This window comes from Triturus cristatus, chromosome 7 (genome assembly GCF_964204655.1).
Source record: "Triturus cristatus chromosome 7, aTriCri1.1, whole genome shotgun sequence".
Taxonomy (NCBI): domain Eukaryota; kingdom Metazoa; phylum Chordata; class Amphibia; order Caudata; family Salamandridae; genus Triturus; species Triturus cristatus.
Window position 1 is genome coordinate 1,227,420,353 of NC_140590.1, and position 576,716 is coordinate 1,227,997,068.

General features: G+C 44.4%; 1 protein-coding gene across 1 annotated transcript; it reads right to left on the reverse strand.

Annotated features, from left to right (window-relative positions):
* Positions 1–28,720: 28,720 nt before the first annotated feature.
* Positions 28,721–428,335, reverse strand: LOC146811667 (serine protease 27-like). The gene is made up of 6 exons (XM_085618639.1): positions 427,979–428,335; positions 425,297–425,323; positions 395,335–395,500; positions 280,203–280,474; positions 179,880–180,049; positions 28,721–38,164 (listed from the first exon to the last, which is right to left on the reverse strand). The coding sequence occupies exons 1-6, from the start codon at positions 428,022–428,024 to the stop codon at positions 37,916–37,918; spliced, it is 930 nt and encodes a 309-aa protein (XP_085474765.1). The 5' UTR covers positions 428,025–428,335; the 3' UTR covers positions 28,721–37,915.
* Positions 428,336–576,716: the final 148,381 nt, after the last annotated feature.

Sequence of the window (576,716 nt, forward strand, 5' to 3'; positions counted from 1 at the left end):
ACCTGTGGCGGAGCTGGGACCCTTTGCCAACTCGTTGGGACCCTACTTATGGTCAGGATTTGCCCCGTCACTGTATGGGCTACCTCTGAGGACTCCTAGCCCCAGCATGCATCTGCCTGGTTGGGTGCAGCACAGGACACACTAACATCGTGGTGAGAGGAGGGGTGAGAGATCACCTGATGGGGAGTGACCAACGGTATTTAGACCTGCTCGTTTGGCCCCCCGGTAAGAAGAAGCAGCCATCGAAACCGGCACTGAAGAAGCTATTATGCGAAACGCGTCTGCCCCAGCGTTTCATGGCTCTTGCTTTCCTGTGCAAAAATAATAAACAGCTGATTTTGCCTTCCAATCCCCGGAGCAGAGTTGTCGCTTTTTTCCTACCTGGGAGAGAAGTTCTGGTGTTTGTATTTAACGTCAGCAACAGGCGCTGACTGTGACAACTGCCCTCTCGGTCTGGTGCTTTGCGTTAAAGCCTGTGAACTTTGGTATTGCATTAAACTGCATTCGCAACGCCCCCCAACCTTGGGAGGGAGGAGGCAACACGGGTTGCCTGAAAAGGGGACACAGGAAGGCTTCACCATTCTAGGTACTTGTGGCGGAGCTGGGACCCTTTGCCAACTCGTTGGGACCCTACTTATGGTCAGGATTTGCCCCGTCACTGTATGGGCTACCTCTGAGGACTCCTAGCCCCAGCATGCATCTGCCTGGTTGGGTGCAGCACAGGACACACTAACATCGTGGTGAGAGGAGGGGCGAGAGATCACCTGATGGGGAGTGACCAACGGTATTTAGACCTGCTCGTTTGGCCCCCCGGTAAGAAGAAGCAGCCATCGAAACCGGCACTGAAGAAGCTATTATGCGAAACGCGTCTGTCCCAGCGTTTCATGGCTCTTGCTTTCCTGTGCAAAAATAATAAACAGCTGATTTTGCCTTCCAATCCCCGGAGCAGAGTTGTCACTTTTTTCCTACTTGGGAGAGAAGTTCTGGTGTTTGTATTTAACGTCAGCAACAGGCGCTGACTGTGACAACTGCCCTCTCGGTCTGGTGCTTTGCGTTAAAGCCTGTGATCTTTGGTATTGCATTAAACTGCATTCGCAACGCCCCCCAACCTTGGGAGAGAGGAGGCAACACGGGTTGCCTGAGAAGGGGACACAGGAAGGCTTCACCATTCTAGGTACCTGTGGCGGAGCTGGGACCCTTTGCCAACTCGTTGGGACCCTACTTATGGTCAGGATTTGCCCCGTCACTGTATGGGCTACCTCTGAGGACTCCTAGCCCCAGCATGCATCTGCCTGGTTGGGTGCAGCACAGGACACACTAACATCGTGGTGAGAGGAGGGGCGAGAGATCACCTGATGGGGAGTGACCAACGGTATTTAGACCTGCTCGTTTGGCCCCCCGGTAAGAAGAAGCAGCCATCGAACCGGCACTGAAGAAGCTATTATGAGAAACGCGTCTGCCCCAGCGTTTCATGGCTCTTGCTTTCCTGTGCAAAAAAATTAAACAGCTGATTTTGCCTTCCAATCCCCGGAGCAGAGTTGTCGCTTTTTTCCTACCTGGGAGAGAAGTTCTGGTGTTTATATATATATATATATCACTGAAAAAACCATAGGTTTCACACATGTTATAGTTAGCGGAAATTTTACTGATAAAAAACCAATGAAATTCCCCCGTTATAGTTAGTGCAGGCAACTATAACTCACGCGACCGCAATCCTCTGCTGATGCTAATACTGTACTTAGACACTTATTTGCCCATGTCTTCTTCCATACATTTTTAGCTATACATATATTACAAATATTTTTTTTTCATAAAGACACATATGTCATCAGCAGAAGATTGCGGTTGCGTGAGTTATAGTTGCCTGCACTAACTATAACGGGGGAATTTCATTGGTTTTTTATCAGTAAAATTTCCGCTAACTATAACATGTGTGAAACCTATGGTTTTTTCAGTGAATTTGCAAGGTTTTTTAAATGCTAATTCCTAACTATAACATGTGTGAAACCTATGGTTTTTTCAGTAAATTTGTACGGTTTTTTAAATGCTAAGTTACTTTACGCCATTCGTGGCGTGCGCGCCCACTTAACGCAGTTCGTTCCGTGCGCGCACGGTGCGCGAAGCGCACCGTGCGCGCCCACTTTACGCAGTTAGTGCCGTGCACGCACGGTGGGCACGCGGTGCGCTATGCGCACCGCGTGCCCACGTTACGCTAGATGGGCCATGTACGCACGATGCGCTTCGCGCACCGTGCGCACATGGAGGACATATGATGCACTTCGTTTTGAAAGGTAATATTTAAATTTTTCGTATATTTTATAAGCCATGCACAAATGGTGCCCTTCGGGCACCATTTGCACACGGGGTGGAGAGAGTGTGGATAATTTTTTTTTTTATTATTATTTTTTAAAATATTTTAGTTTATCTCATCTCTAATAAGCCATGCACAATGGGTGCCCTGCAGCCACCAATTGCACACGGGGTGGAGAGAGTGTGGATAATTTTTTTTTTTTTTAAATTTTTTACCGTACGCGTACGGTAAGCGTAATCGGCGAAATTACCGAAAAAATAAAAATTCCGTTTTTGGCCTTGGGGGATCTTTGGGGACTCCCTCAACATGGCTATGTGTGTGGGAGCTGTCTAAACAGCCCCTTTACATGTTTTTGGGCTTTATATTTTAGAAATCACTCTCAGTGCGAGAGAGAAAATGGCGGCCGCCGCTTCCTGGTTTCGGCCGATTCGAATGTTTACTAAGATCTAAGAGCCAATCAGAATCCCGCTCGCGCACGCCACCGTACGCGTACGGTAAGCGTACCGTAAGCGCACCGTAAGCTGGCTCAGATATATATATTGATTTAAAGGCTATTTTCTCAGAATCTACTGAACAGATTTACACCAAACCTACAAAAGGCACTTCCTTGACCTGAGGACTACCTCTCTGCCAAATTTCTAGTAATTCTGTTCAGCCGTTCGGGATGTAGCCCTGTCTAAAGGTCCTATGGAAAAATTCATGGGAAAAACGCGTTTTGGGACCCCCCTTTTATCTCAGCCCCCGCTTGACGAATCCCCCCGAGACTTTCAGGGTAGGAGCGGAGCGTAGCGCCCCACCTATTTTGAAAAATTCGCGAGGATTCGTCGACCGGCGCCAAAGTTATTCAAAATAGAATGTTGCGGATTTCCTATGGAAACGTGGTCCTAACTATAACTACCTACTGGCGACCGCCAGTAGGTAATATATATATATATATATATATATATATATATATATATATATATATATATATATATATATATATATATATCCATGGTTTCTTGAAATAATCAAAAGAGACAATTCTGCTGATTTCGACGGGTCCCTTTGTGCCGAAGCTTTTGCCTAGCAGCTGCCTGACATCTTGGTGAGGGGTGTCCAGTTTTTGACCAAGACAGGGTCTTACACTCTTACCCATCAGGTAATGGGGTTAGATCATCCATTAGGGCGTTTCTTGGCAAAACACACACCTGCACCCTAGACACATAGGTTAGGGTTCCTAGTCGTAGGATGGGGCTATATAGCTATACTATTGTATATCTATGCATATATGAGTTGTGTCAGCAAAATAGTGGATCGATTCATCCTGTTCACTGTTTTGACGTTCAGTATGACTTTTGTCTGCTTCTGTCTATCAATTATTGCAGCATATTTTCTTAATGCAAGAATCACTATGGTTCTATAAACATCGAAAATGCCCCTACGTGCATTCTTTACGTACCTCAGAGCAAAAGAGCGCACAAGTGACTTAGCGAAAAGTTTGGAGTCTGGTACCACAGTTCCTGAGGATACATGGAGTTTACATATTGAGTGGTTGCCGGAACTGTTTGCTCCCTATTTAAGTTAGGAGGGCTAACAGTGGCACTGCTAGCTAGCTGATCCATTGGGCAACATATTGTACTGTATTGATTTGTATTGTAATTGGATTTATATAGCACCTAGTACCCCTGACAAGGCGTCAAAGAGCTTTTTCGGAAAGTACCACGGTCCTCCGGAAACCAAAAAGGATTAGTGGTAAATTAGTATAGTGAAATATGAAATTAATTTGAGTGGTGGATACGTTAGTCTATTATTTGGATTGAGAAGGATTGTGGAGGGATAGAAGAGAAACATTTTTGCATTTATCTAGCGCTTGCTACCCCATATCCTTGGGGCTGCATGGAATTAGTCAGGCACTATTCTAAGGTTATGCTACCCACAAACGCTCAGTTCCTACTGATTGGTGGAAACTACACAACATGGTGCCAGCAACATTGGTTGGTTTCTTATTCTGTATAGATCAACTGAGTAGCTCTATTGTGCTTCCTCAGAGAACCCTATGCACCTCTTAACCGGATACGTCCATGGTGGAAGGGAACATCCTCCTCGGCTGAGTAGGTATATCCTGCGTATTGGCCTTTGGTAAATTCAAGCTTGAAAGGATATTGTTCCCACTGTGTTAGCAGAGTTCTGTAAATCTTCATTCTCATAACATGGCACAAAATATATCTGAGAACTGCAGACATGTGGTTATTCAAAAACTAATACAACTCAATCTCACCCTAGATGGTAGGCAGGTTACCTTTGTGGTAGAGTCACATGAAGCATTTAGGACAGATGTATTTTATTCCTGGGTTAAATTACCTGCTGCAGATAATGCTAAATGGGTATTTCACAAATATGATGTAAATGAGACATCAAATGAATACACTCCTATAGATCGAAATACCATTAACTTACCAAGAACACATTCATTGGTTTAAAGGCTCCCATCCCCAGAGTATACAAAATATAAGACAGGGCCCACTCAGCAATGAGGGAGCTACATGGCCAGTCCTAGCTGGTTACACACTGTACCCAAATATTGATCACCTAACCCCAGGTCAGATAAAGGGAATATACAATAACTTTTTAACAATATACAGAATTCTTACACAATTTGTGATGCGAACATTAACACCTGCTCCTTCACAGACTGTTCAAGCGGTAGCTCATCAGTTAGGTGCACCAAGCATTAGCCCACAAACTTTGAATGCAGTTGGGAGTAAAATTCCTACCAAAATTGGAAGAAATTTTGCACAGAAAACTAACCGGCTTGAAGCTGTGTTCCTCCATACGGGCCCACAAGAGAAACAAAGAATACTAACAATTTACTATCCAATGAGGATGACTCCCCTCAAAGAAACCTATGCTATGCTAGGAAGAAATAATTTGGGAGACCGACCATGAAAACCACAGTTTAAGAGTAATTATGAAAAGGATAACTCTAAGCAAGCACTTGATTCTTCAACAAAGAACAAGTGGGACAAAAGGAAAAATAAAGAAAAAACAAAATAACAGGGTGAGTCCCCTGCGCAGGAATCTACTGAAAAACATTACAATCTACACAACCGTGAACATATTAAACCACCCAATAGGTATCAGGATACTTATTTACGTTTTGCTCAATCCTTACAGGATATGTCCGATAGACTTTCCGAGAGAGGAGGATGGTCAGAGCGCAGAACAGAGGAGCATGTGATACTAAGGAAGGACTCACAATGCTCATATTTTTTTTTTATTTTTTTTTATTGAGAGTTCAAATATAACAATACAATATAGAAAACAGGATACAGTTGAAATCCAATTAATACAGTACGAGAAAGAGAGTACTAAAAACATTCATGCAAATTGTCATTTTAACATTTAAATTGTAAAGTGCAGGGTTGTATAAAAGCAAACGATCAATCGACTGTCATTGATATTCAAAAGATTTTGTTAGAATAAAAACAGTACGTAGCATTTAAATACAATGAGCGTCAGTTAATATTCCAGAGCTGAGTTATAAAGTGCAGCGTGCGGAGTCGAGACAATCGTAATAGACTAGTAGACAAATAGATGTTCTCGCAAAAGTATAAATCTGGTTAAGTAATAGCAGGACAAATTTAAAGATCAAACACACTCCAATATTTATCATATTTTTTGAGAGCCCCTGATCTAAGAGCATATTTTCTTTCCCTACCCTGGATTCGAAGTAGTTTTGTCTTCCATGCCTGGAAGGATGGAACAAGATCTGTTTTCCAGGACTGTAATATGAGGGATTTAGCTATTAAAGAAGCTATAAAAAGGGACTCATCATGTTGGGTGTGGATAGGAGAGCAACCTAGGAGGGGAATTAGATCATCAAATACAATATTTGTTTTGAGAATGATTGAAAGATATTTTTCTATTTCCTTCCATAAAACCTGGATTTTTGGACACTCCCAGACAATGTGTTTCCAAGTGCCTTTTTCATCACAACGGAAGCATTTGTCGGCTACTTGAGGGAAGATATTATGTAAAAAGGACGGGGTTCTATATATTAACCATTTGTTGTAAAATTGCATATGTTTAAAATTTGCTCCTCGAAAGATGGTTTTATTGAATTTATTTATTTTGTCCCATATCTGTTGATTAATTGTAATATCTTCCCTCTTTTCCCATCTTTCAGTAATCTTGCTGTAGAGGTCCTGGTCCTTACTTTCTTTTAATATTTTAATCCAGATACTCATTTTCTTTTGTATTTTATTATTAAGGATAGCGGAAATATTTTCTTTATTGGATACATTTCCTATATTGAGTTCTCTGAGTTTTGGATTTATCCTAATAAAGGACCAGTTCAGCGTTAAGTGCGAGTGGAATAACTGGCTATGAATTTCATCCCAAGATTTCCACCTATTTCCCAGCAGGAAGTCTTCAATTTTCTCAAAACCATTCTCCTTCCAAAGAGTTAATATATTTTTGTCCATACAGCAAGCATCTCCCAAGCTAAAATTTATTAAATTTGTTTTATTACTTAAAATGGGTAAGTCATAAAATTTTAAAAACTGAGTTTTCACCTTGAAAATCCACTGAAGGGATTTATATCGTACTTTTTTTGGATCTTTCGTGGTTCTGACCGGATCATGGATTTTCAATTCCAACAACATCCTTTTCATAAAAAAATGATCTGTCTCATGAGAATCTAAGAAAAAAAACCTGTGGCTATAATGTGCAAAAGAAAATTCGCGAAATAATATTCTTTGACATTTGGGAGGGACAGCCCTCCTTGTGTAGATGATAAATATAAAGTGCTCAGTGCTAGTCTGGGAGATTTTTTTGCCCATAAGAAAGAGGAGATCAAAGCTTCTATTTTTTTAAAGTAAGAGGCCTGGATTGTGCAGGGGATTGCGCTAAAAAGGAAATTGAAAGGGGGTAACACCGACATTCGAATTAGCGATGCCCGCCCCATAAGAGACAGGGTAGTAAATTCCAACGATCTAAAAGTGAGCCCACCTTTTTTAATAAAGGTAAAAAATTAAGTGAAAAGAGATCATCTGGGCTATCCGATATAAGTATTCCAAGATATCTCTTTGGATCCGTGTTGTATATCCGCCTGAATTCTGGAGCTAAAGTGTCTATAGTGCAGTTAAGTAGAATAATTTCCGTTTTGTTTACATTAATTTTATAACCCCCAAGCTTTTTTAAAGATTTTTAAAATCTTCAGTTGACTTGAGGGCTTAGAGTCTATGAAAAGGGCAATATCCTCAGCATATAATTTTATGTTTGTCTTTCCTAATATTGGGGCAGTGTCAGCTTTGATATTCCTGATGGCGATCGCTAGAGGTTCAATAAATAATGCAAATAAAATTGGCGACAAGGGGCATCCTTGTCGCGTGCCTCTAGTAACCTCACAGGACCCAATATTAGTAATATTGACAATAATTTGTGCCCTAGAATTCATATACAATTGTCGTAAAAGAGAATTAAAAACATTCGGGAAATTAAAACTACGTAAAATTGCAAACAGGCAATCCCAAGACACTAGATCGAAGGCTTTCTCCGCATCTAAAAACCAAATTTGAACCTTCGCCTTATAAGTTTTAAAAATAATCTAGTGCCTCCAGTAAAAATGTAATGCTCATATGACTACATAATTAAAAAGGAAAACAATAATAAACCATCAAAACCTCAATTCAAAAATAAAAAGGTAGCACGACTAAAAATAAGGCATGCCTCAGATATTGAGGGCTGCTTCTGAACGGGGAGTGGGCATTGAGAATGCTGGACAGTCTAGCAAAAGTTATGATAGTTCACCAGAACCTGATGGACTGTCTGGTGGGAATAACGCTGAGTGAGTATATCACGGTGGAAACAGCTGATACCAGGGTAAGTGCCCCACCAAGGTTAGAAGAGGATATTCCCAGGTTTATTAATGTCCTCTTCTGGGAGGCACTCACTCAGGGTTATAACATGCTCCTCGCCAAAAAAGATTGGCCACCCAACTTCGGAATGAATTGCCCAAAAGTGGAAAGTGTAATTTTGCTAGCGTTCTCCGACCATGTTCCTGAATCAAATAAACAATCATACACCAGGGAATGGGCATTAGCGCTAGCTTCAGAGGTATACAACACCACATGGGGTGGGGTGATTTTTCATCTTATCATGCTGAACCTTTAAGTACAAACCCACAAACTGAAAGATAATACTTGATTAAAACTGAAGGTAAGCAGCGAGTTAGGAAAAAATGAGAACAACTAGAATACCAAGATGCAATTGAAACATGCACCTCCTCCGTGAATAATCCTCTGTTTCTCGTAATGAAACTAGATCAATCATACACATTTGCAGTAAAAAATGCACACGGTGCCGTACTATTGAATAACATTGTGCCTAACAAATTAAAAACAACACTAGATATCCCGAATGGATTACTCTGCCAAAATATAGCATCTGGAAGCAGATATTTAACCACCTTCATGGAACTAGGGTCACAGAAACAATTCTGCTATTTACCTCAAGGGTAAGAAAAAAAGCCCTGGGCTGTTTTCAGCTAGGGTCATAGTATTAATAGAAAACTACGATGATCAGGCATTACCATATATCGATGACATATACTTAATGGACGGTGACCTGATGGAGCACTTCACCTGAGTACACCGCATAGTTTTAGTGTTTCATCACATGGGCTACACATTCAATTTCAAAAAATCAAAAGTTGCTCATCTAAGTGTCTGAGGTTTGGGGTAGAATTGTCAAGTGAAGGCTAAAGCCTGGCGACTCAGTTTTTAGGAAAATCTGAGGTGCCCCAACGACTCTGAAAAGATTGCAATTCATTTTAGGATTTCTAAATTTTGGCAGAACATACATTCATGATTACGCGCAAAATGTCTAAAGCCGTTTTACAATCTTATACGTCCAGATTTTTCAGGAACATACTGGACATAGGACCACACAGGAATCTTATGCTCCGTCCAAGCTGACATGATAGCTTCCAAACATTTACACACCCGTGTGAACACAATAAATCTAGTGATCCATTTGAGTGCGGGGACATCAGGATACACATACATCACGTTCAATGAAGGTGACAGAACTGATTGCATATAAATTGCATCGCTATACAAATGCTGAAATGCGGTTTGCAGTGATTGAAGAAATACTGAGTGCAGTGCAGATAGCTGTAGTGAGAGAATGTTTCCTAGCACAAGGGAAATTAATTATCATCATGACCCCGTTACCGACCTTAGAGGCGATTACAAGAGCTAGTGTACCAAATGTGAAAGCTCTACATCCAAGGTGGATACAATGGGCACATTTCCTCATTGCAACAAGTGTAGTTTACAGAGTTGATTCTGCATTACAAACACAAGCATTTCTCCAGTATGAGCAAGAATATCCTCAACCAAATGAAATTATGCCTATAGATTGCTATGATTACATCATTTACACTGATTACTCTGCACAACCTGCTGTAGGGACAAAACTGCAATATGCTGCTACATGTGCAGTTATAAATGTCTGCAAGCATGATGGGACTTTCAATCCTGAAAAAACCTACATGCAGTCAATTTACGACTACATGGCACAGTTGGTGGAACTTAAGGCTCTGGTACTGGCACTACAGAATGCACATGCTGGATTCCCCACACTCATTGTGTGTGAATCGGATTACTGTGTGCAGTCATATAATGAGTATCTTAGTTATTGCAGTCAGAATGGATTCAGGGTTCAAAAGCCTGCACAGTGAAGCACAAGATGCTTTGGGAACAGGTGGCTCCGCTTTAAGAATGCTTGTCATGGGCTCACAACCACACACACTTAGGCATCAACGTGTTGACATGCACGTTGCAGGGAATTCATAGGCTCATGAAGCTACAAAAGTGATATTTCGCACCTGTCCGGTGCTGCGAAAACTCATTCTGGTACAAGACTAGACAAAGACATTACGGTGGCCATCAACAGTGCTCGCAATGATACACTTGCCAAAGGAGCTTTCCGCATAGGTACTCCTACAAGCTAGATGCACAAAATATACAGTATGCTCAAGATTCCAGGAGTGGGGGACAGAGTAATACCAAACAATGATCACAGCTGGGAATGATACTAGCTGCATGTGAGTGTCTGGCTTCCGGCGGCAACAATTTCACTATTGCAGTGATGTTATTGGTGTCCAGGTTTTTAAAAACAGACCAAGGACTTTGTCCTTAAATGTGACATCTGTCAGCAGATGAAAAGATCCACCATGGCAAGTCCACCCAAGAGAACTTTTTTGATTTCAAACAAGCCTTTGGCTTGTGTATATTTGGACCACTATGGCCCCTTGTCATCTGATGGGGCTTACAAGTATACTTTGGTGGCAGTGAATTCCTGCTCTCAATTCTTGTTGGTATGGCCACAGCGGTGAGCTGATGCCTGAGCTGGTAAAATATCTGCGAGTCTTTATCAGGACATATGCAATTGTCACATTACATTCAGACTGGGGCCTGGTGTTTAGCTCTCAGGCTTATAGAGAGGCCATGGAAAGTTTGGGTGTGACCTTGCAGTTCTCATCTCCATTTCACACTGAGGGAAATGCGGTCGTAGAAAGGAAGAACTCAGACTTAAAGCAGTCTTTAACAGTAAGGGTACTAGGATCTGGTCGCTGTTGGGTCCATCTCCTATATGGGGTCCAGAGGGCCTTAAATACCATAGCAAGGAAATCCGTGGGTGGTCGTATTCCCTATGAAATCCTGTTTGGAGTTAAGATGTGGGTCTCAGACCTTGAGAGTCCAAGCACAGTGGTGGCAGAAGTACAATTTCACGTTAATGAGCATTTGGCTGTATGAATTACTGGACGAACAAAGCCGCCTCCGGAGAAGTGAAGTTTGTTCCAGCAAGCATCAGCTGGATTCCAAAGATTGGTGATGTGGTCAAAGAAAATACTGTTGACAAAAAAAGTTTGGTCCATCTTACAGAGCACCATTATCTGTCCTGGCTGTTGAAGGTACACAAACCTGTACTTCTTTCGCTCCTTGACAGACCCCTCAACAAAAGATTTGTCTATATTGATCTGATCAAACCACATTATGTTGCCGATTCTCAACAGTAGGCCTTGTGAACTAATGGGTAGCTACCAATCTCCCCTTGCTGCCCTACAGGAGGTTCAGATGGAAGCTTTAATTGCAAATGAATCCTGCACTCTGCAACATCAGACTGCAGTAAACAACAATGAAGTATGCCTTCTGCCAATTTCCAAAACAACTACAAATATCCAGTCTACAAGTACGGAGGCACAGATTTCTATTTAAAATGCAAAAATAAATAAGGTCTATGTCAGTACACAGCAGACTGAGTCTGTATCAAGTTCAACACAACCTGCTGAGCTACCAAGGGTAGATCGGACAGCGTCTGGATACCACATCGATTCTGATGACTTCTCTATGAATGCATCAGAAGCTCCAGCAAGGTCCCCACCCCCACCATCCTGGTCGTTCAAACTGAAGGTGCATGTTTTCTATCATTGGCTGAAAAGAACATATTTTGTTCCTCTATTGATACACTTTTGTATTGCAGTTGCACCACTTTTCATGATCATTTTGATTGGTTTTGTGACTGTGTTCTTCTTCCTCTTAAATGGAAATTTTGTCCCGGAATGCTCTGCAGTACGCAGAATGAACTTCTTCCTGAAACAAATGTATCATCACACCATGAGCAAAGAGACTTGTCCCTGGTGAACAAGTCAGCTGTTCCAATTCCAGATGGATTGTATGGGATACGGTATCATTTGATGTGTATGGTCCCACAGAACCTTTACAAATTCACCATTTGTTTTAAATTTCAGTGAATGGCATTACCAACCCCAGTACTGTTTCTGATGATTGGGATATTGATACAGTATAAAATGTTAGAAGATGTAGAACATTCAACTGTATTTTCTTCTGATGAGTTTCATGATGGGACAGCCAACTTTGATGAGATGTTCTGTTATCAACATTATGGGCATAATTTTTTACACAAGGCTAGTTCACCACGTGAAGTGTTCACCTTTACACAATGGAAACATTGCCATACACCACCAAAGGATAGTTCAAAAGTATTTGCACAAAAATTTGACTATTTTTCTAGTTATGACACATCTGGCCCAGCTGCATTTTCGTATAGGCTTGCACCTATACCTGCAAAAAAAATATGTTAACAGATACTAAGCTGATATACTCTGCTACTTTCCTTTCCCAGCTCTATACACAGGGTTTTTACTTTTGGAGTGACACAATAGATACAAAGTCTATTTTGGGGGCAAAAGATTGGCAGGTCAGGGAACCGAGGCTTTATTTAGGGCTCAACTAGTACCACAACAGATAGGTTTCCTTTATAAAACTGTGCAGCAGACAACATGTCTTGGCTTAGCAAAGAGTAGAGATTTGAACACACCACAGGTTCTAACTCTTACACAAATTGACAACTGGCAGCAGTTAACACAATATAATGAGACAACTATTGACTTGGACCTGCAAGACTTCTTGTTAGGTCCTCGGAAACCACATGAAAAGCACTTTCTGTGTGCTATCTGTAACGAGATATGAAAAATATCTCAAAATGAAGCTGCTGATAGACTTGTGAAATTGAAAGGGCCAATTTAGAACAGGCTTGCAGTAGTGGACAACAGAATGACTACTTTATCATCTAGAATTTATTCTCTGGGCAACATTGTCACATCGAAAATAGATGTACTTCAGCAAGATTTGTCCGCATTACAGTACGGACAGTCCAAGCTTAGGTCAGTTCTATTGCTAAGCTGGCCACTGCAAACATTGTGTTCAGGTCACATTCTGTGGTGATACATCAACACCACAACTGTGTTTTCATCTTACGATCTTTATAATCAACAGATAGATATGGCACGTAAGGATCCAAAATACAAAATGTTACACATTGAGAAACTTGAGAAATTACCTTTTACCGTTACTGCGATAGCAACCTCAGATTGGATAATCCAAGGGTACAATATACTGCCAATCTCAACTTTCCACTTCAGTGCTGCCTGCAACACTATAAGTGAAAGGAAGGAGAAGGGTCACCCAACCCATTAGGAACCAGGGTACTAGGTATGTAACAAGGAACAGTGGTTCCCGTGGACTAAGTAGAATTATTATTATACTAGACAGGCTCAATGGCATTTACCTTGTGGGAACAGAATGTCAGAGCGAGAAGCAAGACCACACATGGGTAAAGTTTCTGAGATTTTTACTTTGACATATTAGAAAATAGTTACAAAAGCAGTGTGCTCATTGTCCCAAGTGCCTGAAACCTAAACAAGGAAGGGAGTGGCAAAGTGACTGTGTGTAAAATACAATAGGTATTCAGTTTATAACGACCACAATTACACATATAAAAAGTATCAACAGCCTTTTAAAACATTAATAAAGGTTGGGAAGTGGTATGTTTAGTTTGCGTGTCGACGGTGTTTCGACCCCAAGGGCAAGAGAGTGGTCTCATCAGGACCTAACGCTGTGGGACACCTGAAACAGGGGTGAAGAACTGTCAGGGGGGGTGCACACCGGCACTTTTGTGGCTCAAGACAACGTGTCAAAAATAAGAGAAAAAGGTGTTCTCTACTCACATGAAGCTAAGCCAGGCACTCATTGCGAGGGAGAGGAAACTGGCAGACCTTTGGATGTGGTGGTAGGCATCCAATTGTTGGGTCAAAAAGGGTCTGGGTGTGTCATCCAAAGGAGAGCTTGTCTCCCTTTACTGTGAGTTGCCGTTGGCTCCCGTATGTGAGCCAAATTTCAATTGGCGGTCTTAGGGTAGAATTTGTGTTTGTAAATGCTGGATTCATGTAGATGCGCTGTCATCTAAAATGATTAAGCCATAATAGGTTGGGACTTCCGTTATTCCCGCCATGCCACCCGACGGCCTGAGGAGAGAAGGGTGCATCTTCTTCCTCTCCCGTGCATCTCCGACCTATTATGGCGGAATCATTTTAGATGACAGCGCATCTACAGGAATCCGGCATTTACAAAAACTAATTCCAATCTAAGATTGTCAATTGAAATCTGGCTCACATCCGGGAGCCAACTGCATCATAATCAGGTCCATTGTTTGTAAGTAATTTAATACAATACTTGATATTTCCCATGTTTTTTTCAGTCACAATTTGGCTCAAAAGAGCCGTGATTGGTCTACATTTCTGTGCTTGTATCCCAAAGGAAGTATGACCATTTACCTCTAGGCTATAAAAACAGTCCAGGTGTTTTTTCAGCACTGATTGTGGTAATTCTACATGATATTGACCCTGATTCTCTGTCCTTTGTTGATGATATTTACTTAATGGACGATGAATTGAATCCTCTTTTGGCTAGAGTTGATTGCAATTATTATGCAGTGTGCTGAAATTGGTTACAAGTTCAATTTCTCAAAATCCCACATTGCTTTCGTCAGTGTACCTTTTCTTGGTTATGGGTTAACCAATGAGGGTGAAAACTTTGCCCCCCACTTTTTAGATAAATGTGTGCAGTTGTAAACACCTACTTTTCTTAAACAGTTGCAGTCTTTCCTTAGCTTTCTAAACTTTGGGAGGACATATATTCCTAACTATGCTCAATGTATTAAGCCGCTCTACGCTTTGATACGTCCAGATTTTTCTGCATCCATCTGGATGCCTGAACACACTGAGATCTGTCGATCTCTACAATCTGATTTGCTTGCATTGTGATATTTACATACAAGCCTAAATACAGCAAATTTGTTTTTCTGGATTTTGCCAGTTCAATTGGATTTACCTATGTCACATTTAATGAAGGCAAAACAATACTGATTGCATATAAATCACATTTGTGTTTGATGGCAGGAATGCATTTTGGTTCCAGTGAAAAAATCTTAACCGCAGTCCAGATGACCGCCCTCAAGGAATGGCCTCTGGCTCAAGGTAAACTCATCATTCTCGTTTCTCCTGTACCCGCCCTAGAAGCTGTAATAAAAGTTAGTGGTCCTAATTCGAAAGCCCTTCAAATACATGGATTCAATGGGCTGCATACTTGACAGCAGTTGATATAGACTTTGTCTTTGACCCTTCTTTGTAGACTCAAGAATTTTTGCAATACAAGCATGTTTATCTTGTGCCCTCTTCAATCCTTCCAGTTGAGGATTACAAGTGTATTATTTACACCTACGGTTCTGCACAGCCAGCTATAGGTTCTAAACAAAAATATTCCACAGCATGCACTATCGTTTTAGGTACTATTACTGATGGCATTTTCAACCTACTTTTACTCACACTCAGTACCTAAGAGACGGTACTGCGCAATTTGATGAACTACAGGCTTTGCTTCTCGCACTTGAAAATATGAATCACAAATTCCCAACACTTATAGGGGGATATTCACAAGGAGCTATCGCCGAGTTAACGGTACTTTATCGCAGCCAAAGTTGTGATAAATCTATCACCCCATTCACAAGCTGGTGTAAACAGCCCACATCACCAGTTTACCCACGATAGCAGCTGCAAAAAACATCGCCACCGATGACCCCCCGCAGCTATCGCTAATGAGATGCAGAGTAGGCGTTACCGTGCCAAAAGCCGCGACAACACCACTCCACAACATTCACAACGACCAGCCGGAACTGTGATAAGAACCCAAATAAGCGATAAGGCGCGTTAGCAGTAGGAAAATAACACCTGCTCTGACCTGGTGCAAAGTCGGACCACAGCCTGCACCACAAAAGGGAGCATAGCCCACAGCCACATAGGAAGGGCAACAGATGCCATGGAGCCACTGGTCATGCGGCCCGAACACCCATGAGGGCCACAACACCCACCACCACAGCCCCATGACCCCGACCCTGACCCCCACCCGGAACACCCCCCCCCGGACCACCACAGAGGCAGTGCAGACAAAGACAGCAGACCCCCAGGAAACGCACCAGCAACACAGACCCAACACCTGAAAATGACATTGCCCACTACAGGCTCAAAAGGACAACCATCGTATGCATCCTGACCAACAATGCCCAACAGGCTGACGGCACTAACACAGCGGACAACCAACATCCCACCCCATGCAAAGCTGCTGGCTGTGCTGCACCTGTTGGCCCTTGGTATGCCACATAAAACACCCGCCACAGTCGGAGGAGTCACACAGCCAGCCACATCCAAGTCCCTCACACCTGACTTGGACATCACCATCAGCTTGGTACCCCAGTCCCTATATGTCCAACACAATGCGCAGGATCCGCTGGACACCAAGCAAGGCCCATACGCCATAGCGGGATGCACGCAAGTGTTTGGGGCAATACACAGCACACATGTCATACCTGTGCCCCCTGCCGACATAGCACACAATCACCACAACAGAAAGCACACGTCTCACATCAATGTGCAGGCAACAACCGAACACCGTGGAACCTCCAAATACCCAGCCAGTGTGCACGATTCCTCCATCCTCAGACAGTCCATCAGCAACCAACGTCCCCAGGATGGCACCAAGGGAAATTCACAGTCCCTTGGCAACTTCCAAATGACCACCCCAATCCCCTTGACTCCACAACCATGCAAACACAACTCTGGCAATGCACACATCACAAAACAGCTCACAATGGTAACCAGGGCAAGCCGTGAACATGAGCCATCAATGGCATGGCACCTCAGCCACACATTAGCCCAATGTGGGGAGAGGTGGCATTCAGGCATGTGTGAAGGAGAACCATGACTGGGAAAGCACGCAATGCCAAGAGTGGCAGAGATGTGCTGGACAGACTGCAGCATGCAGAACACACCCATATCCATGGCTACATACACCTCTGGTGTATGGAGTGGAGTGTAGTGGACAGTAGACGCAACCATGTCACCCCAGCCAGCGGGGGAGTTCGCGGAAATGTTGCCTGTTACGCCCCCCGCAGAAATGTGAGCGGAGTGGGATGGTCCAGCGTACGCCAGGCCAGCATAGGGGTGTAAATAAAAAGCACGTAGCCCTGGGCGTGGTCCTCTTCCGGAAAGCCAAACGTCTCTGTCAGGGCGGTGCCTCTCACTATGCCACGAGGCCAACGCCGTCCTCCTGAGCGGAGTTGCCTGCGATCCTGTGCACCTGCCGTACCCCGGCCCGCTGGACCACAAACCTGTCAGGCCCGCCCCTGCACAGCCAGGCCACACTGATCACCTGCCGACACCGGCGTATGTCAAGGAGGGCCCACCACGTGCCAGCTCCAAGCCTGAGGCCCGCGACCTTGGCAGCCTCTCAGACCATCACGGCCTCCACAACACAGGCCTATTTTAGACCTTTCTCATTGACGTACTCTACTGCCTCCTTCAGCCAACACTATGGTCAAGTAGGTAACACATTTGGAAATGAGTCTTGATTACACCATGGCAGTGAAAATTATTTAAGGCAGAGTTTATGTCACTATACTCCCTTTGATGTGGTGCCACCAAGACCAATGTCTACCATTACAACCACACGGGTCTGTGTGCCTAAGCGGACAACTGCCCTCGGCCAATGCTGCTTAAGAGTAGGTCACAGAATTGGAACTAAACATCGATTATTCAAAGGCAGAAAACATATCATCGCACGCAAGGCGAGGCGTAAGTGGACAACGCTTTGCAGTCTAGAGGGAATTGGACCATCGTCACAGAGGTGATCGAACACTACCGACAACTGCCCTGGTGTCACTAACTCTGTGCATCGCGAGCCAATGACAGGTCAGTGTGGGCCACTGCTTATCGCTGCCTCGGGCCTACACTTCGGTCCAGTAGGTCACAGAGTCTTGATTTAGCGATGGCGGAGTTCATATCAGTGTACCGGCATCATCGCAGACTGCATCCCCTCTCAGCACCAGTGCCACTAAGTCTGTTCCCCGACTTTCATGGACACTCTCTGGTCATACATTTGTGGCGTCTGAGTCTATGGACTAGGGGCGAGTTTTCATCCTCATGTAGCTGATACCGAATTGGTGGTGAAAATGAGGCTGTCGCTTTCCACTCCACCATTTGCTGCTTCCGAATAACATCAGACCTTCCGCATCATGCCCTGGAGGACACATTCCTCTGTCCCCCGCATGCCTTCGCTACATTCACCTGCGACATCGATGAGGACCCGCTCACTGCGCGTGGACCTACCTCAGTGCACCGGAAGTCACCGTCCCGTGGCAGGGTGCCTGTGCCAGCCGCTGTGCATCTGGGGCCACTAACTCTGTGCTGGTCAGGTCCGGGACCCCTCCTTCTGAGATATTGGATGGCCTCTGAGGCGATGGCCTTAGGTTCATCGATGTCTTGTGTCTGTGGCCCTGCGCTGTCCGCTGCCTCCGGCCTCAACTGTGGTCCACCAGGGCTCACACACCAAATAGAGTCCTGACCGGCCTGTACGTTGCATCACCGCAGGAGGCACATGCCACCACCACCAGGACCACCTCCAACCGCCATCTGCCAGAGTCGAAACGGTGGTCCTGACAGACTTACGGAGTTGATCACACCTGTCGTGGATGCCATCATCAGACTGATACCCTGCTAGGCACTCCAGGTGCCACTGACTCAGTGCACCGCAAGCCATCGTCCATTACTGATTGAGTTTTGTGCTGTGGAGAGGTTACGCAGCGATGTCATCACAAGCAGTGTGGGAGACCGGGGACGTTGATGAGGAAGATGATACAGGTGTAACACACCCCACTGCATCTGCATCTGCATCAGGAATATCTCGAAGGGACACAATCCGAGACTTTTTCTTCACATGGGCACGCTCAGCTGTAGTGCCCAGACCTCAGTGTGCTGCAACTCACGGACACTTCTGTTTGCTCATTGTGTGCCCTCTGGACTTGCTCAGGCTACCTCCATGATGCTCCGCAGTTGTCCCTGTGATGCTGGTGTTGTCTGTTTACGTATTCATTGTGTTAACTGTTGTATTTGTTGCCAGCACCAAAAACTCCCTGAGGGCTGGCTTGCACCCTCCCCACACACATCCAGCATAGGCATCACTGTACATGGGGCCCTGCCAATAAAGGGGCCAGGTGCACGTGCCCGTAGCCAGTTCAACATCATGTCTGCGTGTGTCCCTGTGGTCTTGTTGTATGCATGGGGGCCCAGGGCCCTGCCACATTACCTTGTGCTGTGTACTGCGGATGCAGGCATGTCACCGCAGGCATTGGGTTTGAGCTTGGACATGTAGCTTTGTCGTCACCCACTCAATTCGTACGGAGGTTGGCCTGGGCCATCATACGCAGGTCCAACGTGGGTGTGTGACTAATATGTGCGTGCCCTGGGCATGGTTATGTACTGTGAATGTGCATCTGCATGTGTCCCTATGGCATTGTGGGTCTCCTTTGTGGGGTGTAGGTGGTCCCTGAAGGGTAATAGACACCGACGTATGTGATCTAGTTCGCCTTCCATGGGTTGGGACCCCACCCACACCTGTTGGGCCACCTCCTTTTGGTGTGCTGACACATGGCATTGGGGTGCCATGTGTGAGTGGGTGAAGTTTCGTGAGCCGGCTGTGCTTGCGAGTGCTTCCTGCTGTGTGGTCTGTTGCAGACTCTGTGTTCTCCACTAAGTAGCTTGGCTGCCCGGGTCCTGGTGGTGGGTTGCGTGGGATGTCCATGGGCTGTTGTAGGGCGTCAGTGTCGAAGGTGTGGTGGTCCTCTCCGGCATCATTGATGTGTTGTCTTCTGTGCTCTGCTGGAGGTGTTGTTTGCCCCTCTGCAATGTGAAAGGGAGATGCATGTTGACATTGTGTTGACATGTATGTTGGCGCATTGTTCTGGGCTACATGCAAATTGTATGACAATGTACAATGTGGCTGTTTGGGAGGTGCTGAGTACTGCTGCGGGACAGTGTACATTTGGACTACATGACGGATGTGAGGTTGTACGCGTACATTTCCATTTCACGGTTTCCTGCTCTGTTAGATGTACTAGGCATGTTTCTGTGCATGTTTGGAGCCAGTTGTGTCCTCTGTTCTTCAGTGTCGGCTTTGCGCATTGTACCATGTTGTCATCAGTGTGGTTGTGCTGTTCTTCCTATGTGTGTGTGCTGCAGTGTGCCAAGGGGATGAGGGACATGATCCAGGGTAATTGTGGGTGTGCAGTGTGCTACACCTCATTGCGCACGTGTGCCATTGTGCCCATCTCCCCCGTCCCCCCAGTCCCTGGTCATTACTCACACTATTGATGTTGTGTCAGGTCCTCTCAAGCTGTGTCCATACTCCCTACTCCTTGCACCGTCTCCACACTGATGACTGTGGTCTCGGTTTCCTCCAGCTCCTCCTGTGGCGCAGGACTGCCACCTTCTGTCGCCGTTGCAGTCTTCCTGTTGTCAGCGGGTTTGTGCCTGGTTTAGGTTGTCACATCATGCCAGCACATCTTGGCCTCCTCGATTGGCCTCCTCTGCATTCCGACTGCATTGCAGGTGGTCTACTTGTGGGTCAGCTGCTGGTAGTGTTCTGTTACCTCCGTGACTCTGATCTGGTTTTGGTGCGGACTGCACACCGTCTTCCTCTCCCTCTTCTCCTCGGCCGTCCCCATCCCCGTTGTTCCTTGCTGGTGGTCTGTGGGGGCTGTGGGGTTCGCGTTGGCCTCTGCGCTGGGTCAGGGTGCATCCATGTTGCTATGTGCTTTGGCTTGTTTCTGGTGTGTTGTTTCTGTGGTTTATATGGTGCATTTTCCCGCCAAACGCGTGGGATTTGCAAGCCTGCGGCTGGTTTCAGCTACTTTTTGTGCCGCGATTGGCCTCATTGCATGATTTATTGCGTTTCGCATTTTTGCAGCGTGGCGTTGATTTTTACGCAGCCATTTGAAGCGTTATCTGGTGACTATCACATGCTATCGTTGCGTTGTGAATACTTGGTTGGCACGTCGTAATTTTCCCGCTATAGGCTGTGATGTTGAGAGTTGCATTAAGCTACTCTTGCAGTAGTTATCACACGTTCTTGTGAATATACCCCTCAGTGTGTACATTCATTTAATGATCATTTGCATTTTTGGCAACAAAATGATCTCAAGGTTTCCAAGGGCAGCACAAGCAAGCATAAGATGCTTTGGATTAAAGTGGCAGATTTTAAAGATAAATTGCCACTAGCTCATGTCATCAAACATTAGGTCATCAATGTGTGGGAGCACACAGAGTAGGAAATTCTCTGGTTGATGAGGCAGCCAAATCTGCAGTAGCCACATGTAAAGTAGCAGCAATTATGCATTCTAAAACTTGTGTTGATAACAATATCTTGGCTAGCGTTCATGCTTCACAAGCCGACACTGCCCTATCAAAACGTTTTCCTTCTAAATATTCCTATTTTCTCAATGAACAGCAAGTTCCCTTTGTTGCAAATTAAGGTGTTGGTGATGGAACGATACCCAAACTTGACCGTAAGCATTATTAAATACTTGCCATGCATGAAGGTGTCGCTTCAGCACATGCGGGGTGGCTACCACTATTTCACTTTTACAACAACGGTATTGGTGGCAGGGTTTATGCCAGCAAACAAGAAAATATGTATAGAGTTGCCACCAAATTAAATGTTCTACTGTGTCTCATCCACCACAAACACATCTGTTCATTTCTAATCAGCCTTCTGGCTATGATTATATAGATTATTGTGGTCTTTAAATTTCCGATACTACTTTCAAGTTTATTTTCGTTGCAGTAGATTCTTGCTCCAGGTTCCTCTAAGTTTGACCACAGCACTCGGCTGATGCTCAAACTGTTATTAAAGATCTGCAAATCTTTCTCTTGACTCATGCCTGTTATGCATTTCACTCGGACCAAGGTCCAGTTTTCGCCTCTAAGGTGTACCGTGATTCGATGAAGTCCTTGGGTGTGCGAGTGCTTTTTCTTTTCTGTATAGGCATGAGTGCAATCATGTTCTGGCGAGAATGAACTGTTACTTAAAGAAGTCCTTAACAGCTAGGGTATTAGGTACAGGGCGTGGTTTGTGTTTTTATCTCCATCGAGGCGGTTTTATCGCAGACATTGTCCGCGGTTTTGGCAGACTATCGCATGCTACCGCCTTGTTGTGAATCCCACGTTGTCACAGGGTTATTTTCCCGTGATGGGCTGCAATATTGAAAGTTGCATTACGCTACTCTTGCGGTAGTTATCACACGTTCTTGTGAATATACCCCTTTATATTTTTGCCTCAAACACAATTACCTCACTGAGCCTTCCTGAAGCCTATCACAACATCCTTGGGTTAACCCTTTTCCAACATTTGTCCCTTATTGGCTTCCTATTATTTGCTTAATTTGCGTGGAGAGGATAACATCGGAATCTAGAAACAACTTTTTGAAATTGCTGCATATTTTATATTCCCTCAGCAAGGAATCCTGCGAAAAGAAGCAGTGAGGGGTACTAAAGGGCAAGCAAGGTGTAACATTCTGCTTCCCTAATAGATGTAGATCATGGATAAATTTACTCCCCAAGTTTGGTCATCAAGGTAATGCACAGTTTATTGCATATATCAATTACCATTTTTAAAATACTGTGTACCCTTGAAATGTGTACATCGTATATCTCCACCTACTAAGACATACAACTGGAACCCACTCTACAACATCAGAGCACTTCCCACAATTAGGCCTCACTTGTGAAAACCCTCTCATACACACGCAAGCACTAGAATGCTTATTTGTGAGAAATGTACCTTGGGAAACTTTCAAGGTTTTTTTTGCACATGGTAATTGCTATATGCTAATGGGACAGATGTAGTACCTTTTGACACTTTTTTGCCAAATTCGAAAGCACCATCTCCATGCCACTGAAATTATTATATAGCACCTAAAAGCTGTTTTTGTCATACTTTTGGGTTTACGTTCCATACACTTCACCCCCACAGTTTTATATTCTTAACTGAACTTTTAGTTTCACAAATGTAACCCTTAAAACACACATTTAACAAAACCAAAATAATTTACAGAATCCCAAAGCTTATAGACCAAATGCTGCAAAGTTTATATAAAAAAATCACACACTGCAGGTTTAAAAATAATAATAATAATAGGCATACTGGTAGTAAATTCACTCAAAAATATTTTTTCCCAATATAACTTTTCCACCATAATACCAACTTTATATATTTGAACTTTTAAGGATTATACTACCAGTACTATTTTGGGTATTCAAATGAACAATTTGGGAAAAATTTTAAATGCTATATGTGTGCTTAAAAAGAATAACGTTTCTACAAAAAAAGAAAATCTTTCTATTCCCTTATACTTAGTTATTTGGGGAAATACATCATTAAATGCTAATCAACATATACCACTACACCATATCATTCCTCCATCACATTACCTATTTTATTTCTATACTTCCTACTAACATACTACCTTCCTGAATCTTCGGGAAACAGCCATTACAACGAAACTTGGACCACCCATCCCATTACAACGCATGCTATCACAATGAAACAACCATCACAGTGCAAAACCATTACAATGTATGGCATAACAACACATATGCCTTTACCACGCATGCCTTTGCAACACATTTCATCACAAAGGTATGAATGGTAAAGGCATATGTGTTTTACATGTAAGTATAAGGTAAGTATAGAGTTCATGGTGGGTTTGGATTTTGGGGTGTAGGGGTAATTTTAGGGTTCAGGGGGGGTATGGGTTTTGGGTTGCCAATGGTAATTTTAGGGTTCAGGGAGGGTATGGGTTTTGGGGTACCAAGTGTAATTTTAGGGTTAAGGGTGGGTATGGGTTTTGGGGTGCCAAGGGTGATTTTAAGGTTCAGGGTAGGTATGGGCTTTGATGTGCCAAGGGTAATTTTAGGGTTCAGGGTGGATTTAGGTTTTGGTGTGCCAAGGGTAATTTTAGAGTTCAGGGTGGGTATGGGTTTTGGGCTGCCAAGTGTCATTTTAGGGTTCAGGGTGGGTATGGATTTTGGGGTGACAAGTGTAATTTTGGGGTTCAGGGTAGGTATGGGTTTTGAGGTGCCAAGGGTAATTTTAGGGTTCAGGGTGGGGTATGAGTTTCAGGGTCCCAAGGGTAATTTTAGGGCTCAGGGTGGGTATGGGTTTTGGGGTGTCAATGGTAATTTTAAGGTCAGGGTGGAATTCGTTTTTGGGGTGCAGAGAGTTAAATTGAGCCTCTGAACATGGAGGCCATAAGTGCTCTAGGCTCCTCAATTAGCTCTGGACACTACTCAGCAAGTCGGGGCAAGGGCCACTGCCTGACACCGGCACTCGGAGGCTGGCTTAATAAACGTAGCCTTCAATTGTTCTGGAATGCACTGACAGCTCACTTTACTTACAAACTGGCTCATTGCGCAAGTCATTTTAAAGATTAAACAATTTTATCTGATTTTATCTGACTGCAATGCTTTTTTATTAACTAAACAATACAACTTCCTACTACTACTAACAATGATCTGACCACCAGTACCAGCTAAAGACCTGTCATGGCTGGAAAATCCAATGGGCCTCTGCCAGGACTAATGCAGCAGCATCACTACTTTATGGACTATTATCAAGAACTCCATTTGCTGTGTCCCAGGCTTCCGAGAGGGTGACTAAGATCATTGTGAAGCATGCTTATGGGAGCAACAACTGATGACCTTGGAACAGGAAAGAAAGTTCACCTCAAGGACATCAAGGAACCGACAGTCGAACAAAATATCATCTTGAAAGCAGAAGCACCAGCTTAATAGGGGCAATATAAAATCAGTAGGTTGGAGAGTGAGATGCTGGGATGTGATATCAGATGACTGATGGAAGCAGTGGTGGACATGACAGCATTATTCTGTGTGGTGGCATCTCATCTGGCAGGCTAACACTACCGCCTCCTAGGGGATGATGCTGGCACAACTCTACAAAGAGTTCCAGCCCCATCGGACCAAATTGTGGCCTCATCAGCTATTACTCCCCACCATCCTTAAAGAGATGCAATTATGCTTAATAAAAGGACATACTCAGTGTTCACCGCAAGGAAACCCCAAAAAGAGGAAGATTAATTTCCACTGTAGTCCTATCCACAGGGGAATGTGAAAATATTAATTACCATGTCCACAAATTGGGCCAGAAAAGCTTCTGTTGATTGAGGCTGGTAACCTATGCCTCAGATCAAAGGTAAAGACATTCGGTATCTTTTATTACAGTCTCATTAAAGTGCTTACTTCTGATATCCATGCACATTTGTAAATAAATAAACTCGCTGCTGTTGCAGATCCACTTCGTAATTGGTCATTGTTGTAATTCAGATTGAGAGAACACTGCATACCACTGATAATGCCTTGAAGAAATGCACACCTGGGCATTTAATTCAATGTTATGACATATAGATTGATACCAACCCTGTGCCCGAGTACAAAGAGGATGTATACTAGAGAAAAACTACATGCATGGATTCACATGTTAAAGAAACTGAAAACGTATATTTTTATCTGGCACCATGTTGCACGACTCACCATATATGGAATCTAACAATTTGCTTGGCATTCATGATACAGGTCACAGTCAACATTCATACACATGTATGTGTATAGGCATGGGTCAATTAAAAAACACAACATGCAAATGAATCAGAAATATCAACCATATCTATTTTCTTGCATTATGGATGAACACAATCTGTTTTCGTGATATGACTTCATAAACAGTTGTCACTGTTTATTCTCCATCATGTACACACAGTAATGTCAGGAAATGTACTTAGCAAACATGTCCTCCTAACAAATCCCATCTTCTGTGACTTTGTTATACACAAAGAACAATTCTCCAGATCATGTGTGCTTGTTGATCCATTAGATTCACATGTGATTTTATCACACCGGTGTAATCTTCCATAATATTGGAAATGTGATTTAGGCATAAGATGCGAAATTCATAATTTTCTAACATTAATCTAACTGGGCTGTGTGATGGAACCATGCATGCATTTACCACGCATTTCGGTTCCATGCGGTTTTAACCACCCAAGTCATAACCACGCATAAGTCTTTATCAGGCATGCCATTCCAACTAAATATATGTTGTTAAGGCATATCTTGAAAAAACATATCATTGGTGAAGATTTATAAGATAAGTGTTACCCCCCGAAGCTTGTTCCCCGCTCTGAGACCTACCTCATCCCTCCTGAAAACTAACCCCCTCCTCCAGCCCTAAAATCTTCCCTGCCCCTCAAGTCCTAAAAACTACCCAGTCCTCCCCTAAGGCCTAAAAACAACCTAAGCTCTAAAAACTATCCTGCCCCCAAGCCTTAAAAAGTATCCCAATACCTGTCCCCGCCATGAGCCCTAAAACAGCCCCCAAGCCCCTGCCCTGACACCTAAAACTACCCCCTCCCTCCTTAAAACCATCCTTCTTCCCTCGAGCCCTAAACCATTTCCTGAACCCCTAAGCCACAAAAACTACCCTGCCTTCCCCAAAGCCCTAAAAACTACCCCAACCACTGAGCCGTAAAAACTTCCCCACCCCCAGACCTGAAAACAACCAACTCCTCCAGACCTGAAAACTACCCCAACCCCACAGCCCAGAAAACAAACTGATCCCTCCAACCCAAAAAACTACCCCGACCCCCCGCCCTGAAAACGACCTGACCCCCCAGCCCTAAAAACGACCTCCCAATCTGTAAAAACTACTTCCCATCCACCGAAAACCCGGCCCCAGGCCTAGCCCCGCATACCTCACTGCATTCTCTACTGATCCTTCATGCATCCTGCTTCTGCGCAGCAGCAGTTAGACTGTGCAATGCCTTAACCACGCATATGTGTGGTTATGGCATAGATGCTGGAACACGCGTGTCTTTGTCCGCGTTGTTTCAACTGTTTTCTAAGGGTGGGCGACAATTTCCGTTCCTCTTGCGGAAATTGCGAAAATTCGACATTTTAGCGTTCCGCGCGGAACGCGAAAATGTTGAAACTTCCACGATCCGAGAGGGAACGGAAATTGTCGCCTAGGGAGGTGTGCTTTCTCCCCATATCTACTACCGTCAACAATTTGCTGTCATCCTTGATGGAGCTCTGTGCATCTATGAGTTTCTCGAGCGCGATTCCCGTGTAGTTCCTGACACCAGGAGGTTCTGTCTCCTCATCTGCTGCTCTGATCCGTCTCTGGCCCTTTATAAACAAGAGGCATGTGAACTGCATGGAAGCCCCTCCCATTTTGCCCCACACCCCCCACCCCAGCGGTGTGCATCGTCTTCCCTCCCTTTCCCCCACTATGATGGACAGCTCACTCGAGGGACCCCGGCACCCGTCGGCGCTGTGGCAAAGTTACAGACACACATGGTTGCTGTAGACAACTCTTCTCGCCCTTTACGCAGCTGTAGAGTAGGGAAACAAAGCACTATACATTTACCCAACGAGGTAGCACTTACTGATTAGCCAGTAGAAAGTACTCCAGTAGAGTAAATGTATTGCACAAAACGGTGGCATCTTCTTGGGTAAATATGCAGGGCAGGATTTATTCCGGCACGATGCTCCTGTCACAAAAATAAAACCTCAACAGGAAGCACTTGCAGATATAAATAAAGCAGGTGCCCCAGTTGAAGCTCAAATTCAGTAAAGCACTGTACTAATCAGCACAAAACATTCATGAGCACAGTCGAGGCTAGGCAGGTGTGCTGTCTCCCCATATCTACCGTCAACGATTTGCTGTCATCCTTGATGGAGCTCTGTGCATCCATGAGTTTCTCGAGCGCAATCCCTGTGTAGTTCCTGACACCAGGAGGTTCTGTCTCCTCATCTGCTGCTCTGATCCGTCTCTGGCCCTTTATAAACAAGAGGCATGTGAACTGCATGGAAGCTCTCCCATTTGGCCCCACACCCCCCACCCCAGCGGTGTGCATCGTCTTCTCGCCCGTTCCCCCACTATGATGGACAGCTCACTCGAGGGACCCCGGCGCCCTTCGGCGCTGTGGCAACATTACAGACACACATGGTCGCTGTAGACAACTGTTCTGGCCCTTTACGCAGCCGTAGTGTAGGAAAAGCACTATACATTTACCCAACGAGGTAGCACTTACTGATTAGCCAGTAGAAAGTACTCCAGTTGAGTATAGGTAGTGCACAAAACGTTGACATCTTCTTGGGTAAATATGCAGGGCAGGATTCATTCTGGCACGATGCTCCTGTCACAAAAATGAAACCCCAACCGGAAGCACTTGTATTTGACTTTCATCTCGGGCACCTGCTTTTTTTATATCTGTAAGTCTTACAGATATGAATAAAGCAGGTGCCTGAGTTGAAGGTCAAATTCAATAACGCATTAATCAGCTGCACACAAAAATCTCCACGATCACGTGAAATTTCGCGTGATCGTGGAGATTTTTTGGCATTTCGCGATATTTTGCAAAAGGCACTTTCGCAAATTCCGCTCACCCTTACTGTTTTCCCTCTAAACGCACACACATACAGCAAGAGCTCTTTAAAATACAATAGTACAAGAAGAAGAAGAAAGACTTTATTGTTTCAGTTAATAAAAACCATAACAATTTCGAAAATACCAATATAATGCACATCTTAAAATTGTTAGAGGAAGATATCATAAGAAAATTATTAAAAGAAGATTTCATAAGAAAATGTACAGTGTTACTGACTTTCTAAATATAAAATACAATACATTGAATCCGTTTAAAAACCAATCTGAAAACCCTAACTAACATCTTAAAACCAAACTGCATAGTCCAATTCCTATATGCCACATAAAAAAAAAATTAGCTTCCATTACTACCTATTCCAATCCCGATATAGAATTCATTAATGCAACTCCTGCTGCAACTTCTTATGTGTTCATAACGGAGGGACTTGCAATCAATGACAAGGTGATTTGGTTGTCCATTTTCATTGTTAACTGTTCGAACTGTTTCAAAAAGTTCATCACCTTACAGATTGAATAGGGCTCCTTTGAGTCCAAACCTTTGATTATTGCAGCTCTACAAGACAGAATCCCTCTATCATTAAATGCCTTTTTCAGAAGCCACGTCCGAGTTGATTTTAAACAAGGACATATGCAAATACAATGAATGAAGTCTTGTTTAGCTGCGCCACATAGAATGCATATTGTGGGACCATAGTTTCTCCATTTGGCTGATCCGCTAAACTTGGTAAGAGCCCAAACCTGGTGGCCATGAGTTTCTGTTTTAGGTAGTATGGATGTGTTGTATTGAGATATTCAGCCGGTCATAATTTTGTATAGGACTGCAGGACCATCCTGGCTTGAGACCTCTTTGCAAATTTGTTTTGTCCTCTAATAGTGAATGAAGTTTTGCCATTTTATTTGCCACCCTACGGAAAACATGAAAGGAGGGGAGCTGTGCCCAGAGATCTTCGGACTTTGTTTATTCCAAGGCCATTTTCAAAAACTTTCCATAACTAGAATACTGATCTTCTTCCTGGGCCCACCACAAGGCTTCATGTAAGTTATTCTCTCGACTTAACCAGATTTTGTACCAGCTTTTGACGTTCACGTAGGTTCTCCCAATCCCTTGTTGAGTAAGACAAATTCCAGTTTCACCTGAGCTGGTGACGCATTCTGTGGTAAGTTAAAAACCTTTTTTTTTTTTTCAAATACAAATTTATGTAAGGAGCTGTGTCAAAGCATATGCATGCCACATGGGGTGCTCAAACAATGTTGACGTGCAAGCTTACAGAAATTGAATTAATTGCAGTGACAATTCAATAAAGATTGAGGCTAGTGGACATACAGAAGGAACTTCCTTTTCCTATACTCCAAACACTTCTGTTTTTCTGAGGCGAATCAGGTTATCTTGTATTTGGCTACTGGTGGGAAAAATAACTCACCCTCACTTTTTGTCTGCACACTGGTGCATCATCCCTTGTATTTTTTAGAATTAAGTCTGATCAGTTCTTTGCAACATATTTCTAACTGATGGACTGGGGAACCACTACCTGATTGCAGCCACCTTGCAGGAGAGCCCGTGGAGCCGCCTGTGTTTCCTCCTTTACCCCGGTCACTGTTGCTGCCACTGTTGCCGTGCTAGTGGCCCATGGCCCCCAGGAGACTACAGCTCCCAGCACGCTCTGCCTTAGGGACGCCGCTGACATTGTCAGTGCGCGCCAGGAGGCGCTTCAAAAAACAGCCAGGGCTCCTGCAGCGCGGGATGCGCATGGGCATGCCTGGGCCGCGCCCAGCAAAGCCCGGGCAACGGGCGGGCCAGTCTCCGCCCATAAGCGGCTGGATGAGGCTGGGCTGGGCCCACCCCATTGGTTCGGACTGCTGCTGATCAAAGCAGACCAACATAGACTGCAACCAGATGCCTGTGGGGCAATACGAGGTCCAGGAGTGGAGTGGAGTAAGCTTGTCCTGAACCTATTTTTTTTTCATATTTTGAACTTTGAGCTGGGAAAAACATACATAGTAAGATGGTCAGAAGAAAAGTAGGGGGTACAAAGCCAACAGCAGAGCCACCCAGTAAGCCCAAGTACACGACTATCGATAGCTATTTGGCCAGTGCTGTTGGAGTGCTATCTAAGGAAATCGACATAGCGGAGCTGCGTCTGTCCATTTCTGCACTAGGTCATAATGGGGGGATTGGAGCCAGTGGAAGTGCCCAAAGTCCAAGATCAGCAAATTAATTGCTGGGCTTAAATAAGGGCCAAGTCGATCAGCCCGCAGGAGGCACCAGCGCAACTATATGCCAGACTCCTACTGTGATCGAACTAGAGCAGGAACTACTACATACCTTCCCAGATCTAACGACACCGAGAGTTTCCAAAGCCCTGAATAGGACTCACCAACCAGCTGCAAAACGGAAGAGAAAGTCCCTTGTACTTAGAACTCCAGATGAATTCTTTCGACCAGCAGGGGGGGGATCAGGAACATAACTCTATGGACTCTGATATTTGGACATTATTTTATGACAAATCTGTAATTAGTAATCTAGTAAACCCACTCAAAGAAAGGCAATGCAGGGTGGAGGAGGAACTAAAAAATGTCAATATGGGGAGTCAAATGCTACAGACCGAGAGCCTCAGACCAATAGGTACTGGTTCAAAAAAGGACATAGGTGGTCAGCCTCCAAACTCAGAGGGCCTACTTTGCACAAGAATAGATGGGATGTCGAGTAGAAATCTATCAGAGCCTAATAGTAAACCACCCAGGGCTGACATTAGGGTGCAGTATAATAAAAGTCCAAATCAACATCCCCCTAATATTGAAATTGGTCTGCCCCGACAAGACTTAGTTATAATCAATTTGCCACCAGCATGCTGCCCATATGTGTCTGTTCTGGTTAACGTCCCCCCTCTGAAACCAGGGGTTAGGGAAACCACAGAATATCTGATGAATAAAGTAATCCATTGGCTCAGTAACAGACAGTTATTTTCTACCAGTAAAGCACATGAAATTTTGCACAGAAGGAGAGCAGGGTGGATTGGACTCCCGGAAAAAAACCTTGGGGTTGACTGCGTTATAATTAATTTTAAGAGCCCTAGAACTGTTGGTGGTACCCTCAAAAAGACAGGTGGATTACCGTTGGAAACATCTGACGTGAGCATACTCCCATTGGGGTTTTTCTACCGCCACTTGCGGAGTCTAGATAAACCCCGCAGTGGTGTATCGAATTTTCCAATTGAGAGGGCTACCCAAAGTTTGTACCCACCCCGTGGCATGGAATTAGCAATGTCCAACAGATATGAAGTGTTGAGTAGATTAGGCGATAATAAATGACTTAGCACCGAAACAAGCTGGGGGGGGGATTCCAGGGAGCACCAGTGTGGTTCTGATAAAGGTAACTTTGTAGCCCACCAGACAAGGCAATAATCCCCAAAAATGTGTTCACTCCCCATGCAGGTACCCTCCACCTATGGGTTGGCAGTAGCCAATGATGCTAAGTCTAATGGTGATGAGAACGTTAGTACCCCAGAAAGTGTACCAACCATCTACCTGGAAGAACGTCCCTATAAAGAAGGGTTTGAGTTTGCAACTTGGAACAGGAATGGACTAACAAATAAGGCTACTAATGCTGATTGGGTTAATTCCATTTCTAGCCACGACATTATATGTCTACAAAAAACTTGGTGTGTTAGTCCGATACATGTGGAGGTATATTCCTCACATTTCTTAGCAGCCATAAGATCACAAGCTGGACGAGCAAAAGGGGGATTACAAATATTTATTTCCAAGAAAATTTCCATCAATGTTAAAAAGGATGTATCCTTGGGCCCCCATGCACAAATAATGTGGTTAACTAAAAAGGGGGGGGGGGGGGGGAGATCTAATAATTGTACATTTTTATAACAATATATTCGATTCCTCACGAGGTAATGTGGTAAAAGCTCTTGATCATGGCCTAGAAACCTTTCTATCTCCAGTAAAAATGGAGTACATTCTATTGTGGGCGGGAGATTTTACTTTACAGGCATGCAGAGTATCTAACAACAAGGCATGTGGTCCCATAGATGAGGATGGAGAACGGATTGATCACTTTTGCCATAACAACTATGGAGAAGCACTAAATCAGATGATTACCAAATATGATTTCCAACTCCTTAGGGGAGGCTGTGGTCAGAATGGGGAATTAACGCCAACTTTTGTAGGGAGGAATTCACACTCCACCATAGACCATGTATTAGTATCTGCTGCCGCCATTTGCATGTGTGGCAATCTTAGTGTCGTTCCCTTATTATTTGTTAAAATTAACCTTTTATTTTTGGGTTAAAAGGAATGATGCATTTGAGCTAACAATTTACATCAATCCAGTTGGGACAAATGGTGTTAGAATAAAATGGACGGATGTTGACCCATGCTTAACTATGAGAAAAATAGTTGTTTCTAATTACAGGGAAATATCATACTGTCTTCAGGTGTAAACCATCCCAATATTGGTGACCGAGAATTTGTGTACTATCACAAATTCTATTAAATCCATTCTAACAAAGAACACCGGGCCTTTATGCAACAAAAAAAAAGTGGTGGTTCGATGGTGCTTGCACTAAAGCCCTAAGGCCCTAAAGAACGCCCTGTCTAAAACACCAAGAGACATATTAACCATCCAAACCCTACGGCGTGAGTATAAAACAGCTACATCTGCCCGGAAAGAGATACTCAAGACTGAGGCTTGGGAAAACCTGCTTATTTCAGCTAAAACCAAAGATAACAAACTTTTTGGGGAAACTGTAAATGCCCCCTTTCTGAAGAGTGATAACATCCCAGAATTCTGTTCTTTTGTCTCTTCAGATAACTGGGTGAAACACTTCTCAGAAATTTTTAATATTAATGGGGAGATGATGAGAGTATCTTTAGGGATGACAGAAGAGGGAAGACATCAAGCTTTGAATATGACTAATGAGGAAGTCCACCAGGCAATCCAGGCGAGTGCCTGGGGGCGGGCCCCAGGACCGGACGGTGTCCCAGCAGATGTGTTTAAATCAGCCCCTTTATTATGGGGACCCATCCTAACCTGAGTATTTATTTCAGCCGTCACAGACATAATCCCGATGACATGGGGAGAATCAATAATCATACCCATATGTACAAAAGGGGAAAAAGAGACCCCAGAAATTATCGCCCAATCTCACTTTTAGACACAGCCTTGAAAGTGATGAGTAGTGTTTTGTTGCTAAGACTTGAGGAATGGGGATTAGAGTACTCGGTTTTGAGTCCGGCACAGTTTGGGTTCAGAAAGCGATTGGGGACTATTGAGCAGTGCACTAATTTAGAGTTACTGATCAGCAAGTATACCAAAGCTAAGACAGGCACCATATATTTATGCTTTGCCGATCTAAGTAGCGCATTTGTCCTGATTGATCATAACTTACTCTGGCCAACCCTGACCGCCATGGGAGCACCTAGGGCGATCATTGGCTTTCTTTCTCGCTTGTACGAGAACTTAACTAGCCAAGTTCGTTTTGGTCCCCTGGGGGAATGTTCATCCAAATTCAAAGTGGGGCGGGGATACGGTAAGGATGTGTGCCAGCGCCAATATTATTCTCACTTTTGATTAATGGGATAGATAATTATTTGTAGACAATAAAGTCTGATGCCCCCAGGGCGGCAGGTTGCACGGTACACATTTTATTATACGCGGACGACGCTGTACTTTTAGCAAGAACATCAGTAGGACTCCAGAGACTGATGGTCGCATTCTCAGCATTTATGATGCAAAGGAAAATGGTAATCGACATATCTAAGACATATACCATGATCTTTGGGCTCAAACCTAAATCTCCCAAAACTTTTTTCATTGAGAATAGGCCAATCAATACTCTTAATTCCTTTTGCTATCTTGGCATTTTATTTTCGGATATTGGCTCCTGGTCCCAACATATCTTAAATACCAGAGCTAAAATGAGCAGGGCAACTCAGGGTATTTTTAAATTCTCGTCCAAATTAGGGAAAAGTCCAACTAATGAGATGGTAGCTATATATAAAGCCAAAGGAGCAAGCATAGCACTTTATGGGGCAGAACTTTGGGGACATGCAAAAAGCAAGGCCCTGCAAACGCAAGAAAATTCTTTCTTGAAACGTTTGTTATACTTACCACCATCATTCAAACACTATTGCACATTATGAGGTGGGTCTCCAGTTTTTAGAGGATCATTTATTGGCTAGACCACTGTTATTGTGGGACTCAATTTGGAAAGGGCAAAAAAGGTTTTTACTAAATCGATTATTTCAGCTTGTATTAATTTTCACAATGCTCTAAAAATTCTGTGGCTGCTATATATTATTTCCTCTTTAGAAAATGTGTACAAAATATCAGTATGGTCAGAGACATCAAAAATATTGCCCCATACAAAGAAGGAGATCAGAGACTCCTATTTACAATGCAGGTCGGATCTGCGATTAAAGGTTGAGAGAAATAAACCTGCTGTAGCTTTGTATATATCATATAGCTTAGAAGATGGTGATAATAACTATTTGTCAAATGTGTCGTATGCCCAGCACCGTTTTGTGCTACTAAGATTGAGATACAGCATTGTTCATCATCTTGTATCATTCCCAAAGATGAGGATTCACCCATCTGATGAGGTACCATGTCCGTGTGATAACAAAAGTAAACAGAGCACATTGCACTTTATGTTGTTTTGTAACTTTTATCAGAATTTTAGATGTTTTTATCTTAAACCATTGTTTGTTCCCCATAACATTAGGTCACATAAAGTAGCAATGAAATTTCTGATGACACTATGTGACCCCCTGATATGCTATAGTACTGCCATTTTCATCTTGAAATCAATTAATGAGAGGGAAAATGTGCGAATATAGTAGAAACTAATTGAATTGATTTTATTATCGCTGCTGATGCTTCTCCATAAATAATAAAATTGCCTTGCCTATTCTGATGCTTATTAATGTGAGAATGTATCCTGATAAATTATAGGAAATGGATCTATTTTAATAATTGCGAATGTATCTGTCTTTTTAAAACTGTTTTTAAAAAAAAATCTAATATGACTGTACTTTTATGGCTACCTTTTAGATAGTTGAATAAAGATTTGAAATGAATGACTGAGGCTGAGAGAGATCACCACCAATGATCCATTTTTGCTGTTTTTGGATTTTTCTTATTTATGTCTGAATTTTTTGTATATTTGGAGGGGGTTGGATGCAGGCCCAGGTCAGGACCATGTTGGGAGAAATGGAGTGGGGACAAAAGTGAATGGTGTAGCCTAAGGTTAATGGGTATTTCGCTGAGTGAAGGGCTGAGGATATAGCTCATCATTTCCCTTGTTTTGTGTCCAATATTACTGTTTATCTTGTGGTGTTTTACTGTTTGGGGCCTGGTGAACTAGTCCTCTGAAGGTCAAATATGTTTTCTCAATTCTAATTAATTTTATTCATTTTTTTAGATGCTCGCTGCTGCAGTGTTGGGGACATTAATAGCTTGTGGATGGGGATATCATGGCAAATCTGAGGTGATTTTGTGCAATCATTTTTATTTTATGAATGTGTTTGTTGGTGTGGGGGTGGGAATGTGTGGTGAAGCTGGCAGCCACTTGCTCTCTTTCTTCCTACCTGCTTTCTTGCTAAGTCATGTGTTCATCTTCCATTTTCTAAAATCAGTTTGTGTGTTTTTTGTGTTGGTAAATTAATGCCAAATGTTTTCCAGGGCCGGTTCAGCACTGGTGGCGCCCTGTGCGACAATGATTTTTGGCGCCCCCCCAATGACCACAACCGCAATGGATTCCCGCACTACCACCCTTTAACTGTCTCCATAACCACTCTCTCTCAGAGCACACTATACATTGCACACACATTACAGAGACAATCAATCATATATGTATAAATTAATGTATAGGAAACATTTACATAAGATGGAGGACTACAAGGGGTAGGATTTATATGTCATCCATACAGGTAGGGAGTATAGTTTAGGGGGGCTTGGTCTGGAGAAGCAGAAACTCAGAATTTTGAAATGTCATACCATGGTTGGGGGTTCTCTTTAATAATCAGAAATTATTTCTACCCAAATGAACCTTTTGTGAAACATTAGGATAATGAAAGTCTGGGGAAAAAATCAAAACGCTCCAATCTGTACTTGAAGTCTGCATTTTAGTTCTTTGATGACAGTCACATACTCGCTCTTGCTGCACAGACGGTATACGAACGTCAAGAGAGGCATTGCTAAATTTTGGTGAAGCTTGTGCAATTCTGGAGCTACAATGCTGCATGTGCTTTTTGATAGTGTGGCAGAGGTGAGCTCCAGAGCTGGGTGCCATTTTGTCTTCTCAGACGATGGGCTCAGCCTCCATTCGGTGGAACGTGTGTGTGTGAGTTTGTGTGTTTGTGTGTACATGTGCATGCGTAAGACTTCAAATTTCATTTTTAATGAAACACAATTCTGTAAAAATGAAAAAAATCGTTTTTATTCAGAACAACTGTCTGATCCTTGCTTCACTGTACTCTGATGTGTATGTGTTATTGGCACATAGTTTTCCCACCCCCTCTTCATTTCCCACCTCGTTTAATAATAAATGCAAGGGTGAGCCTAATACATTTGTTTATCAGTAAGTGCTTCGCCTAGTAAACTTTGCTCCTTTCATTTGGGATCCAAAATCCAGAAGGAGTTTGTGGGTTGCAGTAATCTCAGTAACCTCTTCAGCTGTAATCCCAGAGCACAGTATAAGCACACTGCGACTCATTTACAGTTATTTCACCCGTGATCTTCCCACAGTAGCGGGTGTGGTGATGCAGGCCAATGATGTCACCAGGGACTTACTAGGACAGAAGAGAACATTTTGGAGACTGTGGTGTTTCCAACATCCGGGGGACTCACTGCAGTTGTGGTGTATGGTCGCCGATTGGATACTTTTCGCATGTACCCTGGGGGATGCACTGGAGCACTGTCAGTCGACCTTGGAGATGAAAGGGCATTAACACTCTGAGAGCGGGTCTGTTCCCACTTTTGAACCTGTGTTTGGCCAAGGAGGAAAACACCTGAGCTGCCCAGAAATGGCCAATCCTTGAGTGGAGTGTGGATACTAATCGTGAAATTCAGGCACATGACCAAGCAGTTATTTTCTACAGTGGCTAATGCTGGGTTTACTAAGGGCTTCCATCAGAGTTTGGAGACAGGATACTCTGCACAAACGTGAAGGATTTCCCGTCCTCCATATTACAAGTATAATGCGCCATGATGCACCTGTAAGATGGCGGACTGTGCGTTTGCTATGTTTTTTGACGTAATAACCTGGCCTCCAGACTCTAACTAAGGCCCTATAAACCTTTGTACAGTGTTCAAGGGTACAATGCCGATGTAATTTCAGAATGCTTTCAACAGAAGAAGGAGAAAGGAGAGATAGAAACAGAAGATGCTAGAGGATGTCCCCCTAAAGGTGCTAGTGCTAGCGGTGTTGAAAGTCACATATCTCCGAATCCATTCAGTGTGAGCGGGGACAAAGGTGTAGACTCCGGGGCGATTGGCCTTCGCACATCCGTCTCCCCAGCTCACGATGCCGGCCAGGAACCAAGTGCCGCCCTCCTCACACACCAGAGGGCCTCCAGAGTCTCCCTAGGTGAAAAGACAAACTAAGTATTTTAGAAGTTGTAGAAAGATGTAACTTAGGCATTGAAATGGTTATAGCAAAAGTATGAGACATAGGGGACTTATTTGTTGTCGATATACTCAGTCAAAACACAGATATCCCTTACGCTATATTACGTGTTCTATGTGGAATAATGCTCTTGCAATATGGCAAAAGATGCATCCGATACGTTTGTGACAGAGTATCCCGTTCTTCAAACTGTAAGTAAAGCCATAAGACTTGGGCCATTCTGGTCAGCTACTTGTATTTTCAGAAGGGTAGGAGACACTATCCAAAGCACTACAGTCGCAATAGGGGGAGGGGGTGATATGCCATATGTACTGCTGTTGTTCCAGCCCCTCCCAGCGCAGATCAGAGTTGGTAAATACAATTGGGAACAAGCATTTGCAATTCAATCGGTCTCGCCTTTGGGACCTTATATGTATTTAGCTATGCAGCACATTAGCCTGGGTGCTGAAACATCTACTGTTCTTTAACATGGAGGGAAAGTTTAAACCACCTGCGTGACATGCCATGTATGGTAACACATGGAGAGAAATATTGCCTCTCCGCGGGAAATGGTATAGTCCAAAGCTCTGCTTTTAATATAAAACCAGGGCCTTCGGTGGTTATATCACTGAAAATACAAGATCTGTATATAATCTTCCTGAGAAAAGGGAGAGCAAGATGACTTCTTTAGAGAAAATAAATGCTCACGTTACATCATGCAGGGGACCATAAGTAAGGCATAAACAAGTATTTCTCCATAAATAGGAGATTCAGTTTCTTAACTCAACGACCTGGAATTCTTTTCTCCTGAATATAACCAGAACATCTTGAGAAAATAGCTCACAAACATTAACAAATATGAGCAAACTTTAACATAATAGCTGTGTCTGCAAAGTGTAGAGTGATTCTCCAGGTCATCCTGGTCCTAAGAAAAGAGTTGCCACTTGCCACAAAACATAAATGTATTATGAAAGAGCTGAAAGAACCCTCAAGACCACTTATGGTTTCAAAAAAATGTATTAATCTTTTACATATCCTGATGAGTACTGGAATAATTTATAACAAAAGAGACCACCAAGCAGACATAATGCTATGGAGATAGAAATGACTTAAACCCTGAACTTTTAGGATCAGAATCTTATATTTAACATAAGTCACCCAAAAATAGATGGCTTAACTTACACACTTGCCAATGCTATTCTCCGGTGTTTCCTTTTAAACTCCACGTGCTGTGTGCCCAAAAGGATCCCCTCAACTTAACAGACTTTCCCCTTTGGGGTGGCATAGAAGCTTGAATAATTAGTTTTCCCGCTCTTCTTTCTCCAGAGTAACCTAGGCCTTGAGAACACAACAGTGTGCTGGACAAGACTAAAAACATATGTGACCCCTGAACTATCACTGTTCTCTTAAAATATCTTTAATTGCCCATATAGGTGAGAGAAGTCCATTCCCACTAGATTGCACAGGAACCAATGGCAGATTTACAACACCACTGATCGTGGTGCTTGTGGGAGATGAGAAAATTGGGCCTAGTGCCACTCACAGCCCCAGAATTCACCTGCAGTGGAAGAAGCCAGACTCAGCACTCGCAGTATCTGGAAGGGGTAAGGAAGGCAACCTTACCAGGCAGAGAAAGGGCAACCTCTCTCACACGTATTTCATTTGTTTTGTAGCACTAATTAAAGCAGCGTAGAGTATTAGAGCACTTTACTTTCCACCCACATTATACAGAAAGAATGAATCACACGTGTACAAATGAGTGTGCATGAAATGTAAAATTTGAGAAAGAGGACTACATAGTGTAGGAGTCACAAGACAACCATACTGGTAGGCAGTATATATTAAGAGTGCTTGCTTTTTCCAAACACAGACTCAGGATTTAAAATTTAACACTGTGGTTGGAGTGGCATTTCTAGTAAGAATTTATTTCTAACAAAATGAACCCATTTTAGGAAGTTTAGGCTAATGAAAGAGTGGGGAAAACACAATGTTCTAACTTATACCTTGTAGTTTGCATGCATCTCTTTGATGACAATAAATAGCAATGCTCTACATTACTAATGTAGCTAATGAAGTGCAAATACCAAACGGATGTGTGTGACTAGGGCAGTTACTCACTGAGCTAGCTACGTGTGATTTGCATGGTACACTTTCTTTGCAGCAGGCATAATAAGCCTTTGCGCTACTTTATGATGAGTCAAAACTATCACTAAACAAAACACTCTCACTCTCCAGCAAAAACATTAATCACCAGAATTATTTTCCCACTTTGACTGCTGTCTGGAAATTACCTGACACACAAGACACAAGGAACTCAAGCAGTCTAATTTAAAACCATAAACTATTTCAAAACACACTACCCAGGAGCTCATCGCCCAGTGCACCGGTGACACAGCCCTAAAGCCGGTCTTGGCTGGTGTGCAATCCAAAGGAAAAGCGATAACTAAGGTGCTGGGAACATTGCATTCCAGATGCTCAGTATATAATAATCATTTCTTCCCACACAGGAAGACATTTTTGCTATGTTGGTAAACTCCTGCATCATTTTAGCAAGTGATAAAAAGTTCAGAGAGATCAATGCACTCACTCAAAATATAAAACAATGAAACACAAAACCCGGCCAGACTCAAATCTGTCTGGTCATACCCAATTCCCACCAGTTCAGCTGAACATCTGCCCCCACTACTCAAACTTAACACATCCCCAGACCAGGTGGATTCTAATGCCTCGGCCAAACCATCAGGAGCATGCATGTAGCCTCATAGTCCACTCTGACAGCTCTGCAGTTCTCAGCATTACCCCTCGGCAGTCGGTACAGCCAGACATGAATCTATCCCTGGCTTCGCTGTGCCGAAGGGCCTCAGTGACCCCCTCACCACGTCTATCTGCAGAGACAATGCAGAGTCCTGCCAGTGGCTAAGCCCCTCAGCCCAGTGTGTGATGCTGCTCTACACCTCAACATTGCTCCAGGTTGAAGCTATCCAGCCCCAGTCTAACAAGCGCAAGTTCTTAGCATCTGGATACACTCACGGTGGGGGGTGGGGTGGGTGACGTGCTTTAAATGTCCTGTTAGAGGAGGACACTAGTAGAGTGTCTGACCCAGTAAACCAACGCCCACCTCACACCCCATGGGAGCCCAGTTACTGATCAATGGCCCCATGCCTCTCACTACCGTCACCCTTCACTCAATGACCCCAATCCACCGCTTGCGACAGGTAACCCCTTGACACCACTCTGTGACAGAGACCGCATGCACTGGTGACAGGTGGCCCCTTGACACGCCATGTGCGCCTACAATCACCAGGTGACCCCACATCTAGTTAATAGCGTGATGCCCCAGTACCCCATACACCCCTCTGTGCCTGTGACAGAGACCCCATACACTGGTGACAGGTGACCCCCGACACCCTCACACAGTGCCCCCAGGCCTTGTTGGTGAAATGTACCCCTCACAGCCCCACTGTGTCCCATCACCCTGATAGACAGGTGACCTGGCACCCTGCGTACCCATCACTGTGAGCCCTTGTCCCACTCTGTGCCTGTCACCGTAACCCTTCACTCACTCGGTGAATCCTGCCTGCTTCCATCACCCCTCCCACTCTCACTGCCCTCTCCCCACCCGGGACTCCCCTCGCACCCACCTCTGGCCTTCGCCGCCAACTTCAGCTTGTCCAGACTCCATGCAGTAGGAGCAGGAGCCATGCCCACGATCGCGTGACCCTAAGGTGCGGACGGGGAAGAAGGACTGCTGCCTGCCAGCCCTTTGTCTGTCCCCACAGGGGCCACCATCATGGAGTCAGGCAGCAAGGGCATAGACATGTCTGTTGTAATATTAGTAAGGGAGGCTCGATGAAATAGGGTACATACTGTTGTACATGCTGCCCTGCGGTGGCTCCCAAACCTGCTGCCTGTCCTAGCTATCAAGGCGCACTCTCCCGCTTCCTCAGTTTTATGTAGCGTGAACTTGACTCCAAGCAGGTACTGCAGGGCTTCACGAACGGGAGCGCGCGGGAGGGGGCGGCGCTTTACACTGCGGTGGCTCCCGAACCTGCTGCCTGTCCTAGCTGTCAAGGCGCACTCTCCCGCTCCCTCAGTTTTATGTAGCACGAACTCGACCCCAAGCGGGCACTGCACGCTTCACGAATGGGAGAGCGCGGGAGGGGAGTGGCGCTTTACATGAGCAGTAGAAGGCACAAACGGGAGAGCGCGGGAGTGGAGCGGCGCTTTACATGAGCAGTAGAAGGCACGCACGGGAGAGCGCGGGAGGGGGCGGGGCTTTACATGAGCAGTAGAAGGCACGAACAGGAGAGCGCGGGAGGGGGTGGCGCTTTACATGAGCAGCGGAAGGCACGAACGGGAGAGCGCCGGAGGGGGGGGGCCAAACAGGAATACTAAGTTTCTGTGCCTGGGAGGCACTCCATCATCACGTGCTTCAAATAAAAAAAAGTACAACAACCAAAACAACGCTCCTAATACAAGTAAAGGGGCCAATAGCCATAGGCGTGGCTAAGAGCCCAAAAGGAGGGACTTAAAACACTATTAACCAATACCAACTGCAGAAGGTTTGAAAGGCACACTGGAGAAAAAATGAAGACAACTATTTAAAAAGAGGTGGTCTTCCACTCACTAAAGTATATACTGCATGTCTCAACGAGACAGCGCAAGCGCTGCCTAGGCGAGACCTAAAAATGGCCGGAGAAAATGCTTTTTCATGCTGTACTGGCAGCTGTTCCCCTGCAAAGACAACCTGCTGCCAATCTGGAGGGACAGGATTAAGGAAGGGTCTACTTGCCCGCAGATGTCAGCATTAAAAATACCTTTTTTGACATTTTGGGCACATGGGCAGCTCTTCTTGACCATATGTCTGTAACTAAAAAAAAAATGTAAAAATGCTGTTCACTTTAAGAGCTAGCAGCTCTGCTGCATATAGTATAAGCAGGACACCCAGGAAGGTACCACAGTCATTGCAAACATTGTACTGGTATCCTTTTTGTGGAGCAGTCTGGCACCCTAGCAATGCACACTCATATTTTGTCACCAAAGAAGCGCCTCAGCCGTTGCTAGGGATGCTACAATCTTTGCCAGTAAATGTGGTATACCAAGGGGCAGACATTTTGTGCAAACGGAGACCTAACACAACCACGTAATTTACAAGCGCAGAACAATCGCATCTTAAAGTGGGAGTTAGTGTTTTATGAGATTTAAAGAAATAATCCATATTGTAGATATTACAGAGAAACATAAAGCCCCATGCCCTTAAAGATTTCACAGCCTTTCTTTGTCTAAAAGTGAGGTGCCAGGTGTGGTTACTTTCATCTGGAATTTGAGGTCTGCTTTTAATTAATCCATCTCGGGAGACTCTGTCCACTCAGACATCAAGGTGGAAGACAGAGAGAAAAGTGAATCAAGGTTCCAGAGAGGAGAAATTTGAAAAAGGCAGAGTGAAGTTGGTCAGTGAAGCATTGCGGCATATAGATGAGACAGCGGAGATCAGGGGCTGTATTACATGCAGTGCCCCGGGGGTGCAGATGCTTGTGCGGCCCCTTCTGTACTATCGATATCACTGGTGAACGTTAAGCACCAGCGCTATCATCAAGGGGGCGTTCCCTCATTTTCATGGGGGTGTGCCCCATGCAAATGAGTGAATCCCTTTGCCTCTGCGCCTGCGCCGTAATACCAACACGGGAGCAGAGGCAAAGAAGCTGTCGGGGTGAACTGTCAGTGCACCTCCTGAGAGTAGCCTTCTGCAGGGGCCAAATGAGTTCCTATGGACCCCCCAGACATCCCCTTGCAGGTGGGTGCAGTGACTGCAAAAAGCAAAAAGAGCTCAAAAACATGAATTAGGGCCCAGGTACTCAGAGGGAACATATTTGCAGACACAGAGCTTTACAGAGAGCATGTGAGTTTTATCAAGAGGGACAGCTGTAGAGAAACTCAATCAGGAGAAAAGACAACCAGGTACTGTGTGGAAGATTTCAGGTGAGATATTCTGTCTCCTCACCCTCTTGAGGAAAATGCCGTAGATATGACTATAGTAACAATTGGTAAAGTAAAGAATGAAAGACACATGGTTTGGGAAATTTCGAAACTTTGAAAAGTATGAATACTATTGTGAAACATCAGAGAATACTTGCCCAACCCCTATTCAGCTGGGCTGCTGAACCTAGAATTGTGTTTAGTGAGTTTGGCACAATTTCTCTCAACGCTCTTCCAGAATATAAAGGATTTTCTATCAGCAAATACTTACATCAATGACATAATATTGACAACCAATATATTGACATATTGTCAAGGTAATCAGAAGTGGATTTATGAACTGTAAATTTAAAAACTCTCTATATATGCACGCATTGATAATATGATCATAGTTTTTTTCGTTGAAACTTTTTAAATATTTTTTTAGCTAAAACAGCTGGTCAAGCAGTACATATTGTTTATTGCTATTAGTGCCATTACTATTTCTAAAATCGAACAGTTCAACACATTTGAGATCATTTTAATTATGTTAGATTTTATTTCCACATCTCTTTGTCCCCTCTGGGTGCAACTCAAGTGTCTCATTTGTGCTCCCCCTCCTGTTGCCCGTGCACCTGCGTGTGCAATAGATGTATTTAGGTAGTGGGTTCATTGGCTGTGCGTTGTTCTTCTAGTTATACTTTAGCCTATTCCCGTTCTGTTTGGTTCCTCATCCTCAGCCTCTGTCGTGCCAAATATGCCTGGAGTGGTCCCCAGATATCTTTAGGTCTACAACGGACTGGAATGAGGGTATTGTAGTTGTCTGTCTGTGTGGAATAGTATGCCAGATCCTTGCGCCACTTAGGCTAGCCAGCGTTGGCAGTGGACCATGCATCCAGGGCACTGCTATCAGGGGCGGCTCTAGGCTCATGGTGGCCCTGTGCAGGGAGCGTAGGTAGGGGGCCCCGGAAGAGAGGGCCGCCAAATCCCTGCCAGGGGCCGTCACGAATATGTATTGTATCCGATTCCTCGTGGCGGCCCCTGGGGTTTGGCGGCCCTGTGCAGGTGCACAGCTTGCACATGCCTAAGGCCGCCCCTGCTGCTATTCTTCGTTTTGCTAGTAGCAGTTCGATTGCCGCCAGTTTGTGGCCTGACTTATGTTGTCCCTTATCATACCCAAGCAATGCTACCAGTGGGGTCTCTGGTATTTGGATCTCTAGCATCTCTAGCAGAACTGTGAACACCTCTTTCCAGAGAGCTCAGACACAGGGGCACCCCCACGCTAAATGAGTGAACTGTGCGTCACTGGCCCTGCATCTCATGCAACTGTCGTCTTCTCTCAAACCGTGTTTGTGCAATCAGGCTGGGGTTTAGTACACTCTATGTAGGTACTTGTAATGTATCAGCCTATGTCTTCCATTCTATGAGAAAGATTTTATATTCGTGAAGTAGTGTGCCCATTGCGCCCTAGTAATTTCTGTGTCTAACTCTTCTTACCACCCCTGCTGGGTCTTGGTCAGAGCCTGAGTGTTATGTCCTCTTGAGAATGCGTATAGCGTTGTGATTCCGTGCAGCTGGGAATTAGCCTGTAGGAGGTATGTCATTGGCTTTATCTCTAGTGGTTCTGTCAAATCATCACCCAGTAGGGCCTGCAGTGATTGCCTTACCCTGTGGTATTGATATGCATTGAGCATAGATACCTGAGATTCATTAGTTAGTATTTGTTCCCACGTCTTTACTGTATCATCGAGAAAGACATCACCCATGTGTTCTATTTTTAGTGTGTTTAGTGTTTGTGTAACTGCCCTGTCCCTGCTCAAAGGAAACCAATCACACCATTCAATTGGCAGCTTGGGAGAGTATAAAAGTTCAATTTGCTGAGTATCTGCCATTCTCCTCAACTGAGTCTTGGTGCTCCCAACCAGGTCAATTGTTGGAAGTTTGCACTGCGACCTGCTCAGCTGTGTTTTAGGTAGTGGGACAGGGGTAACCTCCTCCCTTTTGACATAAAGTTGTGGGAGGTTATGGGGACTGTGCATCCAGTAATAGGCAGGCAACAACTGTGTAGCCCTATAGTATATTTCAAGGTTCGGGGCGCTCAGGCCCCCTGCTGAGTATGTCTTTGCCAAATGATCCCAACTGACCCGGGGCTGTTTCACGGCCCAGGCAGGTTGTATCTGAATAGTTAGGAGATTCTGAAAAAATGCTTTCAGTAATGCAATTGAGATGTTCGCAAAAAGAAGGAGGAACCATGGGAGTACGATCTTCTTCATCAGTGCAATGCGGCCTATTAGGGATAGAGGGAGCCTAATCCACTTGTCAACAGATTTGGTGAATCTCTGTATTGCGTGCCATTAATTTTCCAGTATTACCACCTCTGGGTCAGTGTGTATTTGTAGCCCTAACTAACATATGGGGTCAGTGGTCCATTCTATGGGGTAATCAGTTGTGATGGGATCAGTGTTAGGTGTAAGTGAGATTATTGTTGATTTGTGCCAGTTAATGTGTAGGCCTGAATGTCAACCAAAGTGCTCTACTTCTGCAGCATTGGTTTTAGATTATGTTCAGGGTTGCGAATATACAGTAAGGTATTATCTGCATACGCTGAGATTACTAAATTGTGTTTTGGAAACCTTATACTCCAATGTGCATGATATTCGCTCATGGCGCGAGCCAAGGTCTCCGCCGCCAGTACATACAACAGCAGAGAGAGAGGGCAGCCCTGTCTAGTGCCCCTCTGGATTTTTATCGGTGGGGAGAGTGACCCATTGATGCATACACATGCTGAGGGTTACGTATACAGGACCTCAACTAATTTTAGGAATACTTCGCCCACTCCCTCCCTCCTAAGGACTGCATACAAGAACCTCCATTCAACCGAATTGAAAACATTCTCAATGTCCAGGAAGAGGGCCGCAGCTCTACCAATCAGATCGATACGGGCAATAGTACCGAAGAGGGTTCTCAAATTGTATGTGAGGGAGCGTCCCGAACAAATCAGGCTTGCTCCTGTCCCACTAATCTAGGCAGTAGAGGTGCTATTCTATTCACCAATATTTTAGCAAAGAGCTTTGCAACTGTATTGAGCAGATATAATGGTCTGTAGGAAGAGCAGTGGTCTGCCTGTTTACCTAGTTTTAATAGCATAATCAAGGTGGCCTCACGCATAGAGGGTGGCATTATTCCCTCATTTGCTATTTCTTCAAACAGGTTAATCAAATGCGGTATCAGCCTTTCTTGATACGTTTTACAAAAAGCCACTGTCATGCTGTCCGACTCTGGTGCCTTAGCATTTGGCATATCTTTTAATGCTGTCATGATTTCTGTAGAGTGGAGTGGGGCTATGAGACACTCCCTGTCCGTGCTGTCTAACAATTGCATCGCTATGTGGGCGAGGTAATCTTTGTCAGTCTTGTCTGCACTGGCTTCACACGTGGTATACAGCTTTTTATAACAGGTACTGAATGCCTCTATTATCCTAGGTGTACTACCAAATAATTCTCCATATTCATTGTATATTGATGGGTTGTCTTTGTCTATTCTATTGGGTCGTGTCAGTGTTGCCAGCATATCGTTGGGCCAATCCCCCTCCGCATATATCCTTGCTGTGGTGTGTTTTATGCTTTATCTCAGCATTCGCTAGCTCATTAAATTTGCAGATTTTTTCCCTAATCTGTAGGAGTAGTCCAGGCTCCACCGCCTCCCCATCTCGACTCTCCAGCCCCTTCAGCTCCGTCTCCACTTTGTCTAGTTGTGTTCTGATCAAGCGAAGCCCCCCGGCGTGCTTTGAAATTGTTATCCCCCCGAATGTATACCTTGAATGTTTCCCATATGGTGCTCATATTTGGGACACTTCCTAGGTTAGTACTGAAGAACTCATCAATAGCCTTCTCTAGCTCGGTGTGAAATACTGGGTCTAGTAAGGAGTATTGTGGGAAATGCCAGTTGGTCTCTCTGGGGTGCATGTTACTAAGTGACATCAACAACATAACAGGTGAGTGGTCCGAGTATGTGCATGGCATGTGTTCAAATTCGCAAATTAAGGGCAGCAGTGCAAGCGATGCCAACCAATAATTTATTCTAGTATGTGTATCATATACAGAGGAACAATGTGTGTATTCTTTGCCTAGGGATGGCTGGTGGCGCCAAACGTGTATTAGTCCCTCAGCTTCTGTCATTCCAGTTATGGCTCTTGCAGCCATAGAGGGCCAACTGGGGGGACCCTTTGATCTGTCTAGTTCTTGGTTTTGTATACAGTTAACATCCCCCCTCCAGAGTTGAGGAATTTGTGAGTGTCTCATAATTTTGCCATGCAATGAATGGTAAAATTGCGGGTCATCGTGATTAGGCGCGTAGATTCTGACCAAGAGTATAATGAAGATGTCTTTATTGCATCTGGCTAACACGTACTATCCACCCGAGTCTATGTCCACCTTGCGCACCTGCAACCCTGAGTTCCTGCGCACCCAGATCAGCACATCTCTAGCATGTGAGGTGAACCCTGATGCAATACGAACACCTTTCATTATTTTCTGCATTAACAGGCCAGTTTGGGAGCCAGATGAGTCTCTTGCAGTATTGCCACATCTACTTGGTGTCTTTGCAGACATGCCACTATCTTACGGATTTTATGATGGTCATTTAGGCCCCTCATGTTCCAAGTTATTAATTTGAACTTAGTGATAGTGGTGGCAATTTGTGTCCCGTTAATCATTCTCATATTTGTTACAATACATCGTCCGTTCAACATTTAACCAAGTATCTTGACCTGCACCTCTATGCACTGATTGACTACTATTGATTATGAACATTTCACCTAGAAGCCCCTCAACCCCCTCCCACACCACATCCCCAAACCTACGACATGGCTGAACTAGAACATTTTTGTTACCCCCCCCAATAAACCTTGTAGTAGAACCCCCAATGTGCATTACACTTGAGGACGGTGGTTGTCCGACCTCCGATACTTCTCTGATGGCCTTTTCCACCCTACTTAGTGAGTCCTATATGCGAGCAATTCAATGTTGCAGTCGACAATTTAGCTAGCCGTTCACAGCCATTTTGGATCTCTTACAGTTCAGTTGGTGCTACAAGCAAAATTGAGGATTAATGTGCTGTTAGTCTTTTATGTCACATAATTATACAGATGTCTTTTAGTGTGCCCCAGTGGAGCGACTGTTCACTAAGGATGCTGTATCCGTCCAATGTTCTTCATTCTTGTGCAGTGATTATTGCGCATGTTCCCTCGACTTCAGTTCTGTTGCTCTAGACTGCTGTGAATGATGTCTCCATCGTCTTCAGGCACTTGTGCATGCTTGCTGGCTTTATCTTTGTTCTTCCTTTTGAGGTCTTGTTGCAATTGTCTGGGGTCATTATGCATTTTGGCCTTTTCCTCGATGATCACTTTCAATCTTGCAGGGTATAACATTGCTGTTGGAAATGGCCCTTTTTGCAGGGTTATCCCTAAACGTTTTGCTTTTTCCTCCTATTTTTTCCTGACCTGTGTGTGTTGGTTTTAGGACTCTGGGCACTTTCCCACTGCCAATCAGTGCTAAAGTGCATATGCTCTCCATTTAAACTGTGTTATGGATTGGTGTTTCCATGATTGGCCTAGTTGATTTATGTGTCAGTCCCTAGTAAAGTGCACTGCGAGTGCCAGAGCCTATAAATCAAATGCTGTTGGTGGGCTGCAGCACTGGATTGTGCCACCCACGCAAACAGCCCGTAAAGTGTAACTCTTGCCCGCCATTGCAGAGCCTGTGTGCAGCCTGGGGCTGCCATGACGACTTGGCAAGTGCACACAATTGCCAGTCCCTATACCTTCCCTTTTCTACATGTTAGTCACCCCTAAGGTAGGCCCAAGGTACCCCTGTGGGCAGGGTGTATTGTATGTGAAAGGTAAAACATGCCCTGATATGTGTGGCATGTCCTGATAGTGAATTACAGCCTACCTCGTTTTTCACTATTGCAGGGCTACCTGTTCCCCATAGGCCAGAGTGTGCAGTTTGAATATTACATCCTATAATCCTAACTGACCCAGGGAACATGGTAGAAAGTCGAGTTTAGTATGCCTTAACTCAGAATGATAAAATGCATCTTTTAGTGAAGTTGGTTTTAACATTCTGTGTTTGAAAATACCACTTTTAGAAAGTAGGTATTTTCTTGTCTAACCATCCAAGCCTGCCTCTGCTAGGTTGTGTATTCCTTGTCTGGAGTTTGAGTGACAGGGGCTGGGGGGTTCCAGGAGACAGGGTGAGTCAGCACAGGGCTGAATAGCAATATCTACATGTAGATGGGTGGGAGGAGTTGCACCTGGGACCTGAATAGGGCTGTGCCTGCCCTCCACAATGCTGGCTCCACCTCCTGTGGTGCGTCTGATATCCCTGGCCTACACTGTGAAAGGAAAGAAGGAGTCTTGTCAAGACAGTGCTCCAGGACTGACCAGAACTGGTTTGGACTAGGCAAAGGCCTCTCTGCCTTTAGAGAAAAAAGAGAAATTGGGGATAGAAAAAACTTCCAAAAACTCGCTGGAATCAAGAAGACTGCAAAAAAAAAAAGCTGGAGAAGCTGTGAGGAGGAACTACCACTTTGCTGGGAGCTTTGCTGGGTTGACCTGCTGTGGCTGCCTCTGTCTTGGGCAGTGAAAGGGCTGGACTGAACTTTCTCTACTTGTGCTGAGTATCTCCATGGGCTTGAGGTAGAGCTTGCCCCCGTTCAAGAAGTCTCAGGAACAGCAAAGACTTCAAGCCAGATGCCGTCTACAACGCCGCTGCCGACTTCGTGTCCTGAAGGCACCGCAGAGGGCACCGCCGCAACACCGCACCGCAACCTTGGTCTCACTGACAACGCCTGTTGATGCCGCCACTGAGCTGCTGCTTGCACCGCAATCTGTGGGCACCGCACTCTGCACCGCTTTGCTTCATGCCGAAGCTTTGGCACCGCAGAGAGCACTGCCGCAATGCCGCACCGCCGTACCGTGACCCTGGTCTCACCGATGATGCCTGCTGATGCCGCCACCGAGCCGCTGCTCGCACCGCGACCTGTGGTCACCGCACTCCGCACTGCCTTGCTTCACAACAACACCTTGGTATCCCCGACGATGACGCTCCACGCTGGACTCCACGCTGCTGCCTGCACCGTGGTTCCCGCACCGCAGCCATGGCCTACCGATGCCAGTGCCATTGACTCCTGTTTGTCAGCCGACGACAGCGCTCAGCAACGACGACGCCGCTGCTGCACCGTGACCTTCCAGCACATTGATGGGCACCGCCTTCATCTCACACCGCGACCCTGGTCTCACCGATGATGCAATCTGACGCTGCCACCGAGCCGCTGCTCGCACCGTATCCTGAGGGCACCGCACGCCGCACTGCTGCACTTCGCACCGCAGCATCCAAGGCCTGCCGGCACCAGCGCTCGTGATTCCATCAGAGAGGAAATCACCCTGCAACGCGTGGGACAACAAGAGGTCATCGACGACCTGCATATCTGAAAGGTACTGTTTGCATGTCTTCCCGACCCCGTAGCTGATCCGCGACGCCGCGGTCAGCCAGAAGTGTTTGGATTTGTTTGTTCACAATGCCGTGATAACCCCGGACGGAGCTATTGACATCAAGGAACTGTTTTTCAAGGATACTTTGATAATTGATGATTTTTAATGTACTGTACTGTGGATTTTTATCGTTTTGGTCTTGTCTTAAGTATATAAAAATATTGGATATTTTTCTAAACTGGTGTAGTGTCCTTTTGTAGTGCTTACACTGTATTACTGTTGGTTATGTGCAAATGCTTTACACACTGCCTCTAAGATAAGCCTGACTGCTCGTGCCAAGCTACCAAGGGGGTGAGCAGGGGTTATTTTAGGAGTGTAACTCCCTTATCCTGACTAGGAAGAAGGGTCCCTGCTTAGACAAAGGTGCAAGACCTTGCCAACTAGAGACCCCCATTTCTAACATTGGTTGTCAACAGTGAGGATAGGATTGTGTTTGCACTTCACTTACAGTGATTGGTGTGCACTACTACCATAACGCAGACCATTACGTACCACCTACAGGTTCTTTTCCTTTTTGGCCTATTTTTGATCTTGCCAGTTTGAACTTGCTACTTCAACATGCCTGAGTCAATTGCATCGTCTATTGCATCAACGGAAATTGCCTTTGAGGAGGATCGATTGGAAGCCTACAATGCAAAGGAGTAAAAATCAATTTCAAAGAACCTAAAAGTCCAGGTCAGAGGCCTCACCAGGAAGGATGAGTTACAAAACGTGCTGAGGGCCTGGGCAGCAGCCAGAAATGTCAGTGGGCAGTCTGGTGTTCTCAGTGGAGAGGTGGAGGAGACTGTTCCTAGGGTGGATGTGCTTTGGGGAGGGGGGAACCCTCCAGGCAGGGCAGCAGTGACTTGACCCCAGAGGAGCTGGAGGACAGGCGGGAAGCAAGGAAGTTTGAGTTGGAAAAACTCCAGATGGAGAGGGCAATGGAAGACAAAAAAATAGCCATGGAGGAAAGGAGGATAATCTTAGATCATGAGCTTAAAATGAGAGAGCTGGAGCTGGATTGGGAAGCCAGTAGGTCTTTGTCCAGCCCAGATGGTGGCAGCAAAAATGTAGTGTCCAGTACTGAGGATGAGGTACACACACGCACAGACTTGGTGCCCTGCTTCAAGGAGGAGGTTGACATATACCAGGGGGTTCATGATTGTGAGGTTCCTCCAGTGTCCCTGAGGTGGATTGGGGAACTGGCACAGGGGATCATATTCCTGGTAGTGGGAGGGACACTCTACTGACTCTAGAGGAGAGGTGCAGGGAGAGGGGTCCCCCCATGTTAGAAGCCTTGGTAAGTGAGTATGGAGACCAGCCAGAAGAGTATGGGTTGAGAGACAGCAACAGTCAGGCACTGTCTCACCAGTTATGTGAGACTGATGTGGTATACTTTTCTGAGGCACTGGATAGTTGGGTGAAGGGTAGTTTGGTTACCACCTGTGTGGAGCTGTGTGAGTCAATTGCTGGAGAGCATATTTTAAGTCCCTGTTTTCCAGAGCTATGCCTACACCCGTTGGAGTGTGAGTTCTCTGACCCTAGGGAGCTTGCACTGGAGGCAGACCTTTTGGTGGATCCCAGAGGGTCTGGAGAAGCATCTGGGAGTGACCCGGAAGGAAGTGGCTTAGGTATTTCCCAACCATGGGTGGTGGATAAGGTTCATGGTAGTCCAGATAGGTCCCGGAGTCGTCGGAAGGATGTAGGGACTCAAGTCCTGTCTACGCGGAGAAAGAGTGGGAATGGGTTGCGGCCCAAGGTGCCCAAAACCCGGTCCCAGAGCCTGGGTGGTTCCATGACGGAACACCAGGTGGGGAGCCTAGGCTGTATGGAAAGGCCACCCATTGAGGGGGATCCCCTAGTGTCTGGGGACCTGGGGAGACTATAGATGTTAAAAGAAACCAAGAAGACCCATCCCCAGCAAGAAACAGCCTCATAACATCTTGTGAATTTATATCAAGCCATGTAATATGGAGGGCTAGCACATTTTTAAACCACATGATCAAGCCTCCAGTAGGCCGACCCCTACCACCTAAAGATGCTGGGCAAAAATAGGGGAAATCCTGATCTATATGGCTCCACACACTATGTTTCTTGAAAGATATAGCTATCAAATGTATCAACAAAAGCCCCCCAGTGGGTTCTTCCAGCTTAGACTTAAGTCCTGCTGTTTTCCATGAGAGGATACTCCAGATTCTTTATTGTAACTGTGAATTTGGAGATGGTGGAGAACGGTTGTGGTGGAGTGGTAAGATTGTGGTGACCAATGTTGTCCTCCGAGGGGAAGATCCATATGATAAGGCTGCAACCGCAACAACTAGATTTCACTTATGAATGTCCACACGTGAAGGAGTTCCAGAGAAAACAGGCTTCTGGGCAATAGTGGGGCAAGGTACTGAGCAGTGACAAAGGGTGACCTTAGAACGGGCTGAGCTAGACACAGAGCTAGGGGTTGTGAATACAGGGTCCTGATTGAGTTTTTAGCCACTGGGGGATTAGATTCACCAAATGCTTGATCCTGTATCCGTCAGTCTTGGGCATCAAGGGATGAGACAGTTACAAGAGGGTTTTTCTCATAAGAATTGGCAGTTGTAGTGCTGGAGTGACAATACCTAGTGTCTGATCTTCACTCATCTATAGTGGAGAACAGAGGAGGGAGGGGCCTATAGAAGTACCCCAAGGTAAGTGCTTTTACACGGCTTGACGAGAGTGCTTACCCATCTAAGTAAAGATTCCACAATTGGAGGGGACTTAATATTCACTAGCATACAATCCCCCTTCAGCCTTTAGGGTGGATGCCCATCTATGGTGAACGTCTGACCGACAGGATCTCTTGGGTCAAATCACAGGGCCACCTTGCATTAGTCTGTAGCCAATGTGCTTACTTATTCCTCAATGACACAGAACTTTCACTAGTATTAGGAGGTAGTTCAGGGACATCAAAGAGGACAATTAAATATGGTGTGCTCTCAGGAGGGAGTCGTAGATAAACTAAATTAGAGCCACTATTGTGGATAGATGGAGTAGATTTGCCACTTTAACCTGGATGCTGGGCCATGTTGGTGACTCTACCCTGTCCCCAGAGATTCCCCTTTATTCTCTGGCTACCAGTAATCTCCAATGCGGGAGGTACATGAATAGGAGCAAATGGATTTGAATCACCCATCACTGTATGGTAGTGTGCCTAGTAATGATGGGGCCCTAAGATAGTTGATGGGCCCCTTCTCTTGTTGGAGACAGAGGGGGTTTTATAGTTTCCAATTTCCCTTCCAACCTATTGAGGTGGGCCAGCAAAGAGCCAATCTCAGCTTCAAAAATAGCCCTACACTTCCCCAACAAGACCTCAAAGAATTTATTCCGGAGATCTTGGGGGAGTAAGCCAGGAGCATCACATGTCGTTCCAGGCAGTACAAATATTATAGGGTCACTGGCCTGGGATGATTTATTTGGCAGATGCTCAGTTGGGAATTGTATGGAATTTGCTTACCTGGTGACTCACTCGGAGGTACAACATGAACACTGTGGGGGGGGGGGGGGTGTCCCCAAATGGATCTAGAGTTGGGGACTGGGGCGACAGAAGATCTAATCTGGGGCTACCAATAGATACCTGGCCTAGTTTGTCTGATCTAGTAAACATCCCAGTAATTCTCCCCTGGGCACGCAGGGAAGTGTTGGGAGTAGAATATTCTAAGTGAATGCCTGTGCAAGATTCAGTCAGGGAGGGAACTAAAATCAGCTCACATTCTGTCAGTAGGTTATCTATTCTGTCTACAACACAGTTACCCCCAGCAGATTTCTGAGTTTTATTTTATTTCCTCCCTTTTAGTACACTTTACCCTCCCTCCATGGCCTTTCTTTTCCCCACAATCGGCACAGACAACCTAACAGGCAACTCAAACACAACAGGGCAAAGCAGGGCTCAAGGCTGCACAAGAGACAGCCAGTCTGGTGCAGAATTTTTTAGTTCACTGGAGAGGCAGGAATGTCAAGGAAAGCTGGAGAGCTAGAGCGGTCTCTGAAGGCATGCAAAAAAACCATTGGGAAACTAAAAAGGCTGGTAGAGAGTCAGAATACCACATAACCTTAAATTAGAGGGGACATTAGAGAGGTGGTCCAGCCTTCTTTGGGCTCCAATGGGTGTGGAATGGAAAGCAAGGAGCACTTTCAGCCCATGGCTGCCCCTCCCCCTTTTGAGCTTTACACTGCAGGCTCGTTCCTGGCTTGTTCGATGGAGGGGTATGGTGCCCCACAAAACAGGTAAGGCCTCTAGAGCATCACCCTCTCTGGTCTGTTGAGAAGGTAACAATACCAATGTCCACACACCCCCTCCCCCTGTTCTTGCTGACAATCGCCGCCTCCACCCTTACACCATGCTGTGCTACAGTAATGAAAATGTAGGTTCAATTCTCTACCACTTGCTGGTACAACCTCTTGATTGCCACTAGCTTTCCTTGCTTACTTAGTTGTAGCTTGGTCGAAGGTTATAACGGAAGGCCTACAAACTAGGGTTGCCACAGTTCAGTCCAGTCTGATCTTCAATGGCTCCTGACAATACCCAGTAGCCAGGGCCTGAACTAATCGAAGTTTTGCAGGGGGCTCATTAATTAAATTGCTTTTCAAAGCTCTCAGACCTTGCTACAGCAGCACAGGGGGCCTCAATCTGCAATCTCTGCACTGCACAAAGCACATCACTTGCCTGTTGCCATGCCATACACCTGAATCTACACTCCTCCGCGGACACGTCAGGTGCAGTGACAGCTGCTGGAAGACAGCAAAAGCGAAAAGCAGTGTTAGCACGATGACAGAAATGGCACCGGGCAAAACTACCCTGCAGGGAGACCGCTGCTTTTAACTCGCAGGAGAGAAGCAAGAAGCAAGGAGACACCAGAGTATGGATAGGCACACTGACCCTCCTGGCTGCATAGGGATTGGAAACAAAAAATTCAGAAGCTCCTGTAGCTGAAAGTGATCCACAAAACGCCAAAAAGCGTAGCTGCAGATTTCCTCATGGCTGTCATGGCTGCCTCTCCCTGGAGTGACGTACGGGCAGTATGTGGCATGTGGGCGGGCACAAGCATGGCATCAGGGGGAGGAAAGTAATTTAAGCTTCTACAATCAGTACAAGGTGTAAGGCCTTCATCTTGTGTGGGAACAGACAACGGAGGTGCCCCAGCATTTCAATTAAACCATTTTGTGAATGTTCCTGTTAAATAAGCCTTTAGGCTCTCCTTCTCTGTCTCAGTTAAGGAATGCATGCATGCAAAAGGCACAACTGTGCCAGTTTTAGTTTGTGTAGCACAATCATATTTCATGTGAGGGGGGAGTGAGCAACCACTCAGCTTATAAAAACTGGAGAAAAAAAGTATGGTACTGCAGTGCCACAGAAGAAAGTTTAGCCAACCTTAAATTGGATTTAGAATCCTATATCTGGTGCCTAAACACCTTCTGAGATATAACAGTGATCATGACAAAATTGTGATGACAAATATGGTTTATGAATGACAGCCCTTTAGGACAGTGATCTGTCTTAAGAGTCATCCTCATGGCTACTGTCTTCTTCCCCCCAAAAAATGAGATACAAAGTACAGTCCATGGGTTAGCAATAATCAAAGAGAACAAATATCACTACATGACAATGTAGAGGATATTAGTATAGGGGAGGTGTAGCCTACATGTAACAGAGAATTTAGTAAGTGAAAATTCTTGCAACTGGCACAAACTTGACCAACATACCCATTTGGAGTATCAATGCTACTCATATGCTATAGTCGACAGTTACTAAGTTCTTGTTGGTGGAATGCAGAACTGTCACTTTAGAAATTTCAATAAGGGGAACACCATCTTGACTCCTGAACATGAAATGCGTCTTTAGCTATTGGTGTCAGCGTTCTCTGTAGCATAATGGATATGTGGGCTTGTGTCAAGGTACAGTTTTATCACACTTCACATATATTACAGTTTGCTGTTAGTGGGTGATACAATGGAAATGGCTGATGTAATTCCTGCTGGGTACTTCTTAAGCCTGCAAAGAAAAATGTTGAACATATGAGCAGTCAAGTTTCACAGACTTCTTTATGGCCACCTTGGTGGTTCTTCAATTTTTTTTATTCAGGCAGCATAGAATGAAACTGTGTATGGTGTGTAGAACTGCATGTGGCCAGTATCGAGTTGCTTGTGGAGTCGCCAGTGAGCCTCTAATAAATTATTTTATTGGTTCTTTCTTGGGCTGGCTAACCCTATTTATCATGAGCGAGTTGTTTGTGCAGAATGCCAGTTGTATGAGATTCTCAGAGTTGTTGGTTACTTCAGAATATTGTACAAAAAACATTTGAACTTAAACGATGTTACAGCGATTAGCATGTGGTCATAAAATGTGGCAGTTGTTTGAAGACAGAAGTTGCTGTCTGATGATCTATGAATCTCACTTCTAAGTGGCAGATTTGTGTTGTTAGCAGTTCAGTCATGCTTTTAACATGGATCTTTGGATTTGTTTCTAGCTGATGTTGGTAAGACCATTTTCCTACGAGGCTCCCAAGGTCATGAAGCCATAGATGAGACTTAAGGGTTGAAAATGTTTGTAAATTTCCACAGTTGTAACTTTCAATGTCTTGGCTTTTGATGATGAGTTACATTTTCTGCAATGTATGCACTGCACTAGCTTTCTTGTGCTAGTCCAAATGACCTCTCCATTCCAGTCCTTTCTTTATCTCTAAATGGAGGTGTGCTTGTAGGCTTGATATGTGATCCTGTGCATCTGAAACTGTACATCATGACTGGGGGTGAGGGCTTGCAATGTTCAACACTCCGTCCATCATCCCCTTTGGTTTTGCACTGTACATCATATGCCAGGTAGTATTTGGTGAGGGTGTATTGCCGTCAATGCAAAGAATGTCAGTGCAGACATGAGTGGGGCCTTCTGACACTGGCTCGGCCTCACAAATTGACCTATCCTTGTGGCAGGAACTGCATGAATAGGTGAAAACATCTTTAGTGGGACTCTGTACTTCTTAGCCTACCGTTGGAAGTATAGAGCATGCTGCAGCATTCTTGGCACAGAGTTGAGGCTGGGACATGCCAACTTACCCTCCTGCATAAAATCCTCTTTGTTTTGCAGAAAGGCCTCTCCACTGGTAGTATGGAGGTAATATTTAGTCTATCTCCTTTTGGGAAATACTGAGAAGCAGTGTGGTACAGTTTCTTCCTCCCAGTGTGACAAAAATGCTGGCAGGGTATGTGTTCCCCTTGCAGGCCTACACTGGTGAAGAGAACAGGACGGCCTCACCGGCATCTGTCAAGTCCCTCAGTTGGTCAGTTTCCAAACACTACATTACTCCTCTTCTCTCCAGGGTTTATTGCTCACATGGCGGATCCTGGAACACCCAGATCATTGTGGTTAATTTGCCCAGTCTTTCCCATTGCCACATTAGTTGTATTCCCTTGCATGACCAAAGACCCGGCACACCACCAAAATCCTCGCCACTTAGGGGAAATGTTGGGAGTCACAGACATAAGCAACCAGTGGACACACCTGGTTGGAAAACAACATGTATGGACATCATTTAGGGCTAGACCTCTGGTTTGCCCCTTGCCACCCCTGGCACTTTCTTTGCAACCCGTGACTTCAGAGGCTGCAAAGGAAGCAACAAGAATAGAGGAACAGGCATTTTCTGTTCCTCTCTCTTTATACTAACAGCTTCTGTAGGCAGCTGGTCACAGAGCACAATTGGAACATTTAAATGTTTCAACTTGTTGGAACAGCTAAGTTGTTGCTTGGAAACACCTTCTGAGGCTTCCAGGCTCCAGTCTCAACCAAACATGAGCCTGCTTAGCCTGCAGGCTAAGGAATTTGGTGTGTTTCTAAACTGGCCTGTCCTGCTTCCCAGTGTTTCTGAAGCCTGGCTTTCTTGTGGCATGTGACCTGCGCTTTTAAAGAATGAAGTATTTTTGCAACCTGCCAGGAATCACAGCATTGCAGCCCCAGTAAGTGGTTTCATTTGACATTTAGTTTTGCTTAATATTTGAAAAGCAATGTGTAATTATGTTCCTCCTAGAGCATTACATAGCTCTCAAGTGATATGTGAACTTGTTTGTGTATATGTGTGACATTTCAATGCTTTATTTATGACACTTTAGCCACAACTGTCAGTTGCTTAGTACTGTTAGGGCACAAACTCTGCCCCCATAAATTCTGGTATCACAGGGTTAAATCACTTGGAATGAAGAATAATTGTGTGCACCAGGAATTATGGGGCAGTTTTCTGCACATTATTTCCTATTCAGAGAGGTGTAGCACACACATTTAACACCTGCATTGAGCAGCTGGTAAATATGTGCAGGGGTTTCAGTGTGGGGTGATAAAGTGATGGCAAAGGTTGAAGGGGGGAAACGAAAATGTTGGCTTATGGGAGGCCATTACTTCCTCCATTCCTTGTTTAAGAGCAAAGCAGGCCGGGAAATATGTCCAGACCAGAATGCCCTTCTTTCCTAATGCGATTTTACTAGCAGGATTTTCCATCTGTTGTACCAGCAGGTGGTAAGTCTGGGTGCAGGAACAATAACCTACTCACGATTGAGTAGAGCGAATTCCACACAGAAAATGGGCTCAATTCAACCTATTAACCAATATAACCAATTTAATTAGTGCCTTATAGTGTCATAATCACTCAGGCATGTGAATTTGTGAGGAAGCGCTAAAAACATTGTTTTTAAAACTGTGACAGCTTCATGCAGTGAAAAGCTAGTAAGGATTTATTTTTAATAAATGAAAGGGTAAGAGAGGCAGAACCTCCACAGGAACGAGGGACTTTCTTGTGGCCTCCGGGGCAGTCTTCAGTCACCAGCTGCCACCCACTTCTTCATGAGTTAGTAAAAGATTAATATATAGCGCAAAATATATGCCCTAAGGATTCATGATAGTAAAACAATGCTCATGTTTTCCCACAACTGGAAATCTCACCCTTGAGGGGCAGGCCTTTTAGTGACTGGGAATACCAATTGAGCTACTTTTGAGCAGGATTTCATTTACCTATGTAAGAGTTGATTCCATTTTCAGCACTTATTTGCAAGTACAAAAAAGAGACACCAAAGCAATATGGGAGACCACTGTGATGTCAGGAAGACTTTCCATAGATGTCACTAAAGTTTCCCTTGAGAACTCTGGCACTCCCTTTATGCAAAGGTTGTGCCAGGAACAGAAAGAAAGCAGGGCACTAATGAGTCCTGTTAACTTTCCACTTCACCATCCGAACTGGAACATTTCAATTGAGTAGACTGTCCAAAAAACTTCAAAAATGATTACTTTGTAAAATAGACATTCTGACCCGCAATACAAAACGCATGAATGAAAATTATGCTGTCATGCAGAGGTGTAACAAACATCTTCACAGCTGCCCCCAAGGTGCTGGTTACCACTATTAATTGTTGCCCTTTTGCTGCAAAAGCAAAGGGCGCTTTCGAAAGACAGGGAGGAATGGATAGACCCCTATGCTGCGCATGTCCTTACAAGGAAGGTATAGAGCCTTTCTTAGGTGTGGCCAATAACCCACTTGCGTGGACAGTGAACGTTCACTTTCTCTGCTGCCTGGAGATGAACAAAATTCCAGCAAGATAATTCTCTGAGAGCTTCATTGCGCGTATCATGGTAAAACACATGGGGCCTGTAGCAGCGGTTACTGTCCTAGTTGGGGTTACAAGATCTGTGGTAACTCCACAGAGCTGGTATATTTGGCTACGAAATTTCAGGCACTGATAACAGCTGAAATCACTGGGTGAAAGAGTGTATAGAAACAGGGAATTAGAAGGGGAATGGGGTGTGATATTCCTGATTTTCTGCATAATTCCTCATTTCTGAATATATCGCAGTCTGCATCTCGTAATGCCCAGTAATTGCTCCCACCCCATCTCATGGATCTATGTATGCACCAGGTTTCTGTTATTCTGAGTGCAGGGAGCATAATGCCCTGAAACTATCTATGGCTTGCCTTTGATGCGTGTGGGGGTGCATGAAGTGCACGAATCCAGATCATTCATCAGGGTGTCCATGAGATGGTAAGGCACCCTGGCTGGCATCTTTCCCCGGACCACAGCTCTTTTTTTGAGTAGTGTGAAATGAAACAGGAGCAAGAGTGACTTGAGATGAAAGCTAGGAAAGGTGAAGTTAAGAGTGAAGTTACTGAACAACTGTCCTGACAGAGGAAGATTAAATTTGGAAGGCTGATGTCAGAGATGGGAACAGTTTTTACAAAGCGGGCATTACAATGTAATAGCTTTACCAAGCAATAACTTTGCCATGCATTTCCTTTACAATGCAAGCCTTTACGATGAATATGCCTTTACAATGCATGCAGTATATGTAAGGTATTCAAAAATCAAAAGAGAATGGATCACTTGACCTGAGTAATCAGGGTTTACAACGTTTGTGTAAAATATCAATTAAAAAACCCTCATTCAGGAGGAGCCTAGCGCGCAACCAAGATGGCCGCGTAGGCTTGTGGCTCCCGAGGGCCTCCGCAACCTCCCACGTCTATCCTGTCATAATCCTGATTTTTTCGACGGGCTTTGGTTTATGATCTTGCGCTAAGGTGCCACTCGTTTTCCGAATCGAAATTGGACTCCGGAAACGGGTTTTTTGGCGATCTGAAGTTTGCGGCCTTCTCCGGCCTTGGTCCCGGACTCGGGTTGGTGAGGTACCCGGCTGCGAAGTGAACAACAGCGGCATGCCAGGCTGGGCCTGCCCCGGACTTCGCACTTTCACTTTCGGTTTCGAGTTGGTCTACTGACACTGATGAGGAGACATTGGGAGAGCTGCGCCGAGTACGGAGTGCAAAGCCTAGTCTTGACCTGTAAACGGGCCTACTTCAGCTAGCGGCCAGGATCTCCTAGCCTTCCTCCGGGTGCTGGAGGGTGCTGTCCCTGCTGATCGCTGACGATGACGACAAGAGTGGATGGCAACAAACTGAAACCCAAATCTACCCGGAGGGGAGCCTATTCCCAGGCCAACAATATGGACCGCTATGCACAGCCAAAGGGATCCCCTAGTGGATCACGTAAATCGCCTGAGCCGCCCAAGGAGGCCTCGGGCGCATCACCCGAATTGACTCTGCTGGATGTCATAGGGGCCATTGAGGAGATGAAGGTGACTGTGAACCAACAACTGGATACTCTGGCCAACAAATTGGACTCGTGCTGATTGATGTCACCTTGGTCAGAGCAGATCTGTCGAAAACCAATGACCGGGTCGACTCGTTGGCTCAAGTGTCGTCGAGCCTAACGGTAGATGTGGCCGCTTTGCAGACGACGGTGCGGAGGTTGCAGCTCACTAGTGACCTGACTGAGCGTCGCCTCGAGGACTCTGAAGGCAGGGCCAGGCGGAACAACGTCCGCATTATCGGCGTGCCCGAACGATCGGAGGAGTCTGCTGTGGATTTCTTTGTGGAGGATCTAGTGGTGACTCATCTGGCACCCAAAGGGCTGAGCAAGTTCTTCGCTGTTGAACGGGCCCACAGGGTTCCAGGGGGTGCGCCTAAGGTGGGGGCCCCCCGCGGCCGATCATTGCCCGACTTTTTAATTTTCGGGATAGAGACGCTATCCTGCAGGCATCGAGGGTGGCTGGGCCATTACGATTTGAGAGCTCTAATGTTAGCTTTTACCCAGACTTTACGAAAGCGGTTCAAAAGCAACGGATGGGTTTCTCGGCCATCAAACGGCGCTTGAGAGACATGGACTTCAAGTATGCGATGCTATTCCCAGCTAGGCTGCGGGTCGAGCTAGATGGTCGCACACACTTCTTCGACCGGCCGGAGGCGGTGGGAGAGTGGCTGGATGCCCTGCCCAGGAGTCGGGAGCCGGAGGGTCGGATGACGGAGAGCGGAGAAGGTCTGACGGAGTAGGAATGGAACAGTGATTTTGGCGCTGGACTGCACTGGTAACGTTTTGCACCTGTGGCTGCACTGGACTCCAGTTTGTGACACTTTGCCCCGTGGTGTTTGGAGGTTGCGGGGGGCTTGCTGGGGCCCTTTCCTCCTTCTGGGGGTTCTTTTATTGGTCCTTTTTGTAGTGAATTTTATATTGGGGCGACAGGCACACTGCAGGTTGGGGGGGCTGTTCGGGCTCACGCAGGGGTGCAGGGAGGGGGGAGTTTTGTTGGGGTTGATGGGGTGGGGTTGGGGGTTGTTTGTTTGTTTCACAAGGCGGGGTAATATTTCATGTTGTGCTACTATGATTGTGCTCCCCGGGAGAGGGATGTTTTGTGTTGGGAGGGATGGGGGGTAGGGGGCTGAAACTTCTTTCCTGGAATGTGAATGGGCTGGGGGACAGGATAAAGCGGGGGGTAGTCCTGCAGTTCTTGAAACGTATTTCGCCTGACATTGTGTTCCTGCAGGAAACGCACCTCATAGGGAACTCTTTCCATGCCATGAACAGACGAGGGTATCGCCTTCTGGCCCATTCTGGTTTCACCTCTGGCTCGAGGGGAGTGGGCATTTTAGTCAGGACCTCTCTCCCGTTGGTGGTGGATGAGGTGCTCCACGACGACAGAGGGCGCTACACTGCGCTGGTGGGGAGGTGGGAGGGTAGGTTGATTACGCTGGTCACGGTCTATGTGCCGCCAGGCCTGCAGACGGCCAGCTATGCCGATTTGGGACGCCTGCTGCTTGGGCTTCCGGGGGGGGGTGTTGGTCCTGGGGGGGGACTTTAACGCTGTGGTTTCCGGAGTTGAGGATCGATACCCCCCTAGGGACCTCCCTCGGGCCCAGAGTTGGCTGGGGGGCTTTCTGGATACCCTGGGACTGATAGATTGCTGGCAGTTGAAACACCCTGGACAGGCGCAGTATACCGTCCATTCCGGGGCCCATGGTAGTCTTTCGAGGCTTGACTATATGCTAGTGCCTGCGGCCCAAGCTGGGATGATCGGGGAGGTGCGACATTTGGCACGCGGTATATCAGATCACTCCCCCCTCTTGTTACACCTAGATATCGCCCGGGGGGCGGAGGGGAGGGTGGCACCGATCAACCCCTGGTACCTACGAAACCCCATGATTCGTGCAGACCTGGTTAAGTCTCTGGAACACTATTTTAATGACAACGCGGGGTCGGTGTCTTCCCCCATCTCCCTTTGGGAGGCCTTTAAGACGGTGCTCCGGGGCCAGGCCCTATCTCTCATTTCCTACACCAAAAAATGCGCTGCGCAGGAGGTTGCTCGGCTAGAAGATGAGATCACTGAGTTGGAGAGTGATTTGGAGCAAGGTGTTACGGATGATAGATTGCATGTGTTGGAGCTTAAGCAAGCCGACTATAAGGCGCTGGTTACTGAATCCGCTAGGAGTATGAGCAGGGAGCAACAGGGACGTTTGTATGATATGGGTGATAAGGCCGGGAAGTTGATTGCTTGGTTGGATAAGAAGGAGAGAGCGAGTCGAGTGGTACCGGAGGTTGAGAGGGTGGACGGTGTGTGTGTGACGGACCCCGGTGATATAGTTGATTGCTTCGCGGAGTATTTTCACGGGGTCTACTCTCCGGTCTCAGAGCGCTCGGAGGAAGACTCTCGACTGCTGCTTCGAGACATTACTCTGCCTTCCCTATCTGAAGAGGATAAAGTATTGATGGATGCGGCCCTGTCGCCAGATGAGATTGCTCTGGCCATTCGCTCTATTGCCTCGGGTAAGGCCATGGGTCCTAACGGACTTCCCATCGAATTATACAAGTTGCGCCCAGATGTGATTGTGCCTTATCTCCGAGACATGTTCCTTGAGGCTAGGGCGGCGGGCTCCCTCCCCCCTGACCAACGTCTTGCTACTATTGTGGTTATCCATAAGGAGGGGAAGCCGCGGGATCGGTGTGCTTCTTACAGGCCCATCTCCTTGTTAAACGCGGAGCCCAAAATCCTCGCCAAGGTACTGGCCAATCGTCTGATCCGGGTTGTGAGCGACCTGATTCATCAGGATCAATCCGGCTTTATACCCCATCGCAATACCGCTTTGAACCTGCGGCGATTGCATGGCGTCCTTGCTCGCGCTCCATTCATTCGTGAGCCGGCCATTTTGGCGTCCTTGGACGCTACCATGGCGTTTGATACCTTGGAATGGCCGTACATCTGGGCAGCATTAGCGAAGTTTGGTTTTGGCCCGGGTTTTATCGGTTGGGTGAAATTGCTTTATGACAATCCACTGGCACAGGTGGTGGTCAACGGACGTGTGTCGGCTCCCTTTGTCTTGGGTAGGGGCACCCGACAGGGATGTCCATTATCGCCTCTTCTTTTTGCGCTTTGTCTGGAGCCCCTTGCGGAGTGGTTGCAGTGGGAACCCTCGATGCGTGGCCTTAGATGGACGCCGGAATACGAGGATCGGGTCTCCCTATACGCGGATGATATCCTTTTGTATCTTGCATCACCGCGCAAATCGCTCATTGTGTTGGTGGATGTTTTGAGCTCCTTTGGTCGCAATTCCGGGTTGGTCATCAACTGGGCTAAGTCCTGTGTAGACGTTCTTTCCGGTGAGGCCCCCCCCCTTCCGCAGGGGTGCCCTATCCAGATTGCGCCGTCGGGATTTACGTATTTGGGAATTTTTATAACACTGGACCCGGTGGCCCGCTACGAACGGAATCTTCTCCCCCCCCTTCAGCGCCTAAGGGCGGATGTGGCGGGTTGGCGGCGGTTGCCGCTCTCGCCACTTGGCCGGGCAGCACTGTTCAAGATGATGTCGCTGCCACGCTTTTTGTATGCCCTGCAGAACACCATGGACGTAGTGCCGGCTCGCTATTTTCGGGAGGTGGAGTGTCTCCAGCGTCGATTGTTTTGGGATGGGCGGCCGCGGATTGCTCTTGCCAAACAAACTCTACCGTGGTATGACGGGGGGATCGCTCTCCCTGACATTAAGCGATACTACTGGGCCTCCCAGTTGGCTGCCGTCAATCACGGGATGTATGGCCCTGCTTTGAACCCGGCGTTTGAGATGGACAAATTGCTATTGCCGGGCGGAGACTATAATCGAGCGCTATACTCGGGTCCCTTGATGCGCGGTTGACGGGCCCGACGCGGGTCGCGGTACAGGTGTGGCATGCGGCAAATGCGGCGATGGGGTGGAGGGATCGTTTGACTAGGGTTACGCCATTGTATGCGTCCCAGCGTTTGGGTTATCTGTATACTACGAAAGGCTTTGATAAGTGGGATACGATTGGTATCAGCACGGTAGGGGATCTCTGGACGAAAGGGAAATTTAAGACGTTCGACATGCTGAAAACTGAATACCAGTTGAATGATAGGGAATACTATCGGTACGCTCAGGTCCATCATGCCTTGTGTTCCGTGTTTTCGGACGTGGCGGCTATTCCGGAGCATTCCCCGTTGGAGGACAGGATATTGGATGGCTATGTGCCGGATAGCACCATTTCGCTGATTTATAAGAAGCTTATTAATGATCGGATGGGTTTGCTGGCTTCATTGCGGGAGACATGGATTGCCGACGGTTTAGAACTGGACGACGAGGATTGGGTGTCGGCGGTGGCCTCCCCGAAAGAGGTGGCTATCCCGGCCCGGTTGCGGTTCGTCCAGCTTAAAATACTCCATAGAGTGTACGTCACGGGGCCTGCTCTGATGCGTATGGGGTATTCGGTGGATGGTTTGTGTAAGCGAGGCTGTGGACTCCTGGGGAGTTTCCTCCATATCCTGTGGGAGTGTCCGGAGGTGACTCGGTTTTGGTGCAGAGTGCATGCGGTGTTAGAAGAAGTCACGCATGTTGCCTTGTTGCCGGAGGCACGAAGATGTTTGCTGAATGTCTGGGAGCCGACTGATTACAATGTGACGCAGACGCAATGGGTGACTCTGGGCTATATGGTAGCGAAGCGTGACATTGCACGATTGTGGGGCTCCCAGAGGCCACCCACGGTCTCCGAGTGGAAAGAACACATGGACTGGTGTATGTTCAGAGAGAAAACGGTGTATGTGGCGAGAGGCAAGCCTGGGAAGTGGATTAAGGTGTGGGGTCCCTGGAACTCCTATCGTGGAGGTATATGCACCCCGCCTCAGATGCGTGAGATAGATGCCGCTCTATCTCCCTAGCCCGCGCATTCCTATATGCTCCTGCGACATGCGAATTTGGTTTCTTCGGCCTTGCCCCCCCCCCTCTGTCTACTCGGGTTGGATTACTCCCTCGATACGAGGGGCACATGCTACTGCTATTAATTTCCTCTGCCTTGTGTGTTTGCTGTTTTTCGTTTCCTTAAAATATGAAACCTTTCTTGTTTGTTTATGGACTGCGGCTGCGACCGACTGCGATGATTAACCCTCCAGTGACCCCTTTTTTGTTGCTTCATCGATGTGAATGTTCAGCTGTGCCTTGGGTTATACTGCATTTTAGCGGCCGGCCTGTTGGTTGTAGGCCCATACTTGTATTTCTCTGAAATTGTAATAAAGGTTTTCAAAAAAAAAAACCCTCATTCATGTACGCAAGTCGAAGAGGCGGTATATCTTGATTCTACACCCTGTTTTAAAAAACGTGACAGAATCATCATTGGGTTTCTTTTTTATTCGTATGCTTCCTCCATCCGAAGGTGAACCACTGGTTATTGCAGTAGTGATCAATGAAAAAAGAGGTGGGGGTGTTCTAGTGAAGTGAATTGTTTAAGTGAATTTTTTTAAAAGCTCGTATACCTAGATTTGTATTTTAATAAGTCTAGGTTCAAGGTTATCTAAAAACGGTGGTGTGCGTAGGAGGACCTGTTATTAGTTTACCGCACTGAAAGTGTCCATAAAAAGGTCGACGTGTTTCAGCCCTATGGATTGCCCAGATGGGTCGGGGGGCTTTCTTCAGGACCTAAGAAGCGAGAGGAGGCCGTGTATTGTCACAGTATCCTTGAATCCGGGTGTTATTAACCCGGTTCTGAAGCGGTCAATTAGTACCTCTAGTCCTAGATAGCGGACTTCATCAGATTGCAGATGAAGAAGATGAAGAAGAGCCAGCACAAGTCGTGCTGCACCTCGCAGCAGCAGGTCAAAGAGCTCATCTGCAATCTGATGAAGCCCGCTATCTAGGACTAGAGGTACTAATTGACCGCTTCAGAACCGGGTTAATGTTAATTCTGTGGATGATGTTATCAGTAATGTGATGTCATTTGAGATGTCTTCAGTGATGTCACTGACTATTTCATGAGTGATGTAATATGTGAGGTCATAAGCAGTGCATTGTGGTGGCGTGAGTTATAGTTAGCTCACCTAAATGTAACTGCTGAATTTCACTGGTTTTGTACGAGTAAAACTTGAGCCTAATTATAACGTCCCATGACTATAACTTCCCTGTAACCTATTTTTTCAGTGAATTTGTAAGGTTTTTTTAAATGCTAATTCTTAACTATAACATCCCTGAAACCTTTGTTTTTCAGTGAATTTGTATGTTTTTTAAGTAGCAATGGTGTTTACAGATTGGTGGAGAAAGGGGGTGGAGCCTCTGACCTACTCTCAGGAACCCTGCTGTGTAAAAATTACAGAAAGTAGCAGGAGGGCTTCTTAGCCCCAAGGTCCCTCAGCATCCAAGAGTACTTCATTCCCCAGCCAGTAGTGCACCAATAGACACGTTTGAAGAATAGTGGAGAAAGGGGTTGTGGCCTCAGAAGACCTCTTAGCAATCCCGCTATGTGGGAATTACTGGAGGTAACAGGAGTGGTTGTTCGCCCCCAATAACCCTCAAAAGCCAAGGGGACTTAATTCCCCAACTAGTAGTGCACAAGGAGGCTTGTTTGTAGAGTGATAGAAAAAAGGGACGGGCCACGAAGACTTCTGAGCAATCCTGCAGTGTGGGACTTACTGAAGGTAACAGGAGGAGTAGTCGGTCCACAAGGACGTCCTTGAAGCCCAACAATTCCTCCTGTTACCTCCAGTAAGTCCTACACAGTGTGACTGCTTAGAGGTCTTTGGAGGCCACACACCCTTTCTCCACCACAATGTAAACATGCCTCCTAGCACGCTGAGGGTTGGGGGATAAAGTCCCCTTGTCTCTAGAGGATCCTTGGGGCCAACAAGCCCTCGTGTTGCCTCCAGTAAGGCTTACGAACAACCAAACTAAAACCCCATTGCCTGAAAACAATTTCTAAATAAAGCGTTACGTCTAGATTGGAAAAAGGGAGGGGAATCGCCGCCTCACTCCACAAAGCCAATGTGTAGAGAAGATTTTTTTTTATGTTGTTTGTTCTGCCATTTGTGTATGTGACAGCCATATACAAATGTAACTATTATAAATAATATATACTTTATTTATTTTTTTAAACAATATTTTGTTTGTGGTGTGTTTTGACTCTCATTCCTGTCTAAAATAATTACTAGACCATTCTTTGCCATTTAGTGTCATTTAGGATAGATACCCTTCATTATTAATTAGGTTTTCTAAGTAATTGTTTCACCAAACAGAACTCACTGTAGATTATATTGCTCATACCCAGATTCTGAGGGACACAGGGTTTAACCAATTATCTTTAATGGAATCTTGATGGATCCCCGAAACATTTAACACGGCAGCTGGACTAAAAAGTGGAAGTTTTGTGAACATTTTGTGGAAATGTGTCTAGTGGTGCCAAAGATATTGACAAAACAAAAAAATATTTTCCTATGGAAACTTTAGACCTAACTATAACTACCTACTCACAACCACCAGTAGCAGGGACGTTATAGTTAGGGTCAGATTTCACTCGTACAAAATTAGTGAAATTTGGCATTTATAGTTAACTTATGCCCCTCAATGCACTGCTTATGACATCACATAATACATCACTCATGACATGGTCAGTGACATCAATGATGATATCTCAAATGACATCACTGATGGCATCGTCCACAGAACCATTCACACGCCGACTCACTCACCCAATCAGCTGCTCGACATGGCCAGTCACTCACTCATAGAAGCAGTGCTTTAAATGGGCTGGTACTCACCGGTACGGTGTACTGCCACTTTTCAATTTTCTCCCTTTGAGTACCGGAACTTTTCCTTGGCTAAGGAGAGTACCGGTACTCTTAGGGGAAAGCAGGCAGGGCAGACTTGATGGCACTGGAGACTGTGCAGCTGCACAGAAAGTGCTCTGCTCAACTGCTGCCGAAAAAGAGAAGGCAGAATGGAGGGAGGGGCAGTGTATACCTCTGAATGGAGCCACTGCTGAGCTATCCCGCAGCGGCTCATTTGCATCACTTAAGGGCTGTTTAGGGTTTTTGATGTCCTACGTCCCTCTGTGAATGAAAGTGAAGGGTCCAATCAGACCCTGCCTAGTCAATCACACTGTAGTTGTGTGTGTGACACTGGGTCCATATCCTACCCCACACATCTAATTTACTTACAGCGTGACACCCGAGATGAATGCACATCTCAGCAACAGTCTGCAGGGGGCGCTGGGGGAGTGAATTACATGCTACCCAGCATCGGTTTGGGAAATCAGGAATTGGAACGGCGCCTAAAGTCTTGTGTGGGCCGGTGTTTGTCAACTGGCCCACAGAGCCTTACTGTCTTGCTTGCCAGGCCACTGTAATGTGGCACCAGCATCATGTAAGTTTTCAGCAGCGTCTCTAGGCCAGAATTCTGGTCACTGAATTCTTTATCTTGCCCCCTCCCTCCGCCCAGAAGCAGTGTTCCACACCCCTGCCATGCTGTTAAACTGAGGTGAGGTATTGAGAGTGCAACTGGGTGCAGGTGATGCAGCAGCAGCTCTCTGCTTTTCTTCACTGCTACCCATCCAGGCTAGCGCCCTGAGGCTATAGTTGGCTGGGAAAGGGGGAGAGTAAGTGAATTGGCCTCGCTGAGGGCCTGCTGTTAGCACCTTGGCCCTAGTGCCTTTCAGGCCTTGGTGGGGGGGTTTATGTATGCATAGGCTGTGAGGTACCTTTCCCAGATTGGAAAATTGAAAGGATGTAATGTTAGGGTCAGAGCTGCCAAATAAGGAACTATGGAAACAGGTTTGAGTACCAGCTTCAGCTCAACATCCTGTGATTCTGGGCAAATGACAAAATTGTCTAAGGCCTAATATAAAAATGAATTTGATTTTCTGTAATGTAACTGGTGCTCATGTAATCTCTGCCCTTGGGCCTTGTTCGCCCTACATAAATAAAAGTACAATAAAAATAGATTCTTCTATTTGCTCATGTTTTCAGAGTCTGCAAAGGCTGCAACATAATAATGAGAGCGGATTATTTATACAATGATACAAAAGTTCGCAATTCTTCAACATGGCTTTTCTTCCTTTTTTTAGTTTTAACCATCAGTCATGGGTCATTAAAGCAGCTATACACCACATGTTAAACTGCTTTCACCTCATGTTTACTGTTTAAACTTTAAAGTTCATATCAATCAGAGGAGAAAGTACCAGCTTTAGGTGATTTTCTTTATTTTTATACCGGCAAGGACATTTGAATACTGGTAATGCCGGTAAAAAAAATGTCCAGGTGTCAAACATAGCCAGATCAGGAGTTGTGGCCTGCGGGCCACTTTATTTCATCTTGCCCGCCTGGCCAAAATGTAGTGATTCTAGTTTTCACCGATATTTTGGCTCTATGGGCTTTAAAATACATATTTATCAAACATGCGTCTAAAAATGATCCCAATGAGATTTGCTGTTTCAGGAACTGGTGTGGTCCGGGAATGTGGGCCACTTTTTTGTTGGTGTCCGGGCCGAATTGTGATCTCAATCTAATCCAGAGTCTCTGTTGTTTGAGGAAGTCAGATGGCGCATAAGGTCCAGACTGTGCATAAAGTCCAGACCGCGCATAAAGTCTTTTGTTGGTGATTTGTTATTTTTGAAAGAAGGGAAGCAGGGGTGGAGCCTTCTTTTTTTTGCACCTTCCATATGAAGCTCTTTTCTGAAACCAATATGTTTTTTTCCCAATGTCTATGCATGTACTATCTTGAGGAATGTTGTAGGGAACACCCAAATGCAAGGAAATTGTATTAACATCTCTTTTGCATCTCTAAAATGCCCAGGAGGCCTGGTCCATGCTACAAAAACTACTTTAAAATCCCATGGTCTCCTGAACTTTAGGTGCCCATTGTACCTACAGTGTGCTGGATTTATCCAGCCTGTACATGTCTTGCACATCTTCTGTTTGCTTTATGCAAGCAGCGCTTGCCTCTCCCTCAGACCCTGATTACTTGCTTTTCTCAACCGGTCATCATCTAGACCACCATGTGCTCACCTATGCCTGACTTACCCACCCTGTCATTCCCTTGCCAACCCTTTCTTACAGCATGCAAGATGTGCTTACCTCTTCAACTCTGTACTGACCCACCATGTTTGATTTACTCAACCTGCCTTAACTGTCCCATCTTGGCTCTCCTCACAATTCTCACCTGACCAAGCCAGTTCAAGGCACATTTGCCCTGTGCTTGACTTGCCTACCATGGTGCCTCTCGTTGTTCATTTCTTTCATTTTACGTTGCCATAGGCTAGGTCAACTCATCCCATTGCGTTCATCTCAGCCATTTATACAAGCCCTTCATCACATGTCATCACTCTAGTTCCCTGTAATCAATTATCTTGCCCACTGCTCACTTTAGGTACCTCATGCTCCCATTGAAGGAGCTGTGGATGGTTTTGATTGACCATAGTGGGTGCCTGCTGAATAATAGATGATGGCTGAGACAGTATTGTAAACTGCATTGTGTTGAAGACCTGATTGAAAATGTTCCCTTACCTTTGGCGTGGTTCTGTGACTTCAGTTTTGATGTATACTGTGTGAAAAGTGGAGGAGGCAACAGAGAAGAAAAGGATGTAAAGATGCAAGGTGCAAGGTGTACCCTAAAGAATGGAGGCCAAAAAGAATAGGCCTATCGTTATCCAGATCTCTTAGTCAAATTGCCTACAATAGCTGTTGTTGTGTACAATGAGAAAATTAATAACGTTCATGTTTTCTATGTGCATAGGCTCAGAGACAATCTGCATTGATATGACATTCCCAAAATAATAAACGTAACATTTTGCACATGAAAGGAAAAGCCACATTCTCTACAGATAGCAGAAATATTTCTGTATTATCAAGCACAATTGGTACCAAGAAACTGTGGCTTCCATTAAATGTCGGCGAAAAGAACGAGACCAGAAGAGACGGGTTATCATACCCCTATAGATACTCATTTGTCTGATTTTCCATGAATTGACTTAAAATCGTCATTGAAATCCCTTTGCCAGCGTGAAAAACTTGAGTTGCTGGCTCTATTTTCAAATAATTTGCAGTCTGCATCAGTTAAATGTAAAGAAAAGCCCTGAAGAAGTCTCCTTGTAAGAGACGAAACGCGTCGGCTAAGATCCTTCATGTCCAATGTGATTATGATTCTTCATTTCCATGTGATTGCACAATAAAGAAAAAGAATCTTCTCAAGAAACTGACTGACGTCTTGAACATTTCTTTGACTATTCCTGAACGGTGCTGAACCTCTTTGAATGAAATATTGTAACAGGGCTTTTGTCCTGATAAGGAACATAGAGGGCAGTGTTCCTTGGTTCTCTGCACTGTAAGAACTATATTTAAAGAAAACACTTTTCACTTGTCAAGTGCGGTATCTATAGCCTCTACCCTCATTCTGTGTGCATCACCTTGCACTATGCTGTAAGGGTGTCTGTGTTGGTGCTAGGCAGCTGTAATTAGCACCAGCACAGGGTGAAATTAACGGCTATACCATATTGTTGTAAATACAGTGCAGCCCTGTGTTTTTAAAGTGACAGAGCATGGTGTTAGCCTTCTTGGCTTAATGCTAGGGGTGGGCGGAATTTGCGTAATCGCGTTACGCAAATCTCCGCGAAACGGTAAAAAATCAACGCGAACACGCCGAAATTCCGCGAACACGCGGAATTGCTTGTTCGCGATACTTTTTTCCTGTGCGCGATCGCTGTTTGCGTGCTCGGGTTGAAATATCTCGCGAACACGCATATTGAGAACGCGAACAAGCCAAAAATTTCGCGAAGTCGCAGAATGCAGATTTTTGGGCAATTTCGCGTTCTCCGCGGAACGCGAAATTACCCAAATTCCGCAAATTCCGCGAGCGGAACGGATTTTACCGCCCAGGCCTACTTAATGCCACACTTCCCCACTTTAGTAGTAAATATGTCCCACAGTCACTTACTCATAAAGCCATTGAGATACCCACTCACTCACCCATACAGTCAAAACACTCCCACTTACCCACTGATAGAGCCACTTACATCACCACTCATCCGCCCATGCATCCACTAATGTACCCACTCACTCACCAATACGTCTATTCACACAGCATCTAACTCACCTACACAGATACTTTCACAACCACTTATACACCCATACAGCCACTCACACACCCATACACATATGGATACATACAGTCACACAGCAACTCAATATATCAAGATATATATTAAAAGTAGTATCTCTCTACACCTAGTATTCCACTTTAAGTTTTGTAGACCCTTAGTATGTATGATTTACAATCACAAAATACTTACACTCACTGGATGGTGTGATCAGTGATGTTATTAGTGATGCCATTTGAGATGTCATCAGTGATGTCACTGACCATGTCATGAGTGATGTAATATGTGAGGTCATAAGCAGTTCATGGTGGGGGTATAAATTATAGTTAGCTCAGGTAAATATAACTGTCAAGTTTCACTGGTTTTGTACGTGCACAATCTAATTCTAACTATAACATCCCTGTAAACTTAGTTTTTTCAGTGAATTTCTAAAGTTTTTTCAAAGCCAATTCCTAACTATAATGTCCCTGTAACCTTTGTTTTTCAGTGAATGTCTATAGTTTTTTTTAACTTATAATCACATTTTTAGAGTAGTGGAGAAAGGGGGCTTGACCTCCGACCAGCTCTCAGGAATCCCGTTGTGTAGGCCTTAGAGGAGGTATCAAGAAGGATTCCCCCACGAGTAAAGTGGACTTCATCCACCAACCAGAAGTGAGCCGCGTTTGCAGAGTGGTGGAGAAAGGGGACGTGGCCTCCGAAGGACTCTTAGCAATCCCACTGTGTGGGAATTACTGGAGAATACATAAGGGACAGTTAATCAAATTTTAGTAGGATCCGTGAACCACTGCAAGTACTTGAGTCCCCAGATATCTATATTTAAAGATAGATATCTTGAAAAACTACTGAACAGATTTACAGTAAATCACAAACAGCACGCTTACTGGAGCAACACCTGGTTGCTGACAAATTTGGTGTCATTCCATTCAGCAGTTTGGGCTGTAGTTGTGCTCACAAACTGAAAAATCCCCATATATTTAACTTGAGGAAAACGTGTTTTGGATCTCCCTTTTTTCTTGGCCCCCGCTTGTCGGATTACCATTTTCAACACAGCAGCTGGACCAAAAAGGGGAAGTTTTGTCAGAATTTCATGGAGATTCATCAAGGGGCACCAAAGTTATTTACAAAACAAAAAACGCTTTTCACATGGAAACTTTGGTCCTAATGATATAAATATATATGTATATATGTGTGTGTGTGTGAATATGTATACATCAAGGCCATCTTGTTGTGGCCGAAACGCATCATGGATATATGTGAGCAGTAGAAACAATACATACTTGCACTTTATCGTCTGGAGTCTCTGCCTGTTTCTTTTGAAGCTCTACATTTGGGATTGCTTTCGAAAAAAAAATAAAAAATAAAATATATATATATATATATATATATATATATATATATATTGCCACAATGTGATCCAAGGAGATCTTTGCGCGCTCAAACGCGGGTGCTCTGCGTAGGGGTCGGACCCAGACCCAGTGATTAATTATTTCTCCAAATGACGCGGCACACAGGAACATAAATTAAGGCTTTTTATTTTGAAACACTCAGAACCAACGCGTTTCAGCCCTCCTGGCTTTGTTCACGGTCAATGAGCCCTCTTCTGTTTCTACAATTTATACCATTTTTGCCATTATGTGGCATTATGGGATTTGCAGTCTATTCAACCAACTGTTATGTTATTAAAGGAAGAAAGTCTTGAATAGGCAAACGTTATTATGTATCATAACTGTTTAGTACATTCTAAGTAATATTCTTGACATTAGCAGTTTTGTCGTACTTATAGTTTTTTGAATAACTTGTAGTTTGGCAGTTAACAGTTTATCGGTATACATTGTATAGTACCTTATTCCATTTATGTAAACATTATTCACTATCGATTGCTCTTTCTTAAACTCAGTTAAATGCAATTCTCTACACTTTTGGGTATAGTACCCTAGTTTACAAGCTGGGTGGATCTCACAAGTGAACACTTTCTTACTTCCTTAATGCATGATTAATTCAACATTGTATATTCAGTTCAGATGAACATAAAGTTCTTCATCATTGTTCATCCCTTTCGGGGTCTTGGTCCTCAGCCGAATTATACATTTTGATTCTATTTGACGAAGTTTTTTGATTCGATTTCCTCCACGTTCATTTGATGGTACCATGTGTATTCCAAAGAAGCTCATCGCTTTCCAGTCACTTTTCTGACACATTGCCATATGTTTTGCTGTTGCGTAGGCCATATCCTTGTTCTTCACTGCTCTTATGTGTTCCAGGATACGCTTTTTTAACATGCAAATGGTGCTGCCGATGTATTTCATCCCGCATCTGCATTCCACTATGTAAACAACATACGTAGAAGTGCATGTGATTTTCTGATCTATAGCAAACATTTTGCCATCGGGTTCCCTAAACGAACTTACATTTTTGCCAATTTTGCATGCCTTGCACGTGTTGCATTTTCTGAAGCCTTTCTGTTGTTTATCTAGCCAGTTTTCCTGTTCTTTTTCTTTGAAGTGACTTGGTACCAGTGCGTCTCTCAAAGATCTCGTTTTCCTGTATGATAGCAATGGTCTGTCTCCCAGTAGTTTCCCTATGTCTGGATCCCCAGAGATAAGGTGCCAATATTTGTTGATTTTTCGCATTATTTGATTTTCTGCATCTGTGGGTTCGGAACAGTTGCGTTTTAACCGGGTAAATTCCCCATAAGGGATACTTGTAATCAGGCTCGTTGGGTGGAAGCTTGTCCCATGCAGTATGCTGTTCGTCGCCGTTTTTTTGCGAAACAGTGTGGAGTGAATTCTATTATCTTCAATGTAAATCTTGGTGTCTAGAAAATCGATTTCCTTCTTGCTTGAAGTGCATGTAAAGGATAAGCCAATGTCGTTGTTACTTAAGATGCAGAAAATCAAATTCTGGATTCAATGAGCAGACTAAGAGCAAGAGGCTACCATGAGAGAAACTTACAAAAAAGTAAGAACAGAATTGACAAAAAAACAAGAGCAGAAATTCTCGTACCCAAAAGTAATTGTCGAGAAAAAGATCAAGTGCCACGATTTGTCACAACGTACAGCAAGGAAAGCAGCCAAATAATGCGAAAAATCAACAAATATTGGCACCTTATCTCTGGGGATCCAGACATAGGGAAACTACTGGGAGACAGACCATTGCTATCATACAGGAAAACGAGATCTTTGAGAGACGCACTGGTACCAAGTCACTTCAAAGAAAAAGAACAGGAAAACTGGCTAGATAAACAACAGAAAGGCTTCAGAAAATGCAACACGTGCAAGGCATGCAAAATTGGCAAAAATGTAAGTTCGTTTAGGGAACCCGATGGCAAAATGTTTGCTATAGATCAGAAAATCACATGCACTTCTACGTATGTTGTTTACATAGTGGAATGCAGATGCGGGATGAAATACATCGGCAGCACCATTTGCATGTTAAAAAAGCGTATCCTGGAACACATAAGAGCAGTGAAGAACAAGGATATGGCCTACGCAACAGCAAAACATATGGCAATGTGTCAGAAAAGTGACTGGAAAGCGATGAGCTTCTTTGGAATACACATGGTACCATCAAATGAACGTGGAGGAAATCGAATCAAAAAACTTCGTCAAATAGAATCAAAATGTATAATTCGGCTGAGGACCAAGACCCCGAAAGGGATGAACAATGATGAAGAACTTTATGTTCATCTGAACTGAATATACAATGTTGAATTAATCATGCATTAAGGAAGTAAGAAAGTGTTCACTTGTGAGATCCACCCAGCTTGTAAACTAGGGTACTATACCCAAAAGTGTAGAGAATTGCATTTAACTGAGTTTAAGAAAGAGCAATTGATAGTGAATAATGTTTACATAAATGGAATAAGGTACTATACAATGTATACCGATAAACTGTTAACTGCCAAACTACAAGTTATTCAAAAAACTATAAGTACGACAAAACTGCTAATGTCAAGAATATTACTTAGAATGTACTAAACAGTTATGATACATAATAACGTTTGCCTATTCAAGACTTTCTTCCTTTAATAACATAACAGTTGGTTGAATAGACTGCAAATCCCATAATGCCACATAATGGCAAAAATGGTATAAATTGTAGAAACAGAAGAGGGCTCATTGACCGTGAACAAAGCCAGGAGGGCTGAAACGCGTTGGTTCTGAGTGTTTCAAAATAAAAAGCCTTAATTTATGTTCCTGTGTGCCGCGTCATTTGGAGAAATAATATATATATATATATATATATATATATATTCACTGAAAAAACCATAGGTTTCACAAACGTCATAGTTAGGAATTAGCTGCTATATATATTCTCCCCTGCTCTATTTTAAATTAATTGATTTTTAATGTTTTTTATCAGCTGTACAAATGTAATTTTTTTTGCGACTTTTATGATCTTTTGATCGAAATAAAGTTTACAAATGGAATGGAATTAGCATCTAAAAAACCTTGCAAATTCACACGTTATAGTTAGCTGGACATTTCACTCGTACAAAACCATTGAAATTCCACCGTTATAGTTAGTTCAGCTAACTATAACTCGCGCCCCCGCAATGCACTGCTGATGACGTCACATATTACATCACTCATGACATGGTCAGTGACATCACTGATGACATTACTGATGACATCTCCAATGACATCACTGATGACATCACTGATGACGACATCCTTGTGATAAATTTCTGCATCTTCTCTCACCCTAATTTAACCGTTGATACACCAACTCAAAATTTCAGACGTCCATTCTGAAAACCATAGATACTCCAATACCAATAACTACATACCCACTCATTAACTCTTAGGTCTACATACACCTCCACTCACTCACATGTACAGTCACTCATGCTTACAGTCACTCCGTACAAGACTATCATATGCATTTATACACCTACATAGACACTCACACACCACCAATCATCCATAGAGGTACTCTCACACCTAGTTAGTCATGCAAATAATTAATCACACTCCTATTTACTCACCTATGCATTTATACACACTCAAGTTCACTTACTCATAAAAATAGTACCAGATTCTTACGCTCTTATACAATCATTGATACAAGCACACACTCATCTATACATCCACTCTCACAATCACACACTCTCACATATACCCACTTATATACTGTTAGACGTATGTATACTGTCTTTGACATATGTAGTTACTGACACATGTACAACTGAGATATACATTCAATCCCTAACAAACCCATACATACAGTCACTCAACTATACAGTTAATCAAAGATGCACTCGTAAAACCATGCACCCATAGGATCACCCAGTTACACATCTATGCACAGTCACACACACCCTACCCACACAAACACTCAGGCACCCATACAGATACTCTGACAACCAATCAATAACTCATAGAGACACTCATATAGCTATTCACAAAACCATGCAGCCACTTATACACCTACACACAGCACAGACACATACAGACATTCACTCAGTTTAGTCACTACTCTGCAGTAAGATACATTTAATGACTCACTTATAGAGTCAGTTACGCACCTAGAAAATCATCCATTCACACACTTGTACACCCAATCATTCTTCCACAGGCCTTTCACTATCAATATATTAAAAAAATGTAAACTTTTCCGAAAAACACACAGTCACTGGATGACATCCTCAGTGATGTCATTTGAGATGTCATCAGTGATGTCATCAGTGATGTCACTGACCATGTCATGAGTGATGTAATATGTGACGTCATCAGCAGTGCATTGCGGGGCGCGAGTTATAGTTAGCTGAACTAACTATAACGGTGGAATTTCAATGGTTTTGTACGAGTGAAATGTCCAGCTAACTATAACGTGTGTGAAACCTATGGTTTTTTCAGTGAATTGCAAGGTTTTTTAGATGCTAATTCCTAACTATAATGTTTGTGAAACCTATGGTTTTTTCAGTGAATTTCAAAGGTTTTTTAAATGCTAATTTTTGAATGTTTTATTATACTTTTATATATTTTTTTAACAAAAAGTTACCTATGTAGATATTTATGGATTATCTTTATATTTTAATTTGGATTGCCTCAGCTTTTTTTTTTTAATTTGGATAAAGTTGAACAGCATAGTTAATATCTTCTATTATCTTATATACACTTTAATTCTTTCATTTTTTTTTAATGGGTTTTTACTGTGCGCGCACCGTACTTGCACGGCAGCGTGCGCGTTCGGTGCGCGCACGGTGTACGCATGCATACGTTCTCCGTGTGCGCATGCGTACGTTCCCCATGTACGCATGCGTACGCGTGCGTGCTCCACGCGCTACGTTCGCGCATGCGCGCGTGCTTAGTACGCGCATTACGTACGCGTGTGCTCTTTACGCGCATGTGCGCGTGCTACGCGTGCTGAGTTCGCACATGCGTGCGTGCTACGTTCGCGCATGCGCGCTTGCTTAGTACGCGCGTTACGTACGCGCGTGCTCATTACGCGCATGCGCAGTGCGCGCACGGAAAACGCACGGCTAAGTTCGTACGTTCGCGCATGCGGGCGTGCTTAGTACGCATGTTACGTACGCGCGTGCTCTGTACGCGCATGCGCGTGCCCCGTTCGCGCATGTGCCGTGCGCGCACCGAGCGCGCACGGCAAGTCATGTCATTAAGAAAGAACACTTTTCATTGGTTCATATTAGTTTCAGTTTCAGATTCTTCCAACACCACACCCACTCCCCTCATGGCAAGTCATGTGATTAAGAAACATCACTTTTCATTGGTTCATATATTAGTTTCAGTTTCAGATTCTTCCAACACCACACCCACTCCCCTCATGGTAAGTCATGTGATTAATAAAGATCACTTTTCATTGGTTCATATTACTTTCTGTTCCAGATTCTTCCAACACCACACCCACTCCCCTCATTATTACTTCTGATTCCCTAGGAGAAGGAGCTGATCTGTTTTTGTGATACAATGGCAGAGCAGCAGCCATCTTCTAGCAGTGACCAGGAGACTCTTGTGCCACAGAGGCAGAGGAAGCAGAAAGACTCCTTCATATGGCAGTTTTTCACTTTTCCTGAGGGGCAGAAGAAGGTAAATGCTCCCAAAGTCACCTGTACTATTTGTCAGCGAACCTTATCACGTGGAAATGCTAACAAGAAGTACTCTTTTAGTATTCACACGATGGTAAGGCACGTTGAATTTGTACATCCTGTGGCTTTTGCTCGAGCTACTAGTGCAAACCCACCAGCAGCTCAGCCGAGCACATCCGCAGCAGCTCAGCCGAGCATATCATTGGCAGCTCAGCCGAGCACTTCTTCTGCGGTGGCGCCTTCACCTACTTCTGTACCTCTTGATATACGCCCTGCATTTGGTAGGGTGTATACACGGTGCACTGAATGTCATGCTCTTATTTCTCTTGGTGAAACCAGTATTGATCTCATTCAGAGGAAGATAGAGCAGCACTCATGCCCCAGGCAATAGTTTTTTTCATTTTTTCGTTTTTCTGTTCCTCTGTCCCTACATTAACACAAGGGCTCTTTTTAGAGCCACCCAAAATCTAAACACCAAAACTTGTTTTTAAAATCTATTTTTCGAATTTTTTTTTACCGTCCGCACACGGTACACGCACGGTATGATTTTTTTTTTTTAATTAATCGTTTTTTTTACCCTTTGTGATCCTTCAGGGACTCCCTGACAAAGACTAGGGGGTCAGGAAGTCTCTACCCTGCATCCTTTCCATGTTCTCCACCTTTATTTTAAATGGAAACACATTTCTAATGCTTGCAAATTACAACCCTTTCAAAATGATTCCTACTTCTAACCTGACTTCTACCTGCTAGCATAGCAACAGATTATGCAATACTGGTGTGACCAAAGAGGTTAGAACTTCAGCACACAATGGGACAGATTTACAAGCCCCTTGCGCCACTTTTGTGTCATTTTTTACATGGAAAAAGAGACGCAAAAGTGGCTCAAGGGGCTTGTAAATCTGCCCCAATGTTTCTAATCCAAAGAGCAAGAGTGCTTAACTTTTCAAACGTACGTAACAGCAAATCAAAAGTAATGTTCAGTGGGAACACATTTTTCAGAATCAATACTAAACTTTTAGTGCCAACCACCATCCAAACAGTTAAATTTGATTTTCCATTTTTTTTTTTTTTTTAACGGGCATGAGGAATAGAAAATGGGGTAAGGGAAAGTGAGAAATGGAGAGTGAGGGGATGGAGGGATTTAGGAAACCTGAGTGAGAGAAAGGGAGTCAGGATGTCAATGAGAAAAGCAGTGATAGAAATTGAAGGAAAGAATGCAAAAAGGTGAAGGGGTGTGAGATAAATACAGGAGGAAGAGAAGTAGGAGAATAGGAGTGACTATGAGTAAAGGATAGTGACAGTTAGGGAAGGTGAGGGAAGGAGAATGACGGAGAAGGTTAAAAAATTAACATGGATGGAAAATGAGTGATGGAGAGAGGAGGAGTGGTAGAAACAGAGGGGCAGATTTATAACAAACTAACGCAGCACGGTGCAGCAAGTAATTTTGCTGCGCCTTGCTGCGTTAGTTTCGAAGCACAGAGATGCGACATATTTACAAGAATATGTCGCATCTCTATGCTTCTGCTGCGCTGGTGCACAAACTGCAGCCATGCGCCGGCGCAAGTTCCCTTGCACCATGGTGCAAGGATGCCTGCGTGGTGGCGAGATTGTTCTCGTGTAGGAAGGGACACCTTCCTCAAAAAAACAATCACAAAAGGCTTTTTCCTCTTTCAATGCATGCTGTAGCATGCAGCACGCACTGAAAGAGGAAAAAATGAAGAGAAATGAAAACATTTCTCCTTGTTGTGCCTCGCAACGCCACCTCTAGGGTGGCGTAGCATTCACACTCAACTTCAGACTTATGATTTCTTGTAAATCAGGAGATATGTGTAGTTGTATGAGTGTTGCGTGGGAACACAATTAACGACACCCATAGAATACCCCTTCAACACACAGTGCTGCGTGTGAAGTGGCTGTATTTACGAGGAGAGGAAAAGTCACTCAGGGTGGCTTTTCCTCTCATTGTAAATATGAAGGAGCACCCTGCGCCACCAGTATGTCACGAAAAGTGACGTAGTGGTGGCGCAGGGGACTTGTAAATGTGCCCCAGAGATGTTAAGGAAATTAAGGGTAAAACAGACAAAGGGAGTGAGACAGAAACAGAGACAGAGAGCAAGGAACTGAGAAGGAGTAAGGCAGTTAGAATGACTGAGACATATGGAGACAGGGAGAGAAACATGGTTCAAAAAATAGTGATGGAGGCAGTAAACCTAGGGGAGTAGTAGAGAAGGAGTGAGGGAGTTACAAAAGGGTAGTAAAGCAAGAAGAGAGAGAGAGAAGAGGAATGAGAAAAGCAGAGTGAGCAGAGGTGAAGAAAAGGAAGCATGAAAGGGAATGAGTGAGAAATACAGATATTTTAAACTTACCTGACCATCAAAATAACTTAATTAGAAATAAATAGTTTTTTAAAATTGCAAGTAAAATGAAATACATTTCCTAAATTTTCTTTCAAGATCTGAAAAAAAGAAAAAAAGTATTAATATTCCACAATACATTTTATTTAACAGTACATGTTTTTTCATATTTAACAAAGCAATTTTTTGCCCTTTTTTTTGCTGTTTTCAGAATGTATTGAATTTCACTGAAAATAGTGATATCAATTGTATTAATCATTTAACAGCGGGCAAAAAAAAAAACAATCTGAAAGATTGTTTAAAAAAGCCCCGAATGGATCCTCAGTAAAACATACCTTGATAGAAATATCACATATATATTAAAAATACCTTCTAAGAACAATAACAATTTGCAATAAATAACGTCTGTAAACCTTGTTGCATAAGCACATACACCAAAATAATGTCTGTCAAAGAAGTCCACAATTGGTACCTTTACCTTTCCATGAGGCCAAATGGTAATTTTAAAATCCTTTTTAAGTGAAATATCCAATCTTAATCGTTTAAAATCGGAATAATGGTTTCTTCAGATGCTGGAATTTGTATCTAAAATTTTGGTTTTAGAAAAATTAAGTAACAATTTGGTAAATCATAAGGCAAGCGTTGCTTGAAAATCAATTGAGAATCATTACACAGTGTCCATCCTTTTTCACATTTAAGATAAACTGTGTAATGACCAGAAGTTATAGAAGGACCATCATGAAAAATTATTGAAACTGCAACAAAAGTTTTTCCAGAAATTGATAATTGATTACCAACAAACTTCTTTAGTAAAATTTCCAATTTTGTTCCATCTGCTCTACAACGTTGTATCATTAAAATTACATACTGTCCATATTTCTTAAAAAATAACGTTGATAACATGTCTGATTTACATTGAGAACATTGCATGTTGTGATTAGCATCTTTAACTAACTTACTAAAAGTCACTGATTTACTCTCTAGTAATGTTAAATATATGAACCTTTCCGAATCAACATTACTGCTGCATGTGTTCATACAGTTTTCACAACAATGTTCCCATTTATAAGAGACACCAAATATATTTTCTACTTCTACCCCTTCATCTTCCAGTACCATAAGCATATACATTAAAAATTCCTGTGCATCTTGCTGGACATTTTCTTTAAACTGTGTACATCCAGAACATACATCTAAATGATTTCTAACATCAGTAGCACTTTCTATTTTAGTTTTATTATTACTCAGCTTCTCATGAAGGAGCCTCAGCAGAGAACAGAATCTTTTTCCATGATTTAGTATTATCTGCTCTTGCAAAATTTCAAGATAAAATACAACATTCAGCACTACATTTGCGTAGCAGTTGACACCAGAGCTATTTTCAAAATGACAACCAACAACCTCTTCAACACTGTGCTTTTTCTTTTTGCTTGCAATCACATTACTCTCTTTTTGTTTTCTCTTCTGTACATCCTCATTACAGATATTCTCAATCCTCCTTTTCCGACAAACAACACGTTTTTCAAACACAGGATACTGACCTAAATGAGGAGCATAGCTTCTTCTTAATCTATTATACTCCTTTACACAGTTTGCATCAGCAATAACTTTTGAGTCATCAAAGTCTGTCATGAATAAACCAGATAATTTTTTCACGCATGACAAAGCAACATATGCCATACCTTCTTTAAACACACTAGATCCAATGTTAACAAAAGCACTATCTACAGTTAATCCTTGAGACTTGTGAATAGTTACAGCATATGCTAGAGAAAATGGAAACCGCTTCCTACGTACATATAAGTCTTTCACTAGCAAAAAACGAACTGAACAACGACTAATGTCTTTTACCTCTTCAATCTGATCAAATTTTATTTTTAAAAATTCAATTCCATCTTTTTTCTGGTACTTTACAAAACCCACAACTTTACCCATAGCTCCATTCACTAAACCTTTTTCTACATCCAAATTACGTCTTAAAATTACTCTACAGTTCACACATACATAAAGATTATTTTCCAAACCAGCTGTTTTCTAAATGTTTTCTAAATGTTTTTCTCTAGAGAATCCAATTTAGTTGCTAATTTGCCTGTCAATATAATAGTTATTCCTTCATGTTGTATTTTATCCACAGCTTCCAGTTTTATAATGTCTTCATTTTCCAATTTCAAAAGATCTTGATTGAATATAGAGCATTCATGTAGTGTTGGCATTAAACAGATTACAGTATTTTTTTCAGCAATTTTCTTGTATATTTTCTCTGGAACTATTTCTTCTGTTGGAAACAAATTACACAGCAATCGACTCTGTAAAGCTTTTCTGCCATGTTCTGTGAGTAGTCCAATTCTGATATCTTTGAGAATACTTGCATAATCCTCATCATTGGCTTGCCTCATATTGGTAATGAGTTCTTTATACTCAAAGTATGTCCAATATTCACATTACCAATACTTCCTAACGACTTTTTCGTGTCTTCATGTGTAAGTGTATGGAATACTGGTTGTCCTTTAACCGGAGTAAGCTGCAGAAGATCCCCAAAAACTATGACGTGTTTTCCTCCAAATAACACGTCATAGTCTGTCTTTAGAATTTGCTGCATTCTTAAATGCACAAAGGCAAGCATTAAATTTGATACCATGCTTACCTCATCAATAATGAGTACTTTCATTTTCTTCAATACTCTTGAAACTTCAAAACATGCTTCTCCTGATAGCTTGTGGTATTGTATTTTGTTCTCATGCTCTACTGGTAACATTAGCAAACGATGTAATGTAACTCCTTTTATGTTATACGCTGCTAACCCAGTTGGAGCAGTAACAACACAAGACAAAGTTGAATCCGTTTTGTTCTGTAGGTAGCTTCTAATTACATTAATTAAGAAACTTTTTCCAGTTCCTGCTTGTCCACTCACATACATTCTGATTGGTTCAAAAGATGTGCATGAACACTCTTTATTTTCATGTAGTAATCCGTGATCAATTTTCTTTCTGACTTCCTCATAAATTTGTTGTTGTTCATCATTCAGTTGTTGTTCCAAATTTGGTAAGTCTATTAAATCTTCCTGAGCTTGATTCATAGCTGTTTCCACTTCAGTCATGGCTATTGCAGCTTCATTTTCTACGATTGGTTGTCCTAGAGGATCTTGACTGAATGTCCCAGAACTTTGACTGTCTTGAGAACTGTCTCTAGCTACTTCAGCTGCAATTGTTGCTTCTTGTTCAATTTCTTCATTTAACATTTGAACATAAGTTGTGAAAGTACTGCATTCTATGCTATCTTTGCAAGCATTAAAGGAATCTTCATAGCTCTGAAATTCTCCCAGTAGTTCGTCCTCTGAACGCCATGGTTTAAACAGCTGTAAAAGTGCCAAGTAGTAAAATTCCTTTTTGTCAGTAGTGTCGCAACTCAGCTTCCGATGATTAATCAAACTTGCTTTTGTTTGCTTCACCAAACATCCTTCCTCACCAGTGACTTTATATTTTCCATTGTTGATGTCTTCTGTGGCATTCCGTTTAAAAATGTAGTTCTGCAGCACTTCATAGAGACACATGTTCTCAAGATGATGACTTCTTTGTGGGTAATATGTGTCCAACATGTTTGTTCTTAAAATGTCTGTACTTTCTGGTTCGTAAATATTCAATTTCTTGAATAGATTTCAATACCCGATTTCGCATTCCTGCAAGGCCTAAATTTACCCAAATTATTCTTCTGGATTTGGAGTACAGACTTGCAGATGATAACCTATCTGAACATTCGTATGATCCAATTTCTCGATGCGATAACGTCTTTAAACTGAAACTGTATAGCTTTTTACTGACAGTCTTCTCGTGAGAAATCTCTTCCCACATTTCTTTCAATTCCGTTTTCTCAGATTTTGTGATGTAAGATGTGACATACCGGGCAACAGCAATAGAATTGTCAGCTACATATTGAATATCCATGTTAGCATTCCACATGGATAAAATGACTGTGTTGTAGTCGTTTATGTATTTCGACTCTTCTTTTCATCTTAGGTTGTAGGTATTTTTCGGCGATTTTCTTGTAATAGTATGTCGCACAGCTGACATAAAACTGTTTACTCTTACTTTTGAAAGAACAGGTCGTGGAAATCCAAATCGACATTTTGTGTAGAATTTATCTTTACTCTTGTACTTTCGTCGACAGTACTTTCCACACCGATGACTTTGGAAACGTAAAACTTGCTTTTTTAAGATTTTTTTCTTCTGTGCTTTTAGGTATAGCACATGTTGCATACTCTTCAATGAAAGATAAAACTGCTTCATCAGCATCTGTTCCAAATTTTGGAGCATCCTTGATCCACAACAGCATATGAATATGAGGAGCACCTCTTGCTTGGTACTCTTTTCTCCAAAAGAAATCCACAACTTCTCCAAGAGGTGGAATTTTTTATTGCAGATGAAGGACATCATAGCCTCAAATCTATGATTGAAATATCTGCAATCATTAACCGGATCCAATGAGCACAATTCTCCTGCTGTCTTGTATTGGATGTTTTCAATGTTTGATATTGCCTCTCGAAGAAAATCCAGTAAATCATCCCAAGCGTACTCAGCACAGCTTAGGGTAAGGAACCATGTAGGAGTTCCTAAATTCCGTAACATACATTTCAATTCTCCATGGCGTCTGTACCAATATTCATTAGTCCCACGCTGACAAGCCATCAAATTAATCAATTGAGATTCCAAATGATCATCTCGCTGTTGCACTTTGTTGATAAAATCCTTTGCTGACACATTATGTAGATGTACTCCAGTTTTTAAAATGTGATTTACTGCATAAGATAGTGCAGACAAGTCACTTTCAAATAAAAGATGGAACAAATAAGGAATACTTTGATGAAATCTTGGATCTTCTGCATATAATCTTGTAGTCCGATACACAGAAGCAGGAATCTGTACTGGACGTTCATCATATCGTCCACATTTTCCTGTAGGAAACATCTGGGGAAAACAACGAGCTTCCAGGCTCTCCTCCCAGACACTCACGGGAGCTCCTTTTGCTTTTTTCATCTGAAACAGATCAATAGTGTTTCCCATAACTTCTTTGGAATGAAGTGGATGTATGCTGAAATATTCATAAATTTCTTCTTCTTTTGACTTATCCACCTTTGCCCAGTTGGTATTCCTGTGTCTTCTAGTAAAACTTCTTCATCTTCATCCATATAAATTGATTCATACCATTTATTATTTCTTTTCAAATATAAATTTGCTCTTTGTACTTTTCGTACATCTACCAGCTCCAGCCAAATTTTCTTATTCTTTGTAGGTACACCATTAACCAAAATAACTAATGGTTCAGTTTCCAAACTATCTGCATCAATTGTTTCAATATTTTTTTTCATATCTAATGGCAAATAGACAACTCTTCCTTTTAAACCTCTTTGTAAATCTGAAGGAGGTAATTTACCTGTTTTGGGCTCCATACGCACTATGGTCTGAAATGGATGGACACATTGAATGAGTATAGACTCATACGTACTTAAATCAGAAAGTTCTGCAGGAATATCAACCAATTCTAAATTATTATGTACAGCTCTAGCTGGCATTCTATTTTCTTCTAACTTGTTATAACAGTATTTACAAATACGCTGATCTTCACCCAAACAAAACAATTTTCCAGAAATATACATGTTGCAAAATCCTTCCACTTATAATTATCTTCATTTTCACTTTTTTTATACAGATCAACATTCCTTGTTTGAATTTTATAATGGCTTCTCCGGCAACAAATACAAGTAAGATTTGGTCTTTCATTAGAGATGATAGTACATTTTGTCATTTCATCTTCAAAATTTTTAGTAACAGTGAGTTCTACATTCTCTTCCACATTTTCCTCAATAACTGTATCATTTCGTGCACTTTCTTGTTCTGGACCAAAGTAACAAAACTGAATATCATCAGTAACCTTCACTACATCTGATACAGATCCACGGAACAGAGCATTATTCAACTCATTTAACTTTAGTGCTGGACTTTTAGCAAAATACAATGTTCTCACAAACTTTCTCATTTCAGTATGATGTACTGCCAGCATCCTAAAATGGTGAAAAACACTTTGACAAACTTTCCTAGATAGACAAGCCAGAGAATGTCCTTGCAAACCAGTATTCTCTCTCACTCTGCATGGATCTAGTCGTTGAAGCACCTTAATCTTCTGTTTAACACTCTTTTTACTATATTCTCTTAGAAAGTCACGTAATTTATCAATAGATTCCTGACGTACAATACAAATACTACTACAATTCCAAGTGTACACTGGGGCTTTAGGACGTCTCCCCATAACCTCATCAGCTATCACTTCTTCCTCATTTCTTGGAACCATTTTCTCCTTTTCCATTACACAACCATCTTTCACTTCATATGCACGACCAGTGGTGTCAACTGCATGCAACAAACTATTACTTTGAAGATAACTCTCTTCATTAAAAAATGGTTCAGTACTTGAACTATGCTTCCATTCTCCTAAGAACACTTTACAAAAGTTATTTTGTTTAACTACTCTTTTCCTTTTGCTTTGTGACTTCATTGCTTTGACTAATTTATCTAATCTACGCATCCTATTCAAAATTAAAATGAATAGTTTTCTTTTTTATTTCCAAAGCCTTTGTAACAATTGTTTCTATATATTTCTTTTTCTTATAAAATTTGGTTTTCTTCTTATATTTTTTCACAACCTTTAGCAAATTTAACATCACTCTCCCCTGAACATTTTTCGACGAATGTTTTTAAAATCTACTTTTCGTGTTAAGTCACTCTTTCTTACTTCTGATTCTACATTAGCGTTTATTATTTTCTGTCGACTCTGTTGTTGTTTTGTACTTGAAACACTATTTGCAGTGGATATATTTTTTACATTTTTCCTTTTTTTGAAGATATTTTTAAAAAAAACCTTAGTCTGCTTACCAGAAGACTTTTTCTTTTTTCCAACATGAGGTTCTTCAACTAATTTTTTTTGTCCAGTTGTCTTCAAATATAGATGTTGTTGCTGTTCTTTTCTCTTTCTTGACTTTATAGGCATCTTTAACTTATTTCACTGTTGTTCGGCAATACCTGAAATAAACTAAAAAAAAAAATACCTTTATGTAATTTTAATACATTACAATTTTTTTTTTGAGCTTTTCAAATCCTATCATAACAGCTGCCCCTTTCCTGCGAGTGCAAATCTTACAGAACAACAGCAACATGAATTAAATCTCTGAAAACAATTCCTGAGTGCACACAGACTCATGGTGTGATTCTAGGCAGAAAACGATATTTGATTGGCAATTACAAAGCACATTTACTACTGTGGTGGAGTAAGTGATAATTACTGTAACAGCCTGACACATTTTCCTTATAGTTTAGACAGGCAGAAAAGAGAACATGTCCTAACAGCTACTTGAGACCACCAGCATGTGTTACCTGGGTGAGTGATTAGACTAGAGCAAAGGAAATGAGCCTTGGTGACGTTCAATGTATTAGCGTTACACACTTCTATCTCAAATGCCACACAGAGCTGAGTAGTAACCATGGGAGTGTAGGAGAAGCTGCTGCCTGTGTGCTAAGAGTGTGTTTCTGGAGACTGTGTATTGTCAGGTGCAAGAGAGATCTGCATGGACACTTGCACAACTGCATGAAGACTGCAGAGATGTATGTAAGAGTACATGTGTGGTATGGGTTAAATCGAGTTTTGAACATGTAAAAACTACCTCACCTATTGCAGGAGTGGAAGGAAAATCTACCATGTTGATTTCAAATGTGTTAGCATTTGCCTCTCATTTGTGAGAGAGTGATTTCTGGTGAGTGCTAACAATCACAGTTGAAGAAAAGAAGCTGCCCCTTTCCTGCGAGTGCAAATCTTACAGAACAACAGCAACATGAATTAAATCTCTGAAAACAATTCCTGTGTGCACACAGACTCATGGTGTGATTCTAGGCAGAAAACGATATTTGATTGGCAATTACAAAGCACATTTACTACTGTGGTGGAGTAAGTGATAATTACTGTAACAGCCTGACACATTTTCCTTATATTTTAGACAGGCAGAAAAGAGAACATGTCCTAACAGCTACTTGAGACCACCAGCATGTGTTACCTGGGTGAGTGATTAGACTGGAGCAAAGGAAATGAGCCTTGGTGACGTTGAATGTGTTAGCGTTACACACTGCTATCTGAAATACCACACAGTGCGGATTAGTAACCATGGGAGTGTAGGAGAAGCTCCTGCCTGTGTGCTAACAGTGAGTTTCTTATGACTGTGTATTGTCAGGTGCAAGAGAGATCTGCATGGATGCTTGCCCAGCTGCATGAAGACTGCAGACATGTATGTAAGAGTACATGTGTGGTAAGGGTTATTTGGAGTTTTGAACATGTAAACATGACCTCACCCATTGCAGGTTTGGAAGGAAAATCTACCATGTTGATTTCAAATGCGATAGCATTTCCCTCTCATTTGTGAGATAGAGATGTCTGCTGAATGCTAACCATCACAGTTGAAGAAAACAATCTGTCCCTTTTCTGCGAGTGCAAGTCTAACAGAACAACACCAAAACAAATTAAATCTCTTACAACAATTCCTGTGTGCACACAGACTCATGGTGTGATTCTAGACAGAAAACAATATTTGTTTGGCAATTTCAAAGCACATTTACTACTGTGGTAGAGTAAGTGATAATTACTGTCACAGCCTGACACATTTTCATTATATTTTAGAGAAGCAGAAAAGAGCACATGTCCTAACAGCTACTTGAGACCATCAGCATGTGTCACCTGGGTGAATGATTAGACTAGAGCAAAGGAAATAAGCCTTGGTGACGTTGAATGTGTTAGCGTTACACACTGCTATCTTCAATACCACACAGTGCTGATTAGTAACCATGGGAGTGTAGGAGAAGCTCCTGCCTGTGTGCTAACAGTGAGTTTCCTATGACTGTGTATTGTCAGGTGCAAGAGAGATCTGCATGGACGCTTGCACAGCTGCATGAAGACTGCAGACATGTATGTAAGACTACATGTGTGGTAAGGGTTAATTGAAGTTTTGAACATGTAGGAATTACCTCACCCATTACAGGAGAGGAAGGAAAATCGACCATGTTGATTTCAAATCCGTTAGCATTTCCCTCTCATTTGTAAAATAGTGATTTCTGCTGAATGCTAACCATCACAGTTGAAGAAAACAATCTGCCCCTTTCCTGCGAGTGAAAATCTTTCAGAACAACATCAACACAAATTAAATCTCTGAGAACAATTCCTGTGTGCACACAGACTCATGGTGTGATTCTAGGCAGAAATCGATATTTGATTGGCAATTACAAAGCACATGTACTGCTGTGGTAGAGTAAGTGATAATTACTGTGACAGCCTGACACATTTTCCTTATATTTTAGAGAAGCAGAAAAGAGCACATGTCCTAACAGCTACTTGAGACCACCAGCATGTGTTACCTGGGTGAGTGATTAAACTGGAGCAAAGGAAATGAGCCTTGGTGACGTTGAATGTGTTAGCGTTACACACTGCTATCTGAAATACCACACAGTGCGGATTAGTAACCATGGGAGTGTAGGAGAAGCTCCTGCCTGTGTGCTAACAGTGAGTTTCTTATGACTGTGTATTGTCAGGTGCAAGAGAGATCTGCATGGATGCTTGCACAGCTGCATGAAGACTGCAGACATGTATGTAAGAGTACATGTGTGGTAAGGGTTTTTTGGAGTTTTGAACATGTAAACATTACCTCACCCATTGCAGGTTTGGAAGGAAAATCTACCATGTTGATTTCAAATGCGATAGCATTTCCCTCTCATTTGTGAGATAGAGATGTCTGCTGAATGCTAACCATCACAGTTGAAGAAAACAATCTGTCCCTTTTCTGCGAGTGCAAGTCTAACAGAACAACACCAAAACGAATTAAATCTCTTACAACAATTCCTGTGTGCACACAGACTCATGGTGTGATTCTAGACAGAAAACGATATTTGTTTGGCAATTTCAAAGCACATTTACTACTGTGGTAGAGTAAGTGATAATTACTGTCACAGCCTGACACATTTTCATTATATTTTAGAGAAGCAGAAAAGAGCGCATGTCCTAACAGCTACTTGAGACCATCAGCATGTGTTACCTGGGTGAATGATTAGACTAGAGCAAAGGAAATAAGCCTTGGTGGCGTTGAATGTGTTAGCGTTACACACTGCTATCTTCAATACCACACAGTGCTGATTAGTAACCATGGGAGTGTAGGAGAAGCTCCTGCCTGTGTGCTAACAGTGAGTTTCTTATGACTGTGTATTGTCAGGTGCAAGAGAGATCTGCATGGATGCCCGCACAGCTGCATGAAGACTGCAGACATGTATGTGAGAGTACATGTGTGGTAAGGGTTATTTGGAGTTTTGAACATGTTGGAATTACCTCACCCATTACAGGAGTGGAAGGAAAATCTACCATGTTTTTTTTTCAAATGCGTTAGCATTTCCCTCTCATTTGTGAAATAGTGATTTCTGCTGAATGCTAACCATCACAGTTCAAGAAAACAATCTGCCCCTTTCCTGCGAGTGCAAATCTTTCAGAACAACACCAACACAAATTAAATCTCTGAGAACAATTCCTGTGTGCACACAGACTCATGGTGTGATTCTAGGCAGAAATCGATATTTGATTGGCAATTACAAAGCACATTTACTATGGTGGTAGAGTAAGTGATAATTACTGTGACAGCCTGACACATTTTCATTATATTTTAGAGAAGCAGAAAAGAGCGCATGTCCTAACAGCTACTTGAGACCATCAGCATGTGTTACCTGGGTGAATAATTAGACTAGAGCAAAGGAAATAAGCCTTGGTGGCGTTGAATGTGTTAGCGTTACACACTGCTATCTTCAATACCACACAGTGCTGATTAGTAACCATGGGAGTGTAGTAGAAGCTCCTGCCTGTGTGCTAACAGTGAGTTTCTTATGACTGTGTATTGTCAGGTGCAAGAGAGATCTGCATGGATGCTTGCACAGCTGCATGAAGATTGCAGACATGTATGTAAGAGTACATGTGTGGTAAGGGTTATTTGGAGTTTTGAACATGTTGGAATTACCTCACCCATTACAGGAGTGGAAGGAAAATCTACCATGTTTTTTTTTCAAAAGCGTTAGCATTTCCCTCTCATTTGTGAAATAGTGATTTCTGCTGAATGCTAACCATCACAGTTGAAGAAAACTAGCTACCCCTTTCATGCGAGTGCAAGTCTAACAGAACAACAGCAACACAAATTAAATCTCTGACAACAATTCCTGTGTGCACACAAACTCATGGTGTGATTCTAGGCAGAAAACGATATTTGATTGGCAACTTCTAAGCACATTTACTACTGTGGTACAGTAAGTGATAATTACTGTGACAGCCTGACACATTTTCATTATAATTTACAGAGGCAGAAAAGAGCACACCTCCTAACAGCTACTTGACACCATGAGCATGTGTTACCTGGGTGAGAGATTAGACTAGAGCAAAGGAAATGAGCCTTATGACATTGAATGTGTTAGCATTACACACTGCTATCTGAAATACCACAGACTGCTAATTAATAACCATGGGAGTGTAGAAGAAGCAACTGGCTGTGTGCTAAAAGCGTGTTTCTGGATACTGTGTATTGTCAGGTGCAAGAGAAATCAGCATGGACGCTTGCACAACTGCATGAAGACTGGAGACATGTAAGTAAGAGTACACGTGTAGTAAGGGTTAATTGGAGTTTTGAACATGTAGGGATTACCTCACCCATTACAGGAGTGAAATAGTGATTTCTGCTGAATGCTAACCATCACAGTTCAACAACAAGCTGCCCCTTTCCTGCGAGTGCAAGTCTAACAGAACAACAGCAAAACAAATTAAATCTCTGGCAACAATTCCTGTGTGCACTCAGACTCATGGTGTGATTCTAGGCACAAAACACTTTTCCTTGATAATACCAGTACACCTTAACTTATGGTGAAGACATACTCCATAATGTCTTAAAAGTTCAAGACAGTTAAATATGTTACTTATTTCTGCTGAATGCTAACCATCACAGTTCAAGAAAACAAGCTGCCCCTTTCATACATGTGCAAGTTTTTCAGAAGAAGTGCAACACAAATTAAATCTCTGACAACAATTCTTGTGTGCACACAGACTCATTGTGTGATTCTAGGCAGAAAACAATATTCCTGGTTGATACCAGTACACCTTATCTTATGGTGAAGACATAATCCATAATATCTGACAAGTTCAAGGCAGTTAAATATCTTCCAAAACATAAAATGTAAAACACAACTTTAAAACAAGAATCTCATTTACATTTTTTTTATCAAAATGCACCACATAATCCCCTCTCAAATTCATAACTCACCTTTAAAAGTAGTTAGTTGAGAAAGAAATGTGGCACTCACACAGCAGATTATCAGAGCCAGAATCTCTGAACTGTACACCTCTCAGCAGAACCAGTAAATGGCACTGTTTCCCTCTCTTTTTTCACACATATACATGTTAACTTCAAATCACAGTGCTTCCCACATTTTTTCAAATGGAAACACACATTTCTATTAGTTGCAAATTTCAACCCTTTCCAAGTGATCCCTACCCACAACATGACTTCTGCCTGCTACCATAGCAACAGGTCATGGAACACTGGTGTGAGCAGAGAGGTCAGAAGTTCAGCACACAATGTTTCTATTCCAAAGAGCAAGAGTGCTTGACTTTTCAAACCTAACAGCAAATCCAAACGAATGTTCTCTTTGAACACATTTTTCTGAACCAATACAAAACATGCTTTTAAAAATGTATACATACAACCTATTTTTTAGTGTAGAATGGTTTGAAACCGCCAATGAGTTCTTTTTATTTAAAAAAAAGTATGTTAGCCTCCATTTTACAACTATCTTTCTTTTCATATTGCCATTCTACTGAAAGACACCTTCTGAGTGCATCCAGATCTCCTTGAAAGATGTTCACAGTGTGGATTGTAGGTCACAGCTATGTCTTCTGGAGTGAAAAATTTGCAGAAAAAAGAGGTATTGTGAAAGACCTTGCTTTGCCAAATGTAGACATTAAATGGATTGGTTAGAGAGGGTTAAAGTGGCACCAATTAATGCCTTTGGTGAAATCTTTTCTACATCTCCCACAGCCTAACCTTTTAATTGTGCACTGTGGTGGAAATGACCTAGGCACTTTAACTGGGGTAGGTCTGGAAATGCTTGTTAAGGACACCTTTGTGCAATTGATGTCACTTTTTCCACAAACTACCTTTGTATATTCTAATATATGCCAAAGGCAAAAGTGGAACTGATCCAACCAACATTGTCCGCAGATTGACAAAGCAAGAAAGCACGTCAATAAGTCTGTTTCTGCTTTCCTCAGAGACTATGGTATGGGTTCTATCTACCACAACAACTTGCGTTACAACATGCAAGACATTTATAGAGGAGACGGTGTACATTTCACTGATGAAGGGAACAGAGTCTTCCTCTTGAACTTTAGACTCTGCATTTGTACTTACTTGTAGGTACCAAAAAACACTCAATAAACACACTTAAACTTCATTTTTATTTGTATTTTTTTAAAGATTTTTTTCCGCCGTGCGCGCACTGTGCGCGCACCCCGCGATTTTTAAAAAAAGAATTAAAATCTTTTTTTTTAGGCCCTTCTGGGTCCTACTATGACCCCCATACTATGGCTAGGGGGTCAGGAACTCACTACTCTGCCCCCTGTTCACGTTCTCCACCTTTGTTTTTCATTGCGACAGACAAAATGGCGGCCGACACTTCCTGTTTTCAACCCATTCGAATGTTTACTGACATCAATCCACCAATCAGAATTATGCTCGCGCACGGCACCGTGCGTGCACAGTGCAAGTACCGTGCGCGCACGGTGCGCGCGGATAGATATTTATATGCTTTTAAATGTTATTTTCTCAGTTAATACTGAACACATTGACACCAGACCTGCAAAAGGCAATTCCCTGACCTGAGGACTACCTCTCTGCCAAATTTCAAGTAATTCTGTTCAGCCGTTTGGGCTGTACCTTCGACTAAAGGTCCTATGGGAAAATGTATGGGGAAAACGTGTTTTGGGACCCCCCTTTTTTCTCAGCCCCCGCTTGACGAATCACCCCGAGACTTTCAGGGTAGAAGCTGACCGGAGCGCCCCAATTAGTTTTGAAAATTTCGCGAGGATTCGGCAACCGGCGCAAAAGTTATTCAAAATAGAATTTTCAGATTTCCTATGGAAACACGGTCCTAACTATAACTATCTACTGGCGACCGCCAGTAGATAATAATATATATATATATATATATATATATATATATATATATATATATATATATATATAACCTAGTGGCGGTTGCCAGTAGGTAGTTATAGTTAGGACCTAGTTACTTTAGGAAAAGGCAACATTTTATAGCCAATAACGTTGGCGCCGATTGACGAATCTTTGCGATATTTTCAAAACTAATTCTTTGTTGAGATCAGGTCCTATGTTGAAAGTTTGGGGGTGATTCGTGAAGGGGGACTGAGAAAAAAGGGGGTCCCAAAACGTGTTTTTTCAATGTTAATTTCCATAGGAAACTTAAGACAAGGCTACAGGTCGAACGGGTGAACGGAATTACCCCAAATTTGGAAGGGAAAAGGGTCTTGGTCTAGAAAGCACGCTTTTGTTTATTTGGTGTAAATCCGTTCAGTAGATTTGAGAAATATCAAAATTTACAGATATCGATATTTGGGAATTCTGCCATCTGATTGGCTGAGGCGTTACGAGCACAAGCTTGCTGGTGATTGGCTGCGAGCGGTGCGAGTGGTTGCAACTAGGAAGTGTTGGCCGCCATTTTGTGATTCTGTTGAAGCAAGTAAGGGGAAAAAAGGGAGGAAAAAGTGGGAAAGAGGAGGGTAGAAGTGCTGTGAGGTTTGTAGGGTGGGTAGGGTGTGCTATAGAGGGAGTGTGAAGCAAATTATTTATCCCTACTGGTGTGAAAGTGCTGTTTTGCCCACTGTGAGATGGTGCTGAGGTGAGGTGCTGGTACACTCTGGGATGAAACCGTGCATCTAAACTGTGAGCTGAGTGCTGTAAAGTGATGTGCTCTGGGCGCTGTAGCATATTGGGCACTGTAGCATATCTGTGCAGGTGGTGTTAGTATGCGTTTAGAGTATAGAGGGAGTGGGAAGCAAAGTACTTAGTGGTATCGGTATGAAGACTCGGGGATGAAAGTGTGAGTGTCAGTCGTGAGTTTATTGCTGTGAAGTGATGTGCTGTGGGTGCTGTAGGATACTGGCCGCTGTAGCATACCTGTGTAAGTACTGTTAGTGAGCGTTTATTCTATACAGGGAGTGTGAAACAAACTACTCATCCCTACTGGTCTCAAGAGTCGAATGTAGTAATTTAGGAAGCAGGAATAAACGAATAATCGTGAAGAATATAATGCAGAATGTTGCAATGCCAGAGAAGGAAAATGGTAAAATGAGTTGTGTCTAAGAAAGTGGTTGTGTGTAATAAAGGGATGGAGTTTGAAAATTATATAGAAAGTGTCTTTATTTAAGTGCCATAATTGGACCCACTGGTGCAAGAGCTAGGGTATCCAGCTGATGCAAAGTTGAACCACTTCTGCTGTATTCAAACGTAAGCTCCGGCATTGGTGAATTGTATATTACATGTTACAGTTGCATGTGAAATAAACAATAGCTATTACACTTGAATGACTGTAAATTCTATAAAGAAAATAAAGGTAGGATACGATTACCACATGTATCGTTTAAGAAAAGAAAGAAATAAAAAAGAAATTGCAAAATGTAGTCATCAAACTTTTTATGTACCTTGGCATTGCTTTTTTGTAACAGAAAATTAACAACAGTAGAATAGTTAGCAATCTGTTGTACAGTAGATTCAATGTGGTGCGTGTCAGAATTGGTACTAGTTCTACCCACATTGGAACTTTGAGGATGAATACAAACATTTTGCTTCTGAGAAGCACATTTGGTACCTTTGTAGTCAAACTGTACATTATTGTCTTCAGCTGTTTCAAAAAAACATTCTTGTGTAGAGAGCTAAGGCATCGAGCTTAGACAAACTCCAATTGCTTCTGATGTAGTCAAATCAAAACTCCTGCATCAGTGAATTGCACATGATATGTCCTACAGAATAGCTATTAGACATGAATAAAAATAAAGGTAGTATAACCCCTTGCGTGCGTATGACGGAACCACGCCGTCATGAGCCACGGGGGCGTGTGCTCATGACGGCGTGGTTCCGTCATGCTGCGGCCGCTCCTCCCACATGGCTCTGATTCCCCGCCTGTGCGGGCGAAATAGAGAGTGGGCGGAGTCGTGACGGAACCACGCCGTCATGAGCACAGCTCGCCCGTGACTCATAATGGCGTGGTTCCGTCACGAGCATGGCGGCGCCACGCTCACCCCGCACACCCCCAGCGCCACGGCGGAATTCGCGCCGCAGCGAAGGGGTTAAGATTACCACACTGTGCCAACCAGTTCCTAAACAAAGTCGTCTTTTTACATTTTTATCGTGAGGTTCTGAGCAGAGGCTGACTTTGAGTAAAATTGTGTGAAAGGGCTTTGTGAATAACAGGCAGGCAGAGAGGTGTGTGCACAAAGAATAGACGTGGTTTCTAAATGGGTTTAGGTTAATTTTGGAAGTAAATAGCGTATTTGCATAGGCCATACATCACCGATTCCTGGTTAGACTGGAGACGTAAGGGGGAATAATGAGGATAGAGTTCAAATGTTTGAGTATACTTAGAAAGTTATTATATCATAGTAGTAGGATTGAAGTGTATTATAAAAAATTTAAAGGAAAAAGTAAAAAAAGATGGAAAAAAATCCATTCAAGAATAATGTGGGTTTCTTACTAGTCTTGGAGATTCCAGTCCAGAAGTTCTTCAGCTGCTTGAGATGCGTAATGTTCCAAGAGGCTATTGTGGCCATCGTGTGAGAAAAGCGAAGCGATTTAATTCATATCCTCGAAGGGACAGTAATGTTCCTTGAATGTTGGAGCGGTAATTTGAATGGGCAGGCAATCTGCGATGTTGCACGTTGCTGGGGATCTTTCGCGACTGCGCAGAAATCCCATTGCGCTGCATTCCTTTTTGCAGTGCATTCGCCATTGCTCCGCTGCCAGAACAATAAAGTTCATGGTTTTCAAGATACTCCATTACCTGCTGGATATCGGGAGCGATTGCTGAGCTGCTGGCAAGGCATACATCCATTCGCCAGTCGAATGGGCAAGTTTTGCAATCAAACGATGATTGTACGCATATTGCATAAGTGTAGATAAATGTTATGTTGTAGCTAGCTCCGATAATAGATAGAGGCAGGCAGCCGAAAAGTTTTTTCATTTTTTCACAGTATTGATGTAGCTTGGCATAGAGGTGTATTCTGTCGGACATAGTTGTTACCATAGAGAGCGTAGCCATTTCTGGAAGTAGAATTAGTAGTAGGATGGCCGCAAAGAGGGTGAGAATTATGGGCACTGTTCCTGTTATTCCAAAGATGATCGAAAGAATGTCTGAATGTAGTCTGGTATTAAAAGAAAAACAGTTTGAAAGTGTGTTAGAAGGCTGTAGGAGACCGTTTTAAAAAAGTGTGCCACACCTTGAGTGTGACATGTGTTGAAAATTGTGTAACAATTCCCAAAGTGTAATTGGCGGTTCGTATTTAAAAGGGAGTGTATTTTATTTGAAGTTCGTGGTATCTGCAGTCGATACATTTCTTTTGCAGAAGTGAGGAGACTTCTGTTCTGAAGAAAGGTCCTTTTACTTTGATTTGTTTCTTGAAATGTGTTTTCAAACTAGGAATTGAAGGCAAAGTTGAAGTTTGGGAGTTAGTTTGTGTGGGTGGGAATAGATATTGCCACAGGAATTTACTGTGTTTGAAAAAGTAAGGACATGCGGTATGTCAGCTCATATTCCGTAGGAGTGTATGTTATTGAGAAGCAGATAACTGTCATTAGAAAGCTGTGTGAATGTTGGTGTGATTGTGGGAGTTGGCGTCCTTTTAAGAAAGGACGCAAGATTGGTGGCTGTAAGCTTAGAAGCGTCGTGCAGTTGGACATTCTTAGATAGTAATGAATGACTGCCATTGTGGTCGCACTATTCACCTGTGAGAAAAACTTTTGTATGCTCATTAAGACAGCGATATTCAAATGGAATAAGCCACTGCTCGTGAATAAACGTGATACCTTATATAATGACATTCAACATGACACACAACATGTGCACGTAGCAGACTCAATGACACTACGTACTGTGGGAACCGTGGCTAGCCATGTACACAAACCAAACATGGCATGGCACCTCGGCCTCACTATGAAGAATGCGGGGAGAGATGAGAGCAAAGTATGTGTGAAGGTGGCAAGTAATTCTCGATTATAAAAGTATACAATGCAAGGTCTTGAGGGGATGTGCCGGACAGACTTGAGTATGCAGAGCACAGATATGTACATGTCAACATACACTGATGGTCTATTGAGTGAAGTGGACAGTGGACGCAACCATGATAGTACAGTCTGTAGGGAAGATTACAGAATGGTAGCGAGTACGTGCCCCCCCCCCCCAAATGTTTAGGGAAGTGGGCTGGCTCGCCGTACGCAAGGCTAGCGTAGGGGTATGAATAAAAGGCACGCTTCTTTGGGTGTGGTTCTCTTCCGGATTGGCGAACATGTCTGCCAGGTCTGCATAGCTTACACCGCCATGAGGCTGATGCTGTGAGTGAAGGTGGGTGCATGAATTATGCTCTAAGCCTGCTAGTACTCAGAAACCGTCATGGCCGCTGTGACGCATATATGCCCCACAGTTCACCTTTCGACACCGTTGTATGTGAAAGAGGACTGACCACGTGCTGGCAGAAGGTCCTGGGCTGAGTTCTGCGAGCTCGGAAGGCTCCTGAGATTAATGCTGGCTACCGCACATGGCACACAGAGCCCAGCCTGAGGCCCAGGAGCGTGGAGTGCTCTGTATAATAGTAACACAATTGTCCGACAGGTAGCGACAGTGGAACAGTGTTTTGATACCATAGTGGACGATGTTAGAACTGTATCTGAGAGTGGAGATGAAGGTACTCCCTTTGACCAGCTGCAATCAACTATGGGTCCCAACAGTAGACGATGTCTGATATTACCTGCTGCTGAGTTTTCAGAGAACTCCCTCCGTTGAAGTGCATCACATTCTGTGCTTCCATAGTTAACTGCTGTACAGCATTATTGGGCTTTGTTGACTGTAGTTGCGGGACTATAGAGCGGTACAGCAGGTCCGAACAATGAAATTGGGTCTTGATTCTATGATTGAGGATGTCAGAAGTTAAAGTCTGTGATGATTTCTGTGTACCCCCTCCGACCAGGTGCAATCAGCTCTGGGTCACAACAGTGGAACGGTGGCTTGATCCCAGAATGGACGATGTTTGATATTACCTGCTACTGAGTTTTAAGGGAACTCCCTCTGTTGAGGTGCATCAGACTCTGTGCTTCCGTAGCTAACTGCTGCACATGATTATTGGGGTTGGCTGACTGCAGTCGGTGGAATACACCGCGGTACAGCAGGTCCGAACAGTGGAACGGTGTCTTGATATCACAATGGACGATGTTAGAACTGCATCTGAGAGTGGAGATGAAGGTACCCCCTCCAATCAGGTGCAACCAACTCTAGGTCCGAACAGTGGAACGGTGTCTTGATCCCACAATGGATGATGTTAGAAATGCATCTGTGAGTGGCGATGGAGGTACTCCCTTTGACCAGCTGCAACCAACTCTGGGTCCCAACAGTGGAACGGTGTCTTGATGCTATAATGGATGATGTTAGAACTGCATCTGAGAGTGGAGATGAAGGTACTCCCTTCGATCAGGTGTAACCAACTCTAGGTTCCAACAGTGGAACGTTGTCTTGATTCCACAATGGAAGATGTCCGATATTACATTCTGCTTAATTTTTACAGAACTGGATTAGACTCTGTGCTTCTGTAGTTAACTGCTGCACATGATTATTAGGCATGGTTTATTGCAGTTGCTGGAGTACACAGCGGTACAGCATGTTCGAACAGTGAAACAAGGTCTTAATTCTATGATTGAGGATGTCAGAAGTTAAAGAGTGTGATGATTTTTGGGTATAGCTTCTGATGAGGCGCAACCAACTCTAGGTACCAACAGTGGAATGGTGTCTTGATCACACAATGGACGATGTCTGATATTACCTGTTGCTGGGTTTTCACAGAACTCCATCTGTTAAGGTGCATCAGATTCTGTGCTTCTGTAGTTAAGTGCTGCACGTGGTTATTGGGCTTAGTTGACTGGTATTGCTGGAATACACCGCGGTAGAGCAGGTCCAAACAGTGAAATGGGGAGTTAATTGTATGATTGAGGATGTTAGAAGTTACAGTTTGTGATGATTTCGGTGTACCCCCTCCAATCAGGTGCAAGCAACTCTAGGCCCCAACAGTGGAATGGTGTGTTGATCCCACAATGGATGATGTTAGAACTGTATCTGAGAGTGGAGATGGAGGTATTCCCTTCTACCAGCTGCAACCAACTCTAGGTTCCAAAAGTAGAACGGTGTGTTGACTCCACAATGCACGATATTAGAACTGCATTTGAGAGTGGAGATAAAGGTACTCTCTTTGATCAGGTTCATCCAACTTTAGGTCCCAACTGTGGAACGGTGTCTTGATCCCACAATGGATGATGTCCGATATTACCTGCTGCTTGCTTTTTTTAGAAGTTTGTGTATTGAGGTGCATCACAGTCTGTGATTCAGAGCTAACTGCTGCAAATGATTATTGGGCTTGGTTGACAGTAGTCGGTGGAGTATACTGTGGTACAGCAGGTGCAAACAGTGAAATGGGTTCTTGATTCTATGATTGAGGATGTCATAAGTTAAAGTCTGTGATGATTTTTGTGTACCCCTTCTGATCAGGTGCAACCAACTCCGTGCTTCCGAATCCAACGGTATGTGGCTGTGAGTTGTGAATGACCACTGGATTTTGTGTAGACTGCAGTTCGCAGGGTTCACAATTTAGATTGCGTGGTGATTGTTTAATTACAGAATCCAGTAGTTAAGTAATTAGAACGTCTATTGAAACATACACAATATTGTTTTAGTATACTTGCTTCAAGAAGTTTTTTTTATATCAGTTATAGGTTTAGGGAAATTACCAAATTTATCTTGGAATTCCAAAGGAACAGTGAATAATGTAGACTGTGGAGAGATGAAATCCCAATTCGAATTGTTTTGATTTATTCATTGTAGAGTTCTCTGTAATTTATGTTGTTTTATTTTGTAAAGAGGGAGTGAGAAAAAGTATTGATGGTTGTGTGTGTGAGTACTTCTTTTAATTATTAATGCAGACAGTTGTGTTCACAATTCAAATCGAGTTGCTATTGTAGATGATGCAGTCCTGTAAGAGAAGAGATTGCTGTAGTGTGCTCTGTCTGTACCACTCATACGCATCATTGCATGCTCCACACACGTTTTCTTTGCTTCCTGTATTGCAAACTGTAGAGCTCAAGTCAATGCTACTCGACTGTGGGCACTTGCTGAACGCTCTCTCTGGCCTATACTGCAGACTTCAGTGTTCACATTTTACATTGAGTTGGTATTGTAGATGATGCAGTCCTGTAGAAAAAGACATTGCTCTAGTGCGCTCTGTCTGCACCACTGATATGCATCATTGCAGGATCTGCACACGTTTTCTTTCTTTGTGTATTGCAAACTGTAGTGCTCAAGTGAATGCCAGGTGGCTGTGGGCTCTTGCTGAACGATCTCTCTGGCCTATACTGCAGACTTCTGCGTCCACATTTGACATTGAGTCGGTATTGTAGATGATGCAGTCCTGTAGGAAAAGACATTGGTCCAGTGTGTATTGTCTGCACCATGCATATGTATCATTGCAGGCTTTGCACACTCTTTTTTGTTGCTTCGCTGACAACAAACTGGGGAAGGTGAAGTCACTTTACGTATCTGTGGGTCCTTTGTGACCGCTCTCTATGGCCTACACTGCAGACAGCAGTGTTCATAATTCAGATTGAGTCGGTATTGCAGATGATGCAGTGTTGATGGCAACAGATATTGCTCCCAGTTTGGCCTGTCTACAGCACGCATTATCGGTGGCTTTGCACATGCTGAATGCTTTTGATGTGGTTATGTGAGTGCACTAGTACTGATGGAGCATTTAAGATATAATCTTTTTGTGTATTATTTCAGATCTATTGATTGTGTGTCAGTATACCACAAGTTGTTGTTCTTTTACGATGGAATTATTTCTGTATTATTTCACATCTACTGTCCCTACATTACTGCAGCATAAATTATTAATTCTTTTAATATTGAATCTTTGTGTGTGATCCAATGATTACTGTTGTAGTTGATGCTAGCAGCAACCATTGTCTGAAGGCTGGTTTAGACTTACCGCACACACATCCAGCACAGACGTCACTGGATATGTCACCATGGTAATAAAAAGGAGTCGAGCGTATGTGCCTGTATCCACTTCCACTATCTATCTGTGTCCGTGTGTTCATTATCTATGCATGATACTGTCTCTGAGCCGTACTATATTACGTTGTGTTGTGGACAGCATATGCAACCATGTTACCTGTGGTATTGGAGAAAATTTCGGTAATGTAACTTTTAGGTGTATGGGTATCATAGGTGGAAGGCTACTTTTCAGAGCATGAATATTGATGAAAATGATGGTTGCATGTTGTGTGTAGTGTAAGATATGTGTATATTGCAAAAAGTTTTGAATAAAGCTCTCTAAGCAGAAGAGGTGTGTCTCATGAAATGCAGTACAGATATTGACTAAAATGAGTGGCGTTGATTGACTAAAATGGGTGGCGTTTTTAAACTGTTACAATGGAAAATGGTATGAACTAAGAAAATGCTTTTTTTTATGGTTACATGGCAATCACGCAGCCAGTGCGCAATGAGACCGCACCCGATGTGATTTTGAGAAAATATATTTATTATAATATAAGTTTATTAGAGTTAGAAATCTATAACTGTTTAAAATATTTTTAATTATCTCTTGCTCTCATATACACTTTAAAGTTTTTTAGATATAGTTTTGAGACAAAAAAAATGAGGGAATGGCGTATGCGGTGTGACATCGTATGTCTATGACGTAACACAGGGCGTGTAAGTGTGCACTCGTCGCATACGCAACACGCAGCGGGCACGACCCTATACGTACATGACGTAACGCGCGGCTTGGTAGTGCGTACCCGTTGCATACCACAGTAGCAGCTGGCGCGACCTCCTATGTACATGTTGTTACGCGGGTCGCGGTGCCACAAACCCGTCGGATACGAAATGCGCATCATTTAAATGTGGTGGATAGGATTCGCATGTTGATCGAGCTTGGTAGACTACCGGTACGGGACTGTAGTTTTCTCCAATAAAAAAAAAAAAAGATACACATATTTTATGGGGAAGATATAAAAGATTACATAATTTGTAAAGTTTAAAAAAAAAATGATATAGTTGCTAAATATTTTTAAAAAATTGAAAAAATATAGGTTTTATAAATATTAAAATATGAAATTAACATTTAAAAAACCTTCGAAATTCATTGAAAAAACCTTAGGTTTTACAGACGTTATAGTTAGGAATTAGCATTTAAAAAACCTTAGAAATTCACTGAAGAAACCATAGGTTTCAGGGACGTTATAGTTAGTTGGACATTTGACTCATATAAAACCGGAGAAATTCGCCTGTTATAGTTAGTTGAGCTAACTATAACTTGCGCTCTTTCACGTAGTAAATTATACACCCCAACACTCACATATAGTGTGTAAAAACATATGTAGTTACTCACATATATACAACTGAGACATCAATTCACTAATCAACACACCTGTTCACACAGTCAGCTATCTATACAGCCCTTCTGAGATGCACTTTTGAATCTATAGAACCAGTGAATCGGCCATTCAGACATGTATGCACAGAGTCAGACAACACCCACACACTCACATTGACAGTCAGACCCCCATACAGATACTCATACAATCAATGAAAAACACATATACACACTGATGTAGCTACTCACCAAGCCATGCACCTGCTTACGCACCAAGTGAGAGACTAACAGAGACATTCACACAGTCTAGTCACTAATCCATGCATTCAGTAACATACATTCAATCAGTGATTTATAGTCAGTTATGCATCTACTAAATAATGTATTCAGGCATTTTTACATCGACTTATTTTTTAATAGACCTTGGCATAGATATATATGAAAAATATTTAAACTTTAAAGAAACACACATTCACTGGATGATGTCATCAGCGATGTAATCAGTGATGTCATTTGAGATTTCATCAGTGATGTCATGAGTGATGTCACTGACCATGTCATGAGTGATGTAATATGTGATGTCATCAGCAGTGCATTGCAGGCGCGCGAGTTATAGTTAGCTCAACTAACTATAACAGCCGAATTTCTCTGGTTTTATATGAGTCAAATGTCCAACTAACTATAACGTCCCTGAAACCTATGTTTTTTTTGTGTGAATTTCTAAGGTTTTTTAAATGCTAATTCCTAACTATAACGTCTGTAAAACCAATGTTTTTTTCAGTGAATATATATACACACACACACACACATATATACATAGAGATGGATAGATAGATAGATAGATAGATAGATAGATAGATAGATAGATAGATAGATAGATAGATAGATAGATAGATAGATAGATAGATAGATAGATAGATAGATAGATAGATAGATAGATAGATAGATAGATAGATAGATAGATAGATAGATAGATAGATAGATAGATAGATAGATAGATAGATAGATAGATAGATAGATAGATAGATAGATAGATAGATAGATAGATATATTGGGATTTCACTTACCTTATTCTTACTTGCCTTGAGCTGTAAAGGCATGCGTGGTAAAGGCATATGTATGGACAACGTTTGCATTGTAAAGGTATTGCGTGGTAAAGGCATTGGTTGGTAATGGATACATGATAAATGCATGTGTTTTAAATGCATGCATTGTTAAGTCTACAACCGTCAAAGAATGTTTGAAATAGGTGAGATGGTGGGGAAGTTCTAGCAGACGGTTAGAGAGAGGGCAAATCAAGGGATAGCTATAGTTACTTGTCGAAGATAAGGGGAAGATTGTATGGAAGAGAACTGAGAGAACTCAGAACAGCTGGTCTAACATAGTAGGAGATGGTGGTGATATTGGGAGAGGTAGATTTGGAAGGTAACATGTGAATGATGTAGGTGAACGTGAGATATGGAGGGAGAAATGTGAGCAAATTAGAGTGATGAATTTGGAAGTAAGAGGGACATTTTGAACCTAAAGTAAAGTGAGGGGTGGGCAGAGGAAGGAGACAGAAGAGATAGAACCTGTCTGATACAGCAGTGAGAGAATAAGAGGGAAATATGACGGGAAATATGTGAGCCATAGTTATGAGAAGTGGTAGTGGGAGGGAACAGGTAATGGAACTGTGAGAATAACAGAGAGAGTTGGTTTTAAAGGTGTGGTTAAGAGCTGAACTCGGAGAGGAGAACACATCACAGAATGATGGAGAAAAACTGTTAAAGTGATGAGTGTGACATGAAAAGTTGAAGGTTAGAGGAAGATGGGGAAGGAAGGTGATAAGATAGTAGGTATGGAGTTGAGAGGGATCATGGGCCAGAGCTGTGTGAGGTTTAGATGGGGAATGGAAGAGACATGGGATGATATGATAAAGGTATGAATTGTATAGCTAAGGTATTAATATTGCACTAATTATAAAATGTGTACCTTTACTGAAGCACTTCCAGTGACATCACCAGGTTCAAAGGTCATATGGCATCACTACCGGGAAAAAAGACAAAGGCTAGATGATGTCACTTTCTGTGGTACCACTGGGGTCATAGGGCATGTGATGTTATTAACACTACCCCAGGCATTTTGGTGTATCGATTTCCATGACAACATGGGGCCTTAACGGCAGTACCACAGTCCCATGCAGGCTTAACCATGCCAAGTGTGGAAGGAAGAGTCTAGCCTTCTGATTGGCAATGAAGGCCCAGATATACTAAAGTCCTGCACCAGCACAACATAATACAAATCAATACAAAGGAACACAAAGTCTCACAAGAGTATATAATATCCAAAGCAAATGTGTTGCGAAGGAAAAGTGCCTTTTTCTCAGCGCAAAAAAGTGTACTGCTTTGTGTCACTTTGCATCAAGAGGCATTACTGGGGAGGATCAGTCCATCATCCATTTTGAAGCAAAGCTTAATCTACTACGATAGCCTGACTGGGCTTTGCATTCGTAAATAACATCTCCTTGAAACATGCACTAACAAGAGGAAATATGTTTAGTTCTCAAAAAAACACTCACATTTCATTTATGCTGCAGTGCACAGCACACATCAAATGTGTGGGGTTCTTTTGAGTTTTTTGTAGGTATAGGAATTTGTACTAGAAGAGTATGCTTCCAGTTCAAATCCAATGCTAGGCAGCATGTACACACCTCTGCACCATGGCAGCCTGTTTATGTGCCAGTGAAGGAGGTGACAGCAGCAAGCAATCTTAGTAGATATGAATTTGTGCCATTTTCCCCTTTGCACAATACAGTGTAGCAAATTTAACTGCTGCTCTGAGCTGCATTGCATTACAAATTAGTAAATCCGGTCGGGAGTGTTCAGCGTGGCACAGGCCATGTTGCTATTTGGAACACACACTGAGTTGGTTGGTTAACTAGGCTGTAGCATAAGCCTCAAAACTCTTCTTTACAGCTGACTGGTGAAGTGTGTGTGGGGATAGGAGAAGGTGCTTGAGTGACTGCTCTCTAGGACAGTGGCTGCCCAGGGGCAGTTCCTCATGGATACTTGGGAGGAAAAGGCTAGGAATGCACTGTATTTAACATTATACGGAGCATTCCTTTCCTTGCGCTTGTGCACAATGTGCTGCCTAGTGCCAATGCAGGCATTCTTGCACCATGGTGCAAGGGTGCCTGCGTTGTAAGCCGGATTGTTTTTGTGCAGAAAGGGGTACCTTGCAGAATGCAGCACACATAGAAAGAGGAAAAACAAGGAGTAATAAAGATATTTCTCCTTGTTATGCCTCACCTCATCATGAAGCATTCCCAGGTCTACTAGTAATGGTAAATCTGGGAATGCGCCAAAATCCATCGGTGGATAAGTGGAGACGCCCACGCTCCACTCATGAAACATCTCTCAGGGGCTGAGTAACACAATTAAGTGATTTGCATTGCATTGCATTACTCTAGATTTATCAAGAAACACAGGGACACACAAGGTGCTTTATAAATCTTACTGAGTAGTTGCATCGCTCTTGCGTCCCATTGTATGGGCAACTGTGCAACTGCCCATTACTTCCTGTATCTCATCATAGTTAGTGCAGAACCATCATCATAGCATGTCAGTGGCACTGAATAATAGTTTGTTCACAGCAAATTTTTCATATTACCAAATGTTTGTTGTATTTGCTTCACTTCATCTCTTTTGCTTTATTATGACCCCTCATTGCTGCAAAATTTTGATCCACCTAATTTGGCCCTGCAGTATGTGTCAGAAGTTGTGTTTTGTTTCCTTGGCGGACACAGGCTGCTAGCATGAGAGAAATGTGGAAGTTTGAGAAGATTCTTAAATGTTTGTTCCTTAACAACTTTTATTCTTTCCTTAACATGTATGCATGACTTCTTTAAACTTGTCACTAGTATAATGATAAAGCAGGTTACCAAGTGGCACAAGAATCATGCAAAGCTAGTGTGATGGGTCATGCTGTATTTCAGGTGCCAAGAGACAGGTAAAAACCTTACCAAGAACTAGCACACATCTAGCTCAGACTCCAGGGGCACATTTACTAACATTTCAAGCAATGCAGCACAGCAAGCGAAGTTGCTGAGCTGCCTTACGTATAAGGGGTGGAGCAGCACTTCACAACATTTTTAAACATATGGTGCAATTCTACTCTCCTAGCACTGGCGCAGTTGTGACTGCCAGTCACCCAAGCAGAGACTTTTGTGTCATATCACAAGGATGCTAGCTTTGTGGTCAGAACAGTTTTTGATGCAGGAATGGATATCTTCCAGCATGAAAACTATCCTGTGAGGCTATTTCCTCTTTCTATGTGTGCTGCAGAAATCACAAAGATGAATAAAACGAAGAGAAATAAAGGTATTTATCCTTGTTACACCAGCCTCAGGTAGGTGCAACATTTTGTAAATATGGAATTGTGTCGAAATACATGAATGGATGCACAGGTAAGCCCATTGACCACCCATGTAACACCTACCTGATGCAAGGTGAATACAAGGCAGTGCTGTGTCTTTTTTTTAAAATAAGCATGCAAATCCACGCTAATCAGGATTTGCTTGGTTTTGTGAATCACAAATATTGTTTGCCTCACGGCTGTTCCAAAAAAGTGACGCAACCCCACTGCAAAATCTTGGTAACTCTGGACCCAGGGCTTTGCAGCCTGGGTCAACTCACGATGGCCGAGCCAAAGGAAAGAACACATTCCACATAGTAACATTACGCATACCATGCCCTGCTCACTTATGCATAGAATGGAGCATTTAGGATACCACAGTGCTGTGGTAGGTGAAGTCACTGTGGCTGCTAGCTACTTCACGCTGTCATTTTATCTAGATTCTGTGGCAAATGTGGAGTTGTGTCATTGATCGCTGGTCTGCAATGCCTCTAAATCCATGAGATGTAACTTGTATTGTTGTTTGTTGCTTGTTGCAGAACGTTGTAGGTTTGAACTATTGAAGTCCAGACCGATTCCAGGACCATTTGTAGGTTAAACGTTTGGTTAGCTTGTGCCATTTTCTTCCACCCAGTAACGCTCAAAATGTATACAGTCCGGTAAGGTCCATTACAGAAATAGGTAGGAGCAGGAAGATTCTAGTTGCTCTAAGAGAATTTGAGGATGCTGCCTACCTTAGGCAGCTGGCACGACCTTATTTCAAGGGCCAATCACCCTTGCCTAATGCTAAGGCAAATTCCAATGTAGGTTCTGTTTGGCTCCAGACAAAGAAAGGAGAAACAATGGAAGAATTCCCCTCACTAAAGAGCCACAATATCAAGGCCACTGGAGAGAAGTTTTCCTGCCTTTTAACTGACGGATCTGCCATAGCTCATAATCTTGTATTAGCCTGGACTGCCGTCGTTCTCGAGTCTTATAATAAGTCTAGGAAAGGGAGTGTTCCAAATATTTCCAGCACTCTTTGTACAGTGAAAGTGAAATTGAAATGCCATTTTAGGAAAGATCACCATAGAGCTCTGTGGCCCAAGCCACTACCCTAAGGAAAAAAACATTTCACAGAGACTGGCCCTGCTCTGAAGCCTCTTTCTATGCCACATATGCTGCCCTACTGGCATACTAGAGACAAAGAAGATAATATTTAGTAGATGGCAGGAGTTGGAAAAAGAAAAGATTCCCAAATATATGGCAACTATTATATCTGCGGGCAGGAAAGGGTAGCTGTATCTGTTACAACCAGATCATGGCCAGTAAGGGGAAGTAAGTAATCCTCTAGTTTACTAACAGTGGCACCTTCAAGAACAATGCTGGGCGCTACAACTAATATGTTTTTATTCTGGCAAAAGCACCCTGCTGTACTGTTCATTGTGATCATAAATGAATGCCTGTTTGGCAAAAATCCTCTTGAGTAAACTTGGACTCAATTTTCCTAGGATCCTACATAATTATCTTTGTCAGCAGGTATTTTCCTATTGACAATTCAGTCAGGGTTGTTAGTTGTGGACTTGAAACAATATTCAGGGTTGCCTCCCTACCCACAGTTTACCTGCATAGATAGGCAACAATGCACTTTTGCTGCTGGTGTTACAATATTTCCAAGTCTCTTATTTACACTACATTCTGTGAATCTTTCTTCATTCAATTAAAGTAATGTATTAATGTTTTCTCACACAGACCAGTCTTTATCAATATCAATGATTTCATGACTTCCACTTTATTGAAAACAAATTCAATCGAGCAATTTGCTAATGTAAGTAGCAATAGTTTCAGTATACACTAAGCTCTAGGTCTGAGATCTGTTATGCTTTGCATATTTAAATAATATGTTATTGTATTTGTACACTGTCAAAAATTCTGATTCAGGTTTCACATCAAAAGTATTAATATAAATATACACTAAACTATACTTTAGTTCTAAAAGAAAAGTCACCTTAACATTTGTGGGTGTGGGATATCAAGGTATCAAGAGTAAAAATATGTAATAAAGGGAGAGAAAAAATATGCACAGCATGTAGAGGAAAGATAAAAAGTGGCTGTTGTTTTGCACAAAGCAAATATGGTGTAGTCATGCCCAAATAACCAAAGTATCACAAACGTTGTGGAGAAATGACTCTTTGTTGAACAGTTTTTCCAGTGTATGTGGAGGCAGGGAGCCGGCGGGACGGTGGGGGCATTGGGGCTCCCCCCACAATCCCCAACGGTGAGGCCAGGCTCTGGGGGATGAGGTCCCTGGAGCCAGAAGTGGCCTGGGAGGGGTCCACGCAGCCCCCTCCCTAATAATTATAAAAAATCATTAAAAAATACGGAAAGGCCGGCCCGGGGGATGGGGACCCCAGGCCATTAATGGCCTGAGAAGGGGGTCACGTGGCCCCCCTCCCAAAAAAATAAATAAAATAAAAAGGCTGGCCAGGCCCCGGGCCATGATTGGCCTCTGGAAGGGAGCCACTCGGTCCCCCTCCCCAAATAAAAAAAAAAACAAGGCTGCGAGGCCGGGGGATGGTGTCCCCGGGACCAAAAGTGGCCCAGCGAAGGGGGACCGCACAGTCCCCCTCCCACAACAGACAAAAAAAAGGAACTGGCAACTCGCCAGAGGCCCTGCCCCCTCCCTGCATCACTTTGCAGACGCGCCCCCTGGTGCGTTGTAAGTTGGGGAATTAATTCCCCTATAATCCTGAGGGTACCTGGTGGCTAACTAGTCCACCAGGTACTTCCAGTAGGTGCCACAGAGCTGCATTGCAGAGAGTTGGTCTGAGGCCACACCCCTTTTTACAAAACTCTGCAAACGCGGCTTCTGGTACACTGGTGGTGGGGCGATGAGGTCCTCTTGTGTCCTGAGGACCTCAGGACACAAGTGGACTTCATCGTCCGAGTAGCAGTGCATCAGAAGCCGTGTTTGCAGCGTGGTGTAAAAAGGGGCGTTGCCTCGGAAAACACCTCTCTGCAATGCGTTTGCACAGTGGTGCAGGGAGGGAGCTGGCCTGATATAACAAGTTAGCAATCCTGCTGTGAGGGACTTACTGGAGGTAATAAAAGGTTGATGTTTGGGGGCTAACTACCTCTCCTGTTACCTCCAGTGAATCCCACTCAGTAGGATTGCTAAAAGTTGTTTGGAGGCCACGCTCACCTTTCTCCACCACTCTGCAAACACGACTGCTATGTTACAGTTACAAATTAGCATTTAAAAAACCTTTGAAAATCTCTGAAGAAAGCAAAGGTTTCAGGGATGTTATAGTTAGAAATTAGCATTTAAAAACACTTTGAAATTCACTGAAAAAAACATAGGTTTCAGGGATGTTATAGTTAGAAAATAGCCTTTTAAAAAACCATAGAAATTCACTGAAAAAACCATAGGTTTCAGGGACGTTATAGTTAGTTGGACATTTCACTCGTACGAAACCTGTGAAATTCGGCTGGTATAGTTAGTTGAGCTAACTATAACTCGTGCCCCCGAAATGCACTGCTGATGACGTCACATTACATCATTCATGACATGGTCAGTGACATCACTGATGACATCACTGATGAAATCATCCATGTGATAATCTGATGCACCTCCTCACACTCTAATATAACCTTTGATATACCTACTCTAAAATACAGGCTACCATTTTCGAAACCATAAACACACCAATACCATTTACTACATACCCAGTCACTGATTCTTAGGTCTCCACATACGTCCACTCGCTCACATATCCAGGCACTCACACATGCAGTCACTCATCAATACAGCACTATCATTTGCACTCATACACCTATACAGACACTCTCATACTACCACTCATCCATAGAGTTACTCACACACCTAGTCAGTCATGCAAACAATCAATCACACTTCCATTTACTCACCTATGCAGTTATACAGACACCACCTCACTTATTCATACATATAATAACACATACTTATTCTCCTATACAATCAATGATACAAGCATGCACTCATCCATACAGCCACTCTCACAATCACTCACTCTCACCTATAGTCATTTATATACTCCAACACTCACAATCGTCTGCCTTTCACATATTCAGTTACTCACACATGTACCACTAAGACATCCATTCACTCACCAACACACCCATACACACACTCACCCTCCCATACAGCCCTTCACAGATGTACTCTTGAACCCATACACCCAGTGAATCACCCACTCACACATCTATTCACAGAGTCACACTCCCCCACCCACCCACTCATGCACTCAGGTACCCATACAGATACTCTGGCAACCAATCAATAACCCATTTAGACACTCCTGTAGCTACTCAGCAATACATACAGCTGCTTACACACCAACTGAAAGACTGATACAGACATTTACACAGTTTAGTCACTAATCCATGCATTCAGTTAAACAGGTTTAATCACTCACTTATACAGTCAGTCACGCACCTTCTAACTCATCGATTCAGACACTCAAACACCCACTCCTACTTCAATACACATTCGCGCATATATTTCTAAAACATATTTAAACTTTACGGAAACACACAGTCACTGAATATGTGAGCAAGCCTGCTGTGACAGGTGAAACGCGTTACTGGAATTAAGAAGACCTGGAGGTGAGATTACCCTCCTGTGTGATCGTCTACTTTGCCATTTTGGGAGAATTTTGAAGACGGCGCGCTCCGCCGACATCCGACAATCAGCCTGCCATGGGCGGGGGAGACAGAAGGAGCAACCTGTTTGGAATATATATATACATATATATATATATATATATATATATATATATATATATATATATATATATATATATATATATATATATATATATATATATATATGTATATGTATATGTATATATATATATATTATCTGCTAGCGGTCGCCAGTAGATAGTTATAGTTACAACCTAGTTTCCATAGGAAATCTCAAAATTCTATTTTGAATAACTTTGGCGCCCGGTGACGAATCCTCGTCAAATTTTCAAAACAAATGGGGCGCTCCATTCAGCTCCTACCCAGAAAGTCTCGAGGTGATTCGTCAAGCGGGGGCCGAGAAAAAGGGGGGGTCCCAAAAGGCGTTTTCCCCATGCATTTTTCCATAGGACCTTTAGTCGAAGGCACAGCCCGAACGGCTGAACAGAATTATGTGAAATTTGGCAAAGAGGTAGTCCTCAGGTCAGGCATGTGCCTTTTGCATATATGGTGTAAATCCGTTCAGTAGTTCCTGTGAAAATCAAAAGTAAAATCATATACATATCTGGGCGGAGCCTAACCACACATCTCATTGTGAGATCTGGTTGGCTGTCAGCACTTCTTCCAAGAAGTGTTGGCAGCCATCTTGGGACCAATATACATGATAACACCTCATTAAAAAGCATTGCAGTTAATAGAAGGTTTTAAGACTTTAGTTACATTATAAATCATTTGTTGATGGTACCATACTCATTTTAGGAATTGTGGTATGTTCTAAGGTGATTTTACCATGTGAAAAAGCCTTCTGCTGGGATATCATGAATCATGTTTGAGAGAAAACTATTTTCACATGCTTTTCCCACAGAGGTTTGGAAGGTGATCTATAAGCTAAACTGAGAGCATATTTTCTGTAAATTCACATTATGTTTCTCAGTCATGTGAGAATGAAGTCTGACATTCTCAGTAAAACATGTACATCCAACAAGTGCAGAGACTGTCAGTTGATTCCTTTGTGTTCTACTGCAGCTTCCCAGAGTGTTCCAAAGAACAACTAGAGCGCTAACAGTCTTACTTATGACAAAGGTATGGCACACCTGAAGCCATCTTGATTGGAATAAAGTGGTAACATTTAAAACATTTAATTTAAAAAGGAACAAAATGAGAGGGCTCATTTTGCCATAGAATGTATGATTAGTGCTGCAGAAAGAAAAATTAGGGCACATTTTGACTTCTCAAATCCTCTTCTATTTCATTAAAAAGTTCTGACATGCAGACTGAAACATGCACTTTGAATACCAGCAGCAGACTTCCATGGTGAGCAGTAGCTTTGCTACAGTGATCTAATGAGGAACTAGAGTGCTACCATTCAGAATTTATGGCAAATGTGTCACATCTGAATGACTTCTTGATGGAACCAAAGTAAACAAGCATTGAAAATGCAATAGGTCTCGCCCTCGTTTAAGTTAAAGCAATTCTGTTTATAATTAGGTGGCTTTTTAGCTTTGCTTTTATTAGTGTTTTTCACTATGTTTGCATGAATTTATATTTATATAGATATGCAGATTATATGTTTATATATGTATATATATATATATACACATACATATATAAATGCATATGCATATATATGCATATATATATATGTGCATATGTGTGCATGTACAGAGAGGTAGAGAGGTAGAGGTGTATAGGTAGAGGTGTTGAGGTAGAGAGGTAGAGGTAGAGAGGTAGAGAGTAGTAGAGAGAGAGGTAGAGAGTAGAGAGCGAGTAATAGAGAGTAGAGAGTGAGTAGTAGAGAGTAGTAGAGAGTAGTAGAGAAAGTATCAGAGAGTGAGTAGTAGAGAGTAGTAGAGTGAGAAGTAGAGAGTGAGTAGTAGAGAGTGAGTATTAGAGAGTGAGTAGTAGAGAGTAGTAGAGAGTGAGTAGTAGAGTGAGTAGTAGAAAGTAGTAGAGAGTAGTAGAGAGTGAGTAGTAGAGAGTAGTAGAGAGTGAGTAGTAGAGAGTGAGTAGTAGAGAGTAGTAGAGAGTGAGTAGTAGAGAGTGGTAGAGAGAGTAGTAGAGAGTGAGTAGTAGAGAGTAGTAGAGAGTGAGTAGTAGAAAGTAGTAGAGAGTGAGTAGTAGAGAGTAGTAGAGAGTGAGTAGTAGAGAGTGAGTAGTAGAGAGAGAGTAGTAGAGAGTAGAAGAGTAGTAGAGCGTGAGTAGTAGAGAGTGAGTAGTAGAGAGTAGTGGAGTAGTAAGAGAGTGAGTAGTAGAGAGTAGTAGAGAGTGAGTATTAGAGTGAGTACTAGAGAGTAGTAGAGAGCGAGTAGCAGAGAGCAAGTAGTAGAGAGTGTGTAGTAGAGAGTGAGTAGTAGAGAGTGAGTAGTAGAGAGAGTAGTAGAGAGTGAGAAGTAGAGAGAGTAGTAGAGTAGTAGAGAGTGAGTAGTAGAGTGAGTAGTAGAGAGTAGTTGAGAGTGAGTAGTAGAGAATCAGTAGTGGAGAGTGAGCAGTAGAGAGTAGTAGAGAGTGAGTAGTAGAGAGTGAGTAGTACAGAGTGAGTAGCATAGAGTAGTAGAGAGTGAGTAGTAGAGAGTGAGTAGTAGAGAGAGAGTATTAGAGAGTTAGTAGTAGAGTAGTAGAGAGTGAGTGGTAGAGAGTAGGAGAGAGTAGTAGAGTGAGTAGTAGAGAATAGTAGAGAGTGAGTAGTAGAGCGAGTAGTAGAGAGTGAGTAGCAGAGAGAGTAGTAGAGAGTAGTAGAGAGTGAGTAGTAGAGAGTGAGTAGTAGAGAGTAGTAGAGAGTGAGTAGTAGAGAGTGAGTAGTGGAGAGTGAGTAGTAGAGAGTGAGTAGTAGAGAGTGAGTAGTAGAGACTGAATATTAGTGAGTGAGTAGTAGAGAGAGAGTAGTAGAGAGTGAGTAGTAGAGAGTAGTAGAGTGAGTAGTAGAGAGTGAGTAGTAGAGAGTAGTAGAGAGAGAGTAGTAGAGAGTGAGTAGTAGAGAGAGAGTAGTAGAGTAGTAGAGAGTGATTGCTAGAGAGCAGCAGAGAGTAGTAGAGTGAGTAGTAGAGAGTAGTAGAGAGTGAGTAGTAGAGAGTGAATAGTAGAGAGTAGTAGTAGAGAGTAGTAGAGTGAGAGAGTAGTAGAGAGTGTAGTAGAGAGTGAGTAGTAGAGAGTAGTAGCGAGTGAGTAGTAGAGAGTGGTAGAGAGTGAGTGTAGAGTAGTAGAGAGTGAGTGGTAGAGAGTTGTAGAAAGTAGTAGAGTGAGTAGCAGAGAGTGAATAGTAGAGAGTGAATAGTAGAGAGTAGTAGAGAGTGAGTAGTAGAGAGTAGTAGAGCGTGAGTAGTAGAGAGTGAGTAGTAGAGAGTGAGTAGTAGAGAGTAGTAGCGAGTGAGTAGTAGAGAGTGAGTAGTAGAGAGTAGTAGAGAGTGAGTAGTAGAGAGTGGTAGAGAGAGTAGTAGAGAGTGAGTAGTAGAGAGTAGTAGAGAGTGAGTAGTAGAAAGTAGTAGAGAGTGAGTAGTAGAGAGTAGTAGAGAGTGAGTAGTAGAGAGTGAGTAGTAGAGAGAGAGTAGTAGAGAGTAGAAGAGTAGTAGAGCGTGAGTAGTAGAGACTGAGTAGTAGAGAGTAGTGGAGTAGTAAGAGAGTGAGTAGTAGAGAGTAGTAGAGAGTGAGTATTAGAGTGAGTACTAGAGAGTAGTAGAGAGCGATTAGCAGAGAGCAAGTAGTAGAGAGTGTGTAGTAGAGAGTGAGTAGTAGAGAGTGAGTAGTAGAGAGAGTAGTAGAGAGTGAGAAGTAGAGAGAGTAGTAGAGTAGTAGAGAGTGAGTAGTAGAGTGAGTAGTAGAGAGTAGTTGAGAGTGAGTAGTAGAGAATCAGTAGTGGAGAGTGAGCAGTAGAGAGTAGTAGAGAGTGAGTAGTAGAGAGTGAGTAGTACAGAGTGAGTAGTAGAGAGTAGTACAGAGTGAGTAGTATAGAGTAGTAGAGAGTGAGTAGTAGAGAGTGAGTAGTAGAGAGAGAGTATTAGAGAGTGAGTAGTAGAGTGGTAGAGAGTGAGTGGTAGAGAGTAGGAGAGAGTAGTAGAGTGAGTAGTAGAGAATAGTAGAGAGTGAGTAGTAGAGCGAGTAGTAGAGAGTGAGTAGCAGAGAGAGTAGTAGAGAGTAGTAGAGAGTGAGTAGTAGAGAGTAGTAGAGAGCGAGTAGTAGAGAGTGAGTAGTGGAGAGTGAGTAGTAGAGAGTGAGTAGTAGAGAGTGAGTAGTAGAGACTGAATATTAGTGAGTGAGTAGTAGAGAGAGAGTAGTAGAGAGTGAGTAGTAGAGAGTAGTAGAGTGAGTAGTAGAGAGTGAGTAGTAGAGAGTAGTAGAGAGAGAGTAGTAGAGAGTGAGTAGTAGAGAGAGAGTAGTAGAGTAGTAGAGAGTGAGTGCTAGAGAGCAGCAGAGAGTAGTAGAGTGAGTAGTAGAGAGTAGTAGAGAGTGAGTAGTAGAGAGTGAATAGTAGAGAGTAGTAGTAGAGAGTAGTAGAGTGAGAGAGTAGTAGAGAGTGTAGTAGAGAGTGAGTAGTAGAGAGTAGTAGCGAGTGAGTAGTAGAGAGTGGTAGAGAGTGAGTGTAGAGTAGTAGAGAGTGAGTGGTAGAGAGTTGTAGAAAGTAGTAGAGTGAGTAGCAGAGAGTGAATAGTAGAGAGTGAATAGTAGAGAGTAGTAGAGAGTGAGTAGTAGAGAGTAGTAGAGCGTGAGTATTAGAGAGTGAGTAGTAGAGAGTGAGTAGTAGAGAGTAGTAGCGAGTGAGTCGTAGAGTAGTAGAGAGTGAGTAGTTGAGAGTGAGTAGTAGAGAGTGAGTAGTAGAGAGTAGTAGAGAGTGAGTAGTAGAGAGTGAGTAGTAGAGAGAGAGTAGTAGAGAGTAGTAGAGAGTGAGTAGTAGAGTAGTAGAGAGTAGTCAGTCAGTGTCAGTGTCAGTCAATGTCAGTCAATATCAGTCAGTCAGTGTCAGTCAGTCTGTCAGTGTCAGTCAATCAGTGTCAGTCAGTGTCAGTCAATAAGTGTCAGTCAGTCAGTGTCAGTCAATCAGTGTCAGACAGTCAGTGTCAGTCAATCAGTGTCAGTCAGTCAGTGTCAGTCAATCAGTGTCAGTCAGTGTCAATCAGTGTCAGTCAGTGTCAGTCAGTCAGTGTCAGTCAGTCAGTGTCAGTCAGTCAGTGTCAGTTAGAGCAGCTCTGCTGACCTGGTTCTCTGGCTCTAAAGCTACTCTGCTGACCTGGTTCTCTCTCTCTAAAGCAGCTCTGCTGACCTGGTTTCTCTGGCTCTACAGCAGGTCTGCTGACCTCGTTCTCTGGCTCTAGAGCAGCTCTGCTGACCTAGTTATGCTACAGAGCAGCTCTGCTGATCTAGTTCTCTGGTTCTACAACAGCTCTGCAGACCTGGTTCTCTGGCTCTAAAGCAGCTCTGTTGACCCAGTTCTATGGCTCTGAAGCAGTTCTGCTGACATGGTTCTCTGGCTCTATAGAAGCTCTGCTGACCTGGTTCTCTCCCTCTAAAGCAGCTCTACTGACCTGGTTTCTCTGGCTCTGCAGCAGCTCTGCTGACCTGGCTCTCTGACTCTAGAGCAGCTCTGTTGACCTGGTTCTTAGGCTCTAGAGCAGCTCTACTGACCTGGTTCTCTGGCTCTAAAGCAGCTCTGCTGACCTGGTTCTATGGCTCTAAAGCTGCTCTGCTGATTTGGTTCTCTGGCTCTAGAGTAGCTCTGCTGACCTGGTTCTCTGGCTCTAAAGCAGCTCTGCTAACCTGGTTCTCTGGCTCTAAAGCAGCTCTGCTGGCCTGGTTCTCTGGCTCTAAAGCAGCTCTGCTGGCCTGGTTTCTCTGGCTCTACAGCAGCACTGCTGACCTGGTTCTCTGACTCTAGAGCAGCTCTGCTGACCTAGTTCTTAGGCTCTAGAGCAGCTCTGCTGACCTGGTCCTCTGGCTGTACAGCAGCTCTGCTGACCTGGTTTTCTGCACTCACGACGCACGCACCCGACTTCGTGAAAATATATTTAAAAATAATATAAGTTTCTTATAAGTACAAATATATTATTTTGATGAATATCTTACATAATCTCTTGCCTTAATATGTATGTTAAAGACACATACATATCATTTTGGAACATACATTTTTTTTGCGGGAGTCGCGCACCCAGCGCGCCCCAGCACGTATATGATGTCACGCGGGACCCGCAAGCACGCAAACATCTTGTACCGTAATGCGCATGTGTCGCGAATGCGCGGGAGCAGGAGTCGCAGATTGGTCGCATACTGTAATGGAGTTAGCAGTCCAGTAGTTGGGGAGGGCGGAGCCAGGGGTCGAGGGAAGAGGAGAAGTCATGATAGGATAGGGGGCAGTTAGAGTAGGGACAAGGCAGAGATAAGAAGTAAGATAATAAAGCTCCTGTTACACCACACGAAGTGTCTGTGGTTATTTGTAGCGCGATGCTACAACTGGCGACGAGGGTGGGATGAGCAAGCCCCACTGACCACGGAGCCTCAGAGATCGCCGAGGAGGCGGTAGCAGCCACAGGAACAAGTGTGGACCAGTCTGAAGTGACGAAGCCGATCGCTCCGAAGTGCGACTCACGCTAGATGCGTGTGTCTTGGATGACGCTAGTGTTTGCAGAAGTCGGGAGCCCACCCGACCCTGCCTTGTGCCCCAGAGCGGAGAGAGAACTGCCACACCATCGGAGACGCTGTCCCTGAAAGCCTGCCAGCGAGCGCCGGTGAGCGCGTCGGAATAGGAGCTGAAAGCCCGTCGATGCCGGCAGACCTCACGCCCGATGCGTGAGCTTTGGCACGCTGTCGCGAGCGAAAAGCGGGAAGCTGCAGAACAAGGCGGGAGCCCACCCCGACCTCACCTGATAGCTGTCGCTGCTGAGGAAAAGCAGGGCCTGAGGAGTGCCACCCTTGAAGCTGCCCGCCGGTGAGTCCAGCATGGAAAGGACTGAATGAGCCCGGAGAGAAAGCCTCGTGCGTGTGTAGTGACGGCGGCCATCTTGGAGTCAGGCGGCTTTCAAGACAGACCCCTTGAGTATTGCAGAGCGGCCATCTTTAAGTCAGGCACCAGCAAATAAGCAAGCCTTGTCAAGTGCAAATAAACAAGCATTGGCAAGAAGAAGTAAACAAGCATTGTTAAGTGCAAACAAACAAGCATTGTCAAGCGCAAATAAACAAGCATTGGCCAGAAGAAGTAAACAAGCATTGTCGAGTGCAAATAAACAAGCATTGTCAAGCGCAAATAAACAAGCATTGCCAAGAAGAAGTAAACAAGCATTGTCAAGTACAAATAAGAAAACATTGACGTGAACAGATAAAGACACGGGCACCTACATAAGTGGAGAATAAACAAACGACATTATGGCGAATCCTACTGTCGTGGGATGATCACATCTGCGAGCCCCGGAACCCCTGACAGTGACCACAGGAGGGAGCATGGGCCCCAAGTGGCAAGAATGGCTGTAAGATTTCGAAGATTATATTGAGGGATCCAAGGTGACGGAAGACAAAGAGAAGTTATTTGCCCTCCGCAACCTCACAGGCCGGGAAATAAGCAAAATCATCAAGGATCTTTCGCCTGCTGAAACGGGGACGTATGACAAAGTGCGTGAGGCACTGAACAAAAAGTTCCTTCATAAAAGAATTGTAGATTATGAGCGCCATGCATTCCACCAAGCACGCCATGGGAAGGAGGAAGCAATGAGTGCATTCATCACCCGGTTACGACGGCTGTCGAGATACTGCAAGTTTGAAACATTCTCGCCTGATGCTGCCATCAAATCGCAAATCATAACCGGTTGCCATTCAGAAACACTCAGGAGACGGCTACTGAGGAAACCCCACGAATTAGAAGAGATTGAAGAAATGACCCGCATATATGACCAAGCAGAGGAACACGCTGCCACCATTGAAACAGGTCACAACGTCAGTCATGAGCAAGCACACAGCGTTCAAGAACACTCTAGTGGAAGGAAATATTTGCCGGAGAACAAATGGAGACACAGCACGTCGTCTCGCCAACGGCATCCGGAGTACGGGAGAAGGGAGCTCAGGCGAAGAGATCGAAAGACAGAAAGGACTAAGCGATGTTATCAGTGTGGACGTGACTACCCTCATGTGGACACCTGTCCGGCCATGGGTCAACGTTGCAGGAAATGTGGGCGGTCCAACCACTTCGAAGCAATGTGTGGGGACTATCACAGAAACAGGCGAGGTGAAACAATGAGATCGTCCCGCTCAAACACCCGGCAACATCACATACAAGCCGTTCAAGGAGAGCTTGTGCGGTCCCCAGGTTCATCACATTCTAGCCGGGAATCACGCAGGTCATGTTAGGAACACCGATCCCCATCTCGAGACTCGAGCTCATCATCCTCTAGAGATTCGACATACACTGTGGAATACTTGAACATGATTGCGGACCCCGATCAACTGAAAAAATATCCGCGACTAGACATTAAAGTGGGGAATCACAACACTAAATTTGTCATGGATAGCAGTGCTTTGCTGAACTATATTCCAGTTACGGAGCATGACAAAATGGTCCCAAAACCCCCACTGACTTTTGCACCGGTCCGCGTTTTCACGTGGATGGCCAACAAACCGCTCCCCTGTCTGGGTAAATTCCACACAATGCTCACTCATGGCAACATCACCATACAGGCGGTCATACATGTCATCAAAGGGCCTGAAGCCGACTGCCTTCTTATCCTCCCCACGGCAGAGCGGCTTCGTCTGGTGGAAATTTTATTCAAAGTCAACAACACACAGGATTACGTCAGTAAGTTTCCCAAACTCTTTCAAGGTCTAGGCAAGCTGAGAGGTTGTCAAATTCGGCTGCACATCAATGAACAGGTCAAACCCGTTGCGCAGCACCCACGACGTGTTCCCTATCATCTTCAAAGTGCCGTCGAGGAGGATCTTCAGGAACTGCTTTCCGCGGACATCATCGAGCGCACGGATGGCCCGACACCGTGGGTGTCGCCGGTAGTCATCGTACCGAAAAAGGGGACTCCCAACAAGGTGAGACTGTGCGTTGACATGCGCTTACCCAATACCGCAATCGAAAGAGAGCGACACCCTGGACCACATCTGAGCGATATGATCGCTGCCCTGAATGGCGCAAGGGTCTTCTCAAAGCTGGACCTGAACAAAGGTTATCACCAGTTAGAACTGGACACCAAGTCTCGTTACATCACCACGTTTGCTACACACCTGGGACTGTTCAGGTACAAGCGGCTGAGCTTTGGTGTCTCGTCTGCCGCAGAAATCTTCCAGGAAGCTATCCGCCAGATCATTCAACACATTCCTAACACGTTGAATTACAGCGACGACATCCTGGTCTATGGGTCTGATGTTAGTGAGCACGACATCGCTCTTGATCGCGTTTGCCATGCCCTGCTGGATGCAAATTTGACGGTGAACAAAGAGAAATGTGAATTCCACAGGGCCACTCTGAGATTCTTCAGACATATCTTCTCTGACGAGGGCATGAAGCCTGACCCGGATAAGATTGCAACTTTGAACAACACCAACAGCCCGCAGGATGTCAATGACTTGAGGTCTTTCTTAGGGATGGCCAGCTACTGTGCCCATTACATCCGGGACTACGCGACTATCAGTCACCCCCTTCGGATCCTGACCAAGCTTGGTCAACCGTTTGACTGGACCCCTGAGTGTGAGAGGGCGTTCACGGAAATCAAGCGTGCGGTGGAGTCGGCCGACAGTCTCTCTTACTTCAATCCTCGACGATAGACGGAGATCACTGTTGGCGCCAGCCCTGTTGGATTGGGGGCCATCCTGGCTCAATATGATAATGTCTCTGACCAGAGGCGGATCGTCGCATATGCCAGCCGCAGCCTGTCGGATCCCGAGAAGAAGTACTCACAGCCGGAGAAGGAAAGTCTTGCTGTAGTGTGGGCATGCGAACATTTTCATGTGTTTATATATGGCAAGCACTTTACCTTGATCACGGATCATCAGGCGCTGATCACCATCTACGGCAATCCTAAATCCAAGATGCCTCCGAGAATTGAGAGATGGGGTCTCCGACTTCAGGAGTACACTTTCACGATTGTTCATAAACCGGGGAAGGCGGAGAACCCGTTTGACTACATGTCCCGCCACCCTCAGCCATCCTCAGAATCGAAACCATCGATTGCCGAGGAATATATCCACTTTGTGGCTGCCCGAGTACTGCCACCTGCCATTCCCATGGATGTCATTCGGGAGGTCACCGCCCAAGACACCATCTTGCAAATGGTACTACACCGGATCCGAACTAATAGATGGAGACATAACCCGCAAGAAGAAGACACAGATTCGACAATCCGGAAAGAGATTCAGGCATTCCGGCACGTCTGTGATGAACTATCGGTCACCACTGATGGAGTCATTCTAAGAGGTCAACGACTCGTCATCCCCAGTCAACTACGGGAGGGAGTTATCGACCTGGCCCATGAAGGCCACAGAGGAGTAGTATCCACAAAGCGAGTTCTACGGGAACGCGTCTGGTTCCCCTTCCTGGATCAGATGGTGGAGTCCACGCTAAAGGACTGCCACCTCTGTCAGCTGACCAGCCAAAGCAATCCACCGGCACCACTACAGATGACCACCTTACCCAGTGGAGTATGGCAAGAAATTGCCATGGACTTTTATGGGCCACTGCAGTCTGGCAAATACGTGGTTGCCATAATCGATGAATATTCACGATTTCCCATCGCACAAATCATATCATCTACCAGCGCCTCTTGCACTCTCAAAGTGCTAGACGAAGTATTTGCAACATGGGGTGTCCCCAGAAAAGTCAAAACGGACAATGGCCCCCCCATTCAATGGACACGAATTCAGTGCCTTTGCGAAACACATGGACTTCAAACACATAAAGGTCACGCCACTCTGGCCCCAAGCAAATGGCACCATTGAGAGATTTATGGCCACGATTAAAAAGACATTTCAGCAAGCGTCCGCTGAGAAGAAAGAATTACAGGCAGCCCTGACTGAAGTTCTCAGAGCTTACCGGACAACACCCCACTCAACCACCGGACAATGCCCTGCAACACTCATGCTAGGGCGACCAATGAGAAATCGCATCCCTACATGGGAGGGCGCCTTGCAAGCGGTATCACCAAATCTCATCCATCAGGAAATGGTAGTGACTGATAAGCACAACAAGGACAAAATGAAATCGTATGCTGATGCTAAGAGAAGAGTGAGGTCTCCGTCCTTGCATGAAGGGGATCATGTCCTCGTCAAACAAGAGCAGCAGAAAAAGACTGATTCCTGCTTCCGTGATGAGCCACTGGTAGTTACCCAACAGAAGGGCACTATGCTGACAGCGGAATCTGAACAGCGCAGAATCACCAGAAATGTCTCCCATTTCAAGAGGTGTCCGCGAGACCCGAACGGACCAGGGATAAACACGACTATCATGCCTGCCTGTGAGGAACCTGACCTTAGTGACACTGGAGACAGAGGTCAGCAGAGGGAGCCAGTGACGAGTGTGCTCACCGGGAACATGTCACTGCGGCCACGTCGTGAAATCCGGCCACCCAAGAGACTCATTGTAGAAATGGACTGAAGCACTGTTGATTGTTTGTTTTATTAAGAAAAGGGGAGATGTAATGGAGTTAGCAGTCCAGTAGTTGGGGAGGGCGGAGCCAGGGGGTCGAGGGAAGAGGAGGAGTCATGACAGGATAGGGGGCAGTTAGAGTAGGGACAAGGCAGAGATAAGAAGTAAGATAATAAAGCTCCTGTTACACCACACAAAGTGTCTGTGGTTATTTGTAGCGCGATGCAACACATACCAATCGCGCATATCACGTGTTATTAAATGTATATGATGTAACTGAAAAACACGCAGCCGTCGCACACCATACGCGGATCCTTCATGACTTTTCTAAAATGGCGGCTAGAATGCGCGCACCCACCGTGATGTGTACACTTTGAGTGCGCGACTGCGAAAAAAAATTGAATATTTTTTTTAAAGAAAATGATATAAATATATTAAAATAAAAAATGAAAACAAGAAAATTAATCAATATTTCAGTTTTAATTAAAAAATGTTTTTTTTGCAATTTTCAGAAAAATATATGTTATTTAATGAATAAAATATTTATAAATAAACAGTTAAAAAACTGTAGAAAATCAGTACAAAAAAATAGATATAACTACTATCACACTTAAAAGTTAGCATTTAAAAATCCTTTGAAATTCACTGAAAAAAAAACATAGGTTTCAGAGACGTTATAGTTAGAAATTAGCATTTAAAAAACCTTAGAAATTCACAGAAAAAACCAGAGGTTTCAGGGGTGTTATAGTTAGCTGCCCATTTCACTCGTACAAAACCATAGAAATTCCTCCATTATAGTTAGTTCTGATAACTATAACTCACGCGCCCACAATGCACTGCTGATGATGTCACATATTGCATCATTCATGACATGGTCAGTGACATCACTGATGACATCACTGATGACATCTCAAATGACATCACTGATGACATCATCCACTTGACAATCCGATACACCACATCATACACTATTATAACCTTTCATCACTCACTGTAAAATACAGAGTACCATATTTGAAACCATTGACACACCACTACCAGTTACTACATACCCACTCACTGATTCCTAAGTCTACACACACAACTACCCATTCAACAACAGAATCATCTATACATGCAGTCATTAATTAATAGAACACTATCAAATGCACTTATACACATATATAGACATTGACACATCAGCAGTCATCTTTGTCGGTTATGCAGTCATCCTACTCACTCATGAAAAAAATGTATCGCACTTAAATTTACTCACATACACAATTATCCAACGACACCTCATTTATTCAAACACATGGCAACACATTGTTAATATGTTAAAAAAGCACCATTACAATTATACACTCATTCATATATTTACTCTCACAATCACTGACTCTTACACAAACTTATTTATATACACCAACTCTCACATACAATGCCTTTTATTTTTTTACTTTGTTGAAGATGTACAACTAAACATATATTCGCTCACCAGCACACAAATAAATACACTCAGTCACCCAAACAACTGTTTCCACATGCACTCTTAAACCCATATACATAGTCAATCAACCATTCACACATCTATGCATAGAGTTACGCACACCCTATCCAACCACACACAAACTCAGTGTCCCATACAAATACTCACCCAACTAATCAATAACTAATATACACACTCATGTAGTTAGTGACCAACTGAGGCAGCATGTTATACAACAACAGAGACAGTGCTGACACATTCACATAGTTTTGTTACTAATCCATGTATTAAGTGAGACGCTTTTAATTACTCACTTAAAAAGACAGTCAGACAGCTACTAAATCCTCCATCCAGACAGTTATATATCCACTCAATATTCAATACAGATTGGTATATATATAATACATATTTAAATTTCAAACTAAACCACATTCAGTGGATGATGTCATCAGTGATGTAATCAGTGATGTCATTTGAGATGTCATCAGTGATGTCATCAGTGATGTCACTGACCATGTCATGAATGATGCAATATGTGACATCATCAGCAGTGCATTGCGGGCGCGTGAGTTATAGTTAGCAGAACTAACTATAACAGAGGAATTTCTATGGTTTTGTACGAGTGAAATGGGCAGCTAACTATAACACCCCTGAAACCTATGGTTTTTTCTGTGAATTTCTAAGTTTTTTTAAATGACCTATGTTTTTTTTCAGTGAATATATATATATATGTATATATATATATATATATATTCACTGAAAAAACCATAGGTTTCACACATGTTATAGTTAGCGGAAATTTTACTGATAAAAAACCAATGAAATTCCCCCGTTATAGTTAGTGCAGGCAACTATAACTCACGCGACCGCAATCCTCTGCTGATGCTAATACTGTATTTAGACACTTATTTGCCCATGTCTTCTTCCATACATTTTTAGCTATACATATATTACAAATATTTTTTTTTCATAAAGACACATATGTCATCAGCAGAAGATTGCGGTCGCGTGAGTTATAGTTGCCTGCACTAACTATAACGGGGGAATTTCATTGGTTTTTTATCAGTAAAATTTCCGCTAACTATAACATGTGTGAAACCTATGGTTTTTTCAGTGAATTTGCAAGGTTTTTTAAATGCTAATTCCTAACTATAACGTGTGTGAAACCTATGGTTTTTTCAGTGAATTTGTACGGTTTTTTAAATGCTAAGTTACTTTACGCCATTCGTGGCGTGCGCGCCCACTTAACGCAGTTCGTTCCGTGCGCGCACGGTGCGCTTCGCGCACCGTGCGCGCACAGTGAGCACGCGGTGCGCTTCGCGCACCGCGTGCCCACTTTACGCAGTTAGTGCCGTGCACGCACGGTGGGCACGAGGTGCGATGACAAAGCAAGAAAGCACGTCAACAAATCTGTACTTACTTGTAGGTACCACTAAAAAATCATTTCATAAACACAATGGCTCTTTTTAGAGCCCCCTAATATCTAAACACTAAATCTGATTTTCATTTTTTTTTTTTTTTTTTTTTCTACCGTACGCTTACCGTAAGCTTACCGTACGCGTACCCCGTGATTTTTTTTAAAATCAATAAATGTTTTCTTTGTACTTTACAGTCCTTCTTTGACCCCCTCACAAATGTAAGGGGGTCTGTAACTCTCCTCATTGCCCCCTTTCCTTGTTTTCACTCTTTTTTTTCAGAGTGAAATACACAAAATGGCGGCCGCCGCTTCCTGGTTTCGGCCGATTCGAATGTTTACTAAGATCTAACAGCCAATCAGAATCGCGCTCGCGCATGCCGCCGTACGCTTACCGTAAGCGTACGGTAAGCGTACCGTAAGCGGGCTCAGATATATATATTGATTTAAAGGCTATTTTCTCAGAATCTACTGAACAGATTTACACCAAACCTACAAAAGGCACTTCCTTGACCTAGGGACTACCTCTCTGCCAAATTTTGAGTAATTCTGTTCAGCCGTTCGGGCTGTAGCTCGTTCTAAAGGTCCTATGGAAAAATGCATGGGAAAAACGCGTTTTGGGACCCCCCTTTTATCTCAGCCCCCGCTTGACGGATCCCCCCGAGACTTTCAGGGTAGGAGCGGAGCATAGCGCCCCACCTATTTTGAGAAATTCGCGAGGATTCGTCGACCGGCGCCAAAGTTATTCAAAATAGAATGTTGAGGTTTTCCTATGGAAACGTGGTCCTAACTATAACTACCTACTGGCGACCGCCAGTAGGTAATATATATTGTTATTGTTATTGTTATTTTGGATTTATATCGCGCCCAATCACCTGCAGGTCTCTAGGCGCTCGAAATCTCTAGTTACAACAATAAGCTTGGCAGACATTGCAAGAAAACACTCCCTGGTCTAGCTGACACTCAGAATCCTTCTAAACATCAGTGTTTTTAGCATCTTCCTAAACCGCAGGAGGTTCCCTTCCCTGCGCAGCATCTCAGGCAGCGTGTTCCATAGCTGAGGGACTAACACAGAGAAGGCTCTGCCTCCCTTGGTTACTAATTTGTAACGGGGGCAGACCAGTAGCTGAGAATCTGAAGATCTAAGTGTTCTCACTGGGCTGTACACAACCAAACGATCTGCAATGTAGGCGGGAGCCTGGCCATAAATTGCCTTATGGGCCGTACATAGGCTCTTAAATTCCACACGCTCTTTAATGGGGAGCCAGTGCAGGCTATGAAGCAGAGGGGAGGCCTTAGTTCTCCGTGGGAGTCTAAAAATCAGTCGTGCGGCGTCATTCAACACGACCTTGATATATTGATATGATGATATATATATATATATATATATATATATATATATATATATATATATATATATATATATATATATATATATATATATATATATATCTTCCCAAAAGATGCCCTGCAACAGAGACGCACTCCTCCAGCTGATGGGTTTCACAACTATTTATTTGCCGGGAACAGATTAACATCTCTGCCTTTTTAAATCCATTTTGCCTTACGCGTTTCAGAGCGTTCGCGCTCTTTCCTCAGAGGCAGATTCAAACACACAGCAGTTCTTCGATTTCCCACAGTTCCCTTTATGTCTTAATTGAGGCTTCCGGTGTGCCCCTCTTAATAGAGTTAATTACAGTGCATGACGGAACTTGTAGTTGATGTTTCAATAATTTTTTACCTCCAGTGGTCGTGCGTGTTTAAAGTTTATTTCCTGGACCAATTCTTACCCTCCAGTGGGTCACAGAAATGGGAGCCTGTTCCATAATCTTGACATCAGCTGCGCCGTCCAGGAAATAAACTTTAAACACGCACAACCACTGGAGGTAAATAATTATTGAAACATCAACTACAAGTGCCGTCATGCACTGTAATTAACTCTATTAAGAGGGGCACACTGGAAGCCTCAATTAAGACATGAAGGGAACTGTGGGAAATCGAAGAACTGCTGTGTGTTTGAATCTGTCTCTGAGGAAAGAGTGCGAACGCTCTGAAACGCGTAAGGCAAAATGGATTTAAGAAGGCAGAGATGTTAATCTGTTCCATGCAAATAAATAGTTGTGAAACCCATCAGCTGGAGGAGTGCGTCTCTGTTGCAGGGCATCTTTTGGGAAGAATATATATATATATATATAAAGATATATATAATATACATACTGGCGGTCACCAGTAGGTAGTTATAGTTAGGACGTATTTTCCATAGGAAATCTGCAACATTTTATTCCCAATAACTTTGGTGCCGATTGACGAATCTTTGCGAAATGTACAAAACTTTTGGCCAGCTCCGGTCTGCTCCTATCCTGAAAGTCTCGGGATGATTCGTGTAGCGGGGGCCGAGAAAAAAGGGGGTCCAAAACATATTTTCCCCATGCAATGTCCCATAGGAGCTTTAGCCGCAGGTATAGCCCGAACTGCTGAATGGAATTACACAAAATTTGGCACAGAGGTAGTTCTCAGTTCAAACTCGTGCCTTTTGCTTAAATGGTGTCAATCTGTTCAGTAGTTCCTGAGAAAATCTAAATCAAATTCACATATATATCTGGGCGGAGCCTAACCACACATCTCATCGTGAGATCTGATTGGCTGGCAGCACTTCATCCAAGAAGTGTTGGCAGCCATCTTGGAACCAATATACATGATAGCACCTCATTAAAAAGCATTGCAGTTAATAGAAGGTTTTAAGACTTTAGTTACATTATAAATCATTTGTTGATGGTATCATACTCATTTTAGCAATTCTGGTGTGTTCTAAGGTGATTTTACCATGTGAAAAAGCCTTCTGCTGGGATATCATGAATCATGTTTGAGAGAAAAATATTTTCTCATGCTTTTCCCACAGAGGTTTGGAAGGAGATCTATCAGCTAACCTGGGAGGATATTTTCTGTAAATTCACATTATCTTTCTCAGTCATGTGAGAATGAAGTCTGACATTCTCAGTAAAACATGTACATCCAACAAGGGCAGAGACTGTCAGTTGATTCCTTTGTGTTCTACTGCAGATTCCCAGAGTGTTCTAAAGAACAACTAGAGCGCTAACAGTCCTACTTATGACAAACGTATGGCACACCTGAAGCCATCTTGATTGGAATAAAGTGGTAACCCTTAAAACATTTAATTTAAAAAGGAACACAATGAGGGGGTTCATTTTGCCATAGAAAGTTAATTAGTGCTGCAGAAAGACAAATTAGGGCACATTTTGAGTGACTTCTCAAATCCTCTTCTATTTCATTAAAACAATCTGACATGCAGACTGAAACATGCCCTTTGAATACCAGCATCAGACTTCCCTGGTGAGCAGTAGCTTTACTATAGTGATCTAATGAGCAACTAGAATGCAAACATTCTGAATTTATGGCAAATGTGTGACACATCTGAATGCCTTCTTGATGGAATCAAAGTAAAAAACTGTAAGTATTCCTACTGCGGAGACTTTAGTAAATGAGGAAATTAGGAAACCTCATAACAAATAGTCTCCCAAGATGGCCACCAGAGACAAAAGAGCCCAAATGAAGCACAAAAATCACCCAGATGTAGCCCAAGTATAGCCCAATGACTGAATGTCCCAGAGTGTTCTAAAGAACAACTAGAGCGCTAACAGACTTACTTATCACAAAAGTATGGCATACCTGAAGCCATCTTGATTGGAATAAAGTGGTAACACTTAAAACATTTAATTTGCAAAGGAACAAAATGAGGGGGTTCATTTTGCCATACAAATTATGATAAGTGCTGCAGAAAGAAAAATTAGGGAACATTTTGACTTCTCAAATCCTCTTCTATTTCATTAAAAAATTCTGACATGCAGACTGAAACATGCACTTTGAATACCAGCAGCAGACTTCCCTGGAGAGCAGTAGCTTTACTACAGTGATCTAATGCGCAACTAGAGTGCTAACATTCAGAATTTATGGCAAATGTGTGACACATCTGAATGCAGTTTTGATGGAACCAAAGCAAACAAGCATTGAAAATTCAATAGGTCTCGCCCTCGTTTAAGTTAAAGCAATTCTGTTTATAATTAGGTGGCTTTTAAACTTTGCTTTTATTAGTGTTTTTCAAACTTTCATGTACATAACATGCATATGTATGCAGATATGTATATGTATATGTATGCATGCATTTATATTTGTATTTATATAGATATGCAGATTATATATACGTTTATATGTATGTATATATATCTGCACATACATATATATATGAATATGCATATATATATATATATATATATATATACACACATATATATATATATATATATGTATGTGTGTGTAGAGAGAGGTAGAGGTGTAGAGGTAGAGAGGTAGAGGTACAGAGGTAGAGAATAGTAGAGAGAGAGGTGGAGAGGTAGAAAGTAGAGCATGAGTAATAGAGAGTAGAGTAGAGAGTGAGTAGTAGAGAGTAGTAGAGAGTAGCAGAGAGAGTAGCAGAGAGTGAGTAGTAGAGAGTAGTAGAGTGAGTAGTAGAGAGTAGTAGAGTGAGTAGTAGAGAGAAGTAGAGAGTGGGTAATAGAGAGTGAGTAGTAGAGAGGAGTAGAGAGTAGTAGAGAGTGAGTAGTAGAGAGAGAGCAGTAGAGAGAGAGTAGTAGAGAGTGAGTAGTAGAGAGAGCATAGTAGAGTGAGTAGTAGAGAGTAGTAGAGAGAGATTAGTAGAGAGTGAGTAGTAGAGAGTGAGTAGTAGAGTGAGTAGTAGAGTGAGTACTAGAGAGTAGTAGAGAGTGAGTAGTAGACAATCAGTAGTAGAGTGAGTAGTAGAGGGTAGTAGAGAGTAGTAGAGAGAGAGTAGTAGAGAGTGAGTAGTAGAGAGTGAGTAGTAGAGAGAGAGTAGTAGTGTGGGTAGTAGAGAGTAGTAGAGAGTAGAGGGGAAAGAGTAGCAGAGAGAGTAGCAGAGAGAGAGTAGTAGAGAGTGAGTAGTAGAGTGAGTAGTAGAGAGTAGTAGAGAGGGAGTAGTAGAGAGTGAGTAGTAGAGTGAGTAGTAGAGAGGGAGTAGTAGAGACTAGTAGAGAGTAGTAGAGAGTGAGTAGTAGAGAGTAGTAGAGAGTGAGTAGAAGAGAGTGAGTAGTAGAGAGAGTAGTAGAGAGTGAGTAGTAGAGAGTAGTAGAGAGTGTGTAGTAGAGAGTGAGTAGTAGAGAGTGAGTAGTAGAGAGTAGTAAAGAGTGAGTAATAGAGAGTTAGTAGCAGAAAGAGAGTAGTAGAGAGTGAGTAGTAGAGTGAGTAGTAGAGAGTAGTAGAGAATGAGTAGTAGACAATCAGTAGTAGAGTGAGTAGTATAGGGTAGTAGAGAGTAGTAGAGAGAGAGTAGTAGAGAGTGAGTAGTGGAGAGTGAGTAGTAGAGAGAGAGTAGTAGAGTGGGTTGTAGAGAGTAGTAGAGAATAGTAGAGAGAGAGTAGTAGAGAGTAGAGGGAAAGAGTAGCAGAGAGAGTAGCAGAGAGAGAGTAGTAGAGAGTGAGTAGTAGAGTGAGTAGTAGAGAGTAGTAGAGAGCGAGAGTAGTAGAGAGTAGTAGAGAGGGAGTAGTAGAGAGTGAGTAGTAGAGAGTAGTGGAGTTGTAGAGAGTGAGTACTAGAGAGTAGTAGAGAGTGAGTAGTAGAGTGAGTAGTAGAGGGTAGTAGAGAGTGAGTAGTAGAGAGCCAGTAGTAGAGAGTGTGTAGTAGATAGTGAGAAGAAGAAAGTAGTAGAGAGTAGTAGAGTAGTAGAGAGTGATTAATAGAGTGAGTAGTAGAGAGTACTTGAGAGCGAGTAGTAGAGAGTGAGTAGTGGAGTGTGAGAAGTAGAGAGTAGTAGAGAGTGAGTAGTAGAGTGCAAGTAGTAGAGCGTGAGTAGTAGAGAGTGAGTAGTAGAGAGTGAGTAGTAGAGTGTAGTAGAGAGTGAGTAGTAGAGAGGGAGTAGTAGAGAGTAGTGGAGTTGTAGAGAGTGAGTAATAGAGAGTAGTAGAGAGTAAGCAGTAGAGTGAGTATTAGAGAGTAGTAGACTGAGTAGTAGAGAGTAGTAGAGAGCCAGTAGTAGAGAGCCAGTAGTAGAGAGTGTGTAGTAGATAGTGAGAAGTAGAAAGTAGTAGAGAGTGAGAAGTAGAGAGTAGTAGAGAGTGAGGAGTAGAGAGAGTGGTATTGAGTGAGAAGTAGAGAGATTAGTAGAGAGTGAGTAGTAGAGAGAGTAGTAGAGAGTGAGAAGTAGAGAGATTAGTAGAGAGTAGTAGAGTAGTAGAGAGTGAGTAATAGAGTGAGTAGTAGAGAGTACTTGTGAGCGAGTAGTAGAGAGTGAGTAGTGGAGAGTGAGAAGTAGAGAGTAGTAGAGAGTGAGTAGTAGAGTGTGAGTAGTAGAGAGTGAGTAGTAGAGAGTGAGTAGTAGAGAGTAGTAGAGAGTGAGTAGTAGAGAGGGAGTAGTAGAGAGTAGTAGAGTGAGTAGTAGAGAGTGAGTAGTAGAGAGTGAATAGTACAGAGTAGTTGAGAGTGAGTAGTAGAGTGAGTAGTAGGGAGTAGTAGAGAGCGAGTAGTAGAGAGCGAGTAGTAGAGAGCGAGTAGTAGAGAGTAGTAGAGAGTGAGTAGTAGAGAGGGAGTAGTAGAGAGTGAGTAGTAGAGAGTGAGTACTAGAGAGAGAGTAGTAGAGAGTGAGTAGTAGAGTAGTAGAGAGTGAGCGGTAAAGAGTAATAGAGAGTAGTAGAGTGAGTAGTAGAAAGAAGTAGAGGGTGAGTAGTAGAGAGTGAGTAGTAGAGAGTAATAGTAGAGAGAAGTAGAGTAGTAGAGAGTGAGTAGTAGAGAGTGAGTAGTAGAAAGTAGTAGAGAGTGAGTAGTAGAGAGTAGTAGAGAATGAGTAGTAGAGAGCGAGTAGTAGAGAGTGAGTAGTAGACAGTGAATAGTGGAGAGTGAGTAGTAGAGAGTGAGTAGTAGAGAGTGGTAGAGTGAGTAGTAGAGAATGAGTAGTAGAAAGAGAGTAGTAGAGAGTAGTAGAGAGCGAGTAGTAGAGAGTGAGAAGTAGAGAGTAGTAGAGTGAGTAGTAGAACGTGATTAGTAGCGAGAGAGTAGTAGAGAGTAGTAGAGAGTGAGTAGTAGAGTAGTAGAGAGTGAGTGGAAGAGAGTAGTAGAGAGTAGTAGCGTGAGTAGTAGAGAGTATTAGAGAGTGAGTAGTAGAGAGTGAGTAGTAGAGAGTAATAGTAGAGAGTAATAGTAGAGAGTAGTAGTGAGTAGTAGAGAGTGAGTAGTAGAGAGTGAGTAGTAGAGAGTAGTAGCGAGTGAGTAGTAGCGAGTGAGTGGTAGAGAGTGAGTAGGAGAGAGTGGTAGAGAGTGAGTAGTAGAGTGAATAGTAGAGAGTAGTAGAGAGAGATTAGTAGAGAGTGAGTAATAGAGTAGTAGATTTTGGTCAGTCAGTGTCAGTAAGTGTCAGTCAGTCAGTGTAAGAGTCAGTGTCAGTCAGTCAGTCAGTGTCAGTCAGTCAGTGTCAGTGTCAGTCAGTGTCAGTCAGTCAGTCAGTGTCAGTCAATCAGTGTCTGTCAGTGTCAGTCAGTCAGTGTCAGTCAGTCAGTGTCAGTCAATCAGTGTCAGTCATTGTCAGTCAGTCAGTGTTAGTCAATCAGTGTCAGTGTCAGTCAGTGTCAATCTGTCAGTGTCAGTCAGTCAGTGTCAGTCAGTCAGTGTCAGCTAGAGCAGCTCTGCTGACCTGGTTCCCTGGCTCTAAAGCAGCTCTGCTTACCTTTTTCTCTCCCTCTAAAGCAGCTCTGCTGACCTGGTTTCTCTGGCTCCACAGCAGTTCTGCTGACCTGGTTCTCTGGCTCTAGAGCAGCTCTGCTGACCTAGTTCTATGGCACTAAAGCAGTTCTGCTGACATGGTTCTCTGGCTCTAGAGCAGCTCTGCTGAGCTGGTTCTCTCCCTCCAAAGCAGCTCTACAGACCTGGTTTCTCTGGCTCTACAGCGGCTCTGCTGACCTGGTTCACTGACTCTAGAGCAGCTCTGCTGACCTGGTTCTTAGGCTCTAGAGCAGCTCTGCTGACCTGGTTCTCTGGCTCTAAAGCAGCTCTGCTGACCTGGTTATATGGCTTTAAAGCAGCTCTGCTGACTTGGTTCTCTGGCTCTAGAGCAGCTCTGCTGACCCGGTTCTCTGGCTCTAAAGCAGCTCTTCTGGCCTAATTCTCTGGCTTTAAAGCAGCTCTGCTGACCTAGTTCTCTCCCTCCAAAGCAGCTCTGTTGACCTGGTTTCTCTGGCTCTACAGCAGCTCTGCTGACCTGGTTCTCTGGCTCTAGAGCAGCTCTGCTGACCTAGTTCTTAGGCTCTAGAGCAGCACTGCTGACCTAGTTCTCTGGCTCCACAACAGCTCTGCTGACCTGGTTATATGGCTCTAAAGCAGCTCTGCTGACTTGGTTCTCTGGCTCTAGAGCAGCAGCTCTGCTGACCTGGTTCTCTGGCTCTAAAGCAGCTCTGCTAACCTGGTTCTCTGGCTCTAAAGCAGCTCTGCTGGCCTAGTTCTCTGGCTCCAAAGCAGCTCTTCTGACCTGGTTCTCTCCCTCTAAAGCAGCTCTGTTGACCTGGTTTCTCTGGCTCTACAGCAGCTCTGCAGACCTAGTTCTTAGGCTCTAGAGCAGCTCTGCTGACCTGGTTCTCTGGCTCTAAAGCAGCTCTGCTGACCCGGTTCTATGGCTCTAAAGGAGCTCTGCTGACCTGGTTCTATGGCTAGTAGAGGGTGAGTAGTAGAGAGTAGTAGAGAGTGAGTAGTAGAGAGTTAGTAGCAGATAGAGAGTAGTAGAGAGTGAGTAGTAGAGAGTAGTAGAGAAAGAGTAGTAGAGAGTGAGTAGTAGAGAGTGAATAGTAGAAAGTGAGTAGTAGAGAGTGAGTAGTAGAGTGAGTAGTAGAACGTGAGTAGTAGCGAGAGAGTAGTAGAGAGTAGTAGAGAGTGAGTAGTAGAGTAGTAGAGAGTGAGTGGAAGAGAGTAGTAGAGAGTAGTAGCGTGAGTAGTAGAGAGTATTAGAGAGTGATTAGTTGAGAGTGAGTAGTAGAGAGTAATAGTAGAGAGTAGTAGTGAGTAGGAGAGAGTAATAGAGAGTGAGTAGTAGAGAGTGAGTAGTAGAGAGTGAGTAGTAGAGAGTAGTAGCGAGTGAGTAGTAGTGAGTGAGTGGCAGAGTGTGAGTAGTAGAAAGTAGTAGAGAGTGAGTAGTAGAGTGAATAGTAGAGAGTAGTAGAGAGAGATTAGTAGAGAGTGAGTAGTAGAGTAGTAGATTTTGGTCAGTCAGTGTCAGTAAGTGTCAGTCAGTCAGTGTAAGAGTCAGTGTCAGTCAGTTAGTCAGTGTCAGTCAGTCAGTGTCAGTGTCAGTCAGTGTCAGTCAGTCAGTCAGTGTCAGTCAATAAGTGTCTGTCAGTGTCAGTCAATCAGTGTCTGTCAGTGTCAGTCAGTCAGTGTCAGTCAGTCAATCAGTGTCAGTCAGTCAGTGTCAGTCAAGCAGTGTCAGTCATTGTCAGTCAGTCAGTGTCAGTGTCAGTCAGTGTCAATCTGTCAGTGTCAGTCAGTCATTGTCAGTCAGGCAGTGTCAGTCAGTCAGTGTCAGTCAGTCAGTGTCAGCTAGAGCAGCTCTGCTGACCTGGTTCCCTGGCTCTAAAGCAGCTCTGCTTACCTTGTTCTCTCCCTCTAAAGCAGCTCTGCTGACCTGGTTTCTCTGGCTCCACAGCAGGTCTGCTGACCTGGTTCTCTGGCTCTAGAGCAGCTCTGCTGACCTAGTTCTTAGGCTAGAGCAGCTCTGCTGATCTGGTTCTCTGGCTCTAAAGCAGCTCTGCTGACCCAGTTCTATGGCACTAAAGCAGCTCTGCTGAGCTGGTTCTCTCCCTCCAAAGCAGCTCTGCTGACCTGGTTTCTCTGGCTCTACAGCGGCTCTGCTGACCTGGTTCACTGACTCTAGAGCAGCTCTGCTGACCTGGTTCTTAGGCTCTAGAGCAGCTCTGCTGACGTGGTTCTCTGGCTCTAAAGCAGCTCTGCTGGCCTAGTTCTCTGGCTTTAAAGCAGCTCTGCTCACCTGGTTCTCTCCCTCCAAAGCAGCTCTGTTGACATGGTTTCTCTGGCTCTACAGCAGCTCTGCTGACCTGGTTCTCTGGCTCTAGAGCAGCTCTGCTGACCTAGTTCTTAGGCTCTAGAGCAGCACTGCTGACCTGGTTCTCTGGCTCTACAACAGCTCTGCTGACCTGGTTATATGGCTCTAAAGCAGCTCTGCTGACTTGGTTCTCTGGCTCTAGAGCAGCAGCTCTTCTGACCTTGTTCTCTGGCTCTAAAGCAGCTCTGCTGACCTGGTTCTCTGGCTCTAAAGCAGCTCTGCTGGCCTAGTTCTCTGGCTCCAAAGCAGCTCTGCTGACCTGGTTCTCTCCCTCTAAAGCAGCTCTGTTGACCTGGTTTCTCTGGCTCTACAGCAGCTCTGCAGACCTAGTTCTTAGGCTCTAGAGCAGCTCTGCTGACCTGGTTTTCTGGCTCTACAACAGCTCTGCTGACCTGGTTCTCTGGCTCTAAAGCAGCTCTGCTGACCCGGTTCTATGGCTCTAAAGGAGCTCTGCTGACCTGGTTCTATGGCTAGTAGAGGGTGAGTAGTAGAGAGTAGTACAGAGTGAGTAGTAGAGAGTTAGTAGCAGAGAGAGAGTAGTAGAGAGTGAGTAGTAGAGAGTAGTAGAGAGAGAGTAGTAGAGAGTAGTAGAGAGAGAGTAGTAGAGAGTGAGTAGTAGAGAGAGAGTAGTAAGGAGAGAGTAGTAGAGAGTGAGTAGTAAAGAGTGAGTAGTAGTGGAGTAGTGGAAAGTGAGTAGTAGAGAGTGAGTAGTAAAGTGAGTAGTAGGGAGTAGTAGAGAGTCAGTAGTAGAGAGTGAGTAGTAGAGAGTGAGTAGCATAGAGTGAATAGTAGAGGGTAGTGGAGTAGTGGAAACTGAGTAGTAGAGAGTAGTAGAGAGTAAGAAGTAGAGTGCATAGTAGGGAGTAGTAGAGAGTGAGTAGTAGAGTGAGTAGTAGAGAGTAGTAGAGAGCGAGTAGTAGAAAGCAAGTAGTAGAGAGTAGTAGAGAGTGAATAGTAGTGAGTGAGTAGTAGAGAGTTAGTAGTAGAGAGTGAATTGTAGAGAGAGAGTAGTACGGAGTTGTAGAGTAGTTGAGAGTGTGTAGTAGAGAATGAGTAGTAGAGGGTTGTGGAGTAGTGGAGATGAGTAGTAGAGAGCAGTAGAGAGTGAGTAGTAGAGTGAGTAGTAGAGAGTAGTAGATAGTGAGTAGGAGAGAGAGTAGAGAGTAGTACAGACTGAGTAGCGGAGAGTGAGTAGTAGAGAATAGTAGGGAGCAAGTAGTAGGTAGTGAGTAGTAGAGAGTGAGTAGTAGAGAGAGAGTAGTAGAGAGCGAGTAGTAGGGAGTAGTAGAGTGAGTAGTACAGTGAGTAGTAGAGAGTGAGTAGTAGAGAGTAGTAGAGATTGAGTAGTAGAGTAGTATAGAGTGAGTGGTAGAGAGTAGTAGAGAGTAGTAGAGTAACAGAGGGTGAGTAGTAGAGAGTGAGTACTGGAGCGTGAGTAGTAGAGAGAGCAGTAGAGAGTAGTAGAAGAGTAGAGAGTGAGTAGTAGAGAGTGAGTAGTAGAGAGTAGTAGAGAGTGAGTAGTGGAGAGTGAGTAGTAGAGAGTACTAGAGAGTGAGTAGTGGAGAGTGAGTAGTAGACAGTAGTAGAGAGTGAGTAGTAGAGAGAGAGTAGTAGAGAGTGAGTAGTAGAGAGTATTAGAGTGAGTAGTAGAGAGGGAGTAGTAGAGAGAGAATAGTAGAGAGTAGTAGAGAGTGAGTAGTAGAGTAGTAGAGAGTGAGTGGTAGAGAGTAGAGTGAGTAGTCGAGACTACTAGAGAGTGAGTAGTAGAGAGTGAGTAGTAGAGAGTAGAAGAGAGTAGTAGAGAGTGAGTAGTAGAGAGTGAGTAGTAGAGAGTAGTAGCGAGTGAGTAGTAGAGAGTCAGTAGTTTAATTTAAAAGGAACACAATGAGGGGGTTACTTTTGCCATAGAAATTATGATTAGTGCTGAAAAAAGATAAATTAGGGCACATTTTGATTCTGACATGCAGACTGAAACATGCACTTTGAATACCAGCAGCAGACTTCCCTGGTGAGCAGTAGCTTTACTACAGTGATCTAATGAGCAACTAGAGGGCTACCATTCATAATTTATGGCAAATGTGTGATACATCTGTATGCCTTCTTGATGGAACCAAGTAAAAAAGCATGGAAAATGCAATATGTCTCGCCCTCGTTTAAGTTAAAGCAATTCTGTTTGTAATTTGGTGGCTTTTTAGCTTTGCTTGTCTTAGTGTTTTCCAAACTTTCATGTACATAACATGCATATGTATGCATATATGAATATCTATATGTATGCATCCATTTATATTTGTATTTACATAGATATGCAGATTATATATATGTTTATATATGTATGGGTATATATATATATACACATACATATATATAAATGCAAATGCATATATCTGCATATATATATATATGTGCATGCGTGTGCATGTAGAGAGAGGTAGAGGTAGAGGTGTAGAGGTAGAGGTGTAGATGTAGAGGTGTAGAAGTAGAGGTGTAGAAGTAGAGAGGGAGAGGGAGAGAGTTAGAGATAGAGAGGTAGAGGTAGAGAGGTAGAGTGGAGTGTGAGTAAATGAGAGTAGAGAGAGAGTAGTAGAGAGTAGTAGATAGAGTAGCAGAGAGTGAGTAGAAGAGAGTAGTAGAGTGAGTAGTAGAGAGTGAGTAGTAGAGAGTGAATAGTACAGAGTAGTTTAGAGTGAGTAGTAGAGTGAGTAGTAGGGAGTAGTAGAGAGTGAGTACTAGAGAGTGAGTAGTAGAGAGTGAATAGTAGAGAGAGAGTAGTACGGAGTAGTAGAGAGTGAGGAGTAGAGAGTGAGTAGTAGAGGATAGTGGAGTAGTGGAAAATGAGAAGTAGAGAGTGAGTAGTAGAAAGCAAGAAGTAGAGAGTAGTAGAGAGTGAGTAGTAGTGAGTGAGTAGTAGAGAGTGAGTAGTAGAGAGTGAATAGTAGAGAGAGAGTAGTACGGAGTAGTAGAGTAGTAGAGAGTGTGTAGTAGAGTGTGAGTAGGAGAGGGGTGTGGAGTAGTGGAGACTGAGTAGTAGAGAGTAGTAGAGAGTGAGTAGTAGAGTGAGTAGTAGAGAGTAGTAGAGACTGAGTAGTGGAGAGTGAGTGGTAGAGAGTAGTAGGGAGCGAGTAGTAGAGAGTGAGTAGTAGAGAGTAGTAGAGAGTGAGTAGAAGAGAGAGAGTAGTAGAGAGTGAGTAGTAGGGAGTAGTAGAGTGAGTAGTAGAGTGAGTAGTAGAGAGTGAGTAGTGGAGAGTAGTAGAGATTGATTAGTAGAGTAGTAGAGAGTGAGTTTTAGAGAGTAGTAGAGAGTAGTAGAGTGAGTAGTGGAGAGTAGTAGAGAGTGAGTAGTAGAGAGAGGTAGTAAAGAGTAGTAGAGTAGCAGAGGGTGAATAGCAGAGGGTGAGTAGTAGAGAGTGAGTACTAGAGTGTGAGTAGAAGAGAGAGTAGTAGAGAGTGAGTAGTAGAGAGTGAGTAGTAGATAGTAGTAGAGAGTGAGTAGTGGAGAGTGAGTAGTAGAGAGTGAGTAGTAGAGAGTGAGTATTAGAGAGTCAATAGTAGAGAGTGAGTAGTAGAGAGAGTAGTAGAGAGTGAGTAGTGGAGAGTAATAGAATGAGTAGTAGAGAGGGAGTAGTAGGGAGAGAGTAGTAGAGAGTAGTAGAGAGTAAGTAGTAGAGTAGTAGAGAGTGAGTGGTAGAGAGTAGTAGAGAGTAGTAGAGTGAGTAGTAGAGACTACTAGAGAGTGAGTAGTAGAGAGTGAGTAGTAGAGAGTAGTAGTAGAGAGTAGTAGAGAGTGAGTAGTAGAGAGTGAGTAGTAGAGAGAAGTAGCGAGTGAGTAGTACAGAGTCAGTATTTTAATTTAAAAGGATCTAATGAGCAACTAGAGTGCTACCATTCAGAATTTATGGCAAATGTGTGATACATCTGAATGCCTTCTTGATGGAACCAAGTAAACAAGCATTGAAAATGCAATAGGTCTCGCCCTCTTAAGTTAACGCAATTCTGTTTGTAATTAGGTGGCTGTTTAGCTTTGCTTGTGTTAGAAATGGGATTTCTGGTTGGCTAGGGCTTACGCCAAAGCCAAGCAGAAACCACCACTCTAGTCAGGGCTGGGGAGTTACACGCCAAAGATAACCCCTGCTCACCCCCTTGGTAGCTTGGCACGAGCAGTCAGGCTTATCCCGGAGGCAATGTGTAAAGCGTTTGCGCGCGCACCCAGCGACAACATCCAAGGCCCACCACAAGAGAAACTCCACACAAGGTATTATATAAAAATAGCCTTTGTATTATACCAAAACACATTAGATAATATTCACACAATTTACACTGTGCCAAACCTGCGGGGAGCTTGCGCTGCATATTGAAGGGACGCTGTGGGGGCTTTGAACTCCGGGACTGCGAGGACCAGGGTGCTTCCTGCCAATCTCACTCAGCACACCTGGTTGCTCTTCCTGGCCCCGCCTCCCTCTACCACGCTGCGCCTCGCGGCCCCCACTTTGCGGGCGCCGCTCGTGGGTGTCAACTCTATGAATTGGAGCCGGATTGCTACCTTGATCGTGTGGACCAAACCTGTGGGGAGCTTGCGCTGCATATTGAAGGGACGCTGTGGGGGCTTTGAACTCCGGGACTGCGAGGACCAGGGTGCTTCCTGCCAATCTCACTCAGCACACCTGGTTGCTCTTCCTGGCCCCGCCTCCTTTCGGATCTTCCACTAACATAAAGACCCCTGGCTGCACGCGCTAGTGGGACGCGCACGGGACGCAGCACGGGGCGAAGACCGGGCTAAGAGCGGGCCGTTTGAGGCCGTTCGAGACTGGAGACGCTGGGCTGGGCCACCCCCTCTGCCTTTTGTTAGGTATACTTGATAGAGGCAACTATATAGAAAACGGTGGGAGGAATGTCTAGGGTTAAAAGTACCGTAGCTGGTACCACTTTGGCAGGAACTTTGGACAATTTCATTGTAAGAGCTGCTAACCTACTAGAACGAGAAATAGATCTTACTGAGCGTCGCTTATCGTTGGATCCCCTTACAACCAAACGTTCATCCCTAGGGAACATCGCTCTATCCGTTACACCTGGGGTAAACATTACAAAACCTACTTTAACTGATTGCACGAATAGTGAGTCCGAAAGTGTTGATACTTGTAAGGATTTAACCTTGGCAAGAAAGAGGGGTAAAGATGTTAGAAGCACAACTAGGCCTGTAACTACCTTGGTTGATGCTGTTATTAACCAATCAGAAGGCGTATCTACCCGTGCACAAATACACGCAACCTCTGAGGTTATTTCCCTCTCTCCCTCCTCTGCCTTAATTTTAGGAGCTAAACCAAAACATAAGGCTGCCCCGCGAGTGAAAAAGGGGAGTCAATCCAGATTGACAAAATTGAAAAACACAAAACCTGCACCTAATAATTCTCTGGGTGCTGCTGACCATTCTTTGACCAAAGTTATTTTGGATCTAACTAGGCAATTAGATGACGGTTTTTACTTCAAAATTAGGGAAGTTTTCGAACACTCAACCCGCCCGATCTTGGATAGACTTACTAAGATAGAGGAGCGTCTCAAGAAACTAGAACAGACCGCCTCTACTAACCTTGAATTCAACCAATCCTTGAAGACAGACTTACTTAGTGAGCTTTGTCAACATCCTCTCCCTGCTAATCCTGTAAGCAACCCAAAAGAGAAAACTCTTTCCTCTTTGTCTCTGCCTTCTATGGATCGGCACCTGGGATTACCCCGGGACAAATGCGAAGACATAGTCTGTATTGAAAATACAACAAGTATTAGTGGCCTTAAATACCCACATATAGGAGTTAAGCCCCTGCAGAAATCTTTTGATGCCAATATAAAAGCCAATAATGTCATTATACAGGATAAAAATGTGATAGAAAATAGATCTGATTCCACCCAAGGCGATGTCCCTAAGCTACCCACTTTAGACCTTCCACCAGAATCCTCACCTTTTGTTATTATACTGACGGGGGTACCTGGTCTGGAAAGAAAATCCACTGAGTCATACCTTGAGTTGAAAAATAAAACAATGCATTGGCTCAATACCAATCGACCACTCCCTCCTCATACCCATACAAAAATTTTGTTTGTTCGGAGAGTCAGCTGGGTGGGCAGAAGGAGCAAAGATATACCGGGGGATTGTATAGTTGTTAACTTTAGGGACACACAGGCTGCAAAATACATCCAGCACGTACAACCTTTTTTGCCCAACACAAACATCACTCCACTACCTCTTGCTTATTTTTATCCCTATCAAGCAAACAACAGCATGTGGGAACAGGTAGGGAAGGGCAAAATGAACATCAACCTCGAAAGAGGCAGACCGGCCCCAGTCGACCAAGGCTGGCTGGAGACCTTCCCACGATCAAACAGGTACAGCTGCCTAGACATGGTCGACTGACTACCCCTAAATCCCTATGCACCTGAACTTGTAGGGGAAGTCGCAGTCGGTGACGTGTCAATTTCACTGTCCGACCGACGGACGGCACAATCGCCAACTTCTTTAGTGGAGAATTCTGAAACCATCTCTATTAACATCGTGGGTGAAGAGATAACAGACCACCTTACAGTGTTTAATAGTGGAATTTCTGAAAGTGTGGTTCCCTGTGTAACTGCTACTGTGACTTTATCGCCAGAGGGCGACATAGGTCCTGCTATTACACTTTTGTCCTGGAACGTCGCAGGGCTGTCTTCTAGGCTAGGCGATATAAACTGCATTTCCTTCATAAAACAGTTCTCGATTATTTGCCTTCAGGAATGCTGGTCAGTTGATCCCATTCATATGAATGGATACCGTACCTACCATACGCCAGCAATACATACCTTAAGAGGGAGAAATAAAGGGGGTCTATGCACTTATGTCTCAAACTGTTTAAAAGAAACTAAGATTTCTTTCTTTTCTGATTCTGTTTTTTATCACATCTTACACATAACGTTGGGGGGTAAACAGCATATAAATTTGATAAACTTCTATAATAACATCCCGAAAGAATTATGGGCCTCGACTTTTAAAGAACTATATGAGACCCTTAAAAATATAGATGAAAAAGAACCCTCTGATATCTGTGTGATCTGGACTGGTGATTTTAACTACTTCCTTTGCCCATTTAGTGACCAAGACACATGTGGTCTGGGAGAGATGGATGGTGTTCCCTTGACACATTTCTCCCATACACCTCTGGGAAACCATCTAAACAATATACTTTTCTCACTGGACCTGGGCTTTGTAAACGAACTATGTTCTCCATCAGTCCCGTTTATCCCTACATTCATCGGACGGGGATGTAAATCAATCATTGACTTTATGCTAATATCCAAACGTTATCTCCACTATATCCTTGCTTTTGAAACATGCGAGGTAGCAATGAGTGATCACTTACCACTTAGTATGTCCCTTGCCATTTCGAGGGGGAAAAACAACACTGCTTCCACGGTCCAGAATCTATACGACTTTAGACTGGAACTCGCAAGGAAGAATGGTTATACCCTAAAATGGGACAAAGTGGAACCAGTGGCCTTCCTTGGAAATTTAATTCGTTCCAAAGAAGTGGAATTTAATACCTGTCTCACAGAGAACGTTGAACCTTTTAAAGTCAATGATGCATTCCTTAGAATTTCAGAGGAAATTAGAAAGCAACTCACGAGACCTTTGCACTCTGGGGCCAATAGAACTAAGAGATGGTTTGATAGAGAGTGTAGTAAGACCCATGCTTATTTAATGGCCCAACTAAAAAGAGACCCTAGGGTAATGGTTGAAGTCAGATCCGCTAGACTTGCTTACCAACAGGCAGTTAAAAAAAGGAAAAAACAAATTAAACAGGAGGCCTGGTATACTCTTCGGGAAGCTTGCCATTCTAAAAATAATATTGCTTTCTGGAAAGCAGTGAATGCTCCTTTTTTTACCAATGATGTAACAGATTCTATTGTAATAGCTATTTCGGAAGAGACATGGGTGACTTATTTCCGGGAACTTTACACAGATGACCTTCAGGTAGAGACAGAAAGGGGGTTAAATCTAGGAATCCAGGATGTAGCACCCTATCCAATTAATGTTGTTTTTACTATGGAGGAAGTCTTGATAGCTATTGACAAGAGCCCAGCGGGAAAGGCCCCGGGCCCGGATGGAATACCCGTGGACATTTTCAAGGCCAATAATAAGCTATGGGCTCCACTTTTAACTAACGTCCTTAACAGCTTTACTAAAGTGGGTTTTCCACTGACTTGGCAGGAAGCCATTGTGGTACCCATTTTCAAGAAAGGAGATCGCAATATACCGAAATGTTTTAGACCGATCTCCTTACTTGATTCACTCATGAAGATCGCGGTGAGAGTTATACTTAATAAATTGCAAACATGGGTTGACGATACAGGTACTCTCTCCCAGTTTCAATATGGTTTTAGGGAAGGCTTGGGAACATTAGAGCAAGGATTGAACCTAGCACTCCTAGTAGCCAAATACGTCGAGGCCAAAAATGAGAACTTATTTCTCACATTTGTGGATTTAAGCTTGGCCTTCGACTGTATTAATCACAATAAACTTTGGCTAACTATGCAGGATATGGGAGTGGACCCTAACCTCCTAATATTCATTAGAGAATTATATCGGGAGGCAGGTGCTAGGGTACGTTTTGGGGACAAGGGGGATTGCACCTCTAAATTCTCTATAGGAAAGGGCGTGAGACAAGGCTGTATTTTAGCTCCTTTTTTGTTTAATTTATATATTAACTCGGTTGCGTCTCACCTCCTGGAAGATAAGCAGGATTATCCTAAAATCAGCAACTCCTATATCCCCATTCTTTTATATGCAGGTGATGCTGTAATCATGGCCCGGACCCAAATCGGTCTTTAGAGATCGATTAGTAATTTCTCAGAGTATATGGGTAGCAGAGGCCTAAAGATTAACATAAGCAAAACTTTTAATATGTGCTGCACAAAAAAGAAGAATCTTAACTGTAATTCATTTTTATCTAACACAAAAATCGAGACTGTAAATACTTTTTCGTATTTAGGTATTAATTTTGACAAAAAGGGAACTTGGACAGTAGCTGGTGAATCACGAAAACTAGCATTCTCGCGAGCAATAGGGGCTGTCAAACATTTCTCTAATAGGGTAGGAGGCCGGCCAGTATCAGTCTTGCTTGACATTTATAGGTCTAAATGTGTATCCATAGCACTATACGGCGTGGGAATTTGGGGGATAGTGAATACCCCAAGCATTCAGACCTGTCAGAATGTTGTTCTGCGTTATTTACTGGCAGTGCCTGGGTCCACTTCTTCTTATGTCTGTCATCAAGAGCTGTACCATACATTGCGGACCTTATTAAATTGGAGCCCATTTTGTTGTGGCATAAAGTTTGGTCTGGAACTGAGACAGGTTTGAACAGGGATATAATTAAGGATTGCCTAGGTCTTGATGGAGCCTCGAAAATCTCATGGTTTAAATACCTAAGAAATTTCTTTGCGGAGATGGGTCACCCGGAATTCTTTGACTCTCCAGATAGTATGGTGAGCTTATCTAGAAAGAAGCTCAGGCAAACCTGCTTGCACTTCCTAACAGAGCAACGTTGGCTGTCAGAGAAATGCAAGAGTTCTGTTATGGCCCACCATTTACTTATTAAAAATGAAGGTATTCAACCATATCTGAAATTAGTCCCCAGTTGTTATTCCCGTATGTTATTGTCTCGCTTCAGGGCTGACATCTTTTTGAGATTAGTCACCTTCCCGGAGAAGAATTGCTGGCTCAAGGAACTTATTCCTTGCCCTTGTGACCAGGTCTCTGCTCAATCTTCCCTTCATTGTATTCTTTTTTGCAAATACTATTCAGAACCAAGGAAAAGTATTCTTCGACCCGTCTTAAAAAAGTTAGGGCTCAGACAATGTAGAGTGGCGTTGGTCAGATTGCAAATGTTAGATGATGAATTTCTTATTTCTTCCGTGTCAATGTTCCTTAAAACCATTATTAGATTTAGGATCTCCATGAATTAGATTACTTTTAATTGGTGATATTCTGATTTTTAAAGTATGTTGTCTATTGTTATGAATGAAATGTAATATATGTGTGCTTTTATGGTTTTGCTTTTAAAATCGAATAAAGCTGTTTTTGATTCTGACACTGTGCCAAAATTTTACAAGGGACTATTTACACGGGACAGGGCCACATGGACCACTGTCAGAATCAGCACAAATCACCAATTGTACATGGTTGTCTTTGTGTTTTATAAACTTTCATGTACATAACATGCATATGTATGCATATATGAATATGTATATGTATGCATGCATTTATATTTGTATTTATATAGATATGCAGATTATATATATGTTTATATATGTACGTATATATATATATATATATATACACATACATATATATAAATGCATATGCATATATCTGCATATATATATGTGTGCATGTGTGTACGTGTAGAGAGAGGTAGAGGTGTAGATGTAGAGGTGTAGAGGGAGAGGTGTAGAGGTAGAGGTGTAGAGGGAGAGGTAGAGAGGGAGAGGAAGAGAGGGAGAGAGGTAGAGAGTAGTGGAGACAGAGGTAGAATGAGGTAGAGAGGTAGAGAGTGGAGTGTGAGTAATAGAGAGTAGAGAGAGTAGTAGAGAGTAGTAGAGAGAGTAGCAGAGAGTGAGTAGTAGAGAGTAGTAGAGAGTGAGTAGTAGAGAGTGAGTAGCAGAGAGAGTAGTAGAGAATGAGTAGTAGAGTGAGTAGTAGAGAGTAGTAGAGAGGGAGTATGTCGAGAGTGAGTAGTAGAGTGAGTAGTAGAGAGGGAGTAGTAGAGATTAGTAGAGAGTAGTATTAGAGAGTGAGTAGTAGAGATTGGTAGAGAGTGAGTAGAAGAGAGTGAGTAGTAGAGAGAGAGTACTAGAGAGTGAGTAGTAGAGAGTGGTAGAGAGTAAGTAGTAGAGAGTGAGTAGTAGAGAGAGTAGTAGAGAGTAGTAGAGTAGTAGAGAATGAGTAGTAGCGAGTGAGTAGTAGAGTGAGTATTAGAGAGTAGTAGAGTGAGTAGTAGAGAGTAGTAGAGAGCGAGTAGTAGAGAGCCAGTAGTAGAGAGTGTGTAGTAGATAGTGAGAAGTAGAGAGAGAGTAGAGAGTGAGAAGTAGAGTAATAGAGAGTGAGTAGTAGAGAGAGTAGTAGAGAGTGAGAAGTAGAGAGAGTAGTAGAGTAGTAGAGTAGTAGAGAGTGAGTAGTGGAGAGTGAGAAGTAGAGAGTGAGTAGTAGGGAGTAGTAGAGTGAGTAGTAGAGAGTAGTAGAGATTGAGTAGCAGAGAGAGAGTAGTAGAGAGTGAGTAGTAGGGAGTAGTAGAGTGAGTAGTAGAGTGAGTAGTAGAGAGTGAGTAGTAGAGAGTAGTAGAGATTGAATAGAAGAGTAGTAGAGAGTGAGTGGTAGAGAGTAGTGGAGAGTAGTAGAGTGAGTAGTAGACAGGAGTAGAGAGTAAGTAGTAGAGAGAGGTAGTAAAGAGTAGTAGAGTAGCAGAGGGTGAGTAGCAGAGGGTGAGTAGTAGAGAGTGAGTACTAGAGTGTGAGTAGAAGAGAGAGTAGTAGAGAGTGAGTAGTAGAGAGTGAGTAGTAGATAGTAGTAGAGAGTGAGTAGTGGAGAGTGAGTAGTAGAGAGTGAGTAGTAGAGAGTGAGTATTAGAGAGTGAGTAGTAGAGAGACAATAGTAGAGAGTGAGTAGTAGAGAGAGGGAGTAGTAGAGAGGGAGTAGTAGAGAGTAGTATAGTGAGTAGTAGAGTAGTAGAGAGTGAGTGGTAAAGAGTAATAGAGAGTAGTATAGTGAGTAGTAGAGAGTAGTAGAGAGTGAGTAGTAGAGAGTGAGTAGTATAGAGTAATAGTAGAGAGAAGTAGAGTAATAGAGAGTGAGTAGTAGAGAGTGAGTAGTAGAGAGTAGTAGAGAGTGAGTAGTAGAGAGCGAGTAGTAGAGAGTGAGTAGTAAACAGTGAATAGTAGAGAGTAAGTAGTAGAGAGTGAGTAGTAGAGAGTGGTAGAGTGAGTAGTAGAGAGTGAGTAGTAGAGAGAGAGTAGTAGAGAGTATGTAGTAGATAGTGAGAAGTAGAGAGTAGTAGAGAGTGAGAAGTAGAGTGTAATAGAGAGCGAGTAGTAGAGAGTGAGTAGTGGAGAGTGAGAAGTAGAGAGTAGTAGAGAGCGAGTAGTAGAGTGCGAGTAGTAGAGAGTGAGTAGTAGAGAGTGAGTAGTAGAGAGTAGTAGAGAGTGAGTAGTAGAGAGGGAGTAGTAGAGAGTAATAGAGTGAGTAGTAGAGTAGTAAAGAGTAATAGAGAGTTGTATAGTGAGTAGTAGGGAGTAGTAGAGCGTGAGTAGTAGAGAGTGAGTAGTATAGAGTAATAGTAGAGAGAAGTAGAGTAGTAGAGAGTGAGTAGTAGAGAGTGAGTAGTAGAGAGTGAGTAGTAAACAGTGAATAGTAGAGAGTGAGTAGTAGAGAGTGAGTAGTAAAGAGAGAGTAGTAGAGAGTAGTAGAGAGTGAGCAGTTTAGAGTGAGTAGTAGAGAGTGAATAGTAGAGAGTGAGTAGTAGAGAGTGAGTAGTAGAAAGTAGTAGAGTGAGTAGTAGAAAGTGAGTAGTAGCGAGAGAGTAGTAGAGTGTAGTAGAGAGTGAGAAGTAGAGTAGTAGAGAGTGAGTGGTTGGGAGCAGTAGAGAGTTGTAGCGTGAGTAGTAGAGAGTATTAGAGAGTGAGTAGTAGAGACTGAGTAGTAGAGAGGAATAGTAGAGAGTAGTAGTGATCAGTAGAGAGTAGTAGAGAGTGAGTAGTAGAGAGTAGTAGCGAGTGAGTGGTAGTGAGTGAGTAGTAGAGAGTGAATAGTAGAGAGTAGTAGAGAGTGAGAAGTAGAGTGTGAATAGTAGAGAGTAGTAGAGAGAGAGTAGTAGAGAGAGAGTAGTAGATTGTAGTCAGTCAGTGTCAGTCAGTCAGAGTCAGTGTCAGTCAGTCAGTGTCAGTCAATCAGTGTCAGTGTCAGTCAATCAGTGTCAGTCAGTGTCAGTCAGTCAGTGTCAGTCAGTCAGTCAGTGTCAGTCAGTCAGTGTCAGTGTCAGTCAATCAGTGTCAGTCATTCAGTGTCAGTCAGCGTCAATCTGTCAGTGTCAGTCAGTCAGTGTCAGTCAGTCAGTGTCAGCTAGAGCAGCTCTGCTGACCTGGGTCTCCGGCTCTAAAGCAGCTCTGCTGCCCTGGTACTCTCCCTCTAAATCAGCTCTGCTGACCTGGTTCATTGGCTCTAGAGCAGCTCTGCTGACCTGGTTCTCTGCCTCTAGAGCAGCTCTGCTGATCTGGTTCTCTGGCTCTAGAGCAGCTCTGCAGACCTCGTTCTCTGCCTCTAGAGCAGCTCTGCTGACCTGGTTCTATGGCTCTAAACAGCTCTGCATCCTGGTTCTCTGGCTCTAGAGCAACTCTGCTGACCTGGTTCTCTTGCTCTAAAGCAGGTCTGCTGACCTGGTTCTCTTTCTCTAAAGAGCTCTGCTGACCTGGTACTCTGGCTCTAAAGCAGTTCTGCTGACCTGGTTCTCTGCCTCTAGAGCAGCTCTATTGACATGGTTCTATGGCTCTAAAGCAGCTCTGCTGACCTGGTTCTCTGGCTCTAGAGCAGCTCTGCTGACCTGGTTCTCTGTCTCTAAAGCAGATCTGCTGACCTAGTTCTCTCCCTCTAAAGCAGCTCTGCTGACCTGGTGTCTCTGGCTCTACAGCAGCTCTGCTGACCTGGTTCTATGGCTCTAGAGCAGCTTTGCTGACCTGGGTCTCTGGTTCTTGAGCAGTTCTGCTGACCTGTTTCTTAGGCTCTAGAGCAGCTCTGCTGACCTGGTGGTTCTCTCGCTCTACAACGGCTCTGCTGACCTGGTTTCTCTGGCTCTACAGCACCTCTGCTGACCTGGTTCTCTGCACTCACAATGCACGCACCCGACTTCACGAAAATATATTTAAAAATAATATAAGTTTATTATAAGTACAAATATGTTATTTTTATGACTATCTTAGATAATCTCTTGCCCTAATTTGTATATTAAAGACACATACATATAATTTTGGAACATAACATTTTTTTCTGGGAGTTGCGCACCCAGCGTGCCCCAGCACATATATGACATCACGGGAAACACGCCACTGCGCAAGCATCTCGTACCGTAATGCGCATGTGTCGCGAATGCACGGGAGCAGGAGTCGCGGACTGGTCGCATACCAATCGCGCATATCACGTAATATTAAATGTATATGATGTAACTGAAAAACACGCAGCCAACGCACACCGTACGCGGATCCTTCAGGACTTTTATAAAATAGTGTCTAGAATCCGAGCACCCACCATGATGTGTACGCTTTGAGTGCGCGACTCCGAAATTTTTTGGGAAAAAACATTTATTTTAAAGAAAATAATATAAATATATTAAAATAATTTTTTAATGTTTTTTTTGCAATTTTCAGAAAAATATATAATGTTATTGAATTAAAAATATTCATAAATGAACAGTTAAAAAACTGTCGAAAATCAGTACAAAAAATAGGTATAACTACTATCACACTTAAAAATTAGCATTTAAAAAACCTTTGAAATTCACTGAAAAAAACATAGGTTTCAGAGACGTTATAGATAGAAATTAGCATTTAAAAAAGCTTTGAAATTCACTGAAAATACTAAGGGTGGGCGTAGTTCACGAAGTAGCACTTCGCGAAGCTACGCAAAGTGAAGTTCGCACTACGCGAGCTACGCGTAGCACTACGCGAACTGCGTAGTAACGTGTTCGCACTGTGCAAGATGTTTTTTTCAATGATTGCACAGTGCAGACAAGCAACCGGCACTGTGCAATCATTGAAAATGGCATCTTGCACAGTGCGAGCTGTCGTTTTCTGCTGCTCGAGTAGATTTTTACTCGAGCGGCAGCTTTCTCAACGCGAACTGGTAGTTTCTCATCGCAAGCGGTCGCGAGCATACGCGACCCCTCGCAATGAGAAACCTGACCTCCTCGCGTTGGGAATCTCGCCGGGAGGTTTATTTTCCATGCTCGCGATCGCCAACTTGATGTTGCTGATCGCGAACAAGGAAAAAGTCTCGCCGGGATGTCATTTTGCTTGCTCGCGGTCGCCAACTTGACGTTGAGGACCGCGAGCAAGCAAAAAATTACCACAGCACTACGCAACACTACGCTACGCGTGTTCGCACTGTGCTACGTGCAGTTCGCGTAGTGCGAAGTAGAGCGAACTTCGCAAACTACGCGAGCGTAGCGTAGTGCTTCGCCCAGGCTTAGAAAATACCACAGGTTTCAGAGACGTTATAGTTAGAAATTAGCATTTAAAAAACCTTAGAAATTCACAGAAAAAAACATAGGTTTCAGGGGTGTTATAGTTAGCTGGCCATTTCACTTGTACAAAACCATAGAAATTCCTCCCGTTATAGTTAGTTCTGCTAACTATAACTCGCACGCCCGCAATGCACTGCTGATGATGTCACATATTGCATCATTCATGACATGGTCAGTGACATCACTGAAGACATCACGGATTACAACTCAAAAGACATTACTGATGACATCATCGACGTGACAATCTGATACACCTCATCATACACTAGTATAACCTTCCATCACTCACTGTAAAATACAGAGTACCATATTTGAAAGCAATTGACACACCAATACCAGTTACTACATACCCACTCCCTGATTCCTAAGTCTACACACACAACTACCTATTCAACAACACAATCATTTATACATGCAGTCACTAATTAATAGAACACTATCAAATGCACTTATACACATATATAGACATTAACACATCAGCAGTCATCTTAGTCGGTTATGCAGTCATCCTACTCACTCCTGAAAAAAATTAATCACACCTACATTTACTCACTTACACAATTATCCAACAACACCTCATTTATTCAAACACATAGTAACTCATAGTTAATATGTTAAAAAATCACCATTACAATTAAACACTCATTCATATAGTTACTGTCACAATCACTGACTCTTACACATACTTATTTATATACAATGCCTTTTAGTTTTTTTACTTTGTTGAAGATGTACAACTAAAATATATATTCGCTCACCAACACACAAATAAATACACTCAGTCACTCAATCAACTGTTTCCACATGCACTCTTAAACCTATACACCTAGTCAATCAACCATTCACACATCTATACATAGAGTTACAGACACCCCATCCAACCACATACAAACTCAGTGTCCCATACAAATACTCACAAAACTAATCAATAACTAATATACACACTCATGTAGTTAGTGACCAACTGATGCAGCATGTTATACAACAACAGAGACAGTGATGCACACATTCACATAGTTTAGTTACTTATCCATGTATTAAGTGAGACACTTTTAATTACTCACTTAAACAGACAGTCAGACAGCTACTAAATCCTCCATCCAGACAGGCTTATATCCACTCAATCTTCAATACAGATTGGTATATATATATATAATACATATTTAAATTTCAAACTAAACTACATTCACTGGATAATGTCATCAGTGATGTCATCAGTGATGTCATTTGAGATGTCATCAGTGATGTCATCAGTGATGTCACTGACCATGTCATGAATGATGCTATATGTGACATCATCAGCAGTGCATTGCGGGCGCGCGAGTTATAGTTAGCAGAACTAACTATAATGGACGAATTTCTATGGTTCTGTACGAGTGAAATGGCCAGCTAACTATAACATCCCTGAAACTTACGTTTATTTCTGTGAATATATATATATACATATACATACATACATACATACATATATGTATGTATATATATATTATCTACTGGCGGTCGCCAGTAGATAGTTATAGTTAGGACCGAGTTCCCATAGGAAATCTGAAAATTCTATTTTGAATAACTTTGGCGCCATTTGAGGAATCCTCGCGAAATTTTCAAAACTAATGGGGCGCTGCGCTCAGCTCCTACCCTGAAAGTCTCGGGGTGATTCGTCAAGTGGGGGCTGAGAAAAAATGGGGGGCCCAAAACGCGTTCTCCTAATGCAATTTCTCATAGGACCTTTAGTCGAAGGTACAGCCCGAACGGCTGAACAGAATTACTTGAAATTTGGCAAAGAGATAGTCCTCAGGTCAGGCATGTGCCTTTTGCATATATGGTGTAAATCCGTTCAGTAGTTCCTGAGAAAATCAAAATCAAAATCACATATATATCTGGGCGGAGCCTAACCACACATCTCATCGTGAGATCTGATTGGCTGTCAGTACTTCATCCAAGAAGTATTGGCAGCCATCTTGGGACCAATATACATGATAGCACCTCATTAAAAAGCATTGCAGTTAATAGAAGGTTTTAAGACTTTAGTTACATTATAAATCATTTGTTGATGGTACCATACTCATTTTAAGAATTGTGGTGTGTTCTAAGGTGATTTTACCATGTGAAAAAGCCTTCTGCTGTGATATCATGAATCATGTTTGACAGAAAACTATTTTCTCATGCTTTTCCCACAGAGGTTTGGAAGGTGATCTATAAGCTAAACTGAGAGCATATTTTCTGTAAATTCACATTATCTTTCTCAGTCATGGGAGAATGAAGTCTGACATTCTCAGTAAAACATGTACATCCAACAAGGGCAGAGACTGTCAGTTTATTCCTTTGTGCTCTACTGCAGCTTCCCAGAGTGTTCTAAAGAACAACTAGAGCGCTAACAGTCCTACTTATGACAAAAGTATGGCACACCTGAAGCCATCTTGGTTGGAATAAAGTGGTAACTCTTAAAACATTTAATTAAAAAAGGAACAAAATGAGGGGGTTCATTTTGCCATAGAAAGTATGATTAGTGCTGCAGAAAGAAAAATTAGGGCACATTTTGAGTGACTTCTCAAATCCTCTTATATTTCATTAAAAAATGCTGACATACAGACTGAAACATGCACTTTCAATACCAGCAGCAGACTTCCCTGGTGAGCAGTAGCTTTACTACAGTGATCTAATGAGCAACTAGAGTGCTAACATTCTGAATTTATGGCAAATGTGTGACACATCTGAATGCCTTCTTGATTTAATCAAAGTAAAAAATAGGCCTGGGCCAAAATTCTGTTCCGCTCGCGGAAATTGCGATAATTTGGCACGGAGCACGCACGACGTACGCATGCGCACACGGAGCACGTACGCATGCCCACACCGTGCGCGCCTTCAAAAACCCTAAAAAAAAAAAAAATTAACTGTTTATAAGTTTATAGAAGATATTAACTATGCTGTTCAACTTTATCCAAATAAAAAAAAAAGAGCTGAGCCATTCTATATTACAGGATACAGTCAATCTATAACTATATACATAGGTAGCTTATTGTAAAATAAATATTTAAAAAATATAATAATACATTCATAAATTAGCATTTAAAAAACCTTGCAAATTCACTGAAAAAACCATGGGTTTCACACACGTTATAGTTAGGAATTAGCATTTAAAAAACCTTGCAAATTCACTGAAAAAAACATAGGTTTCACACACGTTACAGTTAGGAATTAGCATTTAAAAAACCTTGCAAATTCACTGAAAAAACCATAGGTTTCACACATGTTATAGTTAGCTGGACATTTCACTCATACAAAACCATTGAAATTCCCCCGTTATAGTTAGTTCAGCTAACTATAACTCGCGCGCCCGCAATCCACTGCTGATGATGTCACATATTACATCACTCATGACATGGTCAGTGACATCACTCATGGCATCACTGATGACATCTTAAATGACATCACTGATGACATCACTGATGACATCATCCAGTGAATATGTGTCTTTCTGAAAAATAAATATTTTTATATATGTATATCTAAAGGTTAATGGAAGAAAAAATGGGTAAATAAGTGTCTAAATGGATGGGTTTTTTTTGTAAAATTAATTGTATAACTGACTTATTAACAGTATCTTAGTGAATACAAGTATTAGTGAGTAATGTTTAAATATTTAAATATCTGTATCAGTGTCTCACTGTGTGGATAAGTGGCTGCATGGGTTGGTGAGTAGCTACATGAGTGTGTATATGGGTTATTAGTTCGTTTTTAGAGTATCAGTGTAAGTGTCTGTATGGTTCAGTGGGGGATGTTACTAAGCGTATGGACGCATGAATGTGTGACTCACTGTTTGTATGTATTTTGAAGACAGTATGTGAGCAGGACAGTATGGGTGGATGAGTGTGTGTATGGGTGAGTAAGAGAGTGAATGACTGTCTCAATAGTGTCTTTATGAGTAAGTCTATATGTTTTGAACTAGTATATGTGAGTATTGATGTATATAAGTGAGGATATATGAGAGTGAAAGATTGGAAGAGTTCCTGTATAAATAAGAATGTGTTTCTATAAGTGATTGTTTTAGAGAGTAAGTATGTGTACGTTTCTGTAGAAGTAAGTGTACTGGTGTGTGTATAGCTGTACATGCAAGTAAATGGATGTTTATTTGCATGTGTAAGTATTTGTGTGAGTAACTCTATGTATGAGTGTAGGTGTGTAACAGAATGTATAGGTGTATGAGTATATATGATGACTGAGTACATGTATGAGTGACTATATAGAAGTGTTGATAAATGAGTGGATGCGTATGTAGATTTTGGAATTACTGAATAGGTTGTTCTAACTGGTATTGGTATCTCTATAGTTTTCAAAACTTTAGTTTGTATTTTTCAATGTGAGTATCAAAGTTTATATTAGGATAAGAGGAGGTCTGCCACTCTTACACAAGGATGATGTCATCAGTGATGTCATTTGAGATGTCATCAGTGATGTCATGAGTGATGTCACTGACCATGTCATGAGTGATGTAATATGTGACATCATCAGCAGTGGATTGCGGGCGCACGAGTTATAGTTAGCTGAACTAACTATAACGGGGGAATTTCAATGGTTTTGTACGAGTGAAATGTCCAGCTAACTATAACATGTGTGAAACCTATGGTTTTTTCAGTGAATATATATATATATATATATATATATATATATATATATATATTCTCAGAAAAAACCATAGGTTTCAGGGGTGTTATAGTTAGCTGCCCATTTCACTCGTACAAAACCATAGAAATTCCTCTGTTATAGTTAGTTCTGCTAACTATAACTCACGCGCCCGCAATGCATTGCTGATGATGTCACATATTGGATCATTCATGACATGGTCAGTGACATCACTGATGACATCACTGATGACATCTCAAATGACATCACTGATGACATCACTGACGACATCATCCACTGAATGTGGTTTAGTTTGAAATTTAAATATGTATTATATATATACCAATCTGTATTGAAGATTGAGTGGATATATAACTGTCTGGATGGAGGATTTAGTAGCTGTCTGAGTGTCTTTTTAAGTGAGTAATTAAAAGTGTCTCACTTAATACATGGATTAGTAACAAAACTATGTGAATGTGTGCAGCACTGTCTCTGTTGTTGTATAACATGCTGCCTCCGTTGGTCACTAACTACATGAGTGTGTATATTAGTTATTGATTAGTTGGGTGAGTATTTGTATGGGACACTGAGTTTGTGTGTGGTTGGATGGGGTGTGTGTAACTCTATGCATAGATGTGTGAGTGGTTGATTGACTAGGTGTATGGGTTTAAGAGTGCATGTGGAAACAGTTGTTTGGGTGACTGAGTGTATTTATTTGTGTGTTGGTGAGCGAATATATGTTTAGTTGTACATCTTCAACAAAGTAAAAAAATAAAAGGCATTGTATGTGAGAGTTGGTGTATATAAATAAGTTTGTGTAAGAGTCAGTGATTGTGAGAGTAAATATATGAATGAGTGTATAATTGTAATGGTGCTTTTTTAACATATTAACGATGAGTTACTATGTGTTTGAATAAATGAGGTGTCGTTGGATAATTGTGTAAGTGAGTAAATTTAAGTGTGATACATTTTTTTCATGAGTGAGTAGGATGACTGCATAACTGACTAAGATGACTGCTGATGTGTCAATGTCTATATATGTGTATAAGTGCATTTGATAGTGTTCTATTAATTAATGACTGCATGTATAGATGATTCTGTTGTTGAATGGGTAGTTGTGTGTGTAGACTTAGGAATCAGTGAGTGGGTATGTAGTAACTGGTATTGGTGTGTCAATGGTTTCAAATATGGTACTCTGTATTTTACAGTGAGTGATGAAAGGTTATAATAGTGTATGATGTGGTGTATCGGATTGTCAAGTGGATGATGTCATCAGTGATGTCATTTGAGATGTCATCAGTGATGTCACTGACCATGTCATGAATGATGCAATATGTGACATCATCAGCAGTGCATTGCGGGCACGTGAGTTATAGTTAGCAGAACTAACTATAACGGAGGAATTTCTATGAGTTTGTATGAGTGAAATGTGCAGCTAACTATAACACCCCTGAAACCTATGTTTTTTTCTGTGAATTTCTAAGGTTTTTTAAATGCTAATTTCTAACTATAACGTCTCTGAAACCTATGTTTTTTTTCAGTGAATTTCAAAGGTTTTTTAAATGCTAACTATTAAGTGTGATAGTAGTTATATCTATTTTTTTGTACTGATTTTCTACAGTTTTTTAACTGTTTATTTATAAATAGTTTATTCATTAAATAACATATTTTTCTGAAAATTGCAAAAAAACATTTTTTAATGAAAACTGAAATATTGATTAATTTTCTTGTTTTCATTTTTTATTTTAATATATTTATATCATTTTCTTTTTTTAAAAAAATTATAATTTTCGCAGTCGCGGACTCAAAGTGTACACATCACGGTGGGTGCGCGCATTCTAGCCGCCATTTTAGAAAAGTCATGAAGGATCCGCGTATGGTGTGCGACGGCTGCGTGTTTTTCAGTTACATCATATACATTTAATATCACGTGATATGCGCGATTGGTATGCGACCAGTCTGCGACTCCTGCTCCCGCGCATTCGCGACACATGCGCATTACGGTACAAGATGTTTGCGCACTTGCGGGTCCCGCGTGACATCACATACGTGCTGGGGCACGCTGGGTGCGCGACTCCCGCAAAAAAATGTATGTTCCAAAATGATATGTATGTGTCTTTAATATACATATTAAGGCGAGAGATTATGTAAGATATTCATCAAAATAATATATTTGTACTTATAAGAAACTTATATTATTTTTAAATATATTTTCGCGAAGTCGGGTGCGTGCATCGTGAGTGCAGAAAACCAGGTCAGCAGAGCTGCTGTAGAGCCAGAGGACCAGGTCAGCAGAGCTGCTCTAGAGCCTAAGAACTAGGTCAGCAGAGCTGCTCTAGAGTCAAAGAACCAGGTCAGCAGTGCTGCTGTAGAGCCAGAGAAACCAGGTCAGCAGAGCTGCTTTAGAGGGAGAGAACCAGGTCAGCAGAACTGCTTTAGAGCCAGAGAAACCAGGCCAGCAGAGCTGCTTTAGAGCCAGAGAACCAGGTTAGCAGAGCTGCTTTAGAGCCAGAGAACCAGGTCAGCAGAGCTACTCTAGAGCCAGAGAACCAAATCAGCAGAGCTGCTTTAGAGCCATAGAACCAGGTCAGCAGAGCTGCTTTAGAGCCAGAGAACCAGGTCAGTAGAGCTGCTCTAGAGCCTAAGAACCAGGTCAACAGAGCTGCTCTAGAGCCAGAGAACCAGGTCAGCAGAGCTGCTGCAGAGCCAGAGAAACCAGGTCAGTAGAGCTGCTTTAGAGGGAGAGAACCAGGTCAGCAGAGCTTCTATAGAGCCAGAGAACCATGTCAGCAGAATTGCTTCAGAGCCATAGAACTGGGTCAACGGAGCTGCTTTAGAGCCAGAGAACCAGGTCAGCAGACCTGCTGTAGAGCCAGAGAAATCAGGTCAGCAGAGCTGCTTTAGAGAGAGAGAACCAGGTCAGCAGAGCTGCTTTAGAGCCAGAGCACCAGGTCAGCAGAGCTGCTCTAGCTGACACTGACTGACTGACACTGACTGACTGACACTGACTGACTGACACTGGCTGACACTGATTGACACTGACTGACACTGACTGACTGACACTGACTGACTGACACTGATTGACTGACACTGACTGACTGACACTTATTGACTGACACTGACTGACACTGATTGACTGACACTGACACTGACTGACACTGACTGACTGACATTGACTGACATTGACTGACACTGACTGACTACTCTCTACTACTTTACTACTGACTCTCTACTACTCCCTACTACTCTCTCTCTACTACTCACTCTCTACTACTCACTCTCTACTACTCTACTACTCTCTACTACTCACTCTCTATTACTCACTCTCAACTACTCACTCTCTACTACTCTACTACTCACTCTCTACTACTCATTCGCTACTACTCTCTACTACTCACTCTCTACTACTCTCTACTAGTCACTCGCTACTACTCACTCTCTACTATTCACTCTACTACTTTCTACAACTCTCTACCACTCACTCTCTACTACTCTACTACTCACTCTCTACCACTCTCTACTACTCACTCGCTACTACTCTCTACTACTCACTCTCTACTACACTCTCTACTACTCTCTCTCTCTACTACTCTCTACTACTACTCTCTACTATTCACTCTCTACTACTCACTCTCTACTACTCACTCTACTACTCTCTGCTGCTCTCTAGCACTCACTCTCTACTACTCTACTACTCTCTCTCTACCACTCACTCTCTACTACTCTCTCTCTACTACTCTCTACTACTCACTCTCTACTACTCACTCTACTACTCTCTACTACTCACTCTCTACTACTCTCTCTCTACTACTCACTCTCTACTATTCACTCTCTACTATTCACTCTCTACTATTCACTCTCTACTACTCGCTCTCTACTACTCGCTCTCTACTACTCGCTCTCTACTACTCTCTACTACTCACTCTCTACTACTCACTCTCTACTACTCTCTACTACTCTCTCTGCTACTCACTCTCTACTACTCACTCTCTACTACTCTCTACTACTCGCTCTACTACTCACTCTCTACTATTCTCTACTACTCACTCTACTACTCTCTCCTACTCTCTACCACTCACTCTCTACTACTCTACTACTCACTCTCTACTACTCTCTCTCTACTACTCACTCTGTACTACTCACTCTCTACTACTCTCTACTGCTCACTCTCCACTACTGATTCTCTACTACTCACTCTCAACTACTCTCTACTACTCACTCTCTACTACTCTACTACTCTCTCTACTTCTCACTCTCTACTACTCTCTCTACTACTCACTCTCTACTACTCACTCTCTACTACACACTCTCTACTACTTGCTCTCTGCTACTCGCTCTCTACTACTCTCTAGTACTCACTCTAATACTCACTCTCTACTACTCTCTACTACTCACTCTCTACTACTCCACTACTCTCTACTACTCACTCTCTACTACTCACGCTCTACTACTCTACTACTCTCTACTACTCTCTCTCTACTACTCACTCTCTACTACTCACTCTCTACTACTCTCTACTACTGACTCTCTACTACTCTCTACTACTCACTCTCTACTACTCTCTTTACCACTCTTTACTACTTACTCTCTACTACTCTACTACTCACTCTCTACTACTCTCTCTCTACTACTCTCTACTACTCACTCTGCTACTCACTCTCTACTACTCTCTACTACTCACTCTCTAGTACTCACTCTCTACTACTCTCTACTACTCACTCTCTACTACTCTCTACTACTTTCTACTACTCACTCTACTACTCACTCTACTACTCTCTACTACTCACTCTCTGATACTCACTCTCTAGTACTCACTCTCTACTACTCACTCTACTACTCTCTACTACTCACTCTCTGATACTTTCTCTACTACTCTCTACTACTCTCTACTACTCACTCTCTGCTCTCTATTACTCGCTCTCTACTCTCTACCTCTCTACCTCTCTCTCTACTATTCTCTACCTCTCTACCTCTACCTCTCTACCTCTACACCTCTACTTATACACCTCTACCTCTCTACCTCTCTGTACATGCACACATATGCACATATATATATGCATATATATGCATATGCATTTATATATGTATGTGTATATATATACATATATAAACATATAATCTCTATATAATATAATATAATTCATGCAAACATATACATATACATATATGCATACATATGCATGGTATGTATATGAAATTTTGAAAAACACGAATAAAAGCAAAGCTAAAAAGCCACCTAATTATAAACAGAATTGCTTCAACTTGAACGAGGGCGAGACCTATTGCATTTCCAATGCTTGTTTACTTTGGTTCCATCAAGAACGCATTCAGATGTGACACATTTGCCATAAATTCTGAATGGTAGCACTCTAGTTCCTCATTAGATCACTGTAGCAAAGCTACTGCTCACCATGGAAGTCTGCTGCTGGTATTCAAAGTGCATGTTTCAGTCTGCATGTCAGAACTTTTTAATGAAATAGAAGAGGATTTGAGAAGTCAAAATGTGCCCTAAGTTTTCTTTCTGCAGCTCTAATCATAATTTCTATGGCAAAATGAACCCCCTCATTTTGTTCCTTTGCAAATTAAATGTTTTAAATGTTACCACTTTATTCCAATCAAGATGGCTTCAGGTGTGCCATACCTTTGTCATAAGTAAGACTGTTAGCGCTCTAGTTGTTCTTTAAAACACTCTGGGATTTCTGTCATTGGGCTATACTTGGGCTACATCTCGGTGATATTTGTGCTACATTTGGGCTCTTTTGTCTCTGGTGGCCATCTTGGGAACCTTGTTATGAAGATTCCTAATTTCCTCATTTACTGCAGTCTCCTCAGTAGGCATACTGTCAGTGTTTTACTTTGATTCAATGAAGAAGGCATTCAGGTGTGTCACACATTTGCCATAAATTCAGAATGTTAGCACTCTAGTCACTCATTAGATCACTGTAGTAAAGCTACTGCTCACCAGGGAAGTCTGCTGCTGGTATTGAAAGTGCATGTTTCAGTCTGCATGTCAGAATTCTTTAATGAAATAGAAGAGGATTTGAGAAGTCACTCAAAATGTGCCCTAATTTTTCTTTCTGCAGCACTAATCATACATTCTATGGCAAAATGAACCCTCTCAATTTGTTCCTTTTAAAATTAAATGTTTTAAATGTTACCACTTTATTCCAATCAAGATGGCTTAAAGGTGTGCCATACCTTTGTCATAAGTAAGACTGTTAGCGCTCTAGTTGTTCTTTGGAACACTCTGGGAAGCTGCAGTAGAACACAAAGGAATCAACTGACAGTCTCTGCCCTTGTTGGATGTACATGTTTTACTGAGAATGTCAGACTTCATTCTCACATGACTGAGAAAGATAATGTGAATTTACAGAAAATATGCTCTCAGTTTAGCTTATAGATCACCTTCCAAACCTCTGTGGGAAAAGCATGTGAAAATAGTTTTCTCTCAAACATGATTCATGATATCCCATCAGAAGGCTTTTTCACATGGTAAAATCACCTTAGAACATACCACAATTCCTAAAATGAGTATGGTACCATCAACAAATGATTTATAATGTAACTAAAGTCTTAAAACCTTCTATTAACTGCAATGCTTTTTAATGAGGTGTTATCATGTATATTGGTCCCAAGATGGCTGCCAACACTTCTTGAATGAAGTGCTGACAGCCAATCAGATCTCACAATGAGATGTGTGGTTAGGCTCCGCCCAGATATGTATATGATTTTACTTTTGATTTTCACAGGAACTACTGAACGGATTTACACCATATATGCAAAAGGCACATGCCTGACCTGAGGACTACCTCTTTGCCAAATTTCACGTAATTCTGTTCAGCCGTTCGGGCTGTACCTTCGACTAAAGGTCCTATGGAAAAATTCATAGGGAAAACGCGTTTTGGGACCCCCCTTTTTCTCGGCCCCCGCTTGACGAATCACCCCGAGACTTTCAGGGTAGGAGCTGAACGGAGCACCCCATTTGTTTTGAAAATTTCGCGAGGATTCGTCAACCGGCGCCAAAGTTATTCAAAATAGAATTTTGAGATTTCCTGTGGAAACTAGGTTGTAACTATAACTATCTACTGGCGACCGCCAGTAGATAATATATATATATATATATATATATATATATATATATCCACATGAAAAAACCCAAGAAGTGAGGCGCCGCACACGGTTGTGCCAGGGACCCAGCGTTACTTCTGGAAGCAACCCACTAGAGGACATTGAAGTTAGTGGAGGGGCTTTGCTGTTGTACAAACTACATGGACCACAATTCTGTGTCTGTAAACGCCCATTGGCGTAACTATAAATTAACGCTGCAAGTGCGGCAGAAGACTCGACAGCTGTGCCTCTCTGTGCCAGTGAGCAATGGCTAGGAAGCCCGAAACATGTTTGGTCACAATTGCTGAGGAAGCGATGCTGTATTTTCCTGCAACCTGCGAAATAAAAAGGACATTACACGACTGTGTGTGGTACCTCACTTCTTGGGTTATTTCATGAGGATATATATATATATATATATATTCACTGAAAAAACCATAGGTTTCAGGGGCGTTATAGTTAGCTGGACTTTTCACTCGTACAAAACCATTGAAATGTCCCCGTTATAGTTAGTTCAGCTAACTATAACTTGCGCGCCCGCAATGCACTGCTGATGACGTCACATATTACATCACTCATGACATGGTCAGTGACATCACTCATGACATCACTGATGACATCTCAAATGACATCACTGATGGCATCACTGATGACATCATCCAGTGAGTGTGTGTTTTTCTGAAAATTACATATGTTTTATATATATATATCTCAAGGTCAATGGAAGAATAAATGGGTATATAAGTGTCTAAATGGATGATTTGTTTTTGAAAAACTGATTGTATAACTGACTGATTAAGTGTATCTTAGTGAATACATGGCTTAGTGAGCAATGTTTAAATATGTAAATATCTGTATCAGTCTCTCACTTTGTGTATAAGTGGCTGCATGGGTTGGTGAGTAGCTACATGAGTGTCTATATAGATTATTAGTTGGTTTTTTGAGTATCAGTATGAGTGTCTGAGTGTCTGTATGGTTCGGTGGGGGTATTACGTAGTGCATAGGTGCATGAATGAGTGACTCACTGTTTGTATGTGTTGAAGACAGCATGTGTGCAGGACTGTATGTGTGGATGAGTGTGTGCATGGGTGTGTTAGTGAGTGAATGACTGTCTCAATAGTGTCTTTATGAGTAACAACATATGTTTTAAACTAGTATATGTGATTATTGGTGTATATAAGTGAGTATATGTGAGAGTGAGAGATTGCAAGAGTTCCTGTATGAATAAGTATGTGTTTCTATAAGTGATTGTTTAAAAGACTAAGTATGTGTAAGTTTCTGTAGAAGTAAGTGTGGTGGTGTGTGTATAACTGTATATGCAAGTAAATGGATGTTTGATTCTTTATTAGCATGAGTGACTATGTGTGTGAGTAACTCTATGGATGAGTGGCGTTGTTTAACAGGATGTATAGGTGTATGAGTACATATGATGAGTGAGTACATGTATGAGTGACTGTATAGGACTGTTGGTGAATGAGTGGATGTGTATGTGGATCTTAGAATTACTGAATAGGTTGTTGTAACTGGTATAGGTATGTCCATTGTTTTGAAAATTTTAGTTTCTATTTTTGAATGTGTGTATCAAAGGTTATATTAGGGTGAGAGGAGGTCTGCCACTCTATCACAAGGATGATGTCATCAGTGATGTCATCAGTGATGTCATTTGAGATGTCATCAGTGATGTCATGAGTGATGTCACTGACCATGTCATGAGTGATGTAATATGTGACGTCATCAGCAGTGCATTGCGGGCGCGTGAGTTATAGTTAGCTGAACTAACTATAACGTGGGAATTTCAATGGTTTTGTACGAGTGAAAAGTCCAGCTAACTATAACGCCCCTAAAACCTATGGTTTTTTTCAGTGAATTTCTAAGGTTTTTTAAATGCTAATTCCTAACTATAACGTGCCTGAAACCTATGGTTTTTTCAGTGAATTTCAAAGGTTTTTTAAATGCTAATTTCTAACTATGCCTACAGAGATAGGACATGTGAAGAAAGAAGAAAGAACACACAGAAAGAAAAAAAAGAAATGCAGAAAGAAGCAACAGAAGTCCTCAAAGACGAAGAAAAGTGCAGGAAGAAGGATAACGTGCAGAAAGAACAAACAGAAGAGCAGAAAGAAGCCTTGTTGCAAAATCATCCTGGACCCTCAACTTTTTCAGACGGATACTGGTGGTAACTGAGTCTGACTAACCAGTCCTGGAGCCAGTGCTATGTTAAAAGACACTCAGAATACAGTAAAAACACCTATATACGCTAGGGAACACTATGCGTGGGGTCCCCCTGTGATTAGCGTGACCTCCTCTGTAAGCCTCTAGTATATAATAGAGCAGGGGAATAAAACTACCTCTTAAAACGCGCCACAGGGTGTGTTTGCACACGTCACCTCAGGCCCCGTCCCCTCCCTTCGCCACTGTGTAAACACGCCCTGTGGCCGTTTTAGGTTGGGAGATTAAGTCCCCTTGTATCCTGAGGGTCCCTTGGTTCCAACTAGACCACTAGGTACGTCCAGTAAGCGCCACAGAGCTGCATTGCAGAGAGATGTAAAAATGGGCACGGCCTAGACCACCTCTCTGCAACGCAGTGCAGTGGCGCTTACTGGAAGCACCTGGTGGGCTAGTTGGCCCCCAGGGTCCCTCAGGATTGAAGGGGAATTATTTCCCCAACTTAAAACATGCCACAGGGCTTGTTTGCACACGTTAACTCAGGCCCCGTCCCCTCCCTTCACCACTGTGTAAACACGCCCTGTGGCCGTTTTTAGTTGGGAGATTAAGTTCATTTGAATCCTGAGGGTCCCTAGGGTCCAACTAGCCCACTAGGTACCTCCAGTAAGTGCCACAGAGCTGCGTTGCAAAGAGGTGTAAAAAGTGGCACGGCCTGGACCACCTCTCTGCAACGCAGCTCAGTGGCGCTTACTGGAAGCACCTGGTGGGCTAGTAAGCCCCCAGGGGCCCTCAGGATTGAAGGGGAATTATTTTCCCAACTTAAAATGCGCCATAGGGTGTGTTTGCACACGTCACCTCAGGCCCCATCCACTCCCTTCCCCACTGTGTAACCACGCCCTGTGGCCGTTTTTTAAGTTGGGAGATTAAGTCCCCTTGAATCCTGAGGGTCCCTTGGGGCAAAATAGCCTACTAGGTACGTCCAGTAAGCGCCATTGAAGAGAGGTGTAAAAAGGGGCACGGCCTGCACCACCTCTCTGCAACGCAGAGCAGTGGCGCTTACTGGAAGCAGCTGCTGGGCTAATTAGCCCCCAGGCTCCCTTAGGATTGAAAGGGAATTATTTCCGCAACTTAAAACGTGCCACAGGGCATGTTTGCACACGTCACCTCAGGCCCCGTCCCCTCCCTTCACCACTGTGTAAACGCGCCCTGCGGCCGTTCTAACTTGAGAGATTAAGTCCCCTTGAATCCTAAGGGTCCCTAGGGTCAAACTAGCCCACTAGGTACCTCCAGTAAGCGCCACAGAGCTGTGTTGCATAGAGGTGTAAAAAGGGGCGTGGCCTCAGAACACCTGTCTGCAACGCAGCTCCCTGGCGCATACTGGAGATACCTGTTGGGCGAGTTGGCCCTCAGGGACCCTCAGTATTGAAGGGGAATTAATTCCCCAACTTACAACTGGCCAGGGGGCGCATTTGCAGAGTGCTGCAAGGAGGGGGCGTGGCCTCCAGGGCAATGCCGGTCTTTTATTTATTTTATTTTTTTAAGAAGGAGGGCTGTGTAGCCCCCCTTCTTTTTCTAATTTATTGGCCCTGGGGAGCCCATCCCCCAGGGCCTGCACCCTAATTATTTTTGTTGAAAAAAATAATTTGGCCCTCCCAAGGTCACATATGGCCCCGGGGACCCCATGCCCCGGGACCGGCCTTTGTTTTTTATTATTTTAAAAATATATATATTTATAGAAACACCTAGGACATGCTGGACAACCCGTATGTACCTATCACCATGACGATTTGCGTGATATTCATTAAAAGGCGACTATGCATACAATGAATCCACGTGGAATGTATTTACACCGCTAGTGAAGCTCTGTCGTGTCTGACGCCCTACCGTGCCTAATCCCGGTTGCCCCCGCTGGTGGGTACTCTCCAAGTAGACACCCTTGTTGTTTATTCATACAAACATGGGTAGCTATTGACGGGCACAATTGATACACACACACACCAAGCCATTCAAAGGGGATTCGACAAAACTTCGACAAAACTATGCAAGAAACCCCCCTCACACTTAATAAAACACACATCCACCGCCGGATGTGTAATACTTTTTATTTTACTCTCTGGAAAGGAGACAAACCTCACTTGAGAGTCACAGCGTGCTCCTGGCTGAGCCCAATGCTGTGTTAGACCCACCAGTGCCCGCCGAGTGCCACACACCTCTGTGTTGTATTCCACCAGCTAGTGCGTATGCTATGACACTCTCTGCCTTCGCACAAGTTATATTGCCCCATTTAACGTGCCTTCCTCGATGCCTATGTTATAACGCACAGCGCTATGCCATACATAGTACAATCTGGGTTCCATATCTTTGTCACAGTGCATATGCAACGTTACACTCCCCAGCACATATTTTATATTACAACTTTAGAGACTAGTTAGGTTACACAACACTGACCTGTGCATATTACACTCCAAGGCGCATATCGCATAGCGCCTGCTAGTGCCTATGCTAGCTCGCGCTCTCCAATGAATCTGTCATTGCACACAATGTATTGCATATTATATTTCACGCCCCGGTTCATCTTATATCACACTTTTTGGTGCATAGTTTATACCATATACTATCTCTAGTTTTCATTTTCAATCGTACTCTCAGGACTATGTTCTATATAACACTGCGTCCACCTACCCTTTTCACGGGCATTACATTTTGCGATGGGGGGTGGAGGGTCAGGGGGTGTTTCTGCCAAGTGAGCCCGGAGTCACAGTCACAAACGTCCTCTTCTTCCTGAATAAAAGTGAGATTATGCTGCATACTTGTTCATATTTTAAGTAGTTCGCACAGACACACATTTTAAAAACAATAAAGTTCCTAATACCCACCTTCTCTGAACAGTTAGCTTGCTGCCCCATCCACCTCCTCCCTATCCTCTGTTGTCTGAATCCATGGACTAGCCTCCTCCCTCCTGCCCTCCATTTAGCATGATGTACCAGTCCACTCCTCCTGCCCTCCATTGCACAATTCTATGGCCCATCATTGACCTCCTGCTTAGCCTCTGTGCTTAGCTTGTTGCCCCTATTCTCCTTCCCCCTGCCCTCCGATGTCTTTGTGCATGCCCCTGCTCCATCCTTTTTGCCCACCATGTTCCATGGACCTGCCACTCCTATCTACTCTGAGTGTTCTGTTGAGCTGCCACTCCCCTCCCACCTGCCTAGCATTGTCAGATGACTGTAACCTGTCCCTGCCACCTCCACCCTGCCTGTCCACATGCCATGCCCCTATCCTCTTCCTCCTGTCCTACATGGTCCATTTTACTGCCTCACCCTTCTGCCCTCCCTGGTATGTTGTGCTGCAACTGCTCCTCTTGCCTGCCCCGCGCGGTCTGTTGTGAGGCCCCTTCCCCTGAACTCTCTTGTCTGTGCCCATGTCCTGACCCTCCCTTCTATCCTATATGGTCCTTTGTGCATGCCCCTGCACCCTCCTTCTTGCCCATCGTAGCCATTGTGCTGCCACTAACCCTCACGCTTGCCATGCATGGTCTTCTGTACTGCCATGGCCCCTCCCACCTTCCCTGTGTGGTCAGCTAGCTGCCCCTGACCCCCTCCCACCTTCCCTCCATGGTCTGTGTGTATGCCATCATAGTCTCATTGTTGCTCTCCATGGTGTGTCTTGTTTCTAGTGCCCATCCTGCCTGACCTCCATGGTCATCTTGCTGCTCCTGCCCTGCCCCCTTGCCCCCAGCCCTCTGTTTCCATGTGCAGACCCCTATTCCCTCCCTCCTGGCTTGTCTGTTCCATTGTAATGCCCCTGATCCGTCCTTCCTGCCCTTTATAGTCTGTTATGCTGCAGCTTTCTCTCCTGTCTGTCCATTATGGTCAGCTAGCTACCATTGCCTCTTTCCCCTCTGTTCTCTGTTGTCCATGTGCATGGTCCTGTCCCCTCCCTATTGCTTTCTATGGATTGCTGTGCGGCACTCCCATCCCGCATGCCCAGTGTGGTGTATTGTACTGCTGCAAACCCTGATGCCTGCCCTGTAGGGTCAGTTTGGTGCACCTCTCCATGTCCCTCCTGTCCTCTGTTATCCGAGTCCATGTCCTTACCCCAATTCCTCCTGCCTACCATGATCCAATGTACCATACTTGTGAACATTTTGAATTTGGTAAGAGGGAGATTTTGAAAATAAACTGGGGTATTGATGTTCCCCTTTGAGTTACATTGAAAAAGAGGAGATTGTAGACAGGAGACAGATCAAATAAAGCCCATTTGAGCTTAAAAACATTGGACGTTTCCTGGCTGAAACTGGTCTGTTGGCATGTATGGTTGTACTACCATTGCCTCTTCCTTCTGCCCACAATGCTCTATTATATTGCCACAGCCTCTCTTGCCAGTCCTGTATTGTTGGTTTGTTACCCCTGCCCCCCTTTCCACTGCCCTCCATAGTCTGTTGTGCTGCCACTGCCCTTCCTGCCTGCCCAGTGTGGTCAAATTGTTGCCTCTGCACTCTCCTACCTGCCTTCTGTGCCCCTGGCCTTTGCCTCTCAACAGTATCCCTTTGAACAACTAGATTGCTAACATTACAGATTTATTACAAAAGTGTGGAACGCCTGACATCATCTTGATGTAATCAAAATTGTAATACCTAGAGCATTTCCTTTAGAAATTACATATATGAGAGGGTCTTATTTGCATCAAAATTATGGTTAGTGCTCTAAAAAACTAAAATGAGGACATATTTTCTGTGTTTTCAAATAGCGGCAAAGAACTTTTAAATTATTTGTAATCTTTATTTTTTTTATCCAGTTGACCACTTGATTAAGTGTTGCACTTAGGGGAGAGGATGTGGTGTTACTTCCAGAGCTGCAGACTTTGCAACTGGGGAACCAGGTTGGAGTTTCTGCTTCAGCTCAACATTCTGTGATTCTGGTCAATTCACTTAATCTCCCCATGTCTACAACCAAAATGAATTTGATCTTGTGTGATGTAACCAATGCTCATGTAAAGCACTCCAATACCTGACAAGTCTGCACTATATAAGACTGCAAATACACAAAAAATAAGTGTTTTGCACACTTCTGTCATTGGGCTACATGTGGGCTACATCTGGATGATATTTGTGCTACATTTGGGCTCTTATGTCTCTGGTGGCCATCTTGGGAGATTTATTTGTTATGAAGTTTCCTAATTTCCTCATTTACATTTGCCATAAATTCTGAATGTTAGCACTCTAGTTGCTCATTAGATCACTGTAGTAAAGCTACTGCTCACCACGGAAGTCTGCTGCTGGTATTAAAAGTGCATGTTTCAGTCTGCATATCAGAATTTTTTAATGAAATAGAAGAGGATTTGAGAAGTCACTCAAAATGTGCCCTAATTTTTCTTTCTTCAGCACTAATCATAATTTCTATGGCAAAATGAACCGCCTCATTGTGTTCCTTTTTAAATTAAATGTTTTAAGTGTTACCAGTTTATTCCAATCAAGATGGCTTCAGGTGTGCCATACTTTTGTCATAAGTAAGACAGTAAGCGCTCTCGTTGTTCTTAAGAACACTCTGGGACATTCTGTCATTGGGCTATACTTGGGCTACATCTGGGTGATATTTGGGCTACATTTGGGCTCTTTTGTCTCTGGTGGCCATCTTGGGAGATTTATTTGTTGTGAAGTTTCCTAATTTCCTCATTTACAGTTGGAAATACTTTCAGTTTTTTACTTTGGTTCCATCAAGAAGGCATTCAAATGTGTCACACATTTGCCATAAATTCTGAATGTTAGCACTCTAGTTGCTCATTAGATCACTGTAGTAAAGCTACTGCTCACCAGGGAAGTCTGCTGCTGGTACTCAAAGTGCATGTTTCAATCTTTTTTTTATGAAATAGAAGAGGATTTGAGAAGTCAAAATGTGCCCTAATTTTTCTTTCTGCAGCACTAATCATGCTTTCTATGGCAAAATGAACCCCCTCACTTTGTTCCTTTTTAAATGAAATGTTTTAAGAGTTACCACTTTATTCCAATCAAGATGGCTTCAGGTGTGCAATACGTTTGTCATAAGTTGGACTGTTAGCGCTCTGGGAAGCTGCAGTAGAACACAAAGGAATCAACTGACAGTCTCTGCCCTTGTTGGATGTACATGTTTTACTGAGAATGTCAGACTTCTTTCTCACATGACTGAGAAAGATAATGTGAATTTACAGAAAATATGCTCTCAGTTTAGCTTATAGATCACCTTCCAAACCTCTGTGGGAAAAGCATGAGAAAATAGTTTTCTGTCAAACATGATTCATGATATCACAGCAGAAGGCTTTTTCACATGGTAAAATCACCTTAGAACACACCACAATTCCTAAAATTAGTATGGTACCATCAACAAATGATTTATAATGTAAGTAAAGTCTTAAAACCTTCTATTAACTGCAATGCTTTTTAATGAGGTGCTATCATGTATCTTGGTCCCAAGATGGCTGCCAACGCTTCTTGAATGAAGTACTGACAGCCAATCAGATCTCACGATGAGATGTGTGGTTAGGCTCCGCCCAGATATATATGTGATTTTGATTCTCTCAGGAACTACCAAATGGATTTACACCATTTAAGCAAAAGGCATGAGTCTGAACTGAGGACTACCTCTTTGCCAATTTTGGTGTAATTCCGTTCAGCAGTTCGGGCTGTAGCTGCGTCAACAGGTCCTATGGGAAAATGCATGAGGAAAACGCGTTTTGGGACCCCCCTTTTTTCTCAGCCCCCGCTTGACGAATCACCGTGAAATTTTCAGGATAGGAGCGGATCAGAGCTGGCCAAAAGTTTGGAAAATTGTGCGAAGATTCGGCAATCGGCCCCAACGTTATTCCAAATAGAATGTTGCAGATTTCCTATGGAAAATAGGTCCTAACTATAGCTACCTACTGGCGGATCCCTGGAGTCCTCTTATTGTGCAGGGGGAATTTCCAACCACCTACTCAGGGTAGGCAAGAACCTTTGCTTTCTTGTGACACGAAATACAGAGGGGCAGATTTACAAGCCCTTGTGCTTCCAGTATATCACTTTTTGTGATGTACTGGCAGCGCATTGCACTGCCGCAAATTTACAAGGACAGGAGAAGCCTGTTTTTTCCTCTCCTTGTAAATACGGCCCCTTTACACCTTTACATGCAACAATTTGTGTGAAAGGGACGTTCCATGGGTGTTGCTGTGGGTGTTCCCAAGCAACACCCATGGAACCAAACACATTTCCAGCTACGAGTATTCCTAAACCTGGAAATGTATCAGTATGCTACGCCACCCTAGGAGTGGCGTAGCGAGGCGCAACAAGGAGAAATGTTTTAATTTCTCCTCGTTTTTTTCCTCTTTCAATGAGTGCTGCATTCTACAGCATGCATTGAAAGACGAAAATGCCTGTAATGATTGTTTTTGTGCAGGAACGTGTCCCTTCCTGCACAAAAACAATCTCCTCATGACGCAGGCGTCATTGCACCATGGTGCAATGGTTCCTGTGCCATCACATGGCAGCAGTTTGTGTTCCAGCGCAGGGGAGAGCATAGGAATGCGACATATCCTTCTAAATATGTTGCATTCCTGTGCTCTGAAGGTGCCGCAGCGTGACGCAGCCAAAGGGTTCGCGCTGCCACGCGGTGGCACCTTCTTGTAAATGTGCCACAGAATATTTCACTAGGCAGATGGGAATTTGTAGATAACCTAAGTAGCAATTTTCCCCAATGTTTTTTCTTAGCCCGAGAAATAATTGACATTTCTTGTCAATGTTTCTGTTTTCTAATTTTTACGTTTTCTTAATAAAAAACATGTTTTTCTCCTTAAATTGATTTATTGTTTCAATTACCATTACTTTTTTGTTTGCTCTCAAACATTTTCATGTTTTAAACTACTAGCACCTGACCCAAAATTACTATCTTTTTTATACCAATGCAGATTTCCATTAATACCGATAATTGTTTTAATATTTTATTAAAAATCCATTTTGCTTGCCTCAAATATATTATTATTTGACTACAAAATCCCAATGTAACTAATTGTGACTACCTTTTATGTGCCATTTATTTGATGAAATATGAGTTCTCTTGGCAATCTAGGGTACATAGCTGAAAACCCATTTCCATATATACCTTTTTAGTTTTTTTGGCCTAACTTGGAGAAAGAATACAGACAGTGCAGGGAGGGCTAGACTTAACAGTTGCTCCATTCTGATCAGGTTCTTATTTTCAATAAATGGGCAATCTCCTTTAGACGCCACTTTGTCAACCATGGCCACTTTGTCAACCAGTCATGCATGTCGTAGAAAGCTGGCAAGTGACCCCCTAAGAAAATACCACAATCAGAAGAAGCAAACAACAGAGCAGAGAAACAGGCCAAACACACAACTGGAGCTAGCTACAACAACAAGGAGAATAGGATAAGGCTTCAAAAATAATGAGAAGGAGAAACTGTTAGGCTAAAAATGGACAAAAATCAAATCACAGGGTTGTTACAGACTAAAAGCAGGCAACAACTGAGCCTTAAAAATACCAAAAAATGACAACGAAACACAAAATCGTAACCAGGCAATTATTTCAGTCATTTTGGATTAGTAAGATTGTATTTAATGGGAAGGTTGCTATCTTTGAATCGTGTAGAGTGATTCCACCCGCTGCTATGGGGAGCAACCTGACCATGCTTTTCATGGCATCTGCTCACATTTCCCGAAAGCAATAGCCCGACCACCTGCTGGGCTCTATCGGAAACTCCCCGGAAATCGCCAACATTGCCCATCAGCCAGAGTGTGGAAGCCATGAGACAAGAGACCAACAAGTATGAAGGTCTTTCCATCAAGCCTCTGACAGAGATTGTACAATTAAAAGCATTTCCTCTTCAAGTATTTGTTTTTCATTGTTTGAGAAACATTAAATGGATATTTCAAAATGACTCACCTGGCAAGAGTCTTTCCCACCAGCCGCGGAGCCAGCGCATATCATGTCACTGAGGATTATGGGTTTTGTGAAGCTGACACCTGAGCCGAGGTGGTAGAGGTAATCACAAGTCGACTGAGTGATGATTGGGACCATCACTTCCTGTAGAGTCTGTGGATAATACAGCTCGACTGTGGAAAGAGAAATGTATTGATATTTCAATCTTAGGAATCTGCTCAAGTAATCCTGAAATCACATGTGAGAGGCATATAGATAAGCACATATATAATATACATCTGTCACAGGGTATATTCATGATGATCAACAAAAACTGATTCGCTAGGCGACAAATTCATTCGCATATGCACACAGCAGTCATCTTTAGTACCAAACATTTTTCTTGAGTAATGACCTAATGTGAAAGGTTTTGGATGCTCAGTTAGGTATGATTCTGGCATTGAAGTCAATGAGACCCATAAATGATCTCAACTGGTCTTTGTCTGTAGGAATGCTGAAATCTTCAATAGCCTTTACCAGGCTTTGCTTAGGCTGCACCCCTTCAGAAAATAACCTGTATCCCAGGTAGTCTAAACTGGTTACATTCAATCTGCATTTTTCTAAACCCAGAGTTACACAAACACAATTTAATCTTTCAATATGTTGGGTTTGATTCTCCCCATATATCAAAACATCATCTTGAAAGGCCACAACACTGGACATACCCTTAAACATGCTCTCCGCCACTCTCTGAAAAAACAACAGAGGCAGAGGCAAGACCAAAGGGTATGCGCTTGAATTGAAACAGACCTTCCGGTGTGTTAAATGCAGTAAGATGTCTTGATTCCTCATGCAGCTCTATTTGATGATACGCAGATGACATATCAAGTAAACTGAAATATTTAGCACCCTTGAGAGTGAATACCATCTGAGTAATATTAGGCAAGGGATGTTGATCGATCCGTATATTTTTGTTAGGATCGTGGAAGTCCACACACATGCTCAGATTGCCATTGGCCTTCTTGGCAAGGACCACAGGGGACACCCAATTAGAGGACTCAATAGGTTCTATGACGTCACATGAGCATAACTTGTCCAATTCTTTTTTAAATCAACTTGCAATACCAAGGGCGCTCTCTTGACATTATGTACTACTGGTAGGGTTTCTCTAATTTAAAACCCCTAAAGAGACCCAAATCTTTATTAAATATATCTGGGTACGATTGTTCCCATGAATTTCCTGCAATGGCTTGTACATGGAACAGGTCTTTCTTTAATACAACTTGTTGAGCATTGTTGGGATTGAGTATTATACCAAGGTTGCCTTGGTCTCTCCAACTCAAAAGACATGCCTCATTTCTAGCTGCATACACAATACCTTTAGACATGTTGCAATTGAATTCACAATCAGCATTGAATTCACCAATAACATCAATGGCCTTCCCACCATAACCTATGGGATGTCTATTGAATTGCTTCAAATTATGCTTAGAAAATAGCTCCTTCCAGACATATTCACTTAACAAGATAAAAGGAACGACTGAATCAGCTAAGACTTTGACACTAATACCGTTCACTTTTATAGTACAAAGGGGTCTTCTTAGACCTGGCAAATTGACACCCCAAATACCACTAGAGTCATTCATGTCCACAATGGTTAGAATTTCATCTTCTTCACTGGTTGAAGAGGCCTCCTCCGTTGTTGATTCTACATTATGCACCCTTCTTGGTGGTTCTCTTCTGGAAGATTTGCAAACTTTGGCAACATGACCTCTCTTAGAACATCTAGCACATACTTTATCCGCAGCGGGACACGATTTGTCATGGGCTAAGTGATTGGTACTACCATATCTGTAATGTTCCAGTTTCTTCTTGGTGCCATAGTTGGTGTCCCTTTTATTTGGTCTATCCTTGAATTCTTTAGTTTTCTTATATTTAGATTTAACTGTTAGAACACCTTGAGATTTGTTATCAGATAGAGTTACCTGTTCCATACATGAACAAGTACTTTCTATTCTTGTAGCAATGTCCAACGCTTTTTGTAGCGTGAGATCTGGATTCGACAAAAGTGCCTCTTGAACTTTTTTGTTTTTAGTCTTTTCCACTAGTTGATCCTTAATCATTTCCTCTTCAAACGCTTCATACTCGCAAGAAGCCGCAAGAATACGCGAGGCGCCAACGTAACTTGATGCAGATTCACCTTGTAATTTGAACCTTTTGTAAAATGTATGCCTTTCTAGAGTGACGTTTTTGCAAGCTTTGAAGCGAGTATTTAAAGCTTTGATGGGCATACTTATCTTCTACACCATCACCTTCTCCTTCACGTATAATAATGAGTTCCTTAGGAATGTGTTTTAATATATTACCGCCTTCATTGCCTAAACAATGTCTAATGATAGCATACTTCTTCTTGCTAGTAAATGACTCTCTGTCAAGAGCTTCCAGATAGGCTTCAAAATCTTCCTTCCATATTTCCCAATGGATTTCCGAGGAAGCTGCATTGGGAACAAATGGTGTAGGTGGTGACATTTCCTGATGCATTATGTAGATGTAAGATATAAGAACTGATAAATAATGGAGCAGTTAAATTCCAAAAATAGACAAATAATAATTAAGGTTTGAGAATCACCGAGATCAGCACAATATGGATGTGATATTAGTAAAGAGGATGGTGCGCAGATCATCTGAAATCGGCACTACAACTAATGGATGACAAAAAGTGCAGGGTTTGCAGTGACACTTCAATTGCTTGGCATGTTTGACGCTAAAATGATGGCAAAACTAGGAATTGAGCAAGGTGTGCAAATCACCGAGATGTGCACTGTAAAATTGATCCGTCTTGACATTAGAAGAAATTGCAACAAAGATTCAGCAAATAAATATGATTGCAGATCATTGAGATCAGCACATAACAATTGCCCAAACTAAAGTATGCCCACCACGTATGAGGTGGTGGTGTGGTGACATGATGAGGTGTGTGGTTCACCATGAACTGCGCATGCGAGGGCAGGACAAAGTCAGCGTGATGTAGAAGACAGGCAGAGGAGGCTCGAGCAGACAGGCAGCAAATAGCATAGGCCAGACAAAACTGTTGGCCGGAAAGATGCGTTAGCAGGGATTGAGCCACTGAACGCCTTACTTGTGTGAAGGATATTGCCAACAAAGAAGCGCCGGGAGATGGGGTGAAGAGTCGTGAAGTACAATTCATCACACGTGTGGAGGTCCTGTAGACTGGCAGCCCATCACCAGTGTAAGGACGAGTAGACGAAGGTGAGAGAAAGGAATTTATTCTCAAGTCAACAGGACAGTAATCCACACTTCTGCGCATCTCCTCCCAACCGTCTCTGCCTGAACCCAGGCACCACAATGTTCCTTCTATTCTCCTGACGTTCGGGCATTCCAAACATCCAGAGAATAGAAGGAGAACTCAACAATACCATCTACAAAGAAATTGCACCACACAAATAACCGAAATGTATTGTTTATGTAGATAGAAAAGTGGGTTGCTGCTTTTAGTAGTAGTATATTCTGTAATTCATGCAATCATGGCCATAAAAGATCATCATAAAACACAATAAAATATCCATCAAGCATTCAGTGAAGTGAAAAACACATATGTGCAAAAACCGCAATTCAAATAACAGGATACATAAATATACATAAAACAGAGCCAAGTACAGCTAATCACCGAGTAATACAAGCAATTGACTATTCATCATCATATTTAGGAGTATTCCTACAAATTTAGAACAGCATCTTCGTGAGTGACTCGTGTCGAAAGACTAAAAACATAATTAATAAACAGCAAGTCTTGATGCACCTCTCACGGGAAACATTAGTCCACAGGTATCACAAATCTTAAACTCCAATCTACATGCAAATACTGTTTTGACTTGCGTTGTAATGGCATTTGTTGTTACAATGCGGTAGTTGTAAAAAAACATAGCCTTTGAGCTTATGTTTACTTATTGTTGACCGTCCCATTGCCATATTTCTTTCATTTTTTCCTATCACTATTCTCAATTTTTCCCATTCAATACTCAAATTTTTCACTTACTCTTTGTGTACCCTCGTTTCCTCATATTTCCTATTCATTCACACTCTTCGCATCATCTTTCTTCTTCTTTTTTTCATTGTTTTCCGCAACCTTTCATGTCATCACACCTAAGACATTCTAATATGGCGCTCACTCTTTTCGGTACTAGTCTTCTTTCTATTTCACCTGTCACGCTACTTCAATATAACCGCTAAACGCGTTCGCGTCTTCAATCGTTAATCATGGGAAACTCGGGCTAACCTTGGTGACACGCTGTCTTCCGTAAGTTGCACCATTCATTAATCTCTTACTCGGTTATTGTTCACTGTATCGTTGCCAATTTATTGTACTAGGTGAACATCTTTGTTTCAATCACCGCTCTGTTTCATGGGTTTATCTTGGATTCACGATAACCACACCACTTTAGCTTTCTATTACACGAGGATACTATATTGAGCACGATCCGTTTTCTATCGGCTGTAACACGCTTTTCAACCTTTTCATTTTTGGATTTGTGGCTGCTGTACCATTTTTTATTCACACGAGGAAACCTTTTCAAACACCAGTTGCTTTTTATTTGGTCACTACAACTTATTTTCTGCATGGCCACGTTTCGCTACTTTTTCACGAGATTGCTACCATTTGTTTATCTTTAGTTGCACACCAGTAGCTGTATGTTGGTGGGCTATTTCGGCTTGATTTATCCATGAATACATTGCACATCCGTTTAACACGTCTCTACCTTGGTGATCCACACTTTCTGTGCCTTCCTTTCAGGATGTGTATTTTTGTTGCTATTGGATTTGATGAGTTATTATAATATCCACATTGATACATACCTTTATGTTTTGGGTTACTTCCTGATTCTTTGCTTTAAACTTTTTCTTATAGATATGTCCCCTGATGAAGGTCTTGATAGGACCGAAATGCATTGGGTAAATTTCACTATAACCAATGGATTGATATCTTAAATATTCATGGATGAATCTTTTTGTGATATGATCAACTAAATATCAGCAAATCAATCATTCAAATGTAGTCTCCGACTATTTTTTCAAATCATTGTGTACTGATCATTGAACTCTTTTAACCCCCCGGGTCTTTGCTGTGGGCAGGGGGACGTCCCCTATTTCTAGGAGAAATTACGACACTCTAGACCAGAGAGAGATACCCCAGCAGCACGCCACAACTAATCATAACGCTTAACTTGGAAAGTGCGCCTATCTACATTTTGTGAACCTTGATATGTATCAGGACGGGGACCACATTTGAGCTTACCAGCTCTGTCATAGACAAGGATGTGTCTTTCTTGAGGGTCGATTGTTCGGGTAGGAAATAACATTGGGGAGGGTTTATGCTCCGATCAGGTGGCATTCTTTCAGTCCCTCTCAGGTCACATGGGGATTTCCTTACTGATAGTCAACTACTGGGCGGTGATTTTAATTGTGTACTGGATGTGTTATTGGATCGCTCTACCCCCCACTGCTGGGAGCTCTGGCTTACAGGCTGACAGAGGGTCTGCGGCACTGTCTGAAGCATTTGGAGATCGCAGACATCTGGAGGACCCAATATGGAGAAGATCAAGATTTCTGATATTTCTCCTATATTTATAAATTTCACAACCGGATAGACCAATTTGTGTGCTCTCATCGGCTTAGCCAATGTGTTAATCATTCTGAATAGTTAGGGTGCACATTGTCCAATAACAGCCCTGTCCTGCTGGGGTTCTCATTGTTGGGTGACCGACCACCTATTCTCACTTGATCTCTCTGGAAGACGCATGATACAGTGACTCACTGGCAGGGGAAATCTCTGATTAGTATGCCTACTGCAAGCCTTAGATAAGGCTCTTTGTACCAGTCCAGAGGTCCTGGATGAGACTTGGGAGACAAGAGAAAGATATGAGGATACTCCGGAGAGGCTGCACAGTTATGATCACATAACAACAAGAAAACGTTCCCTCTTGTGTCACCTATATGTATTTTTACCATCAAGCTTTTCCCATATACACCATTTAATCAATGCTCTTTTGTACTCCCAATCCTACTATGAGACCTGTTAATTGCAAAGATGTCTATCCTTTTATTAAAAATACAAATTACTTTTCGACCTATAAAATTCCATAAAGCAATTAAAAAAATAAATTACATGAAGTATCATCAAAAGGAGTATATAGACCAGCATTACATGTAAATAGATCACTTAAATTTTACCTGTATTTCTTCAATATTATCCTCCAACACTGTTTCACTGCATTTAAATTATTTTGATTTATTTTTTATATCTGGCATCAACCCCATGATTGAAATAGGTGCACTGCACAGCACCATTTATTGACTAAGGATGATTCCATTCTCACATCCCAACGTGATGCACATAAAGCTAAAGGTTACATCTGTATGTTGTTGTTGTTGTTGTTGCGCTTTCTGATCATTCCTTAGTGTACTGCACACAATGAAAGTTTATGTTGGTGTGGGTTTACGATAGCTAGACTGTATTATTGCTAAGTAACCATACTAAATGATATTGTTTGATTTTACCACTAAAGCATAGAGGAACTAAAAAAACACCCCCCAGGCCCAGTAAGGCTTCAGAGAAGGAGCTCATGATAAACTCCCATTTCACCTGATCCAGAGGCTTTTCAACTGGGAAGTGGAATTGGGCTGGCTCTCATGCATTCTCGGCGTGCTCGGGATCAGGCAACATTGGAGGTTTTCATGGACTCCTTCTCTGAAGCCTAACTGGACACCAGATTGATTACTCGGCTCTCTGCCTTTGAATGTTGCCTTGCGGAGGGGCACCACATATAGATATTGATCACGAGACTATATATAGACCGATTTTATCTAACCATAGAATGTGCAGTGGCCCGGGTTTACAACTGTGGATACAGATTTGGAAATCTGGGATGGTTCTAGTGTGACAACGCTTTGGAAAAATCTACATCACATCGGTTACATTTCTACTTACCTGCCTTGAAAAAGTCAAGATTGGCGAAACATGTGTTGGCTGAGTTCTTTCTGGAGGCTGTGTTCTTTTCCAAAATACGAGTAGTGGTGTTGAATTGGCTTTGTCCCTTTCACAAAGTAGTACACATCGGTTTCAGGAAACAGAGTAAAGTGGATTTCAGCCACAGGCAGCAAGAGTACATTTGCCTGATGTTGGAGCAGAACAGGAGGTTGAGGTTCCTTCCGAGCAAAAAGTTGAACCTCCTCTTTTAGAATCATTGGCTCCCAGATCTCCAGCAAGGGTATTACTGCACCATCTTCTCCAAGCACTACTTGTGGTGATGATTATAGGGACATGCGGTGGACCCCAACAGAGATCAGGAACCAACAGGAGAGGCAAGGGAAAAGAAAAGTTCCTGAAGACTTAGACTTATGAAAGAGAATGAAGAGGAGGATGATGAGGTAGCCATGATGGAAGGTGACACAGAGGTATCTGACGTTGCTATTCAACCGGTTCCAAGGGATGTGGACAGGTAGCACTGCCAACAGCTCCTATATTTGCAAAGCCCCAGCTGAGACCTGCACCAACCTCTGCCTCAGGAGAAGCAGAGAAACAATGGACGACATGCCCACCTATCTCCATTTCTTCTTCAGGCATTGGCAGTAGCAGAGTCAAAAAGTACTCCTCCCCAGTTTTGGGACTTTTTTTTACAGTTAGCAAAGAGGGGGATCACATTGCAGTATGCACCATTAGCCACACAAATGTTGGTCAAGGTAAGCCTGGTACACAATATGGGACTGAAGACCAGATGACCGATATGAAAAACACCTCACAATCAAGTGGTAGGAGCACTTTCAAAAAGTTGCTGAACGTGGTGGTGGTGGTGGAGAGAGCCAGGGAACTTCATATACATGTCCAATAACAGTGGAAGGTGATGATGGGGAAGAAGAGAGAGACATCTTCATGCAAACCAGCCCTGTCCCCAGGAGTGTGCCAGCAGATTCGCTCACCTCAGCAACTTCACAATGGAACAAGAACACTCAGAATGAAATGGTGACACCACAGCATTCAGTGACTGACCCACCACCACCATGCACATTGAGTCTACCACTAGCAAATACTTCTCAAAGGACGCCTGTGTCAGTTCCCCAAGAAAGGAAGAAAATCCAGGCTCCTAATACATGCATGTTTAGGCCCTACGAGCAAAACCAACCAACTGCACGTTTGTACAATGGGAAGCTGGCAAAAACGTTAGCGCTGGACCTCCTTCCTTTTTATTTTGTAGAAGAAGCGGGATCCATTAGAATTTGTGTTGGCCATCTGCCCAAAATGGAAGGTATCAAGTAGGACCTATTTTGCCAGAGTGGCTGTTCCAGCGCTGCATCACGATGTGTTGCAGTTGGTTGGGCAAGGGTAGCAACAACGTGTTGTTCACATCTTCCACCTGATGACAAGCCATGTGGACCAGTTATCAGGCAACTGATTACATGTGCATCACAGCACAGTGGATCTCTTTTGCAAGGGTAAAGCGAAAAATATCCGCAGGTCTTGGCCATGAAGAAAGTTTTAAGAGTTTTCACATGTAAAATTAGCATGAACGACAGTGTGATGAAGCAAGCTGTGCTGTTTTTGCATCTCATACAAGACTAGGTAAAAAAGATGTCGGAAAGATTCGCCCCCGCAGGTTTGAATAAAAACACAGAAGTGCATGCCTTGGTTGAGACCTTAGTCCTTAGCTTGGCTCGTAATATAAGGCTACAACATGACATCGAGTCCAAGGAGTACATTTGTGCCCCACTATTTGATCCATGGTACAAAAAATACTCTGTCCACTTTCATTACTTTTTCTGAAGGGGATGTTTCAAAATACAAGAGGTGGATTGTAGAGCAAGCTGAAGGCTTGGAAGAAGAAAAGCTGGAACTTTGAGTCCCACCACACAGTTTTGGGGTGCCACCTTCAACTTCAAGAGAGGGCAGTCTTGTCTCACATCAACCACAACACCGGAAACAACAGAAACAGAAGGACCAAACCCAACCTCTGCATTGTATTGGTTCCTATTGGCAGGGCTCAAGTCTAGTGCAGAGGCAATGGCAAACCAGATTTAGCAAGTGGCAGCACTATTGACCATCCACAGGATGTTTCAGGAGTATCTGGATGATCCAAAAGAGGTCTATGAGGATCAAAATCCATTGATGTATTAGTATGGGAAGAGCTCAGCAGGCTGGCAATAAAGTATCTGGCTTGTTCTGTCAGCAGTGTGTCTATTGAATGTGTATTCAGTGCAGCTGGTGTGGTTGTCACAGTGAGAAGGACCAGTCTCTTGCCGCAAAACGTGGAGAGATTGACTATGATAAAACTGAACCAACATTTTATACCACACAATTGCACCGTTCCTGAAACAGCAGCACAGGAGAAGGAGGGTGAGTGGTGACTAGTCAATTGTGTTAGCTGACCAACTTCCACCTGAGTTTGAGGATTAATTTTTCTTCCCAAACAAAGTATGCCAGTGCCCCCATAGAACATTTAAAAAAAATCTCGTTGAACTTACTTCTAAAATAACATTACTATTTGTGTGTCAGATGTATGCTGCCCCACCTTTTTCATTAGTCACATATATATACCTGGATTGCATTTTGAAAAGTGCATTGAAGAAGCCTCCATAATTCCTTCATGATATTGGGGGCAATGCCTGCCCCCCTTGCATGCCCATTGCCTAATGCCTATCTCTTTTTGCATCACTTAGCACTAGTAGGTCTGCCCGATAAATCATTTACTGGCCAAAAGACTGACTGACAATTTCAAATTCCAATGTGTAGCCTGCATCAAAGATGATTGAATACCTAATACCTAAACTACCCATGCTTGGAATTGAAGAGGTAACTTCAACTATTGCAATGGTGAGTGACTGATTGCGTGGGTGATGATTCAAGTTGATTGATGATTCATGTGGTGGCAGACAGTGAGGGAGGGTGTTGAACAGTAATGTGGAAACTTGCCTGAGATTACTGATTTGCAATGTTTAGGGCCTGAGGGTTGGGCAAACATTTATTTCCCTGGAGGTGATTAGCCTTCACAAACTCACTTAGCAAAAATGATTTAACCTGTATGGTCTGCTTCTATTATCCTTCTGTTTGTTTCATCACCTAGGATGGCTGCCCCAAACAATCATTTTATTGACAAGACTGACAAATTTCAATCTGCTGCTTGCATTAAAGGGTAGAAAGTAAAGCTATCACCGTGGTTGGAGTGCACCAGGTAACCATTGCACCAATATGTGATCATATTATTGAGTGACCTTGAGTGATGATTGATGTGGAGGATGACAGTGAGGGAGGGTTTGTTGTTGAACTGTAATATGCGAATTTTCCTGAGATGATTATTGATTTGCAATGTTTCGGGCTTGAGTAATGGGTGCTCATTTTTTTCCCCTGTAGGTGATCAGCCTTTTTACATTCAGCTAGATTTAATTGTAGGGTGTTCTCCTTATTTCAGGTTCTTTAGAGACCGGAACAGTCACTTTAGTTAACAAACAAAACCCTATGCAAAAGATTGCAATTCTGTGTCGCTACTGGTTCTTCAACAGCAGTGCACTCCACGTCCATCTTGCTCGAGTCAGCATGATTCATGATGATGATGATGACTAGTCTGTAAACCAAGAGTCTAAAGCCAGGTACTCAGCTATGTGGAATAGAGAGAGGTGTGTTTGTGAAATGCTTCTCTGTGTGCGGTGTTTGTGTGTGTGTGTGTGTGTGTGTGTGTGTGTGCGTGCGTGCATGTGTGTGTATGTGTGTGGGTGTGTGTGTGTGTGTGTGTGCTGGACTTGTGGCAAAACTGAAGCTATGTGTCCCCCTCTTGTTTTTTTGTTCTTCCTCTGAGTTTTCTTGATACACTCCTCATGAAGCTTACCTTCCTTCTGTCCTTCTCTTGAAATCTAAAACACAGTTTTTCTTTTACAATCTGCAGGCCTTCTTCTAGTCTCCCTCACGATTGAAAGGCAATGGCTAGCTGAGCTCAACAACTCTCCTGCTTACCTACCAGACCAGTGCAGACAGGCACCAAAGAGTGGAAAGAGTGGACATTCCCGAGGAGAATGCAGATGCACCACCCAATTTTGCAATACAGTATCATTTATCTTGTAACAATCATATTAAGGGAAGTGGTGGGTGAGTTCATGCACCAACACAGAAGACAGAACATTTAGATATCTGATAACTTGGGTGTCTGGGGCAGAAGGACTGTTTGCAATGCATTTATCTGTACTCTGTCATACTCATTTTTTGGTTTCATTCTAACAAGAGATTGATGGCAAATTATATGTTGCGGCTTGCTTATTGCCCGCATGAATGTTATCCTTGTGTTGCAGTGTTTGCCTTTGTCAAACCTTTACCCAAATCCATATACCCATCCATTCATCAAACCCCTAACCCTGTTCCCCTGAGCTGTGTGATTTATTGAGGTGTGGCTTAAATTACACCATCAATCGATCACACACTTGATGGGGCGGATGTGGTAAAAGCAAAAACAACTTATTGCAGAATCTTCTAAGCAGTAGCCCACACCAGCCTATTACCAACCCGCGCATTAAAAATGTTCCATATTTTAGATATAGAATGAAGAACATCAGCATTCGTCAGCATTATCATTCAGGCCTTGTGTTGCATACCTGTAAATGCCTAACCTAAGCCTGTCCACTCCAGACTTCGAGTCATTTTTTTTTATAACTTGAGGATTTCACAAATAATAATACTAGCTCCACATTAGCCAAGACTTACTAGTATTTCTATTTATTTGAATTTTAGCACAATCAGGCATTATCATTGTGTCATCACATAGCACTCAGGTGGTGTCAATTCTTTGTAATCTTTAAAAAATATATAACCCAATTACTCAGACTTTCTACTTCCATTTAGCTGCCTACCATGGTTAATCAATTAATCATTCAGATTAATCCTACAGTTGGAGCGCACCACAGTGGAATTGGAAGTTGGGCCTCGCTTGTGAAGTTGTGATGCCTCCCCTGTTATTGCTGCATCTATGTTCAGTTAAGACAACAAGTATGGATCAAATTTAACTTAGTATGAAAGTAATTAACTGCTACTGTCATTTATCTAGATAGTTGTACATAATATAGGTCATCATGGCAACATTCCCCATAATGGTCAAGATAGTTAGAGAAGTATAACACTATAACTGAGTGCTATGCTCTCTTTTCAGTTACAAGCGCCTAAACAGGCTGCGTAAAACTACTTGAAGGCAGCAGTGCATAGTAAAAGTAAAATGAACTACTGCATGCATACATTTAGGTTGAGAAAAATAGTTTTCCCCTTTATTTATTTACAAAGACACTCACCCTCTCCATTAAAACAGCATGCGTCCCCTCTCCCCAAACAATACTGACCCAAGCCCCAAAACTCAATGCCCAGAAAAGTCTCTACTGGCCCAACTCCCTTTCCACCCTCTCCACCGAGACCCAATAAACAACAAATCCCTCCCACCCAAATTTCTTTTTTAAAAGGGCTAGAAGAGGTCATTGTGAATGTTGGTCTGTAGCTGGTCCAGGCTCTGCTCCATTGTGGTGAGTCAGCCTTGACAGTGTCCAGCCACTGCAGAGCTGCAGCACAGCAATGGCCTGTTGTCAGTGTGGTAGGGGGTGTCAGCAGTTGGCTGGCGGTGGGATGGCTGGGAGGCTGGAGGCTGAGGAGACCGGCTGCACTAAGGCCCAGCTGCTGTTCATTTATCTCCTCTTCCAGGACCACCGGCCACCAGTATTAGAGCTGGATACGCTCCAGCCTCTGCCATCACAAACTGTCCACTATCTCCTGCCTGTTGGGTGGTCTGGCTGGACCAGCTGTAACAGCTGTATTGAGGAAGACAAAAACAATAAATAGTAAATTATGCACTTTGCAAACAGTTGTTTTAAATAACTTGGTGGCACAGTAGCAGAACATTGCTTTTTCCCTAGGTCCATTAGCATTTATTTGATGTGATTATGATTAGGAGAGTCAAAAGGCCAAATTTATGTTTTATCCACACGTGCCAAACATAAAAAATTACTGACTATATGGCAGAAAAGTATTAACAGGCACAGAATACCATCACAGGATTGAAATAACAGTGTGTATGTTTTTTTTTCCTCTGAAGGCTTTCCAAGGAACTATAAACAGAGTCAGACACTTTGAGTTGAAAAAATAAATTAGCTCTCATTTATAAGTACGGCATTATGCACTAATTGGAGTACAAGTTGTGTGTGGTGCTAAAATAATGAAGCCATACTCATTGCTAGCCAGCGACTTGACTAGTTTGCTACTGTCTGCAGCTGTAGATGACAAATATCTATTTTTAATTCCAATGGCCCTGCTCTTCACCAAATGCATTTCTCTTTCTACCCTGTCTCCAAAGAGGCAGATGAAATTTAAAATAGAAACTATGTCAAACACCTCACATATGAAATGTGGATATTAATATTTTACCCTGTCTGCCGTAAGTAGATGTTGAGGAAATTTAATCTAATGGACTGCTCTACAGGGAAATGAACGGGCTATATAGATTTTATTTGGCACATTCGATAATCTTGACATCAAATCATGCATGGTAGAGCTTTTTTTCTATATAATAGAGGGGACACTACACTGATCATTGATTCATCATCTTTGGCTTATTCAGTCAGGATACTATTCGAAAGGGAAAAATCAGAACAAGTGTAACTTAAATCGGTTAAGGGTAACCATGAAGTATATTCTGGAATCCCTTCAAATGGACATCAAATTAAATGTGGCACATGCCAAGAATGGATTTCTGGCTGGAAGGGAACAACTTAGGAAACAATAAAGGAGTGAATTACTAAGAGATGACTAAGTAGGTGAAGGGACAACATACCTTGTTTGTTTGGTTTGCAATGCATTAAAACATAGCTGAAGCAGGTGCACATTACACAACCAACGCTGCAATCACAAATTAATTGACTAATACTGCACTTCGGTCATGGTTGGCAAAAATGCCATGTGCAGAGAGGTGGGTTTATCAATGACAGATAGGATAGATCTAGCTCACTTAACAAATACCGCAAGTGAAGGGAGTAGAAAAAATAATTAAAAATAAAACCACTTAGAACTATAGCTTTGAATGATATTGATAACCCTACATAAACCAAGTAAGCAAAGTAGGTGAGCAGCATGCTCCTCAGGAGAAGAGTTGCATAGCATATTTATCCAAACAATCCAAATATTCATTCATCCTTTCATTATAATTCATACATAACTACAATTATTAAGCTTTACTTTCTCCCATCCAGTCTTTCACCAAAATGTCTAATCCTTTTTCCACCCATTCAATAGCAACCCTTTCTTCAAACCATCCTTCCGCCCATCCATCCCTTTACCCACATGCACACACTTTCACCCACCCTCACACTTTTTCACTCATTTACCATTACCTTTCTTTTAACCTTCCATTCTGTCATGTCTCCCTCAAGCCATCAATGCTCATTATGTGAGATTTTGCTGAGTTGCATTTAGAAGCGGCCATAATAATAATAATTCAACCACCGCTGTGGCTGGTAAAGCTGGGGGGGTTCACTTCATGTCATATGTTGTTGATAACGACCAGCAAACCCATGGCAATAGCTAGTGAGCATAGTAATTGCAAGAAATTATGTGACTACAAGTGCACATCCCTGCTGCTGCTTCTTCCCATGCACTGACCCATCTCCTCCTGCAGCGATACTGGAGCCTGCATTACCAATGTTCTGTGTGGCTTGAATAAAATATTACACATAATTTAAACGCCAAATAGGCAACCCCAAAAATAACTACAATGCAGCACTGCAGCTCAGTTAGCACGTCAGTATCTTCCAAATATCACTAAGGGCATTTGATTGATTTGTTCACAAAGTTACACAACCCAGGCATGGAATAATGGTCAATGAAAGACAGATGTTGTTGGTTGGCAAATGCAATGAGAGTGGAACATCATGACTTTTTTCCAGCCTTGCTGCACTGTCGTGGGAAACTGCTAGTATACTGTAACTATAAATGAACGAAACAGCAGCACACTACATTGAGAGGAGTGGGAGGGATCATTATGATGACCATGGCCACTCTCTTGTAAACACTCTCTTGTAAACTCAACTGTGTTAGAGTTAGGCATAAGCAGGAATGCCTTCAAAACAAACATACATGGGGATTTTTAATTATAATATTTGCTTACCTGGACCTGCTATCTGAATCTTTACAATAGGCAGCACCAACATTCCAATACCCCAAGATTCTACCCTACGATGTCCACAACAATCATAAATGGACTTATTGGGATCAGCAGAGCCCTCGACAGCGGCGCTCGTAGCCGGCGCCAGCTGAGCAGCTTCTCCCGGACGAACAGAAACTTCCCTCTTCTTGCGCTTGCGTGCTGATTAACGAAATCAAGAATATAAAGAAAAATAGATTAGCGATTCAGTTCATATTATCCATGAAATGTTTTATGAAAAGCAAACACAGTCACATACTTCACTAAAACAGATCACCTATAGTTCTACTAGTTTGGACTCGAGTCTATCGACTGTCAGCAAATCCATATTCCAAATTTCCTTAACAAAAACTACATTTGGAACTATAGTATTTCTCTGAATGATCTTTGATTCTATAATATTCCCATTTCTCAACACCCTTGATGGACCAACTCAGTCTCCCTTTTTTGCAATGCATAGATGCATACTTCACATCACTGTGAATTCAATTAAATAACCTGGAACTGTATAAGCTACCTAAACAAAGTCACAGAGAGAATGTGCTACTCACTGTTTCACTATAGTGACAGGACAACAGTCTGCAATGGCTTTTTAATTAATCAGCCAAAGCAAGCCCCTGATGAGTATGATTAGGTAGCACTGAGCACTTGCCCTAGCAGAAACTAGAAAGTAGATCACACAATAATATATCAGCCTAAACTAAACGTACCTTACCTCTGAGTGTGAGCAGCATGCTATTTGGATTTTTTTAAATCATTTTAGAGCACAAACAGAACAAATATTTACTACCCACTGAGCCCCAGAATCTTAATGCCTAGCAGGTCGAGCAGGTACTGTTCTGGGCCAAAATGTTTGCCCAGCAGTGCTGCTGGGCGGTGCACCACACCTGGCTGGTGCCCCCACGCACCAGTGCACCATTCCCCAGTGCTGCAGATGCTCCTGTAGGGGGTATCTGCTCCTGGCCTGCCACCTGCTGCCAGCATAGAGGGAAGGTGGTGCTGCACCAAAAAAAAACTACTGCTGCCACCTCCTCCTCTCCAAAGATCGGCCGAGGCTGCACACTTGGGTGGCGGCACCACCTGCACAGAAGTCTTCCCTCTGCCATGGCGCTGGGTGGGCTAAAAATAAGAAGGAAAAGGAAGGGAAAGTAAAGAAAAAATAAATAAGGAAAGAAGGGAAAATAAAGTAAAAAAGTCACAAAACACAATTCTTGTTTGCCAAAAATGTAACATACACAAACACAAAGATACACACTATAGTAAATATTCAAAATTAGGGGTAGAAACGTAACAAAGTAGGTGGATTAGAAGATTAAAGACAGATAAAATTCAGGCCCAGCACAATAAGAAAGCAGCAGAAAAACAAGATGGCCACGCCCATGTGGACGGAGTGGTGCTGTTGGTGCACGATTAGAACGCAAGAACACACTTGAGAACCTCGTAGTGCTGTTCACACGCAATTTTAGAGCGCACAGACTCACTCTGCGTTCCCAATGCAACACAAACAGGCACGCCGGCAAACTCTTTTCTTAAGTGGAACTCCACTTAGCGCTGCAGAGTTTTTTTCAGACTCGCGGCTCTTTGCTGTTTGAATTGAGGATTGGCATCACCTGGGTAGTTTCACAAAACCATTTTGTGATCTGATGGGCTGTTTGTTCTACCAATATTGAAAACATAATTCCATGATTGAAAAACAGTGTTTCACCACCTATTTCAATAGCGTTATTACCCTGGTGGTGATGGACTCAGGGGTGGACTCTGCCCACTCACGAAACTTGCAGAATTCAACTGAGTTTTTATGCAACTCTGTGGAATTCTGCGAAGTGCAACTCTGCGAGCTCCACCTACCCCTGAGCCCTTTCCGATGGAGGCACAATCTTCCTTCTTGGTTAATATACCACTGAATGGGCTACCAGAGGAATAACGCAAGAGCCTGGGAGGTGTTGTGTCTGTGTAGGAGATTTGGGTAGCTATGAAGGAGATAGTGAGGGCAAAAACACCAGAACCCCAACGTACTTCTGACCGAGTTTTAGGCAGCATACGCTGGGACTTTTGCCCCACAGTTGGAAAAGCTATACGGTGTCTCCTGGTGGCTCAGCACACTTCCTGAGTCCATCAACGAAGCAGAGGTTATCCCTCTCCCTAAGACTAAGACAAAGGAAACCTTAGTCACTGAATCATGCCCCCTCTCCATGCTGAATCTAGACTTCAAGATCCTTAGCAAGGTATTGGCTCTCTAACTGCTCCCACACCTGCCAGCATTAATTCTTGGAGACCAGAGTGGCTTCATCCCCACTCACAGCACTCCTCTGAACCGTAGAAGGTTGCATCATGTAATGTACTATCCTGAGACTTGAACCTGCGATGACGCTGTACTGATGTCTGTAGACCTCGAAAAAGCATTTGACACAGTACAATGGGACTTTCTGTTCGAGGTGATGTCACGGATGGGCCTAGGGGAGAAATGGTGTACACTGCCCGATGGCTTGGGTCAAAACTAGTGCCACACTCTCTCCACAATACAAGGTATGTAGAGGTACAAGGCAGGGGTGTCTGTTGTCCCCACTTAATTCATCCTGGCCATTGAGCCTCTCACTGAGCTCCTTAGACAGGTGGACAGGTACTCCGGCATGGTGGTTGAAGGATGGGAACTCATCATTTCCATCTATGTTGACGATATCCTCCTCTACCTGAGAGATAGAAACACTGGCATTGTGAGAGCATTGGAACTTCCCTGGGATTTTAAGGGGGTATCCGGCTCTGGATCTGTAAAGCCAAGACACATGTAGTCCTTGTGCCCCCTGGTGCAATGAGGCCATTGGGCCTTCCTCCAGACCTGATGTGGTCACCCACCTACTCCCATATCTAGGGATCCAGATCTTCCTTTTATTGGAGGACCTCTGAGAGGGCAATTTGGGGAAGGGTCTCTGGTCCCTAAGGTCCTGTGTGCCATTTTGTCACTCTGTTAAACTCTCCATTATGGCTTGGTTCTTGGTGTCTAAAACGGTCATGCTCCCAAGGCTCCTTTATGTTTTTTACCAGTAGGACTGCCCGCCTTGTGGTTTTAACAACTGGACACTCTGTTGCGTTACTTGATATGGGATGGAGGCCATCATGAGGTGTTCCTGTCTGTCCTCCGACACCAACTTGCTGAGGGAGGTCTGGGTGTCCTGAATTTTTAATTATATTTTTTGGCTTCTCAACTTCAGTGGATGTAGCCTAGCAAGGTTAATCAGGGTGAGCCATGGACAGGTGGCCTGCCCACATGGAAAACCTACTGGCAAAACTGCTTTGTCCAGCAGTGTCACAATCCCGCGCACATGAGTGCATCTATATGTGGTGCTGAAATGCTGGTACCGATGTGTCCTGAGAACTGTGATAATTTCTCTGTGAGTACCAGCGCTGTCCATAGTGGGACATACCCATGGTGAACCCCTTTCATATTTTACAGTTGGTCAACGGTTGGCCTGGACAGATGGAAGGCTGGTGAAGGCTTGGGACTGTTATCAGCTTGGCACACTACTGCCATTTGTTGACCTGATGACTTGCCGTCTGGCCAATTCCTTAAGTATGAAGCTCAGGCGTTCTGGGACCTGTGGACGGGGAGCGGGAAGAACCCATGACTCATGTAGTCCTGCAGTTGTTGATCCCAATGGGCACCCCCAGACACTTGGGGCTTGATTAATAGTTTTGCAGTCCTAGGACCACCAGACTCACAGGGGCACAACAGTGGCAGTCTTCTGACCGCCCTATCACAATTGGTTGGACTGCCATTGCCCCACTGCAGTTGCTGGGAAACCACCATTCCCTAACGGTGGCACGACAGTCTTGAGGCCATAATATGCTTGGCGAGACCGCCGCGGTCCTACCAAGCATATTACGAGTTTCCTCTCCGCCATGGTTTACATGGTGGTTCATCCTCCAGGGCCCCCTTGTGTCTCAGGGCCATGGGGTACATGCAAGGGGGCACAACATGTGCCTCCTTGTGTGCATGCACCCAAATATCTGCATGGCTTGAACTGCACCAGTCAATTCCATGCAGGTACTGTCTTTGACTTTCCCACTGCAGTGCCTATTTGATAGGCACCACCGTGGGAATGACAAAGAACCGCCCGCCAGTGACTGTAAAAGTCATAATATGGCTGGGCGGTTGGCACATGAGTTTGGTGGTGCAGTGGCTGAGCGGACCAGGTGCCGCACTGCCAAACTCGTAATGAGGTTCTTGGTTACCTGGATCTACCAGTCCCTCTCATCAATGGTTCATGGCCCTTCATGCACTCTACAGGAAAGATGGGAAAGGATCCTACAACATGATTTAACAGACCCTGGATGGTGTAAGGTATTAGCTTACCGAAGACCTTCTAACCTTCAGGAGATGATTCAAGACCTGGCTGTTCAACCAGTAGCAACAGCACCCCCCTCACTCTCAGCACCTTGAAACCCTTGCAGGTATGTAGTGCGCTTTACAAATTATTTGATTGATTGATTGATTCCCCTAAAAGAATTTCTAGGAGCATGAGGTTAAAATACCTCCAATTTAACTATGCTCACATGACATATACGACGCCACAAAAATCCAGGTAGTCTATCAGGGTGAACCTCACCCCTATCCATTATGCAGACACTTAGTTGCTGATTTTGTTCTTATGGTTTGGTATTGCCCATGGTTGTTTCCTTTCTGGGATAAGGTGCTTGTGAGAAGTTGGCCTGGCATATGCTGGTCACTAGTTCTAGTGGCCACCTTGCACCAGTCCAATTCGACTCTTGGTAGATAGGTTTAAAGACAACCTTTTAAAAGAAAGCTATCCTAGTGGTAGCTGTGGAGAGCAGCCTTCAGGCTAAGTCTCTGAGGAATGTAAAGCAGCTTGTTTTACCTTATAATCTCTTGAATTGCCAAATGAAAAGACACCACACAGGTATATATATGAAATATATATGTATTTATTACTAAATATACTCTACTAATCTCTTTATGAGATTAGTCCCAGGTAAACATTCAAAAGATCAACATTTCTCAATAAATTAAGCACATAAATCACTGTAGCCCTAGGGGCGTACCGACCATATACTAAGTAAATGGTATAACAAATTCGACAAGCAAAATGAAGAGGCCTAGGGCCTTGGGAATCGCTGGGGCTTCAATGCTGTAGTGTTTTCAGGTAAGTAACTAGCCCACAGGGGACGCGTGCAGTGTCTAAACACGCACGCGAGGTTCTCATAGACTTCAATGCAAAAATGTCGCGATTTGTATTTTAAAGTTTTAGGGCACTTCTGAGTGGACAACAAGCACACAACTTACAGGGTAAGTATTTCGATAGCCAATGCACACTTGGGCACCGTAATGCCAGAGTTACCTCACCCAGGGAGTCCGGGTGCACAGGTGTCCTTTGGTGTCGGGTCGCGATGCTGATTTCAATGGGAATCGAGGTGTTCTTGCTGCTTGGGTCGTCGAGAGCGGTGTCCGTTCGGTTCCAACGATGGATTGGAGTTGCAGGCGACCTGGAAATTGAGGGGACAGAGTTCAGAGTCACTTGCCAGTGACCGGTGGCCTTCAGGATAGATGACCACAACTGTCGCGTCGCTTTCGTCGCTGATGGTGTTTTGTCTCTTCGCCCACGCCGTCCAGGAGGGATCGATGATGACCAGCAGCTGGAGTTGGGGGGTCCCACGACGTCTGCAGCTGTTGGCGGTGTCGGCACTCGGATTGGAGCCAACAAACCTTGGCAACTGCAAGTCTCGTGTAGAGTGAAGATTGTGGATGGCTCAGACCAGCAAGGTCCGAGGGACTTACCCAGCGAGGGTAAGTGAGGGTAGGCCCAGAGCAACCAGGCCAGCCCTTGGAATAGTCGAGGATGTCTTCAGGAGGGCTACTAGCCAACGGGCAAGCAACCGCGAAGACGTCTTTGCAGGAAAACTTCAGCAACAGCCCACGGTCACTCGGGACGGGGTAGGCCGCTGATCTTTGGTTCAGTACCTGCTCGGGACTTGGACATTAAGTGGTCTAAAGCACAGGTTTGTAGCTCGTCGTTCAGGGCTTGCACTCGAAATCAGTGCACGGTTCCCTGGTATTGTCGTTCCTCGTCACTCGTGGGGTCCAGACGCCACAGCTTCGCTGGGGACTCAAAATGGCCGTAGAGAGGTCAGGAAATCGACTTCAGGGGACGCAGAGACTTCGGGCTCCGGCGGGAGCGGGAAAGTTTGCAACCGTTGTTCAGTCCTTAAGGTGCCTGCAAAGCAGGGGAGCCACTCCTTGGCTCCAAGGGAGATCCTTCGGTCTTCTAAAGGTAGTAGAACGTTGAAGGGACCGGATTCTTCTTCGTAGAGCGTCGTCCAGGTGTAATCTGAATTGCATTGGCAATATTTGGTATCTTATACTGTAAAGATGGGAGGGACTAGCTCTATGGCCACTCCTCTAGGAGGGCCAGGGTAGGGGTGGTTACACCCACTTCCCTTTGTCCAGTTTCGCGCCAGGACAGGGGCAGAGGCCCCTGAACCGGTTTGAGCTGGCATATGCACAGAGGAGCCTACTGCTCCCCCAGTGCAGGACTTCAAAGGCACTCTAAGAGTGCACCCACCCAGCTCCAATACACTAAATCCTGTCTGGAAGGTTGTGACACCTCCCTGTGACAGGAAACCCTTTGTTGAGCTCCCTCCACTGCGAGTTTCGGTCAGCAGCAGGAGGGCAGCCCGGTGTCTGTGCTGGTGGCATCCATTTTGTGATGCCAGGGCTCTAGAAGATTTCTACCGTTCGGTACAGTGGGTACATGTCGTCCCCTCTAGTAGGGTGGGATCATACTCCCACACCAGTTACTGGTGTGGGGGTATGATTCCAAAACGTTTGACACCAAACACGACATGTTTTGATGCAGTCATTCCAAAGTTAGCATTAACCGGGAGGTTATAATGCACTTAAGAGTATATGGTTTAACCGCATCCACAAACAGCAGCAGAGAATAGACTCTGCCAGCTGCAGGGGGGTCCTGCTCAGGCAGAAGCACCCCCTCACATAGTAAACCGTGCACCCTGCCCTTGGGATTGATAGGGCCTACCATAGGGGTGACTGATAGGTTCATATGTGTGTGTATGGTGAGATATAGAAACCTATACCTCTGTGAGGAGTGCTAACACTACCTCACACAGGCTGCAGTAGCAGGCCTGTGGTGTCAGATTGAGAATGCTTCCCAGGGGTGGCATAATACATGCTGCAGCCCCTGGTAGGCCTGTGAAGTACCAATGCCCTAGGTACCTAAGGTACCATATACTAGGGGCTCGCAAGGTACCACAGTATCCAATCACTAGTGCATCTAATATGCACACCAATCCTTTTAGGGAGTAAGCAGATAGGCTGGGGTCCTGAATAGCAGGATCCCAGCCAGACTAGTCAAAAACCATTCAAACACCAGGAAAAAAGTGGGGGCAACCATATAGTCAGATTCCACCTTCCTACATAACCCCCCCCCAAACGAAAGGAGATAAGGCTAACCTTGTCCAGATAAGCCTTTATTTCCTGAGTGGCCATATAAGGAAGCACCTGCACTAGCATGGTTGCTCCCTGTCTCATGGTCCACTTGGGAAATTCTACCCCAAGGGGTTCTAGAGTTTCTCCAAAGTCTAGGGAAATTATCTGTATTGGTTTTTGGGTCAGAGGTGGGCTGGTGGGGTGTCTGAGTCTGGAAGTGAGGCCCTATTTGGGTTGGTCTCAACCTCCTCAGATCACTGGCCACTGTGGAAGCCTTTCTGCCCATGACTGTGTCATATCTGGCCCTAAGGGTCAACCTCTGGCTGCCTACAGCTGGGGGTTGGATCCCTTTGGTTGGAATAGTGGAGGGCACTGGAAGGTTTGGGGCAACTAGGCCCCAGGTTTCCCTGTGTTCAACAACATCCATTTGAGGGGTGCCTATACCTAGGGGTAAGTGGGATCCCTCAGGTTGTAGAGGAATTTTCACCTGGCTAGAACTACTCTGCTGGGTGTCCCTAATCTGCTGATGAGGGGGTTCCTCTGGACAGGGGCCCATTAAGGGTCCACTGACCTCCCTGACCTCTGCAGCCCTGGGCTGACTGAGGCAGGGTAGAGAGGGGCAGGATACCTGCTCCAGACTGGGTACCACCTTGGAAGGATCCCCTGCCATCAGAGAGGTGACCAGGCCAGGCCTGTCCACTTCTGGGGCAGTTACTTCACAAGGGGCAGGATCAGTTCCCTTAGAAACTTGACCCTCACCCTTGGTCTGGTGGGGGGAGGACTGTTCCTCTCCCCCTATGCTCTCTGTCTGGGTAGAGTGATCCATAGTTTCAGGCTTCACTCCCCTTACTTTCTCCTGGGGTGGAGGTGAGGCCCTCAGGGTCTCATCCACTCTCTCAGGGATGCCTAACATTCTTAAATGGGCATTGTGGTCTACCTCAGCCCAGGCTGAGATCTCTAGATCATTCCCCAGTAAGCAATCTACAGGCAAGGTTGGGGACACTGCCACTCTCTTGGGGCCAGTGACCCCTCCCCAGCTGAGATTTACTACTGCCATGGGATGGTCTGTCCTAATTCCATCAATATTGGTCACCTGGTAGCTAAACTCAGGTAAAAGCTGTTCTAGGGGCACTAGTCTCCTTGTCACCATGGTGACACTAGCCCCTGTGTCCCTGTAGGCCACAGCCTTCTGACCATTGATCATAGGCTCTTGTCTGTACCTGCCCAAGATATTGGGACTCATGGTAAAGTTGGCAAACCCCATGCCACCATCACAGACTAGAGTTGCTTGTGTAGGGGACCTGGTTAGGCCAGAGTCCACCTGTGTTCCCCAAGAAAACCCAACTAAGTTTGTGGGTGCACTCCCACCACCTGGGGGATTACTACTGGTAGTAACAGGAGGTGTTGGAGCTGCTTTGGGAGGAACATTCTCTTTATTGCCATTCTTTGGACAGCTGGAGTCAGTTTTCCAGTGTCCAGGTTTCTTGCACACATGGCAATATGGTTTCTTATTGGAAGAGGAAGGATTTTGGGACCCACCCCCAGAACTGGGTTTTTGGGGCCCTTCAGAGGACTTTTCTGTTTTATCATCCCCACCTTTCTCTTTGGGCTTAGTGGAATCTTTCTTCTGGTCACCACCTTGGTTCTTGGGCCTAACCCTGGTTCTGACCCATTTGTCTGCCTTCTTTCCCAATTCTTGGGGAGAGGTCAGATCAGAGTCCACCAGGTACTAGTGTAAGAGTTGGTTCTGACAATTATTAAGGATCTGCTCTCTCATAATCAAATTATACAATCCCTTAAAGTCAGTGACTCGACTGCCAACAATCCAACCCTCCAGAGCCTTGGTAGCACAATCTACAAAGTCCACCCAATCCTGAGTCTGTGCTTTCTGGGTATCCCTGAACTTCAACCTGTACTGTTCAGTGGTTAAGCCAAACCCATCTATCAAAACACTCTTCAGGGCTTCATAGTCATTAGCATCCTCTTCTCTAACAGTGAGGAGCTTGTCTCTACCTTTATCTGAAAAGGAGAGCCACAAGATTGCTGCCCACTGTTTCTGGGGGACCTGTTGAACTTTACAGGCCCTCTCCATAGCAGTTATCCATTTGTGGATATCATCCCCACTCTGGTAGGGAGGAACAACCTTGGACAGGTTCCTATGGTCAGGAGTATAATCTCTGTTTCTAGGGACACTGTTGCTGCCACCAGGGGTATCTAACCCCTCCTTCTTTGAAGCTCTTTGGAGCTCGAAGGCTTCCCTATCTAAGGCCAGTTGCTTGGCTCTGAGAGCAAGCCTAGCTTCCTCATACTGTAGCAACTTGTACCTTCTCTCAGAAGAGGTCTCCCTGGGAAAGTTGGAGTTCTTCTGTGGGACAGATTCTCTTCCAGAGTGGTATGAATGGTCAGATTCCCTTGAGAGGGACCTAGGCCTATCCCCCACCCTGTCAGTTCTCTTAGGGAGAATTCCTCTGTTCCTTTCAGACTCTTCTAAGTCTGGCCCTTCAATCACAGACTCCAGGTCATCTTGATTTTCATCATCAGACCCAGAGACTATGTTTGACCCACCCCCTGATCCAGACCCACTTGCTCCTAGAGCTTGTTTCAGGTCATCTGCTACTAGCAGATCTATCAGGTGCTGTGATGAGGGACTCCTGCCCACCCTCAGTCCTCTTTCAAAGCATAAGGCCTTCAGGTCAGTGTAGGCCAGGTCTTTGTACTGAGCTGGGATGGACCCACTGGCTCCATCCTGGTGAGGCATACTAGTGTTGTGCAGTGTTGTACTACCTACACTAGTTGTGGCCTACTAAACCTAGCTTGAGCTGTAGCAAGGGTGTGCTTATCCCTTTACACACAGCTCTAAGTTCAGTAGAACTTATTGATACTAGCTTGACTTTATATGTACCTTGAGTACCTTAAGTGGTTTTCAGTTAGTAATTCAAATTGAGATTTTCTGGTAAAACAATGGCAAGCTGTAATCCCACACGCTGCCCACCAATGTGAGAAGTTGGCCTGGCATATGCTGGTCACTAGTTCTAGTGGCCACCTTGCACCAGTCCAATTCGACTCTTGGTAGATAGGTTTAAAGACAACCTTTTAAAAGAAAGCTATCCTAGTGGTAGCTGTGGAGAGCAGCCTTCAGGCTAAGTCTCTGAGGAATGTAAAGCAGCTTGTTTTACCTTATAATCTCTTGAATTACCAAATGAAAAGACACCACACAGGTATATATATGAAATATATATGTATTTATTACTAAATATACTCTACTAATCTCTTTATGAGATTAGTCCCAGGTAAACATTCAAAAGATCAACATTTCTCAATAAATTAAGCACATAAATCACTGTAGCCCTAGGGGCGTACCAGACCATATACTAAGTAAATGGTATAACAAATTCGACAAGCAAAATGAAGAGGCCTAGGGCCTTGGGAATCGCTGGGGCTTCAATGCTGTAGTGTTTTCAGGTAAGTAACTAGCCCACAGGGGACGCGTGCAGTGTCTAAACACGCACGCGAGGTTCTCATAGACTTCAATGCAAAAATGTCGCGATTTGTATTTTAAAGTTTTAGGGCACTTCTGAGTGGACAACAAGCACACAACTTACAGGGTAAGTATTTCGATAGCCAATGCACACTTGGGCACCGTAATGCCAGAGTTACCTCACCCAGGGAGTCCGGGTGCACAGGTGTCCTTTGGTGTCGGGTCGCGATGCTGATTTCAATGGGAATCGAGGTGTTCTTGCTGCTTGGGTCGTCGAGAGCGGTGTCCGTTCGGTTCCAACGATGGATTGGAGTTGCAGGCGACCTGGAAATTGAGGGGACAGAGTTCAGAGTCACTTGCCAGTGACCGGTGGCCTTCAGGATAGATGACCACAACTGTCGCGTCGCTTTCGTCGCTGATGGTGTTTTGTCTCTTCGCCCACGCCGTCCAGGAGGGATCGATGATGACCAGCAGCTGGAGTTGGGGGGTCCCACGACGTCTGCAGCTGTTGGCGGTGTCAGCACTCGGATTGGAGCCAACAAACCTTGGCAACTGCAAGTCTCGTGTAGAGTGAAGATTGTGGATGGCTCAGACCAGCAAGGTCCGAGGGACTTACCCAGCGAGGGTAAGTGAGGGTAGGCCCAGAGCAACCAGGCCAGCCCTTGGAATAGTCGAGGATGTCTTCAGGAGGGCTACTAGCCAACGGGCAAGCAACCGCAAAGACGCCTTTGCAGGAAAACTTCAGCAACAGCCCACGGTCACTCGGGACGGGGTAGGCCGCTGATCTTTGGTTCAGTACCTGCTCGGGACTTGGACATTAAGTGGTCTAAAGCACAGGTTTGTAGCTCGTCGTTCAGGGCTTGCACTCGAAATCAGTGCACGGTTCCCTGGTATTGTCGTTCCTCGTCACTCGTGGGGTCCAGACGCCACAGCTTCGCTGGGGACTCAAAATGGCCGTAGAGAGGTCAGGAAATCGACTTCAGGGGACGCAGAGACTTCGGGCTCCGGCGGGAGCGGGAAAGTTTGCAACCGTTGTTCAGTCCTTAAGGTGCCTGCAAAGCAGGGGAGCCACTCCTTGGCTCCAAGGGAGATCCTTCGGTCTTCTAAAGGTAGTAGAACGTTGAAGGGACCGGATTCTTCTTCGTAGAGCGTCGTCCAGGTGTAATCTGAATTGCATTGGCAATATTTGGTATCTTATACTGTAAAGATGGGAGGGACTAGCTCTATGGCCACTCCTCTAGGAGGGCCAGGGTAGGGGTGGTTACACCCACTTCCCTTTGTCCAGTTTCGCGCCAGGACAGGGGCAGAGGCCCCTGAACCGGTTTGAGCTGGCATATGCACAGAGGAGCCTACTGCTCCCCCAGTGCAGGACTTCAAAGGCACTCTAAGAGTGCACCCACCCAGCTCCAATACACTAAATCCTGTCTGGAAGGTTGTGACACCTCCCTGTGACAGGAAACCCTTTGTTGAGCTCCCTCCACTGCGAGTTTCGGTCAGCAGCAGGAGGGCAGCCCGGTGTCTGTGCTGGTGGCATCCATTTTGTGATGCCAGGGCTCTAGAAGATTTCTACCGTTCGGTACAGTGGGTACATGTCGTCCCCTCTAGTAGGGTGGGATCATACTCCCACACCAGTTACTGGTGTGGGGGTATGATTCCAAAACGTTTGACACCAAACACGACATGTTTTGATGCAGTCATTCCAAAGTTAGCATTAACCGGGAGGTTATAATGCACTTAAGAGTATATGGTTTAACCGCATCCACAAACAGCAGCAGAGAATAGACTCTGCCAGCTGCAGGGGGGTCCTGCTCAGGCAGAAGCACCCCCTCACATAGTAAACCGTGCACCCTGCCCTTGGGATTGATAGGGCCTACCATAGGGGTGACTGATAGGTTCATATGTGTGTGTATGGTGAGATATAGAAACCTATACCTCTGTGAGGAGTGCTAACACTACCTCACACAGGCTGCAGTAGCAGGCCTGTGGTGTCAGATTGAGAATGCTTCCCAGGGGTGGCATAATACATGCTGCAGCCCCTGGTAGGCCTGTGAAGTACCAATGCCCTAGGTACCTAAGGTACCATATACTAGGGGCTCGCAAGGTACCACAGTATCCAATCACTAGTGCATCTAATATGCACACCAATCATTTTAGGGAGTAAGCAGATAGGCTGGGGTCCTGAATAGCAGGATCCCAGCCAGACTAGTCAAAAACCATTCAAACACCAGGAAAAAAGTGGGGGCAACTATATAGTCAGATTCCACCTTCCTACAGTGCTTGACTCCCTGGACTCTATGCTTGGGCATGCCCTCCCCTGTTCCTTAGAAACCTGTATTGTTGGGCTATTCCTGAGACCAAGCACCGGAAATGTGGCCACATGGTTTGTAGATCTGGACCTCACATTATCTAAAAGACATATAACCAGAACCTGGAAATCGGCGTTTGGACCAGAGGTTGGAACCTGGAGTTCTGTTGTGACCCAGTGGGCAAGAGCAGAGGAGCAGGCATTGGTCAGGGAGGAGGCTAGAGGGGTAAGAAGCCACTCTATAACAGACTTATGGACTGAGTTGGTGGTGGCCTGGGAGCACCCAGAATATGACTTGAGGGGAGACCCAAAGGATAGTGATGGTTCACCTGAGGGAGGGAGTGGATACACCAGGAGACCAAATGGGCGAAATGGATGAGCATTGAACTGTGGGGTGCCCTGGTGGCCCTTGCCCTGGTTTCCCTGTCCCGGCACTGTGAACAAGAGAGTGCAGATCCTTCCACATTTTCTGCAGGATGGGAGATGAGGTACTAGCTGGTGTGGTCATTTGTCACAGTACCCAATGGTAGCTACCTGGAGGTGGGCTCCCAGTTTACCCCCACTCATCCACTTGATAACCAGTGTTCACCACTTACTTGTAATAATGACCCGTAGCGTGGCCCCTGTTGGTTCACTCACTTGTGTGTTTTCAGTTTGTTTATTTGTATCTCTGCTTTTTATTTTTCCCCCTTTATTTGTTATACCATTGGCTATCTCTTTGATCGCTCAATATCTCCTTGCATTGCAGTTTTTAGTGACCACCCTTCGTAAAAGCAAGGGGGTAGCTCCTGTGAGTAGCAACTTAGTGGATTTACTGTTGTGTCAGAAAAGACTGGAGTTGTTTGTTCATTACTAAAGATAAGTTTCTATTGCTATTTGGACGGTCTGTTAATTTACAGTACAATGCTGTAATTAGTAGGCCTGGGCAAAATTTCCGTTCCGTTCGCGGAATTTGCGATAATTTGGCATTTCCGCGTTCCGCGGAGAGCGCGGAAATGTCAAAATTTCCGCATTCCGCAGCTTTGCGATAATTTGGTTCTTGCTCGCGCTGTAAAATAATACATTTTCACGCCCGCGCGATCGCCTTACCTGAATCCCCGCGTTCGCCGACAAGTTTTCCCGATCCAGTCGCGTTCTCCATGAGATGTTGTATTGTTTTAGCCATTTGCGCTGTCTCGCGACAGTTCGCGCCCGCAGTGACGTCATGCGTCGCGCGATCACGTCTTTCTTCTCGCGATCATGCACCGCGAGAAGAGTGAAAACAAGATGGCCGCGCCCGCAAGCAACCGCATGGGTAAGTTGGCGAGCCGCGAACACGCAGAAAATACCGCGAACGGGCGGGAAAAAAACTTCCGCATCTTCGCGATATTTCTGCGTGTTTGCGGAGATTTTAAACATTTTCGCGATAATTTGCGAAAGTCGCTTTCGCAAATTCCGCCCACCCCTAGTAATTAGTAACAGTTTAAAATGCCAATAAACAAAAGTAATAAAAGTAAATAAATAATCACAAATAGTGTCTCGGGTTCACTCAGTTCTTAGGATGTGACTCTTGGCTCGGTCTCTGCTATCTGAATACTAGCACCCTTTCACACAATCTGCATTTTACACACTGTAGCCACAGCATGAGTTTACAACTTCCTTCCTCTAGAATGGTTTTGGGGAAATCACCATTTCACACTATCATCATCTCTTCTTCCCTCACAGGTGAGCTTTCTTTCTATGGCTTTTAAACTGTAGTTTAACCCTATAGGGGTTACTTTTCTTTCTGTGTTTTCATCTGAAGTAATGTGATCCCCATTATATACACTATTTGCAGCCTTGAAAAAGTCTTGAAGACAAAACACATTTTGGCTGCCTTTTGGAGAAGTGTTGTATGTAATACAAAAACTTGGAGAAATATAAAGCCAAGAATATTCATAAAAAAAGATTAGAATTAAAACATTGTTCATCCTTACTAGTGACATATCATTGTCTAAGAGAACTGGCGGGAATTGTTTGTGTGCTTCACTACCATTTCTTTACACAATTGTCTGGACATCACACTAAAAGTCAACGGTTGTTCAAAACCTTTCATTATCGAAAGTGGTACATCAATAAATATTTTGCTTGAGCAGAAATATAATTAACTGTCTCCACTGCCCGACTTACGCAATTGAAAACTAAGGTGCATAAGTGGGCTGCTCCATATCCACTAAACAGTCAAGGTTAATTTTTAGCAACCATAAAATATAAGTAAGCAATAGTACAAGCGCTCATTCATATACTTTAAGTTACGGCGCCTGTTTACTCAGTTTCATCACAGCTGCAGATATGGGACTGATATCCGGGCACTATAACACCAATGCTCATCATGAAATTGTAAGTCCATTACTTTTGTTGTTTCATGGATTAGGAGAATTTAAGACTATGAAAGTCCAATTACACATTAATGAGGAAGTCGTCCTATTGCTAAAAAACACAGACAAGTTTCCTTTCACTTACAGGAAGCCGTTGGAAAAGAACTTGAATCCTTATTCAAACACAATATCATTAAGCGTTCCACTGGTCCAACTCCATGGGTTTCTTCCATAGCCGTAGTACCCAAAAAAGGACAGTGAATGAGCTGTACACATCTGCATGGATATGAGTCAAGTGAACCAGGCAATTGAAAGAAAACAACATCCAGTTCCTCACATTGCTGGCGTAATAACACAATTGAATGATGCAAAGGTATTCTCTCGCCTTGCGTGGGATAGAGGATATCATCAGTTGGAACTCAAGGAGAATTGCATGCAAATCACACACTTTTTTATACATATTGGTTTGTTCTGTCACAAAGACGAAGTAAGATCCTGCTTTAAAACTTGTCAGTAATGGTTTCGCCATAGCTTTTTCTATGGTTTCATTGCCTGACTACTTGGTTGACTGCCTGTTTGTTGGCAGGTCTATGGAGGAAAAACAGTCTGAGTGTTACCGACTCCGCCAGGAATTCTCGCCCGGGTTGATGGCATCATAGATAGAAGTGGCAGTCGGCTATAGTCCAGCCAAGTTTACTGCCAGGCTATTCACAATGTGCCTTTCTATGGAGCAAACAGTGGCTGGGATAACTCCTACTTTGAGTTAGTGGAATCAAAGGAAATGAGGGAGAGGCATCTCTTTTTCCCATTTTTTTAACCCCATTGGCCAAGTCCCTGCCTTGGTGCTCCTACCTGACTATGCCGCTAATCACTTATGGTATTGCCAAGATCTAAGGTAAGCTTCTCGTTCACTAGTTTTACTATGAATCATGTGTAAACATATGTTTTGGCCTTGTGCATTTTTACATTAATCTTCCATTTTTTGAGTGTAATGCAGTGGTGTTCATTTTACAATTTATCAAGGTAAAGGGAACACACCTGTATTGACACACAAAAAAAATATTGTTTGTGGTGGTGGTTGTGGGTGTTGTGCTTGTGGTGCCTGTGGGTGTACAATCAATAGGGTGTATATGTTATAGGCTATGCTATATGTAACAAAAGTGGTATGACATATCATCTACATATATTTTTTATTCACACACAACATATATGTGTGGTGGCACATTAATAGGTAGTACTTACCAGTCTCCACTCCACCAGGGACTTACTCCCTCAGGAATCCAATGCTAGGACAACACCAGCAAAACGGGGACACCTAAATTGGCTGTGCCAAACACACCTTCCCGACAACGACGGAGCACTGTTAAACAGCAGAGGAGTCCACTGCGTTGATGGAGATGCGCCGCTTAAATGGTGTTAACCAGTCTGTTGATGTGAATGCCAGTTTACCCAGCCCACATATAAAAGCGGCTGGTTGGACTCCATCAGCTTGATGGAGTACTTGCAGCCACGGAGGGACGACAGTAGTCCTGCCAAGATCTAACCCAGGCCCTAGGTTTTGGTGTGTCATCAGCTGCAGAGTTATTTCAGTATGTCATTTGATGTTTCATACAGCCTGTCTTGAATGCGTTCAATTATAGGGATGACATATTGGTTTTCTGAACTACACAGAAGGAGCACGACAAAGCTCTCACACTAGTGTGTAATTTTCTCACTGATGGTGGTTAATTTTGAATGCAGAGAAATGTGAGTTTAATAAGACAAAGTTAAAATTCTTTGGCCATATCTTTTCTGATGGGTGCATGACACCTGATGCAGCTAAAATGCAAGCAACATCAACTGTTCGTCTCCCACAAGATGCTTTCTTGTTACGTCCATTCTTTGGCATGGTGAGCTATTGCTCTAGATACATAAAAGACTTTGCCGCTGTTAGTGAAACATAAGGGAATTGACGAAAAAGAATGTTACTTTTCTTTGGTCACATGAATGTAAGCAAAACTTCTAGAATATCAAATACGCTATTGAGAACGCTACTGAAATGGCCTACTTTGATCCTATGCTTCATAATGAGGTTGTTGCTGATGCTAGCCCTTTTCAGGTTAGGTGCCATCCTTATACAGCACAAGGGACACCCAAATGCTCAAAGACTAATTATGGAATATTCAAGCCAAATTGTGTCCCAAACTATATGCACTTGTTCACAACCTGAGAAAGAAAGCCTAGAAGTGGTGTGGGCTTGTGAACATTTCCACGTCTTCTTGTATGGGAAGTTGGCTAGACATAGAGGTAGGAATTCTGCCCGGTTACTTAATTGAAAGGAGTGACCAGGTAGGAAAGAAAGGAGGGGACGTAGCTATCATTTTCAAAAATAAGCTTGAGTGCAGGTTGACCCTCTTAGACATTTCAGATTGTGAAAGCCTGCTTTTTTAATCAAACTTTCACATATATTTACTTTTTCTTGTCTGCTCCTATATTGACCACCAGTGCCCACTACAGAGTTTGTAGAGGCCATGCCAGAAACCACAATACTACATAGCCTTCAGTCAGCCAATTTTAAATTGCTGGGGGACTTCAACATTCACATGGATGATAATACATGCACACAGGCTACAAATCTTAGCAATGCTTTACTAGCAATGGACTTTGCTAAATTGGTAATGTTCCCTAGACAGTCCAATGGCAATATATTGTATCCCATCTTTACAAATTTTTCTGATATGATGGTAAATGCCCCTCTGCCAGTTCCATGGTCAGATCACTTGCTTGTTCAGTTCTCCATCCCCATATCAGAAGTGCCCAAATGTAATAGATTTCAAGCAAAATCCTCTATAAAATAGTCTAAACTAAACATCACAAGTTGAGAAGCAGGCATGGATAATTCTACCCTTATATTAGATGGCGACACCTCTGCCTCCTATTTGATCTTTAAGGAATGGATCAATTCAACGCGAGAGACCTTAATCCCTAGAAAAGCTTGTAAGCATCCCTGAGCCAGATCTAGTGCTAAATCAGCTTTAACGGTCATCTATTATTTATCCTTGGAATATTGATGTGTTCATGATGCATGGAAATACATGATTATTCATCCATTGTTGAAGAAACCCTCTCTTGACCCTGACTGGGCTGAAAATTACAGATCCATATCACTATTTCTGAGGGTTAATGACATTTTGGAAAAACTGATAAATGGCTCTCTTACTTATTTTTGGGATACCAACAACTTACTGCACCAGACGCACACTGGCTTTCAATCTGGCTGCAGCATAGAGAAGGCTCTCTTATGGGCCACAGGGACCTAAAAAAGATACTGGATCGGCGGGTCACCTCGATTTGAATGCAGATTTCAACACAGTCTCCCATTGAATATTACAATATAGACAAGAATAGGTTGACATTACAGGCAAGGCGCTAAAATGGTTGACTTTGTTTTTACATAATAGAAGCTTTCAAGTAAGTGAAGGGTCTTTCTCTACAGAGACACATCAGCTTCAATGTGGAGTGCCACAGGGCTCTTCTTTGAGCCCTATACCCTTCAATCTATACATCTGCCCTCTATCAGACATCATCTGTGTCTTAGATTTTACCATGGTGTCGTAAAACACTCAGATAGTGGTACAATACCTTGTACTCTCTCGTCTAGATTACAGCAACTCTCTTTATCTAGGCAGCCCTTCAAACGTCCCCAAAAAGTTTCAAGTCACTCAAAATGCCACAACTAGAGTACTGATGGCTTTATTCAAAATGCAATCAGCACACTCAGCCCTCGCAAAACTCCATTGGCTGCCTATAAAGAAAAGGATAGAATTTAAAGCATTTTGCATCACTCACAACGTAAAACATACGCCTGGCCCACATATCCTTTGGTGTCTCATTAACCTGTGTAGCACCTGTAGAGAGCTGAGATTGAACAACCTTGCCCTTTTATCGTCCCTAGAATCAGGAGAGCAAAAAGTGGGGGTCAAGCGTTCGCATATTTTGCGTCCAAACTCTGGAAGTCCCTTCCCATTTTTTTTAGAACAAATGAAACCATTTTAGTTTTAGCGAGAAACTGAAAACCGGTCTTTTATATTTATAACAGTCCATTTCTTTACTAGTTCTGTTAGCGCTGGGAAGCCTGATTTTGTGTAGCCATGTGCTCTACAAGAAACTCATTCACTCATTCATTCTTATTTTAAGAGTTTCAAGAATTGTCATTCTGAAGAGTCAGCAAAAACAGATAATAGAACCAATTGAATTGTTGCCACCAAACAAGCTCTCTGAGACCGAGTCTGGTTTCCACATCTTGATGAGAGAGTTGAAAAAGAATTGAAGGCCTGTAATCTATGCAAATGTCTGCCATTGAAAACCATTCAAACACCTTAAAAATATCAGAGTAGTCAACGCATGCATGGAAAAGAATTGCTGTCGACTTCTTTGGTCCTCTTGACAACTGATATCACCTGATGGTGATCGTTGATGAATACTCCCATTATCGATTGACAGAAGATCTCTCATCCATTACTCAAGAAAGAGTAATTGAGAGATTAGAAAGCATATTCCCGACCGGAGGGTTCCTCCAATCTTAAAGTCTGACAATGGCCCATTTCAGCAGTCGAGGATTCAGATTCTTTCTATGTCATCTAAATTTGGAGCATCGAAAGAGCAGACCTCTTTCGCAAAATGTTAATGACAATGTCAAACTTTTCATGAGTACTCTTAAGAAAGTGGTCCAGCCTGCAGTACTGGAAAAGTTTGACCTTAAAACTGTCTTAAATTCAACTTTTCAAGCTTACTGTTCGAACCCTCTCTTGACCACAGGGTAAAGCCCAGCAACCTTGAGGTTCAGGAGAGCCATTAAGACCAAGTTACCTCAATGGACCAACAGAAGATCAAATGCTGATGAAGAAACCCACATGAAAGACTTGGATTGTAAGAGGAAAATGAAGGCCTTGGAAGGCAAAGGATGTTAAGCTCATTAGAGGAGATCGAGTGCTTGTTTGTCAGCATTGAAAGCGAAAGTCTGATGCTCCTCTAGATGCTGAACCATTTCATTTTGTGACCAGCAAACAACACATGACAACTGTCCATCGTCCTGGGAAGTCCATTATGGGAGATTCCTCGCATTTCCGACATGCAGCTTATCACTCTTCAGGCACTGATGTCAATGTAGAGACTGAGTCTTAAAGGACAAGTGAAGATCCCAACTGCTGCTGTTTATACATTACCCGCGCTGCTCATGGAAAATTCTACTACCTGAGCCCAAAGCTCCGAAGTCATAGTCATGACGTATGTCAAAGAACCACAAAGACACACTGAAGAGCTATTGTGTATATGTTTGTAATTTTTTATTTAACAGATGGGGAGATGTAGTGTCATGTGAGTTTGCAATGACGGAACTCTTGTGGCTCCTGCTGGACTCTGTAGAACCATTACGTAAGCATAAGAGTGTAGTGAAGTGAATGCAGGTTTAGAATGTTTTTGGTTACACACAGAAGAATAAAGATTTTTATTCTACGCTCCGTTCATGGCGTAGTCATTGGTGAGTACCTGGGCTATGGAGGACGCTACAGTGGTGACATTACTTAAAGCTGCTGTAATCACTTTTGTCCACTCTGAAGATCCTCGCGTATAGCTGTTGACAGCAGATGCAGATGGGTTTCCGCTGCAGAATGCAGTCTCTACAGTTATACACAATACCTTGTGTATAGTCAAACTCAGTAAATTAGGAGTGATCGAAATCTGGACAGAAAGTTGTATGTCCAGTTTAGGCACAAGTCACTACCTATTCGATCCATTACTACGAAAGGGGCAAGTGCTGATAGATTGGCCGAGACGGCCTGCCTATCTTGTGCCCTTGGCTAAGAAATGGTAGTGCATACCCTGTTCTTCTGCCCTGAGTACAGAAGGCCTAGAGCAAAGTAGGCAATCCCCATTTGCAGGAACCTGGGTAACACACACTGTGCAGAGGCCTGCGGGATCATACAGTCTGACGCCAGTAAGCACATTGTATTTGCAGTCTCTAGGTTATTATTTGCTATGTGGGGAATGAGGAGGAAAAATGTCCTAATAACGGCCAATAGATAGGACAGCAGCACTGTTTGTCAGCTAAGAGAACTCCATATGGGGCACATTGTCAAGGTTAATGATTCTAACAACTAGGTTTCCTCAAGCAAATATTTGCTGAGAATATTGGTACATTGTATTGAGTAGATAGACTTATTTTTTAGCTCTTTTGACATTCATTTAATTTTTATTAATTTGCAGTGGTACTTTTGTGTACACTCAATGTGGGTCAATGTTTTATCAAATTTACTTCTCTATTTTATTGTATTTAATTGGCAGCTAAATTCCACTATTATGGTTTGTTTTATGTACATAGACAAATGATTTTGCACATTACATATTTTTTAAATGCATGTCTTTTTAATGGCAATTAACCAAAATAAAGAGTATTGAGTGACTTGTTGATATATAGTTTACTTTAAACCGTCTTCTTCATTTTCTTGCTGAACCTTAACTCATGATTCCTAAACGTGTGCTATGCTGTCTGTGTAACAGTTAGAGAATTTTTTATTAATTCCTAATGACCATTATAGCTGAAAAATATTAGTACAAGTAAAATGACAAAGGTAATTCAATTAATGCATTAACGTTACACATATGTACTTTCAAATGTAGTTCCTAATCATACTCGCTGTTTTGCATTTTGACAAATTCACTATATGCTAATGCAACATGAACTAAAATCACTAAAGGAATTATATTTGTATATGTTTAAATGTGCACATGTATATTAAATGTGTACCATTGAATTAACATTTAAACTTAGTTTTAGACTCTAGGCCTGTACTTTTCCATGAAGCGTACTGTAATTCTGGACGATGAAGACTTGAGAAATCTGTGGGCAAATAAAAGACTATTATGCTCCAGCCTGAGTGTGTGACCAAGGCACTGTTCTCATGTCCAGTGTGGGATTTTTCTCTACTGTTGCAGTGTGCAATGTATGAACTCACATAAGAATTGAAACAAATACAATGGACTTCTAGTGATGATGCAACACAAGGGGTGTTGCTGATGAACTCTATTGATTATAACTTATTGTTTGCTCCTGTTGCTGCAAGCAGATGGCTTTGGACTTTCCTTGTGGACTTTACTTTGGAGTCCTTTGCTAAACTCCTACTGCAGAGTCTATGCAGAACCTTCTTTGGACTCCAACCTGAACTATTTCTGGAATCCCCACTGCCCTTACAAGGACTCATAAATACTTTTTTTCTATGTACAGCCGCTTTCCCCTTAGTTTGGCTTAGGCTAACACTAATTTCTGTCCCATAAAGACTCCTGACCAGGCTTTTACAATGCTACTGATGGTGTTCCTCATACATTTGTGCCTTATCCCTATTTTCAGTAGAACTCCTTAATTTCTGAACTCTTGGCATTATTGTGCCTTGATCTCTGCTTGGCATACTTGGATTACGAATGTACAGCAGAGACAACTACAGATTGTTTCCAGAGCATCAAGTCTTGCTGCTACTGTTCTGTATTGCTGCTGTAGAATGGTTAGTCTGATTCTAGTGCACGTAATTTGTTTAAGAGACTTGGTATCCCTGTTGCTAAACTGTATTTGTATAGTATGGTCTCCAGATTGATCTATCTAAATCTAAATACTAATCCGTAATAAACACCCTTGAACTTGACTACTGATTCTTGGTCCTCATTGTGTAGCCAAATGGTTGCACGTTAATCATATTGTAGTTGATTGAACAAGTAACGCTAACTCTCTTTACCCTCACTGCAACATATCAAAGATCCATTGGAGGACCAAGTTAGAAAGTAAGTAAGAGTTTAGGATCCAGTACAGGAGATAATACTGACCTTACAAACTCCTAAAATGATTGGGCTTAGAGAACGCTGGAGCATAGTCGGGGCTCAGATCCTTAGTCAGGCCATTGATGTCTATTGCATTTGAATGCTGGCAGCCAGATGTTTCTGTACTTTGGCTATGCAGAATCATAGGTAATGTAGTTCTCCATATGTCAGGCTGAGTTTGTTATTCTTATGTGTTCGGACATAGTCTGTTAGTTAACGCTTGTCACATGTACGTGCAGGAGATAATATATGGATTTGGACATAGCTTAACAAGCAACTCTAAAATTGCTAAAGTGCCACTATTAGTTGCCTCTTAGATAGTGTAGTGGGTAATGCACTCTGTGCTTGATGGGTCTCTGGCAGAGCTCCTTAATCAGACACCATATGTATGTAGTGCATGCATTACGAAGAAACAATATTAGTTGATCCGGTTCAAGGAGACACAAGGGTGAATCTCAGGTATAATTACCTTGAGAAAATCATACTTTTGCGCACACAGAGCATTGCACATAGCATAAGTACACATTGTGGTAAGCACCTGGGAGAGTTATACAATGTAAATGGGGCTTCAAGTGTTCTTTTTTTACTAAAAATGTAAAAATGATATGTCTTTACTAGTAAGGGGAGTGAACTGACATGGTATGTTTGGAAACTGGTGTCATATGCCAACACTTGGCTTGCAGATGTTAGGTGTTTTTTTATGTAATGTGGTACATTCGAGGACAGAAACCACTCACTTTTGGAATTGTTCTGGTGGGTCCTTGTCTGTGCACCATGTGTTGAGCTCTGTGTTGGGGATACAGAGCTGATGGGGCTCTCCATGTCTGTGGTGTAATTGTGATTGTTACGTGGGAAAGACGTTTATGATATCTGACAAGTCCATTTTCAGTAATGCACATGTGTAGTATCATTTGTGCAGCCTTGCACAAATACAGGCTCCTTGCACTGTAGTGCAATGGTGTCTGCATTGTGATCAGGATAGTGTTTGTACAAGAAGGGATCCCTTCCTGCAATAAAGTATCCTTTGAGGCTACTTACTTTCTGGATGTGTACTGTTGAATGCAGCACACATGCAAAGAGGAAAATACAAGGCTGCCTAAGGGAGGGCCAGAATCTTGGTGCAAATACATGTCTACAAGTCTTTGTAGATATGGATTTGCATCAAAATCTATGAGAGGATGCATGGGAAAGCCCATACATCACCCATGCAATGCCATCTTGTGGTAAAGTTACAGAAGGCAGCACATCGCACTGCACTGCATTAATTTTGGTTACGAATCAACAAAAATTATGGTTGTGGTTGGTTCATAAATACCAACCTGAGCTTTCTGTTGGGTCGTCTTTAAAAAAACATAACACAATCTCGAAGCTGAATCTTTGTAAATCTGCAGATATCTTTCTTTGAGTTTTTGGTGTTTACTTACACTTATAACTTACCTTTAATTATTATGTATTGACTGCTAAAGAGGACTATTATCATACAAAAGATGGCTCAAAAAGGCTCCTTTTTAAAATGTTAAGACTTTAACATATTTTTTCTTGGGGCACTGAAGTTCAAGACCAACTTGCCTCCTGTTGATGCACTTTGAGCCCTTGCAGGGCCTCCAGCAATAAATGGCCATGTGCCAGAAGGCACCAAGCAGGTTATACTTCCACTGCAGCACATGGGATGACACGTTATCTCCTAATTCAGTGCAGGGTCTCACGGTGGAAGCGGAGGCCTCCTGTGTGTAGTGTTGGTGCTCAGCTCAAGCAAGGCATTCAGGGTGGCATGAGCTCAGGCGCTTGCACATTCTGGAACTACCATGCAAGAACTCCTTTGAAGTACCCCTTAAAAATTGCTTACCTCAAGTAGTGCATAGAAGTTTTATTGTTGACTTGCAACCTGGAAGTACAGTAAACAACTGATACACCAGGGACTCCTTTGTGGCTATAGGAGTCTCTTGCTGCTGCTTCTCCATGCCTTCCTCTCTCCAATCTCCAGAAGCCATAATCACAAAAAGTGAAACATTCACAAAATGTCAATAATGCAAATAATTAGCTGGGGCAGGACACAAAAGCTAGGCACTTTAACGAAAACACTTAAGGGATCCATAATAATTGATCCAATATGAAAATCTTAATTAAAAGTCACTCTTTTATACAAAACACAATTTTTTTTTAAATGTAGGTCATGTTCAATGCTCATTCAACCCAAACAGAAGGTAAAATTCAAATGGAACTCTTGCAGAGGCTTTCCATTGGTTGTTACAGTCTGACTGGAGTATCACAGGAGCAAACGAAGTGAAAAAAATAATGAAATCTAAATCACACATTATGTTATAACATTTTTAGGCATACTACTACAAATCCACTAGAAAATATGAATTCCAAATTGTTGTTATGTTCAACTCTGTTAGTTAGATTTTACTGTATGTAAAAAGAAACTGGACATTCACTGAAAAAAGACAAAGGCTAAAGTGAAGATATAGTTAGGTATATAGTATCTGAAAAAGAGCTTAACTCACATTAAAAAACATTTAAATTAACTTTAAAAAACAAAGGTAAAGAGACATCATAGTTAGGTGTGATTCACAGTAATAGTGTGATTTTTAAACCTGAAAAACCTCTGAAATTAGCCAGTTATAGTTCAGGGAGCTAACTATAAATGACATCCACCCTGACGCCAACATTGCTGCATCAAAATAGAGACCGTGCCTTAGAAGAGGAAATGATCCACAGGTAGGTCACATGTCGTTTGCAGGTCCTCAAAGGCCCACAAGTACCGAGTCATGCAGATCCAAGAGAGTGTGCAGCCTCAATGTCACCCATTCCCCCAATTGCTGAGCCTCCACTGGTAAAAAGTGTGACAACCATCAAAGGGGTAGCACCAAGGCATAGGGAGCAGCCACTCCCATTCTCTGTAAGTATCACACCCAGCAATGCTTGGACACTGCAGTGTACAGGGCTTCACCTGAACTTTTTTAGGCACCAGTAGAAGCTGTGCCACTAAGGACAGCATTGGCATGCCCCACTCCACAAACGGTCCACCCTGTAATGCAGTATCCATCCACCTCACCACCCATTGCAACTGGGCTGCAAGATGAGATGCCCCAAGTTTAGAGCCAGCCAAACCTCCATCCAGACCCAAGCACCAGGGCAACGCAGCGACAGCCCAAACCCCAGCTGAGATTCACTAGTAAGGAGTCAATCTTCCTGAATCTAGAGTGGTGAATCATGACACGGAGCATCGCAAACTATTATAGGAGCTGGTGCAACATGATCATTTTGATGCTCGCTATTCACCCTGTGACAGAAATAGGAAGAGTTTTCCAAAAGTGTATCGATTCCTAGAACATTGACAGGGCTCTGCTGAAGTCTCCGTCCAATATTGCAGTCTCTGGTCAGTAGAGCTACACATCCAGATAATTAAAGGTGGTGGAATCCCACTGTAACCCCCTAATCAGGGCAATTGTCTGTGATCTCCCGCAGGGACTATAGACTGGATTTTCCGGGCTCTCATGCAGCCCCGACAGAGCACCAAAAATCCTCTAAGATACCTGTCACTCATGGGACATCCATCTGATAATCTTGAAGGAGAACAGCATATCATCTGCATATAATGCAATATGGTACAAAACACCCCCATGCAAAATGCCATTATATTGTAATCCATTTCTTGCTTTGCATGTCAATGGCTCCACCGTCAGGTGGAATAACAATGGAAACAGGGGACATCCATGTTACGTATTTCACTCCACTGCATAGGAGTCCGAGACCACTTTGTTTGTTTTAACCCTCGTTCTCTCCCTTGCGGTGGGTGCTGAACCATGCCAGGAACCCATCCCTAGGACAATGTAGTCCTAGCCCAAGCTGTCAAACACCTTCTCAATATCAATGGTCACAACCGCCACCCGCTCATCAAGAGCTGCAGCCGCAAGTAGTAGTGTCACCACTCATCTGATGCTGAACTCTGCACACATCCTGGGAATTAAGCCAGTTTAGTGATAAATCCCGGCATATCAGGTAAGAGACGCGTTGCCCGCACCCTGCTTAATACCTTATAATCCACATTGAGCATGGAGAGGGGCCTGTACACTGCCAGCCCCTGCGCATGGCAGGGCGAACAATCAAGATTTCCTTGGTTGTAGGAGGCAACACTTGTGCCGATTTGTACACTTCAACCAGCCGAGGGGAAAGCTGAGAAATGTAAACAACATAAAACTGTATCGGTAACCTGTCCAAAGCTGTTACTTACCCTGTGCCATGGCCCAAACCACAGCAGTAATCAAGGAATAACACCAAGGCATGTGGTGCTGGCCAGGAGAGGTGCACATACAATGGCATGTAATACTCACAGAAGAGGTTGTTTGTATGAACTGGGTCATAGATAACTATGCCCACTCCCTCGAAAACCTCTGACATGGTAGAGACTTACTTGGTGGGAGGGATTTGCCAGTCAAGTAAGTAATGCGCTGGACTGGTCCCTCTCAGAGTGGGTCCAGATCATATACTCCTTGTAATCAAAGCAATGCAGCTGCTCCAACAAGGCCGCCATGAAATCTTTCAACATTGTGGGTTCACATGACAGCAACATTCCAGTGTACACAGTGGCCACTTTTGTCCCTTTACCTCCTCCCATAATGTTCTGTGCACCCCTCCTGTCCAAGCAATACAATGCCTCCAGATAATGGCCTTAAAAGACTCCCACTCAGTTATGGTCGGCGTTGTGGAACCCTCATTATCCGCGAAGTAGCACCTAATATGATCCCCTAGGGTTCTAATGGAATTCCTGGTTTTCCAACTTTTCGCAAAGGAGGTGCAAGCTGGGTATGCAAGTGCAGGCTTGCACCCAGGCCAGAATAACCATGAGCATGTTATGATCGGACAGCATTCGGGCCAAGTACTCAATGTTACACTTGGGTATGAACACTTGAGGAGCAAAGTAACGCGCTTTACTGACTCTCTGCCTCTAAGCCCAGAAAGCTTGCCGTGAGGGAAACGGCCCTGTGGGGAGTATCGCCCTGCCTGCTGACCACCGGGAATCCTCCTGCACCGCCATGAGGTGAACGGCTCAAAAACCACAAGACCCAGCATCCTATGCTCCGGGCGCCTGCCGCTGACGGCATCAGGCAGCGCCCGGGCTCCTCATAAGTCCCGCAGGCTCCACGCAGCGCGGGACGCGCTTTACTGACTCTCTGCCTCTAAGCCCAGAAAGCTTGCCGTGAGGGAAACGGCCCTGTGGGGAGTATCGCCCTGCCTGCTGACCACCGGGAATCCTCCTGCACCGCCGTGAGGTGAACGGCTCAAAAACCACAAGACCCAACATCCTATGCTCCGGGCGCCTGCCGCTGATGGCATCAGGCAGCGCCCGGGCTCCTCATAAGTCCCGCAGGCTCCACGCAGCGCGGGACGCGCGCTGGCACTGACCGGAGAGGACTGGACTGGGCTTACTCCCTAACATCTGTGGTGGGGCTGCGCTCTCGCTACTGCATCATTCGTCGCTGCTGTGACAGGAAAGCACTCAGGAGGCCACAGATCAGGAACTGTGAGTTGGTTGAGTGGGGAACGGTTGCTGGCGATCTATCCAACCCTTCTCCCAGTCCTAGCCTTGGTTTGGTGTATCACCCTAGGCAATTGTGTTACTACTGTGGAAGGTTGGTCTCCCTCTGCCTCGCAATATGTCTAAAAAGAGGGTGGGTGACAAGGGGACGGGGGGAACCCTAGATGACTATTTAACACGAGCTGAGTCAGCATTGAATCTTGAAATTTTAGCGGTGGAACGTAGACTCTCTCTGGACCCTGTTTCTTCTTCCCTTACTTGTGCACAGTTACAGATGGCTTCGCCTGGCTCGGGTCATCTTAGTATAGTTGATGGGTCTATCATCCCCCCTATGTCTACCTCAGCCACTCTCACTGTCCAGAAGTCATTGGTCACTGATCAGGCATATGATGATAACCAGAGTCCTGCTAGGGTCATCACGAGAGGGAGGTTGGCTCATAAAGGAAAAAAAAAAGTAACTACTTGTAACACCAAAAAAGGACAAGGATCCAGCAAGCCTGTTGCTGAGTCATCTCATCCTGAGTCTAGTGGGTCCTTGGTTGATGGACGTAATTCTGTTCACAATAACACGCCCTTGAACCAGGACCAGTTCCAGCCATTTTTGGATTTTCTCCTCGTAGGTCTTAAGGACCGTTTTGCAGGTCTTTTAGCCCCCGTCCTCCATAAATTGGATTTGGTAGCCGATAGATTGGAGATTTTGGAAGCTAGACTTATCGGCGACAAGCCCCCAGCTGTAGGGCCTCTTATACGAACACATGGGGCGCCAGTTATGGGAGTGTCCAATGAGGCCGATAGTGTCTGTTTAACACGGCCAGTAGGAGCCTTGCCACCTTTACCATCTATGGGGGAACAGAGGGGCTCCGATCTAGGCTTGGATGTGGCTATTTCTAGGGGTACCACCATTAATTGTGATGAGCATAGATGCCCTCCCCAGAGTAATAGGGCCGGTATTGAGGGAGGGGTAGTTGGGGTTTCTACATTACCCCTTAATTTACATCTTCCTCCCCAAGCCACCCCGTATTCTGTAGTTATGGCTAATGTTCCACCACTTTTGGAAGGAACATACGAACATTGGTCAAACCTAAAGAACAAATCTCTGCACTATCTGAGCTCTAAAATTGGTAATTGTAAGGCCTTGTTTGATGATTTTAACATGGTCAGGCATATCAACTGGATTGGCCAGTCTAATAAGTCCCTTTCTGGGGACTGCGTAGTGTTGAGCTTTAAGTCCCCAGCTTTGGTAAGATATATACTGGAAATCTCTCAACACTTACCTTTAGCACCTAACTCGATTAAAATCCTACCTCTGGGCTTTTTTTATAGGCCAGGTTTTTTACAGCCAACGCGGGTTAATCGTGCTTTTCCAACTTTCCCTGCAAGGTCCAATTTGCCCATAGTGACTTCCAATCGTTTTGATATCCTCTCAACACTGGAGGATAATGATTGACATATGGCTGGTGTCTCATGTTCTCCATCGTCAGCTCTTGGGTCCTTGGGCCCTACCTGCCAACAGAGCCTGGATATTACTACTGGGTCTCTTCCCCCTATAGGTATTTCTTCTACGTTTAATGTAGAAGGTACCAATCATCAATCCCCTGTTGTAACAATCACCCCCCAGGTTGTTCTAGGACCAGCAGTGGGCTCGGGGGTTGTTAACTCTTTTTTAAAAATTGGCTCCTGGAACATCGCAGGATTGGGGTCTAGACTTGAGATTCCTGACTGGGCTGATTTTATTGATGAGTCTGAGATATGGGCATTTCAAGAGACCTGGGCAGTGTCTCCCCATTTCCGCGCAGGTTTTTTGAATTTCTTTAAGCCTGCTGTCAAGGGTCTTAGGGGCAGACCCATGGGTGGTTTAACCACTTGGGTCCGCCAATGTGAAGGTGTCACGGTGTCAGAGGTCCCAACTGATAGTCCGGACATTTTAATTATCAGGCTTCAATCTCGCAATGGCCTTAACCTTCTTTTAATAAACATCTATGTAAGGGGCCTCCCGGGAGGCAAATGTTCCCCCACTTGTCTTCTCTTGGAAAACTTCCTAGGGTCTGAACCCAAATTTAATAACAAGGTTGTGGCTGGTGACTTTAACGTTTGTTTTGAGCCCTTGGGGGTCGACAGTGGGGACTTTACTGAGGATGAAGATTCCTCTTGGGGTGTTCCCCTGCTGGAATTGGAACCTATAAGTAAATGGTCCCAAGCTGCCCTGTTTATGAAAGGCCTGTGTTTAAATCAGTAAAGTGAGGTTGCCAACAAGGGATTTTGTTTATGATCACTCAGTTCAATTTCTTTCTAGTTAGATTTGGAAATGTACTTTAACCAATTGTACACGTAACATAAATGTTGTCAGAAAAATAGTTTTCTGACAACATTTATGTTACGTGTACAATTGGTTAAAGTACATTTCCAAATCTAACTAGAAGGAAATTGAACTGAGTGATCATAAACAAAATCCCTTGTTGGCAACCTCACTTTACCAATTTATCTGCCTAAGCCCTCAAGGGTTTATTGGGCCTACCCTTTACGTATTATTGTGTTTAAATCAGGGCATGAGAGCAGCTAATGGGCGAACTAAATCAGACAGGTTGGGGAGGATGACCTTTGATAACGGCAGAACAGGGAGCCGAATTGACTACATTTTAATCAATTTGGAATTATGGTCACTCATTCACGATATGGTGGTAGTATGTAGAGTTGAGAGCGATCACAATCCTCTTGTGTTGTGTATTAATGATAACAGCTTTGCAATCCCTCAAACTACTCTTGAGGGTAGCATCCCCATGGATGTTATCCCCACAAATGATCTAAGAAGGGTGAGATGGCCGAAAATCGCCACTTGTGAAACGTCACGGGTCGCTATTAGGAAATTAATATCTAACACTATGGCCACACTTAATCAAATGAAGTCTCACTGTTTGAGCATGAATAACATTCTGGATATTCACAACACGCTCTTTGCTGAACTGAAAACATTCTTTGCTAAGCCCCATCCATCTTCCGGTAAAGGTAATGTACCGAGACCACGTACTTGGTTTAATAAGGATTGTAGGCAGGCCCGCAGTGCCCTGTTACAGGCCATTAAAACTGGTTCTCCCCTTACCATACGTAACTGCAGATCTGTATATAAAACTGCCCAACTCAAGGCCAAACAAATCTGGGATGAGGAACGCTGGAGGGATCTATATCAGGCTTGTTATGACCGTAACATGGTCCAATTCTGGCATCTTCTCAAATGGGGTAACAGCCCATCGGATATTCGCCCCACTAACCAAGTGGAGCCGCAACAGTGGGTTGCATACTTTGAGGAGCAATTTAAGGTTGGTGATAGGATGGCTAACCAATTCTCCTGTCCATCTGGAGAGGGAAATCTTTTAGAATTTTCCCCTGGTGAAGTGAAGTTAGTGTTAAGATCTATCAAGAATGGTAAGGCCCCGGGTCCAGATTGTATCCCCGCTGACCTATTTATTCAGGAGCAGGATGTTTGGATCCCGTACCTAACCCTGTTGGCTAATGCTTTGGCGGGTGGTGCTGCTGTCCCAGACTCGTGGCTTGGGGCAGAGATATTGCCGATCTATAAGAAAGGCGATCGCTCTGCCCCGGGCGACTATAGACCCATTAGTCTTATTGACGCAGTACAAAAAATTATAGCCCGCCTTGTACTGGGTCGCATTCAAACCTGGATGTCTGACTTTGATGTGCTGTCTCCCCTCCAGGCGGGGTTTCGCGCACATGTAGGGACCCTGGACCAAGTTTTCAGGGTTGTACTCCTCTATTGGAAGGAAGTCGTTTTGGGGGGAGGCAAGCTTTATGCGGCCTTCGTGGATCTAAGGTCCGCGTTTGACCTTGTGCTGAGGGACAAGTTATGGGAAGCTCTTTTGGGGATGGGCATGCCTAAAGAGTTGGTATCCCTCCTGGTTACTATTCACGAAAATACGTATGCCCGTGTTCGCTGGGGCAAACCAGGGGAGGTGACTGACAAATTTAAAGTGTCTAAAGGTGTCCGCCAGGGGTGCGTGCTCGCTCCAACATTGTTTTCTTTATTCATTAACAGGGTTATACATTATTTTGCTAATACCCCTACTGATGCCCCTTCCTTGGCTGGTGTGAATATCCCCCTTCTCATGTTCGCTGACGATACTCTTCTGATCTCGAAGACGAGACAGGGCTTGCAGTTAGCCCTGTCTCGCTTTGAGATCTTTTGTCGCGAACATGAGTTGGAAATTAACGTTGGGAAAACCAAGTTTATGGTTTTCCGAGGATCTCGACATATTAAGGCGCAGGTGTGTCTGGATGGAGTCAGTCTGGATCAAACGGCCGTGTTTTCTTATTTGGGGGTTACTTTTAGCGAGACATGCAGCTGGTCTCCTCAGCTGGATCTTCTCGCCCTTAAACATGCCCAACTAGGTGGAGCCCTGCTGAAAGAGCATAAACATTCACTCACCAAACCCATGGCTCCCCTAATGAAGATCTATGGCTCTAAGATTCTGCCTGCCATCTTATACGGCGCTGAGATTTGGGGTTTCAGTAACCTATCTAAGCTGACGACAGCCCAGAACAAATTTCTCCGGTCAGCCATTGGTCTTCCACAATCCACTCCGCGGATTCCCCTACTATATGATCTGGGAATCCAGCCTATTGAGGACTTGGCAGGGTACAGACCCCTGGCGTTTTGGCGCCGCTTGTGGACCACACCTGAATTATCAATCTATGCTAATGCCCTTTTTGAGGTTAAAGGGCTGGTGGGTTTGCATGGGATTCCTTGGTTGTCTGGTATTAAATCCCTGTTGATAGATCTTGGGTTGGGTGACTTATGGACCCACCCTGACACTGCGGCATTTCCATCGAAAAATGCCCTAAAGGAAGCCTATTGGGATTTTATTAAGAACAAGAGATATGTTTCCTCTATAGGGTCTTCAATGACTGCTTCATTTTTACTTTTAAAGGATGAGTCTGTCTATGAAAGCTACTGGGATACCATTCTGAAGCACTTTGATCGCAAATTGTATCACCAGTTTAGAGTGGGTGCCCTACCACTGCGAGTCCTCACCAAAAGCTGGAGTCCTCTTGGTAGTGACAAGTGCCCCTTTTGTGTAGATATGACTGAATCCTTGGATCATTTTCTCTTTTGTTGCCCAACCTACTTACTCCCTCGACGTGTTTGGCTTCGACCCGTCTGCAGATTAATGAGCACTCGTTCTGCACAGGTCGCTGGAAGGATCCTGAAAACCGACACATCAAAACCCATAGTAATAGGCGTTGCCAAATTTATTAGTTGGGCATGGGTTCTTAGGGCACGGAAACTTAAATCTTGATTTGTGTCTTAAGACCTTGCCGCTACCAATAAGTATTTTATCTGGATTATGATATCAAATGGCGTGTCTCACATTATGTTTTATCATGTTGTGATTACCTTTTTTATCAATTTACATTTTTATGTCCCAAGATTTTAGAAGTTTCATTGTGTATTGTAATTTGTATTCTTTTATATATGAATTGTCTTTTTAATATGTGTATTATGTCTTTTATGATGTGAATCGAATAAAGACTAATTGACTGACTGCAAAGTAACATTACCAACAGCTTATGAATGTCATGCAAGGGTGAGGAGAAAGAGTAGTCTCATACTGCAGGTTTGTGCAGGTGCCAGGTGTCAGCCAATCTCCATCTCTGTGTCTAGGCAATGACATTTTTTGCAGTCTGTATGACTGGGACTTCTCGCAGATGCAGATGGGATCTGTCTAAGGAGGGGGTCTGCTTCATAATTAAAATCCACCCAATCAGGATGGGACCAGTGAGGAATGGGAGGAACCCTTGACAGCTCATCCAAGAATGTTGACTGCTCAGTATTGGGGGTGTAGATATTAACGAATGTTAGGATAGGAGTCCCCCCAGCCAGCAACTCAGCACCGCACATCGCTCTTCGCTGTCCACTTTCTCCTCCAGCACCTGCAACTGTACCCCTGGGTGGACTCATATCGACACCCCCATGCAAATGCTGACTTTGTAGGGTACATTAAATGTCGCCTACAGCATTTTTGTAGTGCTCCTCCCTCTGTGGCAGTGTGGTGGCTCTCATGCAGGAAAGCAATGTGAGCACCCCTTCTCTTAAGATAGACCTGGGTTTTGTATCATTTGGTCATACTATTAAGTCCCTAAACATTCCAGGAGATCACCTTACAATCACACAAGCCATCAGGTGACATTACCTTAAATGGAGCCTACTACAGCCACCCCACCTCGACCCCACACATGTACTGACACACCCAAAAACACTAGTTACCAAAACAGTCCAACTATCCAAACCCTAACAAACTATAACAACAAAAAGTTAAATAACTGTGTGCTAAATCACATGGTGAACAGTTATGGGGTTGTGGTTGTCACCTAAGAATAGCAACACCAAGGCCTCCGTGTACTGCACCGGATATGTTCTGCTCATCCAATAAAAAGTGAGGAACCAGAACATTCATGTAATATCAAGCAATGTAAAGCAAAGAGAAGCAAATCAAACCCCTCCCCTCCAATCACAGTTACCATACAGCGTCATGCCTCCATTGAACAATGCTATCAGCCCAGGTCATCAGGCCTCACGAGGCATGATGTTCAGCAGCTCTGGTTCAGAGGATGGATGAAACGTTGAGTTGGAAGGTGTACCAGAGTCCAAAGCATGTGAACCTGCCCCACCATCAACTGTGCTATGTTCAGAGCCCACCCCTACTCAGATTTGCTACCATGCATAAGCAACCCTCCAAAGACTGTTCCTGAGGGCGTTCACCAGGGGGCCCTCCGAGAGAGATAGGATTTCCTTTGTTGTCATCTGAGAGAGGCCCAGATGTGCCAGGCTCCTATAAATTTCTCAAGTGAGCTTCGATCCACTCCCAAACATCCCTCGGATCCAAAAATAATTGTGTTCCATTATCTCCCAGAACCTTTATTTGGCCAGGAAAAACAAGACATATGTTGCCCCCAGCTGCTGGAGCCTTGTTTTAGCAGCTACAAAGCAGGAGCACTGCCTCTGGACTGCCAGCATGAAGTCCGGGAGTATCATAACTCTATGGTTGTCACAAATACATACTGCTAGTCTCTGGTCATTTTAAGAATGTGGTACTGATTCCAGCAGTGAAGCAGCCAGGCTACTACTGTCTGGGGTGCAGCACCCAGTGGTGGGGATTTAGATGGTATTCTATGCACTCTGTCCAACACAAAGGAGGAGGAGAGTCCTTCAGGTGTCACCTCTGAGTGGAGCCAGTCTTCCAAGAAGGAAACCATATCCCATCCCTCAATCCCTTCTGGGAGTTGCACAAGGTTTATATTGTTTTGATGTGCTCCTCCTTATGGGCCATCCACTCTGTGTTAAATTATACTAATTTGTTCCAGCACCTTAGACATTTGTTTTGTAGGGACCCCTACCTCCAGTTGCATATCAACCACAACATGCTCCATGGTCACCAATCCCTCAGACAGTTGTAGTTAATCATCCCTAAGAATGCAGAAGTTTATCACCATGGTATCCAATTTGTGTTCCAGGACATCCCTGGAGTTGTTAATGCCTGCCAAAATGGAGTGTAGTGGATGAGTAAGTAGTTGCGCCGGTCGGGCCAATGTTAGTGACAGTAGGTGCAGGTAGGTCCGTTGGAGGCCGACATCATGCTCAAACCCCTTGAGGTTGGAGACTCGATCCATGTCCCTAGCATCAGTAGGGCCACATAATAGGGAATGAGGTACTTATGCTCCCCCCAGTGGAACGATGGGCAGTTGAACAATGTACCCCCTTCAGGAGGGTTGATCCCTCAGCAGTCACTCACTGGGCAGGCAAAGGCTGCAATGTCTCCAGGGCTCTAGGTCGAAATGTGTCAGCCAGCATTTTTACTAAGGAATTTTGAAGCCAAGGTCTAGGAGTCAGTGCACAGGGAGCCCCAGAAAATGCCAACTTGACAGCACCCACCCTCCCCCAGGGCAAGTATGGATCTCCTTGGCTCCAGCTGGTCAAAGTACAGGGTGTAAGAGGGAATGGGAGAAGGTAGCCTGCAAAGTACATTGCAAGGGGGAGCTTGGGCAGGTCCGCACAACTGTCACGCATGTGGTGCAGTTAAGAAAGCTCCCTGACCATATGCTCAATCCAAGAAAGGGGGAGATGCCCACCAGATCTCCTGCTTCTGCCCAATAGAATCCCAGAGGAGTTTGTCTAAATCTCAGGGGGGTGACTCACAGGTGCTCGTTGGTATTGGGGCCACGCAGGCACAGTACACCTTGCTCCACCAGTGCAACAGGCCACCCCGGGCTTCAGGTGTGGTTGCTGCTCTCAGTATCCGCAGTCCTGAGCATCAGCCTCTGCCAGGCTGATGCTGCAATCTGGTTTGGTTGGCAAGGTGCTAACAAGATGTGGGTGGTGCCTCACTACAGTGTTGCTCTTTTCTGGCCCCTGTCGCAAGTCTTACTGCCCAGATATCAGCCCTCAGGCCTCATTGGCTTTCAAGGCCATTTTATTAGGCTGTGCAGCTGCAGCCCGATCTGCCATTATTGTCACCTTTTGCCCTCTCCTCGAGGCCACAGCAGGCATTGCAGATGCCGGAGCGCTATCACGGTGTACCAGAGGGGATCAGAGAGGCCCCCTTGTGCTTCAAAATTATTGGATGGAGCAAGGTAGCGGCACGCTCTCTGGAGCTCTCCCATGACACGCATCACTCCCTCTGCTCCCAAGCTACGCCCGATGACTGGTAGCTTTTAGACATTGTAGAGACACCGGCAAGTGCTGGGATCTTCAGAAAATGCTCACAGCCTTATAAACAAGGCCTAATTCTACTCACAAGAGATACTAATAAGCCTGGGGCTGATGGTCTCAATGATGTGTGGAACAGGATTTGGATCCCATGACTACAGATATCATTTTTGTATTACATTTCTTATGATCTCTGGCAGCAGAAGGTCTATCCAATAGCACAGTGAATTTCTGTCGCTCAGCTATTTCTGCAGATCATATTCCAATGGCAGATCACCCTTTTGCAGAATATCCTTTGGTTTTAACTTATTGCTGGGTATTAAATGTTCTACTCCCCCTCATTCTAAATACTGTGGGATGTCTCTGTGCTTCTAAAGGTTCCTCAATCATAGCCTGATAATAAATATTTCTCAAGGAAAAAAACTGTCTGCCAAACTGGCCATTCTTCTTTGTTTGGCATCGTCCAAAAGGGTGTCAGATGTTCAAGCATTAGAACTTCCAGTAAGGTACTTAAGTCCGGAAAGAGTTATCTTTCTCATATTTAAGAGGAACAAAATCTGTTTCTAGACATGTTTCATTCCATGTCTTCCCAAGAGACAAACCATTGTGTTCTGTACAATGTTTAAGAGCTTATGAAAGTACCACTGCAGATCCTAAATCAGATTCTTCATGCCAATAACTTATTTTTTTTGTTCAGCAGTATTGCCCAATCACCTGTCCCACTTTGGCTGAATGGTTTAGCGGAATGAAGCAGTGATTCATACTTTTGTTTTTGGAGTTCACTCTGGTTGATGTGCAGTAAGAAGCCTTCAATTCCTCTAATAGTGGTGCATGTCTGGAAGACCTCATCCATATGGCAGATGGCCATCCGAGACAATGTTTAAGGAGCTCTATTGTAAATCAGTAATGAATTATTTTGTATGACCGATATATCGACCAGGTTTAAACTTGTATATTCAAAGCATTCAGTCCTGTCAAAGACTAACATTTTATAGCATATGCAAACAAGAATTTTCAATTATATGTAAGACAGAGGCTCATCCCACCAAAAACAATTTTCTTGCTATATCTGATAAAATGTGCCTGTTTATTTACTGTTTTTTGTTATCTACCATAGATGTGTTATTTAAATAAAGGTTTAAATAATCCACTTTGGCTTGTGTGTGCTTAGTTTCTGACGAGAAGCAAGAATAATAAACAAAGTTGCAGTTTTTGCATGACAGTGGGACCTCACAGCAAAAGAGGTGAACCTTATCTCGTCATCATTTTTATATGGACTTCTGAGAGTTGATAGGCCCTTGTTTATTGGTCTCATGTGACTTCTTGTACTTAGCTATTAATGGGTATTATAGTTTTTGACTTTATTCAGTGTGCTCACATGTTAATGCTACATAGCTGCTGGAAATGAAAGTGAAAAAGAGACTGCAAGATCCTCCCTTGCATGTCTGTAATAGAATTGAAAATTATTGTTCATGTTTGGTATAAAAATGTTGTTGGGTGGACAAAATATTTTATATGTAATGTCCTCATGTCTCGGACAGAAACTAAAAATGCAATAAAGAAATGGTCAGACCAGATGCAGAGGAGAATTTCAAGATTTAATTCAAAGTCCAAACATGGTCCAGAATGTGTATTTTAATATGGGTCATTTGGTGGATATATCGAATAATGTTAAGATAGTAACTCTAATTATTCTTTGTTCTTTGCTGCTGCCTGATCATTGCTTTTCGAGCAATTAAAAACCCCAATGGCCATCAATTTAGAGCAATATGTAATTAAGGAACATTTTAATTCATATTACTGTGAGGGGTAAGTGTTCTTGCAAGTTAGAGTTTGTAAGTTCAAAGAAAAGTGCAAGCAGTGGTTTAAGCAACATATAGATTATCATATCACTTCTTGAACTGTCTGCCACCTAACCTCTTACTTTGGTGTTGAGCATGTTTTGTTTATTATACTTAATAAAAGTTATGCAATATGTGGTACACTTCTGGAACTGCAAGTAGTATGTCTACTGAAGATGCATCAGGCAACCACATTTCTGAGAGAAGAAGAATGTATGGTGAGCTTTACTTCATAGATCTCTAAAAAGAGTGGGTGTTTAAGGAGGTCACATTAAATGCATCTCCATGAGGAGCACTTAGCTGTTGCAAATCGGCACAATTCAAGTAGTGGAGTGGGTATTCGGCATGCTCGGAGCTGAAACTGAAGAGAAAGACAGCCACCTTCCCCCTTCATCAGCAAAGAGAAATGCCTAGGTTAGATGTCTCCTGTCTTACATAAAGCGTGCATGGTGTAAAAAGAACATGCACACACACAACAAGCATAAGTACCTAGAACTATCAAAACAACTTCTTTTAAGAAAATAATTTAGTTTTTCTTCTTTAAGAAATTCAAGCCCTTTTGATCTGCAACATCAGATAAGACAAAGAAGTGTGTTCTAAATGTAAACATGGATAGAAATGGTGAAGAAGCAAATGAGTATAAAAAAGAGGAACAGAGAGATATCTCCAACATACTTCTCAGATGGCCTTGCACAGCAGCGCTGTTTCGAATCTTGAAGGTGGTCCTGACCTTGGTCAGTCTCTTCTTGATGTCACTGGCTGTCTCTCCATAATGTCTGACAGAACTGCCTAGGTATGTGAATACTGAAGTCGTGGCTAGGTCCTCTCCACCCACCTTGATTGGTGAAGGGTTTAGATTTTGAGTGGCATTTATTCATGTTGATCTTCAGGTCCACGTGCTGTGGATAGATGTTGAGGAGAAACATATTTTTCTGCATATGCAGTGTGTGTGAGAGAGCAAGGCTAAGTCATCCACATAGTCATTGTCCTCCTGTTTAGATCATAAGGTCCATCTGATGCCTCTGGCTTGGTCTTCAGTTGTGCATCGCATCACCCAGTCGATGAATAGGTTGAAGAGGAATGCTGAAATCACATGCCCCGGTCTCACAACATCAAAGCTATACTCACTGGGCCAGATGTACGACGCATGCATTTTGTGACTCGCAAATTACTTCACTTTGCAACTCGGAATTTGTGGTTCACAAAATGCAATGTACAACAGTGTCTCAGAAACCATTTGAGATTCCCAATGGGGTTGCAAATTGCATTCCTCATCAAACTTTATGAGGCAAGCGCAATTTGCGACCCAATTGGGAATGGCTAGCACTCACAGGGATGGTGGCCTGCTGGGGCAGCAGACCACCATGCCTGTGACTGCTTTTTCAATAAACAGTTTTTTTAAATGCAGGGATGCACTTAAAATAAAGAAAAATGAAACTTTTCAGTTTCATTTTTTAAGGGCAGGCAGTGGTCCCTGGTACACTGCCTGCTTTAAAAAAATATTTCCTCACTCACACATAAAGGAGAAGGGGTCCCCTGGGGACCCCTTCCCGTTTGCGAGTGGTTTACCACCTACTTGAAGGAGGTGGTAAACTACAAGTGTTTTGCGGCCGCAAATGCGGTAGCAAAACAATTGTACATGGCAGTGAGTCTCGCTATTAGGAAGGGACGCCCCTTCCTAATAGCGAGAGTCGCAAACGCTATTTTACGAGTCAGTGACTCGCAAAATAGCATTTGTACATGCCATTACCCATTTTTGCAGTCGCAAATGGGCCGATCTCCCGTTTGCGAGCGCAAAAAGGGGTCGTACATCTGGCCCACTATCTTACAACTTGAGTTCTGTAAACTACTAGTGAAAGCCCAGGTGGCAGAATGGCTAGATATGAGACAATGGGCAATCTATACAAGGTTGAAGAGATGCACACCTTTGAGGACACTATAAGACAGAAGGGGATTGGGGCAAGACATTTTCTACACTGTGCTAGACTCTCAAAACTGCCATAAAGACTTGGGAGAGTTTCCCAGGAAAACTTCATTAATCCATGCATACATAATAATTTTATTTGATTTGTTAAAATCATAAAAGGGTGGAACTTACCACCATGTGATAAACATCAACAAATTGAATCAGTGTAAAAAAGCATAAAACATGCCCCAGTGTCCTGGGCGACTTTGCACAGATAATACATGATAAGTAAAAACAGGGAGAACGTATTTAAATGTACAAAGGTAAAAGAAACAGGGGTAGCTCATATAAGGCAATGACCCTCTCATTAAAAGATTGGGGCCCACAAATAACTGTTATAACAGGGGGTGCTGCACACATAAGGGCATATAGTTGATTAGATGTAACTGTCCCCTCTTGTCTCAAATAAAGTACTTGCAGTGTCTTTAGAATAAACGAGAAGGGGAGGAGGAGTAGCAATGGCTGTAAAGAGAATGAAAGAGGATCTGGGTCCTACTGCAAGGTGTCCATATGTCCCAGTTCTTCTTTTGCTGCTACCTTTTTTTCGAGCTCTTGAGCAGCAAATGTCAGAAATGTTATTGTTTTACAGGAAAGTTGTATCGAAGACCCACTGAGGCATTTTATCACAGCCGCGCTGCAGGTCCTGCCTTGTGTTTCTCTAGGAATGGCCTCAGGAGGATCTTCCTTAGATTTTGTAAGGCAGGGCAGATACATAATAGATGCAGTAGCGACTCTACTCCCTTGTCACAGAGGCGACAATCCAGAGTTGGCCAAGTCCGTTACCATTTTGGGGTAAGATCTTTGCTCGGAAACCATCCCAACCTCAGTAAGCTTAGTTTCCTCTTATAGTGATCCCTGAAACATTCTTGTAAATTGGATTGTTGTTTCAGTTGTTTATATGTTGGCATCACAATCCAGGCATGACTTTTACCAGTCACTAATGCTTTGTCTATTTGCAACGATGCTTGTTTGACGGCTTTGTTGGTAGTTTGTTTAAAAGCAGAATATGACAATTGTGAATGCCAAGCTTCTTCCAGATTGAGTGATAGAAGCGCTTGCCTAAGAGACTTACATGTGGAATTGGTCTGCCTAGCCTGTTTTTTGACCTCTTCCCAACAGAGATGGGCAAGCACATTATCTTCAGCATCCCTCATGCGCCAAAAATATTTGGCCAGGACCCCTTGTCTGGCCGGTATCTGGTTGGTTAATCCGTATTCCAGGCGTATTTGTGCTTGGGAAATATGTTGCGGAATTGAGAAGAGTTTTTTAAACAATCTTGATTGGGCAAGCTTTAGCGTTTTAGAGTCCTTGGTGGCCATCATTTCCGAGCCGTATGTGATTGAAGGCAGAAATGTTGCTGCTACAACCTTTAGCAAGTGACCGGTTGAACTTACGCTTAGTTTTAGTTTTTTTTGTATGGTTTTGAAAGCAAATTGAAGTTGTTTTGATTTTGTGTTCCCAAGGTTTAAATGATGTTTGTAGTTTAATTGGCGATCTAGTAGGATGCCCAAATATTTGTATTCATCCACCAAGGTTAGAGTACAAGAATTTATCCTCCAAACGAATTTTAGTCGGTTTTTTTGGGTGCTGGAGAAGCATAGGACATTAGATTTTTTAAGATTTATTGTTAATTGTGCATTTGAGATGTACAGCGCGAGTTGTGAGATCAGCCGTTGTAAACCAAGTGGAGTTTGTGAGAGAAGCACAACATCATCCGCATATTGCAGACTCGCTATGGATGTTTGTCCCAATTTCGGTGGGTCACCCTGGATTGTGCGTAGGTCACTCTCTAGGTCGGCGGTATAGATGTTAAATAGGCTAGGGGCCAGCACACATCCTTGCTTTAGCCCGTTAATTGTTGGAAATTTCTTTGTTAGGCGCCGACTTTCTCCTTTTTTTATTTGGACCCAGGTATGCGAATATAAGTTGATAATTGCTCCCAATAAGTTGGGAGCAGCGCTCCAAGCTTTCACTTTAGCCCATAGTTTAGATCTTGGCACTTTATCAAAAGCAGCTTTGAGGTCTAGAAAGCATGTGTATAGGATGTTGGAATTGTCAATTGCCTCATAGCTAGGAGAGTTAGTGCTGTTAAGTTTGTTAGGGTGCCCATACCGGCCCGGAATCCTGTTTGAGTCATTGGGATCAAGTTTTTGCTTCTAACCCAAGTCTCCAGATCTGCCAATAAGTTGGATGCGTAGATCTTGGCCTCAACGTCTATTAGGGCTATTAACCTATATTTGTTAGGGTCTGAGTGTGTCCCCGATTTATGAATAGGTTGAAGGATGCTGCCCCTCCAGGAGTCAGGAATATTCCCGGTCCTTAAGCTGTTACAGAACAAGGGGGATAAGAGGCTGGACCAAAACGTAGGATCTTGTCTAAATAGAGCGTTGGGTAGGCCGTTAGGTCCGGGAGCCCCGTCCACTCTCAGGTGATTTATAGTCCTCAGTACCTGCTTTGGAGTTATCTGCTCTGTTTCACCTGTATTCTCCAGAATGGCTGGCTTACTACTTTCTTTGATTTGGAATGACTTTATTGGGTCCGGGGCTGAAGCTTCCTCCAATATCAGACTGAGGGTACAAGATGAATCTTTTTGATTGCTGGAATTCCCAGCTTCTGGGGTTGTTCTCGAACTGGGAGTCAGATTGAGCTCTGTTGGAATCACAGTTGTATTGTCTGTGCGCTTGTCCAGTGTGGTATTGTATGTTGCATCGATGTGAGCGCTCCAGATTTGATCTGTCATGTCCGAGTTGAACTGCCGCTGTTTACCATTAAGCATGAGATTTATTTTTGCCCAGAACTGTTTGGAATTTCGCAGCTTGCTGGCATGGAGTATGATGGTCTCGAGGTTTTCCTTATACTTTTGCTTGGCCGCCTAGGTTTCGCGTTTTAGCTCCTTTTTAAAATTTTCTATCAATGTGAGAATTTGTTGAGATAAATGGGGGTCCTTTTTTCAAAATGATCTTAGGTATGTATTCAGACGCTTTTTTATTGAACGTATTTTTAGCGTGTACCACTTCCCTCCTCCGTTTCCTGTTGTTTTATGTCCTCTGCACTTGTTTTGGTATTTTTTGTTGATGTTAACTACAAAGGACTCCCAGGCCTTTACTGTATCTTGAGCTTCTGCTGGCAATGAGAGCAATGAGCGACATGTCTCCATTAAATTGGAAAGGTTGTCTTCGTTCCAGTTTAATCGTTGTAAGTTAAAGAGTTGAGTGTTCAGTGTTAGAGAATGCGCCTGCTCCGACTCTTTTGGATTGATAGATAATATGAAGATTTGGGGATAATGGTCACTTTCAACCCGTTCCAGGATGTGGAAATCTTTAATATAAGGAAATAGATCAGGATCTGCTAATGTAAAGTCTATTGTTGAGCCTGTATTCCTGGTGACCCTCATTAGTGCTGCTGGTCTGTCCAAGGAGCCCCTTCCATTTAGCGTGTGCAGAAAGAGAGCATCCAATTTTGCTGCACATTTCTTCCCCATTGCATCTTGTCTACTTCGATTGCCCTGTCGTGGCTGTATAAAGGTCTCTAAATTTCCCTCCTGTCCTTGAATTGGGTTCATGTTGAAGTCACCTGTTATTATCATATTATCACTTGGGTAGGTGGTTTTCAGTGTTGTAATTGCGGCTATTAATTGCTTAATTCTTTTCCCTTTGTGTTTTCCAGCTGGGTGCATGTATAAATTCAGAATTAATAGACCCACAGTAGGGGAGATTTCGACTTTAATGCATTGCATCCATGTCAAATCTAAATCAATGCAGACATCTCTCCAAAGGAAGTCGGTGGATATAAAGATCGATAGCCCTCCTTTTGCCCTACCATGCCGTGCCTCCTTTTGTGGTGGGATGAAAGAGATGAAATGTTCATCATATCCCACAAGTGGTGAGTTTTTTGTCTGCCAGGTTTCCTGAAGCAGGAGTATGTTATATTGTGTGATGAACTCTGTGAAATCATCTTCCTCCAGCTTTGTACTTAACCAGTTGACGTTCCAGGAACAGATCTTGCAGCCCTGCTCTTTTCCTCCTGTTTGTCTTGGGTTAGTTCATTCTACACTCCTCTGATTTGAAACCAAGGGAGCTGGTGGGTGCCTTTCAAGTGTGACTTCTTCATGGTGAGCAATTGGGATTGTAATTTGCCTAGATAGGTGACCTTCTTCTGCCATGGTGCTTCTTTGGTCTGGGCCTTTCGCGCCTTTTAAAAGGCTCCGTTTAGAACTTTGTTTCTGGAGCGGACTGGGGTATCATGCAGGCTCCACCTTCATTAACTCTATGCCGCACAGGGATAATTCCTCCTCATGCTGCAGAATTTGTTCTGTAAAGCTGTGTTCGGTCCATGTTATAATCGTGGAGTCTGGGCCTGATTGGTGAGGGTTTCGTTTGAATTCGATTGATTCCAAATTGCCTGATTTTATATGACGCAGGGCTGATAATTCTTCTAAGAGTTTTAAAATAGACCCTCTATTCAAGATGTCATGTGGCCCTCTCGAGCTATATCGCGGGATTAGTTCAACTTTTTTGCTTGGGATGAATCGTATTTGTTCTATGTAGCTTTTTTTCCCCCATTACTTGAAGTGGCTGTGCCTGCCCGGCTAGCCTCCGGGTCTAGTAGGGCAGAGATAATTTGATGTTGGAAACAGTTTCTCTCATTACTGGTGGAGTTCACAACTGGTGGAACATGTGATGCTCCCGACGGCTGTGCCTGTTTCTTTCTTCCATTGGGCTTCGTATACCTCTCTGAATCCACTTGGCTGCTGTTGGGGGTCGCTTGTAAGGTGAAGAAGTTGATGTTTGCTTTATTACCGTGCACAGTGTCTGTGTTTTTTAATATTCCTGGGCTCAATGGTTTGAGTTCTTCTTTCCCTACCGGGATGTTGAATATACTGAACACTTTCCTTGCTTGCTGGATTGGGCTAGTTAATTGAATTGGGACGTCTGGAGTGGTGGGATCCTTTATTAAGGAGTAGTCAGTTGGAGCTGACCCAAGCACGGGTTTTGTTTTGTTTTGAGAGGGGTCTCCCTCTGTCAGCACCTTATCGTTGATATCATTAGAATCGAAATTGGTTTTTTTGTGGATGTGTCACCGCGGCCCTCGGATGTTTGATTTGGTTTTTCTTGCTTTTCTCAAGCGCCTCCTTTCTCTCTTTGTGAGAGAGGCTGCCAGCTTCGATTGTTTAAGGCTTGTTTGGTCTTTTGTTTGTGGATCCTGGTTTTGTGGTGCATCCTCTCCCGCCTCAGACTGAACTCGTTCATCAAAGATTGCTGTCTTCATTAATCCAACACATTTCTGGCTCTCCTGACACTGATGCAAGATAGCAAACATTGTTCACACTGTAAAAACCCACTGCAAGTGAATACCTGAATGAGGAATTGCAAGCTCAACTCAAAGACACTGCAGTGTACCACTCATGGTTATTGAATAGACTAGAGCTCTAGAATTCAAGAAAACAGCGTTGTGTTATTCTAGGATCTGTCTTAACCACCTTAAATTCATGCACAGGACATGCTTTACATTAAGGGTTGTAAAATAGTTTGGGGTGTGTCTGGGGAACGTAACAAGATGTGCTTCAGAAAATGCTGATATACTGCATATGGCGCAGTCATGTGTGATGGTGCAGGATTTTTTTGAGCGATGTGGTGAAGTTCCTGTGGGGATAAGTCAGCAAAACATCAAACAATTTGTTCTGAGACGATACCCTTGTCCTAAAAACAGACGTATGCATTACTGTGTAACTGCACTGTCTTTGATACTGGCAAAGAGGCTTATAGCCATCCACTGGAAACATGTTAGGGGACCGGTGTAACACCTTTGGTTCAAAGATGTGTGTGGATGGTTGTTGGTAAAAGAGAGTAGACATGGCTCCAGTTTGAATGGACACAAAGCTACCTGAAGACATTGACATCCTGGAGAGAGATGTATAAAACCATGCGTGATTGTGTGGCCTCTAATGTTTGTATGGCTGCCAACAATTATTTCCTTATTTTCTTTTTGTGATGTATTGAATATTTGTGGCACTGGTCCCTGTGTACTGCTGTCCATATTATATCACTATTTTAGTAAGTTGTAGGTGTAGTGACTATGTCTACTGTTCCTGGAGTACCCCCTGACTGGTTTGTTCATGGAAAACAAAAAAGCTATTAAAAATTAAAAGAAGATTGAACAAGTAAAACGCATTTATGGTTGCAACAAGAATGTATAACACTTGAGCAGGGACACCCAAAACAATTGTTAACTAACGCTACCATATTCTTCTGTACATTAATTTTGCCTGTAGGATAAACATTTGAATTGAATTGTTTCCACAGCAAAAAATAGGTTGAGTATTTTGCTTTGCGAAAGAAATTGTACAATGCTAAAACATATTGAATGAATCACTAATTACTGCCTACATTAAGGTTCTGGACAGCAAAATTATATTTAAATTATGAAAGACAATACAAAATGTATGGATGTCATTTAGATTGCATTGAAATCTGCTGCCTTTTAATACAAGTTAAATCACGTAGTCTACTCACACTTAACCTGACCACATAATCTGGCCAGTTAAAATGCCCACTTCTTCGGGCTGCCAAGATGGTAATTTCCAGTATGCGGTGATCTATATAGTTGGCTCACTAAAATCGACAATTAAGAGGTTCTGAAACCAACCAGGCTTGCATAGAGGTAACCTCAAAATAAGTATGCCATTGAACGACTCCCAATCAAATTTTAAAGAACTTTTGGCAAATAACAGAACAAGATGAGACTGTTACACACAGTTAATTGGACCTGTGAGAACAGCAATTTATTTAAAAAGTAAAACTCCAAAATTCTATATTTTGTAGACAGTAGCAAGCACATGAGGTCAACTTCTTTATCACATCAAAAGAATTGACAATGCATCTACAGCCCCACTGATGCAGCGTTTTCAGCGTATAGTAACAATCTTGAATCATTGTAAAGTGTTGGTTTTGGAGGTTAGCAGTGTTGACTTAAACAAGACCATGTAGAATGCTATCGCCAAGATCATCTAGGGTATCTGTCTCCCCAAGCTTCTTTGACCATTCTATGATGTTGCAAGGTATTCTCTTGTTAATGCATAACCTGTTTATGCATGTTTTTAATCCAGAAATCTTAGTTCATTACATATTGTATCTGGGGATTTACAGCACAAAGTGGCATATTCGCAAATGTATTTATTTATTTATTTAAAAAGTTTAGCATAGCAAGAACATGACCCTAGAGGGTATCAGAGCGCTTTACAGAGAATTGCAACACACATAAGGGGAGACAATTGTGGCAAAACAGCAGCAATAGACAAAAATAGAACAGGTACGAACGTCATAATATTGGAGGGTATCAGAACCGCAACATTTCAAGATATCATAAGTAAGCAGAGGAGCATAACACAGAAGGCAGCAGAACATGTAAATAGAATATAGCAAGAAGAGTTGTTGTGACAATAGATGAGGTGGAGCAGACCGTAGGGCTAGGAGGACCCGCCAGATCTACGCTGATCTGACGAAAGACCGAGGCCAAACTTGTAACTCAGAAAAGTACTCATCAGTAAAGCTTTCACTTCCTTTTTGAAGGCAACTGTTGATGGAATCAGTCTAGTTTCAGTAGGTAGGGAGTTTCAGATTCTCGGGGCAATACCTAAGAAGGATTGATTGTAAGTTTTTGTTTTTTTCTTATTTTTTTTATTTTAGACAACAAGGTACTGGAGCTCCTGGAGGAACGGGCACTGCTCGAAAGCTTTAGTTTTTTTGCGAGGTACAGAGAAGTGTTGAAATGAGGGGCTTTGTGGGTCATGCAGGCAAGTTTTAGATGTATCCTTGCATGGAAAGGTAACCAATTTAGAGATTTCAAATCCTGGGAGATGTGGTTGCTTTTCTTGGAACCTGTGATGAGCCTGGCAGCAGCATTCAGTGAAGCCCTGAGAGGGACCAATCTGTACCTAGGTAGATTGCAGATGGTTGCACTGCCATATTCCAGCCGTGAGATGGCTAATGCTTGCACAGCAGACTTGAAGTCATCGGGGGAAGGAAGGGTTTTAATTTCCTTAGGGTGCTCAATTGGAAGTTCGCTCCTTTGGTAGATGTGCTGATGTGATCCTGCATGTTCAAGTTCTTATCCTGCACTATTCCCAGAGATCTTGAAGTGTCTATGATATGTGGTATGCAGTTGAGAGCAGATAGATTTTTCATATATTTCTCCAAGATGGGGCCTTGCTTGGGTGAGGAGATGAGGAGGAATTCCATTGTTAGAGCGTTCAGTTTGAGATTTTTGGAGGTTAATCAGTTTTGGGGTTTGTGCATGGTTCCGTTGAGTGTCTTAATATTGTCAGGAGAAGAGATTTTCATGTACAACTTGGTGTCATCAGCATACATGTGATACTGGATGTTAGATGCTTTGAGGATTTCAGTGAGAGGTTCAATGAATTCTGCAGAACACATAGAAAGAGGAGAACGCCTCAGAGGATTGTCTTATGAACAGGAAGGTATTCCTTCCAGCACAAAAATAATTTTGCTTACAGCACAGACACCCTTGCACCATGGTGTATAGGTGCCTGTATTGGCGCTAGGCAGTTCATTGTTTGCCAGCGCAGAGAAAAGATAGGAATGAGGCATCAAATGGTAAATATGGCGCATTTCTGCCCGTTTGACTATCATGCAGCCCAGCAAGGTGACTTGTTGTGCTGCTCTCCATGAGTTTTTGATAAATGTGCCCCTTAGTTTTAATAGTTTTGCCCATTTCACAAACAACAGACTGACACCAAATTAATGTTTGCAATCCCTAAAGGTTTCTGGAAGAGTAGTATCAACACAAAGCTGCGTATTTTTGGTAAATTCAGTTATCTTAAAGTACTCCGACCATTGTTGCCACAATGAGAAAAGAAAACACGTCTTGAGCAGTATCCATTCATAGTATGATGGTTAAAAAAAAGAAGAACTGGCCCGCTAGAATAAAGGCTACGTACATGAAGAACCTAGAGAGGCCACATATTCTGACAAAAAGCCAGCCTTTGTGACTTTCTAACTTGCATAGAAGTTCAGAAATATGACCTAAGACCCAGGGGGGGCTCATTTTCTCTTATCTAGTGGGTTCACTGACAGAATATCGATGACAAAAACCTCACTGTTAAAACTATTGAAATTAAATATAGAATTAAAAAATATCGACTCCCATACCTACACAGGTAAGTACGAAAATATTGAATCAAAAAAATTGATGTGAAAAATATAGTTGTAAAAAATATTGATTTAAATATATATGTAATATATAAATAAATAAATAAATATATATATTCACTGAAAAAACCATAGGTTTCAGGGAAGTTATAGTTAGAAATTAGCATTTAAAAAACCTTAGTTAGTTGAGCTAACTATAAATCGTGCGCCCGCAATGCACTGGTGATGATGTCACATATTACATCACTCTTTAAAGAAAGGGACTACGTTGTTGATTTGATTACTGCTCGCCGCTAACGGAGGTCTGTGGACCGTATTGGATATTATTTGATACATACCGTCTTTTTGGATTGTCGGAATCAGTACCATGCTTTGACCTAATATATGATGAACCTTGTGCCCTGACGAAGTTCCATTGGAACGAAACGCGTTGGCTGTGGTTGAATTTTAAAGATTGAGAAAAAGAATAAAGGATAATTTGGGATAAATTAGAAGCGGTTTTTTGACTTCACTCTCCGGTGCACCGTCCCTTTCTTTAAAGAATTGTTTATCTGATCTTCAGTGGAGCAAAAGTGCACAGACTAGGGACTGTTATATTTACTTTGAAGTTGAGGTGCTGAACATTGGTCAGCTGCATTGTTCGTGTTTTTACAACATATTACATCACTCATGACATGGTCAGTGACATCACTCATGACATCACTGATGACATCTCAAATGACGTCACTGATGACATCATCCACATGAATGTGTGTTTCTGTAAAGTTTAAATATTTTTTATATATATCTATGCCAAGGTCTTTTGAAGAATGAGTGGATGTAGAAGTGCCTGAATGGGTTATTTAGTAGATGCATGACTAACTGTATAAGTCACTGATTCAACGTATGTTACTGAATGCATGGGTTAGTGACAAAACTGTGTGAATGTCTATATTAGGTTCTCAGTTGCTGTGCATGTGTTGGTGGAAGCTACATCAGTGTCTAGATGGGTAATTGATTGATTGTATGAGTATCTGTATGGGTGTCTGCGTGTCTATGTGGGTGGGTGGGGCATGTCTGTGCATACATGTCTGTATGGCTGATTCACTGGTTGCATAGATTCAAAAGTGCATCTCGGAAGGGCTGTATGGGTAGCTGACTGTGTGTACAGGTGTGTTGATTAGTGAATTGATGTCTCAGTTGTATATATGTGAGTAACTATATATGTTTTTAGACAGTATAAGTGAGTGTTGTGGTGTATAATTGACTATACGTGAGAGAGAGTGATTGCAAGAGTGTGTACATACATGAATGTGTACTTGTATTAGTGATCGTATAAGAGAGTAAGTATGTGTTAGTATCTATATAAATAAAGGAGGTGGTGTGTGTATAAATAAGTCAGGTGGTGTATATATATCTGCATAGGTGAGTACATGGGTGTGTGAAATATTTTTGGCATGACCGAGTAGATGTGTGAGTAACTCTATGGATCAGTAGCACTGTGTGAATGTATGTATAGGTGTATGAGTGGATATAATACTGATGTAATGTATGAGTGACTGTATGAGTGTATGTCTAGCTCACAATATATAGATAGGAATCAGTGGATGGGTATCTAGTATCTGGTATTTGTGTGTCTATGGTTTCAAAAATGGTAGTCTGTATTTTAGAGTACGTGTATCAAAGGTTATATTAGAGTGTGAAGAGGTGTGTCAGACTATCACGTGCATGATGTCATCAGTGATGTCATTTGAGATGTCATCAGTGATGTCATGAGTGATGTCACTGACCATGTTATGAGTGATGTAATATGTGACGTCATCACCAGTGCATTGAGGGAGCGCGATCTATAGTTAGCTCAACTAACTATAACGGGCGAATTTCTCTGGTTTTATATGAGTCAAATGTCCAAGTAACTACAACGTCTCTGAAACCTATGGTTTTTTCAGTGAATTTCTAAGGTTTTTTAAATGCAAATATCTAACTATAACGTCCCTGAAACCTATGTTTTTTTCAGTGAATTTCTAAGGTTTTTAAAATGCTAATTTCTAACTATAATGTCCCTGAAACCTATGGTTTTTTCAGTGAATTTCTAAGGTTTTTTAAATGCAAATTTCTAACTATATAGTCTGTTAACCTATGGTTTTTTCAGTGAATTTCAAAGGTTTTTTAAATATCGAAGTACTATTTTGCTATTTGTCATTAGTACTGTTTTTTCTAACTATTCTACTACATAAACTAAATGGCAAAACAGCTATGTGATGTAATATATTTCATACATTACAGTGAGTTTTTAAATTAATACAAAATAATTTACCATTCAGAAAACAATTTTTCTCCCTTTTTTTGATGTCATCAGTTTCTATTTAACTTCACTATTCACACTGATGTCAGTCTAGTTTCATCATAAACAGCAGGGAAAAAAAACAATCAACTAGATTCTTAAAAAATAAAATCCCTAATTCTCGCAAATATAATACAAAATCAACACAAATAACACATCCAATACTATTTCCAATCTTCAAATCTTACTTTTGCTTTGTTTTTTCTGTTCACATTTTCCCAATACGCCAAACAATTTATCATAAATTTAGCTTTGAAATCATCCAGTATGAATTCCTTAAAGTATCTTTACACCTTCCCACCGAATGATGTATCTAAAATCTTTGTTTCAGAAATATCAAGTATGAGTTGGGTAATTCATAAGGCAATCTCGGTTTCATTTCCAAGTAAAGTTCTTCCATAAATAGATACTTGACTAGCAACAACATTTTTCCTTTTGGTTTCCACTTTTCTTCCATTTGGTCTACAGCGTTGCAGCATTATAATCATATATTTTCCATATCTTTGTAGGCATAATGTAGATAGCATTGTTGATTTACAACAAGAACAGATCATCTCGTGATCAGCTTCTTTTACTAATTTTGAAAATGGTATAGATTTGCAGTCAGGTATTGTTAAATATAGAAATCATTCTCTGTCAACTATAGTGCTTGAAGTTAATGAACACTGTTCACATTTATGTTCCCATTTGTAACTGAGTCCAAATAAACTCTCAATCTGAATTCCTTCATCTTCTAGTACTCCAAGCATAACCATCAGAAATTCTTGTGCATCTTGTTGTATATTAGCATTGAATGTTAAAGATCCAGTACATGTATCCAACAGTTGGCGAATACCAGAAGCAGAATAGATCTTACTTCTATCAGTTCTCAATTCTTGAAATAAATTATAAAGTGCCGAACATAATCTTTTTTCCTGACTTCCCATAATTTCACCATAAACATCTTCAAGATAAAAAATAATGTTTAGAATTACATTACCATAGCAGTTGACATCAGAAGCATTTTCTAATTGGTATCCAACAACATCATCACTTGTTTATATTTTTAGCTTCTTTACATCTTTTCTTTTCTCTTGATTTTGTTTCTGCCTTTTAACCATAGTTGATTCTTCAACATGTTTGCATTTTGAACACACAACACGTTACTCATAAATAGGATATTCTCCTAAACTTGGAGTATAAAGCCTTCTCAAACGATTATATTCTCTTACACAATTAACATCAGCACTAACCTTGTTCTCAGCAAAATCAATTAAATACAAACCAGATAACGTTCTAACTCGAGATAATGCAACATATACCAATCCCTCTTTAAACACAGTTCTTCCTACATTTACCAAAGCATTATCTACACTTAAGCCTTGAAATTTATGAATAGATATTGCATATGCTAAACAGAAGGGAAACTGTTTTCAACGAACATACAAGTCTTTTACAAGCAAAAAACGTACAGCACAACGTGCAATCTGTTTTACCTCTGTGATCTGATCAAATTTAACTTTCAAGAATTCAATTCCATTTCTATTTTGATATTTCACAAAATCAACAACTTTCCCCATTGCTCCATTTACTAAACCTTCTTCTACATTCAGATTATGTCTCAAAATTGCCGAACAGTTTAAACATACATCTAAATCTTTTTCTAAGACAGCAGTTTTTGATACAGACATTTCCAAAGAATCCAATTTAGTCTGTAGTTTTTCTGAAAGAAGAATTGTCATTCCTTGATGCTCGATTTTATCAATAGCTTCAATGTGAAATATTTCTTGATTTTCCAATTTCATAAGCTCTGTATTAAATGTATAACACTCTTCCACTGTAGGCATTAAGCAAACTATAGACTTTTTTTCTTTCATTTTCTTTTATATTACTTCTGCTGGTGTGTTTTCATTTGTAAACAAGTTCTTTAGTAGACGACTTTGAAAAGCTTGTTTACCATGTTTGCTTAGAACACCAATTCTAACATCTTTTAGAATATTTGTATAATCTTCATCTCTTGCTTGTCGCATATTCTGAGTGAGTTCTTTACATTGAAAATGTAGCCACAGATTCACATTTCCAATACTTTCCAAAGATTTCTTAGTGTCTTCATGTAGAAAATATGTAAACACTGGTTCTCCTTTTACAGGGGTTAGTTGTAGCAGATTTCCAAATACAATTAAATGTTTTCCTCCAAAGAGAACGTCGTAATCTGTTTTCAATACCTGTTGCATTCTTAAATGTACAAAAGCACGCATTAAGTTCGAGACCATGCTCACCTCATCAATAATTAATAGTTTAATTTTCTTCAGCACTCTTGACACTTCATGAGAAGCTTCTCCAGACAACTTCTGCTATTGTAATTTACTATCATGCTCATCTGGTAACATCAGTAATCTATGCAAAGTAACTCCTTTAACATTGATTGTGTGCAGCTAGTGCAGTTGGTGCTGTTACCACAGAACATAAATGTGAACCAGTAGTTTCTTGAAGATAACTGGTCAGAATGTTAATTAAAAAAACTTGTATCTGTCCCAGCTTGACCACTGATGTACCTCAGAAGAGGTTTAAAAGCTGAACACACACATTCTTTGTTTTCATGCAACAAACCATGTTCTATCTGTTCTTTCACTTGTACATATATTTCTTTCTGTTCAACATTTAGTTGTTCTTCTAGGTTTTCCAATGTAATATTCTCCTCGTGTGCTTGTTGAATTACAATTTCGACTTCATGCATAGCAATCGCTGCTTCATTTTCCAGTATTTGTTGTCCAAGAGGATCTTCACTACATGCACCACTACTTTGACTATCTTGAGAACTTTCATTAGCTATTTCAGCTGTAATAGTCTTTTCCTGTTCAACTTCATCATTCAACATTTTTAAATATGTATGGAAAATTGTACATGCAATGCTATCTTCACATGCATTAAAAGAATCTTCATAGCAGTCAAAGTCTCCAAGTAATTCATTTTCGCTACGCCATGGTTTAAAGAGTTGCAGAAGTGCTAAATAGTAAAATTCTCGCTTATCTGGAGTTTCACAACAGAGTTTCTTGTGGTTTATAAGATTATCCTTTGCATGGTTTACTCAACAACCATGACATCCAACTACTGCATATATTGATTCTTTTAAATTCTGTTTAACATTTCTTTTGAAGCTGTAATGTTGAAGTACTTCATACAGACATAGCTGTTCCAGATGTCGACTCCTTTTCAGATATTATGGTGTCGATTCCGATCCTGGAAAAACCGGGTATGAACCGTCGGTCGGAGCAATTTCTCCGTCCGACTCGTACCCGGGAAAAAAACATTACAAACATGGAAGTACGATTCGCACGGAAACAACATTTCCGTACGAATCGTAAAAAGCACCGACCGACGAATATATACATACGAATATGATCCGGGAATGCTCCGACGTGACGTCGGGACGCTTTCAGGCAGCGTTTCACGAACCAGGAAGTACGATTCGAACTGACAGCAGTCCGGACGGCAATATTTTTACGGCACCCAAAAAGTGCCAGAAAAGCGAAGTACGCCGCAAAACGACCAGATTAGGGGGCCTGGTATGCTCCGTACCCCCCCCCCAGCCCCCGTGAGTACGCGCCGAACCCCCCGTGTATGTACACCCGTGTACGTACGAGTCATACCCCCCCCCGTGTATGTACACCCGTGTAAGTACGAGTCGTACCCCCCGTGTATGTACACCCGTGTACATACGAGTCATACCCCCCCATGTATGTACACCCGTGTACATACGAGTCGTACCCCCGTGTATGTACACCCGTGTACGTACGAGTCGTACCCCCACCCGTGTATGTACGCTACGCGCTGGGGGTACGCACCGTACATACACGGGTGGGGGTACGACTCGTACGTACACGGGTGTACATACACGGGGGTACGACTCGTACGTACACGGGTGTACATACACGGGGGGTTTGGCCCGTACTCACGGGGGCTGGGGGGGGTCGGCGCGTATGCAGGCACATGAAACCATGGTTGCTATGGGAGTTCGGTCCGTACGGTGCATTTTCCATACGGTTGTAACATCGGACGCACGGGATGGATCGTACTTGCGCGCTCGGACTTCACTTTTCACAGTTGTACGTAAAATCGTCCGAGGATGTGTCAGACACTTTTTCCGACCCGAGGACGTGTGGGGAAATTTTCCAAATGCGATTCGTATGGACTTTTTCCCATACGAATCGTACTTGGCAGTTTGTACGCTACTTGTACGATTCGTACGGTAAAAAGACCGGATACAAGTCGTACGGGGAAAATCTTTCCAGGATCGGAATCGGCACCTAAGTGTCCAACATAATAGTTTTAAGAATGTCTGTACTGTCTGGTTGATTTGCTGCTCCATATTCAATTTCTTCTAATGATTTCAACACTCTATTCCGTGAGCAGGCAAGACCTAAACTTACCTAAATGATTCCTCGTGACTTTGAATATAAACTTGAAGAGCACAAGCGGTCTGAACATTCATAGGATCCAATTTCTCGGTGGGAAAGCATTTTCACAGTAAATCTGTACAATTTTTTGCTAAGGCTTCCCTCTTGTGCAATTTCTTCCCACTTTTGTTTCGTCTGTTTTTCCTGATTTGGTTATGTACGATGTAACATAACGTGCAACAGCAATTGAGTTATCTGCAACATACTGAATGTCCATGTTTGCATTCCACATTTTTAAAATGACTGGATTGTAGTCTTTGATATACTTTGACACTTCTGTTCTTTTTAAGTTGTAGGTTTTCTTTGGAGATTTCCGAGTTATTGTGTGCCTTACAGAAGAAAAAAAAGAATTTACTCTTCCTTTACAAATGACAGGACATGGAAAACCAAACCGACATTTGGTGTAAAACTTTCCTTTAGACTTGTATTTTCTTCTGCAGTACTTTCCACAAAGGTGAGTTTGGAAACGTAAAATTTGCTGTCTTAAGCTTCTATCTCCTTCTTCTTTTGGAATCGTACATGTCACATACTGTTCAATGAAAAACAATACTGTTTCATCAGAACCAGTTCCAAATTTAGGTGCATCCTTGATCCATAGTAGCATATGTATATGAGGTGCACCTCTAGCTTGGTATTCCTTTCTCCAAAAGAAATCGGTAACTTCTCCAAGAGGTGGATTCTTTTTATTGCAGATAAAAGACATCATAGCTTGAAACCTATGATTAAAATATCTGCACACATTTACAGGATCCAATGAACACAGTTCACCAGGAGTCTTTATTTAAAAAAAAATTATATTGGAATTCACTTCTCTTAGAAACTCAAGCAAATCTTCCCATGCATACTCTGCACAGCTAAGTGTGACAAACCATGTTGGTGTACCTAAGTTCCTTAACATACACTTGAGTTCTGCATGACGAGGATACCCATACTCATTTGTTCCACGTTGACATGCCATCAAATTGATTAACTGTGCTTCTGAATTTTCATCTGTTTCTTGAACTTTCGCCACAAATTCTTTCGCAGAAAGAAGTGATTGATGAACTCCAGTTTTAAGTATGTGGTTCACTGCATACGACAGAGAAGACAGATCACTTTCAAGCAAAAGGTGAAATATGTATGGAATGCACTGTCGAAATCTAGGATCTTCAGAATATAATCTTGTTGACCGATATTCTGAAGCTGGAATCCGTACAGGTCGGTCATCATATCGTACAGCTTCTCCAGTAGGAAACAGCTGTGGAAAACAACGAGCTTCCAAGCTTTTCTTCCATACACTCATTGGAGTTCCTTGTGCTTTTTTCATTTGAAATAACTCAATGCTGCTTCCTATTACTTCTTTTGAATGCAAAGGACATAGTGTAATGTTCATAAATCTCTTAAGTCCTTGATTTGTCCACTTTCTCTATTTGACCACTTGAAATTTCAGATTCATCTTCCAAACTTATTACCTGTTCATCCACATTTACAGTTTTGTAATAAATATTGTTCTCTATAAGATATAAGGTAGCCTTTTCAACTTTATTAACATCCACAAATTCTTGCCATATTTTCTGACTCTTTGTTGGTACACCATTTACTAGAATGACTACTGCCTAATTTTCCTCTTTCTCTCCAGCAATAGTTTCAACATTTTTCTTAAAATCCAAAGGTAAGTGCACCACTCTTCCTTTCAGCCCTCTTTGCAAGTCTGTTGGTGGCAGTTTACCTGTTTTAGGCTCCATCCGAATTATAGTTTGAAAAGGATGAACAGATTGATTTAGAACCGACTCATATGTATTCAATTCTGCCAGTTCCTCCAGAATAGCTACTAATTCTAAGTTATTATGTACTGCTTTAGCAGGCATTTTGTTCTCTTCTAATTTGTTGTAACAATATTTACATACATACGTTGATCACTACCTAACTCATATCGACCTTCCACCAACAAGTAAGTTGTAAATTCTTTCCACTTACCATTGTTCTCCTTTTCACTTTTCAAATACAAATCAACATTCCTAGGTTGACTTTTATGTTGAGTACGTCGACAACAAACACAAACATAGTTTGGTATTTCAGAGCACACTACATTAAACTTTCCAATTTCTTCTTCAAACTGATCAGTGCTAATCACTTTCCCATCTACTTCAACATCTGTAATTGTCAAACTTTCACTTTCTATGGACTGCTCTTCTGAACCAAAGTATCGCATTTCAATATCACACTTTTTTTGAACATCTGATAAAGAACCATGTAAAAGACCTGTATTCAGTTCACTTAAACATAATGCAGGACTTTTTACATGGTACAGTTTCCTTACAGACTTCCGCATTTCTGAATGGTGTACTGCTAACATCCTCAAGTGATGAAAAACACTTTTACACACTTTTCTTGAAAGACAAGCCAGAGAATGCCCATGCTTCTCAGTATATTTTCTTACATTACATGGATCAAGTCCTTGTAACAACTTAATCTTCTGTTTAATACCTTTCTATGTATATTCTCGTAGCAAATTTCTCATTATATCAATAGATTCCTTTCGAATACTACAAATACTGCTACAACCGCACTTATACACAGGAGCTTGTGTACGTTTCCCTTGCACTTCTTCAGCTATTAACTCTTCTGCACTTTTACCAACCATTTCCTCTTTTGGAAGGGGACAACCATCCTAAACTTCATAGCAACAACCTCCAGTATCAACTGCAAATGCTAAACTATTTTCCTGGAAGTAACTTTCCTCATTAAAAAAAGGCTCACTAGTAGAAGTATGTTTCCAATGTCAACTAAAGATTTTGCAAAAGTTGGTTCTGTTCACAAGTCTTTTTCTTCTACTTTTCTCTTTCAGCACTTTGATTATTTTATCCTACACTTTGATCATCTTCAAAATCACAATGAATAACTTCTGTTTTAAAGGGAAAGCAGTATCCACTCTACTTTCAATACGCTGCTTCTGTTTGAATTGCAGCACTTTCTTGTTATATTTGCAGCATGTTTTCATTAAATTCTGAATCACTCTAGTTCGAAAAAGTCTCTGACGAATTTCTTGAAATTATTTTTGTCTCCGGGTAACAGATACTGTTTCTTTATCATGTTTTCTTTTCCTGGTATTTGAAATTGAAGTCTGCTTCTCCTAACTTGAAAAATTCTTCTTTTTGCTTTGTGTGATGTTATTTTCATTAAATGTTCGTAATATTATTTTCAGAAATGGTCTAGTGTTTTTACCAGAAGAAACTGTTTGTGTAGTACTCTCATTTTTTTCTAATTGAAAATCTTTCCTTTTGTTCAAATATATATATTTTTTCTCTTTCCTTTTTTTTCCAGTTCTTTTAGGCATTTTCAAATTTGAATCCAAACGAAATAATTTTCTGAAAAAGAAAAAATAGATTCACCTATTTTTTACATCTGTTCAATATGTTAAAATAATAACATACAATTACATAAGTTCTACTGACAGCTTCCAGAGGCAGTGCTGCAACGTGATGGAGCATGGCAGGGGAGCAATAGGATGGCGGGTAGTGCCATAGAACATACAGCAAGTATGTATTTAATTATTTACATACACCTTTACAATTTATAGGTAACTGCACTACCTCGTACTTTTCACCTCTCCGCCGTACCCCACGCCACAGCAGTCCCTCTGCAACCCACCGCAGACAACTTTATAAATAGTATTTTTAAAAATTGTAATCTATGTACTTAGGATGATATTATCAACCAAACGGTACACACACAAATTACCACTATTGGCCTAACAATTTCATCTACAACTTCGCAAACATAACACTACACCCAAAGCATTAAGTGGGGGGGTCTGTGGGGGTCTGAGCACACTGGCAGTTTATTTTGGTGGGCCTCGAAACAGGTCTCTATGGGGCTCCATTTTCGGGCCTCGCAAAGGTAGTCTGTTGGTTTTTTTATTGAACAGCATGCACATTGCTCACTACTGAGAAGTGGAGACATCATGCCAGGTGAGTCGCGTTGTAGGAGAAGGGAAATCCTTTAAAGAGAGACATTTTCTCTCAGGATTTCCCTTCTCTTTTTGCAGCGCAGGAGCAACATCATCGTGGCGTGATTAGCAGAGAGACCATAGGTGCGCAACGCCCATTGCCCCGGACTCCCTGAAACAGCTTCCCAGGCGCACACACAGAGCCGCACCGAGTACTTCACAGGTCCTCAAAAGACCATTTGCTTGTAAATGAGGCTCTGTTCTTTTTCACCCCTTTTTGAAGCCCCTACATCCCCACTCTGCCTATTGCTGAAAGAATTAGCCTCCCCCGAAATTTTGCTCTAGTTGCGCCTCTGGAGACGACCACAGGTAGCCAACTCCAGCACGACCCTGCTCTGACCTTTCACAGTGTCTTGTTTTAGTGCTACGAAAACACTCGCTTTGCCTGGCTCACTCACTTCTCACACCCCCTCTTTAATATGAAGATAGCAGCTTTGGAATTACCTTTATATTCCTATACTGTGCTTCAAATGGAAATATAGAAGTGCAGGTTCTCACCACCCCAAATTAGCTGTCTGGTATACTCTCGCAAATGTAAGAACTACAGGTATTCAGTTTCTGTCAGTCATGGCCACTTTAAAGCAGTGTTCCCATATAGAAATGGATAAAACATTATGTTTCTAAATTAACGTCTTACACTGAAAAGCTGCTTTACATTTTTTTTGCTGGATCAACCTTTGTATAAAACACCACCTGAGAAGGGTTCTGAACCAATGGTCCACAAAGAGCAACTCAAAGCTTTCTTGTTCTTTATCAGAAACATCTGCCTGTCAATGCTTATCACCAGCCTTTTCTGCCCCTTAAGAGGCTGGGTGGATGAGTATAATAAGCGGTATTTAGGATCGAGGGCAAAGGGTGCACGGAAATAAGGACGGGTAGTTGAATAAAGTGCGAGTGGATGGATGTCCAGATGGATGAATGGGATAGCTAGATGGGTGGATGCATGAATGGATGAAAGGATGAATGGATGCATGGACCAGTACTTAGGATAGACGAATGGGCTGATAGATGCTTAGGATTGGTCCTGGGACAGATGTATGTATGGATATATGAGAGAATGGCTGGATGGATGGCACAGTGCTTACCAAAGGCGAGTGGGCTGTTAGATGCTTAGGATAAGTGCAGGGACAGATGTATGAATGTATGTAGGTAGGAATGTATGGATGAACTGAAAGATAGTTGGATGGCGCAGTGCTTAGGATGGATGGATGCAGTGCTTTAAGTGGGCCGGATCTGAGCACTGGCAGTTCTTTTCAGGAGGCCTCGAAACGGGTCTCTATCGGGCTCTATTTTCGGCCCTCGCAAAGGTAGTCAGTTTTCTTTTTTTTAATTGAACTGCAGTCAGAGCATGCACATTGATGTGCACATGCTCATTTTGCTCACTACTGAGAAGTGGAGACATCATGCTAGGTGATCCACGTTGTAGGAGGAAAGGAAATCCTTTAAAGAATGTGTTTTCCAAAGGTAGGGTAATTGGAGGGGATTTTCTTAAGCACACAATGCTAGTTATCTTGATTTAGACCATGCCCCTACTTGGATAGCCCACACCCCTTTAAGAGATTTACCCCACCCCTTTTAGAGCACCCCCAGTTTATTTTCCCACTTAAAGCTCTGACTGCACCATAGTAACAAAGAAATGGTCCAAGCTTCCATTTAAATCTACAATGGCACCAAGTTTCATAATTTGCCATCAACGCTGGCAGCCTTCTACCACTGTGCAAGAGTGTCTATCAGCACGAAGATTTGTTATCCGAAGAAATGTTGTGTGATTTGCGTAGCTGTCTGCTGGAACACTCATCACCAAAAGGTATTAAAACATGCAAATTTGTGAGTAACACATATGCCATACCATAAAGAGGTTCATAAATGGGCCCAGTGCCACTACACCACCCTCATCCCCATCCTTGCTTAACCTTACGAAATCAAAGAAAGAGCCCCAGCAAACCTGGTAGAGCCACTATAGCAATACAGGCACTTAATTTCAATAAGTATCTGCCGGAACGCTCAGGAACAAAAGGTATTAAAACATGCAAATTTCCAGATAAAAAATATACCATGCCATAGAGCGCTTTATAAATGGACGCAGTGGCACTACATCACTTTTACTAGCTACACATGTGCACGTTACAAATGTCCATGTTATAATCAGCAACATACCCACCTCTCCCACCCCCACCCCCGCCCTTGCTTAACATTACGAAATCAAACAACGAGCCCCAGCACTCCTGTTAGTTCCACTATAGTCATACATAGACTTAATTTCAAATGGTGTCTGCCGAAAGGCTCATCAGCAAAAGGTATTGAAACTTGCAAGTTTGCAAGTAAAACACACCATACCATAAGGTGGTTTATAAATAGTCCCAGTACCACCACACCACCTCCACACCCGCCCTTGCTTAACTTTACGCAATTAAACAAAGAGCCCCAGCAAACCTGGAAGCGCCACTACAGCCATAAAGAGGCTTGATTTCAACAGATGTCTCCCGAAACGCTCATCAGAAAAACGTATTAAAACATGCAAATTTGCGGGTAAAACATATACTATGCATAGGGTGCTTTATAAATGGTCCCAATGGTACTACATCACCTTTAGTAGCTAGACATCTGCACGTTACTAAAGTCTATGTTTTAATCACCAACATACCCGCCTCCCCCACCCTTACTTAACCGTACGAAATCAAACAGAAACCCCCACCATTCCTAGTAGCGCCACTATACTCATACACGGGGTTAATTTTAACAGGTGTCTGCCGGAACGCTTGTCGTCAAAAAGTATTCAAACATGCAAATTGGCGGGTAAAACATAAACCATCCCATAGCACGGTTTATAAATGGGCCCAGTGGCACTACACCACCTTTACTAGCTAGACATCGGTATGTTACTAAAGTCGTTTAAACACTCTGTAGAGTGTATAGCAGGGGATGGGGAGAGTAAACAAAGTTCTAATTACCAAACTTTTAATATACTGTCCCTTTACTGTATGTATATTAAGGACATTAAATGGACTGAAAAACTGACGAGTGTCTCAAAAGGGATAGTGAAGCTGCGCACGGGTGAAATCCAAACCACTTAAACACCTATGTATATTCAGCACAGGAACACAGCCTGACAATTAGTATCACTTATAATCACATGAGGTTTACTAATGTCAAGAAAGTTATACAGAAAATATACCGAACATTTTCATTCTTTTTAATCTCTCACACATTTATAAAACATCTCTTCTAAAGAAACACTCCCCAACCACTTCTATTTCATAAGAACAGACAATCATTAATAATACGTTTACTACCATATATTGTAGTATATCTACCTTTTTATTATTCACTAGCAAGAAACTACTAAAACTATTAACTATACCCAAGTGCAAACCAGAAACCATGTTCATATTATATCTCAACCTATGATCAAATGATTCAAACTATGCGTACATATAAAAGGAACGTATGACTTTTACTATCTCCATCTCCTCTCCATGTAATCTCCAAACACTGTAGACGGCCTCACAGTACAACACCTACCTCAACTTATATTCAAATCTACCTCTCAGTGTCAAAAATGAGACCACAACCTGTCCACATAACATTTCTGTGTTTGGTTTTACCGCTTTTAACTTAATAACACATACATCTCCTGCCCCCCCTCCCACTATTTCCACAAAAAGTATAATTTGCAAACATGGGACATTTTGTTTATCTCGCATGAATACATTAGCAAACCCAAATTAACGCTGTACCTCATTTTCAAAACCATACAGTCCTTTAAAGATGACAAACTACACTTCTTCTTTTTGAAAAATTCCTAAACATATATAAAGTACTTATTTAACAACAGGTCAAACTTTATGCATATTTTATAACCAATATGAAACACCACACTTTACTAACAGTATATTATTTTGAAATAAAAAATACTTTCAAACTTAAAAACATCACCTCAAATACTTAATCACTACTACATATCACATAACACACCTTGTTCGTTTCTACCTCACCTTTGTAGTTGGTATGCAGATTTCAAATGTCACACAGTACATGTAATGCACCACTTTCATCAAGAATGGAACCAGTAATGGCACAATTTCTCGGTCGCTCCACATGTAAATACATGTAAAGAACAAATCAGAATACTTCATTCCTTCATCGACATTCCAAAACTTATCTCCATTGGTTATTTTTGAATTTTCCATATGAAAAGCTACTTAACATTCCGCGCCACATACAGGTCAGAAGTTCGACCTATTTTATCACCACACTTTCTGGAACATTCTATGACACCTGTAGGTTAAAAGTTCATGATTTTTTTAAACATGACGTTTTTTTTTCCAGCATATTCTCAAACATTTAACAGCACCTGCAGGTTAAAAGTTCACCATTGTTTTAAGTGCCAAATATACCTTCCAAATGTAAGTAGCATGTCTGGTTGCGCTAAGCACATTTCGTCCTATCGTATGTACTCCACGTTTAGACTGCTCTTAATTAATCAATGACAAACATGCTCTTTCACGCAACTAATATGCACCCTAGGTTTTAGTATCCAATGCTTCTTATCTTCCAATCAATTATCGTTTTCTGTGAAAAAAAAGATTTTTCCCCATCTTTAAACATATCTATTACTCTACGAAGGAACTGCATGAGCTACAGACATCTTTCCATACCTTCCAGCCATACCTTCAAAATCCTAGTGTGGATCGTAGGACATAACGATGTTTTCTGGTGCAAGAGGTATGCAGAACAGAGACGTATTGACTTAGACCTAGGTTTACAAAATGTGAACATTAAATGGTTTGCACAGAGAGGATTGAAGTGGTACCAATTGTTGCCTTTGGTTAAAACCTGTTTGCATCTCCAACACCCTGACCTCATGATTGTGCATTGTGGTGGAAACGACCTAGGCACATTGACTGGGGTAGGTTTGGAAATGCTAATGAGGGACACCTTTTGACAATTGATGTTGCTTTTGCCTCAAACTGTCTTTGTATATTCCAATATATGCCAAAGACAGAAGTGGAAATGGTCAAACCAATTTTGTCCTCAGATTGAAAAATCTAAGAAGAATGTCAACAAAGCTGTGTCTGCATACCTCAGAGACCATAGAATGGGGTCGATCTACAACAACATACGTTTTGATATGGCTGATATCGATATAAGTGATGGAGTACACTTCACAGAACAGGGAAATTGAGTTTTTCTGAATAACCTGAAGCTGTGCATTCGCACTTATATGTAGCTCCAACTAATAAACACAAGGGCTCTTGCCGCCTTATAACTGACAACTTAGGCCCGGTATTTTAGGGCCAGGTAACGGCAACTCTCGGACCCTCGCCAAAATGTATTCTCCACACAGCTGTGGCGCAGCGGCCAGACCATCTGACTTTGGAGTACAGAGCTCTCGCTTTGATCACCGACTCTAGCGACAGCTCAGGAGAGCACCATGTGACTCTGAGCAATAGCTCACTTACCTTCCACGCCGGCCCCTAGCGCCTGCAGACCCGTACGAGTGAGTAGTTTGCACTTTACAAATACCGGATTGATTGGAAACGGCAGAATTGAACTTCACACTCCCTCTGTAGCACCGACCAATCACCCTACAGATGTCTCACTGTTTAAAACAAAAGTTCCTCCTAGTACGTATGCAAACATGCTGACACTACTTGGACAGGTGTGCCGCAGCGGCCAGAATACATGAGTTCAGAGCACAGGGCTCACGGTTTAATCCCCTGCTCCGTGTTCGAAACAAAACTTCTTTCTACTACGTATAAAATATTACTGACACTACTTGGATAAGTGTGGCACAGCGCCCAGAGCACATGACTTCACAGCATAGGACATACAGTTTGGGCTCACGGTTTCATCCCCAAGTCCAGCAGCAGCTCAATTTAGCAGCATGACACTCTAGGGAATACCTCACTTAATTTCCGTACCCGGCACTTTCAGACCGGTAAGGGTCAGTAGTTCAGCGGCTTTATCCCCGAGTCCGGCAGCAGCTTAGCTTATGCCCCCAGCGCCATCCGACCCATACGAGTGAGTAGTTTGCACTTTACAAATACCAAATTGATTTGATACGCGCAAATTTACCTTCGCACTCCCTGTATAACACCCCCTAAGCACCATACACAAGTTACAATGTTCGAAACAAAAGTTCCTCCGAGTAGGTATAACTACATGCTGACACTACTTGGACAGATGTGGCACAGCGGCCAGAGCACATGACTTCACAGAACATGACACACAGTTTGGACTCACGCTTTCATCCACGAGTCCGGCAGCAGCTCAGCTTAGCAGCATGAGACTCTAGAAAATACCTCACATATTTTCTGTAGCTTTCAGACCAGTAGGTGTCAGTAGTTCGTCCTAGTAGGTATAAACATATGCTGACACTACTTCCACAGGTGTGGTGCAACGGAGAGGGCACATGACTTCACAGCATAAGACACACAGTTTGGGCTCACGCTTTAATCCCCGATTCCTGCAGCAGCTCACCTTAGCAGCATCAGACTCTCGGCAATACCTCACTTATTTCCGTAGCCCAGCACTTTCAGACCGTAGGGATGAGTAGTTCACTTCGCACCCCTGTAGAGCACACCCTAAACAACCTACAGAGGTTACAGTGCTTCTACCCTCCTCTTTCTAACTTTTTTCACCCTTTTTTCCCCTTGCTCGCTTCAACAGAATCACAAAATGGCTGCCAACACTTCCTAGTTGCAACTGCTTGCACCGCTCACAGCCAATAGGCAGCAAGCTCGTGCTCGTAACGCCTCAGCCAATCAGATGGCAGAATTCCCAAATATCGATATCTGTAAATTTCGATATTTCTCCAAAACTACTTAGCGGATTTCCACCAAATAAGAAAAAACTTGCTTTCTAGACCAAGACCCTTCTCCCTGCCAAATTTGGGGTAATTCCGTTCACCCGTTCGACCAGTAGCCTTGTCTAAAGTTTCCTATGGAAATTAACATGGAAAAAACACGCTTTGGGACCCCCCTTTTTTCTCGGCCCCCCCTTGACAAATCACCCCCAAACGTTTAACATAGGAGCTGATATAAACAAAGAATTAGTTTGGAACTTTTCATGAAGATTCATCAAATGACGCCAAAGTTATAAGCAAATCAAAAAATGCTCTTCCTACGGAAACTTGGTCCTAACTATAACTACCTACTGGCGACCGCCAATATGTAAGATATATATATATATATATATTCACAAAAAAAACATAGGTATCAGGGGCGTTATAGTTAGCTGGACATTTCCCTCGTACAAAATCCTAGAAATTCCTCTGTTATAGTTAGTCCAGCTAACTATAACTTGCGCCCCCGCAATGCACTGCTGATGACGTCACATATTACATCACTCATGACATGGTCAGTAACATCACTGATGACATCACTGATGACATCTCAAATGACATCACTGATGACGTCATCCATGTGATAAATTAGTGCATCTTCTCACATCCTAATATAACCTTTGATACACCGACACAAAATTTCAGACGGCCATTTTGAAAACCATAGATACTCCAATACCAATAACTACATACCCACTCATTGACTCTTAGGTCTACATACATCTCCACTTACTCACCTGTACAGTCACTCATACTTACAGTCACTCTGTACAGGACTATCATATGCAGTTATACACCTATATAGACACTCACACACTGCCAATCATCCATTGAGGTACTGACACACCTAGTCATTCTTGCAAATAATTAATCACAGTCCAATTTACTCACCTATACAGTTAAACACACTCAAGTTCACTTAATCATAAAAATACTAACAAATTCTGACGCTCTTATGCAATTACTGATAGAAGCACACACTCATCCATACAGCCACTCCCGCAATCACACACTTTCACATATAGATAGTTATATACTCTTACACACATATACACTGCCTTTCACATATGTAGTTACTGACACATGTACAACTGAGATATACATTCAATCACTAACACACCCATACATACACTCACCCAACCATACAGTCCATCACAGTTGCACTCTTAAAACCATGCACCCATAGAATCACCCCCTCACACATCTATGCACAGAGTCACACACACCCTACCCACACAAACACTCAGGCACCCATACAGATACTCAGACAACCAATCAATAACCCATACAGAAACACATACTCACTGGATGATGTATTCAGTGATGTCATCAGTGATGTAATTTGAGATGTCATCAGTGATGTCACTGACCATGTCATGAGTGATGTAATATGTGATGTCATCAGCAGTGCATTGTGGGGGCGCAAGTTATAGTTAGCTGAACTAACTATAACAGAGGAATTTCTAGGGTTTTGTACGAGGGAAAAGTCCAGCTAACTATAAAGCCCCTGAAACCTATGTTTTTTTTAGTGAATTTCTAAGTGTTTTTAAATGCAAATTCCTAACTATAACGCCCCTGAAACCTTTGGATTTTGCAGTGAATTTCAAAGGTTTTTTAAATGCCAATTCCTAACTATAACGTGCATGAAACCTATGGTTTTTTCAGTGAATTTCAAAGGTTTTTAAAATGCTAATTTCTATCTATAACTGATTTCTAAAGATATCATGTTTAATGATTTTCATTGGATTTCTATATTTTTCAAATTCAGTGTGTCAATTTCATTAATTATGTTTTTTTGAAATTCTTTTTTATCACCATTTTTTACATTTATTTTTTTAATTAATTATTTTAAAAATTAAAAAATATTATTTGTTTTTATTGGGTTTTTCAAACATATTTTTAAAAATATTTCTTTAACTATATGTTCAAAACCTTATTTTATATATTTTTTTCCATGTTTTTTGGATCCGCGCACCCTATGCGCACCGTTCTCGATCCCTACGTGATAGCATCCGCGCATGGTATGCATTGGGTACGTGTACCCAACGCGATAGGATGCGCGCACCCTGCGCGCATTTCGCCGTTTTATTTTTTTTTAAAAAGGGGGCCCCAGGGGGTCCTTCTGGGACCCTCTAAGCACCTCTAGAGGGTCAGGGTATTTCCACTCTGCCCCCTTTATATGTTTTACACACTTATTCCCCTTGCTTCTTCAGCCTCGCTTCTACCGAGGCAGAAAATGGCCGCCAACTGTTCCTGGTTTCGAATGTAGACAGACACTCGACAGCCAATTAGCATTCAGCGCGCGATCGGGAGGGTGCGCGCTCGGTTCGGGGAGGGTGCGCTTACTGTGCTGGTAGGGTCCGCGGATCCTCCCCGGCCATAGATATCACTAACTCTTTTACCCTAATTTTCTCAGGAACTACTGAACAGATTCACACCATTTATACAAAAGGCACGAGTCTGAACTGAGGACTACCTCTTTGCCAAATTTGGTGTCATTCCGTTCAGCGGTTCGGGCTGTAGCTGTGACAACAGATCCTATGGGAAATTGCATGGGGAAAACGCGTTTTGGGACCCCCTTTTTTCTCGGCCCCCGCTTGACAAATCACCACGAAACTTCCAGGGTAGGAGCGGAGCGGAGCTGGCCAAAAGTTTAGAAAATTTCGCGAAGATTCGTCAATCGGCGCCAGACTTATTGGGAATAGAATGTTGCTGATTTCCTATGGAAAATAGGTCCTAAATATAACTATATATATATATATATATATATATATATATATATATATATATATATATATATATATATATATATATATATATATATATATTAATTTTAACAACATGAATTAAATGTAATATACATTTCAAAAACATTACAAATAAACATAATTCAAAAATAAACAATCAAACATAATAATTTATATATATATTTTTTTTTCTTTAAAATAATTAATAAACTATTATCTTTCATTTATTTTATAACTTTAAAATTATTTAAAAATACAATATATATATAGAAATAATTTAAAATATAAAAAAAACATTCTAGGTTAAATGAAAACATTAAACTATGAAAAAATATTTAAACTTAAATTGCCCAATACAACCAGTGCAACAGTAGGAAAAGTGTTGGATAGCAAATAATTAAATGTACTATTCCAACTCCAGTGAGTGCAACAGTAGGGAAAGTTTTGGATAGCAGAGGAGTAAAAATGACTATTCCCACTCCAGTTAGAGCAACAGTAGGGAAAGTGTTGGATAGCGGAGGGGTAAAAATACTATTCACACTCAAACAAAATATATATATAAAAAAAGTAAAAATGTCATAAACAATATTTAAAAATATATATATACATATCAAACATATGAAAGGAACCCATAATATAATATCAATTACGTATAACAAAAACCTACAGATATTATATAGAATAAAATATTAAATATATTTACAATAAAACTACTCTTTTCAAACTAGAAAATATTTACAAACAAAAATATTAATTAAAACATAAATGTATTAATTGTATTTCCTAAAATTCACATAAAATAATTCATAACTACTAAAAATGTAACATATTAAAAATACAAACAATTTTTATTTAAAAAACCATACATCATATACATATAAAATATATACTAAATTACATACCAATAATAGAAACAATATTTTTAACAATTATATTTTTGCAAACAATATTAAACACTTTGATATTTTTAAAATCTGTATTACTTACCTTGAGTTGATATTCTTGACCACAATATTCTTGCTGTCGATAGTTGTGACCCACGATATTAATGATTCGATGTTTGTGCAACTCGAAATTTTGTACTTAATATTCTGTCTCTGCACCATCTAGTGGCAGATTGCAATAGCGAAGATCTCAAGGTTTTTTGTAGATCCAGGTAAAGCTGGATGAGGTAGATTCTACCACCAGAAGAACTCTGCAGTGATAAGTATAGAAATCAAGCCCAGTACTAAAGGGTGGGACATGCCTACCCAATATCCTGACATACCCAAGGCTTTTCAGAAGTGGGAAAGCAGGTCCACCACATATCTGGGCTGATTTTCTTGCGGGGGCAAAACAGGAAAGGCTGCTGCACTTTAGGGGAGTGTGACTGAGAAATCCACAGATTCAATCCGTACCATTGTCATATACGGAATATAAATGGGCCAGTGAGGAGGCACAGCATGTGGTGCACCTCTCCCCATCCCAGGCCTCAGGGGGCTGCTGCTTGTTAGCAGTACAATTAGAAAGTCATAGATGTTGGACGTGGGGTTAATCCATTGCAGCAGGGCCGACGATTTGATACAAAAGCTACAGGTGCCTAATTGCAGCCTTCTTGAGTTAAAAATTGTGCAATGGCATACCAGACTGAGACTAATAATATTCCATACGTTTATGGAATGGGGAGGGTGCTGTGCACAGCCCAAATTGATTGAACTTCAGAAGAAAACACTGATAACAGAAATAACTTCACATTTAAAGAAAAATATGACTAGAAACGAGTAAACAATAAGGCTTTTTCTGACAATGTTGCAGTGAAACAACTCATTTACCCTCTATCTTGGAGAAAATGGGGGGTTAAAGCAGAAGAGAGAAAATCAAAGGAGAGTGAGACAAAAGGAAATGAGAGACTGAGAGGGGAGTAAAAACAGAGAGGAGAGGAAAGATGGGAAAAAAGTGAGGGGGGAGAGGAAATAGGATAGAGAGGAGGGAAATAATTCTTGAAAAGCAAATGGAAGGAGTGAGAGAGGGAGAGAGGAAAAAGGCCAAGGAAAAGAGAAAGTGAGGAAAGAGATGGGTATAGAGAGGGAAGGATAGGAAGGGCCATGGCAAAGGGAGAAAAATAACAGTGAATGGCAAAGTGACGGATGGATGCGAAAGATGATGCTAGAAACTTCCAGGTCAGTAATATAAAAGGGTGGATCGAGGTCTCACATACACTTCATAGTTCTGACCTTTCATCAGCCGGCAGCTTGTTTTAGAGGTTGGTGATAAATAGAGGGAGAGCCTTATCTGGAGGAAACCAATGCTTAATTTAAGCCGCTGGTTTCCAGAGCTTGGCACCGGCACTTAATTAGTTAGTTAGTGTAATTTAAGGATGAGCAGAACAACATTTGTTCATTAATTCAATATGCATTAAAAACAACTAATATCTGCCACCCAAGTCACTCTAATAGTTTCAGGGGCCTCAAACTGTATGACCTGTCACACTTGTAGCAGTGTGATGGGTAATAGTTATAGGCACTGTCACTGGCAGCACTGGCAGAAGGCCACTATAGCTTACACCACCAATTGCCACTGACAAAGGTTATCACACTTGTTTTCTCCAAATTAAGCACTGAAACTCACCTTTGAAATTGCCTTTATAAAGGGATTGTAGCTATAAGAACTCTAAAAGTACCCTGCAATAATATTTCTTAGCTGAAACTGTTACAACTGTATATGAGGATTTTGGGGGCATTTTGCTTGTATTATTTCTGTCTTTGGTTATTACTGAAATATGTACATTTTGCAGAGACTCCACATTGTCCTTTTGTAATGTTGTCATGAAAAGTTACCAATTGTTTGAATGAACATACAAACTAAAAATATAATTTAAAACAATGTTTTCCTCCTATAAACTATGAAATCCCTGATCAAGGTTCACCTAACTTCATTTGTGTAACCAAATGTTTATCCCAGGATAGCAGCCAAAATATTTAGCCAAAAATGGTTATAGATAACAATATGGCATACACAATGGTAACTGTGTAATATGGCCCTATATAGCTATCAAGATGTTCTAGTGACATCACAAATCACGCAGCTGTATGGTTTGTAAATGCCACCAGAACCCCAAGATGGCAATACAGGACCATGTTACATGAGGAACTGTTAAGTATTCTTTAAATTACATGTTTATTTTTGGGGGAATTAGCTTGAAAAAATTGGTTTTCTTCAAAGTCGAGCTACAAATGGACACTGAGGGGAATTAGAATGTTTAGGTTTTGTTTGCATTTCTTGGATACAGTTTTAATATAACCATCAGCAATGGTGTGGGTCAGTGGATCACTAAAAATCGGAGTTTATAAATTGAGGTATGCGTCTGGCTCAAATGCATTAATCCAGTGAAATTTGCCACTTATGGTTACCAAAGAATACAAAATATGGCATAATGTGCCTCACTCACCAGGTTGCTGCCCTTTTCTTTGTTTCTGTTCTGTTGGAACACTGACGTTTTGAGCAAGACGACAAGCAATATAATTATATCCTTGTTTTGTGCATTGGTTACCAGAAATGGTGAGCTTCAGTGGTTTTCTGTGTTTGTCAGAATCATAACTCAGTTTCTAACAGGTTTTCAGTCAACTTGTGCAAAGGGAGGATGAATAATGGTAAAGGGTGCATTATGGAATTAGGTTGGGTTGGTCAAAGTAGTTACAGGGTTTACTGCCCCCAGATTTTTAAACTTCAGTGCTTTGCAAAGCGCAAAGCTGCCAACGTTAAAAAAAAAACATGAAATGCTGCCCGTGACTAGGAGCGTGCTGCAGTCTATCTGCATGCAGAGTTCCTCCTCCTTCCACAAAGCCGGGAGCTCAGCAGGGAAAGCAAATGATGTACCTGTTGAGTGGTGGTTATGGTGTTAAAATGTCAAATCGCCAGCTGTCAGTACCTGAAATATCAGATCTCTGCAATACTTTAGGGCATATTCACAAGGAACTATTGCCGAGATAACGGCACTTTAGAGCAGCCAAAGTTGCGATAAACCTATCGCCCCATTCAAAATCTGGTGTAAACAGCCAATAGCACCAGTTTACCTGCGATAGCAGCCGCCAAAAACATCACCACAGATGACCCCCACAACTACCGCTAATGAGATGTAGAGTAGGCGTTCCCATGCCAAAAGCCGCGACAACACCACACCTCAACATTCAAAACTAACAGCCACATCGGCGATAAGAACACAAAACAGGTGATAAGGCACGTTAGCACCAGGAAACTAACACCTGTTCTTACCTGGTGTAAAGTCGGACCACAGCCTGTACCATAAAAGGGATCCCAGCCCAGAGCTACACCTGAAGGGCAATAGATGCCATTGAGCCACTGAACATGTGTGCAGGACACCCAAGAGGGCCACAACACCCACCGCCATTCCCCCCGGACCACAACCCCCCGGAACCCTCCCCCGGACCACCACAGAGGCAGCACAGATAAAGACAGTGGACCACCAGGAAACGCACCAGCATCACAGACCCAACACCTGACAATGTCATTGCCCACTACAGGCCCAAAAGGACAACCATCCTATGCATCCTGACCATCATCGCACAACAGGCCGATGGCACCAACACAGTGGATAACCAACATCCCAACACACACAAAGCTGCTGGCTGTGCTGCACATGTTGGCCTCTGGTACCCCCAGCCAACACCTGCCAGAGTCGGAGGAGTCTCACAGCCAGCCACATCCAAGTCCCTCACACCTGTCCTGGACATCACCATCAGCCTGGTGCCCCAGTCCCAATGCGTCCAACACAATGCACAGGATCCGCTGGAGACCAAGCAAGGACCACACGCCACAGCTGTATGCACGCACATGTTGGGGCAATCCAGAGCACACATGTCATACCTGTGCCCCCTGGTGACACAGCACATAATCACCGCAACAGAAAGCACACGCTTTCCATCAATGTGCAGGCAACAGTTGACCACCGTGGAATCTCCACCAATGTGGTTGCTAAATACCCAGCCACTGTGCATGATTCATTCCTACATCCTCCGACAGTCCATCATCAACCAGCGTGCCCAGGATGGCACCAAGGGAAATGCACAGCCCCTTGGCAAGTTCCAAATGAACACCCCACACACACATCAACTCCACAACCATGCAACTCACAACTCTGGCAATGCACACATCACAAAATCATCCCAACATGCAAAACAACATGCCCACCCACCAGAAACCACAGAACAACTTGCAATGGTAACCTGGGCTAGCCGTGAACATGAGCCATCAACGGCATGGCACCTCAGCCACACAGTAGCGGAATGTGGGGAGAGGTGGGAACCAGGCATGTGTGAAGGAGACAGGAGAACCATGATTGGGAAAGCACACAATGCCAAGAGTGGCGGAGATGTGCTGGACAGTATGCAGAACAAACCCATATCCATGGTGACATACACCACTGGTTTATGGAGTGTAGTGGACAGTGGACGCAACCATGTCACCCCAGCCAGTGGGGGACTTTGCTGAAATGCTGCCTGTTACGCCCCCCCCCCATAAGCGTGAGCGGAGTGGCATGGCCCGGCGTATGCCAGGCCGGCATAGGGGTGTGAATAAAAAGCACATAGCCCTGGAAATGGTCCTCTTCCTGAATGCTCAACGTCTCTGCCAAGGTGGCGGCTCTCACTCCGCCACAAGGCCAATGCCGTCGTCGTGAGTGGAGTTGCCTGCGATCCTGTGCACCTGCTGTACCTCGGCCCGCTGGACACCGAACCCGTCAGGCCCGCCCCTGCGCAGCTAGGCCACACCGATCACCTGTCGACACCAGCGTGTGTCAAGGACGGCCCACCATGTGCCGGCACAAGCTCCAAGCCCGAGGCCCGTGACCTTGGCAGCCTCCTCAGACCATCTTGCCCTCAGCGATACAGGCCCGCTTTACTCCTTTCTCGTTTACCTACTCGGCTGCTGCCTCCGGCCTCCACTTCGGTCAAGTAGGTCACACATTTGGAACTGAGTCTTGATTGCACGATGGCAGAGTACATATGTTCATTGCTGATTTTACATCAGTGTACTCTCTTCAAAGTGGTGCCACCAACTCTGTGCATGGCATTCCTACGACACCTGTCTGTTGCCCCTGTTGACTACAGCCTAAGGCCTCCAATATGGACAAGTAGGTCACACAATTGGAACTGAGTCTTGATCATGTAATGGCAGAGTACACACTTTATGGAAGATATTATCTCACTGTACTCTCTCTGACAGGGGGCGGCAACCATGTACATAGCACCCCAATGACATGTGGCAGTGGGGCCACGTGGACTACTGCACCCAGCCTATGCTGCGCTCGAGTAGGAAACCGATTTGGAACAGAACATCGATCATTCAAAGGCAGAGTAAGAATCATTGCATGCAAGGAGAGGCGTAAGAGGAAGACGAGGTTCAGTCTGGAGGGAAATAAGGACCATCGTTACGGAGGTGATTGAACACTACCGACAACTGCCCTTGTGTCACTAACTCTGTGCATCACAAGACAACGACATGTGTCTGTGGCCCCTTGCTGACCGCTGCCTCCAGCCTACACTGCGGTCGAGTAGGTCACGCACAATGTCAAAGTCAGCCTTGATATATGTATGGCAGACTTGATTTCATTGTATAGGCATCATCGCAGACTGCATCCCCTGTCAGCCCCGGTGCCACTAAGTCTGTTCCCTGAGACCTCAGACACTTTCTGGTTGGACTCTGGTGGCGACTGGGTCCATGGACTTGTCATCGCCATCATGTCAATGATACAGAATTTGTGGTGAAAAAGATGCCGTGGCATTCCACTCCACCATTTGCTGCTTCCAGACAGCATCCACCCTCTGCATCATGCCCTGGAGGAAAACTTCCACTGTCCCCCGCAACCCTCCACCACATTCACCTTGGGTATCAATGAGGACCTGCTCAGGTCGCATGGCCTATTTGACTGCACCGCAAGTCACCGTCCTGTGGCGGCGTGCCTGTGCCAGCTGCAGTGCATCCGGGGCCACTAACTCTGTGCTGGTCAAGTCTAGGACCCATTCTTCTGATGTAATGGATGACCTCTGCGACGGTGGTCTTGGGGTCATCAATAGGCCTGGGCAGCAAATTCCGTTCCACTCGCGGAATTTGCGGAATTTGGGTAATTTCGCGTTCCGCGGAGAATGCGTAATTGCCCAAAATTCTGCTTTACGCGGCTTCGCAGAATTTTTGGCTTGTTCGCGATCTCAAAATGCGTGTTCGCGAGATATTTCCCCCGAGCACGCAAACAGCATCGCCAACAGGATAAAAGCGTCGCGAACAAGCAATTCAACGTGTTTGCGGAATTTCTGCGTGTTCGCGGAGATTTTTAACCATTTCGCGGAGATTTGCGTAGCGCGACTATGCAAATTCTGCCCACCCCTAGTCATCAATGCCATGTGTCTGTGGCCCTGTGCTGTCCGCTGCCTCCGGCCTCAACTGCCGCCCACCAGGGCTCACGCAGCAAACGAGTCCTGACCGGCTTGTATGTTGCATCACCACAGGAGGCACACGCCACGACCGCCAGGATCAACTCCAATCGCCAAATGCCAGTGTCGAAACGGTCATACAGGCAGACTGACAGAGTTGCTCGCAGTTGTCGTGGATGCCATCTTCTACCTGGTCCCCTGCTCAGCACTCCAGGTGCCACTAACTCAGTGCACCACAAATCATCGTCCATTACTATTTTTGGTATGTGCTGTGGAGATTTCACGCTGCAATGTCACCTCAGGCAGTGTGGGAGACCTGTGACGACAATGATGATGATGGAGGTGCGGCACCCCCCACTGCAGCTGCATCATGAAAGTCCCGAAGGGACACAATCCTGGACATTTTCTTCACATGAGCGCGCTCACCTCTGGTGCCCCAAACTCAGCGCACTGCAACTCACGGACACTTCTGTTTGCTCATTGTGTGCCCTCTGGACTTGCTCCAGCTACCTCCATGATGCTCCGCAGTTGTCCCTGTAATGCTGGTGTTGTCTGTTTCGTATTCATAGTGTTCACTGTTGTATTTTTTGACAGCACCAACAACTCCCTGAGGGCTGGCTTGCACTCACCCAACACACATCCAGCACAGGCGTCACTGTACATGTGGCTCTGCCAATAAAGGGGCCGGACGCACGTGCCCATAGCCAGTTCAACATAATATCTGCGTCTGTCCCTGTGGTCTTGTTGTGTGCATAAGTGCCCTGGGCCCTACGACATTACATTGTGCTGTGTATAGCGGACGCCGATGTGTCACCGTGGGCAGCGGGTTGGAGCTTGGACATGTAGCTTTGTCGTCAGCCACTCAATTCATAAGGGAAGTCGACTGGTCTGTCGTACGCAGAACCAACATGGGAGTGTGACTGATATGTGCGTGCCCCTGGGCATGGTCCTGTACTGGGAATGTGACTCTGCATGTGTCTCTATGGCAGTGTGGATCTTCTTTGTGGGGTGTAGGTTGTCCCTGAAGGGTTATGGACACCCACCACTGCCCGCGGTGACATGTCAGCACCCGTTGTACACAGCACAATGTAATGTTGTAGGGCCCATGGACCTCATGCGCACAGCAAGACCACAGGGACACACGCAGATATTATGTAGAACTGGCTACGGGCACGTGCGTCCGGCCGCTTTATTACGTATGTGTTCTGGTTCGCCTTCCATGGGTTCGGACCACACCCGCACCTGTTCAGCCACCTCCTCTTGGCGTTCTAACACCTCGCATTGGGGTGGCATGTGTGGGTCGGTGAAGTGTTGTGAGCCAGCCGTGCTTGCGGGTGCTTTATGCTGTGTGGTCTGTTGCAGGGGCTGGGTTCTCCTCTAAGTAGCTTGTCTGCCCTGGTCCTGGTGGTGGGTTGCGTGGGATGTCCACGGGCTGTTGTGGTGCATCGGTGTCAAAGGTGTGGTGGTCATCTCCGGCATCACTGATGTGTTGTATGGTCTGACCGGCTGGAGGTGTTATTTGTCCCTCTGCAATGTGATGGGGAGATGCATGTTGACATTGTGTTGACATTTATGTTGGCGCCTTGTTCTTGTAGACTTGCAGACTGTGTGACAATGTACATTGTCCATAAAGTTGCTGATATGGGTAATATCAGTCCCGAGATGCTCACACCATGTGAAGATGATAAAATCATCAAAATCGATTTCATTCAAAATTTCAACTCGTTTAATTATAAGATCATCATTTTATTGTTCGTTTATGCAAATTGTGAAACCGGTGATCTCCAATATTCAAATGCATGTATTATGCTCAACGCCTTTGATACAGCATGTTAGGATCCCAGTTTCTTGTGAAAAATACAAGATGTTGGGACAGTGGACATTTGCACTACATGACTGATGTGAGGTTGTACCCGTACATATGCATCTCACAGTTTCCTGCTCTGTCCAATGTGATTGTGCTGTTTCTGCGCATGGGCGGACCCAATTGTGTCCCCTGTTCTGCAGTGTGGGTGTTGCACTTTGTGCCACATTGTCATGAGATGTGCTGTGATTGCTATGTGTGTGTGCTGCAGTGTGCCACGGGGATGGGGGCCATGACCCTGGGTAATTGTGGGTTTGCAGTGTGATACACAACATTGTGCATGTGTGCCATTGTGCCCATCTCCCCCATGCCCCCAGTCCATGTTGGATCTTCATCCTGTTGTTGTTTTGTCAGGTCCTGTCGAGCTTTGTCCGTACTCTCACCTCCTTGCACCGTCTCCACACTGAAGAGTGGCCTCCATTTCCTCCAGCTCCTCCTGTGGCGCAGGACTCCCACCTCCTGTTGCTGTTGCTGCCTTCCTGTTGGCAGCGGCTTTGTGCCTGGTTTAGGTTTCCACGTCATGCCAGTGCCTCTTGATGTCCTCCATTGGCCTCTTCAACACTAAGTCTGCATTCAAAATTGTCTGATAGTGCGTCATTTGCTGGTAGTGTTATGTGACCTCCATGACGCTGGTCTTGTTTTCCTGTGGACTGCACCCAGTCTTCCTCTCCCTCTTCTCCTTGTCATCTCCGGCATCACTGATGTGTTGTATGGTCTGACCGGCTGGAGGTGTTATTTGTCCCTCTGCAATGTGATGGGGAGATGCATGTTGACATTGTGTTGACATTTATGTTGGCGCCTTGTTCTTGTAGACTTGCAGACTGTGTGACAATGTACATTGTCCATAAAGTTGCTGATATGGGTAATATCAGTCCCGAGATGCTCACACCATGTGAAGATGATAAAATCATCAAAATCGATTTCATTCAAAATTTCAACTCGTTTAATTATAAGATCATCATTTTATTGTTCGTTTATGCAAATTGTGAAACCGGTGATCTCCAATATTCAAATGCATGTATTATGCTCAACGCCTTTGATACAGCATGTTAGGATCCCAGTTTCTTGTGAAAAATACAAGATGTTTAACCCAATGCATTTCGGGCACCTTCTGCCCTTCGTCAGGGGTTTGTATCTGTGAAGTTAAGAATCACATAAATGCTGTTACAATAGTGTATAACTTTTCACCTGAACTGTCATTTAAACAACAATATATCCATGTAAGTGGCCGATCTTAACGCTCCCAACTATGCCCGAAATGCATTGGGTTAAACATCTTGTATTTTTCACAAGAAACTGGGATCCTAACATGCTGTATCAAAGGCGTTGAGCATAATACATGCATTTGAATATTGGAGATCACCGGTTTCACAATTTGCATAAACGAACAATAAAATGATGATCTTATAATTAAACGAGTTGAAATTTTGAATGAAATCGATTTTGATGATTTTATCATCTTCACATGGTGTGAGCATCTCGGGACTGATATTACCCATATCAGCAACTTTATGGACATTACTTCGGCGCTACCAGGATGAAGCGTACTCCGAGATAGCTCCCCTCAATGGAATACTTTACGAAAAACTTGATCTAAAATGGTGTGCGGGACATACATACATACAATGTACATTGTGACTGTTTGGGCGGTACTGGCAATTTGAGTTGGGACAGTGGACATTTGCACTACATGACTGATGTGAGGTTGTACCCGTACATATGCATCTCACAGTTTCCTGCTCTGTCCAATGTGATTGTGCTGTTTCTGCGCATGGGCGGACCCAATTGTGTCCCCTGTTCTGCAGTGTGGGTGTTGCACTTTGTGCCACATTGTCATGGGATGTGCTGTGATTGCTATGTGTGTGTGCTGCAGTGTGCCACAGGGATGGGGGCCATGACCCTGGGTAATTGTGGGTTTGCAGTGTGATACACAACATTGTGCATGTGTGCCATTGTGCCCATCTCCCCCCATGCCCCCAGTCCATGTTGGATCTTCATCCTGTTGTTGTTTTGTCAGGTCCTGTCGAGCTTTGTCCGTACTCTCACCTCCTTGCACCGTCTCCACACTGAAGAGTGGCCTCCATTTCCTCCAGCTCCTCCTGTGGCGCAGGACTCCCACCTCCTGTTGCTGTTGCTGCCTTCCTGTTGGCAGCGGCTTTGTGCCTGGTTTAGGTTTCCACGTCATGCCAGTGCCTCTTGATGTCCTCCATTGGCCTCTTCAACACTAAGTCTGCATTCAAAATTGTCTGATAGTGCGTCATTTGCTGGTAGTGTTATGTGACCTCCATGACGCTGGTCTTGTTTTCCTGTGGACTGCACCCAGTCTTCCTCTCCCTCTTCTCCTTGGCCTTTTCCCGCCAGACATGTGGGATTTGCAGGGCTGCCGCTGGTTTTCGCATCTTTTTGTATCACGCTTGGTCTCATCGGAGCTTTTTGGGTGTTCGTGTTTTGCATATTTGGGGCGTGGTGTAGAATTTATCGTGGCAATTTGACGCTTTATCTGGTGACTATTGCATGGTACCGCCTTGTTGTGAATTCCATGTTGACACGGGGTTATTTTCCCGCGATAGGCTGCGATGTGTAAAGTTGCGTTAGCGTTTTTTGGTGTTGTTTAGCACACGTTCTTGTGAATATACCCCTTTGTTTTTAGCCACTGTCCATTCATGTTTGTGGCCCACCCATCCCTGTTTAAAGCCCTCCCAGAGCAAGAATCCTAGAGCTGGGCCTGAGAGGAATGGGCCTGAATAAGTATTAGCACTTGGGAAGAGGCATAATTTTAATAATATTACATCTCTCCAATATAACCAATAGACAGTTAATTTAATTTTTGAATCTGGACAGCAGGCATCTGCAATAGAAGCTGATCAGTAAGATCAACCATCTGATCAATGTGAAAGATATTAGTAATTCCAAAATAATCAGCATTAACACCGAATCTATCATTCATAAGTATAATGTGTGAGATGAACAAATGCTGAGATGTGTTGTTAGTCAACAAATACCCAACAATCAGGCCAAAGATTCTTGCCTCTCCCTCTATGAACTGGACATTGATGAATGGATTAGGCATAAAGAACAAAACGTTGTCTGCATGGGCGACAATCAGTTGTGTTGGCCTTTGTATCATGCTTATGCTCAATCCTTGTTTGACCAGAGTAAACCAGTAATATGGCCCAATGACTGATGAATCACCCCTGAAGTTTCTGCTGTATAAAATATGGAATTTACCAAATTGTTGTGAACTGACATATCCCTTTGAGGCTCAAAGCCATATTAGATAGGCAACACCAGCTAATTGTTAATGTTTGAGATACGATTAGCCAATATTTTAGAATAGATGTTAGTATCTGAGCTAATTAACATGATTGGATTATATGACCCAAAGATCTCCGGGTCTTTATTCCTTTTAGGAACAATTACAATTTGTGTTTCTTTCCATGAAGGAAGAATGTCAAGCCCACTGCCAGAGTTACTGATAATTCCTGTGAAACATTAGGTTAATAGTTAATTAATATTTTACAGAATTACAGGGGGATGAGGTTGTCCCTTCATCTTTTAAAGCAGCAAGATTTACAATCACACTAGTAACTTTCTCAATAGTAATAGGCGGCTTTAGTGTGGCTCTAGCCTCAGGAAAGAGGGGCATTCTATTAGTGTTTGGAAATACTCTTCACATCATCTAGTTTTAATGGGGCCCCTCAGAACGACAAATATATATTTTCCATAACGATTCGATAAAATTGGCAGCTATAAATACATTTAACAATTTAAACATTTTAGTTATGTTCAGTTATCACTTTTAAAAATACAATCAAATGTATGATGATTGGCATCAGGCTATGGAAGCCCTTGTCCATTAAAGTGTAAAAGTATCCCCATTGTGATCCATCATCAGAAATGGGGGGATGGAGGGCCTTTGAGGGTAATTTGGATCCCATGCCCCCTTTGCCGTCTATTCTCAGCCAGGACATGAGGGACAAAGGCTGTTACTGATGGCCTATTACTGAGCGACCCACTTCCACTGTTTCTTTCGTTCACTGAAATACTGCTCTATTTTTTTAGCATGATATTCGACCAGGGCCGGACGCCCCCTGAGATCAATTCAGCCCCCCCCCCCCCCCAGGTGAGCCCAGTTTGAAGATCTCTAGTTTAGAGTAATAATCCCAGAAGATGTACCTAATACTCAAAGGTCCTGGTAGCGTTCAATCAGCATTTATCATTGACTTCAATTTAGTGCTCACTGTTTCCCACTCTTTCAATTTAAGTACCAATTGATTCGCTATGCTTGAATATTGTTGGATGATGCTGATAACATGTCTTAGCTGGTTTGTTTAATATGCAATCACCAGGCATTTACCACTTGTTTATATTTATCAAAACAAATGGGTTTTATGTCTTTCATTTTATTTATGAAATTGTCTGAACCACATTTGAAAGACAACAACAACTCAACGTTTGTACGAGGTCTAGTGTTATGTCTGATGGGGAATTCCGCAATTATTTTTCTCGGTTTTTGAGGATAAAAATAGTAGTAACAAAGTACTAATAATAATAATATTTTATGAACGGATGCGGTTATCATTTAAATCAATGGAATCCATTTTATCGCCGTCAGAGATGGAACGCGAACAGAACTCAGACAAATATAAACCCTTTGACTTTAGTAGCAGATGCTTTCGTTAAACCAAGCTTTTTTGGTTTATTGTTTTCAAACCAACTTGGGGTCATGGATTACTCTAAGTAGAGGTGACACACATAAGGCCACGATGTGGCCAACCCAAGTAATACATTTTCGAGAAGAGTACATATGGTCCCAACCCCGCAAACCACACTCACCTGATGAGAAAATGTTTCCCCAGCCGGTGACCCAGCAGTTTAACCCGGAAGGGAAATCGACGGAGGAGGCTGGCAGGCAGACAGGCATGATAAAATCGGTGAAGGTTACCGTGGTTTCCAGCTCCAGCAACAGAATGTCCCCGGACGTGCTTGGGCCCATGAATGATGGGTTGGCAATGATGGTCTTGACTTCTGAGCACACCGAGTTGGGCTTGGGGATTGAGAGCTGGTACATTCCCAAGCAGACACGATAGGAGGACTGGGGAATGTTCCTGAAGAAAATAACATAAAAAACAAATGAGATTTAACCAATAGGGAGAGACGAAAGCAATCTCTCATTAGTCCGAATTGTGTTGCTCCCTACAAATATGAGGTACCAGTTTGGATCACTTGGAGAGCAGGTGGACATTAATGCCCCATTTACTAGTAATTCCACAAGGAGATTTCCAGTGGACAGAACTACCGTTACTACCTGTTATGTCCACATGGAATTCTGCTTATACCAAGCTAGACCCCTCGAAATAGTGATTATCTGTGCTGACACAGTGTTACCGTGCAGAATTCCGCATGGTATTCCCTTTTCTAAGGGATTTAGTGCCAGATGTATGACCGGTTTGCGAATCGTAAAACTATTTGCGCATACAAAATGAGTTGCATTCGATGTACGACAGGCATTCGAAAATCAGAAATTGCGATGTGACAGATTTCAGAGCTGCAAAATTATGTGTGCAGAATTTGCGTGTCTCAAATAGCGAGTCGCTATTTGCGAGCCGCAAACCTTCATGTACAGACGAGTTGCAATTTGCCAGTAAGCACAAAATGACCCAACTGCACATTCAATTTACCATGAATCAAAACCAGGGCCCAGCCTATAAAAAAGGCCCAGAATGCATCACAAATCTTACTACAATGGCTGCCCAGCACTTGATAGAGAGGAGGGTCAGGATTTTGGCGGCTCAGCAGAGGAGGCGGAGACAGGAGATGATTTTCAGAGACGGGATAACCATGTTTGACAAGACAGAGGAAGAGCTATTATGACCAGTATAAGCTGAGTCGCAATGGTATTCTAGAGCTAATAGCCATCTTGAAGCCACAACTAGAAAGCAGGACCCAGACATGCAGTGCAATCTCCACCCATGTCCAAGTGTTGTGCTACCTCTACCTATTGGCCACTGGTATTTACCAAGATGTCATTTCAGTGGCTGGAGCGGTGCAGCAGAGTGTGCTTTTGCATTTCCTTCGCCAAATCATTGACACCAGGATCCACCTAACACACAAACACATCTACCTGTCCAGGGATGCCTTCGAAATTCATAATACAAAAAAACAATTTCACAGGATAGCAAGATCTCCAAAGAAAATTGGCTGCATATATGGCACCCATGTGCCTATAAATCCCCAATCCCACCTGGAATACATATTCTGGAACCACAAGAGTACACATTCACTAAACATTCAAGTAGTCTGCAATGCAACACACATTATCACAGACATTGCAGCAAAATTTCCAGAGAGCACCCATGGCTCCTAAATCTTTCACCACAGTGGCATTCACCAGCGACTAGAAAGTGGGGACTTTGACGAAGGATACATACTAGGTAATGCAATGTGATATACAAAGTGAAATGTATCAGTGCAAACATTACTCACTCTATGTTGTCTCACTCTCAAATCTCTCACTAGGTGACAGTGAGCATGCCCAGCGGCTATGGATCCTGACACCCTATCTGTCTCCCAACAAAGCACATAAGAGATGATACCCCATCCTGTTTCCCTAGGTGCCGGCAGAGCTAGTGTTCAAAAACTACAGCTAGACACTTTGCTAAAAAAGGGTAATTTTTCATTGTGAAAATGTGGTGTGTTCACGTTGGGTTTTGAGCCATTTCCTGTCGTGGGCACTATGCCTACCCACACAAGTGAGGTACCATTTTTATCGGGAGACTTAGGGTAATTCAGATTTGTAAAGGAACTATAATTACCTATTGACTTTCGATGCATTTCTGCCTTCCAAATGAGAGACATTGTGGAAAAAAGAAGTCATTTTAAAAAATGACAGATAATTTTCATGCTAGTATGAGTATTCCCAATTTCGGAAATGTGCAAATATCTACTGTTTCTAAACTCTACATTTCAGAAATACAAAGGTGTCTTTCATACCGATTTTTCCATGTACACATTTTTACAGAATAATTACTATATTCCTGGTACATAATAAAAAACCATTGCAAGTTGCTGCTCAGTTTTTGGCTCTGGGTTCGTTGGGTTCTTGGTGAACATACAAGTCCTACATATCCCCACAACCAGTAATGTCCAGCGGATGTAACGGTATATTGCTTTCAAAGAGCTGTCATAATTAGAAGAAGTTACAAGTAAAAACGTTGACTCAAAAGGCTTTTTTTTTAAACTAATTTTCAATTTGTCCTAGATTTAACTGTTAGTTTCTATAAAAACCTTGATGGATCTATACAAATGACCCCTTGCTGAATTCAGAATTTTGTCTACTTCTCTAAAATGGAAAAGGTTTGGTAGGTGTCCCTTGGTGGCCGCTGAGCACCGGACCAAAAACCCAGGTGACCCCCCTCGCAAAACCAGGTTGTTTTGAGATAGGCAATTTTAATGTCGCCTCAATACGTTTTGGGCCCTTGCCTATCTTGGGGATTTGGGCCTCCCACATGAGTGAGGCACCGTTTTTATTGGGAGACCCGGGGGAACGCTGGATGGTAGGAAATTTGTGTCAGCCCAGTGATGCCACAATTTGCCCACACAAAAATGTGTGAAAGAAGTGATTTCTTCAGCTAAATGAGGTTTGCAGGGCATTCTGGGTAAGGAAACGTTGGGGGATCCACACAAGCCATATCTCCCTGGAATTCCCCAGGTGTCTAGTTTTCAGAAATGTGTGGGTTTGGTAGGTTTCCCTTGGTGGCCGCCGAGCACCGGACCAAAAACCCATGTGACTCCCCTTGCAAAACCAGGTCGTTTTGATATAGGCAATTTTGATGTCGCCTCAATACGTTTTGGGCCCTTGCCTATCGTGGGGATTTGGGCCTCCCACACGAGTGAGGCACCGTTTTTATTGGGAGACCCGGGGGAATGCTAGGTGGTAGGAAATTTGTGTCAGCCCAGTGATGCCACAACTTTCCCACACAAAAATGTGTGGAAAAAGTGATTTTTTCAGCTAAATTTAAGGTTTGCAGGGCATTCTGGGTAAGGAACCTTTGGGGGATCCACACAAGCTATACCTCCCTGGAATGCCCCGGGTGTCTAGTTTTCAGAAATCTGTGGGTTTGGTAGTTTTCCCTAGATGGCCGCCAAGCCCGGGGCCAAAAACTCATGGGATCCCCTTTACAAAACCAGGTTGTTTTGTGATAGGTAATTTTGATGTCTCCTCAATAGGTTTTGGGCCCTTGCCTGTTGCGGGCACTAGGCCTACCCACGCAAGTGAGGTACCATTTTTCTCGGAAGACTTTGGGGAACGGGGGGCAGGTGGAATTTTGTGGACCCACGCAGATTCCAGAACTTTCCACCACAGAAATGTGAGAAAAAATTGTTATTTTGGACACATTTTTAGGTTTGCAAGGGATTCTGGGTAACAGAACCTGGTGAAAGCCAGTCAAGTCACCCCATCCTGAAATCCCCTCAGTGTCTAGTTTTCAAAAATGTACAGGCTAGCTAGGTTTCCCTAAGTGCCAGCTGCGCTTGGGCCAAAAATCCACAGGTAGGCACATTGTTAAAAAAATGTCAGAGCCCAGTGGGCTTTCTGCTGCCCTGGGTGGGGGGGGGAAATTGGGGGAGGGGGTTTCATCCCGATATGCCCCTAAAGGGGCAGAAAGACTGTGGTTATTTTTTGTGGGGGTGGGGGCATTAGTATGACCATTTTGGGTAGGCCCCACACCCACGCATAAAAAAAGCCTGCATACTCGCTGTTGCCTAGTGGGCTTTTCTGCCCCCCAGGGGGCAGATCAGGGGCCACTGCCACCATCTGCCCTCCCGGGGGGGCAGACAGACTGTAATTACTCTGGGGGTGGGGTGGGGGTATTGCCGTGCCCATTTTGGGGAGCCCCTACACTAATAAAACAAAAAAATCCATGGTTTCTAGTGGGCTTTCTGTGCCCCCCAGGGGGGGGGCGAATTGGGGGCTACAGCTCCCATTTGTCTCCCAGGGGGCAGAAAAACTGTCATTTTTGTGGGGGGGGAGGGTGGGGGCATTGGCGTGCCCGTTTCGAGCAGCCCACACCCTAAAAACAATTGTGCAAAAAAAATCCCTGGTGGATAGTGGGCTTTCTGCCCCTCTGGAGGGGCAGATTGGGGGCTACTTCCCCCATTTGCCTCCCGGGGGGGCAGAAAGGCTGTAATGGTGGTGGGAGGTGGGGGATTGGGGTGCCCATTTTGGGCAGCCCCCTCCAAAAACAAAATGCGCACAAAAAATCCCTTGAGTCAAGTTGGCTTTCTGCTCTCCCTGGGAGCAGATTGGGGGCTACTGTCCCCATCCCCCCTGCCCCCCAGGGGGGGGCATAAAGGCTGTAATGGCGGCATTGGCATGCCCATTTTGGGCAGCCCCCACCCTAAAACAAATTGTGCAGAATAAAATCCCTGGCATTTTGATGGTTTTCTGCCCCCCCCCCCCGGGGGGGGGTAGATTAGGGGCTCCTGCTCCATCTGTCCCCCAGGTGGGGTATAAAGGGTGTAATGGTGGTGGGGGGTGGGGGCATTGGCGTGCCCATTTCGGGCATCCACCACCCTAAATAAAATTGCGCAGAAAAAATCCCTGGCGTCAAGTGGGCTTTCCACCCCCCCCGAAGGGGCAGATTAGGGGCCAATGCCCCATCTGCCCCCCAGGAAAGGCTGTAATGGTGGCGGGTGGGTGGGGGCATTGGAGTGCCTATTTCAGGCAGCCTCCACCCTAAAAAGACCTTCTAAAAACTAATCCCTGGTGTTTAGTGGGCTTTCTGCCCCCCGAAGGGGCAGATTAGGGGCCAATGCCCCATCTGACCCCCCCAGGGGGAGGGCAGAAAGGCTGTAATGGTGGTGGGTGGGCGGGGGCATTGGCGTGCCCATTTCGGGCAGCCCCCACCCTAAAGAAAAACCTAAAAACATATCCCTGGTGTTTAGTGGGCTTTCTGCCCTCCCGAAAGGGCACATAAGGGGCCAATGCCCCATCTTCCCCCGGGGGGGCAGAAAGACTGTAATAATTGGAGGAGTTGGGGCATGGGCATGCCCGTTTTGGGCAGCCCCCACCCTTATTTTTAGTTTCTAAAAAAATCCCTGATGTCTAGTGGGCTTTCCGCCCACCCGAAGGAGCAGATTAGGGGCCAATGCCCCATCTGCCCCCCAGGGGGGCAGAAAGGCTGTAATGGTGGCGGGTGGGTGGGGGCATTGGCATGCCCATTTCGGGCAGCCCCCACCCTAAAAAAACCTAAAAACAAATCCCTGGTGTTTAGTGGGTTTTCTGCCCCCGAAGGGGCAGATTAGGGGCCAATGCCCCATCTGCCCCCGGGGGGGGTGAAAGACTGTAATAATTGGGAGGGGTGGGGTAGGGGCATGGGCCTGCCCATTTTGGGCAGCTCTCACCCTTATTTTTACTTTTTTTTACATTCCCTGGTGTCTAGTGGGCTTTCTGCCCCCCAGGGGGGCAAAAAGACTAAAGGTTTCCAAAATAAACTGGGGGGAGCAAAGGCCCTTGCCCAAGGGGCTGCACCCCCCTCCCTGGTGTCTAGTGGTTGGATCCCTGCTTGGGGATCGCCCTCCTTTTGCGATCCCCAAGCAGGGATCCACTGGGGAGAATCTCCCCTTTCCAACGATACCTGTCCCGTCTTTCTACGTGCTCAGGGGGCTGAGATAGCCCCATGAGTATGTAGAAAGGGAAACTGAAATGAGCCGATTGCCTCATTTCAGTTTCGGTTTCACTGAAATGACGTCAGCGCGACGTGCGCGACGATCATTATTTCAGGGAAACCAGGGGGTGGGCCTTCCGAGCTGGGGAAGCTCTTCCCCAGCTCCCGAGGCTATTTTGGTTTAAAGGGAATCCCTCTGGTGCCCACACCAGAGGGATTTCCCAGGGGATGCCTCATGACGAGCTGGACTGCAGGCTCTCACATGACCTGTCCACATTTCTCTGCCTCGCGGTCGCAGCACCACAAGCTGCACTTCTCTCTATGGGGTCTGTGCACTTCTATCTCTGGGGTCCTGTGCACTTCATACCTCCGCTGCTCTTTCCTAATCCAGGATTTGCTCTCTTGACCCGGAGGTAGTCTCGGTAATCTGCCAGAACGACTTCGTGGCAAAGTGCGGCTTGTCCGTCTTCAGTGTTACCATGACCGCTACAGAAGCAGGTGACAGAGTTCTTGGAGGGAGAATGAGAGAGAACGTCACAACACCCAGGAGCATGCAGGTGAGGGCCAGAGCACCAGGGAGCATGTAGGTGAGAGCCTGAGAAACCGGGAACATGCCAGAGCACTTGGGATCATGCAGGTGAGATGAAGCTGACCTGCAGGTGCTCCCTCACCTCTTGAGTGAGAGACGAAAGTTGCAAAGGGTGGGGACGATAGCTGAAATGCTGCCTGCTTTTGGCACCCCCTTTTTCCACGAACAGCGCACATTAGCAGCAGTGCAAACACTGCATGGGGTGACGGAAAGGCAGCAGTTTGCATCTGAAGCTAGGGGAGGGTTCCGGGAAACTCCGCTACGTCACGTTGGCGGAGTTTTTGGCAAACTCCGCTCTCAAAACGGTGAACTCCGCCGGCGGAGCGGAGTTTGCCGCCCACCATTAGTGCTTTAATGTTTCTACGCTATGGCACATTTAATTTGAGAATAATAAAAAATTTGAGAAGGATATTGTACGATATGAGGCCGCTTCATATGCTTGCACAGTTGAAAGCACTGAATGATTAGGAGCATGCAGCTCATGTTAGACAAAGGGATAAACATCAGAGAAAAGTTTAAAAGTCAGTGCGTAGCTGTGCTGATGCTAGATGGGATGCTGAACAATGTAATAGCGAGAAATAGATTATACCTTGCATTGAAAAGTGAAGAACCAGAGAAAAGTAAAGACAGAAAAGAAAAGGAGAGTAAGAAAGAAAACCCAGAGTACAGGTGAAGACAGTGATAGTGATTCTAGCGATGATTTCCAAGATGTATTGTTATCAATATGTCCACATGCTTATAATGTGGCCCAACCTGATCGAGGATGAGAATACCCTTAGAAATAAATGCACCCAATGTAAGGGGCTGTCGGTCGCTAATCAGGGATGATATTCTTAGGGCTAAACGTTATACATCTCCTGAAGTCACCATGGACTACATTGCCCTAACACTCACACATTATCTTCTTGTCGAGAACCTTGTAGACTTTGACATACGGACCCAAGAACTTTCAATTTCCAATATTCGTTTCAATTATAACCCACCTGAACAAATCTCATACAGGAGATTATCCCCCCTCAATGAGATAGATTGAAGGTTGCTCTCCCCCGTAGGAGCTTCAGGGGAGCAACACGGGACATCAGCCAGTGAGGGTGCCAACATAGTAGTACCACTCCCATCCCCACCAGTATCATCCAAGCACCAACACCCCTGCTTAGTGTAGTGGGACAGTTGAACACCATGGGAGTCACAACTAACTGGGACAATACACATATGGAGCATCACCATCAAACTCCTACCATAGACATGATGTCCTGGAATATAGCTGGTTTAGGGACCAGGGGGCAGTCCCAGAATGGCAAACTATTATTGACCAGCGCAACATTTGTCTTTTTCAAGAAACGTGGCTAGTGGACCCTAGTCACCCCAACCACAGAATCATGTAGCCCGGGACCAATGGGTAACCCATTTTGAATGTCAATACGCTAATGGGATGGAAGAAGCTAATGTCACAGGTTTTGCCCATAAACATTATATTGACAAGGTCTTTACCACAGCAGACATTGACACGGCCCTTGGTTCAATCACGGGGATCAGGGCACCGGGGATAGATGGAATCCCACAGACATCTTTCTTTATAACAAGCCCTGGTGGAATAGGTACATCCTGGCACTGGCAAATGCGATCGCCCTCAGGTCTCCTGTCCCCGACTCCTGGAAAGGGGCCGAGATTATCCCATTATATAAAAAGGGCGACAAGTTCCTCCCAGGAAACTACAGGCCAATCAGCCTTATCCACTCCATTCAAAAGACAGTAGCTCGATTGGTGCTGGAAAAGGTTCATGATTGGATTGAGGAACAGGAGATTCTTACCCCATTACAGGAAGGTTTCCGGAACTGTATCAGCACAATAGATCAAGTATTCCGGTTTAAGCTATCACATTGGCTCACCGTGGTCGTGGGCAAGGGCCCTTTGTCGACCTTAAGTAAGCTTTTGACTTGGTTTTGCTTAGCAAGCTTTGGGTCGTCTTGCAGGACCTAGGGCTACCGCCTGAACTGCTCACACTAATTGCGCATCTCCACGAAGACAATTTTTCCCAAATAAGCTGGGGTAGGCAGGAAATGTCACCAGTCCTTTTCCTGTAGTGAAGGGGGTTCACCAAGGATGCGTACTAACCCCCACTTTATTTTCTCTTTTTATCAATTAAATTGCGGAGTTTTTATCATCAGTTCAAACCAATGCCCCAGTTCTTGCGGGCTCTGCAATTCCCATTTTAATGTTCACTAACAACACTTTGATCATGTCCAAAACCCCTAGTGGTATACATAGAGCGTTAATTATTTTGAAATAACTTTGCTCCATACTGGGACTAGAGATCAATGTGTCTAAGACGAAATTTATGACTTTTAACCAACACAGATCCTTCAAAGGCATATATATTCTTAGATAAGAAGCCTCTTGAACAAGTCAACGCATTTACCTATCTGGGGGTTATCCTACAAAAAGCCTATCAGTCCTGCCCTGCAAATTTACAATATGAAAGTGGTTAGCTCAGTGCTATAAGGGGCGGAACTATGGAGGTTTGAAAACCTGTCCAAGTTAATACTTGCTGAAAACAGATTCCTGAGACATATTACCAACCTTCCCCAGAGCACCCCGGTTCTCCCTTTATTACAAGATCTGGGTAGGAAAGCGCTAGCAGACTTAGCAAGGCTGCGCCCTATCTTGTATTGGCGCAGAATATGGTGTATGGCAGAACTGTCACCATATGCTGCAGGGCTCAGGGATGTAATTGCATCAGATTAGTTGAAAAAGATCAGCTGGCTTAGAGCGGTCAGAGTTTCTTTGGCGAGTATCGGTATGTCAGAATTGTGGGAAAACCCATTAGGTTGCAGATTCCCCCCCAAAGAGATCATAAAAGAAAGATATTGGGAAGTGACTTACCTTAACAAGCACAGAGATAGTGACAGTTCATCATTAACTGGGGCTTTCTTAACAAGAAAACCTTGGCCTAGTCGGGAACAGTACTGGGATGCTATCTCCAAACCTTTTGAACGGAAGTTGTACTTCCAATTCAGAGTGGCAATCCTACCAGTAAGAGCATACACAGCTAAGTGGGCTGAGTCAGGAAACAATAAGTGTCCCTTCTGCAACGGAATGGACAAGTCCTATGCCCACGTTTTGTTTGTCTGCCATGCCTACACAGGTCCTAGAAAGGCGTGGTTGACTACAATCTGTAGAAACCTGGGCACTGGAACTTGTAGTATTGCTTTAAGAATATTGTGTACCGATACGTCGCCATGTATCACAATAGCAGTAACCAAGTTCCTTAGATGGATGTGGATAATTAGATCACGTACTGTAGATGTTACAGGAAAATCTGCCAGGTTTTATTTTGTTACCGAAATATCGCTATGGCGTTGATTGAAGTTAAGATTTTTAGCCGTCTATTTATTAAGGCTCTTAATTAACTGTTGTGTCATGCTCCTTCTGAGAACTCTTGTAATGCTTTTAATTGGATCATGTGTTTTGTATGAAATTTCAAGTTTTTAACATTATTAATAATGCATTTTAATCCTTTTAATGTGTGAAAATTCATTGTTGTTTTATCTGTGACTAGCTTTTATGACCAAACTATCGAATAAAGCTTTTTTGAATTTTTTTTTGGATTGGCCCAACCGGAAGGAACAAATGGTACAGTTAGTGGTGGAAATTCTGTAAGAGCCACTGCACCAGTAAATACAAGTCAGAATTTGATGGTAGGGAGTTCAGGGATGAGTGCCCCTGTTAACTTACTGTTCCCGATGCCCTAGATGCAATCGCTGTTCCATCCACTATTGGTCCCACAGTTCCTTTGCAAAAGCCAGTCGACCGGAACCATGACACATACTTTGACAGTCCCTACTGGAGTAGATACATTAGCTAATGGCCCTTAGGTCCCAGGAATTAGAGATACTCCTTTGGTCCTGACTCAGGTAAATACCTCTTATGTTGCCTCTACAGTATCCATGATGAATCAGACAGGATTTACTCCTGTAGGAAAGTCTACTCAAAGATTGCACAATTTTGGCATGTCTGTTCTGAATTCACCTCAGAGTGTTATCAACATTAATCTCAGTGAAAGGATAGTGTCAAATACCTCTGTAATGCAGAATGGTATTAACGTCTGAGAACTAGATTATTTTATTAGGTTTCTCATTGAGTCCCCAAGAAAAAGTGAAGGTTCATGATTAGGAAAAGAAACAATATAATCTCTGGTGGGGGAAAGTGCAGTGGACGTGGTCAAACTACTGTTAGAACTGAATGAGATGATATTAGTAACCCTTGATCTTTCCTGATTAGATACCTATTAAGAGAACAAACTTGTATTTATGTGTAAAGACATCACTAAGCATGCAGAACAAGTGCATGATAAATTGTCTGAATTAACTTCAGAAACATGATGTAGATTTAAGTGGAACTAAATCTTTGCAGAAAAGTTACTGTGTATGTTTTGATGAGATTGACATTTGCAGTATGAGATCACCAAGAATGGAAACACAAATTAAGGAATTAATTAGTAGCATCTAAAAATGGAGTGAGCTAGATAAGTGGCAAGGCAGATGGGTGTAGAAGAAAGATCAAAAGATACTAAAGGAAGAGCCACCTCAGTCTTTAGTGGATGGAGAGGGCGCTTCAAATTTTCCATCAGGGAAGTGCCTGGTGGAGTTTATGTCCATGTGTCTTGGAGAAGAAGTGATCTCGCATCATTCACCAAAGATTTTCCAAAATTGAGAGAAGAGGCAGTGGAGTTGTATACAAAGGTTGAGAGATTTGGAAATATTTCACAAGTCCTGCTGGTAGATTTGAATACCTTCTTTGACATTGTGGTACCAAGTGATTTGTGGGCAGAATGCAAAGTAGAAATAGAGTGGCCGAAGAAGGAACCCCAGAGAAACCGGACGTCAGATGCTCCATCACTGTTGGTGATGAAAAGGTATGAATGGGTGATCACCTTTTTGAAAGGAAATATACCAGCTAAAGACATTGATTGGGCCAGGATTGACAGGACGAATCAACAGCCTAAAGAGTCAGTGTATGCCTATTATGTGAGATTTTTGCAGGTGTTTAACTTCCTTAGTCTCCATTCTACTGTGCTGTTTAAAGGCACAGAACATTTTGTGTATCGGTTTGTGATGGTATTGAGACCTAAGATTAGTTTGCTGATTCAGCAGCATTTGATTTGTTGGGCAGAATAAATCGGTTGATAAGATTCTAAGATATGTGAAATATTGTATTGATGAAATGTAAATGAAGCAAAGTAATTGAAGGGGAAACTAATGGCGTTACAGAAGAAAGCAGCACAAAGGGGAAGTTAGAGTCAACGTTTTGTAGGGAATGTTGGTTCTATGCAAGGAATGTATCAGCAGGGAACTTATATGATACAAGGTGGTACTGGGTTCCTGCAACAAGGTAAAGATTGTGGCTTTACAATTTATTCGAGTACTGGGAAGGATGTGGCAACTTTGAAGAAATTGAATCCTTGCCTCCATTGAAATAAGTTAGGCCACTGGAAGCTGGAATGTCGTCTTAATCCTAACAGAGTGATGAATGAGAACCAGGTTCCGAAATCAGGGTTTGCACAGCTCCAGAGTGATAACCCCGTGCAGTCACAGAATGTACAGAGACTGAGAATGTAAATTTTGAATGTGTCTCAAGCTCGAATGATGCAGGTTCCACAAGCCTCAATGCCGCAGCAAAATGTAACTTGTCACCAATTTAATTCAAATCAAGTCCCAATTTAAATCAGAATTCCCTCTAAAATCAGACTGCGCTTCAACAATTTCCTATGTTTGATACACTTGAGGGCTATGTCTCTGATGAGTCCCAATGATGCTGCTGGGAGGGGAGAAAGATGAGGCACTTGGTGAAGTCTTAAAGGTAGACCACAATGATCGATTTGAAGAGGGTGAGGTGAATGGCCATCCAGTCTCATTCTTGATTGATAGTGGTGTTACCAATTCAACTGTGAGAACAGTAGAAGTTCCAAACCTACCCCTCTCGGGAAAAGGAATCCAAGTTGTAGGAGTGACAAATAAGCCAATGACAAACACTGACACAAAAGAAGTACCTTTTAAAATAGGGACCCTTGAGGAGATTTACCAGTTTATTGTGTGTAATTCGAGTCCTGTGAGTTTATTAGGATGCGTTTTATGGTGCAAATTAAACTGCACAATATTTTTTACCTTGATGGAGGAGAATTTCAGACCCATGATGATGTCACCTTTAAACTGGCGAGTCAAGGGCCAACCATTGGATTGTACCCTTTGATAACCCTGGATCGCAAAGATACAATGACGCCTGAGGTCTGGGACTTTCAGGAAAAGATGCTGGCTTCATAAAGGGAGTTGAGGCTGTTTTCATAAAAGTAAAACCCAATGTTGAGAACCCAAGAACCCCAAAGTATACTCCGATTCCAGAAACAACTGCTGGGATTACTCCAGTGATTGAGTCAATGATACAGCAAGGCATTTTGAAAGAGGTAATGGGGAGTCCATGTAGCTCTCCCATTATGGGTTTACAGAAGCCTAGCAGCGAGTACTGCATAATGCAAGACCTTAGAAAGATTAATAACATTGTTGTTTCCTGTTGTCCCATGGTACTGAATCCAGCTGTGATTTTGTTTCAAATTCTATGTGAAGCTGAGTGGTTCACTGTCATCTATTTGTGTCAGGCATTTTTCTCTGTTCCCTTGCATAAAGACAGTCAGAATTTATTCACCTTCCTATTCCAGAACCGTGTTTTGTCATGGTGCTGAGTCCCACAAGGGAATACAGAGAGCCCATATTTTTTTAATCAGATCCTCAAAACGAATCTTGAGGCTTTAATCATGCCCGATAACTCGGTCTTAATTCTGTATATTGACGACTTGTTAGTGGGGTCAAATATTCAAGAAGTTTGCAAATGAGACTCCAGTGAGTGCAACAGTAGGGAAAGTGTTGGATAGCAAAGAGACAAAAATGACTTTTCACACTCAAACAGTTAAACAAAAATAAAAAACAAACAATTATAAAACAAATCATAAAAATAGATAAACAGTATTTATAAATGAGAAATCAAATATATTAAATATATAAACATTAAAAATATTATAATATTAATTACATATAAAAACCCTACAAATAATATATAATATAAAATGATAAATACATTTATAAAATAACATTCTTTTAAACTAGACAATATTTACAAACAAATACATTAATTAAAACATGAATGTATTTATTATATTTCCTACCCTATAACACCACACCAACAACAAAAGCACTTCAAAAATGTTAATTACATTTCCCCCCAAAATTAACATAATTATTAATCAATTAAAAAAATATAATTAATAAAAAAATGAATAAATATTAATTGAGTACAAACACTTTAAGACTATGATATCTACAACACACACCTATATTAAACTCTAAAATAATAAAACAAAATTAAAACTTGTTTATAAATTAACAACTATTACTATTAACAAATAATAATAAAGTAATAAAATTGTATTTTTATACCCAATAAAACAATTACCGAAAATACATATCAAATAATTAACTATATATTATTTAATTAAATACAAATTACTTCCCTCCCTTTACTCCTATACACACCCAAACACACATCTAAAATAAATTCCACAATTACCATAATTAATTACTAATTAAATAATTTAGATTAAGTAACATCCAATTATTAATTCATCAATTAAAAATAAATTACTTCCCACCCTTAACACCTATAAACAGCAAAACACACACCTAACATTAATTACACAATTGCCATAATTAATTACCAATTAATTAAGTTAAAATAATTAACAACCAATTATTAATTAATCAATACTTTTACACATTTAACACTATAACATCTCAATTAAACAAATATGACTAAATAAAAAATAATCAATACATTGAATATAAATAAATTACTTCTCACCCTCTTCCCCTAAAAACCCACATCCCGCTACAGAATTAAAAACGCAAAATTCAAATAAAAGAAAAGTTAATAACTACTAAAAATGTAACACATATATTAAAAATACAAACAATTCTTAAAAAAACATACAACACATACATATAAAATATATACTAAAATACATATTAATAAACAAACAATATTTTTAACAGCTATATTTTTGCAAACAATATTAAACCCTTTGATATTTTCAACATCGCTATTTCTTACCTAAAATCGATATTCTTGATAACGAGAATCTGTATGGCGATTTTCCTGACCCACGATATTTGCAGCTCAATATTTGTGTAAGTCGATATTTTTGCTTTGATATTCTGTCTCTGCACCATGATGGGACATCCCCTAACTGTGCTTGTGCCTCATTCCATTGACATTTTATTGACATGTACCCGCACACAGCACTTAACCAAGAATCGCTTGACAGATTATACTTGCTGCGGAAAATGTCATCCTTAGGAGATGTGCTTCTTTGAATCCTGCCATCCTAATGCCTCTCCCAGGGAATGAAATTGGGGCCACATGTATAATGAAAATATTTTGTGAGTTCCTAATTGCAACTTTTTGCAATTCGCAATTAGGAAATCGCAAAAATGTATGTACAACAATGTCTAAGACACTGTTTGTGATTCCCAATGGGGCCGCAATTGACCTGGCACATCAATATTCATGAGGCAGGTCACAATTTGTGAACCACTGGGAATGGCCTGTAATTACGGGATAGTGGCCTGCTGGGGTCAACAGTCCACCATGTCTGCGATTTATTTTTAAATTAAGTATTTTTTTTTTTTAAATGCAGCCAATTTTCCCTAAAGGAAATTGGTATTCATTAAAAAAAAATAATGAAAAGGAATATTTCATTTTTCAAAGAGTGGGCAGTGGTCCGTGGGACCACTGTCTGCTTTTAAAAAATGTTGGTACCCACATTCAGAAAAGTAAAGGGGTTCCTTGGGGACCCCTTCCAATTTGCGAATGTGTTACCACCTTCTTCGCAGAGTAGCTGAAATGAGACTGTTTTGCGACTGCATTTCAGTTGAAAAACATTCATACATCCCTCTGCGAGTCAGTATTAGGAAGGGACACCCTCAACACGCACCTTCCAAATGCGACTAGCAATCCCTATTTTGAGAGTTGGTAATATATTACTGACTCACAAAATAGGGTTAGTGCATGTGAAAGTCCTGATTCTAAATTTGCCAACACTAAAACCTTTTGTACATGTGGCCCTTGATGAGGGGGAGGTTGAGCATGATTTTCTCAATATCACTCAACTATGCACCAAGCCAAGACCAGATATACAAGATGAGCCACTGGTAGAGTCTGATTACATATCGTTTGTAGATGGGTCATTTTTAAGAGACAATGAAGGAAAATTGTGAGCTGTTTACACAGTCTACACAGTCTCAGGAGTAGTCAAAGCCTCCTGACTTCAAGGGATGCTCTCTACACCAGTGGATGCATTGATAGCTCTTACTAGGGCTTGATGTGTCTCTGCAAAGCTGAGAGGGACTATATTTACAGATAGTTGGTATAGGTTTGGTGTTGTTTATGACTTTGGACAGTTATGGTCACAAAGAGGATTTATGGCATCATCTGGTTCCCTGATTCACAATGGGGAACATGTCATGAGACTTATTGAAGCACTACAGCTGCCTGCAGATATTGCAGTTGTGAAGTGTCCTGCTCATCGTAGTGGTGATAATTATGTGACAGTGGACATCCATTATGCTGATGAGGTTGCACAATACTGTGCTCATGGGTCACAGATATTCAATGGAGAATATGATCATGAGCCTAAAGATGAGACCAACTGTTAGAAATGGGGGTCTCTAGTTGGCAATGGCTGGCCACTGTCCAAGTAGGGACCCTTCTTCCTAAGTCAGAGTAAGCAGCCTACACCCTTTGACAACCCCTGCTCAACCCTGTGGTAACATAGCACGAGCAGCTAGGCTTATCTCAGAGGAAGTGTGTGAAGCATTTATGACCATACACAGTAATATAATGAGGAACACTACAAATGGACACCACTCAAGTAGTTATGAAAAATAGGTATTTTTATATAGACTTAATCACAAGACCAATAACAGTAAAAAATCCACAATACTATAAAAATATAATTACTTTAGAAATGCTGCAAGGAAAAATAGTTCAGGATGCACAAAATGATGTCTAGTTCAAGGCAGGGGTCTCTGCGACCCTTTTACTCACAAAGTATCGGGTTCCTGGAGCAAAGCAACAAAAATGTCGCTAAGGAGTTGTAGCGAGAAATTTCCTCACGCTAACCAGCGATGCGTTGATAGTTACCGCAAGGGAGGATGATGCGCTGGGTTGCGGGCAGGACAAAGCGACAAACTTCCTCACGCTAAGCCGGTGATGCGATAAAATCCTTGCCGCGAAGGGAGGATGATGCACCGAGCCTGTTGCGTGTGCGATTCTGCTGCGTTGAAGAAAATGGCGCTCCGCGAGGGAGCGACGATCTGGATACGATGCGGGGAAAATGGCGAACGCTCGGCGTCCGCGCTGCGATGAGCTTGATGCGATGATTTGGGGTTAGCGAGCGCTTTGGGGCCCGCTAACAAACAATGCGACAATCCTCGGATAGCGGGCGTTTTCAGGCCCGCAGACAGGTGCTGCGACGATCTTCGGATAGCGGGCGTTTTCAGGCCCGCAGACAGGTGCTGCGACGATCTTCGGGGTTAGCGAGCACTCGGCGACAGCGGAGCGGCGATTTTCCTCACACTCACCAGCTGCAGCGGCTCGCTAACGGGGGTTAGCATCGATTTTCAGCGCTCTCTTCTCAACAGTAAACTAGAGGGCCTTGAACTCACAGGAGCCTCACCTGCCGATAGAAATCCTCGCTGGGAGGAAACAGGAGGCTGATGGTGGAGTCTGATGTGCCTGAGACTCCAGCAGGAGGCTAGCTCTCTTCTAGCCCTTGGGTAGTTGCTGTAGTTAAAATAAAAGTTCAATCCAAGTTTCTTTCCTCTTCTCTTGAGTCCAGTAGTAACAACTGCAGGCCAGTCCCAGAAACAGCACACAAGCACAAGGACAGTCCTTCTCCTGCAGATTCCTGTAGTCACACGGATAGAGGTTCTTCTTCTTGTTGTCCAGGAGCAATACAAATTGTAGGGGTTTGTGCACAAATATTTATACCCCCAAAGTCTTTGTTCTTAGGGGTCCCAAGTCTCTGAACCCAGCCAGAACCAGTTCTGCCCAGCCCTGGAGCACTTTGTTGATCAGGCTGCATCCTTCCTTTCAGAAAGAGGGGGTCTGCCTCAGACGCACAGTGGGAGGTGGAGCCAGCATTCACCTTGCCAGGCATAGCCCTATTCAAGTGCAGGAGCTACCCGATCCCTCACACCAAGGCAGGTCGCTCTATTCAACCCAGGTCTGACTCAGCCTGCCCTGTCCCTCCAAAACCAGACAGCCAATACACATAATAGCAGAGCAAACTGGAAGGCTTAGGCAAGAAAGTACCTACACTCTAAAAGTGGTAGTTTCAAACACAGCATATAAAAATAACCTTCACTAAAAGATGTATTTTAATATTCTGAGCTCAGGCATACTAAATTCGTTTTTCTACCATGTTCTGTGGGTCAGTTAGGACTATAGAATGTAATAGCCCAGACCTCCCATTCTGGCCTATGGAGAACAGGTAGCCTTACAGTAGTGAAAAACGAAATTGGGTGTAATTCACTACTAGGACATGCTACATACAACAGGGCATGTCCTACCTTACACATGCAATGCGCCCTATAAGGGGGGCTTACAGGATGCCAAGGTAAGGTTTAGGGGTTGGGAAGTGGGTGCACTTCACAGCCAAGATGGCAGTTCTGGACTGCACGCAGACACTGCAGTGGCAGGTCTGAGACGCACTTTACAAGCTGCTTCTGTGGGTGGCACAAACCAGTGCTGCAGGCCCACTAGCAGCATTCGGTTTACCAGCCCTGGGCACACACAGGCCACGCTACTAGGGACTAACAGGTAAACCAAATAAGCCAATCATGGATGTACCAATTCATGTGTCATCTTTACAAAGGGAGCATTCGCGCTGTGGCACTGAATGGCAGTGGCACAGCGCCCAGAGCATCTATAACCAGCAAAAACAGAGGAGACACAGCGAAAAAAGGAAGGGAGACTCACGCCAATGGTGCCAGGTCTAACACACGTCCCCTCCAGCTAAAATGTGGGGAGAACTACCCATCCCCTGGAAGGTTCTCATCACTAAGGCGAAAAAATCTGGACAGACCATCAGCATTGGCGTGTTCTGTACCAGGGCGATGTTCCACCGTAAAGTCCATACCCTGTAGGGAAATGGACCACCTTAACAACTTGGGATTCTCACCCCTCATCTGCATCAACCACCTGAGGGGCCTGTGGTCGGTCTGAACCCGGAAGTGAGTCCCAAACAGGTATGGTCTCAGCTTCTTCAGTGCCCAGACCACAGCAAATGCCTCTCTCTCAATCGCACTCCACCTCTGTTCCCGTGGAAGTAACCTCCTACTGATGAAGGCTACAGGTTCGTCTAGTCCCTCCTCATTCATCTGTGACAGAACAGCCCCCACCCCATGCTCTGAAGCGTCTGTCTGGACAATAAATTCCTTAGCAAAGTTGGGCGCCTGGAGTACGGGTGCTGTACACATGGCAGTCTTGAGGGCATTAAAAGCTTGCTGACAGGTGTCAGTCCAGTTCACAATCTTTGGCTGCTTCTTGGAAGTCAGCTCAGTCAAGGGGGCAACGATGCTGCCATACCCCTTGACAAACCTCCTGTAATAACCCGTGAGTCCTAAGAAGGCCCTCACCTGGGTCTGGGTCCTTGGGGGCTCCCAAGTCAGGATGGTTGCAATCTTGGGTTGTAGAGGTGCCACCTGGCCACTTCCTACCTGGTGTCCTAAGTACACCACAGAACCCTGCCCAATCTGGCACTTACTGGCTTTGATTGTGAGGCCTGCTCTGCGCAGCGCCATCAACACTTCCCAGAGGTGGTGTAAGTGGTCCTCCCATGAGGAACTAAATACGGTAATGTCGTCCAGGTAGGCGGCACTGAAATCCTCCAGCCCAGCCAATACCTGGTTGACCAACCTCTGAAAGGTGGCAGGGGCATTCTTCATTCCAAAGGGCATCACACGGAACTGGTAGTGCCCATCGGGGGTGGAGAATGCTGGCCTCTCCTTTGCCCCATCAGTTAAGGCGATCTGCCAGTACCCAGACGTTAGATCAAACGTACTGAGGTACCGGGCAGCCCCTAACCGATCTATGAGCTCAACAGCTCTGGGGATGGGGTGCGCGTCGGTCCTCGTGACCGAATTGAGACCTCGGTAGTCCACACAGAACCTAAGTTCTGGGGTGTCACCAGGCGCTGCAGCCTTTGGAACCAAGACCACGGGGCTGGACCAAGGGCTGCTAGAGGACTCAATTACCCCCAGGGCAAACATTTTGGAGACCTCCTCCTTAATGCAGGCCCTTACCCTGTCAGTCACTCTGTAAGCCTTGTGCTTGACAGGAGGACTGTCCCCGGTGTCTACCTCATGGACGCACCAGTCAGTGACACCAGGTACGAGGGAAAATAAATCTGGAAATTGCCCCAACAGCTGGTGGCAATCTCTCTGCTGTTCTGGGGTCAGTGTGGTGGAGAGGACCACACCCTCCACTGACCCATCCTTCTCTCCTGCACACAGGAGGTCAGGAAGAGGCTCACTCTCCTCCTCCATCCCTGCATCTGTGGCAAGAAGCATGCCCACTTCAGATCTCTCAAAGTGGGGCTTTAGGCGATTCACATGCAGGACCCGCAGGGGGTTCCTGGGAGATTTAAAGTCCACCAAATAGGTAACTCGACTTTTTCGCTCCACCACCTCAAATGGACCGGTCCACTTATCTTGGAGCGCACAGGGCTCCACTGGGGCCAGTACCCAAACCTTTTGACCAGGTTGAAACTCGACCAGAGTGGCATTCTGGTCGTGCCAACGTTTCATCTCCTCCTGGCTGGCTTCCAGATTTGCCTCAGCAATGTTTCTGAAACGCCGAGTTTGGTTCCTGAAGGCCAGGATGTAGCTAAACACATCCTGGGGAGGTTTCCTGGGAGATTGCTCCCAGCCTTCCTTGACCAAACTCAGAGGCCCTCTTACCGGATGGCCATAGAGCAGTTCAAAGGGACTGAACCCTAAAGACTTCTGTGGCACTTCACGGTATGCAAACAACAGGCATGGCAAGAGGACGTCCCACTTACGCCTCAGGGGCTCTTCTAGGCCCATGATCATGCCCTTCAAGGTCCGGTTGAATCTCTCAACCAGACCGTTACCCTGGGGGTGGTAAGGAGTGGTGAACTTGTAAGTCACCCCACACTCCTTCCACAGAGACTTCATATACTGGGAGATGAAGTTGGTCCCCCTGTCGCTCACCACCTCTCTGGGGAACCCCACACGGGAGAAGATCCCCATCAGTGCACGTCCCACCACGGGGGCCGTCACTGTCCGGAGCGGGATGGCTTCAGGGTACCTGGTGGCATGGTCCACCAAGACCAGGATGTACCTGTTGCCCATGGCTGTCTTGGGGTCCAGAGGCCCCACAATGTCAATGCCCACTCGCTCGAATGGGGTGCTAACAAGTGGGAAGAGTTGGAGTGGGGCTTTGATCTTCCCCCCACTCTTCCCACTTGCCTGGCAAGTCTCACAGGTCCTACAATACGTATCTGAACTCTTGCGCATCTGGGTCAATAAAAGTGGGTGACCAGCCTTTCAAAGGTCTTGGTCTGCCCCAGATGTCCTGCCAATGGAATGTCGTGAGCCAACCCCAGTAGAAAGGTTCTGAAGCACTCGGGTACCACCAGCACACGGGCTGACCCCGGCTCAGCAACCTTAGGCTCGCTATACAGGAGACTGTTCTCCCAATAAATCAGATGTGAACCGGACATATCACCTGCTGCCTGGGCTGCAGCCTGTTGCCGCATACCCTCAAGAGAAGGGCAAGTTCTCTGCTGTTCACAAAACTCCTCCCTGGTGGGCCCCCCTTCCTGCTACCACTGGGTCAGCTCAGGCAGGTCCCCCAGGTCGGTACTCTGCTCCCCGGTAGGCTCCAGGGCATCCCCCTCAGGGTCTGCTCCCTCCTGGGCTGTGGGAACCAAGGGGGCCGGTTTCCCGCGCCCCCTGCCCCCTCCCTCTAAGGCAGGGACCTGGGCCATATTCTCAGGCTCCAGGTCTTTTTCAACACTCTCTTTTGCTGCCATGGACCGAGTGGTAGCACATGCCCACTCAGGCAGTCCCAACATATGCAAGTGAGCTCTCCTCTCCACTGTAGCCCATGGTGAGTTTTCTAAATCATTGCCCAACAGACAGTCCACAGGAATGGCGGGCCTCACAGCCACCTGAAGAGTTCCTGAGACCCCCCCCCCCACTCAAAGGGAACCTGAGCCACCTCACATTGGCTCTCTGTGTTGTCTGCAGATACTACTGGGTAGAATGCATGGGGCACAACCTGCTCTTTGGACACCAACCGGGAGCTGACAGCAGTTACACTGGCTCCGGTGTCCCTCAGAGCCTCCACTCTATGGCCATTGATGGTTACCCACTGCCTGTATTTTTTAGTGTTATCAGGCAGTGCAGGCTTAGGAACCATTTCAAAGTCTCCTAGTGAGACAAGGGTCAATTCTACGGGATCCCACCCACCTTGGGCACCCATCTCCTCTTCCCCCAGGGCTACACTAGCAAGCTGGCGGGGTGGTGCACGGGGTGGTGCAGGAGTATCCCTTTGGGGACACCTGGCCACACTAAAAACAAGTAGGGGGCCCCCTTGGAACAGGCCTACCTGTTGGGGGCATTGGCTTCTTATCTTGGGGAGGCTGGGACACCACTGCCTGGTTCCCTTGGGAATTATCTTGGGGCCCTCGGTGGAACTCCCTTGGTTTACCCCTGTCCCCCCCCACCTCTCTGCTGGGGACCCTGCCCACCTTTGGCGAAGTCTCCCACTGGACCCTTGCAAACCCGGGTGCTCACCCAGCGGTCCGCCTCCTCAGCAAGCTTCCTAGGGTTAGTCAGCTTGCAATCTATCAGATGCTGGCGTAGCTCAGGAAAACAGTTACTAGAAAAATACAGTTGCTCAAAAGTTTCTACTTTGCTGCCTTTTACCCAGCGCTCCATTGCTCTGCCAAAAAAAGACACATATTCAACCCACGTGGTACCCTCTATCTTCTTGCAGGTTCTAAATCTCTGCCTGTACATTTCAGGGGTCAAACCATAGCGGGTAATCAAAGCTTCCTTCATGTGGGCATAAATCATCCTACTTTCTGGGGGTAGGTCCAACAAGGTATCCCTCCCCTCACTCACAAAGCGTCCCCACAACCCCGCTCCCCAATCCTTCTCAGGGACCCGGTGGGACACCATGGCTAATTCATAAGCGGCAAACCATTGCCCAATATCCTCACTTTTATGAAAATCCTTAATAACCTCTTTAGGTATATACACTCTACTATCAGTATGTACTACTGGTAGGCTGCAACCATAGGGGGAGATCTCAATACTCTTGGCCTTAATCTCCAACTCCCTCAACACTCTCTCATGTTCAAATTTCATCTTCATTATCTCAACTTCCAACTTCTTATTCTCTAGGTCTCTCTGACCATCCAATTTAAGCTTAGCCATCTCCATATTATGTCGCCTATCTCTCTCCCTGTCCTCCATCTCTTCTGGAGTCAGGCCCCTTGAGGACACACTAGTGCCCGGGCTGGAAACTGCTTTATCCCCAACCAAATCTACAATTTCATCCTGCTGCTCTCCTGCATTCTCTCCCCCTCCACAGGCCCTTCCATATTCCTAGGGGCATCCCTGGCTTCTAACCAGGCCTTCAGCGCCTTGTAATACTCTTCCCTTCTAGTGAGACCTGTGATAGGGACTGTGAAGCGTTTGCAAAAATATTTGAGCTGCTTGGCATTGTAGGTTTCTAATTTTTCTTCTCCCCAGGAGAGATCCTCAGAGGCATTGGATCTGGGCTTGCCCATTGTAGCAATAACTGGCAATAACGATCAAAAATAGAATAAAAAAATCTCAACAACGTACGTGGTTATGTTATGGTCTGCACTCACTAGTAGTGTACACTATAATTACTGTATGCAATCATAAATGCAAGTCCAGATCCTCACCGCTGACCACCAATGTTAGAAATGGGGGTCTCTAGTTGGCAATGGCTAGCCACTGTCCAAGTAGGGACCCTTCTTCCTAAGTCAGAGTAAGCAGCCTACACCCTTTGACAACCCCTGCTCAACCCTGTGGTAATGTAGCACAAGCAGCTAGGCTTATCTCAGAGGCAGTGTGTGAAGCATTTATGACCATACACAGTAATATAATTGTCAGGCCCAGCTTCGCAGGATCCGGTTGCAGCAGAATAATGGTCCACCTCCAGATATGACCCACACCCAACCACTATAGGGAACTGGGTGTGCGAAAGATCAGGCGGGGGAAAGGAAGGGAAGGGACAGCAGTGGAGTAAAATGATCTGAAACAACAAAACAGACAGGAATAACGTACATATAAATCACTACTCTCAATATAGTCTCACTAGTACACCAGACTTGACCAAAGGTCACAATCCCTGTAGCCCGCCGGCTAACAATGCCCTCTGGGGCCTATTAACCCAAAGAAGAAAAACCGAAAACACGCACTTCCAACAACAGTGCTGACTTAACTATAGCGAGTTTACTCCCTACCCCCCCAATAGTCCCGCTCCAAAGTCATGAACAGAAGATCCACTGGAGATGATGCTCTCCCTCGCTGTGACCCCTATAGTCTTTCCCTATGCTCTTGCGCCCCGGGTCGGTCCTGACCAGCCAGTACCGGTGACTCTGCTCCAGGCAACCTGTTCCCCCGCGAGCTAATGTCTCATGAATGGCCCTCCTGGTTTACTCACCGAGGAACTATCCACTTACGGCTCTTGCTCCGGTTTATTTCAGAGTAGACGGCGCCCCGCCGCGGTTCCTTCACCTGTCGGCCGACGCCTCTGCTGAAACGCTCTGTCCTCCGATAGTGCGTGCCACGCTATGAAACTCCCGTGACCTGTACGGGCACGTCTCAGGGGCTGCTCGCACCAACGGCTTGCTCGTCTTCAAGGGCGGTTCGCGTCCTCCGCTCACACCCTCTTCTCTCCGTCCTGCTCAGCGCCGTATCTCCAACGGCGATTCGCGTCCTCTCTCCTCCGCTCGCCGCCGAGGAAGAGTGAATTTCTGTGTCCCCAGAATTACGCGCAGCTTCCTGTGCGCCCGCGCTTCCTTTATCCGGTGAGCTCCCCGGGGCTCCTGGGTAATGTAGTTCTTGGGTGGCGCGGCTCGGTCGGATCCTGACAATAATGAGGAACACTACAAATGGACACCACTCAAGTAGTTATAAAAAATAGGTATTTTTATATAGACTTAATCACAAGACCAATAACAGTAAAACATCCACAATACTATAAAAATATAATTACTTTAGAAATGCTGCAAGGAAAAATAGTTCAGGATGCCCAAAATGATGTCTAGTTCATGGCAGGGGTCTCTGCGACCCTTTTACTCACAAAGTATCGGGTTCCTGGAGCAAAGCAACAAAAATGTCGCTAAGGAGTTGTAGCGAGAAATTTCCTCACGCTAACCAGCGATGCGTTGAATCCTTACCGCAAGGGAGGATGATGCGCTGGGTTGCGGGTAGGACAAAGCGACAAACTTCCTCACGCTAAGCCGGTGATGCGATAAAATCCTTGCCGCGAAGGGAGGATGATGCACCGAGCCTGTTGCGTGTGCGATTCTGCTGCATTGAAGAAAATGGCGCTCCGCGAGGGAGCGACGATCTGGATACGATGCGGGGAAAATGGCGAACGCTCGGCGTCCGCGCTGCGATGAGCTTGATGCGATGATTTGGGGTTAGCGAGCGCTTTGGGGCCCGCTAACAAACAATGCGACAATCCTCGGATAGCGGGCGTTTTCAGGCCCGCAGACAGGTGCTGCGACGATCTTCGGGGTTAGCGAGCACTCGGCGACAGCGGAGCGGCGATTTTCCTCACGCTCACCAGCTGCAGCAGCTCGCTAACGGGGGTTAGCGTCGATTTTCAGCGCTCTCTTCTCAACAGTAAACTAGAGGCCCTGGAACTCACAGGAGCCTCACCTGCCGATAGAAATCCTCGCTGGGAGGAAACAGGAGGCTGATGGTGGAGTCTGATGTGCCTGAGACTCCAGCAGGAGGCTAGCTCTCTTCTAGCCCTTGGGTAGTTGCTGTAGTTAAAATAAAAGTTCAATCCAAGTTTCTTTCCTCTTCTCTTGAGTCCAGTAGTAACAACTGCAGGCCAGTCCCAGAAACAGCACACAAGCACAAGGACAGTCCTTCTCCTGCAGATTCCTGTAGTCACACGGACAGAGGTTCTTCTTCTTGTTGTCCAGGAGCAATACAAATTGTAGGGGTTTGTGCACAAATATTTATACCCACAAAGTCTTTGTTCTTAGGGGTCCCAAGTCTCTGAACCCAGCCAGAACCAGTTCTGCCCAGCCCTGGAGCACTTTGTTGATCAGGCTGCATCCTTCCTTTCAGAAAGAGGGGGTCTGCCTCAGACGCACAGTGGGAGGTGGAGCCAGCATTCACCTTCCCAGGCACAGCCCTATTCAAGTGCAGGAGCTACCCCTCCCCTCACACCAAGGCAGGTCGCTCTATTCAACCCAGGTCTGACTCAGCCTGCCCTGTCCCTCCAAAACCAGACAGCCAATACACATAATAGCAGAGCAAACTGGAAGGCTTAGGCAAGAAAGTACCTATACTCTAAAAGTGGTAGTTTCAAACACAGCATATAAAAATAACCTTCACTAAAAGATGTACTTTAATATTCTGAGCTCAGGCATACTAAATTCGTTTTTCTACCATGTTCTGTGGGTCAGTTAGGACTATAGAATGTAATAGCCCAGACCTCCCATTCTGGCCTATGGAGAACAGGTAGCCTTACAGTAGTGAAAAACGAAATTGGGTGTAATACACTACTAGGACATGCTACATACAACAGGGCATGTCCTACCTTACACATACAATGCGCCCTATCATAAGGGGGGCTTACGGGATGCCAAGGGAAGGTTTAGGGGCTGGGAAGTGGGTGCACTTCACAGCCAAGATGGCAGTTCTGGACTGCACGCAGACACTGCAGTGGCAGGTCTGAGACGCACTTTACAAGCTGCTTCTGTGGGTGGCACAAACCAGTGCTGCAGGCCCACCAGCAGCATTCGGTTTACCAGCCCTGGGCACACACAGGCCACGCTACTAGGGACTAACAGGTAAACCAAATAAGCCAATCATGGATGTACCAATTCATGTGTCATCTTTACAAAGGGAGCATTCGCGCTGTGGCACTGAATGGCAGTGGCACAGCGCCCAGAGCATCTATAACCAGCAAAAACAGAGGAGACACAGCGAAAAAAGGAAGGGAGACTCATGCCAATGGTGCCAGGTCTAACACCCACTATAACCTTTTGTTGTCAACAACTGATTCCTGGGAGGAAGTCAAGGGATTACAGGACGAAGTGTCAGAGGCAGAACAGCAGAGTTGTATCAGAGCAGGATGTGTGAAGAGAGATGATGTTATATCGCTTTCTGTAGATGGCAGACCAGTGTTGCCAGACAGCATGTTGTCCCCAATGGCAAGACAGTTCCATGAACCTGCACATATTTGGAGAGATGCCACGGTCAGGTTGTTTACACACCATTGGTTTAATCCACAATTTAGTTTGCTGACTGATGAATTGTGCCAGAGATGTGCTGTGTGTAAACAGGTGAACTCAGGGAGAAGAACTCCAGAGACTCAGATAGGAGGATCAGGAGGGCCATTCAATAGACTGCAGATAGACTTTATTGAGATGCCTGTGTGCAACGGGCTGAGATATGTCCTGGTGATTGTGTGCATATCTCTTTGGATTGAAGCCTACTCAAATAAAAAAGAGGACAGTTTCACAAAGGCTAAATTGTTGTTGAGGGAGCTCATACCAAGGTTCAGCTTTCCGACTTCACAGGAGTCAGACCTAGGGACTAATTTCAATAATGAGGTCCTGAAAATGTTGCGTGTTGCGTTGCACGTGGAGCAGACATTGCAGTTATCGCTGAGAGGCTTCTGCAATTGTGGAACAGGTGAATGGGACTTTGAAAGCCAAATTGGTCAAAGTGTGTGCATCGACATCTCTGAAGTGGCCAGATGCTTTGCTTCATGTGCTGATGAGTCCTTGCATTGTTCCTGACCAAAAAGCAGGATTGTCCCCATATGAGAAAATCATGGGGAGAGCAATGAGACTACCTGCAGTGTCCACAAATGCGCTTGTGAACATTACAGATGACATGGTTCTTGGTTATTACAAAGGCCTATCTGATGTGGTCCATTCTGTGTCCCGCAAGGTTGAAACTGTTGCAAACTCTCCATGTCTGCAATTAGCTAACAATAACACAGCAAGCGATATCCCCCTTCTTCTTGCAGTAGCCCCATTGTCTATGCTCATTAGGCCAGACTTTTCTACAGTGGAGTAAGAGGGAGAATATGGAGCAGATAGAAGCCAGGAGGATGAGGCAGACTAGGTGCCATCAGCTAGGCGACGGTTACTACACAGTAGGGGTAATGTTAAAAGAAAGAATGGAACTTTAAAGGGACAGCAGGCTGATCAGAGTAAAGCTGTACTGATGAGGAACTCTACCGTCAGCAGTGAGTACAAAGGCAGTCCATTACGAGACTGGTTGAAGTTTAAGGGAGAGGTAAAAGTGATTGTGAGATGCTTATCCTTAGCTTATCTTGTGGCCCAATTGCCAGTTAAACCAACAAAGTCTCAAAATACAGCATCAGCTGGCAGGGCTGGATTAGATATTAGTCCCCCCATAACTCCCCCACCCGGGCATACGCTTCGATTCTAGTGGAAGCCACTTCCTCTGCCTCTCCTCTGGGGCATTATAAGAGACTACAGTTGGTGATGAAATTGATGAAACTCAGGAACCAACTCTCAGGCCAATCCTACAATTCCTACAGGCTCAGCGAGCAGAGGTTCAGTTGCACCATGAACAAATGAGGGCAGACAATGTGACAAATCAGCTATCAATAGCCGAGGTCATTGGCAAGGTAATTGCTTTGTCTATGTAGATGGGTGAACTACAACAGCGAGGTGCCGATGTGGAAGAAGTTGGATCAGCGACAGTTAAATCCATTGAGTATCACAATCATCGGTTGGCTATGATACAACTAAAGATTGAATATCTTGAAAACCATCACAAGAGGAATTATCGGCATGTGTTCTTCATACGGGAAGGGAAGAAGGGGGAGGACCCCCAGCAATATGTGGTGCAGTTGCTTGGGAAGGCTTACCCAGACCATATTGATTGGGACAAGGACTCACAAGTGCAACAGACTCATAGGCTACCTATAAATTGGGACAGCAACAGGGTCTTCTTCAGCTCCTACCCTGTATAGCCAAGTCCAGTATTAATCTATATTGGCAACTTCCTATTGAGACAAGAGGTATCTATGAAAGCCTGGCCTGCCTTACCAGTGGCAGTAGACAGTATGTCATATTTGTATACTCGGATATCAATAAACCTACAATGGATAGGCGATGGAAATTATGCCACATGATTGATCCTTGAAAGCAGTAGGGGTACAAGTCTTTCTGCCGGAACCAGCAAGTCTCAAAGTAATTCATAAAGGGGCAGACTTGGATGTTTACTACAGAAGATGATGCCAAGACGACTCTTCGTAATATTAAAGGGACAGCTGAATAATTAACATCTAGATTAAGATATGGATGACTAAGATGCTAATGATGATGTCAATGATGGGACAATGATATTGTGGATAGGTCATTGGTTGGGTTAGAGCAGATCTTCTTTTCTTATACCTTTTCTTTTTTCACTTATTTCTTTCAGAGATTAATCATCTTAAGAGCAAACTCTCAGGGGAAGGAGGGGCTGGCTCTCTCAGAATGCTGTGACATCCATCCACAACCCAAGGTAGGGGAGGCTCTCCTACCCAGATACAGGGAGTGGGTTCTGTTTCAGGGAGTGTTTGGGCTGGGGTAGGAAGGGGTCTCACCTTCAAGGAGCATTAAAAAAAATATTTGTTCTTGATGTATGTGGTGGGTTGTAGGGGGAAAAATTAGTCATATCAGAGTAAACTATCACAAATGATGGAGTACATAAAGCACATGGATTCTAGGGCAGGGTGGGACGATGAGAAAGTAGAATCGGTACACAATGACTAAGTTACGACTAATGTGTTGGAATGTGTCTGGCCTTAATTCTCTCTCTTAATGAAAATTGGTACAGTAGAAATCAAGATGTATAATTCACATTGAACGGCATTAGCAAACACAACATAGACAGCCTCTATTCGAGGGGTAGCCATACTAGTAGCTAGGAGTTAAGGGTATAAAGAATTGAAAGCTGTATCTGATGCTAGGGCAAGATGGGCGATTGTGCAAACTCTTCTTTTATTGCATATAACTCACACCTAAGGGAGGCCCTATGGAGCCCAGAGGATGGTGTGCTATGTAATTGAAAGGTACGACATATACTTATAAGTTTTACATGTTCTGGTAGTGAAAAACTCTCAAATTCACTTTTTACTACTGTGAGGCCTAACCCTTCCACAGGTTATCATTGGGGATTCCTTGTTACATGTAATAAGTATCATTTCCAATTGGAAAGAAGTAGAGCTGTCTAGGGGTGGGTGGGGTTTGTGGAGTTGTACTATGTGAAATTTCATGAAGTTTCAGAAAAACTCTGTGAAATTCTGCAGAGCTCCGCTCCGCCCTGCTAATAAACAAACATGACACTGTCTAGATAGGGGAGCGCCCCACACCCACCTCAAAGCGGTACAAAAGGGGGTGGTGATGGACGGAGCATCAGAACCAATCAAACACTCACACCCAGTCAACAGATCTGGGTTTGATCCATCACCGTTCTTTAGCCCACTCTGCCACCCCAGTTCAGACATGGCCATATGCAAATCAGTCTGACCCTGTGCCTCATGGGACCAGTCCAGCCCGAACTGCCAAGCCATGCCTTCCCTGGACCGGAAACAAGCTTCATAGGACCGGTTTCTGGCATTTCAGCCGTCTTCAGCCAGGCTTGCTTGAATCCAGTGGCAAAATGAGCAAGGGACTCACGTCTGAGCATACCCTGCCAACTTATGGCGAACAAAGCGGTACAAAAGGGGTTGGTGATGGACGGAGCATCAGAACCAATCAAACACTCAAACCCAGTCAACAGATCTGGGTTTGATCCATCACCGTCCTTTAGCCCACTCTGCCACCCCAGTTCAGACATGGCCATATGCAAATCAGTCTGACCCTGTGCCTCATGGGAACAGTCCAGCCCGAACTGCCAAGCCATGCCTTCCCTGGACCGGAAACAAACTTCCTAGGGCCGGTTTCAGGCATTTCAGCCGTCTTCAGCCAGGCTTGCTTGAATCCAGTGGCAAAGTGAGCAAGGGACTCACGTCTGAGCATACCCTGCCAACTTATGGCGAACAAAGCGGTACAAAAGGGGGTGGTGATGGACGGAGCATCAGAACCAATCAAACACTCACACCCAGTCAACAGATCTGGGTTTGATCCATCACCGTTCTTTAGCCCACTCTGCCACCCCAGTTCAGACATGGCCATATGCAAATCAGTCTGACCCTGTGCCTCATGGGAACAGTCCAGCCCGAACTGCCAAGCCATGCCTTCCCTGGACCGGAAACAAGCTTCCTAGGACCGGTTTCTGGCATTTCAGCCGTCTTCAGCCAGGCTGCATGAATCCAGTGGCAAAGTGAGCAAGGGACTCACGTCTGAGCATACCCTGCCAACTTATGGCGAACAAAGCGGTACAAAAGGGGGTGGTGATGGACGGAGCATCAGAACCAATCAAACACTCACACCCAGTCAACAGATCTGGGTTTGATCCATCACCGTTCTTTAGCCCACTCTGCCACCCCAGTTCAGACATGGCCATATGCAAATCAGTCTGACCCTGTGCCTCATGGGAACAGTCCAGCCCGAACTGCCAAGCCATGCCTTCCCTGGACCGTAAACAAGCTTCCTAGGACCAGTCCATCACCACCCCCTTTTGTACCACACCCACCTCAAGCAGCTCCAGTTCCCTGGCTTGGAGATGATGCAACACCACACTCCACAGCACACACACAGGGGTCCGTGACCCTCAAGGTCAAAGAAGTGTGCAGCCAAGGAGGACCCCCAGGCACATGGGGCCACGGTGCTCGCCACATGACTTTTTCCCGAGGAAGACAGAGCCCCGACTTTGGAGAACTGTCCCCTCTTCCTCATCAAATTGACCCCTGCCAGCCAAACTGTGACTATGCAGAAGTAAGAGCAGACAAGTCCTCAGAGACATCCATGCCAGAGTCATGCTCAAAGTCACTGCCCAGTATTTTCAGTCTGTTGCAACCCCAGCGAGCGACGCACAATGCATGGCCACAGTTGAACATGAAGGGGACTCCGCATGTCAGTGAAAGAGTTAGTAAGTCACTATCATCACCGTGGCTCGGCTGCTATGGTCACCATCGGGTCACTCACACCGTGATCATGTGAGCTGAACTGTGCAGGCCACAGTCAGTGCACAGGCTCATGGCATCCAGACTGCCAGCTGTGTGCATGTGGTGCAGCGATGCACTGCAGGCTTGTGGCATCCAGCCTGTCTCACAGCACCTGGGAATCCTGCACTGCCCCTGAGACTCACCGACCAGCACACGTCTCACTGCATGCTGCGTCCGGTCTCCTCTTAGCCACCAGCCTGCCAGCTGGGTGTGTTTGTAGCAGTGCCATATCTGGAAAGGTAAATGGCACATCTGTGCCAGCCTGAGCCTCTTATGAACCTCTGAAGGCTCTTGGCTGGCTTGGGACATGCCCAGTAGGGTTGGGGGGAGCAAACTCTGCTCTGCTGTGGTTGGCAGATTTTTTGCAGAACTCCGCATTCCAAGCGGAGTGTCTAAAACTCTGTGAACGGAGTGGAGTTCATCACCCACCCCCTAGAGCTGATATATTTACTGTCTATAAAATTATAATAATAAATCATTTTTGATGTCAAAGTTCAATTTATCATTACAACTGTAAAAATACCACTTTTAGAAAGAAGATATGTTTATGCTCTTAGCCCTGTGTGCCTGGTGCCTGTCTCCAATACATGTCTGGGATTTGTGGCAACTGGGGCCAGTGCATTCCATCTAGAAAGCCACACACAATGGGAGCTTAGGTGTGACTGATGGGCCATCCACATCCTGATGGGCCATCCTGTAAATGATGGGAGGATGGAGCTGAGCACAGCCTCAGACTTACACCTGAATTGGCTATGTCTGGACCCCACACAAAGGACTGCTTAACTCTCTGTTGTGAGTCTGTAGCCAGGCAGGAAGGATTGATCCCTGTGTACTTCAAAGCCCCTTTTTGAAGTCTCCCCCACTTCAAAGGTACCACTGAGTATAAAAACTGGACTTCTGGCCCTACCAACTCAGTATACTTCTGGACCTGTGGATATTCTGCCAGGAAGAAGGATTGCTGTGCAGCTGAAGGACTGCCACTCTGCTGGACTGCTGCCCTAGAAAAACTTATTTTCTTCTGTGCTGACCTGCCTGCTTCCAATCTTGCCTGGGTGAGAAAAACTGCATCTGCACCATTTGAACCCAGAGTAACTCCAAGGGCGTGTCTACTTGCCTCCTATTTGAAGTCTCAGTGAAACAAAAGACTTCCAACTACTCCACAAATAGCACCTGGACTCTCCGATCTGAGAGTCTTGCCCTGCCAAGTGGTGCCAATGCAGTCCTGGGCACTTGGAAGTGGCTGTAAAGTGCTGCAACATACAAAAACCACACATCAAGACATTACCCTATTCAGAACCCACGCCCATCTTTCAAAGTCGACCCCCCTAGTTTAGGGTGGTCAAAGAAGGCTCACCTGTAAAACATCTCAACAGCAGGACAAAGCTACAGCGAATACCACTAAGAAAACGCAGCCGACCCAAGGAGGCTTAAATCTGAAGTTGTACCCTGAGTATGTGTCCTAAAGGAATTGGACACTTCACTCCACAGGCGTTTGCAATGTGTGCCATTACCCTGCATTTTTTACTCTGCACAATCTTTTATAATGCACAGCTCTCCAACGTATTCCCCATTACAACACAATTTACTATTCACGTTCCACCAAGGTTTTCTGCAGCACACATAGAAAGAGAGATACAAAGAAAGATGGTGTTCCTTCATGCGCAAAAACAATCCTGCATGCAACTCAGAGACCCTTGCACCATGGTGCTGTATTTCATAAATATGGTGCTATCCTGCCCTTTCACATTGACGAAGGGCAGAACAGCAAGAAGACTTTCAGCGCTGCCCTACGCAAATTCCCGATAAATGAGTGCCAAAGTGTCTCCAAGCAAGTTACAATACTGACAAAAACAAGTCCTATATTGAGGACATTTTATTGAAAAGGGATTGAAAAAGGTGTGACAAGTGAGAATCACAACAATTTTAAAAATGAATCCACCCACAACAAAGAAAGTAGTCAGAATGTTTTTGGGGAATTATGGGTTACTGCAGACAGTGGATACTTTTCGTAGTGTTCAAGCCTCTACTGAACCTGACACACAAGGATGTGTCTTATCCACTTCCATGGAACAAAAATTGCTTGAAAGCATATTTAGATTTGAGAGAAACTGTCTGTTATGCCTTGGAACTGTAAATGCCTGATTACAGTAAAATGTTCACATTGGTTTGCAATGAGAGAGGGATGTTCTCTCTCAGTGTTAACTCATTTACATGGAGACTCTGAGGCCTGTGGCTTACTTTTCAATTACTCTTGACCCTGCTGCCACAGGACTGTCCGTCTTTTTTAAAGTGGTTGTGACAATTGGTGTCAGTATTGAGAGAATTGAGAGCATTTTTTAAGAGATATCCCCTTACAGAGATTATCTCTCATTCACAAGAAATTGTGCTCACTCGTACTAAAACCCAATATTTGATGGACAGCAACCTTACAAAATATGAAAAATTGACCCATGTGTCAGAGAATATAGTACTAAAAAGATTTCAGGCTGTCAATCTAGCTACATTGTTACCATTGCCTGTAAATGAAACTGATGGCGAGGAGGTTGAACATGACTGACTTGATGTAACGGATTTATGCACCAAGCCAAGTCTAGACATTAAGGATGAATCCCAAAATGAGTCAGACAATGCAATTTTTGTGGATGGCTCATGTTTAAGAGACACCAAGGGGGCTTTAAGAGAAGTATTCTGAAAGTCAAGCCGTGTTTTGAAAATGAGCTTCAACTATTTTGAACATTTAACATTAAACTTTTTAAGATTTCTGAGATTGTGAAGACTATTTATATGCTCTTGTGATGTAACAGACATAATTATCAGTCGTGAAATTTATCTATGATTATCCATAAGGTATTCAGTGTTTAAGTATGCAACATAACAATTATTAAGATAAGGGATCAAAAAATAATATTGCGTTAATTAGCTTTAGCAGTGGTACAAGAGTCAAGTAGGAACTAAACTCATCTTCCTGAGAGAATGCAGTCATGAAGCATGAGGAAGCTATGACAATATGATTTTGGCAATTCTATTCTGACCTCAGGTCCATTATGTTTTCATACACACATGATTTATTTGGTTTGTTTTGGAATCCATTATGAAAAGATTTCACTTGATTTGATAGATAAATCTGGAGATAGTCATCTTTGTAAACTATTTGGAGGAATGGGTAATTAGCTAGTAATTGGTTGTGCAATTTCCCTTCCATCTTATTATGGAGAGTTTAGTGATGTATTTAATGAGACTAAAGGAAATGTTTTCCTCTCACACAGAAGATATGATTTTAAGATTGATTGGGAACCAGGCACACAAATGCCTTCTAGTCGTGTGTATGTGCTAAGTGAATCAGAAACAGAATGTCTTAAACAGTATTTAGATGAAAACATGGCTAATGATATTAATAGGCCCTCACCACCCCCTCATTTGATTCTGTTACTTTATTCTTAAGAATAAGGGCCAATTTTGATAATTTGTAGGCCCCTAAACCATAACAGGGTCACCAGGCCATTGATATCGGTTTTAAGATCAGATAAAAAATGCAGTTGGATCTCAAAGGAGCTTATCATCTACTCTGAGTCTGGGAATGTAATGAATGCAAAATGGTACCCCGTACTATGTCTGGGCTTTGTTTAGAAGCCACATCATGCCTTATAGGACCTGTAATTCTTCTGCAACATTTCAGCATTTTACTTGAGACGTATGGAGGTCATTTCTGGATGTGTTCTGTATTATCTATTTAGATGCTATTTTGATTAATCAGACATGCTCAAAACTCACATACCACATACTTTGGCCCTTCTGTGTTGATTGAGAAGTCATCATATTTTTGCCAAGACAGATATATGTATTTCCCCACTATTACTGTAGAGGTTTTGGGGACATATTAACATCTGAGGGCATTAATATAAAAGGAAAGAAAGTGTCAGCTACTGTTCAGTGGCTCATCCCAAAAACATCTGAGGCTTTTTAAAGTTTTCTGGGCTTTGCCAATTTTGGTCTATTCAACAGTTTTTTGAAAGAATAAGACCCTGACCAAGTTACTATATAAGGGAGCAGTTTTGATTGGTCGAAAAAAGCAGATCAGCCTTTTGATTCTTAAAAGATTATTTTTACTGTCCTCTTTTTTCCTCTTGTGAACTCCCATTTATTGTTGAAAAGGATTACTTCCTGTTATGTGATATAGGTGCTTTATCTCAGAAATACCCAAACATTTGACAGGTTCATCCGATAGCTTCCATTTCAAAACAATTTTTATCAACAAAATTAAATTGCACAGTCACTGGTAAGAGACTCCTTGTGTTTAAGAGATCCTTTGAGGAAGGGAGATATTATTTCTTGGAGGCCAAACACACTATAGAAGTATTTACTCAAAACATAAATCTGCAGTTCAGTTCCTAAAATCAGTCAAATCATTTACTCCCAGGCTACTCTCAAAGAATCCATTATTTTCTATGATTTTGTGAGAAATTGTAGACCAGGTCCTACTAATGGTAAGACTGATGCTTTATTACATCAAGATCATTTGAAGGTGAAAGTCAGATGACTGATGATCCACCATTCATTTTGTATCCTAAGATTTCCCATTGCCTTAACTAATGTGGGATCATTTCTGGCAGACGTTTATACAGTAGGGATGTACGCAACGTTAATCTGCAAATAATGAGACCTGGCTAAAGGAGCAAGAAGGTAAATATGAAAAAGATGGTTTGGTGTCTAAAAGGAAAAACATATATTAACCACCAGTTCCATAAAATAAGGCCATGATTCAAAGGTTGCTAGACATCCTGGAAATGCTGATATTAGTAGCAATCAGGAGATGGTTTTGGTAGTCAAGTCTATTGGCTGATGCTAGGAGATCTGTGCAAGCATTCATTCTAAAATTAAGAGTTCGTATTGTAAACCAATGTTTTTTTTAGAACATTACTTGCCCGGCCCAGGCATATATTGTCAATAGATTGTATTGTAAAGTTATCCAAGAATCAAGTTTGCATGGAACTTTTATTGAATGTAGAACATTCAACTAATATAGGTTATATCATATGCCTGACTGGGTTTACTGCTTCTAAAGAGTTGACACAAATCTTTGCACAACTTATTATTAGATTACAAGATGCTCCACATGTTTTAATTACTGACAGAGGACCTCCATTTAGCTCAAATTTCTGGTCTGCTTTATTGGATTACCTAAATATGGAAGTTAGCCTATCCAACATTTATCAGGCTCAGACAGATTGACAGACTGGAAGGTTGAGTCCAGGTCTTGAACTGAATTTGAGATATCAAGTTTTGCAACAAGAGCAGAATTGGAGTAAGATGCTGAGGTTAGAATTCACTAAAAGTGGAACATCACCTTTCTTTCGTACATTAGAGATATGCAACATTCACATAATTTAATTCAGCGTAATAACTCAACATTTTGTGTGGTCACAATTAGGGGTGTGCAAAGTTCAAATAATTTGCTTTGGCATAAATACTAGGCCTGGGCGTAGTTCGCGAAGTAGCACTTCGCAAAGCTACGCAAAGTGAAGTTCGCACTACGCGAGCTACGCGTAGCACTTCGCGAACTGCGTAGTACCTTGTTCGCACTGTGCCAGATGTCGTTTTCAATGATTGCACAGTGCGGACAAGCAACCGGCACTGTGCAATCATTGAAAATGGCATCTTGCACAGTGCGAGCTGTAGTTTTCTGCTGCTCGAGTAGATTTTTACTCGAGCTTCAGCTTTCTCAACGCGAACTGGTAGTTTCTCATCGCGAGCGGTCGCGAGCATACGCGACCACTCGCAATGAGAAACCTGACCTCCTCGCGTTGGGAATCTCGCCGGGAGGTTTATTTTCCATGCTCGCGATCGCCAACTTGAAGTTGCTGATCGCGAACAAGGAAAAAGTCTCGCCGGGATGTCATTTTGCTTGCTCGCGGTCGCCAACTTGACGTTGAGGACCGCGAGCAAGCAAAAAATGACCGCAGCACTACGCAACACTACGCTACGCGTGTTCGCACTGTGCTACGTGCAGTTCGCGTAGTGCGAAGTAGCGCGAACTTCGCAAACTACGCGAGCGTAGCGTAGTGCTTCGCCCAGGCTTAATAAATACTCAAAATTTCAGAAAGAGTATGCAAAATTTTGCTAAATGACACCTAATTTTATGAATTGCAAATCCAGTATTTAGCACAACATTTTAGCACAAAATGAATCCTTGCCTCATTTTTTGAAGGAAAGATGCATTTTTTAAAACAAATATAGAAGTGCCATGTACAAGAGCTACTTTTATTTTTATCAGCAATTTGCGTTATTTTGCAACCAGTGAGTATTTATGCAATGTGGAGTAATCGCATAATTACAGGATTTTGCATAACGCAAAATTCCTAAATTGTGCAGATTATGCAAATATAATTTAAAATCAACCCAAGATCAGTCACAATCGCTGCCTTTTACTGGGTCAAAAAGACATAACCCTGCAGCAAACAGAATTCATAACAGTAAAAAATGATTACATGTCCACTCATCTAAATTGGACAGGCAGACATGTAGCCATTTCTTCAATGGCCCTGACTCCCCAGGGCCATTGGAGAAGATTAATCACGGTGGAGACAGAGCCATCTCTGATGTGATTAACCTTAAGGTCCATCCGCATATAAATGCGGTGGGTGGACTGCATTCAAGGCGTTAAGAATAGTCTCTAACCATTGCAACAGAATATCCTTACTGCCAATAAATAAATTGGACCCTAAGTTTGAGGCTCCATTTAATACAGAATATTGTACGGGGTAAAGTGTTAATCGTTTGGCCACGTCAGGTTTTTGACAATGTATCTGTAATAATGATGTATCATATAGATTTGCACCCCTCAAAACACTAGAAGAGATTGACTGACTAACTACCGAAAAAATCAACACTAGGTCCAGAGGGGTAACCTATATTGTTCCTGACCTTCCTGCAGATAACCAGGATGTTGTTCCAGTTGGGGCCCTGGGGGTCTCTAGTGTTAGCGGTCGTTGGGGTATAGGAATTAAAAACACGCAGTGAAGAGCGCTATCATGAACCCGGGGGAACAACCAAGATAGTAGGGTGAACTCAATACAAGAATCTCTACATTCAACCAAATTACCCCCAGTTAGGCCAGAAAGCAATAAGGCCCTAAATGACACTTTAAGCGTACTCTTCTGGAATATAGCAGCTCTGTGTACTAAATTGACAAACCGTGTATGGACTGAGTTCACTGGGAAATTTAAAATTCTGTGTTTTCAAGAGACATGGGCAATAGGTGAAATTCATATCAATGATTTTAAGACATATCACACTGCAGCAGTTCCCTCACCACATGGGAGAGCCAAAGGGGGAATTTGTACTTCTGTTTCAAATCTGATCAATGTATCTAAGATTACTATGCTGTCATCTGAAATTTATTATCAAATCATATTGATTCATCTAGACAAAAATCACATATTGGCCCTGATAAACATTTACAATAATACCCCGAAAGATCAGATAAGGGTAGTCCTGAAGAAGTTAAACAGCGACCTACTTAAACTACAGGAAGACAAATATCATGAAGTGATTTTTATCTGGGGTGGTGATTTTAAAACCGGGTTATCCCGCCTAAGTGGGGACAGCGGCTGTGGTTTATTACGAGAAGAAAATGATTCTCATCCTCAATTTTTGCACTTTTATTCTGGGGACCTACTAAATGAAATGTTATTCTCACATGACTTGGGTTTTGCCAACAGCTTGTGCTCTCTCCCAGTTGATTTTGAGCACCCTTTATTTTGAGAGGTTTGAAATCAACAATCAGCCTTATTATTTTACCTAGTCAATATGCTTCATGCATCTTAAATTTTAAAATCTATAAGAACGCAATAAGCGACCATCTCCTACTGAGTATAAATCTAGCACTCCCAACCAGCAGGTGGAACCAACATATTAGTCAAGTACCTTGGGCCCAGAATTTATCTTTGAAGAACTCTATAGGTTGTGAATCTATAGAGTTCACCAAATTGTGACCAGGTGCTGTAAATCTATTTTAACTTGTTTGGAGGAATCCAGTCCCCACGATATTACTCTAGAAGCCTTTGCTCAACTTACGTTGGAAATACAACATACACTTAGGGAGGAACATAAAGGAACACAAACACACAGTCAGGGCTGGTTCAATACAAAATGCACGAAAGCTTACACTAAATTAAAGGCTGCTGTCCATAAATCTATAAGGGACAGTATGGAAATTCATGAGTGCAGGAGGGAATATAATCAAGCACTAAAAACACGCAAAAAGGAGTTAAAAGATAATGCTTGGGCCACTCTTTATGAAGCCTCACAGAACAAAGATAGTGCCGCCTTTTGGCTGGCGGTGAATGCTCCTTTTTTACTGCCCCTAACAAACCGACGAAAGAGGTTGCGACTGATGAAAAGCAATGGGTGAATTTATTTCCCAAGGGCTATAATTCTTACACAGATGAATTAAGTTGAATGTCCCCCTGTAGCCAGCGGGGAACTAGTTCCCATGAAATGCCTCCCTTCGACCTTTATTTTACCCACGATATGGTCATTGGTGCAATCAATGAGAGCAAGGCGGAAAGGCTCCTGGCCCAGACGGCATGCCAATTGACCTTTTTAAATCAAATCTGCCCCTCTGGGTTCTGTATGCTTGCTGCTCGGAGGGTTTTATTAAGACCTGGTCCGAGTCTATTATAGTACCCATTTTTAACAAAGGCAACCGGCAAAACCCAGCCTGCTATCACCCAATATCTTTATTGGACTCTTTGGTGAAGGTTGCAGGGCGGACTGTTTTAAACCAGCTCCAAGATTGGGCAGAAAAAAACAATATTTTATCAGATGTACAATATGGTTTTAGGCAGGGTCTGGGCATTATGGAGCAAGCTCCTAATCTTAGTTTTTAACTGGGAAATACACTCAGGCTAAAAGAGGGATATTTTATCCAGCATTTGTTGACCTCACAGCCGCTTTCGACTGTGTTATACATAGTAAACTCTGGGTCAATTTAACTGACATGGGGTGGACCCCACGCTGGTCCTGTTTGAGACAGTTGTATAGCCAAGGTCTGATATGGAACTAGGGGAGAATGCACTGTACCGTTTCAGGGATAAAGGGGGGGTTAGACAGGGCTGCTTCCTTGCAATGTTCTTGTTCACTTTATATACAAATATCTTGGAACAAGTGATGGTGGAAAAGGTGAAGGATTCGCCATTTATAAACAAATGCCCGATAGCTACCCTTCTGTATGCGGATGATGCAGTGTTGCTGGCCTGCACACAGATAGGCCTACAAAAGGCACTTTCCACCTATACTGCATTTATGGACAATTTTGGCCTAAAATTGAACGCCACAAAAACCTACATAATGATGTGTGGGAAGGGAAGCCTGAAATGTAGGAGCATGTCCATAGGAGGCAGCAGGGTAGATTCTACTAAGACATTTTCATATTTAGTTATCTTGTTTGATTCTAATGGATCCTGGCTTCAGGCTGTCATAAGTAGGAGTCTGCTTTTCATGAAATCAACGGCAGCTGTGGCCAATTTCGCAAGAAAACTGGGTAGAAGGCCTCCAGCCCTGATCCTACAGATCTATCAAGGTAAATGTGCGAGTATGGCAAACTATGGGGTGGGTGTGTTGGGGTTTCAAGACTCCCAACCCATTCAGAGAGTTCAAAATGCCTTTTAAAGTTTCTCCTGGCGGTCCCAGCTAGTACTCCTGTTTAGAATTGCCATAGTGAGTTAGACATTCCATATATTGGAGACATTATTAAACCTCAGCCTGCTCTATTATGGCATAGGATTAGGACTTCTACCAGAACTGATCTTATCATAAAAGACAGCATGAAGTTGGACCAGGCCACTAAGATCGCCTGGTTAAAATACGTAAAAAACTTCATGTACTACCATGGACACCCTGACTATTATAATTCCCCTGAATCCATAAACTCTGTCTCCAGGAAGGAGTTTAAAAGAATTTGTATGACCCACCTGGAGGCAAACGATTTATTTTAGAAGCAAATAAACCGACAGTACAACGGCACCAATTAATTTTAACTACCCACGCTATACATCCATATATACTGTATAATCTAAGCGGGTACGATAGATATGTTTTGACCCAACTTAGATTTGGGAACTTTTACCATCTGATAAGTTTTCCCAAAATAAATAACAGGTCAAAAGAGCTATGCCGTTGTCAATGTGATGATCAGTCTTTGCAATCATCATTGCACTCGGTTTCATTTTGCACATTTTGTAAAAAAAACAAAGAAAGAGGTGGATTCTGCCAATTTTAAGGTTGGGGGTGGACCCAATACCGACCGGCATTTTTATTTCTGCAATTTTTTAGATAACGAATGCTTTACTAAAGCAATTGCCTGTTTTAAAAAAAGTATATTGAGAATCAGAAAGACTATTACTATTTAATTTTCGCAAGGGCATAGATTTTTGATTCTCTGTGATGGACTTAATTTTGTGAGACATTATTTTAAATGCAATTTATTTTTTTGTCTGTTTTGTACGTTCATAATCAAGTCAGCCAGTCAGTCATATACTTTTATTCGATAAAATTAATATCACAAAAAGACACAATTACAGTAAATAACATAAATATACAATTTAAGGATAGAAACAGATAAAGCTCCATAAATTCTATTACCTATCATTATATAAGGCATAAAAACAGGGACCTATGACACACTCCCCTCATATTCATACTAGGGTATACAGTAAAAATTCCATACAGTTAATAATCGGTAATAAATATTATACTTAAAATTAGTTAAAAGGTCATAACCATATAATAAAATCAGAATAAAAACCACAGCATCATACCAGATCAGAGTACAGCATACCCTGAACCCACTTTTTTCTTCGTGTTGTTAATTCGAGCAGCTGCCACTAAGAAATTAGCGACATGGAAAATAGTCCGGACATTGCTCAATAATTGTAAATGTATAAGTGCTGGTCTAACCTAAGCAAACCCTATTTCCTTTAGCACCGGTAATAGATACCTCTTCCTAATGTCTGAGTAATACTTGCATAGCATGACAAAGTGCAAAGTATCTTGTGATGACATATTGTCACACTTGCAAGGCTCAACATTATCCGGTAGACCCCATTTGGGGAAATCTCCCAGGGATAAATGAATTAAATTAAATCGAAATCTAGTTAACAGAAAGCGATGGAAGGGGCGTGTTACTAGCTTCAAGTAAGGTTCCAAACCTGGTAGACTCACTAACCCAAAGTGTAGTCTAACTAGAGGTTTTTTCAGCTCTAATTCCTCCCTTTCTGCTAGTTGAAAATTTACCATGGCAGTTTTTATCAAATCCATGTCTGCTTTCTTAATGGTATCCGGAGCCAAAAAAAGCTCCGGCCGGCCGAGTTTTTTAAAAGTCGATTCAATATATGCTAGCCACGGGATCTTACTGGCCATATCTAAAGCCAGACAATCTTTCAGGATCATGTGGTTCAAAGATATCTCTTCATTGAGCCAAGTCTTGAGCCAACATAATATCGGGGCCATTTTCACTTTATCGAATACATAATCCAGCCCCATCTCCACATGTATCGAAAAAGTAGGGGTTGACTGTGGCACAGATAATAAGGTTCTTAGAAATGTATTTTCCACCACTTGGATCTGATGGTCATGTGAAACATACCCCCAGATCTCCGAACCATAAGTAGCTATTGCAAGGCATTTTGCCTTGTAAACCTTTAAAATAGCTTCCGTGGGTCTGGCCCCTAAACGTTTTGAAAAACACATAAGGGCTGATGTGGATCTTGCAAATACATTTCTTTTAAGTTTCATTTGCGGACCCCAGGACCCCTTTTCATCAAATAAGGGACCCTTCTAACCTCATCTTTACCACAAAAAAATGTCATTATATTTTTCTTTTTTCTTTGTTCCCCTACTATCATTACATGAGATTTTTTTGCGTTTATTTTTAAATCAAGAGATTCCATAAATATGTCAAACTTCATTAACAGTTTGTTTAGACCGACTCCAGTGCGGGCCAGTAAAACCGCATCGTCGGCATAAAGGAGAACTGGTATAGTTGTATCTCCTACTCTTGGGACATCTACCGAGGCTCCCTTCAGGGCGGGTTCTAATGCATTAATATATAGTGTAAAAAGCAGGGGTGCCAAAATGCACCCCTGCCTGACCCCTCTTTCTGATTAAAAATGCCTTGTGCATCTCCCATCTTGGGTGACTCGTATAGAGGCAATCAATCCACAGTGGAGATCAGCAAGAAATGTAACTAGTGCACTGTCGATGCCCATATTAATTAAAATTTGCCACAGCTTTGACCTATTTACTAGGTCAAAGGCTGTTGATAGGTCCATAAATCCCAGGTAGAGGGAACCCTTTTTAGCAACAGTGTACTTACTAATAAGGAGCTGTAGATTAAGACATTGATTTAATGTGCTCCTTTTGGATCGGAATCCATATTGAGCATTAGATAAAATCCCCCTTCCCTCAAGATGATCTATCAACCTGTCTAATATAACTCTGCCTAGTATCTTCACAGCAGAGTCTATCAGGGAGATAGGCCTGTAACAGGCTGGGTCATCTTTTTGCCCTTTTTTAAAGACCGGAATAATAATGGATTTTGACCAGGAGATGGGCATTATATTTTAGCCTGATGCATTAAAAATATTAGTCAGTACCCTTGCCCAGAATCTAGGGTGACTTTTATAGAGGTCCGCAGGGACCCCATCCGGGCCTGGCGCCTTGTTTATCTTAGTCTCCGTTATTGCTTTAAATACTTCACTCTCCTGGAAGACCACTACTGACACTAATTCTGATTTAAAAATATATTCTTGTGGGCTCTCAACCCCAAGACTACCATAAATTTTCTCAAAGTGGCCAGTACATTGCTCATCTTGGATATTGTAGTCAAATCGTGAGTTATGTTCACTGGGAAAAAAAGGATCATTGATAGTTTGCCAAAATTTCCCACTGTCCCTCAAGACCTCCAGGGACAAGTAAGTATGTAAGTACATTTTATTTGCACAGTTAATAAAAACCATTGCAATTCCACATTATAAAAATAAAAAAAGAAGATAAAACAAATACATTCTCTACGTTTCCCAACACATACTTAAATTCTGTCTAAAATAATAAAATCTTCCAGATTAAGACTTTCATTATATCATTTCCGTCACTTTGATAAGTTTTACAATAAAAACTATATAATTGTGTACAGTTCATACTATCAAGTGACTCCAAGATAAGTTAAAAAACAGGTTTCTGCATCCTTATCTCCACCTCTTTCATAAATTTCACCAAGTTGCAGTTTAGCCGCAAATCGTCAGGGGAAAAACAGGCAAGCACGGCATTCCTTCGGGTGCGTATTCCTCGTTGGTTAAACAAACATTTAAGAAAACGTTTCCTTACTTCTAACAGTTTTTCACAGGAGCATAAGAGGTGTGGCATTTCCTTAATTGCCTTACCGCATAGCCGACATAGGGCATCCCCTTTGTCCCTCTGCCAGTGTGGAAGATGGCATCTACAAGGGATCAGGCCCATTCTGAGTTTTAGAAACTTCAGCTTTAAAAATCTTGAGTAGCCCAAATTGAAATGACTCTGTAGACCTTGATTTGAATAGGAGTTTAAGACAAACCACCCATGTGATCTCCTGGCAACTGACTCCTTATCTTCTATCCATGATAGGTGTTTTGTTGTTTTCTTTACCAGTCTTTTAATAGTTGAATGATTGGTGGAAGTATTCCATAACTCCTTTAAGCCTAGGGTTGCCAGGCTTTTGGCCAGATAGTTAGCAGCCTGAGATACTTGATTCTGCTGTAATTCTGACCATAAAAGGCTATTAAGAGACCCTTGTTTTGCCTTCCTGATTTTATCCCACGTAATTATGTATGCGCCCTGTCTTGCAAGCACCTGTTTGTGACCTCCAAACTCTAATCTCATTTGGGCCGGGGATGTGTATTTAGGTAGACCAAAAATGATCCTATATACTGATGCCACAGTTTTATCCAAAATTCCTGAATCTCTTCCTCGTTGTGCTTCACTGCCATAAGTAATAGTAGGCAAGAGTTTTGAGCGAATAACTTGTATTATGGGGAAAAGAGATGGACTAGTTAATTTTCCATTTAATTTTTTTAGCGAGACTCCTATGGCAATGCCTTTTCCTCTGATACTTTCTTTTTGTAGGATAAACTGGCCACCACTGTCAATTATGACCCCTAGATATTTATACATGTTTGTATCCTCTATACGATTTTTATTCCAAAACCAACTGTTCGATGACTTTCTTTTTTTGTTGATTGACATCGTTTTTGTTTTGTCCAAATTAATTGACAATTGGTTTTCATCAGAATATCTTTTTGTAGCATCAATAAGATTTTGCATCCCTATTTTCGTGTGGCTAATTAAAACCAAATCGTCTGCGTATAGTAATGAGGACAGTATTTTGCCTCCTAGTTTTGGTGCATGAGAATTGCAGTTATTGAGCAACGGAGTGAGGTCTCCTAGGAACAGGTTAAATAGTGTAGGGGCCAAGACGCATCCTTGTTTTAGACCATTATTTGTTGTGATGCGTCTCGACAGATGAGAGGCGTCACCCAGCTTAACCTGTACCCATGTATCACTATGTAAATTAATCAACAGATCTAATAGAGGCTTTGGTATCCCCCACTTCTGTAGTTTGGCCCATAAAAGATTACGATTAATATGATCAAAGGCTGCCTTATAGTCTATAAAGCACAAATTGATTGGCATTTTAGATGTTTTTGCCTTATCAATTAACAGACCCATAGCCAAAATGTTTGTTGATGTCCCGACAGTTTTGGCAAATCCGGTCTGATTAGCCGGGATTAGAGAATGTTCTGAAGCCCAGGCCTGCAGTTCCTCCAAAAGGATTCCAGCAAAGTATTTTGCTTCATTATCCATGAGGGCAACCAGTCTATAATTATTTGGAAGAGTTTTGTCCCCTGCCTTAAATATTGGAGAGATGATTGAACCCTTCCAGGAGGCAGGTAAAACATTTAAATGTTTGATTTCCAAAAACAGAGGTAGAAGGGCTCCAGCCCATTCCTTTTCGTTCAATTTGTACAAAATAGGGGGAATGCCATTCGGGCCTGGCGCCCCGTCCCGCTTCCCTTTTTTAATTTGGCACTCAATTAGTTTTCGAAATTTCATTGAACCTATATCGACGCTTCGTGCTGTCTGGTTGTATCTAATATCACTCAAGGAAAATAATTTGTTGTCATCAGCAGCTGTCATCGAGTTATTAGTATTATGTTGTGAAAAATGGTCTTTGAGATAGTGAACCCATGTTTGTTCACTGATGTTTGAAGAGACTCCTTCGTGCCCAGGATTCATAAAGGAGTTAATTGTATTCCAAAATGTTGCCCCGCCGTTCAGCTTGATATCAGAATGTAATTTTGCCCACAGGTTTTCCTCAATTGATCTATTTGCTTCCCTTTTGGGTTTTTTTAAAGATGATTTTAGTTCTAGCAGATGGGAATGTCTTACTATGTCGTTTGGTAGGTGTCTAAGTTGGCGTATTGTTCGTGCGATGTCTTTTTTTATGCTCTTTATTTTAGTTCTATGATCTTTTGTGAGACGGAGCATGTTGCTAGCCTTCTTTGTGTATTGGGGTTTCAGGGTTGTGGTGTAACCTGCCATGTTGGATGTAAAGCTTTCCCATTTCTGAACCTCGCTTGCCCTGATCCTTTTGTAATTGATGGTATAAATTTACTCGTTTGGTACCAACGATTGTTCGAGTTTTGGTTTCATGATATTAAATATAATTTCCTGGGGACAGTGATCCCTGTCAGCTTTTTCCCCTATTATAAATGAAGAAATGAGGCGAAATAGAGCTAGTGACATAAAGGTATAATCCAGAATTTTACTTACTCTTGTAGAGTAGAATGTACACGCTGGCGGAGTGTCTCCACTGAGTCTCCCATTCAGTGCTCTGAGATTATAATGCTCAAGGGTCTCTAAGACCGCCTCTCCAAGCTTGGATTGTGAGGATGTTAGTGTAGCCTCTTGATGTGGAATATTCCAGGCTATGTTTAAATTGCGGCTCACGTCACTCGATGAGATTCCCATCAGGTTGAGATTAAAATCTCCGGTAATCATAATATCAGTTGTTGAAGTGTCAGTTATGATGTCATCAAGGCATTTGTATAGATCCTTTGTGGCTTTTCCTTTCCTTTTCGGATGGATATAAGCGTTTATCAGTATTAGCTCAAGACCTTTCTTGCTTTGAGTTGAGGAAGACAAGTTTATTGCATTTAAATCTGGGGAAGAAAGGCCTAAGTCCTTAACATCATAGCCACTTGCAACCGAGACATAAGACACTAACCCCCCTTGTAGGTGACCAAATTTTGCTGTTTTTGCTGCACTGGTAAAAAAACGAAGAAATCCATGCAGATGTGGAGGTTCTAGTTGCCATGTTTCTTGTAGGGATATAATGTCAAAGGACTGTAAATAGTTAACAAAATCCAAATCAATCATTTTGGAAGCAAGACCATTAATGTTCCATGACAAGAGTTTGTCCCATGCCTCATCTTTGATCTGATTTTTCCTGAACCGGATGGCCTGTTTATAAGACTTCCTTAACCCCCTAATTAGCTACCTATTTCTGGGGCACTGTTTTAATGCTTTAAGGAGAGCAGAATGTGCCCTTGTACAGTCTTTGTCAAACCATCTTTTCCCTCTAATGGTAGTTGCGGGGTGCATTTGCTTCGTCAGCTTATTACTGATATGTTTACAGATAATTTCAAAAGCCTCTATAATCAGTATGTTTGGTGCATCAATATCCAAACAGATACTAACTTCCTTCTCTGTGTTAGACAAAACCTCCCCCACAAAAATTTCCGGAATTACTTTCGACAATTTCAATCTCCTGCCTTGATCCGATGGTATCACCTCTCGACTGATAGCCATATTCTCGGATACTGTAAAACTTAATTGGGCCCCCTGGGCCATTACTAAAATTACAGGGTTATGATCACTAAAAACAGAGGACCCCACCTTATAAGAAACAACACTGCCTAGGACTAGGGCAGTCATAAAAATATAGTCTATGATTGTACCTGTGTCCGTACCCTTAAAGGTAGCTACCCTAGGGCCTCCCATAATACATCCCGATTCATAAAGATTTGTGGTAGCCAAAAGTTTCTCGAGGGTCTCCCCTTGCACAGTGTGTTCAAAGTGTACAGGAGCAGAATATGGGGGACCATCTGAATTATCAACGATACAATTTTGTCCACATGGGTGAATGTTAAAGTCGCCCATAACAATAACCTCAGCCCACAGGTTTTTTGCTTGATATGCTATTAAAAAGTCCTCTAGTCGTATTAAAAATTGATTTATACACTCGCTATTGGGAGAATTATAAAAATTAACCAATAATAATTTCCCAAAATGTGGCCGAGATAGCTCCACTGCCAAACAATTATGGCAGCTTGTATCGATCTGTTTTAATAAGCCATTCAAATTCAGGGAAAAAAACATTACTAACCCTCCCTGTGCTCTACCATAGTAGGCCTGTTTAGCAGGGATAAAAAAAATGTGTATACCCATCTATATAAAAATTATGGTTTGTGTCCCATGTTTCCTGAAATGCCATGATGTCATAGGACTTTATCTCTTCCAGCCAGGACTTATCCTTACACTTACTTCTCATCCCGGCAATATTCCAACTCAAGATTTTACAGATAGAAGTTTGGGGATCGATATTAACCACTGGGCTATCTATAGCAGTTACCCTTTGTACTTCGACCACGACTGCCTCATTGGGGGCTGTATTAATCTCCCCATGACCTAAATCCCCTTGAAGTCAGTCACAATCTTCCAAGCCAGAAAGCACGTCAAACCTATTAGACAGAGCTATATTCTCCCCCGACCTCCACTCCTTTTGTCCTCCATAATGCTGGTTACTGCCCCTTTCTGAATACGCAGCTGCATAGAAATAAGACAGGGGAAGAGGGTAAATAGCTGATACCGAATCATTTTGGTACCAATCACAGATGTACTCCACCGTCCTCCAGTCCCTGAAATTAACAACTATGCAGTCCCCCCCCACTGACTTTGGTTTGTACCCCACCCAGCCCACTCTTCTAGCATGGAGAATTTCAGCAGAGACATGTATTGGAAGTGTGCGATTCTTGTTGAGCCAGTGGATACACTTATTCTTTAACTCCTGGTGTGATTCCCTCTTACCCTGACATAATGAAGGCACCCCCACCAGAACCGCTACATAGGGAGCAGACTCCGGAGGAAGCTGGATGTTTGGTAATGGAGCTTCGCTATAGTCCCTTATGTTTTATGCAATGCTACTTTATGTGTTACAGCCATACCAGACTCTCTTTGCAGCAGCATTCCCCTATCACCGGAATGCGCTACCCTTAATAGGTTGTTTGAGACTGGTTCAGGGGGATTTCCTTGTGGTACTTCCGAGTTTCCACTTGCAGCCGTTTTACTGGGAGCTATAAGCCCCCTGGAGATAGGGGGGGGGGTATCTCTGCACCATGGGTTATAATAGACCCCTCTCCCTGCAAGGTTACTGACTGACCCTGTGGCTTGTTTCCCTTCCCTACCCCGGGATGAGGCTAACAATAGTTCAAGGCATATTAATCTAGAGTCAATTGAGTCCAAACGTTCACTTAATGGGGCCCAAGACCTCTTAATCAAATGTTCCATTTTTAACCAGAAGGATGGACCCATATCGTTTATGTTATTCTGTTCATCAGAAGGAACGTTGGTAATATCTTCACTAGCAGTGCAGGTTCTTCCAGGTTGAATTACGGGCTTATTCACAGAGTGAACTTTGCTAGGTTTTTTGTTCTTTCCGGGGATCTGTACTTTATTACTGTTACGGCTCCGTTTTGTAGAGAGACCCTGTTCACCTTTAGACGGCACCGCCTTAGAACTAGTAGTAGACCGAGTTTTAATTTTGTCATAGCGTATACCTCCTGCCACAGCAGGGGTAGCTATGTCTATGCTCTTATCTGACATATTGGCGATGCCGGAAGGCTCAATGGTCATGGGTCTTACTAGTTCTGGTAGCCCTGGTGGCCCCTGCACCCCCCCTCCTCTACGGAAGTCATTAACGCCAATGAATCTTGAGTATTACTCCGATGTGAATCCGGAGATCGAGCTTCAGCTATCCTGCCCATAGAGGATCTTTTTTCAAAGGCGATGTCAAGTGATAGTCTTTTTTCTGTCAGCTCAATATCCTTGGCAAGGGCAGAGGACACTCTAACTAAAAAATTATCCAGAGTGCCCATTAACGCTCCTCCTCTTGGCCTTCTAATGTCTTTGGCATTACAGATTGGTGGAGAAGCAGACATTATATATGCATACAGTATTTGGCCTAGTGTCAACAGTTTGTATTGACAAAGTTTTAATATGAGGATTCCACGGACTGACCTTTACTGTAGATAGAGCATGAAAGAGACCAAGCCCGTCCCGGCCTTGTCCGATCTAGAACGGGCTAAAACGGGCGCGCCCTTTGCCCGGGCTTCGCCCGGCGCGTCCTGCGAAGCGGGCCTCAGCGTTTGTTATATGCGCCTCCTGGCGCTGGCGCGGCATGCAAAGAATGCGCCGCCGCTGGGACAGCCGGGAACTGAAGTCCCGGGGCGGCGACGCTGCAGGCAGCACTCAATGGCTCTCCGTGACTCCTGGCGATGGCGGCGTGGTTCACAGTAAGGTAAGTTCCGTCCCCCAGCTCCGCCGGCCTCAGCGTTTGTTATATGTGCCTTCTGGCGCTGGCGCGGCGTGTAAAGAATGCGCCGCCGCTGGGGCAGCCGGGAACTGAAGTCCCGGGGCGGCGACGCTGCAGGCAGCACTCAAGGGCTCTCCATGACTCCTGGCGATGGCGGCGTGGTTCACAGTAAGGTAAGTTCCGTCCTTTTTATAAGATGAACTGTTTTTATTTGTTGTGTTTGCTTTTGCGATTTTACTTGTATAAAATCAAATAGAGCTTGCTCTGATTTTGATTCTGATTACAGAATAAGTTGTGAAACTTTTTACTGTATGGTTAAAATTGCTGCTGTCTATGAAAATTAATCCGGTTTTGCCATGAACCTTTGATGAAACCTTTTCTGCAAAAAACCCTTTCTACCATATGGCGGATCAGATAAATGCTGAAACTGTATATGAGCTACATATGATATGCAAAGATTTTCAGAAAGCTATTGTAATATCTGATGGATTTGAATATGCTCGGTCCTGAGGAGTGATCATGGATACAAACTCCTATTATTCATACCCAACATTTATCATAATTGTTTTATGCAAGATAGTCTGACAAACCAGGAGTTTCATCATTGGGAAGGAATGATTACTGTCAGGATGTATGGCTTATCGATTATATCTATATGGCCATGGGAGAATGATACTCCAAATCTGCTCATACTGAGTCCACATCAAGGAAAATAAGGCTGGTAGTCCGGTATTTTCTGGTGTGAGGCTCACTACACAATGCTGATCTGATGATGAAAAATGCATACATTCTTGCTTGAAGGCTTTACCTCTTTTGAGGCCGCACTACACAGAGGCCCCTGAATGTAAATTCAATAACTACACTTCCATTGACGCCACAGAACTCTCATGATATTTGGAAATGTCAGACGCAATCTTGAAAATGGTCCATAGCATCCCTGCTAAGCAATCAAGATATTTTGTTGTTGTCCCCAGAACCTTGTTACCAGACCATGTGAAAATCTTGGAGATTGCTTGCTTCCCTTTGGAAAGCATCACTGGAAGTCAAAGCTGGACACAGAGACATATTGTAAATATTTAAGGGGATGATTGTTTATTTATTTGCATTTTCATATACATACAACATATGGCCAAGTGCCAAACAATCAACCCCCACCTCCCCCGTGTGACAACAAAAATCAATGATATTACAATATAGCATTATACAACAAGAATCATTGCATTTACCCAGGGCATTTCACTATATCCAAAAGCTGTTATGGTGTACAACTGTCGTCTGCAGCTGATGGAGCAGGGGAAATACAAAAAATGATGTTGTACCCCCTTTGAAGTTAATGACCTCATAACTTTAAAAACACTAACTGTTTGAATGCATGTATTAATCAACAAATGCACCTTTAATTAGACACTACACGCGGGAAACTAATTGGCATTTGCATAAATCGAATTTATTTACAAATGTGAAATTAAATTAACATAGGTTTGTGATTCATGTATAAAGTAGATGTAAATTAAATGTATTTTGTTTGTAGTAAAATTATATCGTGGCAAAGAATGCAGACGGTAAGTAAAATGGCGTTAAATGTCGCTTATGCTAGGTAACATCTAACACAGTTCATTATAATGGTGGGTGGTAAACAGAAGGGCTTATATTCTCTGTCTAATTTCTGCTATGTTGTTATCATATTAGTTCCGTTCGGGCCTGCTAGGCCTCCTGGGAAAATGATCGCTGTCGAGAGACGTGATTACGTGCGCCGAATAAAGATGGCCCCCGCTCAGGAGCAGAGTGGAAGTTCCAGTCACAAGTGTGTGCCCTATGCCCGGAGTGAGAGATGTCAAGGCCAGGCTGACCTAAGACAAGAGTTGTTCCAAGAGTTCAGCAGGAATGCATGGGAACGGATGGGAGCCTCGAACTCCAGAAGATGAACTAATTCATGAAATAATGTTGCAAATATATAAACAAAGTTAAAGAACATTTGGACTTGATGAATCACAGGGAATATTGTATGAATGAATTGTTTGCAGAACCGGTTTAAATTTTGGGTATAGCAAGTTCGTGAAAGGGTGTAAAAGAGTTGTGCTTACAATGACGTTGTGGCACTCGCTTATTCTACATCTATTCAACAAAACACGGTGTCTGTTGAGATGATTTACCTTCTGATGCTGAAAAGACTTTGACAATTTTGGACTTCGACCGTTTGATGGGGAAAAGAAACGAGACCGTCGCGGGATTCTATCCTGGGAGGGAATACGTCCGAGGAGGTTAGAGGGACAGTCAGTCAGTTTTGGGAACCTATCCTGTGATCTTCGATTCATGTTCTGGTAAATCATTCTCGTCATCGCCCTAAGGCCAAGGGTAATGAGTATTTTCTGTTTCCTATTTCAATCTTTACTTAAATGCTTATGAAAATAATGTCTAGAACATTTGTCTACTAAAACTTTACTTATTCAATGAATCTAGATAAAATGTCATGCTAACTCAAAACTGAGTCTGTGGTTATTAGAATTAAAATTATGATCAATAATTGTTAAAATGTTTTAATTGTGATTGAGCTGGACTTAATCGCCATCAACTAATTCCTACTAGTTGGTCCATCGACCGAAATAGCGGAGTACCTTGATGTTTAGAACTGACAATTACAAAAATTAAATGTATACAATGTGTATATAGTTATTAGTAAGGTGAAGTTTTAACAAGGTGCCCCGTATGCCTTGCAGCTCGTCTACTTGTCACTGATCCAGTAAATTGAGTGAATGTGTGTTTTGGTGTCATGGGCCCCTCCGATGAACAAATGATGTAAGGGTTTTTCCTGGGTTGGTGTCATAAGGAAAGATTTTATAATAGCCGCGCTGCATCAGTTTTCTTGGTAGCAGAGTTATGGTTACTATAGGTCAGTTTAGGGGATTATTGATTATTGATTATTAATGTTCTATGTTTAACATTCCATGTTGAGTTTGTGTTACGTTATATGTAGTCGGAATTTTGAAGCTTCTGGGAAGTAGGAAGTAGATTTGTGTGACAAGAGAAGTCACATGGAATTGTGCATTGTCTGATTTCAATTTGGTGATAACACAGGACTGTGTTACGTAAGGGAAATTCATGTGTGAATTGCGTTGAGTGGAATAGCAACAGGTTTTCTTGTGAAACTCTGGCCTTAATTCTCAGGAGTAGTATAGTCTCCACATGTGTTTTATGCCCAGAAAAACGGGATTACCTCTTGTTTGAGAGAAGGTTAAGGTAGAGGGAAGTGCTACACTTATCGAACGAAAACAGTATTCTTGAATGTTTGAATAAACTATCTCTTTTATTTAGAGAAACAGACAATGGAAATTGTGTTTTACATTGTAACTAATCGATTTAGTCAAACAAACGAGTTAAGAATTTGTGCCGATAATTTTTGTAAAGGAGGGATCAGAAGAAAAAGGAGTAGAGCTGACGTCAACAAGAACCGCGCTGGGATTGGCCAGTCGTGGTGGAAGGTAAAGCTTTCTGATTGGTGCGTTAGTGTGATTCGCGCTGGAAGAGGTCAGTGTGAAAGTGACCTAGAGCTTTCTGATTGGTGCGTTAGTGTGATTCGCGCTGGGATAGGACAGAATAGTTGAGCAGACTAAAAAGAGAATTGTGTGAATTCATATCGACAAACAATAGTGAAATATTGCTTATTACGATGAACGAGAGAGGGAGAGACCGTTTTGGTTTGCGATGTTAAAGAATCTTTGCAAGAAAGACAAAAAGGTTGTAACAAGGGAAGGAGAAATGCTTCCTCCACCGAAAACACCAGCATCTTATATGATGTTGAAATATGGCTATCATACTTGTATTTGGTTGGAAAATTGGCCAAAATATTTTTAAAATGATGGAGCATTGGCATTTCCAGAAACTGGTTTGTTTAGCACAGCTGTACTTAGAAGTTTAAGGAGCAATATGATGAGACTTGAACCGAGACCTAAACCGACACAATTTGAAGCCCTAGGTGAATAGGAAGATGAGATGTATGAAAGAGAGACACAGAGGTACAAAGGATTATGGTTTTATTTCTGGAAGAGTATGGGATTTGAGTCATGAAGACAGGATGAGACGATGGCAGTACGCTAATATGACAATGGTATGTTTCCTGCTAGAACAGTTGAGGAGGGAACAGGGAAAAAGTGTACAGAGAAAAAGAAGCATTCAGTACCAGAAAGGTGTGGATATGGAGCCAGTGATACAGATGATGAGTTGCTGGAGGACATATTAAATAAAAGACCCACTCCATATCAACAGGCTTCTGCGGTGGTGACACCAAATGCACCGCCAATGGAAACTGTGATGAATCAAAATCTAGAACGATTTTATGAAATAAATAGTCCATTTAATAGACAGAAAGTACCACAGACTGTAGAACCTGATAATCATAATGCGTCTGAACTAGCAGCAAGATCAACAAAAGAATTGGCTGAAAAGATAAAAGAATTGACAAAGAATGTAGACACTGTAACTGTGCCAGTAACTATAGGTCCAGTGATACCCGTATTTGAAAATCAAAAGATAGATGAACATTCTTTAATGATTCCCTTAAATTCCAGTATGTAAAAGGTACGAGAAAAGATTTATCCTGAAGTTAGGGAGACAAAAGATTTGATTAGAATAACTTCACCTATGGATTTAACAACAAATCAGAGTCCAGTAGATACATTTCTTATGGGAGCTTAATCCACAACTGAAACACCAGAGAAAGGTGTGAATAGAGTAGATTTGAATATGACCCCTGTGGGTCCAACTGCGGAAGACTTAAATGAATTAGTCAAGAATTTGCAGAAGAGAGATACAAAACCACAACCTTTGGATGTTGTTAGATTAAAAATAGACATGGAGGAACTGATTCTAGGGACTATTGGTACAGATCGGTTAAAAACATATCAGGATGATGAATTGATGTTTATGTGTAAAAGTATTACTTGGAGAGCTAGGAATTTACATGAAAAATTAGAAGAAACATCAAATGAATTGGGAGTAGATTTAGCAAAAGTTAGACGATTACAGAAACCCTATAGAGTAGATTTTATTGAGAAAGATATAGAAAATCTGAACACTTCAGGACAGTTAACACAGATAAAAGAACTAATTGTGTTACTGAGAAAATGGGGAGATGTAGAAAGATGGAGAAGTAGGTGGATAAGGAGAAAAGAAGGTACGTCTGATAAAGCAACATTGGCTTTCCCTGTAAAAGAAAAAGAAACAATAGTAGTAGAATGTCCGATGAGAGAAATTCCAGGAGGAGGTTATGTACATGTCCCACGGTCCAGACAGGATATATTGTCATTCACAAATGATTTTCCAAGATTGCGAGAAAAGCCTATAGAATGGTATAGACAAGTGGAAAGGTTTGTAAAAGTTTCAAAGGTATTGTGGGAAGATTTGGATAGATTGTTTGAGATTAATTTTCCTGCTGATTTGTTGATAGAATGTAAAATCACAATTTATTGGCCAAAGGAAGAATATCCTAGAGACGCAAAAACAGGAGCTCCAGGTCCAGAAGTAATTAGAAAATATGGGCAGGTAATCACATTTCTGAAGAGATAAGATTCCTTTGAGAGAAACAGATTGGGTGAAGATCGATAGAACAACTCAGGAACCTAAAGAGTCTGTGCACGCTTATTATGAAAGGTTGCTTCTAGTTTTTAAACAGTACAGTGGATATGAGAGTTTGAGTGAGAAAGACATGAGTCACTTTGTATATCGATTTGTGTATGGTTTGAGACCTGAGATAAGTGACATGATTAAGCTCAGTTCATTAAGTCTTTATTTCGATTATAAAACCATAAAAGACATTACAATCAATTAAAATTAAGCAAGTTAAAAATACTTAGTTAAAAAATGGTTGAGTCAAGACAGAAATAGCATTATTGTGAAACAAACGCAGTAAGATGTTTAAAATAAGATAATAATCCAGCAGAACAACAAACTCTGATATACTATAAAAACAATTAATTATGAGAATGGGATTTAGAATATGTCCGCACAGTTTTGGTTGATTAGAAAAAAGAAAGGGGTAAAACCAGACAGGTATAGCAGTCTGAAAGATAAAAGGCTACCCCGGTCATTCATAAGATCAATAGCCCTACCTCAAGACTCAACAGGGTAGCAAATTCAAAACTGCCACGCATCCCACAAAATTAGGGCAAGACAGATTAAGACAGGTCAGAACAGTATGCCCTTAATTTTTTGGCCCTATCGCCCATGCCCAACTCAGGAATTTTGCCATGGTAATAACAATGATTTCCTGAGTACATGTCTGTAGTATTCTCAGGGCCTCTTTAGCAGCTTTCGTGCCAAGGGTGTTACAGATGGGTTTAAGCCATTTCAACCTTGGTAGCCTGTAGGCCGGGCAAACAAATAGGACATGGGCGATTGATTCGGACTGTGCTAAACATGTCGGGCACAATTCTGTCATTGACTTGGACCATCTGCTTGAGAAAGCTCCAGTCGGAAGGGAACCTACCCTAAACTGGTGGTAGAGCTTCCTGTCCATTGGTTTGAGAATAAAATCCCAATATGGTTCAAACCCGAGCTCATGTTTAATCGACAGAAAATCCCTGGTCAGAGTTGGCCTTGTGATGGAAGAAAAGCGCTTCGTCTTCACCATGTCCATGTAAACTGCTTTAAGCTCTTTTTTTGTCGGCAACGGAAGCTTTTCTGGGTTTTCCCACAGTGTACTCACTCCCATTTCTAGCCAGGGTTTTTTTTTATATACTGAAGCCACTTAATCTTACTTAAACACCCTACCCCCCTAAAGTCCAAAAGGGCTTTGGCATACAAAGAGAGCTCAGGGGTAGCCCAAAGTCTTCTCCACAGGGCTATAGGCCTGAATCATCCCAGGTCCAAAAATAAGGGCACCATTGGAGTTGATTGCGGCAGACCAGTTAATGCCGTCATGAATTTATTTTGAGCAATAACCAGGGGGATAATGTCCTCATGGCCCCACATTTCAGCGCCATCTTAAATTGCACTAGCAACTTTGGAGTTGTATATTTTAAGGGCGGGAGCTATGGGTTTGGTAAAAGACAGCCCATGCTCTTTTAAAAGAGCCCCAGCCAGCTGTGCATGCTTCAAAGCAAGCATGTCGATCTGAGGCTTCCAATGTAGCTTCCTATTTAAAGTTATCCCCAGGTAGGTAAACACTTCAGTCTGCTCTAAAAGAACATTATTCATGTAGACTTTGCCCTTAATAGCTTTGTGCGTATGAAGAACCATGAACTTTGTCTTATCCACATTGACCACCAACTCATGGTCGCGACAGAACTCCTGAAAACGAGACAGGGCCACCTGTAGCCCTGTTTGAGTGTTGAATAGAATCAAGGTGTCGTCCGTGAACATGAGTAGGGGGAATTTCAAGCCCCCCAAGGTTGGAGCATCAGTGGGGCATGTGGAATAGTACTGTACCACCCTGTCAATAAATAGAGAAAACAGTGTAGGAGCGAGGACACATCCTTGGCGCACACCCTTTAACACCGGAAATCTATCTGTAACTTCTCCGTATGTGCCCCATCGGACCTGTGCGTGGTTGGAGTCGTGCAGTTTGACTATCATTGCTAGAGCTCCAACGGCATCCCCACATCCATAAAAGCTCTCCACATTTTGTTACGAGGGACCAAGTCGAAGGCAGACTTCAGGTCAATGAAGACCGCATATAGTGCGCCCCCACCTAGGACACGCTATATGATTAAGCAGCACATGTTGTGTTGGCAGTTTAGTACAGTGGATGAGGTACTACGGTATGCAAATATTGTAGTGATGACATTGAGACCAGACGACGTAAGCTCAAATAAAAGGCAATGTGGGCACAGGTGAAGGTTGTAGAACAGCAAGAAGCCCAGATAATTAACCAGATTAATGAAGCAGGGCAGACCAAAATGAAACCAAACATTGGTAAAGGAAAAGGTCAGATAAATATAGAAGCCAAAAATAAATGGCCATGTCATAACTGTGGAAAATTAGGGCATTGGAAAAACGAGTGTAAATTACCTCCAAAAGTTAATACCGAGAATAAATCATTAAATCCACAGGTGCAGAATGAGGTTACCAACAACCGCCACAGCAACAGGTAGTTACTCAAGAGAGTCAGGTGCAGCCACCTCTCCCAAAGAGTGTAAATCTTCAAAAATACAGTGTAGAGGCAGGATTCTACGGTGGAGAGCAGGTAATGAAATTGCCGCGCGAACTGCTGTTTCACAGTATTGGCTACAACCGGATGGAAATGAATCGGATGAAAGCTTATGATGGTGCCTAGGGGAGGAAGAGGAGTACGTGCTTAGTGCAACTCTAGAGGTAGATCAGTCAGGTCCATTTGTGGATGGAAAGATGAATGGTGTAAATGTCACTTTCCTTGTGGACACAGGTGCTACCCGTTCTACTGTAAGATCAGTTGAAATTACAGACCTTCCTCTCTCAGGAGAATTCATCCAAGTCCTAGGCGTCTCCAATAGACAAATTAAAGCCCCTCTTACAAAACCAGTAGAGGTGGAAATTGGTCCCTTTAAAGATAAAGTGTGTGATTCCAGTCCCGCAAATTTACTTGGACGCGATATACTTTGTAAAATGAACTGCACCATCTACTGTACCCCAGATGGTATTGCTTTTCAGACATCTGATGATGATGTTCTGTATAAAATGACTATGTCAGCACTTGAACCAGAAAAATGTGATACATTTCCCGTTTGTGATGCAGAGAAAATCCCTATTGAATTGAAAGGAACAGTGAAGACCGAGATGTGGGATTTTACGGGTGAAAATATAGGTCTAACAAAAGGAATTGATCCTGTAAAAGTTACTGTAAAAGAAGAAGCAATTTACCTGAATACTCCACAGTACAAATTAATGCCAGAAATTATTGAAGGAATAACACCAGTGATTGATAAAATGATTGAACAAGGGATTCTGAGAGAAATAATGAGTAGCCAATGTAATTCAACTATAAAGGGATTGAAAAAGCCTAATGGAACCTACAGAATAGTACAGGATCTGAGAAAGGTGAATACATTTGTTGTCCCCTATTGTCCAATTGAACAAAACCTTGCTGTAATATTGTATCAAATTCCACATGATGCAGAATAGTACACAGTTATTGATTTGTGCCAGGCATTCTTTTCCATTCCATTACACCCTGGCAGCCAGCCATTATTTGCCTTCCGGTTTGTTGAGCGTATTTTGGCATGGTGCCGAATTTCTCAAGGGTGTACTGAAAGTCCTTCCATTTTTTATCAGATTCTGAAGAAATAACTAGAAAGTTTGAAAATGCCTGAAAAATCTGTTATGGTCCATTATATTGATGACCTATTAGTGGCATCAAGGACCAAAGAGGCATGTATTATTGACACAATTGCATTGTTGAATCATTTGGCAGAAGGAGGAAATAAGGTGTCTCCATCTAAGCTGCAGTTCTGTCAACAAGAAGTACAGTATTTAGGTCATAAGATTAAAAAAGGGATGAGAAAAGTAACAACAGAAAGAATCAGGATTATCAAAGGAATGAGAGCCCCAATGATACAGAGAGAGGTGAGAATGTTGGTTATTGCTGACAATGGATAAATGGATTTTCATTGAATGCAAACCTTTACAGCAATTAACAAAAAGTGATGTAAAAGATCCAATTGTGTTGAATGAGGAAGAGATGGAAGCTTTCGAGCAACTGAGAAACAGGTTGTGTGAAGCCCCAGCATTGGGAATGCCAGATTATGAGAAAGAATTTGAGTTGTACTGTAGTGAAAGAGACGGATGTGCACTTCCTGTATTAGTACAAGGCATGGAAGAATGAGACGGCCAATAGCATATTTTTCGGCTGTTTTGGACCCAGTAGCAAAAGCAGTGCCTGGATGTCTAAAAGCAGTAGCAGGGACTTGTGTGACTTTGGAACAGAGTAAAGGCATTGTGATGGGGTATCCTTTAAAGGCATACATCCCATATCCAGTTCAAATCCTTCTGACCAGAAAAAAACCCCAATTCATGACACATAGCCGATTAACTAGATATGAGAAGGTGATTTTGGGTGCAGACAATGTAACGATTGTGAGATGCATAAGTGTGAATCCTTCCACTTTATTGCCTGATGCAGTAAATGCAGAGGTCAAAGATGACGTTGTTCACAATTGCTTGGATGTACTTGAATTCTGCACAAAGCCCCGCCCTGACATTAGAGATGAACCTATAGAAGAGTCAGATTATGTGATGTATGTGGATGGATCGTGCTTGAGAATGAAAGAAGGAATTTTAAGTGCTGCGTATGCTGTATGTACGGTGGCAGACATAATAGAAGCATCTTGTTTAAGAGGAAGACGTTCAGCCCAAGTTGCTGAGCTGATTGCTTTGATTCGAGCTTGCAAACTGGGAAGACATTTCCAAATCACTGTGATCACAGATAGCCAGTATGGCTTCGGTGTGGTACATGATTTTAGACAGATCTGGTCCCAGAGGGGATTCATGACTTCTTCAGGATCTCCAATTAGGAATGGTGAGTTTGGGAGAATGTTGCTTGAGGCGATAAAGCTGCCTAAACAGATTACGGTAGTAAAATGTGCTGCACACAAGAATGGAGATGACTACATTACAGAGGGCAATAAATTTGTTGATGAAATAGCTCAACATTGTGCCAGACATACGACCTCAATGAATCAGAGGAGGGAAAAAGAACATGTATCATGTCCTTTGATGTTTACTAACACAGTTGAAACATGGGAAGAAGTGAGACAATTGCAGGAAGAAGCAAGTGATGAGGAAAAAGATAAATGGACAAAATCAGGCTGTAGACAAAGAGAGGAAGATGAAGTTTGAGTTTACAGGGATGAAAGACCAGTTATGCCGGATAGCATGACCTCTAACATGGCACGGATGTACCATGGACAGGCACACATAGGTAGAGACGCAATGATCAGACTTTTTAAACAGACTTGGTACAACCCAAAATTTAGGGCTATAGCTGAAAGCCTTTGTCAAAGATGTCTTATATGTCAACAGTTGAATCCTGGAAGGAAAACAGTAGTGAGTTTGGGAACAATAGGACGTGAAGGAGGTCCTTTTACCAGAATGCAAATAGATTTCATTGAAATGCCCCCAAGTAACAGACTGAGGTATGTCCTGGTGGTTATCTGTTTGTTTTCTCGCTGGGTGGAAGCATATCAAGAAGAAATGATGGAGTTACTGTAGCAAAAATCCTGCTGAGAGAATTCATTCCTAGATATGGTTTTCCTGTAACAATAGAAACAGATGGAGGAAGTCATTTCCAAAATGAAGTTATCCAGCTGATATGTGAAGCGTTAGACATTCAACAAAAGCTGCATTGTGCCTACAAACCAGAGGCTTCTGGGTGGTTGAGTAAGTAAATGGCACAATCAAGAATAGGCTAGGGAAAATGTGTCTTGCCACAGGACTCAAATGGCCAGATGCCCTACCACTCGTGCTCATGAGCATGAGGAGAGTACCAGACAGAAAAACAGGTTTGAGTCCTCATGAAATAATAATGGGATGAGTAATGAGACAAGCATTCGTACCTGTCAACAAACTGCTGACTATAACTGATGATCTTATTCTGGACTATTGCAAAGGATTGGCTTATGTGGTGCATTCTGTGTTTCATCAGGTTGGACCGGATGCGATCACTCTTGAGAGAAACCCACTTCATGATCTCGGTCCGGGAGATTGGGTTCGCATAAAAGTCCACAGAAGAAGAAATTCCTGGTTCCTCGCTGGGATAGGCCACGCCAGGTGATCTTGGTGACTACCACAGCAGAAAAGCGTGCATGTGTGAAAAATTGGATTCATGCCAGCCATACCATCAAAGTTCCAGATACTGGAGATCGACCTGTAAGTCGACATCTGGAAATATCTGAAACTAGTTCAACATCTGAAGCAGAACAATCTGAATTTTGTGAAAACCAAACTGAGGACATTGAAAAGCAAACAGAGGACTTTGAAAGACAAACAATTGATATTGAAACAGGAGAGACAGAAATAATTCACAGTGATGTTGAACAACCAAGTACAAGTTTTGGGAAAATCCATTCGGAAGTAATTGAAACAACAGAAGAAAATCTAAAATCAGACGAAGAATCAGAGATCATAAAGTTCAAAGTTAAAGAAAGTGAAGTGAGATCTGAAACAGAATCGGAAGAAAGTGAAGACGAAATAAGACAAAGGAGAGGACCAAGAAAGAGAGCTTGGAAAGTGAAACGAGAAGAAACAGAGACTGAATTGAAAAGGCCAAGAAAAGGAGACAATTGGCCCAATGAATATAAAAGACTGAGATATAAAATAATACATTTTAACAAAGACAAGGAAGAACAAGTGAATGAAATAACGAGTCAAATAAATCAAATAATTTTGAATAAAGGACAATTACAGAGACCAAAAAGAGTAAAAATACCTAATTTGAAATACAAATCACCTGAATGGACTTACATAGCAATGCCTGACATTGAAGAGGTGGATAGCAGTCAAGAGAACTTAAACGAAAATTGTAAGCAGGAGGGTGAAAGTGAACTGTGACTATTGTGAAGAGACTGGAGAAACCAGAATAAAGACAAACTGACGAAATCAAAGAAAATTTTGAAGCACCAAACAGTGCGTTAAGGGCAGTTGGTTCGAAGGCCATATTTTGCATATTTTTGAGTGTGGAGAGATACATTTTTCTGTACATATCTTAGATTATGATTGCAGAGAATGAAAATAGAAGATCTAGGTGTAGTTTTCTACACAGATGGTGTAGAATGTGTTTTACTGTACAGGTTTACTGATGCTTATTTGGTTCATTTTAGCAATAATTATTCCACTTAGATTAACTGCAGAAAATACATCTGGGATGAATAATAAAACGAATAGTGATAAGGCACATGACACAAAGAATTCTACAACACTGATAGATAATACGGAGACTCATAGAGACAGGTAAATAAATGATTTTTCTAAGAATGTGTTTGCAAAGCTTTTATATGAATATGTAGAGACAATGGATGTTAGGAATTGTTATGTCTGCAGTTACCTGAGTCTGTGACAGAGGGTGTAACATATAATCACCTTCCTTTGACGAATGGAATAACTTGCAGTGTGTTGGCTTGTTTATTTTATAAGACAGGCAAATTAGAATATTACTATACTGATATGGATGATGTTTTTGCTAAAGTTTCTGTAGTTCCTACAAAGTGAAGCCTGGTAAAGTTTTTGGAGAATTTGTATTAGAAACAAAAGAATTAACATTAGACTACGCATTTAGACATAATCTTACTTGTAGATTAAGGAAAGAAGAAAAAGTATTTTTAGACATGGTAGAGGAGAGAAGGGTTAAGTTTCAAAGAAAAGTAACAGGAGAAAGAATGAAGACACCACCTGGGGGTTTTGAGGAAGGAAATTATGATAAGAGTGAAGCTAATGTAGCAATAGGGTTATATTTGCCACAACAAGGGAAATTGTGTATTGGTAGAGATGACACTATGTATGACAACTATTTCATGGGTGCTAGTGAATGCCGAGATACAAACAGAATTATAGGGGGAAAAGATCCAGTATTCCAGGAACAAAGCTTATTACAGGTTGCCGGACTATTGATACGGAACATGTTATCTAGGCCTGGTCTTTCCAAAGATATTTCATGTAGATAGGGGAACTAAAGGAACTCACGAGATAGGTAAACCAGTAACACGTAGAAGAAGGGAAAGTTTTTCAGAGATAATAGGGGATATTTTTGGAGCATTGATACCAGCAGTGGGTGTATCTTTTAATGCAAATAAGATTTGGAAATTGTCAACAATAGTAGATGATTTATCAACGAATACTGTTGGAGGGTTGTTAATGCTAAATACCGAGATGGTTGCCATGAGATCTATGATGATGCAAAATCGACTTGCCCTTGATATTCTTTTGGCAAAAGAGGGAGGAGTCTGTGGAATGCTGAAGGTACAACATTGTTGCACTTACATTCCAGATAAAAGTCAGAATATACAAAGGTATATAAAGAATATTACTAAATTACATGAAGATGTTACCCCACTGGAGGTTGGTGGTGCTTGTGAGAAGCTTGGTAAGAGTTTTTCCTCCGTGAAGAAATGGTTTGCAGAAATAGGTAGTTCATTAGTTGGGAAAATACTAATACCAGTGACAATAGTAATATTAATGACATTAATGTTGAGATTAGCATGTGTATGCATTAGAAAAAGAAAAAGAGAAAATAAAGTAAAAAGACAAAATGAGAAAAATAAACAAAGAACGAAAAATGGGAGAAATTGAATTAGAAGAATTTAAAGAGAATATGTACAACAAGTCTATGAGACAGAATGCGAAGAAACAATTGTTTAAGCTAACAAATCAAAAAGGACAAGAAACATGTTTTCTGATAAATTGGTAGAGATGGTGTTTGTGGTGATATTAAAAATCACCAAAGGGGGGAATTGATGGAGCGGGGAAATAAAAAAATGTTTGTACCCCCTTCGAATTTAATGACCTCATAACTTTAAAAACACTAACTGTTTGAATGCATGTATTAATCAACAAATGCACCTTTAATTAGACACTACACGCGGGAAACTAACTGGCATTTGCAAAAATCTAATTTATTTACAAATGTGAAATTAAATTAACATCTGTTTATGATTCGTGTTGAAAGTAGACGTAAATTGCATGTATTTTGTTTGTATGTTGTGGAAAAGAATGCAGATGGTAAGTAAAATATCTTTAAATGTCACTTATGCTAGGTAACATCTAACACTAGTCATTAGAATGGTGGGTGGTAAACAGAAGGGCTTATTTTCTATGTCTAATTTCTGCAATGTTATTTTCATATTATTTCTGTTCAGGCCTGCTAGGCCTCGCTGGGAAAATGGCTGCTGTCGAGAGACGTGATCATGTGCACCGAATAAAGATGCCTCCACACATGAGCAGAGTGGAAGTTCCAGTCACAAGTGTGTGTCCTATGTCTGGAGTGAGAGATGTCAAGGCCAGGCTGATCTAAGACAAGAATTGTCCCAAGAGTTCAGCACGAATCCAGAAGATGAACTATCATGACTATCAAATAGTGTTGCAAATATATAAACAAAGTTAAAGAACATTTGGACTTGATGAATCACGAGGAATATTGTATGAATTAATTGTTTGCGGAACCGGTTCGAGCAAGGAGGGCAATGAGGTGACCATTACCACCCCTCCAATGGACCAATCAGAATGAATGTAGCCCATAAAAGGTTTAAATTTTGGGTATAGGAAGTTAGTGAAAGGGTATAAAAGAGTCGTGCTTACAATGACGTGGTGGCACTCGCTTATTCTACATTGATCTATTCAACACAACACGGTGTCTGTTGAGAAGATTTACCTTCTGATGCTGAAAAGACTTTGACAATTTTGGACTTCGAACTTTTGATGGGGAAAAGGAACGAGACCGTCGCAGGATTCTATCCTGGGAGGGAATACATCCGAGGAGGTTAGAGGGACAGTCAGTCAGTTTTGGGAACCTATCCTGTGATCTTCGATTCATGTTCTGGTGAATCATTCTTGTCATCGCCCTAAGGCCAAGGGTAATGAGTATTTTCTGTTTCCTATTTCAATCTTTACTTAAATACTTAAATGCTTATGAAAATAATGTCTAGAATATTTGTCTAATAAAACTTTACTTATTCAATTTATTCAATTAATCTAGATAAAATTTCATGCTAACTCAAAACTGAGTCTGTGGTTATTAGAATTAAAGTTATGATCAATAATTGTTAAAAGGTTTTAATTGTGATTGAGCTGGACTTAATCGCCATCAACTGATTCCTACTAGTTGGTCCATCGACCAGAATAGCGGAGTACCTTGATGTTTAGAACTGACAATTACAAAAATTAAATGTATATGATGTGTATATAGTTATTAGCTAGGTGAAGTTTTAACAAGGTACCCCGTATGCCTTGCAGCTAGTCTACTTATCACTGATCCAGATAACTGAGTGAATGTGTGTTTCGGTGTCATGGGCCCCACCAATGAACAAAGGTGTAAGGGTTTTTCCTGGGTTGGTGTCATAAGGAAAGATTTTAACCCCTTCGCTGCTAGGCCTTTCCCCCCCCTGTGCTAAGCCTTTTTTGGGCTATTTGGGGTAGTGTGCGCTTAGGCCCCTGTAACTTTTTGACCACATAAGGTATCCGCGCCAAATTTGCGTCCTTTTCTTCCAACATTATGGGGATTCTAAAGGTACTCAGGGTTTGTGGATTCCTCTGTTGGGGTCCCAGAAATTAGCCAAAATACAGCAATTGTTTTGTTTTTTTGGGAAAAACGGGCTGCAAATGAAAGCGTCTGGGTTTTTCTCTGCAAATGGTATCAAAAAAGCGTTTGTTGGGCTGAAATCACCGTTTTCCCAGGTTTTAGGGAATGACAGACTTTTGTGAGAAAACCAAAATGTTTTACACAGTTTCGGCATTTTTCTGGGACATAGCCTTTTTTTACTATTTTTTGTGCTTTCAACCTCCTTCCAGTTAATGGTAGAAATGGGTGTGAAAGCAATAATGGATCCTGGAAAGCTATACATTTTAAAAAAGTAGATAAAATTCTGAATTCAGCAAGGGGTAATTTGTGTAGTTTCGATCTCAACTGTTCGAGATCATCATCAGGACATATAACGGGTGCCTTGAAAGGCAGGGTTAGCTGTATAAATTGTGCTTAATGATTAGTGAGAGACTAAACGTGAACAGCCCAAGCAGCATGACGCGCTGAACTCCTCTCCCAAGACTTTCCAAATATGAACTGGGAGTGACTTTAACTAAACTTATTGGCAGCAAATCATTAAGCTCAATTTATACAGCTGACCCTGCCTTTCAAGTTTACACACATGTGATATTCTCACGCTCGTACCTTCAGCAAATTATTCTGGGTGAACTCGTCTACCCTCAGCTGTTTTCTGAAGCCCTCAATTGCTCTTCCTTGCGCTACGAATAATTGCATCAATTCAGCTTGCTCACCCGTTATATGTCCTGATGATGATCTCGAACAGTTGGGATCAAAACGCCGTTGACCCTTTACAACAAAACTCTTCCTATTCTATAAAGTTGCTTGAGGAGTTTTACACTATTGTTGTCAATGCGATGCCGTTATTTTAAACTTCACCATCACTCTGCACGTCACGCCTCTTTCACTTATTGTGTGAGCACCTGAATTCTATTGTTGTGGAAATAAATATTTCACATGAACTGACTTATGTCCCTATGTACATTATTAATTTATTTGCGCCTTTAAAATAATTAATCTTCAACTCTCTAACCATAAGTGCTCTCCTTAGGATCACTTTATTATTTGACCTTTTGGCCACAGCCAAACCATTGTTTTTTTACCGCATATTTCATCCCAGGTTCACGTATTGGGGTACCCTTGTTTTTCTTATCACTTGTGTGGGTAGGCATAGTGCCCACGACAGGAAATGGCTCAAAACCCAACGTGAACACACCACATTTTCACAATGAAAATGTACCCTTTTTTTGCGAAGTGTCTAGCTGTAGTTTTTGAACACTAGCCGGCACCTAGGGAAACATAGCACACCTATACATTTTTTAAAACTAGACACCCAGGGGAATCCAGGATGGGGTGACTTGACTGCCTCCCACCAGGGTCTGTTACCCAGAATCCCTTGCAAACCTATAAAATTGTCAAAAAAAACACATTTTCCCCACATTTCTGTGGTGGAAAGTTCTGGAATCTGCGTGGATCCACAATTTTCCACCCACCCCGCGTTCCCCAAAGTCTTATAAAAAAAAGGTACCTCACTTGTGCGGGTCAGCCTAGTGCCCGTTACAGGAAACGGCGCAAAACGCAACGTGGTCACACCTCAATTTCGCAGTGAAAAATGACCCTTTTTTGGCAAAGTGCCTAGGTGTAGTTTTGGAACCCTAGCTCTGCGGACACCTTGGGAAACCTAGCAAACCTATACATTTTTAAAAACTAGACACCCAGGGGAAGCCAGGATGGGGTGACTTGACTGCCCCCCACCAGGGTCTGTTACCCAGAATCCCTTGCAAACCTAAAAAATTGTCCAAAAAAACACATTTTCCCCACATTTCTGTGGTGGAAAGTCGTGGAATGTGCGTGGATCCACATTTTTACACACCCCTGCGTTTCCCCAAAGTCTTAAAAAAAAAAATGGTACCCAACTTGTTCGGGTCGGCCTAGTGCCCGCGACAGGAAACGGAGCAAAACGCAACGTGGTCACACCTCAATTTCGCAGTGAAAAATGACCCTTTTTTGGCAAAGTGCCTAGCCGTAGTTTTTGAACCCTAGCTCTGCGGGCACCTTGGGAAATCTAGCAAACCTATACATTTTTGAAAACTAGACACCCAGGGGAATCCAGGATGGGTGACTTGACTGCCTCCCACCAGGGTCTGTTACCCAGAATCCCTTGCAAACCTAAAAAATTGTCAAAAAACCCACATTTTCCCCACATTTCTGTGGTGGAAAGTTCTGGAATCTACGTGGATCCACAATTTTCCACCCACCCCGCGTTCCCCAAAGTCTTATGAAAAAAATGGTACCTCACTTGTGCGGGTCGGCCTAGTGCCCGTGACAGGAAACGGCTCAAAATGCAACGTGGTCACACCTCAATTTCACAGTGAAAAATTACCCTTTTTTGGCAAAATGCCTAGCTGCAGTTTTTGAACCCTAGCTCTGCCGGCACCTTGGGAAACCTACCAAGCTCACACATTTCAGAAAACTAGACACCCGGGGGCTTCCAGTGAGGTATGGCTTGCATGGATCCCCCAACGTTTCCTTACCCAGAATCTCCTGCAAATCTCCCGGTAAAAATGGTGCCTCACTTGTGTGGGAGGCCCAAGTACCCGCGACAGGCAGGGGCCCAAAACGTAGTGAGGCGACATCAAAATTGCCGGTCTCAAAACCACCTGGTTTTGCAAGGGGGGGTCACCTGGGTTTTTGGCCCCGTGCTCGGCGGCCATCCAAGGCAACCTACCAAACCCACACATTTCTGAAAACTAGACACCCAGGGGCTTCCAGGGACGAATGGCTTGCGTGGATCCCCCAACGTTTCCTTACCCAGATTCCCCTACAAACCTCAAGTTTAGCTGAAAAAAATAACTTTTTTCACACATTTTTGTGTGGGAAAGTTGTGGCATCACCTGGCTCACTCAAATTTCCCACCACCCAGCGTTCCCCCAGATCTCTCGGTAAAAATGGTGCCACACTTGTGTGGGAGGCCCAAGTACCCGCGACAGGCAAGGGCCCAAAACATTTTTTGATAGGCAATGTTGATGTCACCTCACTACGTTTTGGACCCTGCCTGTCGCAGGTACTTGGGCCCACCATACGAGTGAGGCACCGTTTTTATCGGAAGGCTTTAGGGAACATGGAGTGGGTGGAATTTTGTGGATCCACGCCGATTCCAGAACTTTCCACGACAGAAATGTGAGAAAAATGTGTTTTTTGGGACACATTTTTAGGTTTATAAGGGATTCTGGGTAACAGAACCTGGTGAGAGCCAGTCAAGTCACCCCATCCTGGATTTCCCAGGGTGTCTAGTTTTTAAAAATGTACAGGTAGCTTTCCCTATGTGCCGGATGCGCTAGGGACCAAAATCGACAGGTAGGCATATTGCTAAAAACAAATCTGTGCCTAGTCTTCTTTCTGCCGCCCTGGGGAGGGGATATCGGGGCTGAGGTTGCCCTGATATGCCCCCAAGGGGGGCAGAAACACTGTGGCTATTTGTTTAGGGGGTGGGGGCATCGACATGCACGTTTTAGGCAGCCCACTCTAATTCAAATTTGCCCCGAAAAAAACCCTTGCGTCTTGTGAGCTTTTTGTCCCCCCAGGGGGGGCACATTGGGGGCAAATACCCCCATCTGCCCCCGGGGGGGCAGAAAGCCTACTAGGCACCAGGGATTTTTTGGGGGCAAATTTTACTTAGGGTGGGAGTAGCCAAAAATGGGCATATCAATGCCCCCACCCTAATAAAAATTTGCACAAAAAAATCCCTGGCGTCTAATGAGCTTTTTGCCCCCCCGGGGGGCAGATTGGGAGCTGCTGCCCCATCTGCCCCCCAGGGGGGGCAGGAAGGCTGTAATTTTTGTGGGGGCGGGGGTGGGGGCATGGGCATGCCTATTTTGGGCTGCCCCACTCTAATTAAAATTTGCCCCAAATAAAACCATGGCATCTAGAGGGCTTTATGCCCCCCCGGCAGGGCAGATTGGGGGCTAATGCCCCCATCTTCCCCCCAGGTGGGGCTAAAACTCCACTGGATGCCAGGGAGATTTTTGGGCAAATTTTAATTAGGGTGGGGGCTGGCCAAAACGGGCATGCCAATGCCCACACCCTAATTAAAATTTGCCCAAAAAATCCCTGGCATCTAGTGGGCTTTTTACCCCCCCCCGGGGGGGGGCAGATTGGGGGCTACTGTCCCCATCTGCTCCCCAGGGGGGCAGAAAGGCAGTAATGGTGGTGGGGGGCTAGGGGCATTCGCGAGCCCATTTCAGGCAGCCCCACCCTAAAAAAACAATTGCGCGGAAAAAAATCCCCTGCGTCAAGTGGGCTTTCTGCCCCCCCGGGGGGGCAGATTGGGGGCTACTGCCCCATCTGCCTCCCGGGGGTGCAGAAAGACTAATTTTGTGGCTGGGGGTGGGGGCCCATAAGAAAATCCCTGGTGTCTAGTGGGCTTTCTACCGCCCGGGGGGACAGATTGGGGGCTACTGCCCCATCTGCTCCCCAGGGGGGGCAGAAATGCTGCAATTGTGGGGGGGTGGGGGCATTGGCGTGCCCGTTTCGGGCAGCCTCCATCCTCCTGAAAAATTGGGTCAAAAACAAAATCCCTGGCGTTTAGTTGGCTTTCTGCCCGCCCGAGGGGGCAGATAGACTAATTTTGTGGCCGGGAGGTGGGGGCATCGGCATGCCCATTTTGGGCAGCCCCCACCCCTAATAAAGTACTTATTAGGTTTTCCCTGGTGTCTTGTGGGATTTCTACCCCCCGGGGGGCAGATTGGGGGCTACTGCCCCCCAGGGGGGGCAGAAAGACTGATGGTGCCAAAAAAATGTATGGGGGGAGTAAAGGCCCTAGCCCAAGGGGCCGCTCCCCCCTCCCTGGTGCCTAGTGGGTGGATCCCTGCTTGGGGGTACCATTGGAAAGGGGAGATTCTCCCCTTTCCAACGATACCTCTCCTGAGTTTCTACGTGCTCAGGGGGTTGAGATAGCCCCCTGAGCACGTAGAAGAGGCTCATTTCAGTTTCAGTTTCACTGAAATGACGTAGGTGAGACGTGCGCGCCGATCGTCATTTCAGGGAAACCAGGGGGGGGCCTCGGGAGCTGGGGAAGCTCTTCCCCAGCTCCCGAGGCTATTTTAGGTTAAAGAAAATCCCTCTGGTGCCCGCACCAGAGGGATTTCCTACGCGATGTTTCATGACGAGCTGGGCTCATCATGAGCACACGACCACTGTGTGCCATGACGAGTCCAGCTCGTCATGAGCATCGTAGGGGTTAGAATAGACGTTCTGTATCACACCATCTAGAGAGTTAGTCAATTGATACATCGTCAGTGGGGACCAAAAGTCCTTGGGCCAAGAGGGAGCTGGCAGTTCCTTGGCATAGCAAGCTAATTGGTCTACGCAAAATGTCAAATCATGTAGCCAATCTCTAAATTTGGGGGCTTTCTTGCTGTCCCATGTTTGTGCTACCTTCCTCTTAGCCATTAAAGCTGGTATTAGGACCAGTCACCTATTCTTTGGTTTAAAATGCTTCACCAGACCCAGCAAGCAGATCACAGGAGAGCACTCCACTACCTCCAGTATCATGACAGTTAATAATGGCTGTGTGACCAGCTCCCAGAATTCCCTATTTCGGTAGCAATCCAATGCGAGATTAAGGAAATCTGCCTCTTGTACCCCACATCATTTACATATAGCTGTGTCACACAGGCCATACCTCACTAACTGAAGGAGTGTATAATACAACTGTTGTAAAAACTTAAAATGAATTATGTGCAGGTTGCAATTGGCCGTCAGTCGTTTCATCATTAAGCAGCTAAATTCCCAATCTTCGTCAGTGAGAGCATTTCCTAGAGCCTGTTCCCAACGCATTCAGGCCTGGCTGAGTGCAGGCGCCGTGTCAGGCTGCATGGTTTGATATAATCGGGTGACCAGCCTGCCCAGTGAAGGACCTGCCAATAAAGTCTGCAGGGAACTCAAGGTATCTGTTGCAGCAGGGTGATTGGTATTAAAAGCCTTAAGAGTCACCCAAAACCTATAGTATGTGAAGATCGACATTAGCGCTCCCTGATGTCTATCGCTAAACTTTGCCATTGTAATGAAGGAGCCCTCCTGGTATATATCATCCATCGTAATGATATCTATAACCGCCAAAATCTCCAGCGCCCGCTTGTCCTGAGTCACCGAGAGTTTAGGATGATGTGCAATTGGAGGAGCCGGAGCATGCCTGCACAACTCGCCATGGCGCGCCATGCTTGTGCCATGCAGTCTGCAGTGCACGTCTCGGAGGAGAGAGGTAGTGTGCGATTTTGAGATTAATGCCACTAGTGGATCCGGGCTCATGTTGTGCGCCTCAGCCGCCACATGCGTTATGAATGGTGGAGGAAAGAACCAATAATGGGCAAATTGGGCCTGTGCGCATGAATAGTACAAATACATGTCAGGCCCTGAGAACCCCCCTTGTGAATATGGCCTTGTGAGAGTCCTCTAGCTACACCGGGATTTTTTGCCTGCCCAGACCAGCCACAATATGGTTGAGCGGAGCTGTGTGAAGAATGCCCTCGTTGACTTAATAGGGACATTGGTGAAGAGATATAAAAACCGGGGTAAAATGACCATTTTTGCAAACACAATTCTGTCCGCTACCGAGAGAGGTAAGCCAATCCATCTAATCACCTGTTCCTCCATGGATATGAGAGCTTTGCCAAAGTTATCTCTCAGTGCCATCTCTGGATCAGAGTGCACCCACTCTCCTAGATACCTAACAGGTCTGTCGACCATTCAAGTGGATATTCCATTGGAAACTGCGGCGTGCTCGTTGTGAGTGGGAAGACAGAGGATTTTCCCCAGTTGATTCAGAGCCCCGATAGCTGTTCATATTTAATGAATTCCCGAATAAGTGGATGTATATTCTGTTCCAGGGTCTCGGATGTACAGAACCATATCATCCGCAGACATGGAGATTATTAGAGGGCGTTGACTAAACTGAAGAGCCGTATTTGCGTATTTTTGTCTCACCACGCACGCCAGTGGTTCCATTACAATGGGAAATAAGATAGGGGAGAGTGGACACCCCTGTCTGGTTGCTTTGTGTATGCGGAATTGTTGAGAGTGATAATTATTAATGTGTACCCTCACCAAAGGTGCAGTGTAGAGTATCTCCAGCCATCTAATAAAGGGGAACGGCATACCCATTCTCTTTAGAGTATCGAACATATATCCCCATCTGACCAAATCAAAAGCCTTAGCAGCATCAAGAAATACCGCTACTGCTTGGTACTCCAGGTCCAGTTCATGCAACACCACAAACAGAGTGCACGGGTTATGGGACGTGGACCGAGATGGAACAGAACCCGACCGATCTGAGAGGACCAGAGTGGGCAATAATGGACACAATTTGGTGGCAATCATTTTGGCACTTATTTTAGTGTCGATATTCAGCAGTGAGAGCAGCCAATACGACTCACAGTTATCTGCCCGCTTCCCCGGTTTCAATAAAGTCACAATGAGTGCTTCCCGTAGGGTGGGGCAACCTTTCTCGTGGGCCTCACTGTACATATTCACCAAATGGAGGGCTAGAATGTCCATATACTCCTTATAAAATTTCCCCGGCAGACCGTGTATGGCTGTGGCCTTACCAGTTGGTAACTTACGTATGGCATCTTTAACGTCTTCTATTGTGAGAGATTGCATTAAATATTCACGTTGTCCCTCTGAGAGCCAGGCTAATGCTACGTCCTCAAAAAAGTCCCTAATCTCTTCACTATCAGCTTCCTCCCTGGAGCTGTAGAGGGAAGCGTAATAGTCGCGGAAGCCGTCTGCAATATCTGGAGTATTGTGGTACACTGTCCCATCCAGCCCTACCAGTTCCATGATATAAGCCTGAGCTCTCCCCCCTTTGATTTTTGCTGACAGAGTGCGGCCTGGGCGACCACCCTCGCCATATGCCCTAGCCTTCCAGCGTCTGGACAGATGTATCTCTTGCTCCGCTGTCTCGTTATATTCTGTTGCCAGTGCCCCGATCTCTGCCAGTTCTGATGCATTCAGGGAACAGTCATACTCCTGTTCATGCCGTTTTATCTCAGTTTCAAGATGATGCATACGTGTGTGCAGCCCAATACAAGTGCCCCTGATGATCACCTTCTCAAAGGGTGCTCGCATCATCCACGGATCCCACATTTTCTTCAAAAAACAATTCTGTAGCTTGGTGGACTCCCTCCCTGAAGACCAGGTCCAGGAGAGATGAAGGCTGCAAGTGCCATTGAAATGGTTGATGATGCCTAGTCGGGATGCTAATATCTAACAGAACTGGTGCTTGATCTGAGAGCGTGCGTGGCATGTGTCGCACACCAGTAACTCAAGGTGCCATGGGCGCCGAAAAGATCCAATAGTCCAATCTGGATCACGTTTTGTGTACTGCCGACATGAAGGTGCCCTCTCTAGTATGTGGGTGTCTGTCCCTCCAAATATCCCTCATGTGAAATGTATGCATGATGTAATGTATCAACCTAGTCGAACACTTACCCTGCCACAATGTGGTTGCACTTCTATCTGCGCCAGGATCCAGATATGTGGTCAGATCACCTCCTCATATCAGCACCTCAGATTGCAACTGAAAGATTTTAGATTTGAGGTGGAGTCAGGATCGTCAACATTTGGGCCATATGTGTTAATAATCATGAGTATCTTCCCTGCCAGGTTCCCCTGAATCAGTGTAGCATCCCAAATGATCTGAGTCTGTGGAGACTAGTTTAAATGGCGTCCTGTGAGAAGTTGGCCTGGTATATGATGTTCACTAGTTAAAGTGACCACCTTGTACCATGCCAAGCAACCCTTATGGTGTGGTTGTAAGTCAACCTTTTCGGACTAGCTGCCCTAGTGGTAGCGTAGGCTAAGCAGTCTTTGAGGCTAAACTCGTGAAACGTGTTAAGCAAGCTGTTTTACCAAATGCAACCCCCTTTTATACCAATGAAAGGACACCACACAGATATATATTCAAAATATATATGTATTTATTTCTCAAAGTAACCCCTAGTCTCTTTATGAGCACAGGAGCACAAATCGTCAAACAAGATTACAGTAGAATACACAGAAGTTGCACTTTATATGGATAGGCCCTGGTGGCCACTCAAACCATATACTAAAATAGTGGTATAAGTACCACGAACAGAAAAGGGAAAAGGCCTAGGGCCTCTAGAATCGCTGGGCCTACAAGGAGCTAACTTCAGTTAGTGACCAGGAGGTCCACGGGTTGCGTGTGCAGAGCAAATAGTCACACGCGAGCTCCCATAGGTTTCAATGGGTGCGTAAAAAGTACAAAGTTACTGCAAAGAGGATCTTCCGGATGGACTAGGAACTTAAGATTGGAAACACAGACACTAGAGATGATTCTCTACACTTGGGCACCGGAGTGCCAGCTTTACCTCACCCACAGGAAGCGGGTGCATAGGCGTCGAAGTGCGTCGGGTTTCTTCTATCTGTTCCGTGGAGCCTGTGGACAAAGATGCTGCAGGCGGTCGGTCTGGAAGAGATGCGGTGGATCCAAGAGTGGATCGGAGATGTTGAAGACCTGTAAGCAGAGGGGACAGTGTTCACAGTCACTAGCCAGTGACCAGCGTGGCACCAGGTGGGTACCAGGCGATGTCGGGTGCAAACAGGAAGAAAGGTGTAGCTTGTCTCTGCAGCCACGTGGTCCCTGAAGGTCGACGATGTCCAGGAGTCGGTTCACGAGCTGTCCCACATAGGTTCTCGCTGTCGGTGGTGTCGGCAACTTGATCGAAGCAAACAAGCCTTGGCAAAAGCAATTGTTGTAGGAGATGAAATAAGCTGATGGTTCTGACCAGCAAGGTCAGAGGGACTGCTCCTTTGGAGGGGAGCAAGGGCCAGTCTGGAGCAACCAGACCAGTGGTGTATTTCCTGTAGTTCGTCGCCAAGATGGCCACTAGCCAGCGGGCCAGCAACCGGTTAGGCGCGTCGAGTGGCAAAATGCAGAAGGGCCCCACGCAGATCGTGGAGATGCTGGAGGGCTCACCTTTGGTGCAGATGCTGCTCGGATGTTGGGCTTCTCAGATCCCAAAGCACAACTTGGAGGGAGCCTCGGTTGTTGCACTTGTCAGCTTGTCGTGGTCGTTTCAAGATGGCTGGCTCCACGTGTCTCGGTGCCTCCACGGGTCTCCTCTTTTCAGGGACTGTGGATCGGGCGGTGAGAGGTCTGGAGGTCCAGGTCTTGTCAGTCTCTGGGCTCGGGCTCCGGCGGGAGGCGGCGGCAAAGCAGACGTTGATTCGCTGGATGGTGCTTGCGTTAGCAAGGTGGTCACTCCCTGACCACAGGGGAGATTGGCTTCAATCCTCTGTGCGGCAGAGCATCGAAGTTCCCGTCTTCTTCTTAGTTTCAAGTTGATTCCAGGATGTCTGAAGTCTTAGGACACAGCTCCTACCTTTAAGCGGATTCTAGGGGCCGGAATACCTGCTAGGTCCCTCCCTAAGGGTGGGACCAGGAAGGGGGGTGGTTACACCCCCAATCCTTTGTCCAGCTCGCCCCAGGCCCGGGACTGGTGTGCCCCAGGACCGGATTGAACTGGCATATGCACCGAGGCTCCTTGTGAGCCTCAGGCATGTCTGGTTTCTTTCAAGCCCTACCTGACCAATACACAAAATCCTGTCTGGGGTGGTGCACGCACCTCCCCTGGCAGGAAACCCTTTGTCCACACCTCCCAAGCTGGAAGGACTCCCAGCAGCAGGAGGGCAGACTTGTGTCTGTGGTGGCAGCATCCATTTTGTGGAGCTGAGGCTATGTCTGATTTTACCCGGATTTCAGGTACTGTACATGTCGTGTCCCTCTAGAAGGGTGGAATGCTAACCCCGTCGCCAGAATTGGCAAGGGGTTAGTATTCCAATTCGTATGACACCTTACTCAACATGTTTTGATAAAGCCAAACCAAAGTTAGCATTTAACCGCGAGGTTCATAATGCACTTAAGAGTATATGGTATGACGATATCTGGAAACAGTAGAAGGAAGTTGTTCCGACCACTGCAGACAGGCTCAGCTCATGCCAGAGCACCATCTCACATGGAACCAAGCACTCTGCCTTCAGGATTGTTAAGGCCTGCCATAGGAGTGACTTATAGGTTACCAGGTGTCCCATTTAAGGTTAGGTATAGGTATACTACACCTAAGTAAGAGGTGGTTACACCAACTTACTCCAGCTGAGTGATCAGCCAGTTGTGTCAAATTTGTTAGGCCAGGCCAGGGGTGGCACAATACATGCTTCAGCCCCTGGTAGGCCTTAGATACACCAATGCCCTGGGTACCTAGTGTACACTGGTACAGGGGCTCACAGGGTGATCCACTTCCAATTGGTTATGCACCTAGGGTGCATAGTGTGAATTTAGTAGAGAGAACAGCAGGCTGGGGGTCTGATTGGCAGGCCCACAGCCTCAATATGTCAAAAACCAGTGAAGCAAAAAGCAAAAATTTGGGATGACCATAGGATAGCAGACCCTACTCTCCTACACGTCCCTTTTTTGATCAATATCATCACACCTTTAGCATAATTAGAGTATGAGGTGGTAGCCCTTGCCATCACCGAGCGACCACCAGTTCTGCCCTCCCTCACCCGCATCAGGTGTGTCTCCTGCAATAGTGCCAACTGACGTGGTGCCTATCGAGGTATGCAAACACCTGCCTAATCTTTTTAGGATTATTCAGTCCCCTCACTTTCCACGTCAACATCCTAATGTCACCCCTCTTTTACTCCCATAGATTATGGACAATTTTGGACATGTATGCGCTTGAGCAGTGAACATTGAACTTGCATCTTATGACCTTGTTGCGGCAATTGTGTCACACAGTTGAGAAAAAGTAACAAACCCCCACCACCCCTCCCACTTCAGCACCCCAATCATGCTGAAGACATACCCCCAAAAACAGTGTATAGAAAAGAGCAAACAAAATGGGTATCACCCTCACGGGGGCGGCCAGGGACCCTGGACCCACCTGCAAGCAGGTGTGGCTGGGCCAAATTACCTTGGACCCTTCCACTTGAAGCGGTAAGTATTTAGCCGACTAGCACCGGCTACCTTTATCTGACTACCCCCTACAATATTTCCATATCTGTGCCAGGGCCAAGTCACGGAGAACAATCCTTCCCTAACGAATACAATATGAACATGAGAACAATATATAAGACTGGTCCCTCCCGCCAAGCTCACCCACAGATACGATATAAATGTTCTTGGCAGGACGTCAGCAGCAACCAGCTACTGCTTAAACAGTACAAGTATTTGTGCACTATCTCACAGTGTTGGCCCTACAAACACATACTGAACTTACATGAGAGGTGGATGGGCTCTCAACCCGTATAGCAACACAATTATCTGGCGGAGTGCCCCGCCTCCCACATTTTCCTGACAACCTGAGAAATACACAGCCTGGCTCATAAGCCATATACTGGAGAGATCATCTTCCAATCACAAATGTGGCAAGATCCCTACAGTGATGACTTTGAGCACAAAAACCAATGCCACAACGGTGACATCAGTCAAAATCTGTGCACCATATGTGACTGAGAAAAAAATTACAGACCACAGTTTCACACAGGGGAAAGCACCTGAATAATGTAAGAAGTTCTATTGGAGCGCTAGGCCCAGTACTTTATGTCCAGCTCATTTAGTGCAGAGTTCAACTGTTCATTTATAAACAACCTGGGAAAAAAGTAGCACTTACAGTCCTGCCCCTGCCGTCAGAAGACTGCAATTAGGAGGTCCTGTATAGTCCGTGCTCTAGTAAGTGGAACATCACCACAAGGAGACCTTAGGAAATGACACGCAGACCACTACCATCCTTATTCCTCAGGATCTGACCTCTCCGAACGACCTCTCCAAGTGTGTCAGTGACGTAGCGCACCTTGTTGCTTTACTTTTCGCGTGAACTTGGAGTAAGAAGTCTTGAGCTGCTTTGGGCTACTGAAAGATCTTCACCTTGCCATCCATTGTGACCTTCAATCTGGCGGGGTGTAGCATGGCGTATTGTATCTCCAACGCTTGCAACTTTTTCTTTACTTACATATATTTTCCCTACGGGCCATCTGTACCACCACCGTGAAATCAGGGAAGAAAGAGACCACATTGCCCTGATAGCACGTGTTCTGCTTTTCTCTTGCGAGCCTCAGAACCGTGTGCTGGTCTCTATAGTTCAAGATCTTTGCTGGTCTCTATAGTTCAAGATCTTTGCGCCGATAGGGTGCAGTGGGTACCGGGGGGTGGCCTGGGCGCCAACGAGCGATGCGCCCTTTCCAAGATTAGAACTTGTGAGAGATGTTCCGCTCCAAACAGATCTTTCAGCGTGCCCTTGATGTAGTCCTCCAGACGCCCAGAATTTGTGCTCTCAGGTACTCCTGCGATGCGTAGAATACACCTTCGAGAATGCGCTTCAAGGTCCTCGTTTTTGGCCCTAATGATCTCCAACAGTTTCTCCATCTCATTACATTTATCTGCCATGGAATGAGACTTGTCTTCCACCGCCAAGATGCGTTGTTCTGCTGCTGTGAGCCTTTCACCGTGCATGTCTATTTTTGCTACCATGTTATCCATGGGATAAGTTATCTATCTTGTTGTCAATGGCCTGCAGACTCTGTCTGATCACCTGTAGCGTGGCCTCCAGCATGCTTGATTGCAATTGGGACTGTTGCAGCACTGAGTCGGAGTGAGCACCCGCAGTTTGCCCGTTTTACCCATTATTGCGGGACCAATGGCAGCAGTAATGAGCTGCATACACTGGATTCCGTCTATTGTCTATGCCGCCCCACAAGCGTGTAACCTGCAAAGAGAGTTTCACAGCCTATTTCACCCTCAGGAGCCACAGTATGTAGTGTTCAGTTGCGCTATTTGCCGAGTTGCACCAGTCCTGCTGGCAGCTCAATCCAGAGCCGGTGTGAAAGTCTGCTATGCTTAACAGGTGCCTAAGCGCAATCACACATTAACAATATTGCAAGGGGTACCTGCCCGGTATTGCTGCACTTGTCCTATCAGGCACTGAGAGAGACCCTCCTTTCGCCTGCATGTGTGCCCCGTGAAGATCCTAACCAAGCTCGCACACCGCGTGGTCTGGAGCCGCTTGTCGCTCACAAAAGCTGTGCTACGAGGGAAGTGCCTCTCTGGCTGCCCGTTGACCCAAATCGCCTTAGATTAGGGGTCGGGCATGCTCCACTCACCACATCATTTGAAACGATGCTGCTCGGGCAGATGCGTCGTCTCCACACTCGGGGCCCCTTCGTGTATGCACCCTCACCGCTGCTGTGTCTGGGAACCGCTCGCCGCCGTGCTCCGGCACAAGGACACCCAAGTCCTCCCGCCGCTCCGCTGTCTGACGGCCACCACCACACGCTGTTCCACTCAGTTGCTGGCAATATTCAGGAAGATGCAAAGTCTGCTTATAAGCATTCGCCCAAACAAGGATTGCGCCTTTAGGGCCAGCTCTGCTACCAGCACACAGCGTTCACCGTCGTCCTCTGGCACCAAGGGTTTTACGGCCTGGCCGAGCCGCCATCTTGTGTGCTCATGAGGTCAAGGGGAGGCATCACAAATGCTGTGTTGTTACTGTGTCAGCTACATAATCAGCACTTTGACACTCCGGGCGATTCCTCAACAGCTCCGCTTCAAAACACGGCCATTTGAAGGGGTTGATTATTGGTGGATCCGCAGATATTGAACAGATCGTTAGCTCGGCTGGCAGAGCCTCACTACCATGCGGCCATCTTGCCTCGGGCTCGCTCCGACCCCCCAAGGGCCTGATTATGACATTGGCGGTCCGACCACCGGACTGCCATTGCGGCGGTTAAGAGAACACCGCCAAGCCGACGGGATACCGACTGCTGCATTATGAGTAGGCCTGGGTGTAGTTCTTGGAGTTCGCGAAGTGACAAAACAACTCCGCGGAGTTCCGCAAGCAGCGGAGAGAGGTGCAAACTGCTGTTCGCACTGATCTTGCTGCTGCTTGGGTAGAAATTCTACCCGAGCATCCGCTCATGCTCGCCAACTTATCATTGGCGAGCACGAGCGAGGAAAAACTCTGCTGTGCACCTGGCAGTGGTGTGTAGGCGGTGCCACAGCGGCATCATGCTTCGGCTCATAGCAAGATCATGAATCATATGCCACCACCGTTGCAATGCCACTTACACTTCGGTGCACTGTGTACCAGGCACCATTTTGTGCATCGTACACAGTACACACAAAACAGTGCAAGGAGAGGGCGGAACAACGTGTGCCTCCATGCACCACCCCCATTGGAAAATTCAGCCTGGGGCCCTGTTTGTGGCCCCTTCTCTGCTTTTCTGCTGACCTTTATCATAGTGGGGCCATTGAAAAGGTCGGCAGAAAGGCAGGCCATGATCTGCACAGAGTGCCGGCATCGGCACAGCCACCCTTGATCATCACTTTCCTTATAGCCACCCTGTTGGGATCCAGGATCCTGGTAGTGGCGGCAGTCTTGCGCCAGGACCGCCAACCTCGTTATCAGGTGGTAGCATCACTGAGGAGGCAGCGGTCAGACCACCACCATGGGTTTGGCGGTCTTGGGACCTCCATACTAGCAACAAGGTCCATAGATTTTGGTTGCGTTTCAAATCCATGAATGTCAGAGGTCCAAAAATATTTCAGACAGATTAAGGCATAGAGATATTCTTGAGCTATATTATTTGTTACAGAAAGTTTTCAATCAGTCAGCACAGAGATAGTGTATTAAAGATATAAACCATGTTTTTTAAAATCCGCTATGAACCAAGTTGATGATGGCGTCCAGCAGAGTAATGAGCCAGAGTGGTAATACCCAGTGAACTCTATTTTCTTTATCCCATCCCACTTTTCATCATATTCCTGCTCTGTATGGTTGGCCATAAATTTAGAATAATGCTTTATCATTTGATTTCAGATCTTTAAAAAAAACACTCTTTCTGATTTTACATGTTTCCTTGGAAGAAGGGTGAGATAGTTGAACCTGCTTTCTTCAAAAATGAGATCAAAAGGGTTGGGTTTGACTGAAATTAGAATGTATCTGTTTTGTATACCTTTCAGTTTCTCTCACCCTTTGGCCGTGGCGGTGTTCGTTTGACCTTCCTCCTGGCATAGTGTTTGGCTCCCTGTTTGTCCGGTCTCCTGCTGCCACCTCTACACCAACAGCGGCCGCGGAGCGGACACTGGACTACATTACCCAGAGCCCCTAGCACCAGGAAGTCGCCGCCGACGCCGTATTTCGTGCCAGGAGGCGCATAAGAGACGGCCCTGAATCCCGCCTCGCGGGACGCGCGCGGGCGGCGCCGGGAGAAGCCCGGGACAAGGGCGGGCCCTCGGTAGCCCTCAGGAGCCGAAGGAGGCCGGGCCGGGCTCACCCCCTTAACATTTGCTGGTACTGTTCACAAACTTTTTCGTCTTGTAGGACATTTGTTGGACTGTGATTTATCCTTTTCTTTATAGTTGCATATGTCCACATAGTGGTGTTACATCGACATGGCTGACTGCGCTAACAGGGGTACACTTGATGGTTATTTACTGAAAGTTCCCACGGGCTCAGATCGTGAGGCAACACTTGCTGAATTAAGAGTGAGGCGCCGTAATTCTATTGAATTGATTAAAAGTACGCCTTCACTCACGAACCCACAGCATGTGGTAACTACTCCAGTTGTGAGTGGGTATTCTCCTAAAGATACTCCACTCAGTTCAGGTAAAAATGATTCAATCGTACAACCCCAAAATGTATGTGTTGTTGAGACATTGATTGATTTATCCCCAACTGTTTCACATACACCCCCGAGCCAAACTGCTGAGCAAGCAGTTTTTAATGGGTTACCACAAGCCATTAAGAACCCATCCCACAAGGCTAATCCATCCAGGCAATTTAAACCAATGGGTCCTCTGCCTAACAAACGGAGAAAGATAGATCCTGATTTGTCAAAGAATAGAAAGACAAAACGTAGCCGCAATTCTGGTATGGCACTCATTGACAAAGATCCTACTCATTGTGCAGTTAATTTATCTTCTCCTGGTAAGCTTACATCCTGTCTCTCAAATAACATAAATGTTAAAGAGTTAATGGGTAATATAGATCAGTTATTGAAATCCCTGTTGTTACCCGTCGTTGATAGCTTAAAAGCAATTGAAAAAAGGCTGGAGAAAGTGGAATTCTTAATGAATAGTAAAATGGAATTAATTGTGGGTTCTTGTACATCGCACACAGTACCTTCTGCTGGGTCAGGTTCTGTTGAAACACCTTATATTGCTCCACTTCCGGAGACCACATTCCAAACTCAGCCGAGTACCAGCAAGATAACCTGCACAAATGCAGATAGAAATATAATGCAACCCACTACTTCGATTAATACCAGTGATTACTTGGGAGATAATGTTTTGCCACAAAATGGCCCAATGATTGACAGGAAAGGTTATAAGCCAGCTCCTATTATTAAACCACATCGATCTTCCTTTATTAACCTGCCACCAGAAGCTGTCCCCCTTGTGGTAGTTCTTGCGGGTGTTCCTACCCTAAAAAATGGCACAACAGAGGGATATTCTCAGCTAAAGAACAAGGTGATTCACTGGCTTGCCCAGAACCGCCCTCTTCCATCATATATCAATGGGGATATTCTTCATGTACGGCGCTTACCCTGGCTGGGAAATACACAAAAAAAGATAGATGGAGACATTATTTTAATTAACTTCAGGGACCCTAGAGCTGTCAGTCACATTCTTAATTGGCATATAAATTACACGAGATCTTCTATTACTACTTGGGAACTGACTTTTTTCTATCCAAGAAGTGAGACAGTTCCCAATATTAACTTTGAGGCTCCACTTCTTAACCAATTCAACCCTCCTATCCCACTCAGAAATCGTTATGAGGCACTAGCAAGTCTCGAGGATGTGGACTGACTTGATAGCCCTAAAGCTCCCCCTTTGGCCCTTGAACAGCCATCCTCCGACACACTTCTAGCTTCTAGCGATCCAAGTAAGCCAGTATTACAAGCAAGTTTAGATACCTTTAATGGCTATCCCCCTGCCCCAGATATTTTACCACCTGTTGACAGCTTGGTTGGTATCAAGACTATCATGGGGAACCTATTCTCCTGGAACATTGCTGGTTTATCCTCTAAAATGGATTCTGAGGATTGGATAGTTTTTGTTAATCGTTATGACTTGTGCATATTCCAGGAGACTTGGCTTTGTGAACCTCTTTTTGTGCAGGGATACCTGAATTATTCGGTGCCTGCACTAAAAGGACCGAGAGGAAGACCAATGGGGGGACTAACTATATGGGTCCGCCAAACTCTAAAATTAACTATTAAAGTTGTAGAAACTAATAATCGAGATATCCAACTAATTAAAGTGAACCTAGAAAATTTAGGTACGCTGGATATTTATAATATTTATGTCCGGAGCAATAGGGGGGGGAGCTTAGAGACTCTAGCAGTCTTGAGCCGCCTTATTGACACCCACTCTTCAAACAATAACATTGTCATTGCAGGCGATTTTAACAGAACGTTTGAGCCACTGATCAATGAAGACAATCTTTTTGGGGAGGAAGAGGATTGTCAATGGGGAGTCCCCAAACTAGAGCTCAAACCGGTTGTGCGCTGGACCAGTGATGTTATAGCCCTAAATTCCATCTGCTATGAGAAGGGCTTAAGAGCTCTGAATGGAAGGTCTAATAGTGACAGGAATGGAGCCAACACATTTGACAATGGGCGTTACAGTAGTCGAATTGACTACGTTTTATGTAGTCTTAGTTTGTGGTCCTCAATATGCGACATGGAGGTTGTTGGGAGAATTGAGAGTGACCATAATCCTTTGTGCATCACACATAAATGGTGGTCCCCTACCAACCGGCTTGCTGGTTTCTCTGAGCAGGTTCCTCCCCTGATTGTTCCAACTAATGATCTACGTAGGTTAAAGTGGGAAAAGATAGCAACTAATTGTCAAGTTATTGCTGATATATCTGACCAGGTTGATCAAGCAATGCTGGCAATTGAGCTCTCTAACTCACTTGACACCGGTTTAGATAAGGTAGAAGGAATACATAATACCCTTTTTTCTACAATTAAAGATTATTTCCTCAAACCTGCAAAAAATAACGGAGCTAGAATCTTCAAGCCCGCCAAGTGGTATAACAAACAATGTAGAGAAGCACGTCTAGCCTTGGGTAATGCTATTAAAGGTGGTAAACCCCTAGTAATTCAATCAGCTAGAAGGGATTATAAAACTAGCATATCAAAGGCTAAGAAAGCATGGGATGAACACCATTGGTCTGAGTTGCTGGTAGCCAGTAACAAACGGGACTCCCGGTCGTTCTGGCACATTGTCAGGTGGGGAAAATCTGGTTTCCCAGAGACCCCATATAACAATGTGCCTGAGGAAGAATGGGTGACATTCTTTAAAGCACAGTATGCCAACCCAAATAGTATTAGCTTGGGGCCAGAAACTAGAGTAGAACAATTCCAGGGAACTTTTTTTAGTGTCTCTGAGATCATGACGGCCCTTGGTTCAGTGGCAAGTGGGCGTGCCCCTGGTCTTGATGGAGTGCCAGCGGATTTATTTATTAATGATAAAGAACGCTGGAGTAAGTACATCCAACTACTCCTGAATGCCATTGCTCTGGGCGCACCGGTACCCACCTCCTGGCAAGGCGCAGTAATCATTCCTATCTTTAAAAAAGGCGACAGGTCCAAGCCAGGTAACTATAGGCCAATAAGTCTTATAGACACCATACAAAAAGTTGTGGGACGAGTCATCGTCAATAGGCTCCTGGATTGGGCGGAGGAGTTTAATGCTCTTTCACCCTTCCAGGCAGGTTTCCGTCGCTCCACCAGTACAGTCGATCAGGTTTTCTGATTCACACTGCTACAGTGGAAAACCGTATTGTTGGGCGATGGAAGTCTGTATGCGGCTTTTGTTGATCTAAGGGACGCTTTCGACATTGTCCCTCGTTCTACGTTATGGTCGGTACTTAAGAAACAGGGACTCCCAAATGATTTATTATCCCTCACAATGAGACTTCACGAATCCAATTATGCTAGAATCCAATGGGGGGGATGGGTTCGGTAACTGCGGACTTTCCCGTTGAAAGGGGAGTTCGTCAGGGTTGTTCGATGGCTCCTGTGCTTTTTACATTATATATCAATGACGTTGTGGGCCGCATGCTCTCAGCCCAAGTGGATGCCCCTTTTTTAGCAGGGACTAAAATCCCTATTTTAATGTTTGCAGATGACACGCTCATCTTATCGAAAACTCCTAGCGGTCTACAGCATGCCTTGTCTATTTTTAATCAATTCTGCGGGGAGTATGGCTTAGAGGTTAACACTGCCAAAACTAAGCTTATGATTTTTAACCCCCATCGAAGTTTTAAATCTAAAATTACTTTGAGCAATCGTCCGCTAGAGGTAGTGAAAACCTTTACATACTTAGGTATACATATATCTAAAGAGAAGACCTGGCGGCACCATATTGATCTTGCAACACTTAGGCATAGGCAATTGTCTGGTGCTATCTGCGCAGAGCACAGAAAATCCTTAACTAAACCTGTTAAACCCGCCCTGCAGATTTATGAAGCAAAGGCTATAGGCTCTGCGCTATACGGCGCCGAGCTTTGGGGTTTTGAAAAGGTGGCAGCACTTCAAACCTTGGAGAATAAATTTCTCAGGGCTATAACCGGTGTTCCTAAAAGCACCCCACTATTGCCCCTAAAATATGATTTGGGTAGAAGAGCAGTCACAGATTTAGTTAAGTTACGTCCGATTATTTATTGGCATAGGTTGTGGACCACTCCTGCACTTAAACATTATGCCGAGGGTTTTTTAGACATTATGAGTTCTGATGTATACCACAAAATTGGATGGCTGAAATCATTAAAGACATCCCTTATCGAGCTTGGTATGTCCCCACTTTGGGAAGATCCTACAAGAGCAATCTTCCCTTCTAAAAGTATTTTAAAGAGTGCTTACTGGGAGATGGTTGCCTCCCGACATTGGAGAAGCTCTAGTGCTGGTTCAATGTCTGGTGAATTTTTGGAGGCAAAAATGTACCCCTGCTTAGAATCGTACTGGGACACTATTACCAGGCCTGGAGATAGGAAGCTCCTCTTCCAACTTCGAGCAGGTGCACTCCCCCTTAAATTTCTGACAGCTAAGTGGAATGGTGGATCCTGTGACACCTGCCCTGTTTGTGGTATCACTAAAGAAACCATCGGCCATTTTTTATTCTCTTGTAAACCCTATGCGGTACCAAGGTGCATTTGGTTGTCCCCAATGTGCAAAGATTTTGGGACAGATAGCAGGACTGTGGCCCTGCGTATTATATGCACTAGCACTTTGACATGGGTCTCAGTAGCCACCGCAAAGTACTTAGGTTGGGCGTGGTCAATTAGAAGGAGATTGCTAGGTACTTAACTACTCTCCTAATTATTGCAGAGACTGCTAGCTATTTGACTATTCTCTGTTATGTTTTATCTTCGTGTTTTTATCAGCCATTTTATAACTATTTTAACTTACGCTTTTTAATCATTTTTTTCTTATTAATATAAGTTGAACAGTACACGCATATAGGATTAATAATCTTAGGTAAAAATTCTCTTCTTCTTGAAGTGTGCTTTGCAATTGATGCCAATGATTGAAGTTTAATCTTGTTTTAAAATGTATGTATTTGTATTTGTTTTATTGTATTTTGTTTTTGCTTTTATGAATGAAATTCGAATAAAGCATACTCTGACTGACTGACTGACTGTATACCTTTCATGAACAAATTGTTAATATAACAAGTGGACAATAGTCAGGGTCACTGGAAATATTTGGGTCTGTGGCTTATCCGTTTATGGAGTAATTATGGATATATAACACTTTCCACATAGTTTGGGATTTCAACTGAAAATGTAGTTTCTAGCTAAAGTAAATCAAAATAATACTGAAAGAAAATATGTTGCATAAATTTGGAAGGTGTTAGAACTGACATCCTTAGCGTGGCATTCACCCAAATGTTATGCCTTCACCCCTCCAGTTTTCCTGAATTTGTTTTTGTTGGCACTACGGCTCATTGCAAACTGTGACGCAGTTTAAAACTGTCATTTTTACCTGACAAAATCAACCATTTGCCTAGCCTAAACCGTTCCTTTTAATATATATTAGATAGGCCCTAAAGGCCCACAGGGCAGAGTTGACTGTAATTAAAAAGTATTACTTGGGGGCGTGGCTAGCTGCCAGCGAAGATGGCCGCAGCCTGAGAGAGCTCAGAGGCCAGTGGAGTCTCTCCCAAACTATCCTGCCACGTATCCGCCACTACGTCGTTGTTTGACCCCATTATTGCAAATCGGAATGCCGCGGTGATGCTTGCTGCTGGTCTCCGTGAGAACTGAAACGTCGCTGGGCAGAAACGCCGAGGGAAAGGTCCGCGGCCTAAGAATCTCTTCCGAGCCGGGACCTCGAGTGGTGACGCCCGGCGGTTGCCGCGGAGCGTGTCGGCCACCCGGAAGTGAGCCGGGCGGCGGAGGCCCAGCCGCGCTGGTGGCGCTGCATCAACAGATAAAGGCGGGGATCGGCGGCTGCAAGACAGAGACGCCCATTCTGCAGTGGCTGGTGGAGGTCGGGCCCCGATCGGAGGAAGGAGGAGTATCGGTAAGGTGACGAGATAGCAGCGCCAGCAGTACCATACCATGGGGGCCGGCTGCCATCAGCGATGGACAAGGACTCGTGAGTGTCAGGAGCGTGACGCCGGCACTGGGAGTGCAGGGACACCACGTGAGTCTCGAATGCAGACCCGTGAAGGGTCGTGAAAGCTTCCTTCATTGCTCCACATCCCCAGCAGACCACATGAGCACTGTGGGAGTGTTGGACTTGGCCCTTTTTGCAGGGTCATCCCTAAACTTTTTGCCTTCCTCCTGTATTTTTTCTGACCTGGTGTTGGCTGTTTTATAACTCTGGGCACCTTACCACTGCTGACCAGTGCTAAGGTGCATATGCTCTCACTATGGTAAAATGTATTATGTGAATTGACTTCCATGTTTGGCTTATTTGGTTTACTATCAGTCCCTAGTAGAGTGCACCAGGGGTGCCAAGGGCTTGTATATCCAAATGCTGCTAGTTGGCTTGCAGCACTGGTTGTGCCACCCACAGAAGCAGCCTGGTAAAATGTGTCCAAGGTCTGCCATTGCAGAACCTGCATGCAGTCTGGTACTGTCATGCTGACTGGGCAAGTGACCCCACTTGCCAGTCCCTAAACCTTCCCTTACCTTCATATTAGTCTCCCCTATGGTAGGCCCCTGGGCAGGGTGCATTGTAAGGATAAGGTAGGACATGCCCTGAGGTGTGTGGCATGTCCTAATAGTGAATTACAGCCATTTTCGTTTTCACTATTGTAAGGTTACCTGCTCTCCATAGGCCAGAATGGGCTGCTAGATTATAACACTCTATAATCCTAGCAGGCTCAGGAAGCATGGTAGAAATTCATGTTTAGTATGCCTGAACTCAGAATAATAAAATACATCTTTTAGCAAAGGTTATTTTAATATCCTGGGTTTGCAAATGCTACTTTTAGAAAGTTAGCCTTTGCGTGCCTAACCATTTCCGTCCGCCTCTGGAGGGGAGGGCTATCTTCTTTGTGTGTAGCTTGAGTGACAGGGCTGGAAAGTTCCAGGAGACAGGCTGGGCTGCCAGGTGGTGAATAGAGAGATTACACCAGGATGGGTGGGAGGAGTGCACCTTGACTCTGAATAGGGCAGTGCTCTGCCACCACAATGCTGGCTCCACCCCCTGGGGAGCGTCTGATGTCTCTGCCCTGCCTGCTGAAAGAAGAAGCCAGAGTCCCAACAAAAAAGGGCTCCTCACTGAAAAGAACTGGACTGGGATTATGCAAAGGCCCCCCTGGCCTGTAAAGACAAAAGAAACTTGGTATAAATGTAGGAGCCCTGCTCCTAAGAAATCAGATCCTGATTGAACCACGAAGAAACTCTGCCTGACCAGAAGGACCTGGAAGAAGCTGAAGGAGGAGTAACTTTCCCTGACATGGGGGATTGGCTTGCAGTTGGTGCCTTGCTGAGAAAGGAGAGGAAAAGACTAAGAGAGACTTTGCACTTTGTTTTTCAACAATCTCCAAGGGCTTGGAAGAAGAGCTTGCCCCCTGAACTGAGTCCCAGGACCATTGGACTCATCTGCCTTCCAAAACTGAGTTGCCTGGACAATTCTTGCTTGTTTCCCGCTGGATTTGGCCCCAGTACGCCTCGTACCCCATCCGCCGTGAAGCCGTGTCTTTGCCGCCCGGCACCGTGTGTCTACGCTGATCCAAAAGCGTTAGTACGCACCGTACTCCTCCCGGCCGCATCGCACCTTACCTTCCCCGCCGATTCGAGACGTACAACACTGGCTGCCTAATCCTGTACGCCGGACCCAAGCTTCGCTGTCCCACAGGTACGGTCCGTACGCTGCTAACGTACTGCACCGTGCCGTGCTCAGAGCCGAGACGCCGCATCGCACCGATCCTCCCCTTACGCTGTACGGCGCCGAGAAGTGTCGCCGCCTATCCGCACCGAAGGTATGGCTCGAACGCCGAACGCCATGGACTCTGCAAGCTGATCAGGGCCATCCGTATGTATCCCTGAAGGTCCCGTACCAAAGCCGCGTCCCGACGCCGCGACCCGACCAGCATCTGAATACGCTGCCGAACTACGACCCGGACCCATCAACTTGTCCCGCACTGTCCGTCGCAGACCCCACGAACTTAAGGTACTTTGTTTTGTTCACACCGCAGCGTGCACGTCACGGACCCCGGAGTCCGCCACGATTGTTTGACTCGTACTTTCCTTGTTTTTAATGCCTACGAATCGCACATCCAGGTACGAACCGTACAGAGCCTGAAAAGAAGCAGAATTGACTAAAAGAAGCCTATTTTTGCATTCTAAGCCTTTTTACAAGAACATTGAACTTTAAAATAATACTGTGGTCATTTTATTCGTTATTCTGGTCTTGTGCTAAGCCTTATATAAAGAGAACTATTTTTGATACAACCTTGACTGGTGTCCATTTGTGGTGTGTCATTGCATTACTGTATGTGTTCACAAATGCTTAACCTATGACGCCCTGAGAATAGCCTTGACTGCTTGCGCCACACTACCTGAAGGGTGAGCAGGGGTTATTTGAAAGGGTGATCCCCTTATCCTGACTTAGAATTGAGAGTCCCTGCTTGTCGCAAGTGCATACCTGTGCCAACTAGAGATTCCCAATTCTAACAGGGAGTACCTGAGGGGCCATTATACCTGCGGCTGGATCTATAAAGCCCGCATTACGCCGTCGGGGCTGTGGCTCTCCCGGGAGGAGATGGGATCACCCAGAGCCCGGACATGATATTGCAACCTTGCTGAGAGATTGGGATTTCTGGACCTCTGCGGGTTGGGGCCCCGCTTCCAGGGATTACTGGTAGATCCGACAGAGCGGTTGACACCACCGTGGGCCCTAGCACCCTACAACCCCAGGCAGTAGGGAAAGCCAAAAGGTAGCGGTGATTACCACCAACCTGGAGGTAACTCACTAAGTTACACCAAGTCCTCTTACCATGGGAGGTAAAGGCAAGCATGTGCCGTAGCAAAGTAAACTGGAAAAATACGCCTACCGAGGTGAACAGACCTCTGGCGCAGGGGCACAAAAGAGTAGCGAAGATGACGCCCAATCTGCGGCCTCCAAGGAAATAACTTTGCAGGACATAATGCTGACACTCACCCAAATGCAAGCCTCAATAGGCACTATATCTACGGACATCTCTCTGTTGAGGGCGGACGTATCCAAAATGAGTACCCGACTGACGGAGGTGGAATCCACGACAGCAACGCTTTCATCGGATACAGCAACGCTTCAACGTCAAGTTCGCAAACTAGAACAGGCGCAAAAGCAAATGGAGGCCAAACTAGATGACCAAGAAGGGTGCTCTAGGCGCAACAACGTTCGCCTGGTGGGAGTTCCGGTAAGCGCAAGAGGGCCAGGTCTGGACCTATTCATAGAAGACTTGATTAAGACCAAGCTGCAGCCCTGACGATTGTCCAATTTCTTTTAAGTAGAGCGCGCACACCGGGTGCTGGCGGGAAACCGCGACCGGGCGCACCACCCAGGCCTATACTAGGCCGCTTGTTTAATTTCCATGACCGAGACACAATCCTGCAGGCGGCCCACATAGCCCCTCCCCTCCGGGTGGATAACAGTACAGTGATGATGTATCCTGACTATACGGCTTTGGTCACGAAGCAACGAAGAGACTTCATTCATGGAAGTGAAAAAGGAACTACAAAGCCGTGACCTGAAATACACCATGCTCTTCCTGGCAAAATTGCGAGTGGAGGCTGAGGGAAAGACGTGGTTCTTTACATCCCCACAGGAGGCCCAGGAGTGGCTTGAGGGATGGAGGAGGACCGCGGGAACCAACCGACGGGACACGGAGATAGAAGAGCGTCTGGAGAATTAGAGGCTGTAGGGGTATGAAATGCGGCAGCCCCAGTGGAAAGAGCGCCCTCAAACAAGTCGAGAGACTCAGACCGGGACTAAATCTGCCAAGTTGATAGACTTTGACTGGGTGATTATCCAGGGGAGCATGGCCTGGACGGCTTGCATGGGATGCTTTGGAGATGGAGAGGATTTGGACCTGACCAACTGAGGCACAGATACTGATCGTGTGGTCCATGCGGCTGCTGGGACTAAAAGTTACTACATGAAGTAATGGAAGATGTGATACAATGACTGCCCTTAGGGAGAGACCCGATATTCTCGGTCGTAACCCTCCCCCTTCACGCAAGTACATGATTTGGGGAACAAAGCACTCTGCTGTGTTGGGGTGGCGGGTAGTTCAAAGTACGCTAGGCAGGGAAGCAGGGAGGCGGGTGGGGGTAGGGCTCAGTTAAGGGGGTTTAAGTTAAGATTTGTACTGTTGCACATGACACAAGTAGACTACACCCGTTCCAAACACAAGACATACAAAGTTCCCGGGCTCACGCCAAGAAGTGCAAGATGGCTACGAGGTTACGACAATAGGTCCCCATGCTGTCAGACATGACAACGCGTGGCCCGTCCATCTCGGAGCGTCTGGCGCATCATATGTCGCAGGTGGCCCCACTCACGCTGGTAACCTGGAACGTACACGGTTTGGGAGACAAAATAAAACTAGGCTTGGTTCTACATTGTTTAAAAAGGTGTGCTCCGACGGTGGCTCTCTTGCAGGAGACACATCTCACTGGTAATGCATGCAAGGCTTTGAATCGATGGGGGCTCATGATGATCGCACACTCGGAGTTCACCTCCGGCTCAAGAGGGGTAGGAATTCTAATCAGAAAACGGTCGCAGCTAATAGTACATCATACGAAAACAGATAAATACGGACGATTTGCAGCAATATCTGGTCAATGAGAAGGGAGGCCTATCAATATTGTGTTGGTTTATATTCCTCCAGCCCTCCACGCGGTAACGCTCCCAGCGCTTAGTGACTTTCTTCTTGCTCTGCCGGAGGGGGAATTACTGATTGGTGGGGATTTTAATGAAACCATTGATGGAACCTTAGACCGATAGCCCACCAGGCCGCGTGCAAATGGTGTCTCCCAGACCGGGAGCTTTATAGAGGCGCTGGGGCTTACTGACGCATGGAGATACCGGCATCCTGACACACAACAATTCACTTTCCATTCTGGGGTCCATAATAGTCTCTCGAGGATCGATTATTTTTTCACCTCAGCTAAGTGTCTAAGAAACGTGGAGTCCGTAGAGATTAGACCAAGAGGCATTTCGGATCACTCCCCAGTGCTCTTAACTTACTCAAGCAGCCACAAGATGTATCTATCCTATATATCCTGGCTATCTGCAAATCCGTAAAGTCAAGAAGGCTATCACTACTACCACCCACACTTACTTTCAGGAAAATATGTCATCAGTCAGCTCCCCTACCATGCTTTGGGAAGCCTACAAGACAGTGCTCAGAGGTCACGTCATTGCCGCTATCACCGGTTACAGGCATAGTAAACAACAGGAACTGAACAAACTAGAGCTTGCGCTACATGAAGCAGAAGCACAATGCACCCGCGACCCTTCCCCAGCTGCGACACAACATCTGTCCCTCAAACAACAAGAACACAGAGACTACCTCAAAGACATGGTTAGGTCACGCATGACAGCAACACAGCACAAGATTTATGAAACCGGCGATAAGGCCAGGAAACTTCTGGCATCGCTTGATAAGCGTGATGTGGGAAAGAAAAGTATTGCACGACTTCATACGCTTGGTGGCCGAGTAGTAACCGACCCACGCAAAATAGTGCACACACTGGCGTGACACTTCCACCAGGTTTACACATCAACATCTGTTATGACCACAGAGGAGGCGCACTCCTATATTAGAGATATCGCCATGCCCAAACTCGCACCAGAGGTGGCCCTTGAGCTCAAGGCTGATCTTATGATTGCAGAACTGCAACTAGCGATCGGGTCGCTACAATCGGGGAAGGCAATGGGGCTTAATGGTATACCTGTAGAAATATACAAAAAAACAGCTGAAACACTGGCCCCACATCTGCTAAACATGTATTGTGATAGCCTACAAAACGGTGAGCTCCCATTAGATAAGCGGGTAGTCACTATAGTGGCGATCCGAAAACCTGGGAAGCCCCCCGAGGAGTGTACCTCGTACCGTCCCATAACCTTAATCAATGCAGAGGCAAAAATCCTAGCAAAACTCCTCGCGATGCGGCTTACGCCGCACCTGGAGAGGCTGATTCATCCAGACCAGTCTGTCTTCAAGCCGGGCAGAAATACAGCATTAAACTTACGGCGCCTGCATGGAGTGATGGCCCGCATACCATATTTGCAAGAGCCTGCATTTATCCTTTCCCATGGCGTTTGATATGGTGGAGTAGCCCTTCCTTTTTGCAGTGCTTACTCATTTGGGCTTTGACCCCAAATTTTGTGCGGGGATTCGCTTGCTATACGCTAACCCGGTGGCACATGTAACGGCTAATAGTCATATTTCCAGGGACTTCCCACTCTCCAAAGGCACACGTCAAGGCTGCCCGCTGTCACCACTGCTGTTTGCTCTTGTACTGGAACCGCTGGCGGCATGGATCAGATGGGAGCCGATGATTCGGGGACTTAGATGGACAGCGGAGTGGGAGGACCGCGTCTCCCTATACGCAGATGATGTGCTATTATATATGGCCTCTCCCAGTCGCTCTATTGAGGCGCTCCTCAATATGTGAGCTTTTTAGTCGAGCATCTGGGTACACCATAAATTGGTCCAAATCTGTTCTATTTATATTGTGCGGACCACCACCTCAGCTCCCCAAGGATTGCCTAAGAAAAGATGCAGATGGCACATTTAAATATTTGGGAATCTATATTACTGCACACTCGGATTAATTCTATGACAGGAATCTCATGCCTCCTCTAGAGCGTCTTAAACGAGATGTGATACACTGGGGAACACTGCCGTTGACACTCCTAGGAAAGGCGGTGCTTTTTAAAATGATGGCGCTTCCTCGATTCCTGTACGCACTGGAGAATGTACCATTCCTGGTAATCCCAAGCTACTTCAAAGCGATAGAGGCACAGGTTTCCAGCTTACTGTGGGGAAACAAACCAACGCGAATTGCGCAGGGTAAATTGGTAAGAGGGTGGTATGACAGGGGAATAGCGCTCCAAATATACAATTGTACTATTGGGCAGCGCAATTAAAGATTATCAATCAGTGGATACACGCCCTGCAAACGGATCCCACCTTTAAAGGCGATAGACATGAATTAGGGGCAGAGGGTATAATGTCAGCACTGTACAACGAGAAACGACCCCTTCCTTTCCTTTGCTTGGACCTACAAAACACACAATCACTCTATGGCATAAGGCACACGCTAAATTAGGCTGGCGGGGAGTCATAACCCAACTTACTCCACTGTGGGATACCAAACGGTTGGGACGACTCAAGAACAGTAAGGGGTTTGCGCAATGGGACGCGATTGGCATCTCCACAGTGGGCAACATGTGGAGCAAAGGGGAAATAATCACATTTGAACGTCTTAAGGAACAATATGACCTGGCACCCTCGGAAATATTCTGCTATCTACAGGTAAAACACGCACTTCAAGCCGCCCTACCGACGGGTACAGGAGTCCCAGAGGCCATCCCTTTAGAAGATAGATTACTTACAGACCATATGCAAAGGCGAGCCACTTCTTTTACCTCCCGTAAGCTAGTCAACAACTTACCAGATCCAACCACAGCACTCAGGGGAAATGGTCCCGAGACGTCGGGGAGCTAGACGTTACCGACTGGCAGGACGCAACGGCATCCCCGCGGGAGGTGGGTATATCCTCGAGGCTTAGGTTGGTACAGTTTTAAAATATTGCACCGCACTTACTATACTAGAGTCACCCTCTGTAGAATAGGGAAAGCTTCCCATCCATATTGCTTGAGACACTGTGGGGATGAAGGGACCTTTTTCCACACATTATGGGAGTGTCCCAGAATGGCGGACTACTGGATTAGAGTTATGAGGACAATATCTCAAGTGGAGGGGGAATCACTTATGCCGGAGCCTAAGAGTTGCCTGTTAAATATTTGGGGACCGAATTATCTCACGCGTCAGGCACAGGAATGGGTTACACTAGGAATAATGGTAGCTAAGCAGAACATCACGCAAAGATGGGGTTTGGAGGAGCTACCGACGATCAAAGCTTGGTGTAAAGACACGGACGCAGCCATGCTAACTGAAAAAACAGTATGCACTAATCGAGGGTGTCTGCGTAAATGAAATAAAGTGTGGGGGGCATGGAATGCATTTAGGGGATACATCTGTGAGCCCCCTGGGATGCAATCGGGGGAGGTGTCGGGGGCCGAGTCGGACGGGGATGTATAGGATTAAAGTACGCAATGTTATTGTATGCTAAAGTTGGTTTAGCCAAGACTAGGCGAAAGGATGTAATAATACTCAATGCTGAAATGCACTTCTACTGTATGTCTACGAAACGAGTTATGCTAAATTCTGATTGTAACAATGAAAACAATAAAAATGTTTTTTTTTTAAATATATATATTACTTGTTGGTTTACGATTTACATGTTCTGGTAGACAGAACTCATAAATTTGTTTTTCACTACTCTAGGGCCTATCTCTCCCATTGGATAACTTGTGGTAACCTCATTACATTTAATAAGTGTTAACTGTGGATTGAGAGCAGACCATGTTTAGACTCAAATCAATTGTAATTTAAATCCCTTTTATTTATTTGTTTATCTGTTTATGGAGTTTTGTTTGTTTTACAACAAATATATGTGGTTTGCACACCTGACAGAAAGACTTACATAGCAACCATTAGCGTGTTATTTACAAGAGTCTGATACATGGCGTATTGTAAAATACTCATAACAGATGTGACTGCATCAAAGGTGATGTACAGGTAATAGTTTGTGTAAAGATGTCAGGTTACATTGTGCTGTCAGTTAATCGGTGTGCTACAAACATGTTGCCCCCAGAGTGAGGCCATTGATGCGCCCAGCAATAAGCAGATCAACTGATAAACAATAGAAACTGCAACAAAATATCAACATTCCCTCCGCCCTTCTCAGCCCTCCCCTCAAGTAGCCGCATGTCATTCGTTAGAAGGTATCCAGACAAAATATAGAGTCAGTAATATCGACTGACACAATTATCGAGTTGGGAATATTGTGACAGAAATATCATGAGAAACAGTATCATGGACAAAAATATAGATTTTAGGGTAAGTAATATTGACTTTTTTAAATACATCAGTCATTTATATCATATGCAAAAATATAGTTGTTTAAAATATAATTTTTTAATTAGTGTTATGTATTTTAGTATATATTTTAAATGTATGGGATTTTTTTGTATAATTATTGTTTATGTTTTTGATATATGAGTTAAGTTTGTAGTAATTATTAAATTAAATGTAATTACATGTTGTGTTTTTTTAGTTCCAAAGTGGGTTGTGGGTTTTTAGCAGAATATGGTGGGAAGTAATTTATGTATAAGAAATGAATGATTATTTGTTATTTAATAATATTTATTTAATTGATATTTAATAGTCTTAATTGTGCTTTTAATTTTTGGGGGGAAAATGTTATGTGTGGGTTGTGTGGTTTATAGGGGTAAAAGGTGGGAAGTAATTTATTTGCAATTAATTAATAATTAGTTGTTCATTATTATTATGATTTAATTAATTGGTAATTGATTATGGTAATTGACTAATTTTGCTAGGAGCGGGTTGTAGGGTTTATAGGGGTAAAGGGTGGGAAGTAATTTATGTTCAATTAATTAATAATTAGTTGATACTTCATATTAATTATGTTAATTGTTTAATAACAAATTATGTATTTTAGTATATATTTTAAATGTATGGGATTTTTTTGTATAATTATTGTTTATGTTTTTGATATATGAGTTAAGTTTGTAGTAATTATTAAATTAAATGTAATTACATGTTGTGTTTTTTTAGTTCCAAAGTGGGTTGTGGGTTTTTAGCAGAATATGGTGGGAAGTAATTTATGTATAAGAAATGAATGATTATTTGTTATTTAATAATATTTATTTAATTGATATTTAATAGTCTTAATTGTGCTTTTAATTTTTGGGGGGAAAATGTTATGTGTGGGTTGTGTGGTTTATAGGGGTAAAAGGTGGGAAGTAATTTATTTGCAATTAATTAATAATTAGTTGTTCATTATTATTATGATTTAATTAATTGGTAATTGATTATGGTAATTGACTAATTTTGCTAGGAGCGGGTTGTAGGGTTTATAGGGGTAAAGGGTGGGAAGTAATTTATGTTCAATTAATTAATAATTAGTTGATACTTCATATTAATTATGTTAATTGTTTAATAAAAAAAATGTGGGTGTGGGTTTTGGCATTTTAGAGGTAAGGGGTGGGGAAAAAATTTATTTTAACACTCATGGAAAAAATGGGCTTAGAGGAAGCCCTTATTACCTTGTTGCGCAGGTTGCATGCGTCCACCATTGTCTCTCTCCGATACGGCCCTGGAGGAGAGAAGACCAGGCCCATTGCTTCAACAGAGGGAGTCCGTCAGGGCTGTATTTTGGCCCCTTTTCTATTCCTTTTATACACAAATGGTGTGTAGGCATTTCTATTAGAGCAGCAATTGGACTTCCCTAGTGTAGGAGGTAAATCGGTTTACTTATTGTCATTTGCCGATGACACGGTTTTGATGGCCCTAACGGCCAATAGCCTCTAAAAAGCTCTCAATGCTTTTACTGATTTTATGACGCGTCTGGATCTAAAAGTACATTTTAGTAAATCTTTTATTCATCATCATCATCAAAAGACTTTATTTCGATTGTGTAAAATCATAAAAGTACATATAAAACAATTCATTCAAGTACATATTCAGTTAATAAAATAGACCATACTAGAAAAAAAAGAAGATGGCATACAGTTTAGTCGACTAGCATGGGCCTTTTTAAGACAATCAATCAGGCTATATTGTTGCTTAATAGTTTCCTACGAATTAGCCACATCGCAAACAAGAACTTGGAAATTGCTATCACAACAAGTGGACTTTGATCACTTCGCAGAATCCTGAAAAAATCCAGGTAACTTCTAATACCCAGATTTAGGCATAGCTGGATAATCCATTTTTTCCGAATACCAGCATATGCGGGGCAAAAGAGCACAACGTGTTTCATGGTTTCCTTTTCAGATGAGCAGCCCGGACAGCTATGTTCAAGGGCACCCACCCATTTATCAGTAAAAGAATAGAGGGGGAGTGTCCCGTATCTGAACTGTAGAAACAGCTTCTTTGCAAAAGTGGGCTGAATAACATCGAGGTCAGGTACAAAGGCGTAGTGACATTTAACATCTAGAAAGATATCAGTCAGGCTAGATGGCTTGACTACACTATAAGCTTTTGTTAGAAAGTGATCTTTAAGAGTGATGGCAAGGGTTTTTTTGGGAATGCCTAAAGTAGAATTCTCTGGATTAGTCCAGAGGTGGGCAAGACCAAAGTTGGTTAATGTCTGCCTAACATACTGGAGCCAAGGAATCTTGTCGGCCACTAGTAAACTCAAGATTACTTTCAATTCGTCTCTGTAACATGCCAACTCTGGTGTACTCCACAATCTTTTCCAGTACATCACCGGGTGAGAGGCAATGACCTCTAGAATAGGACGGATGTTAAGATCCAACCTCAATGGCATAAGCGGGGTATTGATTGGAAGTGATAGAAGTTTCCTCAAGAAATTATTTTCAGTGATAGATAGATCCTTGGCATTGGTGTGACCCCATAATTCCGCCCCATACAGTGTAGAAGATCTAGATTGGACACGGTAAATTTCTAGTGGGGCACTTATAATTTTTAAACAACATTTTTTGTGGACTTTAAGGATGCCCCCCACAGCCTGGTTGAGTTTTAAATTGGCTTTGCAAATTTGGGGGCACCAGCCCATTTTGTCATTTAGGGTCAGGCCTAGGTACTCAAATACAGAGACCCGATCCAAGGCGACTCCTTCCATTTTGGGATGTGGATAATTGGAGGATTTTACATTGAAGGCCATATATTTAGTTTTGCCTATGTTGACCACCAGGTTCCTTTTTTTACAAAAGGTGGTAAACTGATCTAGCACCCGCTGCATGCCCATTGGGGACTTGGACAGCAGCAGGGTGTCGTCAGCAAACATGAGGGCAGGGATTTTTCTGGAGGCCAATTTTGGCGCATCTATGTTAGTTGCATCAAGTAGGTCAGCAATAAGGCCATTAAGGAATAAGGAAAACAGGGTTGGGGCAAGAACACAGCCCTGCCGAACTCCCTTTGCAACAGGGAATGGGCCGGTCAGGTTGCCATGTTTTCCATATCGAACTCTAGCGTAGGTCCCGTCATGTAGAAGCTTCAGTTGGTAACATAAATATGGCGGGACACCCATGCCCAACAATAGATGCCATAGCTGATTACGATCCACCATGTCAAATGCGGATTTCAAATCCACAAAGGTCATGTATAGGCTGCCCCCATCTAGTATAACATGCTTCCAGTGGAGCATCTGGAGCCTGAATAGTTGGTCCATAGTGGACGTTTTGGATCTGAATCCAGCTTGTAGAGGGGTTAGTATATTATTCTCTTCAATCCAACTCTGTAGGCGTTGGAGGAGAAGCCTAGAGTAGATTTTTTGACTCACATCTATTAGGCTTATGGGCCTATAGTTACCTGGATCAAGGGGGGATCCCTTTTTAAAGATGGGTATGATTTCCGCACCCTTCCAGGTTGACGGTACAGGTGAGCCTTGTAAGATGGCATTGAAAAGAATTTGAAAGTAGGGTGCCCAGATCTTTGGTTCGTCATTATACAGGTCCCCTGGAATACGATCTAACCCCGGGGCTTTATTAGCTTGAAGCTGGTGCAATGCCAAATCTACTTCTGATAGGGTCCAGGGGGGGGCAAGCCAGGAAGGATCCTTGACCGTTAGAATAGCTGGAGGATCGATACACCTACCTGTATCGATCGAGTAGAGGTTTTAAAAGTGAGAAGCCCAAGCGTCTTCAGAAACGTTTGGGTCGATCAGGGTGTTGCCCTCAGACTTCCCAGAGTGGACAAGATTCCAGAATGTTCTTGGATCTTTTGCTACGAGTGCTAGTCTTAAGGCAGCCCATCTTTTCTCTTCCCACTCAGACTTAGCAGTAAAAATTAACTTCTTGTAAAATCGCCTGGCTTCCCTAATTGATAGAGGATTACCTCCTTTGATAGCATGAAGTAGATCGTATTTGGCTAGCCTGCATTTCTTGGTAAACCAAGAATTAGGATTAGCCGGCTTCTTTGAGTTTTGTGGGCCGGATATATAAAAGGAACCACATAATGTGTCAACTAGGTCTTGATGAATTTTAGCCATATCCAAAGATGCGTCGACAGAACTATTATTAGCCTCTTCATTAAACACCTTGACAAAGGGAAGTATTTGGGAATACATGCTGGCTATTGCCGTTTCGGACTGATTTATAGTTTGCCAGCGAATCCTCTTCCCTCCATGGATGATTCTTAGATTACCTACTGGGGGAGTTGGTGTAACTAACCCTGTGTTCGATAGGAAAAAGTTTAAGGCAACTATCAGGGGGTCATGGTCACTTTCAGTACGTCTGATTATTTTAAAATCCAAGACATTGGGCCATAAGTCTAGGCTCACCAAAACATAGTCGATCACAGATTCGTGACCCATTCCCCTATATGTCGGCTGTCCCGGAGAATCTCTGTTGAGACGCCCATTACATGCTCTCATGGAGAAAGCATAGGTAAGGGAGGTAAGTTGAAGGACCTTCGATGTCCAATGTTTGACTGGGTACATACTTAAGGGAGGAATAAGTCTGGCCTCATCCTCGTCCAGTGTAAGGGGGGTCACTCCAGACAAAGGCTCAAAGTGGCAATTAAAATCCCCTCCGATCATCAACACTACCTCGTCTGGGAGTGATTCCAACAATGATGTCAAGGAGTCTAGGGTGGGGGAACGACCACCTCCTCGGGTATAACGCGAATAAATGTTAATAAGTGCAATCTTGGGAGTCTTTTTATGTGACAAAAGAATGCATAATATATCAGGGCTTGCCGTGTCAACCCGCTTGATATTAAAACCAAGATGTACAGCCACCCAGACACACAAACCCCCCGAAGGCCTCCCTCGATGACCTTTAACAGCGGGATGCATAAATGTAATGTAACCCGATCGATGTATGGGTTCGGTTGACCAGGTTTCCTGAAAAAGGCAAATCCCGAAAGGGTCAGTAAAGGTACACCATTCTGGATTGGCAATGTTTGAGGCAAGGCCCGCAATGTTCCAATTGAGAACTTTAAGCTGGCTTTCAGAGTTTGGGGGAGTTTCTACAGAGTTAAGATAGTCAGGTGGTGGGACAATAATAGCGGTTTGAGTCCCGGAGACACCCCTCGAAGCCGGGTATTCAATGTGAGCAACCCTCATAGAAGCAACGGAAATAGAAGGAATGGCTTCAGCTACGGGGGAAGTTGGGCCCTCGGTAGTCATCACCTGCAGTTCGCCAAGATCACTCCTGGCGTCGGAGTTGTCAATGGTGCGGGTAAGGGGAGGAATGCAGTTGGCTTGGGGCCCCAGTCATTCTACATCGTCCAATGGGCTAAACCTGTTAGAAGTAGGAATGGCTGGGGCTTTGTTTATAAGATGCCTACTCCGCAAGCCATCCTTGGGAAACTCCCAGGTGGCAATTTGTGGGGGTTGGAAAAAAGGTCTGGGACCAAAGGGGGGGGGTTTAATGGGCGGGGGATAGAAATAGCCAAGAGGGAGTGTTTTGATATTGGAAAAAACATTATCGAAAGCAGGGCTACAAATGTGGTCTACCACCTCAGGGTTTTGGAAGTTGACAATAATACAATCGCCTCCCACATTTTTTCGTATGTGGCCCACCCCACCAACTCTTCTAACAAATAGGATAGAGGATCGTATATTTGAAGGCAGTGGTCTATAGGTGTTCAGCCAGAACATTACTTTATTTTTAAGTTCATGAAAAGATTCTGGTCTCTTGGAGGTCAATTTAGGAACATTTGTTAAAATGACCACATAAGGTACGCTTTCGGGGGGGAGATCTATGCATGGAGGATCCAACAAGTGGGATACCTTGGGAGGAGTTTCAGGGCTATGATTAGTTATTGAAAGGATGCTATCAAGGAGGATATTAGCGGGGGGGTTAGTTGAGAGAGACCCCCGTCTAAGACTCTGACGATGATTAGATGGGGCACCCTGTTGTTGGGTCAACAAGGTGTTAGTTGGAACTTGTACAGCTGAAGGGGTTTCAGAAATTTCAGAATGGTTTTGGGATGGGGGTGGAAGTGATCGGGAAGATTGTGTGTTTTCATCAATTTCAGCCAAAACAGACTCCAAGGTAGTGAGCCTATTTTCTATAACAGTTAGTCTATGATCTAGAGGTCGAATGGCTAGCTCTAATAGAGAGGACAATTTCCCTAGTAGCATGTCCAAATCAAATAGTGGTGTTACTACAACAGGGGGGGAACGCTCTAAACGAGTTGGACTAATGGTAAGTGTGGATACAGTCACGGAAGTATCCAAGATATCAGGATTACGTTTCTGCAGTTTGTTCCTCCTACATTTAGGTGATAACCCCGTTGGTTTCCTTTTGGGGATGGTGCCAACTTCCCGAGTTGGGGTTACAGGCTTGTTAGAAGGACCCAGGACAAGGGCAGGAACGTTGGAGGCCGTTTCCGTTAGTGAAACAGTAGAAGCAATATTAGGAGTTGGTGGACGTGGATGGTGATTATCATTGGGCATGGTCGCCGTAGTGTCAGTGGAGGCAACAGGAGAACGACAGGAAGCAATGGTACCCAAGGAGGAGCGTTTTGAGGATAGGGGTTCCATAGACAGCCTGCGCTCAGTTATAGCAATTTCATGCTCTAATATAGAGGATGCTCTTACGATGAATTTGTCCAACGAGCCAGCAACATGGTGAATGGGGCTAGGTTTTAAGACCCGTTTATTTACCATATTTACCCGGAGTATCAGTCCGCCTCAAATGAGTTCACTGAATCCGAACAACCAGGGGGTTTGGCCGGCCCGGACTCTCTCGGACACGAACGGGCACAAACGGGCCCGCCCTTGGCCCGGGCTTCGCCCACGCTGCGATCCGCGCTGCGGAAATACGTGGACGGAAATAAATAGGGAAAGGGGGGGGGCGTTAGGAAGAGGAACAGGTGAGCACAGTTAGCGGAGCGCAATGCTCCGTGGTCCTCGCAGTCCCGTGGGTTTGGAGATCTGAGGCCCCCAAAAGCAGCGTAGCGTCCTGAAACACAGGGAGCGTTGAAGAAACCCAGCCTGAAGTGCACCAACCAAGATTTTATATGCTGAAGCCTATGAGCGGCTCCCGCGCAGCGGGGGCCGCGAGGCGTGGCGTTTGAGGAGAGACCAGCGGGAAGAGGAACAGGTGAGCACAGTTAGCGGAGCGCAATGCTCCGTGGTCCTCGCAGTCCCGTGGGTTTGGAGATCTGAGGCCCCCAAAAGCAGCGTAGCGTCCTGAAACACAGGGAGCGTTGAAGAAACCCAGCCTGAAGTGCACCAACCAAGATTTTATATGCTGAAGCCTACGAGCGGCTCCCGCACAGCGGGGGCCGCGAGGCGTGGCGTTTGAGGAGAGACCAGCGGGAAGAGGAACAGGTGAGCACAGTTAGCGGAGCGCAATGCTCCGTGGTCCTCGCAGTCCCGTGGGTTTGAAGATCTGAGGCCCCCAAAAGCAGCGTAGCGTCCTGAAACACAGGGAGCGTTGAAGAAACCCAGCCTGAAGTGCACCAACCAAGATTTTATATGCTGAAGCCTACGAGCGGCTCCCGCGCAGCGGGGGCCGCGAGGCGTGGCGTTTGAGGAGAGACCAGCGGGAAGAGGAACAGGTGAGCACAGTTAGCAGAGCGCAATGCTCCGTGGTCCTCGCAGTCCCGTGGGTTTGGAGATCTGAGGCCCCCAAAAGCAGCGTAGCATCCTGAAACACAGGGAGCGTTGAAGAAACCCAGCCTGAAGTGCACCAACCAAGATTTTATATGCTGGAGCCTACGAGCGGCCCCCGCGCAGCGGGGGCCGCGAGGCGTGGCGTTTGAGGAGAGACCAGCGGGAAGAGGAACAGGTGAGCACAGTTAGCGGAGCGCAATGCTCCGTGGTCCTCGCAGTCCTGTGGGTTTGGAGATCTGAGGCCCCCAAAAGCAGCGTAGCGTCCTGAAACACAGGGAGCGTTGAAGAAACCCAGCCTGAAGTGCACCAACCAAGATTTTATATGCTGATTATTATGTTATGTGGTCCTAAACAGACAACAACAAGAAACTTTGTGAGAAAGGAAAAGATCATTGACAAGGTACCCAATTTTACATATTTGGGGAATATTTCTAATAACAAATTTAATTGGCATCATTTGATAGTAGCCAGGGTTCAACATACCAGTAGAATCATTGAGGGATTGTTTCGCTTTGCTTCCAAGCTGGGACATATGCCGGTGGCAGAAATGTTAACTTTATACAAATCAAAATGCCTGTCAGTAGTAACATACGGGGCAGGAGTATGGGGGTCATAACAAAAGCAGCCAGATACAAGTTTTGAAAAATAAATTTCTAAAAAGATTGTTGATGACTCCTATTAGTTCTCCTAAAACATTTTGCCACTCGGAAGTGGGGCTGGATTATGTAAAAGATAGAGTAAATATGGCCCCACTGATTCTATGGGAAAAGTTTGGACCTCAGAGGATCCATTATTTTCTAGGGCTATCCTGAGAGATTGAATGAATTTGGAAAAGGCTCAGTCTATTCCCTGGCTTTGTTATGTTAAAGATACTTTTATTAAGATTGGCTTAGGACACTACTATGATAATCCTGATAGCATACAATCTAATATGAAACTGACTATAAAAAATGCATAGTATGAAGAATTAAAAACGTCCAATCAGTACGATGACATACTAACCCATGGGTCTTAATGAAATCAGCAATTTTATTTGTCTTTTAGTATTAATGTACAATCCCGTTTCCTTATGACTAGGCTTCGCATTTGCACATTGCACTTTCTTGTGGCTTTCCCAAAACAAGCAAGTTGGTGTGAGAAACTGACTCCCTCTCCTTGTAATAATTTAGCCCAACAAAGCACAATACACTTTATGCTGTTTTGCACACTTTACAAAGACCTGAGGGTACGCTTTATTAGGCCTCTTTTGAAGGAAATTCACCCCTGTTCTTATCAAGAAGGTTTTAATCATTTACAATCTTTATCTAATGCTGCTATTTGCAGCGCTGTGCTTAACTTCATTAGAACTGCATTATTATTTAGGAAACAGTATGTTGTGAAAGGGAAATTAGGTCTCGAGTGATTTTAGGTTCTATAGATGTTATTTAAATCTGTGACAGAATGAGAAAATGTTGTATATTTTCAAAATTAGTGATGGGGAGTAACAGCAATGAAGGTGGAAATGTTTTTTAATGAATGTAAATTATACTCAAACATTTTTAATCGTGAATTAAAATATGAAGCTTCTGTCAATTTTGTATACATGGCTTTTTAACTAGTTTCAGGTCGATTCCGATCCCAGTCAGACAGCTCTCCAAGAGCTGTTCGTAGCCTTACCTTGCGACCGGCTCGTACCCGGAGCTGGTCCGTCCGGGTGAGGAAGTACGATGCGCATAACTGACAAAAATCCAACCGACATGTAGGCTGTGATTCAAGCTTCATTCTTCGTCGGAGCCGTACCTCTGAACTCTGAACCGAGTCGCCCATAAGCAGTATCCACAGCAGTTTCCGGCCAGACAAGTACGATGCGCAAATCATATGTGCCGGACGGGTCGCTACGTACAGCACGTCACAACATCCGGGAAAGCAGCATATCAGGTACGATTCGCGCCAGAACACAATCCAAGGCTACGAGACGGACCAGCTAGCAACGGGTACGAGAAAGAGCAACAAGCAGCGTGTACGAGATGAACACATCATGAATCCCATCGCGCAGGTCATACCAGTACTGTACATCTATGACCGGAACAGGAACAGACGCGGATGGCGCAGACGGTAAGTCAAACACCCACCACACAAACAAATGACATGTACCCGCCAAATGTCACACACACCCAGGGGATCCATATCCTTGCCACTAGCAACAGGCCACCATAGGGTTGCATGGCCAGCACCACTACCACCTCCAGTCATAGGGCTTATGTTGTCCATCCCTACTGCCACCCCCACCCATAGGGCTTATGTTGCCCAGCACTCCTGCCACCCCCACTCATAGGGGACATGTTGCCCATCACTACTGCCACCCCCACTCATAGGGCTTATGTTGCCCATCACTACTGCCACCCCCACTCATAGGGCTTATGTTGCCCATCACTACTGCCACCCCCACCCATAGGGGACCTGTTGCCCATCACAACTGCCACCCCCACTCATAGGGCTTATGTTGCCCAGCACTCCTGCCACCCCCACTCATAGGGGACCTGATGCCCATCACTACTGCCACCCCCACTCATAGGGCTTATGTTGCCCATCACTCCTGCCACCCCCACCCATAGAGGACCTGATGCCCATCACTCTTGCCACCCCCTCCCATAGGGACTATGTTGCCCATCACTCCTGCCACCCCCACCCATAGGGGACCTGTTGCCCATCACTCCTACCACCCCCAGCCATAGGATGGGTGATGCGCCACACATCAATCATACACAAACATCAGGTATGTCAGCAAAATACATCCATACATGCATCCCCTAGTTTTAGTGGATGACCCTCTGGGTGCTGCGTAATAGGTCGCTAATGTGATTCACATCAGTTCAACATAAATTTCCTCAGTAGGATTTATAAGACAATTGTTCAATTGAAAATAAAGTTTTTACTTCAATCCTTGAGTTAATCAATTTTGTTGTTTGTTGTTTCATTTCATTCATTCATCTTCAAATAATGTTACAACATGTTTTGGAAAATATTCCCAATGCATTTCGTACACTCATGTGCACTTCTACAGGGGAAATCTAAATAAAACACAAAACTAACTGTATGAGGTTCCACATCCTAATATTTATGTATATAGTGCAGTATATCAACAATTCAATTTAGGTTAATTTATCCATTTATCAACTATGTCATGCATTTAGATCATAATTCATTCTTCTTGCCATATTATTAAATAAACAAAAATAAAACGAAAAACCATCGGCTATGCTGTGCTGTAAACAGTGTTTAAGCATAGGGGCTACGTGACATAAAAGCTGATGGAATGGCTATATAAATAGTGATGTTATGCATATATGCGGTGAGAACGATCGTATGATAGAATCAAGTTTGAATTTAATCCTGCGTGTATCTAAGTCTTACCTCTCTGTAACTTTTACAGTGTTCTGTCAATGTTTCCGCGTATATCTGTGTTTGTCAGATCGTGCTAGGCGCCATTGATATCGGGCGTGTGTCAAAGATATAGAAAGCGGACTGACGGTCCTGTAACTAGGTTCCCTTTTGTAAAGGTCCTAATCAGCGCCATATTGTAATGTGTTTCGTGTAGTGGCTTCATACCAGAATACATCAAATAGAGAGGAAGGAGTATTCCATGATCAAAAAAGATGTTGCGTTTAATGAGATTATGTGAATAAAAGTGGATATATATATATATACATCGAGCCTTTTAAAGCTTCATGTTGCATTTGATATCTCTGGGCTGATGATGATGTGATGAATTGTGGATGATTCTAGGGAAACAGTGGAGATGTTGATTGTATAAAGTTAGGATATCTGAGGAGGTGTGACAAAAATAAAGGAAACTTATTTAGAACAATGATCATAAACATAAATAAACATGACCTCAAACTAGTAAATGTTTAGAGCAGTGATGGCAAGATCATTATTTTGACAAGTGATCACAGGTAACAAGCTAATTCCAAGCGATCATTGAGTCCCTTCGGTTTCATAGCTTCGAATCTATAAATCCAATAGTTTTCCCTCTGTAAGAGGACTTTGTTATTGTCTCTCCCTTCAGTCTTTTCCACGATTTCCAGAATCGTAAATTTCAGTTGTGCAATGTTATGTTGTCTTTCATTAAAGTGAATTGCTACTGTAGATTTGATGTTCTTTGTTCTGATGTTACTTTTATGTTCTAATATGCGAGTTTTTATTTTTCTATTAGTTTTCCTAACATATACTAAGCCACAAGGGCATTTCAAAAGGTAAATTACATTTGAGGTAACGCAAGAAGCTGTGACGTTCAATTTTATCGGCGTCCCTCTCGTTGGGTGCATGATGATATTACCTTTGATTATGTTATTGCAATTACTGCAGTTATGGCAGGGAATGGTTCCTTTGTGTGTGATCGGATCTGATTTTACAGTTGGTTTAAGTATATCTTGAATATTTTTACTTCTTGTATAGGCGAACATTGGTTCGTTGTTGAAAATGCCTTTGAAGTCCGGTTCACCCGCAAGTAGTGGCCAATGTGTACGAATAATGCGCTTGAATTGATGGCTCATGGTGGAGTATGTTGATATTATGACCATTCTGGATTGTTCAATTTTTGTTCCCACGCAACACCCATGGAAGCAGAAACATTACCAGAATTGGGAGGAATCGTAAATCTGGAAATGTGTGTGAATGCTACGCCTCCCCAGGGGAGGTGTAGGGAGGCGCAACGAGGAGAAATGTATTCATTTCTCCTTGTTTTTTTCCTCTTTCTATGCGTGCTGCATTTTGCAGCACACATAGAGAGAGGAAATCACCTTTAATTATTGTTTATGTACAGGAAGGGTTCCTTTCTTGCACCTAAACAATCATTGAAACAAATACGTTTTTCAACTTTTATGTGTGCTAATGCAGCACACATAGAAGTTGAAAAACAGCATTTCAGATTGTTTTTGTGCAGGAAGGGAACCCTTCCTGAACAAAAACAATCTTACCACGACGCAGGCATCCTTGCACCATGGTGCAAGGGTGCCTGCGCCAGCGCATGGCAGCAGTTTGTGCGCCAGCGCTGGGGAAGCACAGAGATGTGACATATTGTTGTAAATATGTCGCATCCCTGTGTTTTGAAAGTGACTCAGTGCGGCACAGTCAAATGAATTGCAGCACGCACTGAGTCACTTTCTTGTAAATATGCACCAATGAGTTTTAATGACAACCCCTCTTACACAAAAAACATCCCTGAGCTCCTTCCTCGCAGCAATGGGGTTGTAGCCCGCACACTGACTAGGCTTCATGGTGCGAGGAGGATTCCCAATGATGAAGCATGCCACCTCTGGTGGGTGAGGGAAACCGTCCTTTATAGGGACGACTTCTTTCTAGTCAGCCTACTTTGTCTTTTTTTCCCTCTCTCTTGATAGACCTGAGGGCTTGTGTGTGAATTTATTTTTTGTATATCTATAATCGTGTCAGCAGCTGCTCTGATCTGCTGCTGCACCCATTTGAATAATTGCAAATGAAGTTACTGCATAACCTTAAGACACTAATTGCTGTGTTTTGTTATTAGATATGGGGAGTTCGCCCTCGCTAGTCTGAAAATCTCCTCGGGCTCCTCCTTTTTTGAGTACACGATTATGGAATTAACCAGGCGGGAGGAGGGGCCATCATGTGCTGTGCAAGGAGGAAGCATGTGATGGCCAACAAAGCAATCACTTAGTGAAATCACCTGGGATGAACCAAGCACCCAAAGGAGGGACAATTGAGAGCAATGGGCCAACAGAAAGCCAGCATTTAGGAATGGCACAAGAAAGAACAAATGGGAATACATGGGCGTGCTTACAGCCCATAGATTGAATACAAGATCTTTCTTGCAGACAGCTGAAGCACTGACTAGGCTCGGGTTTAATTCTCCCCTCTCAGTTCACAAATTTCTAGTCTGTTTTTACCTATGGCCCAGGTACTCCTTGAATAAACTGTTTTGGAGAATCCAGGAACCATATTTAAATCACATTCACAGATCCCCATCTCTACTCACTATACATAGGCACCCCTACATAACATCATTAAGCATCACAACTGCAAAACCCAGAAGACCTCCGGCAATGAGCCCCCCTGCAGGGCCCGCTGGGCATTGAAGTGCTGGCCCAATGAGGAGCTGCCCTATGATGAAGCATGACACCCCTCGGGGTGTGTGAGGGCCCTTGCTCCTTATTGGAGCTATTCCTGGACAAACACTCACTACCTTGTCCTGTCTAGCACCTTCTGATTACTACCATCACTGACGTGGCCTGTCATCTCCTTCCTCCCACCACTTCCCTAGGAACAGCATACTCTTTGTCTTTAGCATTTACAAACATATACAATGATTGATCAGACCACGGATCTTAATAATTCAGAATGACAAACACAGCCATTAAATGCCATGAGAAAGAAGAATCACATGGCAAATCAATGTCTCCTTGTCAGGAAGAACACAGATGGGGACTGTATATCCTACGATCGGGGGCTTGACCCTCGCCTGCTGAAGAGAAAGAAGCCGGCATCCGTAGAGTTAACGCATTCCTCCCACCCTCTTCTCTGCAGGATGACGCGGAAAGCGTTGAGGCCGACGACCAATCAGGGATAAGGGAGGCGTGGAAAAAGGACTCCTCACGAGAAGACGGCGTGAACACGGAAGCAAAGGAGTACGGAGGACCCGAGGATGCCAAGGAAGAAAAGCGGGAAGATACCAGGACGCCGGATCACCCTGTGGAGCTGAACAAGGAAATCCCGAGGACCGACCACATCTCCAACGCTGCCAAAGAACCGGACGTGGAGCAAGGACTGGTGGACGCCCCCGGAAGACGCGAATGTGCCGCCGTAACTCTGGAGAGTTACGGCTGTGGCGGTGAGTACAGCAGTAACCGGGGACAGTTAACGGGAAGAAAAGGGGAAGAAAGGGGGGGCCAACGGAGGGTCACAGTGAGGCAGAGACAGGCAGGGAGTTGTGAAGTGTAAATGAAACGGCTTCTACCTATGCCTTTGATTACATTTACTTTGATGTGCATTTGGCCTCGTGAGTTTTCACGGACCATATGTCTTTTTTTGCTGTTTCTCCGCATTTATCTTGGAGTATTTATATATATTAACGTGACACAGACCCTCGACCCCCAAACCCACCACCCTTCCCAAAACTAAAGCAAAAGCACTATTTGTCACTCAGTCTCTTATTTCGTCGACCCTCTCTATCCCTGCACTCCCCTTCCTCACGTGTCCCACCGTCCTCCTTATTGAACAGCACTCTGAGCACTCAGAACGGTGAAAGGTGAAAGGAGGAGCTCTATAGAGCAGCCAACTTACCGCCGCTTGTTTCTTGTTCTTTTCTTTGAGTATACCGGGGACTCACCAGTGGAGCTAGAGGCATCCCATATCTGAAAACGAAAGCTCTCCATCTACGATGAACCACCCACATCCGTATCTGGAAGGGCTACACTACAATCCCACACTCCAACAGCGAATTAAACATTTACCCTTTGTTTTCTTCACCCATCACGATGTCTGTACTGTGAACTACAATAAATACCTTACCACAATTGCACACCCAATACGGCCTCCTAGCTTTCATTTCTGACCCTCCCTCTGACACTCCTACATACATATTTAAATCCAGACTGCCACTTACCTTTGGCTAACTTTCAAGCATGCATTTCTCAGTCAATGCACTCTTACACCAACACAGGTGCTTAGATATTGAATGATGCATGTGTTAAGATACTGAGGTACACCATCGTTAGATCATTAGCAATCTCCTCCCATGCACTTTGTACCAAGTCTACTGGTGATCACATCCTCCCTGCTCCTACTGCTGGGTATCCCCAAGATTGGTGCTATCAGAATTGTCAAGTAGGTGATCATGAAAGAGGTTTTACTTACAGACTATAGTAGCAGTGTGCTGCCGACACCACCCAGCTGTTGGTGATTAAAGATCCTCCACAAATATGGTGTCCATTCACCTGCACACTGGCTTGCCATGGCCATTCTCCATCAGTTGCATCCTTTCCACCCACTATCCGATCAGAAACCACTGGCCTCCCGCATTCTAAAGAAAACAAATCAATGAGTATAGGTGCTCCATTTTTTTTAATTTTTATATGAGGTGGTTAGAGAAGGCAGGGTTTGCACTCATACCCAGTGGGTGGAATAACACTTTGAGGTAAAGCAAATTTCTAGGGTATCTTAACCATAATGGTCTTTTGAACACAATCTACTTTAGTGATTGAAATGTAAGAAGGAACATGTCATTCTTCTACATAATATCCCGGGCTTTTCTGTATCGAATTTACATGCAGATTACTTATGGTTCTGTGGAAAAGGAGACCAAATATCATAGCAATTAATTATCACTTCATCAGTAATTAGGGGTGAAGCAAACAGTAACATGTAAGTTGTCACCAAGGAGTTCAACATTCACAAAAGGCTGCAGCAGGGACTAAGTAGAGCAGCAGGTAATTTTCCATGGAACACTCACAGGTGAAACAGTCATTAATGTGTGAAGTGGCTAACCAAAGAAAGTACAAAAAGTTCAGGTAAATATAAATGGGCTCTGTGGGTGATTTGTTATTTGAATGATTTCTTTCCACGTAATGGTCACAAACAGAAATATAATTAGGAGTTTCTGTGTTCAGTGTTTTTTTGTGGATTGCAGTGGTGTTTTGAAGTGTTTTCCTAAGGTATGTGACTCAAAATACACAAAAACTGAGGGGCTTACTTACAAGGAGCTTGAACCGGCAAAGCGCTAACATTTTTGATGATTTGTTGGTGCTGTATGTAGCCCGCATTTACACAGTAACACATCTCGGGCGTTGGGTCCCTTACTGGACTCCAGCGTCAAAATGTACCTGCATCTGAACCGGTTGCGTCCGTAAGTATTAATATATGCAAGGTAGGAATTCCATCACAATTTTTACTGTAAAATTGATACAGTGATATTTATGAGTTTTGTGTAAAGTGATGCATCGCATGTAAGTGTTGCGCAGAACCCCAAAAGCATCACAAAATCCTGCGCCTCAGGAACCCATGAGTGGGAAATGACGCATTGGCTTTGGTATAAAAAGAGAAGGCAGACAGAACAGTGTGGGAAGCAATACTATGACAGGGAGGTTCTGAGTTTGCGGCTGGGAGTGGCATGAAGATGACCACCCTCCCTACACCACCTCCTCTCCCCCTTCACCACCACAAAGGCAGTGCAGGAGAAGGCAGCGCTTTTATCGGATGCAGACTCTCCTGAGGGAGAATGAGGTCATCACCTACTACTGGCTCAGGACGGAGTCGATCATCCAGCTGCTACACCAGATAGTGCCAAGGCTCCAGGCACCAACTCCAAGGGCCACCAACATTCACCCACAGGTCAAGCACACAACTGTTCACATATTGAAATCTGGATCATTCCAGTCAGACTGGCAGGAATCTCCCTGCCATCTTACTCCGCTTTCTTACCCTCTGTCCTGGACGCAATCATCTGCCTTACACCATCGAACCTCCTCTTCCCCAAAACACAACATATGCATCTATAGATCAAGCAAGGCTTCTATGCCATCACTGATTTCCTACATGCACTAGGTGGCATGGACTGCACACACATATAACTGGTCCCCCCTGCAGCAATATCCCATCTCCACAGGAAATGGAAACACAGGTACTGAATGATTGTCCAGGGCATCATGGACCATCAGGGCATGTTCACCAATGTGTTGGCAAAATACTACGGAGTGTGCATGATGCATACATCATCTTCAGACACTCCATCATCAATGAGCCCTTCCAGATTGGCACATATGGGAATGGCCTATTGTGGGGTAACTACATCTGAAGTACATATCAGACCTAATAACAGTAAATAATCAGGTGGAGTAGCTGGCCTGGCCTCAAGTTGGCAGCATGATCAGGGAGCTCCTTTAGCCATTTCCAGCCATCCTACATAATCCCATGCTGCAACATTGTGCTTTTTAGAGGTGTCCCTCACCTCGATTATTGTGCAGCGCTGTTTGGCTGGGGGGGGATCAGTCAAGATTGCCACTGATGCTGTGAAGGCTGATGGCAAGAAACCTTGCGGGGGTGATGCCTGCGGTGGGTTAGGCCTTGTCTGTCAGTGGACCTACGCATCTGTGGTGTCGTGCTGTGGCACGGCTGGAGCCTAAGCGAGGCCTGGAGGACAGACTGAGAGACGACTCGAGCGAAGCCTGGATTGCAGCGAGAGCTTGGTGGAGAGGAGGGGAGTGTCGCAGGCGTCCCTCCGGGGCCTAGACTGGGGCCGGACTGCACTGCGAATTGGGCTCTGGAAGGTGCCGGGGGGCCTGATGTGCAGCCGGAGCAGGTGTTCCTCGCAGGCCTCCCCAAGACATATGTGCTGTGCAGGGGTACGGAGGTGCCACCATCAATAATGCCATGCCCTGCTGCTCCAGGCACAGTATTACAGCTTTGAATTGGTACAATACCAACCAAGCCAACCCAAAATGAGTAAAAGCAAACCCTGACACAGTGTTTCACTCTACTTAGAGCTCTTCAGAGAGGTATAGCTTTGTCCAGACACATGGGAGCACCCAGTATAACATTACATATTTTTCTGAAAATTGCAGAGCTGTTCAAGAGCCTGAGAAACCGGAACAGCAGAGCTGATCTAGAGCCAGAGAACCAGGTCAGCAGAGCTGCTGTAGGGCCAAGGGACCAGGTCAACAGAGCTGCTCTAGAGCCAGAGAACCAGGTCAGCAGACCTGCTTTAGAGCCAAAGAACTGGGTCAGCAGAGCTGCTTTAGAGCCAGAGAACCAGGTCAGCAGAGCTGTTGTAGAGCCAGAGAACCAGGTCAGCAGAGCTGCTCTAGAGCCTAAGGACTAGGTCAGCAGAGCTGCTGTAGAGACAGAGAACAAGGTCAGTAGAGCTGCTTTAGAGGGAGAGAACCAGGTCTGCAGAGCTGCTCTAGAGCCAGAGAACCAGTGCAGCAGAGTTGCTTTAGAGCCAGAGAACCAGGTCAGCAGAGCTGCTTTAGAGCCATAGAACCAGGTCAGCAGAGCTGCTCTAGAGGCAAAGAACCAGGGAGAGAACCAGGTCAGCAAAGTTGCTTTAGAGCCAGAGAACCAGGTCAGCAGAGCTGCTCTAGAGCCACAGAACCAGGTCAGCAAGCTGCCCTAGAGGCAGCGAACCAGGTCAGTAGAGCTGATTTAGAGGGAGAGAACCAGGTCAGCATAGCTGCTTTAGAGCCAGAGAACAAGGTCAGCAGAGCTGCTCTAGAGACTAAGAACTAGGTCAGCAGAGCTGCTCTAGAGCCAGAGAAACAGGTCAGCAGAGCTGATGTAGATCTGCTTTAGAAGGAGAGAACCAGGTCAGCAGAGCTGCTTTAGAGCCAGAGAACCAGGCCAGCAGAGCTGCTTTAGAGCCAGAGAATCAGGTCAGCAGAGCTGCTTTAGAGCCAGAGAACCAGGTCAGCAGAGCTGCTCTAGAGCCAGAGAACCAAGTCAGCAGAGCTGCTTTAGAGGCATAAAACCAGGTCAGCAGAGCTTCTCTAGAGCCAGAGAAACCAGGTCAGTAGAGCTGCTTTAGAGGGCGAGAACCAGGTCAGCAGAGCTGCTCTAGAGGGACAGAACCAGGTCAGCAGAGCTGCTCTAGAGCCAGAGAACCATGTCAGCAGAACTGCTTTAGAGCCATAGAACCGGGTCAGCAGAGCCGCTTTAGAGCCAGAGAAACCAAGTCAGCAGAGCTGCTCTAGAGCCAGAGAACCAGGCCAGCAGAGCTGCTGTAGAGCCAGAGAACCAGGGCAGCAGAGCTGCTTCAGAGCCAGGAAACCAGGGCAGCAGCGCTGCTTTAGAGCCAGGGAACCAGGGCAGCAGAGCTGCTTTAGAGCCAGGGAACCAGGGCAGCAGTGCTGCATTAGAGCCAGGGAACCAGGTCAGCAGAGCTGCTTTAGAGCCAGGGAACCAGGTCAGCAGAGCTGCTCTAGAGCCAGAGAACCAGGTCAGTAGAGCTGCTCTAGAGCCAGAGAACCAGGTCAGCAGAGCTGCTTTAGAGCCTTAGAACCAGGTCAGCAGAGCTGCTTTAAAACCAGAGAACCAGGTCAGCAGAGCTGCTCTAGTGCCTAAGAACCAGGTCAGCAGAGCTGCTCTAGAGCCAGAGAAACCAGGTCAGTAGAGCTGCTCTAGAGGGAGAGAAACAGGTCAGCAGAGCTGCTCTAGAGGGAGAGAACCAGGTCAGCAGAGCTGCTCTAAAGACAAAGAACCATATCAGCAGAATTGCTTTAGAGCCATAGACCCGGGTCAGCAGAGCTACTTTAGAGCCAGAGAACCATGTCAGCAGAGCTGGTCTAGAGCCTAAGAACTAGGTTAGAAGAGCTGCTCTAGAGCCAGAGAGCCAGGTCAGTAGAGCTGCTGTAGAGCCAGAGAAACCAGGTCAGCAGAGATGCTTTAGAGGGAGAGAGCCAGGTCAGCAGAGCTGCTTTAGAGCCAGAGAACCAGGCCAGCAGAGCTGCTTTAGAGCCAGAGAACTAGGTCAGCAGAGCTTCTCTAGAGCCAGAGAACCAAGTCAGCAGAGCTGCTTTAGAGCCATAGAACCAGGTCAGCAGAACTGCTTTAGAGCCATAGAACCGGGTCAGCAGAGCAGCTTTAGAGCCAGAGAACCAGGTCAGCAGAGCTGCTCTAGAGCCAGAGAACCAGGTCAGCAGAGCTGTTCTAGAGCCAGAGAAACCAGATCAGTAGAGCTGATTTAGAGGGAGAGAACCAGGTCAGCAGAGCTGCTCTAGAGGGAGAGAACCAGGTCAGCAAAGCTGCTCTAGAGCCAGAGAACCATGTTAGCAGAACTGATGTAGAGCCATAGAACTGGGTCAGCAGAGCAGCTTTAGAGCCAGAGAAACCAGGTCAGCAGAGCTGCTCTAGAGCCAGAGAACCAGGCCAGCAGAGCTGCTGTAGAGCCAGAGAAAACAGGTCAGTAGAGCTGCTTTAGAGCGAGAGAACCAAGTCAGCTGAGCTGCTTTAGAGGGAGAGAACCAGGTCAGCAGGTCTGCTTGAGAGCCAAGGGACGAGGTCAACAGAGCTGCTCTAGAGCCAGAGAACCAGGTCAGCAGAATTGCTTTAGAGCCATAGAACCGGGTCAGCAGAGCTGTTGTAGAGCCAGAGAACCAGGTCAGCAGAGCTGCTTGAGAGCCAAGGGACCAGGTCAGCAGACCTGCTCTAGAGCCAGAGAAACAGGTCAGCAGAACTGCTTTAGAGCCATAGAACCGGGTCAGCAGAGCAGCTTTAGAGCCAGAGAACCAGGTTGGCAGAGCCGTTGTAGAGCCAGAGAACCAGGTCAGCAGAGCTAGTCTAGAGCCTAAGAGCTAGGTCAGCAGAGCTGCTCTAGAGCCAGAGAACCAGGTCAGCGGAGCTGCTTTAGAGCCAAGGATCCAGGGCAGCAGAGCTGCTTTAGAGCCAAAGAACTGGGTCAACAGAGCTGCTTTAGAGCCAGGGAACCAGGGCAGCAGAGCTGCTTTAGCGCCAGGGAACCAGGTCAGCAGAGCTGCTTTAGAGCCAGGGAACCAGGTCAGCAGAGCTGCTCAAGAGCCAGAGAACCAGGTCAGCAGAGCTGCTCTAGAGCCAGAGAACCAGGTCAGCAGAGCTGCTTTAGAGCCTTAGAACCAGGTCAGCAGAGCTGCTCTAGAGCCAGAGAACCAGGTCAGCAGAGCTGCTTTAGAGCCTTAGAACCAGGTCAGCAGAGCTGCTTTAAAACCAGAGAACCAGGTCAGCAGAGCTGCTCTAGTGCCTAAGAAACAGGTCAGCAGAGCTGCTCTAGAGCCAGAGAAACCAGGTCAGCAGAGCTGCTCTAGAGGGAGAGAACCAGGTCAGCAGAGCTGCTCTAGAGGGAGAGAACCACGTCAGCAGAGCTGCTCTAGAGGGAGAGAACCAGATCAGCAGAGCTGCTCTAAAGACAGAGAACCATATCAGCAGAGCTACTTTAGAGCCAGAGAACCATGTCAGCAGAGCTGCTCTAGAGCCTAAGAACTAGGTTAGCAGAGCTGCTGTAGAGCCAGAGAAACCAGGTCAGCAGAGATGCTTTAGAGGGAGAGATCCAGGTCAGCAGAGCTGCTTTAGAGCCAGAGAACCAGGCCAGCAGAGCTGCTTTAGAGCCAGAGAACCAGGTCAGCAGAGCCTCTCTAGAGCCAGAGAACCAAGTCAGCAGAGCTGCTTTAGAGCCATAGATCCAGGTCAGCAGAACTGCTTTAGAGCCATAGAACCGGGTCAACAGAGCAGCTTTAGAGCCAGAGAACCAGGTCAGCAGAGCTGCTCTAGAGCCAGAGAACCAGGTCAGCAGAGCTGCTCTAGAGCCAGAGAAACCAGATCAGTAGAGCTGCTTTAGAGGGAGAGAACCAGGTCAGCAGAGCTGCTCTAGAGGGAGAGAACCAGGTCAGCAGAGCTGCTCTAGAGCCAGAGAACCATGTTAGCAGAACTGCTGTAGAGCCATAGAACTGGGTCAGCAGAGCAGCTTTAGAGCCAGAGAAACCAGGTCAGCAGAGCTGCTCTAGAGCCAGAGAACCAGGCCAGCAGAGCTGCTTTGGAGCCAGAGAACCAGGTCAGCAGAGCTGTTCTAGAGCCAGAGAAACCAGATCAGTAGAGCTGCTTTAGAGGGAGAGAACCAGGTCAGCAGAGCTGCTCTAGAGGGAGAGAACCAGGTCAGCAAAGCTGCTCTAGAGCCAGAGAACCATGTTAGCAGAACTGATGTAGAGCCATAGAACTGGGTCAGCAGAGCAGCTTTAGAGCCAGAGAAACCAGGTCAGCAGAGCTGCTCTAGAGTCAGAGAACCAGGCCAGCAGGGCTGCTGTAGAGCCAGAGAAAACAGGTCAGTAGAGCTGCTTTAGAGCGAGAGAACCAAGTCAGCTGAGCTGCTTTAGAGGGAGAGAACCAGGTCAGCAGGTCTGCTTGAGAGCCAAGGGACCAGGTCAACAGAGCTTCTCTAGAGCCAGAGAACCAAGTCAGCAGAGCTGATTTAGAGCCATAGAACCAGGTCAGCAGAACTGCTTTAGAGCCATAGAACCGTGTCAGCAGAGCAGCTTTAGAGCCAGAGAACCAGGTCAGCAGAGCTGCTCTAGAGCCAGAGAACCAGGTCAGCAGAGCTGCTCTAGAGCCAGAGAAACCAGATCAGTAGAGCTGCTTTAGAGGGAGAGAACCAGGTCAGCAGAGCTGCTCTAGAGGGAGAGAACCAGGTCAGCAGAGCTGCTCTAGAGCCAGAGAACCATGTTAGCAGAACTGCTGTAGAGCCATAGAACTGGGTCAGCAGAGCAGCTTTAGAGCCAGAGAAACCAGGTCAGCAGAGCTGCTCTAGAGCCAGAGAACCAGGCCAGCAGAGCTGCTTTAGAGCCAGAGAATCAGGTCAGCAGAGCTGCTTTAGAGCCAGAGAACCAGGTCAGCAGAGCTGCTCTAGAGCCAGAGAACCAAGTCAGCAGAGCTGCTTCAGAGGCATAAAACCAGGTCAGCAGAGCTTCTCTAGAGCCAGAGAACCAAGTCAGCAGAGCTTCTCTAGAGCCAGAGAACCAAGTCAGCAGAGCTGCTTTAGAGCCAGAGAAACCAGGTCAGTAGAGCTGCTTTAGAGGGCGAGAACAAGGTCAGCAGAGCTGCTCTAGAGGGACAGAACCAGGTCAGCAGAGCTGCTCTAGAGCCAGAGAACCATGTCAGCAGAACTGCTTTAGAGCCATAGAACCGGGTCAGCAGAGCTGCTTTAGAGCCAGAGAAACCAAGTCAGCAGAGCTGCGCTAGAGCCAGAGAACCAGGCCAGCAGAGCTGCTGTAGAGCCAGAGAACCAGGGCAGCAGAGCTGCTTCAGAGCCAGGGAACCAGGGCAGCAGAGCTGCTTTAGAGCCAGGGAACCAGGGCAGCAGAGCTGCTTTAGAGCCAGGGAACCAGGGCAGCAGTGCTGCTTTAGAGCCAGGGAACCAGGTCAGCAGAGCTGCTTTAGAGCCAGGGAACCAGGTCAGCAGAGCTGCTCTAGAGCCAGAGAACCAGGTCAGTAGAGCTGCTCTAGAGCCAGAGAACCAGGTCAGCAGAGCTGCTTTAGAGCCTTAGAACCAGGTCAGCAGAGCTGCTTTAAAACCAGAGAACCAGGTCAGCAGAGCTGCTCTAGTGCCTAAGAACCAGGTCAGCAGAGCTGCTCTAGAGCCAGAGAAACCAGGTCAGTGGAGCTGCTCTAGAGGGAGAGAACCAGGTCAGCAGAGCTGCTCTAGAGGGAGAGAACCAGGTCAGCAGAGCTGCTCTAAAGACAGAGAACCATATCAGCAGAACTGCTTTAGAGCCATAGACCCGGGTCAGCAGAGCTACTTTAGAGCCAGAGAACCATGTCAGCAGAGCTGGTCTAGAGCCTAAGAACTAGGTTAGCAGAGCTGCTCTAGAGCCAGAGAGCCAGGTCAGTAGAGCTGCTGTAGAGCCAGAGAAACCAGGTCAGCAGAGATGCTTTAGAGGGAGAGATCCAGGTCAGCAGAGCTGCTTTAGAGCCAGAGAACCAGGCCAGCAGAGCTGCTTTAGAGCCAGAGAACTAGGTCAGCAGAGCTTCTCTAGAGCCAGAGAACCAAGTCAGCAGAGCTGCTTTAGAGCCATAGAACCAGGTCAGCAGAACTGCTTTAGAGCCATAGAAAAGGGTCAGCAGAGCAGCTTTAGAGCCAGAGAACCAGGTCAGCAGAGCTGCTCTAGAGCCAGAGAACCAGGTCAGCAGAGCTGCTCTAGAGCCAGAGAAACCAGATCAGTAGAGCTGCTTTAGAGGGAGAGAACCAGGTCAGCAGAGCTGCTCTAGAGAGAGAGAACCAGGTCAGCAAAGCTGCTCTAGAGCCAGAGAACCATGTTAGCAGAACTGATGTAGAGCCATAGAACTGGGTCAGCAGAGCAGCTTTAGAGCCAGAGAAACCAGGTCAGCAGAGCTGCTCTAGAGCCAGAGAACCAGGCCAGCAGAGCTGCTGTAGAGCCAGAGAAAACAGGTCAGTAGAGCTGCTTTAGAGCGAGAGAACCAAGTCAGCTGAGCTGCTTTAGAGGGAGAGAACCAGGTCAGCAGGTCTGCTTGAGAGCCAAGGAACGAGGTCAACAGAGCTGCTCTAGAGCCAGAGAACCAGGTCAGCAGAACTGCTTTAGAGCCATAGAACCGGGTCAGCAGAGCTGTTGTAGAGCCAGAGAACCAGGTCAGCAGAGCTGCTTGAGAGCCAAGGGACCAGGTCAGCAGACCTCCTCTAGAGCCAGAGAAACAGGTCAGCAGAACTGCTTTAGAGCCATAGAACCGGGTCAGCAGAGCAGCTTTAGAGCCAGAGAACCAGGTTGGCAGAGCCGTTGTAGAGCCAGAGAACCAGGTCAGCAGAGCTAGTCTAGAGCCTAAGAGCTAGGTCAGCAGAGCTGCTCTAGAGCCAGAGAACCAGGTCAGCAGAGCTGCTTTAGAGCCAAGGAACCAGGGCAGCAGAGCTGCTTTAGAGCCAAAGAACTGGGTCAACATAGCTGCTTTAGAGCCAGGGAACCAGGGCAGCAGAGCTGCTTTGGAGCCAGGGAACCAGGTCAGCAGAGCTGCTTTAGAGCCAGGGAACCAGGTCAGCAGAGCTGCTCAAGAGCCAGAGAACCAGGTCAGCAGAGCTGCTCTAGAGCCATAGAACTAGGTCAGCAGAGCTGCTTTAGAGCCTTAGAACCAGGTCAGCAGAGCTGCTCTAGAGCCAGAGAACCAGGTCAGCAGAGCTGCTTTAGAGCCTTAGAACCAGGTCAGCAGAGCTGCTTTAAAACCAGAGAACCAGGTCAGCAGAGCTGCTCTAGCGCCTAAGAACCAGGTCATCAGAGCTGCTCTAGAGCCAGAGAACCAGGTCAGCAGAGCTGCTGTAGAGCCAGGGAAACCAGGTAAGTAGAGCGGCTTTAGAGCGAGAGAACCAAGTCAGCTGAGCTGCTTTAGAGGGAGAGAACCAGGTCAGCAGGTCTGCTTGAGAGCCAAGGGACGAGATCAACAGAGCTGCTCTAGAGCCAGAGAACCAGGTCAGCAGAACTGCTTTAGTGCCATAGAACCGGGTCAGCAGAGCTGTTGTAGAGCCAGAGAACCAGGTCAGCAGAGCTGCTTTAGAGGGAGAGAACCAGGTCAGCAGAGCTGCTTTAGAGCCAAGGGACCAGGTCAGCAGACCTGCTCTAGAGCCAGAAAACCAGGTCAGCAGAACTGCTTTAGAGCCATAGAACCGGGTCAGCAGAGCAGCTTTAGAGCCAGAGAACCAGGTTGGCAGAGCCGTTGTAGAGCCAGAGAACCAGGTCAGCAGAGCTGCTCTAGATCCTAAGAACTAGGCCAGCAGAGCTGCTCTAGAGCCAGAGGACCAGGTCAGCAGAGCTGCTTTAGAGCCAAGGAACCAGGGCAGCAGAGCTGCTTTAGAGCCAAAGAACTGTGTCAGCAGAGCTGCTTTAGAGCCAGGGAACCAGGGCAGCGGAGCTGCTTTAGAGCCAGGGAACCAGGGCAGCAGAGCTGCTTTAGAGCCAGGGAACCAGGGCAGCAGAGCTGCTCTAGAGCCAGAGAACCAGGTCAGGAGAGCTGCTCTAGAGCCAGAGAACCAGGTCAGCAGAGCTGCTTTAGAGCCTTAGAACCAGGTCAGCAGAGGTGCTTTAGAGCCAGAGAACCAGGTCAGCAGAGCTGCTCTAGAGCCAGAGAACCAAGTCAGCAGAGCTGCTTTAGAAGCATAAAACCAGGTCAGCAGAGCTTCTCTAGAGCCAGAGAACCAAGTCAGCAGAGCTTCTATAGAGCCAGAGAACCAAGTCAGCAGAGCTGCTTTAGAGCCAGAGAAACCAGGTCAGTAGAGCTGCTCTAGAACCAGAGAACCAGGTCAGCAGAGCTGCTTTAGAGCCTTGGAACCAGGTCAGCAGAGCTGCTTTAAAACCAGAGAACCAGGTCAGCAGAGCTGCTCTAGTGCCTAAGAACCAGGTCAGCAGAGCTGCTCTAGAGCCAGAGAAACCAGGTCAGCAGAGCTGCTCTAGAGGGAGAGAACCAGGTCAGCAGAGCTGCTCTAGAGGGAGAGAACCAGGTCAGCAGAGCTGCTCTAGAGGGAGAGAACCAGATCAGCAGAGCTGCTCTAAAGACAGAGAACCATATCAGCAGAGCTACTTTAGAGCCAGAGAACCATGTCAGCAGAGCTGCTCTAGAGCCTAAGAACTAGGTTAGCAGAGCTGCTGTAGAGCCAGAGAAACCAGGTCAGCAGAGATGCTTTAGAGGGAGAGATCCAGGTCAGCAGAGCTGCTTTAGAGCCAGAGAACCAGGCCAGCAGAGCTGCTTTAGAGCCAGAGAACTAGGTCAGCAGAGCCTCTCTAGAGCCAGAGAACCAAGTCAGCAGAGCTGCTTTAGAGCCATAGAACCAGGTCAGCAGAACTGCTTTAGAGCCATAGAACCGGGTCAGCAGAGCAGCTTTAGAGCCAGAGAACCAGGTCAGCAGAGCTGCTCTAGAGCCAGAGAACCAGGTCAGCAGAGCTGCTCTAGAGCCAGAGAACCAGGTCAGCAGAGCTGCTCTAGAGCCAGAGAAACCAGATCAGTAGAGCTGCTTTAGAGGGAGAGAACCAGGTCAGCAGAGCTGCTCTAGAGGGAGAGAACCAGGTCAGCAGAGCTGCTCTAGAGCCAGAGAACCATGTTAGCAGAACTGCTGTAGAGCCATAGAACTGGGTCAGCAGAGCAGCTTTAGAGCCAGAGAAACCAGGTCAGCAGAGCTGCTCTAGAGCCAGAGAACCAGGCCAGTAGAGCTGCTGTAGAGCCAGAGAAAACAGGTCAGTAGAGCTGCTTTAGAGCGAGAGAACCAAGTCAGCTGAGCTGCTTTAGAGGGAGAGAACCAGGTCAGCAGGTCTGCTTGAGAGCCAAGGGACCAGGTCAACAGAGCTGCTCTAGAGCCAGAGAACCAGGTCAGCAGAACTGCTTTAGAGCCATAGAACTGGGTCAGCAGAGCTGTTGTAGAGCCAGAGAACCAGGTCAGCAGAGCTGCTTGAGAGCCAAGGGACCAGGTCAGCAGACCTTCTCTAGAGCCAGAGAAACAGGTCAGCAGAACTGCTTTAGAACCATAGAACCGGGTCAGCAGAGCAGCTTTAGAGCCAGAGAACCAGGTTGGCAGAGCCGTTGTAGAGCCAGAGAACCAGGTCAGCAGAGCTAGTCTAGAGCCTAAGAACTAGGTCAGCAGAGCTGCTCTAGAGCCAGAGAACCAGGTCAGCAGAGCTGCTTTAGAGCCAAGGAACCAGGGCAGCAGAGCTGCTTTAGAGCCAAAGAACTGGGTCAGCAGAGCTGCTTTAGAGCCAGGGAACCAGGGCAGCAGAGCTGCTTTAGAGCCAGGGAACCAGGTCAGCAGAGCTGCTTTAGAGCCAGGGAACCAGGTCAGCAGAGCTGCTCAAGAGCCAGAGAACCAGGTCAGCAGAGCTGCTCTAGAGCCAGAGAACCAGGTCAGCAGAGCTGCTTTAGAACCTTAGAACCAGGTCAGCAGAGCTGCTTTAAAACCAGAGAACCAGGTCAGCAGAGCTGCTCTAGTGCCTAAGAACCAGGTCATCAGAGCTGCTCTAGAGCCAGAGAACCAGGTCAGCAGAGCTGCTGTAGAGCCAGAGAAACCAGGTCAGTAGAGCTGCTTTAGAGCGAGAGAACCAAGTCAGCTGAGCTGCTTTAGAGGGAGAGAACCAGGTCAGCAGGTCTCCTTGAGAGCCAAGGGACGAGATCAACAGAGCTGCTCTAGAGCCAGAGAACCAGGTCAGCAGAACTGCTTTAGAGCCAAAGAACCGGGTCAGCAGAGGTGTTGTAGAGCCAGAGAACCAGGTCAGCAGAGCTGCTTTAGAGGGAGAGAACCAGGTCAGCAGAGCTGCTTTAGAGCCAAGGGACCAGGTCAGCAGACCTGCTCTAGAGCCAGAGAACCAGGTCAGCAGAACTGCTTTAGAGCCATAGAACCGGGTCAGCAGAGCAGCTTTAGAGCCAGAGAACCAGGTTGGCAGAGCCGTTGTAGAGCCAGAGAACCAGGTCAGCAGAGCTGCTCTAGATCCTAAGAACTAGGCCAGCAGAGCTGCTTTAGAGCCAAAGAACTGGGTCAGCAGAGCTGCTTTAGAGCCAGGGAACCAGGGTAGCAGAGCTGCTTTAGAGCCAGGGAACCAGGGCAGCAGAGCTGCTTTAGAGCCAGGGAACCAGGGCAGCAGAGCTGCTCTAGAGCCAGAGAACCAGTTCAGCAGAGCTGCTCTAGAGCCAGAGAACCAGGTCAGCAGAGCTGCTTTAGAGCCTTAGAACCAGGTCAGCAGAGCTGCTTTAAAAACAGAGAACCAGGTCAGCAGAGCTGCTCTAGTGCCTAAGAACCAGGTCATCAGAGCTGCTCTAGAGCCAGAGAACCAGGTCAGCAGAGCTGCTGTAGAGCCAGAGAAACCAGGTCAGTAGAGCTGCTTTAGAGTGAGAGAACCAGGCCAGCAGAGCTGCTCTAGAGGGAGAGAACCAGGTCAACAGAGCTGCTCTAGAGACAGAGAACCATATCAGCAGAACTGCTTTAGAGCCATAGACCCGGGTCAGCAGAGCTGCTTTAGAGCCAGAGAACCCTGTCAGCAGAGCTGCTCTAGAGCCTAAGAACTAGGTTAGCAGAGCTGCTCTAGAGCCAGAGAACCAGGTCAGCAGAGCTGCTTTAGAGGCATAAAACCAGGTCAGCAGAGCTTCTCTAGAGCCAGAGAACCAAGTCAGCAGAGCTTCTCTAGAGCCAGAGAACCAAGTCAGCAGAGCTGCTTTAGAGCCAGAGAAACCAGGTCAGTAGAGCTGCTCTAGAGCCAGAGAACCAGGTCAGCAGAGCTGCTTTAGAGCCTTAGAACCAGGTCAGCAGAGCTGCTTTAAAACCAGAGAACCAGGTCAGCAGAGCTGCTCTAGTGCCTAAGAACCAGGTCAGCAGAGCTGCTCTAGAGCCAGAGAAACCAGGTCAGCAGAGCTGCTCTAGAGGGAGAGAACCAGGTCAGCAGAGCTGCTCTAGAGGGAGAGAACCAGGTCAGCAGAGCTGCTCTAGAGGGAGAGAACCAGATCAGCAGAGCTGCTCTAAAGACAGAGAACCATATCAGCAGAGCTACTTTAGAGCCAGAGAACCATGTCAGCAGAGCTGCTCTAGAGCCTAAGAACTAGGTTAGCAGAGCTGCTGTAGAGCCAGAGAAACCAGGTCAGCAGAGATGCTTTAGAGGGAGAGATCCAGGTCAGCAGAGCTGCTTTAGAGTCAGAGAACCAGGCCAGCAGAGCTGCTTTAGAGCCAGAGAACTAGGTCAGCAGAGCCTCTCTAGAGCCAGAGAACCAAGTCAGCAGAGCTGCTTTAGAGCCATAGAACCAGGTCAGCAGAACTGCTTTAGAGCCATAGAACCGAGTCAGCAGAGCAGCTTTAGAGCCAGAGAACCAGGTCAGAAGAGCTGCTCTAGAGCCAGAGAACCAGTTCAGCAGAGCTGCTCTAGAGCCAGAGAAACCAGATCAGTAGAGCTGCTTTAGAGGGAGAGAACCAGGTCAGCAGAGCTGCTCTAGAGGGAGAGAACCAGGTCAGCAGAGCTGCTCTAAAGCCAGAGAACCATGTTAGCAGAACTGCTGTAGAGCCATAGAACTGGGTCAGCAGAGCAGCTTTAGAGCCAGAGAAACCAGGTCAGCAGAGCTGCTCTAGAGCCAGAGAACCAGGCCAGCAGAGCTGTTGTAGAGCCAGAGAAAACAGGTCAGTAGAGCTGCTTTAGAGCGAGAGAACCAAGTCAGCTGAGCTGCTTTAGAGGGAGAGAACCAGGTCAGCAGGTCTGCTTGAGAGCCAAGGGACCAGGTCAACAGAGCTGCTCTAGAGCCAGAGAACCAGGTCAGCAGAACTGCTTTAGAGCCATAGAACTGGGTCAGCAGAGCTGTTGTAGAGCCAGAGAACCAGGTCAGCAGAGCTGCTTGAGTGCCAAGGGACCAGGTCAGCAGACCTGCTCTAGAGCCAGAGAAACAGGTCAGCAGAACTGCTTTAGAACCATAGAACCGGGTCAGCAGAGCAGCTTTAGAGCCAGAGAACCAGGTTGGCAGAGCCGTTGTAGAGCCAGAGAACCAGGTCAGCAGAGCTAGTCTAGAGCCTAAGAACTAGGTCAGCAGAGCTGCTCTAGAGCCAGAGAACCAGGTCAGCAGAGCTGCTTTAGAGCCAAGGAACCAGGGCAGCAGAGCTGCTTTAGAGCCAGGGAACCAGGGCAGCAGAGCTGCTTTAGAGCCAGGGAACCAGGTCAGCAGAGCTGCTTTAGAGCCAGGGAACCAGGTCAGCAGAGCTGCTCAAGAGCCAGAGAACCAGGTCAGCAGAGCTGCTCTAGAGCCAGAGAACCAGGTCAGCAGAGCTGCTTTAGAGCCTTAGAACCAGGTCAGCAGAGCTGCTTTAAAACCAGAGAACCAGGTCAGCAGAGCTGCTCTAGTGCCTAAGAACCAGGTCATCAGAGCTGCTCTAGAGCCAGAGAACCAGGTCAGCAGAGCTGCTGTAGAGCCAGAGAAACCAGGTCAATAGAGCTGCTTTAGAGCGAGAGAACCAAGTCAGCTGAGCTGCTTTAGAGGGAGAGAACCAGGTCAGCAGGTCTCCTTGAGAGCCAAGGGACGAGATCAACAGAGCTGCTCTAGAGCCAGAGAACCAGGTCAGCAGAACTGCTTTAGAGCCATGGAACCGGGTCAGCAGAGCTGTTGTAGAGCCAGAGAACCAGGTCAGCAGAGCTGCTTTAGAGGGAGAGAACCAGGTCAGCAGGTCTGCTTTAGAGCCAAGGGACCAGGTCAGCAGACCTGCTCTAGAGCCAGAGAACCAGGTCAGCAGAACTGCTTTAGAGCCATAGAACCGGGTCAGCAGAGCAGCTTTAGAGCCAGAGAACCAGGTTGGCAGAGCCGTTGTAGAGCCAGAGAACCAGGTCAGCAGAGCTGCTCTAGATCCTAAGAACTAGGCCAGCAGAGCTGCTCTAGAGCCAGAGAACCAGGTCAGCAGAGCTGCTTTAGAGCCAAGGAACCAGGGCAGCAGAGCTGCTTTAGAGCCAAAGAACTGGGTCAGCAGAGCTGCTTTAGAGCCAGGGAACCAGGGCAGCAGAGCTGCTTTAGAGCCAGGGAACCAGGGCAGCAGAGCTGCTTTAGAGCCAGGGAACCAGGGCAGCAGAGCTGCTTTAGAGCCAGGGAACCAGGGCAGCAGAGCTGCTCTAGAGCCAGAGAACCAGGTCAGCAGAGCTGCTCTAGAGCCAGAGAACCAGGTCAGCAGAGCTGCTTTAGAGCCTTAGAACCAGGTCAGCAGAGCTGCTTTAAAAACAGAGAACCAGGTCAGCAGAGCTGCTCTAGTGCCTAAGAACCAGGTCATCAGAGCTGCTCTAGAGCCAGAGAACCAGGTCAGCAGAGCTGCTGTAGAGCCAGAGAAACCAGGTCAGTAGAGCTGCTTTAGAGTGAGAGAACCAGGCCAGCAGAGCTGCTCTAGAGGGAGAGAACCAGGTCAACAGAGCTGCTCTAGAGACAGAGAACCATATCAGCAGAACTGCTTTAGAGGCATAGACCCGGGTCAGCAGAGCTGCTTTAGAGCCAGAGAACCCTGTCAGCAGATCTGCTCTAGAGCCTAAGAACTAGGTTAGCAGAGCTGCTCTAGAGCCAGAGAACCAGGTCAGCAGAGCTGCTTTAGAGCCAGAGAACCAGGTTAGCAGAGCTGCTCTAGCTGACATTGACTGTCTGACACTGACACTGATTGACTGACACTGACTGACACTGATTGACTGAAACTGACAGACTGACAATGACTGACACTGATTGACCGACACTGACACTGACTGACTGACACTGATTGACTGACACTGACTGACTGACACTGATTGACTGACACTGACTGGCTGACACTGATTGACTAACACTGACTGACACTGACTGACTGACTACTCTCTACTACTTTACTACTCACACTCTACGATTCTCTACTACTTTACTACTCTCTACTACTCACTCTCTACTACTCACTCTCTACTACTCACTCTCTACTACTCTCTACTACTCACTCTACTACTCTCTACTACTCACTCTCTACTAACTCTCTACTACTCACTCTCTACTACTCACTCGCTAATACTCTCTACTACTCACTCGCTACTACTTTACTACTCACTCTCTACTCTACTACTCACTCTCTACTCTACTACTCACTCACTACTCTACTACTCACTCGCTACTACTCTACTACTCACTCTCTACTACTCTCTACTACTCACTACCTCTCTACACCTCTGCCTCTACACCTCTGCCTCTACACCTCTGCCTCTACACGCACACATATGCACATATATATATCCATATATATGCATATGCATTTATATTACCTACTGGCGGTCGCCAGTAGGTAGTTATATTTAGGACCTATTTTCCATAGGAAATCCGCAACATTCTATTTGGAATAACGTTGGCGCCGGTTGACGAATCCTCGCGAAATTTTCCAACCTTTTGGCCAGCTCCACTCCGCTCCTACCCTGAAAATTTTGCGGTGACCGTCAAGCGGGGGCAGAGAAAAAAGGGGGGTCCCAAAACGCGTTTTCCCCATGCAATTTCCCATAGGATCTGTTGTCGCAGCTACAGCCCGAACCGCTGAACGGAATGACACCAAATTTGGCAAAGAGGTTGACCCCAGTCCGGACTCGTGCCTTTTGCATATATGGTGTGAATCTGTTCAGTAGTTCCTGAGAAAATTAGAGTTAAAAGTACATAAATATCTATGGCCTCGGAGGATCCGTGGACCCTACCCGCACCGTAAGCGCACCCTCCCCAAACTGAGCGTGCACCCTCCCAATCGCGCGCTGAATGCTAATTGGCTGTCGAGTGTCTCTCTACATTCGAAACCAGGCACTGTTGGCAGCCATTTTCTGCCTCGGTAGAAGCGAGGCTGAAGAAGCAAGGGGAAAAAGTGTGTAAAACATATAAAGGGGGCAGAGTGGAAATACTCTGACCCTCTAGAGGTGCTAAGGGGGTCCCAGAAGGACCCCCTGGGGCCCCCCTTTTTAAAAAAAAAAAAATACGGCGAAATGTGTGCACGATGTGCGCATCCTATCGCGTTGGATGCACGGATTCTCTCGTGGTGGGTGCGCGGATCCACGGCAACGTTTTTTGAAAAACGACAAGAAATTATTGGTTGTATGACAACTTTCTACACTGAAAGATAGGGTGTATATTTCTGTTTTTTAAAGGTATGATTGTTATTGATTAACAAAAAAAGATTGTAAGGAACATTATATATGATAAGCTGATATATTGAAAAGTCAAGCACACTTCCTGTGTAGGAACATTGTGTGCTGAACTTGTGACCTGTGAGCTCAGTGCAGTGATCCATGACCTGTTTCTATGGTAATAGGCAGAAGGCAGATTGGGGGAAGGGTTGAAATGTATTTCAGTTGGAAAGGGTTGAAATGTTTAACCAATAGAAATGTGTTTGCTTTTGAGTTTATGTGTGAAGGATTGTGATTTGATGTTTACATGTATATGTGTGGAAAATGAAAGGGAAACTTTTCCATTCTTTGCTTTTGCTGAGAGGTGCACAGTGCAGAGATTCTGTAAAAGAAAATATGGTGAGTGATTGATATACTTCTTAATCTTCAAAAGAACTTGAAAGATGAGTTTTTCAATTGTGAGGGGATGTATGTAGACTATTTTGATTTTAATCAGACTAATGTATTTCTCCTGCTAAAGTGTAGGGAGTACTTTTTTCCTTTACAATCTTATTGACAGTTTGTGTGCATGTGGAAACCATTCTGTGATAAGCATTTGTGTTTTTCATGTGTTGGTAGAAAGATAACTGTGCTGTTTTTATATTTTGGTAGAATTAGAAACCAGTCATTGTTTATGAATTTGTGAAATGAGTTATGGTATGTTTCTATACTAAAATGTAGTACTACTTCTAGATGAAGAAATGTGTTTTGGTATAGTGCAAGGGATAGTTTTGTTTGTATAGAATCACACAGTGAGTCTTTGTGCATTTGGGAACCACTGTGAGCGAAGCGTTTGGTAACATTGTGTATTTGCTGAGAGAAAACTGTTTTAAAACCTGTCATGTTGTCAAGTTTTAGTAGCATTAGAAGCCAGTCTTTGCTTATGCTTTGCTTAAATGAGTCAGGCTTTGACTCAAAAGTGCACTCCTGAAATATGAAGAATTTGTGCAGTTCCCTTATCACTTCCACTGTAGCGAATGAGTTTTGGTAATCTGCTAGGGATAATGTTTTTTGTCTAGAATCACACTGTGAGTCTGTGTGCATTTGGGAACCACTGTGAGAGAAGCGTTTGGTAACATTGTGTATTTGCTGACAGATAAATGTTTTAAAACATGTCATGTTGTCAAATTTTACTAGCATTAGAAGACAGTTATGGCTTATGCTTTCATTAAATGAGTCAGGCATTGACAGTAAATTGCAGTCGTGAAATATATAGATAGTGTGCAGTTCCCTTACCATTTGCACTGTAGTGAATGAGTTTTGGTAAACTCCTAGGGATAGTGGTGCTTGTCTAGAATCACACTGTGAGTTAGTGTGTATTTGGGATCAGTGTGAGAGGAGCATTTGGTAACATCATGTATTTACTTATAGATAACTGTTTTAAAACCTGTCATGTTGTGAAGTTTTAGAAGCATTAGAATCCAGTCTTTGCTTATGCGTTGATTAAATGAGTCATACTTTGACACTGATGTGCTGTACTTAAATATGTAGATTGTGTGCAGTACCATTAACTCTTCCAGACTAGTGAATGAGTTTTGGTAAACTCCTAGGATAGTGTTGCTTGTCTAAAATCACACTGTGAGTCTGTGTGCATTTGGGTAAGGATTGTGAGAGAAGCATTTGGTAACATCGTGTATTTGCTGACATATACCTGTTTTAAAACCGGTTATGTTGTGAAGTTTTAGTAGCATTAGAAGCCGGTCTTTGCTTATGCTTTGAATATATGTGTCAGGTTTTGACATAAAAGTGCAGTCCTGAAATATGAAGATTGTGTGCAGTTCGCTTACTACTTCCACTGTAGTGAATGAATTTTGGTAAACTCCTAGGTATAGTGGTTGTTGTCTAGAATCACACTGAGTCTATGTGCATTTGAGAACCACTGTGAGAGAAGCATTTGGTAATATCGTGTATTTGCTGACAGATAACTAATTTCAAACTTCTCATGTTGTCAAGTTTTAGTAGCATTAGAAGCTAGTCTTTGCTTATGCATTGATAAAATGAGTGAGGGTTTGACACTAAGGTGCAGTACCATGTACTATTCTGTTCACTGTGGCATAACTGAAAATTTAAAAGTTTTACCTAAGCACTGTCCTAGAAGTAGTCTGATTATTTAGTCAGTTTCTAAGTACCAAATAGACTGCTTCAAATGTCTATGCAGTATGCATGTAGTGTTGTAACATACTATACACTTGTCTTTTACACCTTCAATTCCCTAGTCAGTATCCATACACTTCCAGGAAACATCCTGTCACTTCCTTTGCAGCCCTCTAGAGACCCATTCAACAGCATGTACTAATCCATTCACTGTGCCAAAACCCAAACACTTATAAATTCACAAAGACACTCTCTTTCCAGTACTCTAATGATTCAGTCACTTCCTAAGTATTCATGCACTGAGCCAGGTCTTAGCACATGGACTTCTTCAAACCCCTATCCACTATGCATGCAGTCCTCTAAGCACCTACACACTTGTCTTTCACACCTTCAATTCCCCAGTCAGTATCCGTTCACTTCCAGCAAACATCCTGTCACTCCATTTGCACTCCTCTAGTGACCCATTCAGCATCATGTACTAATCCATTCACTGTGCCAAACCCTAATAAATTGACCCAGGCACTCTCCTTGCAGTACTCTAATCATTCAGTCAGTACCCAAGTACTCATTCAGTGACCCAGGCCTTAGTATATGGACTGCTTCAAACTCTTATCCACTATCCATGCAGTGCTCTAACCACCTACACAATTGTCTTTCTCACCTTCAATTCCCTAGTCAGCATCCATACACTTCCAGGAAATACCCTGTCACTCCCTTTGCAGTCCTCTAGTGACCCATTCAGCACCATTTACTAATCCATTCACTGTGCTAAAACCCAAACACTTATAAATTCACCAAGATACTATCTTTGCAGTACTCTAATCATTCAGTCAGAGCCTAAGTGTTCATACACTGAGCCAGGCCTTAGGACATGGACTGCTTCAAACCCCTATGCACTATGCATGTAGTCTTCTAATCACCTAGACACTTGTCTTTCACACTTTCAATTTTGTAGTCAGTATCCATACAGTCCAGCACTTGTCACTCCCTTTGCAGTCCTCTAGTGACCCATTCAGCATCATGTACTAATCCATTCACTGTGCCAAAAACCAAACACTTATAAATTCACCAAGGCACTCTCCTTGCAGTACTCTAATCATTCAGTCAGTGCCTAAGTATTCATGCACTGAGCCAGGCCTTAGCACATGGACTGCTTCAAATGCCTATCCAGTATGCATGCAGTCCTCTAACCACCTACACAGTTGTCTTTCACACCTTCAATTCCCTAGTTAGTATTCATAAACTTCTAGCAAACATCCTGTCACTCACCCAGTGTGTCTCCTTATAGTACTGTAATCATTTAGTCAGTTAGCATGTAGTCTTTTAGTGAGGTAGGCTTTAGGGCATGAACTGGTTCAAAGTAGTATGCACTATGCATGTAGTATTTTAACCATCGTCACACTTGTGGTTCAGGGCTATAGTTTCTTAGTCAGTTTTTATATAAAATGTGTTTGTACAGTAATGGAATAGTATAAATTTGAAAGTTATTAATATACATTTATTTGTGATTCTTTTTTACAGATACAGAACTGGAGTGTTTCTCATCTGTTTGCACTCTTCTCGTGCAAGATTGTTTGGATGAAGGGTCCTTAGGTGTTTCATCATACTTCCTGTGCCGCACAAGTATTTTTTGTTAGGATCCCCTCATAACAGAACTCTTTGGCAAATCTTGCGCGTGATGAAGGTGTCATTGGTCTTGGTTTGCCCCTTGGAAAAAGTAAAAAATGTCTTCACCACTGAAGAAAAACATTGTGGGCGTGGTGTCTTCTGCAAAAAAAAATCCTCAGATTCGGTAAATAGTTGAAAGCGGCAACATTTACAGTTTTTGTAAGTTAAACTTATAAAATTTTGTTAGCTGTCTGCATTTTATATATCTGTGATTTGTTTCTTGTGGTATTTTGTTGAGAATACCATATTAGTTTTTTTTAACAATCTTTCTGATTTTCCAGGTCTGTCGTCAACATCCGTGGTTCCCACAGGAGTGTTCCGCCTTGTTGTTTTGTATTATTGTTGTTACATTTTGTTTATTAGTTCATTGTTTATATTTATGTTAATAAAAAAATTAAGTTTGAAACTAGTTTATCATTTATATATTTATTATTATAAAAAAGAAAGTTTGAAAAAAAAATTTATAATGTTTTTGGTTGTTCTCTTAACTGCTGTGTGACTCTTTCTTGTTCTTATTACTGTTATTTGATGGAGTCCACCATGGTGTTAAATTTTGGGGCACATATCGCTGGAATACTGGTGATATATGAAGTTTGCACCAACTTGTGAATAGTGCGTTAGATTTATCTCAACTTTACTTCTGTTAAAGTGCTAATAATGAAATGGAGAGTAGCCGTTCCCGTGCAAAAAGACACGAGGTGCACCTTTGCGATTTATTCTAAATACTAAAATCCTGTATTGTATTGCACTGAGGTATTGGCTGCACTTACAGTGTACACACAAAATCTATTAAGAAATGTCATTGTATTTATATTGATTGGGAATAGTGTGTCACGTGCTGGATCTTGACGAGATACACTGCTCAGTTTGTATATTGTTGTGCACACGAAAAACATCACATCCCAACTTTCACACCAATTGCAATGCGAAACAAATTCCGGCGATAAGACACGTTAGCACTGGGGATTTTACACCTGCTTTCTGCTGGTGTTAAGCAGGACAACTACCTGCACCATGAAAGGGAACACAGCCAAGAGCCATACCATAACACCCACAGGTGACATAGAGTCAATGAGCATGATACAGGGATACCCATGAGGGCCAGAAGACTCATCTCAACTCCAGGTCCGCCAATGCCCCCCAAACCCACATCTTAGTAAGTGTGTCCCTGTGGTCATTGTCTTAGCATGATAGGCACGAGCCCTGCAACATCACAGTTTGCTGTCACCTCAGCATTGGCAGTGAGCCTGAATGTGTGGCTACGTACGCATCCTCCTGCATGCACAACTGGCGTGTGCTGGTCTGTCGTTCAGAGGTCAGTGCAGGGGTGTGCCTATCCGGCAAGGGGAACGGGGTGTCTCGGGCATGTCCGTGTACAGGAAGTGCGGAAAGTGTGTCTCTGTGTTCTGGTGTGGCCTGTTACAAGAGCCGCAGCAGTCGATGTTGTAAAGTTGCATGCACCACCTCCAAACGGCACTGTGATGTTGTAGTTGGAATGTAGCAGGACATGTGCAAATAGGCATTACAATGGCGTGCCGTACGAGTGCACGAGATACAACAGCTCACAGTACAAAAGTGTGGGGGCTCGTGGGAGTGAGGAGCAGGCGTTTGGCAACATAACACAGAGTGAACTCGACCATGTGCCACATGCTGGGCATCTCATCCATGATGACCACGGTCTCAGACATCCCACAACACCAACGACTGGACTTTGTACACATCCTGTATGAATGCAGCGTGGTTTTAACTTCTATGCTCGTTCAGTGGTGTGATGTTGGCAGGTTGTGTGACTTGTGCTCCTTGTTGGTGTGTTTCATTTTGGCCATTGTTAGTCTATATGTGTGTTGTACTTAATTGTGCACGTGTGCCATTCTGCCCATCTCCCCCACTCCCTGCTTCTTCCTCTTCCTAGTGCTGTTGTGTCTATAATTGTGTTGCTGCACACATAAATACATGTAAAGAATAAATTACAATAGTTCCTTGATTATTTTAGGTTTCAAAACTTCTCTATTGGTTTCTTTTTAATTTTCTATATGAACCATTTTTTTTAATATTAAACAACACATAGAAGTCAGAAGTGCAACGTATTCTATCAACACACTTTCTAGAACATTCTACAAGACGTGCAGGTTAAAAGTTCATAAATGTTTTAAAACTTTACAATATTTTTTTGTAACATTTTCTTGAACATTTAACGACACGTGCAAAGTTGACGATTGTTTTAAGTTCGAACAGTGCCTTCCAAATGCAAGTAGCAGGTGTGGGTGAGCTGAGCAAATGTTATCCTATGATATGTACTCCACGTTGAAACTGCTTTTTCTGAACCAATCACAAAGATGCTTTTCCACAAAACTAATGTGCACCCTACTTTTAAAAAAGAATGCTTTTCATGATATCTTTAGAGATAAGTTATAGTTAGGAATTAGCATTTAAAAAACCTTTGAAATTCACTGAAAAAACCAAAGGTTTCAGGGGCGCTATAGTTAGGAATTGGCATTTAAAAAACCTTAGAAATTCACTGAAAAAAAACATAGGTTTCAGGGGTGTTATAGTTAGCTGGACATTTCCCTCGTACAAAACCCTAGAAATTCCCCTGTTATAGTTAGTTCAGCTAACTATAACTCGCGCGCCCGCAATGCACTGCTGATGACGTCACATATTACATCACTGATGACATGGTCAATGACATCACTGATGACATCTCAAATGACATCACTGATGACATCACTGATGACGTCATCCATGTGATAAATTAGTACATCTTCTCACACCCATATATAACCTTTGATACACCGACTCAAAATTTCAGACGGCCATTTTGACAACCATGGATACTCCAATACCAATAACTACTCACCCACTCATTGACTTTTAGGTCTACATACATCTCCACTCACTCACCTCTACAGTCACTCATACTTACTGTCATTCTGTGCATTTATACACCTATATAGGCACTCACACACCGCCAATAATCCATTGAGGTACTGACACATCTAGTCAGTCATGCAAATAATTAATCACAGTCCAATTTACTCACCTATACAGTTAAACATACTCAAGTTCACTTTCTCATAAAAATACTAACACATTCTGTGTCTTCCTGCAGAAAAAACAAACAGCACATGATAGATATCCTTGCACTATGGCGCATACAGCCACTCCCAAAATCACACACTCTCATATATAGATAGTTATATACTCTTACACACATATACTCTGCGTTTCACATATGTAGTTACTGACACATGTACAACTGAGATATACATTCAATCACTAACACACCTATACATACACTCACCCAACCATACAGTCAATCACAGATGCACTCTTAAAACCATGCACCCACTGAATCACCCACTCACACATCTAGTCACAGAGTCACACACACCCTACCCATACCAACACTCAGGCACCCATACAGATACTCAGACAACAATCAATAACCCATATAGACACTCATATAGCTATTCACAAAACCATGCAGCCACTTATACACCAACACACAGACACATACAGACATTCACACAGTTTAGTCACTAGTCTGCAGTAAGATACATTTAATAACTCACTTATGGAGTCAGTTACGCACCCAGAAAATCACCCATTCACACACTTATACACCCACTCATTCTTCCATAGGCCTTTCACTATAAATATATAAAACATATTTAAACTTTTAAGAAAAACACTCTGTCACTGGATGATTTCATCAGTGATGTCATCAGTGATGTCACTGACCATGTCATGAGTGATGTAATATGTGACGTCATCAGCAGTGCATTGCGGGGGCGCGAGTTATAGTTAGCTGAACTAACTATAACAGGGGAATTTCTAGGGTTTTGTACGAGGGAAATGTCAAGCTAACTATAACGCCCCTGAAACCTATGGTTTTTTCAGTGAATTTCTAAGGTTTTTTAAATGCCAATTCCTAACTATAACGCCCCTGAAACCTATGGTTTTTTCAGTGAATATATATATGTATATATATATAAATATACATACATATATATAATCTGCATATCTATATAAATATAAATATAAATGCATGCATACATATACATATATGCATACATATGCATGTTATGTTCATGAAAGTTTGAAAAACATGAATACAAGGAAAGCTAAAAAGCCACCTAATTACAAACCGAATTGCTTTAACTTAAACAAGCGTGAGACCTATTGCATTTTCAATGCTTGTTTACTTTGGTTCCAAAAAGAAGGCATTCAGATGTGTCACACATTTGCCACAAATTCTGAATGGTATCAATCTAGTTGGTCAGTAGATCACTGTAGTAAAGCTACTGCTCACCAGGGAAGTCTGCTGCTGGTATTCAAAGTGCATATTTCAGTCTGAAGTCAGAATTTTTGACTATTCACTCTCTATTTCCTACTCTCTAATCACCCAGATGTAGCCCAAGTATAGCCCAATGACAGAATGTCCCAGAGTGTTCTAAAGAACAACTAGAGCACTAACAGTCTTACTTATGACAAAATTATGGCACACCTGAAGCCATCTGGATTGGAATAAACTGGTAACACTTAAAACAAGGAACAAAATGACGGGGTTCATTTGGCCATAGAAATTATGGTTAGAGCTGCAGAAAAAAAATTTAGGGCATGTTTTAAGTGAGATCTCAAATACTCTTCTATTTCAGTAGAAAATTCTGACATGCAGACTGAAACAATCACTTTCAATACCAGCAGTAGACTTCCAGTTAACTCCCTGGTGAGAAGTTGCTTGACTACAGTGATCTAATGAACAACTAGAGTGATAACATTCTGAATTTATGGCAAATGTGTGACACATCTGAATGCCTTCTTGATGGAATCAAAGTAAAAAACTGAAAGCATTTCCTACTGAGGAGACTGCAGTAAATGAGGAAATTAGGAAACTTCATAACAAATATGTCTCCCAAGATTGCCACCAGATTAAAAAAGAGCCGAAATGTAGCACAAATATCACCCAGATGTAGCCCACATGTAGCCCAATGACAGAAGTGTGCAAAACACTTTTTATTTTTAGTTTTTCTCCAGTTTTATATAGTGCAGACTGGTCCGGTATTGAAGCGTTACATCTTACTTGGACCCCTTATTGCATATTTTACACGAAGTACATGAGATTGATCTTGTGAAACATTGAACTTTACGATTCTGTTAACCTGAAGTTGCTCTGAACCGGGCTTTGTAACACCCATTTTTACCTACTGGTTTTAATTTATTCTCACTGTATTGCATTAGGAAAGAGGATTTACTGTTTTTATGTACACTTTTATGATCTATGTTTCTAAATCAGATCGAATAAAGTTTAATGAATTCTATGGCAGGACGGAGGCAAGGATTATGCATATCTTTCCTCATTTTATTTGCATAGCAGTTAAAAAAAACACAACAATCATTGAACAAAAGACTATGCAACCCATGAACCATTAGGGGGTAGTCTCCAAGGCGACTATAGTCTAATCATATCACAGTCCATCGTATAAAATATTGTGACGTCCCTTCCACTTCATCCCTCTTCACTGCTCGTCAGTTAAGTTCATTCCTTACATTCTTGGCTTAATCTGACGTTGTTGCTGTTTGTATAGCGGTTTCTTGTGCACGTTATTTGCACTATTGCCTTGGTATTGTTTCATATTCCCTGCACAGCAGGCTCTTGCACGAGAGCGTTCTCCCCCTCGCAGTTTCTCCCGCTGCCTTAAGGATTTTAAGGGCATTTGTCCTGTGCTCACACCCTCTGCTATCATGACTTCTGCAGAAGACCATTTTTACTCCTCCTACCAGGAAGTGGAGGAGGAATGGCCCCCCAACTTCTCCCTCCAGCAGTGGACCAAGCCCTCTCTCTGGTTATTTCTAGGGCACTGGCTCCTCTTAGGGATCAGGTTAAAAAGCTGGTGAAAAGCATCCCTGGGGTGTTCCCTGACCCAGATCTGGTGGTAGCGGGTCCCAGTAGCTCCCAGATGGGGAATAAAAGAGCCGATAAGCATAACGCGGGGCACTTGGAAGGATTTGATAAACTTACGGAGACCTTCCTCAAGAATGCGCGAACGCTAAAACATGCACCCTGCCGGGAGGCAGAGGAGTCCAGAGAAAATTGCGACACTGTCACCACTATTGTAGACCCCGACAGCAGATTTCCCTTAGAGGGAGAGGGTGTATCGGAGGACAATTTCTCCTCCGATGAGGATAAGGACTCGAGAGGTCCCTGACATCCAGAGTCCCACTCCTCTCAGTCCCGGGTTGGGGACGGGGTCCACTCGGACATGTTCAAGCCTACCCAAATTTACCATCCTAGGTCAGCGGAGTGGATCCCTGACACCAAAGTGGCAGAGTATGTGGTGGGGAAAATACATCAACCCCTTGAAAGGGAGGTCAGGAATAGGATGAGGGGAGAATGCCCCAGGCCCTCACTGAAGGGGAAGGTGGCACACACGCCTGAAATTGATGAGAAACTATGTACCTTTTTCTCCAAGTATATGAGGGATCCCAAGAAAGGAATTGATAGGTCTTGGACGTGGTAGGGCCCTTGACCCAAATTATTCAATTGGCGGAGCGTTCAAAAGAGTCAGGATCCCCTTTGTCCACAGATAATGTGGCTGGTTGGGCGCACTACCCTAAACCCTAAAACACTACCCCTTCCACTACCCAAACACCACTGCACTACCCTAAACCCTAAAACACTACCCCCAGCACGACACCCTACACTACCCAAACATAACTGCACTACCCTAAACCCTAAAACACTTTTCCCTACATATCTACAAATGTTTAAAGACGAAATTGAACAAGAAAAGACTATTGCAGCTGAAATAGCTAACAACAGTTCTCAAGATAGTCAAGGTTCTGGTCCACCTAGTCAAGATCCACTAGGACAACCAATAATTGAAAATGATGCAACAATAGCCATGAATTAAGTAGAAATTGCAATGCAACAAGCACAACCGGAGAATACTACTTTGGAAAACTTAGAAGAACAACTAAATATTGAACAGAAAGAAATATATCCACAAGTAACGGAACAGATACAACATGGTTTGTTGTATAAAAAAAAAGTCTATGTTCATCATTTAAACCTATTCTTATGTACATCAGTGGTCAAGCTGGAACAGGTAAACGTTTTCTAATTAAAGTTTTGACCAGTTATCTACAAAAAACTTCAGATTCACATTTATCTTGTGTTGTAACAGCTCTGACTGGATTAGCAGGGCACAATATTGAAGGAATTACTTTACATAGATTACTTATGCTACCAGTTGAACATGATCCCTGGGTACCTTTAAAATTCCCATGATGTTGGAAGAAAAGGATGCAAATGTGGTGTGGATATCTTATGTGGTCAAAACCTTACAGGGGCCGAAGCGCGAACTACCGGAAATAGCCAAAAAAAAAGGCTTAGCACGGGGAGGCCTAGCAGCAAAGGGGTTAAAAGAATTACTTTGGACTCCCTTGAAAACCATGAACCATCATACCATACACCATAAGTATGCATTCATTCTGCTTTGCTAGATGTTTTGCAAAAAATTGCAAGCTGGAAAGTGGAGTGCTGTTTTTTGTAGCTCAGTTTCAACAACATTTCGGGATGACTGCAACCAAATAAGTTGTTTTATCAGAAGGAGCAAGAGACAAGGAATTTAAAATTTATTGGAGGAGTGATTGTGTAGTCATATTTAGCTAATGAACAAAATATGCAAAAATGAAAATTCAAGTCACACTGGTGTTCCAAACTATGGAAATGAATTAGAATATTCTGGTTTTCAGAGAAGAACTTCTCCGCCACTCACATTATCCTTTTAGGGAACAGGAGCTTGTTCTTTATCCCATACATTATTACCAAACTCTACAGTCGACATTTCATCACCCTGGGTTGTAGGGAGGCTGTTGCCCAACAGATTTCACCCAGACCAAAGGCTTCAGCAAACAAGCCATGAGCACAGAGAATTTTGGAACAAATATATTAAGAAGCATCTTACCTTTCGCATCGGCCGTCTTGAGGAAGCCTGGAAAAGGAAAAAGGACGAAGGTCAAGGCACGTTGCAGGGTGATCAGCGGATTATGAACAACAAGGTAGTCTTAGAAATGTGTTTTAATATAGTGTTCACTCCTGACTGTAGGTCCCAAGTCCTGGACGTGGCAGGTATCATTAATTCAATGTCAATGTGAGAGTGACCGGATGAACACCTTTGTATTCAACAAATCTATTTTCACAGAATGCACAAAGACAACACTGTATGCATGCAGACTGGTGTTGTGCCCTTTCCCAACAGCACGAAAGAAATGCTTGGATACATGAGGAGCAACATTACCCTCCATCCACCTGTCGCACAGCCAATTCAAGAAGTAATTTGATCATCCAATTTAATCAGTTTTAATCCATATTTTGTTGTGTTTAATCAATTTCTCATTGCTTTCTCAGTTTATATAAAAGGCTGCGTGGTTCCCAATTTTTTCCACTAATTCACAACTCAGTGTCCTCATTTTATGGACAGAGGATGGATGAAACTTTGACTTGAACATGTGAAACTTAGAATACAAATTTTTCTTCAAAACAAGATCACAAACCCACTGAGGTATCTGGCCAGCATCTGTGAAAGCTAGGAACTCCACAATGATGGAATCTCTGCATATAAATTAATATGTTTCATAAATGGAAAAAGTGTTATTATTGCTGGAGATGGCTGTATTGGGAGACGCATGTTAGTCATGCATGTTCTATTTGCTTCAATAAATTGTTCTGTCAGATTCACTTGCAAACACATTGTACATTTTTCACCATGGACAGAAACAATCCCCTATCTCCTAAGATAACTTAAATTAACTTTTCACGCTCTGCACAAGCAACTTTTGCCCTATACACAGAGCATCTTTTTCAATGATACTGTAGATTGAAACAGTACTATAACATATCTGTTATAGAGTGTTTTTATTTTTTCTCTTGTGGGTTTATTTAGGTTAGCCTTAGGAGAAAGGGGATTGTTTGGGCCCTTGGTGTCAAATTTACAATGTGTTTGCAATTGAATCCGGCAGAACCCTTTATTGAAGGATAGCACTGCCTGGGTCTTTCTCAAACAATTTACCTTTGGAAATCAAAATTTTTAAAGCGCGAGCTACTCACCCCTAAGGATCTCAAGGTGCTGGGGGCCACCATAGAGATTAGGTGAGCTATGTTGCTGGGCTGACCTGCTGCCGGGGATCGATCCATGAACCCAGCTCTCCGGTGTCAGCCACCCGCTGCGCCACACCTCTCCCACAATTCAACGGTACTCTTGGAAAACCAAGGGTACAGTAGAAGCAGGGCTTTAAGTCAGATGAAAAAACTGGGGGGGCCTCTCAAAGGGGTGTGGCCGATTTGCCGCATTACTGCTGATGGAGGATTAAAGACTTACTTCTGACGCCATTCAATATATAGGAATCACTCACGCTTGCTATAACTGGAATAGTGAGAAATCTTGTTTATCATACAGAAAGGGAGGTGTATCGCAATACTACATAGAGCACACAATTGATATTTGTGATTTTGAGAGAGCTCATAATATATACCACATACTGAGGTCTAACTTATGCACTATGTGTTAGGATTTTTGCAATATAGGAGCCCTGACGAAGTTCCCTCTGGCAAAGAATCGGGAACAAAACGCATTGGCTGTGTGCCAGTTTTGAGAGATTTATTGAATAAAAGGACTTAACTATGGAATAACTGTTTACGCTGCCTTATTGACTTCGGAACGAGTGCACCTTCCAACTTTCCGTTTCAATTTGGCTTTCATTTGACACCCTTGGACGGCGGGTGCGGGAAGAGATTGCACCACCATACGAATTGGTAGTACATATGGACTGGAAGTGCTTGCCCTTGGTCTGCCATTTGTTCTTTCATCAACACTTTTATAATACATTTTATTCACATTTTCTTTTCACCTAAAAACAGGTCTTATATGGATGGGTTTCTCTTTTTCAGATTGTACCATAAGATAAATGCATCACAATTATTTCAATTGTCAGATAAAAACAGAGCTTGGAGGTAGTTCTTAAGAGTAACCAGTGGAGTAGCCACTATGTAAAGTCCCTAGTGCCTGCCCGGAAGGTCACGGCACCTCGGGCGCCGTCTGAACTGTGAAATACAGCAATAACGACAGTCGGGCCTGTGGGCCATGGGGCCACTGCACTTCCAGCACTATTGGCAACCAAGTCTCTGATAGTAAACCGTGAAATATTGCAATCCGTCAGGACCGGGCACAAGGACCATATTTTCGAGCAACAGTATCTATCAGAATACAGTGTGATGCCTACACAAGGTGAACTTCGTGGATGGGCGGGCCGAGGATACACCGGCCTAACCAGCAATAAAACACCCCTACGCAGTGGTGTAACGCAAAATGACGTGGCCCCTCTGTAGAATGTTATAAAAAAAAAGGCCAGTGTCTGCAATATTTCGTAAATATTCAGATGCTTTGGGCACAATGGGGCCCCTGTGGAGTTGCCCCCAAACCGTCCCCCATCACCTTAACTCACCCACCCCCTGCCGAAGGGACTGCAGGGTCAGCCGCTTTCTGCAGTTTTCCTTGTGTCCGGTTGTGTCTACTTCATTCATGTCGTTCCAAGCGGGACAAGAGAACATGTCATTTTCTTGCCAGTGAAAAAAGAAGACAGGCACTTACCTGTGCCCAAGTGAAGGAGAACCGTCAGAAGGACAAATCCGGCCATCTTCTCTTGAATCCCGAGTTACCACTTTCGCAAAGGCACCTGAGAAAAGGTGTGAAGAGCTGTTTCTATCTGCGACAATGAGCAGGTAAAGATGGAGCCAGGCTGCTTAGAACTCAAAGAAACTGATGTTGGAGAGCAGAAAGTCAGAGGGGCGAGGAAAGTATTTCTGAATTGAACTGTTGCCGACACGGATTAGCAGTAAGTACATGAAATAGTTTCGACCAAAGATGCTGAGTGACTACGTGCTAGAGACTGGAGGCTGTGGTTAGGGAGAGACGCAGGCACCTGACACAGCCCACAACACCTGAAAACCCGTGACTGCCAGGAGCCTTATGATGACACGAGGATACACCAATGAGGGCTGGGCGCAGAGGCGGGTCATACCTCAAAACGTGACCCACCCCTCCCAGCTTTACTCTCCCCCGCCATTGCCAGGAACAGATAATGAGGGAAATACCGGCCATTCATGATTTTAAACATAGTTTTGGAAACCCGCTTTCCAAAGCATGCAAAATAGAAAAGCATGCAAAATAGACCTAAATATATGAAAAATAAATGTGCACTGTATCAGGTACGGCTTTGCTTACAATCAGTGCTGTAAATGGGCCGGTACTGCCCCGTAGTGAGTACAGGTACTTTTTTTATTTTGAGAGGGAGAGTACTGGAACTTTTTAATAGTGACATAATACATTTAATTGAGTACCGGCACTTCTCAGAAACAAGCAGGTACTCTGGTTCAGAGTACCTGCACTTCTATTTTTCAATTTCAAGCACTGCTTACAATTTATATGTTCAACTGACCGAGGAGCCCGGACACCCTCTGCCCATGCCAATGGGCCCTAGGGATCAAAACCATGCCAAACTTAAATCACCCCTAGGATGAAGGAGAGATATAGGAGAGTAAAGTCAGGAGAGGGGAGTGAGGGACAGACAGAGAAAGAAGGGTGAGGTGGAGAAAGCAGATGAGATACAGCCCGTAGTTTTACACCTCTAAAAATAAAAGGTTAAAACGAGGGGATGGAAGCCGGCTGTAGATATGGTATGCAGCTCACAAGACCACCCGGCATGCCCTGACCCCGCTCTCAGACACCACACCTGGGAGACTCTGGACAAAGACACTTAGCTTTATGGCCCTCCCAATTCCTAAGTAGGCCTGGGCTAAATTTCCGTTCCGCTCGCGGAAATTGCGATAACTTGACATTTTCGCGTTCCGCGGAGAGCGCGAAAATGTCCATATTTCCGCATTCTGCAGTTTAGCGATAATTTGGTTCTTGCTCGCGCTGTAAAATAATACATTCTCGCGCGCGCGCGATCGCCTTACCAGAATCCCCGCGTTGGCCGACAAGTTTTCCCGATCCGGTCGCGTTCTCCACGAGATGTTGGATTGTTGGTAGCCATTTGCGCTGTCTCGCGACAGTTCGCGCCCGCAGTAACGTCATGCGTCGCGCGATCACGTCTTTCTTCTCGCGATCATGCACTGCGAGAAGAGTGAAAACAAGATGGCCGCGCCCGCAAGCAACCGCATGGGTAAGTTGGCGAGCCGCGAACACGCAGAAAATACCGCGAACGGGCGGGAAAAAAACTTCCGCATCTTCGCGATTTTTCCGCGTGTTTGCGGAGATTTTAAACATTTTCGCGATAATTTGCGAAAGCCATTTTCGCAAATTCCGCCCACCCCTATTCCTAAGTCCTCGAACCGGGCCTGGGGTGAATAGAGATACAACTGGCCGTTGAACTTTTCAATGTCTGACATTTCTAATTTGGTTCAAGGGTAGTCCATTTTTTAAGCACTTTGAGGGACAGCAGGCCAACCGTGGGACTCCGTCCCCCCTTTTGCTCAAACCTGTGGTGGGAGGTCATTCCCAGTGATCATTTGTTCTCGGTGGGGGAAAAGAATCTAAATGTGGGAGAGATGAACCCTGCAGGGAGAATACTGCATTTTCCTCCAAAGGTTTACTTGCCACACCAGCCACTGCTGACCGCAGATTAATCATTTACATGCTCAGATATGAAGCAGGGCTTCGGTGGTGGTTCACTGGAGCTCCCCCCACCCAATATGTCGCAATAATTAAAAGAGAGAAGAACCAATAGCATTTCCAGATGACATACTAAATGATAAAGTCCAAACGATGGCATTTCTTAATTCCATTTGTTCATTGTAATGGCTCATCATTTAGTACATGGTGCAAGAGTGCTTGTGATGTTGGCAGAATTGTTTTTGTGCAGGAAAGAGACCTTCCGGTATATAAACAATCCTAAAAGGCATGTTTCTCTTTCTACGTGTGCTGCAAAATGCAGCACACGTAGAAAGAGGAAATAATGAGGAGAAATAAGGAAACGTCTCCTTGTTAGCCTCACCACAGGCGGCATAAGGATTTGGAGCTCCCCCAGGGGTACATGCTCTTGTAAATCTGGGGCAGCGTCAAAATCCATGGGTGTTGCATGGGAACACCCACCCAATACCCATGAAATGCCTCCTAAGAGCAGAGTAAGGCAAATCTGCGATTTGCGCTGCTGTGCCTTACTCTATAACTATGAGGCCACACAAAGCCACGCATAGTGGCTTTGTGTGGCCTCATAGAAATGATTTTGTCATCTGCACCACCGGAGCGTCACAAAAAGTGGCATTTCAGTGGTGCAAGTGGCTTGTTAATATACCCCATGTTCATGGACAGAAGGGGACAGAGTTATTGCTTTGAAAATGGTTTTGCTGTACAGACGTAGCAGGAAACTATAGACCAGTGATACTCAAAGTATGGCCAGGGGACCGCATGTGGCTCTCCTGTCCTTGCGGTATCCTGATCAACCGCAGCACTGGGCTGCTGTCAACTGAACTCATCAGTTACATTAAAAAAACGTTAGATATACAGACAAGCCTTTATTTAAAGGTTAATTGAAGTTTTAAAAAAGTAAATAACGGGGTTGTCCTGCACCACTTAACTTTAGGAACGTCTTCATTTTCAAAGCTATCTTGCACACAAAAGTGTAAAAAAATTATAACATCTCTTCAAAATTCAAAAAGTGCTTTTCATTCTATACAATTTGGTAAAGTGGGGAAGCTGGGATTTATCTGAAGTTTTCTGGTTTCACATTGTGCAGTTCAGCCACTAAATGTTTATGCTTCAGTTTCCCTATACCCATATTTCTGGGCCGTCCCACCCCCAAATCGCCACCGTGCTGGCATCAATACTGCCCTCTTCACATCACAGATGAAACTTTGTGGCTCTTGAGAAAATGTCTGCTAGGGCCCATGCTATAGACGAACAAGTTTTCATTGCAGGTGCTCAACTGAGTGAACAAGTGCTACAGGCTGAATGGAGCCTCTTTCTTAAGGGAGAGGCACAGACTCCTGGCAGACAAGACACCTGAAAAAGCAACAAGGATTTATTACTGTAGCCAGAGGCATTTCAAGAGCAATTAACTAATGAGGGCTTGACTCTGAGGTGAGTCAGCCTTCAATATTGACATTTGTTGCACCTTTGCCGGGAACAGAAAATAGGTTTTTCATTCCTTTCAAATGTGGCTTGCAGAGGTACGTTAACAAACTTGCTTTTCTACAGATAAGCCTACAAAGTAAATCTAAAAATACACCCAAAAATGCTGCACATTTTGAGTCGTCAGATCACGTGTATTCAGTACTGCAACTTACTGGAAACAATTTACTACTTTAAACAATTTACTGTCGGAACCCATAGATTGGGGTGGAAGGTGTAGCAGAGGAAAGGGCGTGTAGTCACAAGGGGAGGAGCTTTAAAAGCAGAGCCCGACACTCAACCTATACATTTGTTAAAAAAATCAGCTGAAATAAAATTGTTAAAAAGGACAAATGTGACAACAGGTCTGTTCTAACTTACTTAATTGGACTCAAACAAGCTGTATTTTAAAATATCTTACAGGGTTAAGAACAGTGCTTAATTTGTAAAATATTAAGTGTCAGGGCCCTCATCAGGAGACCACTGCAACTTGCCCCACCCATTGCCCCTGTCCGCACTGCCACCACAGTACCTGCACAACTACTAACCATCACACTCCTACAAGTGTGACAAATCAGACTATTCCAGGCCCCCAAAGCTATGAGATTAGCATGGGTGGCAGGTAATAGTCATTTGTAACCTAGGCTGGCTTTAGCACTGGTGGCGCCCTGAGCGACAATATTTATTGGCGCCCCCCCCCAATGACCACCTCCTCCACGGATTCCCTCACTACCACCCTTTGACAGTACCCCTCAAGTCTCCATAGCCACTGTCTCTTACATTAATTTAGTTTTATAGCACCACGCATAGCAGTTTAAGATGGTAGAACACTTTACATCACACATGCATTGCACACAGACAATCATACGTGTGTAAATCAGAATATAGGAAATGTTACATAAGTCAGAGGCCTACAAGGAATAGGAGCCACATTTCATCCATACTGATAGGCAGTATAGTTTAAGATTTCTTGGACTGGAAAAGCACATATTCTGAATTTAAAATGCCACACCATTGTTAGGAGTTTTCTTTAAAAATAAATAATAATTAATAATTGATTTCTACCTGAATGAACCCCTTTTGCAATATTAGGACAACGCAAGACCCGGTAAAAACTATATATCTCTTATATGTTCCTTGCAGTTTGCATGCATCTCTTTGCTTGCAGTTAATAGCTCACTTCTCTATATTAGGATTTTAACTTATAGACCGCAAGTAACAAAAGAATCTCTGACAAAAGCGGTAACCCATGGACCTATTTCTATTATATGCACTTTGTGATGTAAATGGGACACGTTCTTTGCAGCAGGCATATGAACCCTCTGCACTATGATGTGTCAAAACTTTCACTAGACAAAGCTCCGGTCTCTCTCCAGGAAGTACATTAATCACCGAAGTTGTCAATTTTATTGCAGATGTACGCGGCATCAGGTGCTTTTAAAATGATGAACATGGTGCTCCCACCTTAAGTCAGCGCCCGGTGCGGTCGCACCAATTGCACCGCCCTAGAGTCGGCCCTGTTTGTAACGTATATTGAATTAGTAAACAACTGTTGTTGTACTCACTCCAAATCAGACAAACAGCCCACTATGTGGCAGACTGTCATCAGTGCCGGTGCCGAGCACCGGAAACCACCGGCTCAAATTAAGCACTGGTTAAGACACCTGTTGCAGAGATCTTAGTGTCCCAAGTAATTTTGATGGAATTGTAATAGGCTGAGATAACTCAGGTGATTATCACAGTCCTGGTTTTACTCCTAAAGTAGCATAAAGGGTTAATGTCCCTGCTGCAAAGCACATGCTACAACATGCAGATCACATATTTGTATTTTATGTAGATGGATTAAAGGCCTACTGCTTTTGAAATGAGACCATTTTGTTATTCCCAGTCGTATTTGCAATCATTCTAATGTAGCACAGGAATCTATTCACTGGCTTTAAGGAGCTGCATGCAAACTGTAAATCATGGGCTTAGATCCTTATTTTGTTTCTCAATCTGCTGTTATTCTAAATTTGCACAGAAGGGTTGATTTGGGAAGTAATTAAGTCTTGTTAGTACAGACAATCACAATCAAAGTGCTACTTTGTATCCTGACTTTGTGTTTCTCCCAACCGTTCACTCTTAACATATAATGTCCACAAGTGTAGACAATATGTGATTCCTACACCTTATAACTCTCATTGTCTTAAGTAACATTTCCTGTACATTGATTTACAGATGCATGATTTACTGCATATTTGTGTGTGATGTAAGGCACTCTGACACCCTACACTTGGATGAGTAGCGCACTATGGGCCTCATGTAGGTAAATAAATTTTACCGGCTCTTAAATACCGAGCCGTACCGAATCGGTAAATTAGAATCGGTAAGTTATATGTAGGTAAAAATTCGGTAACAGTTACCGATTCGGTAACATTCGGTAAATACGAATCGGAATTCACCGATTCGGTAAATACCGAGGTGATAATTACCGAATCGGAAAATACCGAGGTGGTATCTACCGAATCGGAAAATACTGAGGTGGTATCTACCGAATCGGAAAATACCGAATCGGTACGTACGGATTCGGTAAATAACAACACATGACTTGACGAAACAGCTAATCCTGTGCAACGACAGCCCACCCAACCAGGAACTGCCCACACCCAGGCAGGTGGACACAATTAGCCGAAGTGGCCACACCCAGGCAGGTGTACATAATTAGCCGACCCTGGAGAGGCTCGGAGTGCAGAGGAGAGGCAGGGAGCAGTTGCATGTGCGAGCGGGAAACGAACAGCATGTCCAGCCAGAGAACACAGAAAGACGGAGGGGAAAGGAGGAGGAAGCTCAAATTCAGCCCCAAGGAACTCCAGGTGCTGGTGGAGGAGGTGGTGAAGCAGCACCAGAAGCTGTTTGGGAGGCAATCCCTGCAAGTGCCTGAGGCCGAAAAGCGCAACATATGGCTGGCCATCCAGGCGCAGGTCAATGCTGTGGGAGTGACCCACAGGGAAATTGAGGTCCTCAAAAAGCGCTGGTATGACCTGAGGATTGTGACCAAGAGGAAGATGGGCGACATCCAGAAGGAGGCCAGCCAGACCGGAGGTGGAACCAACAGGGCACCTGCCCTCACCGAACTGGAGGAGCTGGTGGCGGCCACAATCGAGCAAGAGAGCGTCGTGGGTCTTGGGGACGCCGACAGCTCTGCCAGAGCCGCAACACAGCAAGGTAAGACGAAAGCACAGCAATGTAGCCGCCCCTACCCCTATCCCACATCCCCCATTGTGAAACGAGAATCACACTGCAGTCCACACGTGTCAGTGCAGACAGGCAATGCATTCCGGGAGATGTAGTCAGGGCAACACTAACCATGACGTAAATGTCACAGGGCAACAAGGCATGTCACGCACTCGAGGCACAAGGAGACAGAGGACAGATTGGAATGTGAAATGATTTATTGTGACGCTTGCAATGCAGCCCTTCGGGGACACTGAGCCAATGTTGTTTTTCTGTCCACAGATGTGACATCATGCAGTACAGGGCATGCTGCAGGGGAGACGGCACACCGGCCACAAAAATCACCTCTAGCCAGCACGAGTGCAGACCAGGGAGCAGGCCCACTTGCAGCCGCACCACCTACGCAGCCAGCCTCGCCGCACACAGAGCCAGCATCACCTCACCGAGAGCCAGCATCACCACCACCAGAGCCAGCATCGCCACTCATGTTCGATTCACCGGCCACATCTCCGCTTGCAGGTGTGAGAATGAGGAGGCGTCCAGCAGCCAGGCTACGAGCCTTAGACACCTCGTCAGACGACAGCATGGGCCCAGAAGACCGCACCGGGCCCCAGGAAGGGAGCCATCCCACTGTGCCCCACACCTCACAGGCAGCACAGACGGGAGCAAGAGGGCGCCGCAGGTCGCGTGTCCAGAGTCCACCAGCACCCACTGACGGCCATGGTGTCTTCTTGGGGCTCGAGGGCCAAATGTTGAAGCAACAGCGCCTGCAATCAAAGGCAGTAATGTCAGTCCAGAGGCACATGCGGGTGATGAGGACAAGCTTAGTCAACATGGACACAAACATTGGCGGCATGGCTGCGGGCATTCGGGACATGTCCCAGTCAATCCAGCAGTTGTGCAGCAAATTAGATGCTGACATCGAAGCACGGCGCCGGGAACGCCAGAGAAGGGACACTACCAGCAGGGCACTCAACCGTCTGGCAACTGCGACTTCCCTACTTTGCCGGCGCTCTGTGACGATGCAGGAGGGCCTAACACAGTGCTGCAGCGACCTGTCACGGGGGATGGTGCAGGTGACAAGTGCACTAGGGGTGCTATTGACCAGTCAGGCGTCGACAACTGCTGCAGGGGATGCTGCGGAGAGCATCGACACCAGCAGCAGCATCACACCCCCCGTCCCAGAAGCACGCAGGAGCAGCAGGCGGCTTGGGGTTGGCTCTAGTGAGGATGCACAGGCCGTGCAATCCACCACTGCAGCGCGTATGCGCAAACATTGATGTGGCCCTGCTTATCCACTTGCCATTGGGTGACGTAACCCTGGACATACTCATTGTATAGATGGCATATTGCCAGATTGGCCTGTTCATGTGTTCATGGCGTGGTACCACATTAAACTACGTCATGACTTCTCACGACTCGCTGTGTCCCCTCACTTACTCAGAAATAGTTGCATGTGATCTCTGCCCGTCTCTCTCTCCCATCGATTGCAGTTGGCACTCTAGCTGCGCTGCCCTCTGGCTGGCCTGACTCATCCTCGTTGTCCTCAAAATATGTTAGTTCCACATCTGTACCTTTTTTCGTGGCAAGGTTGTGCAGCATTGCACAAGTGGCAATTATCTTGCAGCAGGTGATGGGTTTGTACTGGCGTGCGCCTCCGCTCTTGTGGAGGCAGCGGAACCTGCTCTTCAGCAGTCCAAACGTGCGCTCCACCACATTGCGTGTAGATTTGTGGGCCACGTTGTATCGTCTCTCACTCTGGGTTGCTGGGTGTAGGTAGGGAGTGAGGATGAATGAACGGCATGCATATGCACTGTCGCCTGGATGAGTACAAGGGAACCATCAGTTACATGCCTCTATACACTCTGACTTGCAGGTTTCAAGGGGCGTCACTGTTACTTACCCAGCAGGTATCCCTCTCCGAATTCTCCGGCTCTCAGTCGTGTGTAGATCCCACTATTCTGGAAGATGTAAGAGTCGTGGGTGCTCCCAGGAAACTTTGCAACAATATCTGTGATGATGTTCCCTGCATCACAGATCACCTGCACATTGATGGAGTGGGTGGACTTCCTGTTCCTGTAGATGTGCTCTGTGTCAGCTGGTGGACAGATTGGGATGTGTGTACCATCAATACAGCCGATGACATGGGGGAACTGTGCCATGTGATAAAAGTCTGTTTTTGTTTTCTGCAGTGCAGCCTGTGTGTTTGGGAAGCTTATGTAGTGGTGCATTCTCTGCATCATGGCATCCAGGAACTTCCTGAAGCAACGTGACAGGCAACTCTGGGATACCCCACCCACCGCAGCTATCACCACCTGATAACTGCCGGATGCCAACAGATGTAGGCTGCAGAGCACCTGCACATGTGGGGGTATGGCGTGCGCCCTTCTTATTGGCTGGTCCAGGAGTGGGTGAAGGTCCCTGATTAAGTCCATGATGGTTTCGGGGTGTAGCCTGTACCTCTCATGTATCTCTGCATCAGTCAGCTGGAATAGTGTGATGCGCTGTCTGTAGATTTGTTCCTCCCGTCGCCACACCCTCAGTCCTGCTGCCTGTAGACGTAGGCGCCTTGCAATGACGTACATGGCGGCCATGTTGTCCACGCTGTTGCATTTTGGGATTGCTTATGTGCATTGTTGATGGTTACCACCTGCTTTCCATCCGTGTTAATTACCGACTCTTATTTACCGATTTTCCTGGATTTCTTAATTACCGACTGCTCCTACATGTCATTTTAAATTTTTACCACTTCATATTTACCACTTCATATTTACCGATTCGTTAATAATGTATTCGGTAAATATGAATCGGTATTTTAGAATTCGGTAACTATGAATCGGTATTTACCGCCTCATATTTACCGAAAAGTGGTTTTTGGACTCCTACATCTCACTTGTCTGAATACCGGTCGGTAACGGCATATTTACCGAAAATCGGCCGTTACCGACCGGTATTTGGCTACCTACATGAGGCCCTAAAAGAACTAAATAAAAATAGAGTAGTAGGTGTCATTTAAATAAGTATTAGTGTAATTAGTCATACTCACATATAAATATTGCGTCCTTACAGTAAATACATATCTCTTACATAGTGGTTTAACCAAGTCAAAAACTTGCATCACTAGTAAAATTATATGTTCCTTTGTTTCATTCCACTGCATTGGCATCCAGGTGTTAGGCACCAGATGGCTCCCAGCTAGGATGATGCAGAACAAGGGCTGATGGCTCTTTAATTCGGGCCTTTGTTTGAGCTTGGCTGGAAGTGAAAATAAGAAAGCCCCCTGTAGGAGAGTAGGGTCTGCTATCCTATGGTCACCCCAAATTTTTGCTTTTTGCTTCACTGGTTTTTGACATATTGAGGCTGTGGGCCTGCCAATCAGACCCCCAGCCTGCTGTTCTCTCTACTAAATTAAAACTATGCACCCTAGGTGCATAACCAATTGGAAGTGGATCACCCTGTCAGCCCCTGTACCAGTGTACACTAGGTACCCAGGGCATTGGTGTACCCAAGGCCTGCCAGGGGCTGCAGCATGTATTATGCCACCCCAGGCTTGGCCTAACAATCTGACACAACTGGCTGATCACTCAGCTGGGGTAAGTTGGTGTAATCACCTCTTACTTAGGTGTAGTATACCTATACCTAACCTTAAATGGGACACCTGGTAACCTATAAGTCACTCCTATGGCAGGCCTTAACAATCCTGAAGGCAGAGTGCTTGGTTCCATGTGAGATGGTGCTCTGGCATGAGCTGAGCCTGTCTGCAGTGGTCGGAACAACTTCCTTCTACTGTTTCCAGATATCGTCATACCATATACTCTTAAGTGCATTATGGACCTCGCGGTTAAATGCTATCTTTGGTTTGGCTTTATCAAAACATGTCGAGTAAGGTGTCATACGAATTGGAATACTAACCCCTCGCCAATTCTGGCGACGGGGTTAGCATTCCACCCTTCTAGAGGGACACGACATGTACAGTACCTGAAACCCGGGTAAAATCAGACATAGCCTCAGCTCCACAAAATGGATGCTGCCACCACAGACACAAGTCTGCCCTCCTGCTGCTGGGAGTCCTTCCAGCTTGGGAGGTGTGGACAAAGGGTTTCCTGCCAGGGGAGGTGCGTGCACCACCCCAGACAGGATTTTGTGTATTGGTCAGGTAGGGCTTGAAAGAAACCAGACATGCCTGTGGCTCACAAGGAGCCTCGGTGCATATGCCAGTTCAAACCGGTCCTGGGGCACACCAGTCCCGGGCCTGGGGCGAGCTGGACAAAGGATTGGGGGTGTAACCACCCCCCTTCCTGGTCCCACCCATAGGGAGGGACCTAGCAGGTAGTCCGGCCCCTAGAATCCGAATAAAGGTAGGAGCTGTGTCCTAAGACTTCAGACATCCTGGAATCAACTTGAAACTAAGAAGAAGACGGGAACTTCGACATTCTGCTGCACAGAAGACTGAAGAAAATCTCCCCTGTGGTCAGGGAGTGACCACCTTGCTAACGCAAGCACCATCCAGCGAATCACCGTCTGCTTTGCCGCCGCCTCCCGCCGGAGCCCGAGCCCAGAGACTGACAAGACCTGGACCTCCAGACCTCTCACCGCCCGATCCACAGTCCCTGCAAAGAGGAGACCCGTGGAGGCACCGAGACACGTGGAGCCAGCCATCTTGGAACGACTACGACAAGCTGACAAGTGCAACAACCGAGGCTCCCTCCAAGTTGTGCTTTGGGTCCTGAGAAGCCCAACCCTCGAGCAGCATCTGCACCAAAGGTGAGCCCTCCAGCATCTCCACGATCTGCGTGGGGCCCTTCTGCATTTTGCCACTCGACGCGCCTAACCGGTTGCTGGCCCGCTGGCTAGTGGCCATCTTGGCGACGAACTCTACAAAATACACTGCTGGTCTGGTTGCTCCAGACTGGCCCTTGCTTCCCTCCAAAGGAGCAATCCCTCTGACCTTGCTGGTCAGAACCAACAGCTGATTTCCGAATCCTCCTGCAATTGCTTTTGCCAAGGCTTGTTTGCTTCGATCAAGTCGCCGACACCGCCAACAGCGAGAGCCTGCGTGGGACAGCTCGTGAGCCGACTCCTGGACGTCGTCGACCTTCAGGGACCACGTGGCTGCGGAGACAAGCTACCCCTCATCACCTGTTTGCACCCGACATCGCCTGGTACCCACCTGGTGCCACGCTGGTCACTGGCTAGTGACTGTGAACACTGTCCCCTCTGCTTACAGGTCTTCAACATCTCCGATCCACTCTTGGATCCACTGCATCTCTTCCCGACCGACCGCCTGCAGCATCTTTGTCCCAGGCTCAACGGAACAGATAGAAGAAACCCGACGCACTTTGAGGCCTATGCACCCGCTTCCTGTGGGTGAGGTAAAGCTGGTACTCCGGTGCCCATGTGTAGTAATACATCTCTAGTGCCTGTGTTCCAAATCTTAAGTTCCTAGGTCATCCGGAAGATTCCTTTTGCAGTAACTTTGTACTTTTTACGCACCCATTGAAACCTATGGGAGCCCGCGTGTGACTATTTGCTCTGCACACGCCACCCGTGGACCTCCTGGTCACTAACTGACGTTAGCTCCTTGTAGGCCCAGCGATTCTAGAGGCCCTAGGCCTTTTCCCTTTTCTGTTCGTGGTACTTATACCACTATTTTAGTATATGGTTCGAGTGGCCACCAGGGCCTATCCATATAAAGTGCAACTTCTGTGTATTCTGTGATAATCTTGTTTGACGATTTGTGCTCCTGTGCTCATAAAGAGACTAGGGGTTACTTTGAGAAATAAATACATATATATTTTGAATATATATCTGTGTGGTGTCCTTTCATTGGTATAAAAGGGGGTTACTATTGGTAAAACAGCTTGCTTAACACGCCTCACGAGTTTAGCCTCAAAGACTGCTTAGCCTACGCTACCACTAGGGCAGCTAGTCCAAAAAGGTTGACTTACAACCACACCATAAGGGTTGCTTGGCATGGTACAAGGTGGTCACTAGAACTAGTGAACAGCATATACCAGGCCAACTTCTCACATTGGTGAGCAGCGGTGGGATTTGAGCTTGCTGTGTTTTACCATTGTAATCTCTTGGTTACCAATTGAAAGATCACATAGGTACCTGTAGGTACATATAAAACAAGATTAGATATACTTAAGTTCTACTGAACTTAGTTGTTGTAGAGCAAAGGGAGTAGCACACCCTGACTACAACTACTAGATAGGTTTAGTAGGTAAACCCAAGTGTAGGTAGATTGCAACACATCCACCCACACTTAAGAGCAATGGCCGGGGCAGAGGGGTCCACTGTACCCATCTCTGTCGAGAGTGACCCCCAGAGGGCACCATCCAGCTTTGCTACCCTTAATCAGAATGAGCTCAGGCATTTGGCAACTCTTAGAGGCCTTAAACAGCCCAAGAACCCAAACTCTGCTGAGCTCAGGGAGCTCTTACAGAATGATGAGAATCAGAGAGCACTCAAGAAAGCTTCCCAGTTAGCCCCCTTAGGGACAGGAACAGGAGGCCCCCCTTCTAAAGATGCCACTGAAGTACCCCTTCCCAATAGCCACCCCTTAGATGGGATGCCTACCACAGAGGATGAGAGTGAAAAGGATACTGACAGTAGTGAGGATGAAGGGAGAACTAGCCCAGTGCCAAGTATTATACTTGGCCCAGCTAAACCAAGGCTATTGGGGACTGACAGTGGGTTCAACCCACTGGATCTCCCCAGTGGACTTAACACAGGGCTTGGAAGGCAAAGGAATCGCTCAGGTGACTCCAATGCTTCCCATGGCTCTAGAGGCTCTCAAGGTCACTCCAGGAGAAGGATGACCACCCCTCAGAGGAGGGAACATGAGGCCAAGATGCAAGAGGCCCAGCTGAGGATCAGGAAGCAGGAGCTAGAGGTAGCCCTGATGGAAGAGAAACTTAGCAAGGCTAGACAGCATAAAGAGAGTGGGTCTATACCCACTGGTGGCAGCATTGTCCCTAAGGACAAAGATAGGGTTTTCGACAATAGAAACCTGTCTAAGGTTGTGCCCCCCTACAAAAGTGGGGATGACATCCACAAGTGGATAACTGCTCTTGAGAGAGCCTGCAAAGTACAGCAGGTTCCTGAAGATCAGTGGGCAGCAATCCTCTGGCTCTCCTTTGAAGGAAGAGGCAGAGACAGACTCCTCACTGTTAGAGAAGAGGATGTCAGAAACTACAGAGTCCTGAAGAGTGTTCTAGTTGATGGGTTAGGCTTAACCACTGAGCAGTACAGGTTAATGTTCAGAGACACCCAAAAGACACAGACTCAGGACTGGTCTGAATACATTGAATGTGCCACTAAGGCTTTGGAGGGTTGGTTGCTGGGAAGTAAGGTATCTGATTTTACAGGATTGTATAATTTGATGATGAGAGAACAGATTTTAAATAACTGTCAAAACCAGCAACTGCATCAACACTTGGTTGACTCTGATCTGACCTCTCCCCAAGAATTGGGAAAGAAGGCAGACAAATGGGTCAGAACCAGGGTTAAGCAAAAGAACCAGAACCAGGGCCAAGGGGGTGATCAGAAGAAAACAGACCAAAAGGGTGGAGATCAGAAACCTAAAGACCAGAAGTCTTCAACAGGGCCCCAAACTACTACTAAGGAGGGTGGGTCCCAACAGTCCAAAAAGAAGAAAGAAGGTCAGAAGAAACCCTGGTGCAATCATTGTAAAAATACAACTCACTGGACTAGTGATTGCAAAAAGGGTAGAGCCCCCAACACTGTTGCCCCTAAGGCACCTGCTCCCAGTACTACTGTTAGCAGTGTTGGTCCCCAGACAAAGGGTGTAGTGGGAATCACTATGGGAACTGAAGGAGATTCTGACTTAGACAGAACCCTTACACAGGCAGTCTTGATCTGTGATGGGGACATTGATTTGTCCCTGACTGTGAGCCCCAGTAACCTGGGCAAGTACAGACAGACTCCTTTAATTAATGACAAAGTGGCTCAAGCCTACAGGGACACATGTGCCAGTGTCACTATGGTGACACCAGGCTTTGTGGATCCTGGACAGTACATACCAGGTGAGAACTACCTGGTGACCAATGCCAGCAATGCCACTACTTCACATAGTGTGGCAGTTGTTAACTTCTCATGGGGAGGGGTAACTGGCCTCAAAAGGGTTGTGGTTAGTGCAGACCTCCCAGTAGAATGTTTGTTGGGCAATGACCTAGAGAGTTCTCTATGGTCAGAAGTGGAGTACAGGACTCATGCAGAGATGTTAGGTATATCATCACATGTCCTTGCTGTGACCAGGTCACAGGCCAAAAAGTGCCTCACTGAACCTCAGGTCTTGGATCCTGGAACAATGGACCAAGTACCTACCAAGAAGAAGAACAGGAGGGTCAAGGCTGTGCCTTCCCCCCTGCCTCAGAGTGATGATCAGCCTTCCCAGGAAGCTGATCTAGAGGACCCTGAAGGAACTGTCCCTGAAGAGCTTGAACCTGATCAGGTTGAGTTTCTGGGGACAGGGGGACCTTCAAGGGCTGACTTGAGGCAGGCTCAGTTATCCTGTCCCTCTCTTGAACCCCTCAGACAGCTGGCTGCTGCTGAGGCTGCTGGGAATGCTCAAGGTACCCATAAAGTGTATTGGGATGAAGGGCTCCTTTATTCAGAGGCTAGAGACCCCAAGCCTGGTGCAACCAGGAGGTTGGTCATACCTCTGCAATTTAGGGGCTTCCTTCTTACCTTGGCCCATGACATTCCTTTAGCAGGACACTTAGGCCAGAACAAGACTTGGGACAGGCTTGTCCCTCACTTTCACTGGCCTCATATGAATGAAGATACAAAGGAGTTTTGTCGCTCCTGTGTTACCTGCCAAGCCAGTGGCAAATCAGGTGGCACAACAAAGGCCCCCCTTATACCACTACCTGTGGTGGGGGTCCCCTTTGAAAGAGTGGGAATAGACATAGTGGGTCCCATGGATCCTCCCACTGCATCTGGGCACAGATTTATACTGGTGGTAGTGGATCATGCCACCAGGTATCCAGAGGCAATTCCCCTTAGGACCACTACAGCTCCTGTTGTGGCCAGGGCCCTGCTGGGAGTATTCTCCAGAGTGGGGTTTCCTAAGGAGGTAGTATCTGACAGAGGTACCAACTTTATGTCAGGATACTTGACAGCTATGTGGAAGGAATGTGGTGTCAACTACAAGTTCACCACCCCTTATCACCCACAATGCAATGGGCTTGTTGAGAGATTCAACAAGACCCTAAAGGGTATGATCAAAGGATTACCTGAAAAGCTCAGGCGAAGATGGGACATCCTTCTACCCTGCCTTCTGTTTGCTTACAGAGAGGTCCCACAAAAAGGAGTTGGCTACAGCCCCTTTGAATTGTTGTTTGGGCACCCTGTGAGAGGCCCACTGTGTTTGGTGAAGGAAGGCTGGGAGTTACCTCTCAAAAAGCCTAAGCTAGACATAGTGGACTATGTACTTGGTCTCCGCTCCAGGATGGCTGAGTATATGGAGAAGGCATCTAAAAACCTTGAGGCAAGCCAGGCCTTACAGAAAGCTTGGCATGACCAAAAGGCTGTCTTGGTTGAGTATCAGCCAGGACAGAAGGTATGGGTGTTGGAGCCAGTGGCCCCAGCAGCACTCCAAGACAAATGGTCTGGACCCCATACAATCCTGGAAAAGAAGGGAGAGGTCACCTACTTGGTGGACCTAGGAACTCCCAGGAGTCCCCACAGGGTACTCCATGTTAACAGGCTTAAAGCATATGTTGACAGGGCAGACATGGGCTTGCTCATGGCTACAGATGAGGGACAGGAGGAAGAGAGTGACCCTCTCCCAGACCTGTTGTCTCAGAACCCTGAAGATGGCTCAGTTGAAGGAGTGACCCTTGGAGGCAACCTCACTGCCCATCAGCAGACTGAATGTAGACAGGTTCTACAATCATTTTCACATATGTTTTCCTTGATACCTAGTCAAACTGACTGGTGTACCCATGTTGTGGACACTGGTGACAGTCTGCCTGTAAAGAACAAACTTTACAGACAACCTGACCACGTCAGGGACTGTATAAAGGCTGAGGTACATAAAATGCTGGAATTAGGTGTCATTGAACCCTCAGAGAGCCCCTGGGCTAGCCCAGTGGTTCTGGTCCCCAAACCTCACACCAAAGATGGCAAGAGAGAGATGAGGTTCTGTGTGGACTACAGAGGACTCAATGCTGTCACCAGGACAGATGCACACCCTATTCCAAGGGCAGATGAGCTCATAGACAAACTAGCTTCTGCAAAGTTTTTGAGCACATTTGACTTGACAGCTGGCTATTGGCAAATCAGATTAGCTGAGGAGTCTAAGGCCAAAACAGCATTCTCAACCCCAGGTGGGCATTATCAGTTTGTGGTGATGCCCTTTGGTCTGAAGAATGCACCTGCCACCTTCCAAAGGCTGGTGAACCAAGTCCTTACTGGGTTGGATGACTTTTGCGCAGCATATCTTGATGACATTGCTGTCTTTAGTTCCACCTGGGAGGATCACCTGATCCACCTGAAGAAGGCTCTTGAGGCTCTGCAAAGGGCAGGCCTCACTATCAAGGCTACTAAGTGCCAGATAGGGCAGAGTAAGGTTGTGTATTTGGGCCACCTTGTAGGTGGGGGCCAAGTTCAACCACTGGAGAGTAAGATACAGTCCATCAAGGATTGGTCCCCTCCAACCACCCAGACTCAAGTTCGAGCTTTCTTGGGCTTGACTGGGTATTACAGGAAGTTTGTTAAGAACTATGGGTCCATTGTGACTCCTCTTAATGATCTGACATCCAAGAAGATGCCCAAAAAGGTTCAGTGGACAGTAAGCTGTCAAAAGGCATTTGATGACCTGAAGGAGGCCATGTGCTCTGCACCTATCCTGAAAAGTCCTGACTACTCCAAAGAGTTTATTGTCCAAACAGATGCTTCTGAGTTGGGTGTGGGAGCTGTGCTGTCACAACTTAATGTAGATGGTCAAGACCAACCCATTGCTTTTATTAGCAGAAGGTTGACCCCCAGAGAGAAGAATTGGTCAGCTATTGAGAGGGAGGCCTTTGCTGTGGTGTGGGCCCTGAAGAAGCTGAGGCCATACTTGTTTGGCACTCACTTCAAGATTCAGACCGACCATAAGCCCCTCTTGTGGCTAAATCAGATGAAGGGTGAAAACCCCAAACTGCTTAGGTGGTCCATTTCCCTACAGGGGATGGACTTTACAGTGGAGCACCGGCCAGGTACTGACCATGGGAATGCAGATGGTCTCTCCAGGTACTTCCACTTAGGACATGAAGACGAGACTGGTCAAGGCTAGTTTAATGTCCCAGCGTTTGGGGGGGGGTTGTGTAGGAGAGTAGGGTCTGCTATCCTATGGTCACCCCAAATTTTTGCTTTTTGCTTCACTGGTTTTTGACATATTGAGGCTGTGGGCCTGCCAATCAGACCCCCAGCCTGCTGTTCTCTCTACTAAATTAAAACTATGCACCCTAGGTGCATAACCAATTGGAAGTGGATCACCCTGTCAGCCCCTGTACCAGTGTACACTAGGTACCCAGGGCATTGGTGTACCCAAGGCCTGCCAGGGGCTGCAGCATGTATTATGCCACCCCAGGCTTGGCCTAACAATCTGACACAACTGGCTGATCACTCAGCTGGGGTAAGTTGGTGTAATCACCTCTTACTTAGGTGTAGTATACCTATACCTAACCTTAAATGGGACACCTGGTAACCTATAAGTCACTCCTATGGCAGGCCTTAACAATCCTGAAGGCAGAGTGCTTGGTTCCATGTGAGATGGTGCTCTGGCATGAGCTGAGCCTGTCTGCAGTGGTCGGAACAACTTCCTTCTACTGTTTCCAGATATCGTCATACCATATACTCTTAAGTGCATTATGGACCTCGCGGTTAAATGCTATCTTTGGTTTGGCTTTATCAAAACATGTCGAGTAAGGTGTCATACGAATTGGAATACTAACCCCTCGCCAATTCTGGCGACGGGGTTAGCATTCCACCCTTCTAGAGGGACACGACATGTACAGTACCTGAAACCCGGGTAAAATCAGACATAGCCTCAGCTCCACAAAATGGATGCTGCCACCACAGACACAAGTCTGCCCTCCTGCTGCTGGGAGTCCTTCCAGCTTGGGAGGTGTGGACAAAGGGTTTCCTGCCAGGGGAGGTGCGTGCACCACCCCAGACAGGATTTTGTGTATTGGTCAGGTAGGGCTTGAAAGAAACCAGACATGCCTGTGGCTCACAAGGAGCCTCGGTGCATATGCCAGTTCAAACCGGTCCTAGGGCACACCAGTCCCGGGCCTGGGGCGAGCTGGACAAAGGATTGGGGGTGTAACCACCCCCCTTCCTGGTCCCACCCATAGGGAGGGACCTAGCAGGTAGTCCGGCCCCTAGAATCCGAATAAAGGTAGGAGCTGTGTCCTAAGACTTCAGACATCCTGGAATCAACTTGAAACTAAGAAGAAGACGGGAACTTCGACATTCTGCTGCACAGAAGACTGAAGAAAATCTCCCCTGTGGTCAGGGAGTGACCACCTTGCTAACGCAAGCACCATCCAGCGAATCACCGTCTGCTTTGCCGCCGCCTCCCGCCGGAGCCCGAGCCCAGAGACTGACAAGACCTGGACCTCCAGACCTCTCACCGCCCGATCCACAGTCCCTGCAAAGAGGAGACCCGTGGAGGCACCGAGACACGTGGAGCCAGCCATCTTGGAACGACTACGACAAGCTGACAAGTGCAACAACCGAGGCTCCCTCCAAGTTGTGCTTTGGGTCCTGAGAAGCCCAACCCTCGAGCAGCATCTGCACCAAAGGTGAGCCCTCCAGCATCTCCACGATCTGCGTGGGGCCCTTCTGCATTTTGCCACTCGACGCGCCTAACCGGTTGCTGGCCCGCTGGCTAGTGGCCATCTTGGCGACGAACTCTACGAAATACACTGCTGGTCTGGTTGCTCCAGACTGGCCCTTGCTTCCCTCCAAAGGAGCAATCCCTCTGACCTTGCTGGTCAGAACCAACAGCTGATTTCCGAATCCTCCTGCAATTGCTTTTGCCAAGGCTTGTTTGCTTCGATCAAGTCGCCGACACCGCCGACAGCGAGAGCCTGCGTGGGACAGCTCGTGAGCCGACTCCTGGACGTCGTCGACCTTCAGGGACCACGTGGCTGCGGAGACAAGCTACCCCTCATCACCTGTTTGCACCCGACATCGCCTGGTACCCACCTGGTGCCACGCTGGTCACTGGCTAGTGACTGTGAACACTGTCCCCTCTGCTTACAGGTCTTCAACATCTCCGATCCACTCTTGGATCCACTGCATCTCTTCCCGACCGACCGCCTGCAGCATCTTTGTCCCAGGCTCAACGGAACAGATAGAAGAAACCCGACGCACTTTGAGGCCTATGCACCCGCTTCCTGTGGGTGAGGTAAAGCTGGTACTCCGGTGCCCATGTGTAGTAATACATCTCTAGTGCCTGTGTTCCAAATCTTAAGTTCCTAGGTCATCCGGAAGATTCCTTTTGCAGTAACTTTGTACTTTTTACGCACCCATTGAAACCTATGGGAGCCCGCGTGTGACTATTTGCTCTGCACACGCCACCCGTGGACCTCCTGGTCACTAACTGACGTTAGCTCCTTGTAGGCCCAGCGATTCTAGAGGCCCTAGGCCTTTTCCCTTTTCTGTTCGTGGTACTTATACCACTATTTTAGTATATGGTTCGAGTGGCCACCAGGGCCTATCCATATAAAGTGCAACTTCTGTGTATTCTGTGATAATCTTGTTTGACGATTTGTGCTCCTGTGCTCATAAAGAGACTAGGGGTTACTTTGAGAAATAAATACATATATATTTTGAATATATATCTGTGTGGTGTCCTTTCATTGTTATAAAAGGGGGTTACTATTGGTAAAACAGCTTGCTTAACACGCCTCACGAGTTTAGCCTCAAAGACTGCTTAGCCTACGCTACCACTAGGGCAGCTAGTCCAAAAAGGTTGACTTACAACCACACCATAAGGGTTGCTTGGCATGGTACAAGGTGGTCACTAGAACTAGTGAACAGCATATACCAGGCCAACTTCTCACACCCCCTCACTCTCGAAAAGAATGCATACAATGGGAGGGCGCTGCAGAATTGTGTCCTTGTATCGAAAAAAGTAACACGGTCAAATTCTGCATATTTCTTTGAGTTGGTTAGATCCCAGATCAGACTCAGAAATAGTTGCTGCAATTGGATACTCCGCCCTCCCAATACTATATGCATTGCAGCTTCAATAGATCAAGAGCCTGCATCTCCTCCATGTCATCCAAAATCTAGGGTGATTTGAGATACAACCACTGCTTGAAATGGAAAAATAGAAGTGCAGGTACTCTGTACCTGAGTACCTGCTTGTTTTCAGAGAAGTGTTGGTACTCTCCAATTAAAAGTATTACATCTCATTTGAGAAGTGCATATACTCTCCATCTCAAAATAAAAAAGTGGCGGTACTCAGTACCGGCCCTTTTAAAGCACTGGATACAACATATCGCTGAACTGTTTGAGGGCTGCGATTTTGAGATGGGCCAGGGAGACAAGCTGCACTTCTTTTTAGCCCTGCATAAGGGCAGACCTCTCACAGGGCAACACCCCTCTTTTTTTCAACTCAGTGCAGATGCATTTTTGGGGGAGTTGGGGTGGTTACAGGAGAGAAGAAATCTATGTGGGAGAGAGCAGTACCCTGCAGGGCAATGCAGAATTTGCAGAACAAAATCTGTAACCTGTGTTAGGAGTTTTTCCTTTTTCCTTATTACATGTATCCAGTAGCATATTAGACTCTGAGAAAACTACTTGAAAGAGCTCCCTGCAAGTAGCAGGGTGGCGCCATTAGTCTATTTTAGAGGCCAGCTGTATTTAAGTATACTGTGGGCAGTTTCCCCTCTGCTACTTTGCCCCATTTCCCACCTTTACTAAAATGCACAAATCCCAGCAGAGTTGTCTTTCTGGATGATATCAGTTAATGGGAGGGGCAATGGGCTCATAAGCCAGGGGTCCACAGATATCTCCTTCTTTTGTCCTCGCCATCCTGGGAAGTTGACCACATTGAGGCCGCAAAAACTAAATGAGGCTGCAGATCTTCAGAACCCGGCATTGCTGAGAGCGCCCATGTTGGTTCGTTTTTAGATCGAGTCTGGGCAGCGCTTGCGCTGCTCTTTGGCATGCTGTATTGGAGTATCAGCTCATATTTGTCATTGGCTTGTATCATTGCTCTTCGTAAATGCTGGCTTCTGATTAGTTTAAAGGCTTGTTACTCCCTCCTGAGTACTGCCTTGTCTTCATTTGTAACCTCCCATGAGGACTGTCCCTTTTACTTCGGTTCTTACACAGTACGTCTTTTTAAGTCTGTAAGCACTATTTTCTTTAATGAGTTTCTCCTACTGCAAGCATGACATGCTTTCCTGCAACATTCAGCACGCCATGCGTGCGTTCACTTTCTGAGCACCCCGGGACAATGGCGGCTGCTTCTTTGAATAGGTCTTGCATTTACAAGAGTTTGAGCTATTGGTATTGTAAATGACAATGCCTTTTATTTATGTGTTAATTAGCAAAACAGATAAATAAAAGGCATTGTCATTTACAATGCCAATAACTTAAACTCTTGCAAATGCTAGATTTATTGCATTGCAAATGCCTGTTCTACTAGCCATTTGCCAGTGTTGTACACCCCAGTTGTCAAGCTGTTGTCCCCGGTCACATTTGTGGCCTCATCTCCCTCTTCCTTCTCATTCTCATTGCAGCAACATTTTCTTCTTAGAGACAAGAAACAGTCATTAACAAACACTGAACAGGTAGGACATAAGCACCAGCAGTGTAAGCTTCTCTACAACACAGCAAACAGTGCAGCATAAGCAGCGGCGGTATAGTTCTCCCTACACATGTACACATGGAAAAGCATGGACAACAGCAGTGCATGCTTCCCTCACTTACACATTTCAGTTACAACACAGGTAATAAACTGCAGGGCATGTGTATCTCATCCACATACATTTTTACATAGCGTAAATAGACTTTTCAATATACCGCTTCAGAGATGTTTTAAGGCAAGGTGGGAAATTGCCCAGGCCCTCCACCTTCGAAGGGGCCCCCTGGTGAAGTGAGTGGGGCAGTTGAAATTCCTACCATAATAACGTTGCATATAAAAAACAGTTTATTTTTCTAATTTGACAGCCGAACATGCTTGACAGAAACTGATGGCCAGATTTACTAAGGGTTTACACTGAGACAAAGTTGTACAAAGTGATACAAAGCAGCAATGCTAAAGGAATTTTGCACTTGAAATGTGTCCTTTTCTCAGGGCTACTAACGCTGTGCATTGTTCTGTGCCACATAGCTCCACTTTGCATCAAGGGATGTTACTTGGGTGTTATTTGAGAGGATTAGTTCAGCTTTCCACAGTCTTTGATGTAAAGCTTGACCTACTAAAATTGCCCGACAAGGTTTTGCATCCAAAAAACAACATGTCCTTGAACCAGGTGACGCCATGGAGAAATTCTTTCCTTTCCCCAAATGTTTCACACATTGCACGTGTGTTGCTCTGTACATCACGCATGCAATTATGGGCCTGATTACGATGTAGGTCGGAGTAGCCTCCGACCAACATTTCAGTGGAATCAGGACCGACTGACCTCCAATCGGTGGTCTTGACACCCCAATTAGGATGCGACCACACATGGTGCGGTTGCACACTCCCATATCTCTATGGGAGCTTGTGATGCGGTCGGAAACCAGGCGCAGCACAAGCTCCCATAGAGAAATGGGATTTTGTGTAAATCCCTGCACCGTGTGGCAGGCACTTCAGGGTGCCTGAAACATGGTGCAGGGATTCACAAGGGGGACCCCAGGCCAGTTTAAACTCCGACAGCCAACATTGTAATGCGGCGGATGGACTTTAAACCTGCAATGTAGGTCGGAAAGCCTCCGACCAGTAGTCGGAAAAAAGCCTCCGACCAGCGGTCAGAGGCTTTCCGACCGACATCATAACAGGTATGGATCGTTTCAGACTTTGTCTAGACATTTGGACTAGACGTGTATGCTTCTATGGTGCAGAGGCTGTGTGTGATATTAGGCAGACTGTTTTTATACCATTGCTTATATGCCAGTGCAGCAATAGTGAGCAGAAGCAGGCCATTTTTTAAATAAATGTGGCTCTGCACTGTTTTCTCTCCCTTGGGCAACACAGCACAACAATTTTGGTTGCTGTACAGCACTGTACTAAACATATTAAATATGCCCCTTAGTGTGCATACCTGGCTTTCCTAAATCTAACCCACACACTCTCACACAGTTAAGGCCAATTAACTGAAAAAATAATCTCAGTGTCTCCTCTCTTTACTTCACCTCACCAAGTCTACCTTGACCCTTACCCATAGCCTTCCTGTATATATCTATACTTCTCTATATACCTTCAAACTCTATCTATTTCAGCTCTCCCTAACCCACTTTTGTCTTCCTCACCTCTCTCTCAATATACCTGACTCAACTTCATCTCTTTTCCTATCCCTTGTGATTTGCCCCTCGCTCTCACTCTGAGACTACATCTAAATGTATCACTCTTTTTTTAATGCATTTATTTAATTTTCCAACATAAAACATACATTCCTTTAAGAGCACCAAATGTCTACATAGCACAACATTGATTGTGAATATGTGTTTCACCCATCACAAGCAATACCGTGCTCCCACTTTAGCTAGTGCCATGTCTCTCAACAGTTTCTTTGTCTTCTATGTCTTGGACTACCCCTTCACTAAGACCATACTACATTTGCCATTCACCACAGACTTTGATAAATGTCTTTGTACACCCCTTTGCCACATATGCCAACCTTTTTTGTATCAATATACATATCCATGCCCACTAATCAATTCTGGCTGGTAGAAACCTGCAGATTACCCTGTTCTCTGACAATGACTCTCTTTACAATGACAAATCCTAACATGCAGAACATCAATTGGGCTCTTTTTAAATTAACTTTTCTAAGTATGCCCAATAAAAAACAAATGAGGGGTACATGGATATCCTGACCTAAGACCGCAGGCAATTCCGATACAGTGCCCCAGTAGGCTTCTATTTTTGAGGACCCCCAAAGTGTATGTGACTAGGTGTTGTTTTCTAAATCGCATTTTCAACAAGTGGGATCTTGGACACTGCCCATTTTATGGAGTTGACTTCCATTGTAGTATGACATGTGAAGAATCTTAAACTGGGTAATACGTAATCTCTATTTTATGGCTGCCTCCTTTGGGTGCATAAGAGCTGTCTTCCAGTCAATATCTTCCATGGGATCCAAGGCATTCTCCCATGTAGCCATTATCTTCAGCAGATTATCCAATTTAATATTGATGAGGGTTTGATAAATAAGGGACACAGTCTTTTTCCCAATTTCCCCTGTGAGTATTCTGCTTTCTGGGGGATACTCTCAGGCAGCTCTTGCCAGGCTACTGATTTCACCTTAAGTATGTGCCTACGCTGGGTACATTTTTAGATCTGCATATTGGGCAGGTTCAACTTGTAAGAAATTGTATTATTTATTGAAGGGGCGAGTGCCCACATCAAAGAATAATTATAATCCTTATAAGGGCAAACCACAAAAATCACTAAATAAACATTGCCTTACCTGTTAGTTGTTTGGCATGCAAGCAGTCAGGCCTAACTTCAAGCCAGTGTGGAAAGTACTTACACAGCACTCAAACAGAAATAAGGTGACACCACCACACAAAATATCAAATACATTTGAAAACTAGAGAATATTTCAATAAATAAAATGAAAGCAAAACAACAAACATCCAGTCAGTAAAACCAGAGATATGAATTTTTAAAGTTTGGATAAAAAAATAGAGTCATATAGTACAAAGTGCCAACCAGTTCAAAGTCAAAAGTTAAGGCCAACTGCTATGAAGTGTGGGTCGGATACAAGGGCCAGGTTGATCTTGCTTCAAGAAATACTTACGGACTTATAATTAGGTCTCCCGGTTTTGTAGTATTTATTTTTGTAACATTTCTGTCTGTATTTATCCATATTTATTTTTTTGTCATTTTATCTGTATTTATCCACATTTATTTTTGTCGCAAGCAAAAAAAGGTGCTGCAGCTAGTATTTTTTCACATTTATTTAAATAGACAATAGGCACTTGGTTGTTATAAGTTTAGATAGATTTATGTAGATGCATAAATGGGTTATTGCTTTGAACAAAGAGGTCCTTTTGTTTCTTGCTGTTCATAAATTGTAATTCTTCTAATATAGCACAGTGAGATACGAACGACATGTGGCTCCTACACCTTGTAACCCCCACTGTCTTAATTAACATATCCCCACATTGATTTAAACACATATGATTTATTGTCAATGTATAATAGGTAGCAGTGATATAAAGCGCTACGACACCCTGCATTGGGATGAGTAGCGCCATAACACTATAAAAGAAATAAAGCAAAATAAACGTATTTAAATTGTTATTTGTGTAAATACCGAGACAGACCAGCACATCTAACATTCCTACAGTGCATACCTATCTTTTTTATACACAGACTGAAGAGCATGCCTCTTTTACGTGCCTGAAAAGTGATAAGCTGTGTGCATTTGTTTTCCCTCCATTGCTTTTAGGTGTGCATCTCCTCCCGACCCCCATAGCCCAAGCCAGGATACTACAACAAAAGGAGGCCTGATGGCCCCTTACAGTCTGCCTTTGTTATGGCACCTCCAGGAATGGTGCACTTCAAGGCTGTTCAAATAATGACAAGAAAACAAAAGGTGCGCTTAACTGGCAAACTCTGTAAAGAGGTGCCAATGTGTTTGAGTGTGAATAAACTCAATCTGGTCACTTTGCTTCTGCTGTGCCTTGATTTATTTATTTCTACATGCTTTGAACTGTTTTTTTATCCGTCCAGAGGCTGCACTTTGCAAGAGAAAAATGTCAGACAAAGACGACATTTCCAGCAAAGGTGTTTCTTTCTTTTTTGTATCCAAAAAGCTAGGGTCCGAAGCACCTGAAACCTGTCTGACCAATCCACAAATGAAACATGCTACGTTATTGTAGCTAAAAAAAAATCTCTCATTTAACATATTTACTAGCATTTTTCAGTTTATATTTATAAATACAGACAAAGAAAAAATATTTTTCCTTCTGTATTTAATGCAAAAATCAGTTTAAACGGAAAACCGGGAGCCTTACTTATAATACATTCAAGAAGGTAAAGTCTTCAGAGGGACAAGGCACCAAGTTGGATCAGAAGATGGGTCATCAATGACAGGGAGCCACTGGACAAAGTCTTGGTGAAGCCATCAATGAAGCCGTGAGAACCTCTGAGTGGGAAAAGTCAAGATTTAGTGCCAAGAAGATCATCATTGTCAAGGGGATGCTGCTCGATATCTGGCCTAGTGAAGACTTCTACCTTCGGACTTGGAAGTTTTTCTGGAGCTTGGATTTCCTTAGCTGAGCAAGACTGCTGGATCTAACAAAAGAGAGCACCACAAGGCTATATACCATCCTTCGGAGGCCCCGCCGAACAGGATTTGCTGCTGCAAAGAAGAATGTTATAAAGCAATGGGGTGGCCCAGTATAGTGCAAAACCTGGGGATTACTAGTATAAGTGAAACAGTGGTTCTGCCACTCTTAAAAATCTAAATAACTTTTTCCAATGGAGGTTAAGATCCCCAAGAAAGAGATTTTTGGAGTTAGATAAAGCTGATTGCACCAGTAGATCAGAGAAGTCCTCAATGAAGGGCTGTGGTGGTCCCGGGGGGCGATAGATGTTGTGTAGACGAATTGGGCGGGAGTTTTGAGTTAACAGTTCTGCTTCCAGGTATTCGCACGCAAGCCTGGGTTAGTGATAAGGGAAATCTGAAGTTCCTTTTTAAAGATAATGGCTAGCCCTCCCCCAACTCTGTTAGGTCTGTCTTTTCTAAGAATAGAGTATCCTGGGGGGGAGAGACGGTCAAGTATGCTCGTTGAGTGGTCATTTAGCCAGGTGTCAGTGAGGAATGCAATATCAATGGATTCACTCAGGATGGTTTCCGAGATTTCCGTGGCGTGTAGGACCGCGGAGCGACAGTTAACTAGCATGCATTTCAGTGGTGTGGGGTTGGGTATGGAGGGTGGGCAAGAGTGGATCAGCGAAAGTTGAGGTGGTGGTCTGGGGGAAGCGGGGGAGGAGGGGGTTCTATTTGTCCCTATGATAACAGGGATGGGGGCATAAGGGAGTGGAGGGTTGGTGGTTGGCAGATTAGTAAGATAGGAGTTACATAGGTCAGCGAGGTCGGACGGGGAGAGATGGTTCGAGGTGCGGAGAGGTCTATGCTTACGGCATCGGAGAGGGAGTGATCTCCAAAGGTTGTGTTTGTTACTGGGGATGTTTGAGGGAGGGAGGATGGTGGTTTTATGGTGAGGGAGGGTTCTGGTGCTGTGGACAAAGAAGTCTTTTCTGAGTTGGGCAAATTCGGTAGTTAAATTAGATAGGTCACATTTAATGTTGTGTAGGATCTGGGCAATTGAGGAGAGGGGAGGTATCTGGAGTGCATGGTCTGAGTTATTTGCAGAGGGTGGACTAATGTGAGAGGGGGGAGGTGGGGTAGATGGTGTGGGGTGAGCGGTGACAGGGCTGGGAGGAGTGAGGGGTTCGGAAGTTAAAGTAGGTAGGACGAATACAGTGTTGTGTAGGCTTGGGGTAGTCTGGGTACAGGGAAGTGATGAAGGGGCGTGGGAGGTGGGAGGAGAATGGTCTGGGGATAGGGAGTGGTCGTGATTAGTTGCTGGTGGAGGCCTACTGTGTGAGAGGGGAGATATGGTAGTAGGTATGGAGTGATGGCTGGTGGATCTGTTAAGTGAGAGTGTAGGGGTTAGGTTAAACAGGGGGCAGAAATCTGCAGGTGATGTGGTCAGAGAGGATAAAAGGGCATGAAGCGAGTGAGAAACAAATATATTGGTGTGATGGGGATGTTTGATTATTGAGGGTTGGGGTGAGGGTGTGTGAGGAAGATGGGTGTTTATTGGGGGTTGAGGTGCAGGGTTGGGGGGTTGGGTAGGTAGAGCCTGAGCGGGGTGGGTAGAGGGGAAGGGGAGTAGCAAAGAGTGTATGGGATTGGTAGGGGGGTGAGGAGTTGTGATAGGTGATTGCGGGGAAAGGACGGTGGAGTAAGTGAGTGGTTGGGTCAGAGGGAGGGAGGTTTGGTGGACAGGGGGAGGGCGGGTCAAGGGAAGGGAATGATAAGTAGGTGACAGGAGTTTGGGGCTACCGTTATTCAAGGAGGGGTCCGAGGAGTAAGGGTTAAGGGGGTTAGGGGGAGAGAGAAAGATAAGTGGGAGATGAGAAGTAGGTAATTGGGGATGGGGTTGTCGTTATCAATACGGAGGTCAGGGGAGGGAGATGGTGAGGTCATTTTTTGGAGGTTGAGAGTGGAGGTAGAGTGGGGGGGAGGGGGGAGGAAAAGGTTTGGGGGGTTCTGTTCGCTTGGGGAGGAGGAGTGTTAGGCACTAAATGGTTAAGGAGGAGAGACATAGTGCTAAAGTGGTGTTCAAAGATAGAGAGGGGGGAAGGCAAGGCTTGTATAAGGATATTACCTGTTTTGAAGATGGAGATATCAATATCACCCTGAAAGGCTGGGGAGGGAGCGGTGGATATTTTAAATCCATATGGGATATTGATTGATTTAGAGATAGGGAGGTGTTGGAGGAGGATGCTCTTCCATTTGGAAGGGCGTTTGGAGTAGAAGATGTAGTTTTTAATAATGGGAGAAGTGAGGCTGAGGTAGTTATCGACAATGAGTGTTTCAGGGTTGCGGATGAGAAGTTTATGTTTAAAAATTTTCCTTGCGTGTTTGGAGAGATTTGGGGGGGGTAGAGAATGGTCCAGGAGTTGGGGCCGTGTTTAGAGAGGGAATGGTCCTGAGGGTGATGGTCAGTGCTGTGAAGGGGCATTTTGGGTGGACGTGAGAGGGAGACAGAGAAAAGAGAAGGAAGTTAAAGGAGATGGGGTAGAGGAGGAGAGGAGAGGGGAGCGCTGGGAGAGTGTGGGGTTGAAAAATCGGGGGCCAGATAAGGAGGTGGTGTTAAGCAAGAGAGAAATAAAATCAGGAGCAGATATGATAGCATGACAGAATTACATCATTGATGTTCAGTAGGGTAGAAAAGGTAAAACGAGCATGGTAGATATGATGAATCAAGCAAGGGGGCAAATAGGCGAGGAAATACAGTCAGGCGCAGATAAGATAGTAAAAGAAGATTCCAGTGCAAATATGAATCACATTAAATAGTTAAGCAAACACGATAAAATATGGGAGTAGGATAACCAAGGGAGGAATTAAAAATCAAGAGCAGATTAGGTAGCAAAACAGATTACATCGTAAAATTGGAGCAAATTAAAAAAGTAATCAAACACAAACCTCAAAAAGCAAAAGATAAAATCCAAAATCAATAGTCTGTGGGGGAGCAATTATATTATATTAATATTATAAAATTATATCATATTTAGCAATATGAAGCAAGTAGCTTGGTTTGATAGGCTCGAATTCCAGGGTTTACTCAGGATTTACGCCGATGGCGATCCCAAACCTCCGGGGCCCAACCATTCAATAAGCATAGAAAAACAAGATGAGGAGGAAAACAATGGCTGATGTCCAGTCGGCTCCTCTGCTCACCTTTTGCGATTTAACACCCATTGCCCACAATATGTCCGACTCTGGCTACTCAAGGCTTTATGTCTACAAAGTGAAAATGCGAAGGGGGTCACACTGCGATCAGGAGACTCAACCTTTCAGTGAACACAATCTGTGATTGTTCGCAGTTGGTCCATACCATCCTGTACTGGCGAGACAAAGCGACTGCTCACCCGAAGGGCACTCTAAGCCGTGGGCCAAGCTGATTCTCCTGTCAAGCTGCGTTTCAAGGCCAGACATCTCTTTCTTACATGCTGCTGCTCAAAATCTCAACAAGCTTTATTTCAGCAGCTTGACTTCAGCTCACGAATCTTTTGCTTAGGTCAGCTCATGCACGCAGTCCTAAATCTGTTTAGAAAACTCTACATGAGCACAGACCAAGCCAGCCCTTGGTACATGAGGATTCGGAACAGGCAGAGCCCAATCTGCAGCGAGCCGTCCTTTCGCTCACAACCATCAGGTCAACAGTGCAGGCAGCAAAGTCAGACGTGAGCCTCAGCTCTCCTGGCAGGACTTCAGGAAACTCCTGTAAGCGTGTGGGTTTTCCTTTGTTGTCCAATGCGCATTTCACTCGCCTCCAGCCACTGCTCATTTACTGCGCCCCAAGCGTAGTAGGAAGTTCTCCTCGCTCGTCGGGGGGGGGCAACTCAGGAATCAGCCGCCTGCCACTCCTCAGCAGCTCCACTCCCTATGAAAATCTTGGCCGCCCCACCAAAAGCGTTGCGCCTATGCAAAGGGCACACGCAGGGCTGTCCGCGCTCCCGATTCAGCGTTCAGGGACCATCGATCGCCGCCGCATTAACACCAGGTCAGAGCAGGTGTAAATTTCCTGGTGCTAACGCACCTTATCGCTGGTTTTGTGTTGTAATCGCCAATCGGGCTGGTCGTTGAGAATGTTGAGGGGTGGTGTTGACGCGGCACGGGAACGCCTACTCTGCATCACATTAGCGATAGTTGCGGGGATCCTCTGTTGAGATGTTTTGGGGTTTTTTTTGCGGCTGCTATCGCGGGTAAAACTTGTGCTGTGGGCTGTTCGCACCAGCTTGTGAATGGGGAGGTACATTTATCACGACTATGGCTGCAATAAAGTGTCATTAATTCGGTGATAGCTCCTTGTGAATAAGGCCCAATGCTGTGTAGCTATGCTTCATTTAGCAGCCTGGACCAAGTTAGAAATGAATACGAGTGGCTGTGTGTCCCAGAGTCCTGCAGCAATGAGGGGCAAATTCTTAGTGTCTCCTCTACATCAGCTCGGTATGGATTTAAAATTGCACAAGATGCAGATATCTCTAAAGTTCATTCTTTTGCTCACTGTGGTACCCCAGTTTGGACCCAGCCATATGCAAATCAGTCTTAACCCTGTGGTTCAAAGGACCAGTCCAGCCCGAACTGTCAGGCCAGGTTGCCCATCTGTTCTTTTTGCAAGACTGGGGCACCAGGTGATACCTCTGGCCTCCCGAAATGAACGTCCATGCAAGAAGATAAAACCTGCTGTGTTCCAATTAATGACATCAGGAGGAGTACATTGATTATTTCAGAGTGTGTCACTGAAAACGGCATAACTTAAAGTAGGGAGGGAACATATAGACCAGCAAGAGGTCACTTTGCTTCTTAATATTGCATGGTACCAACTGCTCTTCTAATGACATTTCCTGTTTCTTCCCATTACGTGCTCTTCAACACGAGGACCTGAATATTATGTTGGAAGGCATAAGATCAGAGGGAGGGCGCTTCATTGATATTTGTGCTGCCTGTCCTAAATTCCTAAATTCCTCCGCTGTCCACAGATGGTGACAGGTCCCCGGAACCTCTTCGCTGCATTGTGTAGTGGATGACCAATCCACCGCTACTGCGGCGCACCGCTTCAGGACACAAAATGACCTCCGGGGCCCATAAGGTGACGGAGGGCCATGCTGCAGAATGGCCGGTCTTGTCCTGTCCCACCGCTGGTTAATCAGCTACGCTAGGGGTCTCTACGGCGCGCTGGGGCCTCGGGCACAGATGTCGTCTCTCACCCCTGTTGTGCAGGCTCCATGCTAGTAGTCCGACCCTGTACTCCTTCTCCAAAGCCCCACTCTCTCGTGGCTGACCGCCACCTGACTCTAAGGGCCTCCCCGCCGCTGTCCCTTGCTGCGCGTCGCCTCCCCAGGAAAGACACTTGCTAGGGCGGGCGAGTCCTGGCAAGTTCACAGGACCCTCGACCAGCCTGGTGCTCACCTGGTCTTCGCTATGCCTCCCAAAGATGGCAGATGGGCGCCGCACCACCGTGATCTCTGCCACGTCAGCCTCCTGGCTCCAATACGTTGGATTGGGCCGAGACCCGGATACCAGCGAGGCAGCTGTGTCCAGGATTGCTGAGGCACGTTGGGGGCATAGGGGACACCCCTCGTCGCTCTTTCCTCGCTATTGGACCCCGGGCCGACAACCCGGTCCCGGACTTCTTCCGCGGGGAGTCCCCCGTCCCTGGTGGCTGACCGCCACCCGACTCTGCTGCTCCCCCTTCCGTAAGCTCGTGCTGTGTGGAGCTGCACCAAGGGAGGACTCCGGCCGATGGTTGCTGGAGCGGGAGTGCCCCGAACGGACCCTGGGACCAGTATCCCAGTCCAAAAGGCAGACTGGCATGGGTGTGTATCTATACCACCATGGATAAAGGTGGCCGACTTAGAGAGCAAGGAAAGAATGGAGGAGGTAAGGGCACTCCCCACCCCAAGAAGCAATTTAGTGCAAGAAAGAGACCTTAGTAATTAGGAGGAATCAGAGATGAACAGTGTGGGAGCCAGCATATCAGTAGAGCATTGTGTTGCTCTCAGGGGCTAAGGAAGGGAGCATGGTGCCTGGCAGCAAAGGAACAGCAAGTGGGCAAAGGAAAGGATGTGTGGCAAGGGAGGAAGATAAAGTTGGAGGTATTCCGTAGGAGGACTCAGAGGACCAGCGATCACAAAATGAGGAGCAGGAGAGGGGTGCTTGTGGACTTCTTCAGGGTCTGGATTTGAGGAAGAATGGGAAGGTCAATAGTTTTAGCCTTGGGAGGAGTTGTGCGGAGATAGATCTGGTAAAAAGACAGATGTCCAGCGGCAGAGCAGAGGTGCAAGTAATAAGAGGCCTCAGAGTTCAGAGGAGAGAAAGAGAAGTGTTAAAGCTGACTGTGAGTATAGGGGAGGATAGCAGAATGCTTGGGAGGAAGAAGCAAGGTGGAGGGAACATTTGGGAAGGAGGTTTGTAGAAGGAATGAGAGGTGAAAGAAGGATTAGGGAGAGCCTGGAGATTTCAGCTGTAGTCATGACCGCACGCAAGATTAAAATCAGAATAGGGGAACATAGAAGTACAATCTAATGTAAGAAAAGTTCCAAAAAGTTGACAGCCCATTGTTTGGAAATGGGCCACAGTGAGAATGAATTATTTTGGACCATCATTGAGAAAGTAAGAAACATCACTTCTACCCCTTGGTTTCCCTTTGAAAAGGAACAACATTGGGTTTATAAATTAGGAACCCACATTAAGGCCTTGAATGATGAAATTCCCATGAACCAGTTGAATTCAAAGTGAGTGGTATCTGCATATGTGTTAATTCTCTAACAAAGAGACAGGAACGGGCTGCAGAGACCCAAAGAACATGCCATCTCTTAGTAACACTAGTTAGCAAGTGGATATTAGCATATCCAGAATTAGGACACTTTTTTGGTTTAACCAACTCTCAAAGCAAACAACACCTAGCTGCTTTTTTGTGCTCCTTTATGTCTTTAACAGTCACTGCTCTAACTATACGGGGGATTCACTACATACATCTAGGTGATTTCTGCTACAGGCTGCTTTGCAGTTTTTGTCAGCTTTTCCCTTGGAGTCCCCATGCTGACTATCCCCTTCATATCATTAGTGATTGCTCATGTGCATATCAGATGAGCATAAGCACACTGGACATTATGGGCCTTATTACGATGTTGCTCGGAAAGACCGTCCGACCGATGAGGCTGCGGTGAAACTCCGACCGACTAATCTGTGATGTTTCTGACCGCCATATCATGATGTTTATCAGGCAAATCTCCGACCGCGCTGGTCGAAGATGACTCCGGTACCGACCACGTCGGTCGGAGATGACTCCGACCGGACTCCGTTGGTTGGAAATGAGTCCGATTTGACAGAGTCTGTTGGAAAGTCTGTTCCATACGGATTTCCAATACGCAAAGGCATTGCTTGTACCGCAGAGGCGATTATGATGCATCCAACGTGGTTGCGGTTCCATGTCACATGGCAAGTGTAAAGCTGAGAAACTCCTGCCAAATAACACAACACCAACCATAGTCTGCGCTCAAAAAAATGACACATTTGATGTCAATTGAAAGAGTAAACACACCTCTCAATCCACCTATAAAAAATAACTCTTACTATACCATCATCCTTTGTTATCACAATCCTGCAGAGCTGGACAGAGACCATTGCCAATCTCGGTCACACTGCATTAAGCCCTTCACACGCTCACGCACTGCACATATCGCCATCTATTTTTTTTCTTTGCCTGCACACCCCTGCTATTTCACACTTACATTCCCACTCACACTCACTATGGCCAAAAAGAAGCAGCCACGTTTTACAGAAGATGAGTTGACAATGCTTGTGGATGAAATCCTCGGAGGAGAGCCACAATTATTCAGGACCCTAGTCCAACAGACTTTCAGCCAGTAAAACCAGATGTGGGACAGGATAGTCAGCAAGTTGAACGCAGTAGCTCCCACCCCGCGCACAATGGATGACATCAAATAGAGGTGGTGCGATGTCAGGAGGAGGGTCAAGCATTTGGCCAAAATAAGCCACCTGGCCGCACAACAGAATGGTGGTGGCCCTCCCATGCCACAGGTGCACTTTACTGCCTGGGAGGAGAAGGTGCATGCTATCATTCCGCCGGAGAGCTTGTTTGGAATACCTGAAGGACTGGAGTCTGGTAAGTAAGAACTAAACATTTGTCACAAGTTATCATTTACACCTCACCAGACATCTCAGTAATAGTCCAAGTTAGCTTAATATTTTTTAAAGAAACAAAGTAAGAGCCAACGAATATGTGATGTGTAACTAATGCTGTTAACCTGGATACTTGCAACAAAGATCAAAAGTCACAAAGTCAAAGGGTTTGGAGGACAGAACCTGATGGGAGTTGTGGTGAGTGCAAAAACTCCTCCTCCTATCAAGACCCAACAGACCATCTGGGCCTTTAGTTTCCTGACAGTGAGAGAAGTGTTGTAGCCAGATGGCTAAGACAGGTCCCTGGTGTTTACAATGACCACTACTCCCATCAGGCCCTGTCCTCCAAACACTCCTCCCACACTTCCCCACACAGGCCGAAACCCGTAGATCCAGGTGGGCTGGGTGGGAGGAGGACTCACTGCACTGACCACAAATCCCAGCAACCCTTACAACCCTAGCTCACAAATAAAGTCACCTGTAAAGTGCCTCCAAACACATTCACAACACATCTAACTATATAGATTGTAACTTATAAATCCATGAGCTGCAGACACACAATGCTATGCACTTACAAGTTTGACTACTTAGGTGAATGTAAGCCAGACTCCTGCGTTGAAAACAATGAGATCATCACTCACACCAAGACTACATTTGGATGAAAATTATTACACAGAATGTGAGGGTGTAGGCTGTCACACTAATTTGCCTGGTGATACATGGACTGTGCACAGTACACTGGAATAACAACAACTACAATTTTGTTTCAAAGATCATGTACGTCATGCCCATCCTTCTTTTTTTTTAATTAAAAAATCCACAGTATAAAAAGTAGTGTCAAACCATTACATACAAATATATCATAAATCAAAATCCAAAATATATATCAATTCATTCCATTCCAAAAATAATATCAACATCAACATGTCAAATGATCAAGCATGGACCCCATATTTGCATACACAGCTCTCGCTTTCTTGCATCTTTAACCGAATACAGACTGAACTCCAGATTTAATATATTATAAAACCTAGCACGCAACATGTCAAAAGAAGGTTCCTCCGGGTGAAGACAAATAGATGTGATGCATAACCGTGCTACCCCCATAGCAATAAAAATAAGATACCTATATTTATCTATCAGGTCCCTTGAGACAGATCCTCCCCGGTACCCAGCAGCATAACAGGGGCTGACATCCATATAGCCACTCCAGTTACCTCTGATAAAAACCTCTCAATGTGTTGTATATACAAAGCCAAATTAAAGCATAAGTAAAAAACATGTACAATATCAGCATCATCTGCACCACAGCGGAAACACTCATCATACAACCCTCCCCACTTCTTCATCTTCGCAGGAGTGTGATATAAATTAAATATTGTTTTATAATGCTGTATTTTTAAGTTTGGGGCCATAAAGATTTTCCCTGCCAAGTCAATCGAGTCCTCTAAAAACCCGGCTTGCACTCCTAAGGAGTTCCCCTACTTAAGATTGTGTTTCTCAAGATCATCAGTTTTAGAAGCTTGTAATAATTAATAGAGAACCCCGATTCTTTCCTGAGATCTGATAGCTTCAACTATCTCATATTTAGCCTCGTGACACGCTTATTTAAGAAATCACGTATCTGCAGATATTTAAAAAATTGACCTTTAGCAAGTTGATACTTATCTGCCAGAACAGAAAAAGCAGTACATAGCCCCCCGGACTCTGTGAAATGTCCCAATTATATGATACCAGAGAGTCTCCATTTCCTCGCCACATAATCATGAAATATCAATGGGAGTACAGCTGAAAGAAGGTGTATAAAATGATTGCCACTCAATTTGCAAATTCTTTCGAAACCGTCTTCCAGACCTTATAGACTGCCCCCAAGATCTTAAAACACGTTCTCTTGTAATAACAGCCATCAATTCTTTGAAACCAACAATTTTTTGCCTCAGCCCCAAGCGCCATCTGCTATATTGATGGGGCCTCAGCAGGATTCTCCACTACCTGTCCCGTTAACAAAAGTTGAATATTAGCTAAGATACAAGAGTAATAATATAGTGCAAAATCAGGAACTGCCCATCCCTCTCTATCTCGGGGTAATGTCATGATTCGTGCCGCTCTACATGGTTTCCCCGGGGCCCACAGGAATCTAGAACAAAGAGTTAGTAGTTATTGTAGTTGCAGGTGCGATTTTTCCAACTGGGCTGATCTGAAGAAATATAAAACTTTCGGAAATTTTCATTTTAAGAACATTAGCTCTTCCAACCAAAGACATGTGTAGACATTGCCACCTCTCAAGAGCATGTTTAATATTTCCTGTGACAAGCCCCCAATTAGCATCAACCAGTTCTTTAAAACACACCCATATCTTAATACCCAGATATATAACCTCCTTAACAACTCTGGGATCGTTATTAATGATTTGATTAGTGCAAAGTATCTGGATTTTCGACGTATTGAGTTTATAGCCAGCTTCACGACCAAATTTATATGACAGATGTTCGATTTCAGGCAGCCCCATCACTGGATCAGATGTTATTATGGCTATATCGTCCGCATATGCGAGGACACAAAACTGGTCTTGCCCCACCATAAATGGTCTTATCCTTGCGCTCCGTTCAAGCATATCCAGGAAAGGATTGATATAAAGCACAAACAAGAGAGGAGAGCATGCGCAGCCCTGACGTGAACCTCTAGCAATCTGAACTGCCCAGATGTCAAGCCCATAGAGCAGATCCAGGCCACAGGAGAACGGTATAGAGCCTGGAGAGCCTGGATATAATCCCGAGGAAAGCCTATTGTGGCCGTTATCGGTGGTCACAGGGATGAAGGAGTGCTCAAACGTAGCAAATGAGGTGTTGGACTTTATTGCTGCAATATTAGGGGTGGGGCGTGGTCCAGGAATCCCAGAAAGAAATACAGAAAATTGTTCGGTGATTAGCAACAACAACAAAAAAATCAGTCAGTTCCTCCATGTCTGGGGCGTAGAGTTCTCTGTGTTCTCTCTCTCCTCTTCTTCTTTTTAACTCTTGTAACTGGTAGGCATGGAGGGAAAAAAAGAAAACAAATACGAGGGGGTCAAGTCCTGGCCTTGTTTGTCTATTGATTGTGCTACCGCCACCACAAAGAAGTGTGTGGTATAGATAGGGTGAGTGCCGGAAATAATTTACCCAACACACCCCTGTGCCCTACCACCCCGAGCCTCCCCACCACCCCCACCAGAACGATCCCCCGAGTGTTACTCGCCTGGGACCACGACCCTTCTCCTGGGCCGTGGCGTCAGGACCCGGGGCGTCTTCTCCCTCCTCTAGCCTGCCGGGTATGTTCGTAGTGTAGAATGCTTTTCCCGTCTCTTGGCCGGCTGGTTCCTTCGCGTCTCCTCTCTCCTCGCTCCACTGCCGCTCTGGATCCTCTGTCTGCTCTGCTCCCCTGCTCTCACGTTCCGCCTTCTTGCTTCACCCGATGCTCTCCTCCTGTTCTCCCGCTTCGATGCCGCCGCATACCGTCTCCTCTCCTGGCGTTCTATTTAGGCATCCTTCTTCCGCATACTTAAACGGCCCCTCCTCCATGCCTTGCTCCGACACTAGACCGCTGCCCGTTTCCGGCGAAGACAAGGCCGGCGCGGTCTGCACTGTCCATTTCCGGTTCGCCCCGTTTTCCTCGTTCAGGTCCTCCTCACACCCATGATACATAAAATTCCCCAGAGAAAATTCCACGAGGCGCGGTCAAATGCCTTCTCGGCATCGAGCAGCACTATTCCTACATCTCTGGCCTCCACTTGAGCGATATCTAGTATGGTAATGACTCAAAATAAACCAGTGCTGTCTAAGTGAGACTAAAGGGGGTATGACCATAGCCAATCTATTCGCCAGAATTTTCGCATAGATCTTCCCATCACAATTAGTGAGTGAAATTGGGCGATAGGACCCCAGGAGATCAGCTGGCTTACCCTTCTTTATAAACACACAATGATGGTGGCATCATCCCACGACTGTGGGGTCACGCCGAGTCATACCAATAATAGCTTGTTCCAAATCATCCATTGAGATAGGGCTATCTAATATTACTACAGCTTCATAAACTAACCTCTGAAATTGCATATACAAAAGCCCAAAGTCCACAGCATAAAGTTCTCCATAGAGCTCTTGATAGAAACTGTGACAAATCTCTAAACTCTCCTGAGGGTCATGTACCAAACTACCCGAAGTATTCTTCATACCTTCTATTCTTTGTGAAACTTCTTTAGATTGTAACCTTTGGGCTAGACAACGGCCTGTAGCCTCCCCAAATTCATAACACTCTTTCTTAAAAAGCTGATATTTTATGGCAATTTCTTTACTCCATGTCAGATTGATGTTAGCTTAAACCTAGCCACTTCAGTTTGCATCTCAGTGACACTGCTCCAAGACAGAATCCCACATGCTAGGTTTCCTTCTGCAGCTTTCAGTGTATCATAGCTCATGAACTATGCGATTGGCCTGTTTCTGGTTATGTAATCCAAAGCTTAATACTTCCCCTCTAAAACAAGCTTTAAAAGTATCCCAAACATTTCCGCAATTCCGAGTGACGGTTGTTTTGAAAAAAAAACCTAATCCAATTCCTCATGTAATCAATAAAAACATTGTCAAGAAGAAGTTTTCTGTCAAACGTAAATCCCCTTGGTGCTAAATTGATACCCAAAGCTGGAATGTCCAAGACAATTGGGGCATGAACAGAGGTAATTCGGGGGAAGACCTGTATTTGGGCATCTGTCAACAATAAAGGTGAAATAAAAAAATAATCAAGATGCACTAATTTACCGTGCGGATGGGAATAAAAGGTATAGCCAGAGTTAGATGTTTTAAGCACACCCTAGATATTGACTAACCCCTGATCCAACATTAAGTGGTACAAAGCCTTAAACACTCTAGGTTTCCTGCCACTATAGCTCTGAATGCCAGCTTGTAATTCACCCAGTACCAGATTGATATTAAAATCCCCACATAACACAATAGGGGTGAGCCATGACGCAAGTTCAAGATTTAATTGTTCAAGAACAGGGGCTTCGTCCAAGTTGGAACCATACACTGTGCATAACGTAAATCTAGAACCCCCCGATATACATTCCAAAATTGCCCATAGTCCATGGTTATCTACAGCTGTGCATCCAGAAGTTTGTATAGTTGATTTGGCCAACACCGCAACCCCACGATTTATTATTGTCTGCAAAGAGGTGGCCAAATCTACGTACCCCAGCTCTGACAGAATCTTGAGCTTTCCCCAGGGTATATGTGTCTCCTATATACAGACAAGATCTGGGTGAATCACCCTAAGCTCTGCAGCAACTCTTTGCCTTTTATTATAGTTGTTAAGCCCACAGACATTGAGTGAACATAGTTTAGCCATAAGATATACATGGGTACCGTTCCTTGTTTAAATCTCTTAAGTAGTATTTATTGCCTTTCACAATCTTAACAATACTGTGGACTAATTTTATTTTTTACCCCCAATTACCTCCCCCACCCATCCCTTAATCCTAAAACCACCTGACACCCCAAACCCCCCTCCCTCACCCCTCCTCCCCCACTCTTCAATGAGGCAATAGGAACAATGTTGATAAGCCCTTGTGGGAGCGAGCAAACTGGACAACGCACTTTGGTGACTGCCCCTAGAGGCGTGCGGGAGTTACAAAGCCTGAGAGCAGGTCCCGCAGCGCGGGTTATCTCTCTGAAACCGGACACAGCGCACCTTGCACCCGAGCCCTTTTGGGAGGGAGCACACCGGACAACGCACTTCGGTGACTGCCCCTGGAGGCGGGCAGGAGCTACAAAGCCTGAGAGCAGGTCCCACAGCATGTGAGACCTCTCTGAAACCGGACACAGCACACCTTGCACCCGAGCCCTTGTGGGAGCGAGCACACCGGACAACGCACTTTGGTGACTGCCCCTGGCGGTGGGCGGGAGCTACAAAGCCTGAGAGCAGGTCATGCAGCAAGGGGACGCGCGTGGGGCATGCCCGGGCTCATCCCGGGCCAAGACGGGCCCGTCTTAGCCCGTCATATGCCGATGTAGGCCGGGCTGGGTTGCGGCTCTTGGCTGTGCAGCAGAGAAGGACGCGAGTCTGTGCTGTCGGGCCCTCCTCCGATTTGTAATCCAGTGTCTCTGATCCCTTACTGATCCCTTCCTGAGTAAATATTTAGCCACGGGGAAAAGGAAAACTATGTGCCCAAAAAACGCCCATAAGGAGGGTGGGGAGAGGAGTCATTAAACCCTCTTAAAATATTAGACCGGAGCCATTGGGGCGATAGAGCAGCAGATCTCGTCCATAGAAGAGGCCATAATCACTGAAAAATCCGGCGTGGAAGTAGGGTGCGACACTGGGAGAGAGACTTCCATCATCCCATCAGTAATCTCTGAATTTCCCGAGTCCACCGCTAACATCAATGGGTGTGTATTGAACACATCGGATCACATCTCTATCTGCGAGCTAGACCAAGATGGTGACTCCCAACCCCCAACTAAACGCCTGCGGAATACAACATTTTTTATTAATATCTCCGAAAGTCTGTCAGAGGGCAGAGCCACTTTCGATAACATCGTACCATGCATCGCACGGGAGAAAACTGTAAAAGTGGTTAAATCTGCGACAGTGTCACGAGGCAGAAAGGGCACCACTAATAAAGACCCGACATTTAATATAACAAAAGAATTGGCGGTGCTAAACAGTAAGTTTGACATCCTGGACTCATACCTACGAGAAACTTTATCGAACCTAAGTAGAATGGTTACTTTAGAAGATCTATTGTTGACCCGCCTAGAAACACGCAGGTCATCATCTGAGGGTCATAAAGTAATTCATTACATGGACCCTGCACTGGGTGGGCACGTAAACAAACCGTCCGCAAAGGACATTAGTGTCACTAGTAACTGTGCGCCTTTAATAAGACACAACCAGATAGCCACTAATACGAATTTAGGCACCACATGAATTGGCCCAGCTGCAGATATCATGCAGGGACTCCTTAAGTTTGTTCATACCCCTTCCATTAAGGGTTCCTCCCTTTCTCCTGATGCTGACCCCAAGCCACGTCACCAACAGAAAAACCACATAGGAAATTCTATTTGTCCTTTATCAAACGCCTTAGCCCCTACCTATAATCAAGTCTATGATGCACCCATGATAATCTTGGACCTCCCTCCAGCTGTGACTCCATACACAGTTGTTTTGGCCAATGTACCACGACTACCTGTGGGGGCTGTAGAATAATGGGACTCAATAAGGAATAAATCATTATCCTGGTTAGGCTGTAAAATTGGTCTCTCAGATAGTCTTTTTCTCAATTTTAAAATGGCTAGAAGAGTGAGCTGGTTAGGGAAGGGTCAGAAGTCTATGCCAGGGGACTGCGTGATATTGACTTTTAAATCAATGCAGTTGGTACAGTTTATTTTGTCTAGATTTGGGTCGATCCCTATCTCTTCGTATGAAATCAATGTGGTTCCATTGGGTTTCTTTTATCAACCCTTCCAACCTTCCCATCTTACATGCCCACACCCAGTTGGCAATGAACACTTAATGAATCGACCCACATTATATAATTTCCCAGTTCAAAATCGTTACGATCTCCTTTTTCACTTGGAGCAGGTGGATTGACTCCCTAAGGTCACTAAGGGTCTTACTAGCAGGGTCCCTGCCATAAACATGAGACCACCTGCACAGGGAGCAAATGAGTTGGGCCCTAGAAATGCAATGCCATGTGTACCATCATCCCCAGAGAGTGTTTTAATCGAGGACCATAAGAACCACATCCATTCACTTCCAATTAGCATAGTTCCTGAGCCCATATGTAACATTCTCAACACTGGTGCCTATTTTGCTCATAGCTCAGATAATAGCCCAGTAGTCTCTGCTGAAGCTGGCACTGTCATTGTATTGGGAACAAGCTTTGGGGCTGCGAAGGAAAACCCTAAGGACCGCTCCCGTAACGTCCTGTTCTGGAATATTGCAGGTTTATTGTCCAAGATTGAGAACCCACAGTGGACAGAGTTTGCACTTGGGTTTGATATCCTATGCTTACAGGAAACATGGGCGTTAGACGTGATTCATATTAATGGTTATAAGACCTTTCATGTGCCCGCAGTAGCATCAATGCATGGAAGAGCAATGGGGGGTTTGTGTATCTATGTAGCATCCCATACAAACTTGAAGAATATTGTAACATTGTTTGTTGAACATTACTTTCAAATACTAGGGGCGGATCTGGACAGGACAACTAGTATATTGATAGTGAATTTTTACAACAATATCCCGCGTGAAGACCGGGTAGGAGTGCTGGGGGCCATAGCCCTCCAGATTACCAAAATACAGACAGCATCCTCCAAAGACCTCTTTACAATTTGGGGCGTAGACTTCAATATTAGACTTTGCCAGCACTGGAACACTGGTATTGTGGTCTTGGATACAATAGTGAGACTAACTTTCCTCGTTTTAATCACTCTGGTTACGGGGAGATTTTAAATGATTTAATGCTTACAAGCGATATGGCCTTCGCAAATAATTTATGTAGTTTATCAGCCCCATTTAGCCCAACATTTAACGGACAAGGTTTTTCTTCTACTATTGATTTTATCTTAATATCAACACGACATGCCTCCAGAGTCCTAAGTTTTCAAACTCATGAAATTGCCCTTAGCGATCATTTCCCGCAGAGTATCGAAACTAAGTTAGACAATAGATCAGGTAAGGACCCCTTAATACATTGTGTTAATGACGTCACTCTGGTTAGACAAAACAGCTACGCCCCGAGCTGGAAAAAAATAGATCCAGACCAATTTATGAACAATGTGATACTCAACTGTAGCGAAGCCATCAATAAATGTACAAGAGAAGGCCACTTCGCGCCAGATATAGTGGAGGGGTTTTCTGCTCTATCTGAATTTATTGGTAATTCTTTATACGTAAATTCTAGAAAGAAAACACTACAAAAGAAAGGCTGGTTTGATCATAGTTGCACTAGAGCCCATTCCAACCTTAAACTCACATTACATAGAGAGGTTAAAAACAATGAAGAAATAGGTGCAGTGAGAAGGGCATACAGATACGCGTTAAAAGCAAGGAAAAAATGGCTAAGGGAGGAGGCATGGAATGCCCTACGAGTTGCATCTGAAATGAAAGACTCCTCAGCTTTTTGGAAAGCAGTAAATGTGCCCTTTCTAATTGAGGCAGGGAGGGCAAGCATAGAGACAGCTATCTCTAGGGATAATTGGATAGATCACTTTTTTAAATTATACTCTAATCCTAGAACTGAACCTAGTTTGAGCGACTTGGTTGGGGATAGGATAGAATCCCAGAATGTTAATCACCATTCGCATCTCCAAATGCATCTTCACGAAATCGAGGAGGCAATTCAACTGAGCAAAAGTGGCAAAGCCCCAGGGCCAGACGGGCACCGATTTTAACTCAAGTCATCAATGCATGTATCTCAACCAGCCTTATTTCTACCTGGAGTGAATCAATCCTGGTCCCGATCTTTAAAAAGGGAGCTAGTCATAATCCAACATGTTATCGACCCATCTCGCTCCTAGACTCCACTGTTAAAATAATCGGAAGAGTAATTCTATCTAGATTACAAGCCTGGGCAGAAGACCGCTCCATTATTAGTAACATCTAATATAGGTTTTGAAAGGGCCTGGGCACGATAGATCAGTGCTTAAATTTAGAACTAACCATCACTAAATATACCAAGGCCAAAATGGGCCCTCTTTACTTGGCTTTTGTGAATTTGTCTGCAGCTTTTGACTGTGTCATCCACAACAAACTTTGGCCGATTATGGAGAAGCTGGGACTGGAGCTATCCCTAATCTCCTTAATGCGAGAATTTTACATTAGGGCCAGAGCCAGGGTACGATTTGGCATAGGGGGCGAGTGCACCGACCACTTCACCGTCGGAAGAGGAGTAAGGCAGGGTTGTGTCCCGGCACCTTTTCTATTTACCCTGCACATTAACAACTTAGATTCGGTTTTGAGAAAAGAGTGCCTGGATCTCCAGAGGGAAGGGATGCGTTCACTCCCTGTGCTCATGTACGCTGATGTCGCGGTGCTCATGGCCCGCACCCCAAATAGTTTGCAGAAGGTTTTATCTAGTTTCGTAAATGTTATGTCCAATTTAGGCATTACAGTTAATGCATCCAAAACATTTATACTGAAATGTGGCCTGCAGAGTAATAAGTGCCGCCCGTTCGTCCTAGAGAAGAATCATTTAATTTCTGCTAACACCTCATATTTGAGGGTTCTGCTTGAAAGTACTGGTTCATGGATACAGGCCGTAAACCTAAGGAAACTGCTTTTTTCGAAGACTGTGGCAGCCCTGGCTAATTTCGGTAGAAAATTGGGTAGACATCCTCCCCACAGAATTATTTTACATTTATAAAGCTAAATGTGTCTCAATAGCGACTTATGGCGCGGGTATATGGGGACATTCAGACGTGACATCTTTGCAGAGGGTCAAAAACAGACTTCTCAGATATTTGCTTGCTGTCCCGGGTAGTGTCTCCACCTTTAACTGTCACTCGGAACTGGGTTTATCCCATTTAGAGGATGTCATTGGTATTCAACCAATCCTTCTCTGGCATCACATCTGGACCACAGAGCAGACCAGTCTAAATCGCCAAATAATCAGTGACTGTTGTGGATTAGATGGGGATTCACATACAGGGTGGCTTAAGTATGTTAAGGAATTTTCATACAAACTAGGCCACCAAGAATATTTCGATAACCCCATCACTCTGACTGAGGTAGACAGGAAAGTTGTTAAATCTGGTTGCCTGCAATATCTCGAAAATATAAGAACGAATACAGAGCTTTAAAAACCCTCAGTTTCGGCGCATCAAAACATCCTGACTACATTGAAGATGCAGCCATATTTTTATGTTACTCTTGACTTTGAAAGATTCTTATTAACACGATTTAGGATGTGTATTGTGCATAGGCTATTCATCTTCCCAAGACATAATGATTGGTCCAGACAATTGTCCAACTGCCCATGTGATGACATGTCTGCGCAATCTACTATGCATGTTTTATTCTTTTGTAAATTTTATACAGTCCAGAGAAAAAGGTGGATACTCCCGGTAGTTAGATCATTAGGCTTGAGACTATGCCGTCCTGCTCTTTTAGTCATGCAATCTTTGGGAGAAGAATTTATAACTTTAGCTGTCACGTCGTTTTTAAAATCTGTTTTTAATTGCAGAAAGACTATCCTCATGTAAGAATCTGTACTGTATAATTTATCTCATAATTTCGTGGCCTTTTATCTATATTTGTAACATGAGCTTTTTTATTGTTCTATGTGCTTTTATGATTATTCATGTAATCGAATAAAGCTTGATTGAATTGAATTGAATTGAATTGATAAGCTCCTGCCACCATGGTGACCCCGCCGGCACTAACATACATCCTTATGTGCTAAGAGCCCGTCAAAAAAAAACAACAGCTCTTCATAGCGCATAGCACATACTTCTTAATAATTAACGTCTTAACTATTTTCTTATATATAAACCCAAAATGCTATGAGACCCAAAAAAAGAAAGACAAGGGGAAAATGAGATGCACAGAGAGTCAATGTCGAAGTATAACATCCCCAAGTAGATCCAAGACAAAGTATTAGGTATTACAAGGATTGTAAGTACTCTCTAGCTTGGACCTCGGATACAAAAAATCTGGTACGATCTTTATATAACACCTTTAGCTTCGCAGGGTTAAGTAAAATAATCTTGAACCCCTTTAGCCTGGAATAAAGGAATGAGCTGACGGAGCTGCCAACGCTTTTCTACAGTATAGTGGCAGTAGTCGGGCGCACAAAAAATTCCAGCACTTTACCCAGCCCTCTTTCTGTCAGGGCGAGCCTACTCATACACCGCTTCTCATACCCAAAAAATTATTAAGAGATATTAAATTTTCTCTAGGTCTTGCTGTTCCTTGACCAGAGCCAGGACGTATGGAAAAAGGGAAGCGATGCGCCCTCTGTACTTCTCTCTGCCAGTCTCACTGCGTGAGTTCAGGGAAGGCTTTGGTGAATAAGTCAATAATAAACTTGCAAGGATCTTGTCCCTCCATACCTTCCGGGAACTGCAAGACTCTGAGATTGTTCTAATGGGAGCGATTTTCGAGGTCAGTTAGCTTCCATTGAGTGTCCATTGAGTGTCCTCTTTCAAAGATCGCAGAGACTCCGTGATAGCTTTTTCTGCTACAAGCTCATCTTCTAAAGAAGAGACCCATGCCTGGGCTTCACTGAATCTGGTAATAAATTCTGTGCAGGTCTTAGCTATGCGCCGCACCGAGTTCTGCAGCTGATGACAAGAGCGCTGCACCGTGACTCCTCCCTATGGGTCATTAAAGTTTGTTAAATCAGAGCGAGTGATATCTCTTCAGGTAGGCCTAGTGTATATCCTTTAGCCGCCTCTGTGTCCATTCCAGTGTCAGTTATGAAGGAATAATACGACTGCAGAACGTTGCCACCATTGCCACTGTCTACCGATTTGGGACCCTGTCTACAATTTTGTTTCTTTCTAACTGTGCGAGGACTGTCCTCCGGCGTATCCCCTCCTGTATCCTCCGAAAGTAGACTACTATGGTCGCTGCCACCGACCCCATGCTGTTCAAATTGGAATTTTGAGTCTAAGTCTAGCTCATTACTGGAGGAATCAGAGTGGTCTGAGAGAGAATAAAAATGATCCCCAGAGTCTGTTTCCTTCCGGGCTGATTTTAACTTTTGTAAATCCCTTTTTGTGCCAGGTTCTGAGTTACATATATTCACCAAGTTTTCCGTTGCTGAATTTGCACCTCTCTCAGGGAGAAATATGCCAGACACACTAGTAGAGTGATTGGGCCCCCCTGCAGCACCTTCGGCAATTACATTGGGTGATCCAGATAGTACCAAATCCACTTGACCCCCATTACCATCAATAGTATCAATAGTATCTGCTTTCCCCGCATCTTGATCAGGATTAGTATTAGAGGCTTTCGTATCCTGTAATCCTGCAGGCTCTGGCAAGATGGCGTCCGCAAGCTCAGACGTGTGAGCTGGTCGCTCCTGGGTTTCCCCGCAGCCTCACTTTCTATAGACTGGATGTATCTAATGGCTGTTGAGAAGCGGTAAAAGTGCTTTTTTGAAAAAGGCTAAGCAGGGTTCTACATGTGAAAACTTACGGTTACACCCGTGAGATCTGCCATTTTGTCTGGCCGGCTGCCGCTTCTGGGCGGTTCAGGATCACAGAGTTAGTTGCGGCGTTGCTGGGACTTGCTGCGGTGAATCAAATTCACTCAGCATTTCTCCCGAGGGGAGTTAGTGAGCCGGTGAGGAGAAAGTGAATCACGAGGTGTTTACCGCATGAATCTGTCGGCAGACTTAAACACGGTACACATTAACTTTGCGGCAGTCCCAGCGGTATGCTGGTTGCAGCGGCAGAAGCAGTGTCGGCGGGACTGTGGCAACTTCGGAGGAGTTATTGGAGCATTCTTCGCTATCGTCACTGGGGCACTCTCGCAGTAGATACTCTTTACTGTGGCCAAATACGGGAAAGCTCTGCAGTGTTTGGGATGCCTCCCAAGTCTGCGAGAGGGAGAGCTCGCCCCCTGGCTGACTCAACCAGAGCTAAAATGACGAATAGGAGAAACTCGACAAACTTGAATCTTTGTAGCAAGACAAACAAGGTGGAGACTATGTTACCCGTTATAACTGTCGAAAAAAATCCTAAGGACTCCTCTGGTAAGCACATTATTCCTCTTCTGTTTTCGGGGGTGAAATATTAGAGGAAGGCTGTACAGTCTCCTCAAACAGAGCATGCCCATCCTTGAGATGTGGAGCTTACTATTCCACCAGTGTCATCCACAGATTGACAGGTAGAAGGCAATGTCAGTGGACATGTTAAAAGAAAACTAGAGTGCAAGACCATTTCAGCACATAGTTGAAGCACATTCACAATAACATCTTGTAAAAGTAGCATTTGTCATGCCAAATCTTGGATAACATCATGTGTATAGGTGTTAATGCATCCTTCTTAAACAGTTTGTTGATCCAGGCATGTACTTAATGTGTACCAGTTGAGGTGCAATGGGCAATCACAGGCCCATCAGGTTTAGGCTTTCAGACCACAACAGCATGTCAAGCAGGGTCTACAGTGACAACTCCTGCCTCAGTTAGCAATACACAGCTGACCCCTACCCAGACAGACACATCGTCATCTACGGGCAACAACATAAACCAGGAAACAATGAATACCCTGGAGTTGACAGACACCAACCCAGTCAATGAGGAAGTAGGTTCATCTGTGCCGGCACAAAAGGTAAAAGGAACAAATGATTGAAGGAATGCTGAACAATGCAAACATTCTCCCCCAGTCACAAAGATGTGGGTTTAATCCATTTTTCTTTTGCTCACCATCATTTGTTCCTTTTGCATTTGTTGCCCTAAGTGGGAAGGGTATGCCCAGACATGGGTCCCGTGCTCAATGCAACACTGGATTCAAGCTAGCTTGGCGGATAAGGGGTGAGGCCCCGAAACCGGTCCCACAATGCTTATTTCCGGTCCAGGGAGGACCTGGCTTGGCAGTTCGGGCTGGACTGTTCCCACGAGGAACAGGGTCAAGACTGATTTGCATATGGCTGGGTTCATATTGGGGTGGCGTGGTGAGCAAAAGAACGATGGAATTAACCCAGATATTTGTGATTGGGGTGAATGTTTGCATTGTTCAGCATTCCATCCATCATTTGTTCATTTTGCATTGGTCACCCTAACTGGGAAGGGTATGCCCAGACATGCGTCCCGTGCTCACTGTGCCACTAGATTCAAGCGAGCCTGGCTGATGAGGGGTGATGCTCCGAACATGGTCCCAGGATGCATGGTTTCGGTCCAGAGAGGACCTGGCTTGGCAGTTCGGGGTGGACTGTTGTCATGAGCCTTCACAATAGTAGGTAATATCAAGTATTGGGTATCAAGTTTATTTTTATTTGATTTAGTTCTCTACTGAGAACAACAAATATTTATGCAAAAGAATAAAAAATACATCAATTAAAAAATGTGGTTACTTACTAAAAACTTGTTCTAATACAATTTTAAAAAGGTTTTTAAAAATGTAAACATATTGTAACAAATTCATTAGGTAGTGACTTAAACAGCAAGATCAAGCTCTGAACAGATGTGATATTACATTTTGTTTGAATTGGTTTTAAAAATCGCTTTCTAGCTTCTACAAGTGTCAAGTTAGGGCATACAAATAATACATGTTTCAAGTCTTGCACACCTCCGTCACAAAGCTCGTATGAACTGCTGGCATTTTCATTGGAAGATTAAAAGATTTGATAGGGAGAATCCCCAGTTGAAGTAATATTACGCTATGTGTGACTCCATTCATTAAATTAAAATAAATATACTGTTGCAGATTCTTATATTCTATTGTCTGAGCATAAAATATGTAATGATGCACTTTAGTACAATGTTGAATGAATATCAAATTCATAACTTATCCTTGGAGTTAAATGTTTTAGGAAGAGCCTCAGGTGTGCAGGAGTCCAAGATTGCAGCAGATCAATTGTAACCTTCAATACTTTAAATGCGGTTAATGCGTTTTGATTAAAAACATACTTGGATGATCCTTGATCGAAAGTCTCGGCTTTTAATAAAGATCTCAAAGTGCCTTGTTCTGCGTGTACTACGTTATATGCCCCTCTTTATGATGTTGGTAATTCCTCTAGCATATGAACTGACTAAGGAGAGCTCTAGTCATAGAGCTTGTACAGGAACTGCTTGAAGCCTTTTCAACAGTTTCCGGAGGATTTTCCCTTCTTTAAGTTGCATTTGTTGCCATTGACTTATTGGAATATATTCAAGAGCATACGATAAGATTAGTGGGATCTTAGAACCCTGAAGAAAAGACAAGAAGTGCCTTTGCCCGGTTGAGGAATATAATCTCTGAAGTGCCCCAAAGTGAACATCTGCTTTGCAACTCAGGTGGTACAAATGAGGGGATTTTTGTAAAGATAGTGCAAAAATTCTCCCTAGGTAGGTATATTCCTTTACGACTTCTAGCGATTTTCTCCCCAGTGTCCAGTTGTATTTTGTGTATCGTTTCCTTTCTCGAAACGGAACGATGTTCGTTTTTTTATGTTTGGCACTAGGAAGTTTTCTTCAGTATATTTTGTGAGAGCTTGTAAATTCCTTTGAAGGTCGAAAGGTGTAAGGTCTAGGATGACCACATCATCGGCATACATCATGATGTGAATTTTGTGTGATGATATTTTTGGAGGAAAGTTGATGACGTGTAGAAAACACTCCAGAAGATCACTAGGATATAAAGAGAACAAGAGGGGAGCTAAAAGGCATCCTTGCCTGAGACCATTTGGTGTGTTGATTGGACGGGTAAGTCCTTTCTCTTTCCCCATTTGAACTTGACACCAAGTTTCCGAATATAATGATGTAAATATGTGCAGCAAGTTTGCCGGGATTCCCAATTTTCTAAGCTTACTCCATGGAGTTGGTCTATACACTCTGTCGAATGCTGTCGTGAAATCGACAAAGACTGAATAGACAACCTGTGATTTTGAGACCACATATTTGTCTATTATTGCTTGCTCTGTTGTCAGTTACAGAGTGCTTTGGTCTGAACCCAGCTTGGTTTAGCGGTATTGATCCTGTTGAAAAAGCCCAGTCTTTAAGATGTTCGAGTATACTTGCCGCAAAGATCTTCCCTGTTGCGTCCAGCAGGGCTACCTGACGGTAATTACAGGGAAGCAACCGAGATTGGAATCACAATGCTCCCCTTCCAAGAATTTGGGATTTCACCAGTGGAAAAGCAATGGGAAAACAGAAGGGCTAAAAACTTGCTCCACTCTTTTGGGTTGCTTTGCAGAACCTTTACCGGTATCTGATCCGGGCCCATTGCGGCGGGCGATCTTGCCGTTTTTATAAAATGTTCGATTTGCTGAGGAGATGGAGCACCATTGCCTAGATTTTGTTCTCCAAACTTGCTTGAAACTAGGATTGCATTATCTTTCATTAGGTTTAATTTGTATAGGTTACTTGAGTATGTTTCCCATGCAGTTGGGGCAACTGGTGACGCTTGCAGCGACTCTTTTTATCTACCTGTTTTTTTAGCTATTAGACTCAAGTAATCACATGTATATTTTTGTTTGGTTGTAATCTGAATGTACACCCATTGTTGGTCCCGCTTAGTTTTATGAGTTTTTTTCCCTCCTGCGGTGGTTTTTTAGAATATTAATTTTGTGTTGTCTTGTTTCTAAAAATTGAATAAATTGCACCTGTATTAGTTTATTTAATTCAATTGCTCTTTTCTCCAAGTACCTTCTTTTATGTTTTCCTGCATATGAACTTCAGTGTTTTAAGGTATCCTACAAAGTGCACACCAATTTATTTAACGTAACTTCAAAGTTTATTATTGGGTCTGTGGAATGAGTAGTCTGTAGTGCTTGTGCGATAACCATTACCGAAATTAATTTGTTGAATGTTCCCGAGTTCCATGTTAGTCGCCCTTGGGCTGAGTTCACCATAACTGTACTGTGCGAATGCATGATATACCCTGGAGATGTTGGTTGCAGTCTTAGGCCAGTTGTAAGATGTAATATTGCGTGGTCGCTTCCCTGTGTAAATTTGATTCTTAAATGGAAAGCTTTCCCAAACAGGTCCTGGCTGCATATCATATAGTCTAGTAATGAAGTATTGAAGTTTCCTATTCTTGTTCCTGTTGCCAGTATATCTCCTTCTATACTTCCATTTAAAATAATTCAGTTTATTACTGGAAGTGCGGATAGTAGTATTTTCCCTCTTTTTTCTGCTTTGATCCCTGAAGGAAATATTAGTGTTGGGATTGACAAGGCTTCCTCTTGTTCGCCATACTCCCATTTTTCTATAAGTTCATTAGAAATTTTCCCATTAAAATCTCCTGTTAGGAAAACTGATGGGAATCCCAGACCTTCAACCACCTTTTCCATTTCCTCAAATAATTTGATCGCGAGTACGTCCATTTTAGAGCCAGGTGGAATATAGACGTTGAAAATTAGTAGATTGTTTGAGGTTTCCATGGGATCGTTCCAGCACCTGACCTTAATACATTGTATGTTAGTTGGGCGCATTGGGATGATTTCCTGATCCCAAAAGAAATCTTCATTTAGGAGTATTGCTATGCCTCCGTTCGCATGACCCCGACCAAAGGGTTCTGCTGGTTTATCGTATACAAAATAATTGATTTGGTCAAAGGTTGTTGTTCACCAAGTTTCCTGTAAAGTCATGATCCCCGGATGATCTTCCGTGATCAGTTCAAGTTTCTCCTGAATTTTCCCTGCTATATTCCAGGAGGAAATACTCAAACTGCTGTTAAAAAGGTAGTTTGATTTCACTTCCCTGTTTGTTGCAGTTTAAATTCTCCGTGATCCATGACCAATGATTTTCTGTAGTTGTACTTTCCTTCTTGGGTGTGTTATTGTTCCAGATCCTTCTCCCTCCATTCATAATCTGGATGGTTAGATTTTCGTTGGGGATATCTGCAGGATTATTTTTGCCTTTATTTATTTGTAGAAGTTGCTGCTTTTTCATTTTATTATTTTCCCTGGGTTTATCAAATATTTGGCTACTGTTGTTGTTTACTGCTACCACGTTGTATCCGTATTTTGTGGAGAGTCTCACTTTCTTTTAGAATTATTACCAGTATCACCTGTGACCAAAATTCGACGATGGCCACTGTGGATTTAGACCCTATAGGGAAAACTACTAGTTTGATTTCCGAGCTTTTTATTGATTTTAGCGGGTGGATCTTTCGTATGAGATTTGTCATTATCTCACGGTGGAGCGGATCATTGCCAGAGAGAAATAGATCAGTAATTTCCAGGAAACATGATTGAATCTTTTGATCCTGAGGAACGAGGCCCCCAAGGACTGCTGCCTCGGTTGGGCCGCAATTATATCAGACAGCTCATTGCCGTTTACTGTGGTCGAGAAGCTTGAGGCCCAAGGATTTAAATGCATGGATTTCTCTATTGAGTTTGATGCCGTTTTTAAAGTTTGCTCTTCTTCTGGAGTTTTGATTTCAGAAGGTTGAGACTTTAGAAACTTTACCTTCTGCAATTTCTGTTTCTTGAATCTTCTTATTACTCCTTTCTTTTGCCTTTTCACTTGTTCCTATTGGCTCTCCTCTCCTTATTTGGCGATGTTGTATCAGGAGAGGCTAAAGCTGAGATTTCTGTGGTTTTTGTTTCTCTTTTACTCATCAAGGAATTATTATGTGGTTGAGGTAGGCCATTAAGTTTGTGCTGATTGAATATTGGGTAGTAGGAAATGGCCTTACGTTGGTCTTGGTCATTGTTTGATTCCTTGAATAGCTTTCTTAGCGAGAAGTTTTGAATATACTCAGCCTTTTTCTGATTTTCTTTTTGTGTAAGCCGACCCATTTGAGTCTCCATTTCTTTCTTCAACAGGGGTGGATCACCAGTTGACATGGAGACTTTTGATTTAAGAGGCTTTTCTTCAGACGATTCTTCTCCTTTCATGAGAAGTAATTGCAATTTTAGTTGTTGTTTCCTTTTTTTTTCTTCTAAATATTGAAGCATACCTATTTGCATATCCAGCATCTGATTGGAGTTTTCAAGTAAATTCCCTAAATGGGTAAGAACTGCTTCCAAAATTCTTTGTAAGGTAAATAAAGAATTGGCCACCAGTATATCCGTTGTAAGATTCCGTATTTTTTATAGATAGAAAATCTGGTGATTGAGAAAGAGACCCTTCTAAGGTAGGTGTTTTCGAGGGGTACTATTGTAAATTTTTGGCAACCCATTTGGAGCCTTTGAACCCTGACGAAAGACAATATCATTGATGTTTATGTCTGGTAAAGTAAAGTCTGCTTCAGAAATCTGATGTATTTTGTGATCAACTTGACCTAGAGGTAGCTTATGGCATTCATGAATTATTTCTGTTTTTACTAATTCTGAACATGTGATATTGTTGGTTAATTCTCCCACAAGGCCTTTCAAACTTTGATTTAATTTGCTGGAATCCAGTACTTTTTTCCTTCTCCTGCATTCTGCGGGTTTTTCTGTTGGATGTGTGTCTTCACATGTTCTGTTATACTTGATTTTGTAATTTTTTTTGTTATTTCTGTATTCCCTGCAGAATTCCTGACGCAGGCCATCTTACCTGCGCTTTTTCGAATTGCTTGTAATGTTCCAAATCTTTTCATAAAGATTGTACGTGATCTTAATTTTTTGTACGCCATTATGAAGAACAGGTTTTTTTATTTAGTTCTATTATGCTTCTAGCAATCTTTTAGTTGTTGTTATTTGTGGTTACTTTTGGAATATCGGTGTTCTGTCTAGTACCAGCCGATAAGAATTACATTAAAAACATGAAAAACCTTATAAATGAGGTATCAGTACATATTTTAATGGTATTTGGCCTCTGTAATTCCTTGTGGGTGGCTAAGATATCGAGCGGCAGGAAAATACAGCGATAATATGTAGCCGATCCAAAACTGCAGCTAATAGCAGGTGGTGGCAGAGGCTGAGGCTGGTGCAGAGGCCGCAACGGCAGCAACAACCAGCAGCAACATCCAGCAACAACCAGGAACAGCAACTGCCGGCATCAGCCGGGCCCAGTCAAGCCGTGAGAACGGCAAGAGGTGTGTGGAGAGAAACTCACACCCGGAATGAGAGGGGCAGTAATCGCGGCTATAATTTTATATTTTAGTACCCCTGGGTAAAGCAGGTAAGGCGGGTAAAACCCGGGAGATGGGTGAAGCGGATGAAGCTTGTCAAATCCTGGAGGTGACTGTAATGATGCTAAGGGCAGTGTCTGCTTGCTGCTCTTCCCCCAATGACTTGCAGGAGGCCTTATAAGGGATGTAAATGCCTTTATTAACAAATATAACTCTTCTCCGAGAGAGCGCCGGGCAACACGCTCCGATTGCCGTCTCTCGCGCCGCGCTAATAATCGCGCATGCGCAGTAGCGTCCAATATGGCCGCTACGCGCATTGCCGTCCTGACGCAGTGCGCGTCAACTAGACCGCGACACTACATCTCTCCCCCTTTTTATACCACCCAACACAATTTACCCCGACCATGTGGTCAGTCCATTTCATAGTCTCTAAACTTGGATGGTCTCACCACAGCTCTCCCCACCCGGGTGTGTCTTACCGGTGTGGAATGTCCTTATCGGCCTCCTTCTGCGACCGGGCCTCCGTTAGTTCCTTCCGGAGTGCCCTGGCCCTCTCTCTCTCCTTTCTCACCGTCTTCCCGGGTCCTTTCCACCGGGGGCCATCCGTCCGGTGTGTCTCTCTCTCTCTCCTGCTCTTCGCTCATGTTCTCTCCGCACTCTCTTTTGGACATACCTGCGTCCCTTGTCGGCCCTTCCGTCGGGGTTTCCCCTTCCGTGTCCTCCCGGGGCCATTGTATGATTTTGTTGCACTTGGCCATGCGATCGTGAGACCACACGTTTCCGTCGCTGAGCAACGCTGCCCGGTCGTACACCTCATCTACTCTTAGGGGTGGGGAGTACTTGCTTTCTCCCTTCCGCTTCAGGACTGCCAGCTTCACTCTGACCCACTCCCCTTTTTCCAACGCCGTCTCCTTCACCCTCTTGTTGCGGTTGTAGTGTTCCGTATAAATGCGTTGTGCCTTCTCCAGGATGTGCTTGCCGGAACTTGTGTCAGGATTTGTTGCTGTAGAGATACAGATACTGGATCTTGGCGTTGAACCTCCCTGGCAGGCGGTCTATGTGGGGCGGGATTAGCGTACTCGGGAGCTGCGTCATCTAAATATGAGGAAAGAAAAACATCTTCTGCTGTTCTAGGATGCCCCTTAGGATGTATTTTTATTGGAAACAATGGGGGTGGCAAATCTTTTGGTATTTCCGGAGTAGCCTTAGGTAATCCCTCGGCCAGGAGGGGATACATACCATTCATAAGGGCATTTCTTTGTCTGTCTATTTGTTCTGATTTCACTCGTGTACCTTCTTCAATTAATAGATTTTCTCGGATTTTATTTGAATTCTCTTTATTTTTCTCTTCCTGTCGGAGTGCTTTTTCTGTACGTCTATGAGATTCTTTACGCCATAACTCAACGGCGTCTTTCTGTGACTGTCTGACCTTCCTTTTCCATAACTCTTCCTCTACTTTCATGATGCACTCTGCATCCCAGGTCCCAGCTGCGGGCCACCTCTGACTTTCTGGTAATTCCTTGGTGTAATCTACCCATAAATCAAGAAATAATATAGCGTCTAAGCCATGTTTTTGATACATGAAGTACCCTGGAGTGTCCCTAGGAGGAATAGGAACAGCTTCTTCGAGTACCCCTTTTCTTGTTGTGATCTGTCTTAATTTCGAAAAGAGCGGCATATTGAGAACTGATCTGATACTTGATCTTGAACAAAACTTAATACAAATAAACACAATAATGAACAGTCATTCACACCACAATATGCAGAACGTATTTAAAACATTTAACATTTAACATTTAACTGAGCAACGCTGATGATGACGATCTAAGGAAAACTTAATCACTAAACATAATACTCGGCATTATCTGGATTAGTCTGAAACTTGATATACTAGATATACTGCTAAACAGTACAGATACACTGCTAAAAGAGTGCAGACCGGATTTGTGTACCCAAACCCGTCTTGACCGGCACAACCTATGTGCACGTCAGAACGCCTCCCCAGTAATGGTACTCACCGGGTAGCTCGGAACGGAAGGCCTCGGAACGGAACTGAACTGGACCGGACTGGACTCGACTCGAAAACTTCGGACACTCTGGACACCTGGCGGGCCTCTGTATACCTCGGATCTTGCTCTCTCAGCTAGGCTCTGGTCGGGATACTTCGCACTTCTCACCGCCTCGTCTGGGTGTTGATCGCAGCCTCAGTCGCCCCCGCTTGACCGGAGGGAGATACAGGAAATCCTGCTGGTACGCGTTATTGTCCGTCCAGCTGTGGCCGGAGACCGGGCCTGCAACGCACCGCCGGCGCGTGAGATGAGAAAGTGTCCCTGTTCGGGCGCCATTCATGTGGTAAATAATTTAATTACCGGGACTTAATTTGATACAGAAACATAATAAAAATAGCTCAGTAAATAAGAGGCAGAATCCGTGGTATTAGAGGTTCGGAATGGGCTTTTATTCCAATGGTCGATTCGAATCGGTTGCTCCAAGTTCCATCACCACGAAGGTTCAGGAAGTGAAGTACCCACATTATTGATAATTAATCACTTTTATACAATAGGCATTACAGTGAAGCAAATGCAAGAGGCGTAACAATTGATAGTGTAGCTAAGAGATACATACGTAGCAAAAAAATAGGCGTAACTGGGTGTGATTAAAGAACGTCATCAGATGTGATGTCATAATAGGGTGGTTCCATGAAAGAATTTCGCAATGTCAGCAGAAATACTTGGCAGAAATGCGCGCGCAGCCGCATGACGTGTGATTGACGTGCAACTAGGGGGTGAAGGGGACTTGACATTTAGCTCTACATGTGGCGACAGAAGTCTGGAGGGTCAAGTCAACCTAATCCCAAATCATATCTAACATCCTATGTTTAAAGAACTATGTTATCCAAAAAAAAGAGGTCTTCTTAGAGTAGAATCTTATTCTATACTGACTATACTGACTGTTAGTGCGTGTACAAGCGTCTAAGTGTCTACACTAGATGCGAGGGTAGAAATCTTCCATAATAATAGGGCTATGAATTACTTGCAGAAAGACAGAGAAGCCGGGCCTTTGCTCGGTAGCTGGAAGAATGTTTACTTAAACTACTAGACAGGAATGCATTGGGCAGGGAGCGAAGCAGATAAATTCGAAGGTGAAATACAGTTTTTGGCAGGCAACAGGCTGATGTCAGGCTTCGTGAGCCGCGCAGGGAATGAGACAAAGCTCATGGTCACAGATGCAGGCTCAGACTGGAGCTTTCAGAGGCAGAAGACAAGAAAAGTTTGATGACAGAATCAGGGCCTACTTGCCTGGACTGTAAAATGGCATAAGTGAACCATATAAAGCCGGTGGCCTTTCATACTTAGGAATGGAATATCCGGCCTATTCATGGCGGATCTGAAAGAGGACATGTTGACGGTGGACGCACATGTGTTTGCGTCTTCATAACTGGAACTGGAGGGAACATACATGTACTTGTGATTCATACATGGAACCGTTGGGGTCCAAGATAGGGGACATAACTGATCAGAAAAATCCATATTTCCACATTCCCTCCTTGTCCCCTACTTGCCCGTTAAGAGATATCAATCTTCATCAATCCATTGATCTGTTCATATAGCATCATTTGTTCTTCTTTCTTCTTCCGTGATGAATGAAATCTTGGTGGTGGAATACACGATGTGGCACACAGACCACAGATCGCTGGTCCACATTGTAGACATAGACAGCAACTGAATAGTATGAGAAGGCCAATACCTAGGAAGGATAGGACCTTCCATCCAAAGGTAGATAATACACTCCAAAACCAGCCGGACCAAGTCCAGGTGCCTGGATTCTGGTGTATCTGGCTTACAATCTTATGAAGGCGAGTTATGGCTTGATATACAGATGGCGAATTTTCTGGTATGAAAATGCAACAGCTTGATCCGATGACCCTACAGGCTCCGCCCCTATCGGCCAGGATGACGTCAAGGACAAGACGATTTTGAAGTACAACAATCCGCATAGCAGACTGCTCTTCTGTTAAATTGCCTAAGGCGGAAATAGTTTCGTTCACTACTGCTTCAAGGGTTCTAGTTAATCTACGTATCAGCTTACTATTAGTAACGGTACCTATATAGGGAAAGAGACCTTTATTGAAATCTGTGTATTTTTCCCATGCTGTTTCAGTGTAATCGACTATTGGGAGATCTCTCCTTTCTCTATTGTGTACTAAATGAGTATTTCTGTGATAATCAGGAGGAGCTAGGAAAACAGGTGGCAAAAGAAATCCAATGTAGCAGGTACCATCCCAATCTAGAGGCAAACGTACATATGCCGTCTGACCACATATGAAATAAGAATGGCGGGAAGCTCTAAATGTAGACTTGCCTTGATCACTAAATTCTACTACAGTGGTGCATCTACTATGGCCCATATGTATGGAACCATTCTTTCTTACACATAATTCACCTTTTACTGGAAATATTGACATAGCGGGCAAAATTGGAGTAGCTTCGGATTCGACATTTAGGATCATAAGATTAAGCGTGAAATTACCTAATCCATACACTTCATTTTCTAGATCAGTTCCTGTTCTCTTGGAAAGTCCCTCCTTGTTAGGGTAGCAGACTTTAAGTAAAACTAAGTTCAAATTTCCCCATACCCAGTTATCTTGATAAACTGCAGAATTCGAATCTAGGGAATTAATTAAACTAAACCATGCTCCACAGGAGCCGTTGTGTGTGAACGGGTATGGAAAGAGAGGTAGAATTCCTTTATAATTCTGATAGGGAGGGAGTCGGCCACATATCCAACAATTTGTAGCATTGCTAACCTGATGGGAATGATGTAACATACTAATAAACGTGTTATTGCGCAGCGCAAATCTATAAGACAACTCAAGCGGAGGTAATTCACTAAAAGAATGTTCAGCAGTAACATTATAAACGTGTCTAGAAATAGGATAATATATATGCAATAATATACTTGCAGTAATTATTAAAAGACTTAAGAAAAACAAAATTAATAACGTCACTGTGCAATGACTACGCAGTGATTTACAGTACGCATGTCGTTTCAACATTTTTCGCGTGTGTTCTCTATTCAAGTCTAAGGGATACATGTCAGAGACAATTCAACCGCTTCACCTTGGAGAGGACTTAAACAATCAAATTGCTTGACTGATTAGACCTGAGTTTTAGTTTATAATGTTCGTGATTACTTGTTTCAACCAAAGGAAGTTTTGAGTCAATGGGTGAAGACACACGAGGTGTGGTATTCACATCCGATGGTAGTCCATGAAATTTCTTGATATGGCTTGAATGAACCCAGCCTTTCCTGCCTTCGATCTTCACGGCTGTCCTTGTGGTGAGCAAGACAAGTTGCGGTGACTTCCACCTAGGATCCAGCTGAGTCTTTCGATCGAAGTTCCTCACTAGGACCAGGTCGCCTGGAATTACGTCATGGGGTTTCACCTCAGTGTTGTCGGGAAAAGCTGCAGCTACCTGTGAACGACAAGATTGTAGTGCAGACATCAAGGAAGCCAAGTAATCTGTCAGCATATTACAGTCAATATCAGTTATTTTGTGTGGTATGGGCGTCCCCCACATATTTGGTGGTCTGCCAAAGATCACCTCATACGGGGAGAGCCCTGTTCGAGAGTGTGCTACCATTCTCATGTAAAAGAGTGCAACTGGTAACGCTATTACCCAGTCGACACCTTTCTCTCTGCATATTTTGGACAATCTGATTTTCAGGATCTGATTATGTCTTTCTACGAGACCTGCTGCCTCGGGGTGTCGGACACAGTGGAATTTCCACTGATAGCCTAACAAAAGTGAAACGTGTTTCATTAGTTCGGATGAGAACGGCTGGCCGTTATCTGAGTAGACAACACGTGGTAAACCGTATCGTGGGAAGAATTCTCGAACCAACTGCTTGGCAGTAGTCGGGGCAGTGTAATCTGAAACCGGGTATGCCTCTGTCCAACGGGAAAGAGCACAGACAACTACGAGAACATATTTGAATCCTCGACATAGTTCCATCTGGATATAATCCATCTGGAGGACTTCAAAAGGGTGATCAGGAGGCTGAAATCCACCCTGTTCTACAGGTACGCTTTTTCCTGGGTTGAACTGACAACAGATCATACAGGTACGAACTTTTTGTTTAGCTGCTGCTCGTAAATGTTTATTGAACCAAATGTGTTGAATGCTGTCTAGCATAGCTTTTTCTCCTAGATGCGCGGGACTATGTATAGTGTTAATTATAACTTGGACCATTGAATCAGGAAGGAACCACACAGATTTTTCCTTCGTCATCCATCCTTGATCCGTTTGGATCCCTCCTAATTCAGTCCATTTCCTTATTTCATCTGGTGTAGCATGTGTCTGTATGTCAATTACGTCAAGAGTAGGATCTTTAATCGTCATACAATGTGTTGGCGTCGGAACTATTGTCTTTGTCATGTCGGATGTTTGAGTTTGAGCAGTCTGTTTAGCTGTTCTGTCAGCTAGATCATTGCCTTGAGAAATGATATCAGTAACTTTCGTATGAGCTTTACATTTCATAATTGATATTGCAGTGGGTAGATGTATCGCATCTAATAAGGCATGAATGAGGGGTCCGTGCTGAATGTGGGCACCGTGAGAAGTTAAATAACCTCTCTCTCGCCACAGCACGCCGAAGTCATGTACAACTCCGAATGCATAACGTGAATCAGTATATATGTTGACTTTTTTATTTGTGGCTTGAATACAGGCTTGTGTCAGAGCGATGAGCTCTGCGGCTTGAGCTGACAAGGTATTTATGCAATTTGTTTCGATGACTTCAGTGTCTGTTGTGACTGCGTAAGCGGCCACTAACTCTCCTGTACTTGTTCTCATACATGAACCATCTACATACAACGTCAGGTCTGGGTCTGACAATGGGACATCTGTCAAGTCTTGTCTGGGTTTCGTCGTGATTGTAATAACTTTAATACAGTCATGAGCTAGTGGGTCTGTTCCGATTACAGGTAAAAGTGTGGCAGGATTCAATGTGTTACAACGTCTGATTTCTATATGTGGCTGAAACAATGTTAATTCATACCCTGTAAGTCGCGCTATAGTCAAGTGTTGTGTTTGCGTTCTATTCACAAGAACCTCTACTGCATGTGGTACTTGAACTGTCAATGGATGTCCTAACACTATGGCATCGCTTTGTCTGATTGCTAAAGCTGTTGCTGCCACTGATTTTAGGCATGCAGGCAAAGCCTGAGCTACTGGATCTAATGCACTAGAGAAATAAGCACATGGTTTGTGTGATCCTGCTTGTTCCTGTGTGAGTACTGACAAGGCAGTACCTTCGCGTTCTGTAACAAAGAGTGTAAACTGCTTATTGTAACATGGTGTTGCTAAAACAGGTGCTTGGCATAAGGCTTTCTTTAGGCTTTCAAAAGCTTGTGTACGTTCCTGAGTCCAAGGGAGAACAGTCGATGTGGCTGCCTCCTGTGTTGTCAATTGAATGAGTGGTTTTGCTAGAAATGCATACTGAGGGATCCACTGCCTACAATATGAAGTGAAGCCTATGAAAGCCCGCACCTCCTTTTGTGTCTTGGGTATTGGCATGTTAGCTATTAACTGAATGCGGTCGGGTGTAAGCTGCCTTCCCTCCTTGGACAGCGAGTGTCCAAGATAAACAACTCGCTGGACACAGAATTGCAGCTTAGAAGGGGACACCTTGTGCCCCTTTTCGGCTAGAAATTGTAAAACTGTCAGTGATGCTTTCTCACATTCGGGTTCGCTTCTCGCGGTGATCAGCAGATCATCGACATATTGAAGCAAGGCAATGTTAACTGGCATGTGGATACTGTCGAGTTCTCGTTTCAGTGCTTGGCTATAGATGCTGGGGCTCTCTGTAAATCCTTGAGGTGCGCGTGTGAATTTAAAGCTACGTCCATTTAAACTAAATCCGAACAAGTATTGGCTTTCCGGATCTATTGGGACGCTGAAAAAGGCATTCTTGAGATCAATTACAGTAAAGAATGTTGCTTCGGAATCAATAGCTGTCAGTAATGATGAGATATCTGGGACCACAGGGAATTGTGGCACAATGCATTTGTTCAATTCGCGCAGATCAATAACCAATCGATATACTGGCGGGGCCTTTGGATCTGTTCGTTTAAGAATCGGAATTATCGGTGAATTACATACATTGGAGTCTGTTTCCACAACCACTCCTTGGGCAATGAGCTCGTCAATGATTTGCAGTAAAGCCACTACAGCATCTGGTGGTAACTTGTATTGTCGCATTCGTGGTAGTACCACTCCTGCCTTTAGTGTAACTCGATATGGTGTAATATTCATGCAACCAACATCAGTAGGGCCTTGTGCCCATAGATGTGTAGGTAAAGTCTGCAGTTGGGGATCCATGTCTCTAGACACATAGTGACCTTTGAAATCACGTAAAAACAATCTTACTCCTTCCGGAGAACAACATATTATAGCTCCTAGAGCTTTCAGTGTTTTTATACCTAACAAGTTTTCTGGACATGATTTAGTAAGCAATAAATCTGTAGTTCGGGTCAAAGGTCCTATCGTAAGTGGAAGAGGCTGTGATACTTCATTAACAATAGGTTTTCCTGAAAAACCAAGGGAAATATTCTGTGAGCCTGAGAGGGGTGCCCCTGGAACTTCACTACGTTTTATGGTTGTTCGACTTGCCCCTGTATCAAGTAAAAATTTTCTATCTTGGCCTAATAATTCACTATGTACATAAGGTCCTTCTTGGTCTACAGGGACCTCGATAAGGGGTAAGTCAACTTCCCTCTCTAGGCTGGTTCATGCGTATCGTTGATAATCAGGATAGTCGTACTGTGCGGTCTGGTACAGTTGTCGTGTCGTGGTTTGTGTGGCAGCAACAGGCAGCGCTGGTGCAGCTGGCACAAACTGTATAGACTGTGGTGGAGCTGGCATGGACTGTGCATGCTGTGGGGCTCCTTGTTCATTCTGATCCTGTCTAAGTGGCCGTGGTCTTTCTTTTGTAATACCTGTGGCGATATTACGCTTCAGGACTGGGCAATCGTGTATATAATGACCTGGTTGTTTACAATAGTTGCATGTCCCTTTTACAGGTCCTGCTGAATCACCGGAATGTGTCGTACCCTTTTTATGTCCTTCAGCTGGAACTGTCTGGGAGACTAGCATTTTCATTTTCGTGTCTTTCATGCGTCTTTGTTCATGTTCTTGTTCCTCTCTAATTCTATTGTGATGATACTGTAACATTTGTAACATTTGTGATGGGGTGTTACCTTGCCAAGTACTCTCGAATTTTAATACTCTATTCTTCACTTGGGGTAAGGAGTTTTCAACTAATTTTGTCACAAACAGATGTGGGTATGATTCGCTACTTGCTTTTATGCCACTATTTATACCAAAACATTTTTCAAATCGGGCATAGAAATCACTAGTGTCTTCATCTTGCTTTTGTTTACAGGCTGAGATTGTACCCCAGTCTTCCTTTTTCGTAGTTAATAAACGTGGCAGTACCTGTACTAGTAAACCTGGTAGTGCTTTAGTTTTGTCCCCAAGCCCTGCTCCTGCAGTTCGGGCCTTTTCTTCTGCTTCTAATGCTGACCAATCTATCTTTTGGTCTCCCACCTCCCACTCTTTTTCCTTGAGTTTTTCATAAATGCCAGCAGGCATCAATACCTTTAATATTGTCATAATGTCGGGATAGGTATACTCTCCCATTAGTAACATGTCTTTAATTTCTCGGTGGAAACCCGCTGGGTCTTTGTCATGACTGGGTACCACTTTCTTCATTTGTAACAATTCTATTTTCGATATGGGCGTATATACAAATACACGTTTAAACTCATTGTCCTCGCCTTTTATTGGGTGTACTTCTCGTAAGGGATTCTGTCTGTCCATGTAATACGTCGTTCTTTCCTTGATGGGCAGTGAGACATGTTCTGGGCATACAAAGAGAATGTACTGCTTTCTTGATTCTAGTATTTCTTTAATTAACTTAGTACCTGAACCTCTCCATCTATTCGTGAGTAATTCAGTCAATATATCAGGTAAGGGACCAGGATCTGAATGCTGACTCTGATATAGTATAAGGAGTTGTTGAATCATATAAATCCCAGCTAAACGCTGTTCATCTGGGGTGAGATTCAAAAATGTGTGTGCTACTGTATCATCACCATACTTTCCGGGACTGTCAACCCAATGAACGGCTGACCTGGCTAATTCTTGTTCATCCATAGAATCGAGAAAATGATAACCCCTTCGTTCTCGGAGTAATTCGTCAGCGGCTTGGAACGAATGTTCATGAGACCTTATATTTATTATAGGTGTTTGGAAATTCCTGTTATTATCTGGACATATCGGACGTATCGGGTCGGAAAAACATCTAGTACTATTACAAGATCTTCCTCTACCTACATAGGCTATGGTGTCTGACTGTCCTGTGGGCAGTCCTGATCCTTCCTCCTCGCTTTGTTCGAACTGATCTACCGCTAATCTCTCTTCGTGTAGGCGTTCTATTTCTTTACGGATCTTTCGACACATGGCTATTATACAATTTTGCTTATCATGTCTCCCTTCTGATATATTCTGGCTCCATCTGGTAAAAGTTTGCATTGCTTCCGGGTCTACCCCCGGTCGGTCTTGATTTCTGATCACACAATTTATAAGGAAACGTAACAGTTCCCCTTGTATCTCCACTTTCTGGTATTCCATAGCTCTGTTAATACATTCAGAATCTCGCCCTGTTTGGACAAAATGGTATATATTATCTAGATGCATAGTCATTCCTGGTATCTTCCCTAAATACACCGCGGCTCGTCTGATACGTAATGATGCCATGATCATTTCGTCCTCTTTGCCGGGCACAGGGTCATATCTACAATCTATAAGAAGTTCCTTAAGCGTGCGGGCATTTATGAGTTTGGGGGTACGTGAATGTGCTGATTCTTGAAAGGTAAGTTTATTTACTCTGGGTGGCGTGGAAAAAATATTGGTAGCACCTCCCGTAGCCCCATCTGGGGTATCGGGCGTGAAAGGATTCGTTGAACGCGATACAGCAACTATAGGTGTGGACACAGCTATAGAAGTAGCTGTAGGAACAGATGTAGAAACAGATGTGCTTGCCGGAACTTATGTCAGGATTTGTTGCTGTAGAGATACAGATACTGGATCTTGGCGTTGAACCTCCCTGGCAGGCGGTCTATGTGGGGCGGGATTAGCGTACTCGGGAGCTGCGTCATCTAAATATGAGGAAAGAAAAACATCTTCTGCTGTTCTAGGATGCCCCTTAGGATGTATTTTTATTGGAAACAATGGGGGTGGCAAATCTTTTGGTATTTCCGGAGTAGCCTTAGGTAATCCCTCGGCCAGGAGGGGATACATACCATTCATAAGGGCATTTCTTTGTCTGTCTATTTGTTCTGATTTCACTCGTGTACCTTCTTCAATTAATAGATTTTCTCGGATTTTATTTGAATTCTCTTTATTTTTCTCTTCCTGTCGGAGTGCTTTTTCTGTACGTCTATGAGATTCTTTACGCCATAAATCAACGGCGTCTTTCTGTGACTGTCTGACCTTCCTTTTCCATAACTCTTCCTCTACTTTCATGATGCACTCTGCATCCCAGGTCCCAGCTGCGGGCCACCTCTGACTTTCTGGTAATTCCTTGGTGTAATCTACCCATAAATCAAGAAATAATATAGCGTCTAAGCCATGTTTTTGATACATGAAGTACCCTGGAGTGTCCCTAGGAGGAATAGGAACAGCTTCTTCGAGTACCCCTTTTCTTGTTGTGATCTGTCTTAATTTCGAAAAGAGCGGCATATTGAGAACTGATCTGATACTTGATCTTGAACAAAACTTAATACAAATAAACACAATAATGAACAGTCATTCACACCACAATATGCAGAACGTATTTAAAACATTTAACATTTAACATTTAACTGAGCAACGCTGATGATGACGATCTAAGGAAAACTTAATCACTAAACATAATACTCGGCATTATCTGGATTAGTCTGAAACTTGATATACTAGATATACTGCTAAACAGTACAGATACACTGCTAAAACAGTGCAGACCGGATTTGTGTACCCAAACCCGTCTTGACCGGCACAACCTATGTGCACGTCAGAACGCCTCCCCAGTAATGGTACTCACCGGGTAGCTCGGAACGGAAGGCCTCGGAACGGAACTGAACTGGACCGGACTGGACTCGACTCGAAAACTTCGGACACTCTGGACACCTGGCGGGCCTCTGTATACCTCGGATCTTGCTCTCTCAGCTAGGCTCTGGTCGGGATACTTCGCACTTCTCACCGCCTCGTCTGGGTGTTGATCGCAGCCTCAGTCGCCCCCGCTTGACCGGAGGGAGATACAGGAAATCCTGCTGGTACGCGTTATTGTCCGTCCAGCTGTGGCCGGAGACCGGGCCTGCAACGCACCGCCGGCGCGTGAGATGAGAAAGTGTCCCTGTTCGGGCGCCATTCATGTGGTAAATAATTTAATTACCGGGACTTAATTTGATACAGAAACATAATAAAAATAGCTCAGTAAATAAGAGGCAGAATCCGTGGTATTAGAGGTTCGGAATGGGCTTTTATTCCAATGGTCGATTCGAATCGGTTGCTCCAAGTTCCATCACCACGAAGGTTCAGGAAGTGAAGTACCCACATTATTGATAATTAATCACTTTTATACAATAGGCATTACAGTGAAGCAAATGCAAGAGGCGTAACAATTGATAGTGTAGCTAAGAGATACATACGTAGCAAAAAAATAGGCGTAACTGGGTGTGATTAAAGAACTTCATCAGATGTGATGTCATAATAGGGTAGTTCCATGAAAGAATTTCGCAATGTCAGCAGAAATACTTGGCAGAAATGCGCGCGCAGCCGCATGACGTGTGATTGACGTGCAACTAGGGGGTGAAGGGGACTTGACATTTAGCTCTACATGTGGCGACAGAAGTCTGGAGGGTCAAGTCAACCTAATCCCAAATCATATCTAACATCCTATGTTTAAAGAACTACGTTATCCAAAAAAAAGAGGTCTTCTTAGAGTAGAATCTTATTCTATACTGACTATACTGACTGTTAGTGCGTGTACAAGCGTCTAAGTGTCTACACTAGATGCGAGGGTAGAAATCTTCCATAATAATAGGGCTATGAATTACTTGCAGAAAGACAGAGAAGCCGGGCCTTTGCTCGGTAGCTGGAAGAATGTTTACTTAAACTACTAGACAGGAATGCATTGGGCAGGGAGCGAAGCAGATAAATTCGAAGGTGAAATACAGTTTTTGGCAGGCAACAGGCTGATGTCAGGCTTCGTGAGCCGCGCAGGGAATGAGACAAAGCTCATGGTCACAGATGCAGGCTCAGACTGGAGCTTTCAGAGGCAGAAGACAAGAAAAGTTTGATGACAGAATCAGGGCCTACTTGCCTGGACTGTAAAATGGCATAAGTGAACCATATAAAGCCGGTGGCCTTTCATACTTAGGAATGGAATATCTGGCCTATTCATGGCGGATCTGAAAGAGGACATGTTGACGGTGGACGCACATGTGTTTGCGTCTTCATAACTGGAACTGGAGGGAACATACATGTACTTGTGATTCATACATGGAACCGTTGGGGTCCAAGATAGGGGACATAACTGATCAGAAAAATCCATATTTCCACACTAAGGTAGGTGTTTTCGAGGGGTACTATTGTAAATTTTTGGCAACCCATTTGGAGCCTTTGAACCCTGACGAAAGACAATATCATTGATGTTTATGTCTGGTAAAGTAAAGTCTGCTTCAGAAATCTGATGTATTTTGTGATCAACTTGACCTAGAGGTAGCTTATGGCATTCATGAATTATTTCTGTTTTTACTAATTCTGAACATGTGATATTGTTGGTTAATTCTCCCACAAGGCCTTTCAAACTTTGATTTAATTTGCTGGAATCCAGTACTTTTTTCCTTCTCCTGCATTCTGCGGGTTTTTCTGTTGGATGTGTGTCTTCACATGTTCTGTTATACTTGATTTTGTAATTTTTTTTGTTATTTCTGTATTCCCTGCAGAATTCCTGACGCAGGCCATCTTACCTGCGCTTTTTCGAATTGCTTGTAATGTTCCAAATCTTTTCATAAAGATTGTACGTGATCTTAATTTTTTGTACGCCATTATGAAGAACAGGTTTTTTTATTTAGTTCTATTATGCTTCTAGCAATCTTTTAGTTGTTGTTATTTGTGGTTACTTTTGGAATATCGGTGTTCTGTCTAGTACCAGCCGATAAGAATTACATTAAAAACATGAAAAACCTTATAAATGAGGTATCAGTACATATTTTAATGGTATTTGGCCTCTGTAATTCCTTGTGGGTGGCTAAGATATCGAGCGGCAGGAAAATACAGCAATAATATGTAGCCGATCCAAAACTGCAGCTAATAGCAGGTGGTGGCAGAGGCTGAGGCTGGTGCAGAGGCCGCAACGGCAGCAACAACCAGCAGCAACATCCAGCAACAACCAGGAACAGCAACTGCCGGCATCAGCCGGGCCCAGTCAAGCCGTGAGAACGGCAAGAGGTGTGTGGAGAGAAACTCACACCCGGAATGAGAGGGGCAGTAATCGCGGCTATAATTTTATATTTTAGTACCCCTGGGTAAAGCAGGTAAGGCGGGTAAAACCCGGGAGATGGGTGAAGCGGATGAAGCTTGTCAAATCCTGGAGGTGACTGTAATGATGCTAAGGGCAGTGTCTGCTTGCTGCTCTTCCCCCAATGACTTGCAGGAGGCCTTATAAGGGATGTAAATGCCTTTATTAACAAATATAACTCTTCTACGAGAGAGCGCCGGGCAACACGCTCCGATTGCCGTCTCTCGCGCCGCGCTAATAATCGCGCATGCGCAGTAGCGTCCAATATGGCCGCTATGCGCATTGCCGTCCTGACGCAGTGCGCGTCAACTAGACCGCGACACTACATCTCTCCCCCTTTTTATACCACCCAACACAATTTACCCCGACCATGTGGTCAGTCCATTTCATAGTCTCTAAACTTGGATGGTCTCACCACAGCTCTCCCCACCCGGGTGTGTCTTACCGGTGTGGAATGTCCTTATCGGCCTCCTTCTGCGACCGGGCCTCCGTTAGTTCCTTCCGGAGTGCCCTGGCCCTCTCTCTCTCCTTTCTCACCGTCTTCCCGGGTCCTTTCCACCGGGGGCCATCCGTCCGGTGTGTCTCTCTCTCTCTCCTGCTCTTCGCTCATGTTCTCTCCGCACTCTCTTTTGGACATACCTGCGTCCCTTGTCGGCCCTTCCGTCGGGGTTTCCCCTTCCGTGTCCTCCCGGGGCCATTGTATGATTTTGTTGCACTTGGCCATGCGATCGTGAGACCACACGTTTCCGTCGCTGAGCAACGCTGCCCGGTCGTACACCTCATCTACTCTTAGGGGTGGGGAGTACTTGCTTTCTCCCTTCCGCTTCAGGACTGCCAGCTTCACTCTGACCCACTCCCCTTTTTCCAACGCCGTCTCCTTCACCCTCTTGTTGCGGTTGTAGTGTTCCGTATAAATGCGTTGTGCCTTCTCCAGGTTGTGTTGCACCACCGCCGGAGACCATTTGCTGGTGATGGTCTTCTCCTGCCAAGCAACATTGTCCCTGGTGAAGGGTTGCCTTCCACGTAGGATCTGGAAAGGACTGTACCCCGTACCAGTGGGGGTGATACGGTATGCCCATATCGTGCTTTGCACTTCTTTCTCCCAGTCTTTGCCCCTCGTGATGGCCGCTTGTATGGAGCCCATAAGCACCCTGTTGAACCTTTCTACGTGTCCGTTGCTGGCCGGATGATATATCGAGGTGTGCCGAAGTAGAATGCCATTCCTGTTTGCAAACGTGACCCATTTGTCCGAGGTGAATTGGGGGCCATTGTCACTGATTATGGTCCTGGGTATGCCTTCCCTGAGGAACACTGCCTTGAGGAAGCGCAGTATTTCGTCTGTGTCCATGATCTCGTTGATGTGTACTTCTGGCCACTTCGAGTACTTGTCTACTAACGCACAGAGGTATTTGGGGATCCCCTGATCGTCCAGTATAGGCCCTAAGATGTCCACTGCGACCTCTTCCCATGGGTTACTGGGATTCGCGAACTTCCCTAAGGGTGGTCTCATAGGCTTCAGTATCTTGTCCGCTCCTTGGCACTGCTCGCAGTCTCTCACGTGCCTCTCTACTTGCGTGTCCATTCCTGGCCACCAGTACGTTTGTTTAGTCCTGGCCTTCGTCTTCACGATTCCCAGGTGTCCTTCTTGTAGTATGGATAGCAGATCCGGTACTATGTTCTCCGGTGGTACCACTCTGTTGCCTCTGTAAACGATCACCCCGTCGTTCCCCACTGACAGCTCTTCTCTGACCTCGTAGAACTGCCTGACTTTGGGTCTTTGTCGTCTCCGCTCTGGCCATCCTCGTACAATGTACATCTTGATATCGTCCATATCTTCATCCGCCGCATACGCGTCTTTCCACTCCTGCCTGCTGATGGCTTTTTCCGGGTCGTCTGTCAGGGCTACCATCTCGTCTTCGTCCTCCGTGCCATTGGAAGCACTGTCCATCGCTGACGCCCTGCTGAGGTAGTCCGCTATCTTGTTTCTCGAGCCCGGTATGTACTCCACGTCGTACCGATACTCCAGGAGTTTCAGCGTCATCTTCGCAATCCGGGGAGTGGCACTGGCATGACCATCAGATGTTAAAACCTTCACTAGGGGCTTGTGATCCGTCTTCACCTGAAATCTGGTGCCCCACAGGAACTGACGGTACTTCGCCATGGCCCATACCACAGCCAGCATCTCTTTCTCGATCACACTGAACTTTTGTTCCGACGACGTCAACGTCCTGGACGCGAAGCTGATCGTCTCCGTCCCTCCTTCTGGTCGTTCTTGCATGAGCACCGCTCCTAACCCTTTGTCACTCGCGTCCGTCATCAATATGGACCGCCCCTGAGGATCGTACCCATGCAGCGGGATCGCTTGGCTAATTTCCCGTTTCACCGTGTCGAACTCATCCTGCGTCTCTTCTGTCCATACAAACGCCGTCTTGTCCCTCGTGAGTTGCCTCATGTGGTGAGTTTTCATGGCGAAGTGGTGGACGAACTTGCTATAGTATTCCGCCATTCCTAAAAATGACCGTACTTCTTCCTTGGTGGTGGGCGGAGGTGCGTCGCTGATGGCCTTCACGTTCCCTTTCTTCGGTGTTATCCCCTGCGCTCCTATCTCATGCCCCAGGTATGTGACTGATGTCATCCCGAAGTGACATTCCTCCCACTCTGCCGTCAGGCCGTTTTCCTCCAGGATCTTCAATACCACTGCCAGTTTCTTGTCATGGTCTTCCAGCTCAGTCCCCATCACTAGGATGTCATCCTGGAAGTATTGCACTCCCTCGATGTCCTTGAACAGGCGGGCCATCAGCTTCTGGAACACCGCTGCTGCCGAGGCTAGACCGAAGGGCATGCGGCAGAACTGGTAGCAGCCAAACGGCGTGATGAATGATGTCAGTTTCTTGCTCGTAGGATGCAGCACTACCTGGTGGTATGCCGATTGCAGGTCGATGGTGGAGAACCATTTCACGCCTTTCGTGCGGGCCAACATTTCCTCTATGCGTGGTAAGGGGAATTTTTCTACCACGATGCACTTGTTTAACTCTCTGAGGTCCACACATAGACGCACCTTGCCTGACGGTTTCATGGCCACTACCAGAGGCGCCAACCACTCCGCGCTGTCGATGGGTTCGATGATTCCCCCGTCTTCCAGTCGGTGGAGTTCCTGTTGTACCGCCTCTCTCACCGCAATCGGTATGTTCCTTACTTTGTGCGCTACCGGACGGGCGTTTTCTTTAAGGACGATCTTGTGGGAGAACTTCTCGAGTTTCCCGATTTTCCCGCCAAAAACCTTCGGGTGTCCACTCCGCCATTTCTCTGCCGTCGACTCCTCTCCGTCCAGGGTCACCATCACCTGGGTGTCCCCTCCTGGATTCAGCTGTACGCCCAACTCTCCTTGGTCCATCCAGCCCAGGACTGACGGCCCCTTCTCCGCGACGTACAGTTTGCAGTGGGCGCTTCGCCCTTTGAACTGGAACAGCAGCTTCTTGAACCCTACCATCGGGATGGGTTCCCCTGTGTAGGTGACCGGTCGAATGTCGGGGGGTTCTAGCTGTGTGCCCCATGTGGGTCTGAATCTCTTGTTCCACACCGATCTTTGGACGATCGTGTAGGGAGACCCTGAATCCGCCACGATGGTGATGCCTACTCCTCCAATGATCACGTCACACTGGGGCTTGCGCGTTCTCCTCCCATCGATGCCCAGCACCTGGTCCTCCACACACAGGACTTCATCGTCTTCCTCCAGACCTTCTGCTTCTTCTCCTGCGTCTTGCGCCACAAATTTCACCGCATGCTGTCTCCCTTTCCTTCGGCATACTTTCCCGTAATGACCAACCAGGCCGCAGAACGCACACTTGGCTCTGAAGGCGGGGCACCGTTTGTCGTGCGCTGCGTGACTCGAGCTTCCGCATCTGTAGCACCTCACCGATTCTCCCTTTTCTTGCTTCCATGTCTGTCCTGGTTTGGCCATCCCCTTGGGCGTTCCTCTGTACTCCCCCGGCGCCGTTTTTCCTCGTCCGTGCTGGTCCGCGTCGTCCACCTTATTGACCGTGAGTCTGGGGGCTGGGTCTCTCTTTGCCGCCTCCGCACAGCGCTTGGTCAGTTCCGCCCTTTTCACTATGGCGATCACGTCTTTCAGCGTCGCATCCCCACTCGCCCACAGTTTATCTTGCACCGTCTTGCTTGTTGTATGCATTACGATTTGGTCCTTGATGAATTCTTCCTGTAACCCTCCATACTTGCACGTTATTGCAAGTTTTCGCAGCGCCGCCATGTAGTCGTCTATTGTTTCCCCCGCTTCTTGCTTCCTCTGCTGGAAATTGTAGCGGTCGATAGAGGTGCACACTGCAGGCCGATAGTGGTTGTCCAAGTCTTCAATGGCGTGTGAGAACACGTCCGTGTCCCCTACCTGTCTGGCGACCGGTGTGAGGTTTTGAAACACCCGTATTCCTTCTGGTCCCAGATTGTGTAAGAGTATCCTCTTCCTCCGGGCACTGGAGAACGCCTCCTCGTTCTCATCTTCCAGCGCTTCTAGGTAGTTTTTGAAGTACTCCCGCCAGTCTTCCCACTTCCTTTGGGGTTCTCCCGGACGTGGAAGGAAGGGGATCGGCGTCGTTAAAGCTGATGGCTGTGCACTCATTTTGGCTTCCGCCTGTTTCCTTGGGCTACCTGGCGCGTCTGTCCCCACTCCCCTTCTTCGGGTACCTGGGACTGCGTTCGAGCTGCCTGCGCCGTCGTCACCCGATTCCGCCAGGGTCTCCACTGCCGTCCTACGGTCCGCCTGCGCTGTTCCTCCGCTTCGTGGCCGGCACCTTCACTGCCCACGTGCCACTCTCTGGTGTCTGTCTGCCACTGCCGCGCTCTCCCGGTGCGTAGGCGTCTGTCCTCGACCCCCTCGGTCCTCTTACCGCGTGGGGTGACGTCCCTCCTTGTGGGTGCTCCTCCCTGAAGCAAGTTGGGGGCACCTTCCTCCTGGTCCACGCAGGGTTCTCACCAGCCCAGCCTCGTCGCCACTGTAATGATGCTAAGGGCAGTGTCTGCTTGCTGCTCTTCCCCCAATGACTTGCAGGAGGCCTTATAAGGGATGTAAATGCCTTTATTAACAAATATAACTCTTCTCCGAGAGAGCGCCGGGCAACACGCTCCGATCGCCGTCCCTCGCGCCGCGCTAATAATCGCGCATGCGCAGTAGCGTCCAATATGGCCGCTACGCGCATTGCCGTCCTGACGTAGTGCGCGTCAACTAGACCGCGACACTACAGTGACGGGAACTGGTGGCCGGAGGGGGGAGGGCCTGAGAAGACCTGAGAGCAGGGCACACTAGGCGCACCGCAAGCCGCGCCCTACCTAGTTGGGCCACTTCCACAGGCTTGCTCTCGGTCTCTGATCTTCCTCTCCTACCTCAGATTTGCAGATCTGATTGAACCGGGCCACCGACACTCTTGCCTTTGCCTTTGCTATGCGATCTCCACACGGACGCTAACCGCTGCACTGTTAACCGCTGCAGACTGCCGCGGACACTCCTCGCTCCTCACTCCTGATTACTCGCTCCTCCGCCCGCCCTCTCTCTCACCACTGCAATCAATCCTCCTTATCAGCCTTCCAGCCTTCCAGTCCGTAACTCCGTCCGTGCTTCCAGTGCATTCCCGCTTGCCACCCACACCATAGTAGGTAATAGAGGAGAAACAGCAGCACCATCTAAAGCAGTGAGGCTGGTAGTGCTGTGTGACTGTGTTTTCTTCGTGACGATTGGGATGAACCACAGATCCCAGAAGGCAGTAGTGCCGCTGTTGTGTCTTTGCAGGGTTTTGGGTTACCTTTATAAGTCCCTCCCTTGGGAAGAGCCGGTGCTTGTCAATCAATATGTGAGCCGGTGGACCATGGCTCGTTGTTCAAAGACCTCCCCTGTTTCCTGTGGATTTAGTTGCTCCTATGCCAAGGCAACTCCGCGGGGTGGGAGCTCTCGTCAGCCTTTCTGTAAGCAGCATCTGTTCCTTTGAATCAGGAGTTTGCTTGCCGCTTCCCTGTGGAGTCCATTGCAGATGCTCCTTGGAATCGGAGCTCGCTGCAGTTTTTGCCTAGGATTCCAGCATCAGCGGCTCCGCAGAATCGTGGCCAATTCAGGGCGTCCAGTTCCCAAATGCTTGTGGCCTAAGGAAACTCACTCCCAACAAACCCCTGCCGTGCCTTGGGTGTATACTTCCACTCCGCTGTGTCGGAGTATTCCATCTAGCGTGGAAACGTACGATCTCTGGCTGAATTTCTTCTTATGTTTTTCACGAGCTGGGACAAACTCACTCACTTGTACCTGAAATTAAGGCACATTCATTTTCCCTATTGGGCCAGTGCGGTCTCTCAGAATGAGAGTGAGCATCGTGCTCAGACTTTCTTACTTTCTCATATCATTTTGGTCTTTTCCTAAAGTAGCTGGTTGCTACTTTCTTGGATGTCATTAGAGGATGCTATAACGCTATACATTTTATATAAGCTTCACACGCCCAAATGATGCACTAAGAATTTTTGTGTCTGACTCCACTAGTTGGGTGGTCTTTGCAATTTCAAGTTATTTATTGTTTGCTTGGTGGAAAAGATCCAAACTAATCAAAAATGCATCAGTGATCAACTTACAACCTTAACAAATGATTCTTATTGAAAAATCCTATGAATTATTTTTAATATGGCAAAATATTCACTGTTTTTAAAAAAAGCCATAATGCTGCTATCTATGTTACGGGATGCTTTAAATCAATTTTATTTTAAATATGATGTATTGTACTGTAATTTTAATTGTTTTTACTCATATGATGTGTTTTGATATTACGATGTAACTGATCATACATTTGATCGAAATAAAATATATATATATATATATTATATTGGAGATCTTGTGGCTTAACAGCAACCTCCTGGACTCTGGAAGACAAGTTCAACCCTTGGTGTTTACTTCATTTGGGACTGCAGGTCGTGGTTCAACTCTTCCCAGTATGCAAAACATGTGACTGTGTCTTAAAGGTGGGGGGTTATTCACTGCTCCCATTCATACTGACATTAGTGAGTGGGGTGTTAAGAAGTATTAATAGCTGTGCTTTCTCTTATGTACTGGGTGCCCTAGTGCTTCATCGCATATCAAGAAAGAAGGATTTCTCGTGTGAGGAGAGGAATGAAGATGCCCTATGGTAGTGGACCGCTGCCTTTTGTTGTTTTATCCCTTTCCCTTTTCCTCTGCATACGTCTGTGCAGGGTAGGGTGTTATATACTCCCTGGGGCTTTGTGCTAGGGGGAATTGGGAAACATACATTGCCCCCGCTGGCTCTGTTCCTGAAGGTTAGTGGCTGTGTGCTGTTTACCAATCTGAATCTGACAACTTTTCTCATGAGGAACAGGGTTAAGACTGATTTGCATATGGCTGGGTCCAAACTGGGGTGGTGTGGTGAGAAAAAGAACGATGGAATAAACCCAGATCTTTGTGACTGGGGGTGAATGTTTGCAGTGTTCAGCATTCCGTAAATCATTTGTTCCTTTCGCACAAAAGGTGCCGGCACAAACCGTGCCAGCCTGTGGTGTTAGGGGTGGTGGGAGGGGATGTGTGGATCCACGTCAGCATTCAGCTGGTGCCACAGATGCCCACCCAAATTGCTCCCGGGTGCTTGATGCCTATGGGGGGTACCAGGGAGCAATGGGCCAGTGTTTCACAACACCTCCAGACCATTGAACAACTGCAGGCATCGCAAGACCAAAGACGACCGTCATAAGCAACAAATGGATGAGGTCATTGGGGTGCTGATGGAGAACAATTTCACCCTCCGTCAGGCATTTGCTCCTCAAAGTATCCCTCCCTGTGTGAGTACTCCATCTGTGGCATCAACATCAATACAAGCCACAGGAAAGGACATTGAGACAGGCGGAAATTCCCCAGTACCCTAGGAGCCTGCAGTTGTCCCACCTCCCAAATGTGGGGTGGGTCATCTCAAGAAAGACAAGGGAGGGTCAGATGACAATGCTCAACCCCAGTCAGTAAAAAATGTACACCTGATGTCCTCTGTTGTGCGCTGAGTGTTCACTCTGTTGACTGTCCATACAAACTGTTCTACATCCGATAGAAGTACAATGTTGGACTTTGGACTCAGATAACTGTGGCTCTGATCGTTTGGATTTCATCTTAGAACACTGTCAACTTCACTAATCATAGTTAAGTTGTATTCACATACCCCTATTGTGTGTCATCATTTATTCACCTTGGGCCCGATTCACAGAACTAATCTGAGACAAAATCCTAAACTTACTACTTTTGGTATTCACAGAATGCACCTATTACTTTTAGTTAAACTTACTACTTTTGGTTAAACGTACTACTTTTGGTATTCACAGCAGGCATTTAGTAGTAGAAACGTATTTTCATTGTATCATTGTAGGGGCTTGAGGAATGTGCTCACCCTGTCCTCTGCCCATTGACACCTATTGAGTCTGATTCTGTTGATTAATTTGTATTTGATTCATTCCATTTACTCCTGTGTCTACAAACTGTGTTTGCTAGTATACTCTTACGCTCACGCTTCCAATGCCCAATCTTTCCATATGAATGACAAGGAAACTTCTTTTTCAATCATTCTATATTACCACTTTGACCTCTCTCCTGTGGTAATGGTTATCATATTTCTCACAGTATTTCCAATTGCCAATACACCTCTCATTCCAATAGCAGTCTGTCCATTTCCTTGATAAACGTCTGTAAAATCAGTATTTATGTTCAAAAATCCTCCTTTCCTTGCTGCTTTCGTCTGATAGAGCACACCATATTCACATAGATAAAGATTCATTATGGCACATATCTACCAGCCGCTATTGGAACCACAATGTCTGTTTAAGTGAAGTTGTGCTGGCAATAGGGACCTATTCCAAAGTGCAAGTCCTCAGTCAGCCCCTTCCCGTGGCCTTACAATGCCTATGAATTAAGGAACCCTCTCATGCTGTGCTCACTGTGAAAGGAGAGGGCAATGTGTCTAGGAATGTGTAGTGCACTGCAATTAGCAAATAGTCAGGTGCTGTACCACCATTTCAAGGGTGGCATCACTATGAGGCAATGCCAAAAGTAACAGCTGGTAAAAGTGGCTATGACACTGGCACTATAGGGAGCAATGCTACATTTCTCCTCCTGTGTGCAGCAGAACTGCGTTCTGCCATATGCGGTGCACATTTGATCCGCAAAATGACAACATTCTGCATGGGCAGGAGGTTGAGCCTCCATGCACAGGAACATCCAATTCCAATTATTCTCACGCACTTGCACTACGCAGCAAGTGTGACTATGTCTGTGCATGGTAGATGGGCTCTGCGCCAGGCTCATGTGATATGCAGGGTGTGGATGGAATCTGGGATACACGGTGCATACATCCATTTTCATGATGGATAAGAGTTGCAATGTCAATATGTGCTCAAGGCCATGTCCCTACATTGTATTGTAAATGAGCAACAATGTGCTGTCTAACTCTGTGAGTCACAGGTAAGATGTTAAATTTCACAAAAGAGAGTCCCTAGCCTAGACCATAACTCCTACTTGCCACCCTGTAATCCATGCAAGTCTACTGTGCTCAAATCTAAAGGATCCTGACACGATCCGTCCAGCTAAGTAACATGTCATGACCACACGTACACATTCAAATGATTGTCCTGTGATTAAATAAGTTGTATGCAAGGTCAAAAGCAACACTCTACCAAATCACTTCTGACATAAGTGCAACCAGAATTCAAAACCAGTAAACATTTATTATGAATTTACAAAAATTAACTACCCTAAACTAACACTAAGAACAACTAAACTAACCTAATCTTAACTAACTGGAACAAAGTGAATGCTAATCTAAACTATCTACCGTAACTAATCCTAAAACGCAAAAACATATCCAAGACATCAACCCCTCACCCACCCTTAAAGCACATCAGAAGACTGGACAAATACATCTTAGCTATACATGAACTACACAGGTATCCTACACAAATATTATATATATATATATATATATATATATATCCAAACACAGCATTCTCCTGTCCCGGAGCCCCCAACCCTTCAGGGCGGCCTCATTAAATGATAGACACGGAGCAGTCCATCCAAACACCAGCAAATGTGAAACACAAATGAGGCCCATTACTGGCAATGACGCTTTTATTCAGAGTCAACAGCAGCACGACAACCTTCCTGTTACCTAACGTTTCAGCCTCACTGGCCTTGCTCACAGGTGGAAGGTTGGATAATTAACTTGCCAGGTGCGCTTGTGCATGCTCTTAAAAAAGTTCTTGGGTCACATGGCTGCAAGTTGAAATACAAATCCCATAGTGCACCGCCAATTATTAGGAATTACAAACTGGAAGTCCTCATGATTTTCGAATTTTAAACTTGAAAGTTATTACCTTCGTGGCAGTAGCACTGATGTTGGTGTGGAATCATTTACTAAAAACAGCCAGGTGAGTTGGTATCACTTGCAGATTTCTTATATTTTTTCGTTCTGAACGAAGCCTCATTACAGCAGCACGATCAGAAATGGAAGTACTCCATCACCGAATCCCTTCCAAACACGCTCAGATTTTCGCCGAGTGGCATTCCTAAATAGGCTGGGCGCGTGAGTGGGTCATGCTCCTCCATACAATCCAAACGCTTCCATGACGTTTCCTGCTGGGGTCTCTGCTCTTTCGTAAAGGATGAGATTCGTTTGGATTTAGACTGTGTTGGCCAGAGACACACTTCAGAGACCCCCACTTCGCTAAGGGCCGGACCACACTGGCGCTGCTTCGGCTGTTCTGTTTCTTTCACGGTTGTGAAACGGTTCATGCCCGACTCAAGGACCGTGAGCTACAAGACAGTTGCGAGGTGATCCTACCTCGCATTGGGCGGCGTGTATCTTACATAGCTGCCCCTGTTGATGAAGTTCCCGAGATTTGGGTCTGAAGTGGTGCGGGGACCCAAGGAAGCGCTTTATTGACACCACAAGCAGGACATCTTGGCTGTCATTCATATGGGAACCCTGCATCCCGCCCGATCACTTGGTTCAACATTCTCCCCACCCATCACCTACCTGAAGCGGAGCACTGCATTCTGGTTGTTGGAGTTCTCGACCACCTTGAGAACTACATACAGGGGGAGTTTCATTTCAGAGGGCGGAGCCTTTTGGATAACCAATAAAGGCGGCAGGAACATTTACCGGACTATGATGGAAGCCACCTGTGAACTTGGGCGCTGAGGAAGGCAGCATTATGCCGAAATGCATTCGCCATGTCATCTTTGTTTAATAAACGCTTCCATGACGTTTCCTGCTGGGGTCTCTGCTCTTTCGTAAAGGATGAGATTCGTTTGGATTTAGACTGTGTCGGCCAGAGACACACTTCAGAGACCCCCACTTCGCTAAGGGCCGGACCACACTGGCGCTGCTTCGGCTGTTCTGTTCTGTTATAATGTTAATAAAACCTATGTTTTACTCAGTAATTTTGAAAAAATATGATATTTTATAACTTTAAAATCCTAAAAATTGTTTTTGTATTTTTTTATTTATTATTTAATGTCTTCCTGTTTTTTAAATATTAAACAACTGCATACAGTATGAAAGGGAGCCCAGCCCAGAGCCACATCTGAAGACCAACACATGTCATAGACCTACTGATGAAGCAGCTCCGACACCCAAGAACACCACAACACCCACCACCACCCTCAGGACCCCCCTCCTCTACCTCAGAGGCAGCGCAGAACAAGACTGTGAACTTTCCGAAAACGGCATGGCCCCACAGCCGTACAATGGCTGAATATTGGGACAGGTTCGAACAAGCTATATGTGAAGGAAGCAATTCACCCATGAATAACAATGCACAAAATGCAAAGTGTAGCGGTGATGTGCTGGACACATCTCAGTATGCAGAACACACACCTCTCAATGTGCACAAGTACTACTGGTGCTTGTAGTGTTGTGGACAGTTGACCCAACCATGTTACGTCAAACACTAGGGACAATCTCAATCATGTAGCTGTATCGTCCCCCCTGTAAGCATAAGGGTAACCGGAGTGGGCTGGTCCGATGTACGCCACTTCAGAGTAGGAGTGTGAATAAATAGGCCGGGGCTCTGAGCGTGGTTCAGTTGTGAACTGTGAAGACCAATGACTGTGCCAGAGCGGAGGGCCTCACCCTTCCACAAGGCTGCCGAAATGACCGCGGCTCTCCTCTACAGAGGCCCCCTGCAAACCCAGCAGCACAGCACCGCAGACTTATGTCTGTACAGACTACTGTCTTCGATCTACACTGCGGACAACAGGCCTCACAATTCAAATGGAGTAGCGATTGCAGATGACGCAGTGCAATACGCAAGATACATTGCTCCCAGTGCTGCCCTCTCGGACCACGCATCATCGCAGGGTGCGCCCACGCTGAGTACTTCAGATGCCACTAACTCACTGCACCATAAGTCATCACCACGTGGCCTTACTGGGGCAGAAATCAATTGACAAAAGGCATTGGTCCGAGTGCGCCTCCCCCGGACAATGCATCATCGCAGGGTACGTACACGCTTTGCGCCAAAGGTACTACTAACTTAGTGCACCACAAGACATCGACACGTCGCCTTACCGAGGCAGAATTCAATAGACAAAAGACATTACTCCGAATGCGGCCCTCCCGGACAACGCATCATCGCAGGGTATGTACACGCTGAGCGCCAAAGGTACTACTAACTCAGTGCACTGTCATCGCAAGGAAGAGTACACAGTTTTATGTCAGCAGTGAGGCATACTATCAATCGAAAATCACCCAAAAATACTTATAATATAAAAAGAACAGAAGAATCAAAGTACATTAATGATTACAATCCAGTAATTTTGAAGATGTGGAATACAAATATGGACATACAATATGTTGCAGATAACTCTATTCCTGTTCCTCGCATACTATCCAAATAGAAGTCCATACCTGGAAAACATATGTCTATATGAAATACTGCAACATTATAGTTTTAGAAAAAATGTTACAGACAAAATAAATAAAGTGAAATATTCTGTAATTGGATCTGATGGATGTTTATTAAAGAATGCCAAAGGAAATTTAATTAATCACAGGAAATTAATTTGTGATACTCCAGATAAGAGAAAGTTTTTCTATTTAGCTCTTCTCCAACTCTTCAAACCTTGGAGTCCTGAAATGGAATTACTTGGAGATTTTAACTGCTATGAAGATTCTTTCAAAGCATGTAAAGACATTGCTACCAGTGAGGCCAGCCCGGACCACGCATCATCGCAAGGTGCGCACACGCTGAGTGCTTCAGGTGCCACTAACTCACTGCACCACAAGTCATCACCACGTGGACTTATTCAGGCAGAATTAAACACATGCTGCAACACATGGTGCCACTAACCCTGTTCAACACAAGCCGATCCCACATGTGTAACTGTGTCCTGAGTCCTGAATGGCAGTGACCCCAAGTCCGTGGCAGTGACCACAGCACCAGACTCCCTCTGATTAGTTAGGCATATTTCCATATGCAAGGCCGGCGGCACATGGTGCCACTAACCCTGTTCAACACAGGCCAATCCCACATGTGTAACTGTGTCCTGAGTCCTGAATGGCAGTGACCCCAAGTCCGTTGCAGCGATCACGGCACCAGACTCCCTCTGATTAGTTAGGCATATTTCCATATGCAAGGCCGGCGACACGTGGTGCCACTAACCCTGTTCAACACAAGCTGAACCCACATGTGTTATCTGTGTCCTGAGTCCTAAATGGCACTGACCCCAAGTCCGTGGCAGCGACCACAGCAGCATACTCCCTTTGCTCAGTTAGGCATATTTACATATGCAAGGCCGGCGACACATGGTGCCACTAACCCTGTTCAACACAAGCCGATCCAACATGCGTAACTGTGTCCTGAGTCCTGAATGGCAGTGACCCCAAGTCCATGGCAGCAACCACAGCACCAGACTCCCTCTGATTAGTTAGCCATATTTCCATATGCAAGGCCAGTGACACGTGGTGCCACTAACCCTGTTCAACACAAGCCGATCCCAGGGGCATGACACAGGCCCCTACAGCCCCCGCGGTGCGGGTGGGCCCAAGCTCCAGGGGGCCCCCTCAGCACTGTACTCTGGCCAGAGAGCTTGTGATTGAGCCTGGAGGAGACCCCTCTTTGTACCGTGCAGGGAGGCAACCTCAATTTTCGTTATGCCAGTGGCCGATCCCACATGTGTAACTGTGTCCTGAGTCCTGAATGGCAGTGACCCCAAGTCTGTGGCAGCGACCACAGCAGCGTACTCCCTTTGATCAGTTAGGCAGATTTGCATATGCAAGGCCAGCGGCATGTGGTGCCACTAACCCTGTTCAACACAAGCCAGCGACACGTGGTGCCACTAACCCTCTTCAACACAAGCCAATCTCACATGTGGAACTGTGTCCTGAGTCCTGAATGGCAGTGACCCCAACTTCATGGCAGCAACCACAGCACCAGACTCCCTTCAGTTTTATTTGTTGTTGCTTTCTTTAAATACAATTGCTTCATATGTAAACCTATACACGACTAAGATTCTTGTTTGTCCAACCACACAGGGACACTTCCGGGCCCAAGAAGGTTGTTGGGGGTATGTTGGTAATGTGGGAAGAGGGTGCGTTACCTGCTGATGTGGGGAGAGGCAGATTGAAAGGGATATCTCTCACAGAAAGAACTCCGATATGTTTTCAGAAATACCTCAGACAGATGCCAGCCGACGGACTGAATCACAAAAGGGTTTTTCAATGCTTATGTAGTGTGAGTTATGAAGAGTTCGCACCCAGACTCGCAGAGGGACAACTGCGGCCAGTCAGCTCGCCTCACAGACGCAGTACTACGAGCCATTCGCTCCGAAAGGAACAGCACCGTAGTAGTTTGCAGAGGTACAGGCACAGTAGCGTACCAGCTCGCAAAGGTAGAGAGCTACGAGCCGACGGACTGGCTTTTAATGGCATAGCTGCGAAGTGGTGATGTTGGGCAGAGGCAGTATGAAATAGTTATCTTGCAGAAACAGAGCTCCGGTATATTAAATTGCCCCCGAGACCTTTCTTTTATATTTTCACTCGATGCGAGAAAGGCCGCTTTCTGGACCAAGACCTTGCCCCCTGCCAAATTTGGCATAATTCCGTTCAGCAGTTTGACCTGTAGCCTTGTCTAAAGTTTCCTATGGAAAATCCTTTGAGAAAACACGTTTTCAAACCCCCACATACCTACCTGACGCAGGCGTACTCGCTGTTGGTGTGCAGGTCAGTGCTCTAGTTGTCAACATGTCACGGCTACTCCCTGAGGGCAGGTTTGCACACACACCACACCCATCCGGCACATGCGTCACAGGCCATGTGACCACGCAAATATAATGCATCGATAACGTCACATCCTTTTTTGCCGATGGTGACTGGATGGCGGACGCTCCACGGGTCTAAATCATAAAGAGTCCATGAAGAGTTGCGCAGAGGGTTAGTCGCACCCTGAGCTGCATGGCCGTCAGGGGCCTACTACCACGTGGTGTGGACTTGACTTGCACAGGGTTAGTGCCACCCGAAGCTGATGTGGCCATCAGGGGCCTACCACCACGTGGCGCCGACTTGAGTTGCACAGGGTTAGTCGCACCCTAAGTTGTATGGCTGTCAGCGGCCTACCACCACATGGCGCTGACTTGCGTTGCACAGGGTTAGCGGCCCCAAAAGCTGATGTGGTCTCCGCCATTGATGACTCAGGACTCAGCAACATGTGTGAGATCTGCCGGGCCGCGGAGAAGCTGATGTGGTCTCCGCCATTCATGACTCAGGACTCAGCGACATCTGTGCGATCTGCCGGGCCATGGAGCTTTGACAGGCACGTGGAGTGCCCACTGGTAGACACTCCGGTGGCAGCAGGTAATTATTTGGTCATGGCTGCGCAGGGGTGGCAGTGTCTCTCTCTCTCTCTCTCTCTCTCTCTCTCTCTCTCTCACACTTCCCTCTCTTCACTCTCTCTCTCACTCTCTTCCTTCCTTTCCTTCTATCTCTCTCTCTCTCCCTTCTCCCTTTCTCACTCCCTTTCTTTCCTTCCCTCTCTTTTTCTCTCTGGCTTTTTTTTCCTTCTCTCTTTCTCTGTATCTCACTCCTCTGATATGCGCATTACACACGTCCTTATTTTGTGCTTTATTTTCCAGGCTGTGTCATCGACATTGATGGACCTGACCGGAGTCTTCCGCCTTGTTGTGTTGAGTTTTTTAAATTTCAATAAAGTTTTTGGTTGTTACTTAAGTGCTGTGTCACTCTCTCGTTCTTATTACTGTTATTCGGTGTTGTCCCCCATGGTGTTAAAGTTTGGGGCAGTTATCACGGGAGCACTGGTGATGTCTGCAGTTTGCACCAGCTTCTGAATAGTGTGTTAGATTTATCTCAACTTTAGTTGCATTAAAGTGCTGATAATGAGATGCAGAGTAGGGGTTCCCGTGCAAAAACACACGAGGTGCACCTTTTCGATCTATTCTAATTACTAATATCCTGTGTTGAATTCCACTGTGGTAGTGGGTGCATTTACAGTGTACACACAAAATCAATAAAGAAATCTCATTGTATTTATACTGATTGGGAATAGTGGGTCAGGTGCTGGATCTTGATGGGATACACTGCCCAGTTCGTTTATTTTTCTGTACATGAAAAAACCACATCACAACTTTCACAACGAAAGCCAAAAAGTACGAAGTGAAACAAATTCCGTTGATAAGCCGCGTTAGCACCAGAGATAATACACCTGCTTTCTGCTGGTGTTAAGCAGGACGACTACCTGCAGCATGAAAAGGAACACAGCCAAGAGGCACACCTGAACACCCACAGGTGCCATAGAGTCAATGAGCATGATACACGGATACCCATGAGGGCCATATCACTCCTCGCAACAACCCCAGGACCGCCAATGCCCCCCAAACTCACATCTGAGCAAGTATGTCTGTGTGGTCATTGTGTTAGCATGATAGGCACCGGCCCTGCAACATCACAGTGTGCTGTCTTCTGCGGATGTTACCATGTCACCTCAGCGTTGGCAGTGAGCCTGGAGATGTAGCTACGCATGCATCCTCCTGCATGCACAAGCGGCAAAGGTAACATCTCCGTGTGCAAGAAGTGCGGTAAGTGTGTCTCTGTGTTCTGCTGTGTTCTGCTGTGGCCACCACAAGGGCCGCAGCAGTCGATGTTGTAAAGTGGCATGCACCACCTCCAAACGGCAGTGTCACGGTGTGATTGGAATGCCGCAGGAGATGCGCCAATAGGCATTACAAAGGTGTGCCGTAGGAGTGCACGGGATACAACAGCGCAGCACACAAAAGTGTTGGGGCTTGTTGGAGGGAGGAGCAGCTGTTTGGCAACATAACACACAGTGAACCCACCCATGTGCCACGTGCTGGGCATCTCATCCATGATGACCAGGGTCGCAGACATCCCACAACACCCATGACCGGCCTTTGTATACATCCTGTATGAATGCACCTGGAAAAGTTACTGTAAGGATGAAAGGTTCTTTGTCTGAGCTATCTTGCGCTAACACACCTGCTGCTCCGAGAATGAACTTGCAAGTAGCCAGCGCCCCCTGACAGATAAGATAATATTTGCATCCGTCTCCCACACTACCCACTGCCCGATTTGAGAACAACGAGTGGACATCCCACACTCAAAAGTCCTTTGTCGTAGTTAGCGTGTGTGAAATGGCCTTCACACGTACTCCCACCACAACCCTGCCCTGTACCCATTGCACACAGACCCGGCTCATTACACCAAGTTGTGCCATTTCATCCACAAGACTGGCACACGGCAAGCCAGTGCAGCTACAAGCAGAGCCACTGACGCATAGCAGGGCATCCCGAACACATGGTCGACTCCATTCACGTCCGCCTATAACTTGCAAGTCTGCTGCATGTCCTGGGTGCACTGCCTTTGCAAGTGCTGCGGATCACTTACCAGCACCATATACAAGTTACCGTGTTCCAAACAAAACTTCTTCCTACTATGTATACAATATTGCTGACACTACTTGGATAGGTGTGGCACAGAGCCCAGAGTGCAGGACTTCACAGCATAGGACATACAGTTTGGGCTCACGATTTCATCCCCGTGTCCAGCAGCAGCTCAATTTAGCAGCATAATACTCTAGGCAATACCTCACTTAATTTCCGTACCCCGCATTTTCAGATGGGTAGGGGTCAGTAGTTCAGCGCTTTTATCCCCAAGTCCGGCAGCAGCTCAGCTTACCCCCCCAGCGCCATCAGACCCGTACGAGTGAGTCGTTTGCACTTTCCAAATACCGAATTGATTTGATACGCGCGAATTTAACTTCGCACTCACTGTATAACACCCCCTAAACACCATACACAACTTACAATATTCGAAACAAAAGTTCCTCCGAGTAGGTATAACTACATGCTGACACTACTTGCACAGATGTGGCACAGCGGTCAGAGCACATGACTTCACAGTATATGGCACACAGTTTGGACTCACGCTTTCATCCCCGAGTCCGGCAGCAGCTCAGCTTAGCAGCATGAGACTCTAGACAATACCTCACATATTTTCCGTACCCCACCACTTTCGAACCAATAGGGGTCAGTAGTTCGTCCTAGTAGGTATAAACACATGCTGACACTACTTCAACAGGTGTGGTGCAACGTAGAGGGCACCTGACTTCACAACATAAGACACACAGTTTGGGCTCACGCTTTAATCCCTGAGTCCCGTAGCAGCTCACCTTAGCAGCAGCAGACTCTAGGCAATACCTCACTTAATTTCCGTAGCCCAGCACTTTCAGCCTGGTAGGGATGAGTAGTTCGCTTTGCATCCCTGTATAGCACACCCTAAACACCCCACAGAGGTTGCAGTGCTCCTACCCACCTCTTTCCTCCTTTTTTTGCCCTTATTTCCCCTTACTCACTTCAACAGAATCACAAAATGGCTGCCAACACTTCCTAGTTGCAACCGCTCGCACCGCTCGCAGCCAATAAGCAGCAAGCTTATGCTTGTAAGGCCTCAGCCAATCATATCACCCAAATATCGATATCTGTAAATTTTGATATTTCACCAAAACTACCGAACGGATTTACACCAAATAAACAAAAGCGTGCTTTCTAGATCAAGACCCTTCTCCCTGCCAAATTTGGGGTAATTCCGTTCACCCATTCGACCTGTAGCCTTGACTAAAGTTTCCTATGGAAATTAACATCGAGAAAACACGTTTTGGGACCGCCCTTTTGTCTCGGCCCCCCCTTGACGAATCACCCCCAAACCTTCAACATAGGAGCTGATATGAACAAAAAATTAGTTTGGAAAATTTCATGAAGATTCATCAAACGACGCCAAAGTTATAAGCAAAACAAAAAATGCTTTTCCTATGGAAACTTGGTCCTAACTATAACTACCTACTGGCGATTGCCAGTAGATAATATATATATTTTTTTTATTTAATTTTTTAAATTTTTTTTATATACAACAACAAATACATCAACCCCCCCACCAAAAGAAAAAGGAAATGTATCAACAAACACTGCAAGAGAAGAAAAATCTAAAAGTATCTTAAAATCTAACACGTACCTATCGCTAACTAATTAGAATAAATAACACTGGGGGAAGGTAGAAAAGGGGAATGGGTTCCAAACAAACAGGTCAAAATGGGAGACCCAGGGCAGCCTTAATATCCTGAAAGTGGGTGGTATGCTCGCCATTTCCCAATAAATTTGTGCCAGCAAGACGTTTATGTCCATGAGTGTGCGACGGTCCCACATCACAAATGGCACCACCTGATCAGATGCTGGAGCTGGCATTGTCCCTTGTCCATGGGGCTGTGCGGGGGAACCAGATTGTGTGCCGGATCCTGAGGGGGCAGCTTGTCTGTGTGGTGTTACAGGGGGATGTGCAGATCCCTGTCCATGTCGGGACCCATGCCTGTCACCAGATGGGCCAGGTATGGCCTGTGTGTCACTCTGCCTGCGTCGGAGGACTACATCGGGCACCGACTTCCACCTCCCAGCTACCCGGTCACCTCAATGCCTCCTTGCCATTTTGCGGTACCCCTTGGCCACCCTGCATATGTGCAGATACCGGTCTTTCTGTACCCGGAACGCGTGGGCCTCCTCGGGCGACATGCAGTCTGTCAAATAAGAGCAATGACAAATTTGAGTCCTGATGACTATGTCAATGTTCTCCATGTAACTCAGAAACACAAGGCCAGTGAAACATAGGAGCCTACACTCTAATTAAAGATTGGCCAGTTCGAAAGTGACATGGACAATGCAATGTTTAATCAAGGCTCAGTTACAACATGCTGGCAACAATGACATGACAGTACATGGCATGTGACATGTAGTGTCACAACCCAATGTGACTGTCAGTGTCAAATGATGGTGCTGTAACATACCCTGACTGAGGGGGACATGTATAAGGAATTGGAGGAGAGAGGCATTAGCCCTCCAGGTGTAGCGCCTTGCTCATCCACTTCTGTAACACAGGGCTGCACCATATGTACAATAATCTGGTGCAGTCTTGCGTGTCCCCCGGCGATGGCGTGAAGTTCATCAACTCAGCGCCAACACAGGCACCCTTGCACAAGAGTGCAAGGGTGTCTGTGCGCAGGGGAGGCTTGTTCATGTGTAGGAAGATGTCCCTTCCAGCACATGAATAATCCTGAAAAAGCCCTACTGTCACTTTCATTTGTGTTGCATCAAGCAGCACACATGGAAGCGTCAAATTAGCATTTACAATTTATTTGTACATGCACAGGAAGGGACACCTTCCTGTACAGAATCAAACAATGCAATTAGTCTTTTTCTGTGTGTGCTGCACAAGGCAGCACACATGGAAAAACTAGGATTGCTGGCTGAACACTGACTTGTACATGAGCCGCAGCCATTCTAGCCACCACAACTTCACAATAGGTGACGTAGTGGTGGCGAGAGAGGGAAACGTCATTTACCCTGCATTTTTAACTCTACATGTCTTAACTCCGCATTTTTTACTCCTCAAAAACCTTTACAACACAGGGCTTTACAATGCAAACTGTTACAACGCATTCCCCAAAGTCACGCACCCCTGGAGTTAGAATAATAATTGCGTTGTTATGGGGAATGGGTTGTAAAAAATTGCGTTGTAAAACCCTGCATTGTAAAAGGTATTGTGGAGTAATAACTGCAGGATAAAAGCATGTGGGGTAAAAGCATGTGGGGTAATGTCACATATTCGGTGGGAGGGGCTTGTATATTTGCCCCTGAGTCTACCATGGGAATTACCATAAGGAGACAGCTTGATAACACCATTGCAGTGCCAAAACATGCCAATGAGATACATTGGGCCATCTTTGCTAGGTGTTTGGGGAACGTGCCATTGGTAGCCTTGGCTTAAAGCTGTGCCATGCAACTTCTGTGAAGCTGATATGCCGCACATCTACAATAGTACTGTGCAGACCTGTGTCTGACCCGGCACAGCCTGAAAAACACTACCTCCTTGTGCATAATCTGGCCCACTTGCACAGTCAGCTTGGCCAAGGATGTACACGCATTCCATGTCTGGTCATACTCATCACCAACACCACTTCCATGTCTCCTCTCCTGTCTGTACGCTCTGTAATCAACATGCATGTGCTATAGTGACAGAACCCATAGATATTTCTTGCATGTGTATCACTGACTGGGGATGTGCAAAGTTACATCCGGAAGACATATGCATTTCTCCATGTTTACTTACTGATTTGTTCCATCTTCACTCACTGATTTGTACACACTTCACACTTCCACATCAACTGGAGGCAAGGTACATGTGATACACACCCATACTGCATACTACTACGTACATGATTTGACCCAGACATTCATCACATCAATCAATCAATCAATCAATCAATCAAAGCATTTGTATAGCGCACTACTCACCCGGAGGGTCTCAAGGCGCTAGGGGAGGGGGTCCGCTACTGCTCGAACAGCCAGGTCTTGAGCTGCTTCCTGAAGGCGAGGTGGTCCTGGGTAAGGCGAAGGTGGGTCGGGAGGGAGTTCCAGGTCTTGGCGGCGAGGTAGGAGAAGGACCTTCCTCCTGTGGTGGCTCTTCGGATGTGGGGGACGGCGGCGAGGGCGTGGCTGGTCGATCGAAGCTGGTGTTTGGGAGCGTAGAAGTTGAGGCGGCTGTTGAGGTATCCTGGGCCTTGGTTGTGTAGGGCTTTGTGTGCGTGGGTGAGGAGACGGAAGGTGATTCTCTTGTTGACCGGGAGCCAGTGCAGGTCTCTCAGGTGTCCGGAGATGAGGTTGCGGCGGGGGATGTCCAGGATGAGACGTGCAGAGGCGTTCTGGATCCGCTGGAGTCTCTTCTGGAGTTTGGCGGTGGTTCCGGCAAAGAGGCAGTTGCCGTAGTCCAGACGGCTGGTGACGAGGGCCTGGGTGACCGTTTTCCTGGTCTCTGTGGGGATCCACCGGAAGATCTTACGTAGCATGCGCAGGATGTTGAAGCACGCCGAGGAGACGGCGTTGACTTGTCTGGTCATGGAGAGGGAGGCGTCCAGGATGAAGCCCAGGTTGCGAGCATGGTCTGTTGGTTTGGGTGCGTTTCCTAGGGCGGGGGGCCACCAGGAGTCGTCCCAGGCGGAGGGTGAGGAACCCAGGATGAGGACTTCCGTCTTGTCCGAGTTCAGTTTCAGGCGGCTGTTCTTCATCCATTCGGCTACCTCTTTCATCCCTTCGTGTAGGTTGGCTCTGGCGGTGTTGGGGTCGTTGGTGAGGGAGAGGATCAGCTGGGTGTCGTCGGCGTAGGAGATGATGTTGAGGTTGTGCTGGCGTGCGATGGCTGCGAGGGGGCTCATGTAGACGTTGAAGAGGGTTGGGCTAAGCGAGGAGCCTTGAGGAACGCCGCAGATGACTTCGGTGGCTTCTGATCTGAACGGTGGGAGGCGGACTCTCTGTGTCCTTCCGGTGAGGAAGGAGATGATCCACTCCAGTGCCTTCTCCTGGATTCCGACGTTGTTGAGGCGCTGCACTAGGGTACGGTGGCAGACCGTGTCGAAGGCTGCGGAGAGGTCTAGGAGGATGAGGGCCGCTGTTTCTCCGTTGTCGAGCAGGGTTCGGATGTCATCGGTGGCTGCGATCAGGGCGGTCTCGGTGCTGTGGTTGGCTCGGAAGCCAGACTGCGAGAGGTCGAGGGATCCATTCGTCTCGAGGAAGGCGGACAGCTGCTTGTTGACGGTCTTCTCGGTGACTTTTGCTGGAAACGGGAGCAGCGAGATGGGGCGGTAGTTCTTGAGGTCGGTGGGGTCAGCTGATGGCTTCTTTAGTAGAGCACTGAGTTCAGCGTGCTTCCAGCTCTCCGGGAAGGTAGCGGTGTCAAAGGAGGTGTTGATGATGTCTCGCAGGTGGGGTGCGATGACAGCGTCGGCCTTGTTGAAGACATGGTGGGGGCAGGGGTCGGTCGGAGACCCGGAGTGGATGGTGTTCATCGTGCGGACGGTGTCTTCGGAGCTGATCGGGGTCCAGGCGCGGAGGGTGGTGGTGGGGGGCAGTGGTTCGGACGTGGCGTGCGACGGTAGAGTGCTGAAGCTTTGTGTATGTCCGCGATCTTGTTGTGGAAGTAGGAGGCGAGGGAGTTACAGAGGTCTTGCGAAGGGGTGATGTCGTTGTTTCCAGCGTTGGGGTTGGAGAGCTCTTTCACGATGTTGAAGAGTTCCTTGCTGTTGTGTGCGTTGTTGTTCAGTCGTTCCTTGAATGCTGTCTTCTTGGTGGCGTGGATCAGTTGGTGGTGTTTTCGGGTGGCGAGCTTCAGGGCCGTCATGTTGTCAGGTGTTGGGTCTCTGCGCCAGTCTCTCTCGAGGGCTCGGCAGTTCTTCTTGGAGCTCTGGAGTTCGTCGGTGAACCATGGGGCTTTCTTGCTGCCGGGTCTGCTAGGCGGGGTCCTCAGAGGGGCGAGGTCGTCTGCGCAGTCGCTGATCCACTTCGTGAGGTTGGTGGCCACTTGGCTGGGGTTTGTTGCGCTGGTGGGTGGGTTCTTGCTCAGGGAGGTTGCGAGCTGGTCGGCTGTGATCTTGTTCCAGCTGCGGCGTGCAACCTGTTGCTGGTGGTGGTGGATCGTGGTCCTTCTGAAGCTGAAGTGGACGCAGCTGTGGTCCGTCCAGTGGAGTCCAGTGGCGTGGCTGAAGGAGATGTCCTTGCTGGATGAGAAGATGGCGTCGAGTGTGTGTCCCGCGTAGTGGGTGGGGGTGGTCACCAGTTGCTTGAGTCCGAGGTTTGCGAGATTGTCCAGCAGGGTGGTGGTGTTGCGGTCGTTGTTGTTCTCCAGGTGGAAGTTGAGGTCCCCGAGGAGGAGGTAGTCAGCGGAGGCGAGGGCGTGCGGGCTGATGAACTCGGCGATGTCTTCGCTGAATTGTGTGCACACAAGCTTTTGGTGTAGTGATGTTTTATTGCACAACCTATGCTTATATGCATTTGCACTGAGAAGACAAAATGGATGTCATATTGTGACGTGCTCATGTGAAGAAAATGTTAATGATTCTGTTCCTTCGTGCTGTTCCTGCAGCAGAACCTGCAGGGTGTGCAGCATCCGCCTCGTCTTCTTGATCATCCTCAGGATTGTCCGGTTCAGCCGGCACTTCAATCCATGGCACATTGGTGCGGACACATATGTTGTGCAACACACAACATGCCACGATGATCTTCCACACTAGTTCAGGGCTGTGCAGCAGTCTGCCGCCTGTGATGTTGAGGCACGGGAACCGTGACTTAAGCACGCCAAATGTTTGCTCGGCAATGAACCTGGTGCATCCAAGGGCAACATTATACTGTTTCTGTGTCTGGGTGTTTGTCGCTCTGAGGTTGTCATCAGCCATGGAGATAGTGCATATCCTTGATCACCTGAAACATATACTGGAGAGATGTGTCCATTAGTTATTGTGCCTGCTGTGTTTGCAGAGTTTCTATTTTGGGGTGTGTGAATTGTGCTACTTTGAAAATCCGTTACAACAAACAAATGATGGACGGAATGCTGACAATGCAGACATTCTCCCCCAGTCAAGAGATCTGGGTTAAATCCATCGTTCTTTTGCCCACTACGCCACCCCAGTTCAGACATGGCCATATGCAAATCAGTCTTGACCCTGTGCCTCATGGGAACAGTCCAGCCCGAACTGCCAAGCCATGTCTTCCCTGGACCGGAATCAAGCATCCTAGGACCGGTTTCTGGCTATCAGCCGTCATCAGCCAGGATAGCTTGACTCCAGTGGCGTAGTGAGCACGGGACCCACGTCTGGGCATAAACTGGGGTGGTGTAGTGGGCAAAAGAACGATGGATTTAACCCAGATCTCTTGACTGGGGGAGAATGTCTGCATTGTCAGTATTCCGTCCATCATTTGTTTGTTGTAACGCTTTTCGCCCTAAGTGGGATGGGTATTCCCAGACGTGGGACCCGTGCTCACTACGCCACTGGAGTCAAGCTATCCTGGCTGATGACGGCTGATAGCCAGAAACCGGTCCTAGGATGCTTGATTCCGGTCCAGGGAAGACATGGCTTGAGAGTTCGGGCTGGACTGTTCCCATGAGGCACAGGGTCAAGACTGATTTTCATATGGCCATGTCTAAACTGGGGTGGTGTAGTGGGCAAAAGAACGATGGATTTAACCCAGATCTCTTGACTGGGGGAGAATGTCTGCATTGTCAGTATTCCGTCCATCATTTGTTTGTTGTAACGCTTTTCGCCCTAAGTGGGATGGGTATTCCCAGACGTGGGACCCGTGCTCACTACGCCACTGGAGTCAAGCTATCCTGGCTGATGACGGCTGATAGCCAGAAACCGGTCCTAGGATGCTTGATTCCGGTCCAGGGAAGACATGGCTTGAGAGTTCGGGCTGGACTGTTCCCATGAGGCACAGGGTCAAGACTGATTTGCATATGGCCATGTCTAAACTGGGGTGGTGTAGTGGGCAAAAGAACGATGGATTTAACCCAGATCTCTTGACTGGGGGAGAATGTCTGCATTGTCAGTATTCCGTCCATCATTTGTTTGTTGTAACGCTTTTCGCCCTAAGTGGGATGGGTATTCCCAGACGTGGGACCCGTGCTCACTACGCCACTGGAGTCAAGCTATCCTGGCTGATGACGGCTGATAGCCAGAAACCGGTCCTAGGATGCTTGATTCCGGTCCAGGGAAGACATGGCTTGAGAGTTTGGGCTGGACTGTTCCCATGAGGCACAGGGTCAAGACTGATTTACATATGGCCATGTCTAAACTGGGGTGGTGTAGTGGGCAAAAGAACGATGGATTTAACCCAGATCTCTTGACTGGGGGAGAATGTCTGCATTGTCAGTATTCCGTCCATCATTTGTTTGTTGTAACGCTTTTCGCCCTAAGTGGGATGGGTATTCCCAGACGTGGGACCCGTGCTCACTACGCCACTGGAGTCAAGCTATCCTGGCTGATGACGGCTGATAGCCAGAAACCGGTCCTAGGATGCTTGATTCCGGTCCAGGGAAGACATGGCTTGAGAGTTCGGGCTGGACTGTTCCCATGAGGCACAGGGTCAAGACTGATTTGCATATGGCCATGTCTAAACTGGGGTGGTGTAGTGGGCAAAAGAACGATGGATTTAACCCAGATCTCTTGACTGGGGGAGAATGTCTGCATTGTCAGTATTCCGTCCATCATTTGTTTGTTGTAACGCTTTTCGCCCTAAGTGGTATGGGTATTCCCAGACGTGGGACCCGTGCTCACTACGCCACTGGAGTCAAGCTATCCTGGCTGATGACGGCTGATAGCCAGAAACCGGTCCTAGGATGCTTGATTCCGGTCCAGGGAAGACATGGCTTGAGAGTTCGGGCTGGACTGTTCCCATGAGGCACAGGGTCAAGACTGATTTGCATATGGCCATGTCTAAACTGGGGTGGTGTAGTGGGCAAAAGAACGATGGATTTAACCCAGATCTCTTGACTGGGGGAGAATGTCTGCATTGTCAGTATTCCGTCCATCATTTGTTTGTTGTAACGCTTTTCGCCCTAAGTGGGATGGGTATTCCCAGACGTGGGACCCGTGCTCACTACGCCACTGGAGTCAAGCTATCCTGGCTGATGACGGCTGATAGCCAGAAACCGGTCCTAGGATGCTTGATTCCGGTCCAGGGAAGACATGGCTTGAGAGTTTGGGCTGGACTGTTCCCATGAGGCACAGGGTCAAGACTGATTTACATATGGCCATGTCTAAACTGGGGTGGTGTAGTGGGCAAAAGAACGATGGATTTAACCCAGATCTCTTGACTGGGGGAGAATGTCTGCATTGTCAGTATTCCGTCCATCATTTGTTTGTTGTAACGCTTTTCGCCCTAAGTGGGATGGGTATTCCCAGACGTGGGACCCGTGCTCACTACGCCACTGGAGTCAAGCTATCCTGGCTGATGACGGCTGATAGCCAGAAACCGGTCCTAGGATGCTTGATTCCGGTCCAGGGAAGACATGGCTTGAGAGTTCGGGCTGGACTGTTCCCATGAGGCACAGGGTCAAGACTGATTTGCATATGGCCATGTCTAAACTGGGGTGGTGTAGTGGGCAAAAGAACGATGGATTTAACCCAGATCTCTTGACTGGGGGAGAATGTCTGCATTGTCAGTATTCCGTCCATCATTTGTTTGTTGTAACGCTTTTCGCCCTAAGTGGGATGGGTATTCCCAGACGTGGGACCCGTGCTCACTACGCCACTGGAGTCAAGCTATCCTGGCTGATGACGGCTGATAGCCAGAAACCGGTCCTAGGATGCTTGATTCCGGTCCAGGGAAGACATGGCTTGAGAGTTCGGGCTGGACTGTTCCCATGAGGCACAGGGTCAAGACTGATTTGCATATGGCCATGTCTAAACTGGGGTGGTGTAGTGGGCAAAAGAAGGATGGATTGAACCCAGATCTCTTGACTGGGGGAGAATGTCTGCATTGTCAATATTCCGTCCATCATTTGTTTGTTGTAACGCTTTTCGCCCTAAGTGGGATGGGTATTCCCAGACGTGGGACCCGTGCTCACTATGCCACTGGAGTCAAGCTATCCTGGCTGATGACGGCTGATAGCCAGAAACCGGTCCTAGGATGCTTGATTCCGGTCCAGGGAAGACATGGCTTGAGAGTTCGGGCTGGACTGTTCCCATGAGGCACAGGGTCAAGACTGATTTGCATATGGCCATGTCTAAACTGGGGTGGTGTAGTGGGCAAAAGAACGATGGATTTAACCCAGATCTCTTGACTGGGGGAGAATGTCTGCATTGTCAGTATTCCGTCCATCATTTGTTTGTTGTAACGCTTTTCGCCCTAAGTGGGATGGGTATTCCCAGACGTGGGACCCGTGCTCACTATGCCACTGGAGTCAAGCTATCCTGGCTGATGACGGCTGATTGCCAGAAACCGGTCCTAGGATGCTTGATTCCGGTCCAGGGAAGACATGGCTTGAGAGTTCGGGCTGGACTGTTCCCATGAGGCACAGGGTCAAGACTGATTTGCATATGGCCATGTCTAAACTGGGGTGATGTAGTGGGCAAAAGAACGATGGATTTAACCCAGATCTCTTGACTGGGGGAGAATGTCTGCATTGTCAGTATTCCGTCCATCATTTGTTTGTTGTAACGCTTTTCGTCCTAAGTGGGATGGGTATTCCCAGACGTGGGACCCGTGCTCACTACGCCACTGGAGTCAAGCTATCCTGGCTGATGACGGTTGATAGCCAGAAACCGGTCCTAGGATGCTTGATTCCGGTCCAGGGAAGACATGGCTTGAGAGTTCGGGCTGGACTGTTCCCATGAGGCACAGGGTCAAGACTGATTTGCATATGGCCATGTCTAAACTGGGGTGGTGTAGTGGGCAAAAGAACGATGGATTTAACCCAGATCTCTTGACTGGGGGAGAATGTCTGCATTGTCAGTATTCCGTCCATCATTTGTTTGTTGTAACGCTTTTCGCCCTAAGTGGGATGGGTATTCCCAGACGTGGGACCCGTGCTCACTACGCCACTGGAGTCAAGCTATCCTGGCTGATGATGGCTGATAGCCAGAAACCGGTCCTAGGATGCTTGATTCCGGTCCAGGGAAGACATGGCTTGAGAGTTCGGGCTGGACTGTTCCCATGAGGCACAGGGTCAAGACTGATTTGCATATGGCCATGTCTAAACTGGGGTGGTGTAGTGGGCAAAAGAACGATGGATTTAACCCAGATCTCTTGACTGGGGGAGAATGTCTGCATTGTCAGTATTCCGTCCATCATTTGTTTGTTGTAACGCTTTTCGCCCTAAGTGGGATGGGTATTCCCAGACGTGGGACCCGTGCTCACTACGCCACTGGAGTCAAGCTATCCTGGCTGATGACGGCTGATAGCCAGAAACCGGTCCTAGGATGCTTGATTCCGGTCCAGGGAAGACATGGCTTGAGAGTTCGGGCTGGACTGTTCCCATGAGGCACAGGGTCAAGACTGATTTGCATATGGCCATGTCTAAACTGGGGTGGTGTAGTGGGCAAAAGAACGATGGATTTAACCCAGATCTCTTGACTGGGGGAGAATGTCTGCATTGTCAGTATTCCGTCCATCATTTGTTTGTTGTAACGCTTCTCGCCCTAAGTGGGATGGGTATTCCCAGACGTGGGACCCGTGCTCACTACGCCACTGGAGTCAAGCTATCCTGGCTGATGACGGCTGATAGCCAGAAACCGGTCCTAGGATGCTTGATTCCGGTCCAGGGAAGACATGGCTTGAGAGTTCGGGCTGGACTGTTCCCATGAGGCACAGGGTCAAGACTGATTTGCATATGGCCATGTCTAAACTGGGGTGGTGTAGTGGGCAAAAGAACGATGGATTTAACCCAGATCTCTTGACTGGGGGAGAATGTCTGCATTGTCAGTATTCCGTCCATCATTTGTTTGTTGTAACGCTTTTCGCCCTAAGTGGGATGGGTATTCCCAGACGTGGAACCCGTGCTCACTACGCCACTGGAGTCAAGCTATCCTGGCTGATGACGGCTGATAGCCAGAAACCGGTCCTAGGATGCTTGATTCCGGTCCAGGGAAGACATGGCTTGAGAGTTCGGGCTGGACTGTTCCCATGAGGCACAGGGTCAAGACTGATTTGCATATGGCCATGTCTAAACTGGGGTGGTGTAGTGGGCAAAAGAACGATGGATTTAACCCAGATCTCTTGACTGGGGGAGAATGTCTGCATTGTCAGTATTCCGTCCATCATTTGTTTGTTGTAACGCTTTTCGCCCTAAGTGGGATGGGTATTCCCAGACGTGGGACCCGTGCTCACTACGCCACTGGAGTCAAGCTATCCTGGCTGATGACGGCTGATAGCCAGAAACCGGTCCTAGGATGCTTGATTCCGGTCCAGGGAAGACATGGCTTGAGAGTTCGGGCTGGACTGTTCCCATGAGGCACAGGGTCAAGACTGATTTGCATATGGCCATGTCTAAACTGGGGTGGTGTAGTGGGCAAAAGAACGATGGATTTAACCCAGATCTCTTGACTGGGGGAGAATGTCTGCATTGTCAGTATTCCGTCCATCATTTGTTTGTTGTAACGCTTTTCGCCCTAAGTGGGATGGGTATTCCCAGACGTGGGACCCGTGCTCACTACGCCACTGGAGTCAAGCTATCCTGGCTGATGACGGCTGATAGCCAGAAACCGGTCCTAGGATGCTTGATTCCGGTCCAGGGAAGACATGGCTTGAGAGTTCGGGCTGGACTGTTCCCATGAGGCACAGGGTCAAGACTGATTTGCATATGGCCATGTCTAAACTGGGGTGGTGTAGTGGGCAAAAGAACGATGGATTTAACCCAGATCTCTTGACTGGGGGAGAATGTCTGCATTGTCAGTATTCCGTCCATCATTTGTTTGTTGTAACGCTTTTCGCCCTAAGTGGGATGGGTATTCCCAGACGTGGGACCCGTGCTCACTACGCCACTGGAGTCAAGCTATCCTGGCTGATGACGGCTGATAGCCAGAAACCGGTCCTAGGATGCTTGATTCCGGTCCAGGGAAGACATGGCTTGAGAGTTCGGGCTGGACTGTTCCCATGAGGCACAGGGTCAAGACTGATTTGCATATGGCCATGTCTAAACTGGGGTGGTGTAGTGGGCAAAAGAACGATGGATTTAACCCAGATCTCTTGACTGGGGGAGAATGTCTGCATTGTCAGTATTCCGTCCATCATTTGTTTGTTGTAACGCTTTTCGCCCTAAGTGGGATGGGTATTCCCAGACGTGGGACCCGTGCTCACTACGCCACTGGAGTCAAGCTATCCTGGCTGATGACGGCTGATAGCCAGAAACCGGTCCTAGGATGCTTGATTCCGGTCCAGGGAAGACATGGCTTGAGAGTTCGGGCTGGACTGTTCCCATGAGGCACAGGGTCAAGACTGATTTGCATATGGCCATGTCTAAACTGGGGTGCTGTAGTGGGCAAAAGAACGATGGATTTAACCCAGATCTCTTGACTGGGGGAGAATGTCTGCATTGTCAGTATTCCGTCCATCATTTGTTTGTTGTAACGCTTCTCGCCCTAAGTGGGATGGGTATTCCCAGACGTGGGACCCGTGCTCACTACGCCACTGGAGTCAAGCTATCCTGGCTGATGACGGCTGATAGCCAGAAACCGGTCCTAGGATGCTTGATTCCGGTCCAGGGAAGACATGGCTTGAGAGTTCGGGCTGGACTGTTCCCATGAGGCACAGGGTCAAGACTGATTTGCATATGGCCATGTCTAAACTGGTGTGGTGTAGTGGGCAAAAGAACGATGGATTTAACCCAGATCTCTTGACTGGGGGAGAATGTCTGCATTGTCAGTATTCCGTCCATCATTTGTTTGTTGTAACGCTTTTCGCCCTAAGTGGGATGGGTATTCCCAGACGTGGAACCCGTACTCACTACGCCACTGGAGTCAAGCTATCCTGGCTGATGACGGCTGATAGCCAGAAACCGGTCCTAGGATGCTTGATTCCGGTCCAGGGAAGACATGGCTTGAGAGTTCGGGCTGGACTGTTCCCATGAGGCACAGGGTCAAGACTGATTTGCATATGGCCATGTCTAAACTGGGGTGGTGTAGTGGGCAAAAGAACGATGGATTTAACCCAGATCTCTTGACTGGGGGAGAATGTCTGCATTGTCAGTATTCCGTCCATCATTTGTTTGTTGTAACGCTTTTCGCCCTAAGTGGGATGGGTATTCCCAGACGTGGGACCCGTGCTCACTACGCCACTGGAGTCAAGCTATCCTGGCTGATGACGGCTGATAGCCAGAAACCGGTCCTAGGATGCTTGATTCCGGTCCAGGGAAGACATGGCTTGAGAGTTCGGGCTGGACTGTTCCCATGAGGCACAGGGTCAAGACTGATTTGCATATGGCCATGTCTAAACTGGGGTGGTGTAGTGGGCAAAAGAACGATGGATTTAACCCAGATCTCTTGACTGGGGGAGAATGTCTGCATTGTCAGTATTCCGTCCATCATTTGTTTGTTGTAACGCTTTTCGCCCTAAGTGGGATGGGTATTCCCAGACGTGGGACCCGTGCTCACTACGCCACTGGAGTCAAGCTATCCTGGCTGATGACGGCTGATAGCCAGAAACCGGTCCTAGGATGCTTGATTCCGGTCCAGGGAAGACATGGCTTGAGAGTTCGGGCTGGACTGTTCCCATGAGGCACAGGGTCAAGACTGATTTGCATATGGCCATGTCTAAACTGGGGTGGTGTAGTGGGCAAAAGAATGATGGATTTAACCCAGATCTCTTGACTGGGAGAGAATGTCTGCATTGTCAGTATTCCGTCCATCATTTGTTTGTTGTAACACTTTGAAAATCCGGTTTGCCATGTGTAGCTTCAGACAATTGATTCAACAAAACAAAAGGGGAGTTACCCCAATGTGCACCACACAAAGGGACGGGGTACGTAATGGAAAAATTCACACAGTGTCCCTATTAGGTAACTTGTCAAAGTAACATGAGGATGTGCATAAAAAACTGTTATTCTCCAAAATATCAGGATCTAACAAGAACACTGTCTATTATATTTGCACTTAGAAAGGCTCTTAACGAGGCGTATTATTTAAAACATAGTCATTTATTCCAAAACATAAAAAAAAAGTTTACAATCATATATCTATGCCTCCCCTAGTGGGTTACACTCTATACTCAGGGAATAATACAATTCATAAAAACACAAAAATTAAAAGTCGACGCAGCGTTTCGGTGTTATTGGTAATATTTCCACCTTCTTCAGGACTAAAAACTGTTTTTTTCAAATCTAAAAATAAAAGGAAAACAATTTTTTGACCATTTGAGCATTAACACAAAGTGCAAATAAACAGTGTTCTCCTATACATTAGCAGTATTTTCTATATGGTTCTACTTGGGTGCTGCAGAACAACCCCACAGTTGTATTAGGTGACACATTTTATTTATCCTAAATTACACAGTATATAACCCTATTTGCTGTTAAGTCCATACAGTTCATCAAATAAAAACAGCATACCTCATCTTTTCAATTGATAAAGTTTTGATAGGAGGATGGCCTTCCTGAGTCCAATTTCTCTGCCTGATAGTTATATTGCCTATAGTATAAGCAGATATCTTTTTATTAGTTTAGGATTCAAAACGCCTTATTTGTATAGGACTAATTTTAATTAAATTAACAGGTGAACATAGTGCTGGCCATCCTTAATGATCATCAGATTTCTGTATTAGTTCCGCAAAAGCCACCGTGTTTATGTTCTTTTCCACAGGAAAATAGAAACCACTTAAAATCATCGGGAGTTTACCTCTCTGTAGGAAACATATATATAAGGACCATTATTAATTAAAGAAATCCTCTCTAGGATGAATGATATGTATCGGATAATACTCCTCTCTCTCACCACAAAGTTAGTAGATTGAAGTCCTTGTCCTTTGTTTCAATCTCTAAGGGGACGTCACTGTACTATAATTCCTAAATGGCCCCAGATAGTATATAATCATTTAAGCAGAATTTATATAAAGTGAACGAACGATTTATTATCTTATTGCGGATCTAATCGATAGCACGCAAAGTTCCTTATTCCACATTGTATTAAGTTATATGGCGCAATGTATGATACTCAATCTACTGCCCCTAAATAAAGACGGACTTGTTGCTTTTGCCGGCCACACTATATGGTCACTCTAGTGTTCTTTAATTCCTAAAATGCCCCAGATAGTATATATCTATAGCGGCAAAATATTGTTCGACCAAAAGACGATTAGTTTTATTGTTGCGGATCGTCTCAATAGGACCCGAAAGTTCCTATCCCACTCACTATGGAATTATACACCGTCATATTATGCCCAAATGTTCTGTCCCCTAAGTCAGGACAGACTGTGTTGTTGTCAGCAAACATAGAAAAATGTCGTAATCAGTCTCACATGACGGGGAAAAGAGGGACATAAAGGTCGATAACGGTAAAAAACTTATCCTAAACGCTTAATGAATCAGTCTAAATACAACTCTACTGAGACCTCTAACTGCTTACCTTATCGGATAAAATCGGCCTCCCTGCTTTCGCGGAACATCACAGGCTGGTTGTAAGGGATGTTATGATATCTTTCTCTTTCTAAACCCGTTTTCACCGGAATTTCTATTGACGTCATTTCCTATACGTCATTTCCTGTACGTACACCTGTGTACGTCTTATTACCGCTATCCTATGTAATAATGGCGGCCATCTTAAAGTATGCAAACTTATATACAATAGTAATTTGAATTGCATCAGATACATTCTTAGCGCTTCGTAATTAATACTATTGCAACATCCACCTTCGAATTTAAATTACAACACCTGGTGGGCCACCGCCCTCAGCAGCCCCCCGACCTCCACGGACCACCCCAGAAACCTAGGCATCATACTCGACTCCTCCCTATCCATGAACCAACAGGTCTACACCATCGCCTCCAGCTGCTTCAACACCCTCTGCATCCTCCATGAGCCCGTCAAGTGGATCCCCCCCGAGTCAAGAAAGACAGTCACCCATGCAGTCATTACCAGCAGACTGGACTACGGAAATGTCCTCTACACTGGCATAGACAGTCTGCTCTGCAAGCTCCAGACTATACAGAGCGCCACCGCCAGACTCGGCCTTGTGTTCACACTTTCCTCATAGGTCATGACTCTCCATCACACCTACTTGTTCCCACCTCTTCCAGCATTTGCAAATGTGTGACGGAGGGGCAGGACCTTTGAGGAAAGTTTGTCTACAAGGCTACCCCCAGTAGCCACAGTCACTTGGGTTGTTGTGTATGGTGGGTGGACATGTTACTATGCAAGTTGTATGACATTTGCTACATGTGCATTCTCACATTTGTGAGCTACATGACTGTGGACTTGAGGTGTGTTGTGTTCAGTTATTACTTACAAACAAGCAGTCCATTTTCTTATGTGCCATTCTCGAAGCGCTGGTTGATGATGGACTGCCGGAAGATGTAGGAGTCCTGCACACTCCCTGGAAAGTGCAATGACATTGGTGAACAAGCCCCGGTGGTCCACAATTGCCTGCACATTGATGGAGTGTGTGTGCTTCCTGTTCCAGTCTACGTGTGCAGTGTCCGAAGGAGGCACAAGTAGGACATGGGTGCATTCAATTGCCTCCAACACATGCAGAAAGCCAGCAATAGCATAGAAGCAAAGCTTGGTGTCAAGCTGTTCTTGCGCAGTGTTGGGGAAGCGTAGGTGCTGTGGCGTCAGGCTGATTATGGCATCCAAGACAGTTGAGAGGAACCTTGAAAGGGCTAACTGGGAGACTCCCCCAACTGTGGCAGTGGTTGGTTGGACGGTACCAGAGGCCAACATGTGCAGCACTGCTAGTAGCTTTATCTGCGGAGGGATGTTGATGCTACGCTGTGTTGGTGCCTGCAGCCTGGGGGCTATCTGGGTCAAAATGCAGACGATGGAGGACCTTTTCAGCTTGTAGTGGGCTATCACATCCTCTGGCGTTAGATCTATCAGGGTGATGCGTTGACGACAGACCCACTGTCTTCTTTGACACTGCCTCCGTGGTGGTCCTGGGGGCGGTGGCGGTGGTTGTTGTCTTCTTGGTGCTCAGAGCTGCATGAGTAGTACCTCCCTCCATGGCATCAGTAGGTTAGCAATATGGGTTTTAGGCTAGTCTTCCTTGAGTCCTTTTTTTTATCACCATTTTTAAGACCACCTTTTTCTGGTCTTAAAAATCAGCCGCTAACAGGCTTTAGTGGCTGTTTTTGGAACGTATCGTCAGACCGGGCGATCATTGAAAATATCGCGAAGTGGGGTTAGTGGCTGTTTTTGCATGGGAATGCCTACCTTGCATGTCATTATCACTAACTGAAGAGGTGATCTTTAGAATTAACGTTTTCGCCGTAAAATTTCTGCTAACAGAGGTTAGCAGCAGCTTGTACATATGGAGATCAAAATCTCGCCACAAAACCGTTCGAAAAGTGCCACTAATGCAGCGTTAACTCCTTGAACATATGCCCCAGTGTGCTCTGTTCTTAGTAAAGTCATGAACTCGTGCAAGCTTTGGTAGCAGTGCTTAGTGAAAATCGGACCGGCTATTTGAAGGCAACGTTCTGCCTTTCATGATGAAGACAGCAACACACCCTGCATTTCAAAGGGGGGCAGGGACTCTGTACCGTCAGCTGTAGTGAGTCACTAAACATGCTGTCAGGGTCATCATTGGGGGACCATCTGGCCGCCTTTTGCCCTTCCAAGGTGTGCTCACTGGGATGTACTGACTGTGCATCACCCTATGTGGCAAACATTTACTGCCACTCCTGAGAGTGTCTTTGCCTTTGTGCTCATCACAGGGGCACAATAAACAGCTCCACACTTCCTCTGTGCCCCAAGGACACGTCTAAGATTCAGCCCTTGTGGTATTCACATAAAGTTACCCTAACTACAAACTCAGCCCTGACTCAAGGCAAATCTGTGACAAATTGTGCTGCAAAGGAATTATGCAGACTGCAGACATTCAAGGGAAACTTGTGCCTAGAATTCTGAAACTGCAAACTGTCAGTGTCAGTAACTCCAGTCACCACAGCATGATTCTCACCTGTGCCCAAGGTAAGAAGCACCGACTCTTATCTTTGTGCAAACAAAGAAGAGCATATACTCCAGGGCACAGAGGGGAAATGGTACGAATCCTTCAGGTATCCAGGTGAACAAGAGCAAATACCTTTATCTCTTTACATATGAATAGGAGCAAGAGCCCTCTTTACTTATACCCAGGGATACATGGACACGTCTCGGACCTTTGCTCAGATGAAGGAGGACACAGACTTGAACATGCACCCTGGTGAAGGCAGGCAAGGACTTCTACCTGTGCACAGGTAAAGGATGGCACAGGCTCTTGCCTGTGCCCAGATGAAGAAAAAGATTGACTCCGCCCTGTGCCCGGGTGAAGGAGAAAACATACTTTTACTCTGCCCTCCAAGGAGAGAGCAGATTTTAACCTGTGCGCAGATGAGCTAGAGCACATAGTCTTATCTGTACACAGAGAAAGAGAGCACAGATTCTTACGCGTGCTCCCTTAAAGGAAGGCACAAAATATTACTGGTTCCAAGGTGGAGGAGCACCCATACTCCTACTTGTGTTCATGGGAAAAACAGCACAAACTCTTGCTGTGCCTACATTAAGGAGGGGAAATAATTTTACCTTCATTAAATGAAAGAGGGCACAGACCCCTACCTGTGCACAGGGGAAGGATGAAAGAGCTCTTACCTGTGGTCAGGTGATGAAGGGCACAGACTCTTAACTGCCTGCAGAGGAATGAGGACACAGACTGCTAGGTGGCCAGCACAGGGAAGGCACTGACTCTTCCCAGTGGCCATATCATTGTCCTGGTGAAAGAGGACAGCGACACCTATCTGTGGCCAGGGGGATGAGGTACAGGATATTGCCTGTCACCATGACAAGGAGGAAATAGACTATTGCTTGTCACCAGGAAAGGAGGCTACAACATCATTCTTATGCCCAGATTTGAAGAGGGCAGTCTCTTACCTGATGCCAGATGAAACTGAACAATCAGAACCTGACCCGGTACCACCATGTCCTTTTCCTTGTGAGTTTTTTATTGCAGTCAAACTGAACTACTTCTTCAAATGTGGTGTTTGAAATAAATAGAATTAAAATAGCTGCTCACATTCCTGATATCAAGCAGAGAGCTGGGGAGTGCAGCACTCAACCAGCACCTTAAGAGTAGACCAGTGTGTTGTGTGGAAACAGGGAACTGGTCTTCTTATCCAGTCCAGCTACATCAATCTCTCTGCTTAGAAGGAGATTATGGACCATTCACTGCAAATCCATAAACTCACCAAGGGCTATCAGATTGGAGGCCACAAAGCAAGAACATTTCCACACCCCTGAGTCCGGAGCAGGCATCACCCACACATATTTCTTCCAAATTCTAATGGCTTGGGTTGACAAACCTGCCTTGCTCTAATGATATTTGAACTTTATTTTCCAAGAGGCAAAGAGAGACCAATGTCTAACCTGAGAATTGTATGCATTCTCAGATGAGTCATCAATGGAATGCAGATGGCCACCTATAACTACTCGTAGGCCTGTATGGGATTTCCTCACATGTGTCTCTTGGACTTGTCGGAGTATCCCTGCTTTGAGCAGACTGGAGGCCCTGGGCTGCGACTTCACGTGGAAAGTAGTAATCCTATATTTCCCAGCCTGGACAAGGTTGTGGGGAGTATGTGGGTTTGTCCACAAATGCTTGAGACTGAGTCATGCACTCAGGTGGCAGCATCAATTCCGTGCTGTACCCTGGGCGGTTTACAGGACCTCCTGAGTGTCTGCCTTCAGTACCCTGATTTCATGCAGGGCTCAATTCCAGTTAGGCCTGTGGAAGTGATTAAACATCAACATAGGCAGGAGAGCAGGTTGTATAACCCATGCTTGTCAGTGGGGCCAGGTCGTCCAATTTTCTCTCCTAGGGTGATTCTGGAAAGCAGACGATTTCACACCGGAGGGTGAGGGAGCTAAGGTGTAGCGGACTGTTCTCAATTGAGCACATTTCAAAGGAATGTATAGGAGGTGGGTGGCAGGTTACCTGTCACCCATGGAAGACAGAATGTACATAAAACTCTGTGAGCTGGACTCTTCTTCATCTGCTGGTTTGCCAGAAAGAAGGCCCTGAGCAGCAGCTGCAGAGACAAAGAGACCCATGAGACGCCCACTCCAAGAAGCTAGTCTTTTGGATTGCTGTTGTACCTTTCTGTCAGCACTTGCTTTGATTGTAGACTGGATGGCTCTAACAATTTCTGAAGCCTTATTGTTAGTCAATGGCCACTTGATGGACATGAGCTGTCGACCAAAAAACATGGACTCGAGAAATGCTGCAATGACCTGACGACAAAAAGCTGCGAGCTTTGACAAAACACTTGACTGGACGGACGCATTCAGCAACTAAAAAGGCATAGGGAAGGCGCTTGTCCCAGACACCTAGCAAGTGCACATCATGTATTAAAATCAAATAATTATTAGGTTTGTTTAGAAACATGAACTGTCACATTTATGTCTTCAAACACAAATGAAACGTCCAGTTTAGTCAGATATGTCTTAGTTGTGAAAAGCAAGATGAAGATTAGATTTTGACCTAAATTATACTATATAAATTATTTTGCACTAATAATTACTTCAGTAACCACATCTACAAACTGTAGCTGCTGTGCTGCAATAGTTATAACTAGAGAAAGGCTTTTCTGGTAATTCATTAATGTGATGCATCTACGTCTTGAGTAAAACTCATGGAAATGTGTTGAGAACCAACCTTGAATATTCAAGATTATTTGACATGTAAGAGATGATCATAACTACTGGAAAAAAAGGTTTACAAATAAGTTTCCCTTGGAGGAGATCAAACAGGTGCTTTACAAAAATCTAAGTGAGAAATAGCAAAGTGGAGCAGGGTCCTAGGAGGAGCATGCAGAGGCGGTTGACCCCAGGGCATGGGCGGGCTGCCAGCTACACTTATTCAGATCTGTGTGATTCCTCTATTGGATAATCCTTCAAAGGTGTGCTTAGATTCTTTAATCCTTGGCTGCTGGGCAGACTCAATGACAGAGCAGTAATAAGGATTGTCGAACTCATGCTTAGCCTGCTTGATGAACAACTTTTGAACTGCCTGGGCCAAATCACACTAGTTCCTTCTCGGGATACCAATATATCATCTTCAAACATCCTACCAGGCCCGGGTGCGTTAGGGTGGGCCACTGCGGGCCCGATTTGTCACTTATATGTCAAGCCAGGCCTGCTTCATGGCCCTCCTTTATCTCTCCTTAGTGTTACAAGGGTCCAGTAAAACGCATTCTATTTTTTTCCAAATCTCTTTCTAAATGTTACCTCTCTCAAAAAGTGTTTTATTTCCATCTCTCCGTAGCCCCTCCCCCAATGACCTTCTGGAATTCCCTCACTGCTACCCTCCACCAGTACCCCTCATATCACCGTAGCCCCTCCCCCAATGACCTCCTTCTCGAATTCCCTCACTGCTACCCTCCACCAGTGTCCCTCATCTCTCCGCAGGCCCTTCTCCTCATGACCTCCTCCTCGGACTCCCTCACTGCCACCCTCCACCAGTGCCCCTCATCTCCCTACAGCCCCTCCCTTTCATGACCTCCTCCTCGGATTCCCTCACTGCCACCCTCCACCAGTGCCCTCATCTCTACATCGCCCCTCACCCTGATGACCCCCTCCTCAGATTCTCTCACTGCCATCCTCTTCCATTGCCCCTCATCTCTCCATAGCCCCGCCTCCTCATGACCTCCTCCTCGGATTCCCTCATTGCTACCCTCCAACAGTGCCCTTCATCTATCCATAGCCCCTCTCTCATATGCATTTCATTTGTTGTACAGCGCTACTCGTAGTGTAGGGTGTCACAGTACTTTACATCACGCACACATTACACAGAGACAATGAATCATACAAGTACGTGAATCAGTCTACAGGGAATGTCACATAAACCAATGAGAATTACAAGGTGTAGGAATCACATGTCATCCATACTGGTGGGTAGTATAATTTAAGACGGTTTGGTCTGGAGAAACACAAACTTAGGATTTAAAGAGTACTCTAGTCCTTGGGGCTCGGCTTTATTAATAAAAATGTATATCCGGCCAAACAAACTCTTTTTAGCAACATTAGAATAATGAAAGACCTGGGAAGTTCTAACTATATCACAACACAAAAAAAGAAAGCTAAGTTCTAACTATACCTTTCAGGTTTGCATGCAGCTCTTTAATGAAAGTTCATAAGTCACTGTCCTATGATAGGACTGTAACTTCTGAACTGCAAGTAACACAAGAATCTCTGTGACAAAGGCAGTAACGCACTGAGCTATCCCCATAAAATGCAGTGTATCTGCCTTTCAAAACTACCAACAGAGAAAGGATTGCGTGCCAGCAGGATCATTCATCACCAGAGATATCTAGACATTTTTTATTGTAAATGAAGCATACATGAAGTATGTTTCTTGCTGAGCCTTCCCTGATTTTAAAAAGAATAACAAAAAGCCACACATTTTCTTACCTGCTGGTTCCTTGTCACATCCGATCTGATAAGTAGCTGCGGGGCCAGGAAAGACGAAGCAGGATAAATAAACTTTTTTTCTCCAGTGTGGAATAGAAATGGAAATATCCATGCAGCAGAACGGTTAAGGTTACAGTTAAGGTTGCCCGGTGCCAAAGTTAGGATTTGTTCCCTTCCCATGACTCAATTGTACCAGTACGAGTGGGCAAGGACACAGCCCACCTTTCTTAAAGCCGATGCTTGATTGGGCCTGGGCTCTCTCATAGGCACCCCCAATCAGGCTACTCCTAGGAAGGAAAACAACCTTCGGTAGATAATTTTAAATGGAAGTGGCCATTTACTACTAGCCTTCGAGACATCACTGCCAGGGCCAGGCTCATGTTTGGGTGGGCCTGGCTCATGTCTGGGTGGGCCTGGCCCACCCGGCCCACCTGCTGGAACCAGGCCTGCATCCTGTGGTTTTGAAATACCTGGAGATTATGTTTACTCATAATAATGTTAATGGTGTAGATTAAAATACTAGTCAGGTTTCAAAAGGAATATGTCACCTCATTTCTTTCTGGACAAATCTGCCACTTCATTGTTGAGGTGAGTGGCACCGATTAAAATATGTGTTCTCCCTAGATGCTTAAAAACCTGCAGGGAGTGATATGTCTATTGACCAGGTCAAGAGTCGGTGTTATAGATAGCATGATGAGCTTCTCAAACTAGGCAGGGTCCCATCCCTGGATAAATCAAAATACTTTTAAGCTCCCATTTGAGCAACGAGGACATGCCATTCCAGACTTTGAAGGTTATAATGTAGTTCCTGATTACAGAATTTGGTTATGTGGTTGGGTGAACTATCCAACAGTGAAGAACTGCAGTTGGTTGGATGTCATGATAATGGGGCTTTGAGGTCTGTTTATGTCTCTGAGGCATTCTGACCCACTAGACCCATGTCTTACACCCTCAAAATCTATAAAATTAGACTGGACAGGGAGGAGGGCAAACAAATAGAACCAGCTACTTACCTGGAATTAAGAATTGAACCAAGCTATGGCGAGACACAACCATTGTTAAACCCAATGGTTAGAGGACATTGGACAGCAATGGGGTACTTGTATCATGGTGAACTCTGAGATCGAGCAACACCACACCACGTCCCTAAGAAGCTTGTGACAGCTCACTATCACTACCACTGAGAGTCAAGTGTGGAAGAAGTTGTACTTGGCCCAGTTTGCAGAGCCATAGTAGGACCCTGCTTGGTTCATGGCCCCAGAGTGGGTTGTGACAGTGGATAAACCAAGAACTCTTAGATGTTCTGCTTTTTATACAGGTGTGGAAATACCTGAACAGCCCATGTTCAGATGGATTTTTCACAGTGTCAAAATATTTACCAGTAGACTAACAGGCCTATTCAGGAAGTCTTAAAGAGCAGTCAACTAAAGGCGAGGCACCTTCAGCTGCTAGTGAAAAATTCAGAGAAGCCAGAAAGAGGTTGGTTTACATTTCTGCTATGCATTGCTGTGTGGAATGTCGTGGTGGCAGTAATTCAATAAAGCATTGATGACTGAGCTTCCACATTCTTTCATAAATGTTCAAATGTTACCAGGAATCCAACAAATATCCACTGAAACTGGTATCATAGCGATAATACATTTCTCGGATGGTTAATTCATGAAATATCTGAATGACAGGCTCCTTTGAGTCACCATGTATTAATTCTATAGTGAAAATACAGGCAACTTTCAATAAAAGCAAATATGTTTTCCAGTAGCCTGAAGGTCCCATTCACACCCTTAATTTCAGTAAATGCAGACTGCAGCTACCTGCCAACTTTATGTCAGTTGCTGCGCCTCACCTGTGGCATTATGTGACAGCAGTCTGCCTTCAGCTTTTTATGTGGGACCATTCATAATCATTGTTTTCAGGAGTTTTGTCTTAACGCGGACACATCCTACTCCACACAGTTTAGTCAAAGCTTAGACCACGGCATTAAACAGAGACGTCTAATTTTACAGCTTTTGGTGATATTTTAGCTGTTCTACACAGTAGCTTGTTGTGCATGTTAGTGGTTTCGATAGAGCATTTTGTTTAAAAAAAGTATTAGGAAGGGGATTGATGGCAGTTCCTAGGCATGACATCACCTTTTCCTTTCTGAGAGATTTTGTTGGTAACTCTACAAAACTTTTTTCCAAAGTTATTCTGCCCTCCCATCGGGTTTTCCAGGGATCCACATCCCTGTAGTTTTTGTGGTTTTTTAATAGGTATATTCCTTCTCGCCCCTCATCTCATTTGTGACAGTAGGGTTCGGAGTCATTTGTATGCCTATGACACTCAGTTGAATGTCACCAGGTATAGTCCTTTGTGCAATTCTTTTGCCATTTTCCAAATGTTTGGCTATACTTTGAAACTCGGTGTGCATGGTTGCTAGACCTGTCATCCTTAAAGTAGTCTTCCCAAACTTTATGCCCTGCTTACCTCTACATTTTGCTGTGTCTTTTTGTTGGCTTTACGACTCTGGGCACTTTACCACTGCTGACCAGTGCTAAAGTGCATGTGCTTCTCCCCTAAAAATGGTGACATTGGTGTATACCTGATTGGATAATTAGCTTACCTGTAAGTCCCTTGTAAAGTGATATGCCATATACCCAGGGCCTGTGAACTACATGCTACTAATAGGCCTGCAGTACTGGTTGTGCCATCCACACAAGTAGCCTTTAAAAACCGTCCATTGCAGGGCATGTGTGTGCAATTTACTGGCATTTAAAACCCCTTGCCAAGCCTTAAACTCCCCTTTTATTACACATAGGTCACCCCTAAGGTAGGTTATAGATAGCCCTATGGAAAGGGTGCCACGTAACTAAAGGTTAGGACATGCACTTTTAAGTTTTACATGTCCTGGTAGTGACAAACAGCTAATTTCATTTTTCTCTACTGTGAGGCCTACTCCTCTCAAAGGCTAGCATTGGGAATTTCTTAAAACTCCTTTAAGCAGGAATACCTTATTAGAAAGGGGTAGCTGCATGCTGTTTCATATCTTTGGAATGGTAATGATAAATCCTGTTTAATGGTAGAGTTGGATATAACATTACTATTTTAGAAATGCCCCTTTAAGAAAGTGTACTATACAACCAAGACTTGGGTCCTGTCACTATCTGGCCTGGACCACTCAATTAGCGAAAACAAACAAGTAGCCAGATAGGGAATTGCAAGCTAATCTTGAATCAACCTAGACCATCAATTCTAAGTATACGTGATTTAATTCACATTCAATTCAATAATTCATCAAATTTTTTTAAAGCAAATAATTCATCATGACAAAGAGAAACACATATCATCAAGACAAAAGGAGGTAAACTGAACAGTTGTTTGTAACCTCAATACATTCAGAATTGCATAAAATATAAAAACAAATCACAAGACCTGAACAGTGACAGCAACATGACATAAAAATACAAACATATATACAATCAAAACACCATTTATATTCTCATTAATCTCCTATACATTGAAGAGAACCAGTCCATGTGTGGAAAACAGAAGAATAACCAACAGGCGAACCTCTACAGATTAACAAAATCCTGCCTGTGTAATAGGCTGAGGCTGACTAAATAATCTCAAGGGTCATATCACAACTAGGGGTTGATGTCTTTTACTATTTCCCTTGCGATGCCCAAACGTCACTAGTAGCCTTCAGCCATCATGCCATGTATTTTTGTGTCATGTTGCTATCACTTTTCAGGTCTTGTGATTTTTTTTTATATTTTATGCAATTCTGAAGGTATTGAGGTTACAAACAACTGTTCGGTTTACCTCCTTTTGTCTTGATGATATGTGTTTCTCTTTGACATGATGAATTATTTGCTTTAAAAAAATTTGATGAATTATTGAATTGAATGTGAATTAAATCACGTATACTTAGACTTTAAGAAAGCGGGCATTTCTCTTCTCTTAACTTTGCTCTGTTTGCCTGCAGCCTGTCTCCAATACACGTCTGGGCGACAGCTGGACTTTGTGCATTCTCTCTAGAAAGCCACAAACAGGGGAAGGGTGGGTGTGACAGAGGACTCATCTGCATTCATCTGCATTCTGGGCAGGAAGGGGAGAGGAAGCTAACACATCTGAATAGACTGTGTCCTGTCTCCACACAAAGAACTGATTACCCCCCACAGATAGCCAGGCAGACAGGGCTGGGATGAAGAGGGGGCCTGGGCCCTTCAAGTAGCTGCTTTGAAGTCACCCCCCCCCTTCAAAGGCACATTTGGGTATAAGTACTGAGGCTCTGATCCTTCCAAGACATTACTTAATCGGACTTGTGAAGAACTATGCCAGGAGTAAGGACTGCTGTGCTATAAGGATTGCCACTATGCTTTACTGGCTGTTCCAAGGAACTGCATCACTATTGTGCTGAGCTGCCCCTGCTGCCTACTCACCTCTGCCCTGCTGTGGAGAAGGACTGAACCCATCTCACTTGAACCAAGAGTGACTCCAAGGGCTTGCTGGCTTGCCTCCTGTTTCTTGAACTATCAGGGTCATAAAGGACTTCTTGCAATTCTGCAACTCCACCATCTATGAGTCCTACCCTTGCCTGCTGTGCTCCCTCCAGTCCTGAGCCTCAGAAGTGGGTTCTGCAGCTGTTTTGCTACACAACCAATGCATCGTCACCACTGCGCGATCTGACCCGACGCAGTGCCCTTCGACAACACTTAGCACTGATCCGAAGACATCTCTGCGCAGCTCAACAATGATGCCACGCCGTTCTGAGGTCCCGACTGCGAGGCTTGACTATGATGCACTAACCCAACTGCTTGAATTGGAACCCACGCATCAGACTGTTGACGACAAAGCTTTGCTCCATCCAAGGTACTTTGTCAGTGGGACGTGTTTTAGTCCTGTAGCTGGCCTGCCCTCCATTGTGAATGGCCTGAACTTTGGATTTACTCCTATCTAGCGCAACCTCAAGTAACCTTTTTGTGCTATTGACTTCTAAGCACTATTTTTGGTTTATTCTTTAAAAATTCATGACTCCAGTTCTACTAATTGGATTTTTGTTGTTTCGGTCTCGCTTTTCTCCCAAAAATAGTATCTAGTTTTCTAAACATGGGTGGAGTCTTTTTGTGGTAGTGTGTGTGTGTGTGTGTGTGTGTGTCTGTGTCTGTCTGTCTGTCTGTCTCCCCGTGTCCTTCCGGGGACTTGAGTGTGATAACACACTCACGCTTTGGGAACTTGGTTGCACTGTGGGGACCTGAACCCAGGTCCCCACATTACATTGTCTTGTAAATGGTTTAAAAAAAATGACTTCAGGAACATCTGTGTCAATTTTTACAACGTTTTTTTAAAACTGCCTTGTGGGGACCTGTGTTTCATCAAGTGTGTTTACATTTCTGCTCAGCTCTTCCCCCGTAGACAGGAGGCGGTACTGCAGTCTTAAACACACTTTGCATTTAAACACACTTTGCTCACCAGAAACACTCACTAGCAGCAGAAAGGACATGCGTTTCAAAGGAAAAGCTGCAAAACTTGGGGTTATACAATATTTTTCATGCAAATTAACCTTTTACTATTTAATAACATATAACTTTATTTACATGAAGCTATTGAATTTAGACATTTTTGTCTGAACATTGCTGAAAGTAATTTGGGTCAGAATCAAATGCCAGAATACTTCACAGTTGCCATTTGATTCTTTTCTGCAATTTAACAATGTTGGTGCACTACACTGTGATACAACATAAACCAATGTAATTATTTTTTTAATTAAGTCATTCAGTCAGTCAAAAAGCTTTTATTTTGGTATAATACCATAAAAAGACATAAATAACTATTTACAATAAAAATGATAAGAATCAATTGCATTAGATATAATCCATCATAAACACCTTATTTCAGAATTAAGAATCCCATTAAAACACAATTGCAAACATTATTAGTAAGGACGAAATAGAACAATATTCAATCCTTAAGTAGTCTCATATCAAAAGAAGCTTTCGCTACATCCCAAGGAGATCATCATTAGAGACAGGTTAATACCTCACATTTTGTAATTTTTTACACCTAGAGAACCACATGGAAATGAGGAATCTAGCCGTTGCAAAAACTATCATAGGGGTGGTGTCGTATTTGAGGATTCTAAACACCTCCTGATAGTCCCTAAGGCCCCTGGACTTACAGAGTTGAATAATCCATTTTTTTCTTGCCATAGCGTAAAGAGGGCAGAAGAGGACAACATGCAACTCTGACTCACAGGTATCAATGCATTCTGGACAGGAGCTCGTGAGACAAGGCGCATTAGACCATCTATGGGTGAAAGCCCTTAGTGATAGTGAGCCGTGTCTAAACTGAATGTAATGTTTCTTGGCCAATGGGGGTTGAATAATATCCAAAAATGCTTCAAAATGGGGACTAGTCTTAATGTCCAAGAAGGTGTTAGTAAGCCTACCCAAGGAAGAGTGTAATAGGGTTTCCTTTCGATACTGCTGCAAGGCCACAATCAATGATTTCTTAGATAGCATACAGCAAGACTCTTCAGGAGCCGACCACAAAACCCCCTTTCCTATAAGGTAGCAAAGGTTCTTAACGTGCATCAGCCATGAGATTTTCCCCAAATTCCCTCTTGACAAAATATCACCAAGATCCTGCCTATAACTCACAAGCTCGGGTGTAGACCAGAGTTGTCTCCAATACAGGAGTGGGCGGATCAGGGCAATCTCTTCAATGGGGACTAAACCCAGATCCCATCTTAAGGGGATTAAGGGGGTACTCATAGGTAATTTCAGGAGTCGCCTAATGAAAGAGTTCTCAATTGAAGTTAGAGGGGCAATACTGCAATGTCCCCATAGCTCTGCACCATAAAGCGCACCCCCTCTAGCTTGAGATTTATAAATTTCTATAGGAGGGCCCAGAGGTTTGGATGAGGTATTATTAAAAACCTTCAAAATACCCCCCACAGTTTGTGCTAGCTTCAAATTGGCCTTCGCCAGGTGAGAGCCCCATTTCATTTTGTCATTAAGAGTAACCCCCAGATAATCAAATGTGGATACACGATCCAACTCTATACCATCCATCTGGGGGTGAGGACAATTGGCTGGGCTAGCGGCGCTGAAAACCATGAATTTAATCTGAGATAAATTCAATTCCAGACCTCTGATTTTACAAAAGGAGCAAAATGCCTCTAAGGAACGCTGGATGCCCATAAATGATTTTGACAGTAAAAGCGTATCATCCGCGAACATTAGGGCAGGTATCTTACGCCCCGCTAATATTGGGGAATCCAGATTATTAGCACACAATAAGTACTCAATCAACCCGTTAATAAAGAGGGAAAATAGTGTTGGAGCCAGAACACATCCCTGCCTCACACCCTTTTCAACCGGAAATGGGCCCGAAATTTGCCCACATCTCCCGTATCTCACCCTTGCATAAGTACCTTCATGCTTACGTTTAAGTAAAGGGAAGAGATAAGGGGGAGCACCCATCTCGGTTAATAATACCCATAATTTCTCTCTTTGGACCATATCAAACGCGGACCGAAGGTCCACGAAGATCAAATACAAATTGCCAGCCCCCATAGAAACTGTCTTCCAGTAGATCAGCTGCAGCCTGAACAGTTGATCAATGGTGGAAATTTTGCTCGAAAGCCCGCTTGGAGGGAGGTTAAAATTTCATTTTCCTCCATCCAAGTCAGTAATCTTGTTAAGAGCACACGAGCAAACAACTTCTGTAAAACATCGATCAGGCTTATGGGGCGATAATTGGCCGGGTCCAGAGGTCAAGATTTTTTGTGAATGGGTATGATTTCGGCTCCTAACCATGTATGGGGAATTTCAAGGCCCTGCAAGATAACATTGAAGTATACCCGAATGTAGGGAGCCCAAATTTGTATTTCGCTTCGATATAGATCGCCCGGAATCCTATCGAGGCCCGGGGCTTTCCCCACAGATATGGTACTAAGAGCCAACTCAATTTCCGAAAGGGTGAAGGGTCGGCTCTCCAAATCCACATGTTCCGGATGCGCCACAACAACATCATTTGGCCGGATTACTGAATCTAATCTACTATCAATATTACTGAGCGAATAGAGGGGCTTGAAGTACTCAAGCCAAACCTCCTCGCTAAGATTGGGAATGATAGCAGATGGACTTTCAGCCGAACCTGTTCGGACAAGATTCCAAAATGCCCTTAAGTCACGAGCTTCTAATGCTGACTTCATACTTAACCAATTTGAGTCCTCCCACTCAGATTTAGCCGCTTTTATCAGGTTTTTATAATGAACCCTTGCGGCTCTGATGGTTGCCTGAGAACCCTCTTTTACTTCCCTAATTAGAACAGACTTTGCCAACCTACAACTTTTGTTGTACCAGTGGTCATTCTTTGGGGTCCTGGGCCTCTGTATGGTGGAGCTATAAAAGTAACCAGCCAAACTACCCAGAAGTTTAATGTGAATGTCCTGCAGGTCTGAGAGATGATGCTGTAGAATATCTCCATTGGGACACAGAAGGTGGGAAACCTCCGCCAAAGAACAGGAGACGCTGTGGTATTGTTCCGTCAGTTTCGCCTTCTCAGTCGCGATCCTTGCCCACCTAATGCGTCTACCACCTGCAGCTAAAACCAAATTCTCGCTGCTTGGTATAACTATACCCCCAGGAACTTTACGACCACCAATAATAGTCACCAATTCTAGTGACAATAGATTGTGGTCGCTGTCAACCCTAGGTATGACAGAAAAAGCTCCCAGATAGCCCCAGAATTCGACGTTCACCAGGATGTAATCAATGGTTGTGCATTTCCCGGGTCTGTTGAACGTATAGGAACCCGGGACGTCGGGAAGAAGTCTGCCATTACAGGCCCTCAGGCGATGAAGAATAACTATCTTGTTAATCTCGAGGGCCAGGGGCAGTAGCCGTTTTTCAGGGTACATAGTGCAATCTGGGATTTTAAAAATGTCATCCTCATCAAGAGTAGCTGAGGGGATCCCAAAAAGGGGTTCAAAATGGCAATTAAAATCGGCCCCTAATATTTTGTGGGACAAAGGGGGAAGAGAGTGTAAATTGACATCAAGGGCACCCAAAATCGATAGACCAAGGTGGAGAGGATAGGGACGCAAGTAAACATTGAGTACTGCCAGCGAATATCCTGCGGGTAAAGTAAGTAACAAGCCTAGAATATCAGGGCACCGTGAGTCTATGGTCTTAACTGTACAGCCTAAGTGAGTGGCAACCCATACAACTAACCCCCCTGAAGGTCTACCCCTAGCTCCTTGGACCGCAGGGACAAAAAAGGACGCATAACCCACCCCACTGGTATGGTCCGTAACCACGTTTCTTGGAATAAGCAAATATCAAATTTGTCCATTAGCTCTCCCCTCTCAGGATTAGGAAGTTTGGACCCCAGGCCAGCCACATTCCAGGACCCAACTAGGGGTCTGCGTGTAGCTACCTGGGGTGGGCAATCCACTAGGGAGTCACAATCAAGGAGGCGGGACGAAGCTATCCGGTCTAGAAGACCAGACTCAGGTGACCCTTGAATGGAACTATTGCTTTGGGGGGATAAAGGAGTAGAAATTACTCCTATCCCAGTTCCATAGGCTGTATTAGGAACGGCTACCTCCATAATACAGTCATCCTGAACCAAACCCCCTTTGGCATACCTATGCCTTCCTTCGGTGTCCCTCAAAGGTGATGGTCAGTCCACAGAGCTAAGTACATCAAAAGGGTTGGCAATCGGAATATTAAAGTGAGATTGGTGGGTGGCTTGGTGAAAATGGGGTAACTCCCTAGGGCTTGGGACACAAGGGTGCATGTAAAAATACCCCAAGTGGCAGGTATCAATAGTGCCCATTTTGGTCTTCCCACCGAAATCCAGTATGTGGCCAATGACTCTCGGGTCCCTAAAATTAATTAAGACACAGTCGCCACCTATATCTTTAGATCTGGTCCCTAACCAACAAACTCTACGTACAAAAAGAATCTCCCCCCGTCCTTCTCCATCCAGTGGTCTATGTTTAGATAACCAGTGAATGACTTTATTTTTTAGTTCAAAATATGTTTCCCCCCTGTCACTTAATAAAGGAGGTACTCCCGTGAGCACCACCACATAGGGTGAAGCCTCAGGTGGGAGCTGCGGAAGGGGAGGAGAATTGGCCAAACCTGTTGTGCTTGAATTCACAACCGGATTAGATAGCAACCTACCCGCCCGTGGAGCACAAAACTTAATGCTAGATGGTTGATCACGAAGGACTACGCCAGTAGGGACCTGAGAGATGTTAGAGGAAATAGAAGGGCCAACTGCAGGTGGGGGTATCACTGGCATCACCAGAGGCATTTGGACTAAACCAGGTAATGTAAGTTGGGGGGAGATAGAAGGAACCTGTGAAGTAGGTTTACTAGTCAAGGATGATAATCCCGAACCCTCCATGCTACCAGGAACTTGTAAAGCAGAATTTGACTGTTTTTTCCCAGCACCTTTTGTATTAATCAAGGTTAATAGTCTGTCGATCTTAGACGACAGGCTTTTAAATAAAGCATTTAGGGTTTGGTCTATATGAGACTGCAAATCTGTTAATATATTAGTTACCCACACCGGCGGGCTTGAGGTTGGTAGATGACTAACAATGTCCAAGTAGTCAGGATTTGTGGTGGAAGAAACAGAATTTTTAACCATTTTTTTTAGCTTTCTTTCTTTTCTTTGCCTTCACCCGCCTTTTAAGTGCCACGGAAGATACCAGAGAGGAAGAGAGCGGACCAGCTTCTTCTCGCACCATTTCCGCTGGTATAGGCTGGGCACAGGGTAAGTGTGTAAAAGAAGGCAACATAAAAGACAAGGCTTCCGCCTCAACCTGGTTGAGGGAATCTACCGAACCATCATCCAATGGGTGTGCAAATGGAATAGCGGGGGTGATTGACAACCGCCTTTCGGTGTTTTCAATTGCCGTGGCTACCACCCCAATGGTTTGCTGTAACATTTTGTCAATAGCAGTGAGGCTCGGGAGCGGTTGATTCGAATTAGCGAGTTGCCTGGTCATTGGTCGAGCAGTCGGATGTTTACAATGTTTCCCCATAATTAAAACAGAAATCACGTAAAAACAACTCAACCTTAGAGGTATTACCTGAATACCTAAAAACAGGTAAGTTACATAAAGATAAAAACACTATAATAGCAGCTTCAGACTGATTATTTAGAGCAAAGATAAACAATAAAATGAGTGGACGAATAGAGGACACAAAACCCAACTAACCCGATAGTACCAGTAAGGGGGGGTGGCCCAGCCCGGCCTCCTTCGGCCTTTGACGGGCAAGGACGGGCCCGCCCTTGGCCCGGGCTTCACCCGGGCGCTACCCGCACGCGTCCCGCGCTGTGGGAGGCGTCCCTGGCTTATGAGGGCTTCCTGCCCTCAGCTGTCGTCGTGTGCACTGGTCGCACTAGGGCCGCTGGGACTCGTAGTTCGGTTTGGTCGTGGGTGCAATGCCGTTCCCCTCACGGCTTCGAAGAGAATGGTGCCAAGCAAGTGAGTGAATGCAGCAAATGGTCCGGGAAACTGCCGTTCCCCTCACGGCAAGTGAACTGGACTCATGCTCGCGTCCCGCGCTGCGGGAGGTGCCCCTGGCTTATGAGGGCTTCCTGCCCTCAGCTGTCGTCGTGCGCGCTGGTCGCGCTAGGGCCGCTGGGAGTCGGAGTTCGGTTTGGTCGTGGGTGCAATGCCGTTCCCCTCACGGCTTCGAAGAGAATGGTGCCAGGCAAGTGAGAGAATGCAGCAAATGGTCCGGGAAACTGCTGTTCCCCTCATGGCAAGTGAAATTGACTCGTGCTCGCGTCCCGCACTGCGGGAGGCGCCCCTGGCTTATGAGGGCTTCCTGCCCTCAGCTGTCATCTTGCGCGCTGGTCGCGCTAGGACCGCTTGGAGTCGTAGTTCGGTTTGGTCGTGGGTGCAATGCCGTTCCCCTCACGGCTTTGAAGAGAATGGTGCCAGGCAAGTGAGAGAATGCAGCAAATGCTCCGGGAAACTGCCGTTCCCCTCACGGCAAGTGAAATTGACTCGTGCTCGCGTCCCGCACTGCGGGAGGTGCCCCTGGCTTATGAGGGCTTCCTGACCTCAGCTGTCATCGTGCGCGCTGGTCGCGCTAGGACCGCTGGGAGTCGTAGTTCGGTTTGGTCGTGGGTGCAATGCCGTTCCCCTCACGGCTTCGAAGAGAATGGTGCCAGGTAAGTGAGAGAATGCAGCAAATGGTCCGGGAAACTGCTGTTCCCCTCACGGCAAGTGAAATTGACTCGTGCTCGCATCCCGCACTGCGGGAGGCGCCCCTGGCTTATGAGGGCTTCCTGCCCTCAGCTGTCGTCGTGCGCGCTGGTCGCGCTAGGACCGCTTGGAGTCGTAGTTCGGTTTGGTCGTGGGTGCAATGCTGTTCCCCTCACGGCTTTGAAGAGAATGGTGCCAGGCAAGTGAGAGAATGCAGCAAATGGTCCGGGAAACTGCCGTTCCCCTCACGGGAAGTGAAATTGACTCGTGCTCGCGTCCCGCGCTGCGGGAGGCGCCCCTGGCTTATGAGGGCTTCCTGACCTCAGCTGTCGTCGTGCGCGCTGGTCGCGCTAGGGCCGCTGGGAGTCGTAGTTCGGTTTGGTCGTGGGTGCAATGCCGTTCCCCTCACGGCTTCAAAGAGAATGGTGCCAGGTAAGTGAGAGAATGCTGCAAATGGTCCGGGAAACTGCCGTTCCCCTCACGGCAAGTGAAATTGACTCGTGCTCACGTTTAAATAAACTAGAAGCATAAATGCCTATTGTTACATTTTAATGCTAGTACCAGGAATTCAGAGTCTTTATGTTGCTTTGCCTTTGTTTTCATCTTAATATGCACTATTTTTTATTTTCTTTTAGATGCTGACTAAATCAGTGTGTGACTAGCGTTGCATTGTGCTAAGGGCTGCATTCTCGCAGACAGTTAACTGAAGCAACGTTATACCCACTGTATTGGGACAATTTTGTAGACAGTCTTTTAACGGCTCTCTTTTAAACATGAAAACCGAGAAACAGCCACGAGGATGATTCTATATGTTCATCTTATTTCTAGGCCTGGGCGGTAAATTCCATTCCGCTTACGGAATTTGGGAATTTCGCGTTCCGCGGAGAACGCGGAATTGTCAAAAATTCCGCGATCCGCAGCTTCGCAGATTTTTTTGCTTGTTCGCGCTTTTAAAATGCGTGTTCGCAACATATTTCTCCCCGAGCATGCAAACAGCTTTCGCGAACAGGAAAAAAACATCGCGGACATGCGGAGCAAGCAATTCTGCGTGTTTGCGGAACTTTCGTGTGCTGGCAGAGATTTTTTAACATTTCGCAGAGTTTTGTGTAGCTCGACTATGCAAAATTCGCTCACCCCTACTTATTACCTTCTCAAGTATTAAAAAGCTAAATAAAAAGTAAATGCATCTCCAAAATGTTTGATCTTTATTCACTTCAGGAGCAGGTGACTAAGGGCCTGGTTTAGATCTTGGCGGACAGGTTACACAGTCACAACGGTGACGGATATCCCGTCCGCCGAAATATAAATCCCATAGGATATAATTGCATTTATATTTCAGCGGACAGGATATTCATCACCGTTGTGACGGTGTAACCCATCCATCAAGATCTAAATCGGGCCCTAAGTTTAAAAAAAATAATGGTGATGCTGTTCTCATTAGTCTGAGGAGGAGGAGTACAAAGGAAGTAGAACCCAATTTATTTTGAACTCTAAATGCACAGCACCCAACTTCTTGCATGAAAATTGATATTGGTCTTTGAACTTGCCTGGCTGCTCCATTTTAAGCTTGAGAATGGCACAGGTAAGTGGTATGTTTGGAGAACTTGATTGTCTTTCCCAGTCAACTGTCTCCACATTAACTTTTGGAACATCTTATTAAAGTTTCAGTGAGATGAGAAATGAACAGCAGCACACTTATTGCATACCAAATACATGATTGCAAAAGTTGTGTTAATCTAACGATTTAGGTCTACACGTTTTGTAAAAAAGGAATAATGTAATGTGAACCCTGTGCGTCCATTTTTGTCCTAGAGTCCTGTAATGACAGCCACATTTCAATTAGGTGGCTTAAATTTTTGAATTTCAGCCCTGCTGTCAATATATCTATACATTTTGAACCTTACTTTCTTCAAACCTACTGAACAGATTTACACTAAAAAAGCTTGCTTTCTGGGTAAAGATATAGCGACATATTGACAAGGGGATTGTGCCACTGGACCGTCACTGTTTTAGATGTACAATTCCCAACACCATATTTACAATGCAGTGTTAAGCCACTTTGCATGGCTTAACGCCACTTTGTAAATATGCTACACTTTCACGCAGTTTTCTGCATGAAGGGGTGTGCAATGAATGTTGCTGTGGGCATACCACAGCAACATCCATTGCTTTTTTACGCTGCCCCAGATTTACCAGGATGTGCAAATCTGAGGCAGTGTCAAAACCTAATGCCATGCAAAAGAATGTGTTAGAGTGGCCCAACGAGGAGAAATACTTTTATTTCTCCTCGTTTTGCTCTTTCAATGTGTGCTGATTCTGCAACACATATAAGAAAGAGCAAATTGACTCTAAAGACCTTCCTGCACATAAACAATCATTCCTTGCAACACAGACACCCTTGCACTATGGCACAAGGGTGTCTGTGTTGGCGCTAGGCAGATATTTTCAGCACCAGCGCAAGAGAAAACACAGGGTTGCACTGTATTCTTGTGAATATGGTGCATCTCAGCATTTTTAAATGGCGCGGCACTGCACCATTTCCATGTGACCATACACCCTAATTTTATGCCAAATTTGGTGTAATTCTGACACAGCTTTTCCACGTGAAAACACGAAGAGTCCGTTTACGAGTATGACAGTGCACCAGCAAGACCGCCACACTGCCAAACCCGCGTGACAAACGCCTGCCGCATTATGATTTTTTTAGTCACTGGCGGGCGCTTATTTGGGCGTTCCCACGTCAGTGCCTATAAAATAGGCCCTACAAAGGGAATGCCAAAAAATTGTTCCTTAACGGCATGGATTGAAATCCATGCCGTGCAGGAACTTCTGCGCGTACACAGGGCGTGAGGCACAAGGGGGCCCTGTAGAGCCCCCTTTGTTTCCTCTCCGCCAAGGTTTTCATGGCAGTTGAACAGCCATGAAAATTCTGTCAGGGAGGAAAATCGCAATATGCTTGGCAGGACCATGGTGGTCCCGCCAAGCATATTGCGGCCTCCTGAACATCTCGCCACTGCGAGGGAATGGTAGTTCCCTGGCGATGTCGGCGGTCCCATGGCAGCACGACCACTAGGGTCGTAAGGTGGCAGTCAGAAGACTGCTGCTCCAGCACGAGTCAGGCAGTCGGAGGACCGCCAGACTCGTAATTAGGGCCTAAGTAAGGCAGGCATCTCTGTTACCCACCTGGCAGTCAAAGTCACCTGGAGCAAGATTCATGCTATGACAGATCCGTCTGTGGCTGATCTGCTGGGTTCTGCAGACCGTCAACCACCGATTGTTCCAGTAGCATGGGGTTTGCCCCCCACACGTTTATCAGAACCCTTCTCTGGGCACCGGCCCCTCTCCCTTTCGCATTATAAATTTGGGAATTTTATATCTGAGCACCCCGAGGAAGATGTGACGCACATTGCGGTCCTTACCGAAACCCGGGTTAGTACATACCAAGAACAGATATACAAGAACCACAATATGCGATTGATGTGCTGAAACTAAAATGTATTGAACTGAATACTATATTACATAGATAGACTAAGGACATATGTACTCATATTAAAATTTGAGTTAAATACTTTATATATGTAGGTTGAACAAGTATCAATACTAATTATGCACCTATTTTGAATTGGTATATTTAGAGCCATAAGTGGAGACAGCCCCACTTTGGTCCTTGTTAGATTGTTGTTTTCATTTCAGTTTTTTGTTGATATTTATTGATATGCGAAGTATGTTAGTGTGTAGTGTGTATGATATGTATGTAGTTGTGGTTAATGAGATTGAGTGCAAGCAAAAACCTGATTCCTCGGGGATTTCAGCTGACAGGGCTTGGTATTGTGTAACCTGCTAATTCTTTCAGCAATAGTCAGAGTGGCGATGCAGGGGCTCTAGAAGGGGTGAAAACCCAACAAAGCCTCATTAACAAGCCAATGGTCTTTTAAAGACCTGTGAAGTACTCAGGGGAGGCTGTGTGTGTGCCCGGGAAGCAGTTTCAGCCCAGGCCGCCACACAGGGGGGGGGTTATGCAGGAGGTTGGAATATGCACTGCCAGCAACCTGCCAGGCCAGTGCAGAAGACTTGCATCACCCTCTCTCTGCCTGCCATTGCGCTCCATGCTTCTGAAAGGTAAGAAAAAAACGTGCATTTGCGTTTCAAATGTCCGATCCTGCAGAGTCACACTTCCAAAGCCCATACATGACAGTAACCCCAAGGCCCCAAGGGCAGGCCCCATTCTCCCGATTTTTTTTTTTTTAAATCTCCCACTTTGTTCTTCTGAAATGTTGGCATGTATGGTATTAAAACTATTTTCAAAGTGACGTTGCGCAAAAAAAGATTACACTTTTCCTCATAAGGCTGGCATAAAAGATAAAAAAGGAGTTTTCCAAAACTGAGATGACACAAGATGTGACTAAATCTGAAATGGAAGTCACAACCTTTTAACAACTTTCGCTGTATTCCAATACGATGCTGCAAAACTGAATATTGTTCAATCATTTCCCAAATGGTGGGTAGTGCATCCCAATCAGAACATTCAACAACCTCCTTATATTTCGTGGGTGCTTCAAATTCAAATGTTACTGTTAGCTGAAACTATTGTCCCACTTACAGCAGAGAGACAGAAACCGAGATAGGGAGACAGAAAAAAGATTGACAAAGAGAATAGAGAGAGTCTCCCTCTCCCTCCCTTTGTCTCCCTCCCTCTGTCTCCCTCCCTCTGTCTCCCTCCCTCTGTCTCCCTCCCTCCGTCTCCCTCCCTCCATCTCCCTCCCTCCCTCCGTCTCCCTCCCTCTGTCTCCCTCTGTCTCCCTCCCTCTATCTCCCTCCCTCCGTCTCCCTCAGTCTCCCTCTCCCTCCCTCCCTCCATCTCCATCACAGTCTCCCTCCCTCTCCCTCCCTCCATCTCCCTCCCTCTCTGTCTCCCTCGGTCTCCCTCCCTGTCTCTCTCCCTCCCTCTGTCTCCCTCCGTCTCCCTCCCAGACTCCCTCCCTCCTTCTCTCTCTCTCCCTCCCTCCCTCCATCTCACTCCCTGTCTCTCCCTCTCTCCCTCTCCCTGTCTCCCTCTCTCTCCCTCTGTCTCACTTCCTCTCCCTATCTCTCTCCCTCTGTCTCCCTCCCTGTCTCCCTCCCTCTGTCTCCCTCCCTGTCTCCCTCCGTCTCGTTCCCTCTGTCTCCCTCCCTCCCTGTCTCCTTTCCTGTCTCCCTCCCTGTCTCATTCCCGGTCTCCCTCCGTCTCCCTCTCCCTCCCTGTCTCCGTCTCCCTCCCTGTCTCCCTCTCCCTCCCTGTCTCTCTCTCCCTCCCTGTCTCCCTCCCTGTCTCTCTCTCCCTCCCTGTCTCCCTCCCTGTCTCTCTCTCCCTCCCTGTCTCCCTCCCTGTCTCTCTCTCCCTCCCTGTCTCCCTCCCTGTCTCCCTCTGTCTCCCTCCCTCTGTCTCCCTCTCCCTCCCTGTCTCCCTCCCGCTCCCTCCGTCTCCCTCCCTCCGTCTCCCTCCCTCCGTCTCCCTCTGTCTCTCTCCCTCCCTCTCCCTCCCTGTCTCCCTCTCCCTCCCTCTCCCTCCCTCCGTCTCCCTCCCTCTCCCTCCCTGTCTCCCTCCCTGTCTCCCTCTCCCTCCCTGTCTCCCTCCCTCCATCTCCCTCACAGTCTCCCTCCATCTCCCTCAGTCTCCCTCCGTCTCCCTCCCTCCCTCCGTCTCCCTCCCAGTCTCCCTCCCTCTCCCTCCCTCTCCCTCTCCCTCCCTCCGTCTCCCTCCATCTCTGCCTCCCTCTCTCTGTCTCTCTCTGTCTCCCTTCCTCCCTCCCTGCGTCACCCTCTGTCTCCCTTCCTCCCTCCGTCACCCTCTGTCTCCCTCCCTCTCCCTCGGTCTCCCTCTCCCGCCCTCTGTCACCCTCTGTCATCTCACCCTGTGTGTGTGAGGGCTGAGACAGCTTCCCAGCGCACACAATCAGCCGCACCCGAATACTTCACAGGTCTTTAAAAGACCATTTACATGTTAATAAAGCTTTGTTGTTTTCACCTCTTAGGCCCCTGCATCTCCACTTTGACAATCACTGGAATCCCAGGGCCCCCACAGAGCAGCGTTTCAGAGTCCGGGCTGCTGCAACCAGCAGTGTCTGCTAACACTATTAATTTTTTTTTTTTTTAAAACAGGTAGGATGTCTGTAAGGTCCGCGGGCCGCCAAGGAAGGCTTGCCGGGCCGCTGGTGGCCCGCGGGCCGTACTATGAGTACCCGAGCATTAGAGCTATTTAGCACGGTGTTAATCTCAGGGAGCCTACGCTCCCAAAGTTACATGGCCCTATATGATCTTTATTATACTCCAGCCAAAATATTTAAATGGGGAGGTAGGGGTGGTCATAGCTGCCCGAGATGTGGCTTAGTAGCAGTTAATGATGTTCACATGTTTTTCACTTGTTCCAAACTGGTTCAGTTCCTTCAAGATGTTCAAACATTCATTAACATAAGTCTTAAAATCCCTGTGGCTCTATCTCCGGAATTAGTAATATTGGGCTGTGAGACTGATGCTATGTCAGTTAGAGCAAGTCATATTGCAGCCCTAATTTTTATTGCTATGTCTATAATACGATTATGTATTACATCGGAATGGATTAGTCCTACCCACCCCCCCCCCCACTTTTGTGGACTGGAGAGCAAGGATTTTAGCTCTCCATAATCTGGAATCATCTGTGTTCATGAGGGGGGGGGGGGGTAGAAGGAGACGGGAAAGGTGGGTACAAATATGGGCTCCATTTACACAATGGTTGAACAGTTGAAGGGTAATAACTGGTTTTGCTAATGGCATATTGTATTTGTTTTACTGGGACATAGGGGTTCGCTGTGTCCCAACTGTATGTCTCCCCTTTTCTTCCTTTTTTTTTTTTTCTTTTCTTCCTTCTTCCTATTTTGTTATGTTTGATGCTATATATGAAATGTAAATTTATATCGATTTCTATGATAAATTCATATGGTATGAGCTACTGTACTATTTTCAAGCTGAATGAATAAAAGATTTCTTTTAAAAAAAGGAATGTCATGTCATGGAATGGAATGTCATGGAATGTCAGGAATGTCCTGTCATGGAATGGAATGTAAGGAATGTCTTGAATGTCATGTCATGGAATGGAATGTCATGTCAAGGAATGGAATGTCAGGAATGTCATGTCATGGAATGGAATGTCAGGAATGTCATGGAATGTCATGTCATGTCAAGGAATGGAATATCAAGGAATGGAATGTCAGGAAGGTCATGTCTTGGAATGCATTGTCATGAATGTCATGTCCTGGAATGGAATGTCATGGAATGGAATGTCATGTCATGAATGTCATGGAATGGAATGGAATATCAGGAATGTCATGGAATGGAATGTCAGGAATGTCATGGAATGGAATGGAATATCAGGAATGTCATGAAATGGAATGTCAGGAATGTCATGTCAAGGAATGGAATGTCAGTAATGTCATGGAATGGAATGTCAGGAATGTCATGTCATTGAATGGAATGTCATGAATAGAATGTCATGTCATGAATGTCAGGAATATCATGGAATGGAATGTCAGGAATGTCATGGAATGGAATGTCAGGAATGTCATGAATGTCATGGAATGGAATGTCAGGGATGTCATGAATGTCATGGAATGGAATGTCAGGAATGTCATGTCATGGAATGGAGTGTCATGTCAAGGGATGGAATGTCAAGAATGTCATGGAATGGAATGTCATGAATGTCAAGGAATGGAATGTCAGGAATGGAATGTCATGAATGTCATGGAATTTCTGGAATGTCAGGAATGTCATGTCATGGAATGTCATGTCAAGGAATGGAATGTCATGGAATGTCATGTCAAGGAATGGAATGTCATGTCTTGGATTGCAATGTCAGGAATGTCATTTCATGGAATGGAATATCATGAATGGAATGTCATGTCAGGAATGTCATGTCAGGAATGTCATGGAATGGAATGTCAGGAATGTCATGAATGTCATGGAATGGAATGTCAGGAATGTCATGGGATGGAATGTCAGGAATGTCATAAATGTCATGGAATGGAATGTCAGGAATGGCATGTCATGGAATGGAATGTCAGGAATGTCATGTCAAGGGATGGAATGTCAAGAATGTCATGGAATGGAATGTCATGAATGGAATGTCATGTCATGAATGTCATCAGGAATGCCAGGAATATCAGGAATGTCAGGAATGTCATGTCATGGAATGTTAGGAATATCATGTCAAGGAATGGAATGTCAGGAATGTAATGTCTTGGAATGCAATGTCAGGAATGTCATTTCATTTCATGGAATGTCATGAATGGAATGTCATGTCAGGAATGTCATGTCAGGAATGTCATGGAATGGAATGTCAGGAATGTCAGGAATTTCATGAATGTCATGGAATGGAATGGAATGTCATGAATGTCATGAATGTCATGGAATGGAATGTCATGGATGTCATGGAATGGAATGTCATGGAATGAAATGTCATGTCATGAATGTCATGGATGTCATGGAATGTCATGTCATGGATTTCATGGAATGGATGTCAAGGCCAAGGATGTCATAAATGTCAGGAATGTCATGTCATGGAATGGAATGTCAGGAATGTCATGTCAAGGAATGGAATGTCAGGAATGTCATGTCTTGGAATGCAATGTCAGGAATGTCATGGAATAGAATGTCATGAATGGAATGTCATGTCATGAATGTCAGGAATGTCATCAGGAAATTCATGTCATGAAATGGAATGCCATGAATGTCATGGAATGTCATGAATGTCATGTCATGAATATCAGGAATGTCATGTAATGGAATGTCAGGAATGTCATGTCATGGAATGGAATGTCAGGAATGTCAGGTCATGAATGTCATGGAATGGAATGTCAGGAATGGAATGTCAGGAATGTCATGGAATGGAATGTCATGGAATGGAATGTCATGAATGTCATGGAATGGAAAGTCATGGAATGGAGTGGAGTGGAATGTCGTGGAGTGGAATGTCGTGGAATGAAATGGAATAGAGTGGAGTGAAGTGGAGTGGAATGTCAGAGTGGAGGGGAGTGGAATGTCATGGAATATTGTGGAGTGGAATGTCGTGGGGTGGAACATCTTGGAGTAGAATGTGATGGAGTGGAATGTCGTGGAGTGGAATGGAATGTCATGAATGGAATGTCATGTCAGGAATGTCATGTAAGGAATGTCATGTAAGGAATGTCATGGAATGGAATGTCAGGAATGTCAGGAATTTCATGAATGTCAGGAATGTCATGGAATGGAATGTCATGAATGTCATGGAATGTCATGGAATGGAATGTCAGTGATGTCATGACATGGAATGTCATGAATGTCATAGAATGGAATGTCATGGATGTCATGGAATGGAATGTCATGGAATGAAATGTCATGTCATGAATGTCATGAATGTCATGGATGTCATGGAATGTCATGTCATGGATTTCATGGAATGGATGTCAAGGCCAAGGATGTCATAAATGTCAGGAATGTCATGTCATGGAATGGAATGTCAGGAATGTCATGTCAAGGAATGTAATGTCAGGAATGTCATGTCTTGGAATGCAATGTCAGGAATGTCATGGAATAGAATGTCATGAATGGAATGTCATGTCATGAATGTCAGGAATGTCATCAGGAAACTCATGTCATGAAATGGAATGCCATGAATGTCATGGAATGTCATGAATGTCATGTCATGAATATCAGGAATGTCATGTAATGGAATGTCAGGAATGTCATGTCATGGAATGGAATGTCAGGAATATCAGGTCATGAATGTCATGGAATGGAATGTCAGGAATGGAATGTCAGGAATGTCATGGAATGGAACGTCATGGAATGGAATGTCATGAATGTCATGGAATGGAAAATCATGGAATGGAGTGGAGTGGAGTGGAATGTCGTGGAGTGGAATGTCATGGAATGGAATGGAATGGAATAGAGTGGAGTGGAGTGGAATGTCAGAGTGGAGGGGAGTGGAATGTCATGGAATATTGTGGAGTGGAATGTCGTGGGGTGGAATGGAATGTCATCGAATAGAATGGAATGTTGTGGAGTGGAATGGAATAGAGTGGAATGAAATGTCATGGAGTGGAACGTCATGGAGTGGAATGGGGTGGAATATGGAATGGAATGTTATTGAATGGAATGTCATGGAGTCGAATGTCATGGAGTGGAGTGGAATGGAATGTCATGGCGTGTCGTGGAATGTTGTGGAGTGGAATGTGGAGTGGAATGTAGAGTGGAATGTGGAGTGGAATGTGGAGTGGAATAGTATGTCATGGCATGGAGTGGAATGTTGTGGAGTAGAATGTCATGTGGAGTGGGGTGGAATGGAGTGGAATGTCGTGGAGTGGAGTGGAATGTCATAGAGTGGAATGTCGTGGAGTGGAAGGTCGTGGTGTGGAGTGGAATGTCGTGGAATGGAATGTCATGGAATGGAATGTCTTGGAGTAGAATGTCGTGGAATGGAATGGAGTGGAATGTCGTGGAGTAGAATGGAATGGAATGTCGTGGAGTAGAATGGAATGGAATGTCGTGGAATGGAATGGCATGGAATAGAATGGAGTGGAGTGGAATGGAGTGGAGTGGAATGTCGTGGAGTGGAATGTCGTGGAGTGGAATGGAGTGGAATGTTGTGGAGTGGCATGTCGTGGAGTGGAATGTCGTGGAGTGGAATGTCGTGGAGTGGAATGTCGTGGAGTGGAATGTCGTGGAGTGGAGTGGAATGTCATGGAGTGGAGTGTCGAGTGGAGTGGAATGTCATGGAATGGAGTGGAGTGGAGTGGAGTACAGTGTCATGGAGTAGAATGTCATGGCGTGTCATGTCATGGAGTGGAATGTCGTGGCATGTTGTGTCGTGGAGTGGAATGAATGTCGTGGAGTGGAGCGGAGTGGAGTGGAATGGAGTGGAATGGAGTGTCGTCGAGTGGAATGTCGTAGAGTGGAATGTCGTGGAATGGAATGTGGAGTGGAGTGGAGTGGAATGTCGTGGAATGGAATGTCATGGAGTAGAATGGATTGGAATGTCGTGGAGTGGAATGTGGAGTGGAGTGGAATAGAGAAGAATATCGTGGAGTGGAATGTTATGGAGTGGAATGTCGTGGCGTGGAATGGAGTGGCGTGTCGTGGAGTGGAATGTCGTGGAGTGGAGAGTCGTGGAATGGCGTGGAAAGTCATGGCTTGGAATGTCATGGCGTGGAGTGGAATGTCATGGACTGGAATGTCGTGGAGTGGAATGTACTGTCGTGGAGTGGAATGGAATGGAGTGGAATGGCATGGAATGGAGTGGAATGGTGTGGAATGGCGTGGAATGGAATGGCGTGGAATGGAATAGCATGGAATGGAATGCCATGTCGTGGCGTGGAATGGAATGTCATGTTGTGGAATGGAATGTTGTGGCATAGAATGTCGTGGCGTGGAATGGAGTGGTGTGGAATGGAATGTCGTGGCATGGAGTGGAATGGAATGGAGTGGAATGGAATGTTGTGGCGTGGAATGGAATGGAATGGCGTGGAGTGGAGTGGCGTGGAATGAAATGGCGTGGAGTGGCATGGAATGGAATGTCATGGCATGGATTGGAATGTCGTGCCGTGGAATGGAATGGCGTGGAGTGACGTGGCATGAAATGGCATGGAAAGGCGTGGAGTGGCGTGGAATGGAATGTCGTGGAGTGGAATGGAGTGGCGTGGAATGGAATGTCGTGGAGTGGCGTGACGTGGAGTGGAATGGCATGGAGTGGCATGGAATGGAATGGCATGAAATGGCATGGAGTGGCATGGCGTGGAATCGAATGGCATGGAGTGGTGTGGAATGTAATGTCGTGGATTGGCGTGGAGTGGAGTGGCGTGGAATGAAAGTCATGGCGTGGCATGGAATGGAATGTCATGGCGTGGAATGCAGTGGCATTGAATGGCGCGGGGTGGAGTGCCGTGGAATACAGTGGCATTGAATGACGTGGCACGGGTTGTAGTGGCGTTGAATGCAGTGGAATGTCGTGGCGTGGAATGCAGTGGAATGGCGTGGAATGCAGTGGAGTGGCGTGGAATGCAGTGGCATTGAATGGCGTGGGGTGGAGTCGCGTGGAATACAGTGGCATTGAATGGCATGGCATGGCGCGGGGTAGAGTGGCGTGGCATGGCGCAGAGTAGCGTGGCATAGAGTAGGGTGGAGTACAGTGGAGTGGCATTGTGTGGTGGTAAAGCGTTAAGTGGATTAAAGTTTCAGAGAGTGTAGTAAAGCTTTTTCCATGCTTGAATTTTGCCAGGTAGTACCTGCCAAAATTTTCATTTCGGAAACTGGTCATGAAGAGGAAAAATGTGTGGAAATCTAATGTTATAACCCAGATTCCACACATTCTTTCTTATTCTTATTCTGAGAAGAAAAATTCATATTTACCCCCTGGAAAAAAATCACTAAGAACCTCATTTAGAGCTGTCTGGAGTGGTATACTGGCAGAATATTGCTCTGGGCAACAACAGGTTTTTTGGAGTTTCTGGGCCCCGAGATATCGGGTCCTCAAACTTCTGAACTGATTTTTCTAAGCCAAGACACACAGAATGTGAAGACTTCCTAGGAGCATCGGGGCTGCGGAGGCTGCTGTGCTCAGACACTGCCCACACTCATACTTCAGCATGGAAAGGAAAATGCTTTTCCCAGCTGAAGTTAAGGAAACTGTGCCTTCCAGCCACTCCTGACCCCTTCTACCGAATATGACACTTTACCCCTCATTTTTTACTCCGCAAAATCTTTTACAACACAGGGCTTTACAACGCAATCCATTACAATGCATTGTCCTTTACAACACAATTTACTATTCTAACTCCATAAAAGATTTTGCGGAGTAAAAAATGTTGTGTAATGATATGCGTTGTAACGCAGTCATTGTAAAGGATGTTTACCCTTCTACCCCCGGCGACCAAGAAAATAAAAGCCCTCATAAAATCTACCAACTGTTGTAAGAAGTTGGTAAATGTATGTGAATTTAGGCCCATTTATGCCCCAGAAAGGAGAAAACATGCAGAACTGGCGCTGCAAATATACGATCTGCATGTTATTTACCATTCTGGGGGGGTGGGTGGATTTGTAATCCTTATTAGCTCAAGGGAGACACCCATTAAAATACCCTCACAGACATAACATGGTAGTGAGAATGAGGCCAGATGTGTGATTTTGAATGTTTCCTAAAGGGAAATTAGCGCACAGTAATTCTTCTAGGATCAGAATGTGGACCTAAAAGAGAGGAAGAGGACTGGTAAATTACTGATAACTAATCCACACATTAGTATGACCTGAGAAGCTTTCACATCCAGAGCTAAATCACAATTGCACTACGCATGTTGACAGTGAGAGAATTTGGAACGTTTTATCTAGCACTAATATCTCATTCTAAGCAGCGGGTGCAAAAACACTCTGGCACAAAAACATATAAATTGGGTGCGTGGTGTGCCTTTACACCAGATTTACCAGTTAGTGTGCGCTCAATCAGTTTTTGTACTTCACCATTTATGTGCCATGTTCCAATCTGCAAAAACAGGCGATATAATCATGCACAAAATGCCAGTGGGCCCAGTTTACACCTGAATGGTAATCGGTGGAGGGCAAGGGCGAGCATAAATTCTTTTTATACCAGTTTTGTAATTCAGATAAAATTAATGCTGCATAGCTAATTCGTGCCTTTTGCCCAAAAATGACAGTGAAAGAAGCACCATAATAGTAACTACTCTTTCTGCAAAATAACGGGTGTTACTATTACCCACCTTAATCATGGTAGGTTTAAAAACTGTAGAAGAACGGAAGGTTGAGTAGGTTTTATTGGGATTCCAACACATGACCTACAGATTGGCACACTTTTCAGCATCTAGCGCTTAACTCACTGAGCCATTTTGACAAAGGGAATAGAGGTATTTTGGCAAAAGGAGCGGTTTAATAATTGTTTTCCTAAAATTTCTAAGAATGCAACCTGTAATGTAATCAAATACGCACACTTCAGAAATACTTAATGCCAAGGCCTTCGTTATTATTTGTGTGGGAAAAACATATTGGTAGTTAGTTACCAGTACCATATGCTAAAGTAATTTTAGGTGCATAGCTCCTCAGTGTTATGCACTATAACATGAGGAAGAGAGAACCGAATACAGCTTACTGCTTTTAAAAAAAATCTAAAACACTGCACTATTTCAGTTAGATTATCAGCTTCTACATTCGACAGAATTAGATGTCGATATTCAGTTTCAGAATACAAGTCAAATTAAATCAAATGTTCTCCTGAGCAGTTCAGTGGGTTTCCATAAACCTATAAGCCTGCAACAGGGTCCAGTCCACACTATTTTTAACTGGTAGAAATGGGCTGACTGTTTTAATGATATATCATTTTTTTAATGAAATGCTATAGAATTATACTACCTCACTTCCTCGGAGTATTCCCCACTTTCCAATGCAGTATTTGTTGCATGTGGGAAGCTAGAATATAAAGTCCTACACGTATAATGGAGTCCATTCTTGAGGAGCTGTTAATTATTCTGTAAATCAATTCTACACAACTTTTGTAAATAAACCGGAATTATTTTTATCATTTGCTGTTGAGATGTTCTAAACCTTAAGGGAAATATACTGCAGAAATAAATATGGTTGATTTCATTTACACATCCCACGTATGTTTCTGCAAGGAGAGAGCTTTCTTGGAGATTGGGACTTTTAAGATGCTAGGTCTTCTTGAAAGTGCAATTGGTTTGAAAGTGACTCCAGGAGGACAGCACGCCCCAGTCACAGCATGAGGCAGCTACACTTAGCAATGCGGTAATTAGCACATCTCTTCACCTGGGCTAGGCTGTGCGGCACACCCTTCCTTCAACAGTAGCACAAAACACGAATTGAAGGATTTCATTAACATATCTATAGTTGCCGAGCAACTGCTCCCATCCCCCATGCTCCACCGGAATCTCCACGCATTAGCAGGACTTTAAGATGAAATGTGCCTTTGGCCTCTCCAGAGCAGCAGCGTAAAGTGAATTTCAGAGTGAAGACTGGCAAGGTATACATCCTGTATGAAATGCTGGCTGTAGTTAAATCATTTACAGGTATACGGCCTTACAATTTGTTTTATTATTAAATATACATTTTGCTACTGTGTGTGATAAAAATATAGTTTTAAAACATAGTGACTCATTCAGTTTGTAATAACTACACATAAGATGCTTTAACTCATATTACTGCTCTGATAAAAGTCGCAATGATTTTGTATTGTAGAAAAATATTTGTTTAATCGATGGTGTCATTAAAATGTCTGTCAAGCAGTTGTATTGCAGTACACAGCATTTGAAATTATTGTAATGCATAGAAGCCTCCCTAGTTAAAATATATCTGTGGTTCCATAAACTGTTTAAATAACGAAAATATTCTTATTTTTTTATAATCATGCACATTATCTTTAAATGAAAATGCCAGCAACATTGAGAGGAAAAAGAAAGAAAATGCGCACAACCTTTAAAAGCATAGGTCGGAAGCAATCCCCAGTTTTACTTTCTCAGCTTTGGTTTAGAATTCAACCTATTACAACCTAACATACAGAGATAATGTGGAATGGCCTACACAAACTAGCCATTAGTACAATTCGACATTACACTAGCGCTAATAGAATTTGCGCACACAAGCAGTCTGGCAATGCTGCGTACTAGAAATACATAACACCAAAAATGATTTTCCTATAGCGGAGCGCAAGAAGTGAGTCATTTGAACATGCAAACCTTTTGCACATGTTTACTATATAGAGCACCAGAAATGTAAAATACAAAATGTTCTCTGATAAGATAGGTAATGCAAAGGGGTACGTTGGTCCTGGTTTTAGGTTTTGAGATAGATCGAAGGTTGGTAAGAACAGAAAATATGTTATAGTATGGTATGGATATTGTGTAGGGCTAATACCCAAAGTGCTGAAGTGACTTGTAGACAGATAGTACGCTAATCTATATGAGGAGTTGCAGGTTATCACGCACAACATTTACAGACTATCATGCTTTTATTACATGGTAGATATGCATTTGTTTTTGTGTCACTGATTAAATGTATGAATATTACAGACTGTTGTTCAAACTTCACAAAAGGGATGTTTTCTATATTGGAAATGTTGTGTATAGTAAATTACAATTGTTACACTGTGTGTCACACTGTTGTCAAGAAGTCTTCAAAACCTTAAATCAGAAACTAGTTTCCAGATGTACAAATCTCTATTGCTGTCAAACACACCTTCCGATTGGCAAAGCGCCAGACTAACTGACCTATTTTGTGATGTGAAATTCGCAAATTAGCTGGATTTGCAAAGGCAAAGTAGGTTTTCCCTATCTATTAATCAGGTTTTAGGAGTCTGTAAACTTATACCAACTCCTAAATTGGGATTTAGAAGTGCTACCAACTGGGCTGAGTCACAATTTGTAACCTATGTCATCAATACTAATGAGGTAGTTTGGATTTTGAGCCACTTTATACAGGAATCTTGCAAAATCGCCTATTAATGCATAGGTCATTTTGCAAAATCTAACTGGATTCACAGTGCGACTAGTTCTGGTGAATTCAATCTTAGTACATCTGGCCCATAATCAGAGGATCTGCAAACTCAAAAGGGCATTTGCTATTCTTTCTGCAATGCAAATAGGTAGGATCATGAAAGAGGTGTGATGAATTACCAAACCCTGAGCTGGGGTAGTATCTGATTCGCAAAGGGTACACTCTCCCCTTTTTAAATCGTGCCAGAGGGGCAGTAGAAATTGGTCCAGAGGAAACCTATTCTTTTTTTAAAACACAGGACTTGTGCTTTAAATGGACATCAACTTACTGCTTCTTAAAAAAAATGTTGAAGGATGAAAGTCTGATATGCTTTAAGCAAGTCGTTTCGCCAAGTGGATTCTCCTTCAGCACATCCCTTGTTAGTGAACGGAAATGATACATCTGACTAAAGGAAATGTAAATTGTCATGATGTTCCTGCAAAGGGGTTACTGACTGTCAAGCTCTTTATCCCGTGATTGTAATGCTGGGTGTGACAATCTGCATGCAGTTTTTTGTCTCATTTATTTTATATATATGTACAGAGATTGCTCTACACATTTATATAAAATCATCCTCACAATATTACTAACTTTGTCATGCATAAGGAAATTGGTTTGCAATGCTGTTGTCACAAACAATGCCATTTAGTTGGGTATTTATGGTTTGTGTAAACAGCTATGCATTATACACTGTCTTACAGAAGAAGGTAAAAAACGGTCATTCATACAGCACCTACAGTAGTAGAAATACTATCCAGTTACGGAACACTAGCTACTATCCTAGCAATATTTGAAGACGCCTACAGTAGTAGGTCTAAGAGGCCCACTTGGTAAGGAGTAGCTACCCTAGTGATAGCTATAAAAGCCCATAGAGAATGAAGCCTTAGGTTTATAAGACCCATTCAGGACTGGAAAATTTGCTATCTTATGATGACCATGATGTAACCCAAGCCCACAGGTGTAAGACAGAAACCTTTTGAACCAAGGATGTCATGGGACTGTGAATTGGGTTTCCTTCTAATTGAACAAAGATTTGTTAGGAAGCAGCAGTAGCGGCTGCTACTGAGCGGGGGTGGTGGGCGGGAAGGAAGAGGAGAGGAATAAAAAATAAAATAAAATGACTTACCTGGGTGCCACCGGCTGCCGCCTCTCCTCCGTCGTCTTCTCCGAGCCGCAACATGAAGCACACAGCCTCCCAGAGTCCCCTGGCCAAACACAACACTGAAATGCAGCGTTGGTATTGGTCTGAGCATCGTGGTCCAGCACTCAGACGGGAACATTTAGGCTATGCATGTTCCCCACCAGGCGGTGTAATGCATCCTGGTGGGGAACATGCAAAGTGCGCAGGACTGATTGGTCGGCCCAAGAGGACCGGCCAAACCGTCCTGCACACTTTAGAGTGTGCTTAACACTCCTCCCCCTGGCCCCTGCTCTAGCCAGCCCAGCCCCACCCACCACCCCGCCCTGCACCTAAGCAGGAAGGAAAACGAAAATGATAATATTAGTTAGTATCATTTTCGTTTTTCTTTTTAAACTGCTCCCAGAACAGAACGGAGACGATCCTCCACCTTAGCGGAGGAGCCGCGGCTGGGAAGCAAGGACTCCAAAATTGATTACTCAGAAGTGGTGTGCCTGTATCAGAAAGAGATAACTATTGTAGGTTTGTGGCCTGCGGCTCTATCGCGTCCTAAAAAGTTCAAGAATAGATGATGTCACAGGAAGAAGCATTTCATTCAGGGATTGCACTGGGATGTTACATAGCCCCAAAAACCCACCTGTTCCAGGAAACATACATCAGTCTTTCCAGGTTGTTTTCCCACAGGTTAATCTAAAACCTATCATTGTTATAATTTATGATTTTTCAGAATTGCCAGTCAACCTGGGGCCGTAATACGAATATGGTGCATTTTCTTTGTTTGCGCCAGGGTGCACCTTTCAAAAGGGGTGCCCTGCACAAACAAGGAAAGTGTGTCATATTAGGATGAAGGCACAGCCTCCAGGGCAGCTGCCCCGAGAGCAGCGCATTCAAGTGAAATACAGAGCACCTTTAAAGCAGCTGCTCCATGTTTCACTGTGCAGGTGGCAAGACACCTGCACTTTTACGAGGGGATAGAGAGCTGTATGCAGGTGGGTATAGTGAGTGACTGCACCCACCTGTAAGGGGGTGTCTGGGGGGTCCCGTAGAGCCCCCTTTACCCCCTCCAGAGGTCTGCCATTAAGGGGTGTACTGACTGTGTACTACCTTTTTGTGGAGCACCCTCAGTGCACCTCCTGAGTGCTTCTTTGTCTTTGCTCCCGCGTCTGTAGAATGGCGTAGAGACTCCCTCCTTTGGATGGGGCCATGCCCCCATGCAAATGAGGGAACAACCTCTGATGATAGTGCTATAAATGCACCAGTGCTATCTGTAGTACAGAAGGGGCGGCACAAGCATTTGCAGCCTCTTCTGTAAAAGTGACTCGGACGCGCAAAGCGGGTGCGAACGCCTGTTGCGCCCCCAGGGCACTTTGTGTAATAAGGCCCCAGGTGTGCTCTTGCCACCTTGTACGTTTTTTTCCTACTATTACCTGTAACACACCATGCGATGTTGCACGCATGCAATACATGATAACCCCTATTGCAGTGTAGTGAGCAGTACTAATCCCTTGTACTAAATAGCTCTTAGGATATGACTTATATGAGTAATGATGTATATTTTGGTTGAGTGTATTTTGCTACATATTATAGTGTATCTAACGGAAATTATTTAATCAGCCTGTGTTGTGCCTATAATCACATAAGCTACACAATCTCTATCTGTCATACTGGCTGCCATGCCATTCTGCCCACAAATGTCTTATTAAATGATTTACTCAGCAATAGGTGTTACCAATCCTTACGCAGCAAATGCTAACCAAGACCTTCATCTTGTAGTGGGTTGCCATCCAGACTAGGCACCATGGTATCTTGGAAAAAATCTATATTACCATGTTTTTAGCTAGTGAGAGGGGAGGAGGACTCTTTCTACACACCTGCAAGCTGTGCCGGTCCAAATATATTTTGCACTAATTCGCCAGAACCACAATTAGACAACAGAAAGGGTCTGCGATACCTGGCTTTTTCTCTTTTTCCGTAGAAAAAATGGCTATTCCCACCTCTCTGGGAGCTGTGGATGTTTAACTGGGTGCACTCCCATACAAACAGTGGACATGCTGACCAGCTAGCTGGAAAAAACACCATTGGTAACTCTGGAAGGTCCACTTCAGACTCAATTTTACTTGACAAAGGATGGGAAAGAAAAGGATGCTTACTTGTTGTGAGATGTGCTTCTTCTCACAACATTTGCCATGATGTCTTGTCAGCATAGGATTCAGGCTGCACTTTACTTCAAAAAGTGGATTTGTGCACGGCTGGTGTTTCTTTAATTTACACACAGTTACATTTTCCACTACCTTCAGATCCCAACTCATTGGCTTTATAGTTGACTATCCCCCTACTGCCTTGTGATTACATAGTTGTCTCCTACCTCATGGGTGTCATAATATTTGTGAAACCTGATATGTTGCAAGCACCATTATACACTTAATTAAAATATGTTTTTTAATGTGTCTTCCAGTCTGCTACTGCCATGAGTATTTGGCTCAGATACTTGTAATTATTAGGGATGTGGTGAATTTGCACAACTTATTTTTCTCCAAAGTTACGTAAAATTTCAGAAAAATAGTTGCTCAATTACACAATGTGCACCTCACATGACTTTTCTAGGTGATAGGTGATGGCTGTGGGCATACCTAGAACAGAAAAGTTACAAAATGTGCAGACAGAGATTGGCTTAAGCAGAAATTGACTAGTTCATGGATAAAAGGCCTCTCTGCTAGACAACTTCTATTCAAACCAGCATCCAACACGCGAATATAAGTATAAACTTTACATCATGTGAAATGGTGAGCATTTTGCACATTTTACATAATGTGACATTTATAAATTACTTAGGATTTCACCAAACTAATGAAGATTATGCACAGGCCTAAATGTTACATGACACTTCGATAGCTCACAGTTAACTAGGCAAAGAAGCACTTGATCTGAACCATTGTACTGACCTATGATGAGGAATACCTTTTGGAATGGGAAATAACTATGCAGATGCCAAATTACAGTGTGGAATTCTGAACATTATTCCCAGCTAGTTTTAGCAGATTGTAAGTAGAAGCGGTGGCTTCTGAGTGGGTGGAGGAGTTTGGAAGGTTGGGGAGACAAAGGGAAGAACAGTTCTGGAGGGGGGGGGGGCAAGTGAATGCTTCCCTGTTACCAGACAAAATGCTTGTCCATGATTGGGGATGAGGATTGTATGCTGTTGCAGCCAACGCTTCTTTCAATTTTTCCAGCTGGAAATTTCAACCAGGAAAATAAGATCTGGTGTTCTTGTACCCTGGAAAACTATGTATGCGAAACCTGTCCCAGTCGTGATAGGGCAGATCTGATTTCCAAATGAGAATTCTGCTCTGTCAGACACATAATCAGTAGTTTACAGGTTATCTTCATTACCCACTGTCATACTCTTTCTCATCACAGGCCATACTAATGAGGTGGATTACACTTCAGAGAAAATAACTTGCATTTATAAACACTAAAAATCTGTAGAAGATAGTTTTCTTGCCCACCAAATAAATTTGCTAAAAGAGAAGCTGGCCAATTATAGAAGCAATCCAGGCAAAGCAAAGCTCTAGCTGGAAAGATGTTTGGTAGGATGTAAAGACTAGGACAAAGAAGCTTGGACTAGAAGAATTGGAGATTACCATTAAGCAATCTAGGCTTTACATAAATACTGCTATTCCCTGTCACATTCTTACTATTCAGGTATGTTAAATTAGAGTTGTTCTGGCCTCAGACTATCCTGTACATGAACTAAGAGCTTTGAACCTGCTTTGGAACTGGGCCAAAGTAAGCAGCTCTGCTACAACACCACCTCTCTCCTGTGGCACCATGAAAACCCATTGTGGTTCAAGGTTTCTGACTTGACTTCAGTCTAAGTAGTCAGTCAGCATTGTATTTGTGGAACAACAGGGCCAGTGAATGTTACATTTCAAGACCGCAATTGATAAAGTATGCAGCAATCTGAAGATTAGACCTCCCTCTTTCTTCAAATGCCAAAATATTCACATACCATCCATAGTAAATTAAGTGTTGCTGCTAACAAACAAATACCATAAATGAATTATAGTGGCCTGACAAAGCAAGAAGTCAATATAACGAGGACACTGAGTTAGGGGTGAAACTTAGAATTTTCCTTGCTTCCAAAATTATGTAAATTTGAAGGGCAATGGCAGATCCCCTCCAACTCCTTACTTACCAGCTGCTTCGTGGGTCAGGCTGAAGTATTCATCCACGTAGGTGTATGGAGTTATCCTCCAAGTAGCAGGAAGGCTACTACCTCAGACAGGAACTCCATGTAAACCTGTAGGGTGGGTTGGCTTGAAGCCAACAAGTTGGACCACATACTAATAATGACAACCAAGAGTAGCAAACAACATGGACCCCTTATGCTGAAATATTTTTAACACAGCCAAAAATCAAGTGAGCAGTTATACTGTCAGATTTCTCTTTTATCGTTCTGGGGATCTTGATGGATCTTATCAGTGTGTCTAGTTCAGCCACCAATCTTCAACATACTGAGACTTTGTATCTAGCAGGTCAGCAGAGATGTTTTACTTTTATGGTGTATTGGTATCGGAAGACAAGACAATTTCTACACTGAGCCTAGGAAGCTCTTCAAGAAGCTTACTTTGATTTAAGGTTACAGAGATTCAGTCACTTCTAATTCCATGGTTTGGTAGAAAAAAAGTGAACATAATTAATCTCCGAGACTCAAACATCTGGAGGAGGTTTATGCTTGATGTGCATGGCCAGATCATCAAGGAATTACTAACAACTCTCACATCAGTCTCAAACTATTGTTGCTATCCTTAATTAGTTCCCAGGTTGTACCTTCTGTACAGTTTCACAGTGCCTGCTTGCTGTTGCTGGAAAGGAAGAAAACCATACATACCAGATTACAAAGATGAATTCAGTTAAAGTCTCAAACTAGAGGAGTATTCCATGTGAGGATTCATCTCCTCTAACTTCTGTGCAAATCATTTTGATTGCAGGAGAGCCCTTTTCAGACCTGCAAAGGTCTATTCAGATACCAGATTCCAATAAGGAGGTGTTGCTATTACGGTTTCTGTGGACAATGTAATACGTTCTGAGTGGGTTAAGGGCAAAACTTGTACAGATTAATAATCTGCTATCTATTTAACTCTAAACATGTACCCCTGGGTACTGTGCTACTAGCCTCAAAATGCATCAACGCCTCATCAAGGGTAGTAAGCGTTATATCAATACAATTTACAATTACATGACAAAATATGCCGCCATATTTCTAAATATGCAGATGTACAAAGTAAATTACGCTTTTTTTTGTCATACTTAAGGGAGGGGCATCCTGACTCATGAGAACCCAAAGACAACGTTGACAGGTTTGTACCCTGTCCAAGTAGGGAACTTACCTTCTAGTCAGGGTAAGGGGGCTTACACTTGTAAAATAACCTTCGCTCACCCCCTTGGTACCTTGGCATGAGCAGACAGGTTTATATCAGAGGCAATGTATAAAGCATTTGTACATAAAACACATAGTAACACAGTGAAAACACTACAAATGAACACCACACCAATTTAGAAAATTAAAATACCTGTATCCAAACCAAACAATGACAATAATCCAGCACACACATATCAAGATATCACTTTTAGAATGAGTATTGCAAAAATAATGCTTGTAACAACATATAGGTCCAACTGGGGCTATTACGACATCGTGACAGGCACAAATCCCAAGTACGACGCTGACTGCAAGGTGTACAGGCCGGCCACCTATTCACATTGATCCCTAAGTAACAGTACTTTGGAAATCAGAGTCAATGGATGGTGCACAGCATCACTGAGGTGAAGCGTCAATGGGCCAAGGCGAGGGCTGGCTCCTTACTGCCGCAGGGAGGCGACACATTGAGTCCATGAGGCATCGATTCCATTCAGCAGTCAGTGTTGATGAGTTCGGGAAGTCACCCACATCGGTTATGGGCTTCGCGATGATGAGATGCAGTCGCTGGCTACGTCAGGTGTCAGTGCGAGCGCTGGCGTCGGGAAGAACGATAACTTGCAGGTATCGGCGGTTGTCAGAGCTGCGGTGCAGTCATGGCAGTGCGTTGTATACTTCACGAACAGGTGCCCACGGCCTCGGTGTATGTTGCAGCATTGCTGGCAGCATCGCTCCCCCAGGATCTGGAATTGGCACCCTTTGGCAACCAGGAGTCCAGCAGAGGAAGCCAGGTGTTGTTTAGCAAGTTGCAGGTAAAGTCTTTGTGTCCCTGAATCAAGCTCTACTTCAAGCCCTTAGAAAATCTTCTTAAATAGGATACCACAGCAAGGCAAAAGTCCATCCTTTCCACTGCCCACAGACAGAAGCAGCAACTGCAGGCCAACCCAACAAAGCAACACTTGTTCCCATCGCTCCGTGTGCTGCACAGAGTCCACGCATTCAATCAGCATGTAATATGCACACATTTATGACCCAATGCCATGCGATATGAGAAACTCTCACTGCCCTCATATTCAACTACACAGCCCTCAACTGAGCCCCAATAGGAATTGCCATCCCCAACCCAAATTCACCCATGGGCGACTCAGTTCACAGTATGCACTAGACAAGAATTCTATGTTGCATGAAAAAACCTACAGAAAAATAACATCTGGCAAAACTAAATTACACTTGGGGAAT

Coding starts and splice junctions, on each gene's coding strand:
- LOC146811667 (XM_085618639.1), bottom strand. CDS start 428,024: ATGGCCGGATTTGTCCTTCTGACGGTTCTCCTTCACTTGGGCACAG. Junction 425,324..427,978: donor TCTCCTTCACTTGGGCACAG/GTAAGTGCCTGT, acceptor TTCCTTTTCCAG/GCTTCCTCAAGACGGCCGAT. Junction 180,050..280,202: donor GGGAAACATTTTCTCATCAG/GTGAGTGTGGTT, acceptor CTCTTTCCACAG/TCGAGCTGTATTATCCACAG.